Source organism: Lathamus discolor, chromosome 4 (assembly GCF_037157495.1).
Source record: "Lathamus discolor isolate bLatDis1 chromosome 4, bLatDis1.hap1, whole genome shotgun sequence".
NCBI classification, from domain to species: domain Eukaryota; kingdom Metazoa; phylum Chordata; class Aves; order Psittaciformes; family Psittacidae; genus Lathamus; species Lathamus discolor.
In genome coordinates, this window is record NC_088887.1 from 2,106,570 (window position 1) to 2,630,421 (window position 523,852).

A 523,852-nucleotide genomic window follows, 5' to 3' on the forward strand; every position below is an offset into this window, starting at 1 on the left:
GACTGAGGTGTTACCCAGCGAACGTACTCCAATTTTGAGTACTGATTAGAGCAGTTGTTAGGTTAATGTAAACCAGGCTCCATTCTTAATTGATTTGGATACAACACAGTCCTACCTAGATTATTATGTCCACACTTTAGACGGTAGGTTTAAAAGCTTGTCCTGAAAAGAAGAAATTCATTAACTCCATGTCTTCTAGAAAGATTGCATTTTGTGATATTTTCATGATTTTATTGATTAGACTGAACAGTGTTCATAGAGACCAAATAAGTTATTTGTACTGCGTCAAATAGCTTTTCTATTATATGTGTGGCTGTCACAGTCATTAGCGAGGGAAAGAATAAAGAAAATAAAAGGAGAGATATGAAGTCAAGAGTGAAAGTTATTACTCCTGGAGCAGGCTGCTCAGTTTTGCTTGGGCGGGCTTTGATGACATCAAGCTCGTGAATGTACCACGTATTGTCTTCCTTGGGATGATGGCAGAGATGCCACTTCTGTCACTGGATCCTTCAGATGCTGTGTCTCCTGCCATTCTGTATGACTTTGAGAACGTTGGAAAGGTCAAAATTTTTCGTAATCAACTCCATTAGGTCCTTGTCGCTTTCCACACCAGTGATAAACTCTTCTAAAGTCAGTTCCCCTAAAAGGAATTCACAGACTCCTTAGGAACCAAGAAACCCAGCAACCACTCTCAGTTCAACACAAGGCCATTCATGCCAGATTGAATCCCTCAGGAAGGTTCCCCATTCTCTGCTGATAGGCAAATGCAGGAAGAGTATTTGCTAATGTTTTCCCACTTTGCATCAGATCCCAGAACTCAGACTTGCTTTTTTTCTTCTGTTAAAACAGGTCAAACACAGCTTTCACTGAAGTCTTAAGACAACTGTGAAAAACGGCGCTAACAAAGCCTTGTATCAAGGCTGAATTCAGGTGTATGGACCAATTCTCACTGAACTAACTGGAGTTTATCTTATAGCTAGTTTTAACAAAAATTAAGGGTGTGATTTGCCGGGGATTACCAGGATTCTTTAGAACCATGATAAAATATAGGCAAAAAAAAAAAAAAAAAATTAAGTGTTTTGATTTACACAAATTCATGCAAGCAACTGAAATGGTCATTTAAAGTGTGATTTTTTTAGGCCCAGGGCAAAATCAGGCAATACTTTGAAAGTTACAAGACAACTAAAAGATTTCTTCTATTGAAGAGCAGGAATATTGTTCAACATTCTTTCTCTTTTCCCACTGTCTTCCCTGTCAGCAAAGGCAAATTCCCCTCCTAGGAATATGCTTGTATAGTACACAGGAATGTACGTGATTATCTGGTTAGAAGTTACGATGACTGTAATTACTCCGGTGACAACTGTTTTTCTCTGAGAGAGGAAACTTGGTTTAATAGGAAAAGCTTAATTCTTTACTCAGAGAACGGTTTAAAGTTTCTTGTTAAAATCACAACAGTGAATGATTTGTCACTGAAATAAGAAATGACAAGAGGCCAGGCAAAGAGGAACATAGTCGGATGAGTTGGGGCCCCAGAGTGCAGGGGAGCAGCAATTCAAGTTGCATGCACTTCTGGTGAATACTTAGTTAAATGACTTTTGTCTATTTTTGGTTTTAAGTACTCCCCAGAGTACTTTTGTGGTTTGGTTTTTGCCCATGGCAACTTCGGAAACCTCATCGGAGAAGAAAAGGGAAAATGATCAGCATTTGAAAAACGTGAAAACCACTTTCTACATGGGCAGTAAAGGTTGCTTCCTTTTCAGTCATATGGGTCATCACTGCACTGGTGAACAGGCTTCTGTACACACTACTGAAGTGGAAATACATCATTTGACAGAAATCCTGGCTGTTAGGCTTCAGTGAGAGGAGTAAGACCCTCTCCAGAGGCTGGCATGTAGTTTAGTGAGGATGTTTGTGTTTCCTCTTTCAGCACCAGTTCCCCTTTAACATCATCCCAGGAGCAGAAATGGAACAAGCCATCCCTGTATGCTTGTCTGAGTCCTCCTGCTTTTGCCACTCATCCCTGTGATCTCTTCTATCCCTGGCACTCCTCTTATTTCCCATCTCCTTCCCTCTTTGTTGCTTTTGACTGAGGTCATTGGCTGGCTGGGGTTCCTGGACTCATCAGATGCACACACTGCATCATTTTTGTGCTTATGCAGGTCAACTGGTCTTGAATTCCCTCCTCTTGATCCCAGGCTATATATATTTCAAATTACCAATACCAGCATGCAAGCATACCAAATCCACTGCAGTTACCAGGGAGATGTGGTTACACTGGCATACGAAACTCACTGCAACCGTGACAGGTCTCAGATTTCCTTGAGCTAATGAAAATAAATCGCAAAGCCATTGGGAGTTTTGTTTTAAGAATTGCTCCTGACAAGTGTGGGATTATTTCTTGTATTTTAATGTGCGGAAAAACATTGCAACTTATTTGCCTACTTGCCCTTTTATTTAATAAGAAGCTGTAAGGAGCTTAAACTAAAAGAAAGTAGCATAATTTAAGCTAAAACTGGTGAAATTTGTCCCATTCCCCAGGTGATGCTAGTCCTGCTGCTTTGCAGCTATTTAAAAAATGGAAAGCAGTTTGAAATGGGAGTATTATGAAGATAAATTGAATAATTCATGTTCTGGCACTTCATTGCTAAAATGTAAGGCACATGAGTTGTTTTTTCAGCTGATGGTCTAGCTCAGTTAGAGTTATTGGCAGTAAGCATATGGTCAAAGCAGGAGTCAAAATATGAATAATCACACAATTTGGGTTAGACACTAGATTATGGTTATATGTTATTTGGAGTCCTTTGGTTATTTGCCTTCACCCAAAATAGGGGCCAAGCAGGTGGGGAAAAAAATCCTCCACGAGTTACTCACGTGCACCGCAACATCTCTGTTTATACTCTGATTATATATCGCAAACGGCTATTTAAGAGTAACCTTAATGCACCAAGTAAGAGCAGAAAAATGCGCAAAACCAAAAAAAACCCACGCCAGATTCCTCAGTGGGTTGCTTTTGCTCTGCAATGCTTTCCTAATATTCCTAATTTGTCAATGATTGCAGTAACTGATGTAAAACACAACTGCCGGTGGAAGGAGGATTTTCATGACTAGGAGTATGAGGGAAGACATTCCCATGTGCAGGTGTTCTACTAGAAACAACTCTGAAGCAGTGACTTAAAGGTTTGGTTTCCAAATGCAAGTCCAACTGACTTGATGTAGTTACCTTCAATAAAACCAGTAGCATGTGTTAACAGTCAGCCTTCAAGGGACATTAGTTGGTTCTGTCATCCACTTTAGAGAGATTAAGAACAGAAATGCACTAAAATAACCCCCTTGATCACACCTTTGTTTTTCTGTGCAGAGTACTGGCACTTTGGCTGCACAGTGCAAGACCTCCACGTTTTAGCCCCTATTGCATTGTAACTCCTCTGTCAGATTAATAGAGACAGTTGATTTATTTACACTTCACTGTAAAGCTGAAGTAATATGGGTAAAGAACACATTCAGGCTTTCTGTTAATCTAATCCAGTCAAGCCTTCAGTAACATGTTCAGCTCCCCTCTTGATCCCACACTTCCTTATGGGGGAAAATCCCTGTCAGTGCCAACAAAACCTGAATTCTTACCGTCATTGTTCACGTCTATCTTCTGAAATACAATGTTTGTGAACTCTTCAGCAGACATGTCACTGTGGCCATTAATAGCTTGGATAGCCTGAAAGCAGAAAGGGAGAAAGTGCTTACAGACTTTTTTCCCCATCAAGTTGTGAAAACAACACCCTGGCAGCTGCAGGATTTGAGATGCGGCTCTTTAGCTCACCAACCCTCTCAAACATCGCTAAATAAATAGCTGTTTCAAGTAATGAGGATTGGAAATTTAATTAACATAACACAGCCTGAAGATTACAGCCTAATTTCCATATCTCTGAAGGTCTTCTGAAACCATGTGGCACCTCTGCTCTGCAATACACTTTAGATTCCACACCAGCATTTTTATCTGGCCCGGGAGAGTTGTGTGTCTTTGGCGAGGGCTCTGTGGTCTGTGTGCTTTGAGTATTGTTTTTCACAGCTGAAAGGACATACATAGAAAACTTAAGTCATTTTTCTATTCAGACATGTTTAACTTAGTAATCACAAATAAAGGCAGATCAGCAGACCTGGAAGCTGAGAGGATTTGCTTGTCCTTCAAATAACTTAAGAAAAGATATAGGTAGAAATACACATGCATATATGTTCTGTAATGGGCATAATACAGAATTTTTTATCTACACCTGAATTATCTGGAGACTGTGTTGTATAAGATAATTCCCCACATGTGCCAGTTGTTTCTTTCAGTATTCCTGATATTATGTTAGAACTCATTATATTTAAATAGTTACATCTATTCGGCACCGATGTGGAATTCTTGACCATCACTGTCTTTATCTTACTTTGCACAAATGAGTTCCAGAAGGCAGCAAGAATTTTACAAAGATAGCTACATAAACTTGTTTGTATTAGCAATTCATACTTCAGATACTTTGGTGTTTTTTATGTCTGACCATGATGCAGTCTTCAGAAGAAACGTACAGCTCTGCCACAGTTAAATTTGTTGTAGTGTTAAGAGTAAGGCAGGCTCCTGAAGTAGAATCACAGAACAGTTAGGGTTGGAAAGGACCTCAAGATCATCCAGTTCCAACCCCCCTGCCATGGGCAGGGACACCTCACACTAAACCATGTCACCCAAAGTATTGTATAAGTACCCAAAGTACTTGAATCACTGACTACTACAGAATCACCTTAAAATAATAAACTACAATAACGTGGCTATTAAAATGCATTAAGAGGGTGCATAGTTGTCTGGAAGGAATTTTGATGGTTGATAATGATCTGCTAGTCCGAAGTTTGCATAGCTGTGTGGAGAGATGAAGATTTAATAGGGCTTGTGTGATTTAAATTAATGTCTCAGGTATCATATATCTTGATGGATAAGCCTAGGTCTAATGATTTGGGCAGGTTTAAGCTAAGGTCCTTGTACCCCAAAAGAGAAGAAAACACATAGATGTGTAAACTGGTTTTAAAAACAGGTAAGTTGGAAAAAAAAACTTTATATTAAAAGTATCTTAATTCTCTTTTCGGATAAAGACCAATATAAAACAGTCACCTTATTGCCTCTGTGTGAAAAAATATGGAGAATACCTGCAAAAGAGAGATGTCATTAGCCTTAAACGAGGAGAAATCTGGGAGGTGCAGCCTCTCCTACCTTTAGAAAGCTGCCCTTTAGAAAGTGATGCATTCACTTTATTTTTTGGCCCTGCAGCTTCATGTGGCTCCAGTTCATTTTAAACTGGGCAGCAGCTCCTTAAAGTCTTTAACAGTGACTAGTCAGGCACCCGAGCAGAATCCAGGGGTTTGTTCCTTATTATATATGTATGTTCCTTGTTTATCATGACATTAAATCCCTATTTAGATTTTATCCTCCCTGCAGCAAAACCTTGGTCTGTAATGAATCCTGAACATTCAGGGAGCAGTATTAAGTCATTCATATTGCAAGGAGCCCTATAATACCTTTTGGATGAAAGCAGCTACCGAAGTGCAAAACAGTATTTCACGAAAGCAAGTTCAAAACTACAGAAGTAATTTTAAAGAAAGAAATGCACTGCTTTGGTTTTATGGGTTTGAAATGGACCCATTTTCTGCAAAATCTTCTACAATATTTGTATCCAGATGTCACGGCATGATTTAATGGGAAAACTAAATTTCCCCAGCTGAATTTTAAAATGGGGGATTATGGCATTTGCAGTAAGCAAATCTAAAAGCCTTTCAAACAATTAAAATATTAAAATATAGTTCTGTAGAACTATGGTACTACTTAGAGATGTTTACTTCAATAAGCAAGAAACTAATAGCAGGAGCGTCGCTAGTCAGAACAGTTCCGGATTTACAACTTTAAAACATTAGATAACGTACAGACAATCCATTTACAACACATGATGAACCGCTGTTTCAGAGGCTATACACTGTGTCAAATGCTCTTGCTATTGGTCATAACTCGCTTACCGTGAATATGCTTACTAGTTCTTTTTTGTCAATACATCCGTTTCCATCAGCATCATATAGCTTAAAATACCATTTCAATTTTTGTTCGATTTTCCCTCGTATAACCAAATTTATTGCAGCTATGAACTCCAAGAAGTCTATAAATCCATCCTAAGAGAGAAAGAGAGAAAAACCTATTTAACAACGTTTGTTTTCTGTTCATTCTGGCAATTTCACAGAAAGAGGTCATCAAATTCACTATAATACACACTGAATTATAAAGCACCTTAACATAAAATCTCTTCTGTGGTGTTTAGAAAGGATATGCTCAACTGGAAGCACTGTAGGAAGGGGTATCAGCACAGTTGTGTTCTCCGAAAGCTGGGGCAGTGGGGGTGAGGGGCAAATCTGTTCTGAACAATTGTAATTGGTGGCTTTTTGAGAAGAGAAAGACTTCCATATGTGAAAAAGGGGAGGCTGGGATATGTGGTTTGGTGCTAATGAGATGTCTGCAGCAGAGTTGCTTACATTCATATGGGTACTGCAGAACTATGGATGACTTCCAGTGCAATAGAGCTGTTCCAGGTGTTATCCATCTGAGAGATCATGTAGTAAGTGTTGTACATGATAACTGATAACCTGGCATGAACCCCAGGTACTGTGGTTAATCCATATAAACATCAGGTCTCTCTGACTAATGCATTTTGCATGGGATATAAAGCCTGGAAGTCGTAAACTAGTTTCTAAAGAGTGAGGCTAGGGGTATATTCATAGGGAAGGAGTATTTCAGATCAATTTAATTCCGTATTTTTTGCTTCCTTCTGTGAAGTTACTGATGTAAGCCTGTCAAGGACAGGCCTCCATGGTCAGGTTCCTCTGTTTCTGTAACAACGTGGTGAGGATGGAAGAGTGAGTTGCTGAAGTTGGAGAGTATTTGCTCCAACCGTTTCTCATGTGCATATAAAAAGAATTAACAGCCGGTAAATTTAATCTTGTGATCTTTACGTTGGTCACAATCCGGTTGCTTGGAAAACCTTGGAAAGACTGTCATCAGTTTCAGATGGTCTGTGAGTGAGAAGAGAAGGTTGGATGAGTATCTAGTAGGTTTAGCATGTTACCTATTTTTATTGTCATGTATCAACAAGTGTCTTGCCAGTTGAGGTTTTGCAATCAGCAGGCATTAATCTGCCCTCTAGACTGTACTACGCTAAAGGGAAAGAAGTTCTGTAAAGGTGCAGTGCAACTCACTGCCACGCTTCTAGCGCTTGTTTTGGTTTCTGTGTAAGGCTGTTTGACAGAGTGGCACCCAAGAGAAACCCAGTGTTCCAAACACACTGGATTCAGGGTACATGCAGAAATGGTGTGTGTATAACTTTTGGGGACAGACTCTCTGTGCAGGTTCTGCTGTAGTTGCTGGATTTACTCTGATTGCAATAACAGCAAACACAGCAAAGGCTAAGACACCACTGAACCCCTGTTTGGGATTAAATGAAATTTAGCAGTAACTACGTGCAGTTTTCAAACAAGGTTAGGTGCAGTATTAAAAGCAGATGCTTTACCAAAAAAATGACAGATCATGTACCACAGATGTAATGCTTTTTTTTTTGGCAGACCAGCTGGAATTTCAATTTTACGTATTTCAAGAAGCATCTCATCAAGTATTTCACTGGAGGGCAAGGTTCATTTTGCTGATTACATTTCCGTCATCTGATTTGATAGATCTATTAAGAATGTGGTTAGATGCGTTTCACATTGCTGCTTTTTTATTGCATTTCATACTACTTATTGAATCTACAGATTAATTTTAGGCTTGCTGGATGCCCATGACCAGATTAATTTTCTTCTTTCTCCCTTACATTTCACTTTGGATCTTGGGAAATGGCATTTTGTTTGCTTTCTTTTTGCATCTTGGTTTCACTGTTGTTGATGTGACAAAATATCAGAAGTCTGGACAAGGTAGTAATCAGCTTAAAGTATTTGGGTACGTAATTCTGGTCTGGTGAAAGGGACTGAAAGCTAAGGTCAAAAAGCTTCCACCTCTGAAACTGTAGTTGCCAGGAAAGCCCCAGCCACATTCTATAGACATGCAAGGACCACCAGCGACATGTGAACTTCAGCAGCACCAGGAATAGAAACATTGAGAAGGAAGACAGGTTCATCCACCTGATGTGGAACCAGAAGCAGTGCACAGAAGCACTGATGAGAAATGTTCTGGTTTTCTATAGCAAAAAACATATGTTGTAGGAAGAAAAAATTACATCATACAGAAGACTATGGTGATCTTTCTACATGTACACAGAGCTTTCTCAGATAAATACTGTGCTTTTTGCAGTAGCATCCAACAGCCTCAGAATAGTACATTAAATAATGAAAAATATCATAACAGTAACAAATGAAGATCATCCTGTGGTTCTGGGAGTACAGCAAATAATACAGTAAGTGTGTGATATTATTAAAGGAACACTGCCGTTCTGATTTACCCATCTGCTGCTCTATAACCATTCACAATACAAGTATGTAGGTAGGTCCTTATGTGTCTCCAGTATGCATATTAAAGTAACCATTGAGCATTAGCAAGTCAGTAATTCACAAGCAAAAGGCTACCATAAAAATAATAAATTATATCATAATAAAATGAAAAAAAACCAAACCAAACCCAAACCAAAATCACAGCAACGTAATAAGCTGAGCATAATTATCAGTGGTGGGAGATAAATTTACTTCTGGAGCTTTACTGTGTCATTCCAAAGGGCAAATTTCAAATACTTTTATTAAATGCAGTTAATGCAGGTGAAGCTTATTTGGCATTTAGGAGTGGACAGATTTGGGTGATGAATGTATTTCTTGTCTATGAAGGTTAATATTCCATGTCTCTATGCTGCTGGCCCTGCCTTCCTTGGCTGCAGCACATCTGGAGGGATGGTGAAGCCCTGCTCCCTTCCCTGCCTCAACAGGCAGAACCTGCTAGGATAAGCTCACAAAGTGTGCCCTCTGGGTATAGTGTAAAACAGGGGGACAGAAATGTCCTGATGTGCTTCTGAGGAGTGGGTAGGAGATAGATACGCCAAAACCAAAATGGGTTAAAACTTCTTTTACATGCCCCAAAGTCTTCTGGACATTTTGCTTAACACAGCAGACTTCATAAAAATATACACGTTTCTTTTTAGTCTCTTAATGGACTGACCAGATGAACTTGAACCTTAAGGACGCATTATGGTTGTGCATGTGTTTATGCCCTTCGATGCTGTGCTTCTGTAACTTGTGCTGCTTTCACTGATGAGTGCCTATTTTAAGCTGCTTGGAACAGTCTTATTCACAAAACAAAGACAAAAGAGGGCCCAAAAACTGGAACAAGAATTTGCTGATGGTATAAAATTTATCCTCAGCAGCTGTCCATCCCTCACCAGTCCTGACCATCCCTGCCCAGGGCTTGGGCCCCATTTCAGTTGTTCATTAGTTACCGAATCACCTGAGGAGAAAGCAATTGAATTTTCTCTTTTTATAAGATGCTTTTGTTTCAGAATGTCAGCCTGTGTGCAGCTGCTGGAGGCTGCTTGCTTTTGGTTGCTGAAGAGGGGGATGTGTGTCCTGCGAGGGCAAAGGTGGGTAGCGAAGGACCGTAGCATTACACAACAGCAATTAATACTTCAGCCCCAGAGCTGTAGGAGGGCATTATCCTTTCAGTTCCCAGAATAGCATTGCTAATCTTCACAGGTCCTTAAAAACTCTCACAGCTTCAAACTATTTGAAGACAGATTAAAACTAATTGACTTGTCAGCTATGAATACACCGCTGATGTGAACAGGCAGGGCAGTTCAGAATGAGCTGAACTTGATGTTTTGGCTGCCTAGCTCTTACCTGAGAGTGATTGCCTAGCAGGGTTGATGCAGTGCTGATGGGACAGCCAGCCATTTCCCACCACACAGCACAGCCATGCCTTCAGAAAGGGACAATTTCCCTGCAAAACCTTAGGATAGATGAATTCATCGTCTCTCTTGGAGCACTGAGGACATTACCAAGGATCTATACGCAATAAGCAGTGCCTTCCTTCCAAAATTTGCACCTGAAAAAAAGCTCTATACTCAGCCTGATACCAGGAGAATAGCTCAACAGGCTTTATAAGGATTAACAAGTGTGCAAATATAGATGGTCTAGGTATTTCAAACCTAGGGGTTAGGACATTAAGCCACTTTCCCACCCCCTGTCTTTCAGAATACTGCTTAAATCTCCTAAGGCAGAGAGAAGCAGCACAGGTCAAACAGCAGATTACAACAGCTCAGAATAACAGTGAAACTTACAGCTAATCCTATGTGTTTCTCTCTTTCTTTCTAGACTCCATTTCAAATATAGCTCTGCTTTCTCTACCCTCAGAAGCCTGAAAGAGAATTCATTTCGCTCCATTTCATCTCCCTCCATTTCCTTGCATTCTTTTTGCTTCTGACGACTTTCAGCTGTTCCTCAAAGGTTGTATAAGCATTATTGAAGAAATACAGAACTATTTGTGACTGTTACTTTGACACATCCCAAAGATCCGACACTGGAATTTGGGGCTTGCAGAGCTCCAGATCCCATGCAGGCTGTGGCTGGAATTGCCAGTTTCCTAGCTAAACGAAGTTGGCATATGTCATGGACTGAAGGGAGGCTCTTGGCAAGCAAAGTCTGTTAGGTAAGGATGAAGAATGAAGCAGGGAATTAGGAGCTGCAGATCGTTAAGTGGTTTTATGGTAGCCACATACCCGCTGTTATATAAAGAGATGAGGCTATACTGACCAGACTGTTACACAAGATTCTGCTTTGCCCAGGTGAAGAGGACCTGTGAGGTATGGAACCTTTGTGTTAGAAGAGTTGGAAATGCAGAGTCAACTGTGTCCTTGCTCTCAGGTTTGTAGGCTACCCTGGTAAAACCTGGTGAAATCCAAAATGTTAAGGTGAGAAACAATTCTATAGTATTAACAACTACTCCCCAACTCCTTGCCATCACTCATGATTTTCTTTCAAGATTACTGGAAAAGGAGGGAGATAAGGAAATCACCAAGGCATTGGGCTGGGTCCTGTGTTCAGCCTGCAGCATGGCACAGCAGTGCCCAGGAGCGCTGTATTGAAGGAAAGCATATACTCAAGGACCTAGCCCTCTGTTGTCATGTCCTGTATGATGGAGGTCAGCTTTCTGCACCCTAGTTTGGACCCTCTACTTGTGCTTTTAGGAGCATCTTTCCCAAACAAAGCAGTAAGCAAGGGAGAGAAGGCTGAAAAATGCAGCCATGACCACGTAACACATTTTTTCAGCAAATTTCTTGCTGACAATTCCAGGATATTTTTCTTTGACAAACTAAAGAATGTATCAGGACAAGCCTCCAGGAAAACCACTTGGAAGACATACATGCCTTTTAGTGGCAAAATGCTGTATTTGGCAGATTACCTTGGATGCTCCTAGATAATGGTTTAAGAATTAATGTCTCGTGGAGTGTCGCAAGAAGGCTTCTAAAAGTTAAACACATACACCATCATTCCCCAAAGTACTTGGTATTATCAGATAAAGGACCTCAGGAAAGGAAAACGTTAATAGTCTCTACCTTCTTTTAGCAGGCATTTTACATCTGTAGAAACCAGGAGATTATAGATCATGTTTTGTCACAGGAAAGCAAGTACCAATTTCTTGGCATTACAGGAGTTTGCAGCTAAGTTGGTTAAAACAGATTTTGTCCAGTTTCTGCTGCATCTTTTCTGTGGTTATTATTTCCAAAATGTGGTTCCCCAACATCGTCATTAACAAACACGTGGATCACGACTGCGTGTTTTCAGGTGTTTCAAAGCAACACGTAAATGATAAAGGTGAAAAAGAAGAAAATGTAAACCTGGAGTAGCCTCTGACTGCTCTGTTTGTGATTATCAAGGAAATAAATAGAAAAAGAAGGCAGTTGCACTTGTAGAAAAATACTTAAAATTGCTTTAAAAGCACATTCCTGAACTGTTTTTCATTAAAATTACTTTCCCCTTTATCTACATCATAATTTAACAAGTAGAATTTAAAAGTAATTATGATTAATTACACAACGCTAATCTTCACTGCCTATTCACGCGATGTGACAAAAGTACAGCGTTGGCTGGTAATGGTAGTAATACGCTCCAAGCGCTTTGTAAGCTTAGCGAAAGCTGTGGAGTACCTGCTCATTTGCTTACAGGTAAAATGAAATTGTCAAAGAAACCCTACACATGTTGTTAGAAAAGTGCAATTGCTTCAGTTTAATGTGTAATTGTGGGCACCGAGTAACTGCAGAGGAAATAACTCTAAACCTGTTCTTTTGTTTTAAAAACAGGGAGCGCAGGGTCTCAGCACAGTTCAGTGGGAGACTCGGTTGATTGCTTTTAGATAAAATTGAACTTCATTCTTTCATATTTCCTCCCTTTCCATTCCTCACATTGAGTTTTGCTGCCCTTTTTTCTGCGGGACATTCAGTAAAAATGTATACAAATTGAATTCATGTTAAAGAAAAAAAAAACAAGGAAAAAAGCCAAAGAATCACTTGACCAGACCTTTAGGTTTTTATTGTCAGTAGTTTTTCTTAGTTACTAATTTTTATTGTCAGTAGATTTTGCCACATAATTCTCTGTGCTCAATGTAGTGATTCATTTTCCCTAGGCCTCTTGTGCAATGTGGTTAGCACTAGAGCTTCATACAGGACCTACGGGCTGGGCTGTCTTAACCTGTGGATTACTGGGTCCAGGTGTGAAAGGGGACTCCTGAGAGCCAGCTACCACAGCGCTGGTGGATGGAGTGCATCTGCCCTTGCACCACACACAAACTGTGTCTTTTGGCGTGCTCTACAGTGTGGTGGAGCTGCTGCCCAAGTGCGGCAGATCTCTACTGCAACCACAGTGAGCCCGGACACGCTGCACACAGATGGCAAGGAAAGAGCTAGTCAACAAGGTGGGAACACTCCATAGTGTGCACTGTGAGTACCGCCGCCCCCTCACATAGCTTAATCCAATCCAGCAAAGCATCAAGACTGTGATGTGAGGAAAATTCATCTGGAATGTTACTTTATAGAACTTGTCTATGTGAATATTTCAAAACTTTGTTTTTAAAAGCAAAATTCCTTGGATATTCAGATTACTCTGTTTGAAACAAAAAAAAAAAAACCCAAAGCGGGCCACTGAATTCTGCAACGTTGTAACTGAAATCTGAGACAGACCTCACTTTAATATCCCATGTAAAGAAGCAGCCTTCCACACTTGGTGGTGCTGTGCCACTACTGGGGAATCTAGTCTAAAACTTTTAGGTACTTGTACCGTCAAATCCTGGAGTCAAGAATTCAACTGTACTGACATTAAGCAAGCGATGATTTTAATGATAATGTTAACATAGGCTTTTAGCTGGTAATGACACATTATTATAGCAGAAGTTAGTACTATTGCAGAAGTAGGTCCTGTGCCAAACCAGTAGAAAACAAAATTGAGATTATGAAATTGCACCAATAATTGTATGAGGCCCTTACTAAGTAATAGATTTTTATTTTTTCTTAAATCACTATGTAAAATTGGATGTAAAAAAAATTCTCGAGGTAGTTAAGAAGTAGAACAAAGACATTCTTTAAGACACTCTGTAAATAAATAGTGTTTCATGGAACAAGGTGAAATAGTCGTGAATCGCGGTTTCTATTCTATGGCATTTTTTGTAAGGCTACAGTACCTTTCAAAGGCAATTAAGCATTCTTAAAAATAACTATAACTACACTGCCTTGAACACAACGAAGTATAATTTAACCTCCTCCTTATTTACAGCAATCAGGCTAGTTACTATGTATTTGAGTAATTTTATGCAACATTACTCTAGATTAAGGAGAAGCAAATGGGCTGGCTGTGGGTTTTTTTGTTGCTTTTGTTGGATTTTGTCTGAAACAAACAGGAAAGGGATTTGTACATGTACATGTCAAATCCAAAATGCCCAAATATTTCAGGAAGTAAGAGGTGTAGATTTTTGTTTCTTCTGGCAGAAGAATTCTTTCTGGCTAAGATTTTGATTCTTATTCTCTTCTAGCCCTTCGTTTAGAATCAGATCATATTTTTTTGGACACACAGGCCTTTCTTGCTGACGGTACAATGTGATGGTTATGACTGTCATGAAAAGAAACTAAGTTTTCTAAGTAGTTGTTGTGGAGTCTAATTAGAAGCAATTGTGAGACTGAAGAAGGACTCAAAACCAGAAAACACAAGAGTTCAACTTCTCTGGACAAAGTGGAAGTGCTATCCACATGTGCTGGGACAACACAAGAACCACAGAAAAGGAATAGAGTGAAATATAGCATGCCTTGTCAACCACAACAGTAGCCCCATAGTGTAGTGTGCAATACAGATGTTGCTGCTGCAACCTTGCTGCCTTGGTTAAGGTGGCTAGTTAGAGTAAGCTAAGTGTGCTTATCCAGAGAGACATTTGAGCCTGAAGACAGACCTTAAGTGATGCACACAGCTGAACTTATGTTTGCACAAGTATTTAAAGACTTAGGATACAAAAGGGAAAAGTTCAGGAAAATTTGGGAAAATATTTCTGTAATTATCATTCTCTCTCGCTTTGCTTTGAATAGCTATTAACTATTGTGCCCAAGTCTATTGTGTCAACTTTGGTAATGCCTACAAACATGTAAGGATGCTGCAAACAGTCTAGGCGGTTCCTTAGGCAGCCTGACAATTCATGTCACAGCAGCTGTTCCTGGTCTTGAGGACACATCACGGCAAGACAATCTAAGAAAGGAAACCCAACTGAAGATCAAATTTTCCAGCAAAGGAGAATTAGCAGGGATGCCTTGAGCCATTATAATTAATCCCACAAGAGGTGGAAACACTTAATACTTAGGTTCCATGTAGTGTTTGAAGTAAGTGCTTGGTATCCATTGCATAGTTTGGCCATGTCAGTCTTTAACAAATTACTGTCTTCAGTAGAATCTCTTGCAACTAATTGCCTCATATAGATGAAAATAATACTCCTCTGTCTCTCACAATTCTTAAGAAGGGGAAGAAAGTGGAGGGAGAAAACAACTGAAAGTCAAATAAAGAATGAATTAATCGCCAAAACCTCTCTGAAAAATGTAACAACTTCCTGTGAACATTTACACTTGGAATATGAGGTGCAAGCACTGCTTTCATAGAGAATTTCATGGCCAAATAATTCACATTTCCTTCTGCTACGATACCCAAGAAGCTATACTTGGCTAATCCCATTCATGTCCCTATAACAGGAGAGGATAACATCTATTTGTAGCCAGAACACAGAATCAGATGATGAAAAGTCTGCCTGAAAATCTGAACTGCACAGACACAGCAGGACAGTGGGGAAGGAACTAGGATGAGGAAAAAAGGATTGGTGGTCTGCCTCCCACCATTTGTAAGCATTGTGCAAAGTACAAGGAGTGAAGGGAAACATTCTGCAGGAAAAGAAAAAGGAAAGAAAGATTATCATTATCTAATCTACATTAAGCAGCCTGGTGTAACTTTGTTCTTTAGGTTTTAAAATGGATTCCTTTTGAAATCTTTCTTATAGCTCTAATCTGCATGATGATGTCAGATGAACTCTAGTTTATCCCAGAACTACTTTCCATGTTAAAAGAAAAAGCACAAATTAGAAAGATGACTGAAGATGGACATCATCTGGTGGCCCCTCATCAAAAGATCTCTTAAGCTTTTTGCTGTGGAGTGTCCATTTTTTCTGTGTCTATCAACTTTATCTGTGCATAAGAAATGTAGCAGAAGATGCTGTTCTCTGCTGAGGACTGTCCGATGCTTTATAAAGTCTTAACAGAAAATCCTTTAACTTGCATAATTTTCCTGTGGTACCACATACCTATCAATCTTCTTTATTCTTCACAGTATACCCTACCTGTTAAAATCCAATTTTCTCAAAAAGCAACAGACGCTTATTCCTGTAGTCAGTTTCAATTAATGCCAAAATAAGCAATAAGAGAACTACAACAGCAGTATCCCATTTCCAGCACATCGCTTCACATGTTGAATGGCTATGCAAATGTTTTCCTTCACAGGTCATAAGAACACAATCAGTCAATCAGTTCTTAGAGTGTTCAATTTTTATTTTCTATGGTGGCAAAGCCAGTAGAAGTGGCTGACAATGATTTTTTTAGGATACGTGTTGCATAGTAGCAGTGCTGACTACGAAATGCTTCATTTGTTCTGTTTAAAGAGCAACCGACACTTCCTATATATTATGGATACATCAGACACTATTTTTCTAGATATGCTCTCTCCTTTAACATTGGAGTAACTTCATTTTGAAGGATGTAATCTCTCTGAAGTACGAGGCATATTCTCACAGAAAACCAAATATACCTCAGTATACTTGGCATCCGCTGAAGTATTTTAGATAAACATAACAGTTTCCTCTCTAAAATTCATTGTTAGGCTGCATGAACTAGGACTGCATGACAGTTACGCGTGGACCGAGATGCAGAGGGAATAAAAAAGAAGACATTCAGCTTACTCGTATGTGGTTGCAGCTTTTTCAGTTTTGCATTACAAATACCTTGAGTCAAGGAGACAGAGAATTTGTCCATAAAACTACCTAATAAAGGGAATCTTTTAAAAAATGCTCTCTGTTGCACTTGTATTTTACTAAAAATGCTATTTTGAATGTTTCCATTGGAAGCTGTGGCAAAAGATAAACCCGGCATTTATTATACCACTGATGCAACTGTATGAATAATACTTAGAAGTATTACTGTATCCGTCATGAACAAAACACTTGCTTAAATGCTGGTTCCTGTACTCCTTGTGGTAATCTCAAGTAAAGTCAACTTTACAATTACAGTTCTGAATGTTCAGCATCTTTATTTTTCACTGGAGCTACGAATGATGAACCACAACTTTCAAACTTCAGTAGCATATTCCTTCATTTGTTTAATTATTAGCAAATGTGGAAGGATGAGACATCTGCATGCTTGGTGTATAGTCATTTGATTATGAAACAGCTAGTGGTCTGAACAAGAGACACACCAGAAATGGTTAGCATCTATTTAGTATGTACCTGAGAAGAAAGCTTTTAGGATATAGCCTGTGTCACTAGTCTCCAATAGACACAGGCACTGCTTGGAAGCAGCTTTTATACATTAGGCAGGTGCACTCATAAGGCCAGAGGCATGAATACCTGTACGGTACTATGTCATGAATAACCATGCAAAACCACCGAGTTCAAGAAGCCATACAGCAACAGTAGCATTGCCTCTTTGGCATGATGAGTTAGTGCAATGCTCCAAGCTTATATGGTCTGCCTGCTGCCAAGACCAGCGGTAACCTCAGTTTCTACCTGACTGTGAATTGTGCAGTGAAGATGTACCCTCCCTGTCATACCTCTGCTGACCATAACCATGTCTAGGAGTGGGGAGGTGAACTACTCCATTATCTCCAACCTAAAGAAATCAAGAGAATGATAAGGTTTGGCTTGTAACTGAATACCTGTTGATAATTCCTTTTTAACTGTTTCCAACTGTGGAGTTGCTGTTTGGTTTTGGTTTTGTTTATTTAATGGAAATCCTAAGTAAGACAAGGATGTCAGTAACAGACTTCATCTGGAAGCAGCAAGTCTAACAAGAAGGTGAAATGCAATTCAGAACTGCAATTACCACCTTAAGTCCCACTGCTATCCAAAGAAGTTAATATTCCAGACCTTACCTGCTAGAGTTTTTAAACTGGGCGTACATGAATCATAGAGGAGAAAGTCTATGCACCTTTTAAGAGTGTTCTATCATGTTATTTTATGAGAGAATACCTCCAAGCAAGGATGACCCCAGCACAACTCAAGGAGCATTAGGCTGCTATAATTAGAATTCTAGATTAATCTGAGGCCTAACACTTTAGCACAACTTTATGAGCATTTTTGTGAGAAAACAGAAGCCTACATGAGAAAAGCGTATTTTACGCTGAAAGTAGAAAAGCTTATTAAAACATTCAACTTTTCCAGAATGAGTTTCTTTAGATTTAGATCAACTACAAACTAGCTCCCGAACTATATGCTTTTTAGCCCCAGCAATAGAAGTCATAACAATTTTAATCTGTAAAAGTCCCACTGTTAAACCATGGTATGTTCTGGCCACAAGAAGTTAGATATGGAAAAGATCAGGTCAAATTTATATATATACATACATACATATATATATATATGTAAAAGCTGGGGGAAGCAGGGAAGAAGGATCAAGTTTGCTAGCTGTCTAGCTCAACAGCACTTCTATATAAAGTATACCAATAAGAGAAAAGATATTATTTCTATCAAGAAGTTTTATATACTTCACCACCCACTGGGATAACTGGCCCCTTTATTAGAAAGCAACAAGCAGACAAGAATACAATAGCAAAGGAAATAAAATCTTGACCTACAAACCTGAGATGCTGCCATAGGAAGCTGAATGCAAGCAAAAACTCAAATGACCAAATTATGTCTGGATTTGTGCATTATGCATGCAACCATTTGCATCTCTTGACTTCTGTAGCTTGGAGATGAAAGATTATCGTCTGTTTAATATTGCATTGTGCCTAAATGTTCTACGGAATGTCACAGAAGGATAATAACCCCTTATTTGTACAATCATAGCTGATATTTCAGAGCTTCCAGTCAGCCATCCATTGACGACTCTTCACACATCTGTACTTAACTAAAAACATTTTTCTGGATCAAAGCCTACAATTCTGCCAAAAACCCTGGGGAGGAAAAAAAGCTATAGGAAATGGTATAGGACAAACAGTGAGCGTACAGAATAAGGAGATCCTTTTATTTTACCTCATTAGTAATATACAATGTTCCTTTCTCCTGCCCTGAGAGGCTGGTCTGGTGCCACTTTTTTCTTAGTTTAACCACATAAAAAGTGTCATATCCATGTACTTGGAAAGTGTTGATGCTTGTTATTTCTAGAAGTATATTTTAAAAGATAGCGGACAAGGGGTAATGATTTGAAACTGGAAGAGTAGATTTACACTAGATATTAGGAAGAAGTTCTCCATTATGAGTATGGTGAGGCACTGGCACAGGGTGCCCAGAGAAGCTGTGCCTGCCCCATCCCTGGCAGTGTTCAAGGACAGGTTGGATGGAGCGTTGAGCAACCTGCTCTAGTGGAAGGTGTCTCTGCCCATGGCAGGGGTTGGAACTTAGCTTTAAGGTCCCTTCCAACCCAAACCAGTTTATGATCAGTTTTGGTAATAAAGGAAAAAAAAATAAAATTAAACTTATGACAACAGAGTGCTGTCACCAGCGTTAGAATAGAAATAAAGGCTGTACGGAAACAGAAATGCAATCATTATACTGAATAGTGATTAAAATACAACCATTCTGTAAAGCTCTGTAAAAAGTTGTCACGGGCTCAGATCATAAATCTTACAACTTAAATTGTGCCTTTCCATTTCTGTTCTAAATAAAAATCTCTGCTGGTCTCAAGTATTCCAGATTTAGTTCTGTTTGGCTGACATCCTTCCCTAGCAAGTTTGATCCTCACAATACCTGACAAACCTTTACAAGCATTCATAAGCTAGTGGGCAACATAGATTTCTGAGCGTTGTTGCACTCTGGCTTGATTCCCAGATTCCCAATTGCTGTATTGTTTAATGTTCATTTCTCTGCATAATTTTTCTTTGGTCTTTTTTAAAAAAGGGTTTTTTTTTTTTTTGCTTTGCTTTGCCTCATTCTTCTTTTAACTTGGAAGCTGATCTACAGATTGGGATGCCCTTGCTGTAACCACAGATCAACTCTACATTACACAGAGAACGGAAATCTTCAGTAAACCTAGATATGAAATACCTGGAAAAAAAAAGGATATCCATAGGGACCGGGAGAGGTGCTATGCTAAGACCCTCCAAGAGGTGTTCAATCACTGTATATGTGCTAGTTCTGCAAAGTCCTTAGCTGTGAAGGGTGGCAAATGCATAGATTTGCTCTACTTGAGTGGCCCGGTCCCTTTTTGGTAGATGGTGAGGTGCTGGTGCTGGACAGACGTGACCCTCTTTAGCCTAGAGGCTGCTGTTCCAACCCACCCAGTTTGCTGTAATCGGGGAGGCCACCCCACGTTGCCGTAATATCTGTGTCCATGAGCATTACAAAATAGAGACATGGGAGAAGACAGCAGGAGGAAATGCTTTCCTTGTATTGACTAGACAGCCATACCTTGCTGTCCCGCAAGGACGGCTGAATGGTGTGATGGTTAGCAATGTGATGGGTGACTGATCAATTTTCATGCAAGACTGAGTTTCTGGTCATTTCCCCATTTTCCCATTGTTTAACCTTGACTGATCTTGGTTTATCTGAGGAAAATGAGGATGAAGACAATGACAAGGTAAAGTTCAGAAAGATGCAGCAAGAAAGTTCCTGGTGAAAAACGTTGTTCAGTCACACATCTTTCAGGATGGTGAACCTGACAGCCGTGCTGAAAAGACAGCGTGTTCTCCATCTGCACAGTCCTGATGCAGCGACTCCTGCTCCTCTGGCCTTCACACTAATACCAACTGTCCCTCTATGCTTAAAACAGAAGTCTGAAGCACCTCCCCCTGACCCAAGTGTCTGCTTTCAACTTCTTATAAGAAAAGTTGCTTTGCTATCTGGCAACTTGATCACTTCATAGAACCATAGAATCATAGAATAGTTAGTTCACATAGGAGAGTGATAGCCTGCATAGCAGCAGGACACAACTCTGAAACACCAGATAGAGAAGTAACAATTAGACTAGTTCTATATCAAGAATCAACTGATAAGTTCATTAAAAACAAGTTTCCTTACTGTTGGTCAGTGCTGTAGCCCTGCTTTGTATTTTTCAGCTTGCAGGAGCTGAATTCCTTCTTCCTCTGTAAGGTCAGGGACAGAGTTACTTAGCAATAATACTTCTGTAGTGTTTAGCATCTATACAAGGAGGCTTGGTGCTGAGTACCTAATGAAAAATGGCAACCTCCCTCCAGCCTGACTTAAGCCAGAAAGCAGGCAGTATCTTATAGGATCAAGTCATTTTTGAGAAGGACTCACTCACATTCTCTTAACAGACTATGCTACAGCTCTCCCCACAAGGACATCATTAAATTTAACATCATGTACTTCAAAATGCAGCATAGGAGTAAGAAAGCTTGAACACTCACTCCTCAAGTGCCCATGAACTTCTGAAGATTAAACGGGAAGACATTGCCATTGCTTAACTTGAACTGGTCCAGCGTGCAAAGAACATACAACAAACCGGGTGTGTTGCCTTTTCACCAGAGGACAACTCTGAGCCCTAGAGCTGCTGTGTGGTCCTGATGTCTAAGGAGATTGGGGACACATCTCATGCGGGCATCTTGTTTACAGGCAAGTGCTGGCTGGAGCAGTGAGTGAGTGAAAAGGAAGTGAGGGGAAGGGAGGTGAAAGGAAAGACACAGACAAGCCTCTTGGGTATGTACAGTGTGCCAAAAACCCCTGAGTTTTCTCCTTCAGCCATCATGCTCTGCTCTGAAATGCAGTTCCTGCGTCAAACACCAGAAAAAGACAGGACAGCAGGAACATAATTGAGCAGGATGCAAACTGTACATGATATGACTTAGGTTAAGAACTGTCCATCTGTAACATACCCAGTGCTCGTCATCCTTCCTCTTTGATCTTTTCCACCTGGATAATGACGCCTTTCTTGCATCTTTTCACATGATATGCAATCCTTGCTCACAGGATCCCAAATGGGCATAGGGAACTTGGGAGCTGCTCACATCTACTGATCCCTCTCCCCTCTCTCCTAGTTTTGCCCCCTGAAAAAGCACACATTTCCTCTGCCACTTGCTTCCAAGTAGCAATTCTTGGGGAAGTGCACTCATGGTGACTGAGAGACATGGAAAGAGACCACTTCACTGACTTAGAGATGGGGCCGCAAGAGACAGACTTTGTCAGATTTTGTACTTTCTGGTAAAAGAATTTAGAGGAGAATGTTAAATTACAGTTGAAATAAAAATGATTTAAAGTAATACCCGTTTGCAGGACCCCTTTAATTTAATGACAATAACCAAAATACCTGCAAAAGACAGCAAAAATACCTGGGGAAAAAGTGATCTGATTTACAGTTCAGTCTCACAGCATCCCTCACCTCTAGCAGGGGACTGAAGCAGTGTAGAATAGCTGATATTACACCTGACAAGAAAAGGAGGGTGAGTTTTGTAAGGCACAAAAAGGCTAAAACTTATAATCCACAGCATAGTTTGACAGCACTTACTAAACTCACAGACAAAGCGTGAGATAATAGAAATGCTACAGAAATTGCCTGGGTTACAAGCCAGCAGCAATGGAGAATTCCTACTTTTACAAATAAAAACAGAAAAATTCATAACAACGTTGAGCTGAACCGAAGAAATTAATAAAGCAAACCCATTTCATAGAACACCGAAACAACGGGTACAGAGACCAGCTTATGTATAGGAAGCCCAGTGAAGCAATTCCAAATGAGTTTCCCTGTAGCAAACTGAATGATGATGAAAGATGAAGATAAATTACAGTATCTATCGAGATCTACATTAGAGATGCCAAGAAGCTTTCTGGAGTCTGTACAATATTCTGGGAATTAAGAAAATACAAACAGGCAACAGCAGGACTATTTACTTGCACTGAAAATGACAGTCCTGTAATAAAGAAGATTGCTGGTTTAAGGACAGACTGGTGCTAGACTGCACAGGCACACAGAAAACACGCACTGCAGGTAAAGCAAAACTGACTCTTAGGGAAACGAGAAAAAAAAAACCCATCAGATGCATTAGTCCTGCTCTGAATATGGTATAAAATCTGCTTGGTTTTGAAGGGGACGATGTAATTTAGGTTTCTTTCCAAGTGAAAAAGGTAATCTTTGGACAGAGTTTGACAATAGAAGTTGCTCTTTTTTTTTTTTTCAGTGGACAACCCCCAAACTAAAACCCTACCAAACTTCACAGGAGAATGATCAGGAGCTACCTTGATAAGAAAAATGGCACTAAAGGAAAAGAATAAAGATGACATTTTCTCTTGTGTACTGAGAAAGCAGCAGTAACTCAGCTGTAGGCAGCAGATACTAAATCCCTGTGTTGTGAAACAAGGAGGTCACGCATCTTTCCATTCCGATAGATTCAGCTGATTGCTACCCGTTTGAAGTGCAAGACAAGAAAAGACAACTGCTAGGGCTTGAAGTGGCCAATGCTAAGATTTAAATGCATTTGAATAGAAAGCTTATCTGCAGATTTTTATCTAAATTCCTGTCATCTTTGCCAATTAACCTTCTGTCATTTCCTCTTGATTTTTGAATCCTCTCTGGCTCACTCCAGCTCACTCCCTTTGTCCTTCCTTAGCAATTTCTACTGGCTGTTTGCTCTGAAAAAATGCCCTTTCTCACCCTTCTATGACTCAGCTCGTGCTTCTGGACTTTGCCCTGTTTCCATCCCCTTTCACTGCACTGCTCTGCTGTCAGATGCTGGATCTGACTGGTGCCAAGTGCATACAGAGACCTGCTACCGCTCATTTCAGTTGCAGAGGGGAGATGCATGGGCAGGACCAGAGAAAGCATCATTGCAGGCATTTCCATGTCCCTGCCTAAGCCCAGCTGACTTCAGAGCACTGTTTTCTTGCCCCTCTCCTGCCGTCTCCATCCCATTGCCAATTGCTCACCGGCACATGGCTACTCCTCAGCCCTAGCCAGCTTCAGCGTCCATTTATATCTATTAAAGTAGATGCAACCTACCCCCAGCTCAAGCAGGCATGGTGGGATGTTTTTGGAGGGGCTGCCTAGGTGGCCCAAATGAAAGAAGGCCATCCAGACAAGATACAAAGTTGTATAAAGAGGAGGTTAAGCTTCCTAATTCTGGTTTCCTCTTTCTCTGCATGTTACAAGGAGAAGGACCAAGCCAGCCTTTCCTTCTCCTGTATTTTTATCAGGATGTCATTTGCTTTAAGGACTGTTTTCCTCTCCTTCATAAACCAGAAAGATTTGGCCCTGATGAGGCAAGTCGCTAGTAGGACTCAACCTCTTAATTTCTCCACCTTAGAGGAAAGAACTCACCAAATTCTCGCTAACTCAAGCACAGGAATAAGGAAAACAGAGGTCATTGCTACCTGTCCTGGGTTGAGCAGCAGCAGTCATTTTTCTCCTTCTTAGGAGCTAGTACAGTGCTGTGTTTTGATCTTTTGGCCTTGGAACAGTGGTGATAACGCCGATGTTTTCAGTTGCTGCTCGAATGTTTGGTCTGGCCAAGGACTTTCTGAGCCTCGTGCTCTGCCAGGGAGGAGGGGAGGCCGGGAGGAAGCGGAGACAGGACACCTGACCAAAACTAGCCAAAGAGGTATTCCATACCACAGCACGTCATGCCCAGGAGGTAACCGAGAGTTACGCCGGAAGGGGTAGGGGGACTGCAGGGTTGGAGAAGGTATCAGTCGGTGCTCGGCTGGGGGGAGTGGGGCGAGTTATGGGTCAACTGGTGTTGAGGTGCTGTATTCTTTCCTCTTGTTATTTCCTTTAGCACTATTATTATTGGTGGTAGCAGCAGTGATTTGTGTTATACCTTAGTTACCAAACTGTTCTTATCTCAACCCGTGGGAGTTGCATTCTTTTCGATTCTCCTCTCCGTCCCTCCAGAAGCAGGGGGAGGGCAAGAAGGGGGGGAGTGAGTGAACGAGGTTTGTGGTTGGGTTTAAACCACGACACTACCCTCCACGGCATTTTAACCACGGCATACACAGTAAAGCATGTGGGAATATACACACAATTCCTTAATTATTCTGTCATTGACAACACCGATCAAGCACTGGCGCAAGTTCGTTAGGTCACGGTCACATTCCTTGTGTGCCTGCTACTATATTCCCACAAACAATGGATGGCTTGGGTTTGCCTATGGGCTTAAAACTGAACAGAAGGCAGCGACCATTTAATAACACATCTATAGAAGCCTATTATGTCCGCTTTATTTCTGTACTACTGCTTCATTATTCCTGACGTGGAGACTATGAGCATAACACAATGATACATGTCCTGGTGATGAGATAAGCAATTGTGCTTATCTTAGTTGTGCACAGTCTAGCCTAGGCTTTTTTTTTTCTCATTAAACTAACCCTTTACAGATGTGATTTTGTGGGTATCGTTAGCTGCACATGCTACGGTGCACTGGTATCTATAAATAACCAGCAGACTGTGCATAATGAAATAACAAGTCTTACGCTTCCCACAGAACCATTTGTAGTGCATTTGTTTTCATTTTAATGATTATGGGAAGTGCTCTGAGATAACGACTTTACATTTGCTATTTGGAATTAAAAGACAACACAATAAGGGCCCACTCTTGAAGCCATTATTTTCATCCAGGTTTCTAGTTGCAGAAGGAATGCATCCTCCTTTGTCAGGAGAATCATAGAATAGTTAGGGTTGGAAATGACCTTAAGATCATTTATTTCCAACCCCCCCTGCCGTAGGCCTTGCACTAGACCATGTCACCCAAAGCTCTGTCCAACCTGGCCTTGAACACCGCCAGGGATGGAGCATTCACAGCTTCCCTGGGCAACCCATTCCAGTGCCTCACCACCCTCACAGTAAATAACTTCTTCCTTATATCCAATCTAAACTTCCCCTGTTGCAGTTTGAACCCATCACCCCTTGTCCTATCACTGCAGCCCCTGATGAAAAGTCCCTCTCTGGCATCCTTGTAGGCCCTCTTCAGATATTGGAAGGAAAGGTCCGGAATACCCTATTTTTGTAGCTATTGCAGATTCACTGATATTCCTGAACTTGGGGCTGTCAAGAGCTTGGGCTGTGCCTTGCTTTGTGGGCATCAGGGAACTGCAGGCAGGAGTAATGACCTCTGATTGAGGACAGAGAGGCAGTGTAAATGACTGTTAACAGTTTCGAGTGGTCCTATTAGAAATGAAAGAGTCCTCTCATCCAGGGAAAATCTGAGAGGCCAGTGAAATGTTCTGGCTCCGACTGGGACAAATAAAGAGAAAATAAATTCCTGGCCTTTTGCATGATGATCATCTTGGGGTGGGGGGGGGGGGGAGTGTGTGTGTGGACCCCAGTAGTTTAATTTTATAGAAAGTAAGTTATAATTCTTGGTTTAGAACTTAGAATTCTAATTATTTAGCTTAGAACTTAGATTTCTATAATTCTCGGCTTAGAAGTCCTCAAAATGTTTATGTTAAGGGCAATATCTCTGATTTAGCCCCCACCCCAGTGACATTTTGATGCCACAGGCTGTTTTCCTGAAGGATTGCAGCTTAGACAAATTGGATTTGGCAGTTAATAATATTACATAGAGATCCTTAAACAAGTCTAAATCTCAGCCTCCTATTTTCATCTACCTACACAACACAGCTATCTAGAAGATCTTTGGATAGTAAAGCATTTCCTCCCTCCCCATCTCACCCAACAATAAAATCCACTGAGTTAAGCATTCTGGAAAAGGGAAAAGCGAGCCAACAGAGGGACACATCAGTAAACATTTAATGTAAAGGAGTAAAGGAGAGGCTGTCTTCCCTAATTAAATACCATGTTTTTGATTGGAGATGTCCTTCTCAGTGCCTGAAGTCTTTCCCAAACCAAGCAGACACTGAGCAACTTGCATCTCCTAGTGGCTCCAGTTAGGAAGGCAAGGGTCTGTTGCAACTGCTAAAGAGAGTACCAGTATTTCTGTCTTGTGATCCCTGTCCAAGTGCTTTTCTGTGCCAGTGGAGAGGCAGAGAAACACCCCAGGGGGCCAGAAGCCATTGCCAGACTCTCCTCCTCCTTATAATAAATGACCACATTTATTCCCACATGTTGTTTCTGCCCAAGTATCAGCTCCGTTTCTGACGGAGAATGAAACTCTTGCTAAGATTTTAACTAGGTTTTCAACAGTTTTTCTCCACAGCTTGGATTTCAGTTCCATGAGGGCTTCAATTAGCTCACAAAGAAGGGATGAGACACTATTTCCTCCTTCTACTCTTTGAATATTTATTTCCATCTTGTCATCCTTGTGCTTTAGTTTTGTTATTTTTATGTTTTGTTTGTTTTACATTTCCCTTATTTCAAGCCTCTCCTGGAAATCTGGTATCTACTTATTTTATTCCTGCCTCTTCCTGTTTTTTGACGTTACTTTTTTTACCGTGTTTCTTGCTTCTTTCCGTTTATCTTTTAGAAGCAGTTACATGGTCCGATTTCTGATCTATGCACTAATTCAAATCAACCTTCCTTCCACTGCTCCGCTTTAAAAGGTGGGGGATATTCCAAGGGGTGGGTAGGGAAGTAAACCAGCTATATCCCGCTTTCACAAACTTGCCAAATAAGAATAAAAATGGTGATAGTAACACAAATATTAAACCAAAAGATTCATTGTAACTGTCCAAACCAGCAGAAATAAGAAATGAGGGAGGAAAAAAAAAGTATTCCCAGTTCTCTACTGCTTCTTATTTAATATCATTATGCCAAAGTTCTCTACTCTTCATGCTAATGCATACATTTCGTGATGAAAATAGTCCAAGAAAATGTCTTACCTGATTCATATCAAAAACGTGAAACACCCGCTCAATATACATGTTTGCTTGGGGGTTCATATTGTGTAAACCCAGTATTTTCTTGAACTCATGGAGAGTAATTTGCCCAGAGGGGCATTGCTTCATAAATTTCTGGTACCACTGACTGTTCTCTATTGCGGCGAAATCATCAGCTGATTCCCCAGCACCCATAGCACCGTCTGCCCTTCGTCTCTGTCCACGCTGCACTGTTTGCTGTTGAGTAGAGCTGTTGTGTTCCCTGGCTCACCTCCAACTAGAAATCAACCACAAACCAGGAGCTGGAAAACTACCACAAACCCCATAAAGATCCCTGCTGATCTGGATTAGGTAAAAATAGAAGCTGCATGGGATCATCCTTCATGATCGGTTTGAACGCAGGCAGGCTTGTCAATACGGGGGTCCTCCTCTCTAGCTGGAGTTACCTTGACACGTGCTCAACCTGCAGAATTCTGCTGGGGCTCTCTTGAAGACAAAAGATGACATTTGTGCTCCTGTTGTGTAAGATCTCGTGTCAGGTTTGCAGCTTTGGTACCTTTGCTAACTTACAATGCTTTGCACCTAAAAATGCAGTGGCTGAGATGACTTTGAATGCTTGCTAAGCTGTAAAATGGTTTTGCTGTGCTTTGTTTGGAGACCTTTGCATTCAGCCCCTTGGAAACAGGGAGGATCATAAACCCTGCAAAATCCTGATGATGTGTATGATGACTCTGGTGTGTGCCAGTAGGTGTTCACCCAGCTGAAGGAAGATAACATATAAACAGACTATAACATTAGCGCTGAAAAACAGAGGTAATCTCTCACAGGAAACATCAGGATATATAAATACAAAACCTGGTGAAATTCACCCACCAGAAACTGAAGAAAGAATAGAAATCAGAGCTAGTGAAATTTAGGAAGTGAACTTTTAAAGTGAAGGCAGATTCTTCATGACTCTCAATTCAAAGTATATGCTTTGAATTTGACTTAACGTCCCGTCTAATTCAAGCACGTGATAAATACCTTTCAAATCATCTTAAGGCAAAAAGAACTAAGAACATAGAATCATAGAATCATAGAATAGTCAGGGTTGGAAAGGACCTCAAGATCATCCAGTTCCAACCCCCCTGCCATGGACAGGGACACCTCTCACTAAACCATCCAACACAAGGCTTCATCCAACCTATGTATACGATTCTGAAACAGTAAGAGGGTGGGGAGCCACTAAAAGTAATCATATTGCGTCATTTGCATAATCTACTTAACACACGTTCTGTTCACACAGTCTCAGTGATGGTTTTTCAGATAATAAAGTGATAAAGAATTGAATACTTAAAGCACGGCACGTTCAATGTCATAGAAACTGGAGACTGATAGAGGCACCTTCAGCAGTTTCAGGTGCAGGGAGAAGCTTGCATCACACCAAAGTCTGTTGTTTGCTTGGAATCTCACTTCCTAAATGCCAAATGCATGCAGCAAGAGATTAGATCCCAAATCCTTTTCCAGTAATGTCAAAGATCTGGAAGTGATTTTTACCATCATGGCAGCAGGCAAAGTTTGATCCTCTAACAGAAGAAAAATAACATAGATGTCAGGAAAAAACCCATAATCCTAAACTGAGATTTTCAACTTTGACATATAATTACATTGCAGTGGGCAAGACAGTCTGAACCATAATGACCCGGTGCATCTCTGAATGTTATGCCCCTTCAGAACTTTGGCTTACGTGTAGTTTCTTTCACAGACCCATAAACCCCCTGCTTATTCTATTAAGAAAGAGTTAAATAGCTTCTGTGAACCAAATTAGGTAGGTGCTTACTCCACTGAAGTATAAGGGAGGGAAAAAAGACTTGATTCATCTAACTTGCAAAGAGCTGAGTCATCTTGAAAAAGATCCTCTAGGTCTGCTAGGCACAGAAAGGAATCAGAGCTGGATTTCTGTGTTCAGATCAGGATGCAGAAGACAAATCTTTGTGATTGTACTGCACATAAGTCATGCTCCTGTTAGAGAGGTGTCGAGATAGAGTGATCAAGAACATTATGAAGATACTGTTACCGAGAAAGCCAGCGCCAAGACATAAAAGTCCCAAATGAGTTACTCTTGACAAGCTGGTATGCCAACAGCTCATTCTTCTTCTTATATAGATCTGTTTCCTAATCCAGCCTGAAGCCCTATAGACTGACTTCACAGGAAACATACATTACTGCAGATAACCATACACATCATCTCGACCTCAACAGACATGGTGTGATTCTCACTGGGGAAGCTTATGAGGTCCTGACATGTGGCTTGAGAGGTCGAGCTCCTTGGCTGCCACAGGCTTTTCAGTGAGGCTCTCAAGACTTTCAACAAGACAAGAGGAAAATAAAACTGAGCTCAGCCGATCTAGGTGCTGTATGTTGAATCATCTGAATCTTGTAGTTATCATGTTGCCATTTCATTAAAAATTATACCTTTGCTAGTTCAAAAATGGATCGGGGGGGGGGGTATTATTAAAAAGGAAAAGGTAAAATAGTCAGGTAAAACATTCTGGTTCACTTGATTTATCTCTTTAAGTGTTTAAGCCTTTCCAGCCACTAAGTTATACAAATAGATTGGACAAGGACAAAAACTTGCCAGGCTTTTATCTGGGAGTAGATGCCACATTCGTCATATCATTTCCAGCTGCAAACGGACAGAGACAATACAATCTCATGTATATAACTATTCCAAATGTGCCATTCCAGTTCTGCCTTCTAAATATCTTTTCCTGTGCTATTGCTGCAACAGCTCAGTTGAGAAAGTATGCAATAAAATCTATGCCTCAGATTGCAGGAGCTAACAAAGGACTGCTGCAACATCTTGCAGAATTGGAAATTAATATCAAATCTTTAGTGGGAGCTCATTATTAAATAAGGAGGTTATAAGCCTAGTATAAGCAGTTTTCTAGTGGATTTTATGAAGCCCAAAAGGCCAAACTGTTGTTTAATTTCATTAAAATGGGGGTGTGGGGAGGTGTGGTGGGGGTAGAGTTCCAAACAGATAAAACATCTATTTCTGTCTAACATGGAACATTAATTAAACAAGCTCTTCTAGGAATAGCAAAATGAAAGCCTACATGTCTTTTGTTCCCTAAATCACTGCAGCCTGGCACCCCAGCTCCACCCTGTATCCTCACCAGGAGAAAAGGAAACAAGTGCCTGACTTTGCCAGCTAGCTGTTGCCTTAATGGATAAAAGCTGAATTCTGTATGAGTAGGTCATTCGTTCTGGGTGCGTCCCTGCTACCCAGCTGCCAATGTTGTATGAAAACTGTAGGAAGTAATTAGCTGGAATGCCTGCTCTTTCAAATCCCATTCAAATATGCCAATTGATTAAAAAGTTACAGGGAAACAGGAGAAAGGGATCAGAGATGGGTGCACAGGACTATGTAACAGTCAAACTCTGATGCATGTATAACCTGGCAAGCTTTAGGCATACATCTTAATATTCATCAGGTAACTTGAGCAAGCTGCTCCCTGGGTGCTAAGCTATTTGCAGTGGGAGGGAGGCCCTGCAATTGGTAACCTGTAAAAAACCAACCAACAGAAAGTCATCCTGCTCCCCCTGCTCTTCTTCCGCCACCCAATAAACCAAACCCAAAGCTAACCCCAAAACCCCTAAACAACACTCAAACCCCCTCAAAAGCTCCCCACCTTTTTGTCTTGGAGTTATTTCCTTGTTCAGACAGGTTCCAGGTTTACCTAAAGCTTGTCTTCATACAGAAAGACTAGATACATTTACTAACTCCTTTTTTGTGCTTACAGAAAGGTACTCTAAATAACTTAGACACAAAAAAAGCTCTTTTCACAACTGTAACATGTTGGATTGTAATGCTTGAATTGTATAAAAAGCAAATGTCAGCATCTATATGCACATTCTCAATGCTCTAAGTAATTTAAACAAGCAGAGTTTTGATTTCATGTAGTATTACAAAGACTGCAAATAGTAGAGAAAGCTGAATGGGGTAAGATGCTAAAGAGCAACTGTGCCCTGTCTGTGCCTAATTTATTCTGCGCTCTTTGCCTGTACTGGATGAACCATGTACTGCATACAATAGATCTTTTCAAATACGTAGACCAGTATCAGCAGTAGTGGCAGGTTCTCCTAGGCATCTCTGTTGGCCCAAAGCTATCTGGAGGATACTTTTTTCTTCTCTTTCCACACCTTCAGGTATCTCATGGCAAACGCTCATTTTCCTTATCCCTGTGGTTACTGGTGTGCTGTCATCTTGACAGACGCCTGATTTTCCGAAAGAGTTTATTTCACATTCCAGTTTTCTGGAAAATAACTGAAATCAGCTGCAGGTTCAATACTTGACAGTATTTGTCTAAAATAAATTTTGGATCTATTTCCAAATGTTTTCCAAGAGCACGTTAAAGCTAAACTGAAAAAGCCCTTAGATAGGCTCAGACCCTGTCTATGCGTGTCACACAAGCAAGTTGCCATTGATAAAGCTTTCCTGGGGAACACAATACATCAATTTATTAATTGAAAAGGACACATTAAGTTGACAATTTCTGCTGGTCAGTTTCCATGTTTATGGGCTAGAAATTTGCTCATCATCTGTAATTAGCACATTTATTGAGTTAGGTGATACTACTTCATCGAATTCCAGTATATTTAACCATCTGGTAATTGGCAGGGGGAAGAAAAGAGCATGCAAAGAGCCTGAATTTAGAAGAACAGTACTTGAAGTTTATGTAAAAAAAGAATGATAATAATATAAAAGATATAAAAGTATATATATGAAGATATATATAAATATATAAAGAATTAAATAATACCAAAAAGCCAAGATGAACTGGGGGTGGAAGTACGCGTTTGGAAACAGACATAACAAGAGAACCGTGTAACAAAGGTACTGACTCTGGGAATTCTTAGTCTTTTGGGCACCATATAATTTCTGGAAAAAATATAATTCATTTCATAACGAAGAACAGAAAGGCCATTTCTGGAAATTGAAACTGTCTGGAGTAGTCCTGGCTACAATTATGACCAGTTTTAACCTGCCACTAAAGTCGTTCATGTAATAACACCTTTTTCATTTCAGCTCTGAATTTATTGAGATCAGGGTTGTAGGTAGAGAACACTAATGCTGCTTTCTTTTTTTGTCTTTTTCTTAGTAAGTTCTTATACCATGAGGAGACCACCTATTCTATTATCTGGAAGCAGACTTTGATTTTGTAGTATTGACAATTCAGCCTAAACCTGCTATCAGTCAAGGACAAACACTTCCTAGGAATTACAGATGACTCTCAGAAAGTCTCATTTTGGCTTAAGGGAAAAATAACAAGGCACAGTCTTCTGGATAAGTCTCATGGCTAGACGAGACCTCTATGAACACTGAGTTTGAAGAACATAAGACAGCAATGCCACTAACAACTGCTTTTGGGGTGACCTAGCATGTTAAGCAGTACAATCAGGATGATGGATCAAAACCAGACAGATAAGTCTTTGGAAAAGGGAGACTGAGTGATACCAAACTAAGCCACAGAAAGTGCTCAGAATGAATTGAGAGACAAAAGGCAACAGAAGGAATCATACTGTGTCTGTGTTGCATGTTGTTAAAGCATTAATACCTATGGATTCAGCCAAACGCTGCTCTAAAGCAAAGTTATATAACTAAAACGTGCAATTATTAACACACACTGAAAACAATAATAAAAATCCAGGCTTCAAAGATGAGGAACCAGTCAAAATATATTGGAATGACTGCATGCAAGCTTCAAAATGGCAAAATGTACTGGGAACAAAGCATTCAAAAGTGTTTGTCTGCCACTTGCGCTTATTTGCCTCCAGTTTTCTGTTGAATCACCTCTGAATCACTTCCCTTACCTCAAAACAGTCAGCACTGCCAGCCCTCTGAGACATGCTGCTGAATGCATCCGATGGTACAGCCATAAGAAAGCCAGGAAGTTAAGAATGAATTCTTACCTTATTCATGTCAAATGTGTGAAATACTTGTTCAACATAGCTGTTAGCTTCTGGAGTAAGTCCATGTAGATCCAGGACATGTTTAAATTCATGCAGACAAAGCTGTCCAGAGGGGCATTCCTTCATAAATTTAGTGTACCAGTGGTGAATTTCCATAGCATTAATGTCATCCGCTGATCCAGCAGCACCCATAGCATCGAACATACCAGGTAACCTTTTTCATCCAAATGTTGATTCTTGCTTCTCAACAACGATCATTTAAACACCAACTCTGCTTTTGAGAGCTACTTTAAACCTCTTACAGATCACTACTAATATAGACTAAGTAAATATAGCACCCTAGCAAGATTACTGGTGCCCAGTTTTAGTGCACCATGGTTTTATCAGCTGATTACAGTCTTTGTGCACAGTCAGTTTGCAAAGCCTCAGCAGGGCATGAGGACCGATTAATGCTGATTCTCATCTTGCACTGGCATCTGTGGTGCTAAAGCTGTGTAAACTGGATGAATATTGAATAAGCAACATGCAGGGACTCTGAGAGTAGTTTCCAAACCTTTGCTTTAATAATTCACAAGGTTTCAACTAAACCTTCAGCTCCATTTTAATATTTGGATACCTTTTGTGCAGCTGCCTTGTAGCAACTGAATTTCCATTTTTATTACTTCTGTATGTACCATATATATATAGTCCAAATCTTACTTTATAGGCCAAAACTGCAACATGATTTGACTTAGATAACCTGGGAAAACCTGAAAGCAGCTATACACTGGGCACAAAACTGTTGCCATTGACCTTAGACAGCAGTTCTTCGTCTGAGCATCCAAGTCTTGTGTTACCCAATGTTGTCCTAAAATCTGTCTCCCCACTGCCACTGCTCATTCAGTCCCCTGCTTTCCCTTCCGTTAAGCCAGCATAAGCAATTGTGGTTGCACTTGGGAACAACTGTAAGAACAGGTCCAAGGCAGAAGCTTGCAATCAAACTGAATGCTAATAAATACAATGAGCTTCAGTCATGACTTACATTTTGCATTGCCTGTTCTCACAGAACATTGTGTTGTACAAGAGGACAGATTGAGTGGGTATGGGAGAAGGTGGCCAGCAGTAGAGGGGATGCAGGACTGCTTCTTCCACTGATTCAAATTGTCTCTTATTTATCCACAAGGAAACTTGCAGAGCACTGTCATAATGTCTGTGCTGTGTAGCGGTACAGAGCAGATTAGAGTTTTACAGTATTTAAGCCTTACAGCCTATGCTTTGGCGTGGGGTTGAAGACTGAACTGGTAGAGTGCGAAAATACAGTTGTTATACTTAAGCCCACAGTAAAGGTGTTGTCTCCCCACTGTGGAGATGTCTCACAAAAGGAAACGTGAGCACTACCTGAGCAGCATTTCTATTTCAGCTGGCAGAGGAGAGCACAGCCTGGCTGCTCCTGGAGTTCTGGACAGCTGCATTAGTTGAATTTCCCTCTGGGCCAAGATTCAGGCTGGCTCAGTATGAAAAGCAGCATCAACAGCTACAGCAGACAGGTTTGATCTGAATACTGCAACGAAACTGAATGTTATAGTTGGACATGCCACGAAACTTTGGTTTTCAGGTGGCACGAGGGATGAGTGGAGGTGCACCCATTGGGTGCACCCAATAACTGAACCTGGGCGAGCTGCCCCTGCAGCAGAAGGTTTAAGGCTCTGCGTAACAGCATACAGGTTCACATGGTCATCCAGCATTTTGGACTCTGTTTAATTCTTTAGGCAAATAAAGCCCTGGCACACACTAATCATGTAAGATCAGAAGTGCAATATATTTCTCAGAAATAGATAAAAGCCTTCACTGCAAAAGGTGAGAGGGCTGGAACAAGCTGGGCTCTGAGTGGAACAGGCTTTCAGCACATATTTAGAACTATAATGCATAAACCAGTGTCTGCAGCCAGTCAGAGCAATGCTGCTGAAGAGGGAGAGAAGAGGGGAAAAAAAGCACACCCGAATGCCTAGAGGAATTCAATAGTGATCTGTATGTAGCTAGCATTTAATGGTGATTTTTATAATCTCTAGTCTTCCCTTGCACCTCTTACAACAGTCTCCCCAGAGCAACAACAGCAGCCTGCTAGCGTGCTGTCAGTTACAGGATCAAGGCCTTCAGAAGCAGCAGGGATTACCTGTGTGAAGTACTGAATAAACCCAGACTAAATCTGAAACATGCAAAATGGTATTTTAAATACTGCAAAACATCACTTGCAGGCAAAGACTGCTGTATTTGTAGTAACCAAGAACAGCAAGCAAAACACAGCTTAAAGAAGCAGTCTTCACTCTCTTATATTTGTTCATCAAATCTAAATTTTCAATAGCTACTAACTGGAAACGCAGACCCAGAATTTTCCCAGTGTACATCTCCCACACTTCTTGTTCCACAAAAGGGGGCAATGTTTTCAAACTCAAATGTTACTCACACTTCCACTGTTTCCAGAAATAACGGCAGTATTCAAAGGTTAAAACCCAAACCAAACAGGTTTCAACCCTAGGTTTCAGAAGCCACAGACAATTGGGGTTTTTGTAAACATAGGGGCCTATAAGTGGTTTTTTTTTTGGTACATTTTCTTTCTCAGATGTGCTTCTGAAGAAAACAGCAGCACGAATGTGAGCCATCTCAGCCCTTGAAAGCATACGTATTTCTTTCATAGGGCATGGAAGAATCTCTTAACTCTGTTGTGTTTGTCCTTACGGAAGGCAAGGTTAAAATGCCAGGGAAATGCACATTTTAAGTCACTCTTCAAGATAACCATCAAGCTGTTGTAAAGTTTCTATGTGATGAATCTGAAAAACCTGAAGTTTTACAGCATTTGAAAGACAAGCACATGAACAGGCACAACTGCTTACCAGCAAAGGTCCTAATTGAAGATATAAGATATAGAAAGATGTAAGAGAATACCCAGGAGACTTGAAGAGGCAGTGCGATAGCGTAGAATAAAATGGAAACATGGAAGCTAGCGTTAAGTGCAAGTAGGAGAAGAAGCTGCTTTTAAAGGAGTTCTTGTAGGCTATGTTCCTGTTAGGATAGCTCTATTGGGGGATTATAGTGAGGAAGTACACACAGATCAGAAGGGCTATGCTGGCAACACTGCTCTTTTTAGCAATTTAATATCCTCACTTTTGCTCTGAGGAAAAAACGCTGCTAAGGTTAAAGTGCTGTTTTCTCAGACTTAATGTATCTGCACATCCAGGTTAGTTAGCGATTATGTTCCTTCACGTGTACAGCCTGCACTTGAAGTCCAGCAATTAGAATGAGGGAGAATGCAGAAGTAGTGAAGAACTTGCATTGTAGGTCTGGAACCAATGTGATATAATGGGGAGGGAAAGCAGCTATGAGGAAGAGAAACACACATCAGAGAGACTGACGGGACTTGGAGAATGTGAGGCACGTCAAGAAAGGATGGAAAAAAGATAAAATTCTGCCATGAAACAAGTATGAGGTCTGTGAAGAAGCAGATAATTTATGCATCAGAGTGGAACCCAGAGTTTAATTCCAAAGACTTAAATCCAGCATCAACAATGGTACACAGAAACCCACTGCCTGAGTAATGCCTGTATCAAATATATACTATGTGCTTAGTTTCCTCTGAACCCAATGGGGGTAAAAAATCCTAACTCACAGATCACCGGGAGCCTCTCAGCACCGGAGCAGATGGCACCTGCATTTAGACCTTCATATGTAATCGAAGTGACTTGAGGCCAGGTTATGAACTAACACAGGTTATGAACTAAAGGCCCTTGAGACTCTGATAAACTGTAACTAGGAAATGTTAAGGTTTTATGCACAATGGCATAAAATATAGGGAATAATTTAATTAAGCATTTGAAACATAAAACCCACACACAAATGAGGACAACCATACCAGGGCAGAGAAATCAACAGCTATTTTATGGAGAAGCTTCAAGGGACTAAACTCTGACACCCACTCTGTCCCCACAGCAAAGTTCGCACTAAGTCTCTCTCAATATTATATATTAGCGCCATCAGACTCTGCAATCCACACAAATAAGATGCCTGGACTTTAAGGATGGAGGAAGACAGGACCATTTAGAATTTTTATCTGATCCCTTTGCTATAGTGACAGGCAACAATCTTATCTGTGGCCATAGAAATCGCAGGTCACCAAACTGAAACATCTTATTTCCATTTAACCCCAAAGCAGGCTTTCTGGAATTCTTTGAAATGTTCCTGCAATGTAATCTGAGATTTTCAGGTTTTTTATTATTTTTTTTATAAAGGATGGTTGTTTAATTATACTGTGGAACTGATTACAAGAAGGTGATGTGGAGGCTAAAAGTAAGTATGAGTTCAAAAAGCAATTAGACAATTTCACAGAGGAAAAGCCCATTAAACGCATTTAATGAACTTGTTAATTGATTGAATGGCCACAGGCTGCTTAGAGCACAGAGGGTGACTGAGGAGTATCTGTTCCACAGGCACATGGTCCTGGCTGTTGCCAGAAACAGGAGAATGGCCCAGAAATACTTCTGACCTGACCAGTGAAATCTGGCTATTTTTATATACTAGGCATGATCCGAACAGTGTTTAATTGGCTTATCTTTATCCGGCTGGTGGTCAGAGTGACTGACTGAAGAGCAATCATTCTGGACAAAAAGGATGCTATTTTGAAGGTCCTGTCTAAGATGGATGTCTGAGTCAATGCAGGCAAGCCCACTTTATTTGCAGTTTGCACATTTATCATAAAAGCACTGATGTCGATTGTTTTTTTCCGTGCAGTTTCTATTTGCATCTTCCCGTCATTTTTCCACACAGGCTTAGTGCTTTCTTACTAGGACCCTTTCTGTTTCAATTGCCTGTAAGCTTCTCAGTGCGCTTGCATGAAAATATGCAACACTGAATGCACAGCAATAAACCTGTAAATTAGTGACTTATTATTGCATTATGCCATATATCTGTTTTCTGAAGTGATAAAATAATACTTACAGAGAAATCTGTCATGATGCGTATAGGGACAAAACAGTATTCTACTGATGTTAGATAACCAAAGGAAAAAAAAAACGAGAAAGAGTTAAGACAGCAAACAACGAGGAGATGACTAGATGGCAATTGACTTGCAATTCTTCCTCTTGTATGGTTTGGTTCAATTTTTTTCATTTAAATTATTATTAGTAATTCATTTGCTGCGGTTCACAAACTTTATTAAATACCTCTTACAATTAATTTTTGAAGTTGTTTCTAAATTGTTGGTAAGGTTACTTAAGTCATATTCTAATGCTTCTAAAGCACTTTATAAAGTATTAAGGTGACACCACTGTCTTTCTGGGACTCTTCTACAACACAGATACTATTTCATCTTTAAAAAACCCCAATAAACCAAAACCAAACGAAAGGCAATAGAATCATAGAATCATAGAATAGTCAGGGTTGGAAAGGACCTCAAGATCATCCAGTTCCAACCCCCCTGCCATGGGCAGGGACACCTCACACTAAACCATGCCACCCAAGGCTCTGTCCAACCTGGCCTTGAACACTGCCAGGGATGGAGCACTCACAACCTCCCTGGGCAACCCATTCCAGTGCCTCAGCACCCTAACAGGAAAGAACTTCCTCCTTGTATCCAATCTAACTTCCCCCTCCACCCTAAGTGTAAAAAAGAGGATAAATCAAAGCTACTCCTCCTTCAGAAGGATACTAAATATCAAATTCACCAAAAGCAATTAATGAAACAGTTTAACAATTGATATTTGTAAGGTGATCATACAAACTTAAGTTGAAGGACATACATAACATGCTTAGCACCACGCACTACTCGCCTTGAAAAGAAATCTTACATTTCTTATGTCATAATTTGGTTTGATAGCAGTAATTCCATCTAAGATGTCAGTCCTTGCTGGGGTGGGGTCTGGGATTATCTCAGGTACAGGAATTCACAGCACACAAAGCATCACCTTCCCTCTGAGCACCTGGGCGCTGAGGGACTCGGTGGGAAATGGAAGTAGGCTTAGCTCCAGCACACCAGCGCTTGTCTCCTAGGCTACAGGTAATCCATAGATGGACATCTGTGTTATCTGTATGCATCTATGCTTATAGATAAGTACAGAAGCCCAGGACAGACAACATTATTTTTTTGTTTAGAAATACGTGAAATTAAATGTAATGTTCCCTGTGAAGGTGCTTTAGAAATTCTGCCTTCCTTCCCCTCAGCAACTGCTTTCCTTGAATAGCTGCATTAGCAACTCACAGCTTTCCTGTTGTGCTCTGCTTTGTAGATGCAGTGAGAGAGGGACAGACTTTTACTCTGTGCTTTTTAGTTGGGGTTGTTTGGGGTTTTTTATTATTCTTAAATGAAATGGTCTTCCAAATCAGAAGAGACTGGTTTGTACCCTGCATAAAGGCAACTCTGCACTCCCTTTATAATGTATTTCTGCCACTAACTTCTATACTATTCATCTGCATGTAGAGAATTACTAGCCAATAGCCCATCAACTTAGTACCAGCATTTAGTGTCACATTCTGAGAGGCAATACACAAAGCCTAAACCAGCATGGAATTTAATTAGAAAGAAAGATGGGGGAAAAATCTTTTGACCTTTTATAGTTTCTATTCCTCAAGAGGAATTTCATCACCACTACGCTATGTGGCGCTGACTGTGCTTGTCTCACACCACCACAGCAATCTCAAAGCTAGCTCCTGACTGCTGTAATTCTTGACAAATTTTTATATATGAAAAAATACCATAGGCACAACATTTATTCAAGTGATTTTTTTTCCCCATAGAGTGTTGACAAAGACTATTACTCTGTATTTCAGTCTGAAAAATTGACTACAATACATGTTAGAGAATTCACTCTTCACTAAGAAGTTGCACTCTGTGAGTAGGAAGGCAAAACTCTGGTGCTTTTACAAGAGGAACGTACATGCTTAATCAGCACATGCAATTAAAATAAAGGCACAGGAAATCTGGCAGAGCTTAGAAAATAGAGATTATTGTTTCCAGACAATTTTGATGTGTTACAGATTTCTTTCTTGCATATTTAATGCATTTTCAGCATCATGTAATAGGCCAGCATATCAGGAGTCACTGTTAAGAGTAAACCACTTGAAGTCTAAGCTCTGAAGAACTGGGTTCAGACTTGCAATCAGCATTTGAAAAGAAACAAAGAAGAAGAAAAATTACTGGCCTTCCAAAGCTGTTTGAAGGTTTCATTTCATGACAAGAAATGTGCTCTCTAGCTTAAGAAGGAGGTTACATATTCTGTTTGTGAAAGCAAGCAGGTTCCCTTCAGCTATTATACTGGAAATGGAGATCTCAATTGATCTTCCAGTTTCATAATGTGCCATTTTAAGGAAGTCTCTAATCTGTTCCAAACTTCAATTTTCTTAGAGAATAAAATAACCAATGGGCAGAAAGTCCCAGGGAAATTTGGGAGGAAGTTCTCATTATTTAAATACGACATGTTCAGCATGGAACAGAGCGCATGAAGATGTTCTTTTCCTATGCAGATAGAAAAGGGAAACAAAAAAAATCTAAGCATTCCAAGTTGATTTACTTACTAAACCAGGCCTCATATTTGAAAAGCACATCCTTGGAAGCAAGTGCTGTTTGCATGAGCCTAGAAAACTGACCTTTAATAGAGTAATATTGCTCCTTTCACAGTTCTTAAAACTCATCCCATTGATAGATTTGTCTCAAACACAAGATACACCTCCTAGGGCAACTTCCCGTGATCTGAAGATTCAATCAAAGATAACCACCCTGGTTTTGGAGTAATAAGTTTGAGACCAAATTTTCCAACCTGTTATCAAATAAATTACTGTATTCCACAAAATATATTACACATACACACACACAAAAGTGAACCACATTCATTCTGCATTATCTTTTGATACTCTCAACTGAACGATGTTTTGCAACAATAACTGAAATCTAAAGCTGTGCACAGGCTTAGTCTTAACCTCTTGGTCTACTTCACATAACTGAAGAAGTGTCTCTTGAGTATTAAACATACTTCTGTTAATACATCCAAGAATATAAATCAAAGATGACTCTTTTCCTTGGAAAGTAGCACCCAAAGAGAAAAACTGCATTTATCTAATAGCACATCACCTTGGAACAGAAATGAATTTTAAATACTATTTTTTACCTGGATGTAGGATGAGTCGGATTCCTCCAATTGTCCAGGAGGAATCTCTAGTTCCTGTTTAGGAGGAAAATCACTAATATTTTCATTCAGAAGGTATTGTGTGTGTGTGTGTGTGAAAGGAATCAAGAGAAGTTTGTAAATGAAAACAACTGAACAAAAGGAAATAGAGAAAGGAGGGAACACCAATTATGCTCAGGAGGGTATAAAAGCCCTACAGGAGCAAACTAACTCTTCATTGTCAGCTGGTGAATAACGAGATCTTCACAGCTGAGTTATCCTCCTATGCCTTAAAGGTGCCATTGGAGTATTTAAAAACAGTAAGTCTGCAGTACTGGGGACAAAAGACCAGCACAACAAATAACCCTGCCCTCTGATACTGATGTAAGTTTCAAATCCTTTGATTGAAAATGAAGCTCACCAGAAGAGCCATAATGGGCTGTTTAATTCTGCAGATCAGCTCCGGGGAAAGTCTGCAAATCTGAAGTCTGTTGCTGTGACAAACCTATGAATGTGCACTTTGGACAACCAGCCACTGGTGTCTTCCAGTAACATAAGCCCCCAATAAACATGCGTAAGGTGTAAGCTTCCCTGATGCTGCAAGACAGCTTAGGAAAAAGTACAAAAGAATCCTAAAACCAAATCTCTGTGTTTCTTGGGTCCTTGGTAGGGAAGCATTTCAAACTTTGCATGGAAACACCTGATCTCTGCTTTTCACCTTAAAGGTGTCTGGAAGCTGTTGCCTTCTGAAACAGAAATAGGCAGAAGCTGAACCAAAGCAGCTTATTAACAGGGGCAGAGTAAGCTGCAGCATCTCTGCATGGTGCTGTAGTCCTGAGTTCATCAAGCATCTGCAAGGTTTGAAAAACAAGAGGGTAACTAATTGGTCCACAGAAGCAAAACATAGCAACTGAGCAGCTTCGACTCCTTGTGGCTTGGTCAGAGCTTTTATGGAGAAAGATTAAAATCATACGCACAAAGTGTGCTTACAAGACTTTAGTGCATGCTATTCCATTAGGAGAACTAGCAGAAAATTTACTTAGTGGCCAGTTTCCAATTTTGTTCATTTTTAAGTAGCAGAAAACTACATTTTGTGAAAATGAATTCTGGTTTTTTGACCAGCAACACAAGATAATACTAGACCATCTGGCAGCCATAGTGTGTAACTCGCTGTGTTTAAAACTGAAGAACCGGACGGCAGACCAACTCTTCGTACTACCCAATGTGTTTTCAGTATGTGTGTGATATCTGATGCCATAATGTGTCTTCCACACAGTGCCATCAGAAGAACAGGAAGCTTTTCTTATTTTAACCTTACATCAGTGGTGGAAGAAACCCGTATTTTTACATAACACTTCCTTGTGTTTCAGATGAGAAGCTGCATCACAGAAAGAGGCTTGTCTCAGAGCTGCAGCGAAACCGTGCTGGGGTCAGAAATAGCGTGTGCAGATCTCACACCTAACTTAGTCACTTGGCATCTGAGGATAAGGTTCTCTCCCACTCCATTCGCACCAGCCTTGGAAAGGGTGCCGAAGAGCTGCCTTCTGCTGCGGGGATGTGACAGCTTCCACTGAACAGTGTACAGTGTCTTTACTCCTGTCACTGCATGCATGGCAGTTGTGAGTTTTATAGGGAGAGTAAGAGTAGCATCAGAGAAAGGAGGTGAAGGAGGATCTTCTTTCAGAAAGAATATGCATTCATTCTGCATTGCATAATAACCCTGCTTGAATTACTGAGTGCCTTAAGATGGATGCAGATCAATTGTGGATGCCATTTCAATAAATTAACTGCAACCCAAATCACGGAGGCTTAAACACATCCAGAAAGTATACTGCAAGCTTGTGTGAGACTCTACCTTACACATCCACTTACTGTGCTGCTGCACTTACAGAGTAAGGGAAGCCAGCTTCTTAGAAGCTTAATTTTACCTGCAAAAGGTCTGTCTGTAAAGGCTGACAATGGTGGCATTTCAGACGCCTGTACTTCTTGCCTTAAGGAAGTTGTGCTTCCCCATGTAACAGTGCTGAAAGGCTGGGTTTAATGCATTTCTCCCTCTTGGCAGAAAAGTCACCTTAAGAGAACCACTGGTACTTCTGGCAATTTTATTGGACATCTCCTCAGTTTCAGGCCCACAATAATGATAAGGCTGCTATATCACACTTAAAACACGACTGTTTAATGCATGAACTAAAATCTGACAGTTCAGCTGCAGCACGCTCAAGCTGTGTTACAAACTGCATCTACTGCATCAGAGAATAGCAAAACACAGCAATCTTCCTGCTTTCAAAGGCTTTCGAGTATTTCAACATTTCGTCTAACTTAGGAACGTTTTTTTCTCCTCTCAGAAAATGACTGAGAGCAATGATACTAACAATCTTAGGGAAGTAGTGGGCCACAGCTTCTATATTCACTGAAACAGAAATGCCATCGTTTTGCTAACAAAGAACAAGAACATAAATAGGCCTGGTTAAGTTTTCTCTATTTAATGTTGGTTCCTGACTATGTATTATTTTTGTTTAGTTTAAGAAGAATCTACTGTGCTTTATCCAGTGGTTGTTTAATGTAAAACACTCCTGGACAGCAGAAGGACCAGGGGCTCTTCATACCTGACCTAGAGCCTCTTAGTTATAAAAATGAATGGACAGGAGTATGGAATATGTCCCCGGTTCTGTCATTCGCTTGGTATTTCACTCCTTTTGTTTCAGGAAATAAATGGTCTGAAAATATCTAAATCTCTTTTTGCTTCTATCGTCAGAACTGACTGCTTTACGGAGCAGAGAGTCTCAGAAGCCAAATTTGCAGGTGAATAGGTTTGGTATTCTACTCCCTATATGAAACACATAGTGCATGATGAGCCAAATTAAAACTGCAGTAAAAAGTGCAAGAGTTGCAAGGACAGTTTGATAGCTGCCACAATGATTCCAGTTTAAATTCTACGTGCAATGTTTCAAAGCTATGCTCTCAGCTCTCCGTTCCTCCTCCAAATCTGGTAGAAGCACAGCGTCTGCCAAAACCTACGTATTCAATTTATGCAATTTCCTGACCACTGAGTTCAACACTAAATCAAAGATTTCCTCCCTCATCTGAAGACAAACTACTTGCAGCTTCACTTCTAATTCAATTCACTGTCCAAAGGAAGGAAGTCTTGCACTCTCTGAAAAACAGTCCTGAACACCCGCAGGGAGCATGGCTATTACTGGCTTCAGAGAGAGACATAAGAGGTAGTAAGAGATGAAAATCCTCATTTCACCCTGCTAAATCCACCATTACACTATGGTGATGTGACAGGAAAAGAGCCAAATACCTGCCACCTCCATCCTGCTGATGTGCTGAGAGCAGGATTAGCGTTATATAATGTTGTAAAATGGGAATTCAATTTGCAAAGGGAGGAATCTCTCCGGTCCCTTCTTTATTAAAATTGCTGCTCATGCATCTTAATAGCATTGACCCATCATGAACAAATGACATGAAGAATCCATGTTCTCAAAGATGTAACTCTCACCAAAGCGTAGTCTTACAAGAGCACGCTCCAGGTGATTTACGTGCTCCTAAAACTTTCTGCTTACAGTAAAGCTGTAGGGCGCACATCCAAGACTGGTGAAAACCGGATCAGATGTTTATTACATCCTGGGTATCTTGTACAGTGCTCAAACTGTGTTTGTGTTTCTGCATAAGGCTCTGAAGCACAAACTGAAACTGGATTCAAACCTGCCTGTGTGCAAGATGAACACAGCGGGATCGCTCAGGTATACACCACAGGGGAGCTTACCTTAAATGAGAGGCTGGTATTTCCAGTGTCCTCCATGAGCACTGGGAAGATCCCACGAATGCTGTCTCCACATCTGGAATTAATGTTGCGGACATCTTCAATGCATTAAATAAGGAGGAAACAGAATAAACTCAGAGGAAGTCAGAGGTATCCTTCCTACACTCTCCTGACTTTTGAGCCAAGGTCTTGGAAGCAGATGAATCCTCCCCAGGGCTCTGGACTGGGGAACTCTGGTTTTCTGTAATCCTGCAGCACAAGTTCACTGGAAAGTTCCTGAAAGCAGGAAGGAAAAGGGTGGCTGCTCCAGCCTTTTCAGCCAGGGAGCAGAAAAAGTGCATTCAGAGTTGTAGAGCAAAGTGAAAGCTGACAGAAAGGCTTGCAAATAGGATCAAATAGGTCTGAGGCCCTTCCAAATTATGGCAGTATTGATGCCTCTCAGCAAGTGAAAGGGATGAAAGAGTTTGGAAGAAATGGTTATGGAAGTAGCTCTGGTACCAAAAATCTGCTTTTGCTTTGGGAAGAAGAGTATATGCTTCTTATAAAAGCTTAAACAGGGGAAGTTTAGATTGGATCTAAGGAGGAAATTCTTTCCTGTGAGGGTGGTGAGGCACTGGAATGGGTTGCCCAGGGACATTGTGAATGCTCCATCCCTGGCAGTGTTCAAGGCCAGGTTGGACAGAGCCTTGGGTGGCATGGTTTAGTGTGAGGTGTCCCTGCCCATGGCAGGAGGTTGGAACTGGATGATCTTAAGGTCCTTTCCAACCCAAACTATTCTATGATTCTATGATCTCCCTGACACAGCCTGGCTGTGTAAGCCAGGAAAACATTGATTAAGCCAACTGTTTTGCCAGCTGGAGTTCAATAATACAGAAGGGATCCTTCAACCTATTCTTTCATCCAACAGGAGACAGGTACTTTTGTACTGGAAAGACAAGTGAATTAGAGTTTTAAATATTACTGAAGAGCAAGTAAGAAGTGGTTGGTTGAGTGAAACCTTAGAACTTAATTAGCTTAAATGTGCAAAATCAAACAAGTAACAGGTGAATAGGTACTTCTGCAAAGAAATAAAGAAGATAGGAAACAGATGGAATACGTTATGAAACTGTTTTGTGTTGTTTTCCGTGTTGGATAAAATTATCTAGTATTTTAGTACTGACAAGCCAATATTTTGACTATTGCCCTCTCCATAAAAATTAAATTACTTTGAGAAATCTGCTAAATATAAAGCTGTATTCATTGGGCTTCCTTTCACTGAGTTTTAAGAGAAACACATGAGAAAATTCAAACTAAGAATCGCTAGTTTTGATACACGCAGTAAAGCGCAGAAAGAGATACTTCACACAACAACAGTCCAAGGTACCACATAAAGATAAATGATGGAGGTAATGCAGAAAAAATATTGTTCCAGAGACTACCTTATTCTGATACAACATTATTTCAATACCTGCATTAGTGTTCCTGGAGTGCCTTTTCCATTTATCTTACCTCTGCGTGGCAACACTCTACATGTTTTTAAACTCATTCACCCAACGAAGCCAAGACAGTTGGCTGAATGCTACACTGAATTTAGCCATCCTGACAAGACTAGGGTCAGGCATTCAGCAACCCCAGCCCAGGGAGTCTTATTATAGCAAATTTATGAGAGCAGATGTTGCTCCAAGCCTTGCAAGACGACGTGTTGTGTTTGGCACAGTGGAGTTAAGCAGCTACAGCGGTACTTCAATTTTCTCACAGCTGCATAAAGTAGTAATTATATTGGTCTAACTACAGGCTAAAAATGTACAACTGAAGCTAAGCTAGCGTGATTAAAGGATCTGAAACCTTGGACAAGTCCTTGACCTTAATGCACTGGGTAAAGAGCAGGATCTTAGAACACCCCTTTGGTTTTAGCAGCCTGGGGAATAGGTGTTTAACCACTGCTTTTAAAGTCTTCTTTCTGAAAAGAATTGAGGGGGTGCTTTTATCAAGAATGTCAGATTTCTTATATTAACCCTATATGTATCAAATAAAATACCAGCAAATGGAGTATACAAGAATTCTATACATATAATTTACATCAGGAGGCATTTAATTACAGAAAAATATTGCATGTAAAATTACTGTTATTTTCTCAAAACTGACTGGAATTATGATTTAAATCTTCAAACCTGTAAAAGAATCATCTCAGTGGGTATGGGAAGCAAAATTTCATGTGTAACAATTAAGGTCACACTCAAATCTAGGAAAAGGCTGCTAGCAAAGACAACCTTTTGGTAAAAGGAGAGGCTTCTGGTCATCTGCTGCACTAAAAGATGGATCTTTATTGGTTTATAAACAGCTACATGACATGGTTGACTCTGGGATGAGGAGGTGGGAAATGGCCTCAGGAGGATGCTCGTGGTCATGTAATCCTCAGATAATACTAATCCTCTAATAATTCTGTTTAGTAAATTAAATATCATACTGAAGATGTCCCTGTTGAAGGAAAATAACCTCCAGTCTGACACATTTTTGGGAATCAGGACATTTTTAACAGCCAGTTTGTTGTTTAAGATCAATGAAATATATTTAATGGTTGTGCAGTCACCGGAATTAAAGCGTAAATACAAGACATCAGACATAATTCTCTATGGAAGATCACATCACTGAAACCTGAGGGGATCATTAGCCTCAGTTTTTAACTCTTTGATGCAGAATGGTCTATGTTATCAGTTGCATTATGTTTTATGCCATTAGTTGCAGCTATTCCTAATAGCGTGGTTGCTCTCCTTGCCTGTCTGGTTTAGAAGCAGCAAGCTACTTCCCCTTTTTTCCCCATCAGATATATGTTTGTGCATCATAATAGTTTTGCTGCTTTCAAATAAGTACAGACTTGGCCAGGCACATCAGCTAAATTACTTGAAAATGGTACCCTTAAAGAACTTTTAAACATACCTACCTTTAGTAAGGATGCACATGCTTATTACTTAAAAAAATATTAGCAATCGTGGTTTCGAAAGATCCTACACAGAAGAATTATGCTGCTCTGTACTGAGTGCAAGCAGACCAAAAGGGTCTTCAGGATGACTTTTTTTCAGGTAAATCAGCTGCAACAGGCAGATGGTATTTAGAATCATAGAATCATAGAATAGTTAGGGTTGGAAAGGACCTTAAGATCATCCAGTTCCAATTGGTTCTTTTCAGTTCCACATGACATAAGAGCAAAATAAGATTTTAGCTCTGTTACATAAGTGGTTTTGTTAAAAAGCAATCCAATCTCACAAATGCAAATTAAAGCTCAGAAGAGCAGTTTTTTTTCCCTGTCAATTAAGCCTATTCTTAACTTTCCTCATGCCAAAGTAAGTATTCAGTCTCATCTTGAAGCAAAGTTTATAAAATGTCACTTACAATAAAGTCAAGTTTTCTATGTGTTAATCTACCTAACTTCTGCTAAAAATATGGATATAGCTAGTAAGAATCGGGTAATATTGGTTCATTGGGTGCAAGTGCATCCTACTTTGGCTTTGCTAGTATCTTCATCAGAAATGAGTCTACTAATGGCAATGGGTACAACATGGCAGAGCTGAGCTATAAATATTTCATTGCTAGTTGCTTCCCATTTCAATCCAATCCAATTTCAGACACCAGCTCATCATTATTATGAAACAGATTATGAAACTGCCTATATCTTGAACCACAATTGTTTTTCACACTTTTGCTTCTCCCATTCTCTCCCCCATCTCCTGGGGGATGGAAGTGGGTGAGGTGTGAGCGAGTGGCTGGTGGGTACTCAGTTTGGGGGCCACAATGTAGAACAGATAAATATGCGCGCAAACACAAGACATTATACTAGAGCTGGTGAAAAAGATTAAGCTTTTTGGAAGTTCTTTGATTGACTTATCTTAAATAAGTCTATAGTTACTAAGTAACATCATAAGGAGACATGCAGACCTCTAACAGAAGTGTTTGTGTTGATTTTAGTGGAAGAACTCCATCAAAGCTGCAGTGAAAGGGTGAGTGAAAAGGCTTAAACCTCTCACCAAGGCATTGGCAGGTCAGGCTCTTTGTTCATTCTGCCTTTCTACATGCAAAGTCCAAAAGGAAGAAGCAGAAGCAAGACTGCTTTTGAAGGGAAAGCACTCAGCTGGATGCAGGCTGCCTATCAGGGATGGAAACTGAATCGCCAGTTTGAGCAGAGTTATAGATTTTTACTAGCCTACAATTTCACATCATTTATATATAGCATGTAACTGCTGCAGCTACCCCCTTTTATTGCACACTGAAAAGTGAGTGGGTAATTTCACACTTGCTCCTGGATATTAGTTTTATTACACCAAGCTCTATCTTAGAGTATACTTTGAGAACAATCATATATTTTGGAAGAACAGGGTTTTGTAACAGAGCTAGTAGCAGGCCTTTATTATAGGTAGGATAGGAGTTACCATCTCAGAATAGTAGAGGCCTTTTCACAGTAATTGGTATTGATTATCTTCCATCCACCTGTACTGTCACTTACCAGTACAGATGCCCTGGAAAGATGGTTTTATGATGTGCCTGTGTACAGTCCTGTAACTTCCTTTTGTGGTAAAAGCAAGATGATTATCACCTACGGTCACATCAGACCAGTCACAGAAGTTAATCACAGTCTAGACATCCAGCGTGGAGGGCAGGGAGAGGCAGGGATTATTAGCTCGCAAAAGGAGACAGGTAAGATTCTGGCTTAAAGGAAAACCAAATCAAAACATAGAAATCCACCCCAAACCCACCCCCCCCCCCAAACAGGAACAACAAAAAACACACCCCAAAACGATCAATCAAATAAACAAAACAACAAAAACCCACCCCAAGAAGAAAACAAAGAGCTCCAATAGGAACACTAACAGGGGGCTGCTAGTGGATCAGGAGGGGATAGCAGGAGGAACAGCTTTAAGTGCTCTTACTCACCTTTTGTGGCCACAGGAAGTTCTCAAGTCGGTTCAGACAAGCCTTAGCTAGCCACTGCCCTGAAGTGTGTTGATAAGGCCAAACAGTTGATTGAAGAGGGAAGGAAAGGAAGCGATGTCATGCTTTCCAAGGAAAGAAAGGATCAAGACAGATGCAACTTACTCTGGTCCTTAGCGTCACGTTCCTACAAATAGAAAGCAATACTGAAACTATTATTGTCAGCATTCAGGCAAGATGAGAAGCGTTAAAAATAATGAGCTACCTATCTGAACACATAAAAAAAGAAGTAAAGCATAGTGTAATGTATGATTATCAGATATTTCAGCTAGCCCTGAAACAGGGATAATGTGTTCTGCTAACTATCCATCAAACCTATCATACTTTATTCCATCTGACAGATCAAATGGCTGATCTTCAGTGCATGTAAGATACCCAGATATCCAGCATCTTAAGACAACCCAGGCCAGTTTTCACAAATAAAGAGCCTGAGCCTAGTACTGATGTAAGTCACTGCCTTCTTTTTTTCTGCCAAATGTCAGGGTTTGCACGGCTTGAAACATAAAAATGAGAGCAAGACTTGTGTGCAGATAGCTAGGCAAAGAAAGTGGGGTTAAGATGAACAAAAGAAGGCTGGAAACAGCTTTAGGATAACAGAAGCTGCTGAGGGAACACAAGGCAGTCAAAACTTATGTTAATTTTCTAACACAGAACAACACAGTCGAAAAGCAATTAAAGGTACATGAGGCAGTGATCAACTCACTTAATTGTTCACCAACAGTCTGAGCCTGGATTGTCAGCTGTGATCATGTAGCTGTGGCTTAGGCAAGTCATAGTGTAAGACATATGTGTATGTTTTAAAACTGAGACAGTGACATAAGGGCTAAAATAACCTCACAAAGAGTCAGAAAAGAGAAGCATCTTAGTGGGTGCCATACCTGCAGAGAATGATGCATTAGTTTTGAAAAGCTAATGTTTCAAACAAAAAAGCACTTAAAAAAAGAGTTGTGGGAAGTTTATTAATAATTATTTATTAATTAATCACTTAATTAGTTATTAACAATTTATAGGACAACCGGTATCTAGAGCAGTAATTAAAGACAGATTAGGATCAAATGATACAGAGTGGGCAGAACTTGTATCATGGTGAATTCTTTTTCAAGAAAGCAAAAATTTCAGTGCAACGCAAAAAAGTGTGCTCAGAAGATGTAAATGGCTTAGCAGCATTAAATCTTGTGTATGGACTCAATTTTATTTGCATGTCAACGGCCACATACTCTCTATTATCGCAAAGAGAAAGCAGCTAGCAGGCAATCTCATTTGTAACATCAATTAGTAATGTTACTATCAGGCCAGATAACACTAATACTCCAGTTCTATCACACATGCTACCTCTTTAAATGACTATTTGCATATAGACAGGCATTTATTTGCAGGCAAAACATCAAATATAATGTAAGTGAAAGCAACACAACTATGGCTCATCTTGACTAAAAGGACTGCAATATAAATAGCTTCCTGTGATATCACCTCAAAGTGAGTGAGTTCCATGGTCTGATAATAAATGACGTATACCTTTAGTGCCTTGCTCAGTGCCAGACTTCGTATCCCTTATGAGAAACAGTTGTTCGCTATAAGCACTCAAAACTTTACTGACATTTAGTTTAATGGAAGGAAATTATATTGCTTTCAATCAGCTCAGGAATATTCTGCTCTTAAATTGACTGTTAATTCCTAACGCAAGCCTGCTATCCACCCATGCTGCTATGATAGAAACTGCTTCTTAATTTGAAAGTCCCTCTCTTTCTCCACCAAAGGTGGCATAAATCAGTGCAGATTTCTTTTATTCAATCACAAATGGCAATAGGATTCTTTTCTAATACTCTTTGGACTCTAAAAGGCCCATTCTGTGCTGCAGTGAAGTGCTACAACAAAATCATGACAATAACCTACTAATACCTTCTAAGCTTTGCTGGATTTATCTTCTTACACTTTACATGCTTGATTGTGGGACGTTCAATTCACGCTATTTTGAAGAAATTACTTTCCCTGTATTTCTTTATAAGTTTTCAAGTGAGCTGCTGGCTATCAAATTTCCATTTCTAACAGGAATTAATATGTAATAGATGTCTTCACCTCCCATTATACTGTATCAGGGTGTTTTCTTTCTTTTCTCTCTAAATAGAGAGGGGGAAGGATAAACCTACAATTTAGAGGGTTGGATATTATTTTAGGTTGATTATAGTTGTGTAACCAATTTTAAGGAAGTATTCCTTGAACTTACCTAGCAGGTCTGTAGGTTGACTTTCACTGCATCACCAACATTATGCTTTCAAGAACAAACCAGACAGCTGATCCACAAGTAATTAAGGCAAGGGATATCCCAAGCCAGAGATTTCGAGTGCTTAGTCACAGTGTTAAGAGTATTACTGGCTTTAAGACATTGAAAGCCCATCCATGCCAGACTTCATCCATGCTACTTTTCCTGCCCCAGCACAGTCTTTTATAATGGGTTTCAAGAAACTTGGAATTTCCTATTTATATACGACTGCTTTTAATCCTCAATAATACAATACTGTAAGATACCAGTTTTTGTGGGATTTTTTTGGCTGTTTTTGTTTTGTTCTTTTTTGTTTTTTTTTTTTCAAGGTGGTTTTTTTTTTGTTTGTTTGTTTGATTTGGTTTTGGGGGGTTTTATTTATTTGTTTGTTTCTTTAAGCAGCAGGAGGTTTAGGGGCACCCTTTGTTCAATTTTGGTATGATTTGGTCTCATCCAACAGCTTCGATGCTTCAGAGAAATTCCTCACACAGATCATTTCTGGATCACTGTCTTTCACCTCTATTGTAACAACATCCCTAGTTCACAGACCAGGTGTTTTTCTTTAGCATCGAAAGGGGTACATGCAAAACAATATAGGAAATAGCTAGGCTGGAGAGTTGGTTTTATTTAGCTTAACAATGTATATGTTGAATGCCTTCATGTCTGAAATCATTCACTGGGATGTCTCCTTCTGTGTCATGCTGCAGAATATGGTTCTTTTGGAAGAAGTCTTGCTATGGGGTGTTCCAGATGTGAATTACGCCTCTATGGGGTGACTGGAAGAGATGTTGCCTGGACCTTTCGAGGCTGTGTTCTGCACCCCTGCCTCTACCTGAGCAGGACCACTGAGACATAGAGCTACCTTATGCCTGTTTAACAGCACAAAGATTAGTTTGTCTAGACAGATATTAAATTGCCCTGTAAACCATTGCTATCGTAAAGCAAGTTACAAGAACCTAAGATACACTGTTAAAATCACATTTCTGGGGGACATAGTTAAAAGTTAAAACATCCTGGTTCACAGTTTGGATTTTAGGGCCAAATTATCCAGAGAGTGTCATCTATCTTTAAAGCATCATTTTCTGGTGCAAAATCCTGCTCACAGGATGCAAGTAGAAAAGGTGGAACTGGATTCTTATACCTTTCTCTGATTTCCTGTCATAGAAAAAAACAGGTTTTCAATCAACAACTTAACGTCTGACAACCCTTTATCTTGCTGCTAGCACTTAGCTTAATGACAGGTTAATCTTCCGAGAGCTGAGGTTTGACACACCTCTTTTGCAGGAAATCAGAAAACAAACAGCATGCTAATCAGTTCAGGCCTCATCATTCCTCCCTACTGCTTGCTGCAAGTATGACCAGGAATTTTTTCATCAGGTCCAACCAACATTCCATGTACTCTTCAGCAGGAGTCAACAACGGGGAAAAGCAAATAAACCAGGATGCAAGCAATCAACACACGCTCAACAAACTTGCAGTGAAAGGAGGAAGAATGGGCTGCAAGGGGATAACTCTTTTCCCCCAACTTTTTGAGAGATCAGTGTACATCCTGAAGCATGAAGGCTGACAGCACCAAGAAGTTTTTAGCTCGGCCAGTTTAACTACAAGCATTACTCATGCTGTGCCTTATTATTTAGACTTATCATAGCAGCCTTCCAGTACCTCAAGGTGGGCTATAGGGATGCTGGGGAGGGACTCTTTGTCAGGGACTGCAGTGACAGGACAAGGGGTAACGGGTTCAGACTTAAAGAGGGGAAGTTTAGATTGGATCTAAGGAGGAAATTCTTTCCTGTTAGGGTGGTGAGGCACTGGAATGGGTTGCCCAGGGAGGTTGTGAGTGCTCCATCCCTGGCAGTGTTCAAGGCCAGGCTGGATGAAGCCTTGGGTGAGATGGTTTAGTGTGAGGTGTCCCTGCCCATGGCAGGGGGGTTGGAACTGGATGATCTTGAGGTCCTTTCCAACGCTAACTATTCTATGATTCTATAGCTTTATTTACTGCTCTCTGACATTCTATTTCTTCTAGCACAACACAGAAATGTTGGGCAAGTTGAATTATAGGAGCTATAACACCACAATGCTGTTTTTCCAATTGTATATACATTTACATTCTGATCCCTTTCTTTTGGGAATGAAATCTGTAACGCTAGAGGCCTGGTCTCTATCCAAAGCAAAGCCACTTACTTAGTTCACTTCTCCCCCTTTAATTGTTGAAGATGTATGTAGGGGTGGAATTTTGAGACATCTGAACTAAAAGAGGCTCTGTCTTCTTGATGCTCGAGGGAATGTGAGAACAATCTAATTCAAGAAAAGTTACTTGTTTTTTGTTCTGAATAAGAAGTTGTTGCAAAGTACGGTGAGCTGGTTGAAAAATAGCTTGGGAGCTATTCCAATGAAAAGGCATAAATACAAACAAACATTCATGGGAGCAATGTAATTAGTCTTCTTGTCAAAGGCATGACTTGCAATATCACGGTGAAACGGCTATTGCCAAATCCACAAAGCATTAATCCCGACTTGATCTGATCACTGGAATAAAATTACCAACACGTAAGATGAGCTTCATCATCATTCATGAGCTAAAAGATAGGTGGAAATATTTGTGGTTCCGCATACAAATGTTCGTTTCCAAAACACTTGGTAACTGGATTGTGTACACAAAACACATGCTCCTGAAGCTGGTGACTCACACAGCCAGTGTCAAAGGCAGCACAGATGTAATTGTCTTGCTCTGAACTGCTGCACTGGTTTCAAAATGAAGATGCTAAAACCTGTAGTCAGTCTCTATAACTACAAGGAAACTTTCCACTGCGATACGAGGTATGGCAAATTTTAATCAGCATATTAGCCTGGAGAAGAGAAGGCTGCATGGAGACCTCATAGCAGCTTCCAGTATCTAAAGGGGGGCTATAGGGATGCTGGGGAGGGACTCTTCATTAGGGACCGTAGTGATAGGACAAGGGGTAACGGGTTAAAACTTAAACAGGGGAAGTTTAGGTTGGATATAAGGAGGAAGTTCTTTACTGCGAGGGTGGTGAGGCACTGGAATGGGTTGCCCAGGGACATTGTGAATGCTCCATCCCTGGCAGTGTTCAAGGCCAGGTTGGACAGAGCCTTGGGTGCCATGGTTTAGTGTGAGGTGTCCCTGCCCATGGCAGGGAGTTGGAACTAGATGATTTTGAGGTCCTTTCCAACCCTGACTATTCTATGATATTTACAATTCTAAACACACCATGCAGGCTAAGGGTCTTAGGAGAGCAGCATTTTAAAAGACACACCAGCATCTGTGTGCGTGAGGGAAAAATGTTAAAGGTTCCCTGAATCACCACCATGATGAGAATCACCAGTAAGAGCTAAGTTTTGGTGTGCAGTAAATGCGAGTCAAAGAAACGGAGGGTTATGTGAAAACAAGTGTGCGATAACAGCAGGAGTACATACTTATTGCTGGCAGACTTGGAGATGGTTCCAGGGAAGCTACTACCTGTTGTAATGCTATCAGTGCTATCACATATGCATTAAAACCTAACCACACTGGTTTGACGTTAAATTTGTTATTTCTCCCTGTGCAATCAAATGTCACTTAGGGTATACATGAGTTCCTGTAACTGGCTTGCACCTTAGGCTGTTCTTTGCTTATCTTGTTATTTTGAGTCTTCCTTGTGTGGCATTTATCAGAACAGCTTTCTTTTACTGTAGCCCCTCTTCCGCGTGCCTCTGGCTGTCAAATGACAAAGCGAAAACTTGTGTTTTAGTGACACTGTTGCTTGGGCACACAAATGCAGATACCCCAGGGAAAATCTTTGATTCCTTACTTATTTAAAAGCTGCCTCAGAACCTGAAATAAGGTTTCGCATGCTGTCAGAAAGGAAAACACAAAAATCATTTACTGTACACACTCCAACAGCATTTTAAGACCATTTGGGGGTGAGGGGCAAGGAACCTTTTGATACTAGCAAGAACAATCCGCCCCTCAAGAAACTGGCTCTGTAATGCGTCTAAAGCAAGCAAGATACAGTGCTTGGTGTCTGCTCACATCAACCTCTTTTCAAGGTTTGTTTTGCCTTCAGTCTGCAGAGCTTTAGTGAAGAAACTGCTTGCTACCATGGTGGCACAGCAGCGAGGCACCGGGGAGCCCACAGGCAGCTGTGTAAAACCGTAACTCAGATAGCAGCACGGGACACTGCCATAGCTGCTGCACAGGCACTTGCGTGGTTCTCGTTTACACTCCCACTACCTGTGTTAGCCATCATGAAGAGGTAACAGGGCTTGCAAAGAAAGGACAAATATTTCTCTTTAACTTAGGTACACTGAATCACTTTTGATAGCATTTGCACAATCTTGCACGTTTCTGAAAGCACACTGGAAATTGCTTGGTTACAAAATAAACTGCAAACGCAGAGCTAATGTCAGTAGGGAAATAAGGGATTGCGATCCTGTACCTTGGGAGCATGGGGATAACCCTCCATGTTCAAGAAGGAAAAAGACTGTGTTTGTCATCTAGGTCATCTGTTTTCTTTGGGGATCGAAGCCTCTGTTCTGAAGTACAGTACCTTGTACAGCCTGCTTTTTGCATATAGCCTTTTTTTCCTATGGTTTTCTAGGCACAGAAACAACAGAAACTGGTCCCTCAAGGAAGCTCAGTTTCAGTACACTTTTGTGACCATTCGCTTGTTCCTTAGAGAAGGGAAAAGGCCAGCTATGCTGAAACCTGCACTTCTGGTTTGGTTAGCCCAGTTAAGCATTGCCTGTGTTCATGTTTCCAGTGTATATCATGAGTAAGTGTAAAGTCTGACCTTTCCCTGCTAACATGAAATGGGTTTCCAATCAGGTGCACTGTGTCCGTAAGACACAATGTGACTTTGCCTGGGGGCAAGCTTCTATTTTGCATTATATAAAGCCAAAAGCTGACTGTGCGCGTGGAATGTTTTCAGTTTTATTCTAGCCCTGTTTCTCAGGTGTTTATCAGAAAGCATGAAACCAAACAATGAAACGCATTTGTTCCTGGGGCTCTGGTGCCTCCAGAATGAAGAGCTGCTTGTGGTCCTAAGGAAAAAGCCCTCAAGGAAAAAAGCACATGAAATTTAGGCACTTAATTATATCTGCCTGTCATTAAGCGGTAAAGGCTCTCTGAATGACTGTTCAAAAGGTTAGCAACTGACATTTGAAGTTAATGCTTAGATTCAGTATGCCCCCTGATGTCGTGGCACAAAGAAACAACTACAGAAACCAGCTGCAAACACCCCTTTCGAAAGGAATTCTAACTACCCTTACAAACCTGGGGAGAGAAAAGGTCACTTCAGCTGTGGACACCTGCACTTTCTGACGTGATGCATCCTGGGCATGTTCAAGTGACATCGTATCAGCTTCCTTACCCCCAGGAAGGGCAATGATACAGACCATTTCTGCCATGTGTTGACATTAATAGGCATCATCAGACACCTGAACTCTATTTTCTGGAGTTAGGAAGCTCAAGAAAGAAGAACATGAAATTACCCTTCATTTTCTGCTTCCCAAAGGTCTTGAGGCTGGGTGTTAACTGGACCCTCCAGAAGACTGCAAGATGAACGGAATATAAATTTATTAAAAAACATCATTATAAAAAAATAGGAATAGTTTTCATATTTTTTTAATGAAAAAACTTTATGAACTTTATGAAAGTTTACATAATAAATTATCATAGACAACGCTAGGTCAACATCCGAATTACAGCTCACCTTGTCACTCTTCAAGAGCTATCACGCATACGTTTTCAACACAAATAAAACATGTGTCTTTCCTCTTTTTCTTTAAAATCTAAAGGTTTGTACTGCATTTTGAAAAGTATACATGATACATCCCTTTCCTGCATTGCGCTACATTGTAGAACTCATTTAGTATGCTTCGATAGGTAACTCTAGTTCAGGAAGTAACCAAAAGGAGCTTAAGCCCTCTTCACCTGAAAATCATCAGGAGATTGTGCAGTTTTGAGTGAAAAACTTGGAAAAATGGATGCTAGTGATAGCAATGATGCTCTACTTGAAAAGACTGCAGTATAAAGAGGTAGTATAAAGCTGCCACAATAAAATGTGTCCGTTTTTCAGACTTCAATAGGCTCCACGCACAACTGAAATGTTATTCCATATTAATTCAGACAGTGGAAAGAATATTTGTCTTACCTGCAAGAGTCTTTTGAAGGTATTACCACCAAGATAAAGACAAATTCAGAGGCTGTAGTTATATTTACATTTCCTAAAAGGCATTTGGCAAGGTATTTCAATCCAAGAACAGAAGATACAACAAAATACGGGATAGAAAAGCTGTCTGAAGTACAAAAGGAAAAGCTGCATAACCGCAAGCTCTTCAGTTTGGCAAAGGATGCTAATGACTGCACTCTTTCTACCCTCTGGAGGGGCAGTTCTAGGAGCTACTTAGAGATTGCCCACAGAAGAATAAACAGCAGTTTAGATGAATGAGAGATGTTATGAGAAACAAGCAGCAAGAGAGTAACACGAATCAGATGACATTTCAGAGTAAAATTTTAGCACTTTTAGCTGGTGGATGGTGACTCATGAAATCTTTATCTGCCCCATTTATGAACCATAAGTGAATTCATATATTCTATATGTTCTAAACTCTTAATGCTACTACATCCTTATCTCATCTTCCTTTGGGGAGAACTAACAGCTTGTCATAAGCAAAGCAGGATTAAGTAAGAACTGCAAGCAGTGGGCTAAACAGAACACAAAGGTTATACTTCCAGGCAATTAAATACCAAGGTAAAGAAGATATGCAAAAGATTAACAAGCATAACCAATGCTGGAATAGACAAGCTTCAGAAAAGCAGAGAACTAAATGAAGGCAAGAGCAATCCAACTGGTTAAGTTGCTGAGAAGCAACACTCCCAGAAGAAATTCTTCAGCAAATACTACAATGAACAGAGAAGGGGGGCATTTGCCAAACTAAAGGACAAATGTTGAATTACAAAGAGCTTAACTTGTAACTTAATTCAGTCGTAATTGCCGATCAATTTATTAACTACGTGGGGAGAAAGAATTTGCTCTAGAAAAGAAAGAAATATGAAAAGAGAATTTCATGTTTAATATTAAGGAATTTGTTTGTAAATGACTAGAGAAAGGATCAAAAATCCTAGGTGAGCTGAAAGGAGAAAAGGAGAAGAGCATTACTCACCTTGCAAAGACCATCACAGGAGGTGGGGGTGATGTGCTTTCCTGTAGTTGAATAGATTTCAGTTTTGCTATTGAAAACAGATTCCAAAACATCCACACAATTACATCCCTGTGTGATCATACTTCTGGCTGCCAGCTTTTACAAGGCTTGAGATGTGTCCAAGCATCTGATTCTTATATAAACTGTGGTCAGAAATCCTTCGTAAACCAAACAGATATTGCCCAGAGCACAGCGGTAAAACCCCAAACAAAACTAACTTCCCCAAAACGCAGTGACTTGAATAGGAAATCAAACGAAGCAACAGATCAACGGATGTCACCACAGAGACGCAGAGGGCATCGCTGCGAAACTGAGGACAGGCAAAAAGGGAGAATTGGAAAAATCAGGATCTGCCAAAGGTGCAGTTAACAGGGAGACAGAGAGGAGACTCCATGGTGTGGGAGAAAAGCCTGACCTTCTGGAGTAATATATACGGGAGAGGATAGGGTGGGGAATGAAGATGCGTCTGAGAAGACATCGAAGCATACCCTGCAGCACAGTTGCAAGTGGTGAGGGAGCCATGGCAGGACAGTGCACTCTTTAATTCCCACCATCAAAGAGCTGGAAAGAAAATAAACATTTTGGAAATCCTGTGGAAAAACCCCTCTTCTACAGCTATCACATGTGTCCAAAGACAAAGAGCACAAAGGAGCCACAGGTTTCCTTGAAAAGAGAGCGCTTGCCACTCCGGAAACTCCAGTGTGGAATAGGTCCCACTCTCAGAAGGAAATGCCAGCAGATGACCATGTGTCCCAGAGCACACCAGGATGCCAAAGACTCTTACTCATGGAGACATAGCCCTGTATAGCTGTATAGTGGTACCACAGCACAAATCCAAACGCTGCAGCATGCTCCAGCTGCTGGGGATGGGGCAGGAGGGTAAAGGGGGGGTGATGCTGCACAGCCTGTGAGCGAACAGCACGATGAATTGTGATACGAGAACTGATTTTATGAGAATTACAGAATTCAGCTTAATATAAACTTGTGGTGATAGGAAACAAATGAAACATGAAAGAGTTTCCTGTCCTTTTATCACTCCACAGTAAAGGGTAGGAATTACAACACGCGACGCACTATGTCTTCATCTCTGATTATTCATAATAACTCTATCAAGCCCCTTCTTGGAAAATAGTAGAATGATTTGGTAAAGAGCATGATGTGACAGACAGACGGAATGAGGTGGTCTAAAAATGAATATGCTAAGCGATTTTTAGAAGTATGCTACCATTGCAAATCTGGTTGATAAGGAAAATCCAATTGTTAAGACAGCAATTAGACATTTAATAAGGGAAAGTCTTATGATTTCTTTTTCCCTCAAGACAAGACAGAATTGGAAATCAGGATGAAAAGGACGATGCTATGTATCACAAAGGGATAACTTGACCAAGCAGCAATTTGCTGTTCCTTCAATATGGCAGAAACAAGCAGATGTCCTTTTTCACACTATTAGAAATCTGTTTCTGAGAACAAGCACTTTGCCATCTGAAGAAGCACTGTACCATACAGTTTGTGATGCAAATTCCTGCAAACAGCAGATGTTTGCTTAACCCCTGCCCCTTGATCCAATGCTCCAAATTCTTGATGCAGGATTTCTCCTTGGAAACCAAATGCTGGGCTCAGGGTTAGGCTCAAGATCTTAAAAGGATGTGCGTTTGTACTCCTTCTGACCACTGTTTCTATGAACTAAGGAAGGTAATTCCCTAAGAGCATTTAACGAACAACTCGCCTTTAAACTACTGATGTCTCCTATTCCTAACAACCTACAATTCCTAACATTTATTACTACTTCAAAGCAAACACTGGTTTCTGTATTCCAGGTATAGAAGAAGGAAAGTCTACAGCTTTAGAACTGATCGCTTTCTGTTTCATTCCAAGCAAACTTGAGGTTTAGCAAAAAATGTATAATTCTTTCAGGTGTTATTAACTTGTAGAGTGCATTTGGATAAAAGGTCACTGCAGCTGATTCCAGAATCCTAAAGCTTGTTTAAAAACCCCTGAGTTGAGATAAAACGGAAAAAACACCTGAAATGTAGCATGAGTGTTTAAATCAGGACATTTTATTTCAAAATAGACCAATTTTGAGATTTTTATGGCTTTTTTAATAAAGTGGGTTCAAATAAAGAATCGTTAGCTGGCAGTTGGTAACCCCATAGGTGCTGCAGGCTAGTACCATGTATCCCACAATCCATCCAACCACCTTCCTTCTTATCCATTTTTCCAGGAGACAGGGAGGGAATGGAGCCCAGAAAACAAACAGAAAACTCCAGTGTTCAGTTCGCAAATCCAGATTGAGTTCAGCAGAGCTTTCCAAAGACAAACCACAGATGACTTGAAAACTGGATAATCTTCACCTAACAGCTCAGCAGGGACTGCAGATTCTCCAGTTCCTTTTGATGTCTCTCCACTGACTCTCTAAGGTGATTCTTTCTGTCATTTGACCAGCCTGGACAGAGCTTTGGGTGCTGTGGTTTAGTGTGAGGTGTCCCTGCCCATGGCAGGGGGATTGGAGCTGGATGATCTTAAGGTCCTTTCCAACCCTGACTATTCTATGGTTCTATGACATATGTAGTTGTTTCTTCAAAGCGCCTGAAGGAATAGAGGGTAAGCACCCTGGTGTATCACACCAACAATATAGAAACAATGAACATATGAGAAAGAAGCAGCAGGAGTATTATGCACTATCATTATCTTGCATTGCTTGGCAAGAAGTTATCTTTCGTGATTTGAAGTATAGCACTATTCTCATATAGGGTTGTTCTCCAGAGTGACTATAAGAAGGGCTTTGTTTTATACAATAGATCCTTCTCTGAATGCGCTCTGTGTAATTCCTGTTAACATCAAATAACAAAAGAGGCATTTTTCATTTTAGCTGTAAGCTCTAGGAAGCACACACCGCTCAGAGAGAGGCACACTGACATCGCTTACTAAAGCTACCAAAAATCTTAGTTGTTAATTGCACTGAAGGAAGGTAAAAGCCACATGTAAAGACTATGCTAAAATCATACAGCCAGAGCAGAGCACTAATGCGAAGGGTCTGGCTGAGCATCGCAGGGACAACAGCTTTTCCTTGCTGCTTCGTTTCTTTTAGTAGAACAACCAGTAGTAACTTTTGAGTCGAACTTTCTGTCACAAAGTTAATTTTCAGAGTAGAACTGCCCCGGGGTGCAGGTCCCCAACATGGTTTTGTATCTTACGCCCAAGGAAAAGGGTCCCCAGCTCTCTCCATGGGTGTGAAATGAGGATGAATGCCTTCACTGCTCCAGTACAGAGCAGTTTTTAGTTAAGATTGCATTGCTTCCCAGTCACATATCTCTTTGCTGTCACCAGGATGAGGCCCTGGGAACAGAAACCATGACCATGATAGGAAGAGTAAGGTGATTCAAAAGCTAAGTTCACTATTAGGCTAAGTCCAATAGGAGCCTATCATAAAATGGTCAGTGTGTCTGCAGAGATGGAGCAAAACCATTCACTATCATTCGATTATAAGAGTGAACTTATCCTGGGGAACTAGCTGTCACCTGTGGCTTGAAAAGAATTGCTAGATGCTTTACTCTCTATAGCTACGTACGTACCTATATAACCAATACATTTACACAACAACAGAGTAAATCACAAAAAAAGTCATTCAACATTTGCTTTCTAGATGTACTTTTACTGGCTGTGATTTATTACTGTAGCAACACTGAAGGTAGCTAACGGAGGAACAACTACATGAAAAAGACTGAGCTGATGAATCGAAAGGTTGCTTTCCTCCCAGGCCCCAGGGATTTTTGTGCAAGTCCTTAGACCCTTACTTTCCATGCTAGGGGAATGTATTTGAACTCTCCGTGTAAGGTGTGTATCTGGGGGCAACCCAGAGAGAGCAAATCACAGCAATTACCAAACCGTGGTAAATACGGGACCTGATGTCTAACCCTGTGCCACATTTTCCATTTCTTCTGGGTACTGTGTTTAACTGCATTCTTCATGCCTGATCATTTCTTGGAGCTTGTATTAATTTAACATATTAAGAGAAATTTAAGCAAATAGTTGTTACTAAAACCAAAAGCAAACCCCCAAAGTAGCCCATCACAGATCAGCCTGCTTTTTATATTACCTGAACTACCTCCAGATCCCAGAATGAGTAATATTCAGGGTAGATGAAGTGCCATGACTTGAAGTGTGAGAGATGATAGCCCGGCCATAGCAGGAATGACTGAAACCTGCTGTCAGCCTTCTCATTAAAAAGTCAGGAACTGGGACCATAAATCCTACAAGGAGAGAAAATACGGTACTGTAGAAATGACATGACATTAAAAAACTAGCTGAAGTAGTTCCAAAATGTTTCCAAGAGTGATGTCCCTAACTGGAATCAGATTACTAAGGAAGACAGCATACATCATTTCATAGCTGGTGTAGTATAGTCCTGTACCTCAATAGATGCTGTACTGCCAGTGCTAGCAGCAGTACCAAGTTTGCAAGGCCTCAGGACAGCAGCTTGTCAAATAAGCTTACTTTGTCTCAACTTCTCTTGAATGCCTGCAACTTCCTAATTTAGCTAGAATAAAATGTTCCTAATGACCAGGCGGTTATGTCTGATCTGCATTATTTTTCTTACATTTGAATGGTACAACCACAGCTTTATATAAATACTCTCTGTACAAGATAGGGTATGACAGGAGAGGCCTTGAAAAGTGGGGGGACAGGACATGGTCTAGAGAAGTGCAGGCAAGGGGTGGTTTGCAGAAGGCAGGGCATAGGTTGACATTGCAGGCCATACCACAATAAACAACTCATCAGTTGGCTGAAGAAATGACACAGAGCTGAGCAAAACCACATTTTTTGGTACAAAGAGAACAAAGAATCTAACTTGCATGGAATCCACCATATTTGCCTATGGCAGGGGGGCTGGAACTAGATGATCTTGAGGTCCTTTCCAACCCTAACTATTCTATGATTCTATATATGGGAAATTTGCAGTACTGTGTTAGAAAACACATAAATATTACTTCAAGAAGTTCCTAAGATGAGGGGAAGAAATCAACAGTACTGTTTTCTTCATGGGTAAAGGATTTGAGCTGCATGAACCCCTCTTTCTGAAACCTTTGATGCTACAACCCCAAGGGGCATTGGAAGCCTGAGCATAATGACAAGAAAAGTCTCAGAGACTAGGAAGTATGTGTATGACAGCCCTATGTTATTATACTTTTTCTGTAAACACTTTTTTGTCCCGTAATGACTTAATCTGGGGTAATAAATAATATTTAATTAGAATATAAAGATTTCAACTGGGCTTAAATTCTTGGCTTTACACGTGACGTGTTTCTTTATTTGCCTTTAACAAACATTTGAAGGTAATGATACAAAGACACAATTCTGCTTACAGAGGCCATTTCATGCCAGGATTTTTCATAATTAACACGTGTTATTCACAACAATGATCATTCCCTTCCTTCACCCAGCCAAATGTAAAAGCAGAACAAACCCCACTGTCCTGGTTTTAGCTCAGTCGGTAACTCAGAACCACGCAGCCACTCCCTCCCTCCTTTCTTGCCTCCCACTCCCAGTGGGATGGGGAGGAGAACTGAAAGAATGTGATCACCCATGTGAGTTTTCTTCCCTAGGACAGTTTCTGTAAGTTCACTGGTCATCGAGCAGTAGTTTCCACGTTTACATTCTTTTGGGTCCCACTTGGTCAAAACTGAGTTTATTTGTTCGTGTTTAGAACCTTTTCTATGACTTAAGCAACAATAAAGTAGGCAAAGTATTTTCTAAGTGATCCTTCTGATGTGACAGAAGTCAATATTTTTCTAATTATCAGTCCAGCATCTTAAAGTAGTTTCTTAAAGATACTCAAGAAACTACTAACCAGTAAAACTGCTGTCAAAATGTCATGTTGAGGACAAGGCAAATAACTGAATACTATATATTAAATTCACATTGCTGGCTTTTGTTTCTGGCCTGCTGAATTCCAACCCTTTCAGTAAGCAGTTGCAGAAATACATGAAGAATTGTGTTATTTTTGTGGAAGAAGCAGCTCTAGACAGTTTCAGATCTGGCTGCCGTTCTGCCTGTCTGGTTTTGCTCCAGAAGGTGATCTATTACATTTGAATGGAAGTGCCCTGGGGAAGTCAGACAGACACTAAATTTTAGGACTTTTTATGTTTTTTTTCAAGGCATCATGCCTTTCCAAAGCTGAAAATGAGCACCTTGGATGCTGCGTTGAAGCTGAGCAGCGTGAGGCTCTGACGATCTAAGGCAAATTTTGGCGAGCCCTCCTCATTCAACGTTTATCAATAGTTTCTCTGTGTCATGGTGGAGACCTGTTTGGCTCTAACCCAAGCTGAGCATTAAGTGCTGCTGCTCATGCAAGTGAAATACTCGGTTCTGTTGTAACGATTTTGCAGTCTTCACTGTATGAAGATATATATCTAATGGCTAAAGAAAATTATTTGTGACTCTACACCGAAGCAGAGCAACATGTATGAGAGAGAGAAATTTAGAATTTCATACACCATCTGTGTCTTTTTCCTTTTTAATTCTAAAGGCAATTTAAATGTCACGTTCTTCACTCTTACTGCTATTAACAGTAGTCTCCTTCATGAAAACAGACAACTTAATCAAGAAAATACTGTATTTCAGAGAAATCGAGGGGGGAAAAAAGCCCCAAACCTATTACAGGAGCTTTTCCATCAAGACACCTCTTATTAAACTCTTGACTTGGAACATCTGTCTCCTCAGTTCTTCAGAATGACTTGTACTGTACCCGTTTAACTGTGTTATGATAAACTGAGCCATGGGACTAGTTTCCTATTAGAAAGTCAGAAGATCAAGCCGACTGTCCGTAAAATAAACATTAGCATGGGATGGCTGGAAGCTGTGAATAAAAGCACTGAAAATGAAACCTGAATTAAACCGGCAAGACCTCTCTTCACAGTGCACTGCTGACGTGAAGAGTACAACAAAGCTAAAACTGACCACATAAGCCTACCAACTTCAGACTTGGTCTTTCCTAGCTGTAAAGCATAAGGGGTCCAACCTTGCATGCCCGTGGTATGCGAGTAAGGAAGAGTGAGCCAAATTTAATGGAAGCATACTTCTGCATAACAATACTTGTTAAAAGAGTGTGGAGAGTTAATTAAAACTGATGGTTAACCTACAGACCTAGAGTCAGGATTTTGCCTCTCTTCTTTTTGAAGGAATGAGGGCTGCTACACTCCGATGCGTCAAGCTACGGCAGTCTCTTTTGTGCATCTTTGGAAGGGACCAAACAAAAAATGACAAAAATGAAACCAGCAAATCAGGTCTTACAAAACGTTGGCACATTCTTTAGGCAAAGATGAAAAATGAAGCAAGAGAGCAAAGAAGTAAATCAGCATGCGTAGAAAGAAGCAAGTGAGAACGCGGTAGTATATTCTTAAGGTGTCGGGAAGAGCTGAAGCAAGGTGTTTGATTTTTATGACTTTTTTGGGTATTACCTTGCTAAATCCTGTTTCACTTTATATAGTTCCAATTATATTGGCTCACCACGCTGAGCAACAACAGGGACTTCTGCTGCCTGGCCTCATTTATAATGAGCTGTCTCTGAGGGTTTCACAGACCATTTGTCACCTACAAACTAAACATGTTTCAGAACGAAGCTACCCGCATTGGGCTTAGAAAAAAAGCAGAAATACAGGCATTTATCCTGTGCCAGAGCAACACATTTGATTCGTTTGCAGAGTTTAGGGTTGAAGAATGCGCATCAGAGAAGCAAAATTTGCTGTATCAAGAAGCACACGTGGATAGGAAGGTAACTGGAGCAGGTAGCTGCCAGGACACAGGCCTGAGTGATGTTAGGCTGCCTTACAAAGGGCTTTCTTCCAGTGACCACAAAAGCATCAGGGCTGTCTCTTTTCAAGTAACTACCCGTGTGATGCAGTGAGATTGATTACCTCATTTCTAAATCCTCTGAGAAGTCTTAAATGCACAGGAAACACCCCTTCCTCATTAAACTCCTCTAAGTAAGTTGTGAACTCCTGCATACCTATAATTTGGAGACATGCTTTAAGTGCCTGGTGTGGAAATGGAGATGTATGATTAGGAGAGCACTCTGCAGAAATGCATTGTTATTTACCTATCAACAGCTTTGTGACATCTCATCTGTTCAACAGAAGCAGCTGATCTCAAATACTTTTCAAAATGAACGCCATTCCCACCTGCCAAAAACCCCCAAAACACAGCTGTAGCAAAATAAGAGACCTGAACATCTATTTGTAAAATATGCTCCCTAAAAAGACTCCAGTGTCATGGGAGCTTTCAAACTGCACTTTAACTAAATCATTTTTCCTCAAGCTGAATATATTTCAGTCTCCTACTATGAAAAACACTGACAGACCCGACGAGGTTTCTGAATGCAGATGCATTTAAGCTCCAAAAACCTTTACTGAAGCATTCAAAAAAACAATTTTAAGGAGTGCCCATCAACTTAATAGGCACGCCTATATCAAAGCAAATAATAACGGAGTCCTTAAATTATGTAGACGCTTTGTATATTTAATTTTAGGGCTTCAATTCTACAGATTCTACCTCCAAAGATTTATAACGCTACAACTGGCATTTAGGGTTGAAAACTAAATTGTTGAGAATCTCAAGACCACAGGAAAGCGGGGAAGCTGACATCATTCCTTTGTCCAAGCTCTGAGCAGCGCTCCCACGGAAATAGAAGTATATGGATATATAAAATCAGAACAGAAGAAACCAGAACCCCCCAAAAATCCACATAGAGTAACAACAAATAAGAAGCACATTTTGAACAAGCAAGGCAAAGACCTCTTATCCCTGATATCAGCACTTGTGCTCAGCTGAGGCATCTGCCCTATCAGTCACAGTTCAGAGCTGTGGAGGAGTCACCAGAGGACGGCTCTCGCACAATGCACATGAACATGAGCTTCACAGTGGTCCCACCTGTGAGACTGGGCTCACCAACTGGGAACAAGTGGTTCATTTATGTGTAACCGCTGGTAAATTAAATGCCACAGGAAGAAAGGCCAATGGAATGAGAAAGAGAAGGAAAACTGCATAAAATACTACCACAAATAGACCTCATACAGCCTTCCAGTATCTGAAGGGGGGCTATAGGGATGCTGGGGAGGGACTCTTCATTAGGGACTCTAGTGACAGGACAAGGGGTAATGGGTTCAAACTTAAACAGGGGAAGTTTAGATTGGATATAAGGAAGAAGTTCTTTCCTGTTAGGGTGGTGAGGCACTGGAATGGGTTGCCCAGGGAGGTTGTGAGTGCTCCATCCCTGGGGGGTGTTCAAGGCCAGGTTGGACGAAGCCTTGGGTGGGATGGTTTAATGTGAGGTGTCCCTGCCCATGGCAGGGGGCTGGAACTGGATGATCTTGAGGTCCTTTCCAACCCTGACTATTCTATGATTCTATAAATCAAACCCACAGCTCTCTTTATACAGGAGATTAACTTCATGCTCAGATGACTTTCTGTTCTCAAAAATGAATAACAAAGCAAACAGGTGTCCTGCTTTAGCTCTTATGATTCATACGCTGGAGCACTGCAAGTATTTCCTTCCTCCCATCCTTTCTCCCCAGCTAGCGTTGAGGCCAAGGCAACAACAATTGTCTTTTTCTTTCCGAAAAGTCAAACTAACAGATGAATCTGGCCAAAAGGAGAAGGTAGTTATCCAGAGATACAGACCTGAGCTGCATGTAGCAGGTAGAATCAGAACTATGGAGACTTAAGCCTATCAATATATTCCCAGAGGCCTGTGTAATAATAGCAGTTGAGAGCTTTTATAGCTACACAAATCTGTCAAACAATACTTCAGTGATATTTCAGGAGGGAATTGGGCAAAAAGCTTTTTACAGACAGTCAGGAGAATTCTGTCACACCGGCTCTATTTGATACTGCTTTTAAATACTGCAACAGCACCTCTGCGCCCAAGGTAGAAAAGGGAGCATCAGGCAAACCTAAGCTGACGTACGAAAGACAGCAACCCTTCTGAGGCAGCCAAAAGCCCCTCCCCAGAAGCACACTTCTGATGGTCGTGCAGGATGAGGAGACGTGCATCACCCAGCTCTGCTTCTTGCCAAGGGACTCAAACTGGGAAAACCCTGCTCCGAAACAGAAGTTCATTTTTCAAAGTGACAAATTCATGTTCATTTTGTGAAAAATGACTACCTTCAAAACAGAGCCTAATTGCTGCAGCCACCGGCACAGAACCGGGGACTTAAAGACCCTAAACAACACAGAGTAGCATGTTTTATTTATAAGAATGCCGTACTAAGATTGTTTATTACTCTTGAATTGTTATGAGAAGGCTCAGGTTTTATTCACACCATGCGTATTTGTAATACACACTGGAATTAAGGGATTCTACAAAAAGCAGATTACAGTTTTTAAAGCATTGCTTTAACTTGGACACTCCAAGGGTCCCACCTAATTTGCATGCATATATAGGCACATTTTACTTAAAATGTACAACTTTTTGTGTTTGCCTTTCCTTTTTTCTTTCCTTGATACTGGAAGAGAAATGGCCTGAATTCACCACGACAAAAGCATCGCGGGAAAAGGGGGGGTCCTTTCTCTCCTTCTGGTCTTCACCTTTCTCTTCTCCTGGCTGCGGGTACAAACGGGCTGCCCTTTAGGATGAATTGGCTTCACCATCGCTCAGCAGCCAACTGCCCATTTAGGCTTTTACTTGCTTATCCCAGCCCTTCTGCTTAAATTTAACACTGCTCAGGTCAAAAATAAACTGCCTGACCTTGCTTAGATCCCAGTTTAGCTTTTGAATTGCTAATATCCATCTACACAAAATATGCCTCTTAAGAGGTGTCATGGCATTTAGTGATCTTTGTTCACACATATATTCCTAGACAAAGTGACAGCTGCACAGCAAGTACATCAGTTATCCGGTTACCATTTATGCTCAGCATGCAAAAAATCTCCAGAAATTGCCACTGGTACCGTTTTTGACCTGTGTCCTCTCCCTGTGCTCTGCTTCTACTTTACCAAACGTATATAATGGATTAGCAATGACATTCAGTAAGAAAAAAAGGCCACGTAAAACAAGAACCAAAAAACCATGCTTGTCTGGCCCATGTGGTTAAGACACATCGCTGTCTCCTTCCAATATTCAACTAGACTATACCGCATGGATGCCGCCAAGGAGTTTAATTCCCAGTAAAAGACTGCTTATCATGAGTTGCCCTTGTTACTTCTAAAGGCACACCTACCATACCTACTGCACCAGCTCCAAACCCGAGGAAAACCAGCTGGAACCCAAAGCACTTTGAGCAGTGAATAAAGCAAGAACCTAAAAATGTATTGCAGATGAGAGAAAGGAAATGCCTTTGGAATCTGGAAGAGTAACAGAGACGATACCTCTGCAAAAAATACAACTTGAAAAAGCAAATTTAACTAAAAGTAGCAATTTTTTAGGCAGGATGACTTAGAAAAAAGCCAGAACAAATTGGTTCTTTTTTAGGTCTCCCACAATAGAGAGTAACCTGGCATGAAATTTTAGATATCCCAAATGCTGGTGAATGTCTTTTTACCAACCAACAATTGCTGCTTCCTTTAAAGCACAAATAAGCCAGGTCTTATTGTGGCTCCTTTTTTGGGTTGTAATTTTTCATGCATTCTGGTCACACAGCTGTTGTTATAAATGAAATATCCACCCTATCTTCTGTTCTCTGCATCTATTCCAAATATTTGATAGTACTTCTTTGACTTTCTTAATTTTCAACATAGTGAAAAATGAACAGGCTCTTAGTTTTATATTTTTTAAATACATGTTTCCAGTTTAATGGCCATTGCCAAGCTGTGTTTGGAGAGAATCTGATCACTGACATTGAAGGGCTGTAAATATGAAAGAGAAAATAAGAGCAAACACAAGAAAACAGTTGCAAGCCTATCCTCTCTGGTAACGAAGTAAGTCAGGGACTTCTGGGTACTGGCAAGTGATATAGCGAATATGAACCACAAAAGAACTTCTAGCTGCTATCATGAAGATGAAATGTCCAAACACTTTGTTTAGAAAGAAGATAAGTAGAGTTTTTAAAAGGCAACTGAGGTATCAGGTTTTATGTGTTCAGGTGTTCTTCCTGAGAACACAAAGCCACAGGTGTGCTAAGGAGGAGACAAAAGGGTTTAGCATACCTACAGAATACTGCAGAATACTGGTACCCGCAGGAGGCATTCACAAGTTAACCCTAGATCTACTCTGAAGGTGATCTGGACGTGGAAGAAAATCATAGAGTCATAGAATAGTTTGGGTTGGAAAGGACCTTAAGATCATCCAGTTCCAGCCCCCCTGCCATGGGCAGGGACACCTCACACTAAACCATGGCACCCAAGAATCTGTCCAACATGGCCTTGAACACTGCCTCACAACCTCCCTGGGCAACCCATTCCAGTGCCTCACCACCCTAACAGGAAAGAATTTCCTCCTTATATCCAATCTAAACTTCCCCTGTTTAAGTTTGAACCCATCACCCCTTGTCCTATCACTACAGTCCCTAATGAAGAGTCCCTCTCCAGCATCCCTATAGGCCCCCTTTCAGATACTGGAAGGCTGCTATGAGGTTTCCACGCAGCTTTCTCTTCTCCAACCCAGGTTCTCTATTTTCTTTTCACTTTCCAACAGAATACACCAAGTGATAAAACTATTCCCAAGAGCAGGGATTATGAGCCAAACTGTTGTAATAAAAAACAGTGGAGAAGCAAGTACAGGCTGCACCCAGGAACCAGTGCGGGCAAATACTAGCTGGAATCGAACAGAAAGTATTCCTCTTGGAAAGAAAGAGCTTTATAGACTATCAGGAGCCCTTTGTGTTGCACAATTGCTCTCCTGACTGGCTCAGCTACACTCAGGGGCTCCAGAAAACCTACTTTGACATAGGTTTGATTTAATCTTCCAGGAACAAAGGAGTTTTTTTCTCCAATGTTTTTAAGAAAAGGAATCAACATTTTAGGCGCTGATTTCGTTTATGCACTACAACTATCCCATGGGTTTTTTTCCCTGTTTCTTAAATGGATGAACCATTCTTTTCATAATTTGCATCTTGCCTTTCTTTCTCTTGAAGCTCCTGACAAGCTCTTTCTGCATTTTCCTGGTTATATAGTCATACAGCTTGAGCAGGTGATTTGGTCAGGCGAAGGAAGAAGAAAATCAACTCGATTTTGCATCAGGTAAAACAGAGTGAGTTACATCCTCTTGTAAAAGAGAAAATTGCCTAGCTCTCATGCTGCTTGCCAAGCTATCGCTTGTTCTGAAAGCTGACTTGGTGCTTCTGCTTAATGCTGGAAACTGAATCTGAGTAAATTTAAAAGGCTGGTAAGCCTTTGCTCCCACTGTTCAGTAGAGGTGATGGAGCTGAAAGCAACAGCAGGATACCCTGATGCTGGCCTCTTGAAGGAGCTTACTTTCCACAGAGGCAAAATAAAAAGCGAAAACAGTCCTGTGAGATAAGAAAGATGAAGAAAAACCCCACTGGCTTTGACAAGTAGAAGTAAAATAAAGAGTAGAACATAGTTAGAAATGGCAAACTCCTTCCACATACAAGAAAGTGTGAATGCTGTCAAAATAATAGCTTAGAAAGTAACTTCGGTTCAGTGGTTAGCAATGATTTTCCTACCTGCATCTGCTGCTGGTTCTCTTCTTCAATGTTTTTATTACTTTGGCAAAATTGCATGTTTCCAGAGGGAAGAAGCCTTGCTGTTATCACCCCCCGGAGCAACTACAGACAGAATTCCAGTCTGTGCGCATGCAAGGAGATAGAAGACTGTGGAAAGAAGTAAATGGGAAAAAAACATTGATTTGTTGTTTCCCACAGCACAACTAAGTTAAACATACGAAAATATAAAGAATGTGGTACATGTAAATGTAGGGAAGTATAATCAGCCCAACTGCTTAAAACCCTGTCTTGGAGGAGTGAGAGAATAGCTACTAAACGCTTTCTCCTTGATAACAATAAATATGTAATTAACAGCAAACTGTTCTGTTGATCTTTTATACTGTTTAATGCTGCCAGTGGGATACATTTCAAAAACCTTTCATTCAGCTTCTTCTTAACAGGGTTTGGAACATTTACATGAAAAACAAACTGGGTACTTTTCCAAAAGCATGCCATTGTTGATTTTACACAGGAATACCCTGGGTCCTATAAGGCAGGTGTTGCTGAAGCATATTGGAAATGAAAGGCAACATTTCAGGGTCTGTTTAAGAGATATGTATGCTACAGTGCCTCGCTGAGTTCATGCAAGAGAGCTTCTTTCTGATGCTTTAACTGGCACTTAGCTTCTTTTACAGCTTGATCGCCCAGACAGCCCCCACGAAGTAGTCACTTAAAGCGTAGCTTAGAGTATTATAAAACATATCTTTACAGGAAATAAGAACATCCGTTTGATAATCGCCATGACAACTCGGCCATGTTAGATTTAAAAGTCATTAGTTTTGTATCTGTGAGATGCTGAGTGCTTTTCCACTTCTGGGCATTCACAGCAATGAGGAGTGTTTGCTAAACCACTGGAGAGACCTTTGTCAATGTGCGCTGCTTGAGGCTGAACCTGGCTGCAGCCACTGTGGATAGCACAGAGGATGTGGGAAGCAGGGGCATCATCACCTGGGAAAGCTCACCCTCAGACTCTTAGTCATATGCACAACTGGAACAGAAATTTCTCAGAGGTTTATTGGACCGAGCAGTATATTCCACACACTCACGTTACGACACAGATCACAATAAGCCCATTTGGAGTGAGAAAATGCAGTTCAGTTGCAGACCTACAGGTGCAGGAAGAGCAGTGAATAACGCAACCTGCAACAATCAGAAAATACTTGTTAACAAACCCAAAATATGGCTTAGGAGCATGCTGACTGCTGAGTCTTCTTGAGAAAAGGAACACGGGAAAGAGGATGGCAGGCCTGAAGGTGTACAGATGAAAAGACGTCTGCCTCCTAGAGAAAGGATTTCATAGATTTCTTTCCAGATGGCCAGGGAATAACTAAAATGTAATCTCATTCACTTGAGAGCAATTGCTTTGCAATTCTCTCTTCTAGGAAAATTGGAATTCAACTCTTTGGTACAATTTTCCAGGGATAACATGTTTGCAATTAGGACGCTTGCATTTGGAGGAGAGGTGGGGGTCTTTTGGTTGGCTGGTTGGTTGGTCTGGTTTTTTTTAAAGGGAAGAGAAAAGTGACAGGGACAGAAAGAAGGAAATAAACATTCTTTCACAGAAAGGAGAATTTCCTTCTTTCAAAGCAGTTTTTCACTGCTGCCATTAAAATGCAGGTCCATCGCCATGGAGAAATCAGTGGATCAAATTAGAAACTTTACATATTTTTAAAGTGAAGATATTCAGAAGAACCGTATTAAAAACCTAACATCTTTAGTACATTTTCATTCTGGTGTTTATACTTTACCCTGAACCACTCTCTCTCTACTCCTCTCGCACTTACCAGTCCCAAAAGCAATCACTTTGCTAAGCAAGTCTTTGCTTTAAAATAAGGTATCTCTAAATAGGGATCACTCATCACTGTTGATGCTGGTTTTAAACAGTCTTAAGAGTCTGCAAGTATAGAGAATGTGTATGAAGACAGCTTGAAGTTACACAATAAAACACTACTGATTTTTACTGGCAAATAAGCTTAGCTAGCCTTTGTAAACCACAAGCACATACTGAATGGCAACATGACCATTCACACAACACAGAAAATTAGCGCCAACAGGTTGATACAGCATACCGATCTTCAGCTGGTTTTTTGCTGTTAAACTTCATTCACTGGAGCTCTTTTTAATGATGATTGAGATGGATACAGGCTATGAAAGAGAGTACAGCAAATCGTTATAACCTTCTCTTTGAAGGGTGGATTTTACGCACTCCTTTATACAGTTACAAGCACATATAATGTTTCTTCATACATTAAGGGCTTTGCAATGGATTACTACAGTTTTGATTAATTTACCTTCTAACAAAGCGCTAACACATTGTTCTACAATGCGCAGCACCCACTAGCTATAACATTAAACGAGTTTCTCAAAAAATGATCTGCTATTCGAAGCCAAAGCGGAATCTTAAGTTTCTTCTCATCTTTGCAATACTGTTTTCAAATGGATGACTTACTTGGCTTTGAATTACGTGGGACTATAGCAAAAGAATTGTAATGTCTGTATTCAAACTATCCAGCATGCATACCTAGCAGATATAAAGAAATACACCACAGCCACCGGCTCTGATTCAAAGACACTGATCTGATTCATACAAATGAATTTGCTAACTCAACCTGACAACTCAACTGATTAGACAAATCAAGTCGCTTGGATAACACCAGTGTTGATAATAACATTCTACAAATGGGACAGCTGTATTCCAAGCTGCAAGTGGATGTACAATTGCAGATCGTTAGAGATCACGGAAAAGCTTGTACAGTAGCCAATGAGAAAAAGCAGGTATTTAATAAAAGAGTCTCTCTTTTCTTGACCTTTTTTATACTTGTGATTTCTACCTGCTACACACCTTAGCTAAGAGACAATTCAATGTATAAGGTAAAATGCTGAGCAGGACACAAGCTGCTGAGCTCTGCTGGACATCTGAACTGTGAAGGTGGCAGCACAGGCTAGCTGAAAGAGGCACTACTGCTGCAAATGGAGCATCCTTTCTCCATCCCTCTGACCTGCCCCCTTAAATTCCTGCCCCCTTAAATCCCTCCCGCCCCTGGGAAGCACATTGTGCCCAAGGGACCGGGCAAAGATGAAGGACGAAGGCTGGAGACACTGCAGCAGCCTTGCTCTGCATCTAGGAATGAGACAGTGCACAGGCATGGTATCAAAGTGGCGGAAAAGGAGACTGTTATGGTCATTAGAAACTCCAACAAAAAGTGAAATGTAAAGAGAAAGGTTGGGAACTGCTGGTTTCTATCATGCATTGCGACAGGATGTCAGCAGCCCCCATCAAAGAAGCTCTTGGAACTAAGAGGAGACAAGCCACAATCTGCAATGTTTCCAATTCCTGCTTGAAATATTTAGCTGCAACCAAAGAGAACCAGAAAGCACTCAAGCTGCTCAAGGGAGAACACTAAGATGAAAGAAGATATCATTAATATAATTTTGCATACGGGAGATGAGTACAAGACAGCTCTTGCTCTAAAAAGAAACAGTAATTTTGTGATCTTTCAAATTAATTTTTAAACTCTCCTTGCTTTTACAGAAAGCTTTCCAGAGAAAATTGAAATGGGAAAGGGGTTTGGAGTTAAAAATGATTTGAGATGATGAGACAATGCTCAAATGGTGCTGTAACATTTGAAGAGTGAATTAGCCTCATTACCAGGCTCTTATTTTATTTTTTGCCTTCACTGGCACTGAATTTTTAAGAGCAGTTTTGCAAAAAATCATCAGAAATAGTGTCCTGTTCTTTAAAAAGCTGTCATTGACACTAGGAAGTCTAAACTACTCATGAACGTGAAAACTAACAGTTGCCGGTGGCTTTGATATGATTCTAAATTTGAAAAGATTGATGAGATGATTTAATGAATTCTTGATTGCTCCAATGAGTCTGTTTCCAACCAGAAACTGGCAAAATAAGCAAAATGTGCTAAGTTCAAGATTACTTTTTCCCAAAGCCCAAAAAATTTTCAAGTTGAGCCTAAATGCATTTTGTGTTCTTTTGAACAGTAGAAAACAAGCATCCGAGAGGTGAAGACTGCATGTTAGGGAGACTGCTTACTTTTCCCACCTAACAGATCAAGCACAGAACCTGAAGTTCCTTTTTATGTACGATTTCAAAACGATGCAAAATGCCAACTTGCATAAAACGATAAACATATGCAGTGGTGGGAACCCAAAGTTACACTCGTCAGTGCACCCGCAATGGTACATCATGGTCGAGGGAGAATTGAAACAGATGTTACAGCTCCACCTACTGAAGCAAGAAGAAAGGATTGGAAAGGGTAGAATTAGTTGTTATGATGAACTGGAGCAACTGAGGATCTATGCAGACCCCAAAACATAGTTCTTTGGGTTTGTTTTTGACACAGCCATCTGATCAGCACTTGCACTCCTACTCAAGATCAGGTAGTGTCAGATAGAGTAAGCCATACGAAAGAAGTGGGAGGCAATCAACTTGACCTGTTCAAAACAGCAACCTGGTTTTGAAACTTGCATGAATTGTATTGGGTTCATTTCTGGATTTACTTAACAGTCATTGACTAGCATGAAAATCAAATTCTGTATCCACAGCTTTCACTTCAGAAGGATGCTGCCACTCTGGGGGTTTTGATGAAGCAACAGATGCACTGTCTATTCAAAGACCATGAAATGAATAAGTATTTTGCAGCTCTTTAGTTCCATTTGTTGGTGTATGACAAAAAATAAAGAAAAGGTTGGTCAATGTGAAGGGCACTTTAAACTCGAGGAATATTTGGGAGGCTAAAAAGAAAAATCAATCTTGTACAGAAATATAATCATACAGCTACAGTTTTACCAAACAGACTCTACTCTTTCTAATGACAGTAAGCGTGAGTCAAGTACGCTATTTCAGTGAATGCAGGTCTCATATATATGCCTTGTTGGTTCGAAGAGTGGCTCAGAGCTAGAAATTATAGTTATTGCAGAAGCCCTTAAGACGTTGCAGATCAGCCAAGTATTTCCTACACACTGGGACCAAGGTGACAGGGGAGAAATAACTGAAAGATGCTGAAGTGAAACTTGTTAATCAAAAACTAGTGTTTAACACTTACTGAGAAAAGCACAAAGGAATGTGGCAACAGAGAATAATAGAGAGAATATGGATAGCATGAATCTGTAATGCCACCCGAAAGAGTCTTACAATGAGATGAAACAGCGCTCTCTGAGTCTGAAAGCCAGCACATCTAAATACTGCACCTGAAGCAATGGAGTGTTCAACAACACGACAGATCTAATAGGCAAATGATGAGGCATTTAGTCTAGAGGATTAACAGAGTCCAAACACCCGCAGAGCACTGGCAACAGCATAACATGAAACACGTGGAACCCAGAATGTCAAACAAATGTATAATTAGCAAAAAAAGAACCTCTCCGGAGCATAAACCAAACAAGAAATGAGACTGATAATAATTGGAACTTGGATGTATTTCTCATGCTTGCATGCTGTAATTAAACAACCTAAGCACTGGAGAGATGACAGCTAAAAAGGAATCATTTAAATCAGTGGGTAGGGAATGTGAAACCAGACTCCTTGAAAGGTAGACTTCACTGTGTGTATCTTGGTCCTGCATATAGCGTGTTTCGCTTGCCGCTTGCTTGTGTAAAGGATGTTTCTTGACAAACACAGTCTGAAGTGCAGACTTGGATCCTAAGCCAGCAAGGAAAGGCAGGTGTGGGAAGAAGGTAGCCGATAAGGAGCCAATCCTGAAATTGCCAAGAGTGGATAAAGAAGGCAGTTTCCACCAACACAGAGTAAGTAGACACAAACTGGAGGTTTACAGCATAAACAACCCCTTTTCATCTTTGATTCTTATGGGCTCAGTGAATGGAGAGAGAGAGAGATCTAAAGGCAAGTATTAGTGTGCTTAACAGTCAAAAACTGCATGTGTCATGAACTCTTCTGAACTGACACGCTTCATGGAGGAGCTAGCTGAAGGACATGGACGGCAGGCAGGTTTCAGCTGACATGAACAACAAACATGACCCTCTGTGACATTTGCACTCCAGATAACGTTACAAGAGCAATGTACGAATTAAAAGCAAGAGTAACAAGAATCAATCTAATCGATGTTCCTTTGCCTTACAGCTGCCTCCCTCAACATTTAGTTTAGCAGCAGGTAAACAGCAGCTGAACCAAGCTCTGATCTCTCGAGTGAGAGAGGTAATATGTGAAGCTGAATAGACTTCCTTTCATTGTAATATCACTTTCTCAATTTGTAACAAAGGTAAGAATGTGGCAGCACGTTATAAGATCTGAAGAGATTCTTATTTCATAGGAAAAATGAGGAAGAGCAAATACAATACATTAACAAAGAGAATTGGCAATCAGCACTGAAAATAGAACAAATCACATAAAAGTCCTTTAAGTACGACTGAGAACCAAGACAATGGGCTTAATATTTAAAAGTGATTGAACAAAGAAGGGACATGCAAATGAAATTAGTATAACACTAATAAAGGATGAGACTCCAAAAGCGATGGAACAAGTGAGTATTGTTACTAAATCACATGCTCAGCCCGAGACAAGAATAGTCAGTTTGTTTTTTGAAGGAATGATATTTTTTTGGTCCTTCAAGCATGACTTTGGTATTTACCTAACATCTGCAGTGAGGGCGGCACTGGATGAGTATTGTTAAAGGAGACTAATCACAAAGGGGCGCACGCTGCCGTGGCATTGCAGCAGCACTGTGGCCCACAGGCCCTCCAGCCTGAGCACTGAAAGATTACATGTGACTTTCAGAGGTCGTTTAAAAGATAGCAGTTAACTTGCTTTTGGACGGAGAAACAGAAAGGCTCAGGTTCCCCCAATCCTTTCTGATCCAGAGTGCTTTCCAGTTCAAAACAGGAGACCTGCAGTGACTCCTTCCTTGACACTACTTAACAGGCAACCACCTTGAGACTTCAAGCAATGACAAGGAGCTCTACAGGGCAGGAGCTAAAGATTTCACTATGTGACTACCACAAGTCTTCAACATTCCGTTTCTTCAACCCAGCACTCTTTAGCTTATCTCTTTATCCCTCTTCACTTCGTGCTCAGCATTTTACAAGATGTCACCCACACTTTGATGGCTTTCCCCCTACCATCCGTACCTTTCAAGTTTCGTGCACGCTGCTTGCTACTGGGCTCAGCAGTTGACTTTGTGTACCTATTTCAGCTTAAGTCTTTATAAAATTCACACAATTGGATCAGTAATGAATTTGCACGAAAAACTGTTGCAACTGAACAGATTCTTTTCTGGCTCAGGTTGGAAAACAATGCCTAATAGGAACAGTTGCTATATTATTGTTGAGCAGTTGTCACAAATGAGCAGTTATCACAATTAGAAAAAGAAGTAGGGGGAACGCTAAAGGTCCTGGAAAGAAAATTATTATCATGGGAACAAGCATTTTAATATAGGTAATTAAAGCAGGAAAATTCCTTAAAAGGGCTCTTAGGCTGAGCAGAGTATAAAAATAAAGGCACAGAGCAGGAATTACTCGTGACAGGCAGGAGATAAAAATACAGTGACAGGCAGAGACAGCCACTAGGCAAGCCTGAGACAAAAAAGATGAAAGCCACAAGTTCGTGAACCAGTTTCAGAAGTTGGAGCTGAAGCAGCTGATTCTGTGATGAAAATCTGGTTTTAAGGATAGGGGAGGTTATAATCCAAAATGCACAGCAGACTCCTGGTCCTTTCCTATGTACATAGCTGGGCTCATTGACTTGCTGAGTTTATAAAACACCAAGTGCAAGGACTTTCATCAAGTGCACTTGTTTGAAAAGAGGTGCGAATCATGTATGACGTCCAGCTGTGTGTGTGACAGGTACAATCCCCGCCTCACCCTGCAGCAAACAAGCAGATTACAAGCAATGGGCAGGGAAAGAGCACTGCGCTCGCCAAACACTATTAGCTTGGTAAGACAGAAACAAGGTCAAGGTTAAGCACTTCTGAAATACCTCCCTTTTGGACTCCTCAGCTACAAAGCATACAATAAAACGTACTGCACCTAAACAGCAGTAAGCTTAAACCTGATAAGAATGACAGACCAGTGCAAAACACAAATCTTCTCACACAAGAATCATCAACCAGGGAACAGCATTCCAAAACTTGCGATTCATCAGTGCCAACAGCTTCAGAAGACTGGAAGGAAGTCTTCCTTAGGACCTGCTTAAAGCTTTTACAGAAGCTGTGGCACCAGCATCCAGCTGATACCGCCACAGGCTGTAAAGCAACATGAACCCAGTTAACTTGCATGTGCCAGACCTGAATCCATTGGTCCTACACTGAACATCCCAGAAAACCCAGGACCACTCTCTGCCAGTCATCTTGGCTTTGGAATTCCAGTATCTTTATTCAGATGAGCTACATTTCACACACTGGAAGTATGCTTTTACAGAGCCCTTGTACTCAGCAGCATTTCATGTATTATCCATCACCTGTACTACAGAGCGATAGGGCCAAAGATCGCTCTTTCCATAAAGAGCCTGTGTTAACAACTTGGCCGCTAAATAATGGATTGCTTCAACTTGTACACTTAGTAAGAGTCTCTGATACCTGAGAAAGCTGGATCAGGTCCCAGCAGGAGTGGGAGTCTGTCCACTAATTAAACATGGAAAGACTTCCTTCAGGAGCAGTTCTATGTAAATGACTTGTTAAATGATTAAGGGTCCCTTATAAAAGAGCTGCATAAATGACTTATAATCCAATACTGCAACTTTTATACACTTTGGAGACACTCAAGAGAAAGAAAGTACCTCTAAAGGTGATTATATTTTGTGCCATGCTTGCTGCCTTAGGTTGCAGTGACTGCCAAGTGTTTTTGTCGTAGATGGTTCCACTTAAGCAGACTTGCCTGCCAATGCAACTTGAACTTTGCCTAAATTATCAGCCAGCCCACCATCTAAGGCAATTTCCCACCACGACAAAAAGGTTATTTAGGCTTTCAAGCGCGTTGGCTTGAAAATTAAAGCATCTACGAGTGTAACAATCACGCAAATCCGCTCACTCAAATCTGAGTCTAGGAAAGGAAGAAAAACACATGGTCTGCCTTCTCAGCTTGGAGAAACAGTCTCATCTATGGGTCAAAACAGAGTAATAGCTACAACAGCATTGCAGTGATTGTCATCCTGGAAGGCTGAAGTATTTGACATGTAAATAAGTTCGTCTACAGATCACAAAGTGAAAACTCTATTATATACAGAATAATAGGTACCTAATAAGCAAAGAACACACAACCATCCCAGAGTTATTAAAGTGTCCTGGATGAGCTCTGTATGTTCTATGGAAAATGAGAGGATTTTGTGAATTATCTTTGTAGCTCGTTTGTCAGATCCTTTTAAAGAACCATCAGTTTGAGCGTTTTCACTAGGCTCGAACCTAAAAGAACTAAGCACTCACTATATTGGCTAGAAACAAGATTTATAATGGAAAACTAAGGCCATGCAGGCTGAAAATTTACCAGTCAGTGGAATTTAATGACACACAAGGGTGGGCTCAAGGCACGGCTGTCCTGCAGTTACTAAATCATGCCCCAGGATCCACTGTGCTGCGTGAAAAGAGTTGTAGCAAAGAGCAAGGTAGAAGCAAGCCGAGCTGCTGAGTGAGACAAAGACAATCTTCCTCCCTGCCTTGCTTATGTTGCTTTGTTAGCTTTTTCCTTTCCTGGTCACACCTTTTAGCCAAAGCCTTTGGATGACTTTCCCTATGAAGGCTGTCTCTTGTGTTTCCCATCCACTGAGCACCGCTTCCCTGTTTTTCATTCTGCCGTTGCTGGGAGCTCTGCAGTACAATCATTTCCATGCTGTTTTCCACCTCTGAAGCTGTTATTAGCTTGCCGTAATAACAGACCCTTCTCCTGCTGTGTCTGCTAAAGAAATTAACCCAGTAGCCCAATGGAGCTATGTCACCTGTCCCGCAGCCCAGCATTCCAAGTGTTTCTGTGCATAGCTGGGCTCTCCGCTGTACTTAAGTTGTAAATAATAAATAATAAATAAATACATAAAATTAAAGTTCCTAAAGGAAAATACTCGTTTTCCAAACACACATAAAGAAGGCTTTTATTTTCTGAGGTTTACTTAATTTCACACAAAACTATGGAAGTAAAGCTAGTAGTTTTACACCCCAGTCCTACAAAGAAGTACCACTGATGGTGCGAATACATGTTCACTGCACCTGCTACAGGAATCAGAGTTGCAGGAGGAAGGATGTGCTCTGATCTCTCTTTCCAAATCTTGCCATTTAGCTGCCTGGACCACCATGACAAAGGATAATGCCCTATGCTGATTCAGGCCAAGACAGTGAGTAAAAAAGCTGAGGGAAATGATGGAGAGCTTCAAAGTGTTTGTAAAATCAGAACTGTAAAGGGTGAGGGAAAACAAACTGAGCACCTCTGTCATGTGTGAGGCACAAGCTAAAAACAAAGGTTCTTTCATTATGATTCAGACTCTGTAAAGACACTAATAAAAGCCCAACCCCAAAGACGAATGAAGGACAAAAAACATCTACATAGAATCTACATGCATTCTTCTCAAAATATAGTGGCTCTTGCTGATTTCTATTGTAACAGCCTGAGTCACTTGGCACGGGTTTTGCTTCAAGTATGTTAACAATGACAAACCTGGCCAAAGAGAAATTTAAGCAACTGGACTCTAAAAAGCAATGACTACATGGCATCCGAAATGATATTTCCTTGTTACTGCACACAAATGGTAGTTTAAGGTCATTATAAGTGGTAACTTTGCGTACTTACTGTTTCCACTACAGAAGGCAACAAGCCATTGGGTCATTTCAGCCATGGTATTTGAAAAAGTGTTTTGAAGCAAGTGGCACCTCTATACCACATAGAAGCATCTTAACCTGTGTCGTGGTTTAAACCCAACCACAAACCTCGTCCATTCACTCCCCCCCTTCTTGCCCTCCCCCTGCTCCTGGAGGGAAGGAGAGGAGAATCGAAAAGAATGCAACTCCCACGGGTTGAGATAAGAACAGTTTAGTAACTAAGGTATAACACAAATCACTGCTGCTACCACCAATAATAGTAATGCTAAAGGAAATAACAAGAAGAAAGAATACAACACCTCAACACCAGCCAACTGATAACTCGCCCCACTCCCCCCAGCCCAGCACCGACCGATACCTCCTCCAACCCTGCAGTCCCTCTACCCCTTCCGGCTCCCTCCAAGTTACATCCTGGGCATGACATGCTGTGGTATGGAATACCTCTTTGGTCAGTTTGGGTCAGGTGTCCTGTCTCTGCTTCCTCCCAGCCTCCCCTCCTCCCTGGCAGAGCATGAGGCTCAGAAAGTCCTTGGCCAGACCAAACATTCGAGCAGCAACTGAAAACATCGGCGTTATCACCACTGTTCCAAGGCCAAAAGATCAAAGCACAGCACTGTACTAGCTCCTAAGAAGGAGAAAACTGACTGCTGCTGCTCAAACCAGGACAACCTGCCACAGTTTCTCTGGTTTTCGTTCACCCCAGAAGCATTAAGACGACTATCTAAAATAATAAAAAGTATAATCCTTGCACTATTTTATCAATAACAGGAAAGAAATGTTCATACTCTGGCACTGCTGAGCTCTTTGAGAAATCATAAATGAAAGAATTGCTCTCAATATCGTTAGCCTCACAAAACAAAGCATAAAATCAGTGCCAACTGTAATAAGTTTGTCTTAGTGAAATTAAAACCACAAAAGAATCTGCTAACAGTTAGTTTGCATTTTATCTCCAAGACCCGGGATCAATAGCTCTGAAATGTATGCTACGACTGTTATTTCTGCAGAGATCTTTTCAAGGACTACATCTCAAAAAGACTGCAAAAGTGGCTGATCATCCAGCTAGCAACCTACGGAAATCAGCTATAAACCTGTAATGGAATACCCTAACTATTTTGTTAACACAATTAAACAGCCTAAAGAACTGGGTCTAGATCCATTCTGTACCACCCATTCAACGGACTGTCCGAAAGGAATAAAGTGTATGACTAAAGATCAGCTGACAGCACTGTACCTATCATGGGGATGCAGTCTTGGAAGGTTCTACTAAAATTTATGATGTGCTCAAGTGCTATTTGGTCTTCGCTGCCAAATTCTCAAAATAAGTAAGTCATTAACCAAGATAAGGAGATCTGGATTGCTTGGAACCGTTGCACTGCCTCATAACCTCAAGGAGAAATGACTAAACAAACAGCTGACAAAGATAATTTACTTTTCCCACAGAAGAAACCCTTTTCTCTTATGAGAAGTGGAGGAAAACTACAGTGTGCTTCCAGCGTGTTTTCCATAAGAAAAAGCTCAATCACAAGCAGAGCCCGTACAACGTTCCTTATCTTTGTTTCACAGTCTGTGGTGTCATTCATCATGAGCCGTTATTACAATTCATAATAAAACCAAATTTCACAGAACACCGCAGATCAGACTTGCTGCTGTCCACAGTCCTCTATTGTAAGAGTTTATTATATCAATAACCTTTTTATCGAGTTATATATTTGGTGGAGGAAAGTTACTAGAGACAACACATAAAAAACACATTTTACATCTGTGCTTTGGTGCATTGCAACACACGAAATCACAGCATGGTTGGGGGTTGGAAGAGACCTCTGGACACCAACCAGTCCAACCCCCTACTCAAGCAGGTTCAACTAGAGTATGTTGCAAAGGGTTATGTCCAGGCAGGTTTTGAATATCTCCAGAGAAGGAGACTCCACAACCTCTCTGGGCAGCCCATTCCAGGGCTCTGCCACCTGCAACATAAAGAAGTTTTTCCTCATATTCAGATGGCACTTCCTGTCTTTCAGTTTGTGACCACTGCCCCTTATTCTGTCAGTGGGCACCATAGACAGAGTCTGGCCCCATCCTCTTGACACCACCTTTAAGATATGCATTGATAAAATCCACAGTTGCATTGAGTCACACAAGAAACCGGTTATTTGGTCCCAGCTCTGTGAAGCTCTTTCTTCACCCCGTAAAGGAGGACTGCATGTGGCTTCTCTCTCATGCTGTCCAGTACGGTCAGAGGGGCAGGAGGAATGGCTGAAATGGGAGGATGAGGTAGGATCTGCAGCTCACCATGAGACATTAAGCAGCACAAGGTATGACTGATAGTCAGGTATCTTCTTACTTTTCATTCTTTCAAAGACCCTCCACATAACAAACTTCCTTTTCTATCATGAAGCGCACTGTGGAAACACAGGTGGTGGTTTCGGAAGCAAGATCTTAGGCTTCCTTTCTAAAGAAAAGATGATAATTTTCACTTTTGCCAAGTATGGTTTTATACGTGTTATTCAAAACAATATAAACAGGTGCTTTAGAACCATCGCTCGCTTAAATACCCACAAGACTTAAATTTGATCAGACTGAAAAAAAAGTTAATTCAAAGCTTTATCTAAACTGCTTTTGTGACAGCTAGAGAAACAATCTCATTGAGACCTCCTTTCCAAGAAAACGTTTAAGAGCAATGCTTGTGTTATTGTTTCTTTCTCAGTGAATAATATGAAATCTTCTCCCATTTGCACATAATAAGATAAGGAAAGAGCTGATCACCCTCAAAAGCCTTTTGTCAAGATGTTTAAATAGATGCCCATCTATTTAAAAACGACGGAAACACATCTGATGCCTCTATTATAACACGTTCAGGTTAAATTTGCAGTACTAGTGCTGTTGTGTCCATGATAATTCGAGGATAAACAAAGTTTGTGGAGAAGGAAACCACCATTTTATTCCCAGGGTTGCCCTGTGGAATTTAGGTACCAAGGAAGTGGTCTGTTTTTCCTAGCTAGATCAGTTAGAAACTACATCAATATAAAGCAAGAATATGAGTAGCAACTGGTGGCATCCTTCTGAAATGCTACCTTTGAGACAATAGGAGGCAGGATGACTAAAAAACCCCAAACATTTCTGAAACATTAGTTAGAGATAACCAGAAAATAAGTATTCTAGAGCTTCATCTGCAGGATTAGTAACAACTGTAACCTAAACAGTGAGTTAGATAACTCATTAGCTTTTCACTACCCAAGCTCATATAACTTTAGCCCACCTTTTTTTTTGGAGCTTGTCATTAAATGGACTATTTAAAATCAGATACAACTGGTTATAAGCCAATGATTTAAAGCAAATCCTTAGACCTAATCTGTTGTTAGTATCTAATAACCTTGGAGCCTTTAGTCCATTTAGAAAAACTTCCAGAATAAATGAAATCATTTGCTTTCTCTGAAACACAGCAGACTTTTCATTTACTGAATTGTGCCTATGAGGCATTCATTAGATAATACCCTAAATTGTGCAATCTATATTTTCAAAAACATACAGTATTTTTCTCAGTGCTATTATAATTCAGAACAAAGCAATTATCAAAACTCAAGTACATGTTATTATCTATTTAGCTTGGTAGGCATTTTCCCTCTGCTCAGCAAACTTGATACAGCCAACACATGCACACCTTTTTCTGTCTTGAAATTCAGCTCGAGTCACTGGCAGAAGCCAGAGAGAGATTGCACTGACAAGAGACCAAACTCCAATGGCCTGATCCACTCTCTGCTCATATCAAACTATGAATATTAAGATTTATTTAAAACTTAGCTGATATTTCCATTACATTTAAAACAATGCTCTGGATACTTCAGAAGCGTGAGTATATTGACCTTCAGTCTTCAGAAGCGGTAAAGGCAGTTTTCCCATTTCTTATGTAAGAAGCAACACCATTAATAGCAAGCGGAATCTCACAACTGGGATCAGGCAGCTGGCTGGCCACATCAGACACCAGGACTGATTCACTGCCTGTCGTGGTTTGAACCCAACCACAAACCTCGTCCACTCACTCCCCCCCCCTTCTTGCCCTCCCCCTGCTACTGGAGGGACGGAGAGGAGAATCGAAAAGAATGCAACTCCCACGGGTTGAGATAAGAACAGTTTAGTAACTAAGGTATAACATAGATCACTACTGCTACCACCAATAATAATAATGATAAAGGAAATAACAAGAGGAAAGAATACAACACCTCAACACCAGCCGACCAATAACTCACCCCACTCCCCCCAGCCAAGCACCGACCGATACCTTCTCCAACCCTCCAGTCCCAACCCTTCCGGGTAACTCCCAGTTACATCCTGGGCATGACGTGCTGTGGTATGGAATACCTCTTTGGCTAGTTTGGGTCAGGTGTCCTGTCTCTGCTTCCTCCCAGCCTCCCCTCCTCCCTGGCAGAGCATGAGGCTCAGAAAATCCTTGGCCAGACCAAACATTTGAGCAGCAACTGAAAACATCGGCGTTATCACCACTGCTCCAAGGCCAAAAGATCAAAACACAGCACTGTACTAGCTCCTAAGAAGGAGAAAAATGACTGCTGCTGCTCAAAACCAGGACACTGCCCCATCGCGAAACGCGTGCTAACACGCAGAGTCAGCGAATCCTGTAGGTACTAATACCCACTGAAGCTAAAGAGCTCTGTTTCTCAGGAAAATCCACGTGTTTCCATCTTTCACAAGCTTAAATACGAAGAGCAGGCTTGCAAGGATACCTGGCAACCCCATTTTAGGAACAGCTTATGTTCAGTCTGTGTCAAACTAGAAGGTACCAGGACACAGACTTTACATTATCTACTTGGCAGCGCCATGAAAATACAAATATATCAAATGAGAAATCTTTTTGATTACTATTTGGCTACTAGAAAAAGGGCAAATGCTGCCTTAAAAAGAAATATATAAATATAAACACAGCAAAAGAAAGCCAGAAAACACTTTTTAGACAGTTAAGGACTCCCCACTACAACAGCCTGTATCTTCTTCCCTGGAGAGGAACTAGCTACGAATGAGAGCATTGTCATACCAGAACAATTTAGAATCATAGAATGGTTTGGGTTGGAAAGCACCTTAAGATCATCCAGTTCAACCCCCTGCTACGGGCAGGGACACCTCACACTAAACCATCCCACCCAAGGCTCTGTCCAACCTGGCCTTGAACACCGCCAGGGATGGAGCACTCACAGCCTCCCTGGGCAACCCATTCCAGTGCCTCACCACCCTCACAGTAAAGAACTTCCTCCTTATATCCAGTCTAAATGAGAGCATTGTCATACCAGAATGATTTAATGCTATCCATACATCAACTTGCAAATCAATGGCAAGACCATGCGAATTTTTACTACAGAGTCTCCAAACGAATCAAAGTTACCACCATGACAGTCATTTGTGAGAAAGTACTTCTAGAAAACTGCCTGTGTGACCATGTAGGAAGACACGATATGTGGCAGTGTGAGCCTACATTGACTGTTTTCTCCCAAGCAGATGGCATTGATGCGAGTTTTCTTCAAAATACTTGATTTAAGAGAATAAATGGCCTTTTCCAGATAAGTGACCATCAATGGTTATTCTTTACCTGACATAAACACAATAGAGGGACTGGGTATTCAGGTGCCAGCGGCACCTTAGCAACAATTCGTGCACATTAAAGAATGCTTGAATAATGTTTCAATGAAAACTCTACAGATTTTAAGGAAGTGAATGAGTATCCCTTGTAGGTTCCTCCTTCATTAGCTTCAAAGCAAAAGGTCATATACACTCATCTGTGCCACTATTGGTTTTGACCCTTTAACTGCATTGCTGTCAGCTTTCCGTGGAACTAACTACACGGGACAAGGAAAGGGGAGAATTCAGAGCAAAAAGAGTGCACTTTTGATTTCTCAGTGTGACTATCTAAGAAGTCTTAGAGAGCAAGCGAGTCCCAAACTTAATTCTTACATACTAGGTATCTGAAGGGAAAAGCAGTTTTCAGGACATCAGCAAGATAGTGATTCTTTTCTGCTAGATTTTCACCTTCTTCTGCTAGAGGATCCCAACACGCACTGATAAACCTAAAGGACAACACAGCAAGAGCTGCAGCAAACAAGTAATGAAATCTGAATTCTGGAGAGGGGGCAATGCAGCAGTCAGGGAGGACTCTCTGCAAGCCTGCCCAATTGAGACGCGGTATGAGAAATGCCCTAAAACCGAGCAAAGCTGGATGAAGAGTTGTAGGAAGGATATTTAGCTGGAAAATGAATCTGACTTGCAAACTGTGACTAATATCCGACTTTTAGAGAATTAATAAAAACTATTGGATGTTTTGCTTAAAGCAGGTTTTAATGAGGTTTTTTTCTGATCACGGAATGAAGAGTTAACACTGTGGTTTGGACCTCTGGCTGCTTCCTGACATGTGGTGGTGCTACTGCTTAAAGCAAGTCAGACAGGCTTCTCTGAAGATCAATTCCATATTTCATTCATTTAGGAAAAATGCACAGTCACCTTAGAAATAATAAAAAGCAACCCCCAATCCTCTTATTAATTTTTTATGCTCATAAAATAACGCACACATGTTCTTTATTGACCTAGATGAATTCTTCCTTTTATAATAAATAAATGATCCTGTATGTATGGTATTTCATTAGTCTAAAGGAAAGCTCCTTTAACCATGTGGTTCATCCTTTCTATAGCTACCTTACTTGGGGTCAACACCACACCTATTGGTCAAATAACACAGTAGATGTTTTCCTTTTAGCTCACCTCTACCGGGTGGAAAAAAAAGAATGTGTCAGTCAGGAAATTAAGTCTTTTGGTTGGAAGTTTTCCTTCACCCCCACAGAAGAGAGCTGATAAAATATTCTGATGTGCTATTCTAACCCCACTTTTCCCCCTCCCCATTTACTGCGGTTGTGTTCTACATATGGACGTATTTCATTCTGTTCCAAGCTGTGCAGAAAGGAAACTTGTCATGGCATCCCTTTCAAACCTGATGAGAGCTATGCAAATGCTGGCCTTCGTTCAAGGCTGCATCTGATGCTCCTGGCAGCAAGCAAAGCAAATAAGCTACATGGAGGAAGAAGGGAGGAGCACAAGTGAAAGCCAGCTTCTGAGACATCACAGCATTATAAAAAGATTTATTTTAGAAGTCTCCTATTTAATAATAATAACAGTAATAATAATAGTTGGAGCCTTATTGTCAGAAAGTGGTGCTGTTGGAGGAATGAGAGCAGTTCCTAGGTCCAGTTCCTAGTAAGATCAGCTACCAGAAAAACACCTGAGACGGCTCAGCTCTGTGCAGCAGTTATTCCTCTTCTATCGGTGACCAAGAACAGAAAGGTCATTTGAAAACAGCTCACCTGAAAGCACAAAAACCATTTGCTGCAAGGAAACTGAGCTGACAGTACATTAACATGCATACTGGTGCCAGTAATGCCAAGAAATAGGCTTTTACACCCAAAAGCAGATCATGCACGCCTTCTATTTGAAGCATAAAGACAGTTTAGGGAAAAAAACCCAGAAAATAAGAAAATAAAGAAAGAAAAGCTTTCTAAAAGGCAAGATCCATTTGACTGTGGGATAGTTTTCAAAGGGAGATGAAAATGTCATCACCTGACATTTCCAAAGCTGAGCTTTCAACTCTTGAGACTGTGCAGGCAGAAGTGTTAAATAGAAGAGCTGGTCACAGACCAGTACACTCTCCATATGCTTCCCTGGGGCAATCAGCATCACTTCCCCTATCGAGGGGCTCACTGTGCTTACCAGTGGATATGTCAAGTCTGGTCACTCATGAGCCTCTGAAAATAAACACTACAAAGCCACTGACAGGACCTTTAGGTTGAAAAATGAATCCTTCCAACTCATACAGCCTATAAAAAGGAAGTTTAATTGAACAGTCCTTTGAAAGCGAGGACTCTGCGCTCCCTTGTGACATCCCCAAAGAAGCAGAACATACTCAACCAAAACCCTGTCTCAAGCCAGCTTTTGGGCTGCCTTAATCAAGTTTTTCTCTCCTGTTGCACTGCTGGATTCATGCCTCAGGGGCAGAAGCTTTCCCTTTCCTGTGCACAGGCACCATGCCACAGCCGGCTCCCCCCTGAGGACTGTGGAAACACCAACTCAATGCAAAGATGCTCCAAGGCAGCAGGATGCTTGCAGCACGCCCTTTCCTCACTGCAGCCTCCAGAGCACCCAAGGACCATGTCAGGCAGCTTGGAGGAGGCGTTAGGTAGTGCTGCGTGGCATAAACACACTCATATATGGCCTCAAAGGTCTTCAAATTCTCAGCAATGTGCAGAACTGTTTAAAATTACTTTTATTTAGAAATCCCTTTCTGACTTCTGAGAAACACTGCCTCTGCAGAGCTGTGCGGATGGCAACGCTAAAAAGCGTGTTAGCAAGGGGAGTCAAGAGTTGAAGGCCTCTCCCACACAGGAGCAATCACAACAAACTTCTCCTCCCTTTCCCTCCCTCCTCCTGAGATGCAAAGAACGGGGAAAAGAAGAAAGCTATTTCTTCCTTTAAAGCCCAATACTGATGATTGGGTCACTCCCCTTTGAGGAAGAGGAAAGCGGTATCGGGGACAGAATGGGCCTCCTTCCACACACACCATCCTGGACCTGCCTTCAGTAAACTGACGGGGGCAATGGCAGAAGGAAGCAGGCTGAGCCTCAGCCATGTACACAGCTACCTGGCACATCAAGCCACCCAGGGAGGTGGCAGTGGCATAGCAGCATAGCTGCCAGCCAGTCTTGGACCACACTGCCCTGTGGCTGACTTGCGCGGTACGGATGGGAGTCCTGAGTAAGCTCTTGGTTAAAAGAGAGAAGGTAACCCCCCCCCCCGCCCAAAACCCCAAACACAAACAAACAAACAAAACCCCCCACCCCAACAACCCCAGAACAAAACAAAAAGGCAAAATGCTTTAGCTTTTGCTTTAGCAAGTCATCTGCAGGAGCAGAATAAAGCCACTCTGCAGAAGAGATGCAATTTAGGCTTCAAAGCCATTTGTACTCATCTGTGGCAAGCTCAGTGATGCTGACCACCCCACAGCAAATGAGGCTGACCAAGAGCAGTGAGCCCTTTGTGTCCTTCAGAAGCTTGATAGAATTAAGTTGTCTTTCAGGCAATAGTTTTCTAGGCTTTCCTTTTTTTTTAGGCTCTGGGTTGCAAGGTCTTAATGCAATATCTGTTTACTACAATTCTCCAGAAGGCAAAGATGTTCCTTGGCTTTTATCCAAACCATTTAGTTCACATGCATATTGGAAAAAGCTGTCATGTCAGCAGTTAGGGTTGATATCAAGGAAGACAATAAGAGGATTAAGAGGTGGAAAGCTTTAGAAGGCAAGCTACTGAATATTTCACAAGAAATGAAGCTGAGAGTGCTACTGATGCAAGGGGAAGGTCAGAAAGCTTAAACACCTCAGGGACAGCTGAGAAATCACAAAATAGCCATTAGGCATTCCAGATGTTGATATGCAACTTTTAGGGCCCCAGTATTTCAATCTGATATTTGTACCAAGGCGAGTGCTTTGCTGAACGTGTGTCAGTGGCATATAGCGCTTGCCAAGGGAATTGCCTGGGATGCATCTACAGCATCGCAGGAACGATCTGACATTTGAGAGTGCCTCTGGAGGGTGATACTTTGTCGTTTCATTGCTCATTTTTATTAACATCTGAATCCTACTGATGCGGATTAGGTTCCGCTTCTCCAACTGCCAAGGGTTTGGCAAGATCCAAACTGGTGAGAGATTTCCTTGTCACAGTTGCCCTTTCCTACCTGATTATATGTATATATAATTCTATAAAGAAATTACATATGTTTATATGTAATTATATGGTTAAACAGATCTTCTCCATTATATTTTATCACCATCAAGACCATGTAGTCTGGGGGAAAAAGCAAAATAAGCGAAAAAGCAGTATTTTACAAGGCATTAGAATATTTGGCAGCAAAGGAACCAGGCAGAGGTAAGCCTAGGTTTCCTGCAGCCTTGTCAATGACAAGAGGAAAGGCACAGCAGGAATATCTCTGTAACTGCTTCACTCTATGCTACAATAATCTCACCTATAAACTTCAAGACACAGCCTATCAATGGGCAACTCAAAGAACAGTAATTTCTTGCAAGGTAGAGAAGGACCCTTTAACTCACAAAATACATCTAAAATGACCCTTCCTGCATTGCCCTGTCTCCAGCCTACCAGGAAGTCATTAAGAAACTCGATGTATTTTGTATCTCTGAGCTCATGGAGCACATTAATGAATTAACACCTTACCAATACACTGTTTCTGTTTTACCCTGTTTTTGTGGCACGTTTTACTTAATGACTTTCCGGAAATAGTCATAAGAAATTTCTCTCCCACCTCCTGTTGAAGTACAGATATTCTACTGTGAAAGCTGAAAAAATGCTTGCCATTTCCTTTTATCTTGACATGCTATTTCAGTCCTACATCCAGGCACTTTTCACTTTAAACATGCTTGAATTATAAAGAGTGACTTTCTAGCCCTTATGACTTTACCAAAAATTGCTCCAGTTCTTGGAAAAGGCAACTTGGCTTTTGACTAAAAAGAAAATCTCTAGAATTAAATTCTGAACTACTTTTTGTTGGTTTTCTTTTACTTCCATTAAAAATTATTAAATTTAAAAGGAATATTTCCCCACATGGTACTACTGAGCTATTGGCTTTTTCACATTAGGAAGTAGCTTTGGCCAGCAGCTTGCCCAGTGTGCCATTTCTCTTTTATTCTTGGTAGTTATTTTAAAGTATTCATCCCATTCATTAATGAAATTGAAGTCAATAAGTCTGCATGCACAATAAAGGAGTTTTAGAGGTGTATACTATTTGGTCATTGGAGATGATAATACAAAGCCAGCCACAACTGCTTCTTTGAGGAACTGTGCTAAAAGGACAAATTAAGTCAACAGAGCACTGGAACAGGTTGCCCAGGGGGGTTGTGGAGTCTCCTACACTGGAGATATTCAAGGCCCGCCTGGACAAGTTCCTGTGTGATGTACTGTAGGTTACCCTGCTCTTGCAGGGGGGTTGGACTAGATGATCTTTTTAGGTCCCTTCCAACCCTTGGGATTCTGTGATTCTGTACAACATCAATAGAAGCTAAATACTGGATCTTGTCTACGCTAGTTGAAATGACTATGGGAAATTTTGAGTGAAACTTATTAATTACAACAAATAAAAGATAAAATGTTATTTTTTTCCCCCAAAGAAATGTCCCAGTTTCAACCCAAGGTGTTGCATTCAAAGCTGTTAAATCTGGACTAGATAACATGATGCATGGTGTATTAGTTAATGTGAGAGAGAAACCTTAATTTCCTACACCCACAATAAACGGGAACATTGAAATCAAGACATGAGGCTCAGAGGCTTTAACCTATGTCTCCATCATGCCAACGCAGGTTTAGATTGCTTACTTGATTTAGTGCTAATTATCAGGAGCAGTATCAGTTTCAGACATACGGAGTCAGATGAAAGCAGCTTTTTCTGGTGCTTCAAACACACAATTGCAAAGGGTTCTGTTAAAGGTTTCTAAACAGCAACATGCTGACCAAGACCTCTAAATCCTTTTCTCACACTATGGTTTAATATGTTTTTCTATATTGTATTCTGTACACTCATTTTCAACACTTTCAGTAGTGATGCAAACCACTCAGTGGTGTTCGCTACCAATCATAAAGCTAATACATATATATATATATTTAATCTAATACCACAAAACCCCAATAACCCACTTTTTTTTTTGATAGTGTGATGGAATGCAGACATGTATTTTTGTAATTAGAGACCAAACCGGGTTTTATACCTGGGTAGCTCCATTCCTGGTGGATCTATCCCTGTTTTACCACTATAATGAGATTTAAAACCTTATCTTCCAAGCGCACAGAAGGATCAGTTCATCCCACATTCAACAACAGCAGGTGACAGGAGGATCAAAGCCAGATTAACAGATGGACTTCACAGAACAAGGATTTAACTTGACTGTGTTAAATACACCTGTGGTATAAGTCACACCAATAGCAGTTAATTCCCCACTATGGTTTGTGACAGCACTGAAAATGCTCCTCAGATTGCTTTAGTTATAGAATTCTTCATGTTTCTCAGAGACACTAATTTCCCAGTTTTATGACAGGACTACGAGAATGCAGGCTATGGTTTGACACTCAATCCTAAACGTCAAAGTACATTCTTTTGGTTATGTTATTCACCTATTGAGAAGAAGTAATAAAAATCGACTCGAGAACAAGCTAAAACATTTATTTGTTTAGAGATGTTAGAAACTGCTGCACTATGTAAGTAAAAATAGGGTGACAGCACAGGACACTCCCCAAAGCTCTACTGTCTTAGCTGAGAGCTGGCATCCAGATGCTCTCCCTCTAAGTATGTGTGTTAGTGGGAGCAGAAGCATCAGGTTCTGGGCCTGGTTAGATCACCCTGACTTCATAAACACTGTCCCAAATCTGTGCAGAGGCAGCAATATATATTAGTTTCCAGAAGTGAAGGGACTTAAAGAATTCTGCATTTAAAATTGCTTCAAGTTGCATCTACCACAGTTCCTAAATCAGTGCTGACAAAAAGGCAAGAAACACATACAGAATATTGTGCATGTGGCCTTATACTACATCAAGAGCATGGTGTGTATTTGTTTTCTCTGCAAAAGCCATGGTTGCCCTATTGTGAATCAGGGGTGATGGATTAGAGCAGCTCCAAGAGCTGTCAGCTAATACCGACACTGCAGCAAGATCTAACAGCAGCAACCTGTCTGGAATGCCGTGACACTTTCTGACTGCCGCTGTTAAGAACAGCAGGTCATACCACCATAGGGGATTTTAAAGTAGAAACCTGAAGTTTAAAAACACCAAAAAAGGCATTGAGACCGCATAATCATTCACAGGATAGGAGGCAAGCATTCAGTACAGAAAGTACTGACAGTCTTTCTTTTGGAGATTCTTCATACTGCTCCAGCTTCTTGCGCAGCCTGATGCCGCCTTGCTCTCTCGTTACACTGGGGCAAGCTGTATCCATGTGAACTAAGAACAAGGCAAGCGTCAGGGTTATCAGTGGTGCTGGCTGAGCTGGCAGCTCAGTTACACCCTTGGACCTGCGCTTGAGTTCAAGGGTTAAAAAGGAAACAATTCTAGACAATCCATATGCTTGTAGCTCCTCCAGCTTCTCTATGCATTGAATATACCCATTTTCTCCTTAAAATAGGACACTTAATATGGTCAAAATCAGACATAACACGAAACATAATGAAGTTGCTGCAAATGCAGAAAAACACTCTATGTACCATAGTAAATGCTCTGCAAAGGAGACTAAAAGTTAGCTTATTTCAATCTCAGCAACAAGAGATGTATTTCTTGGACATTACCATCATGTATGAAGGTCATGGCTCTGCAAACAAGATGACCATTCAAAGCAATGATTATCTAACTTTCTAGGCCAGTTAATGGAATGTTGGCATCCTTTCCTAAACTTTGTACCAATAAAAATAAAAGAAACTACAGTCACTGGCTGTGCTGGTCACTTGCCATGTGTTAAGAAAAGGACTATGAGTTTTGAGCCTGTGGATTATGCTCATAGGGGACTTGATGAGAATGGCTGGGGGCATGGAAGGAACAAGCCTGCTGAGTACTATCTACATGCCAGAAATCCAGAGGAAGAGCAAATCAATGTGGTGTCTCTGAGACATGGCCATGCTGCCCAAATACCAGCGCACAGATGCTCACTCTGGCATCATCCCAGCCCGGGTCCTCCCACTGCACCCAAAGAGCAACTGAACTCCTACTGTACATGGCTAGGCGCTCTGAGCACCAAAGGGAGGTGGATGCTCTCTGACCCTGGCTCCAAGTCACTCACAGACTGAGAGGCTTAAACAGATGGCTCCTGTCCTTGATCCCAGCTGTTCCTCTTCATCTGTGGGAGCTTCCCTGAAGCAGCCCCTGCTGCAGATAGCAGCCTGGGGGTATTCAGGGGTGAGCTGAGGGCCACTTCCAGCACCTGCTCCTGGAATTGGCAAGCTAAGGTGTACGTCACTGAAAGGTGAGAGCTTTACACAGAGCAGTTCTGGACTAGGAAGGCAAATTAAAGCAGTCATACCTCCTGCCCCCCATGGAGACAGAGCTACTCATGCCCTTGTTTGGCATAAAGGTGACAGGAATAAAGTGCTCAAGCCTGAGAGGAACAGGATATCACTGGTGGTTGCTGTTTGGCACAGGCAAACACGGGCTTACCAAGAGCTGTAGCTGGTTGTAATAAGGAAATGAACCAAAGTACATCTCCAAGCCAGAAGGTGTAAATGCACAATCCTGCTATGCTAAATACCTTGCTGTATGCCAATTGGCTTACTTCAAAACATGCAAGGCATTTGAAATAGTGACTAATAAAGGACCAGCTGACTTGGTCACATTAGACCTCTCTGTAGGTCTTAGCTCAATTCCACTGCACACAGGTTTATCCATATTGCCTTTACCTTGGAAAAGTAGGGAATAATGAATAATGAATTCCTATAAGGAGGAAAAGTTTGTAAAGGCAGGTTAGCCCACATAATTCACTTAACTTTCTTAGGGCCTTGGTGACTTCAGAGAGGCATCGTCCCCTGCACTGCTTGTGGTGTCTGCAACTAGAGGTCCCTTAGGACATGCGTGGATACATACCCCCGTGCCAGGCTGATGGCAAGTGTCTTCCAAGACTTGCACTATATGGAAGCAGAACGTAGAATACAGCAGCTGGAATGAGTGACCAAACCCTCTGAAACAAAACCCCAGGACTTTCCCCAAACTCCTGCCAAGGATTGTCTTTTCAATTGAACTGCAGCGAGAATCACACTGCAAACAGTCCCAGGTTTAGCCTTCTCACCCGGCAAGAAACAGCATGCAGAGTTATGTAGCCAGGTTCTCCCTGTAAGACAAAAGTAATGGAAGAGATTTTGCCAAAACAACTGTCAGGTGCAGGGTTCCGCACAGCACCTGGTTCAGGTATGGCTTAAAACTGGTTACAAATCTAAGGTATTGAGAATCCACCAAGAAACATTAAACACTAAGCTGCTGCCTCTGACTTCGAGTCCTTAGCCACAATGTGAGCGCTGTACAGAAGGTATGCTGGCATACCTCTGCTGCTGGCCACAGTCAGGCAAGTGATGCCAGGCTTCCAGTTTAACCCAGTAAGACAGGTCTTAACGCTATATTCCTAAGGTATAGCTGCTGGAAGAGGTCTGGAAGAGGTCTGCTTCACTTCGGTGCCTCAAGTCTGCCTTTGCACTATCTCCTTGCTCAGTCTAACTAGACTAAATTCAGAGAACACCAAACAAGTTGAGGTAAAGGCAACCTGTGGGCTCTTTATGCTGCTTATACACATCCTGGTTTGAGTCCTTAGAGTAGATTATTCTCCAGATACAACATTTTATGCCTGCTTTCTTTGTTTTGAGAGAGGTTTTTTATATCCTGCACGTTTTATGTTCCTTTAAATATTACCTTACACTTGTCTCATCTCTACTCCAAAAAGATACCACAGCAAAAGAGGCATTTTCAGATACTTAAAGAATAAAGTTCAACACTGGTGTAGGCACATCCACTTAAGTCAAAGATGTCTTGGAGATGAACAAACAGAACTGGTAAATGTTAGGCAAGCTGAAACAAATGAGGAATTGGGTATTAAATACACCAGAAAAAGGTGACATTTTTCAACAGTTACATAACAGTTTACAAAGTCTGAAAGATTAACATTATACTTCGATGGCAAAATTGGATCAAATGAATTAAAGAGTCCTGCTGGGAGACACATGTGTAAGTGTGAAGCAGGTCCCAAGGAAGAAAAAAAAGTGGATCTTCCAGCTCAAAATGTTCAACTTTATCTTACTTTTTGTTCCCTAACCCAGACTATGTGTATGATTTCCTACCTGTTTGCTCCTTCCCAATAACTTTATGTTAGCTGACTTCAATGAACTTGAAGCAATGAGCGATCTTAAGGATATTCAGCTCCCCTGTCTCTCATATGTATTACAAATTAGCTATCTTATTACTTTACTAGTGAAAAATGCATTGAAAAATATGTGAGTAGACAAAGCCCTCATTGCACAGAAGTCATCATCATCTTCCCTAGAATGTTTTTAAGGTAGCCCAACCTCTTCTTTTTCCTCTTCTTCCTAAAACTTTCAGCTATAATCAGCTACAGTTTGGGGTTTTTACTCTTTTTCCTGAAAGAAAATAAGAATAAAAATGATGCAATTAGGGGAAGAACATTGATTTTCCCCCAAATGGTGATTTACTGTCTAAGATTGGGAAATGTAAAAGAGAGAATGCTCTGATTTTTCCCTAAACACAGACTTCGCTGCTTGAAGCCTACCTTACACCTTATTGAAAGCCTGGTACCACTGAAGACTGTTCGACAGGTCCCTTCATATGATTCTACTCTCCCTTGTTTGTAACGCAGTCAAACTTTTATATTTTGGTCTGATTTTTTAAAGTATTTATAAAAAATAATAAATATATCAGGTGTCTGCCTCAGGCTGAAATTTGTTGGAAGCATTTCAGCCAATATCTCAGCTATTTCTGCAAATGAGACAAGGATGTGCGGAGGGGGGAGTTTAACTTGCACTGAGTATTCTGATGACAACTCCTTTGAACAAGTTTTCTGCGCTTTAAAGTAGGGAATAGAAATTTGACAAGAGAGGGAGGGCATCATATGAAAATGATACGATGATTCATTCCTCCATATGAAAATTTGAGCCATTGGGCCAAGTTATAAATCATCCAAAAATTGCAGCCTGCATAACTGTTAGTGATTAACAGCTAAAATTCTACATTCAGCGAACACATTCATGCTTTTCATGAGTTTTTAGTGATATCCAGATTGCCTATATAGTGCCCTCAAAGAACAGCTAAGAACACATCTGTCTCCTAAAAGACTTTGTATGTGAGCCAATTGGACATTTGCAAGCCCCGGACTAAATATACATCACAGGGCTTCAGGAAGAACACGGGCTGTTCTGAGCAGAGGTGAGACTGGGCAATAGCAGCACTGGGGTAGGAGGCAAGGTGACAGCTATACACCCATGTGGGTATGAGAAGCAGGACACATGAGAAGAGGAAAGGAAAAGCACACTGGGAAGCCACTCTCCTTTTAAGAGACTTATAAATTGTCCAGTCTAAAGAAGCTGGGTTGGATGGGCATGGCATTGTTTCATGTTAAATTGCAGAGCATGCAACAAGAAGGAAGACAAATCTCATGAGAAGAGGGCAGAGTAGGGCAGGAGAGACAAGGAAGAGCAGGGGCCAGGAGCAAGACCAAAATCAGACAGGGAAGGGAGGGTGGCAAGAAAGGAGATGAAACAAAGAAAAGCAGTACAAGTCTTCAGGTATTATGGATCTCTACATCCAAAGGACATGCTGTCTGCAGTTTAGTTGTTTTCCAGATCTTGTGTCATTGCCTAATCCAGCTGATCACTATCCCACTCTACAGCAGAGCAACCCTTGCATCCTTCTGAACTCAGAGCCTAGGTCTTGGGTTTCTGTTGCCAGTCCAGCATGACTCCCTGTGATCTCCTTCCAGGTAGCAGTGCATTCTTACTGGCTGCTATAAACTCTTTTGGCCTAGGCCAAATCACCAGCACTTTTCTCTACAAGCAGACTGCACACTGAAGAAGAGGTAACTGCAATAAATATAAAATGACACCTAACATGTTTTTCCATGCATTATACTAGGAACCGGGAGGAAAAACCTCTGCTATGGAAGCTGCAATAGAAAGGCAGGTCCGTGTCAGAGAGAATCACAGCAGAGGCTGGAGAGGAATGAGCCGTCAGTGTGCGCTCGCAGCCCAGAAAGCCAACCGTATCCTGGGCTGCATCAAAAGCAGCGTGACCAGCAGGTCGAAGGAGGTGATCCTGCTCCTCTGCTCTGCTCTTGTGAGACCTCACCTGGAGCATTGTGTGCAGTTCTGGTGTCCTCAACATAAAAAGGACATGGAACTGTTGGAACAAGTCCAGAGGAGGCCACGAGGATGATCAGGGGACTGGAGCACCTCCCGTATGAAGACAGGCTGAGGAAGTTGGGGCTGTTCAGCCTGGAGAAGAGAAGGCTGCGTGGGGACCTCATAGCAGCCTTCCAGTACCTGAAGGGGGCCTATAGGGATGCTGGGGAGGGACTCTTCATTAGGGACTGTAGTGACAGGACAAGGGGTAACGGGTTAAAACTGAAACAGGGGAAGTTAGATTGGATCTAAGGAGGAAATTCTTTCCTGTTAGGGTGGTGAGGCACTGGAATGGGTTGCCCAGGGAGGTTGTGAGTGCTCCATCCCTGGCAGTGTTCAAGGCCAGGTTGGAAGAAGCCTTGTGTGGGAAGGTTTAGTGTGAGGTGTCCCTGCCCATAGCAGGGGGGTTGGAACTGGATGATCTTGAGGTCCTTTCCAACCCTAACTGTTCTATGGTTCTATGATTCTATGATTCTATGAATGCCCAGAAAATTTAGAGAGAGAGAAGGATAACTTGCATGCTTTCCTGGAACTTATTTCTGGGTACCTGTAGTTCTTGAGAGCTTGTCTACCACAGCCACCTATGTCAGCCATTGGCAAACACCCCAGACCTTACACCTTTTACGCTAATGCACAAAAAATGCTGACATCTAACATCTAGTTTAGTAGCTCAGAGATGGGGAAAGCTGATCATAAGTTTGGGTAAATAATATTCTTTGTTAACGTGGCACCAGAGAGCAGAGCACCTGCCTCCATCCACAATTTGCTAGGTGGGCTTGATTACTTATTTATTTTAGAACAACACTAAAACAATACTGAAGCTGTGAAACAACCTACTGCGAGGTTAAGGATTCCACTCTCAGACCTGCTGTTCAATATTCTCCCCTCCTGCCCACAATGTGCATCGACAAAAGCTGTGAGGCTCTGTAACTGCCTAGCTAAATGCTCTTTTACCTCCCAACAGACCTTTGCTCCAGCCACTGTGGATGGTTCGCACTGCGAATGCAAGAATGAAGTACTACTGCCTGTCAGCATGGAATCTGGTCCCTGACCCGTAACGTCAGCAAGGTCTAATTCCATGACGTCAGGACTGTTGAGTACATGTGCGCCTGTGCTGGTGAATTGCAGATCAGCTCACCTCAATGAACTCGCCAATAGAGCTTAGCTTTTCCACGACCCATTTTCATCGGTGTGGGTGAGCTTATGAAGATAAACTGGTCTGCAGCAAGACAACCATTCCTGACAGTGAGTTGTGTATGAAGAGACAGCATCTAACTGGAGAGATGGCAAAGGTAAGACAGCATAAACTGGCGATGTCCCACGCTACAATGTCCAGACACCAATGAGAGACCCTGAGACCAGTGCCTAGTTCAGGGCAGGAACCCAACACCCCCTGACCTCTGTGCCCTAGTGCTTACTTGCTCAGTTTTGTCATAGCTTTATTTTGGTCAGTCCAAGCATTATACAGCTAAAACATACCACATACTTAGGCACAGCTCTCAGAGCAGGTGATTCAAACACCATTTCCCATCACTCATACTCACGTCAGACCATAAACCGCTCATGCCCATTAGCACAACGAGGGGAAAACAATCCTCGGAAATGCAGGAGACTGACTCACAGACACTTGCCTGTTCAGCGTGCACAGAACAAGCCCACTGTGCTATTCAGTGCTATAAAGTTTATGGAGAAGTTAATCCATCCACACAATAATACGGCATTATGGCTCATCTGAGGCTCACCTTGCAGAGTCCAAAGTGTACAAACAGAGGCATATAGGACGAATCTGAACGGAGCGCTGTACCCTGCCCTCTGCCTGCACCAACGATTTACAAGTATCTGGTAAATGATTTATAGACCTAAAGATAACGAAGTATAAAACCCTACGACTGCCTCTGTTTTACAAAGGAGAGACTTGCTGGGTAATTTGCCATGTCTCTGAAAATGTCTCAAATTTTGGTGTCTGCTCTGCTGCTTACAGGTAAGTGCCTGGCACCCTGTCTCATGTCGTTCCCTCCTGGCTTGTTAAATAGTCAGCGGGCAAAAAAGCCTCTGTAACCACCGCAACAGCACTGATGGAAGAGAATTAACTGGAAATCACTGCAGCAGGGACATACGGGAGAGTGGGCGAGCACAAGACTGCACAGCAAGTTCTGTGAAACACAGTCTTGATTCTGCCCCTTCTGACTACTTTTGAACTGTTCCTGCTCAAACTCTCAGGTATGGGGAGCGAGGATGCATTTCTGTCTGAAAGGGATTCTTCTTACAGAATGACTTGCTGAACTGTTTAAATTGTAGAAAGAGTTCAATGCTGTTTTTCTGGAATCTTCCCTGAACGCCACTCTGATCTCAACATTTATTGTAGCAAGAAACAGTTTCACATGCATTTATAAGGATCTAAATGATCTATTTCATAAGTGGTTTTCAGGACATCTGATTTGAATTGCTTAAGGAGACAGATTCCTTTAAAGCTCTCACTCTGTCTGATCAGTGAACCTTCACAACACCCTGTAACCAGGGCACCTAAACTCTAGATTCACCCTGTAAAAACTGGACCAGAGTGTAAATGAATGGGATGGGGCTGCAGCATCAGCGAGGCTGAAAGCAAGCTCTTCCCGAAGCAGCACAAACTGATACAGTCAGCGATCAGTGACGCACGTGTTGTGAGATAAATTTGTTCCTCGCTAAATTATAACAAACCAGGTAGGCAGGAAACTCCTGTTGACTTCTCAGGTGGCTGCCTGCATCATGAAAAGATGCTCCAGCCATCTGTGTGCATTAGAAGCGTTTCTTATACCTGAGCAGTCCAACACACATGTAGTAAATACACCATGAGCAGAGCTAAGACAAAATGAGGTAGACAGACTTAACCTATGCTTAATCATAAGTAAGTTGTTTTGTGAACTGGGACCACAGTCAGGTGTACTCTCTCTAAGGGGCTAAATTCTCTTCCTTGTCATATGATCCTAAGTTTTGGCTGCAGTAACGCTTTGCAGTGAGGGAAGGAGATGGAAAAGGCCTTTCTCTCTTCTGCAAGTTAGAGCTCACCTAGAAACCTTCCTTTCCCCTCATTTGCACTGCCTAATCTGCTGTGCACCTGAGCTTGGACTATTCCTAGGCACTTTTCTGTCTTCCTGAACCTCACCTCCTTCCCATTGTAGACCATCATGACACAAGCCATGTCACCTGATGCCAAGACGGGATCACAACAGCTGCTGCCCCTCTTTTTGGAAGACTTAAACTTTGAGTTTTGTCTCCCTTATCTCTCTACCTTATTTCTCTCTTTCCTAGCAGCCTTGTTTGCCCTCTTTCCCAGGCTCCTGTTTTCAAAGGGCAGGAAGAACTATTTATTACTGGTTTTTAATGAGTCTTAAAAGTTCAAGTGATCACAAACAGCTCAGTTCTTCATTAATTGTGAATCCTTTCAGCAATGATCAAGGTGGTGGTGAATTAAAATAGAGGCCATATGATTCGTTAGTGAGAGCCTGATTCTTCACCATAACCTCAACTCAGCTGCTGTAAATCATTCCCTATAATAAACTTCTTAACTTTCCTGGGAATGGGCTTTCCGGACTGCTTGCTAGATCTTTCCTTCAGCCTCTGCAGAGTGCAGCAGCAAGGGATGGGGTACAAGAGCATGGTGTCCTGGCACTGGGATCATTACTGAAGTCTCTTAGGTGACTAATGGGGTGTCTTGCCCATTCATGCAAGGTTAAACTTATGGCCACATTTGGATTTAGAAAGGAAATCTTGCCAGGACCCACTGAGAAAGACCAATGGACCAATGCCTTTTCCAATATTTTGTTGCAGGGAAAGTAGTTCCTTCTCTAGGATTATCCAGGATTTCTGGCGATCGCCTTGCCATTTACCCATAGCTGACAACTTTCCTGACCCCTGGCATACATCAGCAAGGCATTCAATGCCTAATTCTGCATTTAGTGTCTGTAAATTGTCTGCTTTTGCTGATGGGGGAACAAGGCTGATGCTGTAAGCTCTAATAATTGCTAATGACTGAGCTCTCATCTCTTGAACCAGAGAGCTCTTATGTTCTGTGCTGTACAATTAGGAACTGTCAAAGAATAGAGACTACTGTACTTCAGGCTTTAAACAGATGAGACCAAACCTTCAGAGGCTGGGTGATAGGAGCAATGTTGAAGAACTTAACAATCAGTGATGCAGAATTTTGCCGTCAACAGATATTAGCAAATCTAACTGATTTAAGGCCTGTTACCATCCAAACACTTTAGAATACACAGCCAGTGTGCATAGGCACAGTTCTTTTCACCATTTGAAAAAACAATATGGAGGTGTTTGACTTCAATGTAATTGTACTTTTCAACTGAAAAAAAGGTGACATGTGGCCCAAAGGTGGCCTGCAGAATCCAAAAGCCTATACCTGCTGCGATCCACCTATGTATGCAAAGTACTGCCAGATAACCGCATCCTGATTTCCATGGAGTGCCACGTAACATAGGGAAATACTCTGGTGAAAACCAGATGCTTCCACACTATTCTTTCAGTGCTTGCACTGCTGCGCTGTGCTATTCTGAATCCTTAGACTGAGCCCTTGGGTCTAACTTTGTGAATCCTTTCTGGACTTGGAATGTTAGACAGATGAAGTATTGTGCAGCGTGGATGCATGGGGGTGTTGTGGGGGTGTCCATTACGGCTCATTTCTAACCTTAAGAAGCGCATCTGAGCTGCAGCGTTTGATTTACTTTTTCAAAGTTCCCAACACGTCAGCACCAGCCACCTCAGCAAGGTTAAAGTGTCCAAGGTTGAAGTTTAGCTCTGTCCAAGTTTAGCCTCTGTCCAAGCTGCGTCCTAAAGTGCTGATAAGACTGGCATCCTTATCCCTGTGAGCTGACATTTCGACCAGTCAATCAGCAAAGCTGATAATAAGAGTTACTAAACTAAAAGGAAAGGAGTCAGAGCAATTGCCAACTTTTGACATTTAAATTCCATTGAAATGAATAACTCTAACAATTGGTTTTCAATTTGTCAGAAACTTGCAATAGTCTTCAGAAACTAGGGAGAGAAAAAAATAGGTCCAGTTTACATGGCAATGCGCACAGAATGGCTGAAGTGCTGCTAAGTAATTGTCGATTTATTTGTAAATATCACAGCAAATCAGAGCTAAACCACTTTTCCCTGTGATAGATACACACCAGGGGTAAACTTTGGTCCCAGGCCTTGGGATTGCTCCTTACCACTTATGTAATACTCCTGATCTAGATAAAACAAGCTCCCTGGGGAAGGGGTGGGGGGAAGCATATCCTGTACCATAGCAAGTTTGAAGTCTTGTGTTCTTATCATTTAACTCAACTATTAGACATGCAAATGGTGGCTTGCCTACTCTCCCCAAAGACTGCTAAGCACAAAATGGCTTATACTGCTTAGCTTTTAAAAGAGAAAAAGCATATCAATGAAACGGGTGCCTAAGCAGGCAAAGGTGTCAAAATTTAATCCCATTCTCACCTTTTTGACTGTGCTACGAAGTGGATCATTCAGGTGATAGGAAAAGATGTTTTCCTGGGAAGATTTTATGGTTGCAACCATCTTGTGTTCTTGAAACCTATCACCTTGTGATAGGGTTACGCTTCCATCTGAGTACGTATGAAGAGATTTCAATGCAAACAGTTCAAGATCTATGCAGGCTGATATTATTACCTTGACATTCCAAGCTATTTGATGGGTCTTTTTCATAATGAGGTTGCTGGTTCTTTTTTAGTAGTCATTGCTGGGATTATACACATTCGCTATTCTGACAAAGATGACAAGGTTCTGTCACCATACTCCCCTCTTGAGACTCTCTCAAGCTTAGTCTTATACCAGTTCACACTAATCTAAAATGAGATACTCAGAAGGCATCATAACAGTAATGATTACTAATAGTCTTCCCCATGGAAAATCTATTTAGGTGCACAGGATAGACAAAACTACCTGCTGAAGGCAATGATTACACAAACTAAGCATCTGTTTGCTATAAACAGTGACTTTTCCCTATAATTTGTTTCTCATACAAGAACACTGAGTGAATCTTCAGGAGATGATGAGAAGAAACACAAACGGGTAACAGCTGGTACAGCCCCTGCAATAGTTCCACCCCTTCACACATTCATCCTATTTTTCCTTTGGGCCATTAATCCCTAAATGTGTTTTTCAAATAGCATATTTTTCTCAGATAAAAGAGAGAAAACAGAATTGAGTAAAGACATTATTGTACAAGATGTCTGACTGCTCTTCTCAGTGAGTTAACTTTGCTTCAGCTCTATTTTCAGCTCTTTATTCACTGTGAGCCGTTTCATTACCATTACCCACCTGCCACTAACTCGCTCTAGTCTCACACCCAGGCGCTTGAAACTCCTTTCTTTCTCCTGGTTTTTGTGCTACTCTTCTGCAAGACAGAGAGCTGCAGTCCTTCAGGCACAGTCTGAGGCACCTATCTGCACAACAAACTCTTCCACAGTCTTTTCCCAAGCGGTTCAAAAGGCAGGAAAAAAGTTACACCTGCTCTGATAAACTTTAATTGAAGCAAGATGTAGGTTGTTTGCTGAAGACTATGCACTCAGAGGGGCTACTCAGATAGAGAGATTAGCTCTGATGCTCCCCAAGTCTGGTGAGTCCAAAGGAGGGCCATGAAGATGATCAGGGGCTGGAGCACCTCTTCTATGAAGACAGGCTGAGAGACTTGGGCTTGTTCAGCCTGGAGAAGAGAAGGCTCAGGGGAGGCCTTATAGAAGCCTTCCAGTAACTAAATGGGACCTACAGGAAAGCTGGAAAGGAACTTTTTACAAAGGTACGTAGTGAAAGGAAAAGGGAGAATGGATTTAAGCTGAAAGAGGGCAGATTTAGATGAGCTATTAGGCAAAAATGCCTCACTACGAGGGTGGTGAGACACTGGAACAGGTTGTCCAGGGAAGCTGTGGCTGCCCCATCCCTGGCAGTGTTCAAGGCCAGGTTGGATGGGGCTTTGAGCAACCTGGTCTTGTGGAAGATCTCCCTTCCCATGGCAGGGGGGTTGGAACTGGATGATCTTTAAGGTCCCTTTCAACACAAAACATTCTATGATTCCATACATTAGCTTTAAGACCTGACTTCCTCTGAACTCTGCCAGAGCACAAGCGAGTTCACAACCCTGCTTCCTATTTAGTCCCAGTTGAGGACCAACAGAGCTATTTTTGGTTTCACTAGAAATGGTCTCACCAGAGTTCTTCTGGAGGTGAATGAAGTTGGCCCTATTCAGAGACGTACAATGATCATTACAGTAAGACAAAGACAGAGTGAGCTAAGCCTGAAGGACTAGCTTGAATATAAAGGCTCTTACCTGATTTTTTTTTTAAATGATATTTATGCATCTTTGGAGCACCCCAGCAGCTAGGGACAAGCAGAGATGGCTCCTTGGTGCTAAAGGTGAGAGGAGGAAGCATTTGTGATAGCAGCCAGAAAAGAACAAGAACTGGGTGTCAACGACAGAAGCAGCAAAGAGCAGACCTGACACCCCCACCTCCCTTGGAGCATGCAAGTCCTCTTTAGTCAAAGCGAATATTCATTATGGTTAAGGATGGCATTTGCCATTGGATGCCATTTGCACAAGTGCAGTCAGAGCAGACTGGATGTTAAAAATGGAAAGTTAATACATTCAAGACACAACACCCTGCATCTCAGTAGCCAAGACAACACCTCACTGTCCCACCAGAACAAGCTCTGTTTTTGAAGATGCTGGCAGCAGGAAGAGGAAACACAAAAAGCAGAGCCATTTAATGTTATTTTCTAGCTCACCATGAAGCTGGAAAGCCAGAGCACATACTGGTGATAAAATTTAATGTTTAATGGCCCTTAGTAACTCTATATACATTTAAACAAAAGTAAAGCCTCTTACTGAGCCAATTTCTGGTCCCAGTTCAGATATCTCAGTCCAGAAATGTAATCATGAGCTTACATAATATTTAATACCCCAAAAGCCCTCTCCACATTCACTGAGAAGAAGCTAACAGCTCATAGATTTTTCTACTGAATAATAATAAATTGCCAAAGAAATAATGAAGTTTGGCATGAGATTACTTTTATCCCGCGCAGCTCTCAAACAGAAGGGCAGCAGCTTAATAGACAAATGCAAGATATACATTTTTTTTTCCTTCCCCAGGCCAAAATCTTACTTATTTTCTGAAGTACAGAAATAGCTGTTTCTCAGCTCCCTAAGGGAGAGAGCAGCTCACACAACAAGAGTCTTCACACCAAATGTCTGAGCTCAGTTCTTAACATGGAGCTGTTAGCATTTTTAAAGATGGTGTTCCTTGAAAACTCCCTACCCCTAAATTTTTGCCTCCGGTTTCTGATAATAGTAATTTGGAATGTGAAGAAGCTGAAGCAGGAAGGAACTACTAGGAGTGTCGCTGCTTGCTAAGTGAATTTTCTAATGCACATTTTCATGTCTTTTTTAAGACTGACGATGACAACCACATTCACTGATTTATTTTGTCCATTACTCTACAATCAAGCATTTTCTCACTTTCTTTTCAAGCATTTTTTGGCTTTGAAAAGAAACAAAGTGAAAAGGAGCAGCAAGTACTCTCACTCGCGTATCTGCTGCCTACATGCATTCGTGTGCATTTTTGTCTATTTAAAAGCTAAAGAGCAACCATATTGTGGATGATCAGGAAAGCCAGCAATAACAGCGAGTGAACTGGATTCAACTGAGCATTGTACACGAAAGCAAACATTTGACATTCTGAGTTAGAGTTTTCCCCCTTGAGATTCAGGAATAAGGGCATTGGAGAGCTGGCAGTGAGGCAATAGCTTGCCCTGCTGGGCTGCTATTATGAGATACAATAGATAAGGGTTCAAGTTCTTGGCCCATCTGTATCAAGTGTTTGCAGGTCACACTCAGCTGTCCATTTAAACCCACTTCATTAAATTGGAGCACAGCTGTTTATGGACACTGGTCTCAGCTTGGCTTATGCATCCAAGTTTCAACTTAATCAGTGGCTCATTAAAAGAACAGACTTTTCCTGTAGCAGAACCTTTCATACGAAGTTAATGAGGAATTCAGCCATTTTTCTTGAGCAGAATGATTATTTCAAGATCATCTACAAGAAGTACTTCTGCATCTGGGGTGAACTCGAAAGCTGCCTAAAGCAGTGCAATAGCAAGATTAGAAGCACAATGGCTTTTACTCAGAGTAATTTCTACACATGCAGTTTCTCTTCTGCCACTAATGAGAATAATTACTACATCTAAACTAGGGGCTTTAGAAAGCAGAGTTAAATTTATGGGTAGGTTTAAGGTTTAAAAACCCCCAATCTTTAGGCTTCTCAGCACACTTGAGACTAGTGAAAGCCAGTCTAAGTTTCTTTAGAATCACAATATCTTGTATTAAAAATAAATTAGTTCCTTAATTTGCTTGTAACTTTATTTACTTCGGATTCAACAGCAAAACAGTGATTTATAGCAGCTGGCTTTATTAACTTCGGGCTTAAGAAAAAAGTATGCTGAAGATCTAATGCAGAAACATCCTGGTTATAAATAAACGACAGGTCCTGCTCTCTGGGTGTGTTTTTTGAAGCAGACATTCTAAAACATTTTCCTGATATCACACATATTTCTCAGCTTCCTTTTCAGGTGTCCTTGGAGCACCTTTTCTGACAGAAGAATCAGCAAATCAGTTTATACGACTTAAACGACAGATACTCTTTTCTCAGAACTACTGGGACCCAAGCAGCAGTCAGGATGCATGGGGATATACTGTAGCTGAACAGGTACTTGCTTTCATCTTGCAGCACCTATTGGGGTAAAAGACCCCCAAACCCACACAATTACAGGTCTGGGATTAACACTGCACAGTAACCCTTTGGGTAAAGGGAAAGAATTTGATTTATCAAAGCAGGCAAGACTGCTGTCACCAACTGTATTTTTCAGTATCAAAGCTCATAATATTCTTTTCTATTTTGATCTACTTCAGGTTAGTAAATCATGGAGAGCTTTAAGGGACACAGCACAATACTACATGGGCTTGGTTCCTTTTGCCTTTGATCCTTCAACTGCTAAGTACGATGGCATTTCTCAACAGAGCATTTCATAAACTCAGGACGCGTTCGTTTACCTAAGTAAGTAAAATGACCAGTATAACAGTGCTTTGGGACAATAGGGTCCTAGTGGCATAACCCAACACATGAGCAAACCTGATTGTAAGAGATGCCTTGAAAAAACAAAGATTTATTTTTCCTGTCCAAATTTTATAGTTATTTGAAATGTGGCAAGTTCTTTTTTAAGTTTGCTATGGAAGAATTCATTAAAAGCTTAAAGAATATATATCCTTTTAAAAACTCCACAGAAGTTAAACTACAGTTATATATCCTACATAGCTGAGTTTAAAAGCAGACACAAAGCAATTCCTGAGGAGAAAAATGAAAGCTAAACCCCTCATCTATTTCAGTAACAATACTGTATTCGGTGTAGAATAAGACCTCAGAACAAAACAGAGAATGAGGCACAGCAGTTGGAGAAACCCGCATTTATAGATGAGCACACAAGCGCATGAAATGAAGTCTCAATTTCTCTATGACAATTTAAGACTGTGCAAAAATGTACACATTTCTGGGACATATTGTTGTCAAATTTAGGGAACAACCACTAACTGATTCAGTTTGACAAGCACAGAATACACACATTATTCCTGCAAAACCCTCCTCATACCAAGACACTGCAGTCCTTTGAAATGGACAGGAGTGGGTAGAACTAAACTTGTACAACTTTAAGTTTCTGCACTTAAAATAGCTACTAAGACACAGCAATCTGATCAGCATAATTGTAACGACCAATAGGAAGATGGGTAGGCTTCTTCTTATAATGTGCTTTGAATTTTATTGACTTAAAATTAGCTTTCCTTTTGAAAACGAGTTTCATTTTGAAATGTGGCTTTTGAAAAGCACTTTTTTTATGAGATAAGAATTTGGAGAGTCTCAGATTGAGCTTTCTGGGACTGTTCCACCTGAATGGTGATGCCAGCTTCACTGACTGAGCAGAAGCAAAGTGGAAGAGAATAGCTAAAAGTCGTGATTTCCCTGCCCTCTTGCCAAGTCTTCAGCTGGTGTCTTTGTGTGACTCGAGGAAAGCATCATTTCTAATACTGATATGGGCAGCAACTTTCTTGACTAGCAGCAGTTACTTCCACCTTATGACAAATGTGAAGTTACCTGAAGACTCTTTATCCGGTTTTCCAGACAAATCCTACCCTATCTTTACCATCAGAAAAACTATTCAGCTAGAAAATGCCTGTCTAATTATTAGTTGTTCAATACATACGTCTGAAGGCTGTGAGCCTGAGCACTGTTAGGCATGCTGCAAGATGAGTTCTCCCTCCAGAATGATAATGCCTATGATTGGTGTATGACAGGACTAAAGCCAGATTACAGGAACACAGTTATAGGCACTGCCACTGAAGCATGTTTATGACTTCAGAGCCAGGCTGGTTAACTCTCAGACTGAAATATCTTACCCAATGCTACTGCAACAGAAACGAAGGTTCAGAGTAACACCTTTATGAAGTTGTACAGCAGAAAAGACATAGAATCATAGAATAGTTAGGGTTGGAAAGGACCTCAAGATCATCCAGTTCCAGTGCTTGAGGTTACAAAAAACATTATAGATAAAGTAAAATAATTGTTTTCAACCTAATGGTTCATGATTCGTGACATTTCTGAGATGGCCAAGCAAACCTACACGGCATGTACAGGAATCTGGTTCAGGGGCTGTACTTTCAGGAGAAAACATCTATAAAAGCATGCAAATCTGAAGGTTAGAGCTGCTGACAGGATCCTTAAATTTGCAAAGTTTTTCTAAAAGCAATTTATTCCATCTTTTTTTCAGTGATAACATTAGATCTTACATGGATATGCCACAGCAGTCTGGGACTCACCTCCAGCAACAGACAAGGATGAGCTATTAAATCCTACAAGTCTTGTATCTGACCAGGTTAGGAATGGCGTGTTATGTATTTGCTGTTATTGCTATTATGCATTTGGTAAGATGACTTTCTCTCATCCCACTGTCTAAAACCAAAATGAACATGCTAATCCTCTCAATACCGCATATTTTATATTCATAAGTAGAAGTGAGATGTCAGTCACGGTAAATTGAATAAGAAGCTGAAGACAAGGCAACCATTAACTTTCAGCAGATTATGTTTAAAAACCCGTGTTTTCAGGTAAAACATTTTTCGACTAAACAATTGTTTTTAAATGTATATTTCCGCGTCTGTGACTGAAAAACCTCATTTTTATTTCTCAGTATTTCAGCTGCACTTTTGAGAGGCAATTAAGAAATGGAAATCAGTCACTTCAGGCGAGTAAATGAAGTAGAGCACATTTGCTTCAGGTCTGGCTAGTAAGAAGAGTATACTTCTGTACTTAAGGGCATTTCCATTTCTTTCAAGTACTGGGGGCAAGCTGACAGGTATTATAGTATACATCTGTATCACACCTATGCTTTGTTTTCTGCATCTAAACTTCTGTACTTGGTCTTGAATGCGAAAACCGACTGAAGCCACATCTACCACTGTGAGCTATTTTTTCTTACTTTGTGTAAAGTAGGAGCTGGTGGACACACTTATTCACTGCTCCTTTTCTAATAAAAGTGATTATGTTAAAATGTTCTTTATGACAAGTTCTTGAGTCTGGCAATTTTCCCATTCCTATCCATTAGTTTGCCTTATTTCAGGACACCTTTGAATAAACAATGGGGCACCCACATTTCTTTTGTATGCTATTAATACACTGCTGGCAACTAAAAGCTTTTAACCTTGGTCAAAATTTCTGCATGGACAAAGAGGACCTGCTTGGGAAACCAAAATGCACAGTAACCTTAAGGACAGGGTAAGTGAAGGAAGGCAATTTTTGTTCACTTTCTCTCCCCCAAGAGCAGGTTCTGTGTATTCAGAGTTCTTTGTGAATATGAACCATATAGTGACTGGAACAAATTCAAAGATAATCATAGAATAGTTCGGGTTGGAAAGGACTTCAAGATCATCAAGTTCCAAACCCCTGCCAAGGGCAGGGACGCCTCACATTAGACCATGTTACCAGGCTCCGTCCAGCCTGGCCCTGTACACTGCCAGGGATGGAGCATTCACCTCTTCTTTGGGCAATGTGTTCCGGTGCCTCACCACCCTCACATCAAAGAACTTCTTCCTTGTATCTAACCTGAAATTCCTCTGTTTAAGTTTAAACCTATTCCCCCTTGTTCTATCACTGTTGGACCTTCTAAAAAGAAATGCATGTTCTGGCATTTTGGCAATCTCTACCATACTCCTAGGTATGAAGCTATCCTTAGGTCATTATTAATTTGCCTGCATAAGACAATGGGCCTGAAATTGCCATTATTCATTAGCTAAGCTGAAAATTCATTAAACACTTGAAAGAGATAAATGAGGTGCAAGTTCAGTATTTGCCATGTAGAATTTCACATCTTCAGTCACACTGCTTAATTATGAACAGTTCATTCAAAGATAATGGGTGACAGATGATGTATAGACTGAAAGACCTCACCAGCTGAATAGTCACAGCCTGTCCCTTCCGTCCCCCTTCCCTGTGTTGCTTGACCTTGGATAGGTGAACGCTCTAGATCCTAAACCTTATATTATTTGCATCAGTAACAGTGCAGGCATAACAGAGTTACCAAAACACTTCAATTTATAGCAAAAAGCAGGAGTGTATTGACTTTTATTTTGAATGGATATAAAGTGAAAGTAAAGGGATCTGCTTCCTCCACCTGTCCCCTTGATGGTTCCAGAGATACTTCCACTCTGCAGGCAGCCGTGCTCAAGCCACTTGGGCATCAGCTCCTGAAGAGCCGCTGTTCTCAGCCCTACCTCTCTACCTGATGGTGTTGCTGCCAGGGCAGGGGTTTTGGATCTGCTTGAGAATTAGCTACAATTGTCATGCCTGCATGGTAAGTTAAACCAAAATGGGAGTTAGTTCAGGACTTAATTCTCAGAAAGACAACAGGCATCCCTGGAGTGTGGACGACAGAGTCCACTAATGAGGTACAAGGTAAAATGAAGCGTGTCTTACCTCATCTACTACCAGCTGGTGAGGTAACTGCCCAACCTTTGTGAACTGTTTAATGGTCGTCAGAGCCATAAAATTAGAACAACCACTACCTTAAATCTATTGCCACAATGACAGGCTTGTGTATGGCTTCACAACCAAAACATCAGACAAAGCCAGGGGATGCAATTTGACAGTTGTGTTGTACTTAGACATGACTAATTCCTTTAAAGAAGTTGTTCTGAAAGCCAGAGCCTCAGTGTGCAAAGCCTAATGTCACTAATTCAGGTAATTAGTCCTGCTGAATTAAATGGGAACAATTGCGCATGCATGAGTAGCAGTGGAAGATGAGGTGCTTATTTCATGTTATCAAAATAACACGCCACTCATGACAATGAACAAATAAATGGCTTTCACAAGGATTTGACTGTGAAACTCCTTCCTCTGCATTTATTAATAACCAGGAAAAATATTTACCCTGTGAATTTGCTTCCCTTATTTATCTTCACACACTATTTCAGCTCTTTAACACAAGTAACTTTGGACCGAGGTCCCTCTTCCAGGCCTAACAGTTCTGTGATTCTGTGACCCTTCTTTACTGCCTTTTCCCACACATCTTCATGTTGCCACCTACAGATTTTATGTCCTTGCTTTTTCTACACAGCACAGATACACACGCAGTGCCTTATTGATGAAAAATCTAAAGAACGGGGCTGAGGGTGGAAAAAGAGACCTCAGGACACAGGATCTTTGCTTCGAGCACAATGGAAAGCAGCTCCTCTATGTAGTTTCTGATACTATGACTGGTTTTGAGGGAAAAAAAAACCCAAAGCAAATCGAACCCTAAATGACACAAACAGGTAAACTCCCTGAGGCCATAGCAGTCCTGGGGGAAAGGGGATACAGGCAGAAAGGAAAAGCTTAAGTCAGGTTTGTCTGCACATAGACATTAACAGGACAGATGCAGGAGAACATCTGCCAGGCATTCCTGAGCTTCCAACTCTTTTCTGAGCGCTGTGAGAAGGATGTCTAAGATCAACAGAATGGCGGAAATAAAGATGCCCCATTATCTAGTGATTACTAGGTCCCGCAGAAGCACTTCCCTAAGGAAGGCACTAACAGGGTTTTCCTCCCATGGGGGCTCTCCAGTGCTGAGTCAGATCTCAATCATGCTGCAGCCCCTTCCTCAGGCAGAGAACTTGCTTATTCCCTCACCTTCTTGGATCCCTAATTTTGCAAAGCTTAGAGGAACCGAATTACCTTTGTGATCTCTGCTACTTCGTCAAGTTGAATTGAAAACAACCCACAGGTTAAAAATTACTGCAGCTAGACATAGGGGATAAACACATGCCTCCCCATGTAGACATCACGACAGTAAGATCCTTGCTTCTCTAGAGAACCAGGTGAAAGATTGAAGTGTAGTCTGATGTGACAGGAGAAGTAAAATACCCGATCTCTCCAATAATAATTAAAGAAAAAGATTAATACTTCGTTGGCTTTCTTTTAATGAGAAAAACAAGTCATTCCAAACAGAGCAAGTAGCGGAAGCTGTAGTACCCAAATAGCCTATATATAACCCACATTACAAATGCTGGATGCAGGATGCACTGTTATCTATAAGCTCAGCAGAACAGGTGAGTATATAGAGGTAATGAGAAAGAACTATTTATTCTGTGAGCTGAAATGGTTTCTACTATTTGTAGAACAGTGACATTCGCTTTCCAATGACAGATCTACACACTACTTCATTACTGTGGTAATTCATAGGATTGAACCTGGTGATTTTAATGCACATTATGCAATACGATTTTAATGCATGCACTTTTTGAGCTTGCATCACACTTGTTACGCACTCGCTTTGCACTTGATCTTCTGTTGTCTTCATTAAAACCAAAACAGCTAAGACAAAATATTCACCTAGTCTATACCTGCTGCTGTAACCTTCCATGCCAGCAAAAGTGAGCTGTGTTCAAAGCAATTTTATGTTGGCTGATTAAATATACAAACCACTCACCAGAGGCAGATGCATGGCCACAACCACTTCAGGTAAAGTGGAAAATGAATTATTAGTGTTTTGCATCGTCCATAGGAAACAGTGAGATCAGAAGTTAGAATGTAAAGGCAGAAAATTATCCAAAATTGAAAAGTTTACCCAGGAAAAGAAATAATCATTCATTATATGTGATTATGTCTGTTCCCTTTAAGCCTGGACCAAAGTCACATCCTACCGCAGCACCAGGCAGGCTCAGTGCTGTGTCTGGCTGTCTTAGAGATTAAAAGGATATTCACTGAACCACGTAATGTGAATTTAACTATCACCTCCCATGGGGAGCAAGCTTTCCCTATGCCAGTATCAGTCCATGCAGGGGTAGTGGAGGAAGAAGCAGCAGGCTTGTGCACTTCAGCCTTCCAGGATCAACCCATGAAAGCTTCTTTCTCTACAAGGTGTTACAAGATAGTCAGCTTGAAGAGGCACTTCTTATTCAGCTACTTACTCCTGGTAATACAATCACTGCTAAGGTGATTTCATGCCAGTCACTGCCTCTTTGGCAGACCTGAATAGGCAACTGATATCCTGTCTGAATAATTCAGCTCTGTCCTGGTTGTGATTGAAAGCTGCTGCACAGCAGGAAGCTAGCTCAGGAAAGGCTTAAAAACATCCTTACAATTGCTGTCAATATTATTACCATAAATGCAAGGCCTGATTGTGCAAGGTGCCATGAGAAAGTAGTTAGTCTGGCATCTTCGAAACGCAGGTAGAACTTCCTGAGGATGAGAAAACAACCATAGGAAGAAAGTGGCTAAAAAAAGACAATCATGGATGTTCAGCACTGCAAAATAACTGATTAGATAATTATTTAGAAGAATGAGTTACAAAGAATCTTGTCTGCAATTCCAGACATGCTTTGAATGAACACTGCACAGGGAACTACAAAGTGCTGCTTCCTCTCGGTGTCTGTACGCGAGTATTTATGGTGTTACTGTTGCCGTGGAATTCAGGTAGGAGGCTCAATACCGAGAGATCTACCATAAAAGCTTGCTGGCAGAATGGGACCTATGCCTCCCCATCTTACACCACGGGCAGGATGCAGTCTGATTTTCGCTACAGCACCTCAGAAGACAGCTACCATTACCTTACACCAAAGCTGCATGTATTGACCTTTCCCCAGTCTCAATTTAGAAATGCTTGCAGAAATAAAGAGTCAATTTATAAGCATTTACCACAGTCAGTCTGCAGACAAAAAGACATATGCTTTCACTCATAAGTCATCTGGGATGCTTTAGATAAGCGTACAAACAATTCAACCAGGGTCACTATGCTTTGTAGAGTATAGAAATACTTACAAGAATAAGAAAATAATCTCCTTTTCTGATACTCAGGGTTATACAGCTCCCTACTCCTTTCTCATCCTCTCTCCCCCAGGCTAAGGCTTATGTTCACTCCCTCCATAATTGCCAAAGGATTCGACCTAGCCAAAGCACATCCACAGGTACCGTTTACAGCAACCACGGATTACTATGGGCCTCGCTAAAATGCGCAGGCTGCCTCGATCTACCAGGTCAGCTGCGTCAGAAACAGCATACACAGCAACAACTGCAAAATAAGGAACTTACAAAAAGGGTCCTTTCCTTGAAAAAACCATGTCGTTCAGACACGCAGGTCTGAAACCAGGAATAGAAGCTGAGGGGCTGTCAGAGAACTGCTTGTCTGACAGCTCCCTCTTTCCCCACTGTAAAAGCTTCAAAGCTGTGCTATTAGTGGGAGCAGTGACAATGAAGGTCAGGAAATTATTTGAGGTGGGCAGAGCCTTTCTTTCCAGGTCTAGACTAACACTTAAAATTGCATGCCTGGAAATGAAGGGGCAGCCAGCACACATGCTGAAAACATTAGGCGCACCCTCCTAAAATCAGCTGCATGTAGAACACTTAATGGGCAAGTGGAAACGAACATATAAAGATGCTGCATCATCTGCATTGTAGCTGGCTGATTGGAAGAAATGAGTCCCAGGAGAACCAGGAACAGGCAATGCATTTGTCTCAGAAGCTCACTGGGTTGCCTGGGCCTGCCAAGTTTCCTTTGACTCTATTTGAACTAATCTGCCCTGAAATCAGGTAGCTCAAGACCCCTGTTACTATTAGTCCAGAAAGGGAGTTCTGAGAGAAATTATGTGAAATAGTCAATTTTAGTTCTGAGCAAAGACTGAAAGTACTCATCTATGCCAGCAAGCTGACTGACAAAGCGCTGATTCTGCCCATTGCGTTTAGCCCTGATACTAGTGATACGTCTTCTTTTACGAGTCCTGCAGCATCAGGACTCAATCAAGTTAAAGAGCTGATTTTGCCATCCTCTAAAATTGGACATCCTGAAGTGTGTATGTTCATACAGAAAACGGCTCACAGCAAGGAAGGGTGCAGCCGCTAATTCATTATCTTTCTAGTAGAAGATCGTATGATGCGTAACAGCACCACCAATTATTACGTCTAACGAAAATAATGAATTACAAATATTTCTGTCTCATTATCTTGTGACAGGAGTGTTATTAACTTGTGATTACACAACGGTTTTATAGAAAGACTCCTTGAGGACAGGCTATATATATGCCTGATGAATTTCCTTTCCCCCCCATTGCTTAAATTGCATGGCAAGCAAATGGCCACAATGGAAGGGACCACTCAGTGACTGCTAAAATGTAGGCTTTATAAGCTCTCCAAGCTTGTATTAACACAAGTGAATATATAATCACACAATGTTTTTCAAACCCAGAAAAGCTGGCTGTTATGATGGCATAACAGTACCCAGTGAGAACACGGCCTTCCAGAAAAAGGTTGGAAAGTGTCATGGAATTACAAGGTGGTAATGAGATCTGAGGGGGGTTTTCATCAGGTAGAGATGTCCTGCTAATCTGATACGCCAGTGTCAGACTGTGCTTCCAGAAATAACTAACAATAGCAATTGCTCAGAAGAAGCATTGCAGAGTGATGAATCCATGCAAAGGCTGCACAAGCAGGCTAGAAGAATCATTACAATAGATGGATATATTAACAGGCTAGCAGTGTATTGTTAGTGTACAGAGTTCAGTTTTTCCATTTCACCTCTTTCCTGGTGAAGAAGGTCATTAATTTCAAGGCAATCAGAGCTATGATTTTAGTCGATTGGTTTTGTGCTTTTTTTGGTGGGGTTGTATTCATTTCTTTGTTTTACAGCTTTTTTTTATATTAAAGTTTTTTAAACTACACAATCATATCTTACTGCAGAGTGCCTAGCTGCAATTTTTCCTGCTGATCATATTGTGTCATCTGTGTTTCTAAGTGGAATGAGCACATCTCCTACTGGGTATTCACTTTATTGACCAGCAGAAAAACGATTCGAAGTCTCAGCCCTCAAACACTCATGCAAGGACACTCATTCCACTTGAACTCCAGCTAAAAGTGGAGAATGAAGATAGCCTACTCGAGTTTTTACTTAATTAGGCATAAATACCCACCTGAATCACCCAAATTCCCTTCCATGTTCTAGCGGGAGCCCAGGTTTTCAGGAGTAGCCCACAGCCGTGGCCATGCTTGGCCCATGTACACAGTAAAGACTTTCTTTAAGCGTTTTTAAAGGAGATAATTTAGTCAAAAGGCTATAAAATTAAAGTTGAAAAATGACTTAATATAAAACGGCCTTGTAGAAAGGCCAGCCACCACCACCACCAGTGGCTCTCCAGGCTATAACAGCTTCTGGACAGTTCCGTTTTGCCCTATAAAGCTCCGACTTGTTTTAATCAACCATGTAACTGACATTTTCCTGCTCTGCATAGAATTATCATCGCTGAGAGAGAGAAAAATCCTTCCCAAAAGAGCCTCAAGTTTTACAGACTATAGGGGAAGACTCAGGAGATTCTTCTTGCAAGACAATGTCACTCATGAAAGTCATTCTCCTACGCGACATAGGATAAAACCCAAGCCTTAACCCTCGCACCTCTGTAAATACGAGGATCGCCCCTCAAAAGTAAGTATCAGTCAGCAGTCATCCTAAATCAGTTGATTACCATCAATGCCTCACCTCAAGAGTTAGTAATGAGCTGTAGGCGTTTGGTCAAGTGTGATCGATTTTTGAGCTGGTTTCCAGTAGAAAATACAGCAGATAGAGACATTTCACAATGAAAGGTTAATGCTGATGCATCTGGAAAGAGAGCAGAAGAAAATGGAGGTGTTACTCCTTGGTAACTCCGGAAATGGTTACATAAGGGAGTTAAATACCAGACAGGGGACATAACATGCTACAGGAATATTCCCTGAGCTTCTCCTCTAGAAAGGAGAGCGAGTTTTTATTTAGTGGAAACACATCCTCCTTAACACATCAGAAGGAAATATGGTTTGGGAGGGTAAAAACTGAATCAAAAATAAGCCTGTTTCTCCTTCCAGGAGAGCAGATCGGCCATGGGAGCGAGTGGGTTTGGCTGGCAAGAGCTCGTCTTCAGCAGATGCAGCCTGGAGCCCAGGGCACATATGAGGACAAAACCTTTGAGGAGGGAAAGCGTCTGTACAAGGTGGCTGGAAATGGGAAAGTGGAGGGTGACCTTTTAGGTTTAGTTTCAACAGATTTGCAGCAATTTCCTTGCATTGCCTCAGAATTGGCTTTTGTAAGCGTTTGTGCCAGTGTTCTCCATTTTGGATGCCGCAAACAAATCCCTTCAATCAGCGTTAGTTCAACTGAACATCGTTTGTGCTGAAAGTAGTTGCTAGATAGCAGGAGAGTGTGCATGCAACTTGTGCAAAAGAGCACAACAGCAAGCGGGAGGGCAGGGAGGAGAAAAAATGGAATGTGGCATGCAGGTGAACAGCAGTCACAGGAAAGGGTGATCCTGATCCCATTTTTCCGGGATTTGGAAACACATACAGTCCCAAGATTCCTTTGCCTTCTGCCCCTCCCACTTGGTGAGGACAAGGTCCAGCATAACCCCTGTCCTTGCTGGCTCCTCTGTCACTTGGAGAAGGAAGTTATTGTCAGCGTATTCCAGAAGCCTCCTGGATTGCTTGAGTCCTGCTGCGTTCTCCCTCTAACAGATATCAGGGTGGTTGAAGCCCCCAGTAAGGCCCAGGGCTTGTGAATGCAAGGTCACACCTATGTGTCTATAGAAGACCTCATCCTCTTGGTCTTACTTGATCAGGTGGCCTATAGCAGACACCCACTCTAATGTCACCTGTTCCTGCCCTCCCTTTAATTCTGGTACATTAGCGTCCAGTCAGCTCCTCATCCATCCCCAGGCAGAAGTCCATGCATTCCAGCTGGACACTGACCTAGAGGGTGACACCCTCTCCTTGTCTCCCCAGCCTGTCTTTCCTGAAGAGCCTGTATCCTTCCCTTCCAGCACTCCAGTCATAGGAAGCGTCCCACCACGTCTCTGTGCCAGTGAGGTTGTAGCCCTTCAGGTGTGGGCATGCCTCTAACTCTTGCACGTTCCCCATGCTGCATGCATTGGCAAAGAGGTACAAAGAGGCCCCTGAAGAAGCTGGCTTATTGGCAGGAATGGCTGCAAGTCCCTTGTGCTGCTCTTCAGGTGCCCCTTGCTGTCCTGCAATTCCTTTCCAGGATTTGGGCACCTCCTACCAGCACCAGCATCAAACTGGTAGGAGTACGATTAGACTGAGGCTTAGCTTTCATGGTTTGCAAAGTAAAACTAAAATCAACCCCTCCCCACCCCAAAAAAACCCAACAACAAACCAACCAACACCCCCCAATACTGCCTTACTAATCTATTATTGTACTATAATTTGACAATGATCAAACAGAAGAAATCAAATAGGAAAAATAACCAAATAAAAAGGCTTGGGGAAAAAAATCCCCCCCAAAATAGCTGCATTTTTTGGCTAATCCCTTTTTTATCCCACCCGTTTCATAAATACCAGGCATTCAAATTACCCCTTGCTTCTTTTTTTGAGGTAGTGAAACAGCACTGACCTTTGGCTTTTAATTTCACACCCGCTCAAAACAAGACTCTGAGTTTCCTCTGAATACAGCCTTGTTGCAGCCTGCCACAGCTCGACAACTCCTCGACAGCAGGGTTGAGACCATGCCCTTTAAAACCCTCACAGTTTAAAGATCTTGCACACAGAGTATACTTTTACCAGGAAACTGGTTTGCATGCTGCACATCCATAAGCCTTCTGTCCCCCTGCCTCTTGTGACTTGCATTAGACTACTGTTTTGGTTTGGGTTGGGTTTATTTTAGGGGTTTTTTTGCTAACATGGGGAAGGCTGAGCAATTTAGTCACCCGGCAGAATGCTTACCATTACATGAACAATGCTAACAGCGTTATCACTGTGCGGCTACCTACCTTAAGTAGGATTAATGGAAGAAGGTAAGCCAGCTGAAAAAAGATCACGGAGGAGACTCAAGCCTTTATCTGAAAAGGGCTCAGGCTGTGCTCTGGGATTACTCACCTGGCTGCACTGGCATCACCCTGTGCTAAAGCCTCACCTGCCGATGAAACTAGAGCAGGGTTGTAGGGTTTTGCTTCACACACGCTTGGGCAGAGGAGACTTGGGTAGGGTCGAATTAGGGGTGGGATGTTTTTTAAACAAGAGGCACTGTGTTTGTGATCTCCTGGGTTGTGTCACCGACAGCCAGCAGAGGAGAGGGAGAAGCCAGCCTTGGCTCTGGAGAGGCAGCTTAGCCTTTGGCTGGGGGAACCCACAAGGTCAGAGGAGGCAGGGACAAGTCTCACCCATTGTTTGAACTCATGGGATTTGTGCATAGTCTTGTTTCTAAAGAAATCTAGCTCACCAGGGCTTTTAGGTGTCATCATGGAGGAGATATCTGTGTTGGGGACATGACTCCTTTCTATTCCTGGCTTCCCTGCTGTCGTCCCCCCAGCCAAAGGTTTCCGTGCACAAGTCGAGAAAGCGCCCTGACGGCATCTGAGGTTTGGAACTCGGGTTCCACATTAGGCTATTGCTCAGGTAGTGAAAATAATTACTCCTGGTTTTTTCTAAGGGACATTTTATATCTGTAGCAATTCCCTCCTTTGGAAATTTCTGACAGCCCCTATTGCTTATTTCCCAGAGAGCAACTCCACCTCAAAAATCACTTCTTGGAAGAGTGGTTACGGCAAAGAGCAAACTCCCTATTTCTTCTTACACCTCCCACACAGACATGTCAGAAAGGTACTGCCAAAACATTTTCTTTGATGACTGGCAACTCGCTTGCATGCCAAAAGAAGGGAACTTGTAAGAACATGCAAAAGTGTAATCCTGCCATTCCCTGCCTTTCAAAAGTTTTTAAAAGATGGTAACTCCTTCTGATGCACTTTGAAGCATAGAGCTGCACTATATTGATTCTATTTAACCATAAGCAACTCACCCGCGTCTAGTCTTCTACCTGTAACATGAACTAGAGTAGAATACACCATGCACAGGTAAAATTTAATTAGCTAACACTTGCTTATTGTCCTTGATTGCCATTTACATTGCCCATACCTCGTTTAGGAAATGATGGCATCTCTTCTGCAGTTCAGATGTTGTTTATATACAGTCCCATCAGCGCTTTGTCAGAGACAAACATCTGAGGTGAAGAAGCCTGCACTGCACTAATTGCTCATTGATACCCTAGTTAGGTTTACCAGGCTTTCATCAAAAACATATGTAACAGACACTGCAGACCAGTACCGCTATCCTGCAAGAGCCATTTTAACTATTTCATCCTGTTGATAAGCAGGTATCTCACAGACGGAAGGAAGAGCAGCTGATATCCAAACCTGATGGTATTTCTTAAAACACCCTACACAAGACATTTTATATTTGAGGGCACAGCTATGTTTCCTTAAATCATGTGCAAAGATAAGAAAGGTCTGTGATTTAGGAGTGATGGCAAAGTCAATGGATCTTATGTCAACATCCTTTGTCCAAATCTAACTTGATAGTGAGGAAAAGGGGGCAGTGATCTCTCTACTTGAAATGAATTTGTGGTAAGACACTTGATGGGCAAGTGCTTAAAACAGAAAAGGTTTTCTTATACCTGTGGCAGCTTCAGCTGCATTTTTTCTCTAGAAAAACAGAATACCAACACCAGTTCAAGCAAATAAATCAGCCCACACTGTTTCAAAGGGATCAGCAGATCAAAACCACCCATAACAAACCCAAATTCAAGTAACTTCATTCCCCCCACCCTGCCTCTCTGCTATCACAGTACAAACTTCTGATACGTAATTCCTTCAACAAACAGCATTTTCATCCCAGAAAGACAGCAAACCTTCTTCACAACACCTCACAGGAAGATGGCCTCAAGCAACAACAAAGGAAGATACAGAATACTAACCTCAAATCATCCTTTTTCCAAACTCTGACTGATTCATGGTGTTCTGTTTCTCCTGAAAAGTCATTTCACCCTTGAATTCCCATCCAACCCTTACATCTACACCCCAGCTCTGAGGATTTTTTGCAGAACAGACCCAAATCCACTACAAGCAAAATGAGGCGCTTCCCTGAACCACACTTCTCAGGGGCATGGTTTCAGCAATATGTGTTTAGACACACCTGTGTAATAAAGCTACAGGTGAAGAAAGTGAAGCAATACCCTTCTTGATGCAGGCTTACCCTTAGCTTTGAAGACATTAGGGAGATGATGTGATGCAGCTGAAGAGCTATAGAACATGAGACAAAAGCAGGCAAAAGGCAACAGAGATGAATCATCATCTGGCCTTGGTCTGCAGTCTCTCCAGCCTTGCCTAATTCCCCTACAATGGACACATTAGAACATAGGAAAACAGAATTAATCCTACGAGTAGCATTCCTCATCCTGCTCTATGCAAATATCACCTCTAAAGTTATAGAATTGTCATGGTTTAAGCCCAGCCGGCAACAAAAACCACGCAGCCACCCGCTCACTCCCCCCTTTCTTCCCCCCTGCTCCCAGAGGGATGGGGAGGAGAATGGAAAGAATGTAACTCCCACAGGTTGAGATAAGAACAGTAACTAAGGTATAACACAAACCACTGCTGCTACCACCAATAACAATAATGATAAAGGAAATAACAAGGGGAGAGAATACAACCGCTCACCACCCACCGACTGATACCCAGCCCGACAGAGCAGTGATCTCGCCCTTCTAGGTACCTGCCCCCAGTTTATATAGTGGACATGATGTGCTGTGGTATGGAATGCCTCTTTGGTCAGTTTGGGTCAGGTGTCCTGTCTCTGCTTCCTCCCGGCTTCCCCTCCTCCCTGGCAGAGCATGAGGCTCACAAAGTCCTTGGTCAGAGTAAACATCACTGAGCAGCAACTAAAACCATCGGTGTTATCAGCGCTGCTCCCAGGCTGAGAGTCAAAACCACAGCACTGCACCAGCTACTGAGAAGGAGAAAAATGACTGCTGCTGCTGCTGAACTAAGGACAAGAATACAGTGGAACAGAGATCAGCTTAAAATTGAGGTGTACTGCAGCTACTGGTGCTGCACAGATGGCTTGAAAAACCCAAACCAGAAAAAACAGCTGGTTTGTAAGGCACTGAACCCAAGCATGGGCTTTGTGACCTTTTTCTCTTTTCTGCTCAGGGACATCCTTTTTTAAGCTGAGTAGTAATTCATATTGAAGGAAGAGCTCCATGACATTAACTGGTACATGCTACCTCTCAAATGCTAGGGAAGAAAGAATATAAAGCATCCTTCTACACACAGCTGGCTGTATGCATGTTAGTTCACCTTTCTGATCCCTTCCACTGAAGTCTGTTGGAAAGTAGGCACACGTGGAGGGCAGGCTTGTCCAAAAACCAGGAAACCCACAGGAAAAAGAAAGTGTTCAAGGATATTAGTAACAGGCAAACTGTATGCTTTGACAGTGGCTGCTCTACCTTTGCTTCTTCTTCCCTACAGGACTTCTTTTTTAAACTGTTTCTTTTCAGGTTTGGCTTAAACGTCTAACTACATCCAGAGGTTTCCAACGCACAGATTTACATGTGCTTTGTATTTTTACGCTTTTCAACATGAGGCGTCCTGTGGAGAGAGAAAAAAAAAAAAGATTCCAAGTATGTTGCATCTCTGAAGAGCTGCCTGAAGATTATTTTTACTGTGCAGACCCACACCCTGTCAACCATCACTGTAGCAGACTGCCATGGCTACAAATGTCTCCCTTCATTTCTTTCTGGATTGCCAATTAACTGAGGCCACATTGCAGAGGGAAGGATGCTGTTGCTGCTCACCCACCCATGGCCATAAGTAAACATCAGGAGGAAACCAGTCCCACCCAAACCTCACTGCCAAGTGCGCTTGTACGGGTGTCACCAATTAAGGCAGGATTTGGCCTGCAGAACATTTCCAGCTGTACGTGCCGGAGAAAACTGACAGGTTGGTTTGGGGATCTCACAGGGACCTTTGTAAAACTGACTACAGATAGCCTCAGGGTCAGGGGGAATGAGCTATTTATTCCTTTTCTTTGTGAGCTGAACATCCCTGCTATGTGTACTGGGTCTAGCTGGGATGGAGTTAATTTTCTTCATAGCATATAGTGGTGTGGTTTGGATTTGTGACAGTATTTCCTTTTCTGAGGTTGTTTTTCACCCTTTGCCCCAGCCCCATCGCCTTCCCCAGAAGCTGCGTATCATGCGTGCGCGTCCTACCTGTGCGAGGACTTCTCTTCTCCACAGCATTTCAGAGGAAATGGATGAGCACATCATCTCATTTGTGGCAACTTTATGTAAACAGCGAGGAACGTGTGGCCATATGGAGTGGTGCACTGAGCTAACAGACTGGTACGAATCCTCTTCTGGGGAGCCAATCTCCCTGTCAAGGAAAAAGAAAAACACAGGAACTCAGCAGACATGCACCCAGGATCCTCCAGATGATAAAAGCTCACAGTAAGTGGCACTACCTTGCATATACTGTGTGTAAGCACAAGGACATTTACATCAGCATAGCTCGCATAGAGTAACCTGAAGCACAATAACCTACTATGCTGCAGTTTATTGTCAGCAACTGCGCTGGTTGCAAAGAAGGATTCCAGCTACGGAGAGCTTGCCCTGAGGTTTTAACGAGAGAGCATAGCTCTCAACCACGAGCAGCCCTGCTCACTTCAAGGACCACTACCTCACATGCCATCAATGATGCTTTTAGATAGTATTTTAAGTCTTTTCCCTTTTCTAGTGCTTATCAAAGGACTAAAAGATGACCGTGAAGATCTTCAGGGAAACTTGATTAACAGGGGAGAGGAAGACAAAGGATGCATAAATCAAGGAGAAAAAGTCTTTAAAGACAGAATAAAACTGTAAAGTAACATGTACACATGAAAGGAGATGCCAATAGTTAATATTTCACTGAAGGAGCTCTGGATTTAGAACTTTGGAGGTCAGCGTGGAGAGTTTCTAGTATTTCAAAACAAGCTACTCCAATTTAACATAATAATATCAAAAAACACACTGAAAGAAGGGAATATTAGGTAAAGACACACTTATCAGCAACTATCCAACCTCTTTCAGTCATATGTTGGGGTAAACCATTTGACAGCACCAAAATCTGCCATTTCCAGTTGTTACCTCTTTTTCTCCTCAACTGTGCCATGTCCACATTGGCCCGCAAATCATTTTTGTGACCCCAGAGTGTCATCAGAAAGTGATGCTTTCTTAAATATTTGAGCAACCACCTATAATGTTAGCTAATTCTGGTAAATGCTAAATTCTCCTCATATTTATTGTTAATAATTGCCCTACAGTTATCAAGTAATGGCATCTTCGGTTGCTTAATTCCTATTTTCCAGCATTCTACTGCTGGCTGTAGAATTCCTAACTTCTCTTTCTAATAAAGACCTCCCGTTTATTCAGCAGATGAAGTAAATCTCGTAAATTTCCATATAAAAACTACAATCTGTTTTACTTTTTAAATTAGGATTAAAATTCAACGGTCTGAATAGGATCTAAGACCTGGAGTTCAAAGGAAAAACACTGAACTGACACACCTAGGAGTTCAATCTAGTGTTCTCTCACTTCTGTATCAGCATCCTAAAGGACTGTTCATTCCTCACAGCTCACAACTGCAGCTTCCTAACATCATAAACTTGATTGTCTCATTAGATACTTACATTTTCATGCCTGAAGGATGTAAGTGGATATCCTTACTAACAATTATACACTTATTGGTAGAAGTCGCCCCTATGTACCCATATAATTCAAGGCACCCATGCCATATTTTGGCATCAATCCCAGGACCCAAATCTATCAGTTTCCAAATCAGAAGCCTTCTCGTCTTCATGCTGTGTGGTTTGTTTCCTGTAGCTGTTCCTATTTTAATATCAGCCTAATAAATCTTTATCTAGGCCAAGATAAATACAATTTCAGGAAAAATACTGCCCTGACCAGCAAAGAAGGGGATCTTAATGACCCTTTCCTGCATCTGATTCCAAGTGCTGTGAAGCTGTAACGCAAACATTGAACTATCCTGAATTGAATGAAGTCAACATAACTCAAGGACAAAACCTTGTTTGCAGCCGATACGGATACCTGGAATCTTCCCAGCAGTTCTTTAAACATCTCGTTACAAGCCGCAATGGGCATTTTTTCTTGTAGTGCTCCCACAGCCCATGAATTTCTTCCTGTTTCACTATTTGTGTTCTGGATGCAGAGATGGGATTTCCCACAGATAAACTACAGAATCATGGAGGATACAAGATATTCGTAAATGATTACTTGGTTAGTTTAGTCACTAAAAAGAAACTAAAGTAACTCCTGCCTGAAATACTTATATCTGGATATCACTCCAAACCAGGAACGGTACACAAAGGGCTTTGGTGAGTTCTGTAGCGTAATGAGAAGACCGTAGCTACTTCTAACTCTAATTCAGTGTTAGTACTGAACCTTTTAAGTTTTTTGAAGGTGATAGGTGAGCAGAATATACGGTATGTGAACTCTTTCTTCTGTTTTTCATCCCTTATTATAGCTGCAAGTATCCCACTAAGAAGCAAAGCATCAAAGCTGCACTTTGAAATAAATAGCTGGGCTTCACATTATGTATCTGAACTAAAACAATCATAAAAAATAACCAAAATAAATAAAAAAAAAACCATAAACCCCCAAACCAACCAACCAAACTACAGATCAACCCCCAAAAAGTATCCTGGTAAGTAACTGAAAGCATGGTTTTGTATTACAAAATGATTGTCTTGCATTCTATAAACAGCAGGATTGCTTGAAAACAAAAAAGGTGACTAATTTTCTGTCTACCATGCATGCATGCATGCAGAGCCTGTTATTCTTGCTGTGCTCAGGGAGTTATTTTATATGTTTCCTTTGGTCATATTGCTTAAGGGAAGACTGTTGTTCAGGTGTGAAAAATGGCTGTGACTTGGGAGCCCAGTGGAAGAGAATGGAGAACCTTGTGCTTTGCAGAAGACTGGCTTTTGCAGATCAGCTTAAACTAAGCTCTTAATAGGGACAAGATATTCTATAGCAGTCATTGCAAATTGTGTGACAGTATTAATACAAATGTTCCACAAAGATAATGCCCAGCTCTACTTATCTGCCACAGTAATTAAAAAGGTCGAATAAGATAATATTAAGATAAATTTCTGTGCTTTTTATGATGGAGCTTCTCACAGAAAACTCACTTTTTACAGCTTTACCTTCAACTTGTAACTCATTTTTGAAAGCTAATGCCAAGCTAAATTTTAATACTATGGCTAGTATATATTTTTATGCTGCATTGATTATACATTTACAACTCCACAGAAGACACCCTCAAAGAGGCCAAATACAGCAAATACCATCTGGAACTGGAGCCAAATTAAAACAGTGCCTAGCACAACAGCAGCATTTTCATTAGATATAACTATTCTTGGCGAGCATTTGTACCCATTAAATTACCATCATTCTTCCTTAGCTCTCCTCCTTCCCTAGAGAGGTCCATAGATCTAGCTGACGCTCCCGTAGGACTTACCACTTCTACAGAATACTAAACAAACTTCTAAATAGTTTCTTTCTCCTGGCTTCCTAATTAGGACAGCATGAAGTTCTACACTCTTAAGTCATAAAGTTCTTAGTCACTGAAGAACGAGAATGAAGTTTGTTACATTCACATGACCAGTTACTTACCCTTTATTCACATGGCTTTCTCATTCTGTATCAGATTTAGTGCAAAACCCAGCCATAACCAAATTTCTGCAAAGATCTCCTTAATCAGCCAGGAAGGTTTCTGCTCGTAACACAGGGCTGTTTTGTTTCTAGGAGACTCCTGCTGCTAGAAGGCATGAAAGCTTTCATTTTGCTTGGCTGGTCCATGAGCAGAGTTGTGGCAGGGAACAGAAAGAGGCACTAAGATACAAGGGGGGAGGAGGGAAATATAATCTCAATGTCAGCAAGAACAAACTGCTGATACAACTGATCTTAAATCTTCTTCCTAGGTGGGAGACTATAACAGAAAACAGCGGAGATTTTCACCTTGGAAACTGCTAGTGAACTGGAAAGGATATTAGAAAAAGTTACAACACTAGAAACGTAATGCGGATTGTGCTTCACTGATATGGAAATATGTAATAACGGCAATGAAGAAGGGGGCCTATAGGGATGCTGGGGAGGGACTCTTCGTCAGGGACTGCAGTGACAGGACAAGGGGTAACGGGTTAAAACTGAAACAGGGGAAGTTTAGATTGGATATAAGGAGGAAATTCTTTCCTGTTAGGGTAGTGAGGCACTGGAATGGGTTGCCCAGGGAGGTTGTGAGTGCTCCATCCCTGGCGGTGTTCAAGGCCAGGTTGGATGAAGCCTTGTGTGGGATGGTTTAGTGTGAGGCGTCCCTGTCCATGGCAGGGGGGTTGGAACTGGATGATCTTGAGGTCCTTTCCAACCCTGACTATTCTATGAAATTCTAAGCTAATGTGTGTCTCTACTCAAGTAGCTGATTTTTCTCACTTTGCAATACCAAACTTAGCCAGAGATATCACAGTTAAGGAGCGAAAGGGAATTTTTAATAAAGCAATATTTAGCCAGCCACCATCTACATGATAGGCTATTGCCTTAATTCCTGATGTGAACCTGTACATGCATGCCTTTTGCCACTCTCAGGTTTGATTTAGAAATTAATGCCAACACAAATCTGTTCTTTGGATTAGACAGAAAGCACAGAATGTTAAATGAAGAACTCAGATGTTTCTATGAAACTTCTTTATGATCTTGCAGCGAGTTCTACTCATAAGAGACACCAGAAAAGTTAGAAATATTGAGAACAAAACCCTCAAACTTTGTGCATGTATTTCTGCAGGTCTGGAGTAAGTTAGTTCCACAGTTCCAAAACTGGGGTATACGCAGGACCATAACACTATGCAATTCACAAGCATGTTTTTCAGTTAAATTAAAGCTACAGTGACATGCTGTAAACAGCGGCAGGATTTTAGGTCAAGAAAGAGCAGCTGAATTCTTCCCAACAAGATTTCTTTTCATCCTCAAATGTTTCTAAACTGCAGAGAGTTTTTAATTCATATGAACTGAGGACTTAGAACAGCTCTTCATTTTGATAGGGGACACTAAGAGGGATGACCATTATGTGCATCCACAGCTCAGAATAGTCTGTATGCCAGACCTGGGTCAGTCGCTAGAAAGACAAAGAACAGAGAGTGAAGTCCCTCTCTACCAGACTTAGTTCAAAGTCTGCTGATTTCCCAGGATACATCTTTTTTCAAGTGAAAATTCCATTATGGACTGATAATTCTTTACCAATAATACTAATATTGGAGTATTCCAGGAAAAGAGAAATCCAGTAAGGTTTTAAAAACAACTCATACCAATAATTTCCACTAATTAAAAACTGAGAAGTGTCTGACTAGCCCTAGTAATAAAGACAATTTGCAAATACAAGAAGTATCCTCTGGGAAACAGAAGAGGTGAAGATCAATCTCCATATACAGAGCGTGGATTATGGTTTGGAGGTTTTTTACTCATATGGACCTGGAGTGGACCTCCTGCAGCATGAAATCCAGTTCCCAAGCACGCCTAAGAGAGCTCTGACAATCTGATGAAGTTCAGTATGTAGATATGAAGCACATTCACACAAGTGAACAGAAGACTCTATGTTCCACCATCAATCCCTTCATAGGAAAGTGGGTAAGAACTCAGAATTCAGATAAAACACAAAATCTCACTTCAATGCTGAGCAGCACTTATAACTCAGCTCTTCACTGAGTTTCAACCCATTTTCATTGGCTGCACTGTTTCTGGCGATGCAGATAGGTCTACAGTGCAATATAAGATAAATACATTCTTGAATTTCTACTGTCATTCACCTCTCGTAATTCTGATTACTGCCTGAAGTGTACTTTTGCAAAACCTAATTGGTGTAAAGGTTACCATACTAATCAAACTTCCTTACATTCCCTTTCTCTTGACGCTCCATCCGCATGCAGTCTCACAACAATTCTTCCCCATGGTAATTTAGTACTATAGATACATAAACCACAATCTACAACTGAAGAAACTGCTGGTTTTGTATGGGTTTTGTATTCGAGACTGGGCTTGTACTCTTTACGTATTTTAAAGAGGTGTATTTTACCTGCTGAATTTGTTCTTCCCTACAATCCAAAAAGTAGAAGAATATTCACATTAGATACAATGCATGCACTGTCTTCTACTTTGTCATTATTCTTCTGGCAGATAACAGAGAACAATACCTGAGAGATACTCACAGGCTTCCATTAAGCGCTGATCAAATGCTGGCCTCATTTTTCACCTAGATGAGTGTATTTGTGGTGAATAAGAAATACAAGTAACGCAGACTGAATATGGATTGATATGATCAAACCCAGCTGTATTTAAAAGGAAATGATGCAGGCCTTATCGGCTTTGATTTTGAGATGGGGGAGCAATTTTCATCTGTGTATCACGGGAAGTTCATTAACTGTACCATAGAATGTTGCACACAAGTCCTGTGCTCAGACTTGAAAGGGGATGGGTAACCAACCTCTTGAAACATGTTCATTAATGTGTATGTAATGAAATACGTACACGTCTGTTGCCATGCTGGCTGCGTTGTTGCAACCCTCCTTGAAAGCCATCTTGGCACACTTCACAGTCACTGCCTGACTACAGCATACTGGGCTGTGCATGATGGACTGTACATGGGGACTCTTTCCGCTCAAGTGCTTTGAGAGCTTTGGAGAATAAAGCTTGAACAGACGGTCCCTCGCTAGACACTGACTTTAAGGGCGAGCAGTACCTTTAGGCACCAAGGGAACAAGGTTTACTGATAGTCTGTTTAAAGGACTGACAAATTGCTCACAAGGATTAAAGAGCAAAACCAAGAAGAAAATGAAAGTGAGTATAGCAGAAGAAATGGATTATTTTCAGGCTATTAAACTTCACAATATAAAATACAGGGGTCCTGAACGCTCTGCATTCAGAACCCAGGATAAGTGTATTTTAAAAGTAAGGGGCAATGACACAGAACAAAATCGCTGTCTTTTGGGCTCCTATTATGCAAAATGATCCCAGTGGTCCCAATGGCACTGGAAAGACTCAGAGCTTTCCTCTCCTTCGGAACATCTGGGATAGGCACCTTGGTTGAAGAAAGACATCATTATCGCCAGTTTTAGTGGAAACACATTTTGCTTTGAATTCCCATTAGGAAAAGGAAGGAGGCAGGTTCACAGAAAACAGGTCTGTGATAGAAGATTAAAAGGAAGCAATTTTAGAGGGGCAGGAAAGAGGAAGACAATTCATGAAGAATACTCCAGGAATAGTTCCACACAAGACGCCTTTCTTGACATTCATGAATTTGTTGTACATGCCTGTAATTATTTCCATTCACATGGAACAGGTCCAGCTGCTTTCAGCATCCACAAATGAGGAGCAGAAGGAAGCAGAGGAGAAAACAACCATATTTTGTTATGTCCAACAGTTAAAATCACTGGATAGCAAATAAATTATGCTAAGCGCAATTAAACACAGAATTAACAGTAATCATTTGTAACATAACACAACAAGACAACTGAGATAAATGAGAAAGGGCTTGCATTGCATCATATTGAGAGACTGAATGATATGTTGCCAAGGTACATGTTTACAGAAATAAGAACCTGAGGTCAAATAACTGATTGGCTTCAAGCAGCACATGTATTCATCTAGGCCTTGTTTGTGGCTGTTTCTAATCCCTTCCCTGGTTTTGTGTGAGCTGGAAAACTCCTACTCTTGTAATAACTAAGTAAAAACCCCTTTGCTTGCAATGACTACAACAAAACAAGAGGGATGTATTTCACCAAAAGTAAATTCAATCAGGGCACGTACAGCACCTCATGGGCACATGCAAGCTTGGTCCATATGTGCTCCAGAGCATTGTGCAAACAGCTCTAATCCAAGAGCCACATGTCCTGATTAAAGCGGTCCACGGGCAGGGCTGATATGTGCTTGTCTCCTCAACAGATCCTAACCACTTCGGCCTGTAATATAAGGCACTCACATTTGGTCAGCTTGAAATGCAATCATAGCAAATGCACATAAGCCTGAAAGGTAGCATTTAGACTTTCTCACAGTTACAGCCACATTAGCTTTCTAAGGTTCAGATTAAAAAAGGATCTCCTTTATCTGTTGCTATAACAACTCTCTTTACTTTCTACTCAGCAACAGCGCTGTCCCAGACTTTAGTTTTGTTATTTCTTTTATTGCATTCTGTGCTATCTCTCAAAGATATTTTAACTTGCCACGGTGGAAAAGCAAACTCTCACCTTTCATTGGACCATCAGAAGTCTCAGCCGTGGAAGAGGACCTGAGCATGTCCCAGCTCCCTTGGAAGAACTAGGCCCAGGTTTCCATTGTATGGTGGGGATGATATCCCAAGTATCTATGGAGCCGGATTACTGCATCCAAATCTAGCAGCTGAGGGAGCTACAATAAGTAGACATGGAGTCTGTGAACCTAACATGCTAAAAGGATGATATGGATAACCTCTGACATCAACGTGTTTAAAAGCTAACCAGTGTGATACTTTCACTTTGCCTTCTTAAATTGCAGTCATTCCTACTCAACGCAAGATAAAAGACATGAGTTTTCAGGATAAAGTTCTTGAACTTGACCATGCCGCAGGCTATCCCTGAGGGTGTAGTAGAGCGTCTCCGAGTTAGGAGGAGTTGGGAAACCTGAGACCAGTTATGTCCAAACCAGGCCCACTGCCTGCAGCCTGCAGGACGTTCCTCTGAGGGTGAAAAACACACACCTTTCAGATTTACTGCTTCGCTAAATCTCTGCCATGGAGCTGTTGTTCCCATAGCAAACACAAGCACTCTTAGGGCTCTGGCTTTCGCAGCATTTTCTTTTCTGTGTCAGAGACATAGAAGTACATTCCCTATTTGAAAACACACCTATGCCACACAGGCTTTCCATAACTGTTGAAGGATGGGACAAGTTGAAAATTGGACTTCTAGCTCCAGATATGAAAAGACGGACAGAGAATTTCCATAATAGATGGCTGGATGAAACAGCAGATCTTATGGAGTTGAGACAAGCAGGGCCACAATGTAATTGTTTTGTAAATGATGCAGATTTGGCCCTTACCTATAGATTTCACTGGAAACCTGGATCAAAATAAAGAAGGATAAATCTATTTGGTTTCTCCCTACTTTATTTTCCTCCTAAAGAGTAGCTGACAGGTGGAGACTAAGCCAAGGGAACACAGTTGCTGCATTAACCATTAATGGAGACAAATGGCAGATGTAGATGTCAACTGCAATGTTTCATTCCCTGCTGATAGTAGAAGGTTCCACAGAGCAGTGCCAAAATGTTAGGGAAGAAAATACACTCATGGCTCCCCCAGTCCTTTTGTGACTTTTTGAAAAGCTTTTTGTTTTCAAGAAGCGATTTCTCTCTGGTACTTCCATTACTCCATGTAGTTTTGTCACAGTTGATCTTCATTAAAACTGAAGACACTAGAGAAGAAGGCACAATTTTACAGTAAAGGTAATTGTCTTGTAGTCTGATCCGCTGCAAGTGCCAGCATGCAAAGTAATGTCATGCACTCTCACATGCTGCGTAGTGCTAGACATTGAAACAAACAGCTGTGTATTCCCCAGTTTGTTTTGATTTAGGAACTACAGTGAAATCATCTTCTGCTAGAGGCATTTCTCTCTCAAACTGACATGAGCGGAGTCACAGCCAGAACTGAAACTTCAGTTCACACAGAGGAGAGCCTACAAATCTTTCAGGGTTTAGCATGAAGACGAGAAGATGAGACTGGTGTTTCACTTTGTGGACTTCTTCAAGAGCATGCTTTGCTGGTATGATCTTCTTTAGGTATGTTTTTGTGAGTCAATATGATTCCACTTTTGTGGAGTGAAGGGGATCCTGAAGTCGTAGGCATTTCTGCCTCAGGTGTCAAATGGGATGTTGCATTAAATGGGATGATTTTATTATTCTATGACTATTAATAGTCCCTACCACTGTGTAAATCTGACAAGGTTCCTGTAGTGCTCCAATTCTGTATGTTGACCAGTCTCCTAAAGAAAGAGAGACAGAGCAATTTAAGACCACCAAAGTTCTCTCAGCAGTTGTCTTTTGGCATTGTAAGTCCTTCTGCATCAAAGCCTTAGTTATGGTTTCCCTCAACTGTAAGACTATCTGCTTGAAACCCACTCACTGTCATTTTAAAATAGCTGATTAAGAGAGTCTCTGTTCTAAATCAACAACCATTAATGGAAGGTATGTGCTCATTGTTTGCCTGGAGTATGTCTGTCCATTTTGTAAGTGATAATAAAATGCAATATTCAATGGCCTGAGACATTTCACAGTGAAATGTGCTTGCTGAGAGGCTGTGAGAACAGGGGAGTGAGGGGAAGGCATTAAGCCCTTAATCAGTTTAGTAGAGGCAGTCATGTTTAGGAGATAGCACCTGATCTGTCAAAAGCTATATTAGTCTTTCCAAAGGGGGGTCTATGTTCAGTAATTGTTTCCTAAGAAAAAGGGATAGGTTCTTTCTTTATTGGGTTAGTGTATGCTTAATGGGGAAGGAAAGGCAAGGCAGATTTGAACGTAAGTGGAAACCCAAGAGACTCCAAGGAACTAGATAAAAAAATCTAATGCAATTGACTTGGAAGGTTTTGCATCTACTGGTATTCATGAGTGCACAGGGTAATAATGCCTTCCTGAGCATTTGAGCCAAAAAAACAGTGTGAACAAGTTGGCTAATATAAAAGGGGACTTTCTAGTTTGGTTTTAGCATGAACAGATTAAGAGAACAGCTTCATTTTTACTATATATGCATCTTGTGCAACTTTGTCTATTCTGGACATTGTAAATTAGTTACTGTTTGCATCCATTTGAGCTTCACCTGAGTTAAGGGAGACTCCTGGATACTTGTTTAAAAGCAAGGCACTCCTCATAGCAGTGATGATCTTTTAAATGAGAATACCTAAGCACTAGCAGGCAGTTTCCTGAGGGCCTCCAACAAGCTGTGCTTCCCCTGAACTTGTGCAGGTTGCTCTTTGCATAGAGATTACCATACCCTTGTTGAGGGTAGAGAGGAGAAGTAATGAGTTTTCTAGTACAACTCTACCAAAGGTTATTATTAACAGATCATGTGCAATGACTATGGAGAAGGAACGTCAGGGAAATGATGTCGACTCTTCATTCAGCTTTGCTTATAGTAAATTCACTGGGCCTGCAACCTCACATGTTAAGTCTTTCAGGTCTATTATTGAAAACTTTGGTCAGGAAAGGAATACTATAGCTGTGGATGCTATAAGCAACATAAAGATAAAAATAACATAAGTTTGTCACAAAATTCATCACAGATGTGTACCAAGTAGAAATGACACAAGTGTTGTTGGTAAACAGCATTATTCTAGCTTCTGAGAAGCAATTACACCTACATACATACCTGCTTTTAAAGTCCATAGGCATTGAGAATGATCTGCTTATAAGCCTGAAGTAGAATAAGTAAGTATGCGTGAGAAGGAGGAAGGCAAAGAGAGTTGTTCTCATGAGAGATAAGCTTGGGTTGCGACTTCATAGGACTGAAAAAGGACTAAGATCTTCAAAACCATTGTCTTCATTTTATAAAAATGAATATTTATAAAACTAATTAAGCAATGAGGTAGGCCAGGATTTTACGACGGCATCTTGCCCTTCACTAACACATTTTCAATTTATCTCAAATTGTAGCTGCCTATGTGAAAAGATTAATTTCGCTCTACCACTAATGCAGTAGAATGAGCTGGCGAAATTAAACTCACTTGAAATACATAGCTCCCTACGTACGCTTGGTGAGTGAGGACAGCTTAGTAACCAGCCTGAAGAATAATAATTGCTTCTTGCCTGCAGACAGCTCATTGTCTCCAGAGCATTGCAGATTTGAATTTTTCTGCTTTGATCATCAGAATTCAGAATGGTTACCAAGTATCCACCCAACAGTTGCAGATTCAGTCCAAAAATGACAGCTCGATTAAGAAGACCGCATGAATTCCTAGAAATGCTGAAGAACAAGGGGTGGACAGAATATGTTATGTAAAAAAGGCAAGAGTGACTTAATTTTTGAGGCAGAAAATCAGAACGGAGGTTAAAGAGGTAGGAAAGCACAGGAAAATAAAGACGGAGCTATACGGCCCTCATTACCTGCTACTGGAGTTGAAAACCTGTCAAACTCAGGGGAAAATAAAAGGAAGTTCAAAGCCAGGAGAAAACGTGTAAGTTGGTAGGAGCATCTAAAAAGTTAATCGTTATCTGGTTTTGTGCAGGGAGAAAAGATTTATTAAGTTACTGTGATGGGACCATAAGAAAACAGAAAGCACAGGGCTGTGAGGAATCTACTGAACAGCTTGAAAGAAACAGCACACATGGACCTAGAGTTCACTTGCATCCAGCTTCTGAAAAAGGTAGTACACTGGCTATAGAAATCAGCTATTGCCCGCTGATCACAAAGATGCGCATTATTAATATTCCTTTCTTCATGACTGTTACCAAAGAGGCCAATTACTTCACTTACTGGGTTCAGACTGGGTCAAACAAAAAGGTTACGCAGGCTCATGTAATTTGACCTGAGTGAAGTATTTCTGGCAATAAAATCTTCCAGAATAGGCAGTTTTAAGCAGACCAAGACATGCATGAATACAAAAGAATTCCAAATATTTTCCAAACAGAATGAGGGAAGAAATATTAAAATAAAATAAATTAAAATAAAATAAAATCATCTATTTACAATCTCCTGCCATGGGCAGGAACACCTCCCACTAGACCAGGGTGCTCAAAGCCCCATCCAACCTGGCCTTCAACACTGCCAGGGATGAGACATCCACAACCTCTTGGGGCAACCTGTTCCAGTGTCTCACCACCCTCACAGTGAAGAATTTCTTCCTAATGTCTAATCTAAATCTCCCCTCTTTCAGTTTAAAGCTGTTCACCCTTGTCCTACCATTACATGCCCTTGCGAAAAGTCCCCCTCCAGATTTCTTGCAGGACCTCTTCAGGCACTGGAAGCTGCTCTAAGGTCTCCCCTCAGACATCTCTTCATCAGGCTGAACAAGACCAACTCTCTCAGCCTGTCTTCCCAGGAGAGGTGCTCCAGCCCTTTGATCATCTTCATGGCCCTTCTCTCCAATAGGCCAACATCCCTTTTGTGTTGGGGGCCCCAGAGCTGAATGCAGTACTCCAGGGGGGGTCTCGCAAGCATGGAGTACAGGGGAGAATCACCTCCCCTGACCTGCTGGCTATGCTCCTTTTAATGGAGCCCAGCGTACGGCTGGCTTTCTGGGCTGCAAGCACACATCGCCAGGTCATGTTGAGCTTATTAGCCAACACCTTCAAATCCTTCTCTTCAGGGCTGTTCTCAATCTATTCTCCACCCAGCCTGGATTTGTGCTTGGGATTGCCCTGACCCAGGTGCAGGACTTGTTGAACTTCCTGAGGTTAGCACTGGCCACTTTTCAAGCATGTCACAGTCCCTCTGGATGGCATCCCTTCCCTACAGCGTATCAACCGAACCACACAGCTTGGTGTTGTTGGCAGACTTGTTGAGTGTGCACTTGATTGCACTGTCCACTTCACCAACAAAGCTGCTGAACAGCGCCAGTCCTGATACTAACCTTGAGGAACACCACTCATCACATGGACATCAAGCTATTGACCACAACTCTCTGAGTGTGACTATGCAGCCTATTCCTTACCCACTGAGTTGTTAATCCATCAGATCCATGCCTGTCCAGTTTAGAGAAAAGGATGTCATACAGGACAATGTTAAAATGAGATTTTTCAATTTTGTTAAATTTGGTCAAGTAATATTTTTGGAAAGCAGGATTAACATAAACTGTAGAAAACTAATACAGAGCAAACCAATGTGTTTCTGGTCAAACGATATACTTGGATTTGTTTTAATAATTCAGCCTCACTTTTTTTTTTGCACTTCCAATCTAAGTTAAGTCATGAAATTCTGTGATTTAAGAAAACCAGAACAAAACAGAGTGGAATGAGCTTCAGAGTCATAGCCCTTGTGTAGCTCCAAGTCTGAGTGAGGAAAAGCAGACTGCACAGTTTCCTCGGCCCCTGGGAAAACTCTGCAAGCAGAATTAAGGAAACTGTTTATGTGCCTCTCAGAAACCAAGATACAGGGATAACCTTTGGCATACAGCAGTACTTTCTGCACCTTCATCAGCCAGAGAAGAGAACTAGTGTCTTCAGAGCTGGTGTGCTGCTGCTGCTGCTGCCTTGAACAGGAAGCAAATAACTTATCCCTCACACACAAGGACACCTGATGCGCATGTCCAACGTATAAGTAGGGTTAAGTGGAATAAAAAGCTGTTTCAACTTATTTGCCCTGTAGCATCAAAAGTGGTCCACAGATGGCAGCTCTGGTAAGGACACAGAGGCAGGTGCTGGGCCACCTCAGAAATACAGGTTTGCCATTTTTTGGTTTTCAGTCTATAAAATGCAAACAAAACCACACAAGTTTTATCAAGGTAACACGCAGTCCTGATTTCAGGGCACTCAAAAAGCACTGCTGCAAACATATAAGGCACTACAGTAACCGCAGGCACTATAATAACCATACAAATACCAAGACCTGAGTAAATATAAAGGTACCAAGTTGGCCAGAGCCTGCCTTTTCTGCTACTTGAGAGGAAAGGAATTCTTTTAACATAGGCACAACTAATGAACTGTTGAATAATTAACCCATATGAATATGTCAGAGTGATTAGCTCATTATTAAGGTTTCCATCCTTGAAAAATTGTATAAAATAGTCCAATAAAATAATTCTGTACTTTCATTCAAGAATAGGGTACAACTGTAGTTATGTGGTAAGGGAAGAATAATAAGGTATGCTCACAAAAAATCTTGAATAAAGGAACAAGAAAGGCTCCTTCCATGTGTGGCATTCTTAACACAAGCTTAGTTTCCAAGGAACAGAATAGCAAGAGCCTGATGGAAAATGCTTGCAAATATAGGGAGGAAATATCTCTATCAGCCTCACTTATACCATCTATACACAGTAATATAATTCAACTAAAGTATCACATTCTTTTATTTAGGAATATAAACTGTGACTAACTAAATAATCCTATTTCTGGCAAAAGGCAAACCAAGAATAGCATACTTTTGCAATAAACACAAATAATAACAAAATCAAAACACCCAAAGCAACACCACACCATTGAGATGGTTTAATTAGACTGGATCCTGCTGGGAACAATTTGCTTCTTGTCATCAGCTCAGGTAGGAGCTCTAAAGAAAGACAGTATGTCAGACCTAATTTAGCCTTATTTAATGTGAAAATGGCAACTGACTCTCTAGGGGTCACCAGAGTAGTAAAACAACCTTTTAATAACATGAATACTTTTGTTTTACCATCGCTTGGGGAAATACCTTACCACTGCCCCATGGCTGTTATCTCAGGATAACACCTGTCCCATGTGGCAACCACAGAACCACACTGAAGTGTCCACCCTCAGAGATGCATGCATCCCTCCGAAATCCCAAATGCCACCGTAGCAATGGGGCTTTTGGAAAGGAGAATTCCCCAGGACTCACCTGAGCAGCAAGAAAGCCCCATTCACTGGCGTTTCTCCAAGCTAAAGGAGTCAGGATTAGCAGGAGTCAAAGGAAACAGATACAGGGTAAGCATGGCATCTAGCAGAAGGAGAAAACGTCAGGTTTGTTGCACATGGCTGCAACTGCAAGATGATTTTAGGAGGCTGAAAAGTCCTTATTCATCTAAGAACATTATTTCCAGAGCTGAGAGAGCACACCAGGACATTTCATATCTGGGGCTGCAGTGTGTGCTCCAGGACTCCCCTGCCCACTTGTGATGTACTGTCACGCTGTAGCAGATTGACTCAGGTTTTAAGAAGAATATATGGGAAATTCAGAGATAAGTCAATAAAAACTAAGTATAGACTTCAGGATTTGAACACACCAGCAGTAGCACTTAGGCACAGCTATCTCACAGATGAAAGGGAGACGTCAATAGACTTAGCAAGAGTAAATCCCGTTTAACAAGATACATTACACTATCTCTGCAGCACAGACAAAAGCAAACATACATCTGACCTAAAAGATCCTTTCCAATCTCAGAAGTTCCTCCTGTGGGACTCAGCATAGCACCCTCAGAGGACTAGAACTGTCGAATGAAATAGTTTGGAGATTCTGCTCTGTGATAGACTCTTGACACAAACATAATATCCCCATTTTGTACAAAGAACACTTTTCACAACCACGCCACCTCTGATCTCTCAGTCCTGATCTTTAAAGAAGATCTCCAAATTGCCTTCCAAAGACAAGCCTGGAGCGAGCATTTTAAACTCTGCTGGTCACTAAAACCCAGGGATTCAATAGAGATATTGATTTTATAGCACAATATAATTTCCTTTCCCCTCCACTAACCCTTCTGTGCTCCACAGACTGCAAGTTATTTTTTCTTCCTTTCCCTTAGAGAGATAACTGCCTTACCAACCTTCCCTACCCTACACATACTAACTACCTTTTCTTTCAGAGGCAGTTTACCTAGTACATAACCGCGTGCAACTGCTTCCATTTTGTGTTTAGCTCTAAAGTCTGCCAGTTCTATTTCAGACCTGAGGAATGCTGGTGTGCCTGAAAATTCATCTACCTTTCCTGAGTCTGCCAGCTGACGAACTAAAAGATGATACCTCAGTGTGCACATCTGGTTTCACCTCTTTTCTTTAGAATACTGTTGCTAAAATAACACAACCACATCTTCTTTAGAAATGTTTCTGAAGCTAGCAGGTTAAGAGAACACAGTAACGCATGCCAGATTAAATATGAGACGTGATGAGACCCTATTCAACTAAATAGCGAAGTGGATCAATATGTAGCATTGGAATCCTAAATAATCAATATGGAGAGTGCTCACCATGAGCTATGTCTAAACATTTTAATCATTTTAATTTATTTATTTTAGTATTTATAAATTCTGGTAAAAAAAGAAACCTCAAAATTGACAGAAGATTCTGGTAACACAGTACTTGCTGTCTCTGGGCATCTTCATGTTAAAGTGATAACAATGGCATCCTAGATTGCACTGCCCAACAGACTGCACTTAGACCAAAAAGAAAGCTATCTTCTAAGTACAGTGTATACCTAGTGTACCCTGTGGCCGCTCCACCTGCTGATTCAGAAAAGCAAGGGTCTTCTCTAGGCTCTGTGTCACATAAGCCAATGTCTTGTGATTGTCTTGGAAACCCTGGAGCAGCCTAAAAGACACTCAATGTTAAGTAAATTCACTCTAAGGTAAGAAACCCATATGTGAAGAAGAGCTCTTTCAGGCTCCCCCTTGGTTGGACTGGGCAAAAAAAGCCCAAGTCTGTCTCAAATATTCTAAGTCAAAGTTAGCTGAGGTCAAGGTGCCCAAGATATGGACCCCAAACTAACAATGCCATCCCTTCTCAATACCAAAAGCAGCCATAATGCGAAGGATCACTGCTCCCAGGTGCTTTGACAACAGGACCAGGTAGTTAATCTAGATGTACCCCTCTACTGACCTAATAGGAACAAGAATGATGAAAACAGGTAAGATACTACAACTAATTCAGCATTCAAATAGCAAAACTAGTAGCTTGTAAGGTCTGGGCATTTTTTTTTCAGAACACTCGTATTTATTTTTCCTCCTAGTACTTTCTTCAGTTAACCAGTAACAAAAAACTATGCCATATAACTTTATTAACAGCATTCACAGCTTCGCTATAGGCCTCATGAACTTTCACTACATTTTTGATCCTTCAAAACAAATGAACATTTATAAATAAAATACAAACAGAGAATAAAACAATAAAATACAATGATTCAATAAATTTCCTTTTGAGGGACAATATCCTTTCATACGTAAGACTGTTTCAATTTACCACAGGAAAGATAACACAAATATAGAATCATAGAGTAGTCAGGGTTGGAAAGGACCTTAAGACCATCCAGTTCCAACCCTCTTGCCATGGGCAGTATTACACATTGTGACATGGTTGTGATAAAATAAAGCCTCGAGCCTTTATAATATATCCAGAATTCAAAGTGTTGGAGCTACTCGGGGAAGACACTGCCCCATTTAAATTTGTTAGATGCTCTAGGTCCATCCTTTGCTGCAAAATGCTATTTTTGCTGAGTCATTTTTTCATATCCTTTCAGAGTTACTCACAGAGAGTGACCACCAGAAGCGATGGCTCTGTTAAATTTAACCATATGGATACAGGAAGCAAGTTTTAACATTACTTGGCCAGGCAAAGACAAACTGGAAATTTAAAAATGTTTAATACATGTGAAATCCATAAACTCATGTAAAAAAATGACCTCCTGTGAGTATAACCGATTATTACCTTCCGTCCTCTATGGCACCTGAGTGCCAGTTCCCCTCGAGCCAAGAAGCTTAGGAGTTAACAATGAATATTAGAATTTGTAATAAAGCCTTATTCTTTGGAAAAAATATAGATCTCTTAAATTTAGTTTTACAGCTCATTAAAAGACTCTATCCAAGGATTCTGGGGCCCTGGAAAGTTTGTACCTTTAGGAAGTCAGCTGGAAATACAACTTGTTGAAACATCAAGGCACCATCAGAAATGACTCCAAGCCTGCACACCAGCACAAGCCTACTTCCCCATGCAAGGGCATCCCCTCAAAACTGCACAGTTTGTAACGTATTTGTTATCTGTCACACATTTTACCTCACTGCTTCATCTAGTTATCATTCATTACACGAAGGAAGCAAACTGAGAGGAATTATTTCTTCACTTAGCATACTAGATGTCAGCTGAAAAATACCCTTGTCTGTCCATCCATTAGGAGTGTAGGAGTGGGATGCATACTGATCTGACTTTTCTTTCATAGTGTTGAAAATAGAAAATAACCCTGCTGACATCAACAAACTATTCAACTTCTTAGACTTTAATGACAGACACTGATGCAGCTGTCGTACTTCTTGCACGCGATGGCCTAAAACGAACCTGGATTTTAACACAAAACAAGAGCCAAGAGCACAGGGTAGCACAGATAGGAGGGCTCGTCATGCCCATGCAAACTGAGATGCACGGTTTTGGCACAGCTCCACCAAAACCGTTGGATAACTGAGACTCCAGGCCTGCCGCCTGTACACTGAATCTAACACTCTTGCTTTCTGCTGACAGGTCTGAGAGAAAACACTTCCTTAGTAGTGAGTGATCGTACTCAGCTGAATGTATGGCATTACTCTGCTTTCTCACAAATAAATCACCTCCTCCATTTCCTGCCTTGGCAAGTGACCATGGAGAGCATGTGCAAGATGCAGAGCAGAGAAGAGGAAGCTCTGGAAGCTGGTCCACCAACCCTATACCAGCAGCTCCAGCACACAGGGCTGCGCAAACGTGGTGGCAATGTAGAGCGGATTTCAGTGTCCAGCGCTTTGTCTCCCCCCTTGCTGGTATTCACTGCCTCTTTAGCACAGAGAGAGAGCAGAAAGCCTGTGCCAAAACTAAGCCTGGAGTTTAAGGTGATTGCACAGGCATACAATTGGGTTTCAACATCAAATTGCTACCACTACCCCCTCCTTCTTTCCCTCCCCCCCCCCGATGCTCACTGTCTTAAAGGGGAGAAATTCATTTAACATCAGCAGATGCTGTTAGTCCCTTCAAAAAACCCTTCTGAGTACCATTCATCTTCAATAAAAGAGCTGTGAGCTTTGAGAACAGGGGGCAATATAAAACCTAAACCAATCATCGAGATCTTATCTACTACTGAGGCTGAAAGGGCAGGACCTTGAATCGCATCTACAAAAGCACTAAAACCTCAAGGTTTTTCTTTTCCTAACCTCTTCCACCCTCTTTTTCTCCCTAGTCGCTGCCAGTTTGCCCAGGGATGAAGCTTTCAGCAACAGGATCCTGCATGGTTTTTTTCTTGGTCACTGTCATGCGTTGATATTTTAAATGCAGGTATACAGGTCAGGGCTCCAGTTCTAAGAGATTATTCCTCAGTTTGACTTCTCAGTCAGCGGCTTCAATACAAGAGCTAAGTTATGCTCTTCCACAAAGCGAGCCAGGCACCAAAACCAAAGAGACAAGATGCTTCAATGTGCACGCACAAGTCCCAAGGTTAAGGCAGCCGGGAGCTATGACCTACAGCAACAGATAAGAGGGGCAATAGCACACTGACTGGGAAAACTGAAGCATCAAACCAAACCGCTGGTGATAAATAAGACTAACTTTTTTCAAAGCTTTGTGGTTTTTGGGGTTGGGTGTGTTGTTGGATTTTTCTGAGTCAATGAACAGAGCTCTTCTTTAATAAGTGAATTCTGAGGAGTTACTCAGCTTTTTGTGTTGACTTCTGCATGATTTGCATCCAAAAGTAATCCAAAGGTCTGTGTTTGTGATCCAGGAGCAGAAGCTTTCAGAAACAGATCATTATCTATTCTAAGAGGGAGACATCCTAACAGTTTCCTTTAAACCTATTTTCTCTCCCCAGGAAAGGGCTTTTCTAGGCCTGGGAGAGCAATCAAGGGATCTCCATACTGTGCTTTAATTTCAGCCTTGTCTTTGACCCTGCATTCTGTGTAAAAATCTCGGGCAGGCACTGCCACCCTTCCCTAAAGTACAAATGAAAATGACTTCATTTACCTCACATTAAGCAGAGCACAGCAACCTCACATAACACCTCGACACCTCAGAATGCTGTGAGGATCTGACTGCAACGAGAAGGAATTTGTGCCCACATTTACCACAGTTTATAAGCACTTATCTAACCTATAAGAACAATTGACACAGATCTAGAGAGGTCACAAGGAGGTGTCCTGGTTTCGGCTGGGATAGAGTTAATTTTTCCCTAGTAGCTGGTGCAGTGCTGAGAACAATGCTGATAACACACTGATGTTTCAGCTGTTGCTCAGTAGCACTCACCCTGACCAAGGGCTTTTCAGTCTCTCATGCCAGTGAGGAGGGGCATAGGAAGCAACGAGAGAGTAGAGACAGGACACCTGATCCAAACTAGCCAAAGGGGTATTCCATTCCACAGCACGTCATGCCCATAAACTGGGGGGAGTTACCTGGAAGAGACAGATCGCTGCTCAGGTTGGGCTGGGTATCAGTCAGAGGATGGTGAGCAATTGTATTGGGCATCACTTGTGTTTTGCTATGTTTCTCTTATTTTTTTTATCTCCCTTTCAGCATTACCATTACCAGCATTAGTATTATATTACACTTTATCTGAATTATTTAACTGTGCTTATCTCAATCCATGGGTTTTACCTTTTTTTTTCCAATTCTCCTCCCCATCCCACTGGGAAGTGGCGGGGAGTGAACAAGTGGCTGCACAGTACTTAGCTGCCAGCTGGGGTTAAACCATGGCTGGGCCAGTTTGGGGACTGTAGTCCCAGAAGCAATTGTTTATAGGAAAAGATGAAGATACAGCATCACCAGTCCAGTCACACAAAATGCATGTCAGCCCACCACATTATATGTGTAGTAACTTTAAGCACAAAGGAATGTGTTTTTCTAATATGTGTATGCATACACATATATATACGCTTGTATATGTGTATGTATATATGTATATATGTATATATATGTATATGTGTTTTTTGTCTATTCACATAAACACACACACTTATACATAGGCTTGAGGCCATACAATAAGCAAAAGGGCCTAGCAACGTTCACACATGAGGAAAAAATCTGATTAGACTTAACTAGAAGTTGCTGGAATGATGGAAAGATTACAATGAACGGCTCACACATGGTACAGAAAGAGAGGGAAGGGTCTTGGTCTTTTACCCATTACAGCATCTTCATTACTTTGAACTCCCTGCCACTATGAGGAGGCTGTTTTTGCAGATGCCATGCTCTGCTGTGTGCCAGGGAACGAGCTATATAACTTCCCCCGCACTGCCCTTTGGCACACCATGCTATGAGCCTTCCCCTGATTCTTGAAACGGGTCAAGAAAAGACATTGCAGCTTCTGGGATGCCCAAATGCATCTGGAACTGCTGACACCCTGATGGTTTTGTTTGCAGCCCTAATTTATTTGAGACTATTGTTTTGAAGAAAATAGGCGGCCCTTATGCCTGTTAGGCTTCATTCTGGGATGCTTAAAAATTAAGAGCAAATTCATTTCAGGAAAACAAGGGGGTTAAGCTGGAAGCTGTTACACACAAAAAAAGGCAGAGAAGTACTAAGTATGAGGCTATCCTTAACGTCTGTCTGCAACCAAGGCTTAGAGAATGCTGAAAGCATGCTGAAAGCAGCCAAGACCAGCGTCACAGGGGCCATCTGTGAAATACAGACTTCCCTATCAGACCAGGGTAAGGCTAAAGGACCTTTTCTCCAGCAACATCTGAGTACCACCAGAATATCAATAGGTATGAATTAATTTTCAAGCACATTCCCCTTACTTTTTTCCATTATTTCATTTTAGGGGAATATAATACCAATTGCGATGAGCCCCATCTGTGAACATGGAAAAAGAAATACTTTTCAGCCCCATCTAGGGGTTGCACAAAGAACTGATGTATAGGGATGCTGGAGAGGGACTGTAGTGACAGGACAAGGGGTAATGGGTTAAAACTTGAACAGAAGAAGTTTAGATTGGATATAAGGAGGAAATTCTTTCCTGTCAGGGTGGTGAGGCACTGGAATCGGTTGCCCAGGGAGGTTGTGAGTGCTCCATCCCTGGCGGTGTTCAAGGCCAGATTGGATGAAGCCTTGTGTGGGATGGTTTAGTGTGAGGTGTCCCTGCCCATGGCAGGGGGGTTGGAACTGGATGATCTAAAGGTCCTTTCCAGCCCTGACTATTCTATGATTCTATGATTTCTCATGCTACAGTGGAGAGAGAGCTAATCTGGAATTTGCATGGTTTTCCATGTCGCAGACACCACAACTTTCATTGTTGCATTTCTCATAGCTTGACTGCAATTTATAAATGTCAGAGAAACCATTATCATTAAGATGCTGTGCTTCCACAGAGACCACACACTTACAAGTAAACCAACAATACATACCATTAAGTTGGCACATGGTATCTCCATTTTCCAATGCAGCTTTGCAAGCTGGACCCCCCCCTATTTTAGCACTTATCTGCTTAATTTGAATCAGATTAATACATTTTAAATGTTTGAGGATTAAAGTTGCAACTGATTAAAATAAAATTTAGATACGGGTGAGCTTTATCCCAGATGAGAAAACCCCACTGGAAAACTAAACACATTAGTCCTTAAACTTCCAATTGTAACACGCAGAATGAACAAGCCATGGCTGATTTTGAGCTGAAGAATTTTTGCTGCGCATCTCAAAAAAAGCTAGAACTGAATTTTCAAGTTTGAAAAAAAGGAAAAGAAAAAAGGAAGAGACAAATTTCTTACTAAAAGAACTTGGGTTTTTTTTTAATGTAAGGTGACTTCAAACTGAATTTCACCTTAATGTAGAAAAAAAGAAGTAACCACCACCTAAAATTGGTCCTCACCCAAGAAAGAAAATCACAGTCAGCATACGTCCCCACTCTGTATACTCAGAATACAAAATCAACCTTCGCATATATCTTAGGGAAAAAATTAAATGTCCATTACTTCCTCATCTTAGAATAGTTGCTAACAGAACTACTAAAAACTTTCAAAAGCAATAAGATTTGAATTGCTCAGATACTACTAGAAACCTGGAAAAGCCACCATCATTTAGATGGAGTGCTGGGGAGGAATACAACATGCACTGCCAGTAAAAATACCAAGCTACTAAGAAGGAGACCTTGTTACAAGAATATAAAGGAAATGCATATAAAAGAAAGGAAAAACTGAAGTAGTTAAGAGGGGTGAGCAACTCGTATGGCAATTTAAACCAAAACCTCAACAGGCAAAATATTTAAGGACAATAAGATGGAATTTTCAAGAACAAGAGGCATCTAACCAAGGATCAAGATCTATAGAGAGAATTCATAAATAACACCAGAGAGAAGTTAAAATGTCCAGCAGATATTTACATTTTGTAACGAGAATTATAAAATGAGCATGTAGCTATTCTATATATATATGAATATGAAATATATATATGAATATATATATGAATAATATGAAACATTACAAAAAACTCCTAAAATGCCACATCTGCCAAGATTAAATGTAGACAGGAATAATCGACAGGTCTGCTTAACTTATCGATGCCCGCACAAAGCTTAAAATTGCTTAGCTGAAGGGTTCTTCACTTCATTAATGTTTATAAATTATTTATATTATAATAAATCATGGAAAACTGGAGCAAGCCCAAAAGATGGCTGTGGTATTAAATAAATGAAAATCCTGGCGCTACTGGAAAAGAAAACCCTCTCACATGTGGCTTCAGAAACTTTTATCTCAATTTATTAAAGATTGACTCAAAAAAAGGTTGAGAGTGCAAAAATGACCTGAAAGTAGACAGATTTTTATTCTGTAGCCATTTCTAACAGGAACAGAAACACTGGAATTGCTAATGTTATGGGCTCAAGGACACTCTCAGCATGAACTTTTCTAGATGGCATTTCTCCCTAAACCATATTCCTTACTGCACCTTCTTAGGCTGTCTGTCTTTGCAATCAAACCCTCCAATGAGGTGGCAGGTCCCTTCTGACCTCGGAATTTGTGGAAAGGACCCCTAGTGTCTTCAAAAGCCTTTGACGCTGTTGTGCTGATGGGCGCAAGTATGCAGTCATCATACAAACAAACCATCGCCACAGATGAAAGCAGGATTCAGCCCATGGGGATCAAGAGTGTTTGCAGATTCTTGTGGTATCTCCCAGAACAAATGGAAAATCTGAATATTAATTAAAAGCAAAGCTTCACAGCTGAGACCCTGAACATGGCATTTCAGCTGGAGCTGATGTTGATCAGAAGTTACACTCTCCCCACCTTGGCAAAAGGCTATAAATTCGCAATTAATAATTGCGCTGCTATTCATCTTTGAATGAAGTGGAACAAAGTCATTAAACAGAGAAAGCCTTCTACAAGTAGATGCATGCGGATGAGTAGAGAATCCTTTCAGGGAATGAAATGGAAAAGTGGCAAGAAATGTTTTTTAAAAGCTCGTTATTAAAATGCACCTATTCTGGTCATGAATAAACGCTTGAGGCTCCCCCAAATGAAGTCTCTTGGAGTCAGCTGCAGCAGTAGCTAAACCTCCTTCTTCCCCACCTTTCTGTCTGCTTTTCAGTTATAGCAGACCAGAACACATTGTTATGATTTCAGTTGTCCCCATCAGCAGCTCAGTCTCTGGTATTTCCATCAGCTGGTCATGAAGTACAGCCTGTTCCTGTTGCCACTTGTTGAGGCTCAGGGTCGGGAGGTAGAGGCAGTAGTATGTGTAGTCTGGAGCTACAGCACAATAGTCTGTCTGGGATCTTAGACCTTCCCTTACACTGCTTTTGTTCCTATGAAAAGGCACTGGATGAGCCTCAATCCAGCATGAAGGACTATCAGGGAAACAGGCTCAGCTCTCACCACCCAGGTGCACAGTGAAGATCGGTTTCCCAGACACCACTCTACCTAGAGTACCACCTTTCTGTTTATTTCCTCATCGTCTGCCACCACTAAAACCAAAGAGGCAAGAGGCCCTTGTTCACAGATTGCTCTGGAAGCCCTTGCAACAACTAGGAACTCCCACCAATGTCTACCCAAGGACCCAGGTTTGTCACTACAGGTCTTCCTGACAGCTCTGGTGCAAAGCATCAAACTCAGTTTTTCTTGGTACATTCTTTTTCTCTCTTTCAAAGTAACCCTCCTGAACATCACCTTCATGGAACTTCGTTTGGAGATGTAATGGACTAGGAAGAAGGAAGTTTCTACCTTATCTTTGATTCTAACTAAAACCTCCTTGATCCCCAAACCTGCCCAGAGGTTTATGAATTAATTTTACAGGCCCTATTAGAACCAAGTTCCTTTTTCAGTGTGAAGAGGAAGCAATTTTACCTACTTCTAATCTTCACCATTGCATGACATGGGGAAAGCACACTGACTTCTTTAAATGAAATGTGAGAAATGAAAAGTAGCAAGTGGCCAAGTTGAGCCCATCCAGCCTTTGGTTGGGCTACATATTTGGAACCATGTAAGTAAAGCAAGAACCTAATCAGGTGGCACACTCCTACAACACTTAACGAGGAGCAACCAAGTGCAAGTGAGTTCATTAAGCTGTGCAATGGGAAGCGAAGTTGAAAATATCAATCACTTTCTTGAAAATCACGAAGTAATGGACAACTTTCCTGAATTTGATAGGCGTTTCTTTTCAAAAGAGAATTAATTAAATAGGAATGTGTGCTTTTATTGAAGAAAGAATTCTTGCTTTTTAATTACTTCAGGATTAGATACAACATTTTGATATCAGTATAATTACTATACTGCCAACCATAGGATCTCCCAGTTCATGAGTATCAATAACTTCAATGTTTCAGAGCCTAGATATTCTCAATTCTCCCTGATAGTAGCAGAAGAAAATCTTTTAACATCGTGAGTCAAATGTTTTAGTCATTCCCCAGTGAATATCACAAGTGAGCCAAGAAATATCCAATAAGGAAATTTATAATGAACCTACACCACCGCCGTCAGAATGTGAAATTTTAGTATGAGCTAATTTTATTGGGTAAGACAAACGAGCCTTTTGCTTGTGATAGGAATGCTTTATTGATTTCACTTCTGAGGCACCTTGGCAGGATTTAGAGAGCAATGCAATGTGGCTATAGCATTATTGTCTCTTTACAGGATGCTTTTTGTGTTCATGCTATACCTATGCTGCCTGGGCTATAACCATTTCTCACTCCTATGGTAAATTCTATAATGTAAAAGGCAAAGACTAAGATTTGCCTCTATGGTGGATTCATGTAAGTCATCCTTCCCAAACCTATAGAACAATTATAACACTTTGACAAACTGATTTTCCACACCTTCACATAAGGGCTTTTTTCCTCCTGTTTCAAAAATCTTGTGAGCTGAAACAAGTGCATTCTGCTTTTACATACTCATTCCTTAGCATGCATTTGTAGGCAGTTAATAGTTATTATGCTGCACTGTACAATTTAGGACTTTAAAAGGACATCTTCATGATGCTAACACAAGAGTAAGGCCATTTTATTTCTCAACTCATTTGCTAAAATAAGATAAAAGATTATTTTGAAAACTGATGGAGATGATCCCTGGCTTAATCGCTATAACCAAATGATCATTGCACACTGGTGCATAAAACACAAGGTGTTTCAAGTCAGAAAGTAAGCACAGATTTTGCAAGGCCAGAGAAAATCACATTAACTGTGGAGAAGCACTTGATTATTTTCACTGACTGGCCTTTTCATAGGATTCAGCTTTCACTTACATACAGCCACACAGTGACGAGGAATTTTTTAACTCCTATCCTGACTAGACTCCCATAGCCGAAGTAGTAAGTGGAAGACAAAGAGAAGTGAAAAAGCAAGTTAGAAACAACAGAGAGATGGTCAATAAATCATAAATGAGGTCCCTAAGAAAAAGTGGGCAAACACAGCTAGTTTTTACTGTGTTTTCCTTACGACCACAAGTAGAGCACCCCAATAGGAGAGGATATAAAGAATGAAATGAATGGTACTAAGGACTCAAGTTCATACATGTTCTGGTGAGATTTTAATTTGCTCTAGTTTGTTCCTGCAGACTAACCACACACTAGCTGCTGAGGGTGCATCTTATAGTTAAGTTTCAGCTGCCAGGAGTTCAGCTGATGTGCTGTCACACCACTTGGCAAGGGGAAGCAAAGCCTGGTAGACAGGGATGATAAAGGCATTCACCTCAAAGTGAATCTCCTTCAGATCTCCTGAACCACAACGCTAATGTGGATGTCCCCAGTGTTTCGATATACAGAGACACAATGGCAGTGTAGCAGAACAGTGATAATGCTGCACTTACAGTCATCTATGTGCTACTTTACCATGAATTCTGCAATGACAGTGACAGTAGCATCTGTCCTGTATGCCATACCTTTGATTCTACTCTGCTAACGTGTTATCTTACAGGGAAGGGGAGGAGGGGGTCCTCGAGATGCACAGAGATCTCACTTTTCCTTTCAGACTCTCTATCAAGTGCCTACCAGTAAAGCACACTGGATTTGTGCTGGCACAGATCAGCTGCTGCTCAGGACAGCCAGCTGAGCTCTTGAAGGGAACTGCCACCTGTGTGCAAGTCCCATACTTGAAGGGCACAAGAAGGAAGATTATCCACCTCCTGCGAAAGTCAGCAGACACATCCCTCCTCTCCATCCACAATCTCTCCCCCCTCCCAGGCTTCACAGAACCCAGCTAGCCCAGCAAAACACCCAGCAGGCTTGGTCTTGTAGCCTGGGAGAGAGGCAGGAGCATCACTGTCATGGAATATTTCAATGGCAGTCTCCATTATTAGGGGACAGTCAGTCTTCTCCAAACAAGAGTTAGCTCACAAGAACAAAAGGAAAGGACTTTGTTTCCTTTAAGCAAGATGTTCCCCTTCTTACCTAGAAGAGGAACATCTTTCTACAAGTACCAATGTTGTTCAAGCCAAAGTGTTACAAACTGCCTAACGCAGCTAGTACAGCTGGTTTCCATAGTGCACCCTTCTGCACAGCATTTAAGTAAGTAGGAGCTAGTTGCAAGAAACAGGGAAATAAAATTTCATGCAGAATCATTCAAAACTCACTATTAATTCTCCTTTATGCACATGCCTTCATCTAAGGAGGGAATGAGAGGAGGGCTTAAAAGCCATTTTATTAGAGATGAGTGCCTTTTTATTTCCACCTTCATCTCTGAGCTGTCTTCTTGCTCAAAACACACCACAGCCACAGATGGGGACTGCTACCTGTGACTTGGTGCAGCTCCACACAAGTCTCACCTGGCTGCCTCAGAGAGTTCAGCCTGTATTGGTCCCCCTGGAATAGCATACCCCAGATTTACACCTTGATGAACCAACCTCCTCCACCCTTTAAAGACTCTCTGACTTTGGAGCAAATGAGGTGTCCACTCTGTTTTTAGCTATAGCATCCTTATTTAGAAATAGAGGCCAAACAAGTGAAGGAACAGCACCCAGGGTGGGCAATGGACTCTGGGTTTTTAAATGATAGCCCATGTAGAGACAAAATAAAGGTGTAGTACACAGAAAAAAGCTATCAAAAATACATATCCTACTTACTAGCTATACTTCCTGACTCCTGTCAAACAGATGGTAATATTTCCCATCAGCAATACATCCTATAAATAGCTAAATGCATTGGCAAATGTTGACCAGATTTCCATGTGAACAACATAAACCCCTTAAAGAGTTACCTGGTTGAAAACAGCAGCTTTATTCATCTCCCCGCAGTAAGCAGGCTCATACTGAGTATTACAACTAACGTCCATCTCTCCATAAATTAAAATTTACCAATTTACTGCTTCAGTTTACAGTTCGCTAACTTGATGCAGATATAAAAGCTGTATCTGATTGAATCATCTCCTGAATAAACTTAATGACATGAATTTTACACACACCCTGGCACTGCTTTAGTTTTAAAATGTAGTGCTCAATCCCACATCTGAACTCTTTCAACATTAATTTTATTGTTGTATATGATAAAAAATAATCTCTGAAGGCTTTTGGAAAGGAGAATATTCAGAACTGATTCCAGTTCTCATTAAAGGCTGTACAGTAAGCAAACTGAAGGCTGAAAGTCCTTTTCCCACCTTCCCTTCAAAAAGCAGGTGCAGCGTGAGGGCATGAGAGCACCAGCTCTCTGCGCACACATTTCACACTATTCTTTACCAGTATCTCTACCCATCAACTGGAGGACCGCATCTAGGCATGAGATAATATCTGGCTTCATCTCCATGCACATTCCTGTCCTCTTTGCTTGTAAAGCCAGAAAGGTTATAAATAGTGATAGGGAGTATGTGGCATGGACACCCGTGGGGTTAAGACCTCAGATTATTTCACAGGTTGCTGAACAGCTGCCTAAAATATCCTTTCTGTCTCCTAGCCCTTTTTCTCATTCACTCCCCCAGAAATTTACACAGAAGAGATGAGCTTAAGCCAGCAGTCTAGAAGAGATCTGAATCTCAATAAGCAAGAAGCAGCACTGCTTTTCCTTAAGTAGATGAATCTGTGAAGACAAGATTTTTCTCTCTGCTTAGGAAAGCATATGGAGGGAGCCACTACACTGGTTAAGGGCTGAAGGAAAAGGATGCTTTGCAAATAGCACACTTAGCGTATCGTGATGGCAATGTTGCCAAGGGCAAAGAAATGTTCAGTGAAATCAGTATCTCTGACAGCTGATAGTGTCCGTGCTCTTGAAAGCTAAAAGATTCCCTTGCAAGAGGGTGCTTTGCAGCTGTATTTCATCCATCTTCCCCAAAGCTCCTAAGAGCCTCCAAGGATCTCCATGTAGCAGCCTGTTCTCTTGCCCCACCAATGTGTCACACTCAACATGCAGCGTGTCTTTTGGGCTGAGGCCGGGAGGAGTGTGCAAAGGGGCAAGAAAGCTGTGTAAACTGGACAAAAGTGGATGCTGAATCACAGGTTCTTCAGGGGCATGAAGCAATTTGATCTCTCTAAGGAAGTCTGCCACAGAAAGCAGATTTAAAAGGAGAGTCACACACACAGATGGGGGAGTGCAAGCAAAGCAGTTCCCTGACTGGAGAGCATCTGGCATACCATTAAGCTACACTTAAATAACTAACAAGCTAAACAAAACCCTTAAGTAGTACATGATGTGAGTCTTTTCGAAGGACCTGAAATGTGACAGCTGAAGACAGGTCATAGGATGTTTAACTGCTGGAGATCCAAAGCTGTCGAAACAGATGCTCAACTGTAGCTAGAACCAGAGGAATTAAAAAGAACAGAGGCTGTTCAAGTAAAATGATGGATATGATGGAAAACTGCGCTTGCTAATGGAAAGACAGAAAAATAATTCATGTATTGGCCCAGCAGGCATCTCAACCCCCCTCCCCTCACCAGCCACTCACTCATTCCCCAGTGGGATGGGGGAGAGAACTGGGAGGCTAAACGTGAGAAAACTCCTGGGTTGAGATCAAGACAGTTTAACAGGTAAAGCAAAAGCTGGGCACACAAGCAAAGAAAACAAGGAATCAATTCCCCACTTGCCATCGGCACGCGGGGGTCCAGCCATCTGCAGGAAAGCAGGGCTCCATCACTTGCAACAGTGACTTGGGAATACAAATGACAGCACTCTGAATGACACACACGCATTTCTTTCCTCAGCTTTACACACTGAGCATGATGCCATACGGTGTGGAATATCCCTGTGGTCAGTTGGGGTCAGCTGTCCCAGCTGTGCCCACTCCCACTCACTGGTGGGGTGAGAGGCAGAAAAGGCCCTGGCTCTGTGCAACCACTGCTCAGCAGTAACTAAAGCATCCCTGTGTTATCAGCACTGTTTCCAGCACTAACCCAAAACTCAGCCCCATACCAGCTTAAGTCTATCCCAGCCAAAACCAGCAAAGTCTGCAGTCTTTTACATAGAAGAGCTGACGTTTATGCTACCTTTTAAAAGCAGAGAGATGAAATAGCTTTCATGCAGCTCTCGAGTCCTCAGCAATTCTGCATCTCATATCCTGAGGAATGAATCTCTCTGATTTCTTTTGTCATTTGTTACGAAAAAAAAAATCTAACGTATTTATTTTTGTCTGGCATCTTCCACATTTACTTTCATTACCATGTAAAACACTGCCACTAAAGGAGGCGTGACCCTCCTTGATGCACTATGGAAGCAGGAGGAATTTGGCTCACAGATGGGTCAGCGTACTACATGTGATCGTAAGAAAGCCTGATATCACTACAATTAACGTCCATAGTAAGAACAACAACACAAACAAACAAACCCAACAAAAAATACCATGCTCGGCTGAAAATACTTTGTGGCTAGATGCAGCTGCACACTAGAAACGAAGGTGCAGGTAACGTGTTTCAGGGTATTGCCAGAAAGTAAAAGAGAAATTCCCTGTTGCTTACATTATTTTATATATGACACAATTCTTAATACAAACTTTTGGACGGAAAGAAACTTCGAGTGCAGCCTGTATTTGTATTTCACCCATATCAAGCAGACTAGCTCACAGCTGGCTAAAGACCATCACCCCAAATATACAGCTCTCTTCATCTGAAGGTGTCCTGTCCTTGCCTTTGTTGATTTCCGTCCACTTCCCCAGTAGTTCATAACAGCTAAATAAATCTAATAATAAAACAATGCCTGCCTAATACCTATTTTGAGCTTGTCTTGTTGAGTTTTCTGCTATTAGTTCTTGTTGTGCTTTTCTCTGCTAAATTAAGGAGCTCTTTTGTATCCATTTGTTCTTACCATGGAGCATTTCTACACTAATCAAGTGACTTCTCAGTCTGCTCTAGAATAAAGAACGACTTGATCTGCAAGTGTCTCATTATACAGCTTTTTCTCTTCCCCTTGAGTAATTAGTATTGCTTTCTCCCTCAATTTTTAATATCCTTTTAAAAAGTATGGAATAGAAACAATTTTCAGGTTCTGACTGATGTACTCACACAGAAATTTACCTTGATGCTTCCATATGTTCCTCTTCCCATATGTTCAAGGTGCATGTTAACTTCCCTACCACTGTAGGGACTCTCACAGACGCCCTGCCTGCCAACAGTCTCAGCTCCTAGATCACTCCCAGAGGGCTATTAACGCCAGTGAAAAGTAACGGACTTATACACACACCTATTCCATCAATCTTGGATATCGCTAAGCTGTAGCTCAGGATCCTCCTCCATCTGAGCTAAGGGAATAAACCAAAACCAAATAAATGTACACAGCCACTTTTTAACAGAACAGCCCTATCTCTGGATTTGGGAAGCATGCCCAATCCCTAACCTTTTAAGCAGCTCTATTACCTGTCCACTAAGCCTTGTGCAACATGGGCATAAACACCATGTTAATGGCATAGCTGCACAAACATTTCTCTGGCAGCAAAGCTGGGTCAAAAAGTTCCCCACTGCTTGGTCCAGCTCCAGCTTTAGCTTCACTGGACCAGCCCAACTGCCTGAGGTGCTGCACTCTCAGTGAAACTGTTGGAAGTTACCAGGGTAAAATACCCAACAGAAAAAACCTCTTCCATCGCAGTCTTCTCCTCCCCAGCTAAGAAGAGGGTGCAGAGGCAGAACAGAAATAGAAACTTGGAGAAGGTTTTCCAAATATTAAAATAGAAGAGGGCAGAAAATACTTAAGCTGACTTTGCCATCTTGACCAAGAACTGACACTCAGTGCTGTGCATAGAAGAACACATAGCAACAGAAGAAACTATTTGCCTACTTGAGTTAAAGCAGTCAGAAGCCCTGCTAGAGACAACCTAGAAGACAGCACACATTCAAACTATCGTAAAACTACAATTTAATGCTCGGGGCAATCCAAATTGAGGTTTGGCTTTTCAGCAAAGAAATAGCTGTAGTTATAGGATGACAGCATGGCTGAATTATTAGGGCAACAACCTGGATCAGCAAATAGCTCCCAACCAATTCTTGCAGATGCCACTGTCTCTGCAGGCACAAGACAACAAGGAATGACCAACAACAAAACCATCAAGTGGGGTGACTTGCCTTCATTGCACTAAACCTGCATAGGGAGTCACTTTCAGAATTCATACAGCCTTAACTTAATTTAAAGTAGTGAAAATGAACTGAATTATTAATCCTTGAATCCGGAATAAATCCCTAGATGGTTTTCATCCTGTTTACAAGACTAAAGGAGTCCTCTACTCTGTTCATTTCATGCAGCCTCATCAAAATTCCCTGCTGCACTGATCAAGTTAAGGTCAAAGTTTTGTGACCCCACTGCTCTGAGACTTGCTAGAAATTTGCTTAATATGTATCGGAAATTTATTCATGGCCAATTTATTCCAATTTATCCTCATAACAACACTGTCCTTTGGGCTAAATGGCTCTTCTGCTCTGCTCCATGTATTCCAAGCAATATCTTCTTGCAGCCATCATTTTGCTAGATGAAGGAAGCAAACTTTTAATTCTTCTTTCAAAAGGAAATTGAGACAATCAGAGTTCAGCTTCCTTGGGCCAGAACTGCACACACGTCCTGGGTTCAGCAGCAGCAGTCATTTTTCTCCTTCTTAGTAGCTGGTGCAGTGCTGTGGTTTTGACTCTCAGCCTGGGAACAGCGCTGATAACACCGATGGTTTTAGTTGCTGCTCAGTGATGTTTACTCTGACCAAGGACTTTGTGAGCCTCATGCTCTGCCAGGGAGGAGGGGAAGCCGGGAGGAAGCAGAGACAGGACACCTGACCCAAACTGACCAAAGAGCTATTCCATACCACAGCACATCATGCCCACTATACAAACTGGGGGCAGGTACCCAGAAGGGCGAGATCACTGCCGGGGTCGGGCTGGGTATCGGTCGGCGGGTGGTGAGCGTTTGTATTCTCTTCCCTTGTTATTTCCCTTATCATTATTATCATTGGTGGTGGTAGCAGTGATTTTTGTTATACCTTAGTTACTGTTCTTATCTCAACACGTGGGAGTTACATTCCTTTGATTCTCCTCCCCATCCCTCTGGGAGTAGGGTGGGGAAAGGGAGGAGTGAGACAGAGACTGCGTGGTTCTGATTTATGGCTGGGCTTAAACCATGAGAACACAGTATTTCAGGCACTGTTTCATGGGTGCCCTAGGTGAGGAAATCCATTTTTACAATTAACTTTGATTTACGCATTCCATTTTCACTTTTGTTATCTACACCAAGAAACTTAAAATATATCAAGACCATTTTTTGAACTCGTACCTCAGTATTCTGACACAAACCTGGGAAAAGTAAGACTTGAGAATGTTCTCCCTCATGCTGCATTCTGAGGCAACTCAGTCTGAATTGGAGACTAATGAAAATCTCTATATAGCTATGCCAGGACCAAATAATTCATATCACATGCCTTAGAAAAGATGATTTACAAAGAAATAACATGCTGTCTAGTCTCAATAACCTTTTCTAAACATCCTATTTGAGGTTATGGGTAAGTTATAAAGACTGTATCTCTTTTCCAGACATTGAAAACCTGTGCTAAAAATCATAACGGTTAGGGAATAAAATATATATTATTCTAATATATATATCTATTATATTATATCTATAGCTAATAAATATATTATATATAATATATATTATTCTAATATATATTATTCTAATATATCTATTATATCATATCTATATCTAATATATATTATATATAATATATATATTATTCTAATATATATCTCTATATAATATATATAATACACATTATTCTAATATATACATTTCTAACTATAGAATACAAGACAGCGTAGCAGTCCTTAAAGTGTACTTCTATATTTAATTATTTCTTTTCAAGATTTTTACTACACTTCCCATTTCCTGGTGCTTTTTCCCATTAATAAAGTGATAAAACGAATCAACTGTTACTACTTTAAATGTCATTAAGTAGCCCCAGGATGGTGCCTACAGTTATGCAAAGCTTAACAGCTAGAATGTATTTATTGATCTGCTTTGTTTCCTGACAGCTACGAATGTAACCTGCACCTACCATCTAACCAAGAGCCTTCCAGACTATTTTCAATGGAACAAGGCTCTACAATTTTGGTGAATGTTTTGTTTTGTTGGGTTTTTTTTTGTTTGTTTATGTTCTGTTGTTGTTTTCAATGTAAGACCTTTGGCTTCACATGGCATATGGTGGGGTGTGTGTATGTGCTTCTGTGCGCATCTTCAGCTCACATAACTTGCGAAAAAGCAGGTCCGCCTTAAGAAAGAAAGAGCGCCGTTCTGATTTATACCACTATGAGCTTTGAATGACTGGTGACAAAGTTGTTGGATAAAAACCCCCATGTACCAGTTTAGCTGAACATTAATTCCATTCTTCTGTGACTGAATGCTCACTTTTTGAAATGTGAGATGCTGAATTCCTGGGCTGCCATTTTAAAACTGGCAGAGAAACTTCAGTTCATGACCATAATATCTGACGAATATCAGTCGCATCAAAATATGTCTGTGCAAAACTGCGCACCCCATCACCACACAGATATTTTTCTCCCTCAAACAGGCGAACTTCAGACAGTTTCTTCCACAAAGCAAGCTCTAACAGAGGCAGGAGAGGGCTCCTGAAGTCCTTTTTACAGCAGAGCCACCCCCTCAGAATGAACTCCATCACACGTTGCATATACGCAAACAAAATTAAAGTCTTTCTTTACTGCAAATTCTTAGTAATTCAATTGCCTGAGGGACTGCTGGGGCCCTTGAGTTACCTGAGGAGCAGATATCTTCAGTCATTTAAGTCATCAAGGGGAAAGAGAAATAAACAGGTATGTCCTTACAAGCTACACTGTGAGGATTTATATTTGCACTCTGTTGTCTTAGCTACAGTTCTGAAAGCATTCACTTGTACAGTACAGTTGAGTAAGACTTGGCAGTTTAAAAAATCTTCCTAAAAATTAATATCACATCTTCATAAAAAATATCCTTTTTGGTTACTTCTCCCATCTTCCTGAGCCAGATTTGGCCTGCTGGAAAGGTAACAAGAACATTCTTTTATGTTGAGCTATCTGCACAAGGCACTGAAATTCAGCTTTGTGAGCATCCTGAAAAACTACATATTTCATTTTATTTTTAAATCACAGCATGTCAAAATGAACCATGTAGAATAGCAGGGATTCATTTCTTCACGCCTGACAGTAGTCACTAACTTTGTTTCACTTCTATTCATGCATACCTTGTGTGAAACAGAGGCATAGATAACAGGAGCTCCATTTTTCACAACGGCAAGCTCACTTATCTATTTATTAGATGCTCTAAATAGAGCACCTGAACTCCAGAAGTCAATTTATAGCACTGTCCTGGTTTGCACAGCTGGGTTGAAGCTGTAGGGCCCAATTTCATTTGCCCTCCACACATGCAACCCTCTCACAAGTTAATGCAAGCTGTGATACGAGAACTGAGATAAAATACTGGACTAATGCACAGCTTACTATGCTTCAAAGCGTAGCATTTCAGCTAAGGGAACAGAGAAAATACACCTACTCCAAACACAGCAGTCATCTTCCATTTGGTGGACCAGAACTTTCACATCATTACTCAGGAGAGAATTTTAGCTATCCTTAGTAAAAAGAAAATAGCACAGTTGCAACCCCAAGTATCTGTGGTTTCTAGGATGCTTAGAGAATGTAGCCAGCTGTGGGCAAACACTAATACTAAGAAGTAAGTGTACTTGCCATATATATGGAGATACATATCTGTATGCATATATGGGTGTGTGTATGTATGTAAATATATATATGTATTTGAAATAAATATTTCTTAGAAAATAGAAAAAGGTCCCCCCCTCCCTCTTTTAGCAGGACAAAGCTTGTGTAAACTGCTCCCTGTGCCATCAATTGTGGCTGGAGAACAGGAATGCAGCTGACAGCAGTTGCTATTCTTCTGATACACCAGACACATGCCTCACATTCCCGCTGCAGCTGACGCCACAATTAGTCCTTGTATGGCTGAAAGGGAGTGGGGAAAGAGGGAGTTCTCCTGGAGAACATTTGGTTTCCATGGATAAGCCTAGTTTCTTCTACAGCAGTGCCTTCCTGAAGTCTTTATAATCTACTCTACTGAAAGCCAAAAAGTAAGTATGAATGGAATGAAACCTTTCTGAGAGACGAACACTTAATGAGTCTCAACCTTGGTTTGTGAAAATTCATGCCAGTGAAACTGGGGGGGGAGAAAAAACAACTTTCTCAGAGCCCAGTTATCGAGTACATAAATGAAACCTACCGGAAACTTTTGCCTACCAAGTTTCTTTTGGCTTTCTTTTTACACCTTCCTTGTCTGAAAATGATTTCTGACCAAGGACAGAGCAGAAGGCTTCAAGGTTTACTACATAGTTGATTTGGCTTAAAACCACACATGGCAGCAGAATTTGTGTACAGAAACAATGGATGTTGATTACTAATAGAACTTGACATGTACTGTGCTCTTAACATTAAATCATTCCAGTGGTCACAACAATTCCATCTCCAATATCCCAAAACAATTCAAGGTTTTGTCTGGTCTCCAGTAACAAGATTTTAAAATTACGCCCTTAACAAAAGTGCTCTTTAGACTTTAAATAGGGATATGAATATATGTATTTATAGACAGATCACAAACTAGTTCATAAGCCTTATGTTAAAGACAGAGATGCATGTAAATTAACGTGGGGGGTTTTAAGTAGCTAAAAGTCGCATGTTAGCACACCTTTGGGTATTTCTACTGTGCCATGGTGAATGCATAATTTGGACCCAGCGGTCAGCACCTTCTCTGTTCACCACAGTTGAAACAGCCATTGAGTGGGTTGATGAAGAGCAGCCAAGACTCTTGTTTCCCCTGCAGGCTACATAATTTTTGCCCATCTCAGAAGCCAAAAGGGAAGGCAGTGCAATCTATTGGCTTGCCTCCAGCTCAGAGCTCAAGACGCGTAAGGGGTTTAATGATTTGTGTGCATTATGGAACAGCTTCGCCATTGATACGTTTTAAATAAAAGTCATGTTCTGTTTCCCTGGCTTAACTCATAATTTGATTATCCAAGTCCAGATTTCCCAGGGGCTCCTGTAAGACATTCCAAACAAACACTTCACTCCTTTTCCTCTTATGCCTGCATTTCTCATGCTATCCTATCTAAGGCTGCCATTTGCTCCGAGAACAACCAGAAAGCACCTTTCTGTCTGAGCAATGAAAATGTTTCCGCAGCATCCTTACCTCTGCACTGCAAACACAGACGCTGTTATGCTGTGAATAATCACATGAAGCTATTAAATAATTTGATCCTCTGTTTTTACATTTCGTGGTTTTAGGGCTGGAGGACAAACTGGGACAAAACTAACAGTTATTTTCCCTTCTTCTCATTCGTACCACTCCTACCGACTACGAGAAAGAACCACGTGTGAAAACTGCATGCAGGTTATACTACTTCTCATTCAAATTCTTACGTGGAACAGGATTGAAATCTTCTAGGCTTTCCTCAAGAGCCTATGTTTATCTTTATACTCAAACACAGAAATGCACATGAAAAACTAGATCTTGCATTCTGTTCTCTTTTCCCTCTCCCTTCAATGTTAATATATAAACAGATATTACTATGAAGTTAGTATAATCAAATGGGTAGAGCTGTAGGTTACATGTGAGCCATTTGCCATCAGACCACAGCTGCGCCGCCCTGGTAGCACACTCCATCATTAACTAGTTTCTTCCAGGGTAGCATTTTCCACCCCGACTTCCTTCTACCTGAGCATCTTAAGGTACTTCACAGGCATGAAGCCAGTCTGTGCCCTGCTCCTCCTGGTTTTAAACTTGCTTTTTCTTGAAAGAAGGCTGAAAGAGCAAACTGAAGAGGATTTTCAGGAACACTGTATAAGAATGTAGAAAAGTCAGAGCAGAACTGACCTGCCCAGGTCAGCCTCTGCAGTACCCTACTCCAGCAGCAACTTCGCCTATATAACTGCTGCTGAGAACGTGCTCCCCAGAGTGAACAGCAGAAGGGCTGTGAGTTTTACCTGTGGAAAGAAGGTGCGTTGGATGAGGAAGCAGCAAGAAATGTCCAAAGGCACTGGCCAAGCGAAGCCCACATTTCCTCAGAGAGATCTCACTAGAGGGAGCACACACACCACTGCCTCCCCTTGCTATCGCTGCAATCTGCTCAAGGAGACTGGCTCGAAATTTTCAAGTCTCCTCAACTGCAGAAAGCGAAATGAAAATAATAAATCCTCATGAATAGACATAAAAATCACCATTGTGATTTCCTGGGGAGGGCTTTCCTTTGAAGAAATGTAGTTTTAGCAGCAAGGCAGATTGTTCTGATGGGGAAAATACAATACTAATAAAAAGATGAGCTTGCTAATGAATAAATCCTATCTCCCTTTTCAGAAACACAATGGTAGTTTTTCCAGCCCTTCCCATTTTCAACAGTTGCACTGGGATAATAAAATAATCTTGTTACCATATGGTCTGAGCAAAGAAGAGGAACCAGGGAATCTTGACAGAGTGTGAAATGAGGACTTGGTTTTTTTCTCCCACTTTTCATCATCAGTTTATTTTCCTCATCCTGCGTTGCTGATAGATTCTGGTATAAACAGTTACATAGCCAAATCATTAAATGCCATCACCAGGGTCTGTTGGACAGCAGCAGCTCTTCTGGAAATGACTCCTGCAAGCTCAGACTAAAGCCATAAAAAGAGGAGGCTGCGCTATGAAATAATTACTCTCTGCTTCACCGGTACCCACCTTTCCAAAGCAGACCAGTGCTGCATCTTCATGCAAATTTTTCAGAGGTGTATGCCAATGTGTGATTGATTTGCTCAAAACAAAAAGACCTTGGGCGTTTGCCTTACTTTATCAACTAGGATCTTTGCAGAATTAGCACACAAATCACCTAAGCCTGATGCTAATGGCAGTTCTCAGTGGTGTAAAATGACCCTTTGAGGGAGAAGATGCATGACAGCTCCTCCAGTCTGCATCTTTGCACATCCGCCCTCTCCATTTCCCCTGTCCAGCTGCAGATGCTCTGGGTAGTGCCTTTGGTTTGCCTGCTGATTGTCTGCACCTGAAGCAACTGTTGCATGCTCCAGACTGCTCCTGGCTTCTTTCCTACATCCTTTTCTTTTGTATTATTCGGTTTTGGGGGAGTTGTTCTGGTTTTGTTCTCTCCCCCGCCCCTTGCTTTTGCTTTTCACTTATGCAAAAAGAATGCGCACGTCCTTCTACGCCCATCTATAATTCCCTGGTGAAATTACCCTTGATCCTCACAGTACTCTGCATTCTTCACAGGCCGTTTGCATTTGCTGCCTGTTTCACTTGCACAGTTCATCAGGCACTGCTGCATGAAGGAATTTCTCTTCTAATCCTTATGTGGTGTGTATCCCACTCCTAATTCAAGTCACTCAGATGGCAGGTCTCCTCAGGAGAAAGGCCAAAGTCACAGTTAGTCACTCTTGCAAGCACATACAAAGGTTTGATGATCATTTCGGAAATGTCAGGAGGTTAACAGCAATGAGTTCTATTTATGTAGGCATGCAAAAAAACATCACACGTAGTGTGTGTGGGTTGGGAAAGGAAAAGAGAGAAGAAGAAAAGCCTTTGCAAAGGTCTAAACCAAATCCCTTTGTCCTGAAGAGTCACAGAGAAATATCAAGGCAGCCACCACAGCCTGCAAATCCCAGTAACTTGGCAGGATAAACCCAATGTTACCAAAGAGACAGCCTTTAAAAAGATACTACTTGTAGCCCTCCCTAGCAGAGTGCACTATGCCAGCCCGGTCAGACTGCTGTAGGTCATGAGCAGAACATATTGAGGGTTTATGTCTCTGATAAAGAGAGTAAGTTGCTTTCTCTGCATCTGGATTAAAGCTATCTTTCCACAGCTGCCACAACATCCTTGCTTGGTGGTGGTAAGTGGGAATCTTTCCCCACTGCTGCTCAGCAGTTCTAGTGGGCTCATGCGACGTTCTTTTCCAAATAGATAAAGATAACCAATTTATAAACCAAAAAACCCTAGTCAGTATAAAAAAGACAGACAACGTTTTTCAGTACTGATGATAGTTTTCTCCATGTGCATTTTCTCACTCTTTCATTCAGTGGTTCTCTGACATTTTTAAATTGTCTTTAGTGCCAACCTTTCATTCCAAATAGATCAATCCAACCTGAGAGTGATGCAAGAATCAATATGGCTTGGGAAGAATTAAACCCATTTCTCTCTTGAGTTTCTTGAAGGCTCTTAAAGTGCCAAATATTTTTCCCATTAACTGTACTGTAGGCAACCTACTAAATAGCTGCGAGATGCTTCTTAATTTTTTAAAGCATTACTCTGAATTAGTGGAAGATTAATCTTTGAAGAGTATTGGCTGCTAAGGAAACCTGACAAACCATCCACACAGACAACACAGGAATCTGTGAGGCATCTTTATTAAAGGAATTCTTGATCTTCCCCTTCTAGCACTGTGTACTCCAAGAGCTGACAAAAGAGAGGCCTTTCTGTGGCAAAGATCTCACTTTTACCATCACAGCAGGGGAAAGAAAACCACCTTCTAAATCATGACAAAAGCAAATCATTAAACAATGAAACAGAATTGCTCAAGCTTTGCCTGAAATTCTTTGCCTGCTGCTTTAGCACTCGCACTATTCTTGTCAGTTGTGATAACTGCAGAAATATTTGTGTCAAGCACATCAGCTACTGAGTTGGCAGCATTGTTTGCTGAGACTCTTTTCTGGTGATTCCCCTTTGAAAGTATGACAGTTTACTGCAAGCCAAGAAGAGAGCATGTGAGACATCAGCACGATTTTGGATTGGAGAAAAATTGGATAAGAAAGCCTAAGATGACACAACAGAATTTAGTCTTCCTGAAAAGATGGACTGAAGAGTCAGTCATATGGTAGGACTTAAGAGACTACATCTGAGGAAGGAGAGTATAGTAGGAAAACCGTTTGTCTGTTAGAATGAACTTTTGAATCAAAGCTAACTGAGAAATGGAATAGGAGAATCCAAAGAAATAAGTGAAGATTTTCATTAAAAAAACAACCAGTAATCAGCCATAATCACAACCTCAAATGGGAAATGGAAGCTTTTCCTTCATCACGCACAGCTCATTTCCCAGCAATGATATAATGTTATACTCTTTGTTAGGTTTTTCCAGGTACAACATCAAGCACATCCAGCCTCATCTCTGCAGGCTGTTACAGAATTCTCCATTTCTGTTATAAGATGTACCTTACTGAACAGCTTTCACTGCATCAAACTTTTGTACCAAGTCCAATGCAGTCAATGGTGAAACTGTACAAGCCCTTTGAAAAGCAAGAGGTCACATAGTCACAACTCATCTGTTGTTTCCTCTCCTCATCTGAAGATGCCATTCCAGCACATGAGGTATTTGATAAACCTTTAACAAACACCATAAGCACCACTTTGATTAAGAGCAAAGTTTGTTCATGTTGGGAGGGAAGTGAGAGGAGAAATACCTTTGGAAGTTATTTTGCTCTCAGTCCATTAGTAAAAGGTCTGGATAATCTATCACATGAGCACTATTTGGGCCACTGAAATGCCTTTAATTACAGCTCTCGTACTTGGAGTTACTGCTATAATAAACAAAAGCTTGATACGGATTGCTTGAAAGAAATAAAGGCCCTATTAAAATTCAATTTATAATAGCAGGTTTTATTCTGTTAAGGACTTTTATTTCAGATTGATCTTATGCAGTGATGTTTTCAGTAAAGGAATGGCTCTTCCTGGGGCTAATAATGCTCTGATAAGTGTAGAGAAGGTACCACTTCACTAAATTTAGATATAGGCAGCTGTATATTACTGTCTCAGTGTCTTCTTTTGCATTCAAGATGGTTGGTCTGGTAGTGTTTGGATTGTTTTTGCACAGTGTATAATGCTTGGCAAAGTGCTTTATTAAACTCAGGGTAAACTAGCGCATTGAAGTCACTTCCACAAAATGCTCCCCTGAGTCAGAGAGAGACACTGCTATCACATCTGTCCGACTGAAGTCATTTCCAACCTCACTCTACAGTTTCTGCCCCTCTGTTGGAGTTTGTTCTGCTGAAAGACATCAACATTAAATTAAAAGAAGCAGAAAGAAAAATCCCTTCCCTCAGAAATGCGTTTGAGGCTAGCTAAGTGAGAATAGGAAGGAAGGGGGAAATAGAGCTGGTGAGGAAGTTTGTGATAAATAGACTTCATCAACGAGAAACTTTCATAGTAAAAGGACCATACTTCCAATGCCTGTGCATTTTTGTTTACTTAAAAGTATATCTCTCCAATTTTCCAGTCCTAAAGTAAAAACTTTCGGTTAAGTTTGTGGTTAAGATATTGACAGCATAAAAGTAAGGGTAAGTGGTGGAAATCAGAATCATAGAATAGTTAGGGTTGGAAAGGACCTTAAGAGTATTAAAGTTTACTAAAATATAACTACGTGCTGATTAAGCATATCCTTTTCTCCCTTCAAAGTACATGCAGACACACAGTCTGGTTAAGAATAAGTTCAACGTTCTAAAGTTTGTCTTCATCTCTGGTCAAATATCCACTCTAAGAGTCTCTATACCTGCCTATGTTTCTTTAATAAAATAGATCAGCCTTTGTTCTGAAGAAGAGTGTTGTCAGGCTAAAGACAATTCAGCTTCGGTGTTACACCTGCATCAGCCATGGGCAACGAATACTAGCCGGTTAAATATTGGCTTGAACCACTTAGTCAAGATCAGTATTAAAAACACTGCAACAGATACGGTTTAGAACTACAGAGAAGACAGAAAAACACTGCTCAAAGTGCAAGTACATCTCATCGAATCCAATTACGTATTTAATAGAACACCTGTTCCCAAAATGAAGCTCTTGAGAAAATCTATGACAAACAGAGGGATCTAAAAAAAAAGGACGCAAATCTAAAAGAATAATAGAGCAGAAGGCAAAGAAAAAGATAGCGGCCACAAAGTTAGTCAGAAACTGCGAATTTTACCTGCCTGAAAATTCAGTTTGGCAAAATTTTGGTCCAAAGTTAAACTTTTCTAGATCCCGGACCAGCAAACAGAAGACATCTCAATCATTTATCTGATTCTAAACTGCCAGCTTTTCGTAGGAGACTGGAGAATTTAGTTATAAATTGTGCTGAAAACCCAACATTTTTAGGCAAATAGTGTTTAAAGTGCTCTACCAGAACACACAAAAGCTTTAGGACTCTTTTCCCATATCTATCAGTATAGTGTCATGTACTGAAAAACCAGGAGCGCCTAAGCTAATCTGAATGTGCAGTATGATTACTTCTACAATTCTGGCCTACACAAATCCAACAATTCAGCTGTACAAGCACCAGTGCTGAATCCAGCAGCAACCAACAGAACAGCCTGCAAGAAGGTATTTTACATAGACCTCTTTAAACTGCCTCCCACATCTGGATGCTGCACTTACAGTGATGTGTTCTCAGTGCAATACTTGGTCGCAGATCTTTGTGAATCTGACAAACTGCTGGGGTTTTGTGTGCATTAATTTCCCACCTGTGTAACGGTACCAAGTCTGCAAGTTAAAGGATGAAGCGTCCAGGTACTGTAGCAGAAAAGATGGTGCCAGAAAAACAAAGGACAAGCAAATCTGACACTACTCAAAATAGCTAGCTCTTACAATTGAGGCAAGGCAGGGAGCCATCAGCCATGCACCACGTTTTCTAATTTGTGCTTTTCTGAGGCTCAGGGAATGAATTTTGTGGCTGACAGGTGCTCAGTCAGGCAGTTTGGGCTTCTCAGCCACAGCCCCTCCCTGGGGCAATATTTAGTCAAAACACATGAGTGATAGCAGTGACACAGTCACAGAGGGCAGGCAGGCATCATCGGGTCACATCAATGCGCAGATACCAGAAAAGGGATTTTAGGAAGTGCTAATTTGCTGCTGCAAAAGCAATAATCACAAGCAGAGCTTCCCTGGGAATGCTTTTTGACCTTGACTGTATAACCTATCTGACAGCAACAGCCACTTTGGAGAATCATAAAACCAGACAACAAATCCTGTCCTAGAAGAAAACGGTACACGAAGGTTGTATAAAGCTGACCTGGGTCACAATCAGTTCGGCCATTTTCAGTGTGTCATGTTTTGCGGCACCAGTCTTTTCAACCCAGAGGTCTGTAGGACTGCTCTTTTCTTGCTTCCATGCACTGCCCCTGGTTTTCCTCCCCGTAAGTTGAGTGATGCTGTCCTGTAAAGACTCCTGCATTTCCCTTCCTCATCCTCTCTCCTCAGTGGTTCCTTGCTGCTGTGACTTTTTCTCCACTGATATCCTGAAAAGCAGTCCATGAAGGATGTCAACTGTGTATATTGATACAGGTTTTTTCATGAAATATGAAGATGAATTTGACAGGCACACATTTTCCCCAATAGTCTTACTAAATCACTGCTATCCACTCCTTTGTCACTTAGCTTTGCCATCTTACTTTGTCACCTCCGCTTGCTGCCATTGCATCTCTTTAGGCTCTTCAGAATAAGAGCCTTGTTTTTCTGTAAAGCCAGACACTTATTAAGTGTAAGCTCTTCTAAAATAATGAAGATTTTTCTCAATTCTCCGTTTATATATTGGTGATTTCAAAGCAGTTCCAAAGGGACAGGCAGAGACATAAATGCCTGGCAGAAATTGGTACTCTCAGCAAGGAGGTCAGGGATTGAAAAGGCCCTAAAGACTAGCCATTTTGATGCATTTGAGAACAGCCAGCATGAAATTGGTTCCGTTCTCTTTTAAAGGATTAAAAAGAGCACCTAACAGCAGCCAAACTCTGCTTCCCATGGAAGTCAAAAGCTTTGCCATTCACATTAATGCAAACAAGTGGACAGACGCCAAGTGCTTTCCTAAGTTCTGTCCCATACACCTGGTTTATATTCAGCATATGTATGTATGTATCTTAATGACTGCACTTCAGCTAACATTACTACTAGAAACAAAATAAAGCTGCAGAAGAGACCAATTTTTTTCACTTAATGTTTGTGTTGATTTATTAGCCGTACAGCCTTATAAGAATTGCAGTATTGCCCAGTGTGAAATAAAGTAAGTAAAAACCATACACATAAGAAAACATAAAAACATCAAATAAATGAAACAAGCAAAAATACATGTTTAGCTACTGCTGAAATCAGAACACCAACTCTACACATAAAGACATTAGCACTGCAGTAGTGCTACACAAGCTTATTAAACTCACCTTGCTGTTTGTTCTACAGCCCCTCTTCTCTGGTATTCCAAGGACGATATAAATGCTTTGGAGATGTGTCAGAAGGCACATGTCCAAACCCACTCCGTGCTAGCTAACAAATGGCTGTGAACTTGGTACCTGCATGTGTTGTTGATTTAGCAGGAAAACAAGGTCTTATTAGCCCCACACATTCTCTATGTTTAACGCATCAGTTGTCACATTTACAGACCAGGCAGGTTTTGCATTAAAAGTAGGCAGAAAATGCCCCAGGGAAGTGGAGGCAACAGCAGCACTGACTGAAGTGAACAGAGAGGGTGAGTGCTTACTGTGTATATTACCTTCCTGTTTCTTTCCTTGTAGTGTTACTTTTGCACCCAAGTTGCTCTAACTTTTGAAGTGAAGCATCAGTCTCAGTGCTTCAGACTCAGTAATATATTTTGGGCAACAAAGAAATAAGAGGGTCCTCCCAAGGCAAGTTATCAGACACCCAATATACACCCAAACACAGCCCATTTCTGGGCTATTTCTAGAAATTTCTGCCTAGTCAATACGGCGCTTAAGCAGCACTACTGCATATTGAGCTATGGAAAACCAAAGCAAAAGAAAGCAAAAGTGGAAGAGAGAGTGGAGCAGCAGAGATTAAAACAAAGTGAGGGGAGAAAATTCCATCCCAGGTGGTACTGGCATCTTGCAGTCAAATGGGGCTTCCAAGCTGAAAATGTCTGCTTTTCCAAGAGCATCCTAAATTGCAGACCACTTTTAAAGATACCTCAAGCCGGATACCCGAGCATTTTTAGAAAGTGAGCTCTCAGCATGTGAGGGCAGAAGCAGGTAGTTGGTGGGTAGGTGTAAAACCTACCACCAGGACAGAGGAAGACCATAAGAAAAACCCCAAACCAATAAACATAACATCCCCCTCAAATGTCAGCTATGCAAGGCTGATGCAAAGAGTTAACCAATGTACAGGGGGTTAGGGTTAAGCCACTTGCTTAACAATGTTACTACTTGTGACTATCCTCCCTTTCCTTAGCCTAAGCTTTCACATAGCTATGGTACAACACTGGGTTTTGCCACCTGTGAAGATGCAGACATTGCCCTTTGACAGCAGTTGCTGGGAGAACACGACCTATTCTCAACTAATCTTTTCTAACAGGGTGAAAAGGACCTGTTATGCAAAAGGTTTCCCCAGATTTATGCCTCAGTTTACCCAGAAGGACAAACATGATTGCCAGAAGAAATCTAAAAACTAGCTCAAACTCATAAATGACACCAGCTTAAACCCTTATCCACTCAGCAAGTCACTGCAGGAAGTCTACAGAGGCTTTTGGTGAAGGCTAAGTAAGATGTTTTCGACTGTAACCTCTTAAACTTCTAAGTACTCTTGTTAGACTGCTACATAAACTTGCCAACTAGTCTTAGGACATCAGTGAAGATATTCTGCCAGGAACTGGCTAAAGCATCAAGGACTAGGTTTAAGTGAAAAGGGCTTGCTATAAAGCATCAGCCCAGCCTCACCCAGAAAGAGGTGAAAATCACACTGAGCTTTCTCCTGCTTAATCAGCTCATTTTTTAACACATCAGACATCAATTAAGAACCATGGCTTTGTGAACAGTGAAAGACCCAAGCAAGGCGTGCGGCTGAGTCGCAGTACCTGTGGTTTTCTTTGGCTTTGTTGTCTGATGAAGCAACTGCTGATGTAGAAGCAGGTTGCTCATCTTCTCCCCCAGTGACAGTGTGCCACAGTGATACCCTCCTCCCTGGCAGAGCTGGCAGGATCTGCTAGGCAGCATGGCACAGCTCCAGGCGCTGCTAGCCCTGCAGGTGAGCTGCTCCCCATCCCTTCCAATCCCTCCCTACCCCTTGCTGCTGGCTGACCTTCATACTCTGCTCCTCCTTCCTGTGTTAGTCAATCTGGCCAGCTATTTCTCTCATCTCTTTGTCCTCTTGCCTTTTTTTCCTTTCAGGAATATCTATTAAAACTAACAAAATCATGTGCAAAATAAATACGGTTTAGGACTGCCCAGTGCTTGATATAAACTATCTCTCCTCCTCTCAATTAGATGTCCAAAAGCCTTCTCATCTTACTTGACTCCCCTCTCCCAAGCGCAGCCCTCAGTCTCCAGGATTACAGAAAGCACTGCTTTCAAATGAGCTTATTTACATGATTTTTAAACTAGCCAAAAGGAAGAAATCCGGCCTCGAACCACAGCTCCACTGAGATTAATGGGCCCCTGGGCCCATTCATGAGTTCATTTTTAGACCTTCCTAATCTTTCCACCCCTTTTGTCCTGGCCTTCTCACTGCTTAATTACAACTCCATACAGGCCAGTCTCATTTTTTAGAATATCATTAATTTTCATTGTAAAAGACCGGTTTTAACTCCCAGAAGTATCTGTGGGCAGTCAGAAGAACCACAGACCATGAGAGTGTGAAAGGTATACTGGCTGTGGAATATAGCGCTTCATAGCCTACAGCCACGTGTGGCCCCTCATGGGAAGAAAAATGGGAGCAAGTGGACAATGGCCATGGACATGCAATTGCCTGAAGTGTAATGGGGCATAGAGTTAAAAGGCAGTTTGGTTTTTGTTTGTTTTCCTCTTCATTATAATGTCCCTTAATTGCTTAAAAGTCTTCAGACAGACTGGTATCCCAGGGAAACACATGGGTGAAGGGAAGACAAAGACGTGGGTAGCTAAAACCAGAAAGCTTTCCTTCAGATCCCTGACAACAGTTCCAAGTCTGCTGGGGAATAAGTAGCTGAGGAGTTTTGTAGCTCTCCTTACTACTGAAGCAGAAGTAGTGAAGCAAAACTCCAAAATAAATTAAAAAGAAATAAAAAGATACTTAATTTTAGGGCCTGTTAATTCCTGTTTTATCTAGAGGTGATCAGGCATTTTCTGAGAGGTTAAGAATTATTAAGCTGCTCACCACTTGTTGAAACTAACAACCCCTTCCTTGTTTTTCCCATTTCCCCCAAACTAGGAACCTACAAATAATTCAGCTTCCTTTTGATGGCTGGGATTGCCCTGGTGCAGTATTCAAATCTCATGGTAGACTTGGATGAAGAGACATCGCACACAATGTACATACAGGCTTTCACACTTGGGCAGTATTGGTCAATGAAACTGAATACAGACTTATTGTATTTATTGATAACCCTTTAAATTATTGCATGTTTCAATGCTCCCAAGTGCTAAGAGAACATAAACCTAGCATCTTAAATTATTACCTTTTTAGTGGAGACAGAGCCTCACAGTCTGCTTCTGGGGTGCGCTTTCATAATCAGAGAATTTCTCTTCTTCGGAATTAAAAAAAATCTGAAGTTTAATAACCTGGCTAGCCTAAAATAGAAAAAAAAAAAATAGAAAAAGTATTAACAATGTATTAAAAACTCTCCAAAGTTTTCAAAAACATTGACTTCTTCTTAAAACACGTTTCCCAACGTTTATACACATCTTGGGCACAAAAAGCTTGGGCCAGATACATTTTCCTGTACCCCTCCCTCTTTTCACTCTCTGGATGCTGACGGGCCAGACCATGAGCAGATTTTCACCCTCACCCTCACCCTGCAACAGCATTGCTGTTTTAAGGTGTTACTGTTCCTCACTCATGCTGCTTTCTAGGGCTCCATCACCCTCAGTCACCCAAGCGCAGAGCCCTGCTCCTCACCTCACACCAGGTCTTTGGTGCTGAGCTGTCAAGCTTTGGCCACAGACCCTGCTGGGGGTACAGCAGGTACTACCACGCACCTGCAGAAACCCACCTTTGCCACCACTGCACATGCTTTAGCAGCACGCAGATTCCCTAGGCTCTAGAGATCAAAACCTGTTCCCTGGTGCTCAGTGACAGTGAAATCGGTCCATTTGAGCTGGCTGTCAGTGACCTCTGCATGTTATCTTCAGGGTTTTAATTAGCTGCTCACTATAAAGGCACAATTCCATTCCCAAGTGGCACATATTTTGTCTAGGATCTTATGCATTAAATATTCCGGCAAAGTCAAGTTCCTCCCTTGAAACCTGGAGATTCCATTCTTGACCTAAGAATAACTGAATTGCACAGGGAATATCAAAGGGATAATGAAACAACCTGCCACCATGAGTTAAAAAATAAAAACATTATGAGAAATGCATGCATTTTTCACATTTCTCTAATCTAGCTGCAGCCCTTAACGCATTTACCTTTACTGTGCTTACTGTGTATTTGAGCGGCAAAGTATACACAGCTCTTCTTGATCTTCTTATTCCTATGCCATTTGTGCTAAAAAGCTAGGCAGTTTGTGATTTTTTGCTTCTCACAGAGATCAGTTTACCAATTGTTTTGAGTGGCAAGATTCCCATTTGTTTTGATCATTTGGGCTTTATTAGAAAATAATCACGTTAATTCCAGGTGGATTTTACTTGGTTTACACCTTTCAGTCCTAAACTTTGTGGTTTTGTCTTAGGGTTTAAGCTGCACTCAGATTTTCTGTTTCACATACATCACAACTTCATAAGTCACTGTAAACTGGCATCTGCCTTTTGTATTTCAGAAACCTACACGGAATTGCCTGGTTAGCTAAACTTTTCTCAGTCTCCTGACTTAGGAAGATGCAGATGCCAAGGAACGCGCGAATCAGTCTCAGATTGCTCCATACAGCATTACAGTGGGAGTAGGGCATCTCCCCTGAATAGTGTGTTAGTTTGGGTGTGCTCCAAGACAACAGAAGGACCAGCATCATGGCTTGCCCTGTTACATTGCAACACCACAGTTCTGCTAATGTGAGCTTCTCTTTGGCAGCAGATGAGCTGCCTAAAGCACAGCTTTTCATCAACACTAACTACACTTGAGGCAGTCCACTGTGTGGATACCTCAGGTTTGACATTTAGAACTGTTGAGGACATCAAAGTCCCGTTGACATTAAAGGTGAATCTACTCTTAACAGCGTAGTAGTACACAACAGTAAAACACTCAGAGAACTAATTTTCTAAGTGTCTCAAATTTGGTACCCAAAATAAATGGCAACTGGTGACTCCATATAGTGCCCTAGCTATATGTCCACGAAACAGGAATGACTGCATCCACAGCATGAGACTGCGGCTTCAGGAGAGAGAGTGAAGGGAGCACTTGGACATTTGCATGGAAAGCCACGCAGCAGAGAGAGCACTTAATTGTTTTCTTAACCTTAATAACAAGCAACAACATAGTGCAAATAGCAGAGAAGTCATTTGTGCTCTAGACTCTATGCCAGGCCTGTCAGAATGACAGGACATTTTGGCATGATCTATTAAAGCCCAGACAGCTTTTAAGGTGAGGTGGAAAGTTCAGCCTCCACAGAAAGCAATTGTTCTTTGTCACCAGAGAGCTCAGAAGGAAAAATTGTTACTTTAACCTGAAAATCTGAGCTGAACTAGAACCATACCACCAGAAAGACTGTTTGCACAGTTCTGCTTTCATAGTTACTGTCTTTTGATAGTTGGATGAGAGGGTATTAATGTGCCGTGGTGTACAAGGAGCCCTCTACAATTTATCCACTTGACTTCTCACATCTTAGCTTCCCATCTGAACCCTTGTAACATTCTTAATCAAAGGTCACAGAAGACACTGGTACACAGGCAAACCTTATATATGGCAAGGCAAGGTTATCTACACCTGATAAATTCAAGCCCTCTGTAGCACTTCAGATTCTATCAGAAGAGAGCCTGGACTTGGGGATGGTCTTAGTTGTTTTCAAGCAAATTCTTGTATCTACTTATATTCACACCCTGTATATACACACACACACATTTACATATAAATTTATACACATGTATTTACACATACATATCTATTTACATATTTTAATTCAGTAGATTCTAAGAAGACCACAGCTACTTACCCATTCATTTTTCCAAGTAACTAAAAAGCTAGCATTGGAAAGGGAAAAAAATAAAATTAATGCTTCCCATTTCCAATTCAAATGGAAAAAAAAAAAACCCAAAAAAACCCTCCCTTTTACACTGCAAAAACTGAACAAGTCATTTTAAAAACAAAAAACTTTTCAAGCGTGTTTAGAAATGTCCATGGGAAAGACCTCGTATTTCATTCTGCCCTAGCTTTTGCTGTCTTGCTCAATATGACAAAAGTCACCAGCAAAAGAACAGGAACAAAATGTTCTCTCTTGGAGGACAAATCCTCTAGCATCATCGCTGTGAGCCATCTGCCATGCATTTTTAAGCATCGTGCCCCTAACATCAGTATTAAGTGGCCGCAGGAAAGATCTTGCAGGAAGCACTCAGCATCCCAGGCTTTTATCAGCAGATTGGACCACTTCTGGAAAATACAATACTAACAGCCCCATGCTGGGGTGAATCTAGTGACAATGGGCATGCATTTTGAAAGAGGGTCATCAGCGGGTGTGGAGTATTTTATAATGCTGCTGACTGAGGCCTTCAATTACGTTTAGCATGCGAATACGTTACATTTACTACCTGAGGGTTTAAAAAGAATTTTAGCCTTAAGGGAAATATTTAACTGATAGCGAAAATGAGGCACAGAAAAGGACAAAGAATCCCTCCAGCTTGCTTGCCTGGTTCTGGTAGACCTGCGGGGAGAGAATAAGGCACACAGGACTATTTCCTTCATTTCCATGTAGTGCATGGTTTGGTACATAACCTTCCCTTCAGCCTCCACCACACTGTTCCTCTGAAAGAGTCACGTCTTGTCCCCCAAAAGCTGAGGTTAATGGCATTACTAATATAAAGAGTAAAAAACTACTAATATAGAAGTAAAAAACCTCTGCACGATACAAAAACCTCTCACAAATGATAAAACAAAACTCTCTCCAGCTGAAATGGATAAATAATGGGAAAAATAAGCCATTTCAGACCAAAATTCTTACAATGCCATGCTATTAGGAAAAGTAATAAAAAGCTTAAGAATATGCGGTGGCCTTTCAAGTCTTTCTTCATGCCCAGCTCCCCTGCTGCAGCCATTCTCATTAAAGGTGAGCTTTTTTGTAGGCTGCTTTTTTTAAAGGCATTTCTGGTATATTTATTCCAGAGAAGAGTATTTTTCTGTGCAACAGTCTCTTTTTTGCCTCTGTGTCCCCCGTTGCTGAAGCGATGCTTCATTTTCCCCTCATGTTTGCTCTTTTTTTTCCCCCTTCCCTCCTTTGTTTTTGGGTTCATTCTGGCTTGAATTACGAAAATAAAACTGCTAAATCCTGCTCAGTGTTGTTATAAAAATGTTTCATCTTGTATTCTGAAGTCTTGACCCTATTGTAGCTAAAGGCTCTTTTCAGACCTATGGGGTGAATGTCTTCCAATTTGACCTTCTGTCTCGTATGTGCTCTTTCAGTAACATGATACTCGAGCAGAAAAGGCATCAAGACCCACTGTGGGATGCGGAAAAGATAACCTTACGAAGTGAGTTTCTTTCAATTGCCTTTGATTATGGGTGATCTGGGGACACTTCTTCCTTCACAGGATTATCGAGTGTTGCAGAGGTTCTCATGTCGTATGTATGCATATATAGACACAAAACATGCAGCTGTATTGAGACTCACATAAAGTGTGTTATAAAGCTCTGACGTATTAACAGCTGAGTTGCTGAGTTCATTTGCACCCTGTCAAAGAAAAATACTGTTTCATAAGCACACGCAAAGGTTCATAGAGGGATGTTTCATCCTGGGAAGTTATCTGAGACACAAGCAGTTTATTTCCTTCTTTTCCACACTTGCCCCCATTCCCAGGAAAAAATGTTTTTACTCAGAAGGATAACCTGCCCGTGCTGCATCCTGTCCTATTGGTAAATACTCTGCCTTTGAGCCTGAAGGAGTTCTCACACTCATCTGGCTCTAGTATATCTGTTTTCTAAGGTAGCCGCTACTGCTTTGAGAGGGTGTTCTTTGCCTATTTAAAACCTACTTGTTTACTCTTTTAAAATCGCACGCTCAGAGAAGGTTGAATGATGTAGGTTCTTTTTGCTCCTGTTCAATCTTCCTGTAATCAAAGTCTCTATCTTCCACACAATGCAAGAAATTTAAATGCTGAAAAAGCATAATTCTTGAAATAGTCTGAGAGCACAACAGTTATTAGGTCAACGTGATGACACAGCAGCTGGTTTATGGCTGCCCTGGGGAAATAATTTCTCTGGAGACACATCTTAACCTTCCAGCACCACACTATTCATCCCCAATTTACCCAAGCTTTCTGCAAACACTAGCTTTCACCCCAAGACAATAGTAACCTGGTTGACCTTTCTCTGTTCCAGCCTAGAGCACAGGTACAAGCACTCTGACAAACGTATTTTCTTGGGTTAGAAATAAGGGAATCGGTCAAAGACCAACAATCTTATTAGTTCCCTCCCCTCTAACAATGAAGAAGGTATATTAGTGGCTAAAGGACAGACACGCTTGATAAAATGTTTTTCTTTCAGTGAAGTTTACAATACCTGACTGCCTGAACTGGGCAGCAGTGTGTGAAAGCATTGCCGAGTTTCTTATATGCTCCCCTTTATTGCTGCTGCTGGTGGCTGACAGAGCTAATATGGTTAAAAGAAATCTGTTTTCAGCAGAACTTTGTCTTCAGCAAGACACAAAGCATGACCTCATAGCAGCCTTCCAATATCTGAAGGGGGCCTACAAGGATGCTGCAGAGGCACTCTTCATCAGGGACCGCAGCAATAGGACAGGGGGTAATGGGTTTAACCTTTAACAGTGGAAGTTCAGGTTAGATATAAGTTCTTTAATGTGAGGGTGGTGAGGCACTGGAACGGGTTGCCCAAAAGAGTGGTAAATGCTCCATCCCTGGCAGTGTTCAAAGCCAAGTTGGACAGAGTCTTGGGCAGCATGGTCTAGAGCGAGGCACCCCTGCCCATGGCAGGGGAGTTGGAACTGGATAATCTTAAGGCCCTTTTCAAACCTAACTATTCTATGATTCTATGACACCAACACTGGCCTATATTCAGTAACTGATGTAAAATTTGCAGTTCAGGTTACTGTTTCTTGTCATGGACAAATTCAGTGGGTGATAAGGGAAAGAAATAGAAGAAAGGGAAAGGAAGGAAAGCAATGAAATGCCTACTTTTGTTACAAGCTTACCCTTGCTCTAGTGAACAGCAAAATGTCCAAGTGTTTCCATTACCTGTGACTAGCTTTCAGAATAAAATCCACCATGACATTTTCCATGTTCAAAGGTCATCACCGGTTGACTCACACAGGCAAGTCACAACAAGCCAGCTTCTGTTACTTATTCTTAACACTGGTGAAATAAGTGCTTTGCAAGAAAGAATATGAAGATCTAAGCGCAAACATAATTCTAGTTCTCCAGATGAAATGAGATTTACTGTGTGAAGGAGAGAGAATACTTTCCTGCACCCTAAGTTCCTTCCTGATCTACTTAATATTGATTCAAATACTATAAATGCTTACATCCGTTGCTTTTGAATGGAGAGATGTTGACTGTCACTCAAAATCTCATTAAGCAGCCAGTAGACATCTCCATTGTAAGGAACAAGTAATGCCATCAAGCAAATCTGATAACTTGTCAAAGAAAAAGCATACGAGACATGCAAGAACAGCGTCCTCCTTCTCTGTGATAGAACATGACTCATTATGTGCTCCTTCTCCTTTGACACACAAATGCCTTTGTACTCTCAAAGGGAAAGGGCAACAGGGGCAGAAGGAAATACCTGAAGAAATAAACCAGACAAAAGAGACAAGACGTGGCAACACGAGCATATCTGTATTAATGTACACGCTTTTTGATCAGCTAGTAGTAAGCTCTGAAATCCAAAGGAAGCAGGTGACAGGGCTGATGAGTAGATGAATAATACCTGCTATCACAAAATGTTGCATTGCAGAAGAGGATGGCAACCCGTTTCTTGCAACCAGTTAACTGGGGGAGGTGGAAAAGCAATCTAAAAAGAAAAATAATATGGGGTAATCATTTCCACACCCAACCAAAACCTCACGTCGGGTGCTCTGGCAATGAATACTACAGTGATTTGATTTCCAGTGTAAATTACTGTTTATATATCAAAATAAAAGAGTCCGAGCTTTCATACTCACTAATAACTTTTGCATGTGCCTTTCTGTGTGCATGTGTATATAGACCTAAATATGTGCATGAGTGCATTAATATGTGAATACCCTGAATACACATAAAGTTGGGATAGGAAAAACTCTCCTCCAGACAGCTGATATCATGCACATGTAAAAGCATGTGCTTCTTGCAACCTACAAGATAACAGAGTAAAATCCAGAGGAGATGAAGGAAGTTGCAGATAAGGAAACTGGTGTGCTATGCATAGCACTTGTGTGACACAAGGCCTGTGCGTCCACAGCTGAGACCAATGCAAAGTGTTTCAAGATTTCAATGTGTAAAACAGCTCAGACAAAACCTCTGAACATGGTGGTTGGGGCAGACAGTGGAGCTGAGCCATCTACAGCATTGCTCTGTTCTAGACTGCACTAGTACAGCTGTATTCCCAGGGTGGGAAAAGCCTTAAGACCTTCGTAACTCTCCGATTAGATTTTTAGTGGCTTAACTGATTTCACTGTTGCAGGCAAACAGCAGGGAGCTTCTCGTGCTGTTTTCGTTCTTGGTTTTCTCTAATTAACTCATTGGGCTTTTTCTGAAGGAGATGAAAAATACTCTTGGAATGTATCTTAAAAAAAACCTGATTAACTTCTATTCCATTGTAGTAAACAGCTCTGATGCTCAGAGAAGGCTGCAACCTCCAAACGTGTATCTCAAATTACCTAATAACCAGCTTTTACAGCAACCTTTCCTTGAGATGAGATGTCTTACTTTTCATGCAGACTTAAACACATACCGAGCAGACAACTATCTAATTTCTTTTCAGTAGGGTTAATTTTCTGCTGCTTCAGCTCCTTGAATTATCTTCCCAGCCATCACTGGTGCCAGCACAAGGGGAGAAACAGGAGTGTCCTTTGGAGTTTGTTTCTTCCGAAGAGCCCCTTGAGCTCAGCAGCACAAGTGCACCATCACATTCCTCTTGGGCTTGCCAGGGCCGATATGGGTGCATACAGCCATCCACCCAAGCACAATAACTCTATGCCCAGCATAGCTGGTTTTGCCTTCAAGGTGGCAATGCTGTATTGCGGAGAGAAACCTCTGCTATTTCAGTAATGGAATTGCATCACTGTGCCTCACAGGAAAGTAGATCTCCTTCTTCTCACATGACATAAGTGCTAGAGAAAAGCTAATCCCCAAGTTCCACAATTCATCTGAAAAATGAAACTGAAACGAACAGAGATGATGAATTAGAAACTTTAAGATTTCTTCTTGTAATGAACTGCCACATTGTACGTACCACATCGCCTGTATTTGGAATGCAGGCCAAGATAATGATTATTTTTAATTGAGTAATGGGAACTGCTTATGACTTGAAGGCCAGTGCTTTGCTGTTCTGGTTTTGTAGCTAGGCACCTAAATAAGAAGAGACCTTAGAAATACAGCTATAGCAAGGATGGGCAAATGATTTCAGATTGTACTGCCAAAACGCCCATGTCACTCGCACTTGCAATGAAACAGTTAATAGGATTGCAGGGCCCTGGTCTAGTCTGAGGCTTTGTTTTATTGTGCTTATCTGAGCTACGTAATTTTCTCCTTTATACCAGAACCCCCCAAATGTGTTTCCGGCTGCACACTGTAACCTCACACTGTCAAGGTATTAATAAAGGTGTCGAGTGCTTTAACCCTGAGTGACCAAATCCAATTTTCTGCCCTGTACAGAATGTTCCTCTGAAACGATGCAAGGAAATTTAATGTTATTTAGCCTGAGGCTGAGAAGCAACAAGAGAATTAGCATGCATGTCACCGTGTTCAAATCCCTATAAAAGTTGGCAATTGTATTTGCAAGTATAATTCCAGACTGTCCAGGGAGATGACAGACAGGCAGGTGCAGGCTAGCCTGAGAGGAAAGCTGCTCCAAGGCAGCACATGTAACACGAACAGAATGAATCTCCCCTCTTCCCTGGAAAGATTTTAAGGGCATGCTTTAATGACTTGCTTGACATGACCCTGAGTATATTAAGGAAGAGAGACAGCAGACGGCAAGCAAAGTATTAGCCTGAGCATCTTCTCCAAGTCTTCTCTTTGCCAAGGCAGCAGCAGCATCGCTGTCCCCTGTGGAAAACTGGGGAACTGAACACTCACAACACAATGCAATGAAAGAAGTGCTTTTACTATAAAAACTCAGGGGAAACACTGATGCCACTGGAATTCAATAGCGAGGAACAGCTTTTGTAGCTGGCTGAATGCAGGAGAAGGCTTGACAGAGGCCATTTTGGCAGAAAAACTAGATGTTACGTTCAGTGTATTCTGAACAAGTACTTGGCACACAAAATTAACTCAGTTGAATATATTCAAGAAGCAACAAGCTGTGAAATGTGTGTTTAGATTAGTAGACTGACAATAGCAGCCTCAGTCAAAGAAAGGACCACCTAGTTTTTCTCGGGGCTGTTTCTCCTGTTTGGAGGCCTTAGCTAGCTTGTCACAGACAGTTTATACACAGTTCATGTAGTTTATTTTCCTGTGATGTGCCCATTAATAATGGCAGGGCTGATTTTCCAGTGAAACATTTGTGTTATTCAGAAATTAACGACCTTGATAAACCTCAGTAAAAATTATCACTGCAAAACGTGGTACATTTCTGCTTACTCATCTCTCTAGCGTTGGTTTTTACCCCTGAGAGAATTAATGCTATGCTTTTAACCACCGCTGTGGTTGAAAGGCATCTCTGCTGTCCCTAGCACATAATCTCTGCAGATCTGGAAGCCAGGTACAAGCAATGCGTTACACATTGACTTTTTGCAGTGAAACTTATCTCTAAGGAGGAGACAGTTACAGTTCCCATTAGGTTTCTCCAGCAATCCGATTTGTTTGGCTAACAGTAGCTAATGGAACAAATTATACATGAGATCAAATATTCGCTCCAGGCTATAGCTTACAATAAAGCTGAATGTAGCCATATATTGCTATGAGAGTCTAGGAGCTCACGCCCATACAATACACAGTCTGTACGACAGTGTAACATGGGGATGCTGCATGAACCTTTTTTTAGCGTGGGAATATACAGTGCGAAGGCAACTTGATTCATGAGACTGAACAGACACAGGGAGGGATCTCTAACCAATATATTCATAGCATGAGTTTGAGGAAATTATACTATTAAAACAATAACTGAAGCGCATGCATTTCCTACTTAACAGTACCCTTTTTCTTTAAATGATGTAGTTCTGGAAATAGTTTCTTGTTATGTGAGAGAGGTAAATCTTTTTCTTCATACGTTTCCCTCAAATTCTCCAATGCTATCATTAGATACATCTCTTCTAGAGCTCTCTCTAAGTAATTAGCTAGACTACAAGAACTAGCTACAGCTCCACTTTCAGAGTGTATTTTGTTACATGTAAAATACAATACAAAGTTGCACAAGCTTGAACTGTGCATTGGCTTGTTTTCCAATTTCACTGTCTCTTTACAGTGTTTTCTATAACTTGTTTTTACTCAATGGTATAATTGACTTGAGGTACCTCCACTCTTTCCATGCACCTTGGAAATATCAGCATAAAATCTGATATCTAAAAACCCCAAAACAAACCATCGCAGTGAGACTCCACATTTATTCACAAGCTTTTTGGGTCTTTTCTGGGCACTTATTCAAGTCCTGAGACTTATCTGCGTGGCCACTTGCTTCAAGGACATGCCACAACTTCTCCCTTCGCTATGCGACCCTGACACCTGACTTCAAGAAAAATAACCTGCTATTTAAAAACATGTGATACAATCACGGGCTAGCAATGATTGATTAAACATAGGCCTGAATCCTAATGAATTTCAAGTGACAGGCACCTATATTTAACACTGAGACACTTACTCAGCAGTGCTTAGCAATATGAATCTGAGGTCTGGATCAGGTTGCCATTCTTTCAGATGCCCAAACTTAATATCCAAATCCTCTTCGGCTTCCTCTGATAGAGCCACAGCTTTTTAGGATGTAAATTAAATCTATTATGAACACACTGACCTGCCCTAATACTAAACGCTTAGCACAGATTATTCTGTCCAGTATAGGATGTTCACACATTTGACCCAATTTTAGTTTATTTAGGTGATTGATTACTACAAGTGGATCCATATGACAGTCAACAAGATGAAGCAAAACAGGCACCAGTAAAAAATCAGTGCCGTTTACAGATTTGTAATGACAAAATGAAAGAATTCAGGCAACAGTCACCATCTTATCACTTAAAATGCAAAACATTAAGTATAAAAGCAGATCACAAACCCCACAGAATATTCAGGACAATGCTTCTTCCAAGGAATCCACTGGCCCCCACTATTATTGTCATGCCATTTCATGAAATAGGGTTACTTAGCACTCACGGCGGGTTAAAATGAGAACAGAAAATGCAAAAAGTAGTCCACTAACAAAAAACCCATTCACTCCATTAAGCCGAAATTCAGTTCCTTGACTGGAAATAGCTTAAAGACAGTATTGAATCAAAAAGTAAAACCAGACTTGACTACCTCAAACAGCAGATGCATTACTGAAAACTGCCACGCTAAAGTCCTCCATAATCTCAGCCAATGGCCAAACTCACCCGTGGTGCAATTCCTTTGACTTCAATAGAGTTGTGCTGGCAACCACCTCAGCTGTACTTGGCCCTTTGCCATTATTTATGCAAGGCTGTGCTGTGTGTCTTCTCTTGATAAATGCCAGCACTGTAGAGCTCTGAGAAATAAAGAAAGAAACATTCTTCAGTAATCACAACAAGGCGAGAAACGCAGACACGCAAACTGCAGCACAGCAGATAAACAAGACTTTACAGCTGTGCTATAGACAAGTGCTTAGCAGAAGCCTTTTCTTGCATTTTAAAGAAAAATGTAAATATCATAAATAGCACGAGCTTCTTTTGAGCAAATTGACAATAATTCCAATCTTTCATCTTTGCTTCGAGTCACGATTTCTCAATTAGAAATAGAAGTGAGGGGAGACAGATACTGGCTGACTTTGTATGTAAAGCCCCTGGCTCTGAGTTCAGCAGACTTCAGGGGGTGTAGGAGTTTCCAAAACACTGTTACAGCTTTAAACACTGAAATAGTTACCAACGCTGCATTGGGTATGGAGTAAAGCAAAAAGGCTCAGAGAAATACAACTGTCACTTTACATTCAGGTAACATGCCCATCAATTACAGCCACCAAGGGCTTTATAAAACCTTTACATACAAATGTGAAGGCTCTAACCTACTGTTTTACTGGATCTCCATACACATGAAAGGCAGTAGAAGGCACGAAACAGCCCCTACATGGCAGGATGTGAGCAGCATGTAAGGAGCGCAGCATGTAAGGAGCGCTGCGTTGGCACACAGACCAGCTGAGGTGTAATAAATGGAAATTCCTCTATTAGCTCCCTAAAGCCACAATTTTCCATTTCCTATATGCTGGAGCTATTTTAAACAAGTCACTCTGGTGTGGGTATATATGTGTGCATGTGTATGTATCTCCTTATGACCAATTTACCTTCTTCCCCATTTATTTGAACAATAATAACTTAAAAAACTAGATGTCAGCTGGAGTCAAGGAATGCATACCTACATATCATTCTTTTGTCTGATTAAAGACAATGGTTAGCCTTGTACATTTGCATACCCAGTGAAACTCTCATGCCTTCCTGACATGGTCACCGCCTCATTGTGCTAAATGAAAATATGCAAAAGCCTGGCTTTAAAAAGCAAAATAACAACAAAAGTAAGTAGCTGTCTACTCCGTATCGCTTAATACCACACAGATGAGTAGTCTGCTAAAAAGCCACTTGTCACACCAACTGAAGACAAACATAGATTCTATGAGACTATATGAAGACACATTTCAAACAAGGAACAAGAAAGGCTTGAAGCAAAAAGTTACTGATATCTGATGCCACTAAATAGATAGATTGCCTTAGGCAGCCTGTTTAAGTGCTGCCTCAGCTTACCCATTTGCAAGTAGGAGATAATATCTCCTTACCTGAAAGAACAATTTTCACAGGAAGGCAGAAGAGTTTGCGATGGAAAAGACCTTTGGAGGTTAGTCCGTACTGTCCTGTGGTACTGTCTGTTAGCCTATCTGTTACTGTACTGTACTGTAGTACTGCCCTACTCAGAGCAAGACCTACTTTGAAGATCTCAGATCCAACTTCCGAACTAAATCAGGCTGCTCAGGGACTTACCCAGTCACGCCTGAAGTATTTCTAGTGGTACAGATTCCTCAGCCTCCCTGAGCAACCCGCTCCCATTCTTTATGAATGGTTATTTTCCTCAATTATAAATGGGAATTTCCTGCACTGCAGCTTCTGTCTGCTCCCTCATCCTGTCACTATGGCCCTCTGAAGAGAACCTGGCTCTTTCTCCCCTACAGCCTCCCAGCAGATAGAAATAAAAGCTCCCTGCCTTCAGCTTTCCCTTCTCCAGGCTGAACAAAGATAACTCCTGCAGCATCTCCTTGCACACTCTCTGCTCCAGCCCTGATCAGCATAGCAGCCTACTGCTGGATTCTGCCCAGTACCTCAACCTGGGGTTGGTACTGGGGAGCCCCAGTCTGGGCACAGCACTCTACATGCAGTCTCACTAGTACCAAACAGAGGGGAAGAATTGCCGTTCTCAGCATTATACCAATAGCGACCAGCCTCCAGCTTGACTTCAAGGTGCTAGCGGTCCTGCCAACTTTAGCTTAACCACTCCAAAACATATTTTGAAGTGCTTAAAGCCTCCAAATAACTGCAGAAATTGTTAAGTAGCATTTATGTAAGAAAGAATGACAACTTGCGCTATTTTATTCTGCCCTAAAGATTTACTTAGCTAAATTATCAAAATTTGAACTTTATCTGACAGAGCGTTCCCGTAGAGAGATGTCAGAGACCTTTTAGCAAGAATATATTTATTATCACAATGTACTTACATTGCTACCAGGTGGAAGATTTAGGCAGAGAATAAAAAACTTAATTCCATCATCTGAGTTGACAACTGAATCGCTTCTTCTTATTTAAAAAGAATAAATGATAAGATGGTATATATAGCTAAAGAGCAATTCAGTATTTGTGTTTTCCTTCAACTGAAGCACAAATCCCTTTCTCCTTCTTAATTTCGGAACTGCTCTTTCACCAGATCGTCCATCTAAAACATGGTTATTTATCCCTGCCTTAACACGATCATGCTATAAGCACAACACAATCGCCTCACTTTGTTGATGTTCTACGGGGCGTTAAAGGCGGTAGCAAGAGAACCCAATGCTGCTATTGCACTGCGAATATTTCTTTTTCTATGTGGTGCTCTCCTTAAAATCTCTAGGTAGCCAAGATGGTGTTAAATTACAGATGCTGTCAGCAGAAATGTAATGTGGCCCAACAGTATTTAGCATCAGAACATCAGAAGTGGAGGACAGGTCAAAAAACGTGCTGCACATCCCACAAACCTACTGAAAGCAGCTCTTCCAAAATAAGTATTAGCCTAGGAACTGGGCTTTAGGAACTCTGAGCTTGCAGCAGACAGGCTAAGTAGCTTTGCTCTTTCTCCCAGGATCCAGCTTTCGCATCTGGCATCTGAACAGCACCATTCTCTCTTCCACTAGCTTCCTTCCAATAGCTTCTGCTCTAACAACATGCAGCTATTGTTAAAAGGTATTTGTTTATTTTACCTCCTTTTTAATAAGCTCCTGGAGAGCTGGCTTGTTGGGAGTATTTCAGACAGGTTTGCTGTTCCTATTACATTAAACACATGTACATTATCCTTTATCTTCTGCAGACAAGGATGCACATCTGCACTCTTACAAGCTTTCTTTCCAGGGGCAATCAAGGTGTTCATATCTGAACTATGTCAGATACGCTGCCTTAGCAAGTGAGCTGCTCTTCTGGCTGATTAATGCCATCCTTCTAGAGTAACATAATACTCTATAATCAAACACAATTTTCTACCATATGAGTTTCTGGACAGACTAGCAAACTAGTATTTTACCTTCCCAGTGATTCTGAGAGAAGTAAATACACCTTACAGTCTTTGTCCAAGTATAGTTTTTATTTTTGATGACTATATTAACGGTGTGTAGTTTAAAAACATGTGACTTTTTAAAGTTCAACTTTTTCGGGTTTTGACTTCAACAAGGGAAACTCAGATTAAGTATAAGGGAAAAGTTCTTTATTGTGAAGGCAGTGAGGCACTGGAACAGGTTGCCTAAAGAAGTGGTAAATGCTCTGTCCCTGGCAGGGCTCAAGGCTAGGTTAGACAGAGTCTTGGGCAATAGGGTCTCGTGTGAGGCATCCCTGCCCGTGGCAGAGGGGTTAGGGAAATAGATGAGCTTAAGGTCCTTTCCAACCTTAACGATTCTATGATTCTATGACATACATGAGATTTCCTGGTTAGTAAATCTGGTCTCCTGCTATTCCAAACAAGGGTTTGCATACAATCCTGCTCATATTAGGAAAAAAATTCTTCACAGAGAGGATAATCACGCAGTGTTAAAAAGCATAGGTGAGGTCCTCAGTGATACGGTTTAGTAGCGGTCTTGGTAGTCCTGGGGTAATGGTTGGACTTGATGATCTGAAAGGTATTTTCCAACCTAGTTGATTCTATTATTCTAAATATATACAATTTTATTTTACATAGATTTGCTTTTTGAAGTCCTCCATTACCACTGAAAGGCATACCTGAAGTTTATCTCATCTTCTGGAATCCAGCTCAAATGTACTCAGAGGCACTGATGAAATCTGTTTCTTGTGCATAGTTCTTTCACTTAGCTCTTTGGTTTTATTCTTCTCACTCCTTTTCTTCACTTTCCTCCTACAACAAATGATATAAATAAAGGAATTTCAGTGTCCTGACAAAGAGAGAGACTCCCAAATCATATCTCCCTCTCCTCTGTTTTTTTGGTTCACCTTCCATGATGCAGAAGACCAGGACTGTCACAAATGTAGTCTTCTCCATAGCAAGGCAGAAACATATTAATGGCTGCCTAAGTCTTTTGGAAGTATTTTGCCTGATGCATGCAGCTTTTCCATGGCCACAGCTTAACTGAAATTGTCTTCTGTATGTGCTATAGCTACAGTCAGACTATAAACCCCAGTTCTGGTGAGAGGAGGAAGTCTATGCTCAGAAGTATCTGAAACTGAGGAACTGCTGCATCTAGCAGGGAATGAGGAGATTTCGCTAGCACTTAGGCTGATGCTTGTTGAGAAAAATGAATCGATGTAACAGGAGAGTAATCTGTAACACAAAATGGCTTTTACACGCTAAGGTTTTTAAACTTCGTAGGAGTGGGGGTAGCAGTTCAACACTGCTGCAAGTTCAAAACAACCACCAAATATTGTTACCTTCTGACAGATGCCAGTCCACTGGGCTGAGTAAGGTAAATTGGTCTCAGCCCAGTTCTCACCTGAAAAGTTTTCTTCATGAAAAGCTTCATACTATAAATTTGCACTAAGCGGTGATTGTAGAAGAGACAAAGATTGAGTAGAAATTTTGGGCCACATCTTTCATGCCTATAGGCAATCCCTCTTAGTCATGGCTGAGATAGTTTTGCTGAGAAGACAAGACAGGGGTGTTTATCTTCCCTCCCTGTACCCAGCTGTCCTCTGGAGAGGAGCAAATAGAGATGAAATGCTTTCCAGACAGAAGCTAGTCAGGTGAATTCATTTTGCTTCAAGCTCTTTTTATATGCTTATATCTCAGGCTACGTTTACAGGGAGATGCACACATTTTTCAATATATAAGGCTGTTATCGAAGGTGTCATGTGAAAATTTTACCATTTACATGCAAGACAGCCTAACAGACAGGGGCAAGCGGGGAGAGGAGGGAAGGTTTTAAGTATATCAACACAAACCAAAATTGTAGAGGTATCATTTACCTTTCCACAAGCACTAGACCCCAAGAATTGGCTTTCCAGCCTTTGAACGCTCTTGGAAGTTTTATTTCGTGCATGACATGACACCTTATCTGCATGCTCATTTCCAAGTCTAAGATTTTCACGTCTTAGCCTCACAAGGTGTTTTAAAATACTGATTAAATTAATATTTCATTCTCTAAGCTTTTTACTTATTTGCTTGCTCAGCGGTTTGCACTTTATACTTCTTCACATACACACACAATTAAAATGCATGAGAAGGGACGAAAGAACTGTAAAGGTTATTTCTTTGGCGCTCCTAGTATTACCCACAATATTTCAATTTAAATTTAGGAGGAAACTCTTACTTTTCCAAATTTCCTGGTTTATTTTCCAAATAATAAATGTATTCCTTATCCAGATGAGAAATAAAAGGTACAAAATTTTTTTTCCTGATTATTTTTAACCCTTTGCTGTTTCTTCTGCGTATTTTCCGTTCTGTTGTTGTTTTTTTTTTATTGGCACTACATACACAGAAAGTCCCAAAGACTGCATAAACCTTCAGCTTCATAGTAACCGATTTGAAGCATTCAGGATCCAAGTACAGGAGATGAGGGAGCAATGGGTAGTCAACAGCAGTAGTACAAGGTTAGGACAAGAAAGCATTTGAAAAGCAAGCAAGGTGCATAGAAACTCTAGTGAAAGAGCTGAGGCAGAAATGCAGCCTGCATATTGAAAGAGATGAAAATGAAATAACAAATCTGTAGCACTGGAAGAGCTGTAAAAGAAAGATTAGTCCAAAACAGGCTGAAACACAAACAGCACAATAAGTAGTGTGTTTAACCAGAAATGCCTTTTGCCAGAAGTGGGAGTTACAGAGGAAAGAGTATAAAATAAGATGATATCATGGTAATGGAAGTTAGGAGGAAAGAATGACCTAGGACCTAAAAAAAATTACCAACAGAAATGAATGCGGTGACAAGGCTGCTACTCAAAGGTGATTGTCTCATTTTCGGTTTGTAAAAGAACGCCAGTATTAACGATAGAAGTTACATGTACAAGGAATGGCAAAATTATATACAAATTTCAAGGTGAACTTTTTGAATTAACAGGGCATGTAAGGAGCTGCAGCAAGTTGATGTGCCAAGCTTATTAGCATTCAGCAATCCCTGCATGAACAACATTCCCTTTTGTACTGTGAATTCAAACTTTTACAGCTCCTAGGATGATTCTATTCGAAGTGCTGGGTTGCTGCTTTGTTTTATTAGTTTTAATGGATAAGAGAAGTTGAAGAGTAAAGGACTCGCAATCTAAACAAAAGCTATCTAAGAGGCTCCTTGCTAAGGCCTGCATGGTGTTATTTATAAAGCCTGTTTAGAGAGGTAGAAGACAAAAATGTTCAACCTGCAAGACCATTCTTAAATCCTTGTCAGACTGCAGATGAATGTATTTGCTAGGGAAACATATGCTGGTCAGTATGAATAAAGCATCCTGCATATGTAAGAATGGGTATCTCCTACGTAGCAAGTGCCAACTATTAATGCAGGAAGCACAATTTGCCTCCTTTGGCACAAAATAAAAATCGATCCTTTTCATGACTAATTTTTGTTAAAAATTGGATTACCTTATCTGTTTCCAGAATCCCTATTTTCTTTCCTTACAAATACATGCTGACATGTGATAAAGCACTGAAAAGATGCAAAACAATCATTTCAGGTGCTGTTCTATCAGTGAATGATACAATTCCCAAGTTATCAGATTTCAAACTGATCCTAGTCCTGTTCTTGCTGTATGTATCAGTGATTTTACAGAACGTAGGTGTAACCCATAATGTATTTCCTGAAAAAGACAGGGGGCAAAAGAGAGAGGTTACACATTCCTTTTACTGCAACATTCAGTCTGGTCTGAGCAATGGCCACAGAAAGTATCTACTGGTTTACTAACCTGTTTTCAATGCTCTGAGCACACTAAGTGATGCTGAGATCTTCAGGACATTTCTGTGTTCTGAATAGGACTTGTTTTGCCTGACGAGCCTTTGGAGGCAGGCTATTTATAAGCACAGCCGAAAGGCCCTGAAGCAGATTTGGGCAGGGAAGATTTTGGTTGTGGTTTGATTTTTGCACTTTACCCATGCATATGATGACCTAATATTGTTATGAATCAAACCTGTGGGTTAAGCCGCTTGAAAACTATTGGTTTAAAGATGCGCAGGCTGTGGATTCTTTATTATCTTTGGATAACCTGATAAGACTACTGCCTAACAGAAATATCCATGTCACTATTTAAGCATATTAAATCTGGTTTAAGTGGTATACCTTGGTCTTAAATTCCTGCTGCAATTCATTACCTCCAATCACAGCATGTAATAACCTATTGTGCCAATTATACATTTTTTTTTTATTTCTCATTTCTCTGCAATTCATCATTTTTATTTGATTTCAGGTATAAAATGAAAAGTGCCAACCAACAAAATTACTTAGGACCATAACGACCTAGTACAATGAAGCTATTCATCACTACCAAATCTTACCCTATACAGATCATACAAATAGTTTCAATTAATAGCTTTACACAAGTACAACTGTAAAACATACATTAAATGCTGTGCCCGATCCTGAGGACTGCTGAGTTTGAATTAATAACAGTTGGAAGTCTTTTATGTCACTCAGTCCAGATCAAGAAATAGGACTGATTCAGCCAAATCAGAGCCATTTAGTAAAGTCCAAAAGCCTTTATGCATTAAATGTCTCACAGTTTAGCAGAAATACATTGAATAACTGTGGCTCCTAAACTAGAAATGCCAGTTAGGGCATGCAGGGAGATGAGAAGAAGCGCTGAAGAAGAAGAGGAAGCTGACACCAATCATTTGATACTCTTTCATGATACCATTTCCATACTTGCATAACTATTTGCAATTTACATTTGTTAATATCAATGGAAGAAGGACAGCCATAAGCAAAAGGACAACTTTAAATACTAGAATTACCTGCTGAAAAGCACAGAAAACCCTCCTCTTAGTATTATTTAGAACAGACTCATATACATGTACTCGCTTTGTTAATTTTGGCAGCAATTTGGTTTCTTAAATTGCTCCTGTTACCAGATTCCCCCACAGATTCCTCATTCGCAGCACAGGTAAAGAATTTATTATCTTCTGCTGAGATGTGCACACAGTTAACATACAGAAGTCCCAAAAAGGAGATAACAGAGGCAAGCACGACAGGCAACATCTTACATACGTATTGAATTGTCCCCATTTCCAAAATATCTTAATAGAACTATCTTAATTGAATAGAAATATCTTAATTGAACACTACACCACTTAAAATGAGGTGCCATTCCTAGAGGTATGCCAGTGAAATTGTATCTCAGTTCACTGGCTGAAGCAACCAAATACACCTACCGCACTTCACGAATAGGCGTTACTTGATGAACAAAATCTCTTTTGCAATAGCATTCTCATACGTGGTTACAGAACACTAAATAAGTAGCTATATCAAACACTTTCATTTTTGCTTCACTTGGATGAATTACTTAATATTACACTAAAGCATTAGCCAAGAACATATTTTCATTGCAATTACTAACACCCCCCCCAACTTTTCCTTAAAGATATTGAACACCGTCTGTATCAACACTTCAATTTGCGTTAAATAGCATAGAGCACTACAAAGCCCACCAGCACATCAGCTGCACAAAGTATTTCCGTATCAGCAGCGTGCTTTGTAACCAATGAATTAAGATTTTGCAACTTTATCTTCTAACATTTTCCACATCTACTGAAAGACACCAGACAAAGCAAGGCATATTGGACTGTCAGCATTTAATATGATGGCCACGATTTACACTGTGGTTGATTTAACATATTGTATTATACTTTTGTGTAAGCTGTTCTGTCTCTTTTTAGTGATATAAATGACCACAATCTTCATGCAAGCACTGTGCCGCATGAAGATTAGGTTTCATACGCACATGTAACTTAAACTTGGCCAGGATTTTTTACAGGCAAACAAGGAAAAGAACAAGCCTCTTCTCACAAAGTTTTAGTGGTGACCTATCAGCTCCAGTAAAACTGTGACCATGACTTCAGAGACCTTAGCTAAATTCAGAGGGACAGAGCAGGAGAAAGGAGAGGGGTTCAGATGAACAGCCAATGGTTAGGGTGATCAGCTGAGCAAGTTTTCACACCTCCAGGTACTTGTGTAATTCAAGAGTACGAATCTTTATCTCATACCTCCTGTCGTGGTTTAAGCCCAGAAGGCAGCTCAGAACGCAGGGCACCTCCAAGGAGGGAGTCTTAACCGTCAAGCAATTCCGTAATCTAGGCTATTCTCCACTTTACTGAAGGAAAAACATAACCAAACCAAGAGCAACCACCCCACCCCACCCCCTAGAACCTTCCCCTCCCCAAAACCCCAACCAACCAACCAGAAAAATCAAGAGCTATCTACTGCATCCCATTACAAAGGGTAGCCAGGTAAAGAAATCTCAACGTGCATAAACATAATGTTGATTCTCATCTTCTGACCACCTAATATTATGATCACAGTATCATATTTGGGTTTGGGTTTGAAGGGACCCTATAGATCATCTCGTTTCAACCTCTCTGTAAGAGACACCTCCCATTAGACTATGTTGCCCAAGGCTTTCTCCAGCCTGGCCTTGAACACTGCCAGGGATGGAGCACTTAACACTTCTCTGGGCAACCTGTTCCAGTGCCTCACCACCCTCAGTGAATAGTTTTCTTCCTAATGTCTAATCTAAATCTCCCCTCTTTTCAGTTTAAAGCCATTATCCCTTGTCCTACTGCCATATGCACTTGTAAAAAATCTCTCTCCATATTTCCTATCAGCACCTTTAGGTTGCTCTAAGGTCTCCCCTGAGCCTCCTCTTGTCCAGGCTAAACAACCCCAGCTCTCCCAGCCTGTCTTCATAAGAGAGGTGCTTCAGCCCTCTGATCATCTTCCTGGCCCTCCTCAGGAGTCAGCTCCAAGAGGTTCATGTTCCTCTTGTGTTGGGGTCCCCAGAGCTGAAGCAGTACTCCAGGCAGGGTCTCACAAGAGTGGAGTAAAGGGGAGAACCACCTCCCTTGACCTGATGAACTATTTCTAAAATATGCATATCAATGGAAATCAATGATGTTCTGAAGGTTGCACTCATGTACTCTGTAGAAGGTAAACCTGTTCTATTGACATGCAGACTGTGCTAGAAAGGCAGCTTGATGGCGTCCTTTTATTTGTAATGTGCCCATTCCCATTACTTTGATTGAAATGAGCAGTTTAGCTTTTTGTCTGCATGACCCTTAGGTCAGCATATCACAGTTTGCAAAGCACAATGCACTTGCCAGAGCTTGTAATATCAATGTCTCATGCATCAGCATTTCACTGCAGTCATCTCTCATCAACATCGTTTTTCCTTCTGTGTTCTCACCCAAAGTTTCTTTGGCTTTATGCATGTGCTTGCATCACAGACTCCACAATGGAAATCTATGGTGATACATGCTCAAAAGAAAATAAATAACCGATGGATGTAGGTTTTGTGGATTTTGATCAAACAAATGGGAGAAAAAAACCCTCAAAACAGTCATCAAATTAAATAGAAGCATCATGACAGAAATCCACAACTTGATTATTCCACAGGCAAAATCAGGACAAGCACACTGGCATGATACTCTTTTTGCTTTGGTCAAACAACCTCATCTCTGGAGTTTACCAGCAGAAAGTTTACATTAAGACCAATTACATCGAGCAACTTACATATGTTATAAAAGCCCATGTGACAGTTCTAGATTGCAGTCTGTATGCTGGGGTACACTCTGTCTTTCTAAGATCTCTGCAGCTATAAAGAGAAGTGTTTGAGTGTATAAACTGACCACATGACATACAAGAACTGGGCACCAGAGTGCCAGTATAAGTCTATTGGCTGACTGATGTTAATTGTCAGGAAACACAGGAAAGCAGAATGCATCTTTCAGTCTTTCCACTCTCAGATAAGACAGGCTTAAGCTCTGTGTCTGAATTTGAGGGAGTAAAAATTAATTACAGAATTAAATGTTTTCCACAGTATAGATCCCATCATAAAGAAGAAAATATATACACAACACTTTGTTTGAGTGTGACACCACACCTGCGGCAGCAACTTTGCTGTATCTTTAAAAGATACTCTGTGCCAGTAACTGTCTTGTAGCAAAACGCTCTGATTTTCTGATCCTTCTTTTCCTATACGAGTCTTTAGAAACAACAAACCCGCTTCACACAAAGAAAACGTTATCAATGAATGGAGGAAGAGGACAAGAGAGCCTCAACATCCTGGTTTATGAGAAGGAGTGGACAGGCTCCGTCTTTAACTAGAGCTCATAACTATTGCTCACATATAATAACAAGCAAACAAGCTCACCTCCTATACTTATAACCTCAGAAGCAGGCTAGCATGACTACACGAATCCATTTAGAAATCCATTTAACTCTGGTGCTAGCTATAAATACACACAGTAAATTTTTATCTGAGGTCAAATATCACTGCGAGTTTGTGTAGCTGTTGATATGGTTATAGCATTACAAGTCTCCACAAAAACATATTGCTAGCCCACCACCCAACTACACATTCAATGAAAATCAATACTAAACGCAGGTGTTAGTCTTCAGTGGAGAGTATTAGCATGATTGCTGACCTGTCACTGATCTGAAATAAGAGTGTCATATTGAAACAGTGTTCATATAAAGTAAATTCATATAACTTTCATTTCCTTTATAAAGCATACTGGGTAATCAGACCTGGAGTTGAAATGATCTGTGTATTTTTTGAACAGGTACAAAAAAGATACTGGTAACATTTCTTTCTTAACTCTGTTAGGGTACCCTAATATAAAAGGCACTATATGAAGCTTTTAGCAAACTTATCTAGCCCTTTATATATGAAAAAGTTCACTAAATTCACTGGGTAACAAGAGCAAACAAAAGCACCTGTTTGTCTTGACCATGCATTTTGCTATAACAATGTTGCCTTTTTCCAGATGATTTTAGAATTAAAGTTGCTTATGATATTCTACTATTTAAAAAGAAATAAATCCAAGTAATGATGGCATGTCTGTGAACATCACCCTACAGCAACTTCTGACATTCAAATACCCCTAAAACTCTATGCATGTGTGATACATAGATATGAGTGATTTATGAATTTGAGGGTTAGTGATTTCAAAAAGTAAACGCTTTTAACAGTCCTCGGTCTATAACCCCTTATCTGTGCTGGTGAATGTTTGAATATAACACAGGTTAAACTTAGTTATTAGAAAATCCTTCACAAAACAAAGGATGTGCATCCAATTATTTGTAAACTAAGAAAAATATATTACAGATCTGCAGCACTTGAGAGCACTTCCAAATAACATAAAGTACAGGAAATAAATCTAAGTTTGTAAAGTCGTAAACCCTAACTATTATTCTATCAGGATTTGAAGCACAAAGGAATTATACACCTTCATCCCCTAAAGGTCAGTTTGCATTTCGTCTCTTTCAACCAATTTGTTCTGGATTTACAAGACGCCTGACAACAATCAGTACCTTTGCTGCTTATTAATCTTACTAAGGCAAGAGCAACCGCAACTGATGTTTCAGGAAGCTGACTGAGGACTGCAGACAACAGGAGCCAAAGCCCCATTCCTTCAGAGTACATCTCAACCTCTCAAAGGCACCATAGACTTCACTTTTGTCTGAAGCATTAAGCAAAGATTAATGTGAGAGGCAGGATGTTAGAGCTGATGGGAGTAGTAGTGCTATCTAATACATAAAATCATCATTAAGAAACAAAAGGCAAACAGAAGTGGTGCAAACAGAAGCGGTAAAAACAGAAGGCTTGAGACATTTAAGTAGGTGCATGTTAAATTATTACACTAATCCAAACTTTTCAACCTGTTGCACAATGTAAAATGTGAGATATCTGGGCAGAGGTAAGAAGAGGCTTTCTTTTTTTAATCCCTGAAAAGTACTTGTCCTATCTCTAATGACTGACCTTCCCTTTTGTCAAGAAAACGTCCAATAAAAAGAATAGACTGCTGGGGGTTTTCTTTGAGGGAGAAAGAAGAGGACTTGAATAGATGAAGATGATCATGTTTTGAAGTGATGGTGGTGGAAAGCTGTATCTGAGGAACTGAAAAGAAACCTTGGTGAAAAGATGATGTTCTTCTATAATCCAAAGCTTGATACACAGAAGCTGCATTGTTCTCCAGGAGGGCAGAACTATCCAGTGGCATGGCAATTGAGATGCTGAGGGGTTTTCTGTTTTAGTTTTGTGGGGTTTTGTGTGGTTTGGTTTTGTGAGGGATTTTTTTCATGGCTTTTTTTTTTTGTTTTTATTGGGTCTTGGGTTTTTTGTTGTTTGGTTTGAGCTTTTTTAATTGTTCCATTTTGCTTTGGATTTTAATAGCAGGTGGGAAGTGCTTGCTTATGCATCTTAGTAATGGAAAATACTTACAGGAAGACAGATGCACAGTATGCTTTAAGAAACTGACTAATCAATTTTTAAGAGGGTTTTTATCCTTTTGTCAAATTCACAGATGTTCGCACCGTCTTGCTCATCCCCACCCTGAAAGCTTTCTTAGTTCATTAACCATGATACTAAAACTGACAGAGGAAAGATTGCTGATGTGCAGTTAGCTACCTGCTTTGATCCAGGATCATTTCTTTTTAGACAAAAGAATGACAAAAACTGGTCATACAACTTGACTTGAGAACGCACAATTTGTGATACACTGCAAATAACCACAGAGACACACAAATCACTTGAAGATGGTCAAAAGCTGTGGTCAATGAATGGCTGTCTCGAGGTTTAATGAAATGTTTGGGGAGCACATAGCTATAAACTGCAGAACACGCAGATAACGTTTGTGTTGTGACCTGCTTATAGACTTCATGGAGCCTTCCTGTGTTTCTGAGATTGTTCGCTTCTTTACTGTCACCTGTTTCAGATGACTGGAACAGGCCCAAAAACTAGTTCCTGACTTCTCCGTAGAACTGTTTTCATTCTTATATTCATGTAGCATATCCTATCTCACAAACATAATATTGCACTGTGATGTCTAAGGCAGTATACGGTGCCATTCCTCCTTGGGCATTCAAATGCCCAAATAACTGAAAGATGTTCATGAACTTGCAATGCTTTTGACTGCAACAGAATCAGGCGCCAAGAAAAAACGTTAACCAAAAGTTCCAGTTACAAGGCAATGCTCTGCAGAAAGGAACCCCAAAATTCAGATTAGACATCACCACAGATTAGGATTGGTTTGATGTTGCTATTACTCGGAACAAGTGAATGATTACTGAGGTTGAACCCCACTCAATTCATTCCCCAGCTGAGACCTGGAAGAGCAGCATTGACTAGCAGAAAGTGCTTGTCCAGTTAAGACCACCCCCTGGCATGGAAGGACTGAAAGAGATTCACTCCCTGATTTTTCCAGCTCAGGGCTTCACACTTTGACACACAAGCCTAGAAAGGTGTACCAGAAGGAATTATCCTTTCTTTCCTTAACATTATTCCTGTTTTCTCAGCCAAGCATTTGCGGGGCATAACAGTAGTCAGTATGAAATGCTGTTTCAGCTAGTCCTCAAAAACCATTTCAAGCTCCTCCAGTTTGCTACTTGTTAGCCATTTTAACACAGAGGAGGATAAGCAATACTGTGAATGGCCATAAATAGACACTCCTACAGCTTCTCGACTAAAACTAACATAATTAATAAGTAACTTGAGTCTTATGAGACAAACAGAAGAAAAGGAAAAGAGTATTCAGAGGCTTTATAGTATCATCAAGACCTAGGGTAAAAATTTGGATAATATACATCTCAGGCTTGTGTTAAACAAGAAATCCCGTTTTCTGAAGAAACTAGGAACCATTTCTAAATATAAACCAGTTCGCTTTAAAAGCATTTGATGATAGGCTGAGAGCAATGGAAATCCTTCTGATAGAAATCAGTAACTAGTGGACACGCAAGATACAATAAACAAATGTTAACATATTTCTATGTCATTAAGAATATACTAAATAATTTGAAATAATGGAGACAAAAGAGTTTTAATTAGCTGAATGCAGATACCAGATTTGTGCTTTTCTTCTGATTTCGGTTTACCATTACTGATTCAAAGGATGCTAACTGCATAAATGAAACTTGTGGAGAACTGCTTTTATTAGGCACCTAAACTTCTGACGCATGCAGTGGAAGATGACCAAGATGTCATTCTATAGATGTAACGTGAACTCTTTTACACTGTTCAAGTATGTAGCCCAACCATATTCTGTGCATCGGTGTATTTCTGGCTACGTGGCTATTTTTAGAAAGCTGGTCTTCATTGTTCCTGACTCAGGCTATGTGCAATAAACCAAGGAACGGACTGGAACCAAGAATCGATGATACTCAATTCATTGAGCCTGTCGTAGCACTTTTTTTTCCTTCTGTCTGCATTTTCCCACCTTAAATGCAGCCACTGCTGACAGCTGAGAGGATTCATGCTTTTCCAGTATCTTGAAGGCAATATACAAGAGCTATGTGATTATTAATAAAATGTCAGAGAAAATATCTTTGCCCTTTTAATATTTATAGCTAGGGAGACAGACTTGTTGAGCCAGAGAGAGAGTGCATTGATGGGACCAGCTGGCATGCTTTTAGGCACCAGTAGATCTCCTTGCCAAAGATCTGATAAGCAACAATTTCCAACAAAACACAGGTTAAGCGCAGCACTTTTCACCTGTTTTTAGGTTTAGTTATAGTCCTTTTCCTGCTGATCTGATGAGACCAAAAACTGGTACGGGTTTTTTCCCCCCTGAGATAGACTAATGAGAGATATTAGCTGTTTGTGTGCAGTGGATGCTGTTACATCTTCAGGCCATTATCACAGCTACAAGACAACTGACTTTTACATATTCATCATCTACATGAGTCTGATTAGAAATTCAGATGGAGATGTCTAGAAATCAACAAAGGATAAACAAAAAGACAGATGATTGTGCGTCTAGTTTAATTTCGAAACAGATGTGCCAACTTAACATCCTCTGCATAAGTTTTGATTAAAACACTGAGTACCTGATGTTTCCCTCAGCTTATCCTTTAGCAAATAACAGATTAAGTCCTCAAGTTAATGTTGCATTTTGTGAGAGCTTCAGATTTTTTGTGTGTGTGGTTTGTTCTAAGGGTAAACCTCAGTCCCCTCTGTTGAGAAGCCAATATAGCATCTTCACATTAGAATTCACAATCCAACAAAACAGTATCATTTATAAAAATCCCTCTTAGGTATGCATCTGGAAAGACATATACCTGGATCTGAATCAGTTTTCTGTGAGTGTTTTTGGACTGTTTATAACAAATAATTAAAGCATTTGTCTAGCAGAAGGATGTTCCACTTATTTCTCCTGCCCTAACCCACTCTTTATGAAAGAGATGAGCTTGCATCACAGGAGGAAACGTGCCTCTCTGTTTTTTTCCTGCCACACTATTTATTTTCTCATTGATTTATTCTACTGGAGGGCAAACATATTGTGCACAGCTACTTGTGATGCTGTGCCACTGAGATATCTGCTTCTGAGCATGTTATAAAATTGTTGATGCTGCCTTAAGGGTCAATGTTTGTCCTCTAAAGAGGAAGGGGTTTTTTATCTCAGGGCAGTTATGTCTGATTTCCTTACATTTTCTGGACTCTTGTTCTGAATTTACTAAGGTGCTGGACTAGCTCAGATGTCATTTATAAGGTCAAGTTCATTTATATGGAGAGTCATTCTATTTTGTAAGTAGAATTTCAGTAACTGTGATTTTAGACAGTTTTTATGCGTACCAGTATAAGTATGTTCACAAACGTATATACATTTAGATGTGTATATTTGTGTTTGTTTTAAACTACAAGAATAATCCGTCTTCAGCAAAAAGCCCATGTGCTGCAGTGCTTAAACTGAAACAGTATGGGTAGTATGCTGTAACTTTCTTCACGTATTTTGCTGCAGACAACTGTACAACAGCAGCTGCTACATTAGTGATGTTTCTAGTCAAGGGAAAGCAAGGAATCCTGTCTGAGTCATCTAAACAAGCACATTCCATCAGCTTTAACTGATAAAAACCGATTAGAAGTCTTGTGAGATTAGAAATTCCCATACACACCCAATGGCTAACATTCATACCACCCCCTTAATACACACCTAGAGAAGTAAAATGGTACCAAGTATAAAACTCTCCGCTATGCTTGTTTTTATTTCCTCAGAGGGGTACCTTTTTGTTCTGAGCACGTATAACTACAGGATCCTGGGCCATTCCTGAGGTTTCTGGATGCTAATGAAATACAAACAAACTAGGGAAGCAGCAAGAGAAGAGATTTGCATCCGTAAGCAGATAGAGGCACAGAGTGCACAAAGTCTTGCAATGCTTGCCCTAAATAAATATTTGAAAACCACATTTTGCTCTGTATTACCAATATAGAGCACAAATTGCTCTATGTTCTCAATATTTTTCCTTCTAGATTCATAGAACTGAACATCCGTGAATCATGAGGCCTAATGATATTGAAGACTTGACCTGATAAACTGGTGGAGACGATTTAGGCTTTTAAAAGCAATAAGCTCTCAGTAAAACTACTTATCTATATTCTTAGTGCAGCACCATAATAAAAATGAGAGGCGTAAGAACGGGAGCATGATATGGCTAGGGAAAAGGTGGTGTAATTTTAGGGCTTAGCTGTATGCCAAGCTTTAGGAAAGGAGCTGGAAGACAGCAGGAGGAGGAAGTGGGAATACGGAAGAGTCTTAATAACTTTTACTTTATATTCATACAAAGAGGCTCTTCTGAAACAACCAGCCAGTTGGAGAAAGTAACTGCCTGCCCTAAAAGTGGGTTATGCTAATTTCAGCATGGGTGGATGAGGAAAGGGAATGCAGGAGACAGAAGCAGGGAAAGCATGTACAAACATATCCATATTCTGCTTTCAAGTCTGCTGCTGGCAGTCCTCCTGCTGCTTTCTCACTCTGCATTGCCTCTCTCCGGGACTGAGCTGCCTGCTTGCCTGCGTCCTCTGCTGCTCCTGCTCGTGTTGCCAGTGCATAGGCTAGAACACTTGGTCTGCTTTTACCATGCTCTTGGAGTCAGAAGTCCTCACCAGGGTGATAGGTGGGCTAGGATTTACAACAGGATGTCATTTCTAGATAGCAGTCTGACATTTACAAGTATGCTTTAAGCAGCAACTGGTAGCATGCAGAGGTACAAACATTTATAGGCATATAGCAAATATGGAGATGATTTTCCTGCGCCACAACTAAGGGAAGAAAACTCAGTCAGAAAATATTGCTTGAAAGCACGCATAAAAAGAAAGGAACTTTCTTACTTTGAAAAAGTAAATTTCTGCCTTGCATCTTGCTCCTTAGAAGCTCAAATCAAATCCAAATAAACTCCTGGCATTGCAAATAATTGAATTTAGATTCTGATGCTGGTATTTGACTTTACTCTGTTAGACAATATGTCTATGAATTATCTATTAACACGTTTACTCTGATTTAAGTGCAGTTACACCTGGTCCAGCTGAGCTGGGGATCTGATCTGAAAGAAGTAAGCAAGAGAAACACATTAAAAGAGAGGTAAACACATTAAAAGAGAGGTAGCCAGACTGCAGTCATAAGGAAACATGCTATTCAGAAGCGCAGCCACTGTTTCAACTTAATACTGTCAGGAGGAGACCACATCCTGGAGACATGAAACTTCTTGCTTTGTCATGGGACAACCAAGGACTAGCACAGAGAATGTACTTTGTGCTTTTATCAGATTAGGCCTCACATTCATCAGAAGCATCTCTTACTTAATAGAGTTTGACTGTAACACAGCCTTAGAGGACTATTATTAAAAGATTAGGCTGCCTTCATCCTCCTGATTAATTAATTTTTCAGTGTAGAAGAGAAACTCTGAGGTCTCTATTGCTGATGTAAAACATTAAGGTATCTGATCGCAGTCAGACTAGTCAGCCTCCGTGGACATTTGTGTATGAGCAAATAGCTCTGCAGCCACTTCAAGATCTATCAAATAATGGACACATTAAAAACTGTGCATCAAGCTAACGAGGGAAAAGAAAAAAGACACACACTGCATTCTAGTCCTTCCAGCTGAAAATAAAACCAGCTTGATTGGGAGGAAGGTCTTGTAAGGCCATTCTTGTTACAGAAAGTTAATAATAATAGAAATGAACTTTTCACTGGGATCTTTTAAAGGAAACTTTAGTCTATAAAAAGGGTTATGATGGTTCTGGATGGGATTTGGCATTCAAACAAAGCAAGAGCGTAGGTAGCAAAGAATGAGGAAGTCCATCCATCCTCAGAGAGCCGATGGCCTCACAGTAACACCATCCAGGTCTGACCCTAAGCAATGCAGAGCAAGGATTTAACTCTTCATCTTCCCAGTCTCAGGTGATGCTTTTTCCACTAGACTCTTGCCTCTGCTTTCTCACAATAAACTTTACAGTTGAAACTCTTGACTTCCTCCTGATGTAGCTTGAGGACATTTATGAATCTTCGTGTCAGGTTGGCAGCCCCTTCACTGTGGCTTCCTAACCAACACATATCATTGTGACACAGGAGGGAAGGAGAAAATGAGAATCTAACTGCTCAGCATCAAGCAGGAGTGAACACAAAGCTAGACACTGTGTCAAACACAGGGAAAACATAGTCCTGTCCTTACAAGTACTGGCCTCGTTCTTGTTTGAATTCTAACTACTCAAGTGGATTTGCTGGGCTACTTGCAGATGAAACAAGGGATCTGAATTTTGACAGCTAACCAGACAGACATCCTAAGCCACAGACATGTAACTCGAAGGTAAAAATGCTTTTAATGCTGGCAAAAAAAGGCACTTGACATTTAAAAGGAGATAGTTTAAGGGATGAGGTGGAGGGCCAGGGAAAGAATTAAATAGTCCTTTATCATCAAGACTAACACAATTGTGCCAGTTTGGGGAATCTTTGAGAAAAAAATACTATTCTTTTGGAGACTTTTACTGCCTATCAACAACACACCAAAATATCACCTCTCATGTGTACTTTGTCACTTTGTTTTTTTCTCTTCCCAGAGGAAGAACTGAAAGGATACGCTATAAAAAGGTCCTTGCTGCTTCATCTTTACGGGAAAAGGAGTTGGTGAAAGAAAGCTACTAAATCAGAAGTCAAGGTTTAAGATGAGCATAACCCTAAAGGAGTCTGTGCCATACACTAGACACCATCTCTGAGAATACTTAATGCCCATATAGAGATGGTAGGCAACATCTTGACAATTTCAAGTGGGGGATACCCCATTTTCCTGGTATGTGACTTCCTTATAGCCAGCAAACAAGCCAGTAAGGAAGCTGCTAGATAAACCCCTTAACTTAGTCTATGTACCAACAAAGAGATAACGGCATTGTTGCCAGGGCTGTGACACCAAGCCCCAGGTCACACACAACTTTGATGCATTAACACATTGTTAGAGCAAACAACTTACAAAATGGCTGATAAGGCTAAATTATTTCCCAGTGACAATTACCTCCGCTGAAACTATACATAGCTGATGCATGGCCGCTCCCAGCTCCTTCCAATCCCATACCAGCACTTCGCTCTATGTGGGTAAGCCCTTGCGGAAAGATTCATCAAAGGAGAGGATCTGTCAAGCACAGTTTTACTCAGTCTAATAAATACTTGTATCTGGACCAGCTGTCCCTCACAGGTAAGAGCCCCATTAATCTTGAGGAGGCCCTTAAATCAAGAACTTAAATCTTTCCTGCCGGTTGCCTTCTGTTTGCAAGTTGCTATTCTTCCGTCAAAACGATGCTATTTTACTACCTCAGAAGGCTATTATGAAGACAGATAAATTGGTGTTTGAATATTCTCAGATATTAAAGCAAGGGGTAGAACACAGAAATCTCTACAGAAGCGTGAATCTAACATATAAGCTTTTTCAGATTCAAGTCAAATGTCATTGACAGCTCTTGTGCTCACAGCCCTGCTCCACTCGACAAAGGTAATGAAACTAATCTCGCAACCTGCACCTAAAAATATTATTACAAAACAAAGGTTACTACGTTCCAGTGACATTTTGCTTTTCTACCGTGACAAAACCTGTGTTTTTGCAATATTTTTATTATTCCTGTCCTACCATACGTTTGGCATCTGCGCCAGATTTGCTTTTTAAACATGAAAACATGAAAAAGCCAGACTCCTCTGACAAGCCACCGTTCCATGTATAGAAAAAGGCAAAGCCCACACACGTTTAAACTTCTGACAGCGTTGGTACAACACAGTAGGCTACAGGATGAAACGCTTCTAAAGAAGTTAACCTCCTTCCCCCTAAAACCCCTCAAAACTATTTAGGCACCACTCCAACATCAAGAACACAGGCAGAACCCCTTTCCACGATAACCAGAGGGCCCTGCAGATTTTTCTGCTGGAATACCATGGCCCCAGGAGACTCACGGGTTTCCAACATTGCAGATTTATTCTATATCCATTATTTCCATGGGTGGTGGAAAAAAAAAGCCTAACAAAAAGCTTGAGCAACAAAAGGAGCAGACTTGCACAAAGTTCCAACATGTAGTTTTATTAGCGTTTTCATCCTGGCTTCTCTAGCTATGCCATCGTTCTTTGCTTGGATAGCTGTGCTTATTTGTAATTCTGGCTTGCTCACATGCTCCTACTATGGTAAATAATTTTAAACATAACAAGTTTCAAATGGGTTATTTTTATTGTTAATGGAAAAAGCCTCATTAGAAGATTCTACTGTGCTTATTCAATGCCACTTCATAATGAAAAGCAGATAAACTGTATTTACATTCTGTATAGAGTAACTAAAATAATTTGCCACTGTAGATGACAATTTAATTACCCTCAATTCTGCATTTTCTTTCCCAAAGTAATTAACCCTCTTGAGGCATATATACCTATATCAAAGGAGGGAGTTTTCTCATACCGCATCAAGCATTAAATCTAAGCATTATTATGTGTCAAGTGATCAATTAGGGCGTTTATAAATGGATAACTGTATCATCATTACTCTATGTGTGTAATTAGGGCTCGGCAAAATTCTGACTTCACATGCTGCAGAATAATCTGAAGCCAGGCCAATGCTAAAACTAGGCACCAAAGTAACAAATACACAAACACATATACCCTGAACAAAACATTTGTTTTCAACCCTACTGTTTTATCAACTCTTGCTAGGGTAAATTAGTAGCACATAATTGTTGAAGCAAGTGCAAGACTGCCCAAAAACGTTGATAGAACTGATGCTCCTTCACAGCACAGCAAGATTAATTAGACACATTCCTGGTGATGAGCTGCAATGTCAAGCAGATAACTGACACCTTATTGAACCGTTCCACTATAAGCACAGCATTATAATCCTGGTTACTAGGAAGAAAACTAACTTTGCTCAGTACAGCTCAGAAGATACTTCTAGCGGCTGCAGACTTACCTTTGTTCTTTAACCCCTAACTCTCTGAACTGATTTCAAGCCTGTCTTCTGTTAATGTCGGCTCAACCCAAAACAAACACCTTGCTTTAGGAGGTACCTGTGTGCTAAATGAAAGCGCTTGTCTCTCAAGCAGCTGAAACAGCCTGAGACACCTGGTAAAAAAGGGTAGTGCTATGAGGTAGCATTAGCCCTTTTTATTCCTGCGATGCAGCCTTGGGAAAGGCAACCCAATGGCAGAGGTCAAGGCATTCAGAGGAATTGGTAGAGTCCATGATGGGCAGCTTTTTCATGCATTATGTCCTCATTCTGTCTGCCCCTAACAGCCAACTGTCTACCAGGACACCTACCTTGGCTCACTGAAGTGCAGGGTAGCCCTGTATGTCTTTGAAACCCAGATAAGGTTTCACAGCCTGGAACTGCTGCTTTTAAAACTGTTTTTATTAATTTCCTGTATTTCAGATCCCGTTTTCATCTTCTGTCTCTCTCTTTTGAGCTTAGATGCGCAGTTTACAAATGAGACACAGTCCTTTGGAAAGACAACTTTGTGGTTAATCGTTCAAGCGCATGAAGAATTATGTCATAGCATTGCATTTGATTAAAAAGAACTCAGCCTGCACTAGATAGCTTGCTAAAACAACAAGATTAAGTTTTGGGGTTTTTATGTGAGACAAAAGGATACTTTCATGCTGGTCAGAAACACCTCTGTGTTCACATTGATACAGATCTCTTTTTTTCCCTTTCTGACTTTAATGAAAGGAGAACAAGGCATTTCAGATTGTATTACCTTGGTCACTGCTGAAACGTGTATTAAATTAGACACGTGCCAATGCTGGACTTTTAACAATAATTCAGACAGGTATGGAGCCACTACAGACATTAATCTCCTGTCTATGCTTGACATCTGCTTCAAATAAATCCAAATCAGATGTTGGCTCACCAATCCCATAGTAAAGCCTACAAACTTAAACTAAATACCTTTCTAAACCATCTCTGACTAAGGATAGACATATCAAAAATCCAAATATATTCATAAAACCCCCAAACTTGCCAGACCAAGCAGTGCTCACCATTGCATAATTATTATCTACAGTAATTGAGGGCCTCTCTTTCTGAGCCACTCATGTTTTAGTTTACAGAAGAGGATGACAAACACAGACGAGAGCGTTGTATTTTCAGGTAGCAGCAGAACGGGAATCCCTTTGGGTATGTATGTGCCCATAGGCACTGTGCCCCAACCTTTCCTAAGCCCCATTCCATCTTTTGCAAGCACGATGCCACACAGCCTGACCTACCACTCCCTGCCACAAGTATAATAAACCATGCTTTTAAATGTCAAACCACAATACATCACTAGTAAAGAAACTCTGTGAAGAAGGGAGGAAAATACTCACCTCGTTGCATCAGGAAGATGATATTTATTTGATTTACTGTCATTATATACTTTAACTACACTCCTTGCCTGTACTTTACAGTGCATTTTGTACATGGCATTTTGATTCCTTGTCATGAGAATTAAACCCCTGCAAGAGGTGCAAATGACCAGGGCACTATGCACCAGAAATTTACCTAGCACTATTCAGAGTAGGTACAACACCAAAGCATCCTCATGGCTTATGGTAAAGGAAAAAAACACGTCAGAGTGCTATTGACAGGCATGGGCAAGCAGAAAAGGCCACAGAGATTGATGATACTCACACTGATTCCTCCAAGCCACTGGGCAAATAGTCACAGCCGCAGTAAGTGACAGATGGAAGCGCATCCATCTGCTGCAGCAGCATGAGCTCAGGCTGTCCCTTAAAGTTCGGCCACTGGTTCCGAGGTGGCAAATGTATGTTCAGAGCAGCACTGAGCTAAACACACGCATTCACATAGGAACAAGCTGGTATGCTTCTTCCTTGCCAGCTACTGGGGTAAACTAAGAGAGACTGGGCTAAGCTTGGGAAGGCAGTAGAAATGACTCCACTGTAGCTCTCCATAAGGGAAAATGCAAAGCAATGCTTTACCTCAACAGCCTGGGTGGGAGTTTGCCTCAGCATTTCTCTCCTGGCAAATACTGGGGGTAATTGTGGTTACCATGTGCTAGTAAATAGCAACTACCCTCAGAAATACAAAGCCTTTCTGAAATCAAGTGCCTGAAGGGAGGCAGCTCCTCTGTTCTGCACTGCCATTTAAATTCAGACATTGCTCCTCCCTGCATAATTTGCTACACGTTTCTAATTTAAGTGTCACATAGGAGCATATACTTTTATATAACACTTTGTAATCATCAGAGATTGATTTATTCCCCCCTTTTTAATATGTGCTTTATACTCAACTTCCTCATAAAAGTTGGTGGCAAATTGCTGCACTTAGAAAAATACATTACCATAAATTTTGAGACAGGGCAAAGAAGCGTTAGCAACAATCCTACGGCGCTATAAATACTTTTACCTGCTTTGAATATTACAAAAGAGCGGAATAAGTCATTTCAATCCAGGGAAGGACTTAGGAGAACAGTAGGAGGTGTGTAAACACTTCAGCATGTTCTTCTAAGTTCTTCCCTGATGCTCAAGTAATGTCCAGGTGGGTGTATTTTCACTGACACAAGTAACAATTATGGGCCTCTCTTTAATCAGCAATATGGTGAGATGTTATTGATACCCAATGAGGGAGCAGATAGTGCTGGGGGCCACAAGATCGGTGCCATTAGCCTGCAGGGTACTGAGCTGTACCAAGTAGTCCAAGTATGACAACATGATGAACTGGCTATGTTGCTTCTTCCTCCTACCCTAGCAGGGCAAAGATGATCCAGGGTTACCCACTGGCCTAAGCTAACCCAACGACTTGATCTTAGTTCTCTTGAGGACTGAGCTCAACCTTCTCCAAACTGTGCAGTACTCCAAGCATTTGGTATGCTGAGATGGGTGGAAATATCCAACCCTTATTTTCTTTTTTAAGTAAAAATTAGGGGGAGGAAAAGATTTTATTTTTAATAACATTCTTTCACACCTAAATGTATATGCAAACACAACCGCTTTCCAGAGGAAAGTTTCATTGGGAAAATTGCTTAGATTTGGTATGCCTGAATGTGGGAAGACCCCCATGAGTCAGCATCAGGGTACTCACCTGGGATGTGGTAAACCCCAGTGCCCGGCCACAATTTATTCCCCACATCCTAGGTGAGTAACCCAGCCACCAAACTGCTAAGTCTCCTGGTATAGCTTCCATCTCCCAGTAGTAACCTCTTAAATACCCTGTTTTCCTTCTGTATTGGAGAGAGAAGCTTTCTGATACCATGTGTGTTCCCACTTAACTCTGTTGATGTCCAATGATCATTAAGAGGTCGGATGAGCAAACTGGCTGCTAAGCTGTATGCTTAGAAAATCCTTACATGACTGTACTGAAAGAGTATTATTGCCCTTTACAGTCTAGAGACATTTAAGGCGCTGCAGGAGGTCAGGAGAAGACAGAGCAGGATATAAAGGAGAAAAGAAACTTCTCTCCCCTACTAAAATCATATATCTAAACTAAGCAGGAATAACATTGGAATAGCTTGGTGGGGAAAAGTGCCAAGGCAGTTCAAATGTTTTGCACTTTCTCAGATCAGTTAGCCCTACTTGGCTAACACTTCCACAAGGTGTTAAGCAGATAGGAGGGTGAGCATTCTTACGCTCTGGAATGAGAAATGTTCCAGAACAGATTTCTTTCACCTTCTTCCATATGATTTCACAGCTTGCTGATCAGACCTTATACAATCCTGCAGGGTGGAAGCAATGCCTACAGGCTACTATTGGCTCTAGTTTGGGCCACAGACTGTTTGATATCAGGAGATAATAGGGGCAGGATTTCCAACTTTGTCTTTTGAGAAATACCTGGTAAAGGAACTATTGAAGTCTGCATGCTAAAAATCATACAAGACAGCTTTTCAGCAGTGATTATAATTATGAGAAAGAGGTAAATTGTTAGTGCTACGAACACAAAGGTAGAATGCCCCTTCTCATTTTCTCAAGCCCTTACCCTCTTTACATAGGGACCCTTGAAAAGCCATATATGACAGAAAACGAGTGTAACTGAAAACATGGCAAAGTGATGGGATAGTTGAAAAAGACGTTGCAATGCGTAAATAACAATTTATGGGCATGTTCAAACATTCATGTTCTGCTGCTGCTGCTGCTTCTGTAATCCTCCTCTGCACTAAATGGTTTTAAGTTGAAAGAGGGTAGATTTAGATTAGATATAAGGAAGAAATTCTTTACTAAGAGGGTGATGAGACACTCAAATAGGCTGCCTAGAGAACTTGTGGATACCTCATCCCTGCACTGTTCAAGGCCAGGTTGGACACAGGGGCTTTGAGCAACCTAGTCTAGTGGAAGGTGCCCCCGCCCATGGCAATGAGGCTGGAACTGGATGATCTTTAAGGTGCCTTTCAACCCAAACCAGTCTGAGATTCTATGAAAAGCAGGAGCTCCCCACAAAATTAAAATATACCCCCCCCCACTTTTGCCTGGCATGCAGCTGTGGTAGTAGTAATGCTTATGTGTTTCAGCTAATGGAATATGCTTTCATTATCCAATCTCTCCAACAAATTAAATGCTCAAAATTATAGACAGATTAGCAAACTAGTGAGAAGCCAGCCAGCTGAATTTCAGCTTTTTCATTTCTGTAAGATAGGATGGTATACGGTAGAACCATCTGTAAATTCACTTGGGTTGCAGGATGGAAAGAATCAGAATTCATTAAAGGATATTTTAAACCACTAATGTCATCCTCTGTTGTTCTATAAAATGATATTTTACAGAGGCTCTTAAACGAGCACTATGATGAAGCAAATTGCCATCATATCAGGATCTGTAATTTGAACAAGGATATTTTACTTGATTTTGAGTTTAATTCTATTTCTTTCCCCTGTAACAGCATGGATGGAAACTTGAATTAGTCTATTCTCATTATAAGAGATCTGTTCATTCTGGTGCGTATATATATGTGTGTGTTCATACATACATATAAATGAATGATCAATATATATATATGTGTAGATGAATGTTCAATTACATCTGTGCATCGAAATCTTTGCTCTTTTGCCTTAAATTCTGGTGGAGTGCAAACTGAAGGAGTTGGTAAGTCAAGGCACTGCACAATTCCATACATTTTACTTTCTGTCGCTAGGACACCACCATCACAGCTGGAACCTGTTCCCATTCACGCTGATGGACCTCCCACTTACAGCTCTGTGTGATGCACGGCCAATCCCAGAGAGCTCACCTTCATGCTGTCAGCCTAGGCTCCGGACCTGCCTGCTCAACCCGTAGGTAAGTGGCCTGCTGGACTGTGGCAGATGTCACGCAATGGGTCTTGCTTTGCTCGTCTCTGAAAGAGCCTGCAAAAATAAAGCCATGCTAAGAGGAAATATTTTATGAGCCTGGATGCTTCAGAGACCACAGTGCTTTTTTATACCTTGAAAAAGTGGTAATTGTGCTCTCCAGACAGCACACAGCAGCACAGTAACGGGAGTATTCAGCCAGTATTAGGTATTTCTAAAGCTTTTGGACAATACAAAGAAACCCCCCAAACCTCAAAACTAAAATCAGCCGCTGAAGGATAACTTCCAGCAACTTCCTGTAAACACCTTATAACCAATACAAAAACCCCCAATAACACAACGCCTTCACAATAACCATCAGAGTTCAGTGAGTATAACATGGTATAACTTGGGTGGGTCATGCCAATTCAGTTTACAGTTTGACCTAATCCGCGAAGTACATGGTACACGGCAACGGTCAAATTTTACAGCACCGGGCTTACTGTAAAATGAGCTATGTACTAGCACTGTAGAACACTGGTGCTCCTTACTGGGAGCAAGACTAGAATTTTTCGCCTTAAATGAATCTCTAGTGTCCATTCAGACCTTCTGCGTTAACACTAAGCTATCTTGAGCAATATGACTAGTTGGCTGAGGCTTCCTTTTAATGTCTGGAGCACATCTGGATTTGTGAAGCAATGCTTTACATTATGAGCTAAAGGTTTAGTGTTTGAAGTTGGGCTACACAGATACATCCGCCATGAAACCATTATGTCTGCACCTATTTTCTTATTTATGAAAATCATGGCTGCCAAACTGAACTGTTTGTTGTTGTGACCTAACAATCTGCACTGCAGTCATTCATTCCGCTAGGGACTGAATTTGGCAAGATTCAGAAATGAGCCCCTTAAAATGGAATCGTTGCAAGATTAAGTTTCATAGAAGTGTATATAAATTCCTTCCTTCAGTCTGCAAAGATGCAAAGGTGACTCTCTCATCCTAATACCAAGCAGCTGAGATGAGACAATACAGCACATTAGTTCATACATTTGTTTCTTGTCCCAGTGCGGTGGGTCTCCTTGCGCTGATACATGCAGCGCCTAAACAGATACGACCACTGCTCTATAGGAATTATCTATAAAGGCTACACTTTGTACATGCATTTAAAGACGAGTTGCTAAGGTTCAAGACACAGCATCACTTGCAACTGTTTCTGTTTACGTAAATACCAAGATCCTAATTTCCAGAGTTTTCTGCTTCAGTAACTGTTTTTGCTCCAAATGAAAGACTGACATCGCTTATCCAAGCGCCCATCCTCCCTCCACTCAACAAAACTCTGCGCTGCAGACGGTGCAAGTGGCCTGGCATATGCAAAATCCAGTATATTTGTCTCTGAAAGACTGCCAAGGGCAGTGGAGAGCTCATGCATAAGGCAGACCAGCAGAGCTCTCTGGGGAAGTCTGCCCATTTATAGCATGTCTGACCTCAGACAGGGGTATCAGCTCCCTGTGCCTACAGGAGCTGTGCATCTTTGTACCTCACTGCCTGAACAACTTGGAGATTCAAGGCCTGGAAGACTGACTGAAAATAAGTTTCCAGATGGAGATTCAGGAACATAGCCTGATACAAGTGTCAGTCTGCTGCAGGAGCCTTCATTTTCTCAAATTGCTTGGGTAAAATCTTCCTGAACAAGAAAATGTTCAGAAATTGCTGTCAAGTTAACACCACAATTACCATTTTATTTTCATTTGTCAGGAGCTTGCTCCTATCAAACATTCAGACCTTTAAAGTACAAATAAAGAGCAATTTCTTGCGAGATGCTGTGGTTACACGGTGCTTGGCCACACTGAAGCCTGGTGGAACTTTACCGCTGATCGCCTTTAGGACAAAAACAGGAGTTAAATTGAAAGAATGCGATACTCCTGAGAACCACCACCTTTCCCATATCTCATTGCAAGGCCCTATTTTTCTTCAAATTTATATGTTTCCCTGAAAGCAGACAGAGCTGAACCATGCTTCCCAGCTCCTAAGACCTATTAAACCCCATTCTCTTTTAAGAAACATGGGGGATTCATACAATTACAACCTTCCTTTTGATATACCTTCCCCCAGCACCAATTTGGCCGGCAGAAATTGGCAGACCAGTACAGTGGGCTAGAACTTGATACTTAGCTTCGGGGGCCGAATCTCAGCCACTCTTGGCTGAATCTCATGATACTTAGGAATAGTACAGAACAAGTGCTGATACCACAGTAGAAAGAGAAAATATATAGCAAAATCTTAATAATATGTTTCCTTTTCACAAACACGTGTCCATAAAGCTCATGTTTGCTTTTCAGCAATGAGAAAAAAGCGACTTAGAATAAAATGATGCAATGATTACAACCATACAATTCACCCATTTGTGTAAAAGTACTGAAGAGAGAAAAAAAAGAAGTGAGACTAAACTTAAGTCTTTAGGGGTTGAGATAAGACAATAATATGAAAGAGAACAGAACAATACGCATGTACTTGGGAAAAATGATACAGAGGAAACAAACGGATGCAAAGAAGAAAATAAACGTAGTGAAAATATGGTCTGCAAATCCTTTCTCTTTTGTTGTTTCATAGAGAAGCCAGTGCTCTGAACTAAGAATACTTTAAGATAAAACATGCATTTGATTTTAAGACATAAGTTGATTACAAAATGTATATGCTGGCTAACCTATGGAGCCTTCATAGTTGCTGTCAATAGTTACTGTTAAGCTTAGGAAAAAGTCAGAATAACATGAAAAAGGATGCGTTAACGTTCCTGAGACTACTTTTTACTCATTTTGTAATACTGGGAAGCTCAGTTCAAGTCCATATGTCAGCAATTCTGTAGGACTGACACCAAAATAAACCTTCACAATATGTTTGTGAAAAGTTTCCAGCTACCAAAATGTAAAAATACCTTAAAAACAGTGTTCTCCCTACCACATAGATACTAAAGATTAGCCTACAGAAATCTTTTGCACATTATTATTCCAAGGAGCATAGTGACACAAAGCAGGCGTTTACTCTCTAGAAAGCAGTGGATTTGCCCTAATAAGTGACCATGTACCGGTTACAAAGTTTTTATGACTTTATAAGAGCAGGGAGAACTCCTCCTTTTTAATCAAATTTAAAACGTAAAAGTTTTTAGCACTTCTGGTTCCATAGCATAATCCTCGTTTTCTGTTCAATTAAACTGCCACATTCATCCAAATTCAGTGGTTACACTTCAAACTTATATTCCTGATTAGCAGAAGCAATAGGTTCTCCAATTAAAAAACGTGTATTTGAAGAGAATGACAGAACAGCCACCGTATGGCCAGCATTGTCATGCATTTAACAGTTCTAGTACTTAGCATAAACAATATTGTTGACTGGTAACAAATAGGCTCCACTTTAATTGATGTAACAGATTAAACCACTCGTCTGCCAAATTAAACTTGGGAAAATGAGCCCATCGGCCCTTTTAAAATACGGCCTGTGAAGATTAAAGTTCATGCTCCAGATTGCCCCAAAATAACCACTAAAACCTTCTACCTATGCTTGAATTAACAAGCCACTATATATGATCCACAAATTTGACATATTATGAATTAAGCATGTAATGATGGGGAAGGGAAAAGAGAAGGAAATGGAGACAAAATGAGGAACATTCTCTTAATAAAAAATATAAGGTGAATTCCACTGGGCTTCTTTTATTACCAGGCGAACAGGAATCAGTCCTACCACTTTCTGGCAGAACTGTTTTCTGGAGGAATCCATACTGTGCTGTCTCCAGATTCCCACCTGGTCTGGCACCTTAAGCTAACACTTTCAAGCTGAACAGCACAAATGCCTACATATCTAGTACAAACTCCATCCTGAGCTGCATATGTGCTACATTTCTTCTGTAAGCCTGCACCTGATGGTAGCTAAGCTGGTATGGTTCAAAAGGAAGATCTCAAAGATCTGACTTCAACTGAACCAAGGCTTTTGTTACTTGCAAAGGTAGCAATTCAGTCTTCCCAAAGTCCAAGCGAAAAGGCAGCTGGTCAGGAAAACGCACTCTTCACACTTAGAAAACCAACACAACTTTCCCCTTGTACAGAATAAAAAGAGAAAAATACCAATCAGGAAATTATAAAAAGGGAGATATACTACACTTTGCAGGCTCTGAATAGCTATTTGAAGAGTATTTAAAAAGAAATGTTCTTATATTTTGAGAAAAGCTTGGGTAAAGAACTGCCATGAAAGAAGAATTTGAAACAGACATGTCGAGGAGAAAAATAAAGATCAATAATTCCCTGGAAAACTCTGGATGAAACGGAAAGTGGTCTTATAAATAAAGGAAGAGTCCCCTTCACATCAAAAGGAAGAGACAACTAGGAAAGGCATCAGTTGTAAACATCACCTAGCAGAGAGCCAGTGATTCACAAAGACACGTTTTTCTACAGGCAGAAAATAAGAAGCAAGCTGAGAAACTCAAGCATAGTGACTTCTAGATTAGAGATGTAATTATTCATATATCTGCTCTGAAGCAAAAAAAAGGGGATGAAATTACAAATGAAGACAAAGCACCACAACACAGATATTTCTGAATATATAAAGCCCACAACATCTGCTTCTCATAATGAATTACAGATTAATTTAGTAAGAAATTAAAGCTTTACCACAGAAATTGATAGACATTTTATGGTACAGCACAGAGAAACCCAATTTGTTCTGGTCATATCATCATGGGTTTTTTCAGACTTGCTGAGCAGTCAAACCAGCATGTTTTAACAGCTTTGGATACTTAAACACTTGGCATGTGGGGGATCGTAGTGTAGACTAAGATGACAAACATTAGAGCGGGCTGGAGGGGAGAAGTTAGAGAACTCAGAGCTGACAAAGGTGAATAACAGTGTGCCCGTAAGACTAGGTCTTCGTAACAACTATTTTGGATATGGATGACCAGCAAAAGAAAGAGCAATTTGGGGAAGTTTTCTGCTGAATCACATTCTTTTTTCGCGTTTAACACAAGATGAAAGAACCTTTTCCTTTTCATTAACACCCTGCAAAACGCCACCATGCTGTCAAGATCTTCTCCTTAGCACTAAGACTTACGAGGCTTTCAGACTAAGGAAGAGTATGAGCATGATGGACAAATATAAAAGCATCCTTTCCTTAAAGTAGGGTATTTTTGGGGATGCTCTTAAATGGTATTCAGGTGGAGACTGACAAATAAAACAGTTCCAAGATGTTGCTGGAATGAACACTGAAATTTTCCTGTTTCCTTGTGCACGGCATTCAGGGAAAATACATTTCCTTGCACCACACTACTGAGCAAGGTGGTACCTACTGTGTTTCTCATGCTGTGAGCATTAGACAACAGATAACCAGTAGTCAAATTGTGCTGTGTTCTGAAAAGATTTTATGCTATCATCAGAAAAATCATATTTTAAAGGAAGACAGCCACAAAGGTACTCATAAAAGTGTAAATAGAAGAAAACAATATGCCAAAAATGGGTTTAAGCCCTGAAATTATTTATCCTAAGAATGAGAGAAGTAGGTAGGCTTCCTTTGTGACGCATTACAGTTTTTCTGCGACAACCAGTCTTCTCTTTTTTTATCTTCCAGAAGCACAAGAACACCACCATGAAAAGAACAGTGGAATTTAAAACCAGGAAAAGAGAACATTGCTTCCAGCTACTCCCTCTCATAATCTGTGAAATTTATAGCCTGAGAAGACAGCACTGAAATTAAACGTCCCTTCTTTAAACTGAACTCCGGGTTCTAGGATCCATGTGACGACATTGTGCTTTTTCAAATCAAAACACAGGCAATCAAAAATCATGCACAAAGATGTCACATTAGCAAAAGCTTTAGGATTTTTTTATTCCTTAAATGATAAGGATTAGGTTTTGGCAAAACAACACTCATCATGAGGGGAAGTTGTTTCTTTGTTTCCTGACAAACTCTTAAATTCTTTCTTTGATATTCACATAATTTAGAACATAAAAAAGCCTCAACACAAAACCAAAAACCCAAACCAACCCCCCCCAAAAAAAATCCAAAACAAACAAAAAACCCCCCCAAAACAAAAAAAAACACCCAAGAAAGATAAAATTCAGAGATATTGAATCAATGCATTTCACAACTGAACTCTACCATGCATATATTTCCAAGACATAGCAACGCCATACATGGAGAGCAGAATGACCGCTTTTGATAGGGCACTGACAAACTTCATTTGCTAAATCAGCCAAAGCTATTGAATCCAGAGAGCTTTGAAATAAGAAATTAATTTGGTCTAAAGGCAAAAAGATAAAGCAATGTATTAGCTCTAGACAGCCTATTAGTGCTAATCTTTAACTGAATTTTCAGTCCTGATGTAAAAATTATAATCAGAAGTCTATTGATACCACAGCTGTAAAACGCAATTTAGGAAATCAGAAAATTTCATTTACTTTCAAGCACTGTTTGTATATCCATAATGAGAATAAACAGTATTTCTAATGCCTTCTTTCTTAAGTATGCAATGGAATGCGGGGGAAATGTGTGACTGGGGCAAGTTTTAATGAAATAATGATAAAACCAAGCCATGCTCTCACCTTAAGCTGAAGGCAAGAGAGATCATAGGCATGGAAAAGAAGTAAGTGTGAGTAAAGAAAGAACACAGAAATAAAAGGGGCAAGGTAAAGCTTTCGCAATAGTCTTCAAACAAGAAGCAAGATCAAAGATTCAGAACAAGGCAGCAATGTGACAAAATAAAACACCCAAGAGGAGGGAACGGCAGCTCAGCAAAACTGGATGGTTTCCTCTCAAGATGCTGCAGAGTTTTACTTTTCCACATCTGACTGGAAACTGCCGAGAAAACACCAGAGACAATGAACATAAAATTTCCACCTAACACATCTATTAGGCTTAAGTAATTTAGGAAAATGTAATGTTGGACAACATCAAACACATGGAAAAGAAGTTTCAACCTACGTTTTTAATTTCTCTTTCTCTTCCGTTTGTACAAAGTCTGCTTGTCTTGATATCCTCTAGCAGGGGAAGTTACTTGCCAAACTATTTTTACCTAATTTTTTAGTCTTGTGTAATATCAACCACACAAATAAATCATTTTGACATTCATTTGTGTCCAGTCTCTTCATGCGGAGGCTCGGTTGCATTGCTCTGCTGTTTTGGTACGCCAAGTAACAGCTCACTTCTGAAGGTGGTCACCACGCTTCTCTTTCAAAAACAAGTGATGCCGTCAGCCATGTGAACTGAAACAACCAAGCTGACCTCAGCTCAGTGCTGTTTCTTATGTGTTCCTAAATCCTGTGAGAGAGGAAGCCTTTGAAAGCCGAAGAAGAGGTCTAAGCAACTCTGTTTTCAACTTCACAGAGCCAAACCAGCTATCCAACTGCTTCTGCATTTCCAAATACCAGATTACTGCATCTCCAACTGTTTCCTACTGCTTTCTAACAGCAGCCTTCACACATTCACATACTCGCACCACTACTTTTCAACAAAGACTCCTCCTGCGCTCTGACACCTTGTACACAGAAACTATTTGCCTCTCAGGGCAAATCTGCCGCTTCAGTACGACAGCTAGCAGGTATCATTGCACATACTACACTTGCTACACCTTGCTTTGACAGCTTCCCAGGAAAACGGCTAACTGGCTTGCTAGACTCCTTTGCTGACCTCCATTTCATGAATTTTTACTGTACATTTTGTTCCACATTGCAAATGAATGGCAAGAAAGCGGAAGCATTATTGCTCACTGCATCTTTTATTTGCAAAGCTGAAGATCATTCCTACAGAAGAGAGTTGAGGCCTGATTCAGTGCCTTTAATCTAAGAAATACAGGTTCCCATCATCTCCCGTTTCACAGAAGCAAAATAAAAGCACCAAACTTGATCTGTCAGCTTATTTATGCAAGTAAATAAATACTTCCAGAAATTAACAGCAAAATATAGTGCATTTGGAGGAAAAGAGAATACATTGGAAATATACTACTAATGAAAAAGAAGGAAAACAGGAGTAGAGAGACTTACTGCAGTCTGAATACTGAATAGTATATATGACCTTAATAGTTTTCCCTTATCAATTCACATGATTCAAGTGTTTCAACCTTCTTCACAATACAATCATCCTAGATCTACAGCCAATGTGACAAGTACTTTTGCAGGGGTTGACACACCAACTGGCATATCCTATGCCATTTTTATTCTTTTCTCCTTTAAACACATCCTTTGAAGTACATGCTCCCTTCAGAAAAAGAACAAAGCAATGTTCCTTACAGACAAAGCAGAATCAGCTACCCCTGAGATACTCAAATGTAACTGAGGGCCTTGGTGCCCACAAGGATGCTCTTAGGGTAATGGGTTCTATTAGGAAATACGGTCATTTTTAACAGCACCACAAATACGCTTGCAAGCTCCTGATGGCTTTTATACAGGCAGATTATATGGTTTTAATTATAGTGGTTTTTCTGTGGTTCTTCAAAAGAGAACGCCCTTCCCCATCATCCAGCATGTTTGTCTATCCATGCTTAAACTACTTCATCTCCAACTTGCTGTCATTGTTACAGGACTGCTGAACTGATGGCACAAGAAAAGAAGTGATTAGGAAACTAAAAACCTGTTCATTTAGTTTTTACCTTTGTAGCTTATTTGACCTGTTTTGCATACGAGGAACTCATATAGTTTCACACCAGAGAGTACAGAGCATTCCAAACAATTACAGATTAAAAAGGGAGGAAAAGAGTTTCAGGATCATCGGCTATGCCTAAGGTTTCCAGTCACTGGCCCTTAAGACTCTACAACTGAATGCGTGCACCTCAAAATGTTAGTGATTACCAGAATTTACCAGCTTGCACCTCTATTGTTTGCTCTGCAGACATTCGAATTTGATTGATTTAACTGTGCAGACCTCCCAGCTGTGACGATGCCTGTTCCACTGTCACCTCTCTAATAACAGCCGTATATTTAGCTGCATCCCCTAACCACCTACTGGTTGTACATTGCTTGTAAGTGATTTGGCCTGGATTTAGACATCAAAGATTCTGCGTCCTAATAACACTCCTTCAAGCCACCTACCTCCTTTGCCTTTTAAGTTGTTTACTAACCAAGATAAATGAGCTTGCCCAGACAGGACAATGACAATTGCTCACACAGCTGACCCTATTCAATTTTAGAACAAAATAAATCCATGCTAGTTTGTTTTATGTATGTCTTATTAAATTACTGATGTATAACTTGCCTGCCTCAGATTGCAGGGCACCACTAAAGCACCCAGCTGCAGACACTACTGCTGCAGCCTTAAAACTCCAAACCAAAACAGGTTTACATTGAAATTAACATGAAAAAGAGACAGGTTCAGATAGAATAAGAGATAAGGTGAAAATAAAAAAGGCTTGTTTAATTGTCTTCTGGAACCCAGTAAGTATGGAAGGCTAGTGACTGGGAAAGACAGGTATAGCACATTAAAGCTATTCATTCAAAAGGTGGAGTCACAATGCTTCAGAAATCACTGCATCCAAAAAGCCTCTGTTGAACCTCCATAACTAGAAGCACTCATAAACATCCTGCAGCAGCTCTATAGTTATTCCTGATTTGACAAAGTCCTGTAAGAACTACTAGTTCTAGGGTAAACATTTTCAGCTAGAAATAGGAGTTAAAGAAATACTGGGTCTTAAGGGCTCTTTGGCTGCTTTTAATGAAATATGCAACATGCTGGTATTAGGGCCAACAAAACAAGACCTTGCTTAATTATAACAACCATTACTCTAATCCAATTCAAAGGGAGCTCACAAACCCCCCACCCAACAAACAACAAACAAACAAACTCAAAACAGCTCAAAAAACCAACTCTAAATCTATCTGGCATTTCATTTCCAGGTGGGGTGGATATTGGGTCCATCCCTTGTCACCATACAACTTGCGCCATCAATTACAGCAGTGCTAAATAGAAAAGGTCGGAATGGACACAGAGAGGGAAGGTCTATATAACCCATGAAAAATATGAGCATCCAGGACAGCCAATGGCACAAACCAGGGGCTTTGTTGCATTCTTTGGGCTATGTTACATTCTTCATGCTTTTTTGATGCATTTCTAATAGGATCAGTGAATGCTGTTATTCATTGCATTATAAGAGAATGTTGTGTAACAACGCAGTTAGAGAAACTGAGAAATAAAACCATCCATTGCTGAATCTGCCAAGTAATTATCATAGCCTCCCTTTTAGACCAGCTAAGAAACATCAGCCATTACATTCGTATGGCTGCAATAACTCAGTGTTTGCCTAGTATCTCCTTAACAGGAGACAGAATGGCATCCAAAAAAGAAATGTGAAATAGAAAAAGAATATGTGAAAAAATAAAACACATTACTTTGTAATGATTTAAAAGATTGTGTTCTACATTTATTTGGCCAGGTCAGCAAGCAGACAGGCTCAGCGAAAAGAAGGAACACAATTCCATCCCTCCATATAACCAAAGGGATATTTCACTCTTGGGTCTTCAGATGCTGGTTTGCTACAGGGTTTTTGTTTGGTTCGGTTTGTCCGGCGATTTTTGTGTTCCTTTTCATAACGTAACACACTACGCTCTGCTCCATCCTCCCCCCACAAATTTCTTCCTTCTCCTGGGACTTTATTGTGTACATGGATACTCTGATGCATAAAATCATCTCCATTGTTCTTCACATTCTGTTAGCAAGAATACAGTTCATTTATAAATAACTAGCATATTGGATAGATAAAATAACACTCAGAAAATACTTTAACATGGCCTGCAGCACTAATAATATCCAGTGATTATCCCCATCCCACTCCCTACCAGTCTGAGGGTCACTTCTTAAAACAGCACTTGAAGAGCAATGGAGGTATAACATAACAACAGAATTTTAAGTGTTAGATGAGGCAGGAAAGTTCCAAGCCTCTCTTCAGTTTCTCCATTTTCTAATACCAAAACCCTGAGTAATTCCCTTCATTCCAGCTTCCCCTCATCTTTTTTTGCATGGACCTCACAAATACATTGCAAAAACCATGTAGAGAGGTCTCAGATGCTTGGGCAGGAGGCAACTATAAAAGTTCAAGTTCTCAGTTTTTATAGGAGAAGAGGAGACAGCTGGATAAATTCAGACTGGAGAAAGACAATGAATTCTGCTACATGAGTGATCAGAGAGCTGGGGCTTAAGCATACCCTGGAGCTCGAAGCTAAGATCACAGTTTAAATCAACCTCAGGACTTCAATCACAAAATCACACAAAGCACAGAAGTCAAAAAGGTGCCTAACTTGTAAGCAGAACCTAACTAAAATCACACTGACAGGAGTTCAGAATGAACAAAAGGATCGAGATCCAAAATGTAATGTCAAAGTGTTTTTCCTAAGCACTTCCACCTGTAATGATCAGGTATATCAAGTGATACATAATTTCACTGAACTATTTTGTGCTGGATCAGTTAAAATAAGGTTTCTTTGGTGTTTTTTTTTCAAAACTATGGGTTATTTCTAAAATGCAGTTGCATGGTTTTAAGCAATAACCAGAATGAATCCCAGACTCTTTGTTTTGCTCATCTCTTACGTCCATTGTTTTATAAGATGGTCACTAGCAAGAGGTCATTTCCTTTACCTCCTTTCTGAGGCAACAGTTAATTCCAAGAGATACTATGGTAAATCTAATTAAATACCAGTGCATCTTCTTGTCTCGCAAGATCCTTTCTTCTGTGCTTTCAGTTCTTGCATGCTGCATGTTATCACTAAGCACCTTTCTATTTCTCTAAGATCTCACTACCCTTTGTCCTACCAAATGAAATGCCAGCTGCTGTAACACTTGATTACAAACTCCATTGCTATTTGTAAGTAGATCCATGAGCAGCTCTAGCATTTTGTCATATTTGACTCGAGTTTCTTTACACGCTCTCATTGTTTCTGAGATAAGGTTGAATTGTTCATCTCATCCACCTACATCGTGCCCAGTAAGAATCAATAACATAAGCACTGCTGCAACAAAAAGTAACAAACGCCGTTTTGTTTCAGGTAACACAGAAGAGAGTCCAAGCAGAAACATCTAACATAAGCCAGCCGTTTGGGTACAGCAACCTGCCCTCGACTTAATTTTTATACCTGGCTGTATGAATACACACCGAACCAAAATCCTTTAACTCTCTGAGTGGTCCAACTCGCTTAGCAGGAACAGAAAACAACTGCATGGAATACAAAGAAGACAATGACCAGAAAGCAAGAGAGAGAAATCAAGCCCCTAGCTCAAGAGCTGCTTGATAGCAACTCGCTTTTTAATCAGTAACCACCTTTCTGTGGCTAAAATAAAATTTAAATCAACTTCAGACAAAGCTAATATATTTTCTTACTTGGTGTCTAAATTACGCTCTCTGGCTTATAGATCCTTATTTAAAAACCCTGTGTTGCTTTGTGGCAGCTTTATGGGGAATTTCAGTGCTCTGTTTTTCCATGAACGCAAACTAGTACACTTCCGAGACCCACTTAATACTTTATGATTTTAGTCCATTTCCCCATAACTTAGCCCCAAGTAATAAAGCAAGTAATCTTCACTGATAAAACTTCTTCAGCCTTAAAGAAATTGGCCATAAAAGTTACTCTGGTGAGTTTAAGGAAAAATAAAATAGGATAAAGATTGGCTTACTAAAAAGGAATAATATAAGAGTAGAAAACTGAAATAGTTTCTGACAATGCCAAACTGCATTTTATCTTTCTGAAAGGCACTGCCTAATAGAATAGCTTGCTTTATTTATAGGATACATTTGGTATATTCATTTCTTACATATATTGTATCAGTGGTGTCTTGTGCACATCAATTCCATGAGCAGTAAGACTGCATTTGCTGGGTGCAGCACAAACAGTACAAATGATACCTTACGTATTCATTCTATTTATTCCCAAGCAAGAGAGACCATTAGTTCAAACACCCATTTTTAAACCTAAGTTAACTTTTAAACACATACAAGAGGTTTGGTGGGCAGCTTCCAAAATGATGACTGCTTGTCAAAATGAAGCTTAAGGAGTAACGGAGTTATCTATGCGATCTCCATTCAGTCTGAAAATCCCTTCAGGTTGGAAATATGTCATTGGCAGAAGTCAGGGTCAGCGCTCAGAACAGAATCTCCCCATTCAGCTCTGAGACCATAAAAAAGCAGATAACTTCTGATCAGACAGTTACGTATGCTTAAATCCTATCTACTCCTATCTGTCCTTTCACCTTTTCTCTCAGTAAGAAATGCATAATGAAATTAGTTTTTTTAAGAGCCTGACATCATATCCCGCAGGTAAGACAACTCATGATCTTGCAGCTCCTCTCCTTTCAGTCTCTATTCTCTCTGAACAGGCCAATATGTCTTGGCTGGGAAGACCATCCATTATTACGATGACAGTTATTGATTTTAATTGAAACAGCAGAAAGCAGCTGAAAATATTAAGCCCGATTCTTCCACATTCCGGGTATCAAAATAAATGGTACTGAGAATTTACACTGACACAATCGCGTATTTACGCCTGTGCCCAAAGCTACAGCCAACCTACAAGAGGTGCCAACAGAGCACTTCAACAGCTTTAATTAGTATAGAAAGCTGACTTGATGGTAGGGACAACATGTAATAGTCTTGGCACCAGCAGCTCACCAGGAGATGGGAGTCCCTATTGCAGTGAAAAACTTGATGGGCAGCAGCAGTCACTTAATTTGTTTATACAACCAAGCAAGCTGGGTTTGCCCTTTTGTTCCCCCCCCCTACTGCTTATTTCATGCATGCAAAGGGAACAAGTGTTTGGGTTAACATCCAGCTACTTACAATTACAACTTGAAATGTCTGCCAACTGCATAAATCTCACTAGCCATGAAAAGGAAAAAGGCCTTTGCCTAGACACACATACACACAGAAAACAGGAGTATGGTCTGCTCCTAAGCAATGCATCCTGTCAAAGATTCACAATACCGTTCACAAGCAATAACTAAATCTTGACATCCCCAAGTTGTACAAAAGCATTTCAATCACAGACTCCAAAGAAGTAAACTGATTCTTGTTGCGTTTCGGCTAAACTTGCACAAAGTGCTTTTGCCAAGGGTTTGTGCTGCTTCTGTCCTGTCAGAAACAGCACCTTGTAATAGAGCTTCGCTGCCCTGCAAGGACTGACACAATGATGCTCTCACAAGGCACAGGGCACACCATTTGGTAAGCATCAGCTAAAAACGACTGCTGCTGTAGCGATCAAAAAAATCCATTGATCTCTCAACCTTCATCTGATCAATGGAACCAAATTAGTTTTAAATGTGATCCTGCTATATTTCAGTGTATGCTGGCCTATGGACAGAGCTAGGCAGTCTGTCTTCCTTCTTTTGGAGATTTCAAGTTTCCATAGCTATGTAGATGGGTTGGCAGATTTTTTTCTGTGTATTACATTTTCTCTGTGGAACTCCTGCAGAAAATGAAGTGGTTGCCTTTTCCCAGTGGTCGCTATGTGTAAAGTGCTTCGATATTAATTGGCAATTTTACCTAACCGGACAATCTTTCCTGCTTTATCTCCAAAACCAAAATGATATGAAATCCATAACAGCCTTGTTCCATCTGATTTTTGGTATGTGCTGTTGTAGTACTGAAGCATCTGGGGATACACACACTGCAAATAAACATGTTTAATAGGCAGCAACACAGTTTTGGAATTTACAGTGTTATCATGCATTGCAAGGTAAAATTCCACTGCATTCCTGTAAAAGATATCCTGATCTTGCAGGCTGCAATATGTTGTTATCTGAATGTTTGTTCCTTTCTGTACAATACCATTTGAACAGGTACCTCACTTCAATAAATGAAAGATGCAAAAGAACAGAAGAGCCATTTGGAAGACTGTCATTTATCCTTGTCCTTTCTCAAACATCTGTAGATTTGGCTGCTTCCTTGATAGCTCTTCCTCTGTTTGATTATCTGCCTGCATCTTACGGGCACAGAGATTTCAGGAGGCCTGATGTGACTGCAGCTCCTCTTGGGGCAATATTGCTAAGCAAACCTTTACTGTCCCGGCTGGCTGAGTGACAGATAATGAGCACAGGTACGTTTTTTTGATCAGGGTCATAAAGGAGAAACAGCTGCTTGTGATGCAGTTCTGAAGTCAAATAAAAGCAATTCCATGCTAGTCAGAAGCATCATCTGAACCAGTGACTCCTGTCCCTAGACAACAGTGTTAAGTAGGAAATTGGCCATACACAACAGCTTTCTGTGCCACCTAGAGAGGGACTTGGCAGAAAAGTGGTGAGAAATTAACAGCTGTCACTTAGATACTCAATTTGTACAAAGAAAAATTAAACTGTTTCCACTCATTCTGAGCTTTGACAAGGGAAACGATGTCACTGTTTCCAGCATGCACTGTCTGGGGCAGACTGCAGCATAAACATCCATCAATCACAAAACCAATTGCTGCTGTGATGTCCATCACAGCATGACGTTTTCTCTGTATGAATATTCATGGCTCAGACCATTACACATTGCAGATAAGTTCAAGGAGGCTTTCCTTTTCATGAAACGCAGGCCAAAACTATGTGAAGAAAAAGGGTATTTCATAAAACTCGTGCAGCTAAGAGATGAGTATACCAAAAAGTGGATAAAATGAGTGTTGAATTTCATGCTACTAGAGGTTGTAATGACAAAAATCAATGTTTTTCCCAAAGACATGAATCTTTCCAGGTTTTCAAGAGCTCCATCTCTCACTCTCAGCTGACAGAATACAGTCACCTTGGGGTTATATTGAACAGAAGTAGCTATCGATTAGGAAAGTGTTTGCAGATTAGGAGCCTTGCAAAAGAGTTACTCAGCAATCTCTCTTAATTGGATATGTTCAGCACTTGAAACTTAATTTCTATCTCAACTTGGGAGTCAATATTGTGGAAGCAGCTAGAAAATGGGTCTAGCCCAATGAAACTGCAGTTCTGCTCATATTCGCCTGGATCAGACTTGTCAAATGCAGAATGTGTCTGCCTTTATTTCAGGTCAAATAACCACTGGCCTCATGCTCTGTGAAAAAGAGTGTAATGGTGTCCATTTAGCACTGTACCAGGGAGTCATGGACTACACCAAAATTACAGCATCACAGCTTATATATAAAAGCATCTCTGGTGTTTACCTGGTCCAAACCCCTCAAGCTCAAGCAGAGTTGACTACAACAGATTGTTCGGCTACTTTTCAGTCATTCTCCATGTCCACTTAACTAATGCATACTTCAACAGCTTGTCTACTATTGGCAGCTTTCAGAGATCAGACTCCAGAAAAAATCAGGTTCTATTAAATTATGTTACTAATCCTTACAGCCTGTTACACGAAGAGCAAGGCACTGGCTGTGCCTGAAAATAAGACAACTGGATACTGTAATCTTGTCAATCCTGCTCCTCAGTTCTGTAGCAGATGACATAAAACACTGAAAAAGGATCAAGAGCCATTACACAATTGAAGGGAGCTCATTGTGCTTCTCCCCTCAAAGGCTAATATGTTAATGTGACTAAGGGAAAAATACTGAGCACATTTTCTGACAAACAACATGACCTTTAATAGGAAAAGAAAAAAGCCTCTTTTTCCTTCTGTTATATAAAACAGAGGGCTCCTGTTTGAAAACACAGCAAATCTGAGCCATAAGCTAACATCTGGAGTCTTGCACATCTCTAGACTAAACCACTCAGAAGCAGGACATTTTCATTAAATAACTTTCAATGCATATGTTTATGCAATACTAAATAGAAAAAGGTAAAATTTTCAATTCTAATGAAGATATGGTGGAGAGACACTGAACTCAAACATACGTTTTAGGTTGGGTTCATCCATTTACTGATTTTCAAGGTTTGCCAAATTTAGCTGTTAGAAATGTGGCACCTATTTAATCCTTATAAAGACCTGAACATCTCATGACAGCTCTGCTAAGAGAAAACAATAACTCTACTACACCTTCTTACGAGCAGGAGTAAGAGATTTCCCATAAGCAAAATATGGGGACACAACCTCCCAGAACTCAGGTCTGAATTCTTGGCTTACAGAGAGAGAGGTACATCTTCACATGTTTGAAAGCACCAACTTTTCGTCGTTGCTAAAGCACATAGCTCTGCAGGAACACAGAAATTAGCTGACTGCGTGCTTCTCTCACTTTGTGTAGCTGCAGTAAATTCCAGCGCTTTGCCTATCCAAGTCCAATTGCACAGCTAAAGGTACCAAAAGAAAGTATTGGTACCAAGCAAAGACAAAGCTCTCCTACAGCTCTTTTATGATGCGTTCATGTGTCCATTCTTTCCCTTGACACGTTATCATTTCATCCGTACCCCTCATCTTCAGTAAGAAAGGCAAACTTTGTGAATGTATCTCCCCTAATTTCCTGCATCCTTTTCCCCTGCACAAAAGCTTGCTCATGCTATTTTTACTGTGATTATGATGTGTGTGCTAATAACTTTGGGTTTGGTGTCTCAACAATTGCATTTTCATCATGGCATTATCTTTTCACAGAATCATAGAATAGTTAGGGTTGGAAAGGACCTTAAGATCATCGAGTTCCAACCTCCCTGCCGTGGGCAGGGACACCTCACACTAAACCATCCCGTCCAAGGCTCTGTCCAACCTGGCCTTGAACACCGCCAAGATTATTAGTCACTGCCAACAATGACCTGTTATTTTATTGTTAATGGTTAATTAATCCTTTTTCTTCACTTAGTTTATACAAAAAATTAAACTCTAAAGGTTATGCTAGATGTTCCTGATACTAAAGTCCAAGTTTAAAGATGCAGGTATTAAAAAGGTGAGAAGCATGAAAACAGCACGGCTATACTTGGGCAAGCATTAATAATTAGATATTACTTTGGCGAAAGGGCAATGATTCATCTGAAGATGAAGTATTATCTTCAATATCTTTTTGTGCAGTTGGTGGAACATTCCCACTGATTGTGCTTCTAATCTCGAAATAAGTTGGCAGCTTTGCCCTTTTCTAGCTGAAATATAGTGTCTTCTGGGAAACCTTTACCAACACATCCTGAGAATTGTTATGTCCCATTAAAGGTTGTTCACTGATATTTGTAGTACCTGAAACGCCCACTGTGTTATTACAGGTGAACTCTACATTTGCTTAAAGATTACACTGAATATAAAAGCCAAACAAATATCCACAGGGCTAGCTTGCTTAGGAAGCAGAATCATTACTGTGCTAGACTATAGCTGTGCACTGTAGAGTTGCTTCAGGAAGAGCAAAATCACCTGGGCATGAAAAACAGGCAGCTGTTAAAGCCTGTGAGAAATCTCATCAGTTAAGATCTTCTACTTCCTAAGAACAAGAGGGTTCCACAGACATTTTAGACAGTGTCATGGTTGGAGCCCAGCCGGTAATTTGGAACCACACAGCCGCTCTCTCACTCCCCCCCCCTTTCTCCCCCCTGCTCCTGGAGGGATAGGGAGGAGAATGGAAAGAATGTAACTCCCACGGGTTGAGATAAGAGCAGTCCAGCAACTAAGGTATAACACAAACCACTGCTGCTACCACCAATGATAATAATGATAAGGGGAATAACAAGGGGAGAGAATACAACCGCTCACCACCCGCCAACCAATACCCAGCCCGACCGAGCAGTGATCTAACCCTGCTGGGTAACTGCCCCCAATTCTACATCCTGGGCATGACGTGCTGTGCTATGGAATAGCTCTTTGGTCAGTTTGGGTCAGGTGTCCTGTCTCTGCTTCCTCCCGGCTTCCCCTCCTCCCTGGCAGAGCATGAGGCTCACCAAGTCCTTGGTCAGAGTAAACATCACTGAGCAGCAACTGAAACCATCGGTGTTATCAGCGCTGTTCCCAGGCTGACAGTCAAAACCACAGCACTGCACCAGCTACTGAGAAGGAGAAAAATGACTGCTGCTGCTGAACCCAGGACAACACAAAAGGCAAGAACCAGCAGGACCAACAGCTACACCAGAGTGACACTGAAAACTGTTCTCAATAAACTCAACGATTATTTGTCTTTCCCACAGATGGCAGTAGGAAAATTCCTGTTCCTGTAGTAATTACTTTTTTTTCCTTTGGGATTTTTATTTGTTTTGTGCAATTTTTGTTTGTTTGGTTTGGTTGTTTTTGTTTGTGGTGGGATTTTTTTTAATTTTTATTTTTATTTTATTTTTTCAGTTTTTTTTGTTTTGTTTAATTTTTTTAGGTGGTCACATGAGAAAATACAGGATTTCATTGCTTTCAAGAAGGAGCAAAATGCATGTTAGCCTCATTTAGTGGCTGGGAAAATTTACCTTGACTTCAATCAAATAATTAAAGAAAAAAATCTACTGGCTTGCAATAATGAAGAAACTGTAGCAGAAACTAATGCATTCATTACGTTATCCCTTCAGGGCTGGCAAAACAGTCTACGTACACTCCATTATACTCAGACATCTATGCTGGAACATCTGATGTCAAGACAATTTAGCTTTCATGTTCATAAGGGTTTTAAGGTACACGTTTGTGTTTACCACATTAGCAAAGGACTGCAATAGTCAGGTTAAAAAGGAAAAAAAGAGGTAGCTCCAAGTCATTTTTAGAACCAGAAGTTAAAGTTCAGTAAAATAATACCATGAAGTGATTCACTGCAAAGAGTGTTACAGTACTGGTTAGCAGAGAGCATACTGATAACAATGTTATCAGTACACGACTGTTAAAACTCAGAATTAACAAAGCCCAACGAACAAACCACTACACAAGAAATTAGCACAAGGGCCAGTTAGGATATTACCTGTATCTTCCCCAAAATACACATTGCAGTTGCAGATGCTTCTTCTAAACCTGTGCACAGGTACCAGGAAAGCAATTATGTGATTTCTTTCAAATTATAAAAAAAGCCCATAAAAGCAACTCTGCTGACATCTGTCATGCATTTCTGAGCTAAAAGACAAGTGCCACTGGAAGGTAATTGCATATAAAGTGCTATAGTATGTAATCATTGAATTGCTTTTATGTTAATAGCCACATTTAATCAGTGAGGCTGGTCAAAATCGTTTTATCAAACATGTTTTGGCTAACAGGAATCTCAGTAGACTTATTCTAAAGACAATGTTTGCATGAAAGGAAAGAAAGTAATTTGACCTTGTATGCTATTGCATATATGGATTTGAAAACAACACCAACCTGTCTCAAGTCAGTTGCATCCAGAATGCCTCATCCTATCTGTTCTCACTATGAGACAGGGTGCCCTGCTGAAGCATGTATTCTGTGCTCCTGCAGCTCTCCAGCAGCAAAACGCATGTGTTCAGGAATCCAGTGAGCAAAACAGAACAGTGGGGAATTTTCACTTTGTGCTAGTCTTAAGGCAAGTGTTATGCCCTCACTTGCAACATAAAAATCAATTTAGCCCATTTATTTTCTAAAATTAACAGAATAAGCTTAGTTTGCTTGCAAGTTTCTATTAGTGTGCCCATCACATAGAAAATACTTTCCAGTATTGACTGTGAAAGACACAACCTTCATTTGTGACTTTCAAATGGAAACGTATAATATTGACATTTAGAAATGAACCTTTAAGGTTAATTTAACGACATGAGGCTGAGTACTCTGGTCACCCTGGCTGAGTAAGTCTTCTCTTTATACACTACAAGTACTTATTTAACCCCACCATTTCTTCTTATGCCTCTTGCATTGGAAATCTGCACATAATAAATAAACTTTCACAGCAGGAAAAATAATCACAGCTATATATTAATAAAAGCAGGTTATCTTCATGTGACGTTTCAAGGTCATGTGTTTTACTGGGTGGAATCTGTGTGCATCCTAAGTATTCCCTCGACAACAAAGATGTGTAAGAAGTCACTTGTATCCTGTCTCTGAGAATACAAAAGAGTTTCATGTCCAAAACATATTCTACTGCCCATCATTAAATTAATGTTCCCTTTTTTATGACTTCTGCAAATAACACACCTACATGAATGAATCTGAGCTGTTTATCTATTTCAAAAACCAAAATGGCTTGATTTTGAAAGGGAGAGTTTTCTGACAAAACGAAGGAGAAATCTCCAGCCTTTCATCTATTTTTGTTTTGATTACTGGGGGGAAAAAAAATAAAGGTGGGGAAGAAAGTGTGAATAACCAGAGAAATCTGTTCTTCTTACAAGGAATGCCAAAAATCAATTTCAGAGCTTAAAAACCCACAAAAAAAGAGGAGATCTGTAAGTTTATGTATGCCAGACAGCTGAAACTGATGAAAAACTAAGTGATGCTACTTAAAGCCCACAATCACATGCACAGTTCACATTGCGCTTTCATGTTCACAGAAGTAACAAGGAATAAAAAGTGTTCCAGGACAGTAATTGAACAATAAAGTATAGGCATTTGTAGTTTAAAATGCGAGCCCACAATCCAGTTAAATGGTTCTCACTATTCCAAAATACACTTTGCAATAACAATATGTACATAGTAATTGAACCTATGAGAGATAGGCCTACAAAGTACAATTATGCATCTCTAAAAGTTTATAAGCTTGTGAACTGAAAAGATATTTCAAAGGTTTTTCCAGGCAGCTGGGATTCAGGAATATGGTTTTGACAGTGTAATAGGAAAACAGAGAGAAAGAGAACATGCACACAAGGGAGCATACAAGGGAGCATGAGAGTGCGATGGTGAGTGAGAAAACATGAGGCAGAGCAGTAAGAAACACCAAGCAAGAGCAAATGGGAAAGAGCATGACAGTGAGAGCATGCATGAGTGTAAGAGTGATAAGAAGAGCAACAGTGAGGGCGAGTGTGGGCAAGTTCACATGAGGGCATGCAGGAGAAGGAAAGGTAGTCTAAAATGTTCGGTAATGTCAGCAGTTAATAACAGATGTAGGAAACTAACTTGTCTCCAGTGAATTGTGTTTTGACCCACTTATTACAGAAGTCAAACACAAGCTAAAAAAGTTGGTCTGGGAGCACTGAACTTCAGCTGCTAACACCATGTTTAAGAGCAGTACCAATTAGCTGGATGAGAAAGCAATTAGAAAAGAAAGGATTGGTAGCAGCCAGGAGGGGAAAGGAGGGAAAGTCTGTAATTGATATAGGCTATGGGTTCCTTTGCTTCCTTTGCAGAGCAAAACTTGCAAGCCCCATGTTGAGTAAGTGACACCACAGATTCATACAGACTAAAGCTGTGGTCCTGAAATGTTCCTGCTAACCATTCATTTTGTATTTGAGGCCAAACTCATGCTAAACTCTATGGCAGATGAGGAACAAATGTGAGAGCCCTGGTCCATCAGCATGGATCAACTGATGAGAAAGGGTATAGTGCCCTTGTCCATCTCCCACTGCCACCCCGCAGCTGCAGGTGGAAATGGAGTTTTGGGACAGCTCCTGAGTATAGACAAGTAGCTCGGATCACTGTTTCCTATATGGGAAGGAAAGCACTTTGCAAAAGTGAAAACAAGTGACTCTAGAAACACAGTTGGAAATTAGCTGAAACTAGCTCTAGCCCTTGTAAGAAGAATGTAAGTTCTTGGCTGCATTATGGTTGAGTTTCTGTACCCTGTTAAATATATTTCTATCTATGAATTGCAGGTTTGTAAGTTTGATAACTTTTGAAGCATATCTGTGACCTGCAAATACATCCTTCTGCTTTCTATCCCATATGATGTCTAGAATCCCACCATTCACTGATGAAAGATCGGACTGCTAAACAGATGCATCTGCTATTTTGCATTGGGCAAGCAAAAATGAGTTCAGGTCATGCTGCCCTTGCAGCTGAGTGATCAGGTAGAAAAAAAACCCAGTCTTCCTTAAGGATTTGCTTCCCAGAATCACACCTAAAGGTTGGGAACTACTTCTACGTACCTCTTTGTTTTTAATTTTAATTGAAAATCGTATTATCTTCCTTTGTAAAAGTAAGAAAATACATATACTTGTCCAAATCACTGACCAAAGATAGTGTTTCCTCACTTGTAGCTATGTTGCATAGTATAATGTCAAAAACAACACCACACACTGAACAGGAGTCTGCTTATCAAACATCCTTCAGCCTTCTTGGAAACAGTAAAATGCTTCTGCTGAAAGCACAAAATAATTCTGAGAACTAAAAAAGGCTCTTCATGGGACTGATGAGATAGGTAGCTTGTCACTACTTGCTCATTATAAAACAAGCTCAGATCAGTACTAAAAGTCATTAACTTCTGGCAGAAGCTCAGTGACATATGGTGGCCTCAGCTCACTTCTTAAAGCATCTAACATTTCTCAGTTGTCAGTCCCAGCAGAAACACTCTAGTTTGAACGCAGGCTGGAGAGCTGCTTTCCACACCCCAACTATTATAGCTCATGGAATTTGGGAGCTAACAGATAAGCTACACCTGTGGCTGTGTGTCTTCCCCGAGTAGCACACATCAGTTTCAAAATGAGTAATCTGGCATCTGAATAATGTGTGGATATATACCACGTGGATACCAAGTTCTAGACAAAGGGGTTTAAAAACAACCCAAAACCAACCAAACCCCAAAACACTATATCCCTTCATGGTGGCTTAAGCCCAGTCAGCAACTCAGCCACTCAGTCTCTCTCTCAGTCTCTATCCTGGAGAGATAGAGAGGAGAATCAAAAGAATGTAAGTCCCAAGGGTTGAGATAAGAACAGCCAGTAACTAAGGTATAACACAAATCACTGCTGCTACCACCAATAACAATAATGATAAAGGAAATAACAAGGGGAGAGAATACAACCGCTCACCACCCGCCAACTGATACCCAGCCTGACCGGAGCAGCGATCTAACCCTTCCAGGGAACTGCCCCCAGTTTATGACGCACTGTGGTATGGAATACCTCTTTGGTCAGTTTGGGTCAGGTGTCCTGTCTCTGCTTCCTCCTGGCTTCCCCTCCTCCCTGGCAAAGCATGAGGCTCACAAAGTCTTTGGTCAGAGTAAACATCACTGAGCAGCAACTAAAACCATCGGTGTTATCAGCGCTGTTCCCAGGCTGAGAGTCAAAACCACAGCACTGCACCAGCTACTAAGAAGGAGAAAAAAAATGACTGCTACTGCTGAACCCATGACACCCTTTAATAGCCAGAGGTACATACTCAATGAACTTACTGCTCAGGCATACCGTTTCTCTCAAATCACGGCTTTCAAGTTTATTTCTCTCTTTTCTGTCTTCAAGAACTGCATAAAATTTGACAGCATTTTCTTTCAATTATAGCTGTACCCGCAAAAAAGCTGGAATGTGCAGCACTTAGGATTTACCAAATAGTGAAAACACACAACTCCCTTGAAATGTACTTATAAAAACATGCAAGCAACTGGATAAGTTTATATTGAGGTTTTTTCAATCATAGAGAACCACCATTAAAAATACAGTAGAATACAGTTTGGTTAATGGCTTGATTCACCCAATGGTAAAGTACAATTCTTTCTTTAGAGCAGGAACACTGTGAGGCATGTTGCAGCCTGAGTTGAAAGAGGCAAAATATAGAGACAATGGCTTTTGTTGAACTAAGCCAAAACAGCGGCGGAGAGAGGAAAGCCTATACCAGAAACTCTGACAAGCTTTTACATATGCAAACTCTTATTCCAGTAAGCACAGAGACAAGTAACCCTTGCAGATCCTCTTTGCAAAAGCCACTATCGTATCTTAAGTTATCTAAATAGTAGAGGTTACAAAGTAATCCCTGTAAAGTTCCCATTTACACAAAAAACCCCTATGTGTCATCTTTCTCACCAGAACAGACAAATCAAAAGCTTTAAGGTGACATATTGTTGTAAGAAAATGTTTTGGCTATCAGCTTCAACCAGTTTTACGTTATGTTTGAATCCAATAGTAAGTTGTCATGCCCTGAGAACTGTACCCTGATGCCATCTACATGGCTGCATTTATCCCAAGTAGACTTAAAAATTAAACCCAAACACCTAAACCCTTTGCCTTAGGGTATGTAGTTGCTTTTCCTCAACACTTCTTCTCTAAATAGCCATGCCACTTTGAGAATCAAAACAGCCAGCGACAGAGAAGTTGCCATAATACTTCGCTCATGTTGTTTCTCTTCAACTGAAGTCAAGATGCTTATGAACAGAAATACATGGTTTCTTTGCTTTTTTTGCTATGAAGTACTTATGAAAAGTGTACTTCACTTCCATTACTGTTCCCTACCACCAGTCTTTTAACCACGGAATAATCCTCTGTTGCCTACACCATGACAGCTAGCAAGCCTGACATGCACAGCTTTGTTTCTGTGTGTTTTAACACATTGAGACTGAAGATCCTGTACTCAGTCCAAGTAACGCAGTGTGAAATCAGGACAACTATTTTTCCGTGAATTCAGGACCCACTGCTGGCAGTTTAGGACCATGTTATTGTTCATGTATCAGGGAAGATATTTAGAAGCAATGCACTTCTACCAGTGAAAACATGTTCCTATAGGTTAATATTATAATAAAAGGTCAGCTGTATTTCAAATAGTTAGGTGGGTGTGTAAAAAAAATAGAAGAAAGACTAGCTGACAACCTTTACCCAAGGGCTTTCAGCTTCTGTTTCATTCCAGTGGCTGTGGTAAATACTGAGCGAAGGAAGTCAGTTGATCTAGAACATCTAGACAAGGTAAAGTGGTAGCTTAACGGCACACTCAAAATACTGTCTCCCAGATCAGAGCCTGAGATACAGTGAGCAGTCTCAAAGGACAAGACATGGATTTTCAAGAACAGAAACAGACCTCAGTGCTGCCTCACACGCTGGGAAGCGGGGAGCAATGCCACATTTAATTAAAAACTAATTGGAGAATCGTGCTGATAACCATAAACACATTGTTGATCTGATAAGACAAAAGGTCATAGATCTTTCAGCCTAAGACCGTGGCATTAGTTGCAACTGTTCACAGGCATAATTACAGAAACAGAAGTTGTCTGTTTTAAAACCAAAAGAGCACTTAAAGCCTACTGTAAAGTAACTTTTAAAAGGAGCAAACACAGCAGATCACTTAAACCACAAAATATCCATAAATTACTCTCTTGTACAATGATGGGAATATAATTATACCCTTTGCTATGCTCTTGTAGAAAGCTTAATTTATGACAAAGGTCTTCTCATAGATAGAGTATAAGACCTCAAATTAAAAGTCTAAAATTGCCATGTAACTCCAAGACCTCGCCCCTGGGAGGCAAAAGAGGAAGAATTTCTGGCTAGTCGTGCTAACCTCCTGGGGAAGCATTTTCAAATACAGATTGCAAAAAACATTATCAAACTGCAAGAAGAGGCCAGTTCACCAGAGAGGTCTGAACTAGGCAAGAGCTTTGAAACCCAAGACAGCCTTTCTGCAGCTTTCCCTTCCTCACTTTCAATCCTTCGACAAGTCACCATCACTTCTTTGTTTCTTGGTTGTGCTGCAATAGTATCTCCCTTTTATCTCCTCTTTCTGATGTTTTTATTCTTCATTCAAAATCATCTGGGTGCTCCATTAGATTGGGTACTAAATTAAAAGTGGCTTTTACTAGCTACACATCCAAAAAATTCCACACAGTTCCACCTCCCATGGCATTCAAAACCGTTGTGCCAGTTAGGGATAGAAAGCACAATTCTCATACAAAGAAAGAACAAGCAGCCGTGAATAACAAATTCTTAGCTATAACAATGAGCTTTGCATTTCTTTTGCATGAGCACTGCAAAAATAAGGGGAAGTTACTGAAAGTTACAAGGAAGGACACACGTACCACACTGAAGTTTTGATGTTAAAGAGGAGCATTTCAGTCCCCAGCAGCAGCAGTAAATAAGTAAATAAACAAAATTCCTGGTATTCTAGAGCAATGTCTCTCCATCCTTTCCCCCAGATCCCAAATCTCCAAGTCATTATGGACAGCTGGGTAATTATAACAGCCTTCAAATGAATAACAGTGTTAAGAACTTCCACTGCGTTTTGAAATGCAATGGACAAGCGTACATTTTAAAGCTACAGCTATGGTTGGTGGGATCTCAGTCTCTTCAGTGGAGAAAACCCAAAATATCTGCAAGACCTGTTAGAGTACCACACACCAGGACTTACTGTCCTCACCAACTGCTACAGCACACAACTCAATGGGGCAAAAGAGGGGCTGCTTCTGAGAGAGGAGAGTAATGAAAAAGCTAATTCGTACACATTGTCAAAATGCAATAAAACAAGACCATTCTCCAAATTACTGGGAATTGCAGACTCACAATTGTTTCACAATTGTCATTTAATCCCACACAGCTCCATCTGATGCTTTATTCTAACATTTTTCAGAGGGTTGCCAACAGGGATTGACTCAAGATGCTAAAGCTCTCCAATTTTGTTTGTGATCTGTAATCAGAAAGAAATGAGCAGCTGAAACTGAGAATTACTTTGGAGTTCCTAAAAACCTTCACAATAGCAGCGAGCGGTCCCCAGAAATTGCCCTCAGGAAAATAAAAGACATATATTTAGTTCCTATTCAGCCGCTTGATTTCTTTTACTCGTAGGTTCAGGTTTGGTGTCTCTAAATTGTGTCTGCACGCACCAGATCTAGAACCCTATTTGTAAATGAGACCTGACACTCTGATGCAGATATACCCAATTCTCAGATTCCTAACAAAAACTGTCAGTGAGTCACTGGAAGCACTTACTGCAAGAGTCAACTCAGGCAACTTTTGAAACCCAACAGGATTTCATAACATCCAACAGGACCCAGAGTATTTGGAATCACAGTTGCTGGTATAATCTGAGGCCTGATTATAGCATTGCCCTGTAATTCACAGGAAGCATATTTTGTGCTTCACAAAACACTAAAACTTACCTTTCCCTTCAATATATTGCTGCATGTAAGTACTGTGACTGTTTCCTTTAGAGTGCAAAGCCAAGATACATTTCAATACCTTTTGGGCATAAATCTCTAAAGAAGAAACCCATTAAGATTAAACAAAAGCCTGGAAAGGCAGCATGAAGTAGACTTTATTACATTTCTAGACAGAAAGCAAGGAGTTAGTGTTAAGACAGCAAGGCTGCTCTTCCTAGTTTAGTGAGAAAAACATTATTAGCTCATACGAACTCAATTCTAAAGTATCCCATGAGACATACTACCTCTACAGCTGAAATTATCAAAAGGGATTCATTTGCAACTCAAAAATAGTCTCATTTTCTCTGCATTGCTCAAAATGCTTTATAGAACACTATTAAAGGAAATAAGAGTAATATTAGTAACCTACAACAAAATAATTTGCCTTCTATCATGGAAAAACCCCAACCCCTGAACAACAAAAACTGTCTGAACTCCTTGGAAAATACTCCCTTTCTACAGTGAGTCTTAAGAAATTACACTAATTTTATTAGGCTGTCTTTCCACAGATGTTTATTTTTATCCCTGAATCGATGGGTTACTAGGCTTAATTGCGATCCCTCTATTAGAGCAAGTGGTAACATTGATTTACGGAGTACCAAGGGAAAACACCTTTCCTTCTCACCTGCCCTCAGATTTTCTACAAACTAAGTCCGGGTTATGAGTCTATAGGAGAATGGGATATGCAGCCAAATTACATTCCAGTCAATACACAACCTGCAAGCTTCCAATAAGCACCACTCATAGGACAGAGCAACATTTGTTACGGAGTAATTTAACTGAAACACACAGCTTCGGTTAGGACACATTTATTCACATGACCAGGAAATATCTTCAATTAAAAAAACCCAAACACAAAGCACAGGACTTAAATGAAATTTGCAAAACAGGGGTCTTGTTCATCATCGTGTTCTCTATAGTCCAGGTTTAACTTCCACCAGAATAAATCTGTCAGCCAAAGATTCCCGTTTGCTCAAGCTACTGATCACGCAGTCCAAAAAAAGGCAAGCACTGTCCCTTCATTCTGGGACCAGCCACTGCTTTTTAGTGCATTGTGCCTTTCAATTCTCAGCCTGTTACATTTCAAGCTATAGCTTTCATCATCCATACTTTAAAAAGGAAGGAACATGAAAACCAAAATGAATTAGGGTTGTGGTTTAAGCCCAGCCGGTAATTCAGAACCACGCAGCCGCTCTCTCACTCCCCACCCCGGCCCCGAGGGGATGGGGAGGAGAATCGAAAGAAGGTAAGTCCCACAGGTTGAGATAAGAACAGTAACTAAGGTATAACACAAACCACTGCTGCTGCCACCAATGATAATAATGATAAGGGAAATAACAAGGGAAGAGAATACAACCGCTCACCACCCGCCAACTGATACCCAGCCCGACCAAGCAGTGATCTCGCCCTTCCGGGAAACTGCCCCCAGTTCTACATCCTGGGCATGACGTGCTGTGGTATGGAATACCTCTTTGGTCAGTTTGGGTCAGGTGTCCTGTCTCTGCTTCCTCCAGGCTTCCCCTCCTCCCTGGCAGAGCATGAGACTCACAAAGTCCTTGGTCAGAGTAAACATCACTGAGCAGCAACTAAAACCATCGGTGTTGTCAGCGCTGTTCCCAGGCTGAGAGTCAAAACCACAGCACTGCACCAGTCCACAATGACAGCTTCAGTTGGAAGGCCCTCACCTCTTGCCAACAGACCTGAAACTGTTTGCTAAATAGATATAGGATGCTACTGATAAAGCCATGATGATCCTACAGAAACCTGACAGGATTGTGAATAGCATTTAATATTTTGTGAGTTTGTTATATCATTCAAGATAGAGATGAGCATTGAGGAAATGAAGCAGTCAATCAAAGCCAATATAATTTTATTTTCCTCCTGATTTTAACTTGAAATCCCACATAAAAATGTATTATAAAGATGAAATCTAAGTCAATGCTCGCTGGCAAACATACAAAAAAATCTCAGTGCCAAGGATTTCCAGCTGTACAATTGTTTTGCCAGAACTGATCCATCCTGAGTGCTTGCCACAACACAAGCAGCTTTAATCAGAGCACTTAATCCACAGAAAGTCTCTAAACCAAGTTGCTCGATGCTTTTTTGTTTCCTGTTTCCTAGTTCCTTCCATCATTTTTTCTGTTCTTAGTAAGTCCCATAGTTACTGCTGCCTTTGTGGTATGTCACAGGTTTGGTACGAAGCTGCTGTTGTCACATTACTGCCTTGGTTTTCAGCCACAGTAAACATACAAGTGGCAGCACACTGAAACTAAAAATTTATAGCTCTGAGAAATTATAGTTTAAGTTGCTATTCATCAACGTAATTAGATGTTAATAATAGGGTGTACAGTGCTGGCATTCATATCGGGTACACATGCTATACATTTATTAAGTGTAATTCATTCTCCTGAAGTTCTAATGAGAGTTCTTGATTCCAGCTTTAATCAAATGCCAGAGGAGCCAGAAACTCAAGCAGAGACGGTTTTTCACAGGTGGAATTTTGTGAATAAGTCAGAGCTTTTTTAGCATTAAGTGTGATTATACTTGGCTTTATCTCTGCCTACATACATTCTCTTCCCTATTTGCATTTATTTCTCTTGCAGCCTGTAACTGAAGATGAATGGAATTGAGTGTTATGTTCTGATTGTCTGCTTGTTCCAGTAACTATTCTTCATTGCATGACTACCTTTAATGGATATACAAGATGTATTTTAAGACAGGTGGGGGAAAAAGTAATTTGGAGATTTTCAAGCATGTTTTTTGAGATATTTTTGAGCTACATTTTATGTGAGCTTTTTCAGCTGCATAGGAACAAGCTGATACGTGCTTTTGAGCTATTATGCTAAATGCTATCATCATGTTAAGTACTCAACTCTTTTGTCAGAAAGTTCTGCCATCAGCACAAGATTAAAAAAGTAAGAGAAACTAATAACAGCTCATAATATTTGCTAATCTCTAACTGTCATCCACCATCACTGTCAGTCACAATCTGAATGCAAACTGGTACATAGACATGTTCTTAGAAAGGAAGTAAATTAGTTGATCACAGAATTACTGCATCCTATCCCCTTGAGAGGGCTGTTTCAATCCCTCTTTTCTCTGGCACAAGCTATAACGAAAAATGGAACTGGATATGGTAAAACACAGCAATGAGCACCAAGAAAGTCCCAAAATATAGCAACCTTTACATCGTCTGCTTTGGAGAACAAGTTTTACATCTTTATGGTAGTAAACCTAAGACACTCGAGTGACATTCTGATTACCTTCACCAGAAACCTGCCTTCTAATACTGATTTCTTCCACAAATTTGGGAACTCATCTTCTGATTGAACAAATTTAGAATACTCTCTTATCACCATCAATTTCTCATGGAGCATGATCAACCACAAAAACGGTTGCTCAGAAGCAACAATATACACTAAAATAGTAAAACCCCCAAAGGTAAGCACATCTATTCCTGTTAAATACAGTAAACCCCTGAAACATCCCCCAGATAAGGTCTTTTATATAAAACTAAGCTCACAGACTTCTTTTTGCTCCGAGAAGACTATACCCCCTCTGGAACTAAGATGATGTTTACACAGCAGGGCACTCATATAAGGAATTGAGTCAGATTTTGGAAGAAGGACCCAAAAACTGTGGGAACTTCAGCAAAAGCCTCTGGTCCCATACCTGTGTTTGCTCCATGTTACTCAGTGCTAGTGCCCATAAAGGAAAATCACCAACTAATTGCAACATATCACAGAATCACAGAATCCCAAGGGTTGGAAGGGACCTCAAAAGATCATCTAGTCCAACCCCCCCCGCAAGAGCAGGGTAACCTACAGTACATCACACAGGAACTTGTCCAGGCGGGCCTTGAATATCTCCAGTGTAGGAGACTCCACAACCCCCCTGGGCAACCTGTTCCAGTGCTCTGTCACTCTTGCAGTAAAGAAGTTCTTCCTGATGTTAACGTGGAACTTCCTATGCTCCAGTTTACACCCATTGCCCCTTGTCCTATCACTGGATATCACTGAAAAAAGCCTAGCTCCATCATCCTGACACCTACCCTTTACATATTTGTAAACATTGATGAGGTCACCCCTCAGTCTCCTCTTCTCCAAGCTAAAGAGACCCAGCTCCCTCAGCCTCTCCTCATAAGGGAGATGTTCCACTCCCTTAATCATCTTTGTGGCTCTGCGCTGGACTCCTTCAAGCAATTCCCTGTCCTTCTTGAACAGAGGGATATGTTTTCTTGAATTAAGTGCTCCTACTCTTCAGATGCCTCCCCTATCCCTACTACATGAGAAAACGCAGTCTGCCATGAAAGGAGAACTCCAACAACATTAAATGAATCTAGGGCAAGCCTGAGCAAGTGTAAAACTTGCCATATGTCCACTACTGACACAATAAAGTCTCCCTACAACAGAACCATCAGCATCTTACCTCTGTGTTTCTGGGAGCATGATACATCATCCACTGTCCTGGATGCCCTTCCAGTATCTTCAGATTAATCTGAACAAGCATTTCAAACCAGAATAAAGTTATACAGACAACATACACACACTCTACTTACTGCTAAGGGAACACAATCAATCACTTCAATTTCTGATCTTTCATTCCTCAGTGATAAATCGTAACTATACTGGGCATTTAAAATCATAGCTCTATTCTTCCCATAGAGATAACCACTTTTTCTCCTTTCCCAACAACTTTGTACTTTACAGGCGCAAGATACTACTCTCCGTCGATCTCACTTCCCACCTGGTTGAAGCCGTAAATATTGTTTTCAACATGTATTTGGTCTGAAGTTGGCTATTACCTTCTGTGATTTGATGAGCGGCTTGTACACCTGGTAGCTTGTATGGAGTTTCCAAAACAGTTTATGCTTGTTATGCTATATTTAAAAGAGATCAACTCTACGTTCACAGCTCATCTATGTTATTGTCCTTAGAACATCATAAATACAACAGCTATTCCACTGGAAACTAGACACAGCATGTCCAGCATGAAAGATCACCTTTTTGCTATGGTAATAAACATGTAGTAGAGTTCTCGCACATATTAGCTGCAGAAAATACTGACATTGACTATCAAGATCTTTGAGATAAGCAGAAGAGGATTTATGAAAGATATAGGAAATCGGCATGCAAACACTACTCACATCAGGTATCCCTGATATTCTTCAGCCCGTGACTCGTTTATTTTTAAAATGCTAGAATTCTACCCCACTTTATTAAAATCAGACCGCTGCATAAATACATACCGTTGCATAAATAATCCCTACAAACTATATTTGGGAGTCATGTCAGTGTGCTCACGGGGATGCAAGACTACAAGTTCTGCATTTGAATTATAATTTGTCTTGTGGATAACTGATTCAAAAGCTGACGAAAAATCATGCCCCTTTTGTAATTGTAGCAGTCGCATATACACCCTGAGCAATCCTAGCACAGGCGCTAAAGAGCAAGTAGCATCTTGGTAACTATATGTGGCATCTTTACAACTAAGTGGCACACTTATTAAAAGTCTAAGCCATCATTTAAACATTAATGCATTTCCTATACAAAAAGCAAAAGGTGATCTGGCGCTCTTGGAGAATGTGTGATTTTTCACCAGGATATATTTGACAGCTGCTGTACAGGAGTTAACCATCACAATATATCCAAGGAATGATTCTTCAAATGTGATAGCAATGTGGCATCAGTCACCTGGTGCATCTCTCTTCCTGTAAGAGTATATCCATATTATGTACTCCTGATTCCTTTAAAGTAACTGAAAACTTATTGTATACTTCGCAACATCTCTGAAAATTGCCCTCATAGCTGATTTCTTTTCCTTCTGATAATCCTATACTTTGGAAAATCCTGCTGACTCTCCGTGTTCCACCTTAGGCTTTAGATTTGGTTCCAAAACCAGCATTTAAACTTCTCCCACCTATTCCTGTGTGTCAAAGTCTCCTGTAATCAACCATACGTTTTATGAGGCAGAGAAAAAAGAAACGATCAGAAAGTCTTTAAGGCTCTAAACAACATGGGGAGTTTGTTCCAGGACCTGAGGCTGATAGAGAAAAAAGGGTTCGATGCAGCAGGTAAGAAGGAAACTTGTTTGGTTTCTTCTGAAAAAGTAATTAAGGTTGCTAAAGGACTTCAAACAAACAAACAAACAAAATGCATAATGCATAAGAGATCTTACAAGCAGCAGTCAGAAGCAGACCGATAGCACAGCCGCACTGCAGCTTAGGCACAAGAGAGTTTACTATTGAGAACACAACAGGAAACCACCCACAAGCTTTCCAAAGTGAGAAAAGATATGCTGGACTGCAGACATTTGAGGCCTGTCATCCCATGATGAGTCTTCCCTCACCCAGGAAAGAAAAAAGTCCCCAAACAAGCATGGGCAGATGTGAAAAGCTTTTTTCAGTGTCTGTCGTTTATAAAGGGCTCAAATAACGATATGTAGATACCCTTTGAGAGCAAATCGCCAGCCTCAGTAAGCCTGCAGGATGCTTCTGGGTGCTTAGGACATGGAGCATCACAGCAGGGTCAGAATAACACAGCCCTTCCAAGAACTTGGCTATGAAGGGCCACCTATTATACAGCCTGGGGAGAGTGAACCCAGGGCAGCTGCAAAGCCGTAAGAGATCAAGTGAATTATTGCCTGCCCATCTGAGTCTAACCCATTCAGCCTCCTGGTTCTCAAGCAGTGATTGATCCCTAACAAGAAATCCCAAAGCTGAAAAATCAGCCATTACAAGTGTTCAAAGGAAGCATTTCTATTTTGAATCTGTGTTTCACTTTCAGTATTTTTCACCCCCTTCTTTTTTCCCCTCTTGATCCTTCGTCCTTAGTTTCAGAAAAGATAAATGACAGTCAGTTTAGAGCATCATCCCTGTTACAATTTTTTTAAGACAAACTATTCTGGTGGACAAGTAATCAGATTACATCTTCATTTCACACTGTTTACCTTAACAATAGTCTTCTCAGAAGCAGGACCTTCGGGACATGATATGCCACAAGCCCAGAAAAGAAGCAGGTTTTCTAAACTAATCAGAGAAGTGCTAATTTGGTTAAACCGGAACTGTCTCAATCTGATAGCATCCACGCTACTGATCAAGACCTTAAATACTACCCAAACATTGCTTTTAAACAAAAATTCACATTGCAAACAAAGCGGGTAAGCCTGCTTTCCTACTGTAATGCTAAAATCTTTCAAATAAAACTAAAATGCATACTGCATAGATTATTTTTTAAGGAATTTGGTGAAAGAAGAGCAGAAATGTACATAAAAGCACTGTTTAACAACAGGTATTTCTTACAAAATTAAATAGATCTCTTGTAAAAGCTGGAACTTCAATAATCAGCAGACAAGTTAGCAAAATGGACCAAGGATGCACTTCAGAGTGGCTGGTTCACTTCTTCATCCCAGTGGTCAGCTCTGTTGTGGTCTGGAAACGTCACAGCTGAGAACATTCATGAGGCATTTTGGGTACCTTATTCTATAACACAGGTAGGAAATCAAGCACAATATACACTACTACAAGATCATTTTAGGGTTGTTAGAGAACCCAAGTATACCTATGTGTCTACATGCTTGATGCTCTTTGCAACATCCATGAAAGTAATATATGCAGGTGCACTGTCACACAGCTGACTTAAAATACTTAGCTCAGTGTGTAAATAATCATAGTCTCGGTTCAAACTGAATTACTTGCAGTCTTCTCAATTTTCATCCTATAATTACTCTCATTTTAAGATTATATCATCTCATTAAGACACTCATTCTCCCACCTACTACTTCAGTACCTAACCCTGGCGATCAAGTCTATCAATACTAATGGTGATTCACAACGAAAATACGCCATTCCAAATACCTGAAAGCACTATTGCATGTACGCTACCTGATAAGCTGATAGAGACCTTCCTTCTCAAGTGCAGACACTTGGACATCTTTCAGCAGCTCTAAGAGTGCTGCTAACAAAAATAATCTCCTTTATGATGTCAAAGGTTGGAATTTTCCTGCACTGAAAACTTCCCTGTAGACTTCTTAAGCGATCAGATGCTACTGCGGATGAAGGATCTTGAATGAGAAACAGAGCCAGAAAAATAGGCAAGGAATCAATTTTTTCTCTTTTTTTTTTTTTATCTAAATAAGGCCCTGCTAGCTTTTATAGATTTTTATCTTGTAGAATAGCAGTTATTTATCTTCATAGAATAAGAGCTGGGGCTGTTCAGCCTGGAGAAGAGAAGGCTGCGTGGAGACCTCAGAGCAGCCTTCCAGTATCTGAAGGGGGCCTAAAAGGATGCTGAGGAGGGACTCTTCATTAGGGACTGTAGTAATAGGACAAGAGGCAACGGGTCAAAACTTACATAGCAGAAGTTTAGGTTGGATATAAGGAGAAAGTCCTTTACTGTAAGGGTGGTGAGGCACTGGAATGGGTTGCCCAGGGAAGCTGTGAATGCTCCATCCCTGGCGGTGTGCAAGGCCAGGTTGGACAGAGCCTTGGGTGACCTGGTTTAGTGTGAGGTGTCCCTGCCCATGGCAGGGGGGTTGGAACTGGATGATCTTAAGGTCCTTTCAGACCCTGACTATTCTATGATGCTATCCAGCTACAAGTTTACATCAGATCAAACCAAAATGTTATTAAGAGAACGCTGAAATCCTTTTATCAAAAGAGTCTGACTTTCAAATGGGAAGTCTGGAATGCAAAAGAACGGACTTGGACTTGTTTAAGTGGAATCTCTTAAATTCCATATTTCGGTTTCAATTTAGAACACTTCAGTAGCCCATCTGAAACACAGGAGCAAGTTTACTCATCCCCTGTGGAACAGGAGACCATCATACACAGCATGGTTGCCCTTCTGGAAAGTCTTAGCAGAAAACAGAGACTGAAACAACATCCTTATTCTCAGATGCAGACTCACTATAACAAAACAAAAAATGCAAAAGAAAGGAAAATGGTGTAAGTTTAGGCTTACTGCATGCACAGTAACACTATCACACTGAAACGTGGCTTTTTTCTGTATCAACTGGCATGGGGCGCTTCACCATCCCTTTCCCAGAAAGACAACACCAGTGTGGAATCATCTGGGGAATAAGCAAGCTGCACAGCAGGCTTATTTTAGCATGGTATGTATCAGACTTAAAATATGGAAGTCTGCTTCAAAATACTGCAGCTACTAGGATAAAGTCTCTGATCAACCCACATTAATGAAAAGTCAGTGACTCAGAGCTGTATAAAACACCCAGTAAGAATCAGCGCCCACTGACTGCAGCAAAACCAGAAGTACGAGGTACCACAGGAAGCACTCCCACAGAGGCTGAGGGAAGAAGTGGCGCAGGTGCCTAGACCTAGCCCAGCTTTAAGCGCCTGAGGTTCTCAGATGCAGATATGTCAGGCTTGTTATACAACCAACAGAGGTACTCCCAGGAGATGGTTCAAAACTTCAAGAAAGATTGACTTACCCTCCAAAGATGCCTCCTTCTCTCTCTGCATTACCAGAGGATAAACACTAAGGAGACTATGAACCTAAAATCACAGCGGTATGAAGTGAGGCTAGCACTATTAGGATTTAGCTAAGAAAGGAGAATTTATACAGTTCAAATCTGTAAGAAAATGAAACTATAGCCATTGAATTTATTACAGCTGGAATAATTGATGGAGTCATGTTAAAATATCAGTGAGGGAAGCAATTAATGTTATCACTGACCATAGCATACAGCAATAAAGGACAATGAATGCACAGTTATTAGTGACCAAGAGCAGCAGAGAGACATAAATTTAAAGGGGAAGGTGGGGAGGGAGGGGAAGTATTCTTTCTCCATCAACGGGAATCCACCCATGTTTTCCCAGTTCTCAAAGACCAAGCCAATGTTTTGTGGTGGAGAGTGGTTTGAAAGTACTAGGCTATAACGAAAATAAAGAAAGGAAACCAAGGAAAGGATAGAATGACTGCTTTTAAGGAATATACTTGAAGCTGTTGATTTTTAATGTAAGATGGTGTTGGTGGTAGGCTTTTTCTCATATTGATCTATGAATTTGAGAAATCATAGAATCAAATACTTACAGAAAACATAAGGGAAGCTCAGGTGTTAGTAGAAGCAACAAGGCTTGGCTTTACAGTGAAACATTAGCAGAGGAGCAATGCTGCACCATAGTATCTGCTGATGCAGTGATGTTTAAGTGCTTTCCAGAACAAGGCATTTAAAACCCCATTCGTAAAATCCAAAACTACAATTTTACTAAAATTACAGATTTTAGTCATGAATTGATGCAAAAATACCCTATGATATTTACATACCAATTTCAACTTTTCAACTTTGAAACGTCTGCACAAACATTAATTGGGTAGTTCTTTACCAAGGAAGTATATTACTCTAGCATAATGGGGGAAAAAAAGAGAAGAACAGATGGAAAACAAGGTATAATGTAATATTTCTCACTCCTGAGCTCTCCCCAGCCTAGAATGTCATGCTGCTTCATACAAATTTGTGATGAGATGTACTAGAAACTCGACACTTTTGGTTCAAGTCAAAGGATTCACAGATCGGAAGCACAGTGTGCTAGCGCATGATTTTTGACAGCTTGTCAGTGGTGGTACCAGAAGTAGCTGTATCCACCTGTTTGCCCCATCCCCACCCCAACATGGCTAATGCAGGAATACCTGGAGTGCATCCACTGCTGTGCCAACATATTTCCTAGCTGGGTGCTGTTAACTTCAAATACCATCTATTTCAAACAGAGTGTGAGCTCAGCAGATGAAGGGATGCTAATCACCTGTTCTGCTACTAGGCAGTAATTCCACCAGTGATGGGCAGATGGCAGGCACAAGAGCCTCTTAACTTCTTGTAACCACGCCACAGATCAGATTTGTTTTAGCTCACAACAAAACCTTGTGGACTGGAAGCAGGAATGCCTTGACATCAAGCACCTGAGATGCAGGAGAGGAAATGACAAAAGCCACAAATATTGCTGTATCCATGATCTAACTCCCATTTACCTCCAGAGCCTTAAAATATGGAGTGGCATGAAGAAGGAGGAATAAAGATGAAACTGTTTGGTTTTGGTAGATTCCTGAAAATATTCACTGTTTGGTAACTTCTAGCTTGTAATATACCTGTGAAATAAACATATTTCTTCAACTATTCCAAGCATATTGGCAGCTCCGACTCATTCCTCTAACTGCCATAGCTCACTGCGCAAAACACGTTTCTGAAAGAAGTCTTCAAATCATAACGGAAAAAGTGCATACAGTTTGGTGTGTGCTCTGACAGGTTAGCATCTCCTGAAAACAATGGCTGGATTGAATGACGGAAGGTGGACGCATCTTCTCCACACTCAGTCCTACTTGGGTTTGAATGGAGACACACAGCACTTGAGCAACACAGCGCAGAAAACAGTGACAGCAGACATAGCTTTCAGTGTCCCTGTCTGACAAGTCTACACAGCTTTTATTGATGAAGGCTACATATTGGTCTACCAGAATCGGCTTAGGTTGCATTCAATGAGCTATACGCTTAGGATAAACAAGCAAGCTGATCTTGAGGGGCAACTCAGTGGTTGCAAACCCTTTCCTACACAAAACCATGATGATTTAATTGAACTCTGCCTGATGCTATGCTATTTCCAGACATATTGAACCACAGTCTGGGTTTTCCAGACAATTATTTGCCCTCTGTTTCATTATGTACACCTCTCTGCATTTTCTTGCAGCCATATGGGCTCGTGTAAAAATACCAAAGTCACCAACAACAGCTTCAGTTATAAATAGCACTATAAGAAAGTAATCAAGTTTCAGGAAGAGCAGGTGTTAAAATTACATGCATCTGGTCAAAAATGCACTCTGTAACATCAACATCCTCTGATAAGACTGGCATGTATATTAGCAAACACATGCCACAGCTCCTCTTAACATATTTAATTTAATTTAGCATTAACAAAATTACGGAAGCTGAAGGAAAGGACAAAGACTTCCATAAACCTATGAAGAGCTTCGCCTTGCCTCCTGAGATGCAAATACTATCATTTTGCCCTAAACCCATGATCTTTGCTAAAGCTATCCTTTTATGCTAAAATAAAAAGTTATTAGCATTCAGCAGTGGAAGCTCTGGAGAGCTATTTCTAACAGTTTAAAAATAGAATTAAAAATGTTCCTTTAAACATCACCAAGGGAAATTGCACAGTCAGGAGAGAAATTGCTTACAGTTATGCACAAACCAGTGGTACTTAAGAGGAAATAAAGCCCTTCAGTCACAGAGCATCCATTTGTGTCCTTGGGAGCACAGGGAAAGGGGAAAGAGAACCTGAAGCTAAGCACGTGCAATGTCTTTTTGAGAGTAGGTTCAAAGGACTTGGTGCAAAAAAGCTGTTCACATGCAGCAAATAGAGTACAGAACTGTGTGCTGGGGCGAACAACTGACAGTTAAAGGTCATCTCATTTGGATGCACAGGTCAGGGAACTCATCATTCAAAGAAGCAAACTACTTCCTAAAAGCATCTTTATCATCCAGACCATAGGAATCTTCCAGGTAACTGAAGTGACCATAGACCCCTCCTGAACATCTTTCCCTTTTCTGGGCACTCTTCATTCATCAAGAAGCAGTGTAGCATAAATATACAGGGACTCATGGCTCAAAATTCATATCTAGTGATGAACATGACCACATTACTACCACCCCATAAAGTTTTAAGAGGTTCATTAGGATCCCATCAAGGTGAGAAGTGGAGCATACGGGTCAAACCGCAATGTGGTGGGTACTGAAATCTGTGAGAGCCCTCCTAATACCCCATTCACAACATCACAGTGGTTATGGACCAGAACGAGCTATGTACAGTGGCATTTTAAGACAGAAGAGGATAATTCTTTATAAAATACAGTCCAGAAAATAATATCTTCCCTGTGTTTGTTAAGGGTACAGGACAACTGACAGTTTATGTGTCCAAAATGAAGACAGATGAAAACTGCTGTCGCAGCTCCACCCCAGCAACAAGACTCAATAGATGCAAACACTGAATCCAGATAACATGGAATTTCTTTCCTTCCCAGCCCCCTCTTTTTATTCCCTAAGACCTTAGATCACAGTTAAATGGCAGGTTACACTGATAAGAGGTTTTTTCCACATACCCACTTTAAAGGATTTATTCCAGTTCTACACAATACCACGTGTTTATTTCTCTTCTGAAATTATGTTTTCTTTCTGCTAAGCTGAAGGTAATAGCTGTTGAATACTGATTAGGGTTTTCCTTATTTGATTACTGTTAATTAGAGTCAAGCACGTAGTTCATCATACTGGAGGACTGCAGATCATCGTGACACTTCAAACAGCCTCTTTAACTCAGCAGAGCCTGCTCGAAGTTTGGGGTCGGGATAAATCTTCAGCCAAGTTGTTTATGCAGAGTTGCGTAACGTTACACAGCATGGGGTACTGGACTGTTTGGTTAATTAGTTGAAGAGCCTGTCAGTGGCAGCTTACCTTCAGGTTTACAATTGGAAATTGCAATTAGCATGAAACAGCTTTCTTTTTTGGTCCAATTTCTCCCACAGATCATTGTAAGAACTCAAATTGTTCTTACAGATGAAGAAACAGCCTAAGAAACCCAGGAGTGTAGCCAGTCAGCATTCACTCACTTTCTTCAACTGGTGTCTCCATGGGACGTCTAAAGTAACATCAAAGGGTTAGGCTAATCCCAGCTGATCTCGGATAAAGTATGGGGTTTCCTGAGGCTTAAAGGCTGTGATTAAAGAATACACCTGGCTGCCGTAGTAATGAGTTCAGACTATCTTTACCAACAACAGGCTGCTTTTTATCCTGTGTGACCCACGTCCTGGAGGAACTGTCAGGAAGGGGTGCAAGTACGAAGCGGTCAAACAGGCATTCAAGCAACAGCCTCTACAAAACCACAGCTTTACAGTTACTCCCCCCAAGCAATCTTGAATCATCTCTTTCTTCTTCATATGGCAAATAAACTGCAAATGGCACACGGCGCTGAATTATTTCACACACAATGCTGGAATTTGTTGATTTTGTCTAGGCTGGTTGAAGGTGATGCAACCTATATAGAAGTTATCTTTGAAACAGGGGCAACTTAGAATTTACTTGAACACAGGACTTAAAAGTAAATACTGTCTTTTCCCCTAAGTACTCGGGGATATAGGCATTTAACAGTTAATCCATAACTATGCAGAAAGTCAATCGTAAAGTTTCCATTTCAGTTTGCAATTGACATCTTTTCCTATGTTCTCAAAACCAGACAGTAACTTATCTTATAGCCTTATCAGCAGAGCTTACCAGGTTACAGATGCTAAACAACTAATCCCCTACCCATCATATCAGCCTAAAAGGGAATGAAATGGACTGGAAAGAGAAATAAACTATTGCAATCAAGAAAGTAGTTTCTCACATACTATTCTACTGCCTGCACTAGTTGCCTTTTCTTCTGTCTCATGTCAGACTCACTATCTGTCTGGCCCATCTGCTTGTGCTAATTTCAGGGTCAAACAATTAAAACGTGAGAGTCTTCTAAATATTTGGGTCACAGTTATTCAGGGGAATGAGTGGTATTCATTAGTCACGTATAAAATTAGCTGCACTGTATGCCAGAGAGGCCTATCAGATGGCATTGAAGATAAAACCATGCATTTCCAAGGTATCCACCATTTATTGTAAAAATATATTCAATAAGAGATGGATTAAAGGTAAAGACACGCTTTTGGGAGAGAAGAGTTTCAGTTCTTAAAGCTTATATTCCTCTTACATTTATTGAAAACAGTTTCAGCCATCAGCAACTGCAGGAAATCCTTTCTTCTGCTGATTTTATTGACCCTCCAAAAGGCAACAGGGTTATTTCATTAGTGCAGATACATCTGAGATCGTTGTCTCTGGCACTAATGGTATTCCCATGCCTTTGGCAAAGCTTGTCACAGCCCCTACTCCTACACCCTGCCTCCCAGAGGGGAACCAGAGGACCTGTCCGGAACATTAGCACAAGAGGCTGAATTCCTTCGGGCATTCAAGAGGTTGCCAATGCCTCCCTGGTACACTGCTCACAACAGGGGTTCACCTACCCCTGTCAGGAAATGATTATGGCATGCTGCTTATCCACACAGCCAGAGGGAAGGGGTATGGGACTTTAAGTGATAAAAAATGCCTTGCTTTTCTTTGGTATTGATGCTTTGTTAGTTACTGTATCAGTCACAGCGTTCCACACGCTGCTCTTAAACCCGTGCCTTCAACATATTAGAAAGAGAGGCAATTCCTCTACTTTTTAAAAGGGGTTTCATGTTTTGCTGCTCCTTAGTATGTTACATTAAACAGCTTTCAGTACTGTTTATAATATAGCTCTTGATCTATTAATAATATAGCTCTTGATCTATTAATATACTTGACTGTCTTGATAAGTAAATACATCCATGAAGCTACTCCAAGTTTGCTTTCTTAATGCTTTTCTTGAGATTCTTCTCAGAGCTGTGTTAAGAGCATACTGAAAAATTCTACCTTAAATGAACGCAGTAATCCTAAAATCCTAAAGTAACGTACCCATTTCCAAACCAAACAAATTATGCCACCATTCTTTTTTCCCTTTCTACAACTATGGGATTAAAGACTCTCTGTTCATTATTCTCACCTTTAATCACCATAATATGATTCTGCTGTATGACACCTTCCTCTTGCCGACTGCGCTGATGGTTTTTCTTTCTACTTTTAGTAGTTATCACTTCATGAAAACATTTTTGACTCTGCCGCATCTGCAGCCATAGAGAGTTATTTGTGTTCTAGGAGACAATTACAAACCGGTCTACTCCTGGCCACCAGTTCATGTGAACACAACCAGATCAGTGTGGTGATTCATCACACTTCAGACTGGAAGACATTCTGAGTTTGAGAAAGAAGATGATGTTTTGTCTTATCATTTGAGGTAGAGTGGTGGTGGGGTATATGGTCTCCCACCATCACCAGGACACTAGCTTATATAGCTCCAACAAGCAAAGGCAACTTGATAGTAAACAGTTGAAAGCAGAGGGCATAAACTTCGAGTTCTTTGTGTGTGTTATTTGTGTTTTTCTTCTTAGCATATTTGCAGTGTATAATTTTATTTTATTTAGAAAATACATGTGGTTTACACTGTTCTAATAGTGCATTAAAAAGGTTACTGTAAAACAGAATGGACTTTCAGTAAGCAAAGAAAACTCAAAGGGGTATTGGCACTGTATATCATTTTAAGATATTAGGTATTCCAGTTATATTAATATTTATTTTATAATTAGGGAGGAAAAAACTCTGTTCCATCAGATACCTACCTCTTACAGAACTCATCCCTAATTTGTCACGAATTCGGTTTTTTTTAAGGCTTGAATCTCCAACAATGTTTTCACAGCATTAACAACAAGCATTTGGAACACTGTGGAATTCATTTTAGGGAGCTCCTTTACTCATTTTTTGTGACTGGTCTACAGTCACCATGAAATGTATGAATTGTCTGCATATTGTGGTTTCTATATAGCACTGGATGATATTTCTTACTCCAGTCTTGGGAGGCACCATGGCCAGTAGGCTGTGGTAGAACACAGAGTTGGGGCCATTGTCCGTAAGTTTCTTCCAGCTTGTGATTAATGGACTGAGTGATGAGCCTTGCTTCTCATCCAGCTCATTGACTTCCTTAGGGAAGCAAGAAATAAGCAGGAGAGCAGGACAGAAAACAGATTTAAGCTTTTTGACAGAATCCACATTAAGTCCATCCTCCCGCCCTGTTGGCATCACTACCAACGCTCAGGCCCCTTCTGCTTCCTTCTCACCAAAGCTCTTACTGGCTGCCATAACTTGTTCAGACAATCTGTATTACTGCACAGCATCGACATGGCAAAACAGTTTTTTCCTAACGCTTAATTGAAATCTTGCTGCACTTCAGGACCCTGCTGGTGCTGAACAGAAAATATGCAGCTCTCAGTATACACCAATGGAGAAGTTAGTGTTTTCCTCATCAACATAGCACTGCTCATTGCCTTTCAGCTTGTGACCCTGCCAGATCACGCTGTGTATGATCATTCCTGTTTCTACAAAGAAATTGCTCCCTCTTGAACAGCATCTTCTTTGTTATAGTCAGTTTCTCCATTTTGTAGAAATCATTTCCAATTCTAACCTTGTCTTCTGTTGTTCCTGCAGTCCATCCTAGCTTCAAATCTAATAACCACATATGCTATTCCATCATCCAGGTCATTAATAAATACGTTGAGCTGTATTATTGCCTAGACTGGTCCCTGCAGAATGCCATTCAATTCTTTCTTTCATTTTGACAATTGATCACTGATAGTTCCCTAAATACAATTTTCAAAGCAGCCTTGCACTCTCCTTAGTAATTTCTTCCACATTATATTTCCCAAGGGACTGTCATATAGGACACTGTAAAAAAGCTTTAACGAGGCCAGGTTATGTGACACCTACCATCCCTTCTCTAACCACAAGGCCGGCTACCCTGGGAAGGATTTGAGAAGGAAATTAGATGGGTTTGACGTTATTTGTTCTCAACAACTCAAGGCTGACTGTTAATCATCTCCTTGTGTTCTTTTCAGGACTGTTGACTGACTTTAATGCTCTTGACAAAAGCAACATCATAGTATTGATAGCAATAGCAGGACCCATTTCACACTTCTGAATTCCTTTATTAAAATTTTACAGAATGTGAGAACTGACATCACTCAGCTCTTAGAGACCACAAACACAGAAATATCCAGTTATCTGTAACTTTTAAATTAGAAAAGAGGCTGAACAAATAATAAATCTCCAGTGTCTTAAAAGAGACCAAATTAAATTGGATTAATAGCTTCAGTTGTCATCATTATGAAATTAGAGTCTTAAAAATAAAACCCAACTTGCCAGAAAGACATGGCATTAAAGTATATTGCTAGTTCTGAGTCTCTCGTTGAAATGTAATTAAGTGAGAAAGGCTCTTAACAAGTGGACTAAACACAGTGATATCCCATCTCTACTCACCACTCACTATTTAAACACTTAGTTACTGTAGTCTGAGCCCAGGTTTCAGATTATCAGCAATACCAACTGAAAGCACCATTATCTGTTTTGTTTTATGAGAAGAACTCCACAGAGCATAGCCCACAGATCCCAGACGGAAGCCCATTTGGCCACTACAATTTCCTACACGTCTCTGAAAGAGCTTCCCATTTATTTTACACAATACATGCTCAAGGATCTGTGTTCTTGATTTGGGCCGCAAAACAACTCATTTAGATCACAACTCTCTTCTGCAGGCATTCAGATAGGAACAGTAATTTGATTGTGTCTATATGAATGATTCTGGCAAACGGCTTCCTGATGACCTGCTTCCCAAGAACCCTGGTCATCAGACCAAGACACAGGCACCACGAGGACACATCAAGCTGTGACAAAAGAATGTATGTATATGGCAAACGTAGTTACAGGATTGCACAAACACTGTCAATTTATGACTTAATTCTTCACATTCTGGACATTCATTTCAGTCACAGAGAAAATGCAATTTCAATAAGATGAGGAGGTAGGCACTGATGCACTTCCAAAATGTTCTATTGCATTTCTAGCATGAAAAGATGAGTACATAAATGACAGCTGAATACGTCAGTTACAACCATGGATGTAATCCCAATGGCACCATCACACTACCAAGAAAACTCACATCATGCAATGAAAGACAGAATTTAAGCCCATCATCCAAGTCACTTTGGGGTCCTTTACAGCTAAAGGCCTATCCACTGATACTTTAATGCTTCTGCTTTCTCATCTAGAAAGATGCTGAAGGAGCATAAGCTGTCTCTATGAATACTAAGAACTATGAAATCCCAAAACAACCCCGCCATGTAGAGAGGTAAGCTCCACACTCGACAAGAAGAGTTTTGATTGATTTGTGTATAAACAGAGAGACTAAGAATAGTTGAAAGATGTAAACTCCAAAAAAAAAAAAAAACAACACTTGATGTAGAAATTGCAAAAGAGAGCTGCGGGGCTTTGTTTGCATTTACATACATAAGCACTCTCATCCTACTTTTAAGCATCTTATCAGAACAATTTGTTCCTTTACCTCTGCAGCTTCTATTGTTTCCTCCAGCTGCTAGTCTAAAAACTCTCATGTTTGAAATAAAATCAAGCCTGTAAGTATCCAGCACACAGCTTGTGTTTTTATTACTAGTTAATCTAAGAAATCAAAGAAAAATTACTATATAGCTTTCCCTTAAGGCAGTTCTCATCTTGGAGAGTAATCAAGGGTGCTGGAAGAAGAAGAGGGAGACAGTACACAAAGAGGCAATGAAGGAAGATGATGTTAAGGGTTAAGCTGAAGTTAAGGACTGAGCTTTAAATTGCTCTCAGTGAGGAAGATCTGACTCACAATAAGCCTATGTCTACAACACACAAAATTGAGCCTGAAAGTGGGCCCTCAGCCTTTCGAAACAGAGGTTGAAAACAACAACAGTAGTGTCTGAGTAGGTTTGTTTTAATATATGGCCAGAAATGCAACAGAAACAGCTCAAAAAGCAGGGGAAGAGAACAGCAGTATTCCTGGAAGATGCACTGGTGGACAGAGTACTTCTATGCTAGCAGAGCTAACTGGGACTAAAGTTTAGGGAAAAGCAGGTGACAAGAGCCCAGCATGGTGGATGCCCTGAGTCATCAGACACTGAATTAAGGCATCATCTGTTACTGCTGGCTGGCAAGTTTGTATGCCCAACTGGGCTTCGCAGTGAATATTTATTCCAAAACACGTGATGTCTGCTAAATTTAGTTCAGAAATGATGAGCAGAAGTCAATCTTTCACAATGATGATTGGGGTTGCTCATTTATAAAACACACAGACTCTCGTACAACACTGCAGGCTCCCACAGTGGGTATTATCAAAGACTGAAGCGCTTAGCCTTTTCACTTGGATCCGTTCCGCAAAGCAAGTCTCCTTGTGGACTGGATGTAGATCAACATCAGCTGTACACAATAAATACAGGCTAAGGATAACAAATAGAACATGGACTTCCTTGAAATACTTCTTTTTTAAATAATCAAAGAATCACCTTAGTTCCTGGCTCCATTCCTGCACAAACAAAATGCCAGTATCTACCTGCCATATTTATCTGTTATTTTCAGGGCTACATTCCTTGAAAAGGAAACCCAATCATTCTTACCAATGCTCAACAGTCTGGAGACCGATGCCTCATTTCAGTAGCTGATTTTCATCTACGTTTACAGCACCCAGATGCTACTGAACATATTCTGGAGGTCTGCACTAATCTGTGAGAACTGCACTAGTAAGACAGTATAATGCTAAGCATCAGTTTCCAATGATCAAAGTGGGTTTGTTAAATAACTCCATCAAGGAAATTGGCAGAATCTCCCAGAGAGACAAGAAGCTAAGCAGGATAGGCAGTATCTTCAGTCTGCGATAGGAGAGGCCTTGGGCTATGTCTTATTAAGCTGCCCAGAAAACAGATTATTTCACAGCACAGACTTTAAAGCCTTTTTAATTCCTTCTTTTTATTTGTTTTGTTTCTTTTTAAGGTCAAGGATTGTTGAGCAGCCAAGGGCACAGGGTAAACTTTTGCTCCAAAGCAATGCAGCCGCTGTTAGCAGAAGTTCCTTCCAAGCACTAGACCCTCAACTCCAGCTCCAACATACCCCCCCTCCTCCCAAGCTATAAGCAGGTAGCTGTTTCAAGGGCACATTTTGCAGTTCCTGGGCCAGGCCTAGGAAAATAAGGTCTGTGGGTGCCTCCAGGGCCAGGCAATTCCTGGTAGCCGGGTTTCCAGTGGCTACATGTCTTGTCACCATAACTAACAGGAGCCACGGGCCATTTCATTCAGTAACTGCCAGGTCTTCAATGGCTTATTTTAACCAAAACTCTCTGCGTCCCTCTCCTTACCAAATTCACATTTGGGAAGCGGGTTAAAACTAAACAAGATTTAAACTGAAGCAAAATTCAAGCTTATCATCCTATAAACTGAAGTTAAATTTTGACCTTTCCTGGGGGCCAAAAATCTGAATTAATTCTGCCTTTAATTGAGTGAGAAAGGGATCCTTGGGTGTGATGCCTCAAGTGATCCCAACAAGCAGCTCCTCCTCCAATTTAAGAAACTTGCCCCTGATCAATGTATGAAGCCTAAAGCATAAGTCTGAGGAGAAGCCAAGTTACTGTGCCCTTACCACATGTTCCTATTGGTATGTCCTTTCCTACAAGGTTCAGATTAAATCCCTATGTTTCCGTGGCCCAAATAGCATAAAGAAAGCATAAACAACCTTTCCACTCAAAAGACCTGAAGTGCATAACTCAATCCCCTTCCCAAGGCAAAATAACAACCACAAGACAGGTAAGTCTTCATTGACTGCTGCCCCCAGGTAGCAAAACGGGCTCTTTAGCAAAAAACTTTAAACTGCAAAGTAGCGTTGCAAGTAGCAAATAAATAGTATTCACTCAGTTGTAACATTACACAGCTAAATTTATTTACCCTATTTTACAAACCAAGTAACCATATCAAGCTAGAAGGACACTATGTCAAACATAGCTCTCAATAAAAAACTTTAAGTTAAAGATGCTTGCTGGCTGATGACAAAAAAACACAACCCAAAACCCCCGCAAACCCAAGTAAATAAAACTAAACACTTCAATCTTAAGTGCACTTAAAAATAAGACTAGTTTTACCAACCTGGAGCAGTATTACAGGCAATTTTGTTTCTAAATTGACACCTCCACAGAAACATAAGCAATTAAACTCTTATTATTCTGCTAGACCTTAATTAGCTGCTCACATTACAAACACCCTGAGATTTCTCTCAGTGTAAGGGTCTGTAATTAGTGTAATTAAGATAATATTTTGATTCCATGGCTTCAGTCTTTTAGGCCACATAATGGTCTAAAAACTGCATACATTTTAAAGTGACTGTCCTTTGAAAACAGACAAACCAACCAACCAGTCTGATGGACTCATTTGTTCTGCATCATCGCACTGGCCCGTCACTCACACCATGTCACCATTGCCTAGCAAGCTGTATCCAGCCGCTAATGGAGGACAAAGTTGGGCTTTGCAGAAAGACTGCTATTTCTATGGAATGCTTGGCTTACAGCCAAAGTTTATTAGATGGAAACATAAATATTTAGCTGATTTATAGCCTAGTCCTGAGAGTTAAAAACTTTTTCATCATTAACTTACTGAAGCACCAGCTCCTAAGTTTTCACTCTTAACTATGTTCAAAACTGGTCCTTAGTGTAACACCCGACATCTCCCTTCCACTTTTATTTTTGTCTTTATCCACAGTTTTACTAAGTAATGCGGCTCACACAGACAAACTGCAAGCCAGAGCAACCTCAGAGGAGAAATGCATCAAAAAGAGCGATATGGCACCCTGCATTTGAGTCAATGTGCTTAGCTCTGACACAGAGCTTGGGTAAATCATCAAGGCAAGATTTTGTTCCTTCTCGAGTTGCCATTTTTCTGGTTTAGACTGCTGCCCATGTCTCCAGGAGAGCCACAGAGGCCTGAAGCATGAATTGGGGGTGACACATACCTCTTTTCTCCTCCTAATATGAGACACGTTTTTCTCTTTTCCCTAGCTTCTTGTTTTAAGAATGACACTTCAGTCTATTACATAAAATAGAGAGCTTGGCTAAAACACAAAGGCAAGCAGTAGTTTATTCATCCTCAGTATTAAAAATATATAGCAATGTGCATGTGGAATTCAGCTAAGGTCTTCCCCATGAGGGATAATTCAGCACTGCATCTAAAGACGCAGGTCTTTGAACGTTTATTTTGAGTTCTAATAGTACCAACAAACAAATTTCATAAAAAATATATATCCTTAAATACCTCAACCCTTTAAAACTCAAATATTGCTCAGAAACGAAGAAAGAGTGAGGAAGAAGTCTCTAATTCAAATCCCTGGAGGTTTGAAATGTGAGGAATTCAAATCCAGCCTAAACTCTGTAGGAAAAGGCAACAGAAGTGTCTTGACTGGTTCAAACCTTATCTTTGGTCACAAAAGCACTTGTGACGACAGGTTTCAGCAGTCCAGAGGATAAATAATTCCCTCAATGTCCTTCCACTGAATGGACTGTCTTGTGGAAGTTCATCTCTTATCTTGAGATTTATGAGTCACCATTAAACCCAGAACGGCCAGAAAATGAATCCCCATTGAAAAGTGTTAGATGAAGTCTATCTCTGTGTTGATTCCTTAACTGTGCTTTCCCCTCCTGCCCATCAAGCTGGGTGCTGTACACTAGAGTGGCTCTGGTTGGAAGAAAGCTTTCCTCTTTCCATACCAAGGTCTAGACAAAAAGCATTCCCAAGGCCTGAAACATGCCTAGGGAGTTTAAATGTCAGACGCCACTCGCTTAATTTTCTCTAGCCTGACTCTTAGCACAGTTCTCCCCGCTCTGGTCTCCAGCTTCACAAAACTACAGCAGCAAAATGACATTAGGAGAAGATTAGCACAGAACTGTCAAGCACTTTACAAATTATGGATGTGTTAAGCTATTTCTTCTTCAAAATTTATTGATTTTAATACATGAGAATTTGAAAGAGTTTTTATAACTCCACAGCACGGCAGCAAAAATGCCTTTCTCAAGCTTCTATGCTCTAAATCACCTGCAATAGCAATTAATTGCATCAGGCACTCTTGTACTTGATGGTTATCCCACAATTCTTCTATTCTCCTGACAATGAGCACACCTCACACTGTATTTATGCTTCTGGGGTGATTAACTGAATGCCGTCACCACATACACCAAAAAGAAACCCTAAGATTTGAATTACAATTATGAACATCCCAAAGTGGGGATGAAGAGGCAAGTTTGGCAGCTAGCTTCATACTATACTGCGACTCATCCACTGTTCTAAAATAAGGACGATTTGAATTCCATTACTTCTACACACAATTAGCATTGTCTCTAAAACATCTCTTCTAAGATTAATAGGAAATGGTAGTAGAGAATTCCTGAAGGGAGAGCAGATTCCTTCCCCGGTTCCTTTAATTAAAGGCAGGTTACCTGTAGACAATGGTGTCTGCTTCTCCCACAGGTCTGACATTATTCTCAGGCAGCGATAACACGTTCACTGCATCACTGAATAGAAAGAATGGCCATTGTAGATACCTGCCTTGAGTAATTTAGCACTGGCAGTCTGTCAGATACCTCTGCTTTATCACAGACAAGTATTTAGTCCAGCTATCCTTCCAGAAACTGGTGTAGCAATATTAAAAGGTGTCATATACTGGTGGCATGTTCCAAAGCCTAAGAACATCCTTCAACTGGATGCCAGCCTAGTATTCATAAACTCATCGTATATTTTCCTTTAAAAGCCTTTAGAAGACACACCTAACAAAGATTCCTTCCTCATGAAAGAATAACATATGCGTATTACTCTGCAATTGGCTTCCCTCAACCCTCTGAAAGCTTGAGAGGTGACCACAAAAATGAGGTAAGCGAACAAATACCCTGCCACAATGTCAGTGGAGAAGGGTGCAATCACAAAGCATACAAAAGAAATCCTCAGCATACCCGGATTTACCACTCAGATTATTCATCTATCTGCTACCTGGGCTCAGCTCTCAGATCCCAGGACCCAGTTATATGTATGTGTATCAGTAGCGTAGATACTGGACACCAATTTCTGTGTAAGATAGCTCATGTGAATTGCAATGAATATTTCCATGGGGGAATTTGCTTTTTAAGACCTCTCACAAAGCCCAACATGGCAGAGAAAGCAGTAACATTTTCTTATAACCTTTCAGAAGTAGAGAAGTGGTGCTTCCTCTCCTTTTCCATCCCTCAAATAGGACTAATGCCTTAAAACAAAAACCCAAAAAACAAAACCAAAAGTTTGAACATCAAATGACACAATGATATTGTCTCCATGTTATGACTTAGACATTCTATATCCCAGAAGACTTAATCTTTTGGGGTTAATGACACTTTAGAGAGCCAACTAAAATCAAACGCCCGCTCTGTTGTTATCGACAAGGTGCCAATTCCTGTAGCAAGAGCAGATAAACGCAAGCACAAAAACTGCCTCAAATTTAAACAACCTCCAAAATGTCTTTCGATTAAAACAAAATATGGCAGACAAGTTGATATAAAGCATTATTTCCTTATACAGGCACCAAGACAGTCAAGCCACTTTTTAGCTTCTCTTAATCATTTTAAACATCCATGACAAACACTTGTTTCTGATCCACTCCTGCCCCTATCACTCCTGGCAGAAATAAAGAGAGGTAGCTGTCAGAGACAATCTATTGACCCAGATATTCAGCCACAAACTAGGCTTTTTTTTTATTGTGTTCCAGTAAAGAAACTCAATCAATTGATGCTGTGCTATAGAAGAACACCACCTTCAATTTTATTACATAAATCAAGAAGGACATTAGAATGATTCCTGTGCTTCCACCTTCCCTTGGTAGAATTACACTAACAGAAATAATGCCGCCACCTAAGTAACGCGTTGCAAATACACTGCGGATGGATGGACACGAAGTCTTTTGTTACAGAATTGAAGTATAGAGCTGATTAAATTGATATAAAATGACTTTCTGTTTTACTTTCAAAACCATTTCAAAACTGAAAACGAGCAAGCATTTATCATCCTGTTATATTCACCTGGGGGATGTTAATGATTTTGGACTACTGCCTCCAGCTCTTACCTCATCTCCAAGTGAGTATTATGTGATGGCAGTATGCATTTCATGAAGATGTATTGCTGATTATATTTCCATTAAAGAATATAGCCAAGTCTGACTTCTAATTTTCCCAGACTAATCTGCCACTGAGAGCTTTCCTGCACTGATGAGTTCATTGCAGAGCAGGGATTCCTTTCCCCTCCTCTTGCAAGTTGTATAAATACATGTCCAGAGTGTGAGAGTAACTTAATAAGGACTGGCCACAATAGGAATACTGACAAAAGCTCTTTAGTTTAGAAAGGGCTTTTCATTCAATTACTCTTTTTGCTTCATAGAAGCTCGATCCCCCTTTTAGCAAAACACTATAAAAGAACTAAAATTTTGGACTAGGGGCTTTTTGTACCTCCCAAAAGGTGTCTAAGTTTGAAAGTACGACATAGACATTGCTGGAAAATTACAGGCTTACACCTAGTCAAAATAACAATTCTTCATACAGAATTTCTTCCTTCATACCAGTACTAAATTAACACGTAGAAAATACACTAGGGAATGATACCACTTTGAAAGCAGCACACTTGTCAATCAGATATTGAATTCGAGCATGCAGGTATTAACATTTGCTCAAAGAGCAAATTTCCCTGTCTAAATAATGGTCTTGAAAGAAAGAAAGTCACCTTCCTTTCACAGCTTTGCTTCTCAAATGCCCTAGTACAAAATAACAGCCTGTTGAGCATCCTACCACCTCCAGGTTGGCTGTAAAGATAAGCTTGCTTGCTCTGGACTCTATTTATTTTCCTCCCAGATCTGGAATTGTATTATTTAATTGCTGACTTTTATGAAGGGAGATTCACACTTGTGCTGTGTTTATTTCAATAAATGAGGGGTATTTTCTCTTGATGGACTTGAACAGAAATAGCTAGGACATACTGGGAACCCCAAAATTGAGGGTATGCTTGAAATACCAAAGAATTCTGAACCACACTTTGAGCAAGCAAAATAGGGGGCACTTAGTGCATGAGTCACACTAGCTGCATATGGTGACACCTCCTGAGTTATGTTCTAGTATTTGTTTTTAATTATTAATGTGTTTTGCTCTATCGAGATTTATTTGTACGCACAGATCCATAAAGCTCATCTCACGTTAACAGCACAGATTTCTTGTCAAGGCTGTTCTGCATTCCCTACCCTTTGGAATGCTAGCAGTCAGGTGAAATATTTGTGTTTGACCCACTTTTATAGTTCCCTCAAAACGTAAATATCTTCCTGTAATTGCCTTCACCAAGTATCATTAAGTTGAGTCATGGAAAAACAACACTGTAGATCATGAAATACAAAGCCAACAAGTATACAGTCCAGGAACAGCAATGTGGGGAACGTGCTAATTTCCATACGGAAAGATATGTTAAACATGACTTTGCCTTTGTTTTTTAATATGTTTTCTCTATAGATATTTGCATGAATTCTTGTTTGTCCAAAACTGGCAGAATACACCATATCAAGTCCTAAGATATGTTTCTCTGTAAGCAAAGTTGATATGCAACGTTCACATGAAAACAATAGCTTAAGAAACCAGCTGAATCTTATTACAAATGTATGGATAAATTAGGTAACCTGGAATGTTCTTCCTAAGCACAGTTCCCAGACTGGTTCACTATAGAGATCACTTCTACAGGACTCTGAAGACTTCGGTCTCCTTGTAGCTGTGTACATAGCCTGGTAAACGTTACTGGTCTCTACCATGCTCTCTGCCTGAGTTGCCTCATTTGTAAGATGCTGAAATTGCTCTTCTGCTTATAGTGTTTTGAGTGTATTTCTTAACAAGCAACAAAAAAACCCAAAACAAAGCAATGCATGAGAGAGATATGCATGAGGTTGATAAACAGGTGAACATAGAACATATCTTTCTGGCTATAAACCCCTGAAAAGCAGAGCAGTACCTTCAGCAAATTAGGCCTGACAGTTCAGCTGGAAGTGTATATTCAACTGAAGCCAAAGTGAAATATACAACAGATGTTCTCTTCATTTTCTGAGTTATGCATCATTACTAGGTGATTAAGTATGATTTTACTCTTCAATCCTGTTATCATTGCAGAGCTACGTAGAAGAATTATAGCTCTCCAATCAGTCAACAATACTGTCCATCAGAAAAAAGAGAAGAAATTAGAAGGTGCGAAGTCTGAATACCCACCTTCCAATAATCATCAGGTTTTAAGAGCTGGAGGAAGTATTAGTGCTGAATGATGCTATCTATCCATTATTTGCGGAGTTTTGAAGATAAGAGATGAGGAAATGATCTGGAAGAGAGGTGCATCAGCCCCCATTAAAAACACTCAGCTTTGTAAATAATTAAAAACTATCATATTAGGGACCTGCCTTCCATTTCATTCTTCCTGGAATCTTAGCATATACAGAAATCCACAGTCACATGAAGCAGTCAAAACTCTCTATATGGTCTGAGCTGTTTAAAAACTGTCTATGAGAAAAAAAAATCACACACTACAGTGATGAATTTAGTCTCAGCAAGGGGATTACTTGCCCTTTAGAGACCAAAGGACTTCAACAGCATGCACTCACAAAGCAGTATAAGGAATCAAGTTTTAAAGTGATCTTTTAATATCCTTTTTACCTTCCTAACTAGGAGAGGAACATCACATAACTGAAAACCTAACAAAAATAACCTGCTTGTATTCTGATCCTAAGCAGTCATTGTAGTCCAATATTAAAAAATAGAGACCAATTAGACCTCCTATAGATTGAATGATAAATTATGAGGTTTAAGAATTGATTCTGGTTCTGACAAAGGGAAAATACTAAACTAAAAGAATAATAATTTATGGAGGGTTTTTTTTTAAGATTTCTGTAACAATGCAAACCATGCAATGGGATTTTTAAAGGAACACACTGTAATCTCCTATTGTATCCTCTATTGACTTGTCAAGCTTTTCCTAGGGGTCTTAATTACATAGTATTTTTTGCATTAAAGTCTGGATTTGGAAAATGCACTTACACATGCCTAACTGCTTATGATCTAGATTTGCTGTCACACACAAAACACTAGGCTGATAAAAAAGCAACTCATCCCTTTTGCTGTTCAGATAGTAATCCTGAATCTGAAAACCATTTGCTTAAGAACAGGACAGCATAATTAGGTCACTCTTTCCAGAAGCATCTGCTTAACTTTACCATTATATATTTCACTCATCCATATAAACCTTGGGAGTCACTTCAACTTCAGCAGGTTAGTAGTACAGGATGATTAAAGCATTTTCCTAGGGCTAGAAATGCCAACAAAATATGACTTGACTAGTTATACAGTGCATTAAAAGGGTGAACTGCTTTTTCCAGGCCCGCTTTTACGGACTGGAATATGCACTAAACCTCAGATTGAATTCTTGTATATATCATGAAACTCATTTTTAAACTGATTACTTAAGATATGCCCATCCACTAGTATGCAGGTACTAGCATAAAAGTATACAAGCTACTTATAAAGTGCTACTCCTTTACAGTTTGCAGATCCTTAAATGAGGTTGAGCCCATTTAAAAAGATCTTTAACTTAAAAAAAAAAAAAAAAAGAGGAAAAAAAAGTGAAAACAAACTATTTCAGAGTTTTTTCATAATAGCTTAATGAAGAATTAATAATTGAGAATTTGTGAGCATGTCACTCTTCAGGGATAGAAGAATAAATAATGAAACACTGCACTGACAATTCCCAAGAGCCTCCTCTTTCAACTGGGGGAAAAATATCAAGGGGAATTTCCTGGAATTGTGAAAGAAATAACCAGTAGTTCGGATCTCAGTCAGCTCTTTAGCACTCTAACATTATTATCAAAAACTAATAAGTCCTAACCCAAATGCTAGCAAGGGAGACATACTGACCAGCTCGTCTTTTTCTTACAGTCATTAATGGCTCCATCTCCAAAGTTAAAGAGTGAAAGAAGTAACACAAGGTCACACCATGAGCACAGAAGCTGTGCCTAGCTCTGTCGCCCCATCTTTTTGGCTGCCCTCTAAGATGACACCAATGAAACTGAGCCGTTGTGAACTGTTCTTTCTCCAAAACCAGGTAACATAATTCCCATCCTGCACCTAGGGGAAGAATGTGCTATTCTTGATCAATAACACTCTGCAGCTGCCTATTAAACAAGATGTGAATTGTGTACTGGGAAAATAACAGTCAGGAGCTTGATGCCTATTTTCCAGCCTTTTTCAATCCCAGTCAGCACTGTGAGGTTTTAAGATGCGAACAAGGTCACTAGACTCAGACGACATGACAAGCATGGGGAAGACATTACAACCTTGTGCACCTTAGATGGCAAAGTAATATCTGCAGAAAGTGTTTCATGTAGAGCTTATAACAGGGATGCTACGAATATTCATGATAGAAAAGTGCTTCAAAGTGAGGCTCTGCATCACATCTTTAGCAATCTGCTGCTGCCAGCAATACTTTCCTTTAGGACATCATCTCCACAGACTGCAGCCTCTAGCCCATCTCCCTGGGAAGCACTGCCAATACCAAGCATCCTGTCTCTGAGACTGCCCAGGTGCACCCTCACAACACAGGCAGGTTCAGGCGACTAAGAGACCCTTCTCAGTTAAAAGCAGAGACTGCTTTTATTTCCTTTCCGTAACTTCAGTAGCAGTAAATTGGGGTTAAAACATTACTGACACTCATTGCCTATTGCACACGAGGGCTTTTGAGAACCTTCAGAAAAAGCAACAAGATGAGGAGCATACACAGCCCTCCACGTTCTGCTTTTAATTCTCAAGCAGGTGCAACTCTTCTGTACCCCAGATCAGTGGAATGATCCATTTGGCTACCCAAAAACTGTATAAAAAATGCTAGTACCCTACAAAACAAGAAAACCTGCTCTAAGCTACAGCAAAACTGCTTCCAAAACTAGCCAGGTTTGACAAATCGAACGCTTTCATCAATTTACACAAAATCATAGAAGCTAACAATTTTCTGCTGTGGCTAATCTAGGGAACTCGGTACGCATTACTGTTATGTTTCTGGAGGAGAGTAAAGCAACACAGCTCTGGATTGTCAGAAAACTTGAGCTGTGTCACAGCAATATGGATAACTAAGAAATGCTGAGCTCGCTCTACTTTCTGACAGCTAGATTTTTCAAGCCTTTGAGCGAATAAGGTCTGTTCTGCTGCGGACTATTATTTCTAACCAGTTTTATTTGCTTCCACAGCAGACTTAATAGGTAATGTAGACACAGATTATTTTTCCTCCAATGGGCTGTTCACGATATGAACACCTACCAGCTTTTAGTCTGCATTTCATAAAATATTTAGAGAGAAAATTTGGTTCCAATAAACAACATTTAATCTAGGAAATGCTGTGCTGACTTACAGCTTTATTAGCTTAATGAGATGAATGTGGGTTTAGTCATAAAACAGTGCTGTGGTGCCGTCCTGAAGTAAGTTTCCAAACCATTTTTGGAACATGTTTGATTTTCCCTAGGTGAAACTCTGATAGCTCATGCAAGTTAGCAAGAGCAGTCCAAAGACAATGTGATGGGATGCTGGGGAGGGACTCTTCATCAGGGACTGCAGTGACAGGACAAGGGGTAATGGGTTAAAACTTAAACAGGGGAAGTTTAGATTGGATATAAGGAGGAAATTCTTTCCTGTTAGGGTGGTGAGGCACTGGAATGGGTTGCCCAGGGAGGTTGTGAGTGCTCCATCCCTAGTGGTGTTCAAGGCCAGGTTGGACAGAGCCTTGTGCGGGATGGTTTAGTGTGAGGTGTCCCTGCCCATGGCAGGGGGGTTGGAACTGGATGATCTTGAGGTCCTTTCCAACCCTAACTATTCTATGATTCCATGAAAGTCCTAGTACAGATTGCCATTAATGCAGCTGTTATAACTAAATTATGAAATCCATATCCTTCCAATTATTGGTAATAGAAGTCAAGTAAAGTCCAAGCTGGTGAATTAAGTATCACAATAGAAAATACAATTTTATTATTTATTTTTAAAAAATGGTTTTGACTAATCCTTTTTGCTAATAAAACACTGAATAGCAAATTTCAGGCATAAAGTATAAAGCAGTTATTGTAACTTTGGTGCTGTTACAGAACTGTTGAAGTTTAGATGACCATTGCACTAGTTCAGGCTGAGAAATACGAACAAAAACACAGAACAACAGAGGAAACAAAAAGGTTATATACACAATATCTAAACACTAGACTGAAATATCAACTAAGCTATTTGCAAATGTTAACACGTTAATTGTCCATGGCAAAGAGCATTTGGTTTAGAAAAGGGCACATTTCTTTAAAAGCAAGCATATGCGGCCAGATCACCAACTGCTTCAAAAGAAGCTTTTTCTGTGGCCATAAATACCACATGCTTTAAGACTTATATTTAGTCAAATCAAACAACCCCCAAATAATAAGGTAAACAAAAGACAAATAATAAGCATTTCTTCATTTTACATGGGTAATGCATTTGGCAAACAAGACTGAGATTAGTTTTCATTGGCATAAGGTAGAAGGTGATGAACTTTAAAAATATTATCTTTTGCCGTTCATAGAAAATATAATCCAGATTAATATGCAAATGTCTATTTGCTTAGTATCAGTTTTTATAGACAGAATAGCTAGGATTGAAAAACTTTTGCCAATACAGATAAAGTGAGCTTTTGTAGGTTTCTTTGGACACATAGATCAGGTTAATCTCGTTGCTATTTACACACCAAAGTGCTATTTCTTCCTAAGGTAAGCTTAGATTTAGAACATGATCTTTAAATGAAAGTTTACCCATGACTTTTCATTCAATAACAGTGCCTCAGACACTAGGTTTAAACAGCATCTCACAAACAAGTTGCTCTTAAAACAGATCTTCTACTATAACTGATAAAGAAGTTGGAAACCTGTCTTATTTATCAGGCTGTAGGACTGCTCCGTGGCTCCGAGGAACAACCTGGTTGACTTAGGGCCATGGAAGAATGAGCCCAGGTGGTCTCTGTTGGTGTATATATAGCCAAAGATGACAAAACCACAAAGCCTATTTCCAGGCTGAAAATACAAGGGGAGTTACAAGTTGTATTTTGTCTATGTTCAGCCTTTTCACCACAGCTACATGATGAGGTGAGGGCAGAGATTATAACTGGAAACTCAGAGCTGATACTGTCTCTCTACTATCATCCTCAAACAGAGTAGGCAACAAAAAGAAGTTTCCCCTCAGTTCCTGCAATGAATATTTGCCTCTGATAACTGTATCCCTTTTTCTGAAAAGCTGGCAGAGACTCTCTGAAAGGTAGTTACCACATAAGACATCACAGAGGTTATCATACAGAACCAAATCGATGTTTCTACCTTTTACATGACAGAAAGAAGAGCTATTTCTGTGCGGTCTTCATGTACTGGGTACCATGCCAGTGTTATAGAAACACAAAACCTGCAACACATGAAATGGCAGGGAGCATAGCAATAATCAAACCTTTTGAATGAAGAATGTAAAATACTTATTTCAACTCTTAAGAAGTGGATATGGATAGCTTTTAATCCATATCTCTTAATCATGTATTTCTTGTCTTCTCTTAACCTCTCAGACTGCCAAACTAAAGCAAACAGGCTAGTTATCTTATGGAAGGTCAATAGAAATGACAAAATAATCCAAATAAAAGAGAAATAGGGCGTTAGAATATGATCTCAGTCATATAATGATTATTACTATGGAGTAATAGAATTAATTCTACATGAAGTTAAAATCTCTCAAAAAAAATCTACTAAATTCCAGCTTAGCAAAGTAACGATGATAACTGGATGAAAAAATCATGTCACACTCACAGGCTAAAGATGTGTGCAAATGGCAGCATCCCTGACTACGGACCCTCTGCTGCCAAGCTTAAGGCTTGTTGCTGCCACAAAACAATTCACTTGGCATGCGTTCACAACCATGACTGAAATGTCAAACACCTGAGCTCCCTTCAACAGTAAGTGTAAGAAACCTTGCTTGTGTGTCACAACTGTTTGTCATGTCAACAACAGAAAGCTCAGTTGGATGGTATTTTTCAAGTCGAGGTTCATGGACATTCAGAAGGGAGAAAAGATCTACTTAATACACAGTTGGTATCACACCCCCCTTTGAGAGGGTTTATTGTAACTTGGGTTTGGTTTCCCTAGCGTTTTTAGCTCTTATAAGCTTTTCGTTGTTAATGACTGAAACAACGAAGTGATATTTACCTAGGACAGATAACAATAAACTAAATATCTAAGTCATTTTGAGCTTCACAAAATACAAAGAAAAACAAAGGAATAAGTAGACAGAAATACTGACAACACCAGGAAAGTCATCTCAAGTGTGACTGGCATTGTAGAGCACACAATAAAGTGACTGGGACTCTAAAACATCAGGCAGATATCAAAGTTCAGACCTTTTATAGTGTCGCTACATGTTGCTGTCTCTTTTATATGAGAGTAGATAGACAGTGCAGACTCTTTTACTGAGACATGTTTTTTGCTTCTGTGCATAATGAGTCGCACGAAATCAGCCATTTTGTTTCAAATTATCCTTCCAAGCAAAGTCTTTTGTCTGTGGAACCTAATGGAAGGCAATTAATCCCTGGCAATATAAAGCTTTAATCATATGAAAAATGTCTAATCACTGTGTTTATAATCTCTTGGAGCAGAATCTAATGCAGAAAACTCAGAGCTCAAGTCCTAACTTTCCTTTTTAATGAATGTCAAACCCCGACTTCCTTTAAAGTTTAAGGTGCCCATTAGCGCTAATACATGTTTCTGTGAAGTACCTAGTTACAACTTCCACTGAGACAAACACTGGGAAGTGAATGGGATTATTGTTTCAATCGCAGGTTGTTGGCTAGGTCAGGGAACTGCCATGCTGGGAGTCTTGCAAGAATTTGTGTGTTGTCTCTAATGAGAATTTCAGCATTATGAGTTCAGGGAAAGGCTCAGGGGGGTTTGGGGTTTGCTGGGTTCTTTATTCCCCTACTTGATTTATCAGCTTTTTGACACAATAGCAAGGTTTTGAACAACAATAATGCTCTAAAACCTCTTAGAGTTCTACACACAAGAGAGAATTAGCACAGTGCTTATAGTCTGCAAGTTTGCTTTGGAGTTTAACCATGAATCTCTAGAAACTTCAGATAAGGTACGGATTCCCATGCTGGAATCGTGTTTCTTCCCAAAAAGACCTTTGCTTCTGAAGCAACAAAACAAACTTCCCTGACACCGTGGCAGTCGGTCCTATACTCCTTGACATTCTAAATAGCAAGAACAATTGCGTACAGGAGGATGTACAGCTTTGTGAGCATGTACTGACTTTTGCAGACAAAAACCTCTGAACATCAGTGCTTTTTGTCATGTGGACAGCTGTTCATCAGCAACTGGACTGAAATAACCAGTCTTAGTCTCATGTGCTACGCAATGCGCAGCTGAACAGACAATGGCTGAACAGTTTTCAACTCTTATTGGGGTAATCTATTTGAAAGAGATGGTTCATTAATAAAGTATTTCTCATCCATGCTCTTTTGGTTCGCTGCCACAGAGAAAACAGTTTCAGCACTTAGAAGACCATTACAGCTGTTGATCAAGAGTTTTGTCCAGACATATTGCTGAAGATAGAGTTCATTTGAACAACCACATTAGCTTTCACTAATTGCATTGGGTTTGCATCACAAGGTTTTGGAGCAGGGGAGGCTACAGGGGTGGCTTCTGTGAGCCAGCCAGCTCCAAGATGGATCCACCACTGGGGAAAGCTGAGCCTATGAGAGATGATGGAAGCACCTCTGGGATAACACATTGAAGAAGGGAGCTGGGAAGAGGGAGGGAAAACCTCGCCTCACAACAGCAGACAGAGATAGGAGTGAGACCATGTGAGAAATAACAGCTCGGCAGGCACCAAGGTCAGGGAAGAACAAGGAAAGGAGGTGCTGTAGGCGCCAGAGCAGAGGTTCTCCTGCAGCCGTGGTGCAATCCATAGCGAGGCACCCTGTGCCCCTGCAGCCCATGGAGGACTCTACACTAGAGCAGGAGGATGCCCAAAGGAGGCTGTGACCCCATAGGAAGCTCATGCTGGAGCAGGCTCCTGGAAGGACCTGTGCACCCATGGAGAGAAAAGCACACACTCGAGCAGGTTTGCCACAGAACTGACGACCCCATGGAGGACTCACACTGGAGCAGTCTGTTCCTCAAGGACTGTACCCTACGGAAGGGACCCACACCAGAGCCATTCAGTCCATGGGAAAGACCCACGTTGGAAGTGTTCATGGAGGACTGTCTCTGAGAGAGGGACCCCATGCTGGAGCAGAGGAAGAGTGTGAGAAGTCCTCCCACAGAAAAAGAAGGAGCAGCAGTATGTGATGAACTGACTGCAACCCCCATTCCACATCCGCCTGTGCTGCTGGCAGAGAGAAGGGGAAGAAAAACTGGGAGTGGAGTTGAGCCTGGGATAAAGTGGAGGGGAGGGGAAGAAGGTGGTTTAAAAAGTTGATTTATTTCTCATTACCCTACTGTGATTTGATTGGTAATAAATTAAACTGATTTCTCCAAGTTGAATCCTTTGTTGCTGATGACGGTAACTGGTGAATGATCTCTCCCTGTCCTTATCTCAGCCACGAGACTTACATCATATTTTTTCTCCCTCTGTCCAGCTGAACTAGGGAGTGATGGAGTGCCTTTCATGGGCACCTGGCCTCCAGCCAGGGTCAACCTACCACGACAATACATTCATGTCCCTAACACTTGCTACCCTTTTTTATATTCACTGAATCCCAAATATCTCTGGGCTCAGTTGAGATAATGAGCCAAGATCAATATTCTCTTAGACACGTATGCTGTTCTATCAAGAATAAATGGGTTGTGCAATTGAGATCTCATTAGAAGAAGGCTTTCAAAAAGCTCAGCAATGCAGAGGTGTAGAAATGATTCTGTACTAGTCAGAAATTTTAGGTGCAAACAGTCCAATCCCAGGTACCAACTTCAGATGGTATATGTAACACAGCTCCACTACTAGCATTGCCACAGACTATAGGTCGCATTTAATCTGCCAGCTCTCAAGCAACAATAGCTGAAAAGGAAGGCAAAAGGCAATTTCGTTCCTCCTACCGTTGACAGTTTTATGTGCTCTCCGGTTTGTGATGAACAGCAGAATTTCCTTTTTCCTCCTTTCATCTCTATTCACATGTCAACTTTCTGAGCTCAGTACTGAAAAACGTCACTTGTCATACCCAGGCTCTAGTAATACTTTCATATTGACTTTCAGGCAGTTACAACAATGCTGCTTAAGTGTATATTGACTTACCTGGAACAAAGACGCAGCTTTCAGTTTCTCCAGTTTTGTATTCCTTGATGACACTACCCACTGCTTAAAGTCTTGTCATCGCTCAAAAGCTGTATTATACATATATGGCAGAACTGAAGATGGATATTTGGTGCAAAAAATCCCTTTGTCTGAATAATGTTTTTAATCTTAAAATCTCAAGCTGCTGTGTCATATATTAGATGGATTAGGCAATAAGAAAAAAATTCCCTCACTTTTTCTTATCCTTTAAAAAGAAATAAAATAAAAAAAAAGAATATTCAAGACATGCTGATACTGAAGAGAATGTTACTTCACTCATTGCCTCAGGTTAAGTACTCATCATATGGTCATGACTTTTTTCAGACTGACAAATGAATACAGGAAAGAACTGAGGCTCCATTCAACTCCCATTGCTCCTGAGGTACTGAGGTTCCTGGAGAAAGACCCCTGTCTCACTGAAATACCTGTGCTAACTTCCTTTCAGCTGCACTCATGCTTACTGTTCTGGGTTTATCTTTATTTCTTTACTTCCAATAAGATGGTTTTTTCCCAATTTTTTTATTTTCCAGTAAGGAAAAGTTGCCTTTGACACCATCTTTCAGGTTTTCTGTTCATTTTAAACAAAAGAAGAACACATCTTTACATTTCCAGTATTTTGGGAATACTACAGAGCATTCAGCTACCAAAGTTTACAGTTGAGCTGGCAGCTATATTCTTACTCCTCATCACCATGCCATTTTGTCCAAACAGTGGTCTCCAAAATACAAGACTGTGTTGTTAATTCATCACTTATGACTCAGACACAAACGTCATTTTTGAAGGCAAGAAAATATAGGAGCAGTAGTCAACAGCAAAGACAGCTTTCACCCATAAGGTTGTAGAGTTAGCACGCATCATGCCTTCATACAGAGGTACATGCACCTCAAGAAAGTCTACACTGCTCATCACTTCTCCTTTCTAGCTCCACCCCTCCACTCCGTTTCATATCATCATATAAAGCAAAGCACTAGTTGTGGCAGCTTGCATTAAGTTTTCCTGAAAAACTTCATGGAAACAGTCTTTAAAAAGCCATTCAAGCCATATTTCACTTGTTCACAACAGCTACATTCATAAAGCTCCACCCTTTATATCAACCTACACACACCAGTGTGAGAAAGGAAATATGAAATCCACATAAAAAGTATTTACATTGCAATATCATCAAATTCTACCGAACGCTAAATTCCAGTTAGTCACAAAAATCGTTCTTTAATCTAGCCTCAAATAGTTACTCTTCCCATGACTCAAATTGTCACTAAATGTCATTTCAAGAGCACGGGTGGTTCTCTCATGTATAAAGCATTTACATTGTCTGAACATATAAATATTGCCACCAACCCTCAGCATTTACCTTCTTAAACAGATTATCATCTGCACTAAAGGAGTTTTACTATCCCATGTGTCACAAGTAAAAGGTAAGTTCCACTACATTTTCACATCGCCATGTACGCCTGAATTTCCTAAGTGTCATGTAGATTATTCTTGTTTTGAATTGAAGCCAAAGGAAGTTTACTTTGCAAAACTGCCTCTCACTTGGTGGAGAATTACACTGGGTGTCCCAGGAAGATAGCTCCTTAACCTAGGTCACGGTGACTATACACTGACAAATTGGTTTTGGATATACATTAAATCTCTGCCCTGCTTAGTCTTTAATTTCATAATTAAACAAAAAAAGTTTTGTCCCACCAATTTGTTTCTAAGATATCCTGGGTATCTTCCTGCAACCTGCTCAAAAAGTTATTTCTGCCTTTTTCAAATGCAGCAGCCAATTCTGATTATAAAGACAACCTTTACGAAACTACAAGGTCATCTTGTGTAGACAGATTGAAACAGCAAATTGCTCCCAAGTCAAATCCTTCAGGTCTTACTGCTTCTAAGATCCTTTGATTAACTTCAATGGCAATTTTTCACAGTTTGAGATTTCATTACAACAATTGCTTATGCTAAAAAAAAAAGGAAAAAAGTCCGTATGCCTTTCCAGCTAATTCAGCAGTATCCTTGGCACAAGGAAAACGTGCTAAAAGGGCTGCCCGTGTTGCCATTACATCTGTGAATGCTCCTGAGCTTTTCAAGCAGCAACAGCTCCCATACTGACAGTTATTAATGACATCTTGAAGAACGCTACAACTATTCCATTAGGGAAAATCTAGTATCATCTAAAGATTGCCAATTATTCCTCTTTCTCTATAATACAAAGGTACTTGTCAGTAAGTGTCAAGGGGAATACATTTAGGACTTTTACAGTCAGATGAGAGGAGTTAATATGGGGACATCTTTGTCATGAGGGGAAAAAGGGAAGCAGAAAGAGACTAAGTAGATTATTTATTTTATTCTGTGTTAAACACCATAAAAAAACCTTTTTTTTTTTTCCTAATGGAGAGAAAAACATAAAAGCCATAAAGGAGGTCACATTTTCTCTGTCACTTCTAGAATATACCTTTGTCATCCTGAAGATTATATTTTTCTATAATTTCCTAATGATTTCCTAAAGGTGAGAACTGGGGAAAAAAGTAGCAACCAGAATATCAGGACAATATGATTATGGCCAAGGCAAGACGCCAGAAGGAGCTCTCCTATCTTCCTTTTTCCATTATTTATGTATTCATACTGCAATAACCACTTCCTTATCAATGAGCTTGTCACCTTCGTATCCAGATTGAAACACCAGACTGAATACTGTAACTTCCAGAATACAGGTACTGCAAACCTGGCTTTGATACAAAAGAAACCCAGATGAAATTTCATAATTTAAAACGCTATTTCTTTAATTAAAGGCAGATTTTGAGATGTGCAGTATTTCCAATCACAAATCTAAATTTCTTACACAGAACCATTTAATAGAAAGCTTCCTGCTTAAAGTTACTGGAAAATACGAGAAACGTAACACAATTGACTGAAACAAGCCCTCTGACAGAAGGGTTTTCATAAACATTATTACTTACAGTCTTCTGAAGTCTATCTTTTGAGACTGCTTATTTTATTCTTTTATAGTTACCACCTGTTTCTAAAAGGAAAAAGAAACTCTTCATCCTTAGCAATGTAAAATGTAAATTATCACTTTGTTCCTTAAATCCAGCCTATCAGGACCACTTAGTCATCAGCACTCTTCTAGTAAGTGTGGGTAAAGCCCTTCCCAAATCTTCGCTCACAAAGTTAAGCCATGACATGACATGATCAAGACCACTACCCAAACAAATGACTTTATCTGGCTTGCTCCACAGTGGGGTGGGTTTTTTTTGCATCCCAGCATATTTTCATCTATCCTCAAATTAGCTCAGTTGAACTTTTTTTAGGGGGGAGGAAAGGGCTGAGAAATATTGGTTTAATATTACAGAAAAGAGAACTACAAATGTGTAATTTTTTCATCCTTTCACTTAAGGAAACAAGGTGGGAAAATATGAACTCTTACGTAGCCTGGCTTTTTCCATGGAACTTTTTGGTACAGGGTGAGTAATCAGGTTGCAAAATAGAGTTCTGCCCAGAAACTTCAGTCCATCAGCACGTTCCCAATTGCAGATATACCAGGAGGACTTCAGATTAGATCTTCTGTGATGATTTTCAAGATCATCGATTTTGTCCAAGAGGGAATGTTTTTTTCTGTTGCTGTCAGCATGTCTGCTGAAGAGCAGTTTACATTGTCCTTGGCTTCATTAATTCTTTCCTCTCTTACAGCTATTCTTGCCGCTATATCAGCCAAGGTCAAATAAACTGATTATACATCTGCTTTAAATGAAGGCAAACACACATTAAATGGGACATATTACCTGCTTTCATTTTGGCTAAGATCACTTGGAGGCCCATGTTTTTGATGTAGTCTTTTCTTAGATCCCATTCTGACTAAGATGCTATGTGTATTAAGATCTCTACTGATTGCAGACACACTGTATCTAAATGAAAATACCCAAATCACAGCATCTGAGGCCTGCAATTGATTCTCAGAATGAGAACCACAATGCTGAGCATTCAGCAAACAGTTGATTACTACAGCCCTATATAAAATGCTTTCCCATCCTCATTTCTATATACTAATGGTACCTAAAAACACATAGATGCAAGATGCATGGGCGTAGTGTGATAAACACTGACTGCACCAAGAATTTTGACAGCCATGGACATGTGATGGCAGCATGCCATAATACCATCTTCTCCTTAACATGGCATAGTATGCTCTAGCTTTTCCATTATGTTACCCCATGTGTAGAAAAGTAGGTAATTGGCTTGAGAAAAAACTTGCACATGCTTCCATTTTGCTCTTTCAACAAAAGATTCAGTAAGTTGAGCTAAGCATTTAAAGTAATTAAGAACTAAAGATACACTTAAAGGCCTTTTGATTTTCTAAACTAAGTTTTTCTTCCCCCTTTGTCAAAGATAAGGTGATCTTCTAAAACACAGAAAATTTCATGTGAAAAAATATAAGAAGGCTTTTCTACCAAAGAATCTCCTTCTACTTGGTGAAACCAGAACCAAAGAACCTCAAGGCAGGTCATCTCTTCTAAAACGTTCTGGTTTTAATCCCTTAATCACCACAAAACATTTTGGTATAATGAAACATAAGAAATTGCAGAAAGGATTCTTTCTAGTTCCTTTCTGTAGCTGGCTTCTTTGGCCAGGCTCAGCTGCAGCAAAAGGGACAGTATAGTGAATCAGAGGAATCACATATAAGGATTTGCTGTGGAATCTCTGTGTTCGTAAAGGACCTACCGCCCAGCCAGGACAGCTTCATTTTCAGTGAATAGATATATAAAAATCCAATTACATCTTCAAAGAGATTAATGAGGCTTCAAAGAGAGAATATATTTATTTCTGGACAGATTGAAGCATAAAAAGAAGACAAAATTTAGTGTTATATTTCTCCTTTTCATGTATATTTTGGGCTGCCTTGTTGCACCAAAAACTTCCGTATTTCAGCTGAAGAGGCACTTAGCTGGAATAGTGAAGCTTCAAGAATAATACTGAGAAAGTAATCTTCTGAGATAACCGAAGATGGGAAATCTGGCTAAAGTTTCTTATCACTGTGCTCACTGGATCCCTTGTTCGTCTCTCCTTTTCTCTCAGAGATTTTAAGTGTCAACAAGAAAGAAGCGACATTTAAGAGCTCCTCTAGAGAGCACAGAGCTGATACCTGTGTTAAGAAAGGTGCAAGGGCTTAACTGCCTGCATTCATGTTACAGACAGACCACAACGTACAGGTTTGATTTTCATGCTACTTTCAACTTGAATGATACAAGACTTTCTCGTATATCAGTGGAGATACCAATGGTGACGTCTGCATAGACATTAGTGATGCACATAAGAAAAGTATGACACACTCCCATTGTGAATAGATGTCACTGCATAACCAATTCATTTCATTAGCTGAAATATGCAAACTGGATACCTTAAAAACTGATGGTTTAAGATTAACTATCTAGGGAGGTAGCTTGAAGAACTACTATATTAAAAGGTTCTGGGACTAAGTACCTTTAACTCATGACCACTTGTTAGTCAAATTTCAACTTTCTTCTTTTCCTATTATTCTGACTGCTTTACGTTTAACGCATGAAGAAGAAAAAAACAGATTTAAACTCACGAAGCAGCTAAACAAAGCATTTCCAATGATTTAGTGAATTAATATCTGCGTCAAGCCTTACGTGACCTACCAAAAGACTATATTTCCTGTTCTCCTTACCCAGGAAGAGAAATGAAATTCGGGGAGTGAGGGGAAAGCGGGTTGAGGAGTGGAAGAATAAAAAGCATCTTCTCACATACCCAAAAAGCAGCCTGTTTCCACAGAAAATATTTTCCCTTTGGCTCATTACCAGAATAGGAATACAGAGGTAGAAATATTAATTTCATCTTCAGTATATTTGATATGGATGCATGCACAACCATAAAGTCATGCTGCATTTTACTGCTTTACTGGGGCAGCTTTAATCTACCCTACCTCCCGCACAAAAACACCTTGTTCAATGAATAATACTGCCCCACACTCAACGGTAAAATGAAAAGAAAAAACTCATGTTCTAACATATGGGTATTTTCGATTGTTGAGAAATTCAGCTCCCTCTTTTACCTGCTTGCATGCTTTACCTGGGCATTTAAGTCCCTGGGTAAAGTGAAAAGCAGAAGAGTCGGTTAAAATTTCACACTGTTCTCTGGAATAGAAAAATGGTGGAAATAAACCTTTCAGGAGAAAAGATAAGCTTCAATAAGGTGACATGTTCCACTTGTAAACAGACTGTGAATCCAAGCATTCCCTCCACCCTACTCTAACTCTGACATTATAATAGCACATTGTGCCACACATTTGTATTCTCCCAGCTGTCACCTACTTGGACGTCTTGTATGCAGGCAGGCCAGTTTCCATGAGAAGACATATGCCTACATTTCTGTGGAATAAAGGACTCAGATGCTTCAGGAAGAAGGGAAAAGCAATTAAAAAGAAGCGCACTTGCAACCCCAACCCTCGCAACACAACGACAAAATGCATCTTATTGGGTATTGCAAAGAATATTAAACAGCTCTGCGCATACAGACTTCTCAGGAAAGCCTGATTTCCCTGTCAAGACGATCCTGGAGTTTACCATGCTTTTTTTGCTAAATTGAGGTGTTTGTGCTCTTTCAGGCTTTGGTGAATGCTTCCCAGAAGCCTAAAGGGGATATTACTTAAGAAAGGAAAAAAGTGAGGAAGACGTGACAGCCATGAAACCAGATATTCCACAGCTATTGCAAGTGTCCCACAGCGGGCACACACTGGAACACTGTTTTCCCAGAGCCAGCTATGCTCCACACAGCTTTGATTGCATTTGCGTTACAGAGCATCTTTCAGTTCGGAAAAAGATTATCTGTAGACACTGACAGCACCTCTTTTCTTCTGGGTGCGTGCCTACGACTCCAGTGTGGTATATGCACCCTCAGCTCGGCTCTCACAAGAGTAATTCACAAAACAGCAGCAGTCCGTGCTGAACTGCGTGGAGCTCAGCAGGCACCAAAACCCACTCCTGAGAAGCAAGGTAACACTAGCGCAGCTCACCTCTGCCAAGTTCTTGTTAACATACCCACACCCTGCAGACTACTTCATCTTTCAGTAGGTACTACTAAGTTTGCTCAAGGTGAACAAAGCTAAGTTCGTACAGAATATACATTTTCGTTGGCTTTATTCAAGCTAATGCTCCTGATGGCACGCCATCACTGCCAGGCATTCAGGAAATGGAACTCGCCATGCAGGAAGACTTAGGTGCAGTTTTTGCTCTTTGGAAAGCATCACGCTTGTAGCCAAGAGAGATCTTAAGCTGAAATGAAGTCGGGTCATTGGCAGAAGAGAATAGTTTGACAGTGTGAAAAGTAGATATGCAGCCCTCAGAGGAACATGCTGAGAGATGTTTCTGGTGGGAGAAGAAGCGACAGACTGGGAAAGGGGAGGGGAAATTCACCTGGTATGTGAAAAAGCTCTATCCCTACCACCTCTTCCACAGAAGCAATGCCAGCTGCAATCAGACAGAGTACTGCAGGAAACTGCACATTCAGATAACCGTGTAGGTAATAAAAGCTACCAGCTAGATCAAACTCCTGATGTCAGAAATCATCCTTTATTCCCAATTTGCTTGTCTCCACTTCATGTAGAACTTCATGCTTATGAAAAATACTTTGCAACTACTCCTACAAACATGCACATGATGGTTTTGCCTTTGGGAAACCCACTTTCCAGCACCAAACTCCATATATTTAAAAGCTTTTAAAACTGTACCATTAGCTGGGTACCATAGAAGTGCCTGTTAGGAACAGGATACCCAAGTACAGTATAGATCAAATATATCAAGTGTTTCTTTAGTTATTAATTCATTTCAATTTATTGGCACAGATGACACATCTTCCTTTGTTTATGTATAAGAATAAAGTCTTGGCTGACCTTTATGCTATTACTCTGGCTGGTGTTATAAAGATTTAATGAGGTGGGATCCATAAAACACTTTGGGAACTTGATGTTCTACTGGTATTCATTATTTAATGAGAAATGGGGGCTCTTCCTATCCGGCCTCCAGCAGGCCTTTTAGCCTCTACACCTCCGCTGTATTACTTATTTGTTAGGGAAAATAGAAGTAACTCTCAATGGTAACTCAGAAGCTTTCTTTTAGACAATTCACAAACCAAGCGAGGCAAGCAACCACTGTTAAAATGGTTTCGCCTCTTTCATTTTGGATATTGGCAGTTTGCACACAACAAATCCCAGTACATTGCTTGAGCTATTTGCTAAGAGTAACTTCTGGAAAGACCCTTTACTACACCAGTTCAATTGCCTCTTCCCTTTTAACCAGTTCTGGAACTCTGGACAGCCGTGACAGCAAACGCTGGTGAGTTCTGTTCTGTGGGCATGTGCTTAGCAATTACATAGTAGTAGTGGCATACGAATTGCTTCCTTATCTGTCACTGCAGTATTTCAGCTGGTACTTTGCAAGTGTGCCAGGATCTTCCTGGGAGGAGCTGCCACATCTGCCTCTGCTGAACCTTCAGTGTTATTGACTCTGCTGAGATGGTTCTCAATAACAACTCATGCTGGAGCCAAACGCTTATATAAAATCCTAGACTCTGTGTCTCACTGCTGCTTGGATAACCTCATTAGGGTGATGAGCAGCTTTTGCAGGAAGGAGAAAGGACTTTATGTTACCAGTAGTGATTTCTGTATATTTTATCAGCTAAGGGATTTTCTAAAGCTTCTCTATAGCTCCAGTGTTTCAGAAATACACCACTGTGTAGGCATTTCCCCCTTCATTTCTAGCTTTCTGAAACTTCTAAGCTGGGAACAGGTTTTCCCATATTGGTTTTTTGCTTATAATTATTTCCATCCTCAAACACTGAATGAAAATATACATCAGTTTTAAGAAAGTGTTATCGTAATATAACTCATATGTCTGCATGTATTGGAGGGGTAGTAATTTGATATGGAAGCAAGAAAATGTCCCCTTATGCTATGTGCTATCTGAAAAACAACACACTGAACAAATGCATTGTACATTTAGATGGACAGTTAGATAGAGGCCACGACAAAGTAAAGCAGAATAGATGTGGAAAGGCAAAATGGCTTTAATCCAAGGTCACTCAGCAGATCTGTGGCAAGTCCAGGAACAAAGAGAAAGCGACTCCTTGTTCACCAGGCTTGTCCCTCAGCAACAAACCCTGGAGACTGCACACACATTCAACAATTTCCTTACCCATTTCTTTATGAAGTTACATTTTTCTATACTAAAAATATCCACATATCATGTTGATATCCCAGTTCTGTATGGGAACTGGTTCCACAAAAGAAAGGGCAAACATCAAGAACAACTGGGTGTAATCCTTCTCCAGGTAAATCATCGCATGATGAGTCAACCTTCTCCCAAATTAGGCTAAGTGCCTTTAAATGCATGTTTTCTATCACGCATAAACTGTTTAATCTCAGTTTTTAACCATTCATGATAATATTTGATGTGATCCTGTAATGTAAGTGCCTTATCGCACAGTTCTTTCTAATGCTAACCATCTCTCACACTGGTGTAGCTGGGAGCAACCACGGCTTAAGTTTTTCTAACACACAGGATTTTACTTTTTCGCAGCGGAACTGAGGTTCAGCAGAACACCAATCTGGAATTCATGGAAAAATCAAGCTCAATTAATTTTTCATTGTATATTAATGGTCTTTCTGCAAAGCAACTCACCAGCATTTGTTTTATCTTTATTATAAACTTCCAATGCACGGCTTCCCAATCAAAACACATTACAAGGAAATTTCTTCTCCTTCCATGATTTAGATATGGTTTAATGCCAATAAATGAAACACTGTAATATAAAAACAATCCTCCTCAATTAACAGATGAAAGTCTTAGAGATCCAGAGCCAGATACTATTTCTTTAACAGATCTGCATTCACAAAGGTCCCAGTTCCATGCAATAAAATCTGTGGCACACATGAAAGCAGCTAAATATGAAATAACTCAATAGGATAGCATTCTCATGAGCACAGAATTGTTAAAGCAGAATTTCTCCAGTACCTTGCTTTCATTCTTGTGCCAGTGGTTATTTAGGAATGAAAGATGCCCTCCCCAAAAGAAGGTATCTACATAGCAATTTGGAATTCTAGGAGACAAAACTTCCGACTCTCAAGGAGATATTTCAGTCTTTAACAAACCTCCACCCATAAAAGCGCCTTTTGCATAATTTAACAGAAGTGCTACCTATTTAGAAAAGATAATGAGCCTAAAATTCCAGCAATTTAGAAATCCACAGCACCAGGACACTCATACAGCTTGAAGCCCTCTTCAGAGCAGCAAGTAGCTGTGTGTTTTATCTACAGAACAAAATTCCTGCTTTGCGACATCTGAAGTTGCTATCAATGACAATGGCTGGGTTGATGGAGTCAGTAACAATCAGCTTGCACAGCTCACTATGATATCCAATAGGACTACCTTAAGAAAGAAAAAGCCAGCCAGCCATAGATCATGAAGCTCCCTTACAACACAGGAAAAGGTTGTATTCCAATCCCTCTTGACAAGCTTGCTTAATGATTGTAACGTACTCTGTATGTTTGCTGTCTTCTAAAAGACATTGAGAACACTTACTAAATAATACATGTGCAAGTACAATGGAATTCTAGCCCTTTCCAAACAGCATTACCCTTATCGAGGCTCCAATAGAAGACAAAAATGTTTAGTCCAGAAATGATTGAATGGGAGAGCTCCTGTAGAATGAAATACACAGATACACATATACAAGTTAGTGGGTTTGGTAATAGCTTGTAGTCAATTAACTAAAAAAGCAGTCCAATAAAACTGTCTCTAAAATGATTTATGGAATTAGTAAAGATCGCCAAGCCCTTGAATAAAAGGCACTGCAAAGCCACTCAAAGCATACTTAAACATGTATGTATGTAATAGCTGTAATGAAAGAGCAAGCATCTTGCCAGCAGCACTGAGCTGCTTTCTGCCTTTAGAAGAAACTAGATGGCTGTCTCCTCTCCCCAAGCAGTAAAAGGGGGCAATGCAACGTGTCTAGCTTTCCATTCCCACCCTATCACACTCATTAGAGAACGCATTGTAGCTCCTAAAGTACTTGCCAGATAAATTTAACACTCAAGAAAGCTTTACGTTTGTAATTGGTCATACTGGGAAACCAGAAGCCCATCATTTATGTGCCCCAACACAGCCAGGCTTTTAACAGAGACAGCAGAAGAACCAAACCAGGGAACCCTTCTCTGCATGCTAAGCAGATGTTGGACCCTTTGCCTTCCTCTTGGTGTACCTTTCTCATACCCCACTTACTCTACATGCTTTCTCCAGGCGAAACCAAGATGATCAGAACATTAGCTAGGAGCACTGAGTAAGGCACCTTACACAGGCAGGTGTTAATTTGTTCACATTAACCATTATGAAGTTATTAGAATATCTTGACATATTCAATAAAGTTCTCCATCTGAAGAAAAGCTGAACCTGAACTCGGCAATTCTCCTTTTAAGCTCTTGCTTAAGTTTTCAGTTAGATACTTTCCCTCATAAATCTGACATTTTATTAGAGCAAATGAGCCAGAAAACAAAGCTGAGAGAAATGACTTAGCTCTAGCTACAGGGTCAGTGCAACTTTATACGCACCTGAAGTTTTAATCCTGTCAGTTACGCATGAACTTGAGCAGTAAAGCAAACATAATTGCTCAAACTAACTTCCATGCACAGACATCAGAGAAGATCTTCCAAGCAGATGAAACCTGCTCACTGCAGGTTTAACTCTAGATTTCTGTTTATCCACATGTCAAGTACCATAGCAAGATCAAACGTTAAACCTTCTCTTTACTATCAGTCCCTAGGCCCCAGAACTTCATGGGGTGATCAGACTTTTGTTTCCCACTAGCAAAAAATCTCTCCCTCAATTACAGCTCTTCAAAAGTGCTCTACAGGGCCTCATGTAGGCTGCTCTTCTCCCTCCCCAACTGGCAAGTTTGGTGGTTTTGTTAAAGCACTAGGAATTATATATGAATGCATTATATTTACGATGCCGTCATGGTTTAAGCCCAGACGTAACTCAGAACCATGCAGTCTCTCTCTCACACCCCACCCCCTTCCCTTCCTCCCTTCACTCACAGAAGGATGGGGAGGAGAAGCAAAAGAATGTAATTCCAAAGGGTTGAGATAAGAGCAGCCCAGTAACTAAGGTATAACACAAACCTCTACCCCTACCACCGATAACAATAATGATAAGGGAAATAACAAGGGGAGAGAATACAACCGTTCATCACCCGCCGACCAATACCCAGCCTGACCTGAGCAGTGATCTCACCCTTCCGGGTAACTGCCCCCAGTTTATACAGTGGGCATGATGTGCTGTGGTATGGAATAGCTCTTTGGTCAGTTTGGGTCAGGTGTCCTGTCTCTGCTTCCTCCCGGCTTCCCCTCCTCCCTGGCAGAGCATGAGGCTCACAAAGTCCTTGGTCAGAGTAAACATCACTGAGCAGCAACTAAAACCATCGGTGTTGTCAGCGCTGTTCCCAGGCTGAGAGTCAAAACCACCGCGCTGCACCAGCTACTAAGAAGGAGAAAAATGACTGCTACTGCTGAACCCAGGACAGATGCATGTAAGGTAAAGATTATATTTATTATATTTATGATGCATGTCATGTAAACAGGTAAAAAGGGTTTGGTTTGATCAATTTGCTAGAGAATTGCATGTTGAATTTTCCAGCTCTGTCAAGTAACACAAAAATCAATAGTTTTCTACTTGCATGTGTCTTTCTCTCGTGTCACATCCAATAATTATCTAAGATGATAGATTTTAAAGATGAAGAGGTTTTTGTTCCTTGTGAATCTACCCTTCTTTCCAAGCTTGACTTTTCCATGAAGTCATAATGATAGGCTCAATTCATATAGCGACCTATACTGAGGTAAAAGCACTGCAAATTCATTATATTTTAAAGTATAAATAAAAGAATGTATACTGAAAGAATGAAGTCTTCAGAGATACACTTTGTTTGTTAAATATGAATAAAATTGAATAGAAAAGTACCATATATTGCTCTGTATATAGGTTCTCCCTGAAAGTCATGCCCTATCAGGTTTTTCTGGAGATCTAGACAGTGAATACAAATGAATAAACTGGAACGCTGTAAAACAACATTAGTGTAGAGGAACTAGCAAGCACTTTGGTATTTCTGGCATTTGGGAAACTCTGATGTGACAGATACTGTGATGATGAATGCAGATTATTCTTTCACTAACAAGTGCATATTTCCTTACATTGGAATATTTCCTTGCACTTGTTCAAGGCTGAGTATCTGATGAACGTACCTATTGCTCTACTTGGGGTATCCTGGTGTGATTATCAAATATATAGATTGAAAAGAGATACTAGAAGGTAAAATAAGACATAATTGCTACTGACATGCTAAAATCTGTGAAATAAGATCGCCAGGATCACCCAGAATCTTCATTTTGGACCACTGAAGAGAGCAGAGGCCACTTCCATTCTAAGCAGTGAGCACAGTTAGTATTGCTGTAAGGGCCTTCATTCATAAAACCCAAAAAACCCCTTGTGATTCCTGTCCAGATCCTTTTGTGTTTGCTTGTTTTAAATAAATAGATTTCATCTTAGCCTATTAATCAAGTAGAAGAAAGGTTAAAAGTGAAACCTGAATTGAAATCAAAATTGGTCATTCAGGAAAAATCCTACAAGGGTGCTTAGGAAAAGGAAGTTGAGTTCTTGTCAGTGGCATTCTGAAGCTTTCTTTGAAAGCTTTTTTTCTCCCATGTATGATGCTTCCATGTTATTTGTTAGGTAGGTGCTGCAAAGAAAAATAATGATTTTCATAAGATGAGCATCTAAATGTTGCTCAGTAAGATGCCTCAATATATTGCTTATTAACATTTAGCTTGCTGGCTCTTGTGTTCACACAATATTCTAAGAGGAAATATGAATGTGACTAGGGTAATACTTCCCAAAGTAAGTGTTAGTGTCATTCTTTTCAGAAAATAACACCATGATTTTGACAAAATAATTACTTTTTGTTGGCAAAGCTCATTAAAGTTCCTATTTTACTCAGAGCAATGGATGTTCTTTTCTTTCTGATGACAAACAAAAGCAAATGCATGACACTATTATTAAGCAATTTATTGAGATGAGAATCAGTTTTGTTTCTACCTATAGAAAACTACATTACTGATTCATAATAGTGTAAAAGAAAATAAACACAAGTACTACCGCAGCAAAGACTTAAATGCCAGATGCATCTAATTTTATTAGGCACACAGACACTACATTAATAATTGCATTGACACATGTACAAAACAAAACTCTGCTTGAACACTATTCATTTTGTCTGCTCGTTGTAAACAGGCAAAGCAGCTTTCTTCCTCACCTTCAAGAATTTTTATTTCTTATGCTGAAAATAATCATCTCCTTAAATAAGCATCTCTTCCTTGCTACACTGTCTGATGAGGGACTGCAAGAAATAGCCTACCTGTGTCTCCAGGGAAGGCATGCATCACATCAAATATTCTTAGGAGAAATTACAGTTCTTAAGCAATCCTTTAGAAATAAGAATTCCAAGAGTATGGACCCCAATCTATATCAGGATGTGAAATTTCACCCCACAATCACCACATAAGACATCATATGTTTAACAGAATACTTAACTGTATAGACAGGGCAGCATGCAGGAATGACATAAAAGCACATAAAGTGTCTACAGATTTTCTGTTTTCACAAATATCCAATTCAAAACCTGTTGCAGAACCAGAAACAATGAATTATTTTCTTCTTCCTTATCAGTGCTGAAGGACTTCTTTCTCATTTAAACCCAATTAAACTCAGAGTCTAATTCAACCATTCCAGAAGTATTTATCACACAATATAAATGCCAAACTGCCCAACAGACATGGGATTTTCCTTGCTTCCCACAGAAGAAAAACACCTCAAGCTGATAAGCTGCCTTACAATAACCTTCAGTCTATATATTCATTGCCCAAGGCCATCATTCAAGAACTTTGGAGAGCAAGGAGAACATGAAAGGGTGAGTTTCATTGAAAGCTAAATAAGTTTAGTTAGCTTGGCAAAAGCAATAGTACTTCTTTCCAGAGGGCGAAAAAGTAAAGATTAACAGCAGAGTTTCTGAAGCACTACCAACTACCCTGCAAGCTAAAACTTAAATTTACTTATACTCCTGATGACCTTGTAACAAGATCATTACTTCATGAAACATAAATAATATTAAATAATACAAAACCAAGAACGGTCTTACATTGGCCCCAGTACATGGTTATCCTTCAGGCTTCAGAAATACAAAGCGATTCATCATACAGCTGGTAGTAGGCTTTGCAGGGCTTAAAGTACTCAACTAATCAGTGAAAGCTCATTTCTATCAAATAAGAATAAAAAAGTTACTGACAAATACAGTAAAGTACTTTTACCTAGTAGCAGTCCCAGACAGATGGTGAAGAAAGAAACCCAACAAACATGGTGAATAAATGGTGGAGATGGGGAGAAGGAGAAATAAATTCCCCAAACTTTGACACACAACTCCAGAAAAAGAGCACAAGCCAAATACCACCAAAGTCCATCATGATTAATCCATCTGCCTCGGCTCAAATCTACTTATGTATTTACAGATATGCAGACAGCTCCTATTGGCTGTCGAGCCACAGTACTTGCCACTGAACTTCATTCAAATAGTTGTATGGAGAAATCACATCCACTATAGCATCATTCGACTGATGCTGAAATTTCCACTGGAGTAAAAGTGAATCCAGTTCCCAGTGACCAAGTCGCCATCAGTTCCATCCCAAAGCAGCTAAAATCATCACAACTCGGAGCAAAAAGCACAAATGTGGCAAAAAAGAACACAATAATCTTCCAAGTAACAGAGCTGCTCTGCCCTCATCAACAACTTGCAGTAGGGTAGCCTGCGAAGAATAAACCACCATATCCTTTTGGCCCACCAGAACTTCTCATGCATAACGGGGGAAACTTGATTCCTCCGTCAAATTAGTCCAGTAAAATCAGACTTTACTCAGCCACAGGAATAAAATACAATGGCAAATCGCAGAACACCACAAGTTTGTACCTCCCCTCGAAAGCACAGTTTTAAGGCATCTTTTCCAGGCACCCAACTGCAAGTTAAATGCCAGCAGTCGGTATTTACCACTGGTTATAGGTCAAACAGGGCTGATGCCCTTTAGATCCACTTATAGTGTTGGGCTGCACAGTTACTGGATCTTATTCTCTTATTCTTTTCCCTTTGATTTGTCAGCAGAATTCAAGACAGGCTTAAATCAATCAAAGTAAATTCAGCAAATCAGACGTAAGGATAAGTTTCCAGCACTACATGAGAGATGGTGTACCCACTTGTACTAGTTTGTTGTGGTTTAAGCCTAACCAGTAACTCACAACCACGCAGCCACTCGCTTACTCCCCTCCTTCTTCTCTCCCCCGCAGCTACCAGAAGGATGGGGAAGAGAATCAAAAGAATGTAAATCCCACCAGTTGAGATAAGAACAGTCCAATAACTAAGGTACCATACGAAACTACTACAGCTACTACTACAACTAGTAATAATAATGGAAATAATAAGTGGAGAAAACATGTAACTAAAATATGAAAAAGGAAAACAATAAACGCAGCTTATGCAAAATACAATTGCTCACCATCCGCTGACCAATACCCAGCCCGATCAGAGCAGTGATCTGGGCCTTCCAGCTAACTCTCCCCAGTTTCTATACCGGACATGAGATGCTGTGGTATGGAATACCCCTTTGGCTAGTTCAGGTCAGGCGTCCTGCCTCCCAGCTTCCTGTGCCACTCCTCACTGACAGAGCATGAGACTGAGAAGTCCTTGAATCAGGATAAGCATTACTTAGCAACAACTAAAATCATCCGTGTGTTATCAGCATTGTTCCCAGGCTGAAGTTTAAAACACAGTACTGCACCAGCTACTAAGAAGGAGAAAACTTATTTTTTGAATCCAGGACATAGTTAAATTTGAATGTTTGAAAATATGGATCTATATCTTCTGTTGCAAATTGTTCTTCTATCCATTTACTCATCCTGAGAGTAAAAAGGATGCCTTTTTTAATCATCTATGATTTACTACATCATTATACTATAACCAGGAAGACTTACCGCGTTTATTAACAAGAAAACACTTGGATCAAAACACCAAGAGTTAACAAGTTTGCAAAATGTTGGCCTTTGGATGCTCTTAAACTTATCCTTCTGTCAATCCCATGGAACTTGGCTGTTAACAATCCTGAGTACCTGACCCCATATTTTTAATTCCCTTTCCTTTTGCCTAAATTCTGAGTCTAACCTTCTCACAACATATAAACTAACACTTGTCCTAAACAGGGTTGTGTTCAAGGCCAAATGGCTGTCCTTCAGACAGGATATGGGAAAGGGAGAGTTGCGCCTCTGACTTGAATCGAAGAGAAGGAATAAAAACCTCTGCAGGACCAGATCTTAGTTTCAAGCAAACAGTAGAAGACTGGGGGACTACTGTGATGCAACTAGTAAATAATGCAGCAAAGTAACATATGAAAATGAGCTAAGAAGCATTTAGAAACATATGCAAAGAACTAGTCTAGAACTTAGACAACCTGAGAACAAAGGCATCTTATGCTTCAAGTGATCTATCAAGTGGTATCCAAGAAACAGATCAAGACTGAGGACAGTTAGAGGAGGCCAGATGGAGAAAGCCAGCATCAGCTGCATCACATTTTAAATATAGGCAATTAGAGCTTAGATTTACAAACCCAGGGTTTTTCATGATGTTTCAGATTTTGCAAGGTTCGTGAGACGTGACTTGACAAAATGAGGGCTGCACAAAGTTCTGCTCAGAAACACGGTTTAAGTATCAATGAACTGCATGGGACTAAATCCTTCCCCTTAAAATGAGCATACAGTATCTCAGCTTCCTATAAAAGATGAAACGCTTCATTAACTTTAGCATGCCACTGACAGGAAAGTATTACAAATCAACAGGCAAACATGTGGAGAACAGACCTCACAGGGAAGAAAACAGGGCAGAATTTATGGCAGAATGAAACAATGCTGGGAACAGTGGCTAACAAAGAGCTAGATATCCAGCTATCCAGGACATGAAATGAAGGCCTTAAGAAGTTAATTGCTAACTAAATGTATTGGTGAGGTTTCTCTCTCCACTAAGACTATCTACCTTATTCATATAACGCTGCACATAGTTGTTTGCTTGGCATTTCATCACTTCTGTACATCAGGGGACATGCGAAGCCAAGTCCTAAAGCTTTTAGGAAGTATAAACAGGAAGAAAGCAAAGTCAGATCTCCAGCAACAGGGGAACACCTTAGCTTACACTGGTAAGGCTTTAGAAGCTCTAATGCAAATCTAAAAAGCATTATTTCTAAAACATGTAATTTCCTCTAATCCTTCTCGCAGGACTACTGTTGGCTTGGTTATTGCGTGTAACTTTTTACCCCACCAGCATAGCTCATCTTCACTTTTAATATACCTTAAGTGTGTCAAGACCATTGATCGGTAAGAACATCCTGACCCTTCATCCTCAAATAAAATATTTCTACAAGCATCTAGACTGTAATAATCCACCGGGTTAACATGCGCTTCACTGAACCAATAAATTAGCATGCGGACTACAAAGACAATAAGCTAGGAAAAAAATGCTCTTAATCCATTAAAACCCACTCCTCTTATGTGATTTAGTCATGTATATCAGGCAAAAAGGTAGGATTCAAAGAAATTTAAGCAGCATTAGTCAGCAACAGTCTGAATGTTAATATCAAAAAATAAATGAATAGGGAACAAACAAAACCACAGCAATTTCCAAATCTATATAAAAAAAAGCATTTTATACAGCCTTTACAAATACGAACTTCTGTAAGTGTGAGTTAGGTAGAAGGGTACCTAAGTGAGTTTCTAAACTGAGTATTCCAAGCACACTGACATCCAGTAGTTCTGTCTGGATTCAACTCAATACTAATCCAGCAAAAAGTTGCTCCTAATGTTAACAATTAACTACCATCCATCCTCCCACCCTCAGCTGGCTTAGAAGATACACTAGGGATCAGTTTGGCCTTAGGACTTAGGTAATGAACCCATGGAATCACCACACACAGAGAACAGAACAAAAGCCCTAAAAACAATGAATCATTAATGCTCTTTGAGAAATGTGTTAGAAATATCTGCCATGGGAGCTTTTAGCGCATGTCACAATGACAAACAATAAAATCACAGGATGAAACCAATCCACAAATTCCATAACTTCAAGCACCAAGTTTCAATAGGCTGCTGTTCAGGTTGGCACTTTTCTTTACCCTCTGCAAAACCAGAAAGCACATACAAATAAAAACTGCCAGTTGTATTTACACTAGCTGATGTGCTACTACCGTTAATTTCCCTTATCATATGCTATTTCTCAGTACACAGAGTTAGAACTGCCAAGATACATTTCCGCAGCTCTTGTCCTGTTAACATACTAATTCAAACACATGACAGACCAGCTTCCATGGCTCTGGCAGAGAGACTGAAGCTGTATTTCTAAAAGGTACAGGTAGATAAAATTCATGGAAAGAAAACTACCAGATGGAAAGAAGGAATAAAAGCACATCCTTCTCTTGCTGAGTTCTGCTGCATCCTTAAAGCCACTGTCAAATCCCCCCCTATTTGTGATAATATCTGAGTAACTGCGCGGCTTTTGCGGACATCTTACACACTTGTGTTTTATCTCAAGTCTCAAGCCCGTGAGCACCACTTAGAAAAGCAAAGCAAGGTTTTAGAACACAAGAAAAATAGCGTTTGTGATGTGTTGAAATTTCAATGGCTCTGCTAGAAGTCCTTCCTTCCACTTCTTAAGACAATCTCTACTCTGCTAAGAGACGCAATTGAGGCAGTGTTTGGATGTAAGGTGCCTCTTACGTAGATTTGTAAATTTGAGCTCTATATCAATCCCTTTTACTGTTCACTTAAAGGTCCCCTTGGTCATTTCAGAAATAACCTACCTTTAGTGCTCTTTATTTTAGCCAAGCACCAGAAACAACCCGAGAGCAATCTCTTCCTAGTCGTACAGTTAGGTTTAAAACCATGTCAAGAGGAGTGAAGGCAGAACTCCTAGGAGGAGGAGACAGAATACCTGAAAAAAAGCCCCTTGAATTCCTAGATTCCTCCTCGCCAGCATCCACCAACGTGCATCGCTCATCAAGCTGATGTAATTCGTTACATCATGCTATTCATCCGGCTGTGTTGAAACCAACCCATGACTGTTTGTGGCAGTACCCTTTGTTAGTCTCCTCCTGGCATCTGAAAGCAGGACACCTCCGTTCTTGAGTTCTGTTTCTTCATCAGGGTGGGTTTTATTTCTTGGTCATAATTTTTTAACCTGGCTGTTTGGACAGTATAACTGAAAAACGCCATATAAAACATAATATTCAAGTGCACTTTAAGTAGGAAAACCTCCTGGAACATTCTGTAGTCTCGTATCTCTCTGTTCTATTTTCTGGACAACTGGTAATGGTTATATTTCCTACTATTAGCTCAGAAATAATGCATTTTCTATTAGAAAACCACTGTAGCTTATGGTTAAACCATTACCAAATGAAATGCTTCTGAAGAGGACTTAAAACAGTAATCGAATTGACTTTATTTGCTCCAGCCTTCTGAGTGTAATTTTCTTAGCTCCAAAATCACCATCGCAGTTATTGCTTTGAATCATTGAATTATACATAACTTATTAAAAAAAAAAAAATCAAGCTTTACCACATATAACTGATTTTCTTACTCACTTTTTCCTTTAAACAGCCTTAATGTCACCTAAAGACCTTTCCATCTGTCACTGTCAGGTGTCTCTTAACCATCTCATTTAAAAATCAGTTTTATACCTCAACATCCTCCAGAGCTACATCATTAAGCTGCCATTAAATACTGTCATTAAATCTGGGACTGACAGAGAGCACTGCTGTTGAACCCCAGAATTTCAGTGACCTACTGCAACTTGGCAGGAGCCAGCAACCTTGGCACCCGTAGCTGCTTATTCTACTCTAAGAATCCAATGATATTCTTTTTCCATTTATTTTCAGATCCTATTAGAGAAGAAACAAAGAAACCTACGTAGTGGTAAACTTATCTTTGATCACAGCAAAAGTATCCTAGAGACAGGTTACTTTTACTGACTTACTTGCATATCTGCCTAAGAGCTGGGCTATTACAGCTATAGGAGAAAAGAAACGTTGGAGCTCCCGGGCACTTGCCACGCTGGTGCTCACAGAGCATGGAACCCCCAGACTGACATCCAAGGGTTGAAACGGTCTTGACTGGTGGTATCTGCACTGCCAGCTGCTGGAAGGTTATGGTAAAAACAGCCAGGTTCTTGACTACTTGTTGGTTAGCTTTTGTAAATGAATTGGGGAATCTGGTTCCCAAAGCAGCTCTACTTTCGGGTGCCTCTAGACTGCTCTAAGTGTTCCTGCAAGCTCACGTTCTCATAAAGTAACAAACATTTCCCTGTTGGTTTTGCTCGCTGGCACAGACTGACGTTAAGATACAACAGAAAAGCATTTAAATGCAAAAATCATAAGTAAAAATATGGTGATACTGAAAAGTCCATTTAATTCTTTTTCTTCTCTGGTAAAAATTCATTTTGTCTCTGTGTAAATCACCACCCTGTGAAACCAAGCTTTCTGGTGAGAGCCTAGTTAAAAACTGGGGAGCTTTCAGTCATTTCTCGAAGCAATAGAAGTTGATGTTCCACTTGATTCTAGCAATACAAAATCGGGGGGGAGAAGGAAATGGGCTGTGCTTGTTCTTGATCATTAATAAACATGGTCATTCAAAAGTCACTGTTGACATTTAGAACATGTTTTCTGACTTATTTAAGCATGTTGTTTATTTTCCTGTTCTTGAACCAATTTGTCTGGTTTCTTTACATGGTTTATCAGAACACACAGTGGAGAAGAGGCTAAGGTAGTACTTAACATAAAAGTATGTTTAGGTGGAAAAGAAGATTAGCTGGAAACATATAAGAAGCGTTCTTGGAAATGATATGACTATGTATTATATGTACTATTCATGACTGGAGAGCACCACTCTTCTTCCACTTCAACACTGTTGACATTTGAAGAGCCCCCAGTACCTGTCAGCATCGACTGCCATGTTGCAGTTCACAACGAACAGTTAGTCAGTATCTGCATCCCCTTGGACATGCCTTTACCATTTGAGCTTGAAATCTGGAATGAAAACCTAACACATCTGTGTCTCCCCCAAAGCTCCATTCAAGAAATAAGCCCACATACATTGCAAATTCTGTTATAAGACTGAAAATATACCTCTCCCCTGTCTCCAGAGTAAATTACTGACCATTCCTCTTGACAGCCTTCTGAAAACGCGGTTATGGGATCATACAAACTAGTTTAAAACAGCAAGTCCTCTGGAAAATATTAGCATCTGTTACATTGATGCAGAACATGAACTCAGTTTACTATGAAATTGTGCTGTATGTAAGCTACTCACTGTCTGGCTGTACCGGTCCCTGCTTAGGGGAGAGGCACCCGAGAGCCATTCAAGTAGAAAGTAGCTTAGAGAGTAGTTTAGCTCCCTGCTCCTGGGAAACATTAAAGCTCCAGCTATCAGCCTAACTTACTTGAACAGGAAATAAACAGGAGATGCCCCTCAGACCTCAGACCTGGATGGTCTGTATATTTGTATAGTGCTGAGGAGCACTGGGACTCTGTACTTCACATGCCTGAGATGCCGCAGCTCAAAAACTGGCCCCAAGTGCTGAGACTTGACACACAGGTAACAAAACAGCCTAAGCCTCTTTGAGAAGTTCAGTGCTTCAAGTACTGGCTTTCATACAAAGGCAGACAAAACCTACTAAATTACAGACATAAATGCTCCTAGTCGTCTAATCTTAATTTCAGTAACTTTCTTTTGTACATGTATGTAAGGACGTTGAAAGTAAATCCCTACTTCAGTAATTTCTCAAGAGCTTTCTGTGTGTCCCCACTCATCAGTTAGTGTCTTCTGTTTGCTCCAACCTTACTTTCTATAGTCAAAGTTACTATTGTTACAAAATACCAATCTCATCAACCGAATATTGAATCTTATTGCCCAGCCTCTGCACAGGAAGAGAAATGTGTATAGATAACATGGCTGCATCTGCACATCATCATTTTGTTGCAAGAACAGATGGATTTGATCTTCCTTTGTTCACTGCTTTTAACACAGATTTGTACAGCTAAATCATGCTGAGAGACCAAGAACTTTGCATATGCATAAGTGGACTGAAATACAGTTTCAGAAGGAGAACCGAGGGCTCAGGAATGAGGCTGCATCAGCCTTAGACTGCTTCCAGTATTTGTCTTACGTGGTTTTACCTCATGCTTTCAATACTTCTTCACAGGCTACCATCCTACCAATGTTGTAGTATCATAGAAGTCATTCCATTAACAGAAAAAGCACCACCATCATATGAATGAATAAAGATTAGTCACGTTAATAGAAGTGTTGAAAAAGAGAGCATTCCACTGTTTCATTAGACTAGAAATTTATTAAATTATCCTACTAACTGAATGTAATACTTTCTTATAATCCCCCCTTAATTCTTATTGCATATTCAATTTTTCCAATGCATTTGTAAGCTTCTTGGAAGAAATCCAACTGCTTCATTCAGTTCTGGTTTAATTTGCTTTTGCAGCTCCATCACAGCAACAAGAAATTTCTTTGGGACAACAATTTCCAGCTAAATACTAGGAACATTCTTTCTGTAAATTTGACTTCCCAAATAAAAAAGGTTCCCTTTTATTAAATACATATAGAATTATCTCAGGTGTCAGTTGTATTTTTATGAGGTATATGCTGAACCAGTTGGTACCTGAACACCCAAAATGAGCTTGAACTCACTTCACATTCATATATTTAAAGCCAGAAGCCTAAACTCCAGCACCTTATGATCAAATGTTCGATACCTGGAGGCCAAGGGCCTCTGCTATGTTGTTCAGAAAAAGCATCATAAGGAAACTACTCTTACTCATCTCCCAGTCCTTGGTTGCCTCAGCTCAGTGGACCCCTTCTAGATGCATGAAAACACTGTTTTCAAAGTGCATGCACAAACACAAAACGATGTAAGAAACAATAAGGCAACAACACTGAAGCAAAGCTTCAAGCTCTGCCACCATCTGGGTTAGTTTAAATAACTACTAACTCAATTGTAATTATATTTGTAATATTACCTAGAAAGCTTTTTTAGTAATTCCACCAGAAGGGTGTATTCTCAACATGGGCTTAATGGGAACCCTTGAGCCCAACAAGGTTTATAGCAAAAAGCAAACAAGCAAGTCTCATGAACCCTCTAGGGAGTTTTCCAAAGTAAAATGCACTTACAGTATTGACGCAGATAAGCATCATCCTCAAAAGCCCGTTCTTTTTACAGCCAATGAATCTTTTCTGCAGCTGAATCCAAATGTTTTATACTTCCAAGTGCAATTTTTACTCATCTATCTGTTCTGGTAGGTTGGCATCCTATAATTATATTGTAATTAAATAATTGCACAAGGTAATGTGCAACACACACAACAGGGTAATGTAATAATGAATTACTGTCTAACAATACCTACAGCAGCACTTTAATGGCCTAAGCGAAGGAGAAAAATCAGAAGCTACTATCAGAAACAGATTAAACAATAATCAGAGAGCCCAAAGTAAAACAAGGAAAATAAAAATCCATGAGATTTACTGGCAGCTCTATTAGTGGATCCCTGGAATAGTCCTCACAAAGGAAAACGCAGCCTAACAAGAAGTGCGCAGTTGTACCCCAGCGCATTTTCCACTCCTGGCACTTACTCGCTCTGTTTTGCACTTGTGTGTTCAAACTGATCTGGGTGGGGGGATGCCCTCGATTGTGGAGTAGAAAGGCATAAAGCATTTTTAACTTCCTTTTTACATGGTGACCTCTTCAGTATTAGCAAACAAAAGAAACTCACAACTTCTACCCAAAGCCTATCAGACACAGGCATTGTGTTACATTTTGTTGTGCTGGCCTGAATGCATCCCTGTGGCAGTCAAGAGCTCATCTGATATTAAAGGTGTATCACCAGCAGATCATTCTTGTAACAGAAGCATGAACAAAAAAAACAAAGAACAGTTCTTTTATGGTTTTTGGGGTGGGTTTTTTTGCCTTTGTTTGGGGTTTTTCTCTCTATGTGTGTGTGTGTTTGGTTTTTAAACCCTTTGTACAGCTAGAAAACGTGTCCACTCTGACAATTTACATTCTTAATGCCGCAGCCCAATGTCAGACTGCTTATTGCCGTATCCAAGTATGAGAATTACACCCTAAGGTGCGTGACATCAATATTTCAAACAATAGTTCAGGCAACAGCATCCCTAATTAAGTGCAAATTAACAGCCAAACTGTTACATTCTACTGATTTTACCATCACTAACCACCAGCTTGGTCACCATTCCTGCTCGCACTGATACCTTCCTACATAAATAACGTGTACTGAATAAAAACAGGTAGGAAATAACAGCATATGGGGGAGTCGTTTGGCAGGGGGTTTGGGTATGTGGTTTTTTGGTATTAACTTTTTCACTGAGGCTGATAATGTATTTCAGTTTACAACTGCGCTGGGTTATGGGAATGCACACAGTTACTTAAGGTGTCAGCTGGCAGATGGTGACTTGGGAAACCATTTAAGAATCATGTTCTGCCACATATCCATGCAAGTGCCTGAATAATCAAAGCAAACAGTAGGGTAAGCATGTTACGAATTACAATATTCAGATGTGCCAACTCAAAAAAATTAAAGATAATACATAATGAAAGAAAAAGGAAAACTCTCACACATTTTACATCTTTGTAATTTATGCAAAAAACATCAAGTTCCTTACATATTATTCTGTATTTAGACATTTGCAGCTCTGTAATGAAGATCAGGCTGCAAGCAGATATTTAGCCTGTAAAATCTGGTAGCTGCCATCCATTCTGACACATTAGTTCTTGCACTCATCATATCTGAAAGCATCTCTTTGTTCAGAGTGCTGCAAGGAAATGTCGAATCTCTCCTTTTACTGGTCAGGTAGTAGATAAAACTATGAGCACTTCTTAAAATGTGGGTTACATCTAGATATGGAAAAGCAGCAGAAGCACAAATCTCTGCCTTGCAGAGCCACGCAGAACCATAGAGAACTCATTGGTCTGACATCACTCAGCACATCTGATACTTTTATAAGTTAATGTTACACTTGATGCTTCCTGGAACCCTACTGTAATTATCCAAAGCAACACCTGGCCAGCTCTCTGAACTTCTCTAATGTGTGCAAGAAACTTCCACTCTCATTTCTCTATTTCCTTATATGCATACAGCCTAACCCCTCCTCATAGCACTGGTTTCTTGAGACTGTCTCTCCATGGCCTCTGGGATGTGTCCCACTCAAGAGCAGCAGGGTGTAGCCGTCTCAGTGCTGCCGGTCACTCCCAAGACCTTGTTCACCTTTTCGGTTCTCCTGGAAGATGTGCCAGATTTTGCTCCTGTGACTAATGCATAAGCTCATCATTAGTCTTTTCTTTCCCCTGTAAAACTATGAAAAGTAGCAATAGTCATACTGATTTACTGTTGGCGCACCCTGAGGTATCCGAGTAGCTTTTATTTCAGAACATTAAGTGCACAGTAGTGATTGAAATCAGTTTATTATCCAACAAAACTAGCACCCTCAGTATAAATACCTGAATTAGTGCCTGAAAGGTACCAGTAAGGAGATGATCACTGGGTTTGTTTAATCGGTTGAGTAAACGAGGCCTGTGTGATCTTTTCTCGTGAATCTGAGCCATCATGGAAGCAAAAACAACGCAGCAATTCCAAACTGTTTGGAAAATAGGTTTGTTCCTACTCATTTCAAGGGCATCCATTCGGAAGCTTTTGTCTTCTGGGGAAGACAGCAAGTTATAAAAGGACCTAGTGTTAATTTCAGAGACTTGTATGGTATTTACAGAGACCAAAGGCAGAAGATCTCTTGTGCTACTTGGTGCCAATCTCACCAGAGAATACCATGTATATCTTACAATAACAGTCATAATGAAACTTCAGTTAAAAATTAACTACAATTTTATATTAGCTACCTGCAATTGCCTCTCTCAGTAAACCACTTGCCCAAACAAGAAACTTAATATACACAGATGATGATACCGACTTAGACTCACTCCTCCCAACCATCCAAAGGCAGCTTTGCTCTTCGAAGAGAAATAATATTATCTGCTTAGATCTCAGAGCTATTGAATGGAAACATGCAACAGGAATGCAAGTCTTCACCCCAGTGCAGTTAGTAACTCATGCCTTGACTAAATCCATTTCCTAAGCACCAGGGGAAACTAAACAGGACAACAGCTATTTTACTTGTATACCTTTTCTTGTGTACTCCGAAACGCATCTGTCAGGACACCATGGTAACCCTACCAAAAATTCAGGGATTCAATCCTCTGCCCTTGCCCTGTTTTCTTGGTGACTGTGTCTTGGGACCAGTCAAATGCCTAAAAAATTTAGGCCAGGTTTGATTTTAATCCAATTCCACACAATTATCACAATCTTTGTCTGGCATACACAGTCAGGTCCCACTACTTGAAAGACTGAAATCTGGGGAAAGAACAGACATAATTAAATGAAAAATCAGCCCAAAATCGGATCATTGAATCCACAAAATTTCAGGTTTAGAGTATAAACCTGGTCCCACACAAAAATTTAGTAATACTAAAAAGCCCATATTCAAAAGTCACTGCACAGAAAAAATATTTTGGGAAGCTGGATTAATCTTTAGAAGAACAGAAACTCCTGTATTTCAGTCCTCAGATTTATGTATGCTGTGCAGAGTATCAACTGCCAGCACACACTGGACTAAGGAACGTCAAACTCATAAGAGATTTGGCATTTTGCTTCTTTAGGACAGTACTCTTGCTCTTGGGCTATCAAACCAACCCTCAAGGTAATCTATCAACCCCTCTGTCTTATGCAGTGAGTTTTAGCAGTTCTATAGGGCATTGTACAGCATAGTTTTGATTTTACGCTTTTACTTACTTCAGCCAAAGTTAGGATCCCATTCTCTAATACGCACATCCTGCAAAGCCTCACAAGTCATGTACAAACCCTTTGCCCTGTTTTAGGCCTGTAATAAGGTACTACTCAACCCCCCATGCAATGGTTTAAATGTAAATAGGCCACATTTGTTATAAAATGTATTTTCTGACTACTCCTTCCTAAGTATTAAGCACAGTTTTCTTTTTTTTTCTTTTTCTAAAAAATAAATCGTAAAAGCAGAAATTCACACTAATTCAAGAGCAGAAATACTGAACTATGACCAGTCATTCTAATGAAGTAAGTTTTACATACTCTCAAGCAAAGAAGCTGATTTTGTTTCCCTTCTTTTTTTTCCTCCTTTCCTTTCCCTTTTACTACTACACTAACATGTATTCCAGGCACAGTTCTTCAGGAACCAAGAGGCTAGTCCTGGGAGATAAAATATTAAAATCTGCACAGGTTTTTTAGGCATAAAATTTTAGTCATAAAGTTACAGTGCAAGCACCTACCCCTGGGAGATCAGAGAGAAATTTGACTTGGGGCATAGGGTTTAGAGCCTTTTTGAGCGTAACGTGAGCAGCTCATATTGGATGGGCTTTATCTGCAGTGTATCATTGACAGACTTTCTTGTTTCAGCTTGTTTTCATGTGGCAGAAAGTACTCCAAAACGACTTGATGTTGTGTTTTCTTACTTATCCAACTCTACCTTTCCTTCACTACCGTGGCAACACAACAACTTCATCTCTACCCTGATTAAGCTGTAAGACTTGGACTGTGTAGGTTATAGTATGAATGGGTACCAAAGTTGGCAAAATCCTGATAGCCAGTGGGGAATACATGGTACTCAAAATACACTGATGACATGCTCTTGAGCAGGCATTCAAATATATTTGTGTTTTATCCTAAACAAAGACTATACATTCTTTGCCACTTTCATCATCCAATACCAAAACCAGCCCTCAATTCATACAGTAAGCACTATGTATTGGGTATAGTGTTCTAAGCAGATGAAGAAATTAACAGGAGAAACTGAGTGACAAATTTCTCCTCACCTCCCCCTTGTGTTGCTCGCTTTATTGCTTTCCCCCACTCACAGAAGAAGGTTTTGAAGCCATCAGTTTATGGTAAACCTTTAAAAGCAGGTATAGCTGATGAACAGAGTGCTGTCAATACCTGAGCTGCCCATACAGCGAAATCTCTAGTTAATGCAAGAGACTTTCAAGACAAGTCAATCTCTGAACTTCCAAAGGAAGCTTTTAGGGAGATGATTAGCAGAACAACACTCATTTCTTTGAGTAGTTTTCATTTCTTGATGAAGTCTACTATTGACTCGTTTAAAATGAAAGGGAAAACTGGACAAACTGGTCAACCAACTGAAATAGGGAAAGAACATTTGTAACTTGGCACCTTGCATCCTGAAAACCCCTCAGCTTTGTCTTGCTTTGATTCGCCCTGTTCCTACAAGTGTCCTACCTCCCCGTCATGAAGGGAAAGTTCTGGTCTCTCCTCTCCTCATGCACCCACCTTCGTTCTGCTTAGAAGTGTCTCCTGTTAGCAAACCTTGGACCTAAAATCAGGCTTAAACAACTGCCAGCGTTGCAGAAACTGAGGCACCTACCTATAGCTGTACTATTAGACACACAAACGCCTTATCCACAGACTTCACCAGGAAGCAATCACATAGGTTGCTGGTAACCACATAATACAGCACAGCATGCCACCAGAATCTACACTAAGTAAAGAGCCTGAGCCATGCTGTGCTAGAGCGAGTAGTGCCCTGTCACTACAGAAACAAGTAAGTCACAGTCTAAGGGAAATCTGAAACCTCAATTTAAAGACCTGAGCTGATGTTAAACTCAAAGCATTAACAGTTCAGTTTTTGTTAGCAGGTCAGGGCAAAATCATCTTTACAGCTGAGGTAAACTGAGGTAAAACCCATTAGCAACAAAAAATCCTAAAGCACAACCTAATTCCATGGTAAAGAAGAGAAAAAGAGCCTGACAGAGTCTCTTTATCTGTAGGTAACTCTGGGCTGCCTGGAGGCAAGGCACTGATTACAACAAAGTGACCTCTTGGCCCAGCAACATCCCAAGATACTGTCCCAAAATCCCAACATTTCTAAAGCTGAACAGCTTCGCTAATGAGCACACAGACCTAGCACAGGAGAGAAGTTTTGCACATGCCACAACGCTTGTGATGGGCTCTGGAGTTCTGACAGAGAACCAAGCTCTTAAGACACTCTACTGATTTAATATATGAAATATCACACTAGCACTGTGATAACATATTGCTAACATGCATAGGTAACTGGGTCATCTACATACTGAGTATGATTAGGCCAGTCAATTCATATCACACTGTGCAAAACTGCATTTCGATATTTATAGGTTACTGGGTCAACTGCATCCCATGCCCAAGAAAGCCAATCAGCTATACTATGTTCAATGCCAAGGCATGTTGAAATCTGTCATTTCAGTAGTCCTAGAAGAGTAAATTCACACACTGACAGGACCCATGGCTGGCTGCTACTTCCATCTGTCAATTATATCACCTTCAAAAGGACTGAAATGCTGAATGTTTCAGAGATAATGTAAATAAACGTTAACATAATACAGTTCATATATCAAAATATAAAAACTATTAGCCTCAAAATAATCAGCTTTGGAAGATGAGAAATTAGCGTTCTCTTCAATGAAAAGTGTAATTTTTTTCTCTTTTTTTACCTCTTTCCAGAATAATCCAAAGGCTTCATCACCTTCATCAAAAAAAGCTTTTCATATAGAGCTTAAAAGTGTTCTGCTTATTTAAGTACCCCAATAACCTGTTAACAATAATAGACTTTGAGTTAAGTCATTGAATCAAGCTCCCTTTCCCCAAGGGAGGGGGAAAACAAAAGTCACAAGGAAGAAGAAATAAAGTAGGCATCAGAATGCATCAACCCAGCTTCAACTGGGTTTCTTTCTGAAAGAAAAGGAAATTGAAAATGTAAAAGGTCACGTATGAAAAAATCCTGAGCTCCTGTGAAGAAAATAGATGTTCGAAATAGAAATGTAATGTTAGAATAGAAAGTAATACCGCTAATCAACAAATAATGGCACTTAGCAGTAATGCTAAGAGAAGCAGCAAAACGCTGTACAATCCCTAAACAGTGTGGAATTGCAGAAGGAATAGTTGGAGATACCAACATGGGAATTTATCAAGCAGTAGCCAGCACCATAAGCCTGACCATGTCTTAATGACAAAATACCCCTGCAAAAGAATGTATTACCGTGTATTATTCGTCAAAGAGGTTAGTAACTTCCAGGAAACATTAGTAGATTTGCTTTAGGATATTCAGTCACTATTGACACTGAAAGTTTACACCAACTCTATTACTATCACGGAGCAATCAAAGCTTCTTCTGTGCCTGAAGAACTTTGAAGTACCCTTCCATGCTATTAGAAGAACAGCTTTCCATAGCCAAAAGCTTCAATGCAAAATGTTATTTCACTGGGCGGTCCATAAGTCTATCACTAACCATTATGATATAAAACAAAAACCATTGCAGCAACTTCAGTCAGATGAAAACGGGCTTGCATATCAAGAAAAGCTCCCAAATGTGTTTTCTCTAAGTATCTTCTCTGACATTTGAGCAATGAAATTGCTGAGACAGGGTAGGTTTGGTTACTTGTATGAGCAAGATAGTGTGTATGGCACCCAGCAGAACTGCATGCAGAATTCTCAAGGGCAATCCCAACCGTAAAGCCAGCTATGTTAACCATTTTTTCACTATATTACTCCCAATTTAAACGGCCCTAAAGAAAGGCTGTGTAGGCAGAACAAAATTAACTTTTATGTTAATAAAGAAATAAAGGGCATCTCTGAAAAACATTTGTTTAAAAAGAGCTCAAGCAAAGCACAATCAATTCCAACTAATTTTTAGTGGTTTTATGATACCGACATGCTGCTAAATAACAGCTCGGAGGACAAACCAATCTGACAGAACAAGTAAACTATTTAAGAGGCAAATCTGATTTACAAGTAGGAAACAATTCCTTGTTCGCTAGTCACAAGAATTACCTAAACTGAAAAACTCTGATTCGGCATGAAATACAACTGCGGGGTGAATAACACGATGAATATTCATTCAAAACTATAACTGAATTTGGTTTATAGCCACATTCCTTTTGTTTGCTTTATACAACTGCAAAAGAATGTCAAGCATCCTCCAGAGTATGGTTCATGAAAACAAATTCCGGCTTTCCGCGTGTGAGCTCCTAGGGAAGCTACTGTTTTTCAGAAGGAGTATGTAAGCAGCTCTTCCCTGCAAGAGATTTTTAGACAACGTTTTCTCATTGTATGAGGCAAGAACAGTACAGAAACCCCACCTGATTATCTCAAATAGGTAATAGTTGGAAATTTGAATAACGACGTATCTACAAAAAGTCTGTTTTCCAGAATCACCTATTCAATAACTCAATCACCTGAGGACAATGTGAACTGTTTGTACACAGCTCTACCAAGACAAGATCAAGAAGAATGCATTTTTCTGCGAGTTTTATTCTTCTCTATAAGGAAAGGGAAGAATACCTGGCTGTAATCTTAATCCTTGAGAGAGGTGAGTGAGATAACATAGCTGGGTTTTGCAAGGCTCAAAAGTAGGACAGTGACTTTCATGATTTATGACAATTCCCCAGCAGAGAGAGCGAGCTCAACATAAAGAAGAGTGTGAGTTTAACTCCCTAATCGTCTTGATCATCAGCATTTCTTAGCATTGAAGCACCTTTGCCCTTGACTGTTCATATTTCTCCAAGCAGAAATAGTTTTACAAGTTGAATTAAATAAAGGAGTGGGGCTGTGGAGCTGAGGTCCTAATGCTACCACTAGTAAAAGCAGGTCAGCATCACTGCAGGATGCCTAACTGCTTCCCTCTGCTGACATGCCGCTGTTGGCTTTGGACTTGAACTAGTTTCCACACTGCTCTGCCTAGCCCCAAAAGCATAACCGGATCGTAGAAGGTGATCTCCAGTACAATGCTGCAACATGCAACTCTCAGAAGAAAAATCAAAACCGCATCCCAAAAAGGTGAGTTAGCTTTAGATGCTCAAAAGCAAAACATGTGGGGAAAGCCAATTGTAAGAAAGGAAAACTGTTTATGGTTGGTAATCAGCAAGCATAAATGCAAGAAAAGGAAGTCACAATCCCTTTCTCTGGTTGTTTCCTGACCAATGCTAGGCTTAGGCTAGCTGTTCAATAGCTTGGGGTAAACACAACCACGGTGTCCCTTTCTGTTCATGATGATCTGTGGGCGACCAGAGGAGCTGAAGCATTCCTTACAGAAGCAGTCACTGGATGCAATCCTCCCATATATGGGTCAAATCCAGAGACTTTGCAGCGTACGTACTAACACACAGCTGTACATCGTTATTTCTGAATCTATTATTTTTGCTTCTCCTTTGCTCTAAGACAACAGAAACGTTTATTTAGGTCAACAACCCATTGATACAAGGGCAAAGTCTCAATATACCAAAGTCTGCCAAATGTATACTTTTATGGTAGCAGTGTGTTAATGCTGTTCTACCATTTCTCCAATCCCTTTCAATTTCTTCAGCTTTTTAAAACTTCAATGTTTACAAACTTCTCAAACCAAGTGCCTTCTAGCTACGTTTAATTACCAACCTCTCCTCAAGCTACTTGCAGCCACCAAGCATTTCAGGATTAACTGCCCTGAAAAGCACGAAGTGAGAAGTTTGAAGTCTCCTGCATGTGCTGATGAAACATATAGAAATACATCCGCATACACTGAAAGGTTCAAAAATCTCTCCCAGAGCATCCTCGACACAGGGCGTCTAATAAGATGGTAATGAACAAGAGAAGTATTCTATGCTTCAGAAGTGCCCTTTCCATATGCCAGTAACATACAACTGACAATACGCGCACAGCTCTGACTGTAAGATCACACAGAGGCTGCCTCTTCCTTCCCCAGGAGATTTTCACTCAACACATTGCCAGCTGTCTAGCTCCAAAAGGCTTCAAGTTGTGAACTAGAAGGTTTAATTCTACACTATGGAGCAAAGCCAAGCACACAGCTAAGGACATACATATTGAACGCCTCTGCCTGCTGCTCCAGGAGTGTGTGACAGAGACCATGGTAGCCCTCAGCAATGGGATGGTAGCTCTCAGTTTCAAGAGCAGACCTATGAGCAACAAACTCCAGCCTTATCTGGCCCTGCCAAACCCTGGGATGCTCTTTTTGCGCAGTTTTTCCGCGCATCCTGACCATGTAACACTAGCACCAGACTGAGCTTAAAATGAAAGAACAAATGTCACTTCTCAATAAGTACAGTAACAAAAGGAAGTTTTAAGCCTGGTGTTTTATACTTGGTCTGGACTACAAGGAGGGGGAGGGAATTAAAGTGAAACAAAGGGATGGTATTAGGACTGCTGGATAAAAGATGAATAATTTGGAGGTGGGTTCGAGCATCACCAAGAAAGGCTGCCCAGTTCCACCCTTCCTTTCTGTCACGTGTAAGACTTGGCCTCTATATGCACATGAAAACATTTAGGATGAACATTTTCAACATCTGACAGAGCACACACCAGTATGTGCTGGGCACTTGTTCCCTGGCAACGGGGCTTTTTCTCTTAGCAACAGAAAGAGAGGAGCAAAGCTTTTCCAGAGAGGCAAAGAGCGCAGACATGAAAAGTGAAAGCAGAGTAGTCCAGTGTCAGTAGATCCTTTGGTCTGGATGATGAAAGCAATAGATCTTAAAGCAGCAAACATAAGTTTTATAGTACAGCTCATTGTGGGAAAGATGTCTGCTTCAGATCTCTACAGCACTGGCAATGGAAGGACTCCGTGTCAGTTTGTGGACATCAACATAAAAAGACTCCTAAAAATACACTTACAACTAACCATTCAATTAGTGGATTTAATCCGTGGCTCTAATGAGCCTTTGAATCCAGGAACGGTTGCATGTGTCAAAAATACTTATTCTGGGCATTTGAAATGTCCAGAGGGGGGGAAAAAAGAAAAGGAAAGTGATTATTTTGCTGTTTCTCTGCTCCCAGAAGTTCTAGTACCGTGTCAGTACATGTGCGTGACTGCTCTGTCTCTTCCCAGTCTAAGCAAAACAATTCAGACATAAACTCAGCTGATTTTAGAACTGCTTTTTCAATGAAACCTTTACATAAATGATATAGTAAAACCGAACAATTCCCCCCCCCCAATTCATCCATCCTTCCATTGCATCTTGCTTCACCTCGTAGTCAGGAGTCATCTTGCTGCGCTTTGGGTGTATGTTTTGCCTGCAGTGCCTGGGGTGTTCATGCCAGCAGAGCAGCACTACCCCTCACTGTTTCTTATTCATGGTCCTAAAGAATTAAGTGACTTAGGCACTGAGGTGATGCCTCTCTCGTGATTTCACAAGGTCCTGGCCGCCTCGGTTTTGATTTGAGCTTCATTTGTGCATTTTAATTTCTGTGCTAATTAAACGTGCTCCTGTAGTGCTATTGACTACTGCAGCTTCCTTCAGGTCCTCAAAGGGGGTCCTCAGGATCTGTCGAAGGACTCATTTATTCACTTGTCCCTCAGCCCTGTCCTGGAGATCTTTAGAGCAATACCCGAGATGCTGTGTGGCCTTTGAAAGGAGCTGCCCAGGACACAGGTTACAGGAGCGGGGAGGAGCACAAAGCCCTCCATTACCGCTTCAGACATAGCAAACTGCAAGAGCCAGCTGCAACAGATTTAGAAGTCAAACCTCTTTAAGCCTAGCCTCTTAGGAAGGAACGCCTAGGCAGTCAGACTGACGCTGTGTTTCTCTCACAAGACATTTCTAACTTCATTACTAAATTGCATACAAACTGGACTATAACTCTTACAAATAATAAACCTTTATATTCCTACAGCTCTTTGCAAAACGGGCACCTAAAGCAGTGGAAAAGTCATTTCGCAGCCTACAGGCAAGCTCAACTTTTCCATGGTACCAGAAATGCTTCTTCAAAGGCAGAGGAAAATACTTCAAGTCAGAAAATACCACCTCAAACAGCAGAAAACCTGTCTGTAAGACACAGATACACAGGAAGTCGAGACACACCACTCCTGCAATGACCTTTGTCAAGATAATTCCTGCTGCACAGATTCATCCCAAACATGTTCCAAAAGTGGGGAAAAAAGAATGCAGTTTGCGTGCGAGTGCCAGAGGAGGGATGTCTGGAAGAACACAGACAGAGATAAACATGCTTGTAAAAATCAAAGGCAAAGATAGCGAGGAAAAGAAATAAATCTCTGAGAAGCTCTTCAGTGCAATTGGGATGGAGTAGCTGGCACTAAGTGTTGCCCATGGCATTTTCTGTTCTGTCCAAGGAATAACGGCCTGCACAAATTCTGAGGGAGTAAACGTGGCTACCAGCTAAAACTCCCCTGTCACTCCATTTCTGATGCCTGGGAATAGACACAAAAGTGTGGACATCAGGCTCAGAATTCCAGACAGACCATGACTGTACAAGTTAGCTTTCCTACCTATTCTGTGGATGCAAGTTGTGCAGCTGGATCCCTCTGTCAGCCAAAATGGCAGAAATATTTGGAAGCACGTTTTACTTCATTGTACTGGAATCCTATTTTAGATTTACCGCTGTTATTCTCCAGACATGTATTTTCCCTTATGGTGCAGCCTGCCACCTGCATCGCGCATAAAAGGAGCACCTAAATAGTAAACAAGAGTGAGTCAGAGGACAGGGATGAGCAAGCACCGCTACCCTCTCCAGAAAAGGCAGCAAGAGATGACAAGCCCGTGCTGCGCTGTGGTTAGCTGTCACAGGAAACCAAGAGAGGGAACAGACACAAACAATAAGGCTTTAAAAAGCCTCTTTAAAACAAAGTTAACAGTTGCAGAAATCCACACTTCAGAAAAAAAAAAAAAAAAAGGAAGTGCCAAGAGATAAAGATTTGGAACTGCTGAATTTTGTAGATAGCAAGAAAAGCATCACATTAGATGAACCTAAGTGACACCACCTCCGAAGCAACATCAGGACGTTCTGACCTGAAAGGCACGATTGCTTACATTCAGGCTTCTTTCTTATTTAGGTGGTATTTCATTTAGGTATGTCCCCAGCCCCCTTCAATGCCTTAACATTATCTCAGGTCTGATATTAATCAGGGGTTATGGACCATAGGCACGGGCTGCAGATCACATCATCAACTTCTGTTTTACACATTAAAGGCTTTTATCTTTCCTCCTGTAAGATCAAGTGAAAAGGACAGAAAAAGCAATTCAGAAGATATACAAGTAGAAGTATGAACAAATACAAATTTGCATCTTAATAACTTTGTGATACAGAGCTCAGCATAACTATTTGCATTATTTGCTCTGTATATCTCCTTGCTTAATGTCCTTATCCGCTTGCTTGAAAGAAGAAAGGTTACTGGGGAAATATTTTCTGAGGACTTAGACTTATCAAATACCACAATGTCTTTCACAAGTTTATATATATTGATAATATAGCTGGGTCACAAGATAAACCAGATAAGGATTTGCTGTCTGATGTGATGACAAACAGAAAAACCCTTGTGATCGCAGGATTAGATGTACAGATAGCACCCTGGTTACCGTCATAGAGAATATATACAAAACATAGGTATTTATTATCTGAACACAGGCATGCGTTTGAGCTGTCCATGTCAAGGGGTTTCTATCAAAAACAGAGAATTAGCTAAAATTTAACATGACAATAGAAATCCAAAGGCAAAAGAAACCTGCTTGAGGAGGGAGCAGAAGCATATTATAGAAAGACAGCTTGACTAAATGGGGTGGATTTATATACTCTGAACAGTGTTACTCTGTGGGAAGATGTACTGTGGGAAGATAAATGGATAAAGAACTGACTGTGACTTCAATTTCCCCACCTGTTTCTTAAGGAATGAAAGTTTTCAGAGAAACAATATGGGTCCCTTTGTAGAAAAGTTATCTTGCATACTTGTCCCCACCTCAACAGAAACATGGGGTTTACTAAGTTTTATTAAACCTTTTTGCCACTAAAAGACAATGCATCTCAGTACAAGAATATTAGCTCATTTTGAAATAAACCAAAAGAGCTCTCTCTAGCTTTCAAAAACGAACTTGAACAAATGATTCCAACTTTGCTCCTGTTTTCTGATCTGCAAAATAAGAATAATGACACTTATCTCTTTCAAAAAGCACTAGGATGGGAGATGATAAGTAAAACCTTCGTACCCACCTAAGATCTGGATAACATTGCTGCTACGGCAATCTCTTGTTTTGCCTGAAGAAATGTAGAAAAGGAAACTTGATGTAATAATAATAATAAAATAATAAAACAGGCAAAAAAATAAAGGAGCTAAAAAGTAGCAATTCTAAACATGTTTTTGTACTCCTTTTACCTTATTGAAGTGCTACAAAAAGACTCATAAAGCTGATCTTATCTGTTTTCATTCTGCTGCTTCTCATCAAATCTGTTTGCTTTATCAGGTAGGCAAACCACAGGACATTTTCTATCTTGTCTCTCATGATAAAGGTTACAGACATGGTGTGAATTAATGTCAGCCTAAAAACTGCCCAACTTCTACCTAAGTAGCATCACAATTCTATAAAGAAGCTTTTTTTCCCTTTTCTTCATTATTTTTTCCTTACACTAAGGAAAAGCATATAACCTATATTTTATTTAGAAACATGCAGTTATATATTGTCACATATAGGATATTTCTAAGAAAGGTCCTGCTCAATAAGATAAAAAGCTTGATAAAACACCTTAAGTAATGATTTATTTAATATAGGAATCCAGAATTTTGACTTTTTGTAAGTTTCATTCTAGTAGAACAACAGGTACATTTACATCTATGAGGGACCATGGATTTTACAAGTTCTCATGGTTTTTTCCAGTATATAACAGCAAAAAAAACCAATTTCCAATAGTATGCTTAAACCGACTTTTAAATAGAAATAACATGAAACCTTGTTGATTTGGTTTGGGGTTCTTAAGCTCATGGGGACTTTTCCTAGTTGTTCAGCTGCCTTGTAGAATTAAGAACATCATCAAAACAGAATCAAATGCTTTTTCTTCATAAAACATAATAGGACAATTTAGCCTCTCATGAAAACAGATGGTGGTTGTCAAATGAAGAACACAACCTACACAGTATTTTCATACACAATAAAAAATACAGGCTTTTGTAATGCTCGCCAAAGCAGTGTCTGGTAAACGAATGATAACACCGATAAGAGAAAAGGCATTTATCCAGCCTTTTATGGCCAAGAGTGGGAAGCAGGAACCAGAACTAGGAAACAACTTCCAAAAAGCCTAAAAAAAACCCCCACCTAAATGAACCTAAAAACCTTCTTTTATACTTGCAGAAATCCCTTGAAATCTTACCAAGTTATTGGGTGTTTTCTTAAGGGTACTTTCCTGTTGTACTAAATCAATGGATGATTAGGCATTTCGTCTGTCATTGTATGTGCACCGTTTAGGAAAACGTGGAGTAAAAGATGGGGAAAGTGATTTATACATGCAAAGGACTCACTGATATGACATGCATCTGCCGATTAATCAATATCTTAGCAATGCCCCCATCTGGTGGCCAGGTGGGAGATTTTGCTCACCCAGGTAAGAGATGCAGAAGGGGAAGTGCACATCTACACGGAAGCGCCCTTGCTCCACATGTTTCTATCTTGAAGCTTTGGTCAAAGATAATTCAAGGAGGTGAGTCTGTCCCTTTCAACCTGCCGGCAGGCCACCAGTTCCTTCCTGAAACACTCACTCGCCAGCCTGCCGCAGGTGTTAAGAGGAGATGGATAATGTATTATGGAGTAACTGGCCAGTATGGTCTGAGGGAGGCAGCTTTCCTAGGAAACTGGCTCAAAAGGGTTTAATCTATCTGGTATCAGCCAAGAAAGCCCTCCCAAGCGTGGCTGCCTGTTTCTATCACAGTTTGGAGGATGACCACCCTGCAGAGACCCGAGTGATGTGACCACCAACAGATCTGACAGCCAACAGCCAGCCTATCTCACCCAAAGGGCAAATGGAGCATAATCCAAGCTGGGGAAACATGCTCTTTTGAGGCTTGGTGGACTAGATCTCAGGTCTTCACTCCAACATCAGTCAATAGCTAGGTGTCACCAACGTAAGGGTCCCAGTAAGGAGATGATCACTGGTTTTGTTTAATCAGTTAAGTAAGCAAGGCCTGTGTGATCTTTTCTTGTGGATCTGAGTCATCATGGAAACAAAAATAACAGAGCAGTTCCAAATTGTTTAGCAAAAAGGTTTGTTTCTACTCATTTCAAGGGCATCCATTTGGAAGCTTTTGTAAAAGACAGATAATTTTAAGGTGATGTGTCAGCCAGCTCTGGAAAAGCTAAGGAACAGCATAACTCCTTTCATTGAAAGGACACAATTATGTCAGCATCAACATATGCTAAATTGCCGATACTGGATATTTATCTTCAAAGACTCAATTTGCTGGTTACCTTGATCTCCTGTACTTTCTTCCTGATTTACTTTTGATGGTCCACCTATAAAGTCAAACCCAGGGTTTACTTACACGTGGCAATTCAACTAAGGAGCCCAGATAAGTGGTGACCTTCCCAAAAGGGAAGGACCTCTAGCAAAATTGATTCTGCAATTGTTTCTAGTTTGCAGTCTTTGTCAAGATTTGCAAGGTTTTAACTGAGACAAATGGCAACTGTACGAATAAGATGTCTTCAAACACTGCAAATAAAAAGAGGCTCCAGGCAGTGTCTGACCACGGGTTAGATGTTTATTATACTAAAATAAATGAAATTACCTAGATTGCAAGGCTTCCGGCAAAAAGATGTTTTAGTGATTCTCCTGCTGTACTGAAGATGTTACCCACCTGCCACACTGAATAAGCGAATGGAATTAAAGCTGGTTTATTGCAGTAAACGAACATGAAAAGAAATGCTAGTGAGAAGCTGCAGTTATTCAGTCTGTAACTGGTTACTGGGATTGGAAACTATAGCTGTAACAAGGAAAAGGAACCTGGCAAGCAGAGAAGTACAGCTTCTCACAGCGCTACATCCTTTTTCAATCGCTTAAGCTAATCTCTGTATTGGTTTTAATACTAAAGTTAGGATAATAAGAAAGGGAAACACTAGTAATAAAATATCACGGAGGAATTATACTTAGCTGCGTTTGTCTTGCACAACTTCAGTTGAATTTTGAGAGACACTGTCATTAATTTGTATTTAGTTAAGTACGCATACCAGTGGCAAAGCTCTGAATTCCAACCCTTATCCAGACAAATTCAGAGCAACATTCCAAAAAAACAGGTTTCAAACACTGACTCTGATCTTCACAGCATCTGCTTGTCTACTACTAGGTTTTTCCCTGAAAACACTTTTCCAAGGATTTTTGTACCATTTTTCTTATTCACACACATTTTATCTGCCATAACATGAGGCTATAGCAGCCTGATGGTTAGCAGTACTATGGTTATAGTAATCAGGTTACCTTTCTGGTACTCTTTAGCATAAATAATCCAAATTTCACTTTAGAGAAATATTCCAGCATTAAAATTGACTTTTTCACATAGGAATATTAATAAAGCTCAAGTTCTGAAGATCACAAAAGATAAAACCCACTATTATCCACATGGTAACGATGAACAGTAACTCAACTAATGTCTTCAAGGAAAAACAAAATACACCCTCCCCACCAGTTAGTTTAGGAAGAGTCCCCAGACAACAGGAGTACTGGAAGTTATTACAAGATTAAGATCTTTGACTAACCTATGTAATCCTTGCCTGAATCATAATAAAAGCAGTCCTTCAGTAGATGACAGATTTGCTTTGTAAGATAAAAAATAATTGGTATCATCACCGATTCACCAACTTTTGTCAGGATAAATTATGGTCGGTAAGAAATGCAAGAAAAAGTTCTAGTTTGAAGTCCAAATTCTTTCTTTGTTAATTCTGGAGAGTAAGCTGTTCTGGTTCCTTGCTTCAAAATCCAGAACGGTTCCCACTATTGCAACTGTGCAAAGAAATCCAGGAAATCTACCTCCACAAAGGCGGACAACATAACACTAAGCCACAAGACTGTGACTGAGACCACAACCTCAGTTCTGAGCTTTAAGCTGCCATAGACCTATGCTCTAGAACATATATTCCTGCTGAGGAGTCCAAGCCAGTATCTCCAGCTTCAATACAGGATGCTGATACTCCCATGCTTCCTGGTGCAAATTTAGATTCAGCAGAGGATCAATAGAATTGGAGAATACATTGGGTTTGAAGGCATCTCCAGAGAACATCTAATTAAGACTCTTACCTAAAGGAGAGTCCACTGCCACATAAGATTTGGTTGCTTAAGGCCACAACTACCCACTCCAGTTCTAGCTCTGTCCAAGAATATTTATTTATCCTTTTAATCTCACATGATAGATATTCCGTCAAGCTAATGCTAGATCCTGGAGTTCATACAGCTCTAACTTCCACAATTCAGTCCCTTTAAACAACCAGGGGAACCCATTTATGAAGGTGGACCCGTGTAGGCAGACATCTAAACCTCGGAGGCTTCTGAGCCCCAAGGCAAACCCTTAAGAACAGAGCTACCTAGAACCTGGGGCTCACAAACCAGTGGCCTTGGAGGCTGAAATCTGTATATGCTTCAGAGGTGCAGAAAAGCCAGAACATCTGGTGTTTAGGATCCTCCATTACTTTACAGTTTTCCACAAAACCCTGACTCGCTAGAAGACTCCCAACCTGTGCCATATATTGCCTTCTGATAAAGGAATATTTTCCAGTAAACACATCTGAGTAATTAACAACTGTATTTGGCAAACATGCATCTATAGCTCTACAGTGTCCCAGCAGGAATGCTAGCGTTTTACCAACTACAAATGCTTTACTTATTGGAGACATACAGAAATAACAAATCCTGAGTCAGTCACTAGCAAAACCAAATGATATTTCTACCCTAGTGTAGCTGTACCCCAAACAGGTCACAGAATGTGTGTAGACCACTAGCACCAAGACATACTACCTCTTAGACCCAGTCTTCTAACAGTATTTCCAGGCTTTAATATGTGAACATACAGGGAAAAACAACTTGAAAGTCCAAAATACTTAGCTGGCAAATTTTATCAGCTAGAGCAGCTACTACAAAAGCTCAGTACCTGAGAAAAAGTCAGACCTCATATTTATACACTCAACATTGCCATTAAATGTTGGTTTAAATTTACAGATGGTAAATCCATCATCTACAAGGAGCTATAAAACTGAAAGAAATAAAAACTACCTTCAAAAAACTCAAGTCCAATGAAGCCAAGGAAATACAACAATTGGGCTAACTCTTCCTCCAAGTTAGGCATGAATGACACCAAACCAGGGAAGGAAAAAAACACCACATTACTGCAAGGTTAAAGATGCACCAAGACATTGAAAACTGTAGTTTAGAAAATAGTGTTGAAGTTCTCATAACATATATGTAAACTATAGCCAATTTTTCTTCAGAAAAGCAATAAAATCAACAAGTTACAGCAGTATTCCTACTACATTCTACTATACATACTACTACATTCAGTCTATTATAGGCCACTTTTTGTACTCCATAATGATGAATTGAATCATATGGCACTGTTTCACTTTTGGCCTCCAAATCTCTCCCTTCCCAGCTTTAAGGTTAATCTTCCAATTTCCAGGTTTACGCAGTCATTCAAGCATTCTGTATGCTGACTCTTGCCAAGAAAAGATGTAAAGTTTGCAACTACTCTGAAGTTAGTGTTTTATTTTTTCAGATCACCATCCCTTTGCCCACAGAAACAAGCAGGGCGGATTCATGCCGAAGGCTTCACAAGTATTTAGATAGCTTAGAAATGAAAAAGCTTCATAGTTCTGTTAAACGAAGACACCAATCTGACACTGGCATTTGAGTGTATATTTACTGCAGTGATGAATTCTCTTCCTTAAGAACGGAAAATGATAGTCTTTGGGAACTGAAAAGCTGCCTCTGGCATCCAGGAGTACAGTTGAAAACCAAGGGACATGCAGTTTAGGTTAAAAGAACACACTACTTCAAACACTCAAACCCTAGCAAGTTTTGTTATAAAACAAAACTATCTTGCCATAGTAAATGGTTAAAGGTCCGGATTTTAAGAACTTTCCCCCCCTTTGCCCCCCAAATTGCAAAACAAGCAATAATGAATACCAATCTGCTTCCACACCAACTGAAATCTCAGCCACACACTTGCCTTCATCACAGGTGAACATTTCCAAGCAATGCTCAGCAGTACGCAGCAGCACAGTGGCTATATAATGTGACCAAAAGAGCAGGAATTTGGACAGGATTTAAAGTCAAGTTGTTTGCTTGCTTGCTTGTCGGTTGCATTTATTTAATCCTTGTCAGCTGATTTCAGTGTTATCAGAACTTGACCAAAACACACTGGCACAGACTCATTCTGCTTAGGGACCTCTGCAAGCCTCAGAGCAAGATTATGATAGGCTGTATACAAAACTCTTAATAAACACTCTAACCAGTTGTCACACTTCGGCATGAGAACGTTACTGGCCTTGCATGCAGCTCTCACATATTGGTTAAAGAAGGGTTTTCCTTACAATCCAACTCGCTATAATCTTGAATGTGCTTTTCAAACAGAACTACGCAAGTAATGTGACCCCCTGCAAACCACAAAATAGATGATTTCCATTCCTCCTCAAAGGAACAGAGAACCGGGTTCTCTGGGAAGATTGGGAATGCGATAGTAGGGCAGATCAGAAACCAGTGCAGCAAAAGGTTATCCCCTTTGATATTCAATACCACCCCATTTCAAAAGAGATTGACAAGTCAAGTTTTAAAGGTTCCCTGAAGGAAAAGGGTATCAGTGCATATGACTGACAAAGCTGCTGCTCTGGAGATAAACAACAAAACTGAAAGCTGTGGCTTCCTAGACTAAGCTACTGTTAGGATTTTTTCCAGCTGCTTATTTCCCAGTCTTCCCTACAGCCTTCAGGTAGTTATATCTTTGCATCCCTACTGCCCTCTTAACTTGCAGTTTTACTGTCATTCATAACACCAAATGATGCTTGTCCAGTCAATGTTTCACATTTTTAGCAGTCTTTTCCACAGACCTTGGGAATAAACCCGATTGGTGGACATGATGAAGATGATAACACTTCTGATTACAGTACTACAAGAAATATTGGATTAAGGCACCATTACTCTTATTTGTTAAGTAGTTAACACATGTAGCTGCTTGGAGCACTTTCCAGGCCACACATCATTTCACACTCCATATCAATGTTTGTTTAACAATGAATTGGGTAGTACACCCATATTTTTTTAGTCTTCAGTAGTAAATACAGTATGGTAACCATGCCCCAAACCATTAAAAGATCTTTTGTCTCCCTGTTTTCAGTATAAAGCATCTCCAAATGCAATTGCATTCTTATATATATTTCCCTTTGGAAGAAGGAGACCCAGCATCTTCCATGTGGACCATTGTATATTGTATGTTAAAGATATTAAGAGGGTTTCTCTTGCACATGTGTCTGTTTTCCAATCAGGACATTAAGTAACACTAAAGTATTCCACAGTGTGGACTACTATAAGGACACCACAAATCTGCCACCAAAATAAATTCCAGCATTTGACACTAAGCAAAATGCCTGAGAGATCCTTTCGGACAGATGTTACTGCTCATTTCCTACTCACAGGGCAGTGTGTGCCTATTAGCTCATTAGGGCACCATTAAAGCTTATCTATTTTCCAAAGCCTTTGGAACTGCCTACTTTGAAACTTCAGACAGCTGCAATCACAGCTTAAAAGACTTATTTATCCCCAGACTTCTGCCCTTCCCCAGACACAAGGCCTTTCCTAGTGTGCATACTACAGATTCCTTTTCTGCAGCTTCTTCATATATTTCTCAGCAGATAAAAAGGATTACGGTAAAGTGCAAGTAATCCACTGACCGTGCTGAGCTGTAACACACTTCAGCCTGCATTCCCTGCCTCCGCAATATCTTACCAAGAAAGGCAGGGACAGTTAAGACAACCTCTTGCACAAACTTACAGTGAAAGCAGATCAATAGCAGTAATTTGAAGTAGGCAAGCGTCTGAGTTTTGCATTTACTTGATCTGCTGAGTTTTGGCCAAACTGACCCTACTGGAGAAGGCGTCAAATGATGCCATCAGACCCCGAGTATGAGACCATAGGGCATGAGCCAGACTTGTCAATCACAAGGTATTTTTTGAGTGTTCATACATTTACCAATGAGATTTTCTGAGCATCTTCTGGGGAAGCTTTAGTTAGCATGATGCATTTTAACACAACACAGCCAGCAAACACCTGGAAACCCCCAAATTGTCAATATTACATAGATTGTCCATTAAATTTATATGGCATCAACACAATAACAAACAGATAAAGAACGCAAATACAACGAAATCCATTTCTATTCTGATGAGAACAGGAGACCTCCACCACAGCAGCAGAAAAACACATCTTAAGGACCAAATTCAATGGTAATAGCTTTTATTAATCCCAGTGTAACTTGAGTAAAAGCATGTTCTTTACATTTTATTTTCATCTGAAAATAAGCCTGACAAGATTTACAGGAAAAGACATATGTATCCTTTATCGGTGTAAGTTTATCAGGAGTGTTCAAGTATTTCTCCAGTGTAATTATGCACCCGATTTACTTCTCAAGGAAAAAGAAAGGTAAAACCATTAACTGGCACTCAGCACTACATTGAATTAGTCTAGGCTTTTTTATACTGGGTTACAGAAGAATCAGAACCCAGAAAGCAATCAGAAGTGTCAAAATAAGCTAGAAAACATCCCCATTCAACCTAATTTGGCATTTTACTCTCTGCTTAGCAATGTCTAAATTTGCTAATGCTAAATACTGTTCTATCTCTAATTCAAGAAAAGAATGCAAAGACATCTGTATTTATGGACCTCCTCCATTAATTAACGTATGGTCACCACACAGGAAACTATTTTATACAGTTGTTCTTTGTACTTCGTTGATTTATCTGGAACCAAAATGACTCAGATAAGCAGTAATTTTAAGCATTATTCCTCTGCTTTCTCCAAACAGCAGATCTGTAAAAGCTGGGTTTTGGGAACTCTGGAGAAATTGGGATAACTCATGCTATATTTTTAAGAACAGCTTGAACATGCTGCCCATTACACAATGCAGCATTTTCATTAAAGGGTAACTAAACGAGCACTCTTAGGGAATGGAGTGAATACGTTGTACAGATCTGTTGAAGACCACTTGTCCTCTGCACATAAATTTTCAGGAAAAGAACATTTCTTAAGATGAAGGAAAAATACCTCATGTCCATCTTCAACAATTTTACAGGCACCGGAACCATAATAAACCTCTGTCAGAAAAGAGACCTTATTCTTAATGTTCACTTAACACATTTTAGTTTAATGTGAAAAAAGGGATGGCCTATTTGGACCGGTAAGTCATTTATGAGCATTTACTCAAAAAATGAACTAGCAGGACACCGAGTGCAGCAAGAGAACCCTTGAAATCAAGCAGGAAAGTAAACATGACTGAAATCCCAGCTCAACCAGTTTGTTGCTTTGTTTGGGGTCCCGTTTTCTCCTAGTAAGCACAATGGCTCTTCTGAAGTCTTTCTGGCAGTGTGTTCCTGTGTTTCTTTAAAGACAGTATTTTCTTAAAGGTTTTAAAATCCTTAATATCACTGATCACTGTTGCACAGTTCCTGCCGAGCATCTTTAGTGCATTCCAAGTGACTCCTAGCATTTCTTATTTTTATAAACCAAGCATTAACCTTACTTGAGGAGGATGGAGAAGTAACTCACATAGAGAATCATAGAATAGTCAGGGTTGGAAAGGACCTTAAGATCATCCTGCTCCAACCCCCCTGCCATGCTACAAAGCAGCAACTCAAGCACAAACCAATTACAAAATGCATTTGCTGAGAACGCCTTAAAATTTGTGTAATTAGAACTGATACCAATACCAAAGCTTTTACATTAAAAGAGTTCTTAAATTTATTAGCTCTTTCAGCCAAATCAAATTCCCATAGCCTGTTTATATACTGCAAACACCTATGCAACAAAGGAACTACCAGAGACATCTTATTTCACACTGTCAATTCCTTTGTGCAAATAAATCCAAGGGATTGGAAAGTGTTACATGTAGAAAGAATGCTTACTAAACTTATAATACAGACAAATCATTATGGATTTAGGACCCCTAACTGATTTTCAATATACTTTAATCAGGCCAGACACATGTGCAAGAGACCACCTGAGAGAATCTTAGAACTATCAGGCCAATTTTCATTTTCTGCATTTGGATAGTAAGTCTACAAGCCTCTGCCTCACAAGGTAGAAAGTCAGTTCAAGAGTAAAAGCTTGGGTCTTAAGGAAGATAAACTGTAAGCAGCAGAGGATATGAACGTCTACATTTCAGTTATACATTATAGCATCTTGTAAAGCATAGTAGAAAAGCCCACTTTAAATAACGATACAAAAAAGAGCTCCTTAGTTTCCTTCTCAGATCCCATCCCTGTACAAAAACTGTCAGTACCCTAAATCCAGAACACTCCAGAAAAATTCTGTCATCCCAGCATTTGCTTGGGCAACTTACAAACTGGTAGGCAAACACCAAGACATCCTTGACCTGGATAATCCTGGGAGCCCAACTGGTCAACCAAAGACACTGTCAAAGCAACAGCGACTCATTCATACGGAGCAATTTCCCTGGGTGCCCTTGCCAATCACTATGATCAGTCTGACAGACGTGATCCTGACAGTGAGAAACCACTAGTTCTCTGAAAACAGCACAAATCTCTGAAGAATTCCGAAGTTAGAAGCCCTGCTTGGGATATATGCAACAGCAGCTATCTTGAACTAAGGCACTCGCTATTTTTTCTGTTCTCCCCTTGTCATGGACAGAGTCAAAGATATCACTGGGTCACTACCAAGAGGTAGGTAACGCTTATGGTCTCTGCTAGATCTGCAAACACAAGTAGCACTGGTGAAATCAGAAAGATGCTCTCCCGGTATGGGTCTCCGGATGGGCAGTGACATCTCAGCACTTAATACAAATGGTGATTAATGCAAAAAAACAGTTTCAGACAGCAAACATTTGTTATCCGTCCTATCACAAATGGACTTGAATCAAGAAACAATAAATGGCCAGGAGATTATTTGAGTGTAAATGAAGTTGTAACTCTGCCTTTCACAGCCGATTTACTGGTTTGGGAAAAAAGCCAGACTGAAATCAGCAAAGTTACATTTAAAACGCAAGGAAACTGAGCTCCGAGAAACTAGTGGTCTGATCTGAACAGGAGTTTAGAGGGAGGAGAAGAGGGCTGCTTCATCTCCTATCCCTAGTGAAGCACTTGGTTTTGATGCTAGAATACCCAGCAGTTTCTTTCTACAGATGTGAAGTGAACACCTTACAAAGCTTAAATCACTGCGGCCCATTGCATTACATGGATCACCAGTTGGGCAGACTGTTTCTGTCTGCCTGCAATCTGCACAAAGAGACCTAGGTGATAGGAGAGAACAATGAGAAAGAAAAACAAGTACCAACATGCTCAAAGCACCTGTTTCTGTAGTGCTCTAAGTTTAAAACAAACGCTAAAGAGAAACACCATCCTGCTTAAGTAATTTTACCGCTAAATTTGTGAACTTAAAATGCCAAAAGATTTAGTACCAAAGCACTCATTCATCCACTGACAATTTCCAGCATAGGCAGCTGGTTAACAAAAAAAGCAGTTTAGACATCCTCCACACGGACTTTGGCTACTATCATTCCTGAAACAGCTGGCCAGGTCAAACTGGCACATAAAACAACCTGTAAAGAGTTAAGATCCAGGAGCTTCCACTAGAAGATACCATCCATTTTGCCTGGGAATTTACACGTTGAGAGTGGCAGAAAGGATAAGACAGGTTTTGTCTTGGAAATGAACAACAGTGGGGAAAAAAAGAATATATGAAAAACTGAAAAATGACTTGCTAAGATGACAATATTGTGAAACTCAAAGTTCCTGGCAAGTAAAACAGCAGTTCGAGGTAAATTGCTGTTTTGCAACTTGTATCAAAGAAAAGCACAGAGGTGAAATGAAGACACTTCAAGAAGTTTGCCAGCAAGGTGGGGAGGGCGGAAAGCTGGTCAAAAAGTTGACTTGTGAAGAAATACCACCAAAATCAGTTTTTAGACCGTTTCTCCAATATGTCAAAGGATCATTTTGACCAGCTGCTGTCTTCTAATACACTACCATTCCTTCCTGTAATGGTATTGTCTGAATACTTTAGTAAATACATGGTCTGTTTTGTCACTCAGTTCATTACTGAAACATAAAATATAGAGGCAGCAGGTGAGATTATTGCTGAAATCAACTCTGTAAATGGGGACATTTTGACATGGAAAACCACTCTTGAGATGGCAAGCTCTCTGAATAGCTCTATCCAACTCCATGTTGTTATTATTCCTTTAGCCACTGTTTCCCAATCTTACTTATGATAGCGTTATGTGAAACATAGAAAGCTTTGCTATACTCAGTGACATCTACCACGGCTGCAGCTTTATGCACAAAGCCCTTTAGCAGTCCTGTGAACAGATTTAGGCTGCTTCAACAAGATCTCCTGGCAACTACGTAAAGGCTGTTGCTCATGTCCAAAGTTTCTGTCATTTGCTATGGTTTTGCCTCTAGAAATCAATTAGCACTATGACTCATTAATAGTTTGGTGGCTCCTCATTTTCACTTTTAAAAGACTAGGCCCCCATTTGCCTTTTCCCCAGGCTTCTCGTATACCAGCTATGTTTCCAAGGTAATAGAGCTATCTTCAACTGTGGCATTTCATCAGCCAGACCATATTTTATATTTAAATCTCAAAAGGGTTTTATAATTAAATCCAGTATACCAAAACCACCTAAAATACTTAAGAAATCTGCTAGCTACAAATGCTTTTGATAAAAGGAAAATAAATACCAGAATAAACGTCCAATTAGAAGCTGATTACAGGCAAGTTAATTTATATCAAACGATTAAAAAAAAAAAGAACCTACTTGAAACAATTTGTTCTTTAAAATATGCAACATATATCTATTTGGCTTTCTTAAAACCTGTATGATGACTGACAACAACATATTAAGTTACAAATTTCAGGTAGGCACTATATTCAACAGCAGAACATCCTACAAAACCTGAGCACAACACAACAATCAGTACACATACTCCTATAGCCAAGGAAGGATAAACCCTTCAGCAAAAACACTCCAACTTACTCGAAGTATCATTCACTTCATATAAAAGGTACTTCTTCAATTTGTTCTTTTCAAAGTGATATACAAAAATAACAGTATCTCCTGTTCCTGATTCCTTTGGCTACAGGCGGATTTATCCCTGCTGCCTGTTTGATGAGTAACTTCACATGTACTCTATCTACTTTCAGCATACAAAAACCTGAAAGCCAAAGTGTTGCTGACTTCTACACAGGTGGAAGCCATACTTACTCTTCCTACACAGGCAAAATAACCTAGCACAATCTAGTTGTGAAGTGCATTCGAGGGCAGGTCCCCACTCTTATGCTGTGCATAAATTCCTTTTAAGACATAAGCACTCAAAACAAATAAAATATACCCATCCACTAATGTTTCTTATGAATTGTTAAAAGATATGAAATATTAAAAGTGGTTAAATGTGAAGAAGGAAAGACACTAGGAAAAAAAGAGGCAATGTTCTTCAAGAAAGCAAAACTCTCTCCACTAGACCAATCTTATGCTAGAATAACAACTTTAATATGCAATACATGGAGTCTAAAGTTTAGATAACTTAAAATTTTGTAGATCCAGACATTTTTCTTATCCTAAAAAGAAAACCCAAAAAAGAAACCCAATCTTCCCTCCCGTATTTGGGTTATGATGCTTGGGTCAGACTGATACTGCATATATCAAGAAGCAGAACGTAGAATGGAATATTCCAGGCTACTAACATCTTTTCCCATTTTAGACACTTGTAATATTGAGAAAACTCTTTCTCAAGCTGGAGAGATTAGAGCAGCTATAGTTGTCACCACTGCAATGAAAAAGGGTGCCACTATTTCTTCGTAGACAGTTAAGTTCTTCCACCGCAGTCCCTTCTTTCAAGGGAGGTCTTTTACATAGTAACAAATATCTCTACACATCCCACCAGAGGAATAATAGCATGAAACTACAGAAAAACTAACTTCATAAGACCAGAAGGACCTTTTGCTTACCAGACTTCTGCTGGCCCTCAGGTGACTCTAAAACAGCACTGCATTCTGTATTACAGCTGTGAAAGACAACATGGCTTCACTAAGGGCAAACTGTGCCTGATGGCCTTCTACATCAGCATGGGTGGATAAGGGAATAGCAACAGATGTCACCTACCTGGACTTGTGCAAAGCATTTGACATTGTCTCGCATGACTTCCTTGTCTCTAAATTGGAGAGGCATGGATCTTAGGGATGGACCACCTGGAGAAAAAGGAAAAGAATGAACGGTCACAGTCACGGAGTTGAGCTCAATAGCTCAATACCCAAGTGACAAGTGGTTTTCCTCAGGAACCAGTAGCGAGAGCTGTTTCTAATTCTTTGTAAGCAACATGGACAGTGGGATTGAAAGCAAGTTCTTCAGTGACAAAGGTATGTTTTCATGTGCACTTAATTCTCAATTGCTGAAAAGATTTATGAACCATAATTATCTCTACAAGACAATACCAACACAATAAGATACAGAGGAAGATGAGTAAGAAACAGAGGTTCGTGTGGGGTCTTTATGTCTCGGCACTAGAAATCAAAGATGAGCAATTTATGCATAATCTATCTGATTGATGTTGATAAGACGGTACTACAAAGAACAATAATTGCAGCATTGATCTATCAGTTTACAGTGTTTTGCAACCAGTTCTAGGAATTACAAAGGCCGCTGCCGAGTGAATGACTTCTGCTGCTGCATTTCGGAAGTGCCTTTAAACATAAATGCAGATGCTATGTTTGCTGAGACTTTCTCTGGCAAAGTGGTTCAGGGAATTTGGAAAGAAATCAAGATCCAGCTGTGAGTAAACCTTGATATGAAGATTTAATATATATTGTGCATCCAAAAGATTTTTCTAATATACATTGGTTTTCATGCCAATCCTCCTCCACCCATCCATCTCTTCAGTACATTTCTGCTGGATGTGGTCCACGAGGAGATACGTGAAGAGATCCATCTCCTTGTCTTGCACAGCTGGAGGCTGCCTCCTTTTAGCCCCAACTCACACCTGTTTGCAGGAAAGGTACAAGATGCAATTGCAGATTTCAGGTTGAGGCTGTCTGCCATTACAGCTTTTTTTTTTACCATCTTTCAGCCAGCAGACCACTAAGCAATTTCAATTGTGTGGATTATAAGACCCCCCTAGGGAATTTTGCATTCATAGATCAGTGCAGCACTTAGAAATTTCCTTTTCTTTAGCACTTTTCACATCATTCAAGGACCCTTAAGTGAACAATCATCCTCTTACCTGTGCTATCACAACAGAAACTTGTGTGCCTTGCCCATCAGTGACAACATATGCTTTGAAAGCAATTCACTTTGGGCTCGGGGGTCTCTAAAACCTAAAGCAGCTGCACTGAAGCTTTGTAGGGCATCCATGCATCGCTCTTCCTCATCTGAACAATTAATGAGCTGCCAAGTGCAGACATAGCAAAACTGACTGAGGACATCAAAGAAACCCTAACAATAATGATTTTTGTAATTTAAACATCTTTGCAGAAAGCCCTTAACATGTGGCATTGCTTTGTAGAGAGAGTTCGGCGTAACTGTGAGATAACGTATTTGACTTAAGCTGGCAATGATCATGTCTCTATCTGTGTATCAGCAGACAGACACCCCAGTGATTAATTATCTTTTATCACCTCTGGTGGTCTAATCTTTTCTAGGCACATTAGTTTGCTGGTTTTAGGAGTTTTTCAAATAGTTTGTGCCCTTTAAAGGTCCTTCAAAAAAATCACCTTCAACAAAAACTTGTGTGGGCTCCCCCCAAAATGTTGGCTCTCCTTAGACAGCGCGAATAAAGAGCCTTCTACCAATAGCGAAAAGCTTGTATTTCAGCTCCGAATTTCACAGAAACCCATTGAAACTCGGTTCAAGACATCCACTAAGAGCATCAAGCTTCACCATCTAGTTTATTAAAAAGGATGTTAACAGCTAATGTAATTTGGATGACGAATGAGGTATTACAAAGCTACAGAAAACCCTAAATATTTCTGAATTTAAAAAGCAGCTGTTATGCTTTTTGTTCTGAGATCTACACAGTTCAATTCCTGAATTACTGAGAGATCTCTGTCCCACAGTTAATGCAATATTATTATTATATCTTACTTTTAAGATGAATATTAGGCTCTACAAACCTATATTAAAACCTAATTGATGGTTAAGCTTTGCGAGCTAAGTCTTGAAGAACTAAGCTAGATGATCAGCAGTTTACAGTGACCCAAAATTTACCACTATCTAATGTTACACTATCATGATAAAATACGTAACTTGAACAAACCACAAGATCATTACCTGAACTAGCACACAGAATCATAGAACAGGGTTGGAAAGGACCTTAAGGTAATCCAGTTCCAACACCCCTGCCGTGGGCAGGGACACCTCACACTAAACCATGGCACCCAAGGCTCTGTCTAATCTGGCCTTGAACACCGCCAGGGATGGAGCACTCACAACCTCCCTGGGCAACCCATTCCAGTGCCTCACCACCCTCACAATAAAGAACTTCCTCCTTGTATCCAATCTAAACTTCCCCTGTTTAAGTCTTCCATCAATTCTAAAATACACTGGACAAATAATTTCTCCCCATTTTATGAAGCACTTATTGGTTTTACAAAACAAATCCTCTGGCATTTGTGGATGCATTGGATGTAGATGCATAGGTGTGGGCAACTGGGGGCTGCAGGAGAAGCCAGGAGCTGCAGCTCCAGGCACTGGAGCAGAGATTGCCCTGCAGCCTGTGAAGATCCCACAACAGAGCCAAGGAAATACATCAGGAGGAAGGAGCAGCAGAAAGGAACAATTATGAACTGCCCATAACCCCACTCTTCTCCCCTAGAAAAGAACCCCTGTTTGGTAGTAAAGGAGTCAGAAGCAAAGGAGAGAAGCTGAGCCCAGGAAAAGGGACAGAGCAAGGTGCCATTTTAACACTTGCCTTTTTGTTTCTCACTACTCAAATCTGTTTTACCTGGCAGCAAGGTGTTTTCCCCAAGAGGAATCTGTTTTGCCCCCAGCAGTAACTGGTAAGCAATCTCCCGAAGCTTTCTCAACCTTTTTTCTCCCTAAATCCTGCTAAGGACAGAGAGAGCTGAGGGTCTGAAAGAGCAGCTGGGTGGGAGTTTGGCTCTTAGGCAAGGTTAACCCATCATAGTGGGAACAGCTCAATTCTTTGAGTAGAAATCAACTATAGCATTAGACTTGACCATTCTGAGCAGCACATACACATAGGTGTAAATTAAGTGAGAATTTTTAGTGTGAAGCTAAAGTTCTATTTCTTTTTGAGTTTTGTTTTTTTCCTGGCATATTAAGGTTTTAGATCCAAGTTACATGCACAGATTTCCATCTATCACAATAATTTTAAGGTCTACATACACATATAATAAACCAATATACATTAAAGCGTATTCCCATAAAAAAACCCCACTGAATTTTTTTGTTACCAGACACTATCCAAACTATTATTCATGCAGTCATGTTTCACACTTATCTAGTTTGAGGCTTAGATAATATAGAAAAAAAAATCATGTTGCCACCATGTTTCAAATCAAAAGCCTGCCATCAAGTTCACTTAAGGTAACAGTCAACAGGCATACCTTTCATGAAGATGCAGGCGATTTATATAGATATGCTGTCACTTTTACAGTTAAAATTTTGTGAATCCAATCTGGTTTCTACTAGGTTAACATAAAGAAAGTCAAACTGCAGGTTGCTACACCAGTCATGCTGACTTTGTAGATGCAATCATTGTATATGTTAGATTGGATATAAGGAGGAAGTTCTTTACTATAAAGGGTGGTGAGGCACTGGAATGGGTTGCCCAGGGAGGTTGTGCGTGCTCCATCCCTGGCAGTGTTGAAGGCCAGGCTGGATGAAGCCTTGTGTGGGATGGCTTAGTGTGAGGTGTCCCTGCCCATGGCAGGGGGGTTGGAACTGGATGATCTTGAGGTCCTTTCCAACCCTGACTATTCTATGATTCTATGAAACAGCCAGTTCACTGCAGTCTAGCCAGCAAGAAAGTTCTTGCTATGGCTCAGTTTTATTTGTGTCAAACAAGCAGTTATTGACCAGGTCTTCATCCTACAGCTTTAAACAGGCTTTCAAATATCCTAACCTTGAGTCATTATGGGAGGTAAATCTTAGATAAAAACCCAAGCAAAAAATTAGGTGGCAGCCCAACAGAGTACCTTCATCCACCACCAATATTTGAACTCAGCTGAACAATGGGCAAAATTTATGTGGATTCTCACTCCTGAAGTTTGTTCTTTTGCGTTCAATGGAAATAATGATTATTTGGTCTCCTTCAGTATTTGCTAAGTAGGTTTTGTCCCAGTATTCCTTCCTACATCATCCTATTCATTTGGTTTAAAGAATGTTCATGTGCTGCAAAGATTGCTCAGAGTTCTGGGTACACACTAGACCTGAAATGGATGTGGTTGTAGAATAAGTGGAAAAATACATAAACATGGAGGCAAAAGAACAAGCAAGAATCATAGAATCATAGAAGTTAGTGATGAGCATAATTAAAGCAGATAAAGAAATGTGAACTGTTCAGCCTGGAGAAGAGAAGGCTGCATGGAGACCTCATTAGCAGCCTTCCAGTATCTGAAGGGAGATTATAAGGATGCTTGGAGATTGTAAGAAACCCATCTCAGTTACATACTTGCAATGTATGGAAGTTGTACCAACAGCCTGTCAGTTCATACAGAGTGAAATAACTACGGGCATGTTACCAATACAGTTAAGTGACAGATCACAGCTAGTACCTGTACAGTAAGACTAGATTAATTTTGTTCACCCCCAAAGCCGACAGGTAATCTCTCCAGAACAAGCTGCTGTGAAGTGCATGAGTTCCCATGAAAAATTCGGATTACTGAAATGAGTTCAGCAGTTATGAAAGGAAAATTCAGATGTCACCTGTCTGATGATGAAGAAGCCTAACTGCTTATTTCTACCCAGGTAGTTTGAAGCAAGTGTGACACATTTAATTCAGTTCCCCCTTTCTTAACTATAGACTACCTACTGCAGATACTAGCCAATATCTAACTATATATAAGAAACTAAAGAGATTATACAAACCCCAGTACAGCACTACAAGTTTAGAAAGAGTATATCCTGACTAGTTTTCCAACTAACTCTCAATGGCCATACTCTATAAAATACAGCATCATGGGGGTTTTTAAAGCTGAAATAAAACCTGCTGCACTAAGCAATACCAATTTATCGTTTCAAACATAGTACCTGTGATTAAGGGATATTCTGAATGGAAAAAAATACATATATATTTAAAGTCTGTATTGTGTTAAGTATTCATGTGCAACTATAGCAAATGTTGCTGTTGCAAAGTAATTCAAAACACTGATGCGTTAAATTGTTTCTTCTGTTTGTTTCTGAATCTATGAAATACACAACTGGCTCTTTCAGTATCAAGATAATCGAATGTGGCTTTTATTAAAATAGAAGAACAGTGGAAACTAGAGGAAAGGGTAAGCAAAACAGGATTCACCACTTAGAGAAGTTTCCCCTCTTAACCTAGGTAAGGTTTCAATCCTTGTATCCTGAAAATCATGACATTTCATTAAAAAAAAAAGGGCTGCAGAAGGACATGTATCATGTTCATGCAATGAGATGTGCTCTACATCCTCTCGCAGCCATCAGTAGAAAGCTTATTGCAAAAAACATGCAGGACACTGTACCACTCACAGGCATTAAAATAATCCATTTTGCAAATGAGGAAAATGTGAATGGAGTTTGAATTTCACGGTTTGCTATTTCAAGAAAATCATTAAACTGAATTAAGGAGAAATATTTCAAAAGAGAGCATTCAGATTTAGCGATTTGGGGAACCCTAAGTTTTGGTGCAACACAAGTCACGCAGCTGACCAAGACAGCATCTCCACACACGTTGTCACATCAAATTGATAACCAACAGCCCCCTTCTCTACTATTAAACCACAAAGGTATTTGAGATCCAGTCCTACATCCTTCTTTCTAACTGAAGGTTTTAAAGAAGGTAAGAGAATTCGTAATGCTTAAAAACATCTGAGCGTTCTCCAGATCTAAATTGAAACGGTTTTTAGAGCAATTTCCATTTGAAAAAACGTGCCAGGGCTACAGTTAGCCCACTTGCTAGCAATTTCTCCTTATTTTATTATTTCAAAGAAGAGATACAGAAAAGGTTATGGAGCTTGCTAGAGAAGCAGCCTGGACTTGGAAAGTGACAGCATGGAAGGCCCTTTACAGCAATTTTACTATCCTCCTTTGCTTTCTCTGTACTTGTTCGTCAGTCAGGTGTGAGCATCCATTTTTCTACACATTCATTTCTTGATATTCCAGCAGAAACAAGAAGCTCAAGTCACCACCACCATCTCATAACGTTAAAATTGCTGATAACACGAACATGTAAGTCTCCCATCTTTAAAGGTTTAACAATATAAGCATGCGATAACAGAGCATGACAATAACAGGAGATGTAACTGACACCCCCACCACTCCCTGCCCACATAAGCAGGGAGTGCTCTATTTGCCTGCTTTATTTACTATTTGATTTCAGTAACTGAAGAGTTCCTGCATGCTCACACTTCTTCCAACTAAAACTAAAGTACAAATAAAAAGCCATAAAATGCTACTCACCCCTAGATCAGAATACCTCAAAGCTTCAAAGTCAAAGGTTTTAACTTCTGGTACCTTGGCATACTCTAGAAACTATACCCCTGAAGAAAAGGATAATGCATCTCCAAGATTAACACCTTTCTGTGCTTCACTAAATTAAGCTTTACAGCTCTTGAAGTCTACAAATACAATTTTTTCCCTAAACTTTTTGCTTTTAAAGTGATCCATGCGATTTTATGTATTTCATCAGTATTTATAAGGGGAAGCTAGAAACAGAGACAAAAATAGATGATGTATTACTTGTTAAAAAGCTCTGAAGCCACTAGAAGTTGGTTTTCTTGAGACAACACTGAGATGCAGAGTTATCAGCATTTGCTTGAGGTGGTTTCCAAAATGAACCAACAACTTGGCCTGAAGTAACGCAACCAATCAAAATTTGTGGTATTATCGTAGGCTTTAATCTATGCATAAAACCAAACAGATCTAAATCTTGTAGGAGATCTGAACACAGTTCTTAGTGACCCTACTTGAGCACAGGGGTTGGACCAGAGGACCTCCACAAGTCTCTTCCAACCTCAACCCTTCAGTGATGCTGAATATATTGTATATAAACTATCCTGTGACTGATCATCCAAAAACAAGATGAAAATACAGCTGTATTCTGCACCAGACATTTATCCAAACTTTATGGAAGCAAAGGGTAATCTCATAGAGACATAGCACCAGCAGTTTTAAAAAAGATCAAATTAGAAAGGGAATAAAATGTCGATTAGTAGGTACCATTACAGTTCTGAATGCTATCAAACTGTACTAGTTTTTACAGTTTCTTTCACTATAAGCTTCACATCTTCTTGCCCTGGAAATTTCATTTTCAAGCTCCAAACCTAAAAGAGAAAGCTTAGTTTTCTATCAAGTCATGTTTCAATGTGTTCAACTCCATTAAACCTTTCAATATCTAATACTGCGAGCTAATGGTACAGTGTATGCTTTTCAGATTAACGTATTTAATGTTTTTTTCCTCATCTCTTTCCTGTCCACCCAGTTTCATGATATGTTATATTATGAATCGCCTAAATATAAAGTTGGTCAAAACACTTAACTGTTAGCAGGCAGAGGTGAGACCAAGATAGCACGACTCTGTAAAATAGCTGTCTTTTGAGATCTGTACTGAAATCACAAGATCAAAGGATCAACTTCATTGCTATGCCAAACCCAATTAGAAGCATATCAATGTGAATAAAGTACATAACACTACTGGGTTTTTATATAGCTAACTCACACCTCCCAAGACCTGGAATGCTAACTCTTCCTGCCCTCTATGTTAAAAACAAAACAACAAGGAAAAAAAAGAAGAAAAAGAGGCTATTTGTGTTCCAGTATTCACCATTAATAATATAGGGTAAAACGTAAAATCCTAATTTGACTGCTGCAAAACCCTAAAGGAATTACTGCTCTTTAGTCAACTTTTCATCACGCAACTTAAGTTCATTATAAAATACGAAGGTCTTAATTCAGACCCTTTAAGTGCTTTGCACAGAAGGTCTTGTAAACTCAAAACTGATTCAGAACATGTCCTATGTGAGAGGATAGCCCCTTAAAAAACCAATCAGAAAGTCTTCACTGCCAATGCACATGTTTTATTTGAACACAGGTTTTGTATTTCTTGCTAATGAGCAGCCTAGGAAATACTCCAGTATATCTTGGACTTTAGAAAGCATAGTAGATGGAATATTTGTAGTGTTATGTTAAACATTATTTCAACATAGCCTTCATGTCATTTTACTTCAATTAAGTAGCAACGTATTTCAGACAAACAACACCATAAGAAGCATCTGGGGATAATGTATAGAAAGGAATAAGTTCACCTGCACTGTAATCAGGTAGTAGAAATGGCATCACAACAACAAACTGCGAGCAAAAATTGAAGATAGCAAAGCAGATCAAGCACTTCCATGTATAAATACGATGTACCACTGGGGGACAAAGCACTTGTTGACTCAATTGTGCGCGATAAAGCTAACTACCAGGTATTGGAGAACAAGGTTACTGCTGTACTCGAGTGATTATTTCACCTCTCCATAAGTCCATGACTGTAGGACACCCAAATCCAGTTTGGAAAGTCTTTGCAAAGTAGCAGATTAAAACTCTCTGATCCAGCTAGGCAATGCCATACACCCCAAACCAGTCGGTAACCTCCATGGCCTGTTTGATGAAGCATTAAAAACATACACCCATAGAAAACTCGTGTTACGAGGGACCTCTGGAGGTCACTGAATTCAAACCTCTGGTCTAACCAGGGTCAACAAGAAGAGTTTCAAGTTTCCACAAGGCATCCCTGGCAACTTCTAGCAACACTGCACTGACTAAAAGATTTTCTCTGCATTGTCAGTATTTGTACTTCCCCACGGAGAGTCAGGAAATGTTGCTAGATCTATATAAGCATTACAACTGAATTAAACAAAACCACTGTTCTGCTTGGCACAAAAAGGGAAAGGGAGGAAAGAAGGAATTGCCAACATATCCTTAATTCAAGTCTATTGTTTAAATGACCTGAAAGCATCATGGATAAATCTGTCCTTATTCATGCAGCCCCCGGTTTGGGACACTTACATAATAAAGGATCTCTCCAAGCATGGTGCAGCACAAGTAATTGGCAAGAATTGTTTTATCTGGCCATCTGCTGCCACTATACTGAGCTTTCAGGCTTTCACGAGTGATGCCCTTCTTAAAGGCCCAGGTCTTCAATTCATAACACTAGGAGCTGTCTTCGCTCTGAGCTGGAGTTGTTCCTTATTTACATTCCTGAAGAAGTGCAGTAACATTAAGTGTCTAAAGTACTTGTTTAATTGCACTTACAGAGACGTTCAGACTAACCCCACATTAGCAAAATAATGATGGAAGTATGTTCCTTTTGCCCCTTATGCAAAGGAGGATAAGCAGTAAGACTGCACGGAGCTATACTTCACTGAAGCTTTGATCTATCCATAGGATGCTGCCACTAACATTTCCTTGAATTCTACTTAGCTGTCTCAACTCTTGTAAAAAGCCATGAAAGCCACCAATCACCACCAGGTTTCACACACAACCACAACAAAACACGAAGCACCCATATTCTTACCATAGATTTCCAAATTACTTCATATTTGTGCAAAATGAGCTTTAAGAACACACTGCAAAATGGGGTTTGGATGTGTTTCTCAACACCGAAGCTACAGCACATTTTAAAAAGCTAAGAATTAGTGTGTCCAGTTTCAGATTTGGGAGTGGCTGGATATCATTATTCTGCCTACAGATTTCTTTGCTTCAGTACCGTATCTCTATCCCTTCCCCACCACCTCTTTTTTGAGAGTGAGAATGCAGAATAGATAAGGTCATTTCGTTTAATTAAGATGCAGCGCGCTCTGTGCACAGGGTAAGGGTCAAGAGTGATGCATCAGCTTAATACTCAAAACAGGGCATTTCACTGTGCTGTGAGTGAGCTGCACAAAAATTTATGTTCAGCCTTTCAAAGAAAGAACTCCATTTGCAAAAAACTGGTAGAGAAATAGAGACTAAGCAAGTGTTGAAGGCTACGTTGGATGGGGCTCTGAGCAACCTGGTCTAGTGTGAGATGCTCCTGTCTATAGCAGGTGGGTTGGAACTAGATTATCTTTCAAGTCCCTTCCTAACTATTCTGTCCTTCTACAATAATTATAAACACATATATGTTTCCCCCTCTAAAAATCCAAGGATAAAACCCCTTGCAAAATATATTTCTAGGATTCTATGATATTTCAGGGTTTTACCTTTTCCCATTGCAAAACGTCAATTTTAGCACTTGAAAGAACGTGCCCTGTACTCCCTTCTATGCTTCTTAAGCAAATCTTCAACATTTTTTCTACTTTTTTATATAAAACAGATAAAACAGCAATCTTTTAATATTTATTTCCTAGTAATTCTGCTTTTATCATATGTATTCTCATTTATAACCTAACTGAAATTTTAAAGCAGTGATCTCATCTTTTTCCTAAGAAATATTACTAGGATGCATAGTTCCTTTGCTAGAATTAGAATTTATTGAACTAAGAATCACAAAATGGTTTGGGTTGGAAGGGACCTTAAGATCATCCAGTTCCAGCTCCCTGCTATGGACAAGGACACCTTCCACTAGACAACATTGCTTAAAGCCCCATCCAACCTGGCCTTAAAGGCTTCCACATCAGCTCACACCGTGAAGGAGAAGACCAAGCATCGGTATTGGGTTCAAGTCAAACCCTTGCCACAACCTCCCTGCTCCTCTGCTGTTCCCTTTGAAGCCATCTGAACCAGATTTCAAAACATGGGAGGTTGGTATCAAACCTACAAATGTTGCTATATAAAGTTCAATGAAAAGTAATGGTGCTGCATCGGTTTTGGAGTTTTCTTTCAGGAGTTCATCAAGTCAAATGCCTGTTACATTAACTGTCACATAGCTAATAATCCTTCTCACGTAAGGTGTTGCATTTTGTGAAAGAGCTTTTCCTCCCCACACTTGTGGTCTCTCTCCAGCCAACTCTTCTAATGCTGTAAGATACAGTGCTACACAGCTGCCATCTAGATCTCTTTTTTCCACAGCTCTTTTCTGCCCTTGTTCTGGTCAAAGGTCTCCTGTCTCTTTTACAGAGCATGGGTAGTGTTGGGTTGTGTTCAAGTATCAACTTCATGTAATTTTAAAAGCCCACATCTTATAAATATATTCCTTCTGTGGGTTCCAGTCAGTTGTCACTTCCCACTTAACTGTTGCAAGCTAATGCATGACTGCTATGCTGATCCACCCTCTGAAGCATCTGCAGTTCAGACTGAGATAAAATAATGGAAGCATCAGTTAAATGAAAACTTTCATACCTATCTCTCAGACAAAATCAAGACGCATGTGACCTTTACACTGTAAGCACTGGTATCCAATACAGCTAGATGTGTTCTGAACACATTAGGCATGAAAACTGTGATCAATATGTGTAAGTATTTATACTTTCACACTTCACTTAGATATTATTTACCTCACTAATGATGACAGCAGATGTTACTCTGCAAAACTATTAAATTATCAGTATTAATACTGAGGACTATTAGTGAGTTATAATAAAGTCACCGACTGCTATTTCACTCCTATACAATTACTACTTTGCTGGCAAAACATTTATGCAGAAGTAATAGTACTGTACTTACCTTCTTTAGCACCCTGAGAAGAAACCTGTGTGTTGGCTCTTTAGACACAGCTAAGGGCTTTGCTCAAAACCTCATCTATTCATTTCAACAATATTAAAGTAGATGAAATGAAAAATATCTCCTTTCCTTGGGTGTTCTGCTTTACGCACAAAACATGCTTTAACAACATTTTAACATTACCTCAGTCTTAACAGATCTGTTCTTCTGATGTCTTAAATTACACTTGCCTAGTTTGTATACAGGAGAAAATCACCACCATGTAAAACCATCACATATGATGCCGTTTATATTCTAGGTTTCTATATGCATCTGCAACCTTGGTTACTAAGTTTCTGTTTTATACCAAGTGGTACACATAAAAACCACCACAACGGTAACAATCCACTTGAACAGGTATCGGTAAAGGTCTGATGTAGTCTTTGAGATTGGTTTTGATATTAAGATAGCAGAGTTGCCAAAGAGAAAAATCAGGAACTTCTAAACTGTAAAGTACACAAAATTAAAACAAATAAAAGCTATTTATAGTGAGGTACTTACACCTATAGCAAGTTTTTGGTGGGATTTCTTTTCTTCTTTTTTTGAGAAACTAGAATTGGCTTTTCCTACCTCCACAGGAACTTCTGCCAGGACGTGTAATGTTTGGTACCAAGCAGAAAAACTATAAAAAACACTTAAGAAACTGTGGGTTCTCATTTCTTTCTCTAAAAACCTTATCTGTTACTAAATGTGGGTTGACTAAAGCATAAGCTTAAATACTACTTAAATGATATAATCAGTTTTCTTCCTGGACACATCACAAAGAACCCCCCCTGTGAGGATATCCTGTGTCCATTTAAGGCACAAGACAAGTTGATCCCCATTGCCGTGTACAATGACTACAGCAGACCTCAGCTTAATGCAGATAAGAGTTCTGCAGTCTGTATATACAGTGAGAATGCATGGCGAATATACAGTGTATGAAGTTGGTATTAAAGAGAATTTACTAGTTTGAGTTAAAACCAGGAGGCAAAACAATCTGATTCTTACATTAAGTTGAGCTGATGCTGAGGATCAGGCTCTAGCATCCCTGTCAAGTGGGCAGCAAGTTTTTCATAGCTGGCATAATGCCACAGAAAAACATTTTCAATGACAAAATATATATGTATGCGTATATATATATATACATATATATATTTTACAGTTCCATATTGTTTTACATTAAGAAGTCTAGTCACTTCAATATAACTGAACTACAGCAACTCTGTCAGGTTAGTCCATATTCATAAAGAAGCTCCAGCGTGTCATCACTACTTTTACCAGCATGTAAATCATCAGTCTATGTTAATTGTTTACTGTGATGTGATACCATTATTTGGCAGCTTCTGACTTAAATATTTCATCCCTTCAAGTGTGCTCCTTGCCTACTTCAGACCAAATAAAATCAATTAGAGATATTTTGTTTTGATCTAGGCTGTCTTTTCTCAAACTCATAAGATCATGACCACAAAACATCTCAGGGAAGATTATTGGGGAAACACATGAATAGTTTATAAACACTCAGAAAGCTTTGCAAACTTCTCATCAATAACTGCCAGCCAAGAAATCATCTCCTATCACTGCTAAATCATCTCTCAGCACACAGCCCAGGCCTGACCTGATTGAGGGCAGGTGACAGACACCTGGTATAATTCTGCTTTTCTTCTGGGATACTCTCCTCTTTCTGGGATACAGCAGCATGCACATGAAGACTATCAAGACACACAGAACAAGAGACCTAACTCAAAAAGACCAAGTCTTCAGTTTGTAGATACAGTGGCTGAAAATCTAAGTTTCAACCTAGCCGTCGTATCTAAGTGCGCAAAACAACATTGATTCTTAGCCACAGCGCTCTCATGGCACGGTTCTTGTTAGTATGCATTTTTACTCGCTGTCTTTGGCTACTGCTTGCCCCATCTTCCAACTGCTTTTGCCTGCTCCAGTGTTACCTGTTGCATGATTGCTTGTGCAGCACTGCTTAATATGAATACTTCGTCATAAAATGATACCTAGTGAGTAATTTCAACACACAAAACACCAAACTAGAATATTTCCCACGTGTTTTTATATCACTTCAAAATCGTCGTCTTGGTCAAGGCCAAACATTCAGACCAAGACTTGTGGTTCAACATGTGGCCTTGTTCACATGTTCAACCACAACACACTGTGTTGGAACAAGACTTGTGCAGTTAGGACAAGCAATTCCCTGTAAGATGTGATATTACATCTCTCAAGTGTTTCCACATATACGAGGCTACTGTTTTGTGAACATTTTAACAGTTTAATTCATTTAACAGAAAGATAATGTATGAGAAAGCATTTACAATAAATATTTCCCCACTTATTCCTTTTAAACACACAGGAACGATTCAGATCATAAGCAAACCCTTTAGTTTTGTTTAACAAAGATGATGTAACAGGCAATCTGGAACCTTCTCCCCAGATTTGCTTTTATGTTCATTTCTTACACCACATACTCTCTTTTCTTAGTTACTTTAAGTGGTAACTAACAAAACCTCACTGCTGAATTATTAACCAGGCCATAGCTTTTCTTCTCTCATGCTCAATTTACTACATACTTCACAGCGGACTCGTGCCTGATTTTCAAATACTGCAGAGTGGTTGCAAGTCTAACCTAACACAAACAGCAGAAACAAGGATCTGTTATGAATCCGCAAAGCTTCATGATTTATTTTTCGTTGTTGTTTTTAACTAGAATAAGTCAGGGGAAACTTTTCTAATGGTTTAAAACATACATAGAGAAGAAAGGAGTGAGGAAGTGAAGGAGTTTCTAAAGAATGGGCTCCCAGAAGCACTATAACAGTTCATCCCCATTAAGGGTAAGGGAAGCAGGTGAAGCAAGAGACCCTCTCGGCTTAACTGTGAGGTTCTAAGTCAGCTTAAAAACCGAGAAGCATTCCAGAGATAGAAAAGCAGACAGCTACTGAGAACTACAAGGGCACTGCCAGGGTGCGCAGAGACACAGGAAAACAGAAGCTCAGCTATGCCTTCTACAACAAAGGAACCTGCTCAGTTGATGTGGGATGAGTCATGAACACTGCCTAACTGCATTTCTCCAAAGCTTTTGATACGGTTTTCCCACATCCTCCTCCTAGAAAAATCCCTGTGTTACAGTCTGGACAAGCTTTCACTGTCTAGGGTGGGAAACGGGCTGACCAGCTGCACCCAGAGGATGATCCTTGAGGTCTATGATACAGAATTGCTCGATTAAAAGGCATCATTGAAGTGATACAGCTAATCGACCCTGTTTCCTAAAGCAGATGAAGTTTTACACCTGTTTGGTGGAAAGACAAAATCTACCAAAAAACCATTCACCCCAAATAAAGAGCCATTTACTTCAACACATTTTCACTGCCAGCTTTACAGTTAACTCATTATCTTGGCCAGTATAGGAAAACATTACCGAGTATAAAAAAGTACGACTTGAATGATTATAGCCCAAGCATACTTTAAGCTGCCAGCACACAAACTATGAATTCCAACTGAACCCTCCCTCCCCCTTATTTTTTCACTGTTTATTACTTCACTTTGGGATCACCAGGAGAGTATGTTGACCCATAGCTTATTTCTAAACTAACTTGAATTAGAAGCAGAATCAAACCTCTCAGAGTTTAGTTACTGGACTAGATCTAAGAACTTACACCAAAATAAAAGTGATTGTTCAAGTCATGAATTTTGGGTCCAAGGCCACTATTTAGCTTCACAAACCTACAAAGATCGCCCCTTCTCTCTCCTACCCCGTGTCATCTAACTTGTAAATTGAGAAACAAAACCAAGTTCTTCCTTTGAGAAGCGCAGGACCCTCATGCTACTAAAGCAACCCTTCAATATGCAGCATGAAAGCACAGCGAAGTGCTCCTTTGATACTTGCTGCAAGACTTGAGATGGGAACGAATTTCTCCGAGATGAGGTGGAGGTATGAAAGGTTAAAAGATTGGATCCTAAGGAAAGATTGCTTTAAAGATTGAACTATTGATCTATTCTCCTCCCTGCCTCCCCTTCATCTAATATCTCCAACAATTTTGAACTCCAATAAATCTCAGCTTCATTTGATAGAGAATAGACAAGAGATTACATCCTATAAATTCTGCAAAACGTTGCTACTGGGCAGAAGATACAAAACCCAAACCATTGCTTCTAGGGAGAGGAAGAGTACAGCTCTGAGCTGTTTTCATGTTAGGCTGGCCGGTTTAGCTGAGCAACCAGCACGTGTATACACACAGCTCTCAAACAGCTATAGCATAAACTGTGACTTGCTCATCCTCCTTGGCAACAGAAAGGGAGAGGGAGCACACTCACAACAACTTGGAGGTCAGAGGGAGAAGAGGTAGGGGGAAAGTACTCACGTTATTTAGGACTATCGACGTTGTTTAACACAGAGCTCCCAGCTTGCACCTGAGCAATCCATTGACTCACAGCCACGCTGGCTCAAACAGGCGGCCGAACCCAGCACTGCAAGGGTTAAATGGTAAGGTTTGCCTAAGGGTGAGCCTGATTGGCAGTCAACCTCAAGTACGCCGGAATGAACCGGACACGCTCCTGTGCCAGCTCAGGGATGCAATGCCGGTGATGGGCACAGGATGCATGACCATGCAACTCTCCCTCCACGCATGACAATGCCGTCTCCTTCCGTTGCCAGCCCCCAGTACCTAGAGAGAGCCTGGAGGAGCTGTTAGCTCTTGATGGTCCTGCTGCAGGCGGAATTCCGAGGTAATGGCTCTCTGGAAACCCCTTTGTCCTTAGGCACAGCAGCCACTTGCCGCTCCCCTGACTCAGTCGAGGAGCAGCAACAATCTTTGCTTCTTTAACAATGAGTTTTTAAGTTAAGAGCCCTCCTTTGTTAACACACCTCAATCTAAAGACTCAAGAAGAACAAACGCAAATTTTCATCAGATAAGTGGATGGGGTCTGCACATAACAAAAGGACAGAGAATTAGAAGATGAAAAGAAAGCAAACGTGTCCAAACCTGACACCCAGGGACCTTGATTCCACTCAACACAAAATTTAAGCTCAGATGCAATCATCTTCCATTTACTCTTAGGGGAAAGTCGAGCTCTCTTAGGCGTTCATTCTCCTTTCCCAGTGCTCTTGGAGACTTGGATCTTTAGTCAGCCACCATTGGTGCATGTCTCTTTAAATCATAATTACATAAACTACATTGTGAAGGAACCCTTTGTCAGAGGAATTCCTGATGATTCGGCCACAATTTAAGGAAACAGAGTTTTCACAAGTTAACTAAGGACTAAAGATCCAATTCTCTGTTCAAGTAGAAGTCCTATTTTACCAGCAACCACTTTTTAAGGAACCCTATAACAAGATACATGCTTGTACCTTTATGTTTGTGTTTTATTCTCTGTCAAATAAGAAACTCAATTTATTAATACCATGATCTTTGTCTCATTGGGAATGCGGACCTTATCCTGCACGCTTGCAAGTTCAGCCTAAGAGATTCAAAATGCATGGGCAGCAGTTGAACTCATTTCCCCAAATCATGTTCATTTTTGCACTCCAATTGTCTATGTGGAATGCAGAAGCCTTACACGTAAAAGCAGGTGATAAGGATATATTGGAGGTCATCGGAAGCTAATGTATAGGCAGTTGGGCCACATGACTGTTCCTCACCGCGCCGTTTCAGCTACGCATTGTAATCAATCCACAGTTTTTGTGCAAGTGTGTCGCAGAAATGTGTTTTCAAGGAAAAATGGCAACAAGCCCTATATCTCTAACAGAGAGGTCTATTCATCCATGGCATTCTATTTTCAACAGCTGCTTCGTACCCTTGTATTTTAAAAGACACCGAGGTGCTGCTTCAAAATCTCTAGGATTAAAGCCATGATCTAAAAGCTTATTCAAGTCATGCTGAAACACAGCAGGCTGTGAGGCTGAACACAGCCTGACAACCAGACTAACGCAGATATTAAAGATATTTTAGGAATCTAGCATATATGGCCTACATCTAAGGTCAGAGTGGGTAGACCTCGAAGTTATTTGAACTCCTCTTGCAGTACTGCATCTAGCAGCTCTCACACCTAGGAGTTTTGGGAATACAGATCGTTAGCCTGGTAAATACAAGGCTGCATTACCCTGGATATACTTATTACCCTCTCCAGAGATGGCTCACACCAGCTATACATCCTTTGTATTTTCCATATTTCAAGCTGTGACAATGTCCTTACGGTGCAAACAAGATTCCTAAATGCCCACCTTTGAAAAGAAGGACAGCATGCCTGATAGCCGTACATCCAAAAGTCACCAGCTTTCAGGTGTTTTCTGTGGGCTTCATTTTCAGAGACACTTACATTTAAAAACACATCATCAGATTTGAAAGTTGTTGTTATTGAGCCACACTCTTGAAGAGACGGAAACTGAGGAAAATGAGGAATAAAACGTTTGTCAGACTGAACTCCCATGCCAAGGGAACACTACAGTTACCAGCCAATCTCCAGTTCTCAAGCTGCTGAATACAGCTGGTTCAAAATAGGCAAGGGACAACGGCTGGCCCAAAGCTGGACACATGGAGGAAGTCTTGGGTTTTTCAGGTGCTTGAAAACTGACTGAACCTCCTTCCCTTCCTTTGCATCTGTATTAACATAGCACTTGAAGTGATGAAGCTACAGGCAAAAAGACTCATTATAAAGCATATCTATATATATATGTTTTATACAATATGTTATACTTTTTTTCCACTCCTGGGATACATGGTGTGTGCTCACATCAAGTGTATCTCCAAAACTGGAACTCCAAAACTCCTATGACTCCCAGGTGAATTAAGGCTGCTTTAATTTCTCAACATGGACACAACACAGTCAAAACCAATCTATCAAGGTTTTCTAGATGGTGTCCAACTCAAAAGCTGGGCTTGTCAGTTATAACTACAAATGCCTCTGAAAATTTAGGTTGCTTTGCTAAGGCAAAGTGGTGAGGAGTGCACAGCTGTGTCCTCCGGCAATAAAAAAAAGGGAAAAGGAAAACTTCCATTTGCTAGAATCCCAATTTCCGGCAGCCCAATAATTTCTAACCTGGGTACTAGAGAGAGAACACTTAAGTTTCATATTACTTCAGAAACTCCCAAGGGGATTTCAAAAGCATTTCAGCCAGATGTCTGGCTGGCAAAGAACAGGAGTCCCTGTCATACAGGAGCAATGCAACCAGTTACTTAGGACTTAGCATATCCATATCTGACAGCTGAGTACCTCTGAAGCACCTGTGGTTAAAATGTGAAACCAAACCTGGAAGAACCAGCTAAAAGGATTAATACTCTAATGCAGACTCCACAGTGCTATGTCACAGCCACTGCCTGTGGTCTTGCTTATTTTAGCTTCACCTTATTTCTCAAACGAAGTGTCATAAATGGAATACAGTTCTCAAGACCATTCTGAACTGGCAGATTATGTCTCAGTTACAAGCAATTCATCCCAACAGACAGAGGTGTCTTTGAGCAATAAAACAATTGCTTTTGTCTGTAAAATTTTGCTGTGACTATAACAGTGTTGCCCAGGGACAGACCCTTGTATTTGGCCTTGTATTTGTCACCACTGAAGGCACACATGCACACAGTACAACCGACGGACAAGCCTTGCCCAAAATACAAACAGCAGCAGCAAAGAGCACTTGCGCTATGGAAAATAAAAAGCAAAGTATTTCTACACTACTGACACCCTGAAGGCCCTTCCACTGCAACCACCAGGAACTAAATCCGAGTTTCTCCTAGTTCTGTATTCACCTACTTCCTTGACACATGCACCAGCACTGCGTGCATTTGTCTCTAAAAGAGGTGCCTCTTGGTGTAACAGAGTTTGCACTACACCTGCATTTCCAGAAAGCACAGATTGGCGCATTCCAAGGGATGGAGCACCCGAATACCTGGAAAAGCATGTCTGCAAGCCTGATGAAATGAAAAAGCAGAACTCAAAAGAAATATCTAGGATTGGTTTACACACTTCTCCTGCTAGAAAGGTCAAGAATAAGATGATTTAGAAAAAGGCCACAAAAAAAGAGGGCTCACTGGCACAAGCTACTCAAAAATTACCCAAAATCCCAAAGACAAAAGACAAAAAACCCAATAGACAAAAAGAACAACTAACCAAAGCAAAAACCCCCACCACAACTCAAAACCTTTCTTCCTGAGTTAAATTGTACACACAAAGTCATTCACTTTCATTATCTACTATCTTGGCTAAATACCAAAGTTCGTATTCTCCAGCCATATTAACATTTTTTCCTGATTTTACTTTATCAAGGCCTAACTTTACACCTAGCAGCATTGATTTCCACACTTGAATTATATGACCCCATAGTAAGCTTTCCCACTCCTAACCAATTTTAACTGAATATATTTTATTATATTGATATTAGCTCCTCACGCTTTGGTTCCTGAATGAATAATGCTATTCCACTGAAGTAATCTACTTGGTATAATCTGCATGGTGATTATTTTCACATGATACGGAAGGTGTTATTCCGGTCAACAAATCACAACGACAGCATATAATAAAAACAGTCTACTAGACTTTACAAACACTTCCTCACCAACACCTCAATATTCACCAACACCTCCGTATATTAAAACTACGTATTTTCAAACATGCTCCTGCATGTTAGGACGAAGGACTTATAAGGATCACCTACACAAACAACAACATGGATTTTCTTCTTTGGACTAGATCTGGAGCAGAGCGGCTCCTTCCGGCACTGCAAAACGTGCTGTGGGCATCTAAGTTCCACAGAAGTTATTTCATATTGGGTATCCAATCTTCCAAAAAAGAAACAAAAAGATTAAGACTGCTTCAACCCCATAAACTACGCACATGTTTCAGTATGAGACCTGAAAGCTTTCAAATAACTCAATAGACACACTATTTTTGATCCGGTGGACTACTGATTTTGCCAGTGCTGTCTGCAAATTAGGACACATGCCAAGGTCAAGTCCGTTGAGAGACAGCCACTCTTGGCAGCAATAACCTCTTCACTCAAACCAGTAACTGCAATCAAATTTAGCACATCAGTAAAGCATTCACACAAGCAGACACTGGTCTCAGCAGAGACTTCAAGTCACTGGTGTTTATCATCATTAGGCGAGGCAGGTGTTTGCCCAAGATCTCCTCTGCCATCACTCTTTATTCCCTGTGATTTGACTAAAACCAAGGGGAGAGCAGATCTGAGCTTTACCATGAAAAACAAAGAAAATCTCAGCTGGGAGGTGGCAAAGACAGCTTTCCCCTTCCAGCTGAATCTGGGACCTATCTCCTGCTCATCCAATCCTTGACTGCAGGGGAGCAAGAAGCAGCACTGCTCTCAGTCAAGAGGTGGCAAAGGTTTCCTTTGCTGCCCAGCAAAAAGGCAGGAGGCAAAGAAGTCATGCAGCCTGGCTTTGATTATATTAGGACAGCATCAGATACAGGACTGGCAGGTAGCCCCTGCTCACAGCCGCGATTCACCATTTAGTCCATTCTACACGTTAAAATTGATGTCAGCCTTTGGCCTGGGATTTTATACCACACACTAGCAGCTCACAGCTTCAGCTCAGAGATATAATGACAGCTACGGTAAGCAAGCTGGGAACTAAACTGAGACTACCAATTAAGACAAAAAAAGAAGAGTTATTTTTTATTTATAAATTAAATAATTTACTTGTGTTAAGAGCATAAGAAATGCCTTACTGGGCCAAGCCCATGGTGCACCTTGCCCAGTGGCAGCAGGACACATAGTACTCTACAGACCATTACTCCTGCGCTCCCTCTGGCACCCAAGAGAACTAACTTATATATGTTAGAAGGCATACCCCCACATAACCCTTATCTGCTTATGAACCATGCATTTGCCACAGTTTGTCCATCCTTTTCTGCATTTTCTCATATTCTGTTTGCCTCCACAACCTCCAGAAGTCCACTATGAACTATACAAAAAAAATTGTTTTATCTGTTTCAAATCCTTTTAAATACATTTCCCAACTTTTCTGTGGTGAGATGTAATGAATAGCAGCTCATCTCTTGCCTTCACCAGCTTCATAAGCCTCAGCCATACCCTACCACAAACAGCTCTGCTTCAAACTCAACTTTTTCAGTCTCCTTGATATGGCAACTGCTCCATTCCTTTGGTCATTTTGACAAGATACAAGAGCAGCAATTAACTCCCCTGTGTCTGCTTTGAAATGCATAAGCCAGGAATGCCTGTAACTGCCGTTAGTATTCAGCTGTAACTGCCCCCAGCATTCAGCACAATGAAGGGGGAGAAGAAAGGGGAGGACTGGTCAGAGGGAAGTGTTTTGGAAATAGGATTGTTATTCATGCCAGCACAGGATTAAGTGAGACCCTGAAATGGTTCTGAACCCTTTAAACAGACACAAACTACACCTAGTCCTCTTGGTTGAAAAACGTATGGCTCAAACACTGTGTAATTAAAGCATCTTACCCTAACAGGGTATAATTTCTCTATTTCCACAAAAGCCATTTTGTATACTACAGCTGTTTCACAAAATCCATGGCTCTCTTTTCAAAATGCAATCATCCTCCCTGATTTTAAGGCAAACTCTATCTCCAACTGTTGTCTTTTATATAGTTGATCAAACAAAACCCAAACAATTAAGAAGCCTATAATCAATGTATCTCTGCTGACTGAAATCATGTAGCTACAGGTATCCATAACATGCTTGTAAGAAAAAGCCTCGCTTGATCAAGACTGGAATAAAAGGATCCTCTAAAGTCATGCTTCACCACTTGGTGAATTCTCAGAACTGCTTTACTGTTGTTACTTAGCCTGAATCACAGGAAAAGACAGGCTTGAGTCCTAAGGTATCAATCACAAGAAACAGAGACTCCAAAACACACAAGAAAGTTAAACCAACATTCCCCCTCCTCCATTTCACTCCCCTACCTCATCCCTTTTAGTATGAGGTGTCTCTGCCCATGGCAGGGAGGTTGGAGCTAGGTGATCTTAAGGTCCTTTCCAACCCTAACTATTCTATGATGCTACACACACAGCACAAATTAAGCCAACCTTTTATTGTCTTGAAGGAATTACACTCGGCGTTTAGCACAGAAGTCAGGACTCCTTTCCTTGCTGAACCAGGAAAGCACATCACTTTTTTAACAGCTATTACGTGTGTGATTTCTTACATAAATCAACTAATCTTCCCTCATGTAGGCACTGTTTTTATGTCCATTTTAAACCTGACAGAAAACTCCGGATACAAAATCTGTTAGAGACAACCCTGCACAACGTGCAGCACCTGGCTGTGGTGGAGGTGAAGACAGAATATGCACCATGGAGATCGAGTACGAAGGAAAAAGGGCAGAGGTTCACAGCTTTCTTTGCAGCTTGCCTGTTATCTGAACACCTACCTGGAATAAGAGAATATTACTTTCTTTCTATGTAGAATTCTCCATTCTCTTCTAGTTACATCCATTTTAAAAGGTCTAAATGTGACTTATACTGACAGTCTTATGCAGCTGTTCAACATGAACTCCAGAATCATGTCAATTGAGTTGCCTTCTAGCTGTTCAAGGTTTACTCTTCCTTTGTCAAACCACACAGGATGATTTTCCTTCTTCTACAGAAAATAAGTCTGACTGTTCAATACCCTACAAGGTATCTTCCTTTTTCTCTAGAATAATACGCACAAGAACACAACCAGATTAGAGAAGCCTTTATCCCATTATCAAAAAGCCCCTCATGAATATTCTATCACTGCTGAAATTACTTCCAGGTGAGGAGTAGCAATTTACTTTAAAAAGAGAATAGTTATCATTAGTTTTCACACCTGACTATAGTAAGCAAACCCTGCTCCACGAACTTAATCATGCCTGGGAGTAATGTAGAAGAGCTCTCAATGTTCATTCCCCTCTCCCTGACAAACCTGTTCCTTTTCAGTGTGAGGTGTGCCTGACCTAGAAATACCTTTTATTCAGAGGCTGGAGACTAAAGTCTTTGTGTGGCACAGGTGGAGAGGCAGGGGAGAATGTCAAACAGGAAAGCTTCCTTTGGCCACTCACTTGGAAAAAAGCAGACACATGAATTCCTATCAGTCAGAAATAGCCTGTGGGCACGTTGCTTCTTTTTGAGTCTTATTTCTTTTGTTAGCTTCCAGCAGCATTTTCCCTTTCAGATATCCTGCTTAAAACAAACAAAATACCCCTCAGAGTGATAGCTATCCCTCCAGACACACAGATATCTGACATAAGTGACAGAGGCACAGCCTTGACAAAGGGATGAATAACTCAGTCTATAGCCAACAACACTAAACCCCCAAACCCTCATATCCAAGCTGAATTCTAAAAGACAGCATTAGAGAAAACTTTAACCTTCCTCTAATGACATAAACCAAATCTTCTCTAAAATCCTACTCCCAAAAAAAGACCTGAATTTAAACAATGTGTTCATGGAAGAACTAAATAGACCACATTTTTTTCCTTCATTAAGCTACTGATTCATTCAGCACCATCTTTTTATTGGACTTATTTTGTGAACCAACTGAATCTTCAAAATTTGAAGATCTCAATTAGTTCCAAAATATCAGCGAAATCAAGATGGTTTATTTCCTAAATGGGTGAAAATTCAATTGTTTGTGCATCTCTTCAACTGTTCATTCAATTTTCAGAGGATCTACATTTGTACTTCTGCCAGTAGATTTCAACCATACCCTATCAACAGACTAACAAAACGCAGTTTACAATTTCACACACATACATTTGCACAGCACCATAGTTACCGCGTTTTTGGTTTGATATAAACCCTAGCAGAAGGTTACTGTAGGATGGACTCCCAAAAAGTGAAGCTTAAAGACAGATTTGAAGTAGGAGGAGCTGTTGATCACATATGCCTGTTGTTAAAAGATTTTATTCTTTTAAGCAGTGGCAGAGGGTAAGAAAAGTATCGATGTGTTGAAAACTGCCGTGAGAAAACTTAGAAACAGGATATTCTCTCTCCTGGTCTTTCATTTCCAATCATGGCATTACAAACATCAAAACCGTGGAATACAACTTACTTGCTTCACAGATATAGGCATGTGGAAAAAACAAGCAAATGTAATTTACACTATTACATACACCCTACCGTCTATTTTCTTCTTTCAGCTTAAAAACTATTATATAGAATACCCTGAGTTGGAAGGTACCCATAAAGACTATCAAAGTCCAACTCCTGGCTACACACAGAATCACAGAATCCCAAGGGTTGGAAGGGACCTCAAAAGATCATCTAGTCCAACCCCCCTGCAAGAGCAGGGTAACCTACAGTACATCACACAGGAACTTGTCCAGGCGGGCCTTGAATATCTCCAGTGTAGGAGACTCCACAACCCCCCTGGGCAACCTGTTCCAGTGCTCTGTCACTCTTACAGTAAAGAAGTTCTTCCTGATGTTAACGTGGAACTTCCTATGCTCCAGTTTACACCCATTGCCCCTTGTCCTATCACTGGATATCACTGAAAAAAGCCTAGCTCCATCATCCTGACACCTACCCTTTACATATTTGTAAACATTGATGACAGAGCAATTTAAAAGTTAAACCGTATATTTAAGAGCATTGTTCATACATTTCTTGATACTGACAGGTTTTGGAGCCTTGATAATTTCCCTGGGGAGCTTGCTCCAGGACTTGACCACACTCTCAGTGAAGAATAACCTCGTAATATCCCATATGAACTTCCGCTGACAGAGCTCCAAGCCATTCCCTCATATCCTATCACTGGACATCGGAAAGAAGAGATTAGCACCTCCCTCTCTGCTCCGCTTCATGAAGAAGGTGTAAACAGCAACCAGGTCACCACTCAGTCTCATCTTCTCTATGCTGAGGAATGAGCAAACTAATATCCTCAACCACTCCTCATGAGTTGTGCCCCTAGTCCTTTTACTATCTTCGTTGCCCTCCTTTGAACACAGTCTAATACTTTTATGTATCTCTCTCACACCACAGACCCCAAAACTGCACCCATTACTCGAGGCGGAGCTGCACCGATGCCAAATATAGTGGGAAGATCACCTCTTTCCACCAACCACTGTGCTATACCATGCCTAATGCACCCCAGGGTAGGACTGGCCGTTCTGGCCACCAGGGCACACTGTTGTCTCGTAAGGAGCTTACTATTAACAAACCCCAGGGACCCCTTTCTCCAGGGCTGCATTCCAGCTGCTTGTCCCCCAGTTTACAGGCATATCCAGCATGACAGCACCCCAGGTGCAGAATCTGGCATTTGTCCTTGTCAAATTTCATATGGTTGATGATTGCCCAATACTCTGACCTACCAAGTTTTCTTTGTAAGGCCTAACACTGAGAGAATCAACAGCTCATGATTTAGTATCATCAGCAAACTCAGTGTACACTCACCACCTGTATCTGGGTCATTGATAAGAAAGCTGAAGATAACTGGCTGTAAAACTGAGCCCTAGGGAACACCACTATGGACTGGCCAGATGTTACCCTATCAACTATAACGCCCTGATCCCAACCTTTCTCAGCCAATTGTTCATCCAATGTATTGTCTCCATGTCTAGCTGTATGTTTGTCCAGAAGGATACTGTGAGAAACAGCATCAAAGGCTTTATTTAAATAATCAAAAAGAAATCCACAACCTCCCCCCTTGGTCTTCTAGGTGTGTAACCTTCTCGTAAGAGGATATTAAGTTAGGAACGTGCCTTCCCCTTCATGAACCCACGTTGGCATTCACTGATGACTGCACTGTTTTTCAAGTGTTTTTCAGCATCCCCCAGAATGGTTATCTCCATCATTTTACCAGGCACCCAAGTGAGACTGACAGGCCTATAATATCCATGGTCTTCTTTCTTGTGTTTCCTTTTCCTTGAAATTTGAAGTAAATCGCTAGATTCCGGTTGACTGGGACTTCTGCAGATTCCCAAGACTGTTCATACATGGCTGAGAGAGGTCCGCAGTAACGTCAGCCAACTCTTTCAGTACCCTGGCATGAATCCCATTGGAATCCATGGACTGAAGCGCATTCAGTTGCAGGAGCTAATCCCATACAATTTCAAAGTCAACTCCCAGTTGTGGTTCTCTGACCCAGGGCTCTGATCAGGGGCCATCACTGGTGTTAAAGACAGAGGCAACAAAGGCATTAACTATCTCTGCTTCATCCTTATCTCTGTTTGTGATTGTGACACCATAATTTAGGACATTTAAAGACCCCCAATTCAAAACCACTCATGCTATTCAAGTGTTTCAGAACCATTAACCAATATCTAGCAAGGTATTAAAAGAATAAACCCTGGTAGCTTACACTGCAACTGTTCAAATTAAGGTTTTGAAGTGTAAGAGCAAAAGTTAACACTGAGTAACCAGAAAGCTTCAAATCAGGTTACTGCAGCAGCCATTTGAACCCTCTCCCCCATAGGGACACATACCTTAAATAAGTATAAAACCCCATTTACCTCCAAGTGAAAACAACACCACAGAAGACAGTGCTTGCAGTACCTGTCCCTTAGGAAAAATCCAGTTGTATCTATATTAAAAAAACTCCCAAAAAATAAGCCAAAGAACCATGAGAACAGAACCCCTTTGCTCCTTAGCTTCTAAAATCACACACAAAAGGAAAAAAAGCGAGAAGCAACAACCACTCTTTGTATAACACTGCAATAGTCCATCCTCATCCAAGAACTTGTGCCTCCAGACTAAAAACCTTTTCAGACAGAAGGGTTGTCAGATGGAGAGGCTGTAAAATGTGTTTAACGCCCCATGTCCCACATCTTGCAATCCTTTCCCTGCAACAGCTACTAGCAGTAGTGTGGCACGTTCCAGCCAGGCTACACCTTGAGATGATGATGGACAGCATCCAGAAAGGATGTGTGTTTTAAGCCCTCCAGCAGCTGGCAGAAAAAAGCCCTCCAGTGGTTAAGCTGCCGTACAAATGTAAGCAGGGGCATGCCAGCAGCAATTCTTTTGCAGCAAGAGGAAAAAGCACACTTCCTTTGGGAATGGTGTGCATGTAGATCTTAACCAACATGATGAGGTCAGGTGCAATTCTGAACTGCATCAAAGGAAGCAGGGTACCTAAATAAAGTACATCCAAGTCGCGAAGTTCTGTGACTGGCTGCCATGCACACAGAGTCACTGTCCCTTACGGGCTCAGGGTCACTATCATAGCGTCGCTCCAGCTCAGACACCGGACAGTGCAGGAACACAGCTTTTCATAGAAGACTGTGCAGAAAACTCAGCAGCTCAGCTGGCCACGAGTCAGGTAATTGATGTTTGGTATACACAGCGCAAGTGAAAGGCATCTGAGGCAAATACCACGAGCTGCCTCCAGCTGTTATTCTGGATAACTCAAGGTGCTAAGGGGTGAGGTTGCCCACGCTCCTGATGAGTTTAAGACCTCCTGCCCAGATCTCACAGTTTGCCTGTGCTTTTTCTTCTTCCGAGAGCCTGCTCAGCTCCCGCAACCAGTGCTGGTCCCCAGGGAAAGCGAGAACAAGAGTGACAGGCGGGTCTGAAGCCACAGGATCTTAAAAACGCCCATCTCCGCTCAGCCCCTGGAGTGTAGAGCTGCCCGCTTCGGCCCACTAACCCCAAGGACACGGAGTCCTCCGGGATGCACGGCGCGGCAGCAGCCTCCCTCTGCGCCCCGCTTCCCGGCGGTTGCCATAGCACTGAAAGGCAAACCTAGCAACAGGCACACAAGCCTCACAAGTACACAACTCCAAACCACATTTCTGAAATAAATTAAATGATCCAGCCTAGCCTCTTGCCCCTCCATCCCCCAAAGTCGAATCTGTTTCAAGAAGCTGGTAAGGTTGCGCCCTTCTTGTTCAGACACACAAGAGAAGGGATTTAATTACTGCTAAAATTAAAAGATAAGTGCTGCGCCGTGGCAAAATTAATGTCGCTTCCAGTACGGTTTGCCATTGGATATGCCTTTTGTAAAAGCTATTCTTTGGGCAGTTATTGAATATGTAAATAGTTACGTTAGGCAACAGAAAACAAAAGAGGAGTTTAGCTTTTCTTTTAGATTGGCTTCACTTGTAAACCTGATTCCCTTCTCTGTGAAAGAACAGGCGGTTGTACAGCAGTTTGTTAGTTGATGTTAGTATCACAAGCAGAGATTATTTGCACCTGTTCAAAGTTAATCCCACTACAGCTCAGGATCTTTACCTTCCATTTTCATGTGCTTATCAACATGATTATTCAATACACATCTTAAGTGTCTGCCATGTCTTTGGAGGCTTAACTTTGCTTCCAAAATTATGTCCCTCTTCAGCTTCAAAACCTTGCATACTAAATATTTTATCTCTGTGACACGTAGCTGAAGAAAGAGCCAACAGAGGAAACTTAAGGGCATAAAGCGTTGGATTTCTGCAAATTTCACACAGTTAAGTATGTTCTACACATTGTGAATGCAGCCTTTTCATAAGTAAAGCTCCGCAGGCCAAATGGATGTGAAAGAGGCTTGAAGAAATAGAGAAATGTACCACTGTTAATGCCTTCTCTCCACTGAAAAGTTTTTCCCTGGCTACAATTCCTTTTTTCTGAACAAGGTGTACTTACAGAAGGAACCTTTTCCTTCTGAAATCACAGCCTCTGAACTGCATGAAGATCACTGGAGGGGTAACTCCAACAGAAGTGCCCCATCGGGTTTCAGTTACATTTAGTCTGGATGAAATGGTTCCAACTCCATGCCCAGTGGAATTTGGATAAGGTTTTACTTAGTTACCTGTTATGACAAATTACTAGATAAATAAAACACTTTCAATGTAAGAGTCAGGAGGGAACCCTCTATGTCCTACTGAGCCCTTAGGGAAAGCTATCTAACATTCATCCCTGCTAAATTTACACACACATCAACCCAAGGAGAGGGAGTGGGCAGGAGGGAACACATTTCCTAAGTGCTGGTCTTTGGCTAAGGAGTGTTGCTCCTTAAATGAAAGGGGAAAAGCACAGTGGAGTAGAATATCTTTGTGTGAACACAAAATAAGATACAATTATGTATTTCAGAGGTTTATCATTAAAGTGAATTCCTATTGAAACATTAATTCTCACTCCTGCAAGCTATCAAAACATGATTGTGAGCCTCCCCACAACTCCAGACCAGCATGCTCAAAGGCTGATTAGAAGCTTTTTGAAGGCGGTTGTTTTATTCAGTGGCTCCCCTGATGAATGCTGACTGTTCACATTCCTGTTGATATATCTGGAATCACAACTCATTAAATTGTTTCCATCTGCAATTGGTCTTTTCAGGGAAGGTGCCTGTGAATTAGAAACCCTTTCCCTGCCACTTACTGCAGATAAATATCAGAATCAAGATAGTAACACTCACGGCAAGTCAAGTACACACAGAAATTATACCATCTGGCACAATTAGTCAGCCTGAGGGCTGGTTAATGAACTGTAATATACACAATCGAGCATGCATGTTGCAGTTGCAATTTTTTATGGCACCAGTGGACGTGTAAATTTAGCAAGGGACGTAAGTCTTTCTAGTATATACAGTTTGGGGTTTTTCTGGTACTCACAGCACTTCAAACTGAAAGCTTTCTCTCCAAGTCATTCCTGTATACCTCTTGCTGTTTCTGTAACAGCAAGCAAATGAAGAATTTTGGGTTTATATGCAATTACAAGTGCCTAATTCAGACTGTGCTTTTGATAACTGACAGCATTACATAAACACAGACGCAGAAAAATAACGCTGGGGATTCCACCAAACTGAGATTTAAACGTTGGCGGCTGCGCATCAGGAATGATAAACACCACCACCCTCTTGCACTTCATTCTTTTCCATACACTAATTAGCAGCGCCTGAGGAATCGGCTCTAATACGGTCGTCCACCAAAAGAAGACAGCAGCTGTTAGCTCCCCTTCACAGATACCATTACAGGCCTCCTATCATCTGACTGCTACTGAGAAAATTAACATCTTAAATGTGTCACTTCTTAGCTGCTCCTGCTAGCTCTGATGTGGCAACGTTGCTGGTTAAATCCTCCTCTTCTTTCGGGACTTTAGTACTCAGTTGCACAGAAAAAGAGTACTGATGGACCACAGAGATCCTGACTCCTTACCAAAAATCAGAGTTAAAAAACACTCAGGTTCTGTCAGATTAATCACGTCCACAACTGTCCTGCACCATGCCACTAAACTGACTTATATTCTTTTGTACAGGCTCTGATGCATAGTGTATGTGCATCTGTATGCAAACACACATGTACGTTAGAAAATCATGGTAAAATAGAAAATTGGTAAAATAGAAAATCAGTAAAATCAACCATAGTAAAACCAATTGTAGCAAAATCATAGCAAAATCAGTCATAGCAAAATCAGTCATAGCAAAATCAGTCATAGCAAAATCAGTCATAGCAAAATCAGTCATAGCAAAATCAGTCATAGCAAAATCATAGTAAAGCGATAGTAAAAATCGTAGTAAAATCATAGTGAAGATCATAGTAAAATCATAAGGCTTCATGAGATAGATATGCCTTGTTCCAGGCACAGGTTTTACAACTACAGCTTGCTCAAGTAGTATGCGTCCTCAGAAGACACACAAACATTATACCAGTAGTCATAATTAAAAGCCTGTTCTCATGCCACTGGCATATAATTATCTGAATACAAGGCCAAAAAGGCTATCAAATTTTCATTTACTACTTCAGCACAATCTTTCTCACCTGATCTAGAGGCAGGGATGATCACCCCCTTTTGTCAACATACTGCTGATAATAGGCATGGTGTAGCCCAACACTGAGGCTTTACAGATGCAGGCATACTTCATTGCCTGCCCTCCCTTGAAGTGCCAAATACTCAGCAACTTAGTGACCAGAGTTAAAAAGGAAGAGAATTTGCCTCACGCCTTGTCTAGTGCTTTGCCTACTGCACTGCGTTATTTTGTTTGAACAGAAGACTTAATTCTTCTATCAATGTTAGGTAGCAAAAGAAGGAGCTGTGAAAAAAAAGCATGAAAACCAAAGCAAAACATGAAGAAGGTCTATGAAAGTTTAGGCTGGCAGGGAACTAAGAGGGCTGTGTCGGCACATTTCACCTATTCGTACAGGTCAACACTTGTGCACATGTAAGTTAAACTGCAGAATAACTATAGCTAAATACCTCCCCTACTTCTGCCCCTTTCCATAGCACTATGTCCTACAAACCTCTCCATCATAGTTTTCTGAATAGCACCTAAGTGAAATTTGCCTGCTTGAGACAGATTGTTTGGACCAGTTTTTATGCCTCATTTAAGACAAAGCCTGTTTTAAACAGAAGGCTTGACTTTCAACAGGTAGATACTGCATGCCCCTATTTGGAAGCCTTGAAGGGCAGCAGCACATCATCATAATTAAAAGTTTAGATTTATCTTCTGAAGAAGCAACAAGAATTCAGCATCAAATGCTTCTTCAGCAGTCAAGGTCCTTCTCTATGTTGATTCCCCAGAAGCTTTTTCCTTAGTGGTAACATGGCTTCCCAGCACTTGTGTTTAAAATGAAGGTATACAAAAGCTCTTTGCCCACATAATTAACCACTGCATTTGTCTGCAGAAGCAGAACTGGTGATTATGCCAGGCTCACCTCCACACATCGCCACCAGGTAACTTCCTCAGTCTGAGGAGTACAGACCACTTCCAGTCCTGCCTCCCTGGAGGTAAAACTATATCATCTTACAGCCACAGCACTTCAGGCTGGCTGCATGGGGAGTGCTCCCTGCTGACTTACTGTAAAACCTCACTCTGCACTTAAAGCTCTGTAAATACATGATCAGTGCTTCTGCTGCTGTGTGCCCCCTGATACTGCCAAGGGAAATTTAAGTGTATTTTACAGATTTAAACTCCTTTACCAATGCATGTTATTTGCGTTGATGATTTTAATGCAATTATTCATGTTAATACCCATAAGGAGATGAAAGAGATGAGAAAGAGACTGCAGTGGGTAAATTTCAGGGCTAGCAGAGAGATTCTGAGGGTGGCTGAAAACTATATTTTGTATGAAAACCAGAAGCTACTTCAGTAAGTTGAAGGTGACGGTAAGAAGTCCTAAAATGTTAATTTTCATAAGGAAATTCAAAGTTGCCTGGGTACCGTTATCATGGATGAACAAGACAGAATACTCCTTAGTTGCCTTGCTTCTTCGAATGCAGAGTGTCACTCACGTTTGATTGAATGGCTTTTACAGGGTGAGAGCCGAGTCTCTCAGTCCAGGTCCTTGTCACCTGATAATAGGGTGCATTTACAGGAAACCATGGTTATGAACTGGGATTACTGAGCACTTCAGCAATGGCATCGAAAAGGAGATACTCACTAAAGCTTAAAGGAAATTGATCAGTTCTATGGGAAAAGTTAATTGAGTGTAGTTTAATCTGATATCAATGGATTTGTAATGACATGAAATTGTATTGGCAGACCTTAAAAAGCCTTCCCTGACAGACTTCTCTCTGCTCTTCTGCTTTCTCCACTTCCCTTACTTGTTTCAGAACCAGTTCCCAAATTCCCTGCTATGCATAATGCCTCATTTTATTGAAGGCTATGGAATAACTAACCAAAATCCTTCCTGCTTTACAAACAGCCTTTTGGCTGTATGTGCATGCTCAAGTACGAATGGCTGCATGGTGTCCGGAAAATACTCCCTGAATTTAGTACCGTATCTCAGATTTGGTGCTGAGGAAAATCAGCATAGGAAATAAGGCATGCACAGAAAGAGCCTTCTTTTGGTGTTCTTTCTAGGCTTTGGCAAACCAGCTGTTGCCAAACTGAAGGTTGCTTTCAAATCTTGCATTCTACCACCACTAATGCAGCTACTGTATTCCTCCTTAATCCAGTCACTGTTCTATTTGTCTACGAAGTTATAAAATGCCCCACTATTTACTTATTAATTGCATAAACGTGTATTTACCAAGGATACATTATAAAAGAAAACAAAACCTTAACTGCATTTATGTATATTTACCAATAATACATTATAAAACACAACTTTAATTGCATAAATATATATTTACCAATGATACATTATGAAACAAAACCTTAATTGCATAAACGTATAATTATCAGTGATACATTATAAACCAAAACCTTAATTGCATACATGTATACTTATCAATGATACGTTATAAAAGAAACAAAACCTTCTCAGGAACTTTATTTTTAAAGAGATTAGACAGATTTTCACTTTTTTATTTCCCCAGCTTGTGTTGTTCCCATCAGAAGCACCAGATATTTAGATGCCCTGTCATTGCATTATGCCAGACCTTTCAGACTGAAACTTTATGTTGTTCTGCACTCTAAAAGCAACTTATCTGTTTGGACACCAACCCAGAAGACTACATAAACTATTCTAAGTATCTTTCAGGCTGTATTGTTTCACTGAGTCAAAGGGCAAGCACCACTTACGGATGCATTAAAGAGTACTTCCTATTACACTTATTTTTCCTGGAAGTATCCATTCAAGTCCTGCGCCAGAGTGACCCTCATCAGCTCATAAAAGATGGCTAGATCACAGCTCAGGATTCAGTTGCATCAGTGACACGCATGTGATCTGATTTTTAGGAAGCAAACCTTTTCCTACAGTTAGACACGCACTCACTGAAATGGCTTGCTGAAGTTCGAGCCTCCAACGTACAGCTGACAGGAAAGCACATCCTTCTTTCAAGTGCGAGATGAGCAAAAATGAATTGGGAAAGTCAGCTTGCCATGAAACGATCTGAAGAGCGAGGATAGCTCAGCTAAATAGTGAATAGTTTGTTTGCTTCTAAAGAAATCTCCTTTATCCCCTACTTAGTATATCATCATTTCTCTCATTCCTCAAAATTAGCAAAGGGAGAGCATCACATGTTGAAGATATATCATCAGCAGTAATAGCGTAGTAAATGTACACACGGAAAAGGGGAAGCAGTTAGGGGATTCTCATATTTGAATAGGATGGCAATTGAAGAAGGGGCTTTATTTTTGTCACAGCTATTTCTGCACAGAACCATAGAATGGTTTGGATTGTAAGGGACCGTAAATATCTAGTTACAACCCCCTGCCATGGGCAAGGACACCTCGCACTAGCCCATGTTCCTAACTTAAGCAAAACAATCAGCAAGTCCACGCATTCACCATTTGCCAGGGAGACTAAAGAAGCCAGACCCAGTGGTGATGAAACACATGACATCTGAGCTCAAAGGGTGTTTCCATTCTGTATTTCAGTCCCTAAAATGAAGCCACTTTGCACGCACAGGTAACGAACTTTGTCATTTGCGTCATTTGCTTTAGAGAGACTCCTGTTTTTTCCCCTCTTCAGCGATTTTTCCAGGAAAAGTGGGAAAAAGAAAACTGGTTGATCCTTGATAACAAGTAAATGGGAGAAAACCTGCAGTATTTCAGAGAGCAAGAGTTTCAGGAATTCACACGCAGTTTGAAAGAGGAATGTGAACTAGAAACCATGGCACTTCACTGGAAGGAGCACTGCTTCAGCTGCTATGATTCATAAAGGAAAATATATACCTGTAGCACTCAGATACACATCCTCTTTCATGAGAGCCACCCATTCTCTCATCTTATGTTTAGCATACTCCATGTGATAGGACAAATAATGAAAGCCTGAGCAGTAGGTATGAGAATGACACCACCAGTGGGAGCCTCCTGCTGTTAGAGGCTATCCCTTCCTTCATGCTTCTGTCAAAAACATGTACCTGCAAGTAAGACAGGTAATCATGTTTCCAAGGTACCCGTTGCAGACAGACTGTCCTACCTGTTATTTGCAACAGTTTGTGAAGCACTGAACTGAGGTTAATTGACAGCTAAATTATAGGTAGCTGCATTTAGAGGGTTAATTACTTACTGCCTGCAACTACACTTAAAGAAATAGCTATAATTGGTAAACCTACATTCAGATTTTAAATGATTGAAAGAAAAACTACTTTTTTGTTTCTTTTCTCCAATTTCACGTGTTCAGAGACAAATGCTACCTGACTCTTTTCCACAAGAACCAGAACAAATCTCTCCTGATGCTAGCCAGTCTTTATATGACACTGGAAATTATTCAGCCTCATCTCAAGGCTTGCTCTGAGACACTAAGATAGAGAGGCACTTGGCAGCAGCTGTTAACCCACCTGCAGAGACAACTTCTGTCTCATTTCATCTCCTGAATTGCTCAAGCCATCAGACTAATGTTTACCTGTTCACAATTAAAGGCACCACATGGCCCTCTGGGACTGTGCAAGTAAAGAACGTCTGAGATTTTGGGGCCTGAAATCCAAGCTGCTGTCCCTGTTTAAATACTGGGCAGCTATTAAGACCGAGCCTATCTTGCAATGCCAAAACGGCTCGCCCAGGACAGCAATAAACCCTCATTGACAGAGCATATACAACCACTCAATACCAACAGCTGTTTCTGTACTGGAAGTCCTAAATTGCGTGTTCACTGGCATTCCATTTTATGAGCATTTTCATAGGAAATAAGCATAGAAACAACTTTGTTCACAGTACAAAAGGATGTATTTTAGAGGATTAGCTTGCCTGAGAAATAAATAATGTTAAAAACCAGCATGTTTTGAAACATGTTAGGACAAGCTGACATTCACCCCTTTTTAGTTCTTGTGTCCTTGGAAATGACTAATGCTAACAGTTATTTTTTCCTCTGGACAGCTAAAGGTGAATATAGTTCTGAGAAGTAGACACACTCAGTACCAATAGCCAGCGCGTTAGCACTAAGCTTTGCAGTCTATTTGTCTTCTGGCGTCTCTTCATAGTACTTACGACTCCTGAATATCAACTATTTTTTATTCCTGGCAAAAGCAAGTTAACAATAGAGCTACAAAAACAAGGAAAACCCCACCGCATGGAAAGCTATTCTACTCAGATTCCAGGGGAATCAAAATAAGGTAAAAAAGGCAAGAAAGTGGACTTCTAAAGCTGGGAGTTTTTAGGGACTTTCAATTGCATTATTTTGTTTACCAAAAAGCATTAATTGTCGTGCATTTATTTCACTTATGAAACAGCAGGAAACAAAAAAGCCTTTTTGCCCTGGCTCCCTGAGGAAAAAGAACTTGAGGAAGCCACTAGGAAACTGTTGCTCTTATTGGGCTATTTCAGGCCAGTGTAGGGAGCAGTAGGAGTTTCCAAGGCTTGAAGGTCCCCCCACTTCATGATAACAAGTAGCTGTGAAAGTAAGAGAGGTCCAAACTACTGCCTTCATGAATGTAAAGCCACAAGCTTCAAATTGCTCCATTAACTTTTTCTGAGCATCCCCAGAGCCAACACACAGCATACATACAAATACAAAGCAACCAGGCCTACGACTGACAGGACAAAGGACAAGGAATGGCTGGAAGAGTCACAGTGGAGAGATACTATGACCCTGGGATGAAGGCAGCTGAGAAAGCAGTAAAAAAAGATCTAAAGTAACAGATGCAGGGATGAGGAGCACAAACCTGCAGGAGACCTGAGTTCATCAGTTAACATCACAGAACAGACTTCTCACCTCCTTGATAGATGCCACTTTCTAAACACAAGAAGTTTCAGCTTCCTAAAGCAAAGGATCTTATCCCTTTTAAGCATGGCCCATTCAGTCAGCATGGGCTGGAGAACACAGACGAATGCTCCCATCCTATTTGATTGTGCTCCACTATTTCCTAATATATAAACACAAATTCAGGCTGCTAAAAAGCCAGCCATTTCACCCATTGTGTTTGAAAAGTTTGCTGAGAGTAGGACATGCAGAACCGACCTATTTTAGGATCCTAAGTACAAATGATCTTCCCAAAAGAAAACACAATGCAATCAATATGTTCTTTTGGGGTAATGAAATTGAATGGTTAAGGATGCTCTGAGGAGCTGAGGACTAGCCTCTATTTTGAGCAAGAAGTCAGTCATAAATCTTTTCCTTTATCTTAAGCCCGATCAGCATCATGTAAAACATGTTGACAAAGGCTGCACAGTATTCTTTCTAGGTATGCTCTTTACTATTTGATAGATAAATACCAAACTGCTAGTGATCAACAAATCAGATACGTGGAGGGTAATCCCAAGAACCCTAGCAAGATCACCCAACATCCGCATTTCTTGGTACCTTTTCCCGTACTTAGGGCGCCTTTATCAATTCAGAGCAACTTAGGAAGTTGCTTTCACAGAACACACTACTTGACCATTTTTTGTTACCTTGTTCTACATAGGAGAGGTTTATCTGTCTGTTGTGTGACTAAGTCTTTTACAAGGCAACCCTCAGCTGTTGGCTTTCTGCTGAATGACACAGGCTATCAAGGAACAGCAGTTTTTGTTGCACAGTGAGCTGACGTACAAGCTTTTGAGTTTCCAGTGCTCCCTAACTCAGTCAGCTGTCTACCAAAATATAACTTCTGTCTTAATTGACATGTAGGTAATTTCTGACTGAGTTTGTGGAAAGAAAAAGACCATCATAAGAAGGAATTAGATTACACAAACACTGAAGCATTTTAGGCCTTTCGATGTGTACTAGCATTGCAAATCAGTCCCATTGCTGCTATTGAGTAGTTCATGTTTTGAAAGACTGCTTATCGACTGGAGCTTGCCAGCTTTTGTTCACTATGTCTAATGTGGCTAATATGCCTTTTTTTTTCCAAAGTAAAGTCTTCCCTGTGTTTTGTAAATATCATTTGCTACTTTGTACAATTGATTCCCATAATAGCAAGTCAGTTAATACGTTCGGACATACTGGTCTATAGAAAAAAACCCCAACAAACCCAAACATAAGAGCTTTTCTCTTTTTAAAAAGCTGTTTCTTAATCTTTAAGTTGTTCTACATGTTGCCCATCTCCTATCATTCTCTCCTGGTTCGTACCCCAAGAACATTAGACTGCTCACCCTGCATGCTCTGAAATACAAACGAAAGGAAATCTGACCTTTTTCCTACTGCTCTCTTTGCCACTGGCCGTCCCCATCAAAGGGCCACGCTCACTGCTCCCTACCCACTGAAGCCCCGTCTTCAGTGTCAACCTATGAAAAGCGTAAAAGCAGTGAGCTCCACCCATGGATGTTCTTCTAGATAGCATCATTTTCTTTCAGAAGAGAACAAAGGAAAGTTTGTTCTGTTTTACAACAGAAGAGTGACATAATAGTTTCTAATTCCTCCTTGGCTGTCTTTTTGCAAACTGAAAATAAAAGACCACACAAGATTTCACAGCTCAAGCTTTCAAATTCAGCTTTCCAAAACAGTTGACATTCAAATTCCTAAAATTATTTGCAAACAGGCTGAGAAAATTGCGGCTCATTTGCTGGGAGAAGAGAAGGCTGTGTGGAGACCTTGTAGAAACCTTCCAGTATCTGAAGGCGGCCTATAAAGATGCTGGGGAGGGACTCTTCATCAGGGACTGTTGTAGGGATAGGACAAGGGGTAATGGGTTAAAACTTAAACAGGGGAAGTTTAGATGGGATATAAGGAGGAAGTTCTTAACTGTAAGGGTGGTGAGGCACTGGAATGGGTTGCCCAGGGACGCTGTGAATGCTCCAGCCCTGACAGTGTTCAAGGCCAGGCTGGACGGAGCCTTGGGTGAAGTGGTTTAGTGTGAGGTGTCCCTGCCCATGGCAGGGAGGGTGGAACTGTACTATCTTAAGGTCCTTTCCGACCAGAACTATTCAATGATTATGATGTAAATAACTATTTTGCCCAGGAAACAGAAGCAATCAGTGCCAGAAACAACAATTATCACTTCTGACTTCCAGTTCTTTCATGCAACCATAGTTCCTTGTCTTGCAGCTATAGCAAGTAAAAGTCTGAATTCTTAAATGTGTTTGTGAATGTTCATGCAGTAAATCTGACAGTTTCCCAGAAAGCTGAAGGACAGTACAATACAAACTAGTTGATGGCACAATGATAAAGTTCCCTTGTGATTTCTGTATTGAAGTAAGAGAGAAATGTTGTTTGGTGGGTTTTTCTTTTTGAGCTAAATGGTTCATTAAAAGAAATTAATGGAGTTATTAAGCTTTATATTTCTTGTTTCAAATGAAACTTAAATGGCTCTATGCAAGATATGATGCAATCTCTGTACCTAAATACATCTTAGTATACATACTCAGACTTTTGGGAAATGTTATTATTGCAGAGAGTATGTATGCACTAAATTGCACTGGGAGCAGCTGAGGAAATGAATCACCTAAGATTGATGCTCTCTATCTTTGGAGTAGCTTACTCTGGATCTTATCTGGAAACAGTGATGTATGAGGTCATCTAGCTTTATAAAAAAGCATTTTTTTTTAAATCTGATTTATGAAGAAGCTCTGTGGGCTTCAGACCGAGAACATAAAAACGCTGAGCAGCAACGCGAGGTTGTCTTAATGAGCAAGACAAATGAGTGTTTATTAACTTACCTGTAATCGTAACAGGCAGACACTTCAGTGTTGATTTTGCAGAGACTTAATTAAAAGCAGCAATAGAATCTAATAAATAATGGAGTTATCTGTATAATTCTATGCTTGAGTACAAGATGAAGATGTACAAATCAGATAAAACGGTGTCTAAGGAGTCATAGTTGGTGAGGAGTGAACCGAGGTCTAAGAAATTGCCTGCAACTGAAATGAACAAAAACCACAACAAGGGATTACCAAAAAATATAATGTGGACTTCTTTATTCATGATTTAGCTGTGTTTGGGTCTGGTTTATGCTTACAGGTCTATTTAGTGCTGTTGTGTATGTCCTGTCACTGATAAGGATTTGAGATGGCCTCTACAATATTGGCTCTTTCCTGAATAGTTTACACCCCGTGATTTTATTAGTTTGAAATCTCTATTTTGTTTCTAAGTACTGTCTCACAGATGCAGTTAGACTGAGATAGTAAATCAATAATTAAGGAATAGGAACATCACACATTAATGAAAAGTTAAAGCAGAACATCTATTATAAAGTAAAAGTTTTAAATTCTATGAGTTTCAATTAAAATAAGCCTATGATTGTATTTACAGGGAGATTTACCTTAAAAATAAGGACTAGGAAGGATTTTTTTAGCTGGATTCATGTTTTTTAATGAAGCTTACACTAACACTATGCAACTGATAGAAAACATTCCTTGCTCATCATTGCCCAGTTTAGCTGGGCTCTGTTTCTGAAGGATTTGGAAGATCACCTTCCCTTAAAGAAACAAAATGTGCAAAAAAAAAGGAATCGAGAAAAGAGTTTGATGCAAGATGCCTTTACCTGGGTAGGTGCCAGGCTGCCATGGGAGCAAAGCCACTACATCTTCCAATAAGCAAAGAGATCATTTCCTACAGCAGTCATGCACAGGGCTAACTACTTCCACATGAACTCAACATGATTACAAAACTTCAGTTGTCTTCAGCAATAGTTCATTTTCATGTATGTTTCCATGTTCTCTAGTCTCCTAACAAGAGACATGTCAGTGGGAAACAATGTGGGCTTTCCTTTATTTACTACCCTTGTGAAATCCCGCATATACACAAGCATCGCAAACAGACCCTCATTTTTTGCCACTGAAAGAAACTCTTCTTTTTGCCATCCCAATATTTATCTATAGATCAGCAAAAAGCAACATAATTCAGTGGTTTTAAGCGGAAAGTTAAGCCATTCCGAACGCACTCCCTCAACTACATCTTCTTGCCATTTAAATGCTTATGAAATAGGCATATTTCTATCCACAACATCTAAGATCTGGCTTTCTGATGCTACTGATTCGGAGAGTAAGATGACACTGGTAAATCTTGAAGCTCAATGTGCTGGTGCCCAGACTAGCTGTTTCCTTTTAATCCCATACAATGTTGACACCACTGTCACCCTTTCATGCAGCAACTGTAAAAGTTTTCAAGAGCAACTTTCAGAAGTTAAGACAAAAGAGACCCAAATGTCACTGCTACCCAGTAGACAGCTTCACTGGATAAGAAGAGAGCCCAGAATCAGACAGCAAAGTACCCCTTTCAAGGTGCTGGTCCTTGTGCAGTCTGTTGTCAGCTGCAATTGCAGCATGACATACCATTACAAAGCACCCTTCATCCAAAGAGACAAACCATCTGTCCAGAGTCTGAGACCCAAGTCTCCCTTGCCTTGCACTATTACAATGAAATCAAAGTCCTGATGTTATTTAGAAAAACAATTCCTGGTGCAGGATTAGCGAGTGCTTTTGCAGTAGCAGTAAGCATTAATGGGCTGGCTGGCATCCCATAGAGAGCACCATTATTCAGCCTGCTTCAGCACAATTCTGCTTGTATAACACATATTCACTCTATTTTTGTTCCCACATTTCTTCAGTATTTGCTCTATTAGCATGAGAACGGGATCTTTGTCAGTTAGAACTGTATAAAAGTCTACAGATTTTGCTCACAGGGCATCGTGCAAGTATTGTCTTGGAGTTTATTCTAATTTATTCCAAGTCTGCTCAAGTTTTGTTCCGAATTTCCAAATTCATTGAAGCTAACAGTGTCAACCAATATGGCAAAAATCCCACAACAGCGCATGGCATTTTTTGGTCTACTTTGCTTAAAAACAATGTCACAAAATTCCTGAAAGTCCCTCCTGTCTTTCAGGATAAGCCCATCAAATCAATTAGTGCCCATTGCAAACATCACCTGCCCACATAGCAGGTGGAAGCTCATTCCTATTCCAAGAACATTGAAGGGAAAAACAGAGCTCAGGTAGCGGGCTTGGTTGTCTATAAGGAGTGCAATAATAACTTGGAAGCACTCAGCTGACATTTTAGTTCACTCTTAAACACAAAGCCTATCATTCCTGCCTGTTCATTTAGAACCAGGAACCCCCAGGTAACATGACAATCTCTGTGCCAAGTATCATTTAATTCCCAGTTTTCTGACACAATTATTGATGTATCTCACTGCTTTGCTTTACTGTTGTATTTTCAAATGGCCATTTGAATTCAAGTGAATATAAATAGCTGCTTTAAGGCCACATTTCAAGGCTCTGGCAACTATCTGGGAATGCAGAAAAGGGAATTCCTAGTAATCAAAATGTGCTGGAAGGGAAGGCTTATCTGGCCTAAACAAAGACAATCAGTGGGACACAGCTCTTCTCACTGGGTTTTCTCTTCCCTTCTGACATTAAAAAGAAACAAAAAAAGAGTTGTGTTTTGGTTTTTTATTAATGTATTTTGGTTGCCAGTACTGGAACTTGTTTTCTGGTCTATGATAGACCTAAAATATTTGCCTAAAGAGTGGAATTGGAGATCATGACAACAAAAGGAGGAAAAGGGATTTGAAACCCAAAAGGCTGTAATGCAGTGAATAACATGCAAATTCCTATTTATTTATTAAGAGACATTGGTTAGTCTGACTTTAAGGCATTGCACTGAAAAAGACAGCTCTGCAGTGAAACCGCATTAAAACCAGGTATGAATTTAGCACCTCTCAAGGGATCTCCCTTGCAGCCTCTGAGGACTTGCCCCCTGCTCCGTGGGGATGCCAGCATGACCACCAGAGCCAAACCAGTTAACAACACTGATGTTTGTTTCCTCTTTCATACCTGGGTCTAAGACTATTCTGAAGATGAGAAAGCTCACTGCAATCCCTAGAAAGGAATTAACAAAGCAATTACAAATGCTGCTTTTGGTTCTGCTCTACATTGAAGGCCAGCTGACAAGTGCAAGATGCCTTAATTAAAAGAGAAGGAACAAATGTTTCCTTTTGATATTGTGCTGTGCATGTTTTCCTTGAAAACTGTGCTCCTAAAACCATACAGCTTTCATCTGCGCCAAGTGAACACCTCTCTTGTAAACAAAACATTCATTCTCTACTTAGCACCTCATACTTTCACAGTTATGCATTACATAAATATTTACGCTAATGTAAATAGCTATAATCACAACACAGTTAAGCAATACGTAGGGCAGTCCAACGAGTTCACATAAGCAGGCAAAGTTTTGACTATTTCTTTTGTGTTTTGTATTGAAGCCCTCGGGCTAGTTGCTTGAAAAGCTGCCATTTCTGAAGTTCACCAGATTTAATGAAAGAATGCATTCATGAGAAAGTAAAACACCATTATAATGCTAGAGAAAAATCACTCAATCTTTTCAAGAGAAACCCAAAAAGATAAAGTTCTACTTACTTATCCCATACAACTTCGGGACTACATCCCAATGAAGTAGTTTACTCGGAGAAAATATTATAACCATCACTACTGATTTCACATTTATCCATAGCTGTGATACTCTTAAGCAAAAAGAGTGTACCCAAAGAAGGTGCCACTCATGAGTGATAACAAAATTCTAATGTACATGATGTCTTATTTAGCATTCCTTAGAGACTAGAATTTCATTCCTTTTTTGTAGCAGGAATTACAATGACAGGGGTGAAATGCATCTTTTGAAAATGAAAATATAAAAAGCACAATGAGAAATTCAGCTTCTATTATAAAGGACGAAGTCTGGAAAATCTATAGACATAGAGGTCCTATTGCTAAGATACCAAGAGAGGCACATCAAAGAAATGCACCATTTCATATATAACAATGCAGATGCCTGGCAACAGCAAATATAAAGTATAGCAAATATTTTATACCACCTGGCAGAGCTGGAATTGAGGTTTTTTTCCTCCAAAGGCCAGCACTGTACAATTACCAATTTAAACACAGTTTATCTCCATCTGAATCTCTGAATAAGCATGTCCACCTTGGTTCAAGTCAGCAGAAACACATTGGACAAAAAAGGCATCATATAAGGAAGTAATACTGTTTTAGCTAAGACAAGGGAAGGAAAAGAAAGTGTTATCTATCCTAAAAGTGAAGTAATAAAACAACAGGGGAGAGTTTGTAGTAAAAGAGATTAAACTTAATTCAACTATTAGAATACAGGATAGATTTGGAGCAGCCCACTTATAAGATCACTACAGAAATGATACAGAAGTCCAGTGCTATCACTTTTTTGGCTTTAATGAAAACCACACCATTTTTGCATTTTTTGATAAACATCACTTGGAGAAACACTTGGGGAGCACTCAGTTGTCTGCAATGCTTTCTGAACATTGCCTATCTCCCACTCTGTGCATTTGCTAATGCACTGCATTAAGAAAAAGCCTTCTTTTTTAAAATGGGTTCAACTTCACCGTCTAATGGGTTTGGGGGGTTGTTTTTTGTTTGTTTGGCTCGTTTTGTTTTACCTTTGCGCAGCATAGCAGCATGCTTTCAGACACAAAAAAATCATCCCTCCAGCAGCCTAAGTTGTGTTGTGAAGAGCGGCAGAAATTGTCCCTTCACTACATTATCACCCTCGAATGGCAAAATGCTTTCATGCCATCATCAGCTACAGCAGGGAAGCTGAGGCAGCTAAGGCCAACTGTGGCACAGAGAAGACAATGATTTAGTGAGGCCTTGACTGTTTTCTTGGCCGTCAAGCACATGCAGGGTCACAATAAATTTGGGGCTTTTCTGTGGGTTCAAAAAGCGCATGTGCTGCCCATGTTCACATTGTCTGTGAGACCCTCATGCTTTTACAAGACTTTCAGCCTTGTGGGAGTCACAACGTCAAACATTTGTCCTAATGGCAGAACTCTTGGATAATCAACTTTAGAAAAAAAAGTAAATTTTCAACTGTATAACACTGGCCATTTTTTGGGACTTCCAGGGCTGACACTGTTCCTACCTGCACAAGACTGTTGACTTCTTGTTAACATAGACAGGTCTGTAGACAGTGACAATGTATTTGATTAAATGAGGTTATTTACACAGAGAATGTAGATAAGGCTTTCAGCAAGCAAACCTGTTTTGCAAACCTGCAGCAGTACTAGCAGCAAGCTAAAAAATAAAAGAACAGCTGAAAAAACCACTCATATAGTACAATTTAAGGAAAAAATAGACCAAACAATAGAACCATGAAAGCAATCAAACTATGGTGGCAAACATTTCCATGGGGAATGCAATTCACTTTCAGTACAAGGGTGCTACAATTATTTGCCATAAGCATGTTGGCTTATTAACACGGTACAAATACATCTACAATGTGACACAAATGACTGAGTAATTTATTCACAAAATAAGCATATTCCTATCAAAATCTCAATAAATTTATTTTCATTATACAGTTGTCTTGTCAGTATCATGCAATTATCTAGAAAACACAAGGTTTTAACCAAGCAGTATAAACACCACTCCGTGGGTTAATTATAGCTTGATTGAGGATTGGCTTTTTCAATTGGATAACACAGATCTGATTACAGTTGCAAGTTAAAACACTCTTAATCAACCACAGACAGTTGTCTTCAGAGCTTCTTTAGTATTCTATCAGAACACCCTTACCAAATTTCATGTATTGCTATAGCGAAGGAGAGCCTATACTGGCTGGGATATGTGACCAGCTTTACAAGTGAAAATAGTTGGGTCATTTCTGAATTTGGAGGTGGACACTCCGTAGGTTACTAAAAAACATAACAAAAAGAATAGAATACTTACACAAAGGAATGCATTTATGCAGTCAAGCTAAACTCTCTCAAGTTCTGAGAGAAACGAAATGGTAAAAAATTTCACAAAAGGATAAAAAAAAAAAGTATTCTCAGCAAAAAAAGTGTCTTTCAGTGCAAAGCTGCCTTGCTTTGCTGATTGCTATTTTCACAAAGCTAATAAAAAAGTGAATGGAAATCACCTCTTGATCTTCCCCTTCAGATGAGGAGAAAGCCATAATTCTCTGCTTAGCCATACACAATCAGACAGCACGCATGCTTTCAGACTATCAAGCAGCTTTTCGCTTTCCAAGAGACCTGTTGACCACAGGTATACTAGCAGCCTCCTCCGACCTCCCCGATATCCACCATGTTCTCCAACCAATATTTTCTGGAATCAAGATAAAACAAAGCAGGGATGGTTCCTACAATTCCACCCTACAGGAATTCCAACATTTCCAAAGTTTAAAAATAAGAGACTAACAGCACTCTCAATTCTCCAAGGTTGTGAAAGCGTAATGAATCTTTAGCTGGGTAAAAACGTAATTTCAGAGCCAAAGATTTATCTTTTTTGCAGTTTTGGTCATACCTTCTTAAGTGTCCTGAAGACATTTTTCTTAAGTCCTGGTTATTTCCTGGACTTCGGTATAGTGGAAGCACACGGATGGTATACGCTCAAAAGTAAGACTAGTGAAAATACAACCCTGCAGGGACTGCACAGTCCTCAGCCCAGGATATTTCCTGTCACAGCTAACAGGAAAGTTTTACATAGCCCATAATCCAACTTGTCAAAGAGAAAGAAGTTGAATCTCTCAACAGAGTCTCATGTAGTCTGAAAAGACTTTGACCTTTAATTCGCTATTTTTAATAGGGAAGAGTTAGAAATTTCACAAAAAGAAAAGGCTCTGCCTATATTAGCAAATCAGACATACCCAGGAACATAAATTAAACATGCTTGTTGGCATAAAAGATTCTAACGTTATGCTGAAAAACTCCCTTTGGCCCCAAATCTTATTAAATGCCTGCTGAAAATGGCCCTCCCTGTGCTCTGTTCTGAGCTGTGACAGCATATTTCTGCAAGACCGTGATAGCTTTTAGGTTCCAAAATCATGTCAGTGAATGGTCAGTTCTCTGGTACAGTCAATGAATGACAATTTACTATAGTAGACATAGAACAAATTTATTAACTGACTGCCTGGGGTTAGCACTGTGACAGGCACAGACTGACCAGCAATTGACACTCATGAAGTGCTGGGCAATGAGAAACTACCCAAGCTACAAGTCTACATAGTCCAAGAGGGTCTGCCTAAAAAGGTGAACAATTACATTTTGAATCAATTAGGACTTGGAGTAACTTGAAGTTCCATGTCCATGCAGCATAGTACATACCTAACTCCCATCAACACTTTCTTCTGCTCCCAATCCCACTGTTAACATCACACCGATGAGTGTTGTTTCAAAACTACCAAGTACTAGACTTACTACCAAGCTCAGTCTCTGTTCTGATCGCAACCAGACTGATACGACATCCCTCTTAGATCCACTTGCGAACATTTAATTTGTATTTTTTCATTATGTAGCAATTACATCACAGATGACATCTCAAACATTAGCCTCCAGTGTCCCTATGAATCAACAAGACTACTGATAACACTATGTTTGGCTTAACCTGGGTCTTTGACCTCACCTCTGCTATTTTTTTCCAGTGAGATACAGGTCCCAGCTGGTAGCATACACCTCAGTCAGAGAGGGCAAGCACTACCTGACCTATTGCCTCATCCTGACTATATACTGGAGCTCACTCAGCCTGGCAAAGACTTAAACAGAAAGCTAGAGACATTAGAGCCAAAAGGTATGCATTTAATAATGTAGATATGAAGAAGGTTACAGACTTTACACTGAACAGACACAGGCTCAGGAAGCGTGCCCTGCTGGGGCTTCCCTTCTTCAAAGATGCCCAGGGTATTTAAATCCCCTTACTTCAAGGTAACACTAGGATAAAGAACCTACCACCAGACACTGCCATTAGAGAGCCTTCATTGTCATGAAATACTGCCAGTAAGTACTGTAAAGCAGGAAAATCTTTCAACTGTCACAGAAAATAAAGAACTTGGAGCTGGTGTTGTGTCCAGTTATTGCAAGAAGCAAGGCTACCAGTAATCATGTGTAGTGTCAAAGCCAATGTTCTTAAAACTTATCAATCCATTCCCTAGGCAACCACGTTTCACTGACTATAGGCAGAACAGCATTCAGCATTTCTTCTTCAGAAGGAATCAATTTACATCTTTCATCAATACCTGCAGTATTATGTGTAGATAGGCAGATGAGACTTCAGCATAGCAAGATTTCAAATGACGAGCTTGTTCCACCTTAAAACTGAATACCTCCTTCCTGGGGACTTCAGGTAAGGATAACATAGCTAACAGGGAAGTCAGTGTAAAAACAATCAATATATCCAGGGGCCGCAACTTGTTTTATAAGCATCATTATTTCAGCCACAATAATAATACTGCTTCTTACAATTAGTACGTGCTAATATTGACACAGTGGTCCTTCAACAGAAGAAACCAAAAGCTAGAACGTTCAGTGACTTTTTTCAGATTGACCCCAGCAGTCTAAGGCAAGGTGAGAACATAACATTCCTGAAGAAACCTTAAAAACCAGTTTGAATTTCTGAGCCTAAAGCTCACCTTAAGAAGTGATGCAGCATTTGAGTTAATGATGAAATCACCCAGTGATGGAGCTGTTAACTTATGATTATTTTCACAGGTGACATCCCCATGTGAACAAGGCGGGTTGAGATCACTACGGTGTTTCCAGTTTGGGGGTTTATTATTTTTTTCTGGTTTTGACTCAGAAGTGACTATTTTATCAACTTGATTTAGGCGTCAAAAATAGCAGCTATCAGGTGCACTCTAATCTCATGACTACAGATGCCCACTAATAATTAATACTCAAACACAAATCACAGTTAAGCTTTACAAAATCTTAAAATATCAGAATTCATCTTGATGCATTTAACTTCAGACATGGGTTTTATGTAAAGCAAAGTATTTCACAACATTAGGAAGACTGCACGTCAGAGCCAAGAAGCGCATCTCCAGCGCCAAGAAAGATGCGAAGGCAGTAGGGTGGTTTTGGTTACTGTTTAAACAAAAGCAGCTTACACTTATTAGCTGTTAATGCCTGTATGTATGTTGTCATGACAACTAGCATAAACACTGTAGCTTCCTCAAATAGCATATTTCAATGTGGGGATTGTCCCCAGAAATCACATGTTATTCTAAATTCTGTATTTCTAGTAAAATTGAGTTGAACACATGTACAGCTGTGTAATAGAGAAGGAAGCAGAAGAAAGCGGGGACTATGGTGGCTTCCATTTAAAAAAATAAAGAAAAAAGGAAAAAAAAAAGAAAAACATTAGAACTAATTTTGTAAGAGATCTACCATATTCTACTTTTCCACATGATACAGACAAAACCAAATGAGATAATAGGGTTGATGGAATTGTTTGAAGTGTTGTGTAGCAGACATTGCTCGAGTCCATTTTCGTAAAGGGCACTACTAAATGCAAATACTTCTTAAAACCTCCAAAAACCTCCCCAAACCAAACAAATGCCAAAGAACCCCACCAAAACCAAACAAAAAAACACCACCAAAAATACCACACATGGTTGTATTTGAACCCTTGTCCTTCAGCTACTGGAAAGCATGTACCAGTCACCTGAAGAAATATTACTCCATAACTGTTTTACGATTCAAACAAAAAGCTTAAATGGTTATAAAGTGGGCCTCTACCCTTGTAAAACCTAGGAAACAAAACTTGAACTTTCAACAGACCTGTAAGAAGCAGACTGGGCACTGTGAACTAATTACAGTGCATTTGGATGCTGCAAAATGTAGCATTACTATTAACAACGTGGGTTTTCTGGCAGTAATTGTAGAGATGTTCCCAAAAAGAAAAAAGGGAAAATTGAGAAAGAAACAGAGGAAGGATCTACCATAAGAGAATACAATACTTGAGTTTGAAAATATCACAGTCTTAGCATCAGATTTAGAGAACTCCCCAGAGGGCAGCAATGGAAATAATGATCCTTCCCGTCATGTCAATTGTACAAACAGTAATTCATCCAAACCCTGCATGAAAAGCATAATAAATAATCAAGTAAAACTTGAGGTTTAGAACAATGATGACTATTCTTCCTTATCAGGAATATGTGAAATTAAGAGCAAATGTAAAGTCTTTTGCCCACCAAACCACGGCAGGGGAGCAAAATGTCACAGGGATGATAATCGTAGGTACCAATGTGATGTCCTAGGAAGACATGAAGGTATCTTGGAGTGGGAAAGGGTAGGGGGCAAAACCAAGAACAGACATTTTGATGTTCAGAAGTGAAAGGCACATGCCAAAAATCTTCATGAAGTAAAACAAAAGAAACAAGGCTGATGACATGGATAAATGTACCCTTTTCAGCACCCCCGGTGCTGTCACTACTAGACAGCATACATTTGTCTTTTCCAACTAACAGGGAAAAGAAACTAAAGGAAAAGAAAAAAAAAAAAAGGAAAAAAGAAAAGAACAAGAGCATGGTTTTATATTGAGCAAGACCTTACAGCTTTGCAAAGCCCCACACTAAATGATCAGTCTTTAGGAGCATGGTGATTGCTTTGATTTAAATGTAGACGTTTAACATTAATTTCTAAAACAGGCTGGAAAGGATGATAATGTGGGAAACTACCCTTAATTTGGGTATGAGCTTCACTTTGAGAAAAGGAAATTAAGAAAAATCATTTCAGGTCAGTTCTATACCTGTCTGGAGAAGAGGCGAGAGAATTCCATTTGCCCTCAAGTAGGCGTACTTGAAAGAAATAAAACCCATGAATACGCACAAATGTTGAAGCTTCTAGCTTTCTGGAGTTTAGATCTGTGTTTTTAAACCCTCCTTAACACTTGCTCTTTTAAGATAAAACATTTCTTTTAGAAGGAAAGAACTTTAAACAGTTCACAAAAAGGAATAAATGCAACTTGAAAGCGCTGGTTTACTGTGAAGGCAAGCTGTCTTCACATTCAGCAGAAGAAAAAGACAATAATTAGCTAAATATCAACTGCAGTGGTTCATCTGAGATGGAGGAAGGGATCCTGGAACCTCCTGCTCAACATGCCTTCCAGAGAGTGTTTCTCTACAGCACAGTGATGTTACGGAGAGATTTAGTCTCTGCTAGCACAGCTGTTGTGCATGCAAGAATCTGCTGGAGTGCATGGTGCACATCTCCTTTTAGACTGCTGACATAAGGCTGGCCTAAAAATAACTCATCTAAGTCTGGATGGTCCAAGCACATGGCCTTTGAACTCAAATTTTAGCAACCCAGCTGCCCTTACAAGATGACAAATTGCTAGTGACCAAAACCAACAGATAATATCCTTGAAATTCACCTTTTAGCAAAAAATCTGTATTTTTGCAAATACAATTTAACTGACAAGGGGAAAAATCATCATTTGATATAAACAGAAAGAAAAAGGGGAAGTTGAGAGTGCGACTTGTCTTTCTATTTCCACCAATTCAGTTTTCCAGCTTTTTGGAGTAGACAATAGATCCAAGTGCCCAAAATTGAAAAGACTGTAAAAGATAAAGCCAATATATAGCTAACAAAAAAAGACACAGAGTAATCTGATCAAGCAAGGAGGACAAGGTCACTCAGGAACCATAGGCCACCTCCCTGATGTACTTTTTGGCTCTTCCTTTGCTCAAACAACGTGTTACCATTAGACATTTTTCAAATGATTCTTGCACTGAAACTCTTATTCCTTACTTGATATCTCTTTCCCTGTACCCTCACACACTCATTCAATTTTTAATCTGATGAGCAGGATCAATTACAGCACATAATGTACTCACCTATTGGAGATACAAAGTTGTACTTCATTTTTGGTTATCTTTTACTCTCTCTGGCCTTTTATCTCTTTCTCCCTGTGGAGATCACATCTTTCTTATTAAGAGAGGCCAGTAAAAATGTGCTTGCAATACGAGTAGAAAACTATTCTAGATTTTCTCATCCCTAGCCCATCTAGCCAGAGAAAGGTGACTGATGTTTTACCCTTTGCTGCACTGATTTATGTACAAACTGCAGAAACCAATTTAGCCTTTGTCTTTTTAAGCTTATGTAAAATATTTACATCTAGATAGATGTTTCTGACAGCACGACAGCAGACGCACCCTATCATTAACCACACGCATTCAACTCATTCCCCTTGTGAGAAACACCAGTGCGACAAAATTAAGTCTCCCAGCAGATGTCTTGTGGGTAGTGATACCAGACTGAGTGCAAACAGTTGAAACCAATGACATTTTGTTCTGTATCACAGCTGATAAAAGCCAATAATGAGCTGAGACCCTTTTGTTACTACTTTATTCCATTTCGAAGCCCTATGGTATTGCCATGCCTGCCGGCTGAAGCAATTCAACACTGTCCATGTTGAAATTATTAAGGAGAAAACCATTAAGATAAAATAGAAGATGCATTTGGTAGGTCTGAGTCTGAAGAGGTTTTACAACATAGTTCTTGTTTCAGTGGAAAATTACTAGCAGCATAAAAAGTTAAGTCAGATCCCTTGCAACTCTACCAAGACTATGGTCAGTTTGCTTTCTGTTGGGATTCTAGAGTATTTACCATTGATGTTTTTAGACTGCTCTCTTCCATACTTTTCTATTTCTACATAGAAAGAAAGAAAAACCAAAAACTAAAACAAACCAAAAAAACCCCAACCCACCCAAATTCCCCCAAAATATTCCACAGATTCCTTACTAGGCTTAATAAAAAGTTGAAGACCTATTTCACCACCAATAAAACAAACACTTCTTTCTCCACCACAATGCAGAGCTCTCACTTGCACATCTATCATCCTCTTATTGGATTTGAACCTAGAGAAGAATATCCATTACTGTGAGCAGAAAAAACTGACAGCACATTCAATTCAAGAACCCATTTGTTTCATAAACTGTGCGCAAAAGTGGAGCTACAATTTGACACAGACATTAAACACTATATTTTTCATAATTGTCCCTCTGCTCCCTTTCACATCTGGAGTGAGAAGAAGGAAAGAAGAACTGCAGGAGCTTCAAGCTTTTTTCATGCGCCTACCTGCTGTCTTTCCGACTTGAAAGATACATTGCAGAAAGTGTTTTCAAGAGTATTCCTTTAAGGTCAACAGCATGGGGCCAGTCCTGGATTTCGGATCCTGACTGAAAGCAGAGCTCTGGGAGGCTGCCACCCTGCTGGGGTGCTGGTGCCTACAGCTGCCTGTATCCTCACAACCACATCCTCCAGCCCTGCTCATGAGTGCTTGCAGTACTACTCTACAGTGCTTTCTTAGAGCCCACCTCTGTTGTCTAAATGGACAGATACCATGCCATCGCTGTTGTGGCTATCATTGGTTCCCTTCTCTCAAACTTTATGACTGTTGATGTCAAGTGTTTCTGTAAAAACATAATTTACACTGAATATTGCCTATACAAGTATTGATTTTTTGTGTGTGTTATCCCTCATGTTCTGAAAAAAGCATTAGGATTTTGCTAAGCTCCTTCAAAATAACCTTTTTCTAATTTCTTTCTTAAGAAAGCTGCTACATCAGAGGCCAAATTTCTGGTATCACCCTGGCAATCTAGCATACACTTATATCCAGCTTGAGGCATTTTAACACTTTAAAGGTTTTCAGGTAATCTGAGGAAGAAAAAAAGTTTGGGCAATTCCTTCCAGGTTTGAATGTGAAGATCAATGAGAGAATTGCTCCACAAGAATATATTAATTATTATGCTGGTTATGATAACTCATACTAAAACTGTACTGGTAGTTTAAAGATGCCTTATGAAAATTCATATAGAACAGACAAAAGATGCACATCTTGCAAACCTCAGAAGAATAGGCATTCATGTACAGAAATCAAGAGTGAGTACTGTACTCCTGGTTGTCTTCTCTAGATAACAGCCAAAGCCGCTTTCATGGTCATGTTTCTATGCCATAAGAAAAAGCTAACAAGGTATTTAAACCAGAAAGATCAGTTTTCCCATCCTCCAAAAAAATAATTACCAGCCCCCTAAAAACACATGAATAGAACTTTATTCCTTAAGAAAAACTATAATTTAAACTCATTTAAATCATTAGAAAAACCATGATGTGATTTTGACACTATTTATTCTTTCTGCACTATAAGCAATACACTGTTGCTATTGGCATTCGTGTTGAGGATGCCATTTGTTAGCCGTGTAATTCATTGCTGGCTGATACCCCTTCTTATATGGTAGGCACTAACAGCTTTTGCCTTTATGCAGTTACTGAAGTGCTCCAATCACATTGAAAGTATTATTTAGGCTCTTTAAAGGTTATAATTGAATAAAAACATAAGAAAGTAACTTTTCTAAATTAGAATTCAGCACTTATGAATATTTAGCAATCAGTTGAAACTCAAGTTATTTGGCTTAATTATTTTGGTTTGCAGTATGTTCTTCGATTAAGATTTAGCTTTTCTCCTCTATATACACAAGAGATGGCCAAAATTAGATGGAAAACAAGAAGAAAAATGCTTATTCCCACAGTAATTGACTACATAAACCAACAATGATTTTTGACATCTCTCAAGAAATTCTCATTGCATTTGAAGTCTGTGTCTCTGCTTTCAAGCACAGCTTCCTCAGTTGCACCTCTTTACACAGTTTTGCTCTGTCCTTCTGGCTTTCCCGGTGTTCATCCCACCTTGTTTCCACCAGCAAGCTACAACCCAGCAAATAATGGTCTTGTAGGACAGGCAAATCTTTTCCAGCAATTCGCATCATTTGTCAAGAGATGGGGGACAGCTTGCCAAAAATCCCATCCTTTAATGGCGAGGTTTCACTTGCACACTACAATGTAATCCCACCTGGAGTACTTAAGAGAGTGCACTTAATGGAGGCACAAATAAGTCTAAGCAACCTGCATTCCAGTAACTACTTCAACAAACACTCTTAAATGTTTTTAAAGGCATGGCTGAGTTTTAAGTCGTATTTAGCAGAATGTGCCAGTGCACAGAAGCTCATTCACTCAGCACATAACTGCCCATCATGCAAGAGTGCTTCTCAGTTACTGAGTAAGAAGGCTAAAAGCAGCCGCTGGTAGCTACCAAATTAGGGTGCTTTCTGTCTCTAAATTACCAAATTCAACTTCTGACTGTAGTTTAACAAACACTTTAAGACTGCAGAGTTATTTAAAGAAGCAGGCATATATTCAACCTAAACATTTCTGCTTGTTTCAGAATGAGCTGCTACTGAACCCTACCCTCTACACCAGAACAACTATTTTGTGGCTGCAAAATAAATCTGGATCAGGGAGCTGATCCTGCTTCATCCATTTTAGCATGAATTCATCAGGTGTTTGCCAAATGCACATGGAGGTGGAAAAGACAGGCATGTAGCAGCAGAAACATAAAACTAGACAAGGGCAAGAAGGGTGACAAGGCAATTGTAAAGTGTTATTTACTATTTTAGGGTGTTTTCAACGTGCAGTCTAAGGGAAACTACTCTTAGTAAGTGATCCAGCACTCAGTCTATTACAGAGTACACTAAAGCACCTCATAAAATTAAAGAACTGCACTCCAGGCTCTAAGCAAGATAGTAGAGGAGTCTAAAACTTCAGCACTGGCCTCGTAAGAGCCATGCAATGGAAATTTGAAGTCTTGCACTAAAATAAGAGTAAAACTTCTTTCGTAGCTTATTTGCAAAGACTTAACAAGTATGATCATATAATGAAAAGAGGAAGTTCAGTTCTGGGTGATAGCAGACTTCAAAAAACATCTGTGAAGTGCAAAAAGATGACAAATTTAAGAAGTTTGACTGTTGATGGGCAGGGGAAGGGTTGAGGTTCAGTTTTCTTACATCCCTTGAGACAAATCTAGGTCACTGTCTAAACCTTGCCAGCTGACAGTAGAGAGAAGGGAAAGAAAGAAAACCAAACTAGATAATTATGTTTTCTTCAACACAGAAGTACTGCTCAGTCCTCATAGATAAATATCTAGCTATGCCTTGACCATCATACAGCCAGTGACATATCAAAGAAATGTAAAACCATTAATTTTTACTGTTAAAACCCTGAAAAAAAGAAAAAAAAAATCCTGTTTCTTTAAAGCAATTACATTCTGAATTTGGGTTTAGAGTAGTCCTTTTATTGAAGTTGGAGTGCAGGAAGAGGTATCTATGCCACAGCATGTTTTGCTTGACCATTTAATCTGTAATACGTGTAACAAACATTCCTAGCTAACTTGTGAAGCCAAGTACACTTTTGAACTAGCCTTGGCCTGATGAACAAGCTGTAAGAAATAAACTCCAGGATGTTTTTTTTTGACTAACACAAACTGAGTCTTTCAACATTTAAGTAATAGCCTTCTCTATCAAGATATAATTTTCAAGGCAGAAACCGAGAAGCACTTCAGGGCATAAATTAAATCCAAGCTTTTGAGATTTTACTTAAACCACTCTATAAAGTGGCAACTACAATGCCTTGCTATTCAGCCACGTGGTTTGCTTCCCACCGCATCGCATCCATGCAGCTCCGCATAGTCTGTACAAGCACAGTTGTGGTAGTCTGTTCCAGTAAGCAAACCTGAGTCCTCTGCATTCTGGAACGAGACAGTTCTGTCCCTGAGACTTCCTTTAGGTTCACAGAACAGAAAGTGCCCGAGTATAAACATGAGGAAAAGTCGGGAGCAGGGAGACACCCTTTCACTGTGTTAGTATAGCCTAAGTTTACAATAGGATAAATCAATTTTTAGGCTCCAAACTAACATAGGATCCCATTTAAATTCTCATTGGTGTTGTCATTATTCATTAATAATTGTCAGGATATCAACCCAGTGTACTGCAGAAGCCAGAAATTCAAGTGAGCACACTCAGTTCTCACGGAAAACTGTATTATGGAAAGCCCTTCTCTTTAAGCTTCTTGTTAGGCGTGTCAACTTCGCTTCTAAAAGCTCTCCACTAAGATTCATATTCCTACCACTGTGTAGTCTTCACCTGATTTGGAACAGCTTTATAACAGCAAACATATGGTGTATATATACAGAATTTAGAGCAAATGATAGGTGATATAGAACATTAAACTTGTTCATCAGAAATCTTCACTGAACCAGGGTTAGTGTTATTAATCATCAGCCAAAAGCTCATGATTCTTTTTCTTTCTTAAGCTTCTTTGATTACTCAGCTGAAGTCGGGTTCAGTATTTTTCATTGGGAAACAAAGCTGAGTTTAGTAATGGAAAAGTTGCCATCAAGAACCGAAGCTATGAAATTAAGATTTATCAATGGTTATGTCGTTTCTTGGAAGCTTATATTCTAGAAAAAATCATGATAAAGAGCAAAATTTGAGCTAATTTAAGGAATGGGCATTTTAGGCCTGATCTGATATACTCAAGATTTTGTGGTTTTTTGGCATTTGTATGGTATGTTGGCAGTTTTTTTCTTGTTTGGGTTTTTTTTTGGGGGGGGGGGGGGGGGTTGAGGGTTTTCTTTGTTTGTTGATGGGTTTTTTTCTTTGTCTTCTAATCCTTTCTCTCCAGATCTCCTGGGAAGGTTTCAGTAGTGATGAACTTCCCAGTTTATAAAGCTTTTAAGGCTGCAAGGGAGATACAAACATTTAATTGCAAAACATAAAATGGATCCTGCTTGAGTATTCAGATTTCTATAAAGCTTCCTATAGAAAATGTAAGCCAGTGCGTATGAACTATCTGTCAAATGTGTAGACCTAACAGACTGTCATAGGTTAGTTATGTTGCAGACAAGGTATTTCATGAGAGGCCATAAGCAGACTTAAATAGATTTATTTCTATTTATACCTTGTATCAGTAGCATTTTTCACATGCATTCTTCAAACTATCATTTTTTATCCATGCTATGTATCAAAGAAACGTGACAATATGAAATTCTGTGATCAACATGCCAGCTTTCAGCGGAGTTTGCTCTATAAATAGTGATATGAAGTATCTTTAGTCAAGATGGAATTTTGCTTTAAACAAACATTTAACTGACTCAATCAACATTCCATATTTTATTGCATAATAGTACTAATTGCAATACTTCTTTAAGCATTTTCATAGCTTAAAAACCATGGCAGATCTGTAAGCCCTGACAACCTCAAAAGCCTTGAGCACTTGACTGGAAGTAAGCTTAGCGTACTTGTACGGCTGAGGAACAGCCAAATTCAATTTTTCACATCTGAAAGATGAGTACAGAAAAAATTAATTGGGATGCATACAAGCTGTGAGCTGGGTCAAAGAATCTAACCATATATTGTTACTCAGATTCCTATATCCTAGAAGCCGTAACATTGCAAAACTCTGGCTCTGACCTCCTTGGTACAAAAAGCCATACCCATACCTAAGACATTGCAGTGGACAGCTACTTTCTCATTTCTAGACTCAATTTGTCTATGTTCACCATTAAGCTGCATAGTCTCATCACTTTCTGCTATATTAAAAAGCAGTGTACAGTCAGAAGACTCTTCCCCTCAAAAGCACTAAGATCAGAACAAGGTCATGTTTTAGCCTTTTCAAGTAACAGATTTTAGCCTCAGTAAAAGGCACACCATGCTTATATTCTGTTTTGAATGCCTTGTAGGTTTAGTTTTGTGGGATTTGGATTTTTTCCCCAGACCTGTTGTGTCACCATACTTGTACACCTAACACAATTGACAGCTTCATATTCCCAAGGTTATAAAACTGAGAATTGCCCTTTCCTGTCTGCCGGGGCACAAAACAGCGAGCTAGGCCTTTCAGAAGTCTGAGACAACCACTGGAGATTTGGGTGGTGCCTCTTCCAATTACGGTCTGGTTTTTAATTAGAAGTGGAGCTGTTATAAGAAACCCAAGCCACATTCACAGTACTGCCCTGCAGCAAATTCCATGGATGGGTCCCACCAGCAGGTCTGCACCATTATTTATTGTTCCCCCAGCTTTGTCTTGTGTTAACAAGCTTTTCTAGCATTAAGTAGCCCAAGAGCAAACACGCTCAGCAGAAGAGTTCAAAAGCCCATGACTGCAGGATCTACGATAAAACCACATAGCGGATGAATCCAACCTTAAAAAGTATTTGTGCATTCCAACATGCAAACATTTTTACTTACTTATCTTGGATTGTTTCAATAGCATGTCCTGCATTTACTGAAAAGCCAGATGATCTAACTCTTGTCTTAGGATCACTCACAACTATGTAACAAAGATACGATTGACATGATTTACCCTCCATCAAGTATGCTGACTAGGATAATTCTGGTTCTTGAAAATGTTACTTATAGGTTCTCCCTATATCACTTCCTATCCAATGCTTTCCTAATGCTCTAAGAAATGAAACAGAACTTTTCCCCTCTGGTACACAGAAAGTTTACCTAATACTAAAAAATATGCCAACTACACACTTCAAAAGGGTCCTTGCCCAGTTTCTTGTTGCATGTAAATCTGGCTAAGGCTAACTTGAAGAGAAACTATTCTAACAGACCTCCGGATCATTACTGAAGATAAACACTTGGCAATTAAAAATCATAACAATAAAAAAATTAAAAGAAGTAAAAAAATATCACAGCATTCATCTTTGTAACCCTTCCCCTGACCAACTGGGATTGAATTCTCCTTAAGTGCTGAGGGAGTGGGAAGTTTAGTTAACAACCCTGTTCCTTAGACTTGGTAAGCAATACAGGCAGCCTTAAAGCGGGCTGCTCATCTCAGTGCTTATCTTCACACATCAGACTGCCCGGTGGGGAATGGCTAGGGTACTACCTCTCTCCTCAAGCTGTTAGTAGGAAAAAAACCCCTTTTATTTACTTCCCTAACACACTATTAAGTCTTCCTGACCCATCATCAGGTGTTGCAAGATGTTTTCAAGGCTCTTTACACCATGACTTAGTTTAGTGGGATGTGCCCCTGGCCTATGGCAGGGGGGCTGGAACTAGATGATCGCAAGGTCCTTTCCAACCCTAAATTGTCTATGATTCTATGACTTACTGGACACTGCATCAAACCTGTAAGGACATAATTTGAGAAGGAATGATACAACAGATTTAATGGTTTCATTTTTGTAAAGCTTTGTCAGGTTGCTGATATCTTTGTCTGTTATTTACTACCATTTATTGCTGTGTGAAATCCAGTACTCTGTGGCAACTTCCACATTCTGACACATGGAAAGCTTAGAAGGTATGAAAATCCCTATTAAGCATTGAGGAAGTCACAGTTGATCAGTTGAGTGATGAGGAGCTCGCAGCCACCAGAACAAGCTTGAAACACACAAATAAAAGGATATTAATTTGATATGGAATAGAAAATTAGTACTTAAGCCATATCTGAAAAACATCAAAAAGAAACAGAAGAAAGGGTCTACTCTGACACACTTTTACCAAGGCAAAGTATCTGTGCAGCATAAAGCTAAACAAAAGGTCATGTTGCAGCTCTTTACAACATATTTCTTAGGTCTGAAGATCTTACAGTTGAACTTTCTGTTTCTGAAGAAGCTGAAGTTAAATTATTCACAAGACTGTATTGGCACCACTAAATACAGGCTACATTAATTAAAAGGCAGTGTTTCAAGGAAGGAAAAAAAACCCCTGTTTTCTCAAGAAAAAACAACCTACTTGGTGCTTCTTTCATGACTTGAAAAATGGAACAGATTTTACTGCGTTGTTCTAGAATGTTTCAGAACACTAATATTGCTTCATCCGCAAAAATCCAGTAAAAAATTTTATCATTTCTTAGTAACAGGACAATCCCGAGGGGATTTGCTCTGGATGCTTTTCAAGCATATTGAATACAAATTTTTGACCCAGCTACTTACATGGTTTATTAAGAACAACCGCATACAATTAATTACTAGCCCTATAGCGCAAGGTAGAGCATGAGGCAAGGCAAGATTTCCTAAACCAGACCAACCCTCTGAAAGAGTCTAACATGCAAGTCCAGATTTTCCTTGGATATATCAAATCCGACATATTGCATTTCTTCCCTTGTGATTTTTTTGATATCCAAACCAGTCCATCAGCACTCAGAAGTCAAAGACGTTTACACATCAAAACTACATCTGCATGGTTTCCAGTGCAATTGAGGGAGAGTTTAGATTTCCAAAAGACTTGAAGATGTCAGGGGACTGTTTCAGGGAAGAATGACAGACTGGACTGAACTCCGTAACCGCTTGAACCTGAGAAAGGTCCTGGATGAAGCAGTCTTTATTGAAATGACAACTCTCAAAATAGCCCATGTGGTCATTCCCCTTGTGTCTCTGGCTAGCTCCTTGCCCTGATGTAATCTTGTTTCCTAGAAACTGTACCACATACGGATGGGAAACATTAAAAACCAGACATCTCCTTGTTCTCATGGGCAAGTCCTCTGCCCCCATCACAGACATGTCTTGGTTGTTATTGGAAATTGTTCCCTGGCCTCACTGTTCCCGTGTTGCTCTGCGGAGCATCTGCTAAAAACATCTTCCCACTCTTATAAAATAATTCCACCTCCCAAACCTTGCACTACTGCTCAATAAGTTCATTCCTTGCTACTTCCCTCTTTTTTTCCATCATCACAACAATGGCACAGACACCTCTTGCTGCCACATTAGAGTTAGGTCAGGAAAAGATGGTTGGTTTGGTTTCAAATTGCATGCTACCCCCAACATTGTTAACCATTTCGTATGCAAGTCCTGCAGGACGTTACAAGAGAATAAGTTGCTGCTTACTGATCAGCAAGTAAAAAGCTATGTTAAATAGATAATTGTTTTCCAAGTTCTTTCATGCTGTTTTACTTGTCACCTATACTCACCAGTTATTTTGGTTACTGCCTTGACTCAGAGCTTTTCTTCTGTTCTTGTTTTTTAGCCTTCTCTGATGAGGCACCACAGCATCATATTATATTTTATTCAGGCACAGTTTACAGGACTTAAGCTGCTGAAATCTCATTCCAATTGCTCTGGTTTAAGAGGTGCATTACTCATAATTCTTGAGAATAATAAAACAAAATAGACAGCCCTTTAAATGAAAACTTACATAACTTAAATCTTCCAGTTCCCTGCCTGTACATGACACAGAAGTCACATTAACATGCAAGACATTATTTAGGTGAATGCTACTTATTTTTTAGCATTAGATGCTTTATGAAACTTAGGAAAGTCTGACAGCAAGCCTGAATTGAGGGGAAAAAAAGAAAGAACAAGCAGAAAAAGTAGCCTCCTGACTTCTGACTAAAGCATTTCAAGTTTTTATGTTACTTATGTCAGACACCCATTACTGGCATAACAGCACAAGCATTAAGCTCTGAACCCACCTATGCACACATCTTACCATATGATCTACATACCTACCTGCATGAATCTCAATACTTACTTCATGTGAGATCTTAAATCATTGTTCTAAGCTCAACATGAATAGAATGCTGAAATCACTTCTTTTGTGAGGAAGTGATCTATGCTCAGCTAAAATTTCATGAGGAAATCAACAAAGAAGTGCTTTTAGATCCATACTAGTCTTCAGGACTAAGTACAGTCATGGCTAATATAAAAACCCTTTTCAGTTTTGGGTAACAAGTCTTAAGGATGAAATAAAATGAGCTGAAGTCATATTTTAGTTAAGTTTTTAATGAGGTCCTCCAGTGCCATCCAGTTGATTGACATGTTGAACCTGCCTAATGTCAGCTCACATCCTTTTAAAATTAAGAAAGAAACATACAAAGAGACAATACCTAAAAAGGTGTTAAATACTACTGAAAAAATAGGGAAAGCACAGAAAGCAGTGAAACATCCTGGATTTAAGATTCGTCTCATTCATCTGCTTACTTAACAACATTACGTGGCCTCAGTTGAAGCATATGCTAATGCTGAAGCATCTTCACATTTCCTAAGATGTCCTCAGCAGCCTCTACAGTAAGAGCTGTAGCATCCAAAAGTCACCCTGTCTTGATGGGCATCTATTCAGATCAGAAAAAATTCAACTTCATAGATTTACCCTAACAAGCCTGAGCAGAGACAGCCTTCTGTGCACAGCTTTCTGCTTTCGAATACTTTTAGTTAAGACTAGTCTAGAAAAATACTTTCAAAAGCATGAAATAGGTTATTTTTGTGCTTTGCAATCTGAACTGAGTTGCCATACCGATGATTTGGTATTTTCTCAGACAAACAAACAAGCTTTGGGAAATTTCAGATTCCCTTATTTTAGGTTCAAGTCTCTCTTATTTTCACGTTAAGCTACACATGCCTACATTATCAAAGAAATCCACCTGGACTGAAAAACACGCAGCACTGGATTGTAAGAGGCTACTTGAAGATATCTAAATAATACTGTATCTCCAGTTGTTATTAACAGATGTGGTTTTTTGTGAACTATAACACAAAAAAGACTTTTCTGAGATAAACAGCAAATACTTTCCAGCAACTTAAGGAATATATTCAAAAGATAGGCAAAGAACATACCATTCCTAAAAAATAGAAATGGAAAAACCATTTAGGAGATTGAAGTAGCAAATAAATTCAGAGCATAAGCGTAAAACTAACACTGAATATTATGCCTTAATTGTCATGCCCACAGTATCCCAAAGCAGTGAGTTAAGATGTGACTATAGCAACCACTGTGCTAAAAGTGCAAGCAAACACTTTTTTTTCTGCATTATGATACAGTGGTCTTGAAAAGGGCTTTTTCTAAAACTGGGAATATTGATGGTATTGGGATATTGGAAGCCGTTACATTTTATATGAATGTTTCAAATCAGAGGTTATAAACCTAATTTGGATCAAATTTTTGGGTTGTTCTGTCATGTTCTTTGGGAAAGTGTCTATACATTCTGTTTTCTTATGAGAACACCTGCCAATACTTGTAGCTATAGGCTTGCATTTGCTGAAACCGGTTCAGTCTCTCACATTATACCAGCCCCTTCAAAAAGTGAATGGTTTGAATGACTCAAAAAGATGGATGTGGTCAGGAGAAAAATTGATTTATGTCACATCTAGGCCTCAAATATAGTATAAATAATAAAATCAGATGGATCTTTATACAAGGTGGTGGTAACACTGACAGCAGGTCCTTGCCCTTATTTCTTTTCTCAGTAGAGACCAGCAGATGAGCTGCATCTTCAAGCACCATCAAATCCAGCATTGGATTATCTGTACGATTCCTTCAGCTATCATGAGCTTTCAATAGCACCCACAATAACCCTACAGATAGCTGCACCTACTGTAAGCTGAGAAAGGCTGGTCAATACCTTAAGCTAACGCTTATTGTCACCATGCTCAGATGAAGGTGGCACATACCCGGTTCTATCCTCCGGTAATTGAGATCCAACACACAGAGAACTGACAAATCCAGCAGTCTAAAGCAGGAGACGGTCACTAAGTTTTAAATGCCTTTTAAAGGGCTTTACAACCTGCAAAAGCACTATCCGCTTGACACAAAAGAAGACATCAGGAAGGTAGCTTTGTCAGGGCATCAGGAAAAAAAGCCTTGAATCTAATTTGTCTCTTAAAAGGTTGTTTCATGTGGGTAACTGAGGGTTTTATATTTTCCAAGCTGAATTTCATCTACTCCCACTTGATGCCTATCATTTCAAAGGCTAAAAATAGTATAAATAACTAAATGTAAAGAAATTCTGAGCAGACAGCAACTTTTCATTGACATTATTGGCATATCCATTTCCAGGAAGCAGAAAAACATAATGTAACATAAAATTTACACTTCAGCGCTGTTGGTCAGATTCTGTCCTCAGAAAGACAAATGTTAATCAAGATAAATCTCAATGAATAATGACATTCTTAATACTCCATGCTTGAAGTCTATTTTAAGACTAGCTATATGCTCAACGCGTTTCATTCTCAATTAGTCCTTGAGTGTTGCTTTTATTGATATCTTCCTATTAGATTTTGTATGGGATTTACAAAAAGGAATTAAACTAAAGTAACTGCAAAACCTAGAATTCCATGGAATTTGCACCACCTTGGTGCAAAAAATCCTATAACATGCATTACAAATACCTGCCAGACTGTCGAAATGGGTAACACTCCATATAGTTTTATGTTTTTGTAACTGTACAAAAAGTGCATTCCAATGATATGAGAGATAACCAATGTCAAAAATAAGGTCCCAAACTCTGAAAATAATGTCAAAATCACAAAATCCACACAATTTTTAAGAAAAATAAACCCACCAAAAAACCCCACAAAATGAAACCCAATCAAAACAGATTCACCACAATTTAAAGTATATATGAAAGCTGAGAAATCAAAAAAATATATTTGACTTAGAGATCTCCGAATAAGCATCTGTTTTGTTATTTATGAAAACAAGAACATGACAAAATAAGAGTAATGACTCATTCTATCTTATGTCAGATAAGAAACTGTTCAATTCAAGTTACTTTTTCTCTTTATAGTAGCTCACTGAACAACACAGATGTTATTCTCATAGGACAGTCATGAGTAAAAGACCATCAGGAAGAAAGAAGTTCAGTTTCTATTCAGCTTGTTTCTTTCCAAGTTGAAGTATTTTCTGTACCATTTCTACATATTAGTAAAGACTTTTTGAGATCAGCTCCCACATTTCAAATACACTCTGTTTCACTGCTTTTAACTAACCTAGTTCACTATCCCTTTTCTGGAAAATATAGCAATTGATGCTCTTTTCCACTGTTCCTGAACTTGAACACAAGTCTTAGATAGGTAATAAATGATCTCAACATAGGAAACTGCATTTTACACTGGTTTACTGATTCGGAATTTTGTTAGCTTCTGTTGCAACGTGATATCTTTTAAAATCCTACTTTAGAACGTTTTTATTTTGCTTAATTCTTCTTAATAGGCCCCAGTATCTTATGACATAAACTGTGATTAAGTTGTTAATTTGTAAGTTTTTGTCACCATACTCAACATCCAAGAATAACAAAGAAAATAATAAACTATATCCATACACACAAAATAATAATATCCAAATAAACAGAGCTCCATCTAAATGTTGATTTTAGTTAGCTTTTTGTAGGCACAATTCCAGTTAAACAGGGGGGAAGTGCCAAACCACTAGATTATATTGGGCAAAAGCTAAACAACCTTAGATATACATATATTGGTATGAAGTTCATAAAAATTCATACCCTCACTGGTGAGCAACTAGGAAACCACTACAGGAGCATATAAAAAAGCATTCTTAAACTATGCCAGGCTGAAAACACACTTGGGGTTAGAATCAGATTGAAAAAATGCTTAAACTCTCAGAGTTGATTTGGTTTGCATTTAAAACACCACATTTGTTCTTACTAAAAAAAAAAATAAAAATAAAAATCAATTACACAGAAGTAACTGATTTCCATGATTCATTTTGTATTAGGGTTCCACTACAAGCCTCTGACGAAGGAGGAAATTCATTTTATAAAGCCATTTTGACTTATTTCCCGATCATAAGCTTTAATGGTTTCCAAACATCTAATCTAGTTTAAACTCCACTTGAATTTCTTATTATATGTTATTTTGACCTACACTATTCATTCCTGCTATAGAGAAAAACATTTTCAAATAGACATTTTTGTCATCCTCTGATAGAAACGTACTGCAGGAAGCTGTCAACTACTTGTTCTGTGCTGTTAAACTAACAGCCTGGACTGAACCAGAAAAACAGAATTGCTACTGAGGAAGTCCAGTCAAAACTAAACCTATTAAAAAAACAACTAAATTAAGACAAAATAAGTCCCTTATTCCACCTGTAACTATATACGTATGTTTTAGTTTTACACGTTCTAATTTGAAGGTTTCCACTAACTTCCTAATAGGTATTAAAATTGTCTATTAAAGTCAAAATTTAGGTAAGGCTACTGGTCTTTAACAGTGTGAAGCGTGATTAATATCCCTGGTTTGTCTCACTAGTGTTCTTGGGAAATGGTTTTTTTTTGATTCCTTCATCATTATCGGTGTTAGTTTTGTTTGATGTAGTCATATCAGGTTAGGCTACCACTTAAAAAGAATGAGCCTTTTTCTCCTTTTAAAATTACTAGCCATAAACCTGGAAAGACATTAATTTTCTAAACTTCTCTTACTAGCTCCTACTTTAATGGAAAATACTGAATTGAAAAGTCAATACATAAAGAGATTAGATAGTACATTCATGTTGATCTCAAACACCATGTTGCAGAAAAACCTTATCACCATCAATGTATCAGATTCTAGGGGATAGCTAGCTTCCTGCATGTTCGCAACAGTTGACAGAGTACAATTTTCCACTCAGCATACCCAAGGAACTATCCATTTACACGTATGAAGAGTTTATACATATCTTAATCACATCACAGGGGCTAAAACCGCATTATTTAACTGCTGTATTTAGTAGGCTTATCTAATTTGTACTTTCCATTATCATCTTTTCCAATTTTGTCAATAATAGAGTTAAACATTTCATTCAAACCTTTTACATTAAAACAGTCTCAAGTCACAAAAGCGCTGGTTTTCTGTTTATTTTTCACATTTCAATTCTACTACACAGAATAAAGATAAAAATCATAGATTCTCTTAGTCATCACTTAGATTCTACCCAGTCATCCATAAATACGTTTTTGCACTTAAAACTATCAGCAGCCTCCACAGCCTATTAGTATTAAATCAGGATAAAATTCTGCAGGACAGGACAAAGTAATTCCTGTAAGTGACAGGAAAGCAATACATTAATTTTTAACTGTACTCCAAGTAAAGGCCTTTTTTCCTGAAAGCTTCCCTTTCTGTGACCAGAACAGTCCTCTCTGCTGTCTTTTAGACATACTTATTATTATGATCTCTGATGGAAAAAGCTTCTGGAAAGAAACCATCTCCATCAAGACAAAGCCCAACCTATGACATAAAATTTTAAGTAAGCATTTAATTAGTGGATAGGTCTCCAAGTGGTTTCATAGGAAGACTGAACAGATAAAACTCAGGTTTTTTTTATTCTGGCTGCTAGCAACATAGCAGAGCATCTTGGTAAGTGACATCCATGTACTCACTCAAGGTAAGTGAAATGCAGTCTGCCTTATGGGCACGTAAAGTTCTGTACCTACTCTAAGAATACTATGCTATACTACCTTTTAGCAACAACATAATCCATTTATACATTTCTTGCCCTCCCGTACAGCCTCATAAGCCTTAATTGCATCCAATGGTCTCATTTGCCTCAAGCAAATACAATCAGAAGCGTGTGTTTTCATGTTAATCCCTTGGACTTGCTGACAATTAGGCCCATCTACGCTACTATTAAAAGCGAAGTTGCTACATTACTGAAATTTTGCCTATACACGTAGTCAAACCAAACCAACATACAAAATTTGAACTCATGCAGCTCTCATTTGAAGAAATACTAACAGCATGAAACAGCCACATGCAGCTATGTGGGTCAAAGCAAACAAAGCCCAAATCTTTTTTCTTAAATGGTTTAAACAGAGCATAGGAACTGTTTTTTGTTGACGGAAAGAACACAAACTTAGGTTAGAAAGATATGACAAACGCACCAAAGCCAAAGGATCTGGTTCGACTTAAGGCCTTACAGCCAGCATATTTGCTTCTTCCTTGCTAAAGATTTAAGGCAGCAAATAAGTTTATTTACTATGTGAATCAATTATTCAGAGTAATTTATTTCATAGGAATATTGTAACTACCAATGCGTATTTCAGATTGGTTCTAAACACAAAATCAGATCACTAGAAAAAGGGAAATATAGCCCCCATTTTCAAGAAGGGGAAAATAGAAAACCCGAGAAACTATAGACCAGGCAGTGTCACCTCTGACCCTGTCAAAATCTTGGAGCAGGTTCTCCCAGAAAGCATGCTAAGGAACATGAAAAACAACAAGATGGCTGGTGACAGCCAGCATGGCTTCACTAAGGGGAAATCCTGCCTGACCAATTTGGTGGCCTTCTATGACAGGGCTACAGAACTGACGGATAGAGGCAAAGCAGCTGACAGAATCTACCTGGATTTGTACAATGCATTTGACACTGTCCAACATGACATCCTTGTCTCTAAACTGCAGAGGCATCAATGTGATGGATGAACCACTCAGTGGATAAAGAACTGGCTGGATGGCCGCAAGCAGAGAGTTCTGGTTAACAGCTCAATGTCCGGCTGGAGACCAGTAACGAGTTGTGTCCCTTAGGGATTGGTGTTGGGACCGGTCTTGTTCAACATCTTTGTCGGTGACATGGACAGTGGGATTGAGTGCGCCCTCAGCAAGTTTGCCGATGACACCAAGCTGTGTGGTTTGGTTGATACGCTGGAGGGAAGGGATGCCATCCAGAGGGACCTTGACACGCTTGAGAGGTGGCCAATGCCAACCTTATGAAGTTCAAGAAAGCCAAGTACAAGGTCCTACACCTGGGTCGGGGCAGTCCCAGACACAGCTACAGATTGGGCAGAGAAGAGATTCAGAGCAGCCCCACAGAGAAGGACTTGGGGTATTTACTGAAGGAAAAGTGAACATAAGCCAGCTTCAGTGTGCACTTGCAGCCCAGAAACCAATTGTATGCTTAGATCATCAAGAGGAGCGTGACCAGCAGGTCGAAGGAGGTGATCCCGCCCCTCTGCTCTTGTGGGACCTCACCTGGAGCATTGTGTGCAGTTCTGGTGTCCTCAACATAAAAAGGACATGGAACTGCTGGAACAAGTCCAGAGAAAGCCACGAGGATGATCAGGGGACTGCAGCACCTCCCTTTTGAAGAGAAGCTGATAAAGTTGGGGCTGTTCAGCCTGGAGAAGAGAAGGCTGCATGGAGACCTCATAGCAGCCTTCCAGTATCTGAAGGTGGCCTATAAGGATGCTGGAGAAGGACTCTTCATCAGGACAGTAGCAATAGAACAAGGTGTAATGAGTTCAAACTTGAACAGGGGAAGTTCAGGTTATATCCATAAGGAAGAAGTTCTTTGCTGTGAGAGCGGTGACGCACTGGAACAGGTTGCCCAAATAAATGGTAAATGCTCCATCCCTGGCCATGTTCAACAGGATGGACAAACCCTTGGGTGACACAGTGTAGTGTGAGGTGTCCCTGTTCATGGCACAGGGGTTGTAACTGGATGACCTTAAGGTCCTCTCCAACTCAAAGCATTCTATGATTCTATGGTTCTGTATCTATTCACGAGCTTCAAATTCCTCAGTAGTGCAACGATACTGAATCACTGAAGTTCAACTTTGTGGGTTTTTATTCCATTGGATTTCTGTATTTAACCTTTCAGTGTAATTAAGCCGTCCCTGAAAAGCTCATGTTAGAATTTGTGTTAAGTTGCATCAAATTCAATTCTGAAAGGTTAAAAGATAATATTATATAAAACAATACCACTGTTTTTTTATTTTCCTTCAGTGACAACAAGCAGCTTGTATTTTGTTTGGCCTGGAGCCACAGTCATATTTCATGCATGATCAAAACTGACTCAAGAAAATAAGTTAGTAAAACAGTCAAGAAAGCGTTCTTTGAAGGGAAAAATGCACAGCTTGTACCTCAGTAGTTTTCCACTTGCAATTTTCACAAAATAAAACTTAGATAGAAATGTTCAAGTTTTTATACCTCAAGTTCCTAAAACTATATAGAGAAAAAGATAGGTGGGAATTTTGACTTGAGGTAGTAATAGTTAAGAGATGGATGTTAGTTTTTCAGCTGAACTTTTTGCTTTTGAGAACCTGATTTTATTGGTTAAGTTGGGACCAGTGCGATGTGAAAACAATGCTGTTGGGAAACCTGATAGTCTCTGCACACCGCAAGGACTGCTGTTGACACCCTGGCACCAGCAGCTAATTCTGCAGCTATCTACTCTCAGACAAAGCTTACTCAAGCCTTCCTCAGCTAGACCCAAGCATGGGACTCAGCTTTCCAATTCTGACATACTCAATTCAGAGCAGCTGCTGAGCTCCCAAATACACCACAGAATCACAGAATCACAGAATCCCAAGGGTTGGAAGGGACCTAAAAAGATCATCTAGTCCAACCCCCCTGCAAGAGCAGGGTAACCTACAGTACATCACACAGGAACTTGTCCAGGCGGGCCTTGAATATCTCCAGTGTAGGAGACTCCACAACCCCCCTGGGCAACCTGTTCCAGTGCTCTGTCACTCTTACAGTAAAGAAGTTCTTCCTGATGTTAACGTGGAACTTCCTATGCTCCAGTTTACACCCATTGCCCCTTGTCCTATCACTGGATATCACTGAAAAAAGCCTAGCTCCATCATCCTGACACCTACCCTTTACATATTTGTAAACATTGATGAGGTCACCCCTCAGTCTCCTCTTCTCCAAGCTAAAGAGACCCAGCTACAATGCAGGCTGAATAGTCTCACTCTGAGCCTTTGAAGTCTTAAGCACTGGTTCATTTACTTGATATTGAGGCTCTAACTAGGTCCTCAAGTGCTTTGTCACAATAAGGAAATTTGCCAAATATGAAGTTTATCCAAAATTTGCATAGCCACAAAGGCTCGTAAATACAATTCTGCAGTAAAATTTACCAACAGTAACAAGAACACAAAGTGCTGTGTCACAATAAGTGTGAAAATAAATATTCAACCAGGCTATAAGCTCAACATATTTTTCTACATGATGACTCTATTTGAATTTCATGGCAACAAATAAAAAGACCTTCCTAATGTTTTAAAGCACCTAAACACAGCACTTGTTTTTTTTCCTTTCAGCTCCACTTAATATATATAGTGTCATTTATGAAACTTGTTAAGTTTTTAGAACCAAACACACACAATTCACAACAAACACCTCGCCAAAGACTCCGCTGAAATCAGCATGTAACTCAGGCTAAGAGGAACGGTCTGAACAAGGGAACACCTTGGGGGGAAAAAATACTAATATGAAGCATCTCATGCACGGGAATGTCATGTTCAACTAAGTAAAGAGGTAACGCCTCCTTCTGCTTGTAGTTATTATAGTTATCATAAACATCTTTTAAGCTTAAGAACAGAGGCCCTGATCTGGGAGAGGATATTCAAAGTAGCAAGAGGAATGACAGGCAGCTTTGGAAGATGTCCCAGTGCAACTCTCAGCTTGGGACTAGCCACCTGCATTCTAACCATTGGTGGGAGCACTCCCACCCAGTCAGCTGGGAGCATAGCCTTTTCTCCCACTGATTTTACTGGAAATTGTACCAGCTCTGCAGAATCCCTAATTCCACATTTAATGTTTCAGACCTCATGTGATCTTCATTTATACCAGCAAATATCTGTGAGATGCTCATCAGTATTCACCATCTAAAACGTAAGATTAAAAAAAAGAAGCTGGGAAGGAGTTGATAATAGTTGGCTATTTACTTGACTTGTTCTGCTTCTCAATGCAGCTTACAGAGGATAATTGAGCAATATAAAAGACTTCTGTAGGAGAACCTCCTTGCTGGCTAAACTGTTCTCAACTCACAGAGAATGGTAGTTCAGAAAGATATGTCACTGAAACTATTGGGAAAAGCTTCAAAATGACTATAGTAGAAAAAACCTGCAATATTAGCAAGCTTGTCCTCTTAACTTCCCTACCCCAGTGTTCATCTTGCATTCCAAACATCATTATCTCCTCCCGCTTCAGCTACAACCATCCTAAAGAAATCCTGAAGAACACAGCACACGGTAGGTTTCTGAACATGTTGTCCAGATCTGTCCTGCCACTTCAATACATACGTTATTGCATGGCATTGCTCTTCTCGACCAAAAACGTTTTTAGTAAATACCCAAGGCAGTTTTCTACAAGCGTTCTCTGTGTAATTAATTAGGACTCCTGATATTTGAGACAAGAAACCTAAAAGTTCCTATGTGAACACCACAGTCCATGTATTTATTCTCTGAACACCTGTTTCAAACCCAGAACGCTCTGTCAGAAACAAGAGTACCTTGCCAAAACCACACAGTATGTTTGTGCCTATGAGACCCACCAGCTATATCAGCCTACTCCATTTAATGAGTGAAATAGGGCCTGGTGGCAGGACCACCTGCCTTGGACTGCTGGTTGGAATTAGGGCTAATGGCTGTGCATCTACAACAGATTTATTTCTTTCATGTTTAAAAGCCTGGCTCATTAGATAAAGCCCTCATTTCAGGCTGCTCATTGACAACCTTTGCAACTATTTATTTCACAATATGGTTGTTCTGCTCTGTTCATATTTTATACTGTGCATATTGAATTAGCTTACTTTTTAATTAAAAGCCCTTATACTGGTGATCAAAAAGGAACATAGTCAGGAACTCAAAGAGAAACCATGATTTCTGGCCTCTTGTGAGGCCCCTGACTAATTGTGGTTTTCTACTATTACTTTGGGAATGAAACACTGTACCTTCCATAAGTATTATGAACCTAAGTAAAATTACGTACAAGACCTTAGGTATTTTTGAGCAGAAGGTGAGCGCCTTCAAGTAACTTCTCCACAAAGCTTGCACATTTTCCTTGCTGGTCAGATTACCTTAAGTAAGAACAACTTCTTCCTTTATAATTAACATTCATAGCAGTTAAGAAACCTATTGTTTTTATTTGTGATTCATTACTATTTTGTTTTCCAGTCGTACAGCTGCCCACAGAGATTAAATACAAATGTTGGGTTTCAGAAACTGGAGCTTCAGGTCCAGTTGAAGAGAAGACTCTTACATTGCAAGAATCACATAGAGAAAGAATGAGAGTTTAAGAAATTTTTCATTCAGCAACAAACTAGCTGACTGCATGGGGAATTTAAGGAGCCAGCTATTCATATGTTCCAGTGTGTGACTGCATAAACCTAACTAGTAGATACTACCTATATGGAAGGGAAGAAGAGTTAGAAAATAAAGGTGAAGTGCAGAAATGTTCAGACTATAAAAGCCTCATTTATTTCAATAAGCATCCTCACAGGGGTTGTTTAGGGAAAGTGAACTATTTGAATAACTGTTCTCTTAGGTTTTCATCTGAGTTTGTCTCTAATAACTCTTAACTTGATACTGATGGATTTTAGCAGTATAATTCAAACCTTTGATAGGAACTTCTCTGACCCTATTTCTCATTTAGAGGAGAACTGACACCAATACAAACCTGACATGGTCTGCTTTCTTACTTTTAATAAGATTCTGCTGCCTTAATAGCCTAATTTCCAGGATGACTTCAAAAGGTGACAAGTGGCATTAGACCTGTATTGCATCAATATTAATATATACTGTTCTCTTCACCTCAAGTCAATGTGACCCTAACAAGTGTAGCTCTCTGTACTGCAGACTTTGAGACAGTAAGTCCAGCAGTCATATGGTTCAGACTGAATAGAACTTCAGGTCTAGAGTCTCAATTTCTTTTCTCAGCAAGTACTATGTAAGTATAGTTGAAAGGAGCGGTTTCAGTGTTTAAGATCAGTGTCATGGACAATTAAAGACTGTTATAAGGTAGCAACCATCAGAATAAAAACATTCCCATCTGTATAAGACCTGCTTTGTCTTGTACTATAGCCTGCTTCAGTTCAAGCAGCCCATCTTTTATTGAACCGGTACAAATCATCTCAAAATCATTAAGGAAGCAGAGCACTGTTTGAGAGATTTAAAGTTATATACTATGATGTTCAAAACACAGTTTTCCCTCCTGCCAAACCCCCCATATGCCATTCAATTGGTGCAGACTTCGCCCAGGATCTTGTTTTGATGGACAGTTCATGGAGATACAAGATCCAGGCCAAAACCTTGCTGTTTGAGAACGCAGCTTTGATGCCCACATCTGGAACCTGTGGCATTTAGCACCATACAGAAAGGCAATGCTGAATTCAAAACTTTGTAATGAAAGAAGCAGAATAGAGACTGAGAAATACCTCTACCCTCCAAGTGATTTCTAACCCCATTAAATTACATGGTAGCTCACAAGGTGTTTCACTATTAAAGGCATTCATAATACCCTATCTTGGAAAAATGGCTAGCAACTAACCAGAACTCCTTGTTCAAGTGCCCACACTTAACCTAGTGACAGCAGTTTCACTTCCAGCTGCAGTCTTTACTGCATAGTGATACAAGGCTGCTTGCCTGTTCAGTCACCTGGCAGCACAACTTTTCCAAGTTGATTACTTTGATTTATTCCCCTACACGTCATTTCATCAGGGTATTTCCATTGTGTCAGTAAATAGCTAAAGGAAACATTTTGCAGTTGTCTTCTCTGTAATTCCTACAGTTAATGCTGTATTGGCATTTTCATTATAGCCATCATTTTTCAAATGCACACAAGTTAACAGTAAACATTTGCCTTTGACACAGAATGGTTTGGTCAAATAGCAGCATTAGTTGTTTTGCTTTTAAATCCACTTATTTTACATCTGCATCCACTTCACTTTTCAAACGCAACTGAAGGGCAACCAAAAAGATAAAAAGAGGTTTTTATCGTCACACAGAACTTGGTTTTTCTCTGGGTTAAAACTGATATGCTATACCTGTTTCTATAGGCATATATGAAGGTCAGAGACTTCAGAAAACCTCAAAAACCTTTTCAACTGCCACAAAAAAAAACCTGCCACCAGCTCCTATTTGACTGAAAGCAAAAACTCATGAGGTGAGACAGAACTGAAAAGATTTATAAAGCCAAGAAACCAGTGAGAACAGCAACTGACAGCATCAGCATTTAATTCTAAGTCATTTATGGATAAATGCAATTCCATGGATTTAGTAGGCTATAATTTTTTTGACATTTTGTAATGTTTATCACAGAAAAAGTGAGCATTTACAGTTGTTCAATAAGAAAAAACTCTTTTTGATAACTTTTAAGTCAAGATTGAATCCCTGTTACATACAGCGTTCCCAAAGATAGGGGTACAACACCAAGCACTTGGTTCCTCATCCATCATAGATGAGCGCAATGATACTCAGCATACACAACAAGATGGAAAAGCCCCATGTAACTCACATTTCTAAGTTCAGATAAACAACAGAGACAGCCATATGTATGCAGCTAAGGGTATAATTGCTTTACAAGTAGTCAGTTACCTTCAAATGGTGTAATTCTTTCTCATTCTAATGAAAACTGAATCACAGTTGTATCATATCGGTATGTATTTTTAAACATACATTATGCATGCAGGTTCTGCATCTAACAACTGGCAACAAATTATTTATATTGCTCACTGGTAGACACTTCTGTTTTCAACAGAGGGAAAACAGTTTCTTTTCTGCCCTTCCTTCTCTCCTCTTTTTACAGTATAGAGCTTTACTATGGCTGTGTATGCCAGAAACCTGTTGGGCAAAAAAGAGTCATTTTCTTCTCAATACAATGTTATAGTAGAGAGACATTAAGGCAAGAATAACTTCTAGGACAAAATTAAATAGGAAAGTATCTAAGACACCATTTTGGTGATTGGAGGAATTCTAAACAGACAAGCCAGAACTCATTCACCCATCAGGTTTCATGAAGAGGTCGGACTGCCAGAATAAAGTATCATTTAGAGCAATTTATTTCTTGCTTTTCCATTGGTTCTGTATTAACTAACAGGGTATTTGTGCAATGGTATTAGGAGAGACTTTAATATGTCCTGAAAAAGTTAAGAAGAGATAACTTAAACTTTCTCTTTCCTTGCATGCTATCATTATCCTCACTTTTCACTGGATTTTCCTCAATTTATCCCATTCCAATCAAACCCATTTTTCTCTCCCACCACACATCAATTGAAAAACAGTGGGGTATTATTTCTACTTCTTAAACATTCTCCTTTAAAGCTTTTTAAACTGTTCAAGCGGTGCAAGAATAGTGCAGAAGACTGACAATTGTTCGCCTAAGACACCACAGAAGTTTTAGGCAGAAAGCTAGGTATCTTAAGTAATCTCAAGAGATTTGGCAAGTCTTCCTGCTTCAGCATAACCTAAAGTTAAAATTGAAATACGAATATGAGCTTAACAGAATTCAGTCCCTACCAATAGTAGACAAAGTCTGCTACAAAAAGTTAATGGTAATTTTTTGACTGACCCACCATTTTAGTGTTGAAATTTACCCCAAATATCATGACAAAAATCCTTACTACTCCCTTGAGGCCCTAGTTCTTTCCTGTTCATCAGTTGTATTGAGCACAAGCAATTAAATCTATATTGCAACATTCACCTATTACTGGTATTTTACTCAGCAGGTCTCTCCCTGTACTACTGATTATCTGTCAGCTGCTTCTAACACTGAGAGAAGGCAGTAAGGTATCACCGAATGCTACCGCCTGTACAAGTCTCCAGGAAGAAGTACAACTGATATCCTGTTGCTTACATCCCACTCTGTAGGTGTTCATCTGCATGTCAATTTCTGCTTGGAAGTAGTAGCAAATAAGCTCCATAATCTTAACCATATGGCTTCTGGGAAACCAGATCAATAGGTCTACATTGTGCTGCAGCATTCAGTACCTCGTAAAACCTACTGACTGTACAAAGCAGGCTTATTGGCTCATTTCTGCTTGAAGTGCTCCCCACAAAGATGCTTTGATAACAAGCAGAGACTGGTTTGGTTTTCATGAAGCATCAGTAACCTAAACAAACATTGCATTAAGTGACAAGAAGCTGTATCGCTAATCACTAGCTGCTGTTGGCAAAAGCAAAGGAACACTGTCACAGCACTCAGGCAACTCCTCTTCTCCTTATTTTTAGTAGATGCTTAGTATTACTCACTTGCCATTCACTGAACAGTGAAACATAGCTTCTTCAGATAATAATATCAGCATTGGTTCATTTCAGCAATACTTAAGATTGCTTCAGGTTTTCTTTTGGGGCTGTTTGTTTTTTGTTTGGTTGGTTTTTGGTTAACTTTCTCTCACATAAATTTATTAGCCTTTGCTCTTACAAAGTTGATGTTTCACAGTGTTACTGCCAGTTCAGTATTGGAACTGATATTGAAATCAGGACAGGTCAGCTGAGTTACTTCAAGAACAGTCACCTCCATCGCCTTCCCTAATCCTGTTCCTGAAGGGTACACACACATTAAGGTGTAATGCCAATCCTGCCATTGTTCCGATTTACGATAGGTTAGCCTAGATCTTATTTTTAAGGTCCAATATACTCTTACTTTAAATACACCTAAGGAAATATATTTTTGTCATTGATATCCTATTATTCTAAGGCACACTGAAAGATTTGACCTTTCCTCACTCTTCTCCTTATGATAAACTCTTATCAACATTAGAATATTGATCTGTTAATGTGACAATTCAAGTATTAATCTGCTTATTTTCCCCCACCACAAGCTCAATACATGCTCAGACCTTCACAAGATCTCTAATTCTGTAATCCTTCTTCCCTTTATCTTCTGTATTTAGTTGTTAATAAGGTGGCTGTTTCTTACCTCTGGTCATTTATTTTTCTCTCTTCTCTCGCATTTGAATCAGTTAGCTTATATTTCAGTTTTCCTTCCCCAAACGTCTCATGTGTAATGGTTAGTCTATTTTCCATATTTTAAAAGAACCTTGCCTAAGGTTTATCTCCCAGAGGTTTGCCATAGAAAAATGTCTCACTGCCTCAGAAGACAGGGGAATTTATGGAGACAGCACAGCTCATGGAAATACACATGGCAAAAGATCCACAGCCTGAACAAGCAACAGCCAGAGGGGCATTCTTGGACTAGATCATTAAACGTCAAAAGCATCATCCCGATTAAAAGGTTCTGATATTCAGGGACTTAAAGAACACAAACAGCCACCAAAATGTACCATTGAGTACCCTTATTTGTACTGAAGAGCTGTAAAGCTGCGCAGAAAGGCTTAACAGGAGAAGCTGAGAAATATTACTTCCCTCACTACACAGAGAAGGGATCAGTTCACATAAAAGCTTATTACTAAGTTCTGTAAAGGTACATCACTTCTGTAGCTAACCAGCAAGGATTTTCTTTACCTAAGTATAGGACCACAGCTTGCCACATTAGATGGGCTGTTTTGAGCCTTTATTTCTGTTTACTTGAGTTTTACTGTTAATTTGCCCCAGTGTTAAACAGTATCAGCTATTCCCTCCTGGGCTCCTAGTGAGAAGGAACAGGTTTTGGCAGTCCTTCAAAAGAGGAAATCAAGTAAAGCATTACTAGAATTCAGCTTTCCATTTCTCTTCTCATACAGCCATCAAGTCAGCATAAAAGAGGTACCATAAAGCCAAGGAAGGTGTTAGGATTGGTTTGGCTTGGTTTCTTGGTCTTGTTTTTTGTTTTCTTGCTTGTTTTGTGTCTGATTTAGGGTTTTTTTATTTCTTTGTGTTGTTTATTTGGGGGGTGGTTTGCTTGGTTATGTTAAGTGTTAACCAAAATAAGTTTTGTGTTTGGGGTTCAACTGCAACCATGACCTCGGCAGAAGATGTGGCACTGTCTCAGATCACCAGGCCAGATGAAATCCTTTTTCTTACTTGGCAGTTCAGATCTCTGACCTAGAGACTGTCTACAGCGATTCACTAAACTGAGGTCTCATATTGGCTCAAGAGTGCAAGTAATGCAGTAGCAATTTCCTGCTGAGGTTTCCTCGCCTAGCTGAAACCTCCTCAACAAGCTATTTAAAATACAACCTACCGCTAGAAAAATGGTTTAATCTTCTGAATTATACAGGCTCAATACCAATTTCAAAATCCAGAGTTTTCACATATTATGGGTTTTTTTTTTTTTTTCTATTGTCTGACACGCTGTTTTAAACACCACAACCATACATTGACCACTGCTTTTACTTTCTCATCTGTTCATTCTGTACTGTAAAGCAGCTCTCTGCTTCCTGAGGATATCCTCAGCCTAGATCGATTTGAATTTCACCTTCATTTTACTGATATTTAAATACATCCTCCTTTGGATACATGACGTCACGGTTCATTTCATGCTTCATTAACAAAACAGGTAAGGTTCTGGATTTACAAGATACATGCAAGCACAGAGGGCTATCCTAACCAATGCTTTCAGTTACCAAAACTATTTTATTTAGATGCTTACTCCCCCTCCCCTTTGTCCCCACAAGAAGTGCTGCAAATAGAAGTTGCAGTAAGTGATTGGGCATAGAATCATAGAATAGTTAGGGCTGAAAAAGACCTTAAGATCATCCAGTTCCAACCCCTCTGCCACAGGCAGGGACACCGCACACTAGACCACATAGCCCAAGGCTCTGTCCAGCCTGGTCTTGAACAATGCCAGGGATGGAGCATTTACCACTTCTCTGGGCACCCTATGCCACTGCCTCACCACCCTTACAGTAAAGAACTAGCTCTTTATATTCAGCCTGAATTTCCCCTGTTTAAGTTTTAACCCGTTACCCCGTGTCCTGTCACTGCAATCCCTGACAAAGAGTCCCTCCCCAGCATCCCTATAGGCCCCCTTCAGGTACTGGAAGACTGCTATGAGGTCCCCATGCAGCCTTCTGTTCTCCAGGCTGAACAGCCCCAACTTCCTCAGCCTGTCTTCATACGGGAGGTGCTCCAGTCCCCTGATCATCCTTGTGGCCTCCTCTGGATTTGCTCCAACCGTTCCCTGTCCTTTTTATGTTGAGGACACCAGAACTGCACAGAATGCTCCAGGTGAGATCTTACAAGAACAGAGTTAAGGGGCAGGATCAGCTCCTTTAACCTGCTGGTCAAGCTCCTTTTGATGCAGTCCAGGATAAGGTTGGTTTCTGGGCTGCGAGTGCACACTGAAGCAGGATCATATTCATTTTCTCATCAACCAGCACCTCCAAGTCCTTCTCTGCAGGGCCGCTCTGAATCTCTTCTCTGCCCAACCTGTACCTGTGCCTGGGATTGCTCCGACCCAGGTGTAGGACCTTGCACCTCACTTTGTTGGACTTCATGAGGTTGGCAAGTCTCCTTCCAAAGCAGCCCCTCCTTTTTCAGACTTGCCCCATCAGCCTCCAGTAGACCTGGCTTCTCAAAGCAAGCCCCACAGTTGCAGTAACCAAACCCTTGACTATGGCATCACCATTTGTTAATCTGTGAGATTCACCTGGCCTTTTCAAGGTCCTCCCCTTTGACCTGAAAGATGGATGAAAAAGCATCTGAGCCCCACAGCCCCTAACCATGTTTCCCAGGGCTCTTTAGTCCTTAATGCTACTCAGACTACTGCTGTCAATATCGCTGGCACCAACATGGACTACTAGGAGTGCAAGCTATGCAAATATTAATAACTTATGGCCCTCCAGTAAACATTGTAAGGGCTTAAACTGTTTCTCTTACTATTTTTTACTGGCCCTGTGGCATTCTGGGACCTGGCTACTGGGGTCTGAGTAGCTGTCTAACCAAGCCAAAGAGAAGCACATCCTCATCTTCCAATTTTGCCTCTAGTACAATACTTGCAGCTCAGTGCCTGTGGAATCCATGCTGAATGCAGAACTGGTATTCAAACATGCTTATATCATGACAGAACAAACGGCTTTAAGGTAGCATCTTTTAAAGTCCCATAATGTCTCATTTGAAAGAATATCAGCTAACTAATGAAGAAACTTTGCATGAAGAATGCCTGCTCCGTACTATGACAATTTATCCAAATTGAACATTACATCTAACAGCATGGGTATCCCATTATGGCTGTTTCTAGATAAAGTTGCTTCCTCCAAGTACATTGTGCATTTATGAATAGGAGAATCTGTTTCACTAGCAACAAAGTAGCATGTGTTCTTCCTCTGTGTATTTTGTCTCAAAAATAAAACAGTAATTGAGGCATCACTATTACACACTGAATAGTATTATAGAAAGAATTTTGTACTCTAGCTGTTCACAATTATCTCAACTGTTCAAGGTACACACATTTCAATCCTAAAATCTAACAAAGATAAATACCTTTTAGCAGATGATTAACAATCACAAGTCATTCAAGTAACTCTCCGCTGGTTCATAATTCCGTGCTTTCTTATAGCAGCTGCCAGCACTATAGATTTTATCCTTCATTTTGCAAGATTTGTAGGTATTTCTCTATTAAATGTCCAAAGCTAATGACAAGAAAGCAAGTTAACTGCATTAAAAAGCTTTAGCTTTCCACAGTTCTTGTCTCCCAGTAGCTGAAGCAGAGCAATAGCAAGGTCACTGTTCTTTGTTACAAGTCTAAGTCACCCATGCTATAAATCACAATATATTCTGAAACATTTACAAGGTATTTAATGCTGTTCCTTTTAAATGACGGATGTTTTAAGTACTGGATATGATTTATGTCTTAATATCAGTTGTTTATTTCTGATTTTGCTCCTATAGAGTTAATACCAGATGAGCTTAGTCAGTCCATGATGCAATTTCACTCCATAAGCTTGAAATCATTTGCCTATCTTCAAGCTCTTCCATTTTATCTTCATCTAGTATTCATCAATATGTAATATACCTTTGCAAGATCTTCATTACTACTTAACTGTATCAACTTTCTTCATTAGACCTGAAATAAGAGCCAAGTCTTTCAGCCATCTTCAAGTTATGCATGTGATAAATGGGATTCTTACTTTTCCCCACTTCTGACAAATTTGAAAAGCTTGGATTCCTTTTTTACACCTTACATTACCCTTCACTCCTAATTTCTTGCAGCATCTATCTTTTTCCTAGAAGACTAACTGACTAAATTGCTTCCTTCCCCTTTCCCATTTCTAAAAACATGAGCATTTGTCATAAGGGTCCTATGCATTTCAGCATGAAATTTTGGGATTCTGTGCAAGGTAAATAAAGAACTGACATCTGATACAGTTTGGAGTTATGACTGCTAATCTGTCTGTAGATGCTGTTTCAAAGGGATAAACTATCACACCACACTTTAGCTGGCAGACATTGTCCTCTGGTAATTTCCCACAGAATTTCTCTTTAACTATGAGCACCATGTGTTGCAAACACCTTCAACTAATGCAGCTAATCTTAAGTTATACAGGGTAGAAACAGGACTGCTTCTTTTTCTACTTTTATGATCAAATCTTAATTTCCTCTTACAATTTATTTCATCTTTAACAAAGGGGTTTTAGGTCAGCAAGGAGTAAACAATTCTGTCTAGAGGTATGACTATGCAAACAGGTGCAAATCTGCTCCCAGGACTGTAAAGTACTACATATTCATGTTTCAGAGCAAAGCTAGACTGAATTTCTGCTTTTTGTCCTATACTGTCAGTGGTTCAATAGTGGCACACTTCCTGCTTTCAGTGAAGGGTGACAGCAGTTATAGCTTTGACTTCTGCTAGACAAATCAAGGAAAGAAAAGGTCCTTACTCAAGCCATTGTCTGTCTTCAACATCATTTTGCTGCACTTAAATTCTAGGCAAGCAGGATAGAAAAATCTTCATTTTATTGAGAAAATACCCAATCCATGCCAGATATTTTTATGTGTACAAAGACTAACATTCAATTAAAATGAAGTAGCCAGCTCAAGTGATAAACGCACGTACCAGCCACTAGCCCTTTGGATACCATTGGGATCATGCCCAAAAGCACATAGAGCCACTAATAATAAAAAGCTTTTCTTCAAGAAGGAAAACTTGGTTACATTTAAAAGCTTACTGTAGTTTTCTCTGCAAGCCTGTTGGATCCACCAACCCATGATCTCTGCTGGTCTCCTCCCAAAGTGTGCTTTTGTGCAGCAGCTTTTACTGCTATTAGTACTAACAATGTGGTTTTACGGCTACAATTAAGCATCATGAACTGTCTTTTAGTCACATTCAACTGTTGCTTCAAGTTTACCTTTGTATAGAAATCTTTCATTATAGTTTACATAGTTCCAATTATCATTTGACAACAATTTTAACACCTGTATTCTCTATCATACAAAGCTAAAACAGAATATTCTAACTTAGAATGTTTCATTAACTGTTTATTTATTACTAGCATTACTTGTGAATTACTGTTTCATGAAGAGAACAAATTACTTCTAGTTACATTACCATGATCATCAGGCAATACTATGAAATGGCAGGTTTTCCTTAAAATTATGAGAAAAGAGTATATCACTAAAGATCAAGTCAACTCTTAGTTCAGATTAAAATTACCAGCAACTTGTGTGCAAAACTAATTATCCTGAACACTATTTTCATCTATAGATTCCCATCTGCCTTTTTATTTTTTATGGGGTTTTATTGTACTTGCTATTTAAAATAGAACACCAGCAGCACAACTATTGAGTTTTCAGGGTTGGGGTTTTCCTCCTCCCAAAGTAGATTTAAATACACTTTTTATAACTAAAAATATCATAAACCTTCATATAGAATTGTTGCTATTGTATTTTGTGCATCAATAGTTCTAATTTCCTTAGGACTTCGTTTTAGAGGTGCCTAGATAAAAAAATGCTAATAACTAGGAATTCAACCTGCAGAAAAATCAAAATGAATTTGCTTTTCCTACCATGTCAGAGATGCATGTTTATGAGAGCGTTTTTTTCCACTAGAGGTTTAATTTTTCCTATAGTATTATTTTTGTGTTGATTCCCCAAATGAAGATATTTTGCCTAAGTCAAAAGCCTAGTGACATTGATAGGATGATCCGATGGTCTCACATTTTTTTAACTCATAACAATGACAGTCTTAACTAAAATTGAAGCTGTACATTCATTTCAATTAGTTCTATCCAAGTAGAGATAAAAGCTTTTTGTTATACGCTCCTGAATGAGCAAGTTCCCAATCAGTGCATAATTACACTTTTTTAGAAAGCTGCAGCCTACATGGTTTGACACAGTATTACCAGCTATCTGCATGACAGAGACACCAAAGTTTGCCAAAAAACCAAGGGTAACCAACTTCTTCTGGATGAACATGGTTGCAAAATGCAGCAGGCCAATAGCAAGGCAATTACTTACTGGCAGCTTTGTGATCTTTATATGTAATAACAGACTGAAGTTAATTCTGTTCCTATCACAGCTAGATTTTTTTTAATCCTAAACTGAATGTGAAGGGTTATTTTACACTGGCTGACTATTAAAAACTGAATCATCTCTAGTACTCCTTGGCTGTACCATTTTGGTTGCAAAAGGTCACAGCCTTTCAATAGGTCTGACTGCATTTCTGATCGCTTTTACTATCCAGATGGATGTTACCAATGGAACACAGATCTGGCTGATTATTTTTAAAAGTACTTCAAGAAATGAGCCTAATCACAGTGTAAGCCATATGCCACAGCTATTTTATACCTCTGGGTGTCAAACAGAAATAATTAAGGACTTGGAAGAATTTTAATGTTCTAGACCCTTCCTTGAAATACGAGACTCTGAAGTCTCAATATTTGTATTTTAATATTCTTACTAGTCATTCTTATTTCTTCAAGTCCATCTTTCAAACATGAGAGTGACAAATTTATTGCTCTTTTTATCTGAACTGGTTAGTGCATTAGACATGGCTAAGCACAGTTTCTGTCCTGGTATTAAAAAAAGAAACTAATTACTTCAAAGCACCATGTTAGGATGGGGGTTTTGCTGTTGGTTTTTTGTCCTTTTGGGGTGGGAGGGTGCGGATTTTTTTTAAGTGAGGTAAAATTTTAGATAGGATATAAGGAAGAAGTTCTTTACTGTAAGGACGGTGAGGCACTGGAATGGGTTGCCGAGGGAAGTTGTGAATGCCCCATCCGTGGCAGTGTTCAAGGCCAGTTTGGACAGAGCCTTGGCTGGGATGGTTTAGTGTGACGTGTCCCTGCCCATAACAGGGGAATTGGAACTAGATGAACTTAAGGTCCTTTCCAACCCTAACTATTCTATAATTCTAAGATGCATGCAGTAAGATATTAGAACTTATACTTTTCAGATGCCTTTACTTTCTGTACTTTAAACAAATTTGGTGAGAACCAAAGAGTTTTGGAATTTTCCTATTAACTATTTTACCTATTTGCCAGCATTTATATTTCGGTCTGAGTTGTCACTGTGAAAGTTATTTGATAGAATTTCATTAGCTCATTAGCATCTTCTCAAAAAGCAAGTATCAGATGAGTACTGTAATCTGAGAGTCTAAAGACCAGTGAATATCTTCTTATTCACCAGGCACAGGAAGAACGAATATAGGTCATTGTGAATGCCACAACCCCCTCTATACCTGACTTTCCATAACAGTTGATTTCCATCTATATAAATATGTATGTTAGTCTTTGCTCCTTTTCGGTTTAACTCTGCTAAGGCACAAGGGAAAATTAAAAATATACATTGATCTCAGACGCATCCTTACGATGCTCATTTCAGATTGGCTTTTCTCCAGCAAGAGAGCAATTCTTTCATTTGTCTCACCTGCGAAGCGAGGTGGCGGAGTTGCTCTTTACGTGAGAGAGCAACTAGAATGTATTGAGTTCTGTCCGGGGTCGGATGAGGAGCAAGTGGAATGTCTGTGGGTACGAATCAAGGGGCTGACTGGCACGGGTGATACAGTTGTGGGGGTCTATTACAGACCTCCTGATCAGGACGAAGGAGTTGATGAGGCTTTCTACAGGCAACTGGAAGTAGCCTCGCGACTACATGCCTTAGTCGTCGTGGGGGACTTTAATTACCCCGATATTTGCTGGAAGACTCACACAGCCAGTCATTCACAGTCTAGGAGGTTCCTCGAGTGCATTGATGATAATTTCTTAATGCAAATGGTGGACGTACCAACTAGGGGAGCAGCGCTGCTAGATTTAGTACTCGCCAACAAGGAGGGTTTGGTCGAAGTGGTGACGGTCAATGGCAGCCTTGGCTGCAGTGACCATGAGATGGTGGAGTTTAGGATCCTGTGTGGGAGGAATAGAATACCTAGCAAAGCCACAGTTCTGGATTTCCGAAGGGCCAACTTTGGCCTCTTCAGTCAACTGCTAAGGGAAGTCTCATGGGAAAGTGTACTAGGCGGTAAAGGGGCTCAAGATAGTTGGTTAGCATTCAAGGACCGCTTCTTCCAAGCTCAGGATCGGAGCGTCCCAATGAGTAGGAAGTCAAGTAAGGGATCTAGGAGACCGGCGTGGTTAAACAAGGAGCTGCTGGGCAAACTCAAGTGGAAAAGGAGAATCTATGGATTATGGAAGGAGGGGCTGGCCGCTTGGGAGGAATATAGGACAGTTGTTAGAGGATGTAGGGAGGCAATTAGGACAGCTAAGGCCTCCTTGGAACTCAATCTTGCTAGTCGGGTTAAAGACAATAGAAAGGGCTTCTTCAAATACATAGCAAATAAAACTAACACAAGAGGCAATATAGGCCCACTGCTGAACGAAGTGGGTACCCTGGAGACAGAGGATATAAAGAAGGCAGAGGTGCTGAATGCCTTCTTTGCCTCTGTCTTTACTCCTGCAGATTCTCCCCGAGGGCCCCGGATTTCTATAGCCCCAGAAGGAGTCAGGACAAAGGAGGAGTTTGCTTTGGTAGATGAGGATTGGGTTAGGGATCAGCTATGCAAACTGGACATCTGTAAATCGATGGGTCCGGATGGAATGCACCCACGGATGCTGAGGGAGCTGGCGGAGGTCATTGCTAGGCCACTTTCCATCATCTTTGGTAAGTCGTGGGAAATGGGCGAGGTGCCTGAGGATTGGCGGATGGCAAAGGTCACACCAATCTATAAGAAGGGCAAGAAGGAGGACCCGGGTAATTATAGACCGGTCAGCCTTACCTCCATCCCTGGAAAGATGATGGAACAACTTATTCTTGACTCCATCACTAGGCATATCAAGGATGAGGGGGTCATTAAGAACAGCCAACATGGTTTTATGAGGGGGAAGTCATGTATGACCAACCTTATAGCCTTCTATGAGGAAGTGACTAGGTGGAGGGATGATGGTAGAGCGGTAGATGTGGTTTTTCTTGATTTCAGTAAGGCATTTGATACTGTCTCCCACAGCATCCTCATAGATAAGCTGAGGAAGTGTGGGCTTGACGATCAAGTAGTGAGGTGGATCGAGAACTGGTTGAAAGGAAGAAGGCAGAGAGTTGTGGTCAATGGCGCAGAATCTAGCTGGAGGTCTGTGACTAGTGGAGTTCCTCAGGGGTCGGTGCTGGGACCGGTGCTGTTTAATATTTTCATCAATGACCTGGATGAGGGAACTGAGTGCACCCTCAGCAAGTTTGCTGATGACACAAAACTGGGAGGAGTGGCTGACACACCAGAGGACTGTGCTGCCATTCAGCGAGACCTGGACAGGCTGGAGAGTTGGGCGGGGAGAAACTTGATGAAATTTAACAAGGGCAAGTGTAGAGTCTTGCATCTGGGGAAGAACAACCCCATGTACCAGTACAGGTTGGGGGTTGACCTGCTGGAAAGTAGCGAAGGGGAAAGGGACCTGGGGGTCCTGGTGGATAGGAGGATGACCATGAGCCAGCAATGTGCTCTTGCGGCCAAGAAGGCAAATGGCATCTTAGGGTGCATTAGAAAGGGAGTGGTTAGTAGGTCAAGAGAGGTTCTCCTCCCCCTCTACTCAGCCTTGGTGAGGCCGCATCTGGAATATTGCGTCCAGTTCTGGGCCCCTCTGTTCAAGAAGGACAGGGAATTGCTTGAAGGAGTCCAGCGCAGAGCCACAAAGATGATTAAGGGAGTGGAACATCTCCCTTATGAGGAGAGGCTGAGGGAGCTGGGTCTCTTTAGCTTGCAAAAGAGGAGACTGAGGGGTGACCTCATCAATGTTTACAAATATGTAAAGGGTAGGTGTCAGGATGATGGAGCTAGGCTTTTTTCAGTGATATCCAGTGATAGGACAAGGGGCAATGGGTGTAAACTGGAACATAGGAAGTTCCACGTTAACATCAGGAAGAACTTCTTTACTGTAAGAGTGACAGAGCACTGGAACAGGTTGCCCAGGGGGGTTGTGGAGTCTCCTACACTGGAGATATTCAAGGCCCGCCTGGACAAGTTCCTGTGTGATGTACTGTAGGTTACCCTGCTCTTGCAGGGGGGTTGGACTAGATGATCTTTTTAGGTCCCTTCCAACCCTTGGGATTCTGTGATTCTGTGATTCTGTGATTCTGTGATCTGCCCCTCGAGGGACCCAATCATTCTCTTAAATAGGTGATGTCATGGTTTAAGCCCAGACAGCAACAAGAACCACTCAGCCGCTCACTCACTCCCCCCACCCACACTTCTTCCCCCCTGCTCCCACAGGGATGGAGAGGAGAATGGAAAGAATGCAACTCCCAGGGGTTGAGATAAGAGCAGCCCAGTAACTAAGGTATAACACAAACCACTGCTGCTGCCACCAATGATAATAATGATAAGGGAAATAACAAGGGAGAGAATACAACCGCTCACTACCCGCTGACCGATATCCAGCCCAGCCCGAGCAGTGATCTAACCCTTCCGGGTAATTGCCCCTAGTTTCTATACTGGGCATGACATGCTGTGGTATGGAATACCTCTTTGGCTAGTTTGGGTCAGGCGTCCTGTCTCTGCTTCCCCTCCTCCCTGGCAGAGCATGACACTGGGAAGGTCTTGGATCTGAGTAATCACTACTTAGCAGCAACTAAAGATACCAGTATTGTTCCCAGGCTCGAAGTCAGAAACATAGCACTGCACCAGCTACTAAGAAGGAGGAAAATGACTGCTGCTGCTGAACCCAGGACAGGTGAGCAGGCAACAGCATCAAAACATTTCTCCAGTATATCAGCAAAGATTTGGCTGTCAGTAAGTGAGAGACTAAGGAGAAACATTAAAACCAAATACTTCTGATTAGAGGCCTCTTTATAACACTTGACTGAGGATGAGGCACTAATGTTGAACAACATTAGGTGACTCATGAAGCAGAAAAAGCATATTAAAGTTATCACTACATACAAACTTAATTTCTTGACTGAACAAGAAGTAGTTCAGTCCAGCTTTTATTACTGCTGCAAAGTCAAGAATCACATAAATAATCCTCACTTTTAAAGGCTGTCAAACACCTTATGGGAAAGTGCTAGCCTCAAATGTCATTAATTTAGCACCTCTTTCACCCACCCTCTTACCCCCCCCCCCCCTTATTTTAGGGAGTTCTAGAGTGACAAGTGATTCTGCTTTACCCTTATTCATTGCAGCTCTTTCACTTATCTACCCACAGAAGCCTCATCATCTTCACCCACCTTTTCCTCCCTTTTCTTCACTTAGAGAAAATATTTTCCATATCTGTGCCCATCACACACACCAGCATTCAAAGCACCCTTGCTTGTACAGAAAACCATGTATTTTTCCTGTATCTGCCTATCTGACTTTTGTTTTTCTGCTTGAATAGCACTACAAGAAAGAGACGAACACTCAAGTAGGAAAGCTAACCAATGGCAGCAAAACTGTTCACTCAGGGCATTTTTTCTTCAAAGCAAGTGGCACTTTCTAAAAACCAAAAAATCACCCCAAATAACCCAACACGCCAAAAAAATAAACCAGACCAAACAAACACCCCCAAAAAACCAAACCCACAATCACAAGCAAAAATCCTCCATTAAAAAAGATACACATAAAAATGTTCCAGCTATCCATCTTAATAGTTCCTATCACATAATTTACTTATATCAATGACCATTTTCTTGATCCACCTAGAACAAATGGGACTGCTTAAAAGGTGTGACGTGTAGATGCATTTCTTGCTGTTGAGTTAACTAGATTTGGCAGAGACATAGCTATCTTTTCACATACCTGAGCTGTATAAGGAAAGCTGTATAAGGAAACTTATCCCCCCGCTAATATCTTGCGCTTTTAAGTGAAGAATAGATCTAATCAAGAACCATTAATCACTTCAGCAAGTTTTTGCAACATAACAGTAATACAGGTATGCATCTTAAAGTCAATTTAATCTTTAAATTACCAAGCTTTTCTGTTAGATTTTAGATGTATGAGTTTGCCTGTAAGTCATTCTTTCCAATGAACCTGGCTGTCTAACTGACACCTTCAGTTTGTACATCAAGTATCAGTTTAAAGGTCCTTGCTTGTAAGCTGAACCATTAAATCACTTTTGAAGGCTAAAAAAGAAAAAATTTGAGTTATTTTATTTGTTCTGCCTATTGTAGAGCATGTACCAGCCATAGTATCAAGGTAGATCCCACCACTTGACAATAGCAAATCAATGTTGCTTTATTACACATGCCTGGAAATGTCAATCATAGGTAACAATGCCAGGTTTTCAAGAGCTAAGTCTTTGGATGACCTTTAAGGGCTTAAATTATTTTCTATGTTTTAAACTCAAAGCCTGTCTAGGCATTACAATTACTCGTTTCCTCTTTTCCATATGCTGTTAATTTTATTTATTGCACACCTTTCTTACTCAGTTAAGTGCCTCAAACAAAGAAGACAAGGACAAACAGCCTGTACTTGAAAGGGATAAAAATGCAGGACTAGCATCCAGTGTGCACACTTACTGATACCTGGACCTTGAGTCGCTTGCCACTATCCCTGTGCTGCAGCCCCGACTGGTTTACACCATAGGGCTCTTTCCATTCAAGGCAACAGAGCATGTAATACGTGCAGGTTGCCATTAATTCCTAAGAAATTCCTAAGGCCTTTCAAGACACCTATGATCTGTTCAGACATGAGTAGCTGTTACTTCTCAGTCCATGGGCTACAAATCAGTACATGTTTTCTAGTGTGCCCATACGTCTTCACCACAATCATTGACATCTTCAGAGGAAAGAAACCACGTTAAAGGAAGTCCCTGCTTATATGTTTCACAGACAACTGTTTTACTTCTGGTACTTTCCTCAAGCCTGTGCCCGTTCAGGTTTTTGAGACTGTCAGACTAACATTAGCAAGTTATTTTTTAACATTTATTAAATTACATTAAAAATAAATAACTGCACAAAACCCAAAAAGAATTATCTAAGACAAGTATCATTTACACCCTGCTTTATTTTAAGTTTTTGAACACTATCATGGACACCATTAGCTACTTTAGGTAGACAGATACCTGAGGAATAAGGATGGAGACACGACAGTCAGCCATCTTATCTCAAGTCCTAAAGAGCTATATAAAACATCCTGGAGGGACTAATAAACATAAGGTGTATGAAAAAAGTGACAGCCAAAAGACTGAGATCAGTAATAGTCAATTATACAACCTAAAAAAAACAGCTGAAGTATTCAAAATGATAGATTAAAGTCAAGTAACCAGGTATTGTGTAGGAATCAGTTGATCTCAGAGATGCAGTATACAAGTAGCCATATCTTTGTACCAACACTGCAATTCATAAAGCCAAGAGTCAGACTGATGCATCTTTAAACCCGTGAGCTTCTGCACAGGAGGCTGTGTGCAAGATCCTTAAATGCTAATAAAAAACCCCTATCTTCTTGTCAGGCAATCCTCTAAAGGTGAAAAACAAAGTCCCAACCCAGAATCTGGATGAAAAGTTCAGCTGCTGGCACTTAAGAAGGGCTACCTATAGCAATTTAACCCTACTGAAAAGCACTGCGCTCTCATGGTAGACTTTAGAACTAAAGCAGCTATGCTCAGCCTTTCGAGACTTAAGACCTGTTCAGACATAGGCAGCAGTTCCTTCTCACTCAGTTTTTAATACTTTCTAATTTCACTGAAATGATAATACCCCACATTTTTAAAGCAATCTTCTGTGGTCTCCCAAACTTCGAGATTCTGGACCAATTTTCATCAAGTTTGGTTTGACAGTATCCCTACTTCTTATGTCAGAAACCCACACCCATTCTTTATATTTGATCAAGGATTTTATACCCTATTACTCTTCCTGCCTGCAATCTTCCTTGAATGGAAGCTATATAAAAGCTTTTCTATGTTTTGCATTATTTCTTGACTTGTGACTCATCCTGTGAAAATTAACATTACTGTTAAGTAAATCATGCTTCTATGACAAGCAGAGATACAGTACTTGGATTTTATTCAAGTATCAGTTACCTTTTCCTAACTACATATTAGTCCCACAGTACACAGAGCAGTTTGAACCCCATTTATTATTACCTGAGAGTCAATGGCTAGCTATTTTTTACACAGACCACGCTGATGAAAACAGAACGGTGCCCATTGAGAAATCAAAAACTAAGGGGGGTTTGTCATTCCTGTAACACCAGCACAGATCAGCAGTGAGCCTGGTTAATGACTGCCTGTTGCAACCCACCCACCTTCTCCCTTAAAAGCTGCTTACCTGCAGAGGGACACTTGCCACAAGACCTTTGGGCAGAAGTGACTTCAGAAGCTTGGCAAACTGCTATTGAACTTACCTGGCAACAGCTGAGCTAACAGAAAACCTAACATTTACATCCTCTCCTAAAACAAGGAGCAATCATGTAGAGTAGGAGACTGATATAAGTAGTCAATGAAATGGACAATACCATGTGATAATCTACAGCCTTGCAAATTGTCTGGGGAATATATCTATATTGTGTATTGATACCAAAAAAAATGTCTCGGCAACTATGTCTACTGCCAGCAACAATGTGGGTTAGAAGTACTTCACACTCCTTAAAATCAATCTGATTCATTAATTCACAGCTGAGAAAGCTTCAGGGTGAACTCCTGGCTATGTTATTTGCCCATTTTACAGCAACAGTAATCCCTCTGTTACCAGTCAAAAACTCTGTCACCAGTCAAAAACTCTGTCAAGTCATATTCCATACAAGCTTATTACTAATAGAAATATCCTTTGATTCATTTTCAAATCTCAGACTACAGATCTATTTCAAGTTTCCAGTAGCACATTTCAGCAGATACTTGCTTTGAATTCTTCCCTTGACTTCACCTATATTATTTGCACACTTAGAAAATCACCAAGGAGCAGTTAACTGATTCTCTGACACAAATAAAAGGCTTCACTGCTATGAAATGAAACTTGCAAGGCTCCAGCAAAATAAAAACCAGACAAATAAAATTACTTCATTCTTCTTGTGAGGGCTCCTAACACCTACCCAGCTTACTATCATAGAGCCTCCTGAACGCAGGAAGAGGGCATTATCAAAAGCTAGCCAATGTGAGGCTTTACCATTTAATCACAACATATAATAGCCTTGGAAGAACTGTCTAATTCACTAGCCATATTTCTCGAGCAGAGAAGCTAATAACAAATTCCATTATAAAACATTCACACATAGGATCTTTCCCCATCCATTTCCTTTGCTATAGCATCGGTCTCATTATGTGTCAAAGCAAGCCGTAATGGCGATACAGGCAAAAGCATATAATTAGTGACTGCAAAGGCCCCCCCTACAAAAACCTGTAGAAAGGAAAGAAAAGTAGTTTAACTAAAAAGCAACAAAAACCCCACCACAAGACACCAAAACAAGAAGTCTCCCACACCCCAGTTACAGTTAGATGTTATAACACGCCATCTGCCCGTTTCAAAACAGAGAAGTGTCAGTTGCTTCATTATTTGTCACTTATGGAATAAAAACCTAGCAGTTATTCCTACATGTGATAACAATTTACATCATTTAAGAGCCTTCAAAAGGGAAACTTTTATGATTAAGCCTTCTAGTTATGTTCCTGTGAACTCTTTCCACCGCTGTATAAAACACTTAGATCAGAAACCCAAAATCTATTACCGCCTGTTTTGTCCAAAAGTCCCTGCAAAAGATAAACCATCTGCTTTCAAAGACTGAATCTCATCTTCTTCTTCTTCTTGTAGTTCAAAGAAAGGCAACATATCTGATTAACTGGTTTATCTTTTGTGTGCAACTTGTTCTAGGTGTAAGCACACTGGCTTTGGCCAAAAGGGTAACTTAGCATCCCCACATCACACAATAAAATGCAGCACATCACTTTATCAGACTCATTCTTTCTTCAAGAAGCTTCAGTATCTTGAACTCCTTTGAAGAATATAATGCTCATAAGGAGTCTTATTCAGCACACTGGTTAAGTAACAATTTAGCTTACAGTGGAAACAAAATTAAATAGCATGCTAGAGTTATCTGCATCTATGGATACAAGCACAGAATGCTGGTTTACTGAGATAACTGGTCTGCTTCCAACCCAAGTCACATAGAGATAATTTTCCATATAAAGGTGCTGCTTTCTGGTTTGCTACATCTTCTCAAGCACCAAAAAAATTGGAATAATGACTTCTGCCTAAATGCTTGTGGTGCTAAATGTGATTGCAAATCCAAAATGGCAACACAGATATATTCTTGTCAATCACACAGCTGGGGGCACTTAAGATATCAAGAATAGAATATAACTCAGTCTTGGTGTTAGCACTTCTTAAAGAAGGTATCAATTTAAATGTAGGCTGCCTAAGCTCAGAGAGATGGAGTGCTCTACGTCAGAAGTTGGTTAATGACTTATATTTTGATACATATAATTTTGTTTTTTAATAGTTAATCATCTTCAGTTCTGGGAAAAAAAATAACATTAAAGAAAACGCAGATCCTTATGACCATACCTAAAGTATCAAGTGATGTAACACAGTCCAAAGCCCCTCATTTTCCAGCTTTCTCTAAAAGCTTTTTCAAACCTAGTTTTATAGCGCATTTAAAACTGCGTAGTGCAAATTAAAACGTTGATTCCAACAGACATCTAGAAAACTCGGACTCTAAATTATGTTTGGCCTCCTGCAAGAAATAAAGACTGTTTATACCAATGCACCATAGCCATCAAGAGGTTAAATAGCAGCCTTCACCGTGTGTCAGTACCAGCACTGCTTCCCAGTGTCTGTGAACTAATGTATTTGATGCAAATTGATGAAAATTTGGGAAAATAGATTTCTGCTGATCCCAATATAGCAAGTCTACAACGTAATACAAAACCTTCCAAAAAGCTATTTTGCTGTTAGTTCATAGTCCTCAGAGGTGTTCTCCTCAGACTTCCTCTCAGTTTCTATTTCTATCCTATGCCAAGACAGTTGTCTATACAGTTAGAAATCTAGCAGTGTCATTCAAAGCAGTATGCCCAGGTCACATTAATTCATTCTCACCCTAACCTCCATATGAACCTGCTTAAGCAAGGCTATGAATATTATTTTAACCACTGATCAGTTTCACTTCTGATGCAAGTTACTAAAAAGATAAAGAATTTAAAACATAGCAAAAAAAAAAAGCTATTAAAACTTAGCCAGTGCCTCCATGCAGATTATTTCACTCACCACAAATAATCTTGGACCAACTTGAGTGAGAATTTTCAGAAGAACTGAAATATTACTATGAGGTTAAGAACTGGAAACAATTAAAGAAAAAAATATGAACCCGATTAATTTCTAATTTCAAAGACAATGCATTTGAAAACTGAAGTCTTACCCAACTCAACCACATATAGGATTTCCTGATGAGACTGGCAGGGGGAAAATATTCAGTTATACTGAGTATAAGAGGCATAATATATAACATTTTTTTCTATAGCATTTAAAAATGTTACATCACCCAAATTTTTTCATTTTTGGTTTAAAGCCTTCCAAATGATCCACATGGGGGGTACAGTTAGACACTGATCCAGGCAGTTGCTGGTTTGGTTCTATTTTTCACTCTTGCAAAAGTGTCTGTGACCAGGTAGTAAGGTTGTCTGTAAATGATACCAAGCTGAAAGCCTGAACACCAGATCATTCATTAATGGTGCGACTTTTACCTCTATTTTCTAACAGCAAACTTAGACCAACTGATTTCTCTCAGGTGCATGTCCACACTCAATACCGCCTAGCTGCTACAGTACTCAGTTTCAATAGCAGGGAAGGGAAAAGAGCAACATGCCTATTCAGTATTATAATAAAACATTAAGCATTTTAATGTTATAAAACCTTGTTCAAGTAATCCCTTATGGTTTCATACCCTTCTTAAAACACAAGTACACATACAGAAATATTGCCAGTTTAGAGCCACAGATATTTTCCCCCTTCAGGAAGTACACAAAGACTGAAATGACAGCTCCTCGTATGCGTTATTAATGAGGTGAGCTCCATGTACCAAGACAGTGACATGACATTTAAAGAAAACTTAAGTCTAATGTCAAGCCTATGAATGGCTAATTCCTGAAGTGTACAAGTCAGAGAGCTAACCATAAAGCAGCTTTTATGATCTCCAGATTTTGCATGTTCAGATAGTGACATTAGTTACTTCCTCCCAAAAGGAGAGTGGGCAGCCTGATAAAAGCTTTTTATTCTCTCTAGAACAACACCAAGCCAGTAATGCCCACATAAAAAAAACCTCCCCCTTTTCCAAGTACACAAACCTATTTCTCTTCGTGACCCACAAAGATCAATGCTTTCTTTCCAAGCACTGCAAGTGCTTGACAGGTTATACTTAACCTAAACCTTTGAAGCATCCCAGGATAACATGATAGCTTCACCTAGGTCAGTTGGGATAACTTTTGAGTCTTTCATTCAGAAAATGCTCTTGAGGAAACCATGATCATTACTACATTTTTGAGGTAAGTAAATAGAATCATAGAATCAGCTAGGTTAAAAGAGACCTTTAAGATCATCATGTCCAACCTTGACCCCAAGACTGGCAAGGCTGCCACTACAGACATGATTAAGGGCCTCATCTACACAGTTTCTGAATGCTTCCAGGGATAGTGATTCCACCACTTCCCTGGGCTGCCTGTTCCAGGGCCTGAGTACCCTTTCAGTAAAGTAATTTTTCTACTCTAGAACTCCCCTGAAGCAGCTTGAGGCTGTTTCTTCTTCTCCTATCACTTGTTGCTTGGGAGAAGGGAAGAACCCCAACACATCACCACAACCTCCTAGGCAGCTATACCAATTGAAAGGTACCCCCGAGCCTTTTCTTCTCCTGACTAAACAACCCCAGTTCCCTCAGCTGTTCCCTCTAAGACTAGTTCTCCAAACCCTTCACCAGCTTCATTGCCCTTCTCTGGACCTGCTCCAGCACCTCAATGTCTCTCTCACAGCGAGTGTCACAGAAATAAACACAGGATTCAAGGTACAGCCTCACCAATGCTGAGTACAGGGGGATGATCACTGCCCTGGTCCTGGTGGTAACACTATTTCTGATACAAGCCAGGATGCTGTTGGCCTTCCTGGCTGCCTGGGCACAAGCTGGCTCATGTTCAGTGGCTGTCAATCAACAAAGTAAATTTAGTAGAAGTAAATATCTTTACCAAAACTTAATTTCTTTTTTTCTTTTTGTTTTGAGAATTTTTTGTTGATGGCTTCCTAATCAATTGCACAACCAATCAGGGTGACTATAAATTACATTTTCCTTCTGTCTTCCTCCATCATATATCGAATGGCAACATAGACTAACAAGTGGAGGTGGCTACATATGGCACGCAGGGATTTAGGTTTGCATCACTGTTGTGTCTTATTATAACATAGATTAAAAACCAAAAAATCCCCCTCCCCCCCCCCCCCCCAAAAAAAAAGAACTGTTGCAGGGAAAGTTTGCTGTTAAGTTTCTGTTCTGTGGAATCAGTCCTACAAACAAAGGAGGAGCTAGCACCTAAAAAGAAGAGAGAAGCCTTTCAAACTCAGATATAAGTTTAAGCACCTCTGTACATGTGGACATGATATTTGGCCTAGTTAAAGAATGATATTTTGAGCCCTTATCAAAGGTTTTTAGTACTCAAGTGCAGACCAATAATTATTCTGCTCTCTCACAAAAATTATATTACACCAAAGTAGAAACTTAAGTTCCTTGAAAGCCACACTCCTGTTAGCAGTGTCATGCAGGGCAGCTTTCCCTATAGCCTGTCTGGAATATTAACCCACCACAAGCTTCAAAAGGTACAATAAGTTCCACAGAAATTAATGTGTCAGGTTGGATTTCCTCATTGTGATTAAGATACCTGGCTTTTACGGGAGCATATTCTCTTACTGGTAGATTAATTTCTCTTTCTTCATTTACCCATTTAAGTTCAACATAAACTCTATCCACATTGTATCGCCAGTGGGCTTGCTGTGGATAAAATGCACTTGGCTGTTGATGGGCTAAAACATAGGTGCAGCCTCATCATACACTGAAACTACCTGAAATTTACTTAACCAAGCCTTAATGTAAGTCTGTGCCTCTCATCTGGATGACTGTTTTTTTGACTTGGAGTTCAGTAAGAACAGTGTAACTACAAGCCCAGGAGGAACACTGAGGCTCTTGCTGCATGTCATCCCCATCACACATCTAGATTGTCACTTCCCTTCCCAATAATCAATAACCTGACATTTAGCCCATTGTCAGAGTACACTGGTAGTGACACACACATCTTGGCCAGTCTGTTCTGGCCTACAGAGCCATGTCTTTCACTCATCCCATTTTCATCCTCTTTAAGGGCTTAGCTGTAGTTGTCATTGTATCTCAGCTAATGTTCCTTATTATTCACCTTTGACTAGTAATGGATGTGACAAACCCAACCCAGTTACCAATAACTGCCCTTATTTTTTCCTTAAAAAGAACCCAAGTTCAGACAACCAAATTATCTGCTCTTTAGCTGATATCAGCATTAATGTTACCTACTTCTTCTATTAATTTATGTTGAAGATTATCCACATCAGTTTCAAATGCCATCTTGAAAAATTACCCATACAATTAAGTTTGAAGTATCTCTTTTCAGTTCACATGTACTAAGTTATTTCTCCCTCTTGAAGAATTTTATATATTCACTGGACAAGATCTAAATCTCTCTAATAATAGATTTGCTTATTTTTCAGAATTTGAACTGTCAGTGCTGTTTCAGTGATCAAAAAGAAGTATCTGCAATTCATAGAAACAGGGTGGTTTGGATTGGAAGGGACCTTAAATATTATCTTGTTTCAACCTCCCTGCAATAGGCAGGGACACATCCCACTCGACCAAGTTCCTCAAAACGCCGTCCCATCCTGGCCTTAAACACTTCCAGGGATGGAGCAGCCACAGCTTCTCTGGGCACCCTGTGCCAGTGCCTCAGCACCCTCACTGTAAAGAATTACTTCCTTATATCTAATCTAAATTAACTCTCAGTTCTTCAAGATAAACTGGTTCCCCAAAAATTCATGTTATGAGCAACATATTTTGCTACCTATGTTCTCCTACTAGCTCTAACCGATAACTCATGCAGAAAACCTCTATTGGAAGTAAAGAGAGACCTGTCACACCAACTCATTCCAGAGCCTTCCACTTCGGAGAATTTTATTATCTGTGCCAAGCCCTTGCCCTTAATTACATATGTGAATTCTGAAAACCAAGCCAAGGCAGGTAGAGCTTTTAGCTCCAACCCATGACTTGTTTTTTCCCTGTCCCCCAATTTTTATGTGTCCCACTCAAAAATATATATAGAACTTTTCTACCCTCTACCCTTCCGTCTAGATTGACTATTCATCTTCTACCATAGGGCAAACATTATGTCCAAGTATCAGAAAAGTACACAGCAAAAACAACAGCAGCTCCTTCGTGTTTATGCACTTATGCAAGTCATACATGGAATGACAAATCAAGCAGTGAAACCCAAGTTTCAAGACAACGTTCTGCTGCCTTATTTTGTCTTCCATTAATTAGGACTGCTTTCTGCCAAGATTTGGCAGCTGGCATAAAAGGTGGGAACACTTGTTTAGATCATGCAGATGGAAATCCATTTTGTCCTTTGGGGATTCTGTATCTCAATTGTAACCCCAAAGCCACTTAAGCATAAATCATACGATTCATTTCAAGGAACAGGTGTGACCCTGTAGCCTTCTCTCTCCAGGGACCACAGTGGAAACAACTAAACCAGAAGCTTGACAAAGCTTTGAGATCAACTTAAGAGGTTCCTTGAAGTTTTAAAATAGGAATTTGTATAGCTAACAGGTGCATACCTACTTACTGAAGGCATACAAAGCTTCACGGTTGACTATAATGCCAAAATAAAGTCAAAAAATCAGGAGAGATACTCCAAAATTCAGGAGAGATTAATGGGAAAAGAAATGCTTCATATAAACCGCAGCTAAAAATTCTGAAGAGCATTTAGACCCTTGCAATTGTTTTGTGAATATCTTATTTAAAGCACTAAAATATACTTCTTAGAGTCTTCTCTTGCTTGTAAGCAAAATATGAAGTCCTCAATTAGCCTGAAACCCTTGTTACCAAGGAGACTAGGTTTTAAAACCTAGGCCAGCAATGCTAGCAATGCAAGTATAAAGAACTATTTATGTCAGTGTAATACTGAGGTCCCATTTTAAAAGGTCTGCTTGGGTCTACCTGGAGAATTGGCAGAGCAATTCCAACAGTTTCACAATAGACATTAGCAAATTAGGTCTGGAAGAGTACATACACAGTTATTCAAAATTCATTCAAGTCCCATGCTTTTTGGTGGTCCAAAACACAGTCAGTCTTCCTTTCTAGATGGCTCTCAAGCAAACACATGCTTTCCAGTAAGATTCTGAATGGCCTTGCCAAGCCTGAAACATCTCTATCTTCTGAATGTAAGGCATGGAAAAAGTATACCGAAACCACTCTTTTTCAGGGAAAAAATAAAAACATTGAGCAACTTAAAACTTAATTTTTCCTGCAGAGAACAGACAACTTAAAATTTCAATATTCATAATACTTTACATGGTTAGTAACTAGGTTAGCTATACTACTCATACTCACTCCAAGATCACAGAATCATAGAATGGTTAGGGTTGGTAAAGACCTTAAGATCTTCAAGTTCCAACACCCCTGCCTTGGTAAAATTCATGTAAGATCTTTCTTTCATCCACACAAGTTTCATTTCCATGAAATCTGGAGTGCTGTGCCCTTTTACAGGAACTCATGTAAAACCAAGGGGCACATGCTTCCAGTACTGAAATAATTACGTATGCAAGTTGCCAAACAGCTTTCAATACCCCATTCTAGTGAGCTCCAGATGTGAATAATGTGTTTCCACCCTGAGAGGAAAAGCAGTTTCAAAATCTGGGATTAACATCTACCACACAATGATAGTATGCATTCACAATTGGGAATACACAGATGTAACACACAAAATATGCTGCTTTTTTTTCTTGAAGTTTCAATATTCAGAAATGAAATAAGTTTCTCCTGGGACTCAGGGATTGTGTATAAATAGTGGCTTCAGTCCCACCATGTGTCTTGCATTTCTTCCATAGCAGTAAGGGTGCATTTTAAGAAACAGCTTAACAGCTGTTGCAGTCTCCCTATCTGGTTTCAAGATACTTTGTTCAGTTTCTATCATTAAAGCACCTATTTGTCTATTGTAAGCAACCTCCTTAACACACAGCATGCACAAACTACTATAGACTTGACTGCATGCATATGCTGTCACTTAAAAATGCGTGTGCTGGTAGTTCATTGCAACTTCTTCCACTAGAGCTTGCATTCATTGTAGTGACAAACATGGACTGACATCCATGTAAAGCATACATGTTCTTACCTTATCTGCTGGGTAAGAGGTTTCCAATTTTCAATTATGCTTAATCCCACTGATCACATCACAGTGGCAAGAAAGCAGAAGACAACTTGGAAATCAGTCCTGCTTTGAGGAAGGCTGTGAACCAAAAGACCTCAAGAGATCCCCAAGTTACTCTCTTGTTTTGCATTTCTAACTTCATGTATATTTGATGATTTCTTCAGTTATCTGCAAATGCTAGACTCGAGTCTCCCAGAATGGGACTGGAGCTTTCTCCAGCTGTGGCTTCATGTCAAAATTTAAATGTAGCCTTTTTTTGTCCTTTGGGAAGCTAAAAAGAGGTTGTTTAAGTTCATTTCTTAACTAAATTAAGACCTGTGCCCTTACCTGTTACTCTTACTGTCCAACCCAGATGACATCAAGAAGGGCCAAAGCCTATTTTGCCAAACACTGACAAAATATCCTGTCAGTCCTTTCTCCTAGATCCCTGCAGAAAAGACTCCCATTGGACAGTTACAGCTATCCTCAATGTATAACGGATCCCTTAAACACATGAACATTTTACTCCTTTCTGAACAGATGGCTACGACTTAACACCATGATTTATTGAAATACTTCATTACTCTATCAATCGCGAACATCAGTATCTCGAGGAAAGGAGACAAGAGGCAAAGAGTAGCAACTTCAACTCAGTATGAACGGATAACACAGACAGCAACAGCAAGTTCAAAATTATCACTTTGCTGTAAGACCACACACCTGCCATCTCCTGGAACAAAACATGCCCTTCCGAAACACCATCCTACCCTTAGTAGCCTGTCTCATCAGAAAAGATGATGTGCACAGCCAACACACCCTTGTTCGATTGGAGCATGAGATATATTAATGAGAGCTGTTCTCAATGAAAACCAAGAAAAAGCCTGATTGTCTTACTAGAAATGTCCCAGGACATGCAGTAAGACTCAGTCATACTTACATTCCTGCAGGTGGCAACCTGCAGACTTGAGATATACAGAATTGATGGGAGGAGTGAGAAACAACTGAACTTTATCCCCTGGCCACTGTGGCTTAATAGTGGGGAAAAACATGAGGCAGCAGAAAACTGACATGATATCCAACTAAGGAATGCATTTATGGTCAGGGTAAACTAGCATAACCCATGGGGAAAAAGCCTTGCCCCCTTCCCTAGCCCAGTCACTCATCTTTACCCCTTCACTGCTTGTCCCTCTGTATTACTGTAGCCAACTCTGGAAGAGTGAAATAAATAGTACTGGGAACGCAATCCATGGTAGACTAAATGCACCTCATACACAAACACATAAGATTAACCCTGGTTATTTCTCCATTTATGATGTAAGTGATCTCCCTTATACAAGAAAGGAGAACAATAGGATGAGGACTAGAGGCTGGCACGGGAGAAGGAAGACACACTGTTCTTGCCTATTTAAACTGTAGTTGCATTATTCTCCCACTTGCAAAGAGAATAGGATTAAAATTACTGACCATGATTAAGGACACATTAGCTTTTAAATCCCTAGATGCCTCCTGAATTTTAAACAAATAAGTTAATTATGGGCCAATGGATGGGGGAAATACCAGAAACCAAGAATAAAAGGGAAAGCATTTGGAGCCTCATGCTATTGCTTCATTTCATTGTTCATTAAACTCAGCTGTTCACATCTCAAGAGAAAACCTGTATATTCTAATGTTAAGAGGACACTGCAGCATTTGTCATACATTTAGAATTATCCTTGTGTTTTGTGGCCTGGCTCTTACTTATCTTCAACAGCACCAAACTCCTTCCCCTGCCACTCCATGTATTTTTGGAGGGGTCTCATGAGACCCCACCTGGAGTACTACATTTAGATCTGGGCTGCCCACAATAAGACAGATAGATCCAGAGAAGGGCCACAAAAAACTATCAGAGGGCTGGAACATCTCCTCTATGAAGGGAGACAGAACATTGGGTTGTTCAGCCTGAAGTGGCAGCTCCAGGTAGACCTTATGGCAGCCTCTCAAAACATAAAGGGTGCTTTTAAGAAAGCTGGAGAGACTTTTTACGAAGGTCTGTGATAACAAGACAAGGACAGTGGTTTTAAATAGAAAGAGGGTAGGTTTAGTTTGGGCATAACAAGTTGTTTATAATGAAGGTGGAGAGGCACTGGAATAAGTTACCTAGGTAAGTTGTAGATGCCCCACGAGTGGAAGCGTTCAAGGTCAGGATGGACTTTTGACCTCTAAGGGCTTGGAGCAACTTTATCTATTCAAAGACATCCCTTCTCATGGCAGCAGTTTGGAAAAGATGATCTTCAGTGGTCACTTACACCCCAAGACATCTGTGAATTCAGTATGCTTCCCAATTTCCAAAGTAAAGTTTCAGTTGCCTTTATTGGTTAAGTAGATACATGCACATTATACGCATTTATCTGATTATTTTAGTGACTGTCAGTACTTCACTTATTCAGACCATTCTTACGCTACATACAAGACGTCAGAGATCAGCCTAGAACAGAAATCAGGATCATGTAATTTAACTGTTTCATACTAATTACCATCCTATTTACTTGGGGTATATTTCTTCAGAGTTATCAGAAGGTGTTTAACTCAAGACATGAGTTGAGCTTCAAAGGAAAACTTGTAGTAACTTAACCACAGGCTATTGAGTCCTCCAAACAACTTGCTTAACCACCAACTGTTTCATCCCAACAGTTATTCTCCTCTCCTATCATGAACCTGCACAGACAACAGCTGAGACCAGAGGTGAACATAGGCATGTTAATAACATGTGAGCATATCCCACAACTCAACTTCAATGGCAACGTACAAGCAACTGAGCTGCATAACCCTTCAGCATGAAATAAAGATTAGGGAATACAGAAGCGGGCAAGTTATTATAAACCCACTTTCAAAGATTTGGCTTATCACAGACACCATTAGTTTATTGTAATCCATCAACTTTTGGAAGTGCTACCTAATCCCCCCAGCTAGAACCACATAAAACCCTTCAGTAACAGCTTTCCCTTGGCTCCCTACTGTTTTTACTTCTCCCATAGCCTTCAGTGGAAAGTTTCCATTAAAAGATTTACCATATTTTAATCAAATACAATAATTATGAAATATAATAGGCTACACATTTATGAGAAGTGCTAGTAATATGCAGTTTTATTGCACTATAATAAGCAGCCAGTAAATTACAGTAACTTTCAGCCAAGTCAAATGATCTGGCTGTGCCTGATTAGTCAAGGACCTAAGTTAAGAACAAAAGAAGAATGGTATCCGAATGTTAGACTTAAATTAGAAAGTTGCTGCTTTCTCTCACATAGCAACAAAACATGACAGCATTACAAGGCAAATACCAGGCTGTGCATTATTAGTTCACAAGAATCATTCCAGTCAGGGCCATAGTGCATGGAATTATTCTGCATTTTAGGTCACATGTACGAACATTCATAGTTGAAAGGCTACAGTAGCTTCCAAGTCACTGTAATCATCCAAAGCAAAACAGAGCTAAAAAACTCCATGCTTTATATTTTTCTCACCCACCTGAAACCTTTTTGAATGCAGTAATTTCAATTTGCTCACTGAATAAATTCTGATATTAACCATAATACAACTTTTTAATGCTCTGTATCAATTATACTAGCTACCATGCACATAGAAGATTTAAAGTCATGGCTTTTTATGAGCCAGTATTCTGTCCAATAGATTTTTTTGTCACATACCAAGTCTGACATTTTGTAAAAGCAAAAAAGCTACTGTTTCCAACTACCTAAAGGAATATCCATAAATGATGCTTTTAAGATCTTGATCTAATATCAGAGCTGCTGATACGATTTAGTTTTGCACAATGTATAATAAACCTAATTAGGTATAAACTTTACTGCCACCAAGACATGGGGAATGAAGAGGGAGCAGTACTTAAACTGTCAGATTTAAAAAGATTCAGCCTTGTCTGAAAGTAAAAGTACCCAAGAGCAAAGGATGTCTGACATCAGTATCTGCATTTCCACCTTAGCACTGCTGTGTATAGGCTACGCCAAACAAATCTGCTGCAATGACTCATTCAAATTAGAGCAATCTGAACACTGCTCTGCTTCCTGCTGATTAACAAGACCTTGGTATTAGAAGAGTTTCCACGTGGCTATCAGACAGCTAGCATAAAGAATAGATATCCTACAAAAAATTTCCAACTCTCTTTAGTCAGCTAAACCAAGTAAATGATTTACAGCTCACATATTCACTGTAAGCCCATAGTAACTTCTGCATCGAGGCAAACTTAACATCTCTCCAACACCAAACATCAACTAATTTTGAAACAAACATTATGGGTCGAGCAAGTGTACATAGAGTACATGTACATGGAATAATCTCTAGTACAAGGAATGATCACCTTTTCTTTCTAGCGAATAGTTAACTGAATAGTAGCCTAAGTAAAGCCATATCCAAACTAGTTACACCTATATACTTAAACTCCATTAAGATACTCAATGCCATTCTGAATTAACTTGAGTGTTTGACTTCGTTCTCTGACAATTGCCCTTTTCTTTATCTTAAGGTCTTCTTTCATTTGTAAAGACAGAGCCGATAGAGGCCCAAACCATGTTCAAGACCGGAGTATGTAATAAGACACACATCAAATAAAATAGAAAATACATTTATCCCTTTCCTTTTGATTCTGGTATTTAATTTGTTTTCCTGTTGACACTACCAACATTTTTAGGTAATGCACAATAACACACAAGACTTCTCAAAGTAGGAAGGCATCCATTTCATCATATTTAATTCCCGTTACTTCTTTTGGCCCATCTCACTTTCATCCTCCCTAACATGCCACTTGTCTGACCTGAAAACATATCACATTTGATCTATCACGGTAAGGCAATTGGTACTATGAGAACCCTCCAAGAATGCCAGTAGCTTTCCAAAAATCAACTTCTTTTACACAACTTCACCCCATTTTATATGCCTATGTCTACCAATTCTATTCTTTCATTACTATTAAACTACTATTCTTGGTAATTTCTACTACTAAGCCTCACATGCTATATCGGCCTCAGTTCTGTAGTTCTCAGTATTTCCATCTGGAGCACTTTTAGAAAGTTGTGTTTATCTACAGCCTTCTGTGTTTTTCTAGAATAAAAACTACTTGTGCATTATGTTACATGCAACACTAATTTTATATCTTCATACTTGATTTACATCTCTTCCTGTCCACACCACTGATATAACTGTTCCAAAATAGAAATTAAAGAAAAAAAGACATCATATGAAAACAGTTAATTGTACTTCAACAACTCAAAAGAGAGGCAAGAAACCCATTAACACCAAATTCTAACATGATATTCACCCATATTCCAGCAGGATATTACAATTATGATTTTCTCATGGCACTGACATGTTCATTGCTGATGTCTACAGATTCTTCTTCCAAACACTGGAAACAAGATGCATCGGCTGCTCTAATCGGTTGCTAGGAGGGTAAGCAACCCACTACGATGAACTGAAGGAACGATGCCAGTTCACTAAAACCCAGCAGCAGCACACTAAACTAATCCCATTATCAACATCTTGACAAAAATCAAATGAACAAGTGCGCAATTATTTTAATTGTTTCCTTTTCACATAAGGCATGTCAAAAGCTATTAGACCCAATCTATTTACAAAACATTTACTGAATTAATAAGATTTTCTATTCACATAAAACATCAGAGGTTACAGCAATCACACTCTCAGCCCTTGATAGGGGGCCCAATAAAGCTTTTCAACCAGAATAACTTTCTGCTTATTAAAACAATTCTGTGAGACGGCTGTTGGTTAATTTCAAACATTTTTGCGCAAGACAGGGTTTTGGAAGGCCGTGCTATTCACCTGGTTATCGTGAAGGCATTAAAACTACTTCCCCTACTGCCCTTTATTGACTCACCCCAGCCTTGGGCAGGTCTTTCTGGAAGAGGTACACTGCTCACCCCCACCTACCCAGCTGCAGCACTACATACTTCTGACACTATGGTTACAGTGCTTTCTTACCTCGTTTATAGAGCCTATCGTAGGTATAAGCAATGTTGTGCAGGACAAACATAGAAAGCTGATAACTTTAGCAGCTCACCTGAAAGTAGAGAGGGCTTGAAGGTGCACTTGAAAGAGTAATATTGTGTATTAGCTATTTCCAGTACACCTAGACTGAAAGACTGAATTCATTCTACCCATGTTACATGTAGTCACCTTTTTTAACAGACTACTGCATGGTGCGAACATGCAAACGGGTAAGTGGCCAAGTAGCCTTTGCAATGTGTTCAAACCATGCAATGGTAATAAAGTTTGGACCTCCAGGCTGTGCTTAGGATGTGGATAAGATAATTAACTAAGAAGCGCGTTGAAATCGTAATGGATGACAACTATAGAATAACTTGCACTATTAGTTAACTATTTAATAAACAAAAACCAAAGATGCAGAACAAAAAGACCCATTATGTGGTCACCCAAGTACTCGCCATCCAAACGCAACTTGTGATCTCTGATACTAGTCAACTTAATTTGGGCCCTATTGACTCACTTATAAGACAAGTTCTTTTGGTAGGAAACAGACCAACTGGAAGGACTTAAGTTTCTGTTAGCAATTACTTACAAGGCAAGGTGACTATGCAATGTTTGTGTCATTATGTCCATTTTTATTTAGTAAAGTTATTCTTTGGGTCTTGCTGCAATTTTGAATTAAGACATCAGAAGAAGAGCAGAATATTTTCCAATACTGAAAGCACAAGAAAACCAGACTTTTTCTTTTCTTTTGTGACATTCAAAACCACTATCAGATCTGTTTCACATATTAACTGGACAAGAGTAAACAGTCTCACAAACCAAGCGAGATCAATGCCACTGAAGTAAAAAAAATTCACATTGGAAAAGGTCCACTTCATTCCAGTTTCTTTCACAGCTCTAATTGCTCAATGAACCTGTTGTAGCATCAAATCTTCACTGGGCATCTTCTTCCACTATACCCTGCCTTAAAACCTCCTATATCAACAGTGCCAAACAGAAAAAAAGGCCTAATGTTCCTACAGCAGTCCTCATGTCTGACTCAACCCTAAATATATACATTTTGGCTGCATAATTATCCTTATTTCATCACTAAGCACTAGGTGGTTGCGAATACGAAAGTTCTAGAGGCAAATATTTTTATTAGAGATTAATATGGAGGCTCCCAAAACAAAGCTCAAAATTTAATACCCAAGAAGCAAAGTAGCATAGAGAAATAGATTCTCTAAAACCAAAGTCATCTCTGCTGCGATTTCAAAGGTAACTTTATACTAGCTTGTTCCTTACGCAGCAGACGCTAGCATGTGACTCAGCACTTACAGGTCAGCATTATACACTAGCAAATAAGACAAACTACATGGTTATTTCTCATGAACATGTGCCTTCCAATACTATCATTTTACCTGTTGCTTAGGTATAACTGAACACATTAAGGCTTAGAAGATACAAGCATCTCCTAATATATACATAAAGCATTTAAGTAAAACACAGACATGTAATTTTGCATATATTTTTTTAACAACCTGTAATTATCAACAATTGCTCAGCCTGTTAACACATGTTTTTTCTTTTTTTTGATGGAAAACTAGTGATTTTTAAGTTAAAATACATAATAGTTTTACAGCAGGTTTTATAGTAAACAGGGAGATTAGTGCACTTAAACCTAAGGCAAAAATAGCAAAGGACAAAGAGTTCAGTAAGGACTGAGAGAAGAGAGATAAACTTGTTTTGAATGAGTTATTGACAGACAGAAGTAATTAAAATTACATTGCTTACTCACAACTTCTCAGCCTAGACAGACACATATGGGTCTATATAAAGCTGAAGATACCAGGTGGTCTGCTTCTGAGATAAGCTACTTAGCAGTAACTACAAAACAGCAAATAAACATATCTTAATGCAATCAAGATGTATTTCACACTTGAGAAGCATCAAAACCAGGAAAATATTCTACATTATTCTGCCAGGACAATTTTTCTATGTAGTTGCTTTTATCTGCATGAAGCAGACACATATGAACTCACAGCTCGTGTACGGTGAGATGCAGGCCAGATACTGATTTATTCAATTGCCTTGCTGTTTCTAAGTATGAAAACACCCATAGGTGCTATCGGGTTACAGCCTTGGAACATATTCAAATTTATCAAGTGTTAACACAAAGCTGAAAAATTAAAAGAATTACCTTATCACTTCTTTAATATTGAAACTACAGTCTAAGCGTTGTGATTGGTCTAAATTAGGGCAAGCAAAGGGAAAGCCACAGATCAGCAATATCACCACATATCCATTGAATTTTGTTGCAGTATAGGAAACAAAAGATTAATGTATCAAGGTGCTACCTAGAATCAATACTCAGTGTCTTCATAGCAACACAAAGTTTTTGTTACTATGAATTATGCTATTAGATTAGAATTATGCTATAAGATAACCTATTTTCTTGGGTTTAATTATAAAATTGTTAACAAAACCCCTCAGATCCATCAGAATATTCATCGGAAGAGTGTAGATAAACTAACGAAGTTATTTTCCATGAAGCCACATACAACTGAAATAGCTCTTCAACAGCATATGCTTTCCTCAGGTTCAAAGCTGCTGTTTTAAACTCTTGTGCATGTACACAATATTCAGGGTAGAAAAGAAATTTTAACAGCCCCATGCAATGGCCTTGCACACTCAAAGCTTATGAAACATGAAGATAAATGCATATTCATTTGGTCCTTTAGGTGGGATATTCATATCACTTTCATTAACTAACCTATGTAGCCATTCTAAGTATCTCTATTTCTTTGATTTAAACACAGCATTGCAAGCGTCCTTTTTTTCCCTTATCCTAAGGAGTCCTCAAGAACTGCTTCCTAGCACAAAAATCCCTGAGCATGCCCCACAAGTTAATTTGTGCTGTGTTTAAAGTTTAACAGGCAGTTTCTAAGTCAGAGACACAACTCAACACGTAGGATTTCTGTGTGCCTGACTTCAACTACTTTCTCAAGATAAAGGTCTGTTTAACATACCAAGGAGAAATCACACAATTCCAAATGCAAGCAATAACTTGAGAATTAAAAAAGCCCTGTATTTATAGTACTTCATCCAGTGGGTTCTGACTTTCACGACCTGTTCTTCATATTGAAGTTTGAATCATCCACACTCACACGAATAAAACCACGAGTTAGTTTCAAGCAATAGAAAGTTGATGTGTGTTTTAAGTAGTCTCTGTGATTGCTTTAGATAGTCCTTTATGATGACCAGCCAACATTCTCTGAGTCACAACACAAGAGAAAGCTCAGTTCAAATCTTTGCAGATCAATGCTATTATGCAACACATGATTAAGCAGCATATTCAGCCTGAAGAAGCCGTATGTTCACAAAAGCTCCCTGCAGATCTCAAAGCAACTCAAATTCTGTTAGTGCCTTGAGAAAAATCACATACCTGACAAAAACACTATGGATCTTATTTCATGCTTGAGGCTTCACGTTAAAATATATTGTCTTCCCAAGCCTTCCATTTTTACATTTGTAACTCAGCTTCAGAACAGTGTTTAAGGAGAATAAATGCAAACAAAAGATGGGCTCTCTTATAATGTATAATAAAATACCTCAAGGTTCCTAGAGGGGGAAAAAAATCAGATAGCAGACTTCTTCAAAATATTCCCTCAAAGGAAAGCAGAAATGGGTTGAAATTGAATTAAAAACATTAGGTTTATATGAAACTGTTATTGTGTGGGCTAAATACTATTTCACTGGGGATACTAGGAGCATTTTGCCATCACCTTGACATTATGCACATAAGCCAGTTTGCCTTGATAACACCACCAGGGATGGAGAACAACCGAAGTCATGGAAGTCTCTGGATCAAGCACAAAACCAGAATGTAGAACACACAGCTACACAGCTGTGCAACAACTAGCCACAGAGCACACTTGTTACTGATCACATGCAATAAGCTACTCCCAACCCAACAGTTTCTTGTTTTTTCCTAGGTTTATGTGCCTTACTAGTGTACAAGTATTGTCATATGCTGAAAGTCATCACTCACTGCATGCTTCATTTCCCCCTTGGATGGGGGAAATCTATAGGCTATCCAATGGAAAAATATCTTCTGTCTCTTGTCAGTGAAAACCCCTCTACATTAACCTGCTAGCACCTATTAACATGGATTAGGCAATAGGAACAGGATGCAAGAACCACTTTAAAGTCCACAAAAAGGTTCACTCTAACTTTTCCAGCAGCAGCTTTTTCCTTCAATTCTCCTTCCAAGGAAGGGCTTTTTGGTAAGTAGCCATTTCTTCTTGTAAGGATAGAAACTGTCTTTTAAAATCATTACAACACAGTTCAATTGTGTTAAGAACAAACTGAAGACAAAGGTATTTTCATACCTGCATTATGAGGATATTTCAGATGCCCCTTTCCACTAGGACCAATAAAGACTAAAATGGGAGGCTAAAGAAAGCAGACAACATGGTAAGGCTATCCTTGACTGCAAGGCAGGCCTCCAATCCAGACAGACCAAATAGCCAAAGAGCTCCTTTGTTTCAAAAGAGATTACATTTTGATCCTTACCATGCTCTCACCCCCAAATTATCACTCACACAAAGCCTTCGAGCATGACAGTGAACACAATCATGCACTTCACCAGGTAAACTAAAGAATTACAGAGCCACAGGCAAGTAGGAAGGGAGATATAGCTTCTGCTTGCACATAACCAGCCCAAGCCATGCCTCAAGCCAAAGCACTCTCCTACTGTTTTTTGTGGCTCTTCAGCCCTGACCTCACATTTGTTTTGCGCTTCGAGTTGGCTCTCCAGATGCTACAGTCAGAAGTACATGCTTAATGCAGTCAACCTCAGAAGTCTGAAGAGGCAGAGCAGCTGCTTACACTCAGGAGATGGTAGCCCTCTCAAATAAACCCTATTTCATGTGGTTAAATTCTTGGAGTCACGTGAAATAATTTAAAGTTAAACAGGAGCATTGATTACAAGCATTTCAAAAGGTATTAAAAGCAAAATACACACAGCATACTTGGAAAGAAAGCACACAAGTTTACTTACCTTTGGAGTATTTGCTGACAGCTCAATCACAAAGGCACAGGAACAGGTCTGTCCACAAGCACAGAAGAACTGGAAGCCACAGGCAACCCTCAACAGGGCATTCTCCCAGTGGGTCTGAGCAGAATAAGCTAAACAAGTCAAAGAACAACAGAGCCCATTAACAATTCAGTGATGGGCAAACACAGGCATTCAGGCTCAAGACAGCCCAAAAAGACAAATACCAGTTCAAGAACTGACCTGGGCACAGACACAGCTTCAAAAAGGAACTCCTGCCTGTGATGGAACTAAAATGGCTCCGGACAGGATGCGGGTGTGGTGCCCCAGGTGCAATTGATTAGGGCAATTAAATCCTATTAGTGCACTCAGAGCCATGACACAATTCTTTTATGTACTTACTGACAAAACAATACTAAAGTAAGAAGTAAAGCATTGGTCTCTAGGGAAAGAGGAAGTTCCCACATTTCAGATATACCCACTCCCCGTATCTTATCTATTGTAATACAGTAAAAGGCCCCAAAAGCTACATCCCTTCTCCTATGACTCCGCTTTCACATGTAAGTGAATAATCATCATTGTTTCTATTTGTATTAATTTCCTTGAGAAAAAATCTTATAAAAAACAGTGGCAATAAAAATGACAAGATGCTTTAATACATTCACCTAAAATTCATTTTCCTTTTAGACTTTTACTTTATAAAATAAGCATTGATTACACCTTAGCAAAGATCAGTCATAATTTTCTTTCATCTAAGCCACCTGGGACCAGTTAAGCCAATCAGCCCAGAAAGCTTTTCTCATCACTGCTGCATTCCCAACCCATTATCTTAAAACTGTTTCTCCTGGGGGTAAAGACAAGATATTTGGGTGCACCTGGCACTTTCTCAGCTACGTAAAGGGGTCAATAACCTCCAGGGACTTCTCTGTTAAGGTTATCATGTTTATCTTACAAATCTCAGAGCTGTTTTTCCAGGTATAGGGATGGGTATCCCATCTAATTCTCTGCTGCTTCTCCCTACTAGGGCTGGTTCCTGCCAGCAAAGCAAGGGTATCCAACAGCCTGTAAGACCTAGTGAGGAGGAACAGCATGGTCAAGCTGGGTTTGTGCCTAATGCCCATTGTCCATTTGAGGGGAAGAGAGTACAGCAGGGCAGGTTATCTTTGCCATCATCAATTCTGTGGCTGTAGCCCTGCATCCAGCATTTGTGTGGCTGACCCAGGCAAGATAATGACCCAGGCAGCTCCAAAAGGGGGCATGCTACCCCTGTTCTCCAGACTTCAGTCCTTGCAGGTAAAGCCCCCAGTGCTCCCAGAATGGGAGAGATGGGGATGCTCTAAAGTAAGATAGCCAATAAGCCAAAAGTATCCCTAAGAAACTAGGCTTTTACTGACTCCGACTTTATGCAAGGCTAGCCTTTCACCTGTGAGCTTTAGTGACCTTTCATTTTATTCACAGTCTTGCAAATGATAATCAGGTGTTTACTAGGAGCTTATCAGAGTGCTCCAGGTGTAGACACTGATGGTTTCATGAGTACAAAGTGCACCAATACCAATAGAAGCTCATAAAGTGTTTTTGTATCAGCAGCTGTGTTGCATGGCATATTGGTGCTTTGCTGCAATTTAACCGCTTTCCATCATATTAACTGCAAAATATGGTAAAACATCACCTCACAGTTCTGACTGTAAATAAATGCCTTTCACACCTCATCTGTGGACTGCTTTTTTGTTTGGTCCCACACTTGTCCTACTCCCATTCCTTCTGTCTCTTTAAAATGTGTGTAGCTCTCCATGGATGTGGAGGAGATTGCATATGCATGTGTTTTGAAAGCTTTCAGGTCACAAGCTATGAGTGTTTTTTAAGCAAGTTATTCTACCCGCTGTGATATGAGCTATCAGATGCTGACAGTAGGACAATTTGCACAACTAATTATGTATGCTAGCAATTGTAAGTAGTCATATAAGAAGATTTTTAACAGCAAGGATGTTTCTTGTGACTCCTTTTGATAGCCAGTATCAATAGGGTGCTGCTTTTTCATTTATGGGTTTCAGAATGTCACTAATTTAATCAGGATCAGAAATCATCTCAGTTCAAAGGATACAGTTTTTAGATAGCCACAGTCTGCCTAGTTCTTTATATGCAGTAATTAAACAGATTTTCATAAGGATTAGTTTGAAAGTGATTGCTGAAGCTATACCTTATTTCTTTCTTCCTGCAATGAAATTAGGTTTTCCCCCCCGAGAATGTTCCTTGAGATTTTATCTAGTCATTCTCTCCTCAGCCGTGCTGTCAAACAGAGCAGATTATCAAAGTATCACCAAGTACTTAGTATATTGGGAAAATTAAACTGATAAACTGTTTTTAAGCAGGATTCTTTGAAAACAAAACAGCTAACTGAGGAAAGTTAGGTTGAAATACAAAATGGGTCATTTCTTCAGTGTAGTAGGAACACACCAGTGAAGAGCAGAGGTTTCAAACAAGTTTTAATACCCCCTAGTCTAAACATTTAATCAAAAACCAAAAATTGTTAATTTAATAAGTAACTTGTTGTATCCCTATTAATGCATACATGCATATTATTTGACACATGTGGATCTGCAGCAGATTAGTAAACTGACATCTTTACTGTAAGAGTGACAGAGCACTGGAACAGGCTGCCCAGGGGGGTTGTGGAGTCTCCTACACTGGAGATATTCAAGGCCCGCCTGGACAAGTTCCTGTGTGATGTACTGTAGGTTACCCTGCTCTTGCAGGGGGGTTGGACTAGATGATCTTTTTAGGTCCCTTCCAACCCTTGGGATTCTGTGATTCTGTGATAATGGAGCTCGACCTTCTTCTTCCCTTGCATTAGAAATGACAACACTGGGATAAGCCTTCTCTTTCTGGTGTTTTTTAGGTTTTTATTTGTTCTTTTTTTTTATTGAAAAGCTGATGATCAAACATCACAATGTTAGTATTTCCACATACCCATGTGTGGAACAGTGTGATCAAGCTGCTTCCCACTATCTGTGCTGAACTTTCTCTAACAGTAATAGAATAACCTGTGCATCATACTGCAGAGTTGAACAGCCCTGAGGTGTAGAGCAATGTGTGACATCTATGTCAATTAAAACATGCAGTAGGAATGTAATATTATTGACAAATCTGCAATTCACATTGTTTTGCATGGGCGAAGGACAGAGCTACTTCACCCAGTGGAAGTGCAATTTATTACTTGCAAATTAGGGAGGCTGTAAGTACCTTTTGTGGTACATCAGGTCAATTGGACCTACTAGTAGCACCCCATTGGAGAAGTCCAAGGGTTAATCCCTTTGATTTAAACTAGTCCCTCAGCACTTTAGCCATATTCACTCAGTACCTCATTGTCAGTCGTTAAGCATTTGTCTGCGGTAGAAATTTATGGCACCTGGGGTTATAGAAGATTTTATGTTAGGAAATATTCAGTTCTGCTTTGATTGCAATGTTTATTGTAATCATGGTGTTTGCGTAGTTGGCCTAGTGCCTCAGACTAAAATTTTCCAGAAGAGTGTTAAAGGCTTAGGAAGTTTTAGATTTAACATCTTAGTGAGGGGAAAGAATATATGTGTTGAATAAGTAGACTTCACTAGCTGTAAGAAAGGCCACCACTGCGGATTTTCAGGACAGTCCCCTTAAACGTGCTGCCTTTAAGTCAGCTTATATATTAGGTTTGATTTATGTGTCTGCAAGGTAGTGGTTAGAGCATTTTGCAGCAAACCATAAAAAATAAAAAGGAGATCAATGTGCATTTTAAACTCTATAAGCTGAGATATTACAAATGGAAATTACTTGCTACTTACAGAATAGTTAAAGATCAGCTTGCAGGTATCTTCTTACTGACAAGCAACTTTGAAATGTCATCATCAGCTTAAGTTTGTTCTCTTTCTTCTAAAGTTATTGCCTTTTTCTGAGGAAAGAAAAAGTCATAGGAATCCAAAGCAAGAAAATTTCCTTTTCTGTCCTGCCTTTTTCTTCCCTCCTTCCCTCCTTCTTTCCTCCTTTCCTTTCCTTTCCTTTCCTTTCCTTTCCTTTCCTTTCCTTTCCTTTCCTTTCCTTTCCTTTCCTTTCCTTTCCTTTCCTTTCCTTTCCTTTCCTTTCCTTTCCTTTCCTTTCCTTTCCTTTCCTTTCCTTTCCTTTCCTTTCCTTTCCTTTCCTTTCCTTTCCTTTCCTTTCCTTTCCTTTCCTTTCCTTTCCTTTCCTTTCCTTTCCTTTCCCTTCCCTTCCCTTCCCTTCCTTTCCTTTCTTCCTTTAATTCTTCTTTTCTTCTTTCCCCACTTTCTCAGTAGAATGCTATTCACTTTTGACTTATTTTTATCTGCATGGTGGACTTGAATGCACAAAAGCCATCTCACTAAAACTACACATTGGCCAATGGGCCGTTAATACTTTCCTAGCCAGAACTGAGAGTCAGCATCCTTAACAAAATAACTGGACATCCTGGCTTGGGCAGTGAACTGAGATTCCCACTTGGGGATATGCTTTGATTCACCGAGACTATGGCAACTTGTTCTCTGCTCGTGATCATCAGCAACCTTGAAAATGAGCCAATTTTTTTCACTTTACTTGTCTTCCAGCTAGATTAGTTTGCTGATTGCAGTGCAGGCAGTTGCGGTTGTGTCAGCCAACACAGCTTTGGATAGAAAAGGAAAATCAGACACCTTCACCTCCTACTCAGGCGATGCCAAAATCAAGTTAAACTGGCCAAACTATAGATAAATATAAACTAGGAAATGCTCTTGAGTAAACAGCATTCTCATAGCCCATCCCAGCACGAAGGACCAGAGGAGTGAAGAGGATAGGTGGTTTGAAGACTTCACTGTTAAAACCCACACTTTTACAGCAGCAAGGGGCAAGCCTGCACTACTGTTTCTCACACTGGAGAAGCTGTAATGTCTTCACACTTCTCCTAAATCCCTTTTCATCAAGGAGTTTGCCAGCTTTGGATAAGTCTTTCCACAAGTAAAAAATGAGCTGACTTTGTTATTTATTTCCATCACAGGTCAGCTGTAACTGAATCAGAGCTCTAAAGCTACAAGAAAAGTAACTGAAGAACAAGTGCTTTTGTAGGTTGTCTTAAGTGGTGCTCTACAATTACTCCAGTCTTCAAAGTAACTGAGCTTTGATTTGAATTTCTCTACATCTAGAGGAGCTTTCTATAACAGTAATAATTGAGATCTTAAAAAGTACCTCGTACAGCTTTTCACTTCCTCATTTAAATGCAGTCTACTGAAAAAAAAGCAGTAAGAATGAGCACGGATCGCAATAAAGACATTAATATTTTTCACTGCCAGATTTTTGATCTGTTCCCATTCTTACAGAGCGAGGTGGTAGTCAAACCCCTTCCAATAATCATGCAGGGAGAACAAGACCCTGGGCTGCCAACAGCATATTTTCTCCTGAGTGACAGCATATAGGCAGTCCAGGTAGTACTAAGTAAACACATATGACAGTGCTGTCAATCCCATTTTTTTCCCTTTAAAAAATATAACTGAAGCCCAAAATCTGTTAGCTATGACTACTAGCAGCTGCAAGTGTGGTACTGTGCAAGGAAATATTAATTACATAACTGTAATGAATTATATTTGATAGACGCAGCACTGTGTAGAAAACTATTACAGATTTTAGTAGCCTCAGTGTATAGCACAGGAGGGCAGTAAGTCAGAAGCTGCTAATAATGGCACACTTTCTTAGCTGAATCTTGAAATACCTATTCTTTGCAAAATATTGTTGTGGTCCAGTGCCTCTGAAATGAAAAATGGACTTGGTTTAATGTACTGTTAGCTGTGAGAATTGCCATTTTAAAATGTAAAAAGGCTTTTACTACTATGAGTACCAATTTTGGTACATGGTTTTGGTTGCCTATCAAAAGCCAAGATAGTAGTTTTCATGATAATCTGAAGACATCACTGAATTTGGAACCTTTAGGTAAGGGCAGCATCATACCTAGGCAAGCTTAGAAGTGTGGATGCCTGAGTATCGTTACATTCTGACGCAAAAATAGTAAAGCTTATCTAAACAGGGTTAGTAGTACCAAATATTTCCCCCCAAAGCTCTGCTCCGGCAGACACTAGGACTAAAAGGAATCCTGTTTTAATTCCTAATTGCTCTTCCAAGAGTCAGGATAAAGCAGAAACAAGAAGCACGGAACAGCCAGGCAGTACATTTGCCAGCTAGTGAATGGGCACAGCACACGTAAGTTGCGTTCCCCATACGGAGAGAAGAGCAAGAACAAAGTTCCTACCCAGGGCTTGGTGCTGCTGTACAGACTTTAATTAATACCTCTGACTGAGCGTTTTGCTGTCCATAATGAAGTAAACTTCTTGTCTGCTTTTCCCTAGCAGCTCAGTCTCTCCTTTTTCAGGTTTCAATTTCAGGGTATTTGTTTCCCCTGTCGAAGCTTAATTATATCCTCTCAGTTGTCTTTTACAGATGGTGAGAAACAATCAGAAAGCCTAGCAGGTATGAATAAGAAACCCCTGGAATACAAGGTAAGCTGTGCGATCAGACAACTTTCAGGAGAAAACAATTTTCAAATGAACCCATTTAGGTTTAACAGTGGCAGTTTGCACCCTCTTTTCCCACTCTCAGCTGTATATTCATTTAAATAGGGCATCCACTGAAATAGCTCAAACCTAAAGTTATCATTGAAAACACGAGGGACTGAGGAAAGCTGGATACCCGCACGTATTCTGGAACATTATCTGGCAAGATGGTTGCAATTTGTTCAGCCTTTCAGATGCAACTTTTACTGACAAAGTAGAAAATAAATGCGGAAAAACAGATTACCACTTCTCATTTCCCAGCCTCGAACAGCAAGCAGCTGAGCTGATCTATTGAAAACATACACTATATTACCCTATTATCCTTTCCAAGTCATAACCACAGTTTCCAGCAGCTGTTATTTAACCTACTCAGAACAAACACAAAACTGAAGAAAAGATGCAAAATAACAGCCTTCAGTGATGCACCAATTTACTTATATTAATGAAAGATTAAGGATTTTTTTTTGTCTTGCCACCACATCTATGGTAAAAGAGGGTCTGGACCAGGGGAAACCATCTTCAGTGCAAACAACTGCAAACAATGCAAGCATTGTCAAACAGAGGTCTATTTGGTATAGATGAAGACAATAGTGAAGGCATCACCTTATAGTGCTCAAGAAAGTTACTTGATTTTTCACCTCAGACTACATGTGTACTGGAGGTTTTCCAAAGACCAGCTGTAATAAAACTAGTGTCAGAACAACGTGCACATAGTGGCACCTGGCTCTTTACCTTCATCAGATATCCCCAGTCCTCTTTTCCGTGATAGGTTTATCAAAATAACTTCGTATTCAGTGCAACAAACTATAAATCTTTACTTCTAATACATAGATCATCTCAGGAGCACCTCTTGAAGTAAATATGGATTCAGTTTCCCCAATGACAAGTGGGGAAAACACTATGCAGAATGTCAATATGACCGATCATTTGTAAGAGTATTTTCTCAGATTAAAAAGGAAGGTTGCTTGAATAAGTGAAGAAAAGAGATCCAGTTATTTGGTCTGATTTTTATCAGATGTCTCATTTATTACTGCTTTTCCTAGAATGTATCATGTTGGTTTTTTTTACCACAGCTTAAACTTAAGGACTTCAAATTATGTTTTTACATAACATTCCAGAATATGCATAAATTATGAATGGTAAAAATCATTTCATGGCCAAGAATGTATCAATCACTGCAGGGCTTAATGTTTTCTAATGGTTGACAAAAAGCACCCACAGACAAAGACTTCACTGAGCAAATCAAAATGTTTGTTTGAAGGTACTTGTTGGGGTTACACCAATTTCCCATTACATGTCAGTGAAATCCTTATCATTTCACAAGATTAATATGTTTAGCACCTTTTGTAGACTTCTCCAAGGGTAGACTTCCTTCTCTTGATCATTATCTGTTGTTTGAATGGTTGCTTTATTACTTTGATGCTTTTCTGCTTGCGAACATTCTTACTACCTACAGAGGCAGTAAGTATCTTTAAGTACCATAGGAATGAACATGTCAGAGGAAAAGGTAGAATCACATGAAGGGACACATGTCAAGTAACACAAATAATGGTCTGTGTTACTAACCCCCCATCTCTTTCTGCTAGCAACCTTCCAGTTTTCACTGCATTACCTCCGAAGTACTGCTGGTTGGGTCTAATTTTGTTTTTCATTTTCATTCCTCAATCCCACCATGGCCCACCAAATAGAAAAATGAGTTCCTATGTGTCTTTCCTCTCAGACCTGACAACTCAATATGTGCGGTTAGCCCTTAGGTAATGGGGGTTCCTCTTGCTAGTGCCACCCTACACGGCTCCATGCCCATTCAGCACATCCCATCTGCACTCTGCTTAAAGTGTTCTTTCCATTCTGTGTCTTGTGTTTGGCAACACCAGAAGAAGTTTTTATCCTTGTAACAGTCCAGCCTTTCGCAACACAACACCCTCACGACAGAAATCACTCACAGCTCAGCACAATCTGGGCAGCGTCAGGGTCTGGAGAGTAAGAACAAAAAGGGCAGATGAAGCCAAAGCAGTCACCTCCTCTTCTGTCTTACTTGAAACTTATCTTCAGCTTTATCAGGTTTGTTGATGAACATTCAATTAGAAAACCCGTCTTTCTGAAACTACTCTTTTAAAACACTTTTTAGCTTCCTCTCAACTCTAATCGATTTAAATCTATGGCCACCCTTTCTCTCTGTTTCAGTTAGATTAACCAGTTCCTCTCTCTATTTCATTGTGCAATGATCCCTCAGGTCTCAATTCCACATCACGATTTCTCAAATGTGCACATTTGTTTCCACCTCTTGATAAAGATACACATAGAATAAAGGTATTTTTAGTAAGGTAACGTGAAAGTCATTACAAAATTCCAGACGTCTGTTCAAGTTTGTCCTCTTAGCCTCCAAGTCAGCGTTTAAGAGATTATGAGGTTTATTGCATTATAGTTATAGACATTATACATCCATAATGCAACTATTCAGCCAATTCTAATTTTAATTAAGGGTGGTTAGCCACCAGATGTGGTAGAGTTAACTTAAAAAAAAACTCGTTGTATGGCAAGAAAATGGAGAGCACTGTCTTATTCTATCTACCATGAGTCTGTGCAAACATTCACTTAAAGCAGTATGCAAGAAATGTGTCTAGTTTAACATCCTCAGAGCCTGGTCCGTGCTGCAGGCTAAACCCTGGACAAAGCTTTGCAGTGCTACTGAAAACTCCCAGAATGAGTGTATTGCTTGGGTGTCTCATTCACTGTTCCTTCCAAATAGCCTTGAACTGCAATATTCAGTGTCACGAAGTTTTCTGATCAACAAGCAGGGTCATCCTGTCAGTTGACACTGTGAACTTCTTCAGAGCTGAGCTGCACCTCCCCTTCAGAAACCTGTGAACCAATGTGCATCTCTCCAGCCTTGCGGCCCTGACTGCTGGAAGTTACTAAACCCTGAGTGAATATCACAAGTCTCAGAAAGCTCTCCCAAGGGTGGGTTACACTTCCTGTGAAAAATCCTATCTGCGTTATGTCTACAATGGGTTGATGTAACTTCAGTTCCACCTGTGTTTTCATTATCAATATTCAGGAGCCATCTAGTGAACTCAGGATGTCTCACCCTCAGTTTTTCTGATATTAAAGAGGACAATATATTCAGCCAGTTGAAGTAAGGGAGACTCTACTATGCAGCTATGCATATACAGGGCATTCTCATAAGCCAAGAGGGAAGTGTAATATCTAGCCTTTAAATTCAGGCTTTAAGTATGATTTCAGGCTATGTCAAATACAAGACAGAATCACAGAAAGAGTGACCAAGTGCTACCAGTGTGGTTTTGAAATGGAAATATAATCACAATTGGAAATGCCAAGCAATATTTGTCTACAGCCACAGATACCTCAGCCACAGATAAGTAGGTCTTGTCAAGGTCCTTGAAAATAGGCCATGTTTGCTGTAACAACCTGAAAGGGAATCGAGATTAATATAAAGCTCTTTATCACTCTGTCTCTGTTCACAGTCAGTATAAATTCACAGGTTTTCGGCTTTTGTATTTATAGCACACAGGACTTGAACCACAAGGAGCAACTTCCAGGTCTGCAAAGGTGTCTGAACTGTGATGCTTCTGTTACCCGAGCAAGAGTTCCTAACTTTGATAGCCTTTGAATCCTAAAATAGCTTGAATATGATGCTCAATTGATTAAAATAAACCAGATATCAGTCTGACATGATACAGAAATAAAAATGATGGAGAACTGAGTATTTGACCTAGAAATTCAGTTTGAATATTATTTCAATGCTCTTCATTGTATTCACAGTTACTCTCCTTTTTCACCTGAGGATAGTAATGACTCTGAATACTAAAACACAAGCAGTTACAAAACCAACAATGCAGATCACATATTTAAAGTGCTCAGGTAAGGTGAGATACTGTGGGATGGTCAAGGGCTCCCTTATGTCCAAGCACCCAATTTTCTTGTGAGTTTTGAGAGCATCAGTTGGAGGTACAGGGTCCTTTCCATCACATACCAGAAAGCTCATTTTCAACTAGCTGTAACAGAGTGGTTCTGAGTTGGGGTGTGTTTGAGGTTGATCCCACAGCCCATTCTGAAATGAACTAGGATCTTTCTACTAGTTAGTGGTCTGCTTTTGCTGCGGTAAAATCAATACACATGCCTCATCTTAGTGGATAGCTAACAGTGGGCACATCGCCGTTCCCATTTTTTTTTGGGTACCAGATTTTGATACATTTCTGACAGCCAACGTGAGTATAGAGAACAGGACATAACACCATCTGTTCAGAACTGACTGTATCTGCAAAATCAGTTTATGTTGTGCAGCTGATTCTTGTCATCTGTTATCTCAAAACTTTAGCTTTATCTATGGGCACACTCGTGAGATGCATGTTTGTGACTAAAAGAAGCAGATCAACAGCTAACGACTGGCTGCAGTTTTACCTCCACGAAAAGACAAGCCATTACCACACAGCTCAGCCAGTAGCTCTTTGCAGCTTCCGTGTGTTAGTAGTATTTTCCACCCTATCAACCCCAATAGAAAACATCACCTAGAAGGTTCTTCTGCATTGCTGTAGTTTATCCCCCAAAATACATTCAGAAGATCGTTATTTTCACTCTATTAGAAATGACTTGACAAATATTTGACTACCAGTATGTACTCCCTAACCCTTATTATATAGGTTAAACAATTGAAGAGTGTGTGGTGAACCTTTATCTTGCTCTTCTCCCTTTCCTTCTGATTTTGAAAGGTTTTACATTTACAGGGACTGTAAACTCAGAACAGTGACTCGGGTTTGGTTTTGAAGACTTTGGGAGAGGTAAACATCTCCGTAAGATTGCCTAAATGGTACTGGCAATGTATTGGTGCAAGAAAGACTACTAACCAGTTTGTTTGACTGTACCAGTTACTCAGATAGGAGAGTATCTCTATCCATCTATAGAGTATCTCACCAGGCAAATATGTGTCTCTTAGAAAAAGTGAGACTAGAAAAACAAAAGAACTTGTATAGCTCGATCAAGTTGTTACATTTGGATAATCATCCCTAAAACAGAGTGCTTGCCATAAATAGACTGACGCCTTCAGCAGACCTTGGAGAAAAAGATTCATATTTCCTTGAACAAACGGGATTATTAATCCCAAATTCTCATTACAGGCATGTCCAGAGAGGTGAGCGCTTGCTATTTAGACCTTTGCCTATGATTCATGCTGGTTTTATTATGACAGCATCAATATTATCTGGGTAGCATAAGTGCTGCTGCTCTGCAGGCTTAGTTTCAGGGAACTGATCAGGGCAAGCAGGCTGTACCCCCAGACAGAGAGCATTTTTCATTGTTAGCTGGGTTCTGGCTGTAGTCCTTGGACTATCCCACGGGCTGTATGCTATGAGCATGCCTCCTGCCTTTCCGTAAGTTTAGTAGGGCACCATTGCCACAATTAGTTTCACCGTCATCATGCCTGGTTGGCGTTGTCAAGGCATTTGAAGAATGAATTTCATACATTTCTGTTTTAGGCCGTACTGTCAAGACAGAACAGACAGATACCTACAGCTTCATCACTGCCAGCAGCAGACTGCTGGGTTGGCATTTACCAATCAAGAAACATTGCCTGAAGAATTTCCTCTGTCCAAAGATAAAAGGAATACAATACTTTCATGGTAAATTTGTCTGAATGTGTTCAGTTGCTACTCTTCAGCCATGAAAAAAGAAGCTGTTTGTACAGCTCAGGTTCCCAAACAAAGTATAGTGTGGGAAGAGCCAGATGCTCAAAGGTAGTTAAGTAACGCATCTTTATCATAGCTGTCACAACATTCCCAATGGGAATATATTTTCACAGCTCCCTACATGCTGAACTAGCTTCTGCAGCTATTTATCCCTTACTGGTCAAGCAAAGGCAGCCCCTCTCCAAGTGTACATAAAAGGCACACAGATGTGAGGTTTGTGCAATACGTTGTTCAGTGGGTCAGCAAGGGACCCCCCTCATTAAGTACTGAAGCTGCAGCTGCTGCAAGGATTAGGAACTCTTCAGCTGAAAGTCAGCGTCTGGAGGCAGTGTGAGTTTTCGGCTACTGAGTTCAAAGGGCTTTTGAAAGCCTAGGGGCTGGTATGTCTCGTACCAATGACTTTTACACCAACATTTAAACAAAGAAAGTTTACTGTAATGTTGAGTATTGGCAACAGTGTCAGCACAACTGAGGACTGTCTATTTTGCCAGCTCTCTGCTGGGCATTGCTGCGAATCCCATCAGTGAGAAACTCAAGAAGGCGTTCAGCCCAGGAAGGATTTGGGGGAATGAGCACCTGTCACTCTGCCTCACTGTTGTGACTCAGGGCTTTGCTCCTCCAGCATTTTCACATACAATATATATGCACTCAGGTCCACAACCTTTGAACCTCGGCAGTGAGGCCAACTGCTTGAGTCATTTAATACCGGACAGGGAAAGCAGAAATACTACCACCCCGCTATCCGGAGACTTACTCAATTCATGTGCACTTCATCTCAGCACATTACATTTTCAGGTAAGCCAGTCACACAGCAGAGGTGACATTTACCAAGTCATAATTTGTTTTTCCTCTTTCAGATCCCTTTGATTTTAAGACCTTTCGGTCCCCCACTTAAATACCTCAAGAGCTTGTCAACGGTCATGAGTACCCGTCTCCCGGCCCTCTGTCTTACTAAGAGTGTTTGTGTGATTGTGCTGATACACCTATGCCTGTCAAACAGAAAAATGGCTGCTTGTACTGAGTTAAACTGAGAATAAAACCAGAACGAGCTGCTCAGCCATCAATGTGACTGCTGCCTAATGTCATAGCAACCTGATTTAGGTATTTTAAAGCTTTCATGGAGACCTAAAGAGGAACTCTTAAACTTTAAACAGAGCAATGTTAATCACAATTAGGTATGTTTAAACAATTCCCTACGTATGATTCCCTTGCAACATCTTATCTGCTGTCTTGAAATTCTTCAGGAGATCTAGGAGCAGCCTGCATTTGCATAGCAAAATAGACACAGAGAAGTTAGATTTATAATCTGCCTTTCCTAATTCCCCTGTTTCCAACCTTTCCTAAGTTTTACTCATTTAATAGAATCATAGAATAGTCAGGGTTGGAAAAGACCTTAAGATCATCCAGCTCCAACCCCCCTGCCACGGGCAGGGACACCTCACACTAAACCAGTTCACCCAAGGCTCTGTCCAACCTGGCCTTGAACACCGCTAGGGATGGCGTATTCACAACTTCCCTGGGCAACCCATTCCAGTGCCTCACCACCCTTACAGTAAAGAACTTCCTCCTTATATCCAATCTAAACTTCCCCTGTTTAAGTTTTAACCCATTACCCCTTGTCCTGTCACTACAGTCCCTAATGAAGGGTCCCTCCCCAGCATCCTTATAGGCCCCCTTCAGATACTGGAAGGCTGCTCTGAGGTCTCTACACAGCCTTTATTTTACCTTCCATCTTCCTGTGTATAGCTGAGAGACCCATTACACACAAGGAGTAACAAAGATATACTCCCAAACTAGCTCCAGCCTTCCTCAACCTGTACAAACACACTACGTATTACTTCTCAAATGCCTCAGTTGTGTTGGCAGCAAAATGTTTCAAACATCTTACCAAGTTGCAATTATTTTGATACATATGGCACATAAGATGCCTCTGTGTAGCTTGCTCGCAGGCACTGGGAAAACAACGGGGGAAAATAGCTCAATCCTTCTCATAATCAGAAAGCTTACCAGTACCAGTGCTCAGAACCTCCTGACCACAAAGGTATGTGGTGAATCTTACCAATCCATTGCCTTCCAAGTATTTTAACTTAAACAGCAGAAAAACACTTAAAGATTTAGAAAGCCTGTCATTTTGATGACAGCAATTCGTGCGTACACAGAAAGCAGGTTGTGAACTTAACTCTTCTCAGTTGGTACGGGTTTAGTCAGATGGTTACAGCTGACGTACATGTAGCTCCTTTACCCTATCCCCTCAGAAACAGTGCTTTCCTGTAAAAATAAAGCAATATTATTGAAGCAAATCTGGAGAGTATTATTTCTAAAATGTGGCTACTGAAGGCAGATGAGCTGTGTATTAGGGAAAAAAAAAAAATCCAACAAAAGATTAATCACATTTGGGTTAAAATAGGTACAACTTTCAGTCCTGCAAGCACTATAATCCCACTTTAAGTTTTGTACATGTATTTAAGTTTGGTACTGCAACACACAGTTTCTGTTTCAGTATTTCCACGGCCTTTTCTCCAACATGTAGCAATTCCCCAGACTGCAGACATTTGCCCTAGACTATCTTTTTCTGTTATTTCTGTTGTTCTTGCCACCATTACTTTATTATCACTTCGATAATTACTCCTCCCTCCACCCTCCCACATGATGCTTTTGAGCTCACTCTTGCAGATTCGCAGGTGCAGAAAGTGTGCCCAATGCTTCCCACATCCCACCTGCTGCACATGAAGAGCCCAAAATCTGTGGACACAAGCTGTAAATCTCCATAATCTACTGCTGAATATGCTAGTGTCAGCAGGTCCTGCCACAAGGGCCTGTTTAAGATCACACTGGGATCTAGACTGAGAGCATGCTCTTTACCATTACTTGTTACCTAACTATATGTCTTTTTCAGGACGTTTTTTGCACAACTATTTGGTGTAGATTACAGTGTTCTTTCGCATAGCAGACAGAGATTGAAAAACCCAGTGTATAAACTCTGCTTTGTGTATGCCATTCTGGGCTTTGCACAGATTCAAGTACAGTGCTTTTGCAAAGTATCCCTTTAAAACTATTTTCTTCTTTAAATTATATTGTTCCTCTGAGTTTTCAGTGATTTTCCAACTCAGTGTAAACGCGTCCTGATGTGATGGAGGATGAAGGAAGTAATGGAAACCGCAGTGCTACCATCCTGTCTTACACATACCCCAAATAATGTCTTCAGGTTTTCTTGCACCAGACCTACACCAACTGCACAAGCACAAAAATTGGCTGCCTCCAGCACTGCTTAGCAATAATACTCATAAACAGTTTCTTTACTCTGACTTGTGCTTTGTTAAAGATGAAATTGCATCGCTTCAATTTCTTTTGCAAAATCAGCGTCTACGATTTAACCAGAAAGGACTGTTTCTGACAAAGAACTCCTTGGTTAAGCTGACTGCCCCCTTGGCTCTTTGGTATTTTGCAATTATCACTTTCCAAAAATGCAGTCGTGGAAGCAGAGCGCTACCTTTAAACATTCTTCTTAATTACCATGAAACCTACAGAAGTGGTACCATAGTTCTCAATCACACAAGAGCGTTCTCTCTCAACATGCAGAGGCCTTTCTCCAGTGAGGCAGATTAATACACTTTTCCAGCGCCTTTTGGGGTTTTCCTATAGAAGAAAGTAATTCTTTATGCATCCTTCTTTGTGATCAAAATTAAACCTGTCCAAGTTTTAAGATTCGGAATGACTTCATGTTTTAATTAAGACATTACACACGGGAGAAAAGGCTTTCCTTGGAAACATGGTTCGGTTTGTTGCTAGCCCAACAGGGTTCCTGAGATCTAATGAAGTGAAGGAGGTCCTAATTATATAGCCAAGTGACAAAATATCATTCCGTTCAGGGCAAAGCAGAGGGATGAAAAGGTCATCCTAACCTTTTCATCCCCTTCCTACACCAGCCTTAGATAACCTCCAAAAAGGAGAGTTGAAGTCTGTATTGCTTCCAAAATGAACCAAACTGGAGGAAAAGAAGTAACCTTACATGACCTTTTGTTGAGAAAGAGAAAGGTTATCAAACCAAAAGGTGAGAGGTTATTTACTTTAAGATTTGAAACAAAACACGTGCAATTGGTTCAAATGATGCTTAGCATCGGATTGTCTCAACAGTTTACTTAAGACACTTTTGATCAGTATTTAACTGATCAAAGGATTAAGTCAAGTATTTAAATTTGCATTTACAACATCAGGTATCTAATTAGTTAAAGAATCTCTTGCTGTGTGTAGCTAACATTTCTTTGCAATCAGATCATTTTTTTCTACCTAGTGACAGCATTTCAAACATAGATTAACACTGAAGCCCTGCCTTAAGCTTTGGTTGGGGGTAAGCTGCAGTGAAGGATCCTGCCCATTTCTGAGGGGAAAGAGGCAGAGAATTTAAGTACAGTTTGGAAAATACATAAAAATCTGAAATGTTAAAGAAGTGATTTTTTTACTCTTTTGACATACAACAGAAATATTCCCTCTGTTATGCTAGAGAATACAGCTGTATTGATAAAAATCTGGCCAGAGAGACAATCATCAAGGATGTGTGAAAAGGCAGACAAAATGCTTCACTTTTACTACAGAACTTTCAACGCAGTAAGCTATGTGAAAGCAAAAGACTTCATGCACTATTGCATTTGTGGGGTATTTGAAAAAAGGAATTAATGCCAATGAACATTTCTGTAACTTGTCTTTTGCTTTTCTTTTGGCACATGTGCAATTTCGGTGTGCTCATTTCCGTATCTGTTATTCCTACACCAGTGCGTCGTTGATTAATGGCAATGTGATTTTCAAATTGCGGAGTGAGAACTAGCATGCAGTTAATCGGAATACGCATAAGACGTTTTCTTTCATTCAAACAATGCCTAAGGTATCATACTCAAGAAAGCAAAGAGCGCTTGCTAATTCAGACTTAAGATAACTGTTCATTAATTGCTGTCTGTGTGAGATACAGCAGAGGCTTTATTGGCTTTCTTGTAGCTTAAACTTTCTAATGGGTGTAATTAGGGAATAGCTTTTGCTAAGTTCTTCATTTATTAAACATACCTGTTCGTTAGAAATGCCAGAGAAACTTGTTACATGGATAATAGTCTTAAAGTAATTAAAGTTGATAGGAGCCTATCAGAATTCATTTCCTAATGAGACAGTATTTACTCTGGTCCTAGGGGCTTTCTAGTTCATTTTCTGCTTAAGGTTTTCATTCTGTGCTCTTATCAATTGGGAACATGTCTGAGCAGTCAGCTAGGAACACCTCTCATCAAAAGACTCACCTCATGTGGAAGCAGAACTGATTATTTTCTGCTGCTTTTCTTACTGCTCAGAAGAAAATATGAAGCGTGACGTAAAAGATCCACCTCTTCAGGCTTCAACAAACGATCTATGGCATGAGAATAATTCCTAGCTTAAACTTCCAGTTATGAGTTTCCACTTCTGTTTCTTGATTTTGCTTCAGGAACTTACCAGTAAGTAAGGGAAAGTGCAGGGGAAAAAGCTTTCTCTGCATATGTATTTCTTGATACACCTGCCAGTGGAGAGAATTCGTACGGCAGATACTTCTGGAGATAAATAATTTAAACCCTGGTCCTCTACAGACACACTGAAACGAGGAGAAAGGGAGAAAAATGAGAAAAGGAAGAGTTTTCAGCACAATCGGAAAACATCAGGCCTGTGGCAGCAGCTTGCAGGGAGACCAACTGCAACTCCAAGCACCAGGAATGCGAAACAGTCCTTCAGTAGTTGCTGAAACCATCCCATAGAGCTAGTGCATTAGTGGGACACCCCTCTACCGCAGCAAAGAGGTGCCAGCAGGCTTGCTCTCACAGCTGGCTGTTGGCCAGGGTATCTGCAACCCTGTGCAAACCCATCTCCAAGAGAACATATCCCTGGCAGCTGCCCAGCTACCTCAGGCTGAAATTATGCTCGGAGCTGTGTAAGGACTCTGCAACGGGATCAGCTATGCCCAGGATAACGCCGGGAGCTCCGACAGACCTGAGGATACAGCGCCTTTTTGATAAGTGCTCCTAAGATTCCATTCCTGAGCAAATCTGTTGCACCCGTGGGCAATAGAGATGGGCTTTCCCCATGGCGGAGACTGCAGTGCATGCACACAGGCTGGCAAGACTGTAGTATCATTGTCCCGGCTGCTCTGAAGAAAGGCTTTCTAGTGCCGAACATGATGTGAAGTGATGTCTGCAGTACATAACTGAGCAGGGCTGGGGCCAAGAATGTAATTCCATCTTTGTTTGTGAGGCCCTGAGGAAGCTCCTATCCTTGCTCGTCACCAGCATTACCAAAAACCTCCATTAGCAGAGATTTCAGCTAATTTTAGATAAGGTTGACAGTTGTTTTCTAGTTACCTGACTGAGAATAGGAACTTCACCGTCCTTCCAGGTTCCCTATAGGCCTACTACATTTCACATTTGAAATCTACTTTTGCAAAGCCCTGGTATTTGCATACACTTCTTCCACCAGTCATTTCTTGCTGCTAAAAGGAATGAACTCTAAATTCTGGTTTTCTTTGGAAAGAAACATACAAGCTAATGACATTTTTGTGTCGGAGTATTATTCGTGCCCAGTCAGGCACAAGGTCATTTTGCTCTCTTAGTCTATTGCACGGATATAGGGTTGCCTCCTGCAAGCTTCAAGGTAAAAATAAAACATGCCCAGTCCCCATTAGTTTGCATAGTGACAGTATCTCATAGCTATCTATTTGCCTACCAATCCAGAAATTCTTCCACTTAAAGCACTTTCAGCATGTACAACAGTCACTATGAGAAAGAAAACAAATCCGAAGCCGTACTAACATGCACTTACATACTTACTGATTTCACAGTAGCTGAATTGCAGAGAGTTTACACTATTAGGAGTGTACCTGAGAAAAATCGTGTACCAGAGGAGATTTACTGTGGCTTCCATGCCTCAGAAATAAAGTTTCTTCAATGCAGATATTTCTCGTGACAGGAACCAACAAATTCCAGAAATCTAAATGCAAGCAATGCTATGCCAGGACACTATTTAGGATAAGGGCAGACTTGGGAATCCCTACATAGACATTATACATACACTTCAGTTTAAAATATTATCCCCTTTAACCCGTGATATACAGACTCCGCTAGAACTGAGTCAACAGAGATGAGCCAAGAGAGCATAGGAACACAGTCATGATTATAGGAATTCAGAGAAAGGGTGCGTTTAAGCTGGCATCCAATCTCTAGCAGTGGTCATTTGTGGATACCAAAGCAATAAAATGCAAAGGAAGAATAAGAACAGGGCAAAACAGGGCAAAACGAAGGATTGTAACTACTTCTTATTTCATTTACTTTGCTTATCAATGAGCAAAAGTTGGAAGGAAACCACTTCACCAATTCCTTGTTACAGATGTTCCTGTAACTTCTGCCTAGTCCAAAGCCACTACAGCTACCAAGTATACACTATATACTTTTATTCACTGCACTCATTTCACTGGGATATTGTAGAGCATAAAGTCCCTGAGATGAGGCTGTGCTGCAAGAGGTGAACATTTGGCTCCTACCTGGTGCAATGTTTTCATCAAACGGAACTTCTTTCTTGAAAACAAAGCAGCTTTATCTGTTGAGCAGACATTTCTTTAATGAGATATCATTTACTCATGCCATGCTCAGGGCAATATCATCTGCTCTTACATGATGCTGATCTTAGATGGGAGCAGCCTTTTAACACAATGGCTCTGTTTGCTTTTCACTCTTGAAACCTGGACCATAAACCTCATAAAACCTAGTTTTAGCTGAATGGCACCAACTTTCCTCATTCAACTAGTACATACAAAGCAAAGCTTAGCAATTCCCTATCTTCAATCAACTTCATCAATACCTTTTCAGGTTAGATTTTCCTTCCATTGATGTGATTCCTTTTCCAAGTGTTTGCAATAAAAGTAACTTTTAAAAATCACTTTCAAGAACTGCAGTTCAAACTTTATTCTGTTGCAAACGTCAAACATTTGCTATTGGTATTGGAAAATTACCCTTTGATTAAAAGTTTTGATGTGTTCCCTTTAATTTTGTTTTCCCCTGTGCTCTTGCAAAGGAGATTAAATGAAGAACGGGGAGAGCTGCTTGAAGAACAATACATTTAAAAATTAGGCATTGTACATTACATGCTTTATCTTAACCTTTTATTCCAGTGTTTGTTCACGACATTGCGTTTTTATGTTCTCTGGTTTGTTCTAAAAGTAATCATTGTTAGACCATTATAAGATACAATTTTAATGTGGTTTGTCTAGTTGTAATGCCTTTGCAATTGAAGACATCAGTTGCAATAGTCTCAAGGCTTCTTTAGCAATCTATTACATTCTCATTCAAAGTCACAATTTAAAAAATCATTTGGATGGCAGACTCAGTTTTGAAGCCATATTCACCCAAGACTGTGGAAAAAAAGTAGTTGCTGTATTACAAAAGAGTTTGTGATTACAGATTGCTAAGGATGACTTGAAAGCAATGAGCTTGAACTGTCAGAAATAGAGGTGAACATGCATGAATTATTCCCCAGGCAATTCCAGCTATACTTCTTTTCTGTTAGTCTGAATGATTTCCGATTTCTTTAATCTAAAAATTGTCCTTTCCTGCAGTTGTTAGGGTAGTATCTTTTGCTAATAAAAAGAACCTTGTATTTGTCAGTTAGAAAGGAATTTGCTTGTTTAGCCAAGTAACATTTTAACACTGGAACTTTCTGTCAGCCAGCATCTCATTAACACATACACAACAAGCACAGTAGTATAATAGGACGGAAATATGAAGATTTTAATTGGGATTTTTTTCTTCTGTCATTAGCAACTTTCTTGGGACCTACTTTCTTGTAAGCCTGTATTATATTCTCATGAAGGGGTATGGTACACTACACTCTGCCTTGCTATTACAATTGACAGATGAAATCAAGACAAAGATCTAGCATATAACACAGAATATTCAGCTCTAGCAAAATAGCAGAACAATTAGTAACCTAGTTGTAAGATGTACTGACAACTGTACAACTGGGCTTATTAATAGGGAAGGGCCATTGTTTTTAATGCTTCACACGGACAATGTTTTCCATAAATCAAGACAGCTGCCAGAACTTGGGTAGTTTCTTCACTTTCATTACCCGGATAGTATACTACTTTAATGTCAAATGTTGATAGTGGATTTTCCACCTCCCTACATCAAGAACTAATCAAGATTTAATTAACCATTTGTTTTTTTATTTACTGGCCACTGCAATTTGAAGTTGTAGAGGCATGAAGCTTTCCAGTCATCACAGTGTAAGATGAGATTTCCTGGACTCCTGGAATCTTCTTGACTAGTTGCCTTTATCAGAAGGCACAAGACAGTGTTCACCTGGAAAAACGCTGCTCCGTATCCTGGCATTTGATACACTCATTCTCATAGCTGGGTGAGAAAACACCTCTGTCATGTCATTCGCGTAGTTTAGATAACAAGCAAAGTAGACTTCTTCAAAACTCATGTTTCTTCAGAAAGAGCTAATGTAAATGATACGTACTCTGCTTGCCAGGTTACCCCAGATAATTTGACACCAGGCGAGCTTAAGGCTGCGTTTATTCTAGGAAACAAGGGACTGAGTTCTTGATCACAGCTTGGAAACATTACAAAAGTGCCTCAAAGTGCTTTTTCACTTAGGGGAAACCTAAATATATAGCCAACATTAATCTATCTCCAGCTCCAGCTATCATTTCCATTCGAGACATCCCTTAGCCATGGAAACAGATGACCAACTCAACTGCTGTCTCTCCTCAGAGGGCTACTTTTAGAATAGGACCCCAGCTCCAGTTTTATAGCTCCCATTTGTCCAGGGGCATAGGTTTTCATTGCTATGGAAGCAAACAAATTTTCAAACATTGCTTGGCATTTGCTGTTATGCCAAGGAAATACCCTTAAATGTTTGTCAGAGACTGATTCCTTTCATATAGAGAGGGATGCTTGTCATGCTGCTGCTCCTTCCCACATTTACCTTCTTTTAGGAAGACAGATGACACTACAACATGGTGACACTACAACACTGCAGTTATAATTAACAGTGTGCAAGCTGCATGGTACATTTCTTAGCAGGTTTGGTCCTTTCGTCCACTAATTTTCACAGAAATTAAGCATAACAGTGTAATGATGAATACCTAACTTCATTTTAAAGATTATTGTATTATAGAGCTCATCTTTCTTTTGGGTTTCTTTTTCTGGCCTTGGCTCCTCTTTGTTTCTCTTAAAATTCCACTTCTTAACGGTGTGTTCTTATGGCCTTAGTATTTTTCTCATTTACTTCCACGTTACAGTTGTCTGAAACCTAATAACTTATTATATCTCTGAACCCTTGCCCCCTTAATTTATTTCTCATCCACCTGAGAGAAAGGGAACCTTTCTGAGCACCTCAGAGCTCAGGGAAGCTGCTGTTCAATTAGCCTGTGCCTGAGATAACAGGGTCCAAAGGTAGTGTGCTTAACTTGTTTTGCAATGGCTTCCTTCATGCCCACAGCTTAAGCTGACCTACCTTGAACTCTTCTCAGCTCCAGACTGGTTATAAATCAGTGCAATCATACCTACGAGGAGGTTTTGATTGAAAACTTCTCTTTCTGGTGGGCACCTGAATTATCTTAAACCTCCACAAATTCTGCTGAGATCTTTTAACTAGCAATGATGAGTTATTCTTTTACAATAAAACTGAAGTCATGATTTATTAATGGCATGCCTGGGATTGCTTCGCTCTTCTTTCAATTGATTATATCTATTACAGCTATCTGTTTTATAGGTACTCTATCTTAGATCATTTTAATGTATTAATAAATAGCATTGAAGATCTTGGTACTACTGTAACATTTAGCGACAGGTAGATTAGGTTACATTTTTATGCTAGAAAGCAAAGGTTTATTTATTTTATTCAACAGAAAAACAGCAGCTTCGGGGACACACTTTATAAATAGCCAAACAGTTTTAAGGCATCTGACTTAACAACAAAGTCTTGCAGTATTACTTAATATTCTTAATGATCTTAAACTAATCCAGTGTAAGTTAAAATAGTTGGGCCCAGTTATAAAAGGTATTAACTCGTGTGTGTTTTTCACTATAGGAAAAGCTTGGCCACCAGATTTTCTCTTCCTTTCAGGACAGGCTATTAGCCACTATTTTCACTGCCTGGTTTTCCTGCATTCCTCAGTTAGGAAAGCATGTGTTTACTCAGTGGTGATCTTTTCAGGCATTCAGTTCACCAGGCTAATTTACCAATCTTAAACAATAAATGCGTAGGTATGGCAACAGATAGTGTACATACTACGGATCAGCTACGAGCAGGTGGTTTTCCCAGTGTCAAGTCTTATTAAGTATTGCCAGGGTATCCAATTAATGAACATATTTGAATTAATAATAGATATTAATTAATTTAGACCTTCACAGCTTGAAGTGGAAACTACTTGAGTGGAAAATAGCCATATAGGTACCCTCACAGCTATGGCAGAATATATTATACGTTTATTCCAAGTCGTCCATGCAGCCACAAGGACATTTCAGTGCCAGTTTATATTATATTAGGCATTTATCCTATTTGGTTGGTTCAGCCCTTGACAGATTTTCATGTACCAAGGGCACTTCTATTCTCCAAGATGAGGGGACTCTGTAAGTGCAAAACTGTACATCTGGCATGTTACACTATCAGCTTTTAATGAAATGAAGGCTAGGAACCTCCTGCAAATCTAGCTGCTTCGAGAAATGTTGTGTTCCTGACGCATGTAGGTAAGGGCTGTCGATAAATGGTGGCTGATTCTAAGCATCCATCCTTCATCCTACAACCTACAGGTTTTAAAATAAAGCCTTGAACAGCTAGCAGACAAAATGTGTGCACATATGTTTGTGTTGTGAGAGGAGGAGGGAAAGTGCATGGAATCAATATTATCAAGAAACAAGATGAATAATTAGAAGCAACAGTAGGAAAACAAGGTGGGTTTTTTTCATCTCCTCCTTGGTGCTAAAGCACCATTATAATCCTCTATTAGGAGCTGAAGTTAACATAATACAAACGAGGCTTTTCTGAAAGTTTACTAGCTTTCTAAAGGGTCACCTTCTTGAAGTCATTCCATGACTCTCTCAAGCATGAAAAGTACAGAACAGAGGCTATAATATGAAGGTAATACTGTAGAGGGAAAAGTACAGAATGGTCTTTTAAAGTAGTCTTTAAAGTGGTTACACAAGAATCACTGAACTAAAGGAAGGCTTTTATTCAGGACTGGGCTGATATGAAGATTTTTCACTGAAATTTTGCTATACTGTGCTCTGAGAGGAATTTCCTGTTGCTTATTCTCTGGGAGTCTGAATATCAGTATTTCATTAACTAGCTTTTGTAAGTGGGCACTGCCTTCATATGTTAGCATAATTGAGCTAGTTCGGGGGGAAGCATAAATAGCAAATTCAAATGGACTCTACAGTCCTCACTTTCTAAGCACTCCTAAATGAGGTAATGCACTTACCTTAATATGAAGAAGATAGGATACATTTAGAAAGAGCTACCTATTTTCACTGAAATCAACATACCTATAATTCCTATTTTCCTGAAAGAATGCATGACTATGGAGAACACAATGAAAATTAATGCAATAAAAATCTGGTAATACATTCAGAATGAAAGGGAAAAGAAGAATAATACAGTGAAACTCTAGGTCTCCAGAGATGAGAGCTGTTTCTTCAAAGTGGGAGTAGTACAGCAGTGAACCCAAACTGTTTTTGTCATCAAACTGCAAAGGAATCACACATCTACTGATAGATCTTGGCTATAAAACAAGTTTTTATACGTGCATAGCACTGAGAATTCAAGTTGGGAAGTAGAAATTAATAAACTAAAGATTTGGCAAGTTGAATCAGCCTGAAGGGACATCCACTTGAGTGAAGCTGGGTAAACAGTTCTTACTCTGAAATTGAGCCAAAAGTTAAAGGAAAGTGGAAAGGAAGTGGAATAAGATAACTATGCTTTCAAGAGCGGGTTAGAAGATGACAAACATTTGCTTATTGAAAAGTAAGGCAGAGCTGACATAACAATGAAACCAACAGACACAGTGAATTCACTTAGAGTTCCTTTGGGAAGGAGCTGGAAAAGCAACACAAGCTTCTGAATAGGCACACAGGTCGTCTGGTTTTATCAGACTAATGCTTCAACTTTTCTAGTACAATGCAGGCTTTGGGTGGCCTTGAGGTGGAATTGTAATGGAAAAATTCAGAAAAGAGAGTTAACCAGAAGTGCTAATTCTTCATAAAGCCTGTGTAATCCCCAAACTGCCGATGCAAAAATGCAGCCCTTGTAGTCTTGTGACAATTTGTGTGCATTGAATATGGTCTTGACGGGTGATTGCAATTAAAGGAGAGACAGAGCACCAGAAACAGGATTTTCCTTTCAGCTTCTTAAGATGATGTCTTTTCTGCTGCATTCTTAAATCGATTCCAGTGCCTCCATTTGGCACCTGTCCTCCAGATCAAAACATGCAGGAGTGAAGGCTCAACTCCTTATATTCAAATGGGATAAAAAGCTTACACGATGGCCTCAAAAGACTCAGAATGAAATGGAAAAGTCGTGGCCTCCACTTCCTTTTGTGGATTGCTAAGCCATGTAACTAACTGTGCCCGTGGAAAAGGCAGTGATGCTGCTTTTTGAGAAAGAGTAGCAAAGAACTTGATTTCTTAACAGATGAAGGGAGGGCAAAGAAATACTTCGCAGAATCTATTTAATTTTCCTAACTGGGGCAGAGTATTCTTGTTTCCAGTGTCTAAGCAACCAATTATAAAAGTGTCTGAAAAGCATAATGAAAGAACTCTTCATTTAATTCAAGCGATTACATTTATGTATTAATGAAAAAGGCAAGTTAAAGTAGCAGCTGAAGTTGTGTATCAGGTTCCTGATTTACAAGCAAATAGAACTGGAGATGTGAGGCACTTCTTCCCCTCTCATCTTGGTAATCTTAGTCAAACATGTTCAGTTCTGCACTCACAAAACTCCAAGCAATCATTGCGTAGAACTATGTTATTTTAAATTGTTCTGGAATGGAAAATGTGTATTCAATTTTACCATTAAGAAAAAAAAGAACAAATTACAGAAGTCAGGAGCAAAATCCACTGTAGAAAGGAGGTTAATTCAGTGATTTTGACGGGGGCATAAATTTATTTGGAAACTATTTGAATAAAAATTGAGGGGTTTAATACAATTTTTTTCTGCATGATGAAAAGGAAGAAACCCCTAGCAAGAAAGTGCAATAGGTCTGTTAAATCTGTCGGCACAGTGAGATCACACAAATCCTTGATATAGATGTGCTACTGCAGGGGATGCACTAATACAGAATGTAAAAAAAAAAAGGAATGAAAAAATTCTAGGGTAATATTACTGCACTCCGACATTCCAATTTAAAACTTCATTTTAATGGAAAAATAATCCTCATAAATGAGTGTGGGAGGAGCTTTCGGCCTTTTCCTGATAAAGTTCTGATTGACAGATTATTTCCAGTTTGGAAGAAAGGATGGCAATATCTTCTGCCTATTTGATACTTAAAGTGTCTGTTCATACATCCTGAAATTCTGCATATAGCCTTAGAAAGCAAAGTACGCTTTCTTTCCTCACTCCTTTGCTCTTACACATGCCTTCAGCTATGGGGAAGGCTCAGGAAACCTGGCCAAATTGGTTGGTTGTTTAGTGGTACTAACACGTTTCTAATTTGGGCAACAGAGCTGAGTCATGGTTCACGTAACTGATTAGCTCCATTTCTCTCTTTGTCATTTACAACTCAGGAGAAAGAAGCCCATGTGATGCTTTTTCAAGTGATGCTCTTTCAAATGATGCTGAAAATCAGATACCTGGTCAGTGGGGCCCAGCGGCGGAAATACCTTTGGTTGGAAAATTAAAGCAAGCAATTATAGCTGTCACCACAACAGGATCATGAAAATATTCTTATTAAATCTCTCCACAGGACTGAGGGGCTAATAGGTTAGCTGGGTCCTTGGGTGAAAACTGCCAAGGGTCAGACACATAAACAAACCTCACCAGTGAATCTGGGATTGTTTCTCCCACTCCAACAGAAAGTAAAGATCCTGAATATTTACTTCTCAGTCTATTCATGACATTCTATTATGTGTCAAATAGAATCATAGAATCATAGAATCATAGAATCATAGAATAGTTAGGGTTGGAAAGGACCTCAAGATCATCCAGTTCCAACCCCCCTGCCATGGGCAGGGACACCTCACACTAAACCATCCCACCCAAGGCTTCATCCAACCTGGCCTTGAACACCGCCAGGGATGGAGCACTCACAACCTCCCTGGGCAACCCATTCCAGTGCCTCACCACCCTAACAGGAAAGAATTTCCTCCTTAGATCCAACCTAAACTTCCCCTGTTTAAGTTTTAACCTGTTACCCCTTGTCCTATCACTACAGTCCCTGATGAAGAGTCCCTCCCCAGCATCCCTATAGGCCCCCTTCAGATACTGGAAGCTGCTCTGAGGTCTCCACGCAGCCTTCTCTTCTCCAGGCTGAACTGCCCCAGCTTCCTCAGCCTGTCTTCATACAGGAGGTGCTCCAGCCCTTGATCATCCTCGTGGCCTCCTCTGGACTTGTTCCAGCAGTTCCATGTCCTTTTTATGTTGAGGACACCAGAACTGCACACAATGCTCCAGGCGAGGTCTCACGAGAGCAGAGTAGAGGGGCAATTATACAATAAAGTTTGAGTATGAAAACATTACTTTAAGGTTTGCTCAGCCGCAGGCTACCTATTGGATGTGCCATTGCACATGCAGCCACAGTGTACTAAAGAAGGGTAAGTATATGGAGCTGGAGGAATGCAATATGCTGTCAAGTGATACCCAGAAATACCTCCTAGTGTTCTGTTTCAGAATAACAATGCGATGAAATATAAGCAAGTCAGAGCGAACAGGCTTGTTGCAGGGCTTGCTTAGAAATCAGTTCCACAAATATGCTCCAGGTCTGCAGAGCTGCACAAAAGCTCCTGAAGTAAGGAGGCTCTGCTCAGACAGCTGCAAAGAAGCAGTGCCAAGTTATTGCATCTCTCTCTCCATTTCTTCCCTGAATTTCTATATGCAGGGACCAAAAAAAAGTAATAAAAAATTAAGAGATTAAATAATATAAAAGAGTTCTGGACATGAATGATTCCTTTTAGGAAGGTAATGGGCCAGTCAGGGAGACTGCGTCTAGCTGGTAAGACAGCCTCTTGAGCTGCTACATGTATGGCGAAATAAAACCCACCATGCAGTGGATAAGTGTCACGTTACCTGCTTTTAAAATCTTTCACAGTTTGCACTGTTGGTGCCATTTTTAATGAGAGTCTCTTGTATTGTGTCAGGAGAAGAAAGGAGAAGAGCTTTCATTCTGTTCAGGATGAGCTATAAATGAATCGGTATTACAAATAAAGCTATATGGCTTCAAGGTTTTGATATGGGTGATGTGTACATCATACAAGAGGTAGCAGATGGGAAGGGACTCTTGACTATACGCAGGCTCCTGACAGTATCAAACAAGCCATGGCAAGGCTGCTTTTAGTTGTACTGCACTGCAGCACATAGCTGGCTTCACTTCTGGCTTCTGGGACTAAAGCACTGCGGGTACTGTCGGTAAAACAACTGCATATGCAGCATAACCGTTCTAGAGAAGAACAAGCATCCTTTTTTTGCTGTTATTTCTTGCTTTCCAACTTAGGCTATCATTTACTAGCATTTTATAATACTGATTGGTGTTAAAAGCATTACTAAAGGTCCTGTTGCAATCTTTTGAATGATAGGAGTAAAAGAAGAAGAAAAGGTTAAAAGTGACCTTAAAAAGAGAATCTCCTGCTAGCATGCCAGAGGTGAATGACTTGTGTGAGTGACTACTCTTCGGTTTCTCCACAGAAGAGTACCTTGGTGTGCACATTATAGGGACCCCTGATGGATAGCTCGACGGCATGCTTTTGGTTACGGAGGTTATCAGTCCATTACTTACTTGAACTCAATGGATATTATTAGCAGCTCACTACCATTAAAACAAGGCACATGTTATCAAAATGATCCAAGTACAGTGGGTGTATAGAGGTGCCTAAATCAATCACTGCAGGTATGCTGCGATGCACTGTGTCCTGTTACACAAGGATTGTCAGGAATGCGGAAGGTAGCCAACACCAAATTAGCTGACTACGCCTCCAGCGACCACTGCACACAGTGAAATGGAGTGCTAAATCAAACAGTTGAGATACAGGCTTGTCATGCATGCAAAGCATGTGGTCGCAGTGACCAAAAGTCAGTCAGGTGTGCCTAAATCCAAGGATTGCTCAGAAATCCTGGACGCGGTTCTGACACATGGATTAGCAGACAAAAGGCATCAGAAAAATCAGAAGTTCAAAAGTGCATTTCACACGGCTCTGTATTGTGCTTGTCTGTAATTTTAATGTTTCCTTTCGTTAGTCCAGCTTTTTTACCGAAGAAATCATATATTAATAGTGAAAATAATAGAAACTATTTTGATCCAAAGTATCCTTTCATTCACTTGTGTTCTACAACTATTACTAGCTCCTTTGTTCTCCTTCCTGCTTATTTTAGCATGGATGAAACCAGTCATGTTTTATTTTTATTCTGAGTGTGCCAGATTATTGCAGCATTGTTAAAGAGAAAAATGCTTTCAACAACAAATGACCTTTAGATTCGTCACCAGTATAGCAAAAAAATGAGACCAATAAAGCTCATTTTTAAACTGATTCATCATTGAAAGGCATACACAGGACACGGCCTTTCCCACACGCAATGGTTTTGCATGTAGATTACATTTCTTTCCTTAGACACTTGATACTATTCTGTTTATAGGATTTTTTACAACTCCACTGCTAAAATAATGACAACATTTGCATGAAGAGCTGTGAGATGATATACTGGTTGCTTTTCTCAAAGTCAGTCTGCCTCCTTATTCCCTTACCCCGCTGGACAACCCTGCAGATTGAGAAGACTGGAGGAAGGCAGAGGCTGAAGTTAACAGAAATTACAACTAGCAGTAGACATTGGCAAGCACAAAAAGAAACCGATTTTAAAGAGATTTTCATTAAAAATTTAAGTTAAGTCAAGCCTGCTTATCGTCCTCTAAAAGCCCAAACAGAGCTGTTGTCAACATTCTCTTAGTTTCAAGTCTGTGCCTATTGTCATGGTCTAGAGTTATGCATAGGTTACAGCTTACAGACTGAATTTTCACTTCTTTACATGTACTTTATTTACTTGCTTCCTGTACTTTAACATTTTTATTGCTACACTTAATAGTTACAGGTTTTTAAATGAAAGCTATCAAAATGTCTAGTATAAGCATTCTCATTTTATCTAGTGAGCACAATAGGAGGGCAGTTCATATTCCCACAGACTTTTGAAGATGATCAGGATCAACAGGGAATTCTGTGTTAGTTTCCTCTGCTGTTCTTCTATATGAACATATTTTATAACACAGGATGTTTCTAGACCTACTAGAACAAGTGAACTCGATCTTGCCCTTGGCTTTCTTATATGAAGGCTATTCAGGCTTCTCCAGATACAGCCTAGCTGGCTGGGTTTGTTTAACAAGATGGATTTAAGGCTCCTTTATTTAACAAAAAATTACCTATTTATCTTTATTCAACAACATGGCCATAAAGTGAAAGCAGATGGAGCTTATTTCAGACATGTCCAATATCCAGATTTGGCTTTCAATTGCCAAAGTGAGTTTTATAAAAGCACAGAAAGGCTATGAACCACCATGAAAGGCTGCCTAGGCTAAAGATACAAGTGGCCAAGCATCCGTGACCGCAGTGCAAACTCATAGCTTTCCAAGTTTTACTTCTGTTAGCTATCCCCAATTGGTTAAACAAGTGCTTCATTTTGTATGACCTGCAGTGCTTTCTATGAAAAGTACAGATTATAGGCCTAGTTTAAGCTTTTAAGCTTTTAATTGCCAATAAACAACTCCTGGCTCTTTTGACTTCTTGCCACATAAGCAGACTTCCAAGTTGCACTTGAGCTTACCACTGATTCACAACCAACTGCTGTCAACAGGGTCGTTTTTGCTACACTGGCTCCAGAGAAATATCTTAGGGGGGTTTTACAAGCAAGACTTCTGAAGAGCTGCACCAGCATAATTATCCAAAAGGGTTATAAGGTGTTTGAGGTCTGAAGACCTGAATGGTTTGAGAAAGGGACCTCACATCCACAGGCAGTGGGATGGTCATTTGGAGTTTATTGCAGGAGGCTACCCGAGAAGCCCAGTAACATCACTGCAATTCAAGCATAGTCAAAAGTTTTGTGTAAATTTTATATAGCAGAAAAATAGCCACGGAAAAATACCAGTGTCCATGAGGCCAGCAGGCAGGGAAAAGGTCAGAAAATGATTCATTTTCTCGGCAGACCCAAGGGCGAGCCTCAGGTGATGATTTTACTCACAATAACAGAAGGACAATATTTTCTAATCTATGTAATCAAGAATGTAATCCTTTCTCTTTGCTGGTATAAAATGGGAGGTTTTTCACTGTAAGCTTGTGTAAATGTATAAAACAGGCTAAAGTAGAACTGACAGGCAGTAAGTATTCTCTGTGTTCCCGACACTACAAAACGCAAACCCTCAAGGACTGGCAACTCAAAACAAATTAGAGGCTCTCAAACGTTTGTTTGTCTCTCCAGAAAGGGACGAAAATCATTTTGAAATAGAAGTTCATGAATAATTCTTACCTCCAGCTCAACCACTTACTCATCACTTGGGCAAAATGTCAAAAAGTAAGCATTGGTTTTGGAATCCTATTTAAATATTGTTAAAATATTAATGTTTAACTTTTGCAGCTCGTTTAGGTACCACCTAGAATCATAGAATAGTCAGGGTTGGAAAGGACCTCAAGATCATCCAGTTCCAACCCCCCTGCCATGGGCAGGGACACCTCACACTAAACCATCCCACCCAAGGCTTCGTCCAACCTGGCCTTGAACACTGCCAGGGATGGAGCACTCACAACCTCCCTGGGCAACCCATTCCAGGGCCTCACCACCCTAACAGGAAAGAACTTCCTCCTTCCACCTAAGGGACTGTCCACGGGTGCTCACATTGAACATGCTTACTGCGTAACCAGGAGCATGGCTAAAACCACTTATGGCTCTCCTCTTCTTAGGCATCAAGACCATATCTGTGCATCTCATCTGACTTAGCCCAGTGCTTAAAAGCCATCCAGCAAGGCTGTATTTTAGGATTCAGATTCCACCTTTCAGATCTTTCTGGACAGTTGTGCGACCCCTGATCTCTTTGTTCAGTTCGTTCTTCACTATAAGCTTGGCATTTCCCACTGAATGAGTAGGATAGGAAAGGTTACTGAGGACTGTTAGCAGAATTTTCTTCCAAAATGTGGGAGCAGAGGAGCAGATGTGTTGAGGGGGAATGTGTTCCTATGAATTGCACCACATTCACGATGACTTGTTTGTTGATTCCACTTTACAGTGTCAGAAGCTGTTTCTGGCAACACACCTCCTTTCAGATCCATGTTAATAAGCCCTCCTAGTTCAAGCGCGTTTTTTTTGCTAGGGTTAGCTTATCAGCTCTAGTAACTTCTGCCAGCACAGCAGAAGCTTGTAACTAGTGAGACAGCAAGGAAGGATTTTCTAGCTATTAGCTTTCTGGGCCCCATATTTATTGCTTGTGTAGAGTCCAACCTAAGATACAACTTCAGTATCTTGGATTGTGCTGGGGTCAGTGACGATGGACAGGGTTTAGAGTTTGGGTTCTGCTATTTTATTTTCTTTAAATTGCAAGAGGCACCTGATGCTCTTGAGATCCTTTCCAACCCTAACTATTCTATGATTCTATGATTCTATGCTGAAGGAAAAGAACCAAACCAAATCAAAGCAAACCAAAAACCAACAACCAAATAGAGAGAAAACCCCACAAGAAACCTAGCCAGGACTGGCTTTTATTTATAATGCTAGGGAGCTAATTTATGCTATTGTCATTGCCTGTAAATTTGTGTTAGCTTCTATGCATGGCTATGAAAGCCCTTGTGTATCCTTCCTACCTCAAATTATGGAGAAATAGCTGTCCTCTTCCTAAAATCCAGTCTACCGGCCCTTCTGGCAACTTGTATTTCAGCAGTAAGTATAGATCTTCAACTCGGCATGCTCTTGAAAAGGAGAGTCACACCGGAGGGAGGCCATTAGCAAGCATTCTGCAGTCTTAATCCATAAGTGTTTGTGGTGGGGCACTTTGAAATAAAGACAAGAATGAATCCTATAGTTTTAAAAAGAGCTACAAATTCTGTACCACCTCATGTGCTCATTTCAGCACATAAATCTTCCGCATGGTTAGTCCTTCTCTGGATTTCCCACTCAGTTTTGCAGTGATTGTCCAGCCCTCATGTTCCAAGCTTGAGTTTTGTTCTGAGGCTTATGCGTTACCCACCATCAGAAGGCTGTAGTTGCAGCCCTGACTTTACCGCGCACGGGCAGAACTGTTGTAGTATTACCTTTTCTCTTTAAAAGAGATACTTTCATTGCTTTCATAGTTTTACAGAGGGTGGATGCTCTTTTCCTGATACTTTCCAATTGCAGAAAGAAAATAACAGCAAAAGATTTCTTTTGCCTGGGACAAATGCTATGCAGTGACATCAACTTACTCTTAAGCCAGAGAGTCAGATGGCTGCACCCTTGGAGATCCATGCAGAATCTCTTTACCATTACATTTCAAGTAGTCAATTTTTTTTCAATGGTGACTCTCTAATGAGAAACAGCATGTAGCATTGTTAAGCTTGATTAAGCAAATTTAATTGGCTATAGTTAATGTATTTGTGCAAAAGACAAATACTCAGCTTAAACATGGTTCTTAATCTTTCAGTAATTTAGAGTAATTTAACTAACCATGCAGTCTTTAACTTTTAATGGGCTGCATTTCAAGTAACTTCCTCTGTTTCCTCATCAGCTGTCTCTTAAACACGGTATGCTTCCATTTCTGACAACTGCGATCCCCATTTTCACGTCTCAGGTAGATAAGGCTATACCCCTTTCCCATACCTTGACAGTCTTGGTTTCTTTCCTATATACCCCAGTATGAAGCACATCTTTTATCAATATCCGGCATTCTCTAGTTTAGAGTTTTACCATTCTGGATTACAGTCTCCCTTAAGATGTAATTAGTTTCCCAGCACACCAGTAGTGCCTGCCCTGATATTTATCTCCTTCTTCTCCCTGTTCATTAAGCTGCTGCATTTACATAGCTCCTTCCACCATAGGGGTCTGCAAGAACATGCTAATCACAACAATTGAACCTTATACCATAGAGCTATGACAGTATAACATATTTGTTTGAGGAGTATTTTAACCTTTCTAATCATCACTTTCCCTCCAGGAACTTACTTCCCTTTCCCCTAAATAAACTCTGCTTTATTCCCAGTTTGTCAATCCTCAGCAGAGAGGTGGCAATTCAACAGGACACTCAACATTTAAACAGTCAGTTACAAGCATCTCTCAAAAAGCAATCCTCCTTATAAGCAATTGTTTTCTTGCTTGTTATTTCATACTTCCATCCTAGCTGTTATGGCACATCCCAGTACATATCTACTCTGGCTACCCGATTCTAGTTGTTATTCCCTCTCAACAAATACCAATTATTCTTGTTCTGTTCGCTGTGCTCCTATCTTCATTTTATAGGCTTGTGTTAACCCTGACTTAATGGTTAAAGGTGCCTAAATGCCTTGTGATGCCTGTAATCTCATTTTCTATTGTACTTTATCAAATGAACACTTCAATCAATCAACTTAAACCTCATATTTTTCCAAGTATGCAACGTGGATGCTAAAGAACAAACAGCTGTCTGAAAAATGGGACCCTGTTTCAACTTATTCTGTGCATTTCAGCCCTAATCACATCTTAATTGAAATAAAAAATAAAACTACAGAATTCTGCTTCAGTGCTGTTGAATGCTATACTTGTGCCTATGGCTTTTGAAAGTGCATCTTTAGCACTTGCAATTAAACTAGGCAAAGTTGACTGCTGTAAGGAGCCGAAGACTTCACTTAGCTAGATCCGCCTCCCTGCCCTCAAAAGGGAGCACAAACATGACACTGATAAAGAGCAAAAGTCCTTTAAATTCCCAGTGTTAAAACCAACACAGTTTTAATTCTAATCATGGTTGTTTGGGTTTTTTGGGGGGTTGTTTTTTGAAATCAATTAAGGAATAAGCAATACCAATGTACATTTACTAATCAGAGTAACGCCCAAGTTACTAGATGTTCTGTCATTACAGGTATGTTTTCCGTGTTCCCATTATTTTGAACACGCTTCTTGTACACCACAGTAAAAATTATGTCCATAAAAAACCCCAAACAAACAAAAAGAACATCAGGAGGCATCAAATTCAACTTACGCTGTCACATACGCATGACAGAAAGCATTTCTAGCCTCTCTTCTCATCTCTACTCTGTTTTGTGGTATGTTTTTAAATATACCTGTGCATTAGAGACATATAATCCTATTATTTTTGCAAGATTTCATTAGTATATGAAATAAAACGCACAAGTATTATGCTGGTCATCCCTATCCTTGTGGAAATGAGCAATAGTGCCTAAGTTTGTCTAAAGGAGGTTGAAGAAGTGTTCTAACTGCAATATACAGTGCCATTATTGCTTCATTCTCTACAAGGAACACCTATGGCAAATTCTAAGATTGTCTATAATGCTTTGCTACAGCCAGGTTTTTCTCCTTTTATGCCGTAATAGCCTGAGACTATCAGCTTACAATATTGCCTATCACGCAAGTACGAGGCTTTGCCTTTTGTACTGTGAATTTTATTCCATTTTTGCTATGTCAATTTTCTCCACTAATGTTTTCCAATGAAGACGCCTCCAAGCTTTGTCTTAGTGCATCTCATCACCTTTCATGCTTCTACTCAGTTTGCCAGATTAATCCTATATACATATTTATTGAAGATCCCATGCCTGATCTTTGCAGAACTCAATCAGTTAACTCCTGATGACTTTTCTAACACTTTTGATTCTTTTCCCCATCAGTCAGGGCTACCTATTTTATATTCCTTCTATTAATTTCTATCTTTTCTTGCCTTGCAACTTTGATTTCATTGCTTTGCCTTCCTGCAGACTGACAACTGCCCTGTGCCAGCAATAACCTATGTCCACTCTTTTGTTATCACAGCACAAAAATGGCTCGTAAAACAATTCCGGTCAAGTGCCCAGCTTCATCCCCTGATTTCTTACCCACCTTGGAAAGACTATGGGTTATTTGGTAAGGTTTGGTGGTTTAACCATTATTATTTCTTCAGAAAGAACTGCAATTTCTCTCAATAACAGCACTGCAATTTATGGTACAAGTGCTTTCTAAAAAAAATAATAATAATTTGTATATTATATTCCTTTCATACAAGACTTCACAAAAAAAAGGGTTTCTTTAATCGGCTTTGATGCCTGTGAAGAAAAATCCTTGTGCAACTCAGCAACATCAAGGTGCTGTAAAAAAGCAAATCCTCTAAGTGAGCTACATGTTTCCCAAGAGAAATAATGAGCATGCAATGATTCCTTTTCAAATACACCAAGAAACTGTTTTGTGTCCTGTTAGAGAGTTAATAGGAATTCGATAGGTAATTTTAAAACTTCTGATGTGGATCACTTGTTCAGTCTTTAAAGGACTGAAGTATACAGAACCAGACCTTGACTTTATATTTCTTTGTAGCATCACTGCATGGCCTATTGCCTGACACTGTAATGCCTTCCATAGTCCAAGGCTATATGAAGGTTACTGTCAGGCTATTCTTCCACTTGCTGCCTTCTTCGTATTTATATTCATTCAGTTGAGCACTGAAATAAAAACCCTGATTTTAAGCTACAAAACTAGTTTAAATCATGAAGCTGCTGTTTTCTAAAGAACCGTTCATCCTGTCAGTCTCTTACACTTTACACCTTGTCAAAAGTCAGTGATGCTTAGTCAGTCAAACTATGTGAAATGTATATGGCAGTGCATAGTTTCAAATTCAACATTTGCATAGTTTCAAATTCAACATTTTCTTAAAAGACAGTTGCGTATCCAGTATCAAACAGTTGGCTATTAACAAGATTTTTTCCTTATTGGAGTTTCCTGCTCAATCCCAACCTGCAGCATGACTCACCTTGCCTGTTTCCACTAACTGAGGTAAAGTTTTGTGTACAGCTGTTGTTTATTATAGCATCAGTTCTCTGTATTCCTCCTACAAACAGACCTCACCCACAGGATGACTTGTTAAGCAAAACAGTATTCTGAACAAGGTAACTATTGAAGTGTCACAAATAAATCAAACAGGTGATTCCCCTTGAATGAGAATTGGATGTTTTCCTTAAAGGAGAAAAGACAAAAGATTCCTATAAAAGCTTATGTGGACGCCACAAATTCAGGCACCATTTCATAAGCTCCTGCTGTGGTTTGTAACCTCCTTTTCAAACTTTCCCTACTTATCCTTTTGTGGTCTCTAAAGTTAATGGAAAGTAGCCTACCTTCAAGCAACAAATCCCTGCTCTTGAAAGGAAACGTATCAAGTCTGTGTTTGAACTCATTCAATGGAAGTGAATTTTCCATAAATATATTAGGATTATATCTTCAGCATTTTGTATGAGGTATGAAAGTGGAGCCACATATTTCCAACAGAAAACATGAAATAAAATAAGCTGTTACACCCCTGTAGTAGTGTCATGGTTTAAGCCCAGTTGGCAACTCAGCCACGCAGCCTGCTCTCTCACTCCCCTACCCTTCGTCCCTCAGCTCCACTTCCAGAGGGATGGGAAGGAGAATGGAAAGAATGTAGCTCCCACGGGTTGAGATAAGAACAGTAACTAAGGTATAACACAAACCACTGCTGCTACCACCAATAACAATAAGGGAAATAACAAGGGAAGAGAATACAACCGCTCACCACCTACCAACTGATACCCAGCCCTACCGAGCAGTGATCTCGCCCTTCTGGGTACCTGCCCCCAGTTTATATAGTGGGCATGACGTGCTGTGGTATGGAATAGCTCTTTGGTCAGTTTGGGTCAGGTGTCCTGTCTCTGCTTCCTCCTGGCTTCCCCTCCTCCCTGGCAGAGCATGAGGCTCACAAAGTCCTTGGTCAGAGTAAACATCACTGAGCAGCAACTAAAACCATCGGTGTTATCAGTGCTGTTCCCAGGCTGAGAGTCAAAACCACAGCACTGCACCAGCTACTAAGAAGGAGAAAAAATGACTGCTACTGCTGAACCCAGGACAAACAGCATCTTCTGTATTTTTACTAAATTTCCAGACACTGTAGGGCAGAACTGACTGAGTGGCCTTCATCTGGCTACACTGCCACCATCTCCGTAGGCTTCAACTCATTCATTTGGGGATGGTGGCAGGCTCAGGACCCTGCAGGATATATAAACACTTCTTCATTATTCAAGAAGACTGGGGGTTTAAAGCAAGCTTCCTTGTGCCATTGATGACCACTTGTCCTTGCAGTTGTGTCTCCTTTCTTATAACCCCAGCTGCTACGCTTGGAAAACACCCCTGATGCACTCTGCCAGGTCCCTCCCTGCTGCCTGGCATACCGTATTCATCTACGTACTTTGATATTATAGTTAATGAGTTAAATATCGTACTGTATATCACAGTCTCTATGTGTGATACAACACTGAAGATTTGCATTTCCAGTCCTTTTGTCCTTCCCACTCCCAGTACAGCCCTTCTATTCATTCTCACTTTGCTCTGTTTACAATGTGTCCTAGAAAACCTGCTCAGCTAGTTTTTCAGTTTCTTCAATTGATTAACTTTTCTGTTACTAAGCCAGGACCATGCCTGCTTTCTGGCAGTGCTATTCTGTCTTCCTGCTCACTAAACTTTGCAATAGGATTGATTACACTCGAATAAACTGAAGAATATGCATTGTTCTGTGCTAGGACACCTGACCATGCCTTCTTTTTGTCTCATGCTCCCATCAATCATGTATGGTCTTCTAGAACAATGAATTTAGTATTCCAATTGAAATAAATAGTGATATCTCTTTATAGAACACAAAGCTGTAGTTTTTAGTGCAGATCTTAACATATCATCTTAGAACTTGTCTAATTTTCTCTTTTGCCCCAGCCCATAGCTTTCATGCCAAGCATTAAATGACAATAATTGGCATATTCCAGAAGCATGAACAATATGGAATCATTCCACAGGCAGCCCGACTCCTTACTTTTCCCTTTTTTCTGAGCAGGTTTCTAGCCAAGGCCATGTTGCTATCCCAGCCAGAGGGGAGACACGATGGGATGGACTTGGATCTATGCCATAGAACCAGGGATCTGTCTGAGCGACTAACAAGTGACATGGAAGACTGCAGCTGAACTTGGGATGCTGGCACTGTGCAAAGGTGCTTCCATGACACTCAAAGCATGAAGACAAATGGCATGGCCAGCTCCCTGAGCTCCTTTGCCTCCAGATCTGTGTAGCCATGTCTTCCCCAAAGCCTGGACTAGCACTTACATAGGAGAAGCCACAATTTATATTCCCTCATCGCTTCCATTCCCATGCTTCCAGACATTAATGTTCCCAAAGACGGTCAGCTACCTACCCCCATCAGTAGCCAACGCTTACTACTTTGCCTTATAGATTTCTTATCACCCTCTGAGCCGTGTTAAAAAAAGTTATTCTTCATATGCAACAAAGTTTTTACTGAAGAATTAGGGTTTAGTTTTGCTTAATGACATAAAAGCTAGAAACATATCTTTTTTCCTCTGTAGAGCTTTTAGGGCTGTCAGAGCTATCAGCTTTCAAATGTGCATTGCTCCAGGTAAGTCATTTTCAAGAGTTAAAATTCAGTAATTCATCTTTGACAAAAAAATTCCTCTTTTGTTACCAGAAGCCTAAAATATTTGCCCTGTCCTGCTCTATTCTGCTCTTCAAATCATGGTCAATTTGCTTCGCTTTTGTGTTAGTTACTTGCGCAAAGCTCAATGTTTAACCTTTCCCAGAATTTGCCTTCACTGAAAGTCACATTTAAGTTTCAGTGCTTTATAGGATGGGAGGGCGATGTGTATTAATCTTTCAGTTTAACCTCTTTTACAGCATTACAACACTATTTTCATGCCTTTTTGTTGGGCAGGAGCAGTCATTTTTTTTTTGCTCTTATTAAGTAACAGAAAAGCCAAACCATATGGTTCTTCTGTTACTTCTAGAGATGCAAGAACACTGAAACAATCTCAGTTTTCATGTCATTTTGGGGATGAAAAGACTACTTTTTTTCCTGACGCTTAGTGGTGAAATTATGATTTGTAATTGGAATATTCTTTCCAAGAAATATTAAGTTGCAAAAACCCGCTAAAAAATCACAATGAACACAATAAATTCAAGTTTTCATTTGTTCGGACATGCTCTATCGGAGAAGTTAACACAGAAAACACAAGGTATGCTTGCATTACCAAAACAGGAACAGAAATCTTCATTTATGAAATGTCTGCTCTTTGGGTATTGATCATTCATTACAGCACAGCACCAGAATTTTTAATGAAGTTTGAATATGTACTGACACATTTGGGTAATCTTTAATATAGAGCTGTGGTAACTAGAGCACAATATGCCTAACATGTCATCCATTTCACTGGTTTTATATCTGAAAAGAATATGTTTTTTGCTTCATCTGCATGCCCATACTGCTTCTACTTACACCTCTTTGTCTATAAGCCAAAAATATCTGTACCTTTCCATCCAACCAACATTGCTTTTCCCTCTTTTTAAAGATGAGAATTTACATACGTTAAGTATCTTGACATTCAGTATTGCTCCATCTTTGGCACCCACATGGTGACCCACAATATTTGGCACTATGAAAATATAAAGAAAGGGTACTTTATTCAGCAACCTGTTTTCAGTATGTGAAACGAAGCTACTTAGCTATAGTGTTCAGTTTTCTTAAGTCATTATTGTACAGGTTTTCCTGAAGACCTTATTCCCTTTTCCAGCAAAAATCTTTTAGTCATTCACTCCTGGAAAGCTTCTGGAGTTCATGATCTATCTAAAGCACCACAATAAGCACACTGGAGCTTTCATAGCCACAGGCTTGCCACTCACCACAAAAACACAATAAGGTAGAACATTTGCATGAGCTTTCTGTAACTCTAGATCACATTTCAGATCTTAGTAACTCAGAGAGAATTTCTGTATTTTAGCTTTGCTAGAGGCAATTCAGGTTCAATGGCTGCAATGATGCACTCATTCTGCTGCTTCTTTCCTCCTATATTGACAATTCAAGTCGTCTTCCTACACTGCCTTGTCACCATCCTCATCCTCTAAGCTGCTTTGCTTACCTGTAGAGATTTTTCATGTTGGGAAAGAGACTGGATGTCACATGCTATTTAAAGGCTAGTATATGCAGACCACTATTTTCTGGCTCTTTGCCTGTACCCCAAGTGTACTTCTTAGGTATCTGGGAGAGTGGGACACAATTTTTCCAGTGAGTGTATTTCAAACTTACAGTGCAGTATGAATGCAGTTCTTGGCTTCCTCCTTGCCTCTAAGGAGAGGAGGATGGCACCAATGTCCCTCAGAAAACAGACATCACGTACTGCATTGTGAATGCAACGACTGCACGAAGTCACCAGCAAGAGGACATACTCCCAAGAGTAGGGACAGCCTGTCCTAAGATGGGATTAAAACACCAAGAGCAACACATCACACACTATACCACACAACACTGACAAGTAGAAAACATTGAGAGAAAGAACGTAATACAAGGCTTTGTGTAGCACTATACTCCCTCTGGTTATAGCCTCCTACATTCAGTCCCTAACCAGAAAACTGACATCAGCAATGGTCCCTGCGTGCTCAGTTGCACAAGTTGATCATCTCAAGGTTTAACCTTCTCCAGCAGAGTTATCCTCCATGACTTTGGCCATCTTTCTGAACACACTCCTATGTATTTTCTTTGTTTACAGTATCCTATGTAAATGTCTTACATACATCAGTGGTACTGTGGCATAAGGTTCTTCCTTCAGATTGCTTTTTGAACACGCTGCCTGATGATTTAATTAGATGACCTGTAGTTTTGGTATTTCACAAATAAATAAGCATCAATTCCTTGTCCTTTTTCTCCATTATATCTGCAATTTTACAGGTCTGAACTGCTGTAGAAATAGGACAGAGACAACTGGTGGAGAGTTGCTGAGGAAGAAATCCTGCTTGTCAAGGCTAGAGGTGTTAGAATATCATAGTAGTTCTGAAGGTACATTGATTAAGTTCTGCAGCATCAAATTTAACACAGAAATGTAAAGCATTTTGAATGGTAGTCACTTACAAATACAATTTTTTTCTACAGTATAGCTACTGCAAGGTTTACTTGTCCTTTTCCTGTTCTGCAGGTTTCAGACCACTAACCTGAATGCCTTAGTGTGGAAACTAGCTTTTGATAAGTACTAGAGGGTAAAATACCCTCAAAAGAAAAAGCATGTAATTATATCTTATTCCAAGACAAAAGTAACAGTTACACTATTATACGTCAAAAGAGAACAAAAGTTGTAACAATTGTCTCTGACCTCATTTATGAAGATGAACTACTGGAATTACTAGCATTTGCTTTTCCTCCCGGTATTATCTATTTGCATTCCTACATTTTTCCTTTTTCAAAGTTGTTGATATGGTAGCTCTCAAAATGAAAAGAGTCACTCATTTCTTGAAGCCATCAGTTCAGCTTTTTACTGGCCCAGGTGCTTGCCATGCAATGCGTGCCTCATTTTTAACTTGCTTTACGACTAACAGACAATAACGCACTATTTCTGAGGTTTCAGCTCTCAAGGACAAGCTGGCATTTAAGGGCTGGTGACTCCTTTGCATGCTGCTTTGTGCCAGCCCCGGAAAATCCTGTGAGCAAAGGAAAACTGAACTGCTACCTAACCAATGATCCTTTAACTTATGGCAAAAGTGACTTTCGTCACATCCAGGAGGAGAGTTGTAACTTGTCATAATTCAGCAGGGCTTGCATTTTAATCTGAATATATGAAAATAATTTGAGGCTCTGTTTTATATTAAGATGCAGTGTAAAGTACAGTTTTCTATGCTTCTTTTACTGCATGGATTTGTACAGATCTTAGGCAGCCACTATATCTGTCCCCTTTGTGCCTCAGGGTTTATTAATTGTGAACAATAGGACACTGTCTCTGAGAATGAAGAGAGGCTAATGCTTCCTAAGTACATTATTGGCTATTCATTTGCCCCTAAAATCGTTTGGCTGAATTTCATCTGTTCTCCCATCTGTGAAATCATCATTTAGCTGAATGGTGATTATGCAGAGCTGCTTTTCAGTTCTTCATTACTGTTTAATAGCAGTGCTGTCTTTAAAAGATTGCCTTATTTATACTATAGCTCAAATACTTGAATCAACCGTGTCTTCATTTATGATGAACCCTCTCCTTCTCTCATCACCGAGTTGTACTGGTAGGAGCTCTAGAGTAGCTCTAGCACTGGAAAGCACTGGAGTTCTTTTTTGTCTCCCTATATTCAGACATGAAATGAGCAAGTTTAAGCCTGCCCTTCTATCCCGAAGCCACCACTGTGGGCACTGAACTATAAGTGAATCTGAACTAGGGTTGAGCAGGGTTGTAAGTGACAAAATTAAATTTTACATCACTTCTGTGTAATTTACCCATCCTCCCATTTCTCCTTAATCACAGGGAGCTTCTCTGGCCATTGAAAACCTTGGATGAAAAGAACATGAACTTCTATCTAGTACTAAGTTTTAATGCTTGCAGAAGACCTCTCTGTGACGATTCTTTCTTTCCTACATATATTAAAACCTTATCTGTACAGAGTATTTTATTGTATCCATACTTGGGATGTATCATCCCTTTACCACACTTTTGTCTTTAAATTTGTAGTAAGTTTTTTTGCTGAAGTAAGCCTTTTAGCAAAGAATTACATGCCTCTATTAATAAAACTAATTTACCTTACAGCCGATTTCCTAGTACAAATAAAACTTAATAAGCAAGTGAAGGCTGTATTGCCCTGCTAGTCCTAGAACAGGCAGCGCCAGGTCATTAAGTTGTTAACCATGGCCAGCTGGTAACAGGTACATTGTACTCCTAAGCCACAGCCCAGCCTGAGTCAATTCTATCTCCCTTATATTTGATACTCTCTTGTTTCATGGCTCATTTCCATCAGCGTCTTCAGGGTACCCTTTCTACACAGACAAAGACGAGTACTGTCTTCTAAAGCTCTTTGGCCACTGGCAGGCAGATCTCCATTTTCCAGATGTATGCTATTCATAACTAACAGAAAAGTCAGAAGAAACTTTAAAGTTGTATATATTTTACATTTTACCTGATCACTACATGCTCTCACATTTGAGAAGCCTAATAAGAAACCAGTTGGTTTCAAACAAATGAGCCACAGTTTTCAACTAGGTAAAAAAAACCCAAAGCATCTCCATTCAGGGAGGAAGAAAGGGTCACTTTGTTCCCTGCCACAGGCTTTCCTACCTAAATGGAATTGAGGTCTACATAGCAAAATCAAACAAAATCTGATTGCAGAAAAGTTAGGCACACTTATGCAGCATTGGTAGATGTCTTAGGTCAGGCTTACAACTCACCAAGGATCCTGGAAACCTGCTCTGGGAACAGCCTCTGGCACCTGCATTTCCCTGTGAAATTACCATAGAGCTGGAGCAGCAGGTGTATAAGTGACCATGCTGTTTAAGGAGATCATTAGGGGTTTTCTTCCAGAAGGTATAAACGCAGATATGAACTTAACTGAGGTTTTGCTCAGACTGGATGTAATCTCAGAATAAAAAACATTAAAAATATTAAAATCTCGTTAAATTTCCTAGTTGGGAGCTTATGAAAATTTTGGTAGAGAATAATGAAACCTTCTGTTTTAGGTCACTGCTAAAGCATCCCAAAATAGTTTTATGGTATTATAGTAATGTAGATATTCATAAAGCTACCTTTTGAAACCTTTGAAAGTTGTCCTTGAATTTCAGACAGTCACGTCTACGGTCAACTGTATTCAAAAACCTTTGCATACATCTTACACGACAAACCTCAAAAGGGAAATATATTTTCTCTTTTTCCACAGTCCATCATAGGCCTGAAGTTGTTTCTTTTTCAAATGCAAACAGCCACATTCATGGGAATGATGCTTGACTACTTATAGATAAGATGAAATTAATATCAGGGAGATTATTAAGGCATATTACAAGCTTACTAATGCAAGGTTATTTGTGCTGCTTACTGACCATACTCTGGGGATGCATATAGATAAACACAATCTGCCCTGCAGCTTATAGTGGTATAAGATTGTATTTTCTTATGCATCGACATTATGATGCTGACCTCTGACCAAGCCAGGCCTCTAAGCAATCTGTCTTGCCGACTCAACTGCAAAAGGCTAAACAGGTTAAGCACACATTTTATCTTGATCAGCTGCTAGGAAAATTAACATCCAGCTTTACTTTATGGGATCAAAAGTTCTGCCCATAAAGAGGGTAAGGAAAAACTCAATGTGGCAAAACTGCATATCTATCAGTCAGCCACAGTAACAGCCAGTCAGCACCAGTAAGACCATAGGAGTCCTCTTCATATTTCCAGTGCAAACTAGGTGTAACCAAAGTGCAATTTCAACTCTATAATTCTGTTTTTCACTCCATAAAGTATTGAAGTTTGAGGTATTGTGTCAGCACTTTTAGAACAACTAGCAATTAAATTACATTAGATAATTCCCTGTCAAAGCCAGAAGAAAACAGACACCAAAATATATGCTTGCCTTTCTTTTTCTTCCTATTTCTCTTGGAAACCCACTGATCCTCTCAACTCTGCAGAAAACATACAGCTAACTGTAGGTCTGGCTTGGTACCTCTCTAGCCTTTTAATGGGGTAGTGGGATAAGACTCCAGTTGTTGAAATATAATATACAAAGATGCATTTTACAGTGAAAATGGGCATCATTTTCCCTCTAGCCAAATGAAGCTGTATTGCTAGCTAAGTATGTGCTCAGCCAATGTCACACTGTGTGAGATATCAGATGAACTCAAGCTGTAAAGTCGTTCATGAGGAACTGCTTGAAGACTTTGGGAGGCTGATAGGACTGGAACTGCAATGTTCTTTCTGTTATCTCAGCAGAGTTCTGAGAAGCACTAGATAAATCTACACATCAGGCTTGCATGAAGCACCTAATCCCTCACCTTCCAAAAGAACAATTGCATGGCTTTTATTAGCATTTCCTTACACACAATAAAAATTAACAGAAAACCAACTTTTTCTTTTCCTGATAGAATTATTTTCACTTCATTCTTTGCACTATAATGTTGATAAATTAATAAGAACCTTTGCCTTGTACATCACCTGAGAGAAAGAGAGAATGAAAGACAACGATTTCCCACAAGATTAAAATAGATACCTTTCATTACAGGGGCCTGCCGCTACGGTCTAGCTTTATAGAATGTACAAGGGTGAAAAACTAAGATTTTGGTGGCCACATTGCCAAACCGAATGCATCTCGTTTGTCTGGCGGAAGAATGATAAGAGAAGTAAATGAACGATGCCAGGAATAAAATCCTATCCCAAATCTCTTCACCACAGCTCAGCTTTGATTTCAACACTGATGCCTTGAAACTCGGAGGTAAGGGGAAACAAACAAGTTCTTTTTATTACTTCCAAAGAAAAGAACAAGAAGCCATCGGTGTATTTCTGCCCTGCTATAGCCAAACAAGCTTTCTGCTCCTGTCCTCAATGAAAAAGAGGTGTTCTTGTTGTGTCTGGTTTTTATGGTACAGGTACAGCCTCCCAGAGCGCATCCCGAGATCCGCTTTGTAAATCTGATGTCAGCTGATTTCTAATGAGAATTAGGCAGTATTTTCATAGCTAACTGTGCACATACTCTTTTACCTTCTGATTCCAGTGCAATATAATGCTTTTTGGGGTATTTTTATTTGGATAACTTCTATGTTTGAGTCTGCAGCTTTCTCACCAGAAGCTTTGTTATTCTTCCAGGAAAATTTACAGAGCAGAAGAAAATGTTTTAGATGTATTAGGAGATAAATTACAATGTCTTTTTGACAGTCTTTGAAATACATGCAGACACCCCCAAGCACATGCTTAACTCAGGGCAAAAATCTACATATGTTTCTGATTCTAGGAACATTGCTGTCTGTTTGAAGGATATATTTCCCAAACTAGCACATCTCTTCCAAACAAACTCGGACTGTGAACATAGGTTTTCGCCACAAAATCCCAAAATATTTATGTCTTGGAAGGCAGACTGTGGAGCTAACTCATTCACCTCCAGTTTATATTACATCACTGTATAACTAATAGATGAAGTCAGAAAACTGAGCTGCGTTCCTGATTAATGCAGCAACTCAAAATAGTTCTGCAAATACATCACCACTGACTTCCCTGCCAGTTGTTTGTATTTTAGTTGACCTGGTTTTCTAGGCAAAGCAGTGATTTCATGTCTGCTGTCTCCATCAGCCACCTCAGATGTGTCAGTCATGTGTGGGCTGGGTACCACACGCAAGGTGCTCTGCTGCAGCACCTCAGGGAGCATTCCGGCGCGGGGTGCCAGAGGGGTAGCAGGCAGCTCACCCCAGCGTGTGCTTGTCCCCACTGCCAGCACTGTTAAGCTAGCCACCTCGGCCCCAAACTCCAAGGGTCTTGATGATACACAAGAAAATACCTCACACTTCTGATATCCTGAATTTTCTGCTTGCTTGTAAACTGATATGGTGAGTTTAACTAAAATACATTATAAAGGTGGGTTTTTTTTAATGAAAAGCATGCAAATTTCATTAAAAATTTTATAAGCCAACATCTTAATGAGGTATTCGTACAAATAGCTCAAAGTGATTTCTAGGAGAAGAACAGCTTCTTTATCCCCAGATGCAGGTGGGGAAACTGTACATCCAAACCACCATGGCGCAGAATCTAGCTGGAGGCCTGTGACTAGTGGAGTTCCTCAGGGGTCGGTGCTGGGACCGGTGCTGTTTAATATTTTCATCAATGACCTGGATGAGGGAACGGAGTGCACCCTCAGCAAGTTTGCTGATGACACAAAACTGGGAGGAGTGGCTGACACACCAGAGGACTGTGCTGCCATTCAGCGAGACCTGGACAGGCTGGAGAGTTGGGCGGGGAGAAACTTGATGAAATTTAACAAGGGCAAGTGTAGAGTCTTGCATCTGGGGAAGAACAACCCCATGTACCAGTACAGGTTGGGGGTTGACCTGCTGGAAAGTAGTGAAGGGGAAAGGGACCTGGGGGTCCTGGTGGATAGGAGGATGACCATGAGCCAGCAATGTGCTCTTGTGGCCAAGAAGGCAAATGGCATCTTAGGGTGCATTAGAAAGGGAGTGGTTAGTAGGTCAAGAGAGGTTCTCCTCCCCCTCTACTCAGCCTTGGTGAGGCCGCATCTGGAATATTGCGTCCAGTTCTGGGCCCCTCTGTTCAAGAAGGACAGGGAATTGCTTGAAGGAGTCCAGCGCAGAGCCACAAAGATGATTAAGGGAGTGGAACATCTCCCTTATGAGGAGAGGCTGAGGGAGCTGGGTCTCTTTAGCTTGCAAAAGAGGAGACTGAGGGGTGACCTCATCAATGTTTACAAATATGTAAAGGGTAGGTGTCAGGATGATGGAGCTAGGCTTTTTTCAGTGATATCCAGTGATAGGACAAGGGGCAATGGGTGTAAACTGGAGCATAGGAAGTTCCGCGTTAACATCAGGAAGAACTTCTTTACTGTAAGAGTGACAGAGCACTGGAACAGGCTGCCCAGGGGGGTTGTGGAGTCTCCTACACTGGAGATATTCAAGGCCCGCCTGGACAAGTTCCTGTGTGATGTACTGTAGGTTACCCTGCTCTTGCAGGGGGGTTGGACTAGATGATCTTTTTAGGTCCCTTCCAACCCTTGGGATTCTGTGATTCTGTGATTCTATGGGATTCTGTGTTTCACGTAGCAAGCCAGTACCACTGTGCCAGTGACCTTCAGCTGTGGAAGAAAGAGTCATACACAGTTACCTCTCAAAAGCTAGTATATAGAATGTTCATCAGTAAAGTACTTCACCTGTCATATGTGGCTTCCCTTTAATTTACCTGGATTTAAACACATGCAACTGCAGAAAGTCACCTAACACAAGTATAATAGGCAGTATGTCCTTTCACAGTTGGGAAACAGATTCTTTCAACCAGTGCACACACTGCATTCATTGACAGGACTGAAAGAAAGAAATACAAAAATGAAGAACTTGAAAGAGGACTATTCCATCACGAAATAATTCTGAATAGAAGGATAGCTCATTTAAACAAAAATTACAGCTTTATAGGAGAAAAAGATGAAAAGGCATAGTTTAAACCAAAAATCTTGAACAGTGGATAAAACCTTAGCATCTAAAAATTGACACCTTGTGTGTGGGACATTATTTGTAAGCAAGAAGAGGTTTTTGGGCCCCTTTCTAATAAGTGGGGGCACAGCAATGTTGTATTTTGCTAACAGAAAGGACCTTGCCCTGACTTCATACAAAACACATGCAAGATTTCCTTCTCATGTAGTGAGATGCGTCAAGTCCACATTGCACTACTGCACCCAGTTGTATGGTACCTTTCATCAGGGATTAGCTCAAAGCCCTGCAGAGACTAGGAGGGGTTCATGTCTGGCTGCCCAGATTATGAGGAGAAGGTTGAACCTGTACGTATAGGTCTGTGTGGAAGTACTCACAGAGTACTTGCATCCGTACTTAGAGATGTACGTTTGTACCAAAATCTCCTGTGTTATGTCTGTGGAAAGCCCCTGACGCCACAATGAATAATTCCATCCATGTAAAAAGCTTTCTTTGCCAAAGCGTGCACAGCCATCCTTTACGTTTACACTATATTTCACACGTGATCCAAAATTATACATGTTGGTGCAACATTCCCTTGGGTGTATGAGGCAGCCCTTGGGAAGGAGGAGCTGCGTGGCACCTGGGGTGGTGGGCAGAGTCAAAAGGAGACCCGAGCTTTGGGCCGAGAGGTTAAGCAGCTTCCCCAAGGACAGCCACAGCATGCAGGGCAGGAGGTGATGGAGAAGGGTTTCACCAGGGTGCACTGCTGCAGCCCTGGATGCTACCCAAACGTAGACGGATGAAGAGCGAGCCTGAGTGGGCAGACCCACTCCTGCCTATCGCAGTGAGCACAGCTCGTCTGTCTCTTTCTTTTCGTTCTGTAACGTCCCGCCTGCTAACTTGGGGGTTTCTCTGTTTTTCAAATGAAATTCAAGTTTTCTCCTTCCTGCTCTTGTCTGAGTCCACAAGCCATCCTGGCTCTTCCACGGTGCTAGAAGGAAGGATGAGAGAGATTCCTAACACAGCTTTGACCAACCTGGCATCCTGCCAGAGGCTGCAGCTGGAATTGAGGATCACTGGAAACAACAGGCTTCGGCGTGGGTAACTTGGGCAGCAGCCACTGTCAGCGCTGCTGGTCTGCTTTCCCCTGTCACACTAGAGAAATTCACCTTCTTGCACTGTGTAGAGGTCAAGCGTGAGTGACAGGAGCAGAAGACCCCTCTTTTCAGGTTTCTGTTGGAATTAGTCTGCATGAGGAGGAATATTATTCAGTTCAACCCTGAACTGGCTGCAAGTCTTCATCTATGCACAGATCGTATCACATTCCCTGTCTGAACACACAACACGTAGAAATCACCCAGGCAGATTAACAGCCATGTTTTAATGTCCCAGATCAACAGTCTGAAAAGCAAATGTTCTATAAATACCCTTCCCAAATTAGCAGAAACAGAGCTTCCCAAATTCACAAGACTTACACAGACCAAGCAAGCAACATAAATCAGAAAAAAAAAAAGTTTTAATGCCATTTATGTTGTCAGGAATGTCCAATTCCATTTTGGAAAGATAGTGACATATTAAATGGGTCTGTCAGAACGCATAGACAAGTGAAAATCTCACGTAATTGAATATCTCTGTTTGTACTGGAGCTCCGTTTGATCTTATCAGGACTGATTTATCAGTTGACACCAGAGAAGTCTGCAGTACTCTTGGAACAATGTGGTGTCTTTTATTATCTGCATGAGCACATATGGCATCTCACAAAACTCAAGATGAGACGAGTGTTTTACTACTGTACCTCACCGATGATCCATCTGTTTGCAGCGAGAGTGCGGCAGATTACCCAACAAAACAAACTCTTCTAAGCAGACTTCACTTGGGAATCCTGATTTAATGAAAAGGATAACCAGCCAACTTGTAGAACAGGAAAATGCCTAACACCGTGGTCAGACCATCTCCTGCCACTCACTGATGAGGTCTATGACAGAGCATGATACTTTTAACTAAAGGGGATAAAGTTAAGAACTACTTGTGGTGTTACCCACAAGCTGTTATAAGAGAGCTTTTATCCCTGGGGAAAACCTCCATTGCTGTTCACTTCCTTCTTCAGATCTTTCTGAGGTCAGTGTGAATCTTTATGATTTTGGGGACTTTTTCTGTCTTTCCATTTATGAATATTTGCAGCCCTTTTATTTACTGGTGACTGTGAGAACTCTGGAAAACTTCACATCACTGGCTTGAGATCCCTATGGGTATGCACAGGTTGCAACTCCAAGGATACCAAAGAACTGCTGAAGCATGGAAAGAAAATCTTCAACTAACAGAGAATAAAATTTAAGCTAAAACAAAAACAAAACAGGAAAAACTTCCTGGTCCTTCATCCATGTGCAGTTGTGAAATAGATAGCCAAGGGAAACAATGGTAACTCCATCGACTAGAAAAAAGGTAAAGATAAGATGAACACAAGTGATTTTGGTTCACACCTTGTTGCATATCCTACAGTACTTTAGGTCAGGCTAGGTCTACATTCAGAAAGTTCTGCTGGTATCCTAAAGGACAAAGGAGCTGCCAGACAAATTTGGCCAAAAGTAAGCATCTCCTGTCTGCCTGGTCTGGGTCTACACAAGGGGTTCTCTCAGTGAAGCTACGTGAATGTTTGCAGACAAGGTTTCAGCAGTTGAACCCTTCAGGGTAGCTGAGCTCACAGGCCACAATGCTGACCCATGGATAAAATCAGTGATACTACACATTGACTTACCAATATTATATAGTTATTTGTGCACCAAGTTTCACTTTGTTTGTTAACACAGTGAGAAAAGTATGTCTTGTTTTATGCAGTCCTGTAATTCATCTTCAGCAGAACTACAGCTTTGTTTTTGCACATGAACAAATGCCAAGCCCTGGCGTTTTAACATAATCATTCCTATCTGGTTGTGATTTTAGCAAGACTGGTAAATGTGTACACATTTTACACATAAGCAACGAAACACTGGCGAGAGCTTATGAACACAGTGATGAATTTGTAATCTAAAGCCAAGCTAGGGTGTAGTAATGCAACAAGAGTTCATCATTCTTCATGCAGGCTACGGAATGTCAATAGGCTGCTTCATAAAGTAATGAATGTTTGTAGTAATAATTTCATGGGTTGACTGCAATTTAATAGCTTGTATTTCCAATACAAGTTCATGAAGGATATCAGGGGTAAACAGGTTCTTATGAAATATGTTCTGTCAGAATTGCTATTAAGCTGTTGTTGGTGTCTTTGTTGCAGTTTTTACATGCTTTACTGTTTATGTGATGATCTGGTTTCATAAAACTTTACGTGCCACTTAAAAGCTGGACATTTGCAATGGCTTTACTGAATATTCTTATTGATCAGTTAGGAGCTGGCATGACTCCGGGTTGCATCAGTTTTATGCTTATCCAATACAAATTACTTCTGAGTGGCTTTTGATTTACGCAGTGCGAATCTATAGACACTTTGCATTCTTTCCCTCCATCTGCCTGTGTGAATTTGTGGTGTCAGAGGGTGTCACATTCACTTCCCAAGGGATTAATTTCCTAGTTATTCAACAGGGATAAAGCAAGCAACAGCATCCTACACACTGACATGCCAATGTGCTCAGCCTTGACCCGCCTCTAGGGCAGAGCGGGTAATGCATTCCCTCTGCTGTTGCCTCTCTAATAAGAGCACTGAGAAGAGTGAAAATCAGTGCTATTAGCACTCTTCCGCTAAGAAACGGACCTCAGATCTTTTACTTGTGATTTGAACTAGTGACCTAAAGGCTTTGTGTGCTTTTATTGAACCACTGAGATATCCAGGTTCAGCATTTAAAATACATATTTAGTTTATATTCAGTATGTCCAGGACACAGCGAATTCAGTGCTATATTCATGGATTTGTTTTCAGTAGCAAAGCTGGCCAGGGCAGTAGTCATTGCCCATTGCCGCTCCCCCCTTACATCACACTCCATTGTGTATCAACAACTCTTTGTGCAGTGAACCCTATTTAAAAGTGGAATGCCATGAGAAAAATTATATGAGAGAACAAAGCAAGAGCTTCGTAAGCCAATGCTGATGCCAAGAGACAAATATGTGCTACCATGTTCTTTGTCCTTTTTCTTCTAGTTCTGACGAAGCTCGTCCTAAGTATTTCTAAATTAGCTATACCGGATAGTACAGAAATCATGTTCACATTCCAAAGGTTGCAGGAAAAAAACAGTAGAACAAAGTAACAAATCATTCTGTAACTGCCGTAAACTCCTCCTCTATATGCAAGCAACAAGAAGAATAATAAACAATAAACTATTGAATTGGCAGTGAGGAGCAATGTACGACAATGACAGCAGGAGACTGACCTGAGTTCTGATTCGACTCTGTGCAAGTCATTTACAAGTGCTTCAATTTTTCCTTTAAAATGTAAGTAAAGAAAAAAAATCACCTTTCACTGTGAAAAAGCTCCGAAGGAGATGAAAGGAGTTATATAAGTGCAAATTACTGTGCTTACTCATTTATATTAAGAAAACGTCAGTTTTCCATTAGGTGTTGCGCTTTGTTCAGAAGAATGAGATCCATATCTTGACGTAACAAACCTTATTCAGCCCACTCAAATAACCAGAATGTGTGATTCATTCGCTGTGTGCAGCAGCATTAAGCTTTGCAATAGCTTTGTCTGTGCCCCATGGTGAGATGGGCTATGACCTCAAAGTCTGGCAGCCTAGGGCATGATTCCAGCTTGGATGGGAGATGTTTATGAATGCATGTTATATAGCCTTTTTGCTTCAGCAGGTGTCACATTTCCTTAAATCAGTATTGAATTAAGACCTTAATTTGGCATTAGGAAGAAGTGTGCTTTTGGAGGTGTCCTTTATCCAGTAATAAGGTAATACCAGGAACCCAGCTGCATGGGCAGACTCCATTTTCTGCAAGGGCGTTTTATCAGGGGTACATGTAGGGCTCATAACCCTTACTAGCTGCAAAGCAACATCAGGTACTTGTTTTCTTTTAGAGAAACACCAAATATGACAAGGTCTTAGCTACTTTATCTTATCTTAATCCCTTTAGGATTTCTACACTTCCCAGCCGTAAGACTACCCAGCCTGCTAATTCTTACACAGTGTGCCTGGCTAGCCTGTTGCTTAGTATTTCAGAGGTTGATATCCATTCTCTCTTGGTCTCTTCCATTTTTATTGCTGTCTTTCATCTCCACTCCTATCGGCAAACCGTAGATTTCTTCCTCCCAACCCACTTTGATGTAACACCATCCACTAAATGACTCAGCAGTTAGCAACCTCTAAGGTCCTGTTTTCAGTGCGGCTTTTCAGATAAGGTCCTGTTTTCAGGGCAGCTGTTTCCAGCTGTCTGAAGTAGGATTATCGGTAGGGCCAGTCCAGAAACATTTATGGACTGTGCATTCCAAATAGTTGCACATTGCCTACACATACGTATCTTTACTTACTATTCAGCATCCTCTAACATGATGAATAGTAATATTGCCAACAGTAAAAATGAGCTGTACTTACTCTAACGGGGACAAGAGGTTGAAAAATTGAGCAGAGGATCTTCCACACTAGTTACAAAGTGCTAAAGACAGCAGCAGGAAAGGGAAAATAGTCTCAGCCTGTTTGAAGTGGGTTTGTGACTTGCCCCATCCAGATGCTGATCTCAACCCTAGTGCATCAGGATAGTCTCAGAGCTGCTAACATCAGCTGCTCACAGTTGAGAGGAGTGAATGTACCCTCACTGGTGACACCCTGCTAACTTAAGATGTGCCCATTGGGCTGGTGACAGAAAAACAATCTGGAAGCAGTGTGGTAGCTCTGGATCACCTGGAAATCCAGCAGTGGAGGGAGATGCTCTGAGGGCACAGACACAGCGGAGTGAGGAGCAGAAGTTTGTAAAACAGTCTGCACTTGGGCTATAAATCTCTAATGCAACAAATTTTCATCAAAAAAAGTCATATAAATGTAATGTGTTGTCAAGTTTCATCTAGTGTTACTTAATTTCTCATTTTTCTGTTGTTTATGTTGTAAAAGGTAGTAGATGTGCTCAGTATGCTAACAAGAGTAATTAATGCCTACTTGTCATTTCCAGTGACTTGTGCTTGGTGTCCAAAAGCACATCCTGTTCCACGAGTTCTAGAAATTGTATACATTACCAAAGACTTCCCTATAGAAAGCGTGTTTTTTGGAGCAAATAACTCTTAGCTGCTTAACACTTGCTGTGCAAGTTGTTGAGCTTGCTAGTTTTTTATAGCAAGCTCAAGAGAGGTCTAAAATCCAACCTAACAAAGACCAAGCACCTGCAAAATGTTCAGTGTCTTAAACCAGTTGTATTGACATAGTCCCCTCTGGATCCACTGGTGAGGTTTTTGCAAAGACATCAGAAGGAAGGCACTGCTCGCTTTTCCCTCCTTAGACTTGCAAAGTGCTTGTATGCTATGGCTGATGGCTTCCTTGAGATGCTCAGATGAAAATTAACAAGAGCATCCACGACAGGATCTTCTACACTTTGTGTGACTGTGTGTATCACTTCTGAAGTTGGAGAGGGGATTTATACTTGAGCTTTGAACCCAGCTATGGGAAATTGTGTTTGCCTGTGCCAGTGATGATATATGCCATCACAAAGGATTTTGAACGTGAAATGCATTAGTGGCAAACGTAAACAAATCCTTCAAAAGGATAAATGGAGATAAAGATACAAAGGAATAGTGCCATGCCCCTTAGTTGCATGGAGATCCAAGTCTGGAGTTAGAAGTTCTGTACTGGTTGCCAACTGAAGAGGATTCTGAACTGAATCCAAATGTGAGAGGTTTCATTTTGTCCTTCCCCACGTCTGCTTTCATGTCTGAAATTCTGTGAAGTAGGTGTCAGCATCATTGAACCCAAGGCTTTACCCCAAACAGGCTTCAGACTCGGACTCCTTACCCCAGAACAGCAGAGCTATGAATGCTGACTCAGTCTGCCAGAAATACCACCAATGCTGGGGGCAAAGTGGGATTGCTTCTATCAGCTGTGGGGCTTATTTATGGGAGTTCAAATCGATCACGCAATTACAGCAGTTTTCAAAATGTAGTCTTCAGTAGCTGCAAAGTTAAATAAATGTATTGTATGAGTCAGGTGAATGGTTTGGTAAAGATCTAAATAGCTGAGCTTTGGGTCAAGACTGTAAGTTGTGTTAAGAAATTGAGTTTGAGTTCAGCAGGACAAAACAAGTACGAGTGAAAACACCTAAATGGGTCCTGGAAACAGTCCTGTCCCAAGAGATATAAGTCTCCATGGGCCAAGTGATCCACAAAGTCCATGTTCATTCAGTCCATGACTGCAATTGCTGAACACACAAACAGTTGTTAAGCACAGTTACAAGTTGTGAAGCTGTTAAGTTGATCCCCTTTGCCAAACCTTTGGGACATATTTTGGGCTAAAAAATAAATTGTCTTTAGAAAAGAAGCCCGAGGCCATCTGACATGGATAAAAAATGGTTTTCAAGCGCATGCGACTTCACTGACTTCTCTTTCATTCTTACTGCCAGCAGGAATTTGTCAAATCAGTATGATTCAGAAGTATCAGCCCAATAGACTTGTGGGGTTTATACTTTTATTAGGAATACATATGTGTGCTCCTTTGTCCTCTCCTTAGCTCATTTTCCTCACAGTAGGAATTCTCTCAGCGTGTTTGGCGTGGAGGCACATCAGCACAGTACCACCTCCAGTGAGTACCAAGGGGCTATCCAACATGAAGCTGATGAATCCGCAGGTCTGGAAGAAATGAAAGTGAGAGGGGAAGCACTGTTCTGTTCCATCGTGCCACTCACTTTGGAGATCATTTCCCAGGCAATGTTTCCAAGAGGAAACAGCCCCATCTCCCCTGCTGCTGGAGCAGTGGTGCCAAGCTGGCTTCACAGCTCCCACAGGATCAGCATCCTGCCGGGGCATCAGAGCAGGCTGCGACAGCAGGCTGGTGCAGCCAGGCGGATGGGGGTAATTACTCATTAGCAGCAAGGGAAATGTCCATGGAGAGACTGCTTTCCAGCAATTCTTCGCCTTGGAGCTGTCCTGTAGCAGTCACTGCACTGGAGGCTTAATTTATTGCTTCCCTTAGGATTAGTATTTCTGCCAGGGGAAAGATGTTTGCTCCCCGCAGTCCAAGAGAAAACAGAGAAGATGGGTACCAGCTTCACCTTTAGTCAGTTCTTTCAAGTGTCACCAGGCTCAGTGTGTGCTTCTCTGCCAAAACAGTCCTTGGGCGCTTCTGGAAATTTCAGTCACTTACCATGCTTTGCCAGATCTTTTTGTTTGTAGTCTGGTGTCACCGCTTCATTCTTTGTACTGATTTATGCAGCGAGCAGAAAAGCCATGTTACCCTGCAAGCTAAAGGTGGCACAGGCTGTTCTCAACAACATCACTTTAACATAAACCTACAGAGATAGAGGTTTTGTTGTTTCGTTTTGAGCTGCAGGGAACTTCCCTGGTTTTGCTGCTGCTGCTGCTGCAAAGTGCACAGCGCTCTGCAATGGCTCTGCCTGCTAGAAGCTTGCTTTCAGGAGATGGGAACTGGCATTTAGCATTCATTCCAGTACAAGACTTTAAAGGAAAAGGTACTTTTTATTCTCATTTTCGCATACAGCTTTTTGCTTGTCCTCCCAGACTGAAGAAAAAGTTAAAATTAGGCACTGGCAAGGCAAACATGCCACTTCACTTGCATGAATGCTGTATTATGCTTCCATCACTTAGAGCACACATTTTTCTGTTGACCGTGTCACATGAAAACCTACTAGAAAATAAATGACTGCCATTTTTTTGACTGAAATTGTAGGGCTTTTTTTTTCTACTTTCTTTTTTCCCTTGTGTTTTCCTTTTAATAGGGAAAGGAGGATAGAAAGAGGGAAATGAAAATGAGTCAGAAAATGATGAATGACATCTAAATGAGCTGCATGGGAAAGCTAGAAAGTTCCAAAAATAAGGGAACTGAATTAGGATCACATGTGTTGAGTGTAGTAGAATTAAAGCAAGCTGTAGATTAGAAGTTCACATTTCTGGGTATAACACAAAGGAGATGATAAGTGGAACAAAGATTTGAGGGAGCAGCAATGTATGTTAAGGTTAATATTGGTTGAAGAGAGAAAATCAACAGCTAGGCTGAGTTTGTTTGGACTGAGGTAAGGAAGGAAAGAAAGCGATTTCTGACTGTGGAATACCTTCCACCGTAATGCCGACAATCAAGCATCTGAAAAAGCTGCTACACTGATGACAAGGCAGGAGGATATAAAAGAAATTGCATGAGCCCTAGCTGATCCCTTAGCATCACAGCTTCAATGCAGCTATGAAGGTGCAGGAGGAAAACAAGCCTGGGCTCTGAAAACACAGGAAGTGCTCAGGGGGCACATGCCCCCTGACGGAATCAGGTCTTTTTTAAGTCAGAAAAAGCAACACTGGCCAGGGTGGGGAGTTACTTCCATTTATTTCATTGCTGGATGACAGTTCTGTTTAATCTATGGTTAATGTAAAAACTTCAGGCAATGTTTTCAGTCATCTCAGGTGCTTAAATGAACGCTTTTAAGTCCATTTTCAGCACAGAAAAGAAGGAGGCCTGGTTTTCAAAGGTGATGACTTCAGCAAGGCTTATTGGTGCTCTGTCAGTTCCCAGTTAGCCGCTAAAATACGGAGTTAGGAGCCCAGCCATAGTCAGTCAAGTACGAAAAGTCTGGCCACAAAATCTACTGTCATAGTCTGACTGGGTGCTGTAAGAGTTTAGTGCAAAGCTTTAGCAAAAACTACAACACGACAGCTTTTTTTTGTTGTTGAACTAGCTGGACTGATTGAGATGGATATTCTACGCCTGTATTACACCATTGTATCAGTACAGTGTGCAGCAAAACTCTGATCATTTACTGTTCCTTCTGAACAGTTGGGTTGTCTCTCCCCTTGTTACCTTGAAACTTTCCCTTGTTAAAAACGCAAGATGCATTTATTTGTGAGGTGAATTAAATTATCAGTCGTTGTTGACTCAATGACTTTTTCACATCATCGGCAAAAGCTCTCAGTTGAAACAAAAATGTATGGCTTTTTTTTTACAGGTATTTCTAAGGTTTACCTGAAAGCGGTGTCCAGTTCAACACTTTTTGATATTAATCTGTCTGAAAATCATCGAAGAACATTCAGCCAGTTAAAGTTAACAGCAGGTATGCTGAGGGACCCAAGCTAAAAAAGACAATTTACTCCTTAGGAGACAAGGAGCATTGCATGCACTGTTATTCTTTGGCAAATTATGACATGATACCTTACTTACACGTTCCTAGCAACACTGTAAAGGACCTCATGGGAGTTATGAAGCCAGCTGCAGAACTGCCTTATTGAGCATGATGTATTTGATCAATGAAAAGCTGGCAGCTTCATTCTACGACTTACACTGGTGTTGCTGCATCTGGGCACATCTTCTATGATCGTCTAAAGGTCCAGATTAACATCTTGCTTTTACATATCAGTATTTGAACAGCTCTTCACGAAAGGGCCAGGAGAAAGTGAAGTGCACCAGAAAAAGGAAATAAAGAAGTCCAAAGAGCAAATAACAATTGTCCTGTAAATATCTGATAGCAGATTTTGATAAAGACATTGTCCACATAAGTGCATTAAAAGCCATGCTGAATATTCTTCAGTGCATCTAGCTGCAGGATGAAGTACCAGTTGAACAAATGGCTTAGCCAAGACACGATATCCATGTTCGAATCCCCGGATTAGTACTTCAGTTTACAGGAGGCAATCCCTAAGGTCCACTTTGTAACTGTTTCCCATCATCCAGGGATTTCCTCTGGATTAATTAAAAGATTACTGTCTGGAAATCCTTTGAATTTCCTTTCAGCAGCATAAGGAAGCAGTGAAGTTATTTGCCCAATTAAAGACCTCTGTTTGACTTTCCACCCTGATTCTAAAAGTGGTGATTTGGCAATACAGAAAAATGAATATTAATGGCAGTTGTCCGCCCTTCCTGGGCTTATCCGTGCTTCATCCTCGGCTGCTGCTGTTATGATCATTTGGGATTTTATTTGTATATAAACGTATGTAAATGAACGTGCAAATTGGACACGGTGTTGCAGTTCTTGCCATGCAGCCTATAAAACCCTCATTCCAGAGGTGCTTCTTATTAAATGCACAAATGTGAAATCCTTTCTCTTCCCAAAGTCCTCCCTAGACAGTGAGCTACTGCTCTCCTTCCCAGATTTCTATCACAGGGTCTTTCAAACAGCTGACTGCTTTAAAACCCTGCTATTCTCCATACCTGCTACAAATAGCTTAGCCAACTTTGAACAAAACCCAGTCTTTTCGCTGGATTATGCATTGCAAAAGGCTTTGGATTATTTTGTATGACTGGACCCCTTATTTATAACAAGAAGATTATGGTATTAAACAATAAAGAATTTTTTGGACTCCCGAGGGCTCACATCTTTTAATTAATTTGCTCAGAACTTCAGGATGGAAGGCTCCAGATAATCTTCCAGTGCAATTGATACCATAGTAATTGGTACATTCTGAACACTTCAAAAAACACTATGTGCAGCCCCTCTGATACTCTAGGTGGCAAAACAAGTCCCACTCGCTTACGGTGTGTAGATACTAATGGCAGCACTGAGGTTTCTAGTTAAAAAACGAAACAAAAAAGCCCAAACACTTGAGAACGGATAAATTGTAGAACTAGTTATTATTCTGGTATTATCAGCAGTTACATATGGCCAGCTGTCTCACAATCTTTCCATTTATTCGTGGTTATTTACCCATGGGATGGGTAAATCGGATGAATTTTACTGCGGTAGAAGAGGGTCCCCAGTGAGAAATCCATCACACAAGAGGTTCCACAAGCACCAGACTGATAAGGCTTTAGTTTTTGTCGTCTTGTCTCATGGTTGACTGTCTTTGGCTATTTCATTCTGAGCTCAAGGTGAAATTTCTGCCATGGATAGACATTTATCACACCCCCTGATGTGTGCATTCTCATGTTCTTAGGGTAGGAGCTTAAATGGTAGCATTTACCATCACAAGACACAAAACCAGTCATGTTCACCTTTTTGAGCACTTATTTTCTTTACATTTGTAGGAATTGAACTATTTTTTAAAACAAGATAGAAGATTATTGAAATTGGACAACTGGTTCAAGTCTTCTCAATGGAGAGACTGCTTATACGTAACCTGATTAGATCAGTACCCACAAAGAGATAAGTACTTGAGCAGTGGCAGGAAAGGATGGGTTGGGTTTTTTTTCTCCAAGAGAGCCAACTACTTTATTTACACCACCATTAAATTCAGCTCGTGACCCCTATCTCCATAGGAGTTTTGATCCAGCCTCACTTTAATGGGCATAGGACAGTAGCCTCGAGGAATTTCTATTTCCTTGCAGTAACTTGCTGCTGCACTGTGCAATCTGCATTGCCTCACATTGTCTTATTGTAATAGCCAGCAACCTCTGAGTGATTTGAACTGTAAATAACTGCTGGGGCTTATCAGACAAGGAACAGCGTGGAGGATGATGAAACTGTTATTGTACTTGATACTCTGAGAACTCCAGGTCAGCCTCACCTCCAGCGAGGCAACTACCTTCTCACAAGAAACAACAGCAGCTCCCTTCCCTGAGACAAGGATCCATGCTTTGAGAACAGATGGTGCTGCTTTTTATGCCAAGCATTCTGCACTTCACTATTTATTAAATTGGCCAGAGAAGACCATAAGACCAGCTCTGAAATAATACATGTGAGCTGTGATGTATGCACTGTTCTTGCTGAACCCCCATTTACTCTGAGGACCTTTTATGCTGTTAAGGAGTGGAATATGCACATGAATGGAAATCAGGCCGCCTGTGATTTTTCCCCCAGCTGGTTTGCTTTTAACTCTGTTTTTATTTTATTCCTTGCTCCTTTTTATTTATATAATTCCTGGAAGATTACAGCAATTGTTTTATTATGCCCCCAGTACAGATGGTGTCAGTGTCTAAAGCTGATGGAGAGGAAGCACTACTGCTTTGACTTCATGTCTTTCTGGCAAGCCTTTTGAATCCCTCCTGTGACTTAGATACATAGTTGTTTACGATTGCTCTACTTCCTCCTAAAATAGGTGCCAAAACTCCAATGTCTTCACCACTAGCATGCCTGTAGTTTCCAGCAGAGCAGAAAGCAAACCTAGCTTTTCCTTGACTCGTTTCCCCAATAGTGACCCAATATGCTGAAGTCTGGGACCCCAACATGGGTTACAGATATTTGCCTTTCTAGAGGGAGCAATCGAGATGTTTAGATGGTTGGTATTTCTTAGGATTCAGATTTGTTGCTACCATACTCATCTTCTCAGTTTCAGTCACCTTTCCAGCACTGTAATATACCACGGTATTACGATCCACACAGAAAAAAGAGGCCAAACCGAGTTAATCTCTGTGAACCTGCAGGTTCCGGAAAGAACAATTCCTATTATTGATTTTGGCTATTTGATATTTTTATGTTTTAAAGATTGCTCTGAAAGGAATGTACGACCCTCAAATAGAAGTTTAAGGCACTTCACAACGGCCTCAAGTACTTGACAAATGCAGTTATGCATAACCTGTAATCACCATCTACAGGGGGGCCAACTCTGCCCTCAGCTGTGAAAAATCACACACCATGTTTCTTTACGAATGCCTGCAATTGCAGTGGCAAGGCTCCTGAGAGAGGCAATATGAGCCAGAGGCACTGGAGCTCCAGCCTGTGAGTGTTCACTGCCAAAAGATGAAAGTGGTTTAGCAGAGCCTATGCCCTCTGACCACTTTCGCTTTCACTGCATGGGCTTCTCTTCTTTTTCCTTTTTTTTTTCTCTGAATAAAAAGGCAATGCCTTGTGCTGCATTAAATACCGTGTTTGTGGTTTCAGTCTGAAGACTGAAAACAGACAGCGTTCCAAATACATCTCAGTACAACACAGCTCCTCAAGTAAAGGGATCCCGAGCCTGCAAAGATCAAAGTGGCAAAGAAAGTGTTGAGTTGGGGAAGTTGTTTAGTGGTCAAAGTCCGAGATTTACAAGCCAGCAGATCCTGTATAATCAAATAAGGTTTCTTACAGTTGGTTCTGAAGTCCAACTGGCATGAGGGTTGGCAGACCTGCAATATGGGTTTATTGAAAATCCACTGCCTCTGGAAACAGCAAGCAGCAGTGAGAAGGAAGGAAGAATGGAACCAGCTGACCTAGCAGGAAAGCCATAGAGGACCTCTGACCTAGGATCACTCATCTTGCTCTCTGTGCAGCTGGAAGTCATGCTTGTTTCAGATTCATTAGTCCTCACTAGCCAGAAGAGGGAAACCAGCTCTTTTCTTCTTTAGTCAGACCCTGACTAATGCACAGACAGAACACTGGACAGTGTGCTTGTTAGTAGGAAACAATATGTACCAGGATGTTGGCATAGGGTTGGGTTTGCATGGGGAGTCAAATCAGCCACTGCCCAGAGGTGCTTGCTGAAAGGGTTCTTGCAGCAGCACCTTCAGCTGGATCAGAAGACTTCTCAAACCACTGTTTTGCTCAGTTCCTATAATCCAGCAGGCCATGGACCTACATGACCAGCACAGCCACATGCACTGCTACTCATATACTTTAGCTACTTAAAAAGCATCCTTTAAATAGCCTAGCTACAGACATAACACTATCCCACATGGTCGTTTCTGCAGGAACGGTTTCTACTGTCTCTTCACAAATGTTTCATCTACAACCCAATTACTTCTGCACCAAGAACACTTTGGGATACTACATCCAGGATGTTAGTAGATACATCTAGACACAGAAATTAGACAAGACACTAGCAGGAGTTTCCCTGTGGCAATTTCTAGAACTGTCCAAAATTCCTACTAGGTGGGTTCCTAGTCAAGGAAAGGTCAAGTCAATCACCTAGATTTAAGTCGGTCAATTGACTCAAGCCAGTACATTATCTCCTCCATGATGAGATGCTTGGGATATTCCTGAACCACCAAGGAATTAAAGATTTGCGAGTACTTCATGTGCGCCCAGGCGTAGGCCTGCTGCACAGCTAAACCGTAATAGTGACTAAAGAACAAGCTTGATTTTCCTATTTATAGATCACACTTAAGTCTCATAGCTCTTGCCACACTGAGCTTGGATGTGGGATGGAGAAGATGTGGAATACTTTTCCTGCTCTTGATAATGCAACCTTTTCTGAATTAGAATTTCCTGTTTGCAAATGTTATTTTCAGCTAAAGCTGAGGGTGATCACTCCAGAATTTGTCTGCCCTCCTTTTAGATAGTGCTAGGGAACTAAACTCTGAGCTGCAAGATGGAATATGGTTTCTGACTTTTGTATTTTGAAGGGAAGACAGCAGTTGTAGCATACCTGTTCATTCCCCTACTTTGAGAAAAGAAGGAATCGTGAGCATGATCTGGGCTTCCATTAGGCTGCTTTAAATAAAAACATCTTTAATCTTTCAATTCTCAGCAAGGCTGAAAGAAAACTCAGATTCAGCCTGATCATTTTCCTCCTGCAGGTGTGATTTATTAGTATGAATTTAGCTTCTCCATATTTAAGAATTAGAGTACCCTATAAAATCTTATTACTTTTGATACTCTTATCATAATGGGTACATTTCAAAAAAGGCAGGGGACAAGGCATTTTCTAGATATTCCAATTTAGTAACACTTATTCCAGTAAAGCTACACTAGTTTACAGGAAATGAGAATCAAAACTGATGTGACTAAATCAGTGTGTAAACCCCTTACTCACCTAAACCAGAAAAAGCTGAGCACCTTTCCTGGTACTTCCTTTTTGTGTAAAACAATAGTTAAAGTTTTTTTCATCTTTCTCTTTTCTTTCATTTTACATTAATGCATTTACAGCTTTCTCTCCAAATGACATTCCCATGGTAACCTTTCTTATCCTCAAAGCTTTAGGAAAAATGTAGTGAATGGGAAAATAATAGGAAACTCTTCCCTTGGATCCAGATTCTGCAAACTCCTGAGCACCCTTGATATTAACTGATCGATACAAGAACATACAGTACTCAGTTTGCCTCTGGAAAAGATCTGCAGCTTACAGAATCACATCCCTTGTTTTAATGTTGAAGTGGCTCAAGTAATGCACATTTAGCCAAATAATATCCCCTAATTCCAAATTATATGATTGATTTGTATCAAAACCCCATAAAATGCTTACCTACAAAGTCTTAACCATAGGTATTCTGACAGCTTTGTCTTTTTTCATGAATATTCATCAGAATGTCCAATAGCTTTCCTGGCAGATTAGTGATATTTTACTGTGTGGTTAGCTAATAAAGCATTCAAATAAATTGGTGAATGTAAAATAAAAGCAAGATTAATTGTCTAGGGGAACATACTTCAGCAATAAGTATGTCATTTAACAGGGTGAGAAGATTCCTGATACAGTTCTAGAGGAATAACTTCACTCCCTTCTTCCTTCTGAACAGTACACCAACCTGTGTACAGCGTTACATGTGATTTCACAGGACATAGCATCAGCTTCTTGGTTTTACTTATTGCCAACACCGTATGATGGGATCCATACATTCACTTAAAATACGAAGCTATTGGAAGTGATTCTTAACTTGATCATTGCCAATATAGTCATACAAGAAATAAGCAGCTAAAGCTACATACCTCACTTTCTAAACATGTCTGTGTTCGTCCAGCTACGAAGAAATTATATTCAGAGATTTATTAAATCACTTCAGGTAAGCAGATGAAGTTTGCTCGAATGAACAAACATGATCTCAGTAAAACACAGCAGCGTTCATTGCGTATCTGAGAAGATGTGTTTATGATTTTAATGTTTATATTCTGTCACTGTACCTTTTCTTATTACATGTTTTATACTCACAAATGGTGTAACTGAAGGAGATCAGAGCCCTAGCTAGCTAGCTGTCTTAACTAAAATTTTTGCACAGAGGTTTTGGTTTCTGCTTTTCTGTCCTTGTTACAACAAACATCTTCACATCTGAAGTAATAAAATGCCGTGCATTCCCCTGGACAAAACCAGGGCTTAAAAATGCTCAGAAAAGATTTTGCACAGTTCACATGTCAGACGAACTTGCACCGGCTCAAATTGCAACAGAAGACAAAGATCACAAATTCCTGTTGGTCTCTACATACGCATTCACTAAACTCGTCTGCAGTTCTCGAGCAATATTGGTACAATGCTGTACAGGCACAGAGGAAACACAGGAGTTTGACAAGACAAAAGCAAGCAAAGACAATGAGAAGCTTGCATGAAGATTCCAGAGCTGTTTCAGTCATGGGAATGCAAACATGGGTCAGTCTTGGTTTTCAGCAAGATGTAATGAAGGGACTCACAATACAGAGACCAAGCAGAAATTAGCATGGTATCACAATGACATGGACAGTGAAAACGTGAGAATTACATACAAATGTTAGTAGGTGACAGAAAAATCTCAAATTACTTTAACATTATTTGCATAAATAAATGAATAAATATGAATATGTGCTTATGTGCATCATGCGCAGCCTCCCTCCCCCTAACTTCCAGCACAGAAAAGATTAAACGTTATGTATTTTTTCTACTAGTCTTTTACTTATACTTTTTCTTATGCCGGGTAACTGTGTGCTCTTCCCTGCCCCTAATTCCCATAGAAAAATGGAAAAGGATTTTCCACCAAGAAAATCCAGTCACATTAAACTGAATGGTGAACAGAAGTGATTTTCGTCTAGCAAAGAACTTACCCAAGAGGTTTACTTCCTATGGACACCAGTTCTGCAACAAACATTGTTCAAATGATAAGGGGGGAACAGGAGGGACACTGTCTTTTCTGTGACTATATTAAGTGGTACGTCTGTTTAAAAAATACAGTCCGCTATCAGGCTGAGTTCTCTTCCCTTTGCTTGGTTCCCAAATTTATGGCTCCTAGGAGAGTTTCAAAGGATGAAATCTTAAGCTTTGCCTCTGTTCTGGCCCTGGGGTGTTGGGCATCCCCTCCTCCCCACCAGCATCACTGAGTGAGGTGACCTGCCACGAACCCCCATGCTTCAATGCTGCAGGAAATACTGCACGTATTATTGCTGCTGCACACTGCACAAGCTGCTTTGTGCATCTCCTGGGTCTTGGTGAATGGCATGATAATAAAGTGTTTTTCTATAGAGTGCTTGAATATTTCCTACGCTTACTCTGGAATCCTGGACTCAACTGAGATGCAATTGATGGTGATGGCAACATAAATTACGGTCCGGATCGAACTTAAAATATCCAAGCTAGAGATTATGTTCATGACTGATGCAGCTTCCAAATTATATCAATATGGTTTCAGAGGTATGATAAATATCAAGACTAATACTGAAAATCTAATGCCTGCAGTGGCTTCTTAGGCCTGGCTTTTTAGCACAAGAATTGCTAGAGGAACATAAACTGAATTCTTGAACTGCACTTTTTCCTTTCACACATACGGACATTAAGCAGTCAGAGACACTAAATTTCATTTTCAAATCAGTAATTTTGTCATTTAGTCACATACTACTTCATCATGAGTAGCATAAATTAGACTCGGAGCTTGGTATTCACCTTAAAACCCATTATGAAACCAGTTTCTTCTTTTCACTTACCATCACTGTGTGGAAGGTTGCAATTCTGTACAGTCAGTACTTTAAACAGCAAAAATACACTCTGAAAATATATTATTTTTAATTAATATCTCTTAAATAATAAAGATTTTAGCCACTGTGCATGAGAAGTAATGACCCAAGTTGCAATAATGAAAATAAGCGTCTGATGCGATGCACATACCAGAATGATTTTAATGTACCTTGTCAAGACACTGATTTAGCATGAATTCTAGGGTGAATATGACATCTACTGAAACATCTGTATTCTCTATTGATTTTTTTTCTAGGTCTACCCTTTAGATTCCTCAGCAAGCAGGGACCATAAACAGTAACAGGATAAAAGATGTTAGAGCATACTTAAGTAGCTGTAAGATATTAAACCAAGACATCTTTGTGGGTCAGTAGTTAATTAATTCTTTATCATGGCAACAGGCTATATTTTCTGCTTAAGTTGCCATACTGTTCAGACAAGCTTGTCCAAAGAACACAAGCTTTTAATCACCAATGATCATAAAAGTACCTAATTAATAAATGACAAGCATAAATGCAATTATTTTGGTCAAAACCTAGTTTAAAAAAATACATTTCCAGTAAGTCCTCTCAAATTTTCCCTTGGGTTTTTACTTTTCCCTTTCTCTTTTAAAATACCTCAACCATGCCACCCCTTTCAAACACCCTAGCTTTAACTCTGTATCTCTATCTGCACTCTACCTGAATGTCAAGACACACCATTGTTAATCTCAATATAAATCTCAGTTGTTGTAAAACAGGGGAAATGTTCACTTTTGGCAAATCCAGAAAAGATGTTAAAACAGTCGGTGTCAAAATTCAGTTGATACTGAATCACCACCATTTGGTATGGGTGCAAGTTTTCATGATCTGACAAGTGTTACATGGTTCAGGTTTGGGAATCACAGCTCAGCATCATGCCAGAAGTTTCTTTGTATGGCACCAAGCTGGAAAAGAAATCATTAGGAAGTCAATAAAAAATGGCTGTGATTGTATGTCAATGTGCATAGGTCTCCAAAATGTTAATGTCTCGTAAACTTTATCCTCCAGTGGAACTAAAGGGTTTGTCATGTGGATAAAAGTGTGGGGTATGTTTTGTAAATTGCTTCCCTAGTGGGGTGCCAGAAAACAGAGAAAATAGCATCAAGACGTCACATTTGAAATGGATGCCTCTGAAGGGAGAAGTGTCAGAGTGGAAAATGGTTTTGTAGCACCACTTTTGTAATTAGTTAAGGGCAAATCTCAGGAAAGAGTGAGTTTACACATTGCCTCATGTGGATGCGTATGCTTATGTCCTCATACACATGGAGAGAATAGAAACAGCACACACCATTATATCAACATCCAAACAAGCCTGTGCGTCCTTTAGAGCCTGACACCCTTGAAGCTGTGCCTTTTTCAGAAGACATATACATAGTTATATTCGGGATTCATGTCCGAGAAAACCTCAGCATGGAAAGAAGACTGATGGTTATTAGGAGACACTTCCTTCAGTTGTCCCTGCTGTCATCCTGAACTTTGGGGTCTTTACATACAATCCATGCGACAATTTAGTGACCTTAGTTGGGTTTTTCTTATCCTGCTGTGATTTTTCTTCCTGGAAGATTATGCTGGGGGAAGGGGGCGGGGAGGGGAGGGGGCACTCCTTGTTAAATTACTAAACTTCTCAAGAAGTTATCACTTGTTACACGACTTCCATAAAGCCATATAATATACTTCCAAGAAAGGTTGTCATCAACCTCTGAAAGGAGGCTGGCCATAAGCTGTCCACATTGCCAAGCATCTTTGCCAGGTTTCCTAGTGGCAGCTGGATATGCTGTAGGGATGCAGTCCCTACGTGAGCAAGCGCAGCTTCTCTAGCTCTGTTCTGCTTCACCCCGGGAGGAAGAAGCTCTCTCAGCCATTCAAAGACTGTAACCAGATCTTTTTGTGCTGCTGTTTAGGCTCCATCCATTAATTACCCCAAGAATTATATCTAAGGCCTTCAGCTGACTTTGGAAAATGGTCTGAAGCCAAAAGAAGGAAAGAACCGTCAACCTCTTTCATTTGCACAACTCTGAAGGTAGTCAGAGGAAGGTGCTACACTTCACAAAACATGAATCATAGAATCATAGAATGGTTTGGTTTGGAAAGGATCTTAAGATTATCCAGTTACAACCCCCTGCCATGGGCAGGGACACCTCACACTAAGCCATCTCACCCAAGGCTCTGTCCAACCTGGCCTTGAACACCGCCAGGGATGGAGAATTCACAGCTTCCCTGGGCAACCCACTCCAGTGCCTCACCACCCTTACAGTAAAGACCTTCTAAAGACTAACTAAAGAGCTAACTAAAGAATTTGGCATCCTGACCTACAGCTCTAAATTCTGTGAAAGGTGCAAAAACCATTCTTCTATGGTTTTCTTAATAATTCCAGTAACACCTACTTATATAAAATATTAGAAAGTTACACATTTGCTCTTACATGAGTATTTTAATACAATTTGCTATCTACCCTGAATGAATCCGTTTAACTGTCAGCTGAATTTTATACGGAGAGCAATAATGAAGTTCTCTTTGCTAGGAGGAGGACTGTTTTTGAATGACCACATTCTTGTTTGGAGTGATCTATGGGTAGTGTGGATTCCTATATAGGAAGGATTTTGTAGAAATGTGGTGGCTGCCTGATAGAGTCAAAAAGGAGCAGTAAAGTTTTGCATAAAAGCATACGTAAATGGGAAAACTGAGTGTTATATTTAAGAAACACATATGAGAAATGAAAGTGTCTTAAGTGATAAAAAATAGTGATTTCACCAGGGAAGGGATACATATAAAATCAAAGTGTGCCATGAAATAGGATTCTATGATATATTTCAAAATAGGTTAAAAACCAGCAGATTAATGTCGTTTGTATATTTTCAGCAGTCCTGCAGTCACCTTGTACTTAGCATTGGCCGTGAAATGATGGCAGAATCAAACTTAGTCAATATTTACTTAGCTCAAAGGTATTAAGACTAATCCCCTCTGTTTTCCTTTCACACAAATGTGGAAAAGTTGCACAAGCAAACTTTAATTCACCAGTGATAACCCACGGGGATACAGAGTCGTTTCAACTTCTGGAAATGTTTGCTAAATAAGCAGTTACAATATCATGATAGTTTTGCTGTGATATAGGAGAAAAGGTTTAAACTTTGCAGTGTGGTGGCTCTTAACTGACTGGTGGAACAGAGGTCTTTGGTACAAAGGCCTGAACCTCATCATTTCCATGGGAGGATTTTGGACTGAGGATTTCTGTGCTGCAGTCAGGAGCCAACAGATGCTGGGTGGGGACTCAATGGATCAGCTTTCCACCAGTTCAGGAGAAAAGAAAGAAAAAGCGAAAGAACATGGTCCAAACAACTTTTTCTTTTGCATCAGCACAGCTTCTTTAATAGTTAACACTTGTACACCCGGGAATCGTGCCATGCATCTTAACTCTTCTTTGCCCAGTTTATGAGATATGCGTGTCATACTCCCATGCCAAAGCTCTGAAGTGGGGTCTGTTTCAAACCAGTCTTCCAGATGCCCACTTCTGAGTGCAACAAGCTTTCTGCTCCTGTAACTGTCCCAGTCTGCTTCTTCAGCAGATCTCCAAGACTTAAGGAAATAAAGCAAGCCCGTGCATTCCCTTATATCTATCGATACAGGATGGCCTTAACCCAGTATTTCAATGAACACTGTGGGCTCTTGGTGAGGTCCTTACTATGACTACTTTTTCCTGCAAAGCTGCCTCATCACACCCTGTACATGTTTCAAAGGACAGAGTGAATTAAGCCTGGCCTCAGAGCCCTGGCCTCGTTATTTGCCACAGTATACTTCAGTTCTCAGTACCTAGTTAGGCTCGTCATACATACATATACACTTGGTATAGCCAGCTTCACTTCATTGTATTAGCTGTGAACACTGAAAAAACGTATTAATTGCATTGTCACACAGTTATGTGGGTCTTTTTTTCTTTCCAAAATGTAACTAGATCTAAATTGATATGCATGCACTAGGTTATTGACACCTACAGACATTACTAATACCGCAGAGCAAATTGTGATTCTTTTTAGTTAAATAATCACTATAAAAATAACAGGGGAAAAAAATCTGCTACACTGAAATCAAAATGGACTTTTTCTGTGTATTTTTTCACTGAAATGTTGCATTTTTTTCTCAGATTATGTACCTCCAATTATTTTGTCTTTAAAAAACAGGGACCACTCTCCAATGAAAAAAGTTGTTTGAATGGAAAAGCCAAAATGATTCATTGAAAAAATGTCAAAATAAGCAGTTGGTGTTTCTGAAATGAAGCATTTCAGGTCTTTTTATACTGCTTCCATATTTTTTCAGTCGTAATTATTTGCCAAATTACACTCATTGGTGTGAACAATTTCGGTCACTTTAAACCATACTTGCAGTGACTTTTCCAGTAATTGGGAAAAAATTATCAACCCCTGCTGTTATAACAACAAAGGATGTAAAAATATTCACTGTAAAGTGGAACAGGAACAATAGACACAGTCATAACAACTGAATAAGAAACAGTATTTCTGTTGCATGAAAGTAATCCAGTAGGCATTTTCCAAGCTGTCTACGCTTCTAGCACCTCATGTAAAACATTCCTTCGTCTCCCAGGTTGAGGTTCGTCTCTTGCCAGAGTTAGATTCTGCATTTGGGTATCCAATAGCATATCTCTCCATCAGTACTTTAGTGATTTCTTTCTTTGTTAGTGCTCATGCCACCTTCTCTGTCTACTGAAGATGTTCAATGCAGTTAACATAACTCAGTAAATAGGGGTTTACATGTTTCTGCTAACTTTTAGTCTTGGAGACTGTTACTTGCATCAGAAATCCAAGCAGTTTTGACAACGGTGTGTACTCTCTTTTGAGAAAGACTGACTCAAATTCACCTACATTTTTTAATTAGAAGAAAAAAAATGTTTCAGTGAGATTTCCCAATTCACTGTAATCAAATTAAATCAGGGCTTCTATATTTCTAATGTTAACACACAGATTGAACTCTACATGTGTCAGTGACATCGTTTTGGTTACACCAGCCATATAAACCAGAGTGTATGCATAAGTCTTTGTGGGATCTCGTCACACATAAGACAAGTTGCATCTAATATACCTACAAATATATCCATACATAGGCAGATAAATCTTAACGTATTAGAATGACAACTGGGTTGCAACCATAATTCTATTTTGCTTAGAACACAAGAAATGTTCCTCTAGTAACATCTAAGTAGAAAACCGTAAATTACCATCTGTCTTCTACCTTTATGCCCTTAACTCTTAAAAGAAATACTTATGTTTTACTGGTCAGGGACATACAGATGTTTAACGGTATGAATTTCTGCTCATAATAGACTGGAATGAAGGACTATAGCTTTTTTCCTCCTGCAAAGGAGTTTCACAGTACATTAATAATACCATTTTCCACACATATGAGAGAGTCAGCGACAGTACCAAAATCACCTTTGCTTCTCATACAACCTGCCAGAATGCCAGCACCCCAGTTCTTACGCAGGTTTCATATCCTTACAAGTCAAATTGTTTAATAACGTCTCACGTAAGTCAGTTTCCTTCCTCATTTCCAAGATTACGAATATCATCTATAGGAATACAAGTCATTCTGATTTTGGAGAGGGTTTTTTATTCACCTGTCTTTCCTGGAGCTTATGACCTCAATGAGGGCTTCTCATGGGAAGCTCAAGTGCTACAGCCAATAAACGACGCAGCTAAAAATGGCTGTCAAGGTTTCGACTGGGTATTTTAGATCAGTCACAGCCAAGGATCCACGGAAAATTTGACTACAACTGGTTATACATTTTGTGCTATTGAAGTGTGAATATTTTCTGTTCTGGTGAAAACATTCTTGATTTCTCTCTGAAATTCTACATATTTTGGAGGGCTAATTTTTATGTCGGCATTTATTCTTGGATACCCCCTCTCCCCCACAAGATCTGTTAGAATGACTATCCTCTTCCTATCCTCATACCTATTTATGTATTTTATGTAAACCCCATGCTAGTAAAACCTTTATAAAGCATTGCACCATTGTTCAGCTCATGGGAAACCATCAGTTTCTGAAATGCCCAAAAGAGTCAGACTTCAGGTGGCAGGGGTGGAAGATGATCAGGAGTAGCTGTTAACGTCTCTGTATGAACTATTTAATTTATGGAGTTTCATTTCAATATATTGCAAGCATAGGAAGAACACAACTGATAAAATTAAAGAAGCTCTAAAACTAACATAAAATGGCCATTTCAGCTTGAAATGACTAAGTTAAATACACAGCCCACTTGAGGCTAACACCAGAAGTCTATATAGTGGGAACATGGAGTTTTCTCTGAAAATGGAGCTCATGAACTGCACGCTGCCCTTCCTGAACCACACAAGTCACTTACAGAGCCAAACTGTAATTATTAACATTTTTTGTGTTCATATAACTATAAAAAGGTAGCAAATGAAAACCCTATCAGAAAAGTCACGCTGTTCCTCAAACTTGCTTCTAGCCCTGCAGAACCAGGACATAATGGGACTGACAGCTTTCACTGTCCCACAAGTGAATACAGCCACTGCCGTGGTGCTTCATGAACAGGCAGCTCCAGGGGAAAAATCCGAGAAACAGGATTTGTCAGGTTGGCATCATTCTTCACGCTCATCGAATTGTTTAGAGAGCCTGGCTGAAGCAAAAAGTGAAACAGGATAGCAGCTGGTGCAAAAAGCTCCTTAAACAACATTCGATAGACGATGTACGTGAGAGAAAGCATAGCTCTCTGGCTGAGGGAGGGAGCATTGCAACAAAGACCTCAATTTGTTTTTGCCATTCTACCTATTATACCTAGGATTACCGTAGAAAACAAAGAAATAATGGCGTTGTTCCTCTCAAGTGCAAAGCGTGACTGTGTTTCATTCTGCTCTATTCCTTCCGCAGATTAAAGCCCAAGAGTTATGACTACGTTTTCACACCAAAATATAGATACATGAATAAATCAGTAAATAAAAACAATCATCTGGTGCAGGACAGATGTTATCAAAGCCCTTGTGGTGCAGAAGTGAAATTGATATCAAAAACATTTGCAAACAAATTTAGGATTGGCAGCCATCAACAGCCAAGAGATTGACATTTAATGCTAGTACTTTTCTCTAATTCAGATGTATTAAAATAAAAGAGACACCATATGCGCACGGGTGGGAACAGGGTGGATATACCAAAGTAACATTATACAGAAACTATAATAAAATCACTGTTGAAGAATTGATCCCAGATGACATGCTGTTGAGTGTACTTGGATGCAAATGAGCTGACAAAAAATAGATAATTAAATATATAATTAGGCCTTGGAACTTGCTCTTGAAGGATAGGATTGAGGATGCAAATAATTCTGCGAGGCATTAGCAGGTGTGAGGTTTGGGCAGGAGAAATACATTACACAGACTTCTGTTTCTCAAGGTATTTACATACATGCAATTAGAATAAGCTGTTGTTCTTTTAATTGAGTTCTTCTCATTTTAACTGAGTTCTTCTCATACTTAAAGTTACATAGGTGTGTGTTTTACTTGTTAAGACTGTATTCTTCCTTGATTGTGCCTGCTAAAGAATGACAGTAGAAGAATGTCGGGTGTTACAGAATTGCAGCCCTCAGATAAAATATTCCTTTAACCTGATTTATTTTGTGTAGGCTGAAAAGAGGACTTTTGTATTTCTGTTGCAGGGTGGCCTGTTTTGGATTACTTAATCCTCCCCGAGTGGATTACTACAAATTAAATGCCTTGTGAAATCTTAGGTAAGGTGTAGGTGCACCCTTGCTCCCTTCTTCCTCCTCCCCCTGACAGTATTATATTACTCCAAACCCCAATTTTG

General features: G+C 40.3%; 2 protein-coding genes and 2 long non-coding RNA genes across 7 annotated transcripts; 1 reads left to right on the forward strand and 3 right to left on the reverse strand.

Moving 5' to 3' along the window:
* Positions 1-204: 204 nt before the first annotated feature.
* GUCA1C (guanylate cyclase activator 1C) lies at positions 205-27,667 on the reverse strand. Its single transcript, XM_065675982.1, has 4 exons — positions 27,476-27,667; positions 6,034-6,183; positions 3,622-3,709; positions 205-640 (listed from the first exon to the last, which is right to left on the reverse strand). Exons 1-4 carry the CDS (start codon positions 27,665-27,667, stop codon positions 510-512), a joined length of 561 nt encoding a protein of 186 aa, XP_065532054.1. The 3' UTR covers positions 205-509.
* Positions 27,668-104,033: 76,366 nt separating this feature from the next.
* Positions 104,034-114,792, forward strand: C4H3orf85 (chromosome 4 C3orf85 homolog). Of its 3 annotated transcripts, none has more exons than XM_065675985.1 (4): positions 104,034-104,121; positions 111,750-111,898; positions 112,102-112,187; positions 114,009-114,792. In XM_065675985.1, exons 1-4 carry the CDS (start codon positions 104,073-104,075, stop codon positions 114,085-114,087), a joined length of 363 nt encoding a protein of 120 aa, XP_065532057.1. In that variant the 5' UTR covers positions 104,034-104,072; the 3' UTR covers positions 114,088-114,792. The 3 variants fall into 3 exon arrangements, with proteins under 3 accessions (XP_065532057.1, XP_065532055.1, XP_065532056.1); XM_065675983.1 differs by having other exon boundaries at positions 112,102-112,246; positions 114,009-114,093; XM_065675984.1 differs by having other exon boundaries at positions 111,762-111,898; positions 112,102-112,246; positions 114,009-114,093.
* Positions 114,793-118,810: 4,018 nt separating this feature from the next.
* Positions 118,811-128,942, reverse strand: LOC136012909 (uncharacterized). The gene is made up of 4 exons (XR_010612063.1): positions 128,784-128,942; positions 128,019-128,160; positions 122,235-122,354; positions 118,811-118,951 (listed from the first exon to the last, which is right to left on the reverse strand). It is a non-coding gene; the product is annotated as an uncharacterized LOC136012909 (long non-coding RNA).
* Positions 128,943-138,595: 9,653 nt separating this feature from the next.
* On the reverse strand, positions 138,596-448,112 carry LOC136012907 (uncharacterized). Of its 2 annotated transcripts, none has more exons than XR_010612062.1 (10): positions 448,070-448,112; positions 447,849-447,976; positions 361,941-362,011; positions 334,863-334,948; positions 334,709-334,764; positions 217,752-217,866; positions 193,894-194,026; positions 189,817-189,947; positions 178,459-178,570; positions 138,596-138,622 (listed from the first exon to the last, which is right to left on the reverse strand). It is a non-coding gene; the product is annotated as an uncharacterized LOC136012907 (long non-coding RNA). The 2 variants fall into 2 exon arrangements; XR_010612061.1 differs by lacking the exon at positions 138,596-138,622 and adding an exon at positions 172,843-174,325.
* Positions 448,113-523,852: the final 75,740 nt, after the last annotated feature.

Excerpts from the sequence above, each read along its gene's own strand:
- GUCA1C (XM_065675982.1), bottom strand. The coding sequence starts at position 27,667 with ATGGGTGCTGGGGAATCAGCTGATGATTTCGCCGCAATAGAGAACAGT. Across the intron at positions 6,184-27,475 it reads ACGTTTTTGATATGAATCAG|GATGGATTTATAGACTTCTT; the intron begins GTAAGACATTTT and ends TTTCTCTCTTAG. Across the intron at positions 641-3,621 it reads GATAGACGTGAACAATGACG|GGGAACTGACTTTAGAAGAG; the intron begins GTAAGAATTCAG and ends AATTCCTTTTAG.
- C4H3orf85 (XM_065675985.1), top strand. The coding sequence starts at position 104,073 with ATGTCTCTGAAAATGTCTCAAATTTTGGTGTCTGCTCTGCTGCTTACA. Across the intron at positions 104,122-111,749 it reads GTCTGCTCTGCTGCTTACAG|CTTCCTTTTCAGGTGTCCTT; the intron begins GTAAGTGCCTGG and ends CATATTTCTCAG. Across the intron at positions 112,188-114,008 it reads TTTGATCCTTCAACTGCTAA|TGATAACATTAGATCTTACA; the intron begins GTACGATGGCAT and ends TCTTTTTTTCAG.